Raw genomic sequence first — 485380 nt, 5'->3', positions numbered from 1 at the left:
AGTGAGAAGTCAGTGAGTCCCTTTGTATCTACGATACAGCCAATAAAAAGAGAGAAAGAATGTCATCTCTCAATCCCCACCCACGGCCCACCTCAGTCCTGTGACATTCCTTTCTCTTTCTCTCGCTGACATCGCTTCTCCCTCTTGCTCTCACTCTCATCCTTTCATTCTCCCTTTTCCTATCATTCTCTCTCACCCGCTCTCTCTCTCTCTCTCTCTCTCTCTCTCTCTCTCTCTCTCTCTCTCTCGGTCTGTAAGTTTCATTCACTTTCCATCTCTCTCCCTTCTCTCTCTACATCGCCCTCTCTTTATGTGCCAATGCGTCTATTGTATGTAAAGCCCTTGGACAACCAACCCTACACTAATACAACTTTCACCAAATCTTCATCCTAAAATTCCTTAAAAGTTACAGAACCCGGTACAGTCCCAACATGTCTCCGGTTGACAGGCCCCCTCAAGAGAAGCTGGATCAGTCAGAGTAGCTCCTTAGCTGTTTGCAGGGCTCAACTAACACCACAGCTCAGGAGAACCCTTCCCCTTCCAAAAGGGGTCTTCAGCTGGTTGTCAGTGCCTCTCAGACATGGTATGGGGGGGACAGGGCGTGTGCCAGCTGTGTCTCCCGGTGCTGGCCTCCAGCCACCTCACGCTCCAAGGCCTCAGACCTCCCCCTTCGGCTCCCCCCACAACAACACAAGCATTTTCACATCCAAATGACGCAAGCTCAGCAATGAGCTGGTCACCCGACTCCCAAAATTCACCAAGGTTTCCAGAGACACCTTTGTTAGCCTTGTTGCAGCTGGAAATTCAAAAGGAGCTTCACAAGCACATGCACACCCTGCACATAGCGGCCCATTTGAAAGTTCACGACCAAGTCAAAGAAAGATCCATAACAAATTCTAATTCAAACCTGGGTCTCAACTTTGTTGACATGTTTACTGTCTGTGCATTTCCATCCCATCAACGTCAACAATGCTTTGCCCCGTGACAAACAAAGCTTCCCTACCAAGTAAACATACAACAAAGCAGGCCTATACCTTACTTCATCAAACACTTTTGCAAACGTGCACGCAAGCACCTCGGCGTCTTATGGCGATGACTGCTCAAAAGGGAGACGGCGTGCTGAGTCGGAGGTCGGTGTTGGTATCGATCCAGGGCCTCTTCCATGAGTTCCTCTCATTCACGGATTTGTTAGCAACATCAGAGAGGGAGAAGAGGAAGGAGCGGAGTTATCGAGTCCTGGTATTCCCTCTGACACAGACAGAGCACTCCTGGCGAAGTGTGCTGGACACAGACTGAGACGGTCAATAAGAGTTAGAGATGACGGACGGCTGTGGAGGAGGAGGGGGAGGGAGGGAGGGATACTGTGTGCGATGAAAGAGCAGGAGGGGGAAAGCCAGGGCTGGAAGGAGAGACGCGGGGAAGAACAGTGGGATGTCACGGAAGGAGAGAAGACCTGTCAAGTCAAACTGAGTTCAGTTGGGGGCGGGGCGGGGAGGGAGCGTAGGGATCTGGCATCTTTGCAAAGTGGCACACCAGCTGAGATTCTCACTGAACACTCATCATGGTGTCTTGGATTCCTTTCAAAACCACAGAATAGAATCAATCCCATCCTCAGCCCTCTGCCCAGCCTGTGGCTCTGTTGGTGAGGTGATCGGGCAACCTGTGTCGTCTACAAGGCTTCTGGTAGCAGCTGTCCGTCATGGCCTGTTACCAAGGACACAGAAACTAGGCTAAACTACAAGAGATCAGATACACTACAGGAGATACCCTAAATATCAGAGATAATCTGCACACACACTGCCACCCGTATTAAATACGGTGAACACAAGCACACTGCCAAATGCTACAGTCGCACTCCATACAAACACTCCAAATACCCTTAACATGCTAAACCCTCGCAGCAACACACAACCACACACAGCCACACGCAACCACACGTACTGAATGTGCTTACTCCTACTCTGAAGATCCAGACTTACTAAAGAACCAGCACAAGAACCACCCTCATATCAGGGGAAATCTCCAATCCGCTTACTGAGATGACAATGTATTGTGTTTCTTTCTACTTAACATGACATGCCATTTGGACTGCAGTCAGCGGACAGCAGATGTCCGTCAGGCGTTGCGTAACAGCGAGCCTGGGCCCGCCGGCCCAGCAGTCAGGATCCACCCTCAGGCTGTGCCAGAGCGTCTAGAGAGCAGGGATCCATCCCTGTTACCTCTGTTGAGGTATTGATCATTGAACTGAACTGCAGTGCATTTCATTGCAATGACTTTGATTGTCAGATGAATCCCTCGAGTGGCTCAAGGCAGGACACTGCAGCCACAGATATTACTGTAAAGGGTTTCAAACACAGTGACGTTAGGACTCGGTTTCGTTCTTTACGGACCTATGGAGCTGTGACAGTAAAGGGGACACAATACAAACAAATACTGAGAACATGCTAAATGAGTTTGAACTACAGCATCCATTCATATGGTCTTGATGAGGTCATGGTCTTATTCCCTCTCAGTCAGGCCATGTTGACACAGATGACTGATTCTAGCCCTACACCATAAATGAGGTCAACGCCATGATAAGTATCTATGGGTTGGTGTGTGGGGGGGGGGGGTTACAAAATAAGGTCAAACCTATACCAGCTTTGTGTGTGCATGCACACGCGTCCCCAACATGATGCTTTACCACATGAATGCTCAATACGCCCCCTCCGTCCCCCCATCTGTCACCTCTCCTCTTTCTTCCTGCCTTTAGAACAACAAACAGGATAGAACGCTACATCTTGTTGATTGCGTCGTCTCCTTAGCAAACTGCTGACAGTGGCCGCCTGCATATCTCTACAACAAACTACTCAGAGATTAGGTTTGTTCAATATCTTACCAAGTCACTTCCCGGCAGCTTTTCAAATACCATTCAGCCACAGGTCTCTCTCTCTCTTTTTCTCTCTCTCTCCCTCTCCCTCATCCTCTCTCTCTCTCTATCTCTCTCTCTTTCTCTGTCTCTCTCTCTCTCTCTTCTCTGTCTGTCTCACTCTCTGTCTCACTCTCTGTCTCTCTCTCTGTCTCTCTCTCTGTCTCTCTGTCTCTCTCTCTCTGTCTCTCTCTGTCTCTCTCTCTCTCTGTCTCTCTCTCTCTCTGTCTGTCTCTGTCTCTCTCTCTGTCTCTCTCTCTGTCTCTCTCTGTCTTTTGTCTCTCACACAATTCACTGGCTACGATTGCAATGTCTGGCTAAGTTACACTGAGGTAAAAGGATTGTAGCTATGATATGCTCAGAGCCCACTTCCACTAAGCTGGATGGATAAGAATATGACAGCAGAGTTAAGAGAGCAGCTTCACAGTGACGCAAAGTTATGATGACTCAAAGACAGGCTCTCTCAATAATTCATAAGTGCATGTCAAAAAAGTGGCCGCTTCTCCAGCAAAACCTGCACTTTGTAGCAATCTCCCTCTCCCTCTCTCTTCCTGAAATTGTGTAGGTCCTAAATAAGTATCTGCCGACCACCTAATGCAAGTGTCAGAATAGTAAACTTCCTAAAGTACAGCAGTCTGCTTACAGAAGTGTGGAAATCCATGTCTATACAATGTGACATCACACGCCTGGGAGTTCAGAAATCCAGCTATCCTTTCAAATTATTAGGGAGGTAATATGTTGACACTGCAGTGGCCCAGATTCAGAGCCTCTAGGCGTGCACATACACACACACACACACATTCATACACTGACACACAGTTTGGCTAGTAAAGTGGAAAAGTCTCTGAAGCAGCAGTCGAGGCTCAAACTGTCATATCGCTGCTCTCCAGAGTTGGGGTTTCAAAGCATACACACTCACTACACACACACACAGAGAGAGCACAACACAACCTAACACACATACACACCACAGAGCAACCAGAGTAGGCTGATCAAAGCAGCAGGGAACATTTGTGAGGCCTCAGAGCACACCCCAACACACACCCCAACACACACCCCAACACACACTCACACACACCCCAACACACACACCACAACACACACACACACACTCACACACTCCCCAAACATATTCATACTGTCCAGATTCAATAGAGATGCAGTGTCACAACACAGCAGTGAGAAGCCTGCTTACAGGATGAGGTGAAGAGCTGTGATCTTCACCTTGATGATCACCTTCAGAAATCAAAAGGCAACCCATCTTGGAGACGCCATGGGAGGGGGAGGCATAACACTAATGTGCAAGTATCACCTCGCTTTTATGAGCACTGGAATCTCTGAGCTTTGAATAATTGAGCCAAATCAATTCCTAGTCATCCATGGTTTTCAGCATCCCACCCTACATCCACCCACACACCACCCCCTTCCCACCCTACCCTACCCCAACCTGCCTCCCACCCTACACCCACCCCCTTCCCACCCTACCCTACCCCCACCTGCCTCCCACCCTACACCCACCCCCTTCCCACCCTACCCTACCCCCACCCACACACCACCCCCCTCCCTCGCTGGAATCTACACATGCTACAAACGATGCAATGAATCAAAGTCGCATCACAGTGGTGTGACATCTGTGTTAGTGGCTTTCAAGGCAGTGTGGTCGTCACAGCATACAGATCAGACTCAGACTAATCACCAGTCTCCCAGTCCCATCCCACCAGCTCCCCAGCACTGCTCTTTAATGCCCAGCCCAGATGCAGTGGGAGATACAAAGAAGGTAAGGCTCCACAGACCAGTCAGGCTTCCCCTCACATGGCAGACACATTAGAAGACCAATTCCTTCTTTATTGCGGTCGAGAAACAAATGATCCGTCGTACACATTTTCTTTCCACTGCAGGTCTCATTAGTAAATAAAAAGGCCACAATGACAGAATCAGATTGCTTTTCCGACAAACTTACGGTTTATGTTCTTTATTACTTTTTTTCTGCAACAAATGTATCAGGTTTGAACCAATAACATTTTTCACAACTGACAAGACTGACATGCAATTTGGTTCAGGTCTGTATGAGATTGTCAGGACTCAAGGTTATCTTTTTTGTTCTACTGGTTGAAAATTATTTTGGGAAGGCTTTGGAGTTGCTTTGTATGTTTGCTGTAGACAAGCTGCGGCACGAAAGGAGAAGTAGATTAGGTCCAACCTCTGGTGTCTTTGGATGGGTGTCTGTAGTAGTCACACAACCACTAGCCCTGCCTCAAACACACACACACACTCGCAAGCTTTCTGGACGTAAATTAATTTTCCAATTTCACGCTGCTCCCCCTAATTATTCCTTTTCAAAACACCAAAGGCGGTCTTTGTAGAACATGAGAAGTAGAACCAGCAGTTGAAACGGAGAACATGGAGAACGTGGGGTTGTCTTCCAGCAGCACCCTGAGCCTCTTTGATCCAACAACACAGTCAGCACCACAACCACCTACAGACATGGCGACTGTAAAATCACACACATAACATTCCTAACAATACAGCTTTCCTTCCTACGTGCTCAATAATTTGTATTTTCTTAAGAAACATCATTCAGCACCCTGGGGTCTGTCTGTGTGTGTGTGTGTGTGTGGGGGGGGGGTGGATCTAATGCCACCGGCTGCCTGCTGGTGGGGCAGTCAGGCTCAGCCAGACCACCGTCAGGCTCAGCCAGAGCACAGTCAGGCTCAGCCAGAGCACAGTCAGGCTCAGCCAGAGCACCGTCAGGCTCAGCCAGAGCACCGTCAGGCTCAGCCAGAGCACAGTCAGGCTCAGCCAGAGCACCGTCAGGCTCAGCCAGAGCACCGTCAGGCTCAGCCAGAGCACCGTCAGGCTCAGCCAGAGCACAGTCAGGCTCAGCCAGAGCACAGGGGGATTCATGTTGAAGACGTGGCCATGGACTGACAGGAGATAAGCCACATACCAAAACTTTGGCCCTGCAATATTTAATCCAAATGTAATAAATTGATTACATTAAAAACAAAAAACAACTCAGCATCTATTCACTTCCCATTTTTGAATCTTATAAAAAAGGACATTCATAAGGCTTTGGATTGAGTTTTGCACAATTCATTTTGTGTTGTTCTTATTGTTGTTATTGTTATTGTTCTATGTTGGCTCTTTAGTGCTTTAGCATTCTGGCAAAGTGATTCATCACGTATGCACGGATTAAATGTAAATTGGCTTCTGCGAGCAACTTCATTTGTGAAAGACTGTGTTTGTATTTCCACCACACGCGAAACAAAGAAATCCATGTCACATGCAGTATTCAAACATTTTGACGGCAGGAACCATGACTCTACAGGAAGGAGAGTGTGTGCGAAAGAGATTATGAATGGAAGGGTTGATTGACAGATGGTGTTCTCTGTAGAAAAAAGGGGGGTGTTCAAATGTGAAATTTCCGAAAAAGAATTGGTGGGGGATTATGACCGTGATAAAAAGAGAGATGGGGTTGAAAAAGACAGAAAAACACAGCCCCTGTTCAACAAAAGACACATTACCACAGAGACGTGTGAACTGCAGGGGAGGAGCAAAGCCTGGACAGGGGGCCACACTGAGTTCCAGATGCATTTTGTGTGTGTGTGTGTGTGTGTGTGGAGAGAGAGACAGTGCTGCACCAGGGACAATGGAGATGGGGGGGTGGGCAGACGGCGCCTGCCTCTGAGCCCTCCAGCTAGACTCTCCTCTCCGATTTACTGCAGATGGAACTAGAGGGACAACAGGGCAGAGAGAAGGAATAAACAAGAGAGAGAGAGAGATATGAGAGAGAGAGAGAGAGAGAGAGAGAGAGAGAGAGAGAGAGAGAGAGAGAGAGAGAGAGAGAGAGAGAGAGAGAGAGAGAGAGAGAGAGAGAAAGCGAGAGAGGACCAAAGGTGAAGACAGGAAGTGAAGGACTGAACAGAAAGAAAGAAAAAGGGTGTGTTTATCTGTCTGCACAGCAGAGACAGCGAGGGAGAAGCAAAGAATTGAAGAGAGAGGGACAGAAGAGAGAGAATAAGAGAGAATGAGAGAGAGAAAAGTAGAGAGTAGATATGCTCAGAGTGCCGTGAAGGAACATCAAGGATAGGAATATCACATCCTCACCATCGCGCAGCAAACAAAAGTTGGTGCTGATAGAGACTAGACTGTGTACTGTTGTGCTGTGGGGTAACTGAAAGAAGGGCCTGTATGAACTTGAAATCCAAAGGAAACAATGCACACGACTCATGCAATCATTTATTTCAAAAACAGACTTGTTGTCAAGTCTAATAGTGTCCAGTCTACTAAACCTAGAAAAATTGCTGAACAAGTCCAACCCCATGAAGGAATGAACAAGGAATGACTCCTGAGAGCAGTAATCGAACCGCATGCTCCACCATTTAAATTGCTACAAATTAAATCCCTTCAAAAGTGTCTGCTTTTAAAGGGCAGCGTCTCCATCTCATTACCGTCAGAATGGCAGCCGGTGGAAAGCCACGGGCTGGTTCGTCACGCTGGATCTCAACACCCAGAGCCTGTGACTGGCCCCAGTCTGGAACGAAGGCAGCCCAGGTCAGACAGCAGTCTGTAGGGCTGCAGGCAGGTGATTCAAAGAAGCCAAATAAGTCAGGATCCCGAGGCTAGAGGTGATGGAAAAACTCTAAAAACACTGACGAAGCTCAAGGTTTTTCATAGGTGAGCCGTGACTGCTCTAGAAAAGGTTCCGATGAAGGAACGAAAATGAATCTTGACGCCTTGCAGACACCTCTGGTTGAAAGGCTTCCACCAGAGCAGCTGATCACAGCACTGATTCATCTGCGCTTCTTCTGAAGGACATCAAACTATGTCATGGTGATCAAAATGCTCTGCAGGACTTCCACTGTGAAGGGTCACAGCAATGACACCGTGGCTTCAGAGATATAGAGAGCTGTCAACCATCTGTTTCCATAACACAGGCTGATGGCCAACAAACTCTGGGGTTACGTGCTTCATCTACTACTGGAAGGACAAGACAGACTTTTGAGGCTTGGGTTGCAAAGTCACTTAGACTGCTCTCCCCTGGCGGTCTCCCTCATAAAATATCCCAAGGAGTTTTCTTTTTAACGACGAATGGGATTTGACACAGTCCTAAAGTGAGATTATTCTGGACTCTGAAGGGTAAAAAGTAAAGGCTCAGTAGTCACTCGAGCCAAGGGCATAGAGTTGCAGAGGTTCAAAGTGGGCACTTGGAGAGGACAAGGTGATCCACTTTAAAGAAGATACCAAACGAAAAACCAACCAAAAATGAAACAGGCTTCCACTCTGCAATCAACGCTGTCAGTTAATGAACGTAGAAAGGTTGGCTGCTTGTCAACAAAGCCACCAACATCCAAGAGAGAGGCAGAGAACAAGAAGACTGCATTAACATTCTATCTTGTCAAAATCAATAACGCCTGCGATAAAAAGAGGAGAGATATCTTTATACCGAGAGAGGATCATTACATATTCTTAATGAAAAATCGGAGTTATAGACACCCTGAAACAGAGTTATAAACGCCCTACATCTCCGCTGTCCCTAGACACCGTACACTGGACATTTTCTTAGATTAGGTCTATTTTCCGGAATGGACCTGTGTTTTTAATGTTTTTGTTAGTCTCCATCCACCTAATTTCTCCCTAACCCAAACCCTTTCTAATTAGGCCAATAGGGGCTTTATCACAGGTAATTGCACCCTTAATTACTTAAGTTTCCATCAGAGAAGCGCTTTCATTTTGCAAGAGGGGTGCTTGCTTTCTGTGCCCAAAAGACTTCCAAGGACCGATTCATCAACTGAACGCCCCAAAACAAATAAAAAGTGCCTCAGCAGTAAGCAGTGAAATGCAATAAGCAGCTAATTACAATAAAATATTAAAGTTTAGTTCATTTGACGGTCTGCGCCTGGCCTGAAAACTAGACTTCTTGATATTATTCTAATGCAAATAATTTGATTGATGATGTCATTCTTTTGTATTGCATAATGCAAAGCATTAAACAGTGTTGTTGGGTTTGCTAACCAGTGTCCATAGAGACCTAGGCCCTGACTGGTGGGACGTGTCGTCTTTGACTGCTTGACACACACATGAGAGTGCTGAACAGTGGAGTCCAATGCCGCCATTCTCCCAGACTAAAGTGGTTGCTGTCAGGCCGTACTCCCAAACGTGGCGATACTGTCACGAGATCATCGCTAGGAATCCGAAGGTCACTTCAACTGGGCTCTTCAAAAAGCTGAGCAATCCAAAATACAACCAACTGAAATCACTGGGCCGAGCAGAACTAAAGAAAGTGATTTACTTGGAGCACAAAGGTCTTTGAAAACTAGGCACTAGGCAGGCATCAATTAAAAGTAGATCTGGGTGATAAGATGATCTTGATAAGACATCCTCAGAGTTACTGAATTTTGCATAAAAAATATGGTCAAGTCATTACATGGTAAACTCAAGCCTGCTATATTTGACATTACAGCAATGTAACTAATTAAGTAGGCCTATCTCACACAATACAGTTTGCCCAACCTTATTTAAAACAAATGTCTGATACAATGTCCAAAAGAATGGACTCTTGTATTATGTGAAGGTATAGTATTCGATGTGCGGTGTAAGAGAGCTGAAATTGATATGTTGGATTCACACATCAATGCTATTGATTCCTCCAAACAGATACAAGAGTTTGTTCAGAGTTTTCAAGTAAGCTCATTGCCCCCTTCAAGACCTTGAGAGCATTGAAATGTTTAGAGTTGGAATGAAAGACTGAGCTCTTCTTCTCTAGTGGTGCATAACTCTACTAGTATAGAGATACTATGGCTACCCTGAGACTGTCCGGCAGCAGACGTGCCCTGCAGGCATGGCCTTGTCTCCCAGGATACACTTTGTTATGGTGAAAGTCCACAGGCTGGTGCTCTATGGAACCAAGCAACAAATCTAACTCTGTCTAAACACAATAAAAAACAGGAGCAATTTTTATGTTCTGACACTACTTTCAATCAAAGTATTGCGCTGCACTTACTGTCATACTGTCTGTGACATAACAACACAACATACAAAACAGTCCCTATTAACCCTATAATGTGTTGATTGGGACCGTAGGGAAAATATTTATTAATTAGCCTATACATTTTAAATAAATTGCTCACCAGTTTGTGCAATGCATTTGCCTATAAGATAGGTGGTACAATTTCCCATTCATATAGGAATAAACAGTACGCCTGTGTGTTCTATTCAAATTAAGTAAATGTAAAAATTCACTTTCATGCTCCCTCAGAGAAACATTCAAAAATCTATTGAGAAAAACACAACCATAGGTTACATGTGTTCAACACTCACAGCGAGTGTCCTGTCCGCATGCCTCCACGCCAATCAAAAGTTCACGTTCTAAATGCGGCCACTTTCTGACCCCCAGAGCCCATGGTAGATTCCACACACGGCTCCGGTTACCGGGGACATAATGTGGTAAACTACACACTGAGTCATAACTCTAGCTGCACACCTCACAAGACCGTTTCGCAGAGAAAAGCCAAGAAGAAATGCTAACACGCAGCTTCAGCCACAGAGCATAAAGAGATAGGCTACCGACTGACGAACACAACAGTCGATAGTCTAAATTTATGGTCGATCTGACCTCGATATTAAACATGATTGATCAACTGTGTATGTTACCAATAGCCTAATAGAACGATCATGTAGCCTACTGTTTTGTTTTTGTGTGTTTACAGCCTACTCTCATGTTTGATAAAAGAACGGAAAGCATGATTAGTCTATTTAAGATTATTAACCAGGCTTATATTACAAACAGGTCGCCCCAAAACTAATTCAGACTGTTCACCCAACATAATGCAAAATCAAGCGGTTTTCAAAAGTGTTGCTGAGCACCGACAATACCAACTAAAGTGTGTAGCAGGCTAATAATACCGGTGCTTCTTTTGCAATCTGCAATCCACTCATAGCGTAGCCTAGCTGTAGTGAAGTTGATATTTAAAACATAACCTAATAAACTACTTCATAAATAACAACAGTTCACTGCCAAGGCCAACAGAAACGATAAACCAAATGTCCATGTTTGTACGACTCAGAGGGCAGAACTCAATCTAAGGAGCACTAGCTCTACCCGAAAAGCCAACTAAAGGCGTCTATAGCCTACCTGAACCTAACCATCAAACAAGCAAGTTACCTTATTAAAAATTCAAAATGATTCCGCTAGGAAAAGATAAGTAGTCTTCCCAGGAATGTTATAGGATGGAATTTTAAAATTAACCGCTGATATTTAGGCCTAATGCATGAGCACATGTTTGTAATTTGACAAAACATAACCCAGACAAAGAATTAGCGGGCATCGTTATCCGGGATGTGGGAGCGGAAAGCGCACCGACAATAGAAGGTGGTCCAGATGAGAGGATGCTGATTTGAGATTCATAAAATAGTGGCAAATTAAACTGGAACCCCGATGTATTTGGAGACAATGTTGAACGTGTATTCAGGACCACAGTTGAATTTGTTTTTTTTCACCGATATTCGCTATAATAAAGGTGACAAGGCAGTCCGAGCTAAGGACTATGCTAAGCTAGCTCTAGCCATCGGAGGCTCGCGAAAGCAAGGCTGTCAGAGTATTCTTCAGCACCGTTTGTTGGATGGTACCCGGCGGCTTTGAAAACAGATAGCTTGCTTCACGAAAAATACTCCGGTTATGGCAGTTTCGACGTAACTAAATAAGTAAACGTGTAGTAACACAGGTCACCTTCGTAACAGACTGGTTTTACATCTGACAACAAACTCAAATATCAGGAAAACTGCTCAAATTTGAATGTGAATGCTCATTCATTGCCAGACCCAGCCAGAAGCCGTGAGACAGCAAGACAACCCGGGTGTTTGAAGCTGGCTTTCGTACCTACCTTATTAAAATGACAGTTCTTTCACTCCAATAAAATACGTTTAATGTAGACTGTGGTTAATGGTGTATTCCCAAACAGATAGCCTTCTCAATATCTTCCCTTGGAACGCCTAAATCCGTGCGCTTTCCTTTCGGTCAGTGCTGAATCTGAAACACTACACGCGCGGCTGTCGGTATCTAGGAAATACTTCTCCTCTACGCCGCTCCCTGCCAAATAATGACCCCTCCCACCACACGGGCTGAAGCCACAGAGAAGACAGGTGCCGATTGTGCGCAGCTCGGTGGAAGAGGGTGTGCCTTGCCAAATAGTGAGGTAGGCTACATTGAAAGGGCCGTCAAATCAGGGGACTCGCTCTGATCCCCGCATGCGTAGTGATTCATTCGAGAAAGCATCCTTCTAGTGAGCCACATTGACGGAGGATTTGTAATGCGCATCTTTGCCAATTGGAACTCAGACATTCGTGCAGTGGGACAATTGGATGATACTCCTCTGCTCCCCAAAATATATAACAATTGGACATCTGTGCTGTTACATGATGCCAACGGGACATATATGGGAGTAAATAGTCAAACTCAAAAGCAATGATTCCTGTAAATAAAAAGTCATCTTTAATAAACAACTCCCAAACAGTATTATTCGTCTGCACCCGAGTTAGAAATTCACGGTTCAAGGCTCCTAGACATGTCAAAGATGTGCAGTGTCAAGTATTTCTTCTTTTCTGCAACCAAGCAAGATCTGCAACCTCAATCTGGAAGTCACCCTTAGCAACAAAAAAATGTCAATTTGTGATCTGTCCCACCACTAACAGAGCCCCTGGCCCCTGTGTAGGCCTCTCCACAGCCAGGCATAGCATGTCAATCAAATACAAAATGAATCGTCTTGGCTGTCTATATTTACCCATTAATGCATGGTTCGGGAAATGTAAAGTGTAATCATACAGTGTGAGTGACCTTTCAATCATTCTATTTCTGTGATAATGTTCCGTAGCTTCATGACCACACAGACCCAACAAGAGTGCTGCTGCCGTGTTTTGCTGCCATTTCGAATTGAAAGAACAGGGTCTTTGCCATCCTAATTTAGGATTCCTATCTTGGAAAATTCCTAAATTAGGATGCTTCTGTAACAACTAAATTCATATTCTATCCTAAGATAACATCTTATTTTTTTCCTAAAGGCAGTTAAGAAACATGTGTCTATAATACCAAAAATCCTAAATAACATCCAAAACTGAGATAAAATAGGATTTAACCCTTTACTGCCTAAGCCAACATTCCAAACATTCCATAAGCTGTTGAAATATGATATTTATATTAATATTCATATTTTATGAATTTTCATATTAAATCATACACCTTAACTGTTTATACCATCTTGAAGAGGAGAACTAGGGGATTTTTATCATGTCAATAAATATATGATCACTTGAGGCAAATCATATTTTATCAAAGTGGTTTCAGGCAGCCATTCTTTACAAAAACTTCTTCATCCACCATACCTCATCAGACAACTGCATTTTTCACCGATTTAATTACAAGATGGAGAAATACTTTGAGTAGGTGGAATATCCACAAGTCTGTAGGCAATGTAGAACAGAAGACAGATTAGAAATATCATATTTTGATTAAAAGTTATGACCATTCTAGTGACTAGTGGAGACATAGGGGAAACCGGAATTATCCTGTCCCAAAAGTAGCTAGCTCTATGGCTGGATACTCCTCTCGATAACTAAAAAACGTTCGAGTTTCTTCCACAATCGACCGAATTGGCCAAACAAGGCATGTACATTTAGCTTACAGTATACATAATCTACCTAGTTAATGTTGTTTTTCAAAGTTTTTTAGAAATCTGCTCAAATCGAAGCTAAACAGTGCTACTACCGTCATTGCTGCCTGTCACAAACGGCCAAGCCGGACACGTCATTCTTTCCTGAAAACACTCGCTTCACTCCCACAAACAAATTCTTCGTAAGTAAAAAGTTTAGACTTTTAATTGACAATATTGACAACACATATTAAGGAACTTGTCTTTACTCATAATATCGTCTCCGATTTCAATTCGAAGCTGTAAATCTAACACTGTAGGCAATCTCCCATGGTCTCCGCTCTGGCTCCGCCTCGGAAAACAATGGCTGCCGTTGCAGACGATAGATTTATTTCCCCCTCCCACTAACCCCTTAACCAATAATATGTACTTTGAGCTGAAGTTGTCATGAGTATCTGGCAGTTTTCAGAAATAAAATCGGTGATTGGACAGTGACGCTATTAAGGCGGGAACCATGGGCATTTTAATGCCCATATTTGAATGGTCCGGCAGGAAAGGGTTTTCTGTAGGAAGTTTCTGTAATGAGGCCCCTGGCTTTCGGCATCTTTTTTTAACTACCTGAACATCCTGTGATGTTATGGTGCATCATATATGTATCATGTATCATTTTCATAATATGGTGATATGACAATGTTACTCACTGTACAAGCTCAGTACCAACTAGTTAGTATTATATTTTGAGACAGCTGTTACCAGATGTGCCTCTACATTCGGAGAGACACATTAACTCTGCCTATTTGATTAATACCCATGGAGATGCCACATAAAGGCCACATCTATAACTCAATCAAATGACTGAGCCTATATGCTGTATCTGCCATGTATGCTTTGGATTTGTACGAATTGAAATGATGGGCGTGACTGTAGAGCTACCTTCTCTGAAGTGACAAGAGCACATTATGCTTTCGCTGGCCCATTATTGTCTTTCACATAAAGATCTTTATTGCCTGTGCCAATATGAATATACTTTCCGTCATGCGCACAATCAGCATCCCTTTCCCTTCTCCATAGTGTATGGAATCCAACCAAGCTAATTTTGTTGCCATATCACCCTAATGTGTGTGTGTTGTGTGTGAGTGTCTGTGTGAGGGTGTGTAAGTTGCCTGTCAGATAATGAAACCAAGGGACAGTATCTCAGGATCTCCTGATTTTCCTACTCTCTCCTGTTCTGCTGATTCTGCTTATTCCGCGTCTCCCAGGGTGAGATGGCAGTTAGCATAATGAGACATCAGGATGTCTGATGTGACATTCTCAAATATTCATACATTTCATGCAGAAGGAAGGACGGAAGTGGGAATGATCAGGCACCCATGAGGGTCCGCCCTCCCACTACTGTGGCCTGGTGGAGAGAGAGGGCGGGGGGGGGGGGGGGGGGGGGGAGTGGAGGAGGGTGGTTGGTTGGTAGCTGACTGGTCATTTGTCAGAAGGCTCTTTCTCTTACTTTCTGCCAGCCCATTAAGCATGTGAAGAAAATGCCATTACGTTAATGCATGTCATACTGCAGACTGACAGAGCAATGAGTTGGAGTGAATAAAAAAAACTAAATCCAATGACGTTGGTCAGTATCGTTTTTTGAGCTGCATTCGCAGTATCAGGAACACTTTTTTGGTCCTTACTATTCGTTATAACCAATGCCCATTCTTTTAACATACTGTTCTTTCTCAACAGGATTTGGAAGGCTTTGTGTTTTAAAATACCCTACTACAACACAAATGTATTGTTTGAGTCTGTGTGGTCATTGTAAGTCTTTTATTAAACCACGTTCGCCCATCAACATTGGTAGAAACCTACCTTCTGATGACCTTCTGGTCATCCCAGGGTCCAAAGACAATGCAAAAGTGGTCACCAGAAGTAGAAAAAAAAAGCACTATATTTCTTCCCTCCATCATCCCTCCCCCTCCTTACTTCCCTGGAGACAAAGGACAAAAAGAAAAATGGGAAACAGAACAGCAGTCCATTGTCTTTCCCAGCTAAAACGGGTTCCTCGGAGCATGGCAGTGGCCTGGCACAAGCTGCGGATTGCAAGGTGGACATTTCTCATTTGTCAGTTAGACTCTGTGGCTTTGTGGGATTACCGAGCTCCCACAGTGGGCACTCCCACAGCCACCCAGGCCTCCTCTCAGCCCATCACCATCTGCTGATCTGGCCAGCTTCATCTGGAGCAAAGCTGCCACTGGGAATAGAGCTATCTCTGTCTGCGTACAGCACAGGGACGCAACCATATTTCCACCCGCATTGCCTTTAGATGGATTGACTAGCCGGGTACACTGAAAACTGAAGTAGTGAGGGGTTTTACATGGTGCTACTGAAGGAAATAGAGTGAGTTGTTAAATGCAACTTTCAGAAGCTCAATGGGTGAAGTGGGAAGTGTGACACAGTCCCCTTCCATCCAAAATACTTTTTAATTGGTGATAAAAGAAAGAATAACCATTGTAACTGTGCAATTAGTAATTTCAGCACCCCACTTGTTCCCTCTTGGGTGATAACTTATAGTGTATGTGTTTTAACAAGGACTGTGTACAGGCTGGGTGACCATAAAACTTCCATCTGTTTGGGACACATGTTCAGAGCCCACCCCAGTGTCCAGCTGGAGCCTTACTCTCACACACAATGCTCTCACACACACACAAATATACACACACCCAAAACAGTACACAATGACATCACTGGAGGCAAACCAGGCAGGTCCACCCTCAAATGTCCCTTTGGACACTATTCTGCCACACTTCCACTGTAAAGAGGTCACCGATTCACCTCATACCATTTTATAAGGAGAATGAAAGAGTCATTATTAGTAGGATTAGTAGGATTTATCTCTGGAACTCCACCCTGAAGCTCCTTTCCCCATTACCAACTGATCATTGGTTATGTTCCTCAGTCTGTCACAGTCTCAGGCAGAGATGGTCATTGGTTTAGGCAACATTGGCTGCCGCCTAGGGCGCCATGAAGAGGGGGGCACCATGAAGAGGGGGGCACCATGAGGAGGGGGGCACCATTAAGAGGGGGGCACCATGAAGAGGGGGACACCATGAGGAGGGGGGCACCATGAAGAGGGGGGCACCATGAAGAGGGGGGCACCATGAGGAGGGGGGCACCATGAGGAGGGGGGCACCATGAGGAGGGGGGCACCATGAAGAGGGGGTCACCACCTTTCCAAGTCTTAAATGCACATGGAACCGAACACAAATGAACCCCCTCTTGTAATGTACCACTGTCGTTGCTCTAGAAGCTTGCCATACCAAATCTGCTAGTACCGGCGCTGTTCTCGGGATCATTGCCTGTTAACCAAGATGACATGGTTTCCTACATTGCACACCACAGATGAACATCTAGTCAGATCTACATTGAGGAGGGTGACTGGACAATCTCACCCAGAGGGCAATTCTGCTACGAAAACATTTGTTTCTGCACATTTATGCTATGAGCATAAAACTGAGTCTTCTGGCAGTGGTGGATGTCCATCTGGGATAGAAGCTAAGACTTGGGGAACATTTTAGTTCCTCTAATTCAGCTCTCTCTCTCTTTTTACCACTCTCCCTTTGCACTCTTTATCTCGTCTCTCTGGTCTTTGTCCATCTCTCTCTCTCTCTCTCTCTCTCTCTCTCTCTCTCTCTCTCTCTCTCTCTCTCTCTCTCTCTCTCTCTCTCTCTCTCTCTCCTCTCTCTCTCTCTCTCTCTCTCTCTCTCTCTCTCTCTCTCTCTCTCTCTCTCTCTCTCTCTCTGTCTCTCTAAGATAACATTTCAAATATCAACATCAGTGTCCATTTTCAACGTATTTAAAGCAAGCAATGTAACAGGCCTATATGATGTGTAGTGTGTTCACCAATCACTAGCAATTGTCCTGGTCTCAAACTGCCACAAGCATAACCATCCTCTGCCTGCATGGTAGCAAATTCCTAATGACAGTTGGAGGCCAAGGATTGGATTAGTAGTCCCAGACAACTATGGAAGCGACTTTAAGTTTAATCACTGGAATTGCTGAGATTAATCAAACAATTAGTCCGGGGGCAAAACAGATAGAGGACCTCTACTTAAACTAAGGGGTTGAAAAACTACCAAGCACTTTCCTAAATAAATGAAGCCACATTACCTGAGGAAAAGTGTGGTGAGTATTATGCATTGCTGTCTTCATGAAAACACTACAAGAGCACAAATTCAGATATCAAAGCAAAACTCAGAGAGTCCAATTAGTCACAGTCTTACAGGTCTCAGGCAAAATAGATAGGAGCATTTTTTTCTGTATTCAATACATGCCTGATCCCAAATCCATGCAATTAACCTTTGGTGACATTAGCTATCGCTCTGTTAGCAACAGAGTGAGCTCACCACAGGAAAAGATTTAGCTGCTCTGGAGCTAGACAGAATTCTTTCTCATTTTGAACTGTATCCATTCTGACAAAATTAGTTTTATTTGGCATGAACCTTCAATGTGTCCTTCTATAAATCAATATTTCGTATAGGCTTATTGAATTGCTGATGTGTGCATAAGAGAACTTTGGCAAGTACTTGTGAAGTTCTTCCGAGTTGCAACCAAGTTAAGGTCAGGGTTCACAGTTTTGGACATGGGATGGTGTTTGAAACTCCAAATTAGCTCTAGCTCCAACCCTAATCAAGTCCTAGTCTGAAACCTCAAGGCCAACAAACAGAAAAACCAACACAATCCTGTGGTAGAGGAAACACTCAACACCATCAGAGGACGTTCTGTACTGCAGAGCCATCCCACTATATGTATGTGGAACAGGTTTGATGAAATGCATGCCACTGTACACAAATGAAAACCCGGTGTTCATATCGTAAATTAACCGACACAAGTTCATACTAAGGCACGGAACAGGAAATTAATAACGTATTCTCACTTACCCCTGCTGATCAGGAAGTAGGAAGTCTGTTATCATACAGGTTTATCGCTCTTTCCCCTGCCAAGATTGTCTTCTCCTGTCATGCATTGAGGCAGTAATCTCAGTGGTTATCTTGTCACATCCTTCATTTCTTCTCTCTATTGTACACAACAGTAATCCGTCTCCACTGACCCCCACCCTGCCACATCCCGTCCCTCCACCCCTCCTCTCTCACCTCTTTGTCCCATCATCTGCTTCCACGCTCTGAGGTTTAATTGTAAAAAAAAACGTTTCACACTCTGGAGTCTGCCCATTGAAGTATAATCAGACAGTACATGAAGAAGTCGTCAGATCAGCGTTTGGATTGAGATCTGGATTTATGATTGGATGATAGCAGCTAGGGCACTACCTGGTAGGTTAGAATGAGGGTTCCACAGCATGCCAAGTGATCGTGTGAGGAAAAGTGCCTCTATTTTGAAAGCCATTTCTTTCACCTGGTTGTATGAGAGTGGTGGAGTGTTTTTACATGCAATGTTGTTCAGGTAGTCGGTGGAGGTTGTTCTTTTATACACACTCACACATTCATGCACGCACAGATACACTCTGACAGTACAAGAGATGCATATAACACACTCTAGAATTCTACTCGGGGGGGCTTCAGAACAGTAAAGTACCCAGAACCATGAATTTAAAGATCATTCATGATTTAATACATGAGGAAAAATTAATCATTTAGACCAGCATCCAGCAGGAAATATGGCTGGGAAGATTCGGCTATCTTTTACCCTTGGAGAGTATATATATATATATATATGTGTGTGTGTGTGTGTGCATATGCATTCGTGTCTATACGATCATTTTTTCCATTTAATCTTTGAACTACAAAATCCAGCACAGACTACAGGAGTCGTGCACCACCCCAACACCCCCTTAGACACTGCAACTGCACTGATGCTCAAAATTAAGTAGCCAAGGCAAATGGACTCTGTAATAATATGTCCCAACTGATAAGGATGACAAAGCCAGCCCTCCCAAGCTTTTGTCCCCTGCTCTGGAAAATGCACGGTGCCTATTTCGTGGATGCATTGTGCATTGTGTTACCGCTGTCTAGAGGTTCTGGATTATTTACGTCGGCATTTCCTGCCTCCAGCGGAGGGGTTTTGTTTGATTCACAGGTTGTGTGTGGGGTAGATAGCGGACTGTCTCTGAGTCTCTCTGGGGGAGCACAATGGGAAGCTATGAAAGAGTTGAACAGAGGCATCCATCTGGCTGCCTGGCTGCTTGTCTGTCTGTCTGTCAGTTTGTCGACTTGTCTGGTTGTCCATCTGTCCTTCACCATAACGGAACAGTGATGCACGCCAACACATCCAGTCACTGGTTTTACATAGACACATTCCACCACTTCTTAGAAGGTGTGTCATCTTTAGCAAAGTGATGGCTGGGTCTGAACGTGAGGAAGCCTCAAGAGGTGCTCTCAGGCCCTAAGCACGGCACAGAGCCTCCTCCATCTGCTGCAGCCACACCTCAGAGTCACTGTGAGAGAGAACACCGTGTCACAGAGGAAGGAGGAGTTCTTTCTAACCAGAACCTCCTGGGTGCTGATGTCAGCAGAGTGAAGTTGCGCAGGCGTGGAATAAAAAGTGTCAATTTGACTGTGAACTGAAATCAAAGTGTACCGCAACCGAGTAGGAAACACATCACTTGAACTTTCTCACAAAGAAAGTGAAAGTGATGAAAGGGCATGTATGACAGTGTCTACGAAATGCCAAACATTCGTTTTTCATCCCTGCAGTTTGTTTGGAAATCCGTGGTGTGTCCCTGGTCAACATCGTATCCCCACAGTGCCTGTGTGCCAGTGGTTGTAACTCACGTCCACAGAGCCTCTGTGCTGTAATTCAGGCCTGCTGGAGTGGATTCACTGTCTGCTGTGGCGTCTCATGTTTGTCCCAGACAAACACACACACACACACAATGGGTCAAAGGTCATCAGAGGCTTTAGATGAGAGAGCATCTATCACCTTCAAGTTATCCCCGCCTCATTTTTATTTCTCCTGAGATGACAGACCGACGCACACACACTCAAGCCTTTTTCATGCATGAATGATTGATGGTTCAGCACATGGGTCTGCCACTTGGATTATATGCATAAGGAGGAGATGGGGAAACGTGCTCTAGTAACTGGCAGCCATGCTCCAAAATCACTGACACAGTGTGCCATCAGCAGAGACAGACTACAGCCTCAACACAATAGTCCTTGTAGTAATCTTTTCTAGATTGCATTTGTGGGGTGTTTATGTGTGTGTGTATGTGTGTTTGTTTGTGTGTGTGTGTCTCTGTGTGTGCACCAAAGTAGATAGTTAATAGGAAAAAAAGTGAAGGAGAGAGAGCGTGAGAGAGACAAACACGAGGAGTTTCATTGATCTGTCAGGAACGACAGAACACAGTAGGATGGAGAGAACAAATGAGAGGAAGAAAAAAGAGTGACAGACAGAAGAGGCAAGCATCATCAATTATTAATTGTCCTCTGGGACACTCTCATTTCAAGAAGGGAGTTTAAGAGCAACTATAAACTCAAAACATTGATGTACTCACAGTAACCCACGCAAAAGGAAGTTTTCTACAGTGAGAAAGAAAAATCACCCAAACTTGCCCTGTCTTCAACTTAATTCAGTTGCTAGAGGCTACAGGAACCAGCATTGCAGTAACAAGGTCACATGGCATTATAGAACCTAGGCTGATCAATCACATGGGGCTCATTGGCCAAATAGCTGCTATGCACTTAAAGAATAACATTGTTTCAACAGAAAAAAAAAAAACTTTAAAAAAATCATTTCACACATCAAAGCCCAGAAAACAAACAACATTGTTATGGACAATTACCTGCTGTACGCTTTAACAGATAAGCTTCAAGCCAACAGCCGGTCTCTAGTCATATCTGAAATAGTTTTACTATCATGCAAACTAAAAGTTTTCTAAAGTTTCAAGTTTGGCAAACTATAATATTTGACAACCTTTTGTGAACAGCGTGACAAATTTACGACACTGCCAACCAAAAAAGCTGGAACCAAGGCTACTGTGGAACAGGAACTGCTTGTTTTTACTGTGGTAATTAAAGCTAGTATCTAAATGCATCTCGACAACCAATACAACACAAACAAACCCTTGACTGCACAGACATACACAACCACACACACATAGTCTTACAGACACACAAAAGCACATCCCGAAGAACTGCACTGCATTGTATTATTCAGAATGCAAAACATTACACAGGCAGCAACTTGTGCCGTATGTGGGTGGGGACTGTGTATTCTCTGTATGCTCACAGAGACTGTATAGAACGTTTTCTTTTCCACTCCCTATGGCCTAGTAAACATACTGTACACAGGATTCACTTCACCTGTCCACACTGTGTAGCAAAGAAGCCCCCTGAGAGACAAACTCATCTATTTCAAAGTGCTAGGCTCATAATTGTAACACAGATGGCATCAGATTAGGGGTCCTCTTGGGTTTTCATGACTCAGGTTGGCTGGGAAGTTGTTTTGTTCGCTCGCCATTTCTGGTTTTCCGTAAAGGGACCGGGAATGGAGGGAAGACAGGAGAAAAGACAAGGAACGTAATAAATAAAAGAAAGTTTCAGAGAGAATTCAGGTGGATGGAATAAAGAATCCCATACAAACCGAAACAGTCATTGACATGAATCTTTAAGGAAATACAAGTCCCTTAAGATGCACACACAGCTCTTGGGGCTGTTATGAGTGTCTCAGTAAAATGGAACGGAGCCATGAAATAAATGTCAACACCCAAAACCCATATATAATGCAATAAAATATCCAAGTTGGAATAAACTGCTTGTTTATATTCTGAGGATGGGGATGTTCCTAGGCGTGGTAAAATCCATCCATATATAAAGGGTTTTATTGCTATAATAGGCATTTATTGACCAAAGTAAGAAGCCTTCTAATCACAAACAGTAATGTCTGATCACAGCTGGAACTCATCCATTACCACAACGAGATGAAACAAAGAACAATGGAGTCATTCCAAGAAGATAGGTGTGCCAGAGCAAAAATAATGGTGAAAAGGAATCTCAGTGTTATTTTCGGAGTGAGGGTAGAGAAAAGGACGCAGGTTCACTTTCTGGTACATGAAGGTAATAATGTGTGCAGCCATGTGTGGAGGAATTATTTGATCCAATGGGTGATGAATGGACTCCCTGTTGTGATTGGGATTGGGCTGCATGTGTACTCTCTTAGGCTCTCCACAGGAGCCCCTTTACCCTGCCCCCCCCCCCACACACACACACACATACACACACACACACACAAGCATCCATCCCACTCTCCTATATATACTTCCAGAAAATACAGGTCCCCTGAGTTTGGGCAGCACATGGGCATTACAAATTCACAGCTCCTCTCAGAGCTCTAATTTGAATAAAAAGTGAAGTGAACTTTATTCGTCCACATAGGACAAATGGTTTTGAAACAGTAAAACAATACAAACATCGAAACAAGAAGTGCCGGAGGTTAAATTAATGTTGAAAGCTTGGGAGGACGGCTGGGATCATGTTCCCTCTGTGTTTAGATGGATTAAAGGTCAGACAAGCCTGTTTGGTGGATAATAATGTCCCAGTCTGCCTAAATGAATAGATCAAATTAACTGGGGGTTTGGGGCGAATCGCACCAATGAACCATAACTATTCTTACACACTGTATACATGTCCTGTATAGCCTACTGGCTTACATGTTTCCTTTCACTAATATAGTTTCAGACTTTTATAGCGCACCAGTGTTAATATGACATATCAATAAGAAGACTTATCCCACAATTGCCTATAGTATCTCAACCAGACTTAATGTCTCTCCCACTCCCAATTTCCTCAGCTCTTGAATTTTCTTCGGGATTAATAAAGTAAATTCAATTGAACTCATCATCAATATAACTGTATCTGAGCATCTCCTCTGAAGGCCTGGATACACAGAGGACAGAGAAGGAAGCCTCACAGCCCTGACATGTCTCCTCTGCCTGCAGAGGACGACAAGTGACTCACTTCCATGGGACGTTGATCCATTTACCTCTCAGTAAGCGCCTGGCATCCCTAAACCTCCATTTTTTAACCGGAGCAACAAGGGCCCTGGAGGAGACAGCCACCCTCAATTGATGACACCCCTTCCCTCTTCATCCATCAGCGCGGGGGCGTCCATCTAAAGTACTTCAACAATATGGTGAGGAAATGGGTTAGCAATTCCCCTTGATTCATCGATGGCGCTTAGCTCGCTAAGTAAATTCCCGATGCAGCACCGAAAATATGTACTAGGTGGGGATATTTTCTTAGGCCACACAACTTCAAATGCTCTTTCTACGGTGTTTAAGAAAGTTAGGGTTAAGGTTAGAATTAGTGTTAGGGTTAGAATTCCATCAAGGGTCAAGGTTAGCATTTGGGTTTAGGGATAGTACAATTAGGGATTGAATTTGGGAGTGAATTGTCGGTCCTCACTAGGATAGTAAAACAACCCTGTATGTTGTGTGTGTGTGTGTGTGTGGAGGGGGGGGGGGGGGGGGGGCATGTGTTTTTTTTTTCATTTTGTGTGTCTTCAGTGCCTTAGTCAGGGGTGTTGAAATAATGAAAACAGCTTGAAACATTTCTACATGGCGATGAGCACATAGAAGGTGCGACTTGTCATCCCATTGCATACAGCATCAAGGTTCCTCACAAATCATGTCCAAACAAATCATCGGAAAAACCAGCTTCCCTTATACCCTTGGTGTTATTGCCTTGTTGCTGCAAGGTCAGCCATTTTATGTTTGCGCAGAACTTGTTTTAGTTCAAAGTTGTAGCTGTCTGTTCCATCCAGGCCTGGGTCTAATAAAACATGGGCAACAAAGGCCGAGCCAGCTGACAGCCATCTTACATCAGAGCCCACCCAGCCTTGAGCCTCGTATTCCAGTTTTATAGGAGTCACTGTCCCTGTACCTAACATGGACATGGTCCCAACGCCTCCTGTGAGTCCTTTCATAAATAAATGTGGGAAGAGGGAGGAATATAAAGGTTCTCTGACTGAATCGCGTGGCCTCCCTATTGTATACATACTGAGGCCTGGAACCATTTTAAAAGCCACACAGATTTCTCTCCCACTTCCCTGGCGAAGGAACACTGCTGTGCTATTATCATACAACAACCAGTCTACTGTATATAAAACCAATTACAAGGGACATGCTGATGGTTAAATGCAATTCCTTTCTGCAGTGACAGAGAAAATTAAGGAGAAGTAAAGTTTCGAAAAAAAACTCCTTGAATCTCTCATCCTTGACCTTTGTGTGGAAGAGAATAATAAATTATGAATTGTGTTTCTTCACCATCAAGTGGGCACGGACCAGTGTAAAGTTTTGATTTATCTCGACTTTATCAATATAAATGAGAGGTGGAAGAAGATATTACTCATGGAGGCTAATTCTTATGAGAAGGACTTTCTTCTTGGGACAAATCAACCTGGCACACACACACACCGGGCCAACACACGCACACACACACACAAAAGACAATAAATACGCACACAAACAAATGAGGATTTATCCTACGCTTGGTGGAATGGAATGCCTATACTGTACATCACTGCCTTAGAGTGACAGAGAGAGGGATATTGTGGGTTCTGAAACGCTGTTGGGTTCAAAACTTTGTCATCAATACATTTCAAGATGAATGGACTTCCCTGTGCACAGCTTGTAGAGCAGACTTTACTTTTAAAAAGCTGGTGGTTGGAAGAAGGCCTTCGCTAACACCTCCCCCCCCCCCCTCTATAAACCCAGAGATCTTGAACGTTGTGTGTAAAACCAGGGAACTCCTCTTTGGTCTAATGGGAAATCCAACAGTCATGGATTCAAGTCCCTCTGAGTGAGTTTAGGGGTATGAGTGTAACCATGTTGAATTGGTTAAACTTACATTACTGCTCAATATAAACGCCACTCACACGTGCCATCAAAAAGCTAGCTTTTGGGTGGCGTGACTGGTTAAAGTGGTGTTTATAGCAGGTGGTCATCGGGTCAGAGGACCCGAGTTTGCACCGTAGTATGGGCAGATCAAAGGGAAGCCTCCTGACCAGGGACACAATGACACCTGTTACACCAACACACACACGCCTTTACTCTCTTGTGAGCGAGCCTAAATATTCATGACTCACCTTGGACCAATGTTGTTGTTTTTTCACAAAAGTATGTAACACAACTCCAATTGTCCTTAATGAAGCCTAATGTCCATATTAGGATGACAGCCAGGTCTAGGGCTTTGTCTCTGCAGGCATCCCACATTGCAGGCTTCACACTGTGAATATGATAGACACTGTTGTGGCTGACTGCCTTGACATTGGAAGTGGCCAGCTGCAGGTTAGTATCATTAGGGGCCCGGTGGGGCAAAGCATGGTCCACACAGCTCTATCATTCTCCGAGGAGATGGAGAGAAAAACTGCCAGAGCTCACTCAATTACTGAACAAATCAGTGGGTGGAAACGACCTGTCTGACCCTGTCTGATCGCGTGCACAAGCACACACACACCACCACACATACAAAAATGGCAAACTCACAACCTCATCACTCATTGATATGATGTAGAGATACTGCACATCCATATTCATGGTTCTAGCTCAAATCAATGAAGCAGCAAGCTGCTGTCATTTTGATCCATTTCCATCCATCTCTCTTTCTCTTAATCCCACTCCATCTCTCCCTCCATCCTTCTCCCTAGCTCCTTCTCTCCTCTTCTGTCCTTCTACCTTTCTCTCCCCCCCTCTCTCTCTTGCTCTATCCCTATCTCTCCCTCTCTTCCCCTGTCACCCCCCTCTCCCTCTCCCTTCCGTTACCTCTCTCTCTCTCCCTTCCTTTCTCTCTCACCCCATATTCCCTAAAATCTCCCCACCTCTCCTCCATCTCTTAATTTCCTATGTTGTAGTCTGTTTTAGGTTAGTTCAGATCCATCCCCAACCTCTGGCTACTGCTGTGTCTGCTGGTGTAAGCAACTTTCTCACATCATAATCCTGAGGGGAAATGACGGGACTCTGAATGGAATATTAATCTCAAAATGACTCAAAGGATTTTCGCCTTAACTGTAAATAAAGTGTACTGTACATACCACCACAATAATTAAATTCCCCACACACGACCATGTTGTCTTTTTGGCTTTGTTTTTTCAGTCGTTTTTAGCCCTGCAGCTCTGGCTGCATGCTGACAACAAAAGGGATTTTGTGACACAATACATGTGTAATTACAGAAGGACATAGAAAACACATTCAAAAACTGCACAGATACATTACTGACTGCCACCCAGCTACTCTTCTGAAGGATTTAACATGTGGTCAACAACCTCTCATCACTAAAGGCCACTCTCTATTGTGCCTCACTCAACACCTGTTGTGATACAAATTAATACAGCTGCCTTTTGGAAAGAAGGGACTGAGCAGAGAGAAACTCATTTTCAGTCTGGAAATGAGTCAGGCTCGAAATAACGTGACTTCCTTCCTTCCTACTGCTTTGATTTCCCCACAGAACTACAGCCTATACAGCAACAACTTAGATAAGTGTCATTATAAAATGTGTAAGGCAACAGCACCTCTGTCTGTGCATACTCTCAAACCAGACATTCAGGCTTAGCAAGTATTTTCTAGGAATACATGTTTGATAACTTTACCCTATGTTTCCAGGAAATCAACAAACCAAAACTAATTCCTCAAACTAATCTCCCTCGTAACCATCTAGAAAACGCATCATTGCAGTAATTCTGGTTGAGTTGTCATGGTGACGCCACATCGTAAAAAGGCATAGGAGACATGCTCTCTTTAGTTCAAGTAGCTGTAGTCTAATGACTTTGAGATAAGGTCACTGTGGAAACCGTCTGGACGGTTGAAGTGCCTTTCTATCCGCAGAATTTGGGGTCTCTAAGCAGCTGACCTTACTCGTGTACATACGCCTAGCCTACATAAATTATGGCAAAATCTCATCTCTGAAAAAGGCAGAAAGCTGCCCTCTCCTGGTTCTGGGACGCAAATGCACTGTTAGCAGCTACGTGCATTCGTATGTTATATTTTGGAAACGTTTGGAACAATAAACAAGCCCTACCCAATTTAAGGGGTGTGTATGCATTTCACTGGAAAAAAATGTTTCATTCAAATCTGAATAACATCGAGGATTCACATCCAATTAACTGTAGAGAGCTGGCATACAATTTACAAATTATTCATGACATAGCACCACCTGCTGGTATAAATTAGATATAACCATTGTGGCAGATCGACGCCAGCAGATGGCGGTAAAGGTGCTGTTGTGAGTTGAGCGGCTGATGAGCAGACCGTGTTTAGTGTTTACGGTTCAAATGTATGTGCCCTCTTGTGCATGTGTGTACAACACCAATGCAGAGTTTAATGTCTATACATCTGTCACACATCCTGCACAGGACATTATTGGACCTAAAAAGCTTGTCCATACACTGTTTCTTCATCAGTCTCACAAGGTCATAAAGAAACTGATAAAAGACAGTTCAATTGGTACATTCCCAGTAATGAGGATGAATGTGGTTAAGATATCGGTTGTAATCAGATGATGATGATAGGTGTCTTATTGATTTGAAATAGCCTGTGTGGCCTCTGGTCAAATAGGCATGTGTTAGTAGGAGTGTGTGTCTGTGTGTTTGTGTGTGTGTGTGTGTGTGTGTCTGTTTGTGTGTGTTTGTGTGTGTGTGTGTGTGTCTGTGGGTATCTTTACCTTTTTCTCAGCACTATGTAGTCTTGGTGACCAGACCAAACAGTACAGAAGGATTCTTTACTTGGGAGATTCTGCATTTCTGAAGTGGACCTTCAAGGTGTTTCGTGATGGGGGAGAAAGCAGGGTTTACTCCCAAGCATACAAACTGTTATTAGGTCAAACAAATTTGGGGATTTTTTACTACTCTTCAAGAACGATGGAACTTGGAAGGGAAAGGACGTTTTCCTCTTACAGAACTATATGAACCTTATCTTTTGTTCGATTGCCCCTCTGCTGCAATCTGCATGTGTGTTTTAGCACAGTCAGTTGAAGCTTAGGTCAACACAGCACAGCCCCAAAGACAAAGAGGAAGAGACCAAAAATAACCTATGCAACCAGGTTATTTCACAATTGTTAATCCTGGAATTATAGGTGGACAGGACATCTCCACAAAGGATATCTACAGAAATCAATAGGCAAATGTATTGGACAGACATCTTGTGAAATTTGATTGGGAAATTTTGAGCCTCTGTCCAGCGCCCTCTGACTTGTCCCTTGCCCTTTTTTGACCCCATGCATTTCACTGGGGTGTCTGGCGTGCCACCCCTGGCATTGGGCTGGGGGTGGAGTCTAGGGACATACCTGTGTCTGTTTGTCTGTCTGGTCAGCCTGTTGGCTGTGCTAATCTGGTTTCTCCTACGAGAGGTACGATGCTCCATAACCAGACTCTGAGCCCGGCTCAAAAAGGTCTTGTAAATACTTCTAAATATTTGACATAGTTCACACCATAGAACCAAAGGAAAAGTTGTGCACTCAACAAGTGAATCAATTTATAATATAGTGGCATGATGTTTGTAAGGGGTCATGTTAACGGTTTAGCAAAGAAATTCAATGTATTGATGTGATTTGGCTTGAGTTCAATGTAATATCTTAATATGTTGTTATGAAAGTTTTCCTGTAACCATATACATACGTTGCAATTAATGTTACAATTTGTAGTTTTAAAAGCTCAAATACAGTATCCTTTCCAATTCGGGTTGAGCCTGTGACCTAAAAACACTATTTCCCAGACTGCTAGGTTGCTGTGCTGTGAGCGAGGTGGTTAGTCATCTGGGTGTGGCCCGTTTAGACAGTACGGCTGGAGTTAAATTTTCCAAGAATTACAACTCCATCTAAACTCAATAGGATACTCTGCACCGGAGCTGTCCCTCTCTCTTCATAGATTGTTCAGTGCTGTAACAGTGTCGTCAGTACCTCCGGTAAGTGTCGATCTCACTTAGACAAAGATTAACGGTACATCTATGTTTAATAAAGTCCTATTTTGTCTTCGAGTGTTTGCGTGTTACCTGGCTGCGCAAATGTTAATAACGCCATACACTTAGTTGTAGGCTACACGCAAATTGTAGGCTATCTTTGTGATGAGAAACCTAGCTCCTTTAATCTTGGATAAATTGAATATCTAATGCTCGATCATAATGTGAATGTATTTCCTACACAGACTTACTTATCTCTCTCCGGTCTGGAATCAAACTGAAGTCTACTTTCAACATGGTAAGCTATCAAACACTTTTTAACGTGAAGTTTCATAAGCTGTTGTTATAGTACAAGTTGAAGAAAATTATAAAAAAAATAATTATTTATGAAATTGCTTTCCATTTCATTTGCGCCTGTGTAACTCAATCCATGGTAACGCCCTCACTTCTCCATTAAATAATAATGTGTATTATCTGTGAGTAAAAGGCCGTAAGGAAAACATGGATCATTGATTAGGCATACTTTAGTTAGACAGAAAGTAATAGCCTACTTTTCCTTCCTGATACAAACATGTATCTCTATACGGCGTTGGCTACTAGATCAGTCCCTTTCATTTGACGTGACCGTAAACGTTATGTTAACTCAGGAAAAGGACTTTGCTCCTTTAACGGGCAGTTCATCTCGTTTTGTGCGCGTGGGCAAAACTGAGGGGCTGCATTTGGGGAAGCTCAGTGTATGACTCATAATCGTTGGTTTTTCTCCACACCGGCTGGGTCCTCCACCCTGCCTCTTTATTCTTTCTCACTCTCTCTAGTTGTCTATCTTTCTCAAACTTATCACAGGGATCACATATTTTTCCTTCTGCTTAATAAAAAATGTAAACTCTCTCTTTACCTTCTCACTCACTCACACCAACACAACCACATGCAAATACACAGACTGGGAGGAGCCACCAGTAAACAGGTTGGATGTGTCTCATGTTTACGTAAAGGCATAACGCTATCCTTCTCCTGGCAACCAGACCTGTCTCCTTCCTCAGAGACAGAGATACCAAAAGAGGAAGTTGAAGTTCACTTAAGGTTTGAATTTCAAGGCATCTGTTGAAAGTAAACTGTTTAATCTGCCATATAAACTACATGAGAATGAGCAAACTCTCTGGAACAGTTTAAGCAGAGTAGAGCTCTGTTCATCCTGCTCAGTTCAAGCTAACTTACTGAGGGATGAACCAATCCGAGCTGCCATGAGCTCATCCTCTAGTCTGGGGTGAACCTGGGCTGGAAAGACTGTCTCCATAGCAATGACAGACCATAAATGTGGGAGGGGTGTGGCTAGGCTTGTACTCCAGATTATTTCAATCCAGTGGGGACAGAGCCGTCAGATAGGGTGAGTGTGGTGGTACCTCATTCTCTTCTGAACCTTTCTAATGTTTCCTATTCATACTTTCTGAAAATAATTTTCTTTGGTCTTTTTTCAACACTTTCTCTTACAATGGCCCCCTCTCATTTCATCACATGTGCTCCCTGCCTCCCCCTCGTCTGCATCAGCACTGTTTAGACTTGCCTTTCTGGACACAAACAGAAAAAGAGAGGGGCTGGAATGTGAAATATTTTACTTACAACTGTACTGGCTCAACTAAGGTGGTGAGTGTAATGTTGTAGTCAGGACAGAGAGTGACGTTTTGGTGAATAGGGTTGAGCTTTGTTCCAGGTGGATAAGGTAGTGTACTCTATACTTCTGTTATTGAATTTGTCTCAATGGCATCTTGATTAGATCTCAGCTAGCTCGTGGTGCTGAGTCCTGTGTGTGTGTGTGTGCATCTGTGGGTGTGTTTCTGTATCTCTGTGTGAGAGGGAGATTTTCGGGAGAGAGTTTGATTTGGTATGACGTTTCTGACAATGACAGACAGAATCCTGCTTGTTATAGCAGCTTAGTGTGGGGATTCCAGAAGACGGAATTGGAATTCTGTTGGGCTCAGTCAGCTCGGTATCAAAGCATTCCTATGGTTTTCCACTTAAAACAATGTTTCCTACATGTCATAAAGACCACCACCAAATACGCCAGCTATTCTGACACGTCATTTTCCAACCATAATTAAGAAGCTTATTGCACGGTAGCAGTATTATGAGGCTGTATTGTAGTTCAAATACTTAGTACTTATAAATATAGTTGCCTCATCCTACCATCTCCAGCAGAATGACTGGATAAAGAGCGTGGGGGTGAGTGTGTGTGCCTGCTTGTGTGTGTTCAATTGTTGAGTTTAGTGAGCTGAGTGGTGCAATGGATGCCTATTTGGTGTTGCTGAAGAATATGGCTCTATGGAACAGACACACCCACACCCATGGTAACCACCACACTCTTTAGTGATTTACATTTTTCCAGCCACTTTAGAACAGGGAGAGATGATGTCCTTTTACGTAGCTTAGAAACTGTTTCTAAAGCTGCATTACACATCTTTCTATGTATTGTGAGCATTATGTACAGTTTGTCCAACAACTTTATCTAAAATCTGGCATTGTTTTTATCACCCTGCTGCTTCCCTGATTAGGACTATAAAACATTTTATCACACCAATAAAGACAGCTAAAGCTTGTCTGGCTTTTCTTATCTGGCTGAAATAACCATGATATTACTTTTATCTATATTGGTGTATGTTGCCACTGGAAACAGCAGAGATGGAGATAACAGGATTAAACTGCTTTACCTATCATCCACCTCTGTTGTGCTGCTCTGATAGGCCAGCAAAGGAACTGTGAAATCCAGCGGCAACTTCAACGCCAACGCAGATGCTGAGGTTCTGTACAAGGCCATGAAAGGGATTGGTAAGTGTGTGTGTGTTGATTATGTGTTTTTGAGTGTGTGAGTGTGACTACAATTTGATTGGATGTTGTAAAGGATGTGTTTGAGTGTTAATCGATACACAGTGTTTCCCTGTGGATATTGTAAAGGAGCCTGTGAGTGAGGCTTTCATTAAGGAGTCTGTCTTTCACCTCACCGGAGTCACATACTGTATGTTCTAGAACATGCAGAGTACTAACACAGAGACTGTTACTATGGTTGCCATTGCCTGGGGGTGGAAGAGGTAACCTGAGTTGTTGCTGTAGGAACGGACGAGGACGCGATCCTGCAGTTGGTGGTGTCCCGTAGCAACAGCCAGAGGCAGCAGATCAAAGCTTCCTACAAGACCCTCCACGGCAAGGTGAGGGCGCAACATAACCACGCCGCAACCCGACCACGAGGCAACCTTAAGACGACCCTGCACACCAGAGCCCCAATGCAACCACACCTTTTGGACAAAAGTCTATCAACCTGCACATCCGCACAAACCTTAACACAACACCATAAGTAGAAACAAAGTCTTAGCACCCCTTTTTATACATCAACCCAACCAACATGTATCCCTCTTTCTTTCTGTCTCTGTCTCTGTCTCTCATTCTCTCTCTCCCTCCCCTCTCCCCTCTCCAGGACCTGATCAGTGATCTCAAAGGGGAACTGGGGGGAAAGTTTGAGACTCTCATTGTTGCTCTCATGACCGCACCCCTCGCCTACGATGTCAAGTCTCTACACGATGCCATCAAGGTACATGGTTGACTGGATCAATAAGATATGGACAGACAGACAGGCAGAAACAGACAGACATCCAGGTGGGACCTTTAACCTCTGCCCTCTGCCCTCCAGGGGGCTGGGACAGATGAGACAGTGCTGGTGGAGATTCTGGCCTCCAGAACTTGCCAGCAGGTTAAGGAAATTACTGCTGCCTATAAACAAGGTAATCCCACACGTCACATGTAATTCCTGTACAGGATCATGGCATGCAGAGAATGAGAATGTGTGTTTGTTTCAGAGTATGACCATGACCTGGAGAAGGACATAGCAGGAGATACCTCGGGTCACTTCCAAAGGCTGCTGGTCATTCTGCTCCAGGTATGGTTGACCTCTCCTCTCCTCCTCTTTCCCCTCCTCCTCTTTCCTCCCTTCTCCCCTTCCCTCCCACCCTCTTCCCATCCCCTCTCCTCTAGTCTAACAACGTATTTTCTTCACAGGCCAGCAGGCAACAGGGAGTACAGCAGGGGACTGTGGAGGCTGATGCTCAAGTAAGTGTGGATGTAAATAGTAGGTGTCTGAGACATGGGTCAGACTCCAGACTGCACTGCTGTCTCTATGGCCTCATTGAGCAATGTTTTGCCAACAAATGTGTGACCATCACATGTAAGAGATCAAATTCCTCTTTCACTTGGAATGTGTGTGAAAGAGAGATGGGAATTAAGGAGGAATAGAAATTCCTACAAGTGAGTCGAGACCTGTGGTGTGGTGATTATGTTATTGCAGTTGAACATTTTCAGCTTAGTCAAAGGAATATTTGTATCTGCAGTCACTTGTCCTTATTGCCTGTAAGATGATGCTGTGTGTGTGGGGGTTAAGGCCCTGTTCCAGGCTGGGGAGAAGAAATTTGGCACCGATGAGCAGGAATTTGTCACCATCCTGGGAAACAGGAGTGCAGAGCACCTGAGGAAAGGTGTGTGTGTGTGTGTGTGTGTGTGTGTGCGCGTGTGTGATAATGAAGGTGAGTCAAATATTGAAGGTGTGTCTGTGTTGCAGTGTTTGATGCCTATATGAAGCTGTCAGGGTATCAGATTGAGGAGAGCATCAAAAGAGAAACTTCTGGAAACCTGGAGAACCTGTTGCTGGCCGTGGGTAAGACACACAAACTCCCTCACACACAGTGCCGGTCCGTGCTATAGGTGACATAGGATGCTATTTCCCAAGTGATGCAATTTCCCAAGTGCATCCAACTAAATTAACCCTCCCGCTGTCCTTGAGTTTCAAACACACGACCAGCAGAGGGCGCCAACCACGGCACGTCACATGTCCGTGTTGTGCTTGGTGCCCCGGGGGGTTGGTAAACCTTGCCTAGGGCACCAAATGTGCTAGGACAACTCACACACGCACTATATCTCATTCTAAAGTGGTACCACTAATTCTCTCTCCTCACATCATCTTTGTCCATCTCTGACCTGTAGTGAAGTGTGCTAGGAGTGTGCCTGCCTACTTTGCTGAGACTCTCTACAACTCCTTAAAGGTAAGCAGATCAATCGATAGCATCACTAAATGATGGTAAGTAGGTATGTTAGCGATTGAAAATCTGACAATACCTAATGTGTTGTCATATGTGATGTCATATGTGTTGTGTTATGAAACGCACACGGTATGTGTGTGTGTGTGTGTCCCAGGGGGCAGGAACTGAAGACCAGACCCTGATCAGGGTGATGGTGTCTCGTAGTGAGGTGGACATGATGGACATCAGAGCAGAGTACAGGAAGATGTTTGCCTGCTCTCTTCACTCCATGATCAAGGTACACACTTGCACACACCAGAACACAGTCTCACAAATCTGCTCTCTCTCACACACACACACACACACACACACACCTACACACTGTGCCATGTGAATGCACACACAGAGACTCACACTGTGTGGCTGTGTGTGTTACAGGGTGACACCTCTGGTGACTATCGCAAGACCCTGCTCCTGCTCTGTGGCGGGGACGATGCATAACCATGTAGATGAACCTAACCATCTGGAGGGTCCTCAAAACGCTTCTGCTCTGAGTAGCCCCACTGGCTGTCAAACACCTGTCATCCAATAGAGAAGCCACAACAAAGCTTTGTGATTGGCTGTGAATGGGCCGATGTCCTACCACATCTTTAGCCCAAAATAATTTTTTATCCAACTCCAAGGTAGCTAATCCAGTTAGTAATGACTCTTACATTAAGCTTTTAACCCACTAATATGCTCAACATGATTAACATGAAGTTGGTGCCCTCAGGCATTATGTATTCTTAGCTTAGTGTTTTGTACTGTTTCTAAGGTCCACATCAAAGAACATTCCATAGTAAAAAAAAAAAAAATGTTGCAATCAACATGGTGTCTATAAAGTCAAATGTATTAATTTCTGTGTCTTCAACTCCACAACTGAACTGCTATCTCACACACCTATTTCTCGTTTTACTCAGTCACTTTCCACAGATTTAATAGAACCTCTACGATGTGTTTTAACAAACTTTTATGCGAATCACCATATGGAGAGAGAGATCTGTGGAAGAGCACTAGAAAAGACAATGAAGTTCAGATTTAGAGTTAATGTGAGAATGTGCATTGACACATTCTGTCCTTTAGGGGAAGCTAAAACACTATGAATGGGACAAGGGGAGGCTAACTCTGATTAGAAACACTCACTAAATTAGCTTTTAAAATCACCAGATAAATTGCATGGCATGCTCTTCATTACTATAATAGACATACTATATATATCTATATATACATATATTGTGTCTGCCCATAAGTGCATCAATGATGTTTGCCATAATGAAAGGTTTGTGGTTTGCAGTAGCAGTACAAAAATGTGTCTGGGAATAGAGAGACAGCATTCAAATATAGAAAAGCAGAAACACTATTCAGCTTTGAACTGGAGTGTGTGTGTGAGTGTGTTCGTGGCGACATGTTTCAGCAGGAACTACAGTGTCATAGACCAACGGGGTGTTCTTTGGGTGAGGGAGTATTACTGGCTGACACATTATTCTTTAGTGCCCACGCCTCAAACACACATACACACACCTGTGCCAATAGTGTCAAGAAAGATTGTGTCCTAGCCCATGATACGAATCTTTCCATACTGCTTTGGGTAAACACCATAGACTGTAAGGTAAACACCCATCATGTGGTCTAGTTTGTGAGTACCCAGATACAGTAGTTCTCAAACTTCAGATCTCACATGCAATGTTAAGCCTTTGATTGTTGGGATCCTTCATAAGATCTCGAAGTGAAAGCTGCATATAAGATATAGATATTAGTATTTACTAATAGTGTAGTATAGCCAGTTTATACCCAGTTTTTATCCTGAAGTATAATGGACACCACACTAGCTTCACTCCTAGACTAAGAGACAAAAACAAAAACATTTTTTATTAAACTGCGTGTCAGTGGAGATTATCCAGTTAGAGGGATTCTTCGTAACACAAGACTGTACATCTATATCCAGAAATGTGTGTCTGATATAAGTTCATAACTCTTCATAACTAACTAAGAAGTGAATGAATTACAGTGAATGGTTAATTATTCATGAAGTATTTAAATAATGGTTACCGTAGATTTTAGATAATGTAGGTTCCTTATGGTTCCATGCTAACGTGCTTTTCCTGTGTGTGTGTGTGTGTGTGTGTGTGTTCAGTCACCTCAGTTCCTGGTACTCTAAACTGTGTCCCTAACTGTCATTTGGAATTGTTGTTGCAGAGGCCATTGCCCTTGATTGTTGCCGCGATTGTTACAGCCAGCCAATAACTGTGGGCAACCATCAGGGCATGGGGTCAGGCCACATCGAGCCACGGGAAGAACAATACCTCTAACTCCTCCTACTGCTCTTTGTGAGTGAGTGAGTGTGTGTACGAGAGAGGCAATAGGTCATCTTTGTAGGTCACACTTTACACTTCAGTAAGGATGAGGTCACTGAATTTTGTTTTGAAGTTTTCTTTCCCTCTACTCCTAACTCCCTAGCCCCACTCTACCAGCCTTGACCTTCCATGGGCTTGTCTTTCACTTAAGGTTATATTTTATAGTGTTGTAAGTTTAATTGTAAATTGACATTTTTACCCATTAATCTACACTCAATTACTCATAATGACAAAGTGAAAAATTTGCTGTCTTTTACTGTCAGAAGATAGGCCAAGGAAGACAATCAAATGGAAAAGATTTGACCTATAGGATTTATTAGAAAGTGATAGCATGAGTGAGACCCATGACTCTCAGATGGCAATTATATACATTAGCTGGACAGTACAGACATAGTAACCACTAAAACATGCCCTTAAACAGTACACATTACACAAATGATGCACAGGGGAAACGGTACACAGGTGATGCGGTCATCACTAAGTTTGGAGACTAATATCTACTTCCTTGCTCTCCAGAGGTTACACAAAGTGCATTCCTAGATCTATACGGCCTTCTAGGGGCACATGAGGCGACCTCTTCCTCACTGAGACACAAGCTAGTGTATACAGAAAATCTGCATATCAACAACCTATAAACCTATAACAAGCTATAAAACAGTCAATCCACAGCTAGGGTGAGCACAGAGTCAAGAGACTCTGAGGATGGTGACTGCAGCCTGCTCTACTTCACTAAAACTTGGGTAATGCCTATACTGTCATAATAAACAGGAGGTTCAGCTTGTCTGGCCAGACTAATCTGTTGCAAGGTCCGATTTAAGGGGTATGAGTATACTCCAAACCAATTTCCCCAAAGGGACAAATAAAGTATGTCGGTCTGTCATAGCCCAATGAGCTAACAGACAGGACACCTGGCCTGCCCAACATTGGTTTACATTTCAAGAAGTAGACAAAGAAACCATCTCTAACATGCAAATGTGGCACGTCAAACTTTCACAAATACGCATTCATTTATCCTTGCACATTCTTTCTTTCTCTCATTCTCTCATTCACTGATTCATTGCTATTCTCACTGTGTTTTCCTTTCTCTGTCTCTAAACACGCATGCAGGAACAAACATGGAACATTTGATATCGATGGCTCTGCCGTTCATCACATCGTGTTTGTACTTGTCGTGAAGAAGACATGAGGCCTCAAAAGGCGCTCGGAGAAGTGTGCAGTCTGATCACATAATGGTGTTGTGTGTATAGGTGTTTTGTTAAGAGGATCTGGACATTATCTCTCTCTGTGAAAGAACATGAACAGACTTGCAGCTCCCTACAAATCTGATCCTACAAAGAGAGAGAACGGAAGAAGACAAAAACAAGTGAAGGAAAGAGGGCTTGGGGGAGTTCATATCCAGATGGGACAGGTGGTAAGCTGGCGGCTGTCGGAAAAAACTAGAAAGATGGAATTCCATAGGACTGTCATGGGAATGCCCCTTGGCCCTCTCCAGAGGGAAACACTGCGGGATTCTGGGCTTTGACAAATTTTAGTGAAACCATGCACCATGTGTGCAAGTCCGAGAACTTCCTGCTGCATATTGTCTGGACACAGGCTGTAGCTGGTCCTAGAACCAATGTTGTTGACATGGGAATTTAACAGATGTCCTACATTAGATTGAGATACAAATCTGCTGATCAATCAACGTTTTTCAACAATAGTTCCCTCACAGTGCTGCCCTAACCCTAACCAGTAACCAAACCCTTACCATGACCTCTAAATATAGTTAATCCTTAAAAGAGCAATCAGGCAAGTTATGATGATATATATTTTCCTCCAGTCACAACCTCCCACGGTAATATTATTTTTCTTGTGCATATGTAGCTCTGTTGATTTGGATCTACTACATGAGTGTGTATGTCAAACTGATACTGCTCATACCTGGCACTGCTTATTAGCACACTCAAAAGCCAACCACCTGATAATGATATGGAATCAGTGAAATATAGCTGCTTAAACACACACACACACGTAAACTGTATCTGCTAAACTTAAATTTGTATTAACTATATATGATCATATATAAATCCCAACCACAGTTTTACAGGGTTTGTGTGTTTGTGGCTTAACATTAGCCTCCTCTCCAGAAGAGAGTCATTTGTATAAACTACAAGCTCCTGCTGCAGAGGACCCTAGATGGCACGCTCATACATACACACACTCACTCTCACACACACACTTCCACGTCTTTGGAAGAGGGGGCAGAGAGGAAGATAATGGAATGTGGCAGGACTTGTTTAACTACAGAGAAAGAGAGAGGGAGAACAAGAAACTAGGAGACAGAGAGAAGAAAAAGGTCAAAAGCAAGTGCTCAGAAAAAAAGTTTAGGAATTAAGAGTAGTTTCCCTCTGTGAAGCGATTGTCCTTCTGTCATTCTACTCTGCAAAGAAGAAACTGTTCCCATAAGACACTTTTCAAAGATCACACACACAGTGCATTTGCTTTGAGTGTTCAAGGTCGACAGACAGAATAAGGGGCGTGACTGAATGGAACAGGCCCAGGGAGAGCACTAAGGGCAGAGGTCACATGTCCATCTCTCACCTGTGACCTTTCCCTTGAACAACATCCTTTCTGTCTGATGAAGTGCTGACAACTTAATGTCAGTTTTCAAAGAGTGAAATTCATACAGGAAGGAAACTAAAGTGTATGTGTGAGTTTTTACAAACACAGACAACCAGACACACTGACTATGGTATTCCTGCCCTATATATTCAAACAGAAGCCACAACCTTATACAGCTCTTATATAACTCTTAACAGCTCTCCTGTGTGTATTTGTGGATCTTTGTGGATCCATGTGTGAGTACCTCTTTGTGTGAGTGTGTGTGTGTGTGTTCACAACACAGCTGGTTGCCGTCTCTGTGAAAGTAATTAGAGAGTGTAGGAGGAAACAGGAGATGTACCCTTATATACTCTTACATCTGGTCGCTAACCTACACAGCGTTTCTACGTACACGTGTGTGCATCTGTGTGTGTCTAGGTGGGAGAGTGTGTTATATTTACAGCTACAAGATCTTCTCACCTGATTATACCTTGACTAACCAGCAAACATAATACTCTCTCCAACACTTACACACACACACACACACTTATCTGTAAACCAATCCCATGTGACGCACCCTTTCCCAAAAGCATGTCATCTTAACAACTGCTTGACTGGAAGAGACAAAAGGAGAGGGGAGTGAGGATAAGACTCTTGTTGCTCTCCTTAGAGGCCTCCACTGAGTGTGTGTGTGTGTGTGTGTGTGTGTGTGTGTGTGTGTGTGTGTGTGTGTGTGTGTGTGTGTGTGTGTGTGTGTGTGTGTGTGTGTGTGTGTGTGTGGGTGGGATACTCTTTAGGAAGTCTGTCACAACTTGTTTGATCTTTCATACTAATGCGGGCCATTATGGTCGGCTATATCCAAATCAAACACAGACACACACTCACACATACACAAATAACCACAGTCACACAAACACACTTTAACACACATACAAATATAAACACACGCTCTCTCACAGACACACATACACATTTTGTCGACTTTACCAGAACATGTTTCTACCTCATTTTTAAGCGCACGGGTATAGGAATTCCCGGTACCCAGCTTAAACGGGCGACTGCCTCGCGTGCCAAAACACAGAAACACACTCTGTATCAAAATAAACTCCTCAAAAAAAATGCCCTTAAATAATACCAATTGGTATTGTATTTAAAAAATAGTTGGAAAGCCTAATTAGTCACCTTTACAACGAGGTACAACTTGTAAGGATCGTGCATTCGTGGAATGAGCAACACAGCTAACCGTGTGGGTAATGGCCCAAAATATTTGACCAAATCCCCTGCAATATTCTTCTGTTCGTATTCACTCTCGGTTTGAGTTGTTTGGTGGATTGGATAATTGCACTCTCCCACAGTAATAAGGAAAAAACAACACATATTGACCATGTTTACACTTTATTCATTTTACACTGTCAGGGAACTCAGTAGCGTGGAAGATCCATACGCAGCCACAACACCTCCCCCTCATGCTGGTCACCGGCCTGATCACACACTGCTGTGGGATGGCATCCCATTCCTCAACCAGGATTTGTCGCAAGTCAGCCAACATGTTTGCATTGGTCACTCTGGCACGTACAGCAAGCCCAAGCTGTTCCCACTTGAATCTCAAAACGAGAGTGAATACCAACAGAAGAATATCGTTTACACAGCTCAAAATCCTTTGCGTACATGTACATGTAGGCCTACATGTAGTTGCATGTACATGTCAGGCTAACAAAGAAACAACTTGAATAAATAGAAAACATTTATTTTCGAAAAATAAATACAGTATATGTGTATTTGCAGAAACAATATGATTTGAGAATAGTTGTTGATCTTGATATAGTAGCCAACAGTGAAATTCTTATTACATTGATTTACTGGTTATTATAGTTATGCCTTCTCAAGTGTTCTTGGGGCTACATAAACAGCGAGAGCAACCCAAAAACTTAACCAGGATACTAATTCCCCACAAGTCAATGAAACTGTCAATCAATCTCGGAATTACTTTAGTCTGGTCCCCAGGCACGCATTTAACAGTCTCCACTTTGCAACATTGAGAAAAAGAAAGTGCACAAGCTCGCCCATGAGTTACTGCAATATTCCTCCGCGAGCTTCTGCTGGTCCACGCGCTCCGTACATGAGCTACCTTTGCTGTGCCTCGCCGGTGGCGCAGTGGTTGTGGTAGCCATGGCGTTGGTACGGGGAGTCTTCTGGGGGTTTACTGAGTCGCTGGGCTGGCCAGCTTCGGAATGAAACGAGCCGATGTCCAGTTTGAAGTGCGCATCCGGAGTAGCGCGCTTGCACATGCCTGCTTTAACCAGCGCACGTTCATCCTTGCAAAGCTTTTTCTGCAATTTTTTTAGCGCGCGAGCAACCTGCTTCCAGTAGCCCGCTGGATTGGTACCGAATCCTGGACAGGTAGTGGGTTTTGCGTTGTAGTCGCATCTTAATTCAGTGACTCCTCCGGTAACCTGCGCTTCGGGATTCTTGCAAGTAACAGCTAACGTAACTGTTTCCTTGCCACGCACTGCCCATGTACACTGCAGCTTATCCTTAGTGGAAAACTTTCCTTTCGGCGCGGCCCTCTCCGTCCTGCTTGGCGTAGCGCTTGGAGATTGCTCTGATTTACCGCTGCCTCCTTTGCCTTTGCGCCCCTTTCCATCCCCTTTGCCAATGGACACTAAGACCTCTTGAGCGAGGCAAGCTACGAACAACCAGAGCGCGAGGGTCCTCAAGAACAACATGTTGTACTTAAGGAAATTAAGTGACCTATGAAGAGATAAATATAATTTTAAAAGTTGTGCATGTCATGTGCTTGAGTGGCTTCTCCCACAATGCGTGGATTTTGTTCCATCTAGCACTATCAAACACAAATTATATTGAACATTAATGTTCTAGAAAGGAAACGTTTGACAAAAATATATACTCTGCATCCATCTGGCACATTTAGGATGCTTTACTTACCGACAATAACAGGGTTTCCACGTGCGTAAAGTCCGGTGTTGCTCTTGTAGACATCTGTGTAGGACGCATCTAGTATTTATAGATCCTGCAACACGCCCATCTTTCCCGCTCTAAACACACGCTCACACACACGCTCCTAGTGCGCGTGTCACTGGGGACGTAACAGCGCGCGAGAATCAAAGTTTGATTTTCTTTGCTGGTAGTTCAAAGCCTGACATGACACGTCCAGTCTCCCTACAAAGAGCGTCACACACGCCTACACACACACGCCTCAAGTGCAGTAGTGCTTGGTTTTAATGGCGTGGATTTAGGAGTTGAAAATTACACTAGTTTAAAGCCAATGGAGTTAAACATTCAAAAAAAGCTGCCTACTACCTTGACCCTATTCTGACCTAAAGGGAGTGTGTGTGGGGGGATAGTCTTTTATCCCCTCTACTCTGAAATATATCCCTCTTTGTTTTTTTCTCTCTCATCCCAGTTTTTGTCTTTATTCACAAATCTCGGATCCCCATGGCAACTTGAGGAATGCAGCCGTTTATGGGTGGAGGTGTGGCGTATGAACCAAGCCACTGAGACGTGCGTGTGTGTGGGCTAGCGCGCAACGACGGTCCTTGAAGGCTGCGGGGTATAACTCATAATCACTCTGAGACCCGAGCCCATGTTCTCTAAAGCTGAGCGGTCGCATGTGTGCGGAAGTGCTTGAAGTTGACCGCAGAGAGAGAGAGAGAGAGAGAGAGAGAGAGAGAGAGAGAGAGAGAGAGAGAGAAAGAGAGAGAGAGAGAGAGAGAGAGAGAGAGAGAGATTTGGAATAAGATAAGAGGGTGAGAGTATCGAGAAAGATGTAGGGGAACGGGACAAATAAATGAATTCCTGCCAGCCTGATAGTACACTGTCAAACGTAATATGTTGCTTCTGAGAACTGAAAACCAGCTGCGTTCTTGGCAGTGCAGCGCATCCAAGTGGTGAACATTGGTAAGCAGAGCGAAATGTGCAACGTCATAAATCTGACAATCTGTTTCTCCTTCATAACACCAATTGGATTTGTATTGAATATAATTTTCTTTATACAATTCTAATGGCATGCTACATTGTAAGCTTTAAAAAAAAGTACTTACAGACTGCTTAACATCCGCCCAAAACAATAGGTGTGCAAGTTGTTATAAACTGTTCAGTCATTCTACACTGAGATGTAGCTAGGTTACAGTTTCGAGTCCTCTCTTATTGTATTAGTTTACGACCTCGCAGGTTCCAACATAAAATCAGTTAACGTAGCCTACATTTAAAAAACAAATCTCCACGCTATGTCTTCCGGCCATTTCAGATTTACACCTGTTCCAGGTGTTCCACCTGTCCAATAATCAGAAACCACTGTGTCATCAAACAAATAAGTACTTCATATGTAGGCTACTCCATTCTGCTATAAAATATTTACCTGTTTAGGCTACTATAATCTCAATTCTATTAGAATTTTATATTGTCTCCAAAAGCTCTGCCACAGTATATTATGATATCACTAATTAATTCAGTTGCACGACTCGAGTAGGCCTACTTAAATATTCAGCTCTTGCAACCTATCCTGGAGTCGGGATTTTAGAGCGCACACTACCAATCGTACCGTTGGAGCCTGCCTACAAACCTCTCTGTTTTCATATATATCAAATTTCCCATTTATTAGCACCGTTTTAGGGGTCGACACGCTCTGTGAGTTAGCTTTCACATGCTAATGGTAGTTTGAGCTACCCTATGCATAGATAAGTAATCTTACCGTGATATTTGAGAATAAGTGCGACTGTTATACCAAGAAAGCACTGTTATACGCAAAAAGGGGCTTATTTGATGAATAGCCTCAATGAAAATTGAACAGAGATGAGCGGGGGCGAAAGTAAAAAAGCGATTTTCTCAGAGCCCTGACAGTGACTACATTTGAATTCCAAGTTATGACAGCACCTTCGGCACGCTGACGGGGCAGAAAGTAATGTGCAACTTGTGTTCAAAATGAAATTATCGACATTTGTAAAAAATACCACCTGGTATTGATAGACCACATTTGTGAGTTATTGACCGAAGCAAAAATATATGTATGTATAAAACATTGTCTTTTAAAAGTTTTTCTGAAAAATTGTACTTTCGCCCCCGCTCTCCCCTACTCTACATGAGAAAAAATACACAATTCAAACAAGGCAGGACAAGTTGAGGACACAGGAGAAAAAGTCCCCATTCTAACTTTATTTTGTTTACATTCACGCTTCTGTATCTTAAACTTTATTGCTCACTTTTTTAGTTTATTCTCCATGTTTTCAGATGATGTGTGTTAGCGTTACATGACGTGGGAATATTACAGAATATACAAACAAAATCACAAGTCTCATATCTACTGTTATGTGTGTGTGTCTGTGTTTGTGTGTGTCACAGTATTTATTTAATGATTCATGTACAAAGAGATGTGATGAATGAGCAGAAACAAAGAGAAACAACAACACACTTAAACGTTGAACAGACGTTAGATTGTGATCTACTGCAGTTGGTTGTTTTGGGGTGTTTGAGGTGAGAAGGAGGGCTTGTGGACGCAGGACTGTTCTGCCCGGCCTTCCACACACCACCACCCCAGGCCCTCATGTTAGCTGGTGTTACTCTCTGTCGATGATGTTACGAACCCCGGCTGCATCAGAAAGAGAGAGTAGCCTCAGTACATTCAACTAGTAATAGGATCTCATATTTTTACTGGTGCTTTCAAGTAAACTTTATATTACAATCAAAATAAACAATACAGAAACAACATATTCATCAACAGCCTTTGTGATAGGAGCGAAGAGAAAGACAGATAAATAGAGCGTTAGAGAAAATTCTAAATCCAGTGTTGACACCCTCCCTGAACTCAACAGTAGAACTATCTGTAGTTGGCTGCACTGGTGAGGCTGTGAATGAATGCCTCGGTAAACTATCAGTGTTCCAAAACCTCATACCATGGGACTACTTCTAAATCTATCATTCAGATAGGTCGTTTACACTCTCGATAACACCACCACCATACAGATGTCTCAAACTTCAACCTGCAGAGCTCTGTGCCATTTACGACTCTCTTTCTCACACGAGCCGGTTTACCTTTTACAACCCAAATTCCATTCTGGTTCGCTTCCTTCATTCAATCCTCTGTTCTCTCCATATCTCTATCATTGTTTCCACCCCTGCTCTGCATCTTTCACCAAGTCTTTATGACATGATTCTCCCTCTCTCTGACACATACCAGTGTTCTGCCTACCTGTGTTCTACCTACCTGTGTTCTGCATGTGTTCTTGTGTTCCCTCAGTTCTGGAACCAGCTGATGAAGTAGGTGCAGATCCCTTTGAAGCTCTTCCAGCAGTACTCCTGTGCCAGACGGGATGCCTTGGCGTCGGGCTGCTCCGTGGGCTTGGTGGTGGTCTTCCCAGGCTTGACTGTGGGCTTCTTGACAGGGCCCTTGCCAGGCTTGGCAGGCTGGGGCTTGGCAGGCTGGGGCTTGGGCTGGGCTGGGGAGGCCTTGGTGGTGACAGGCTTGGACTGGGAGGTAATGGGTTTGCGCTCCACGACGGGTTTGGCAGGCTTAGGGGTGGTGGTTTTGGGCCAGGAGGCCAGGAAGGTCATGTGGGCTTCCTCAGGGTACTTCTTACACATCTGGGGGCGGAAGACTTTGGGTCCCTGGCACGCATGGTTCTGCTTGCGCATGTCCCACATCATCTGGGTGAAGTAGTGGCGAGGGCTGGTGTTGTAGGCGCGGCAGAGGTTAGGCTTGCCCTGGAAATCACAGTAGTAAGAACGCCCCTGGCTCTGGCCCTGGCTGGGACCCTTGCAGGACACTCTAAGGCGGGTGTAGTCCCCAGCGCCGGACACCACCATGGTGCAGGCATCCCTGGCTTTGGTGTTGAACCTGATGGGGTCGTCCCAGATGCTGCGCGGTTGCTGCTGCTGCGCCGGCGGCTTGTTGTCGTTGCCATTGTTGTTCTGTGCGTGCGACACACACACGCCGGCCGCTAGCACCAGCAGCAACACTCTCACCCCGGCTCTCATGACGACGGCGACCGTGGTAATGGTGGATAGCAGTGGTTTGAATGTATGTGTGAGTGTGTGTGCACTGAGGCTTGAGGTGTGCAAGAGTAGCCAGCGGCCACGTTTGGGTTTATAAAGGATCGGGCTACAAAGAAGGCATTCAGGTGGACTAGTAGGGGGGGATGCAGCCCAAAAACCCTACCCAAGCACGCACACACACACATACACACACGCACATACACTCACAACTCCATAAGTCACAGAAAACAAACATGCCCCACTCCCACCCCTTATTGCGCTGTGGCCAATCTGGATTTACAGTTTGAAGGGCCAATAGAAAGAGTGTGAGTCCTAGGTAAGGATGACGAATAGTGTGGAGGTGTGTGAAGAAAACGGCAGAGCACAGGAGTTAGTGGGGAGGAGGAACATGACCAGGGGAGGAGGTGAATGTGTGTGTGTGTGAGGGGGGGGGATATGGGGAGGGAGGAGGATGAAGGACTTTACACATATGAAGCCAAACACCCTGAAAAAAGCTTCTTGAGACATTATATAATCTCACATAAGAGGGTCTTTGACTATTGATGAGCAGCGAGGAGAAAGATGGACACAGAGAGAGTAGAGGCGAATTCACCCCAAAATCAACAAACAAATTACATTGGGACATACCTAAGCAATTAGGAGCCATAATCCTAATCACTTGGTCTGAACATTTGTTTTAGTATTTAGGACAAACAGAACTCTTAGTGGGCTGCTGAGTGAGGGCTTGGCCCTGGTCAACTAGGGATGAATGCAGTAACAGACCTCACCATTATAGCAGCTGGAAATATTCCATGCAGACTGGAATGGGGTGGAGCGGTGGAGGGGGGAGGGAGGAGAGGAAGGAAAGGGGGGAAGGAGGAAGCCATGTGCAGTACTTACATACATACAGACGCATGAAGGCTAGAGATAAACGTGCACATATGTATGGGCACAGAACACCCACCCCTCCCACCCCCATCTAACACACAAACATGCACACACACAACGCTTTTTGAGTCCTTAATCTAACTGAAGGAAAAAGAGGATCCTTTGGAGAGACACTGGAAAAGAAAAGTAAACAACGGAAGCAGGAAAGTTGTGTGTGTATGTGTGTTGATGTACTTGATCGAGTGCCTGTGATGAGCTTGGGAAAGGGATGCATGGATCATGGCCAGAGTGCCTGTGTGTGTGTGTGTGTGTTTGTGTATATGTGTGTCTAGGGGTTGTCTTCTGTACCAGATGTTCTCTTCTAATTCACTTAAAGTATTCCTCGTCTGATAGGATGCAGTTATATCACGCCACCTTGAGCCCCCCTAACTCCTCCCTCACTCCCCTCGCCCCCCGAAACAAACCCAAACACACTCTGTGTGTGTGTATGCATGCATGTGTGTGCATGTCACATGAGTGCTCTCTACAGTATCCTGTGTATTTTGGCAGTCAGTAGAGAGCTCTTGATACACAGACGCTATACAGATACAGATTATTCCCCCCACTCTTTTTTTTCTGTCCATCCTCTCCCTCCTTTTCCTCCTCTGCTGTTTATCATGGAGCGGTTGTCAACATTCTAAAGCTGTTCATGGTCCTTTTGGGCTCGTGTGGAATCCCTTTAACTGTTCACGCTGAAAGATAGAAAATGATTAAAGAAAGAAAGAATAACTAAAGATTGAGGAGACCCAGATTCACTGGACTGAAGTCTTTATTTCGCAGTTTTCACAGCTTGAACACCTCTCAACAATGGTGTGCTCAGACATAGCAGGAAGTGACATCACACAACCACTGTGACCCGGCAATCTAGTCACAAAACCCGGGACGCAGCTATGTAAGTCTGACTTCACAATCACCTAAGAGTCTGATAACATGGTCTTATGAAAAAAAAGAAGAAAAAAGTCTACAATAAGATACAGTATGAGTATGTCTGTTAGTTGTTACAAAGTGTGTGTGTGTGTGTTTAACAGTAATGGTAGCTTATAGCACTGTCCCTCCTGCAGTAACATGGAGCAGGACAACCTCAGTAGTTTACATAAGACACTGGAGCAAGTACAGCCTATTGATGATGAGACAACATGATCGATTATAAAGAGCTGTTTGTACCTTCTGATACTTCTCTGCTAACATTGGGTGGGGACAATCCTGCTTTAATTCTGTCAATTTAGGAAATCAGTTTCAATGAAATTTAATTGGAAAAAGTATCAAAACTGTCTTCTTATAATTAACTTATTACAAAATATTTTTTTATTTACTTGTGGAATTGAAATAGAGTCTCTGTTACAAGCTATCAGGTTACAGCTATGGAGCCTTTCAGAGCCAAAGCTTGCACCAAGTTTCCATAGTATCAAACATTCCCAGACATAATACATACAGGAGAGAGAGAGAAAAAAAAGTATCTACAAACATGGTTATAAAAGAAAAATGGACAAACAAAACATATAAAACTTTCAAATGTATTGAAAGCGTATAAAATGTACATTTGTCAGAGAGGTGAACTGCACATGAAGTTATAACAAACTTATATTCTAAAAAGTTATAATACATATCCATTTACTGTATAAATAACACTCATTCATCAGGAATACTGTCCAATGAAACAGAATGATCATCTCAATTTTTTTTAACTCTGATTGGTTACTAGAATGTGTGGTGGTGGTGGTGCAGGGATGGGGGTCATTTGGGTGATTCTAATTGGCTGATCACCAACACCCTTGTCTATTGGAGTGAAGGGTGGGGTCAGGACAGGAGCCCTCTCAGTACAATGATTCTTGCCTCCCTTTGGTGTGCCGCCCCTCCTCTTTCTGTGTCGCTTGTTGGGAAGGGAGTTCTGGTTCACCTGGAAAAGAGGAGAAACGTGTCACAGGATGTGGGTCGTGAGGGTGAGAGATTTACTTTCTGGGTCAGGTTGAACTTCACCTACCGTGAGGGCAAAGTCAGTTCCAGTTCTCTTGGCCGCTTTGGAGAGAAGAACAATGTCACAGTCATGATCTTTTTAATCATCAACACAATAATTGTCATCATCATAGTTTTGTATTTAGGATCAGGGATTAATTCAGCTGGTGATTTGGGAATGGTGGGATGAGATGGGAGTGGTGAGAGAGATGATGATGAATGAGAGAAAGGGAGAGGCTTACGGTGAGAATGAAAGGATACAAAGGTAAGAACCTCAAACAGTGTGACCTTAAGAGACCATGCATAATGGATTTTAGCAGCAGTTAAATCTTGTTAGTTTGTTTGACATGTATGTAGGTTCTTATTGGTTCATGTTTTGTGGATGTTTAGAATTTTATGGTTGATTTATGGTAGTTTTATGGTTGGCTGAGGGTAGTTTTGTAGTTGGTTGATGCTTGTATTGGGGTTAGTTGATGGTAGGTTTGTAGTTGGTTGATGGTAGTATTGTGGTTAGTTGATGGTAGTTTTGTAGTTGTTGATGGCAGTATTGGGGTTAGTTGATGGTAGTTTTCCAGTAGTTGATGGCGGTATTGGGGTTAGTTGATGGTAGTTTTGTAGTTGTTTGAAGATAGTTTTGGAGTTTTGTGGCTGTACCTCTCTGGTGGTGAGAGCCCTCCTCAGTGTCACCAGTCAGGATACTGTGGAGGGGCAGAGGCTCGGGGGAAACGAGTCAGGGTGTTGTAGGATGGGCAACTACCGCACACACACACACACCCTCACACACACATACACACAAACAGGGGCTTCTGATTATACCTCCAGTCTTTTTCTCTTGAACTCTTCTCATGCACCAATGACTACATCATGCCAAACGTCCTGTGTTTATCAACTCATAGTGACTGGTACAATAGTCACAGAGACACACATTTACACCTTCACTGCCCCTTCACCAGGCGCTAGCGTTCAGGAAGCCATGCAGTATTGAAAGATTTCTGGTGCATACCTGAACATGGCTGGGTTGCCATGGATACCAAATACCTGCTCTCCATGGTAACCTGTTATAACCATACTGCAACACAAAAAATGAAGGTGCACAGGAGGTCAAGTGGGAAAGACAGAAGGCGAGCTTTTCTTGGTGAACGACAAGAATGGAGAGATCCTCAGATGGATTCAGAAACCGACGTAACAGGACGATGAAGCGAGAGAAGAAGAAGAACGAGAACGCGCGAAAGCATGGACACAGCGATGGATTCCGGTGTGTGTGTTTGGGGCATGAAGGATGAAGAGCACGACATTTGGAGAGACCCACGGAAAATATCAAAAGGTGTGTTGCACCTGTGAGGGGTTTAGCAAGACGGAAAACAACTCCGAGACATGAAGGACTGAGGTGTCAAAGCGCGACAAGCCAGGGGTAAGAGGAACTGACAGAGGCACCAGAGGGAAGCAGGAGATGAAAGACAAGGACAGGAAGGAAGGTAGTGAGAACAAGAAAAAGATGAAAAAGATAGGGGAGGATAATAAAGGGAAGGAGAGAAAGATAAACAAAGAGAGTGAGGAAGAGAGTTAAGTGTTACTCTATAACTACAGCAGCAAAGGAAGGTAGATATTAACGTTTGTGCTTGTGTGTACTTACTCCTCAAAGACATCCTCTGTGTCCATCCTCCGGTAGTACTTGGCCAGTTTTACAGAAAGGATGGTGCTGGGGATGAGGAAGAAACAGCAGCATCCCAGCCCCAACCAGAACGTGTTCTGAAGCACACACACGCGCACACAAAACATTTTGTTCAACTGAACATCTGGGAGATAACAGCTAATAACAGGCTAGACTTTTTTTTAACACACACATGCACTGCAAGAAATACACGTGTATACACAGATAGACAGGCTCAAGTGCAGAACATTCTGTGCACATGCAAACCACACTGTACAGTACATTTAAAATCTATAGAGAAACCACAGTTTGAACATTGTTTACTACACACACACAAACACACACACACAAGCACACACTTTCTGACCCTCCAAGCCCCTGGGGGTCTAAGTGTGAACAGAGAGGAAGCTGTCTGGTATACACAGCCTGTCTGTAGGAGGTGTGCATGTGTGTGCATGTGTGTGTGTGTGTGTTTGTGTGTGTAGAAGTGTGTGTAGAAGTGTGTTTGGACATACTGCACATGTGACTGGCTCCAAAACTTCACTCTCCCAAATAGCTTCACACACACACACACACACACGCACACACATACACACACACACACACACACCACTTCCTCCATCCAAATACCCAGAGCTCCCTCTCAGAATCAAAAGAGCCATTTATGTCGAGTATAAATGCATTCACTCCAACCACAAATGAAAACACACACAGACACACACACACACAATCACTGTATCTTACCACTGAGTCCACTATGAAGCTGCAGGTCACTATCTCCATGGAGTCGATCAGGTTACTGATGGGTTTACATTGAGCCACTTCCCCCGTCAGCTATGAGAGAAAAACACGCACACGCACACACGTTTATGTAACATGATACAACTTGATGTGGGATGTTGGTCTATGTTCCGTACTCACAGAATGCTTCACCCAAGTGGTGTACTGTTTGAAGTAGCCCACCAAAGTCTGTATATAGGCGCCTGTTTCCTGTGGAGCAGAGGGGGGATGTATACTGTTACGTGTGTGTGAGGGGCTTGAAAAGCTGTGTTATTTTTGTGATAAGATCACATGTAAAGGCGTATATGGCATTTGGACAGGAGTTGTGAATGTGTGTGTTCTGCCAAACGCTTTACCTGCTTGACCACATGTGATGCATTCTGCGTTATGAGGTATTCGGCTGCGTCGATGGCACTCAGGACATTTGTGACTTTGGCCTGAGAGAGGGACATAGAGAGGGTAATCAGTGTTTGTGTGTGTGTGTATGTGTGTGTGGGGGGTGAGTGTGTGGGTGTTTTCTCACCGGTAGTTCACGAGCTGTTCTCTGCAGTAAGCGAATGCTTGAGCTGAGGCTACTCTGTAATTGAGAGAAAAGACACATGAATATAAACACACACACGTGAATACAAACACACGCACAGGCATACAGACTAGGGATGGGCATAATTAATCGACGATCGATTATCGATCATTAAGAATTTAGTCGATGACATTATTTGTTCATCGATAAAACTAATGCGTGTTCTGTTGCGTAGTGTGAGTCTTGAAAGAATGCAATGGATTTCGCTATGTGGTAGCAAGTAAACATTTTACCAAAATGCCACATATGCCTACTCAGTTACCGGCGAGTTTCCATGTATTTCAAAAGTAAACATGAAGAGTTCACGGCGAAGTGTAGCGTGAGACCATATTGACTAAAAAATTACTTTGTTCACTGCCAACACTGCAAAGCTGAGTATAAATACAACTCCTCCACGATTCAAATGATGTACCACTTGAAGAACGTACATCCGACCCTGGTCAGTGGCGGTGCATCCTGCTCTCGGTGCTAGCACGGAGGAGCTGCGATGCACAACGAGCAGAGAAAATTACCCAACGGATCTGCAAGTCCATCGAGATGGATATGCTACCCTTAAGTATTGTTGAGGGCAAAGGTTTTTATGAAGCTTTGTTAATTAGCCGGGAAAAAAACGAGGGTCAATTGTGTTTGAGCACAGGCTTCTAGCTGTCTCTAGGAGTTACAGAAATAGTTGTTTTTCTTGTAATAGCCACAGATCTCAATGCGGAAACACGCTGTTTTTTTCTATTTTCACTGCATTTTAATATAGCCTATAAATAGTGAATTTAAATATAAAAATGTTAATGATTAATCGAAAATCGATCGTTAATTCTCCCGACGATCGATTAAGACAATTTAGTCGAATGCCCATCCCTAATACAGACACAGACACATACTGTAAATGAGCACTCTTATGCAATTTCACCTCACGAATCACAACACTTCACGATTCACGACAGGGGTTCTAAACGGAAACATGGCTGGTCACGGGCTTACCCGAGCTCTCACAAATTTCTTAGCCATCGTTATAGGAGAGAGAACAAGGGAGAGAACAAGGTGAGAGAACTGAAAACAGAGGACTGTGCTGAGTTGATTCCTCTCCTGACCCAGGAGGAGACAGGGGACAGAGGTGTATGTGTGAAAGCGTGAACCTTTGTGTGTTTTGTGTATGCAATGCATGCATGCATGTTAGAACACCTGTCCATGTGTGTGTATTCATTTACTTGTGGGGTTTTTGTACATGTACATTGGGCATATTAGTATACCTGTGTGCATGTGTCTGTGTTTTTGTAATTACCACTGCTTGCTCCATTGGGACCACCTGTTCTTTGTGAATCTGTCTGATATTGCTGGCATGGCCCTTCAGTGCGTTCTCCAGAGCTCCTCGTGGCTACACATACCAGATACATATACATACAGACAGAGGAACAGAGATTGATAGAATGGGGGGAGAGAAAGAAATAGATACAGAGAGTGATAGAAAGAAAGGGAGAGAGAAAGAGAAAGATGCATAGTTAACAGTTTTATACAAAAGTGCTTCATGCAGGCCTGTACGGTGTAGCTGGTCTCCATTGTACTGATGTGGCCAAGATCCAGGCTCTGAACCTAACCATTCATTGCTGTGCTCAGATCTTACACTTCACCACACCCAGACTGCATGATGCCCCCCCCCCCCCCCAACAAACACACACACACTCATTACATGTTCTATGTGAACCCTAAATCCGACCACAGTCTTTAAATGGTCCACAGTCATCCCACCAACACATGTCCCATGTGTGTGCATGTGTGTGTTTGTTTGTGTGCGTGTGTGTGTGATGTACATGAATGTGTGTGTGTTCATGGTGAATGGGTGGCTTGTTTAAACCTCCGAGGCCCAATGGCTGACCACGAAAAGGAAAAGAACTTTCTGGAGGGAGACTGTCTGAATTTGTATTTTTACTCTGCAGACACACGCACACACTCTTTTTTCTTAAAGCTCACATGCATCTTACAATATGGGAGTGTTTGACTCTTATCTGACAGAATAGAATTGGGTTGGACTCATCTGACTGTGTGATTAGGGGAATCGACTGGGATTTGTTAACTTGAACGGGATTCACCAGTTGGTCAGCCTGAGCCTCAAGCTCGTTGCAGAAGGACAAGAGATCCACCAGAGTCACGCCCTTGTTCACCTGGAAAACATCATCACATAGGTGAACAATATACAAACTCTCTCTCTTTCTCTCTCTTTCTCTCTCACTCTCTCTCTGTCTCTCTCTCACTCTCTCTCTCTCTGTCTCTCTCTCTCTTCTCTCTCTCTCTCTCTCTCTGACAGGTTACCTCAGCCAGGTAGGCTGCAAAGTTGATCTCTCCCACTCCAGTGTTGGCAAAGTTGATGAGGTTGTCTCTTCCCTCCGGGTCCAGCAGCTGAATATTCTGCAGGTCTATCTTCACACCCTCAAACACTTTGCTCAGGTCTTTATTGTACTGCAAAACACACATCGGTCACACGTCAGACAACAATTGAAGGAGTACATGGTAAGACAAGTACAGTGAAAACACACACAAGCACACACACAGTAATACTGACCACAGTCCTGTTTAGGAAGCTGTTGATGTTGAACATGGTTTCCAGCTGCAGAGCATGATACAGACCATTGTTTTTCACACACTCCCTAGGAGAGAGGACACACACACATGAACACCTTCCAGTGTGTGTGTGTGTGTGCGTGTGTGTGTGTCTGTGTGTGTGTGTGTGGGGGGGGGGGGGTCATGTCTTACCGGTACATGCTTCCTACAGTGAGGTCGATGTTGGGATTCTGGAATAGCATTCCAGGGAGGAAGTTCTTCTTTGTTGGGTGAACCATGTAAGGAGTGTCTAGGATCTACACACACATATATCGTATTATTTGGTACATGTACATACTTACACAGTACAGACATACATACACACACGACCACACACACACTAACTGTCAGCTGACACACCCCTCCCGTGAGCACCAGCATACAAGTGTGCAATGTTGTTGTAAAAGATTATCCTCATCAGTCGAGACCCAGTTCCAAGACAAACAGACAGTGAGTGAGAGGGTGGGCGGGGAGAGAGAAAAAGTGAGAGAGAAGAAATGAAAAAGAGAGAGAAAGAGAGAGTGAGGAAGAGAGAGAGAGACAGTGAGAGAAGAAGAGAGAGAGGGAGGGAGCCTGGGGCAGAGAAAGAGGATGGATGAGTTTGAGAGGCTCGAGAGACCGAAACAGGAAGCAAGGGATGAGATGGAGGGGGAGATGAGTATCACCTTAAACAGTTGCTTGTTAGCCAGAGGCTCGCACAACAACTTCTCCACGTTTCCCCCGACCAGGAAACCAGCACCTACAACCCCCATCAGCATCCAGGCAAAGATGAAGGTGAACCCTACCCCTCTGAAAGAGAGCGAGAGAGACAGGAGATGAGAAAGAGAGAGAAAAAAAGAGAGAGACAGAGAGAAAGTAGGAGATACAACACGTTGAACCGAACAGAGGTCTTTCGGCCATTCTGGATGATTCTTGTCTCTCGGTTTGTTCCCTGCCTGCCTGCCTCTAGTTTCTGCCCCTGTTGCTGTTACTCACGCCATGAGCAGGTTGCCCCCGGTGTTGGAGAGGCAGCCACGGGTGGTGGGCGTGGCCTGTCTGTCGTAGCCACAGGTGCCACACAGCAGACCCAGGAAGTTGAAAGCCAGGATCAGTACCACTGTACACAGAACAGTCACGCAGCCTATCCACCTGTGACAAGCACACACAATTATTGGATGTGCACACACTATAATGGAGTGCTGTCATACAGTCTATACAGCAACACATGCACACACACGCACCTGTAGAAATCTAGCTGGTCGATCTGGGGGTAATAGGACTCGATGTTCTTTTGGCCCTGACCCAGGAAGATGGTGAAGTTAGCCAGAGATGGCTCCACTGGGAACATCTTGGAAAAGCCAATAATCTCTCCTCCAATCTTATCCAGCATTCCCTTTACTCCTACACAAGCACGCACACACAGAAAGAAATGTGCTTATCTTTGTCGAGCATCTGGCCATTTTAGCTAACATCTTTGTACACACGGATTAACTTTTGGGATTTGGGGTGACTACGGCAAGAGAACAGGGACACACTTTGCCCCAGCACTTACGAGGCAATGCTGTGTTATCCACAAGCACGATGCAGATGGAGAGAGGAAAAGAAAGAGAAAAAGAGTGAAGGATGATAGAAATGTGGCTTACCTGACCTGAATAGTCTTTCAAAGGTATTTGAAATAAATACAATTTGATCAAACTAGGTCTGTTGCACAGACACGCCAAGCGGAGTTGAACACACACACCTGCCACCACGTCCTTGGTTTGCTCTTTCACCAGTCTGGGAGTGTCATTGAAGGATGAGTAGCCCTGTGGACAAAAGAAAGACAGAAATATAACCTTGCAGACCAGCGTGCAGTGTTAGTGTGGAGGTCTGGGTGGACAGGACCAGTATACAGACCCTCTGGACGATGTTGCTGAGGTCTGTCTTCAGTAAGGTATCCAGACTGTCCAGCTGATTGCCCACATCAGCAAGCTGTAAGAAAGAGGTGGGAGGAGCACCTTAGCATGGGCTAGGATGAGTGGAAGGGCTGGGTGAATCTTTTCTGCAGGGGCTCAACTTGCATCTTGATGCCACGTGTATATGTGTGTGTGTGTGTGTGTGTGTGAAATGCATACGTGTTTGTTTGTTCGTCTATGCACAGACTGTCACCCCTGCCCCCTGGTGCCCTACCCCGGTGAAGTCGGCGTTGACCCCCAGCTGTGTGAGTGTAGAGCGGATGGTGTTGCAGGTGTGAGACACGGCTCCGTTGGTGCAGGCGGGGTCCGACAGGGTGTTGGACAGGGAGGAGCGCTCCCCGGCCAGGCTGGCCTGCAGGCGGGCGGTCCCCTCATGGAGCACCTCCAGAGAGGAGCTGACCGTCTCTAGGCCTTCCTTGGTCTCCCGCATGGCTGGAGGGCAGGGGGAGGGGGGGTTGGGGGGGGGGGGGGGTTGGGGGGGGGGGGAGAATACGTTAGGACCTGTTGCCATCTTAACATACACACACGTGTTCACACATTTGCCCAGCAGAAAGAATTTTTTGATGACACTGGGCTCCATGGATGACCCTACCGGCTATGAACATCCACAACCATAACTGGGGCACAGCACTGACTCAGGATCAGTCTAACCAGAAACAAGGATGGTATGGGTTCACAGTGACACTGAGACACAGGGACACTGGGACACAGGGACACAACACCGATTCAGGGTCAGTTCCTGTTACCTTTGATCGCACTCTCCACTTTCACTTTAAGAAGAGAAATAATTAGGGGAGGAAATAAGTTAATATGTAAGAAAAATAGAGAGTCAATAAGGCCTTGAGCAATGAGCGATGTGTGTGAGTTCCTGCGTCTGTGTGGTGTGACAAGGTGTGTGTTACCTCCAGCCATGCGGAGGGCGGTATCCAGAGATGGCACCACCTCTTTCTCCAGCTGTGATTGGATCCTCCCTCCCAGCAACGGCCCAATGTCTGTCAGCACAGGGACACAGCCATTACCACAACAACACCTCTGCCTGCCAATCCGCACAATCGTTACCATAACAACAACTCTACCTGCCAGCCCACTCAGCCGTGACCATGACAACACCTCTACCTGACAGTCTATATGGGGGGCACAACTGCTAGGTCTATGCTCTGTGCTAGGTGTGTCTGTCAGTAAACAGAAAGAAATTCTGACGGTCTGGGAAAACACTTTTTTTACTTTTCAGTTGTACTAAGCATATGTTTGTTGATGTTTCCAAATGTAACAATGTTGTGTTTTCAGCACAGTAAAGAGAAAGTGAGGTTAGAGGTCTGAGACTCACTATCCATGTCTGAAAGGACTTTGTTCTTGGCGGTAGAATACTGGGCTGTCAAGTAGTCAATTTGCTGTAAGACAAAACAAAGACACATTAGAAAACACAACTGTCACTGTGTGTGTGTGTGTGTGTGTGTTTACTCACTGCAGGAGTGTTGTTGGCAAAGGTCTTCAGGTCTCTCATGTTGGTGTTGATAAGACGTCTGGTACTCTTGATCTGGGAGCTGATGTTGTGATTTGCAGCGTACGCAAACAGAACTCCCACCCTGCAACACATGTAAACACACACACACACACATACAGGTGTTAATAAACACATGGACCAATTTAAGCAAAATAAGACGCTGATGGGATAGAAGCAGTAGGACATTTTGGCCAGGAGAGGGTGCTATGCAACCACTGCCTGCTTAACATGCCTGCCAGCCTCGACAAAGATGTTAATCCTGTTACTCTGACAACCTTCCGCTTCTCTCTTTTTCACTCTCTCTCTCTCTCTTTCAGTGAGGAGTGAGATGGCATCAAACAGCCACCCATTCAGACAGAGAGAAAGCTGTGTCACTGCCCAGCAGTATCAATGACACCTAACTGCCCTGCGCTGTTCAGACTTTGTGTGTCTGTCCTGTGTTCCTTTATTATACTGTTCACAGTGGATACATTTACCTACAAGGGTACCATGGACAGTCAATGTGTCATAACAGGGAATTGTAGTTATCTCAACTGAATAAGCAGATGATAGCAGTTAATAGAAGAACTGCCCGGTTCTGAAATATTTGTGTTATTATTAGTGAGTGAACATCTTGAAGTAATCCATGTCAATATTGGAAAAAAAGAGAACAGTTATGATGATAATTATGATGATGATAGTTTTGGTTATGATAATGAGGAGAGAGATGAGGAGGAGGTACTTACGTGATGAAGATGGAAGTGGCGATGAGCGCAGTGGTGTAGAACCCTCGCTGGCAGTCGATGTTTTTCCTCTGGCGTTGGTGCATCTCGCCGCCGCAGTTCTCACAGCAGCGACACACACAGAAGCACATCCCCACGATGGGCATCAGCAGCACGAACACACACCCCACGCACACACACACGATGAAGCCCGTCTCATAGTAGATGGCCTGGAGGAGGAGAGGATGGGGTGGAGGAGGAGCAGGAGGAAGACGAGGTGGAGGAGAAGGGTGTGGAAGTGTACGAGGAGGAGAACGAGCAGGAGGAAGAGAAGAAAAAGGAGGTGGGGGAGTGGGATGAGGAAGAGAAGAAGGAGGCTTCAGTCATTTGTTTCCTTTTTTGTCCATTCATGTGTCCATTATTCAGCTCAACCATCAACCACAGCCTCATCCATCCCTCATCAATCCATCCTGGGATTTTCTCTGTGAGGTGTGTAAGAGTGTGAAAATGCAACCCATACCTGGAGTAACATGACCACGTTGTCTGGCTGCACAACAGAGCAAAGAGAGAGTAAGAATGAGAGAGACAAACAGAGTAAGGTTTGTGGTTCCAGTTTAGACATTAAGGGAAGTGAATGAGTAGCAAAACAGACATTGACCAACCTTCCTCCACTCCTCTATTTTGATGCCTCCCATGTTCTGCTGAATGATTCTAACGATCAAATCTGAGATAGACAGATACACAGAAAAAGTTAGTTATGATATAAATCGTTATCATAGCAATATTTCATCTAAGTACTGGTTGCAGTAAGTTCTGCTGCAAATGAAACTGACTAGCATCACCAAAGTAGTCTGAAAAGGTAAGAATACGAACAGTCACGCAGGTACTGTAGGAACAGATATTATAGGAGAACCTAGACTGGCTATCTTTTAGTTCAAAGCCATTCCATCTATATGTAGTGAGTATTTGGCATGAAAATGATATTGCTGGTATTTCAATCCAACAATCTGTATTTTTTGGCTGTCTGCTATGAACTCATGGCAATATCACTTCTATTTGTGGAAAGAACCAAACAACACATTTTGGATCCAGGTGCACGTGTGTGTGTGCACACTGTATATGTGTTTGAAGGACGTGTGTGTGTGTGAGTGTGTGTGTGTGTGTGTGTGTGCGTGCGTGTGAGTTCATTAGTTGTTTATATGGGTCAGCAGACCCTGTAATAAGCCTACATGTTCAGTAATAACTTCCTTCAGACTATGAGTCACATGTTACTCAGCATGTAAACACTAATGACCTAACACACAGACACACACACACACATATTGTACCCATCAGACACAGTTGTCCCAGCTGTCTAAATGTAGGCCTACCTCATCAACACACACACACACAAATCCTATACTACTCCTCCTTTTAGTAGCTGGTCTGTTGACATTGAGGAAGGATGTGTTCATGTTCATGACCCACAACATGGTAAATCCCATAGGTCTTTGAATGTCATTTACTGCTTGTTTAGAAGTCGGTCTTTTGGGGTTTGGTTGTTTGTGTGCACGTGTGCGTGACTGCAGCAGACGCAGACCCACATATTTCCCCCTCGTAATCTCACACATCCTGGATCTGGACACAGATTCACCGAATGAGACAAGCAGATGGACAACAGTTTAGTCTGGACTGTTGCAGATACACACACTTGCTGTCTTGTACACACACACACACACACACACACATCAACACAAACCATTGACAGTCACAAGTGTTTTCCCTAAACATCCACATGGCTCTTGTCACCTTCCATGACTTCCACACACACAGACACAAGCACACACATTCAGCACAAGTGGTAGGAGGACAGTTAAGGCGTGTAGAGGTAAGGAGGTCAAATGTAACGTGAGATTAAGACAGGCCAAACAGCTGCACACAGGCTCTAATTTGGACACAAGTCAAGCATTTACGTAAATCAAAAATCATGCATTACAGACTAGCTTCACAATAAGGACTGATTTGCACAATCATTGCAATGTGTTTTCTGGAGTATTAGGCTACTGTTTTTCAGCATATTTGCCACCTGCAGTTTCTTAGCCACTTGCCCTTGCATTCAATTCCCTGGGAAGCTTAGCTTAGCCTAGCTTAGTTTGGATCAGAGACCCAACAGCTAGCTAGCTAAGTGAAAGGAAGCAAGGGGGTAACCCCTGAGAAGTACAATTGGACAGATGGGATGGCTGGAGAAAGCCCCCCAGACCTGGGATGCTGTACCACAAACCTTATAGACAACTGTTATGATTTCGGGTTGTGACATAAGAAACATGGTAAACTCCTAGTTCTTATACTTAGTTCTTACTTAACGTGTACTTGTTAAGCCTATTTATATAAACCCAGAATAGTTTCTCAATGGTTTCTGGTCCTACAGTGTACATGTGACAAGCCACAACTATTTATAACCTTCAGTTAGAATAAAGTATTTCCAAATATACCATTTGGTCCTAACTACACTTACTGCCTGTCACGCCCACGTAAACACTCATGTCTATACTTAGTACTGTAGGAGAGCTACTGTATGTAAACTTCTGCAAGCTAGGCTACTGCTTGGTTTACTGTTGGCAAGGGACATGTCGTGTAGTGATGTGTAAGTCCGTTCAACCTTCTTACTGGGTAAATATAACCCAATCCTCTTCTCCACACTGTTCATTAGGATTATGAAGAGGTTGGGTTAAGACCGTACATAACCTCACAGGCATTCATTTTCATGCCACACACGCACAAGGATGCACACATAAATGCACATAAGCACACAAACATATATTACCCTTTGAAACACAAAAACACATTCACATAATATCATCATGATACAGCCAGGTGTATAACTAAATATTACAAAACTACACAGCTACGACACATCAGATTGGTACTTTGTGATCCTTTTAGTTACCAAGACAAAAAAAAAACTATACTATTAAAAATGACTATATTTGAACTCCAAGGCCCTAAATCGGATAGGCACACATCACCAGCCAACTTTCTTGGGTGCTTTTATAAGCCTGTAATCAGAGGCTTACCTGGTCACTGTAAACATGTTGATTTATCCAGCATCAACTTACATGGATGAGTCAGGGATTACAAATATGAACCAACACCTTCAACCCTGAAGCGACAAATAACCTGTTTTTTCTTTTATATGCTTACATAAAAATCCTCTGATCATGAGAGATTCAATCACTAAATACAAATGTTTTATTTTTAGGTTTTAGTTATCATAATATGCTGCATAAATATGATGTGTTTTGGGGCTCTGTATTCTGTCTAAAGCCACCACCTAACTGATAAACACCTGATTGCGAGGCTGTCACCATAATTAACACAACCAACAAACACCGAAGCTATGACCCAGTTTCAGTGTGTGTCCTTGTGAATCTGTGTGTAGACCAGTGTGTGTGTGTGTGTGTGTGTATGTGTGTGTGACAATGCCATCTGTAGCGAATGCTAGCATAGCTTTAGCATCAGCCCTCCTATCGCTAATCCTCTAATCTCTACTCAGTGCCTCAGGAGGATAAGATTCAAACTGCGGGCACAGACAGAGGAGACAGAGTCAGAGCTACGTTACTGTAAACTACATGCCAACCACCAGGCAACTTCAGCACAGTGACAAGACCCATCACCCAGCAACATTAGAGGGAAGTAATACATAGATTAAGATTGTGCTGTGGTGGACAGGTGTGAGTCAGATTGAGATATCTCGGTGAGATGCTACGCTCATTCCATCACCCTGAAACAGGAGAGAAAGGGGGAAGGGATCAGGAGGAGAAAGGGGGAGGAATTAGAGAGGGAGAGAGAGAGAGAGAGAGAGAGAGAGAGAGAGAGAGAGAGAGAGAGAGAGAGAGAGACAGAGACAGAGAGAAAGAGAGAGAGAGAGAGAGAGAGAGAGAGAGAGAGAGAGAGAGAGAGAGAGAGAGAGTGAGAGAGAGAGAGAGAGAGAGAGAGAGAGAGAGAGAGAGAGAGAGAGAGAGAGAGAGAGAGAGAGAGAGAGAGAGAGGAGGAACATGAGACAGGCAGAGAAGTATATCCCTTTTTCCCTAGACACTTGATAGGACCAGGATAGCTGTAGCACAGTGTTAATTGACTGGGGGTTCCGGACCCCCTTTATGAATGCCATCCAATCACTGTTGCCGGTCCAACCTTAATGTTTGGTCGTGTTTATAACAGTCCTGCGACTCCCACAGATATCGGATTGATTTCATTTTACTGTCATAGCTTTAGATGTGTTGGCTGCTATCAGGATGTGGAAGTTTATTTCATCAAATATGAAAATAATTGCTTCTCAACAACATTACCTACTCTGCTTTTAAGATGTGTTCTTGTGTGTATACTTTTCTTTTAACGTAAACCTTTGCCTTGAGTGAGATAGGGTGGGGTGTGATATCTGTTGGCAATGTGTCTTCCCATCAAGCCAATCAGCCTGCCACCTGCCCTTCCCTAACCTCATTTAGCCAATCAGGTGTCTTGGCACTTCCCAGTTCCTGGAAGAGGAATGTACTAAAAACCAATGAGATGTTGTTGATGATTTAGTTATTAAGTTAGGTTTTTATAATTTTGATAAGTTTAACACAAACATACTAATTATATATTTTTATCAAAACAAAAAATACTTGTATTCTTGTAAGCAAAACAGTCTCAGGTCAAAGCCTATTTGAAATATGAAAATCTACCAAACCTTGCCCTTTGACCTTTGCACCTGGGACCTGCTACCCAGAATCCTCACTAAGCAAAATCATCCTTCTCATATTAGTAATTATAGTCAAGTTCAGAGCCACTGCATCGGAGCCTGAAAGAGTGAGTGTTGTCCATCCTGGTACTTCCCTGAGTTAGGGCGTGCTGGTATCATCAACACTCACAGGTGGGCTATACCTTTTGGGAGGGTGTGTCATGCTGGAAAGTCCCTCAACCTACTAACGACATATGGTCTTGCGGATTAAGGTATTAGCTTCTGAGGCAGGTGACTGAGAAAGCCTGCCCTAATAGCTGCTCTGCTAATTGATTACCTAGCCTATGGCCCTAACTCATGGGCATAAAATGGCACAGACTTAAAACCTTCAATCCAATTGATGTTGAAATCATCCTCCAACGTGACCATTCCTAAGAAAACAGCACAATGTATGTGATGTAACTGTCTCTCTTCAATTAATGTTACCTATGTAATGGACCGTGTAGCACAACAGAGTTTCAAAGTCATCGTATATATGGTATTTATCAAAGGTGGGATTTGGCACATGGATCTAGTCGTATCAACTCATCCTCCCTGCCTCTCTTGCACATTGACAAACACCACGCGCGTGCGGTGTTGGCCTGTAGATGGAAGTCACAAGGCCCCAAATCTCATAAAGATGGTTAAGGAAGTCCGTTCAAATAGAATACAGGCAATACTTTACACTACCAACTACAGCTGCAATGTAGTAACGCCACCAGATTTAGTCTGGTAAACTAACATAGGGCCTATTCCGTGGCTCCCAGGAATCTTACTGTGTTACCGGGACAAGTGTATCTTGCCTGGAGCTACTAATGTTGGGTATGTCCTGAAAACAAACCAATTTAAATAAAAAAAACAGCTTCGAACACTTAGTCAACAAAGCAGGTAGGCTACAACAGCTCACCTTTGGGAAAGGGGTTTGGTTGGACCACGTAGAGGAACGCGTGTACCATGTGGAACAGAATTCCAATGGTACCGGGCTCATAATAAGCGTGTGTTTCATACACGGCTGACGGCACGAAACCAAAGTCTAGGGCCTGCACAGGTGGCGGGGACCGCTGTCTTGAGGAGTCCGCTTGGCTAAGGGAAGAATCATCCTCAGGTGAATCCCGCTGTGGCTGACTGCTCGATGATCCCCAGCATAGTATCAATACGAGTCCGGCTGTCCACCGCATGACTCGAAACTGTCCCGTTTAAAAAATAACAAAAAAGTTCAATAAATAACTGTTTAAAATAGGAAATGTAAGAACGCTGGGGAGCAATGCTGGATGAAGCGGGAAGAACACCTGTCTCCTTCAACGGCTTATCTGTCTCCTCCGTAGCGTAACCGACGTGAAGTCCCCGAAACAAAATAAGCTGGGTAAAGAAATCTCCAATTATCCAGAAATCCTCTGTCAACTCCTATTTAATCTAGAAGAAGTCATGGTACACATCTCCGCAAGATTCACTATCCGAAACCAACAAATGTGATACTATGCGGTGTCCTCCGTTACTCTCGTGCGCGTCCCGAACTCTCTTTTAGCGCGAGCATTCGGCGATTCACGTGCATGGTGCGAGGTACGCGCTCACATTCAGAGCTTCTACTGTATGTGTTCATCGCTGTGAGAGGCGTCTCAGCGCCACTTGTTCCATCCTTGGATAAGACACAGATGTGATGCTTCATTTGGCTCCCCTAAGTTACCAGTTGGCAACGTTTGCTATTTGCAGATATGTGTGAGAGAGAGAAATAAACTACAAGGAAAGAGGGAAAGAGATAGATAGATATAAGAGCGTCTGCTAAATGACTAAATGTAATATAGGCTATAGACTATCTAACTCTCTTTTGATGTCCACACACATTTCATAATTATGGCTCTATCTGTACACTACCACAATGGAATTGGAATGGGACAATCCAGATGCAATTGAATTGCAGACTGACATTCATTTTAAGTCAAGAGGTTTGAACAATAAATATAATATGACACGTTTAGAAATTGCAACCATTTTTATACTCAGTATCTTCATTTCAGGGACTCAAATGTACACTAATTTTGTAAGCTCTCTCTTGGAAGTCGCTTTGGATAAAAGCGTCTGCTAAATGAATAAATGTAAATGTAATTGGATTAATTAACATAATCAAGAATACAATTTGTATTTTTATACTTTGTCGAGAATCCTTTGCTGGCAATGAGTTTGGATCCCAGATACATCACCAAATGCAGGGTTTGCTTTGTGATGCTTTGCCAATCAACTTGGCTGAATTTGACTGAATCTGAACAGACAGTATGTCCTGATACATTACAAAGTACTTTGTTTGCTTTTGCCCTGTCACATCATCAACAAACACTAGTGACCCAGTGCCATTGGTCATGCCTGCCCATCAGATTCCCTCCATCGGGTTATGCCTCAGATCATGATTGATCATGATTGAGTAACTGTCCAATTACTTTCAGTCGCTTGGAAAAAAGGGGGCTACATAGGAGCTGTAATCCCTAAACCCTTACAGTGGTAAAATCTAAGACCTGAGACTGCACTCTAAGACCAATATTCACTGTAACTTGAATGAATTTTGATAAACAGCTATAACACCAAAATGTCCAAATATACAGTATGAGTACCTAACTATAAATATTCACCAATCACCGCACTTAATAACCTTATAAGCGTTACTTAATCATCACACTGTTCATCTAAAAGCCTCCTGGAATATTTGAGAACAGGGCCCATAATACCACTCATTGTGTTATGCTTCTGTGTGTGTTGACAGACACTGTGTGTGTGTGTGTGCGTTGACAGGCACTGTGTGTGTGTGTTGACACTTTGTGTGTGTGTGTTGACAGACACTCCCAATGGCTGTTGAGAATGAAGAGAACAGAGCACTACAGTGTAAACTCAGAATAGAATAGTCTTCTATGTGTTTGTGTGTGAGACAGGCTGTGTGTGTGTGTTTGTATGTGACTTGTACAAAAGACTGCAGTTAGAAAAACAAAATAGTTTTTATTGTCCTCCTCGTTCCTCTCATAAGACTTGATTCTTACAAAGACACAGATGCATGGTTAGACATGAGAAACAGTCTAGGCTGAGATTACAACTAATCTGATCCTGTATCTGCTGAACACAGGGGGATGAGGCTAGAAGAAGTCCATCCATTTACAGAAAAACTGACACACCTCTCATACACATGCCTCCCTTATACACAAAACACAGACATACCAACAACATACACATCTACACACACACACATACCAACACAAAATGCGTGCCGGTAATAATGTCCAAAATATCGACCAAATGTTCTGTTATAAGCGTGCACATAATCATTTGTAGGACTGCTGAAAAGATGGCCATGTTCAGAATGATGTAACAAAGATGTCATACACCCTTATGCTGGGACGATGTGAAGGAATATTCACACTCCAGTGAGAAACATACTCCCTGCAGCAACTTCCTGGTTCTGAGTGTGTGTAGTGAAGTGAACAAGTACATACTACAGACCACAGAGTAGCAGGACCACAAGCTAGCTGATATTTATATGGTGTGATGCCTCTGACATGCACTTAGTTATTGAGTTTTAAATCAATCCAAGCACTGATGATACACTAAGATTCAAAGTCGATATCAACATGTGGTTATATTGTATGCTTGTGCACAGGTATTGGCATCATGAATGTGTGTATGTGTGTGTGAGTGTGCTGGCATCAGGGTTGTTTGTGTGTGTGTGTGTATGTGTGCGCCTTGTTGTCGTACACTAAACGAAGGGGGTGGGGAATGATCTGCAGTGATAAGGAGCTTATGTGAAAACATAATTTCTGGATGAAATGTCCAGCGTATCTACCTCACAGGCTGTCAATTTCTAAATTGTAACTAGTGTTTTCTTACAAACTGGTCAGTAGCTCCTATTATAAGTAACACTTAATAGCATCTTTTCCAGTAACAAATGTGCCCATTTCACAGCTTTGTACATTAACAGTTCCTGGGGCCGGATTCACATAACAATTGAATGTGTTCTTTTCAAATTATTTCTTAACCTAAGAACTGAGGAGAAAGTCCATTATCGTTTATCTTTAGTGGAAGTGTGTGAATGAGTTTGGACTGGGGTTTCTAATGATATATATAGATATATATATGCCTGGGTGTACGTGTGCCTTTGTGATTGAACTAATATTGACGTGTCATAGTATACAAGTATTGGGATTCCTATTTAAAAACATTTAAAATCTCAGATTGTGTCCAGCTTTTAAAAGCCATACAAATTGAGAAAACGTCAGTCTTTGAGGGGAACTTATCAAAGGATGGAAAGTCCTCAGGGCCAAGGACAAGGTGGAGTCGTGCTTCTGAACGCTTCCACAGGCCAGCTGGGACGTTTCGGCGACGTTATGGCGAGCACGTTCAGGACACGAGATATCAGCCAGTCACGTTCAAGACACTTGAAGAAAGTTAACTTCACACAACTTGATGTGTGTGAGTGTGTGTTTGTTTCCACAATCAACTGGAAGTTTATTTTGTAGGTCTGCGGCGGTGTTAAACTGAAAACCGCCGTTCACCCAAGATTGGTGAGGGTTGCCAAGGACACATGGGATCACCTTCTCTCATTGGCTCCCAGGTCTGGAGGACCAGGTCAGTGGGTCTGAGGTGGATCCCCATATAGGCTGGTATACCCCCGTGGGTATGAAGTCATAAATAAATATAAATAAATACTCAGGGTTTCACCATGAGAGTCTGAGCATGCTCCATGACCTCAAACTGACCCTTGCCCTTTCCAGCCCCATGGTACGGCTGCAGCATCAGTCGATGCGGTTGCCACAGATAGTGAAGCGGTCAATCTCCAGCAGGTCTTTTTTGGGGGTGCGGTGCTTTAGCCCCTCCCCTTCAATTCCAGACGCTGCCACCAGGACCTTTTCATCATCTTCATCATCGGGTGTGGTCAGGAAGGTGTCTGATTCACTGGTGGGTAGTGTAGGGGCGGGATTCTCTGGCAGATGGGCGGGCTGAGAGATGATTGACGGCGAAGACACACCTCCTTTTTCTGCTCCAGGCTCACCTGGGGGGACGGTTAGCGACTGTTACCACGAATTTAATGCAGCGTAGCAACAGTTTTGTAATGACCACTTGAGGCTAATACGACAGATGCTATCAAGTCAATGGATTTCACAAAACTATAAGCAGCAAGTCGTTGACAATGTGGACAGTTTTCATTGAGATAACTGGGTGAGTGTGACAAAAGAAGAGATGCAGAGCAGGAGGGAGGGAGGGAGGGAATGAGGTAGTTAATAAAAGGCAGGGAAGAGCATAAAGGAGGCGTATACCTGGACTTGTTTGTGGGAGGGGTTGGGGGTCAGGGGGAAGAGGGGGGCAAGGGGAGGGGGAGGCAGATACTAGCAGGTCCATGGGGGTTACAGGGAGGGGTAGAACAGTGCCCCCCGAACCCAAAGGAGGCAAGGTAGCAGAGGCAGAAGCAGCTTGAGGGAGGAGGCAGAGGTGGAGAGAAAAATCAAAAATTCTACTAATAATAAGAAAGAAGGTGAAGCTACAGGTATAGGAAAAGATGAATGAGGGCTATCAGGAAAATGGACACAAATTGTAAGCATGTCTGTGTGTATATTCCACAGTGCCGGATCAGTGTGTGTTACCTTGCGGTGGGGTGGTGTGTGTGTGTTTGGGACGGTGTGCTCGGGAGGAGACGCGGCTGGAGGAGGCGGAGGGCGGGGTCTGGAAGAGCTTCTCCTCCATGTTGGCCTGTTTGACAAACGTGCAGGACGTCCCCAGCAACACGATGCTGTTCAACACCTTCAGGGTAATCATCCTACACACATACAGTGCACACACGTTAGCATATTGTCACCAAGCCCCAAACAGAACACTTCCATTGCAAACTTTTAGAAGACTCATCGTCAAACTCTTAGGGTTAGGGCAAAGGCAGACAAAAGTCTGATAAGCTTGAGTACAATTGTTCTTTTCCTCCCTCACACACACACACACACACACGCACGTACCCCAGATAGAAGAGTAGCACACACATCAGGGACAGTGAGCCCTGGATCTTCACAGAACTGGTCACCACTCGGATCAACTGACAAAAGACAAAACAACCTTACCATTTAATACATAAAGGTAAACATAGTCATCATTCCAGAGGTGTAGTATTCTTAGGGTTCCTCAGGTCGATTTCCTCAGTAATATGCAGGTAGCTTATAGCCATTCAAGAGATGAGGAAGTAATGGCCAACAGCCACTTAGATAAGCGAGGTACTGACCAATAGGGCGAGAGGCAGGGGGATGAAACCCATTCTTCGGGACACAGTGTCACTGTAGTCCGTGTATGCCTGTAGGCAGAACACAAGAGCTGTGAAGAGGTCTGTCCTTAATCCACAGATCAGTTGACAATAATTAAAGATAATGATTACTTTTTTACTTTTATACTGTTGGGAATGCTCTGAATATAAACAATGTTCTATGATCTAATGATCTATACCCTGCTATATTAAGCTCATGAGCACATAACCCTTCTTTGTGTCCAGGAGAGAAATATGCCTATCTATTCATTATGTTTCTTGTATCATTGATAAACTGTCATTATGCAGCTTTTTATGTATTATTTATGTTTTCTATGTATTCTTTGTCCAGTCTTTTGAGATACCAACTTGAGTGTATCAGACACCTGCACCTTACATATGTAATAAATACATTGATTTTGTCTTGAACTTGTCTATTCTCTACATATACATACATACTTTCACAGAAAATTGGGTATTAATAAATACGTCTTTAATTGAGACAGAAGGTATGCATTCATGTGTGTGTGTGCAGCTTTGTGTGTGTGGTGTGTGCAGCTTTGTGTGTTTGTGTCTCACATTTTTCTGTCGGCTGCTGACGAGGTCAAAGGCAAGGCTAGCTCGATATTCCCCGTACACCTGGGTGACACAGAACAGACATGAAGCAGCCATAACGCCCTTTTGTGTAGTTGACCGAATATTTGAGTCAACTACACTTGTGCTTCAAAGGCCTAACCAACCCTCTGTATTGTCTTCTGCAACGTACAGATTTCTTAAAGCCAAACTTTCCCATTTCCTACGAAATCGAAATATCTTTCATCCCATTATTGGGTAGATTTGTGGCTTACAGCTGAAAGCATCTTTGCACGCTCAAGGAAGGTTGATTTTGGTGTTCAACAGAGTAAGGGTTAATGGGTCAAGGTTAAGCGTACAGCCAACATAAGAATCACAAAGAGTGCGATTCCCCAAATTCGACCACTACATTCTGTATGGGAGTCAGTCAACGGTAAATAATTCCCTTCTGGGTATGAGTGGAAGAGGAGAGCAGGAAGAGAGGGATTATATAAATTGACAGACGAGGTGGAAAGTCGAATCTAGTTTGTGGGAGAGTGCTTGTGGGATTGAGTTTGACACACCTGGGTTAAAGGGTTAATCTCTTCCTGTGGGGACTGGGAGGGGGGGTCTAGCGTTCTGTAACCATAGTTACCCCCCTGAAGGAGATCAGGGAAGGAGTGGGATAAAGGGGGACAAAGAGGTGATGAGGTAACTGGACAGAAGGCAAGAAGAGGGACAAGAAGAGAGGAGGGAGAGGAGGAGGGTCTGAAGACCTCACTGTGTCATCAGTGTCATTGACACCAACTTTAACTTTTCTTATGCTTGCTTTCTCAGGCTACGTTCAACAATAGCTTGAAGAATGTAGGTCTGAAAGAGCATACTTGTCTTTCCATTGTGGATTTTTCAATGATCAGCACCAGTGGCTGCCGTACTAACAAACCAGAAGTAGACAGGTAACACATGGAGGTCAGGACGATGGCTTACTGTCGTGAAATGAAGGCAAGCCATTCAAGTGTCCCCCCCAGAGAGAGGCAGTATTGTGGAAGTTTATTATGGCAGTATTATTCTCAGTGACAAGAATGAAAGGGTTCCCCCCAGTAGTGTTAAAGGGGTCAACCTCCCAGTGCGCGCACACAGGCGCATAAGCATGCGCATGCACGCACACACGCACATACGTAGTGCCTCTCAGTCATAACGAAGGGCATTGTGGTCTGTACATAATCAGCCTACACTAACTGTCATTTTAAATCACTGTACTTGCATAAAGTATGAATTAGCCTTCGCCCACACACACAAACTTACATCGGCGGTGATGTCATTGAACTTGGTGATGAACGCATGCTTGACGACGTCCACGGCGACCTCGGAGGCAATCACCATGAGGACATCAGGGAACAACACCCACAGGTGGTCTGGGATCACACACAAGGAACACATCAGCACCATTACTCACTGTGACTTGTAATACCCTCTTCGGAAAGACACAATCATAATTATCATTGATTGACGGATGGATGTAGGGAATAGTATGCTTACAGAAATATTCACAAGTTCTTACCTGGGTTCCAAGAAAATTGTTCCATGTTCCGTAGACAGACAATCAGTAGGAGTATGTAGTTGGTAAATCTCTCTTTAATATCTACACGCACACACACACACAATTAGTGGTACAGAATATGTTGTATTAACAGGAAATAAAGTGAAGCAGTGGAACTGTTCAGGTTTTGCTCCTTACCACTGTTGGACATCTGGAACAGGTTGTTCTTCTCAAACTTTTTAAAAACACTTCCTTTGATCTCCACAAACTGCAGACACACACACAGCATCAGTCACCAGACAACTTTGCGTGTTTGTGTGAAAATATAGTGCTCTGTGTACCTTTCTTGACGTGTGTGTTTAAACATGGGCATACTTACATTGTTGGACATCATGATGGTGAGCAGGGACTTGTTGTGTGAGTTGAAGGCCACGTTGAGAGTGGTGGCCTGAACCATGATGAGGATGGCATGAAGGACTGAGACACGCTGAGGAAAACTCTGAAGAGTATATTACACACACAAACACACGCACACACACACTCCTCGAAAACCCATAGAGACACACACACGCTGTCCTCAGACGCACTCTCGCACCTCCGTTTGTCCACTCTCACACGTGTTCCAGGTGAGGATACAGACGTAGAGCACGGCCATGAGGAAGTGAGGGATGACTCCGATGTGAGCTCGCTTCCTCTCCTTGGGCTCGGTGGCCGTCCAGTAGAGAGCGTCCAGGATGTCCTGGCCAAACGAGGAGAACAGGCGGTCTGCTACCTAGGAGAGGGAGGGAGTCAGTGTGTGCGTGCGCAAGCGGTAGTATGTTTGTGTGTGTCTGTGTTGTATGTGCGTGTCAAACCTCCAGCATGTTGTAGATGATGTAGAGCTTGATGACAGACTGTCCCCTGATCAGGTGGTACATCATGGAGTAGTCCACGTAGCTCATCATGGAGTAGCACAGCACCATGATGAAGCCCTTCAGCACATCACACACCTGGGCCGGCTGCAGCAGGCGCGACCCGCTGCACACACACCATCCAGAAATACACAAGAGAGAGTGATAGGTTAAATGCAGTAAATAATATTGTCATGTACCTGTGCTATGGCTGGTCCTCCATCCTTCAGTGAAATTGTACCCCAGACAGACAGTGCCATGCTGCCCTCTGCAGGCAGACGGCGGTATGTCAGTCTGGCTGCAACTTTGTTTGTTTGATCTTGTATTTTGTGCAAGTGTGTACTCATGCATGAATAAGTGTGAGTGTGCATTTGTGCATGCGTCCATGTGTGTGTTACCCCAGGCCGCAGCAGGGCAGTGTGAGTAGTCTCAGCAGGGCCAGCAGCACCCTGAGGGGCAGGAGGGTGAACACATAGAGGAAGGCATCCAGGCACAGGAAGAAGCCAAAGATCATCAGCTACACAGGCAGAGAGACAATGTCAATTAATTCAGAAGTATTACTGTATTTGTTTACCTGCATCACCCTCGTTCACCCAGAATCACCTTTTGGAATGTGTGTGAGTGAGTGTGTGAGTGTGTGAGTGAGAGAGTGAGAGTGAGAGAGTGAGAGAGTGAGTGTGAGAGAGAGAGAGAGAGAGCGAGAGAGAGAGAGAGAGAGAGAGAGAGAGAGAGAGAGAGAGAGAGTGTTCGTAAGTTCACCTTCTCCAGCTCTTTGGGGATGCGGAGGCAAGTGTAGACCCTTTCTCTGCGCTCTGTGTATTTAGCCTCATTGTGTTCCAGGAAGTAACCTCGTGTCAGCTCGGCACTGATAAACCTGACCAGGGACAGGTCTGTAAAGAGATTGAGGAACGAGAAACGAAGAAAGGGAGGTGGAGAGAGAATAGAGTTGTTACTACTGACTGATAAGTGACAGACCAAGCTCTGACTAAGGTTAGACTGTGATTAAACTCAAGGGGTTACTCTTGTAGTCAGGGTGCTAAAGTTAGAGCTAAAAACTATTTTTTGTCTCTTAAAGTAGCTCAAAACGTCCTACACAAGTTATAACAATATTTCCTCATCTTGGCCTTTGACCCTATCCTTTCCCTTTTTTAGTAAGAGAGCAATATGAAAATGTGACCTCAGTCAGGCTGGACAAATATTAGCTGGACTACACTGCTGGGCTGTTGGCTTAACTCAATCACCTGACTGTCCTTAAAGAACCTAGCTATCGCGTGTGCCCGCACACAAACATTTAACCAGGGCAAGTATCCAATGCCATCTGTGCTAGATTCAATTCAAGTTTACGACAGTCTACTCTACACAACTAGCAAAGTTATAAATGCATACATATCTTAAGAACAATAAGTGCTTTCTTATGGTCCGTGCATAGCAAGATGCCATGCCTGATAGTGCTTTACTCAACCAGGAAACGGGATCCTTACAAGACAGGTGCCGAGCTCAGACGACTATACATTAGATGAAGTAACAAGATAGCTAACAACGTTAGCAGTTTTGCTAGCTAAATCCAGCATCGTCTCGTGAACTAGCTACATACTTCTGAGCTAGCTACTTAGCTAGCCCCATTTTGACGAACGTTAGCTAGCTATGAGCAGACGTTACAGTAACACATAAGAGTAAACAGATAGCACATGCGACTACTGGGATGCCATTGCATGGATTGTTGAGAGAGCGCAGCTGACATCTCAGGTGTGGAAAGCATAACAAATGTGTGCCACACTGACAGCTAGCTGGCTGGATTTCACACTGCTGATCGGTATCCACTCACCGGACAGGTTGCGTTTCTTGCCCTTTCTGCTACCATTTTTGTCAAAGAACCCCAATGTCTCCGTCACTTCAGAACTCTCCCTCTTCTTCTCGCTCTTAGCTGCACGTTTTTCCCTTTCCTTGTCCTCCTTCTCTTTTTCCTTTTCCTCTCCAAGTCCCGATGCAACCGAGTCCGCCATCTTCACCCAAACTCAACTGTGGTGTTGACAGCGCGTCACGTTAACGTCAGGCATAGTAGTCTTACGTTGTAGTTCCATGGGGTCTCCACAGAGCGGCGTCAGTGTCTTAATTTTCAGGCCTAATACGTGTTAATTCTACTGTAAACCAGTTTTGCCTGGCCCTTCTTGTAACAATCTGATTAGCCTATGGCTCTGGACCAGAGTTTGGCCTCTGGTCTTGCCTTTGCTATGGATCCCACCTAAGTTCCTGTAAAGATGGAACGGATCCCACAAACAATATCTCACCACTGACTGTAAACGGTTTGGACTGCTTGATTGCTGGATGGTGGACCACATGAGCTTTTTTAAAGTTACATTTTCCATTTTCAAACCCCAGTAAAAATCATGTTGACGTTTAATGTTTTGCCTTGCAAATGCCTTTGTATTTCATGTCTTTGTTAACCTGACCTTTCCTGAGGTCACGCCTCACATCAATGCTGACCTTCTTTGCCAACCAACAGCGTGACATTTACGACTAAATTGTTTTTCTAAAGGACAATTTAGGCTACAATACATTACGCTCATTGATTAGAAAAAGAGACGGTCAGAGGATTGAGGAGGACAGGGGGATTGGCTGAGGACCGAAGCGCGCGGGCTGGGCAGGGATTGTGTTTCTCTTGGTAAGAGATCTCTCTGACCGCCATATATTCGGTTTCTGTTCCTGTTACCACACTGCCGCAGCTCGGCAAGCAGCTGTTTTTTGTTTATCCTTTATTGTAAAAACTCCAGTCGTATGGGTCTAACAGGTATTACGCCGTGGGGATAGGGTGAATGTGTGCAGGCAGCCTACACGATTGTAAGGAGCGCCATTCTCTCATACATAAACACACCCTGGTGTCGGGGTCGTGTTATAGGGGCAAGATGGGCTCGTGGGCCAACTGGCTGTAAAATGCCTGCGCTGTGGAAGCGGATTACGTTTTCGGTAGCCTCAGTGCTCTGCATCGCTTCCGTTACTTTGCTGGTGGTAGCGCTCGCATCGGAACGGTGGGTTACCGGACGGATTTTGTGTAAGACTGGCGTAGACCTTGTAAATGCATCTAATCCTGAGCTTACGCAGTTCACCGGAGACATCTATTACGGGCTCTTCCAGGGCGGGAAGACCTATAGGTGTGGCCTCGGGAGTCGTCGTTCCAAAATTTACAGTAAGTGTAGGCCTATGGCCCTATGGGCATTTGTGTGTGTGTGTGTGTGTATGTATGTGCATGCGTTACATCCGTCAGATGACGATAACCAGATCATATGATTGTATTGAGGTCAATACATCAACAGACGTCAGAGAGTTCAACCTGTATTAATATAAATCTGTTTTATCTTACAGTTTTCCCTAACTTGGTGCGGACTTTAAACGGTGGTCTTCATGTGATGGTGATTTTGTTTTTGCTGGTTGCTGTTGGTTTCGCCCTGGTCAGTCTGTCCTTCTGCATTTACAACGCCCGGAAGGTTCCTTACCAGAGCATCAAAGGGCCCCGGGGCCTCTACCTCTGGAACTGCATTTCTGGTATGATTCACACCCAAGCACAAGTGTAAACACATGCAGAAACACTTGCAGAAACTAAGCTTTCCACCCTCTCCACCCCGCATCATGTACCTCACTCCCCACTCTCTCCTCCTGCTTCCTTTCTCTGCCCCCCTCTCCCTTTACTCTCCTCCTCTCTCTCTTTCTCTCTCTTTTTGACTATCCCACCACACACACTTTCCTCCCCCTCTACCTCCCTTCCTCCTCCAGCCTTGTTTGCAGCATTAGCCGTGCTGTGCTTCCTGGCCTCCATGAGGTGCTACAGTCTGACAGATCGTGTGGCCAACTACAAGGAATCTCTCTTCACCTTCGCTGTCCTAGACGAGGGCCTGGATTGGTCCTTCTGGCTGGGCGTTGGAAGCATCGGCACGCACGCTGCCATCTGTGGTGTGGTTGCCATGAGCAAGATCAAGCTGCCCAAACGACAGAACAAGAAACCAGAGGAGCCCACCATCACTGCCCTCGACCTCCTCTACTGACTATTTCCTGTCAGGGATTCAAACAGACACACACACTTAAGCATGTACAGTACAGGGCTCACACAGGAATGCTGTTATTATAGCATTGTTGTGTCCTTACGTTCCAGGAATTGATTAACTGGTCTGATTAACTGTGGGACTGATTTGAGTAGCATGGTGTCTTCCGGACTTGATACAGTGGACCATATTTGTTGAAATGACTCAGACTGAACGGGAGATCTCATCCTGAAATAGCCCATTTGCATCCCAACTGCAGTACATTTCACACACGACATCTACCTGCAGAATTTCAGTATACATTATTTTTCCAATTTTAATACAAAAGCATGTTTCTGACAAACTCAACTGAAGAACTGTGTCATTGTCGTCGGCAGATGGCGACAGACTGAAATTGTAATGTCGTCGACTGCCACTGACGTGTAGCATGCGACAATTCGAGGGCAACCTTCCACACATGTAATTTACGTTAAAACATCCCAGAAGACAGTTCATCATCAAATAAAAATGCTTTCGTTAAGAAGAGGGGTTTTGTTGGCGGTTCAGAGGCAGCATTGCCGGTATTTCTCTGGGTCACAAAACAACTGGAATGCCAGAAAAGTAAGTTTCAAAATGCTTTCAGCTAGGTGGATACGTAGGCTACGGGCTAGCTAAGGTTGACTGACTTAATGGTTGCCTTCTTTCAAAGGCCAGCAAAGGTTTGTGTCGCGATGTCTGTGTGTGAGAGAAAGTAGAGATTCCGTTGTAAATGCAAATATTTCTGTTCATTACTGACAGTGAAAGACAAGTGAAGTGACACAAATCCGCTGTCCTCAAACAAGTTCATCCTAACCCGTGCTATATGTTTTCCTTGATAGGGTTTGGTATTGGGCGTGTATAATGAAGGAAAAGAGGGTAGCACCTTCCAGCTGACAGAGGCAACTGCAGCCTTTGACCGTGCCCTGTCTGGCAAACTCACCGAGCTGCTGAAAATGTGAGCCACTAACATACCTATGTTTGGATACACATCCTAAAACTACATAAATATTCCATATACATGTATCCCCATTGTTTGGTTGACGTAAGCTGTTTTCATGTATCTATGCAGATCTGGCCCACCACTAACAAAGGGAAAAAACAGGATATTCTATGGTGTCCATGAGGTAACCATGAGATAAGACAGATATCCAGATCCGACAGCCAGCAAATGTATTGCTGTGTTATTTATTGTGTGGCTGTGTGCGACCACTGCAGGATTTCCCATGTGTAGCGGTGGTGGGTTTGGGTAAGAACAACGAAGGTGTGTGCGGAACGGAATACTGGGACACATGCAAAGAGAACATCAGAGCTGCAGTGTCAGGTGAGACACACCTTCTCATGCTTCACTGGTCTACAGCTGACACAGCCATGTTTCTGTGTGTGTACACATACATATTTTGGTGGGCATGGGTATATTTTGGAAATGTTTTCATAGGTGTGTGTCCACATGAATTGCTTTTGGTTTATTTGATTGATGTGGGTGATGGCAGCGGGTTGCAGGCTGCTCCAGGACCATGAGGTGAGCCATGTGGAGGTGGATGGGTGTGGTGATGCCCAGTCGGCTGCAGAGGGTGCTGTGCTTGGACTGTTCCAGTATGATGACCTCAAGACCAAGAAGAAACCTAGAGTCACCACGCAACCACACAGGAGGTAGACACGCTCAGTAAACCATCAGAGCTGAGTTTGGTTGACACGCAGTCTGACACACACATATATATTGATGCATGCACATGTTTAGCTCAATGGCATTTAGACAATTACACTGTCACACACTTGCACACTAACATGTGTGTTCCTCCCAGTGCAGACGTGGCAGGGTGGGAGAAGGGAATCCTATATGGTGAAGGCCAGAATCTGGCCCGTCTACTCATGGAGGCTCCAGCTAATTACATCACCCCTACCGTGTTCGCAGAAACCATCGAGCAGAAACTGTCACCCTACGCTGACAGAGTCACTGTCCACAAGAGGTAGGACTGTGTGTGAATGTATACTAAATGAACACCACCTTTTTTAGCTACTGTAATTAAAGGATTTGTTGTCATTTAGCAAAGCTTTGTAGGTGAAATATTTGTGTGTGTATACTGCATTGACACAGACTTTTCAGCTACTTTAACAAATTGCATATTTTTTCTGTGTGTGTATGTGTTCAGGCCTCAGGGCTGGATAGAAGAGCAGAACATGGGGGCATTCCTGAGTGTGTCCAAAGGCTCGGAGGAGCCCCCTGTCTTCTTGGAGCTGCACTATAACGGCTGCCCTGACCACACACACACCCCACTGCTGCTGGTTGGCAAGGGGATCACATTCGACAGGTAAACAAGCACACTTCCATTGCAGCGTAGACACTTACCTCATCAAGGATATGGCCATGGATGTCCTTCTCTCCCTGTTACGGACTCTCCCCCTCTCTCTTTCTGCCTTTCGTCCTTTCTCTCTTGCCAATTGTCTTTTATCTACACCCCCACCCCTCTTTCTTTCTGTTTATCTCCATAGTGGTGGTATTTCTCTCAAGCCCTCTTCTGGTATGGATGCCATGAGAGCCGATATGGGAGGTGCTGCTACTGTGTGTGCGTCCATCGTCACAGCAGCGGCTCTCAAGCTGCCCATCAACATCATTGGTGAGGCTGCTTGCTGATGAACTGGGTGGTCGTTACAGATGGAATGTGTTGTTTTGGATTTCTGTTACTCACAAGAGTGTGTGCGTAGTAAACGTCAATAACATCACACACCAAACTTTCGTCTTCTGCCTTCACTCTTTCCCCTCTATTCTCTTTTGTCTTTCACTCTGGTGTGCCTCCCTCTTCTTTCTTTTCCTCCTCTATGCCTTCCTCCCTTCGCCCCTCTCTCTCTTCATTAGGCCTGGCCCCTCTTTGTGAGAACATGCCCAGTGGGAAGGCCAACAAGCCAGGTGATGTGGTCAGGGCCAAGAATGGAAAGACAATTCAAGTGGACAACACCGATGCTGAGGGCAGATTGATTCTGGCTGACGCACTCTGTTACGCTCACAGCTTCAACCCACGGGCAATCGTCAACGCTGCCACACTAACTGGTAGGCTTGCATAGGCTGATGATGCTAAGTTCATAAGTGTATTTATAAAGGTTTGATGATGTTAAGCTAATTGACATAAAAGGTTAAAAGCTGATCTAATAGACATGTTTGTAAAATCAAACAATACTGAGCTATACATTTGTTTCTCTTCCTCTGTCAGGGGCAATGGATGTTGCTTTGGGTTCAGCAGCAACAGGGGTGTTTACAAACTCCGATTGGCTCTGGAATGAACTCCACAAGGTACACACACACACACATTTAAGGGCTGACATCTGACGCTAATCTCAGTCAATGTTGAGTAACAAGCCCACTCTGTTGATGTGTGTGGTGATGTCTGTTTCCAGGCCAGTGTGATGACAGGAGACAGAGTATGGAGGATGCCCCTGTTCCAACACTACACCCGACAGGTGACTGACAGCCAGCTGGCTGACCTCAACAACGTTGGGAAGTACAGTCGGTAAGCTCATGGCAGCTCATGTTTGTAGAACTCCAAGTGTTTGTTAAGTGCCTATGTGTGAGTATTGGTTGAACCTTTGTCATGTGTGTGTGTGTGTCTAGGTCTGGTGGAGCCTGCACAGCGGCTGCGTTTCTGAGAGAATTTGTGACGTCGCCTCATTGGGCGCATCTGGACATTGCTGGGGTGATGAGCAATAAGGACGAGGTTCCCTACCTGAGGAAAGGAATGTCAGGACGGCCCACTCGGACATTGGTGGAATTTGCTGCCAGGCTGGCTAACCAATCATGACACACACATTGAGAGAGGTGCATGTAAACAATGATTCAAAGCATAAGTAGCTCTCAAATATTTTGAGATTTGTGTTAACTGTAGAGAAGAACACTTTGTATTGTATATTTGATTAAAATACAACTGAGTCGATCTGTGCAGGCCCTTTATCACAACTTTTTCAACATTACAGAAAATGTGTTTGAGCAGAACACTGTTCCAAACACCTGAGCAAAGCTGGTTGTACAATACTTTTTGTTTAAATTGAACTGTACCATGTTACATTAAACGTGGTGTAGTTTCACTTGAATTGTATGTTAATACATTTAATTATATCACAATTTTTGTTTGGATATAAACTAATGAATGTGCATAGTGTGTTTTCTGTGAACTATCATCATCCACTGCGCATGCGTGTTCTGTATAAAGTAAATTCAAAGATGGCTTCTTCCATGGGTGGAATGTTTCCCGGCCAACAACCGACTGGTCCTCACCCAGTCGGAGGTACTGGGGGGCCGGGACAACCGGGTTTACTGTCCGGTCCACCAGGAGGACGACTTCAGGGAAATAACACTTTGGTGGATGATTTAGAGGCATCTTTCGAGGTACAGTAACCTAAATCAAGGGGGTGGATGCTAGTGTTAGCAAGGCTAACAACTACTACGGTACTGTAGTCGCGAACATCAACACATTAGCTTAGCAACTAGATTAGGCTAGTTGCTGTAGCTCGTTTGTTGCTCTCTTGCTATGTAATTCTAGCGAAGTTGATCCCGGCTACAGTAGGTCGCTTATCACAAGATGAACAAATGAGATGTAGCTGATATAGGTTAGCTAGCAGGAGCTACTCTAATAGCATTAATGCAGTGTTCAATGTGCCGTTGTTATCGTGTTTGGAAATATGCTGTAATAATTTCATCCTCAATCACACTTGTATAAGTAGATACAGTATGGAAAGGTATACAGCTCAGTTCTAATGCATTTGACAGATGTCACAGGTTGCCCATTTTTGCCCTTATACAATGTTTGTAAAAAGGAATTTACAAATACTATTTTATTTGCAGGCTTGCTTTGCTTCCCTCGTCAGTCAAGACTACGTTAACGGGACCGACCAGGAGGAGATAAGAACGGGTAAGTTCACAGCACTTGGCTTTGAGCCGCGGAGGCTTTATGTCACCTACGGTAATGCAAGTGTGATGTTTCCATAGGGGTTGACCAATGTATCCAGAAGTTTCTGGACGTTGCCAGGCAGACAGAATGTTTCTTCCTTCAGAAAAGACTACAGTTGTCTGTCCAGAGGCCTGAACAGGTTGTCAAAGAGGTAAACCAAGGATGCTGTCTAACAATATATTTACAGCATCATACTCTTTAATACTTTACACTTTGCTGTACTACTACAGTGTCTTAAAACAAGACTATCTTTCTCTTCCTCTCCCCCAATAGGATGTATCTGAGTTGCGGAACGAGCTGCAGAGGAAGGAGCTGTTGGTTCAGAAACACCTATCCAAGCTGCACCACTGGCAGCAGGTGCTGGAGGATGTGAGCGTTCAGCACCGCAAACCCACCGACTTGCCTCCCCCAGGCCCACTAGCCTTTCTGGAGCAGGCCTCTGCCAGCCTCCCTCCAGCTCCCATGAAGCCCAACTAACACACACACACATTCATCTGGACAGCGTGGACACCATCAGCTTGAACCTTCTCCACAGTAGTGAAACTCAGGATCTTAAGTTCAGATCTGAACACAGTGCAAATTTACTCAATAGTTAATATTATTATGTACATTCTTAACTGTTTCCCTTTGAGTTGTGTATATATTTCCAGTGGGATAATTATAGGCCTACATTTCTTTTTGTACTGAGAATAAATGATGTGCCATTTGTATATTGTGTCTTTGTTTTGTGTCAGGCTACGACAAGTAACATAGCAATACTTTCTCAAAGAAATACAATCTTCCCAACATTCCTTGTTAATATAGATGCTAGTACTGTATTGCTTGATATTGCAGCATTTATTTTAATTGAATTACTTTATAATTGTATTCAATTAATTAAATCAACAGTAGGGAAAACAACTGTATTTGAGTTATTACAGTTGTTGAAATGCACAATGGGATGAAAACCGGCTGATCGTCGTGTCGATTCCAATGCTGCAGCAGTCTTCCACAGCTAGAGGGAGACAGTGCCTTTCTTGCCAAGGCCCTTGGTTGATTTGAGAAATGTCTTTGCCGACATATCCTTGTTTGTGCATTTTAATCAGCGACAGGAAAAATAACAGGTAACCCCTTTAAAGCCACCGTCCTTTTTCACACCTGGGATCAGAGTAGCTTGTTAGCGGTGACTCTGTGGTTTGCCTGCTTCAACCGACGTGAAAACACAACCAGCGGAATTGTAACGTAACGTGTGTTGGTGTGTCACCGCAGCGAATCTAGCCGTATGAGACACCGCTCTGAAGACGGCTGTTGTGCGTGTGCGCTGCATTGCCTTAAAAAATCGTTGTCGGGATTTGTTCGTGTAATCAAGAAATCCGCTTTGATATGGAATGGTGTACACCACTGGCCCCAGTTTTCAGTCACTGAAAAGCCACGACAACATGGACATTCATCCGCTGTAAGTTTGTGTGAATGTGTTGGGCAGGTCAGTAACAGCAGCTGACAATAACATTGTGAATGATGATGCCGCATTGATAGAGCGCCGGGGATGCCAATAACAAACCCACTTCCTGTTCAGCGTGTTTTGTCAAAGGAATATCCCTTCTTTGTTATGTTACACAAGTAACATCGGGGGTGTTTGAGGGTTACATTTACAGTAGGCTACGTGAGAAATGTTAGGGAAGTTATGTTGTGACATCTCGTGCATGGGTGCCGGGGCGTCTTCACGCGTGTGTGTGTGTAATGGTGTGAAATATTCATAGGGTATGGTGCTGTTGTGCTCTTATTAATATTCTTATAATTTAGAGGACTGAGTAATAAACTCTTCAGAACGATTGGCCCAGCTATAAAAGACAACGTATGTGTGTGTGTGTCTTAGATGTACCAAGCTGTGCACACACACAGTCCTGGATGGTAAAGAGGATGGGGGAGAGAAGCAGGGATCAGTCACTCTCAACCCTCGGCACATGAAGAAGGCCTTTAGGGTTATGAACGAGCTACGCAGGTAACACACACACACACACACTTGTGACACATTCAACTCCCATCAGTCAAGTTATATCCCTGCTTTAATAAACACACTGAAGGGCACAATGCTAAGCATCTCAATCATTTAGATAAAGGGTTCCAACTGTGTCTGAACAACTCCTTGTTTTTCTTACATTATGTTTTCATGTGTAACACAATCCAAGGTTACCTGTTTAGATCATGAGTAGGACCAGCATAGGATGATTTAGGTTTATTAGTTTAATAAACTCAATGTATCTTTTGCTCTCACCTCATTTCTTTATACAACTCAACCTTCTATCTATTCCTCCCTTTCTCTCTCTTTTAGTCAGAGCCTTCTGTGTGACGTGACCATAGTAGCTGAGGACGTGGAGCTTGCTGCTCACAGAGTGGTGTTGGCTGCTGGAAGCCCCTACTTCCATGCCATGTTCACAGGTGTGGGTGTGTTTCTCAGCAATCAATGACATAAGCACATTATATCCTGTATTATACACGTTTATGCCAATCAAAGTGTGTGTGTGTGTGTTGCATGTGGCTTGTGTGCTTGTGTAGGCGAGATGGCAGAAAGCAGGGCTAAGCGTGTGCGTATAAAAGAGGTGGATGGTTGGACTCTTGGACTGCTGGTAGACTACATTTACACAGCCGAGATACAAGTCACAGAAGACAATGTACAGGTAAACATAGACAGCACACAGGCAGACAAAGTAAACAGAGTTTACTCATTGCCCACGTCTACTCACCACCTGTGTTAATGTATGGATAGATTGGATCTAACTATATGTGTGCATATGTCAATTTTAACAATCATATTGTACTTAAGCTCGCAGCAAACAAGGTTTGTTTGTGAGTACAGATTGTACTACATTATATACCTACGGCTTGTTGAGACAGAAACAAACATGGAGCATCAGTAATGAAATAAACAAATGCATAAAGTATTTATACTATCTACATACATATAACGATGAACACGCACACATATGTACATACACCCTGGCTGCTTCTAACGTACATATCCAAACATGTGATATCTACACCGTCCTGTTGTTGCGTTCTCAGGCACTGCTGCCGGCGGCAGGTCTGCTCCAGCTGACGGAGGTCAGGAGGGCGTGCTGTGAGTTCCTCAGCTCCCAGCTCCACCCGTCCAACTGCCTGGGCATCAGGGCCTTTGCAGATCTGCACGCCTGCTGCCAGCTGCTCACCCAGGCCAACACTTATGCAGGTCGGTGTGTGTGTGTCTTTACTGAACTAGAAAACATATAGAGGTCAGAGAGTGTTTGCGTGGGTGTGTGGGAGCTGGGGGGGGTTCTGTTCTAAACTGGAAACTCACTCTGGTCAGAGGGCGTGTGTGTGTACAAAGTGTAGACGGTGTTACAAGTAACGTATGAACAATTTCGGAGAAACCTTTGATTTCCCTCATTTCTGCTTCAAAGCATCTAATGTGTGTGTGTGTGGGGGGGGGGGTTGTTCTGTTCTAAATAGCAAACATATCTTGGTCAGAGGGAATGTGTAGGTGTGTGTGTCTGAGCTTTGTGTATGTCAGAGCTCTCTGTGTATGTGTGTGGGAATTTGTCCAGGTCAGAAGGCGTGTGTGTGTCGTTTAATTGGTGTTTTTGTTGGTGTCCACAGTAATCCTCCCCAGAAGCTCAACATCTGTCTGTCTGTTGTCTGTCCACAGAGCAACATTTTGCTGATGTGGTCGGGAGCGAGGAGTTCCTAAACCTGGGCATGGAGCAGGTTTCCAGCGTCATTGCTAGTGACAAACTCACCATCCCCTCAGAGGAGAAGGTATATATGTACATACACAAATAGGGTTGCAATCAAGTTGATTATAATCAGAGACACGTAAAAAGACACTTTATTTTGTGTGTGTGAGCGTAGGTGTTTGAGGCGGTCATAGCCTGGGTAAACCATGATAAAGATGTTCGTCAGGAGCACCTGGCCCACCTCATGGAACACGTTCGTCTCCCCCTACTCTCCAGGGAATACCTGGTGCAGGTGTGTGTGTGTGCCAACATATCCACTTCAGAGGCAACCGGCTAACCCTCATCAGCAATTAAAATGTCAAAGTTCTAATCCTTTAGCTGTTGACAGTGTTTCCTGATCCAGCCGCACATGCATCTGTGATTGGTGGTTGCAGCGCGTGGAGGAGGAGGCTCTTGTGAAGAACAGCAGTGCTTGTAAAGACTTCCTGATCGAGGCCATGAAGTACCACCTGCTCCCGGCCGACCAGCGGGCCCTGATGAAGACTGCCCGCACACGCATGAGGACACCTGCCTGCTGCCCCAAGGTAATGCCCTCACTGCTTCGGCATCTGCTAAGGCAGGGGTGGCCAACCCTGGTCCTCGAGGGGCGCTGTCCTGCATGTTTTAGATGTTTCTCTGCTCCAGCACACCTGATTCAAATGAATGGAGGACAGCGCCCCTCGAGGACCAGGGTTGGCCACCCCTGTGCTAAGGGTTGTGCTGTGGTTATATTGGGATTATGGTTAAACTGTGTGTGTTTCAGTTGTGTTTGTGTTGTGTTTGTGTTGTCTTATGGTTGTGTTGTAGGTGATGGTGGTGGTGGGGGGCCAGGCTCCCAAGGCCATCCGGAGCGTGGAGTGTTTTGACTTTAAGGAGCAGCGATGGTTCCAGTTAGCAGAGCTCCCCTCAAGGAGGTGCAGAGCAGGTAAGCTGTGTGTGTGTGCGTGTGTGTGCTTGCGTGTCTGTCTCTCCGAGCATGTAGGTGCATATCTTTCTAACTTGCCTCTCCGTTTGCAGGAGTGGTTTCTGTGGCCGGGTGTGTGTACGCGGTAGGCGGTTTTAACGGCTCGCTGCGCGTGCGGACAGTGGACTGCTATGACCCGCTAACGGAGCGCTGGACATGTGTCAGCAGCATGCAGGACAGACGGTCAACATTAGGAGCCGCTGTGCTCAATGGACTACTTTATGCAGTGGGGGGTTTCGACGGCAGCACAGGTACACGTGTGTGTTTGTTTAAGTTATAATGATAGTGACGATGCCTCTGGTGATTAGGATCATAAAATCCTGCTTTGTGCATTCATGGATTTGTGTGTGTGTGTGTGTGTCTACACAGGTCTGTCCACTGTGGAAACGTATAATGCTAAGACCAACGAGTGGTTCCATGTGTTACCCATGAACACCAGGCGCAGCAGTGTGGGGGTGGGTGTGGTCAACGGTGAGTCTGGCTAACACCTATGTGTGTTTGTGTGTGTACACGCAAATGTGTTCATTTGGAACATATGACAATAGAATGTGCTCCTTTAGCAGACACCTTTATCCAAAGCGACATACAAAGGGGAATTCAAAACTCAACCTTACCTGCTCTACCACTGAGCTATACCCTAACCTGCTCTACCACTGAGCTATACCCTAACCTGCTCTACCACTGAGCTATACTCTAACCTGACTACCACTGAGCTATACTCTAACCTGCTCTACCACTGAGCTATACCCTAACCTGCTCTACCACTGAGCTATACCCTAACCTGCTCTACCACTGAGCTATACCCTTTCCTGTGATGCGTACTCAGTTGGATGTGTTGGTGTGTGTTCCAGGCATCTTGTATGCAGTGGGAGGGTATGACGGTGCCACCAGACAGTGTCTGAGTACAGTAGAGGCCTACAACCCTAACAGCAACACCTGGAGCTACACCTCTGAGATGGGCACGAGACGCAGCGGAGCAGGTGTGTGTGTCTGAGACGAACAAGGTGCATTCAGATTCCAACACCTGTTGTGTTTAGCTTAGTTAGGGGGTGTTTGTTTTCATTTGTGTCCTATAAAACTGTGTGTGACAGGTGTTGGAGTGCTGAAGGGGCTCCTCTATGCAGCTGGAGGTCATGACGGCCCGTTGGTCAGGAAGAGCTGCGAGGTGTATGACCCCACTTCCAAAAGCTGGAGACAGGTGGCAGACATGAACATGTGTCGACGCAACGCAGGTACACACGCACACAAGGTCGTGCTCGTGCGCGCGCACACACCCAAGGTCGTGCTCCTCATAAATGTATGTTGTGTGTGTGTGTTCCAGGTGTGTGTGCAGTTAACGACTTGCTGTATGTGGTTGGAGGTGACGATGGCAGCTGTAACCTGGCCTCAGTTGAGTTCTACAACCCCAGCTCTGACAAGTGGACACTACTGCCTTCCTGTATGAGTACGGGGCGTAGCTACGCAGGTACACACTTACACACACACACACAAGGAGAGAAGTTGGGGTGAAGGGTTTTAATACACAGATTGTTCTATGGTGTTGCCATCTAGTGGACTGTCAGTTCTTACTAATTACATTGTTACTAGAAACAGCCCATGTCTACTTTAACCAAAATCTCCCAAAGCAATATGGATTACATTAATAACTACTTTTCCTAGGTCTGAAACTCTGTATTATCCGCATTATAAAAACCTGATTTGTGTGTGTTTGTTGACTGCTCCACAGGAGTGACGGTAATTGACAAGCCTTTATGACTGATCTGAGATCTGCAACTGCTGTTTGAAGAGAGCGCGTCTCTCTGCAGAAACCTAACCTAGGTCTGTCTGCACATCCACCTGAAGTTGCCTCCATAGGCACCAAGGATGTGGAGGAGGATGATGAAGATGACTGCACTTAAAGAACGAAAGCGCTTTGGAACGGCCGAGTCAGACCGCGGTTGTGTTTTTTTGACGTTTGGAAGCAGTATTCCAGTTTTGCTGGACGGAGGAGCTTCAGTTGCCTCCAAAGCCATTGCGACATCGCCGAGAAGTTACTCAACGCCACTCAAGAAGTGACATTGTCTTAATGTTGCTGCAATGATTTGATGGGAGACTATTGATCTTGTTCTTTTTAGAAGGACAGTTGATCATTTGCGCAGATTCTCTGCCACGTTCATTTCCATCCTCGCTATGGTGCGTGGAGGTGTGTGTGTGCACGTGCCTGTGTAATTGTGTGTTTGCGTGCATACATGTCTACGTTTGAGCCCATGAGTCTGTGGTGACAACTTGTCTCACTCAGACCGACCTGACCTCGAACAGTGCTTAAAAAATGGCTGACCTAAAACGGTCTCAAATGATACCCTATTCTCCAGTTAGATGCTTATTGTTTACCATAGATTTGCTGTGTAAGGCTATCCCTAAGTAGCTACCAATCGGAAGTAGTGCACTTCATTGGTGAATAGGGTGCCATTTTGAAGCTAACACATTTTATAACGACTGTAACGGAATTGATTGTAGAAATTGTACATTTCAGGGAAGGAATGTGGAAGATAAACTTGACTGTTTTGAAAAAAAAGGAAGAAAATAAGTGATTTTAGGGGAAAGGTGCCTAGTGTCATGGTGCCAAAAGACAAGAAGGGAATGGGATTGGTGGATGTTTTTAACCCGTTGTGATGAGACTGTTGCTGAAACTGTCTGGTAGCACATACCAAGGCTGAACTTCTGCATGGTCCTAACCTCCAACTTCTAACCTGACTCCTAACCACACTACATCTGTGTAGGGGTCCTGTTAACTACTACTGCACCCTGACCTGATATGAATGTTTCCCCCTCCCTCTCTCTCTCTGTGTCGTTCTCTCTGTCTTTCTCTCTCTATTTATGTCCATTTATTTTCAACACTATCCCTTTTTCTGTCTTTCTATCAATCTATCTTTGCTATCTTTCAGGAGTGACCAAACCTCTCTTTGTTCTATCAAATGTATTTTTCTCTTCTTTTAAATCCTATGCTTTTTCTTTCTGCCTGACCCTTTTTTAAGTATTGCTAGTAGTACTGATGCCTCCGTCTCCAGTCCGTGTATCAAGGAATGTTGTGTAATGATCTTTGAAATTGTTTCATTACTTATTTTGTATTCTCATTAATAAATATGCTTCTTGTATTTATATCTAACATTAAATGAATGTGGATATATATTCGTTATTTGGCTCTGCTTCTACTTTTTATTGCAGATGGACAGCGTGACGTGACAAAAAAGAGAAAAGAATACTAAACGTACATTTGCAGTGCACCTATGATGTAATTACTTGACTGTTTCTATAGAGTGAAGTGAAAGAATGAATAGTTATGATGGACACACCTCAGTGACTCAAAGTTCAGCTGTACATGTTCCGTACCATCTCCTCTCCATAACTCTACATTGCGCTCGGAGGTTATGAAAGCAACAATGCTTTTCTGATTGGACGTTGCTCAAGCAACTCTGCGTCTCACTATCATCACTCCATACAGTCGACCAATCAGCGCGCTCGTTGTGCTATCCAACGTCAGTCTCCTTTCTCAACGGCCAATCATGTTTCTGGATATTACTGTAGTTCACTCGCTTGGCTTCCTCTTGCTCAGGTAAACGGGATAATTCATCTAAGGTGAGATATTTCCGCACAGTACTAACACAAGTTGCAGAGTTTTAAGCTTTAATTATTGTGCATGTTGATTTAAAGACTTTAGAGTATGGGCAGATGGTGGAATGTGTGGTTTATGTAAGGTATGTGCGTCAGAATCTCCAGTGGGAAAGAACACGATGTTCACTGCATGATATGTTTATACTTGAGCCTGATGTGTAGTGATATTTAAAAAAAAAATTGTCTGGAATGCACTTTGTTCCAAATCAGAGTTTGAAATCAAGAATCATACATTTTAAATAACGGGTTGGAACTTACGACGTGTTTTATTTTCGTCTAATTGTGGCGGCTTTCTCCTTTGTATAAAAGAGATGTACATCCGTTAAGCTTTACTCAATAAATATAAAATGTAATTATTTGGGGGGGTAATTAGATAATTTTAGTAGCCTATCCCAAAATAGAGTTATTGAATACACATTCTATTTGTTTGTGTTATATCCTTCTGTTTCACACAAAGCAAGATAGGCTCTTTCCTTCTCTGTAGGAGGACAGGGAGGAGGTGGGCATGTTTATGTATTAGTCCTGATTTCCATTCTCTTCCTGCTCCCTTTGGTCCCATCCTCTTCTCAGCCCCAGGCCTAGTACTCCCTGCAGCGTTCCTCATCATGGAGGTGAATGCCACAGCTGACATTTTGGGCTCTGCCTACCTCGCGGTGGAGTTTGTGGATGCAGCATTACCAGACAACCCTCTACAGCCCTCTTTCAAGTATGCCTGGACCTACATGATGGACAACTACACTAAGTTCCAGATTGCCACCTGGGGGTCGCTCATTGTCCACGAGTTCATCTACTTCTTTTTCTGCCTGCCTGGTTTCCTGTTCCAGTTCATGCCCTTCATGCAGAAGTATAAGATCCAACAGGTTTGTGGCTGTGGGTGACTTGAATAGGAATTAGAGCTGTTTTAGTTACAGGTTGTTGAAGTGTTTAACAATATGTTTCTCTCTGTTTCTGTGAGTGCAGGATAAACCCGAGACCTGGGAAAAGCAGTGGAAGTGTTTTAAGATGTTGCTGTTTAACCACTTTTGTATCCAGCTGCCCATGATCTGTGGAACGTATCATTTCACTGAATACTTTGGCATCCCCTATGACTGGGACTCCATGCCACGCTGGTCAGTGGAACAGTCCGACACACACACACTTTTTTTCACACACATTTGCAAAAATGATCAATGCTTTGACAATATTCTGCTGCAGACAACTTTTTATATGTCTCTCAACACACACACACACTTCATCCTTATCCTGTACTCATATACTCTCCTATGTGTGTGTGTGTGTGTCCAGGTCTTACATGGTGGCTCAGTGTTTTGGTTGTGCAGTGGTTGAGGACACTTGGCATTACTTCCTCCACCGCCTCCTCCACCACCGTCGGATCTACAAATACATCCACAAGGTCCACCACGAGTTCACGGTGAGCAACACACTCATGCGCACACACACACATACTTGCCCGCACGCTCTCCCTGACATATACACACACTTTCCTCCCTCACACACACACTCACCAGATCTATAAATGCATTCACAAGGTCCACCCCAAGTTTATGTGAGTAACACAAGCACACAAACTTATATGGGCACAGACAGGCACACACTCTCTCTCTTTCTCTCTTTCTCTTTCTCTAGCACACACACACCTCAAAGTACATGACTAACAGATCCCCCCCCCCCCCCCCCCCCACCAGGCTCCGTTTGGCATGCAGGCAGAGTACGCCCATCCTCTGGAGACTGTCATTCTGGGCTCAGGCTTCTTCATCGGCATCATGATCTTCTGTAACCACGTGCTCCTGCTATGGGCCTGGGTTGCATTCCGTCTTCTGGAAACCATCGACGTACACAGGTGCACACACATACATACGCGTGCACACACGCAGAGTAGTATAGCCGAGGAACAATATGTACCCATGAGGTTTTGTGACACTGCCATGAGTGATAGGCTTTATGCACTATGTTGACCACTAGATGGCGACATATCCACACAAATAGCTTCTGCACGTTAAACAGTAGGGCAAAGGAACATTTACATTGACATTGTATTTATTTAGCAGATGATTTTGATCCTAAGCAACATACAAATACTGCAGATAAAAGGGCATCGTTTTGGTGAAGTTTCGGTGGTCAGAGTCAAAGCACTTTACGTGATCACAATGAGAAAAAACACTCAACTTAGCTACCAGGTACACTGCAATGATAAGGTCTCAACTACAGAGCAACAATTGCATCTTAAGTAGACAGGATATGAAATGCAAATGCTGTATACATGTCAACTACATTAAGGCCTACTTGTAAATATTTGTACTTATGTTTGTAGTTTATAAAATAATCATGGATTTTCTTCTCTCTCTCTCCCCTCGTTATGTAGCGGCTATGACATCCCTCTGAACCCCCTCCACCTCATTCCATTTTACGCTGGCACTCGTTTCCATGACTTCCACCACATGAACTTTGTGGGGAACTACGCTTCCACCTTCACCTGGTGGGACAAGCTGCTCAGTACTGACAGCCAGTACAACAAACACCTGCAAAAACACGAGGGCAAGAAGATGCAGTGAGACACACCTACTGTACCTGCATACACATATACAGACATACCTACCTACTGTACCTACCTACATACACACATACACACCTACCTACTGTACATACATACAGACACACACACCTACCTACTGTACATACACACACACACACACACACCTACCTACTGTATGTACATACAGACTACACACGTGGGAGACAAACAAACATACAGTGTCTATAGTAGGTGCTGCTGTTTTTCAGGTTCTTCTCTGAATCAGTCTCAGTGCTTCTGAAGAACAAAGATTATCCTTGAATCACAGGCACATGCACACACACACACACTTTTACACAGCAAACACAAACTGAGCAGTGGATTGTATTACCAGTGGGGGTCAGGGTCAAAGAGGAAGTGTCTCTGAACTGACCTGTGTGCCTTTCCTGAAGAGAAAAGTATATTTTGGGGGGTTCCTGTAGCTGAATAAATGAGAACGGTAACATTGTTGCTGTTTGGTTCTTCTTGAAACTATTTGATTTAACAGTTACTTCTAATGAAATACATCTATGTTACCTCTAAGAAACTTCCTCTCTAAGAGATGTTTGATTATAGCACTTTATAGCCCCCTACATGGTTTCATTTGGATTTGTATGTTGTACGTTAATACCTTATTATGTTAGAACTGGTGGTTTTGGAGACCATGTTCTATATGTTCCCTGATACATGAATCTTTGGTACAAGCAAAATAAATTGAAAACATAGTGTATGATGACAACTATTTTCTAAACAATCTTGTTGTTAGTCTAATATTCATTATTCTGGCTAGGTTTTCCTTATATGAAAGTGTGTCATACAATCTTGTGTTCATTTTTTAGGATCTTTTAAAATCTTTTTCATGACCCCTCCACAAATATGATCTTGAAATAAAAATTCAATTAATGTTGCATTTCTTTTCTATTTAAGGTGAGTTACTTTCATCATACATTTACGCAAGTAATAGAGTAAAATGTATTTCTAAGGTCTTTCAGCGGGAATAATATTATTTCCGACCTGCTATGGTGTCTCCAGCTATGATGTACTTTATCCAGTTACTGTTGTTCTCGATATTCAATCCGGTAAATTCAATTCGGTATACAGAAAATGCCCAGTTCAGGCTGCAGAAGTGAGACGTCCTTTGTTAGTTGAAAAATAAGGGGAAAAACAATGACACTTCTGAATTACCGATGACAGGAAAGGGTAGATTCAGGTGTGCAACACTGGTGACGAAAATATATTACAAAACATACATTTTCAAGACACACACCCATATTAAATATCTTTCATTTGATCTACATTAGAAAACAGCTGAGATGTTTAGAACAGTACTAGACAATAGTAGTACTAGACATAGTCATGGATGAATGTCCTTAAATGTTGTGACTGGTAACACTTCTGCTTTTCTCCTATGTACCTTGGCCACGCCTCTCATGTCTGCCTTCCGCAGTCAGCGCGTCATTGCAATTTAGCGCGACGCGCACCACAGAGGAGAGAGCTCAGGTGGCGTACTGTACAGCAGTACATCCCGGAGCAAGATAGTATTTATAGTCCAGAGCGAGGCAAGGGTGCAGAGATAAGGCTTGACACCAAGTCGCAGGATAGAGACGGACAGAGAGAGGAGAAATAGCATACCAAAATGAAACCAGTCAATACACTAGTTTTATTCGGGACTCTGGTTGCCTTGGCAGCAGTTAACGGAGCCGATGATGGAGATATCTCGTTCGAGTATCATCGTTATGAGGAGCTACGGAAGGCTTTGGTGTCGGTGTGGCTGCAGTGTCCGTCCATCACGCGCATCTACACCATCGGGGAGAGCTTCGAGGGCCGCGAACTGCTCGTTTTGGAGATGTCAGACAACCCTGGAACGCACGAGCCTGGTCAGTTGCGTCCCCCATTCCTCCTCCCCTCTCCAATTATCACAAAATAGCCCTTCACAGTCAATAACACACGCATCACGCTCAATTGCGCTAGCTGAATCACTCTGTGATCTAGCTGTATTTGATAGCTCGCAGACGGTTACGCATTTAACACACAGAAACATTAATAATACTTAAGTAATAATCGTTTTCCGAGAAATACGTGTATTTATGCCTTTCATAGTCCGGTGTGAAAAAGGCGCAGGCAGGTGTGTCATGTAGCCTAGTGCGTAAAAGGGCCGCATTGGATGCACAGTGTATCCTATCATCGATTTAAGGGTGTAGATTGTTAGAACAACCAGGCGACGCCGCCATTTTGCTGGATGAAAAGAATCTCAGTAAGCTTTAACTGAATCGTGATGCTGAGAACGGTGTTGACACGGCAAATGGAACCTGCCACAGGACACACCGTGAAATAGATCATGGAGAAGTGATTTGGCAACTAACAAAAACAAACAAAGACATATGAAAAACAAAAAGGTTTCAATGGCAAACTCATTTGTTAATATCATTTGAAAGGAGTGGCTCATTTGACCTGTAGACTAAATCATTTGAACAGAAAGTGATCTAAATGCTATTGTACAGTGTAGCCTTACTGTACAGGCCTATCACTTAACCTGCATGAACATCAGTGGGCCAGAGATGTATCAATGTTGGGCGTACCCTGCCCTGATTGACACATTTAGGCCAAGAGGGTGCTTGTGATGAGTAAAAGTATACTTCTGTCTGTGGTTGTAATGCAGGCTTATAGCCAACTGTAACCATAGACTATGTATGGGTTAGGTGTGACAAAGGCACAGAGCACAGTCAGTCTCAGGTACCAAATCTGGTTGTCCCATATGACTTCAACAGCCCACTGCAGCTCTATGGCTTCAGTAACCTAACTCTCTAAGGTGACTTGCTGACGTGAGTACCTCTACTGTATAATATATACTATATAAAACTTGTAGTACGTTCTCGTTTGGATGGAGAATATGACAGCTGGTTGTGTGTGTGTGTGTGTGTTCTCTTACACTAAGCCTTATAAATCCCAATTTCCTGGTCTTGTTATTAAGTAAATATACATATGCGTTTGTGTCCAACAACCATTAAGAGAAGGAAATAACTATCCCTGTATATGTGTGTGTGTGTGTGTGTGTGTGTGTGAAGACAGTGTGTTTACATCAGATGACAATGTGCACTTAACAGGCCAGTAATATCAGAGCTTGGTAGAGCTGCAGGCAGTAGTATCAAAGCTGGGTAGAGCTGCAGTCAGTAATATCAGAGCTGGGTAGAGCTGCAGTCAGTAGTATCAGAGCTGGGTAGAGCTGCAGTCAGTAATATCACAGCTGGGCAGAGCTGCAGTCAGTAATATCACAGCTGGGTAGAGCTGCAGTCAATAATATCACAGCTGGGTAGAGCTGCAGCCAGTAATATCAGAACTGGGTAGAGCTGCAGTCAGTAGTATCAGAGCTGGGTAGAGCTGCAGTCAGTAGTATCAGAGCTGGGTAGAGCTGCAACCAAAGTGAGTCATGGTAGCAGCAGGGAGCTTCTGATCACAACCAGATGAGTTTCCACAGCCTGGCCCCTGCCTGGTCTCCAGGGGTAACATACCGCCCATCAACCCCCCTCAGCCCCTCTCCTCCCACCTCCGTCACACACATAGAGGGAGAGAACAAGGTAGAACCTTTAGGTTTCAGACAGAACCATTAATTGGAACCATTGGAAGGTTCTGTATTGAACCCTACAAGTGTATTTTCCAACCTGGCCTGAAAGGTATTCTATTGGTAGGCTGTATGTCCTGCTTCCTCTATGGTCATCCAAAAGGTTTTGTATGTGGATTACCCTTTGTTCATATCCTATGTCCAGGCTACAGCCTGCTACGTGAATCAATCACATCCAAGGTGTCAGAAGTTTAAGGTGAGGCCGAAATAGCGGTTGCCGTGACAACAGATCGGCTTAGCGGGCGGTGAGCCTCCCGGCAGTGTGCGGTTGACCGGTTGGGACTGCGATCACCGGCGTCCTCTGAGCTTGTGCATCTGTCGGCTAACCGACCATCTGTCGCACACTACCCGGCTAGCACGGGGTGTGTAAACACACTGATGAACTCCCCTGACTCAGTATAGACATGCTGGCACTGACTTTGTTAGGACTGATCGAAAAGGTCTTTGTGATTGATTTCCAGGTCTGATATTCCTCTAGGTGGTGTTGACACTAAGTAGTGTGCTGGTTTCTGTAGGTGGAGTTGACACTAAGTAGTGTGCTGGTTTTTGTACGACAGAACATTCTGGGTTTATAAAGACTTACAGTAGTAAAAGAGTGGGAGTTTCCATTGAATTTTGATGATGTTTTTTACATTTACCATCTCAGTTTATGTTAATCAGGTGCTATGATACATAAATGACCTACTACTATGGAAACCCTGTTGTTTATGTATGTGTGTGTGTGATCTAGCAGTAGATTATTTAATCAGACTGGATAGGAAGCTTCTAATCCTGCTTTTAGTACACATACATACGCCAACGCACTCATCCACATACACACACACACATCCAAATATGCACAGCAGTCTCTACATGTACAATACACGCAATGATCATGAAAGAGGGTTACAAATACTGTTGGTTCATATTCATACATGCTGAAGATGTAGGAAATCCAATGACAGAGCCGGAGAGAGGAGGCGAGGGGAGAGAAAACAAAGAAGGGGAAAGTGTTTCATGATGTGTTGTTCCACTGTAGCTGTGAGCTGTTCTCCAGAGGAGGAGGGAGGAAGAACATCTTATTGGTTACAAGATACAAGATCTCATACAGTATATACACAGACACAGAGAGAGAAAGAGAGAGTGGAATAGAGAGAGGAGGGGGGATTCGATAAGGAGACAGAGAAAGGGAGAATTGTAGGGTAAAAAAGTACAAAGAAAGAGAAAAAGAAGAGAGATTAAAGGAGTATAGGAACAGAAGAATGGAGAGAAAAGGAGATGGGGAGAGAAGGGGATAGATGAGTGAGATAGATGAACAGAGACAGTGAGACACTGGAAGAGAAAGATGGAGAGAGAGAATCTCTAAGGTACCAGCCAGAGGTAATCTATTATACATCAGAGGAAAGCCAAGTCTTTCCTTCCTCCCTTTCCCCTCCTCCTCTACGCTCATCTTTCTCTCCTTTCCTCCATATGCAAATATATTGATTTTCTCCATCACTGTCTCTCCTTTCAATTTTTTCTCTATCTTCACTCTATCTCTTTCTCCTCTATCTTCACTCTATCTCTTTCTCCTCTATCTTCTCTCTTGCTCTTTTTCTCTCCTCTTTATTTGTCCTCAATATTTTCAGTTGGGACTTGTAAGATGTAAAATCACTGAGATTTTTATGCAGACTATTAATTCAGGCAACACAGTCGAAACTAAATCTGAATTGAAACGTTCCACCACTGCTACTTGTTTATCCCTGCCTGCAATGTTCTTGTTGTTCCAACAAAAACATTGCTGACTTGTTGTTCCTTGTTGGGAGGGTTTAGAATGGTTTAGTTGCAGTTCTCTGGACGTATGTGAAGCCCTCTGTGACATTGCTTGTGATGAGGGCTATGCAAATACATTTGATTTGATCACAAGAGAGCTTAGAGGGCATTGTCTCTGTACTTATTCTGATAAATGGCTGGTTAAGGAGGCCATTTTGGATTCTGAGGCCGTGGCTGTTCCAATTAGAGTCTCTTGTGAGATAATTTGTGTGGATGTGACTGTGTTCTCCTTAGGCAGGTGATTAGGTCAGACGGTGATAATGGTGTCTAAGCTGCCTCAGAGCAAACAGTCGGTTTGTTTTTGAGTCACTATAATGACGCACTACCTGTACATTTGTGTGTGTGTCATCTGTCACCGTATCCATGACACAATGGAGACCACTAATGTGCTAGTGACATTTTGCATGGCGCTCCACTGATGTTGCCACGGCAGCGTTCACGTCAGAGGCTATATTAATATACCCCATGTCCGAGGGCGCTCCCAGGCGATCTGGGCTCAAAATGGTCTGAACTGCTCTGTGGCCTTGCATAAACAGATTAATACAAACATGGATTATGCTTCTCTTGTCATTCGTTGTGTGTGTGTGTGTGTGTGTGTGTGTGTGTGTGTCTGTCTGTGTGTGTGTATGTGAATCACAGTTTTAAACTTTTTTTTTTTTAATTGAGTTTTAAGAAGAAACACATGCATGTATCCCATTATTCCCCCTACACACACACACACACACGCACACACGCACACACGCACACACAATTAGTCAGTTAAACATTTTGTGAAGAGAATAGGATACCTTGACATTGAACATCTGCAGAAGAGTTTATGCAATAACTAATACACTGTAACATCAAAGTGTGTGTGTGTGTGTGTGGCTGACAGCTCTATCAGGTTTGTGAGGCATGCAGTCTGTTTCCCTGTTAAAACCATTCAAGGAGATTTAATTGTATATAGTCTTGAAGTTGTTAGCAGCAGCAAAGAGAGAGGAACCAGACTCTAGCATTTAAAAATAACCTGCTTTCCAGATGTGTGTGTGTGTGTGTGTGTGCATGCATGTGTCCCAAACATGAAAGCTTGCTGTGGTCTTTTCAAAGATAGATCAAATGGTTTCAGAGATTTACATAAACATGCGATCCCGCTCCCACACACAAAGACGATTAGCGGTGAATGTGTTCGATATTAAAATATTCGTTTGTGAGAGAGAGGGAACAGGCAGCTGAATGGTCTAACTTTCTGGCGGTGTGTGTGTGTTTTCTAGAAAAAGAATAAGAGAGTGAAGAATAGGCTAATTAGTATATGAAACAGATGGGACGTGGAGAGAGAGAGCAGGATAATTAACAATACTTCAGAAGCTCTAAAACTTTTACATTTATTACACCATGTAATGGTGTTCTAGTCTGCAAAATATGAGTGTCTACCCACACTTAATACCCTTTCTATGTTCTATTTTGTAAGATATCTGTAGCCTATAGCCTGCTCTTATACACCCTTGAATTGTGTATAATTTTGTGTCAGTTTTTGTTCTGTCCGTGTGTGTGATAGTGAAGGTAGTGCCAGTGATTTTTAACACCTTTCTCTCCGCCTAACCTTTTCATTTTGCACGTGTGGTGGATGTGCTGTGCGTGTGTGCGGTTGTTCCTTTCCTTAGTAATCTCCATAGAAAATCACAGCTCTTCATCACAGGAGGAAAGGAGAAAGGAAAGGAGAGCAGCTCTCACCAGTAATTGTGGCCTGAGATAGTTGCTAAGGTCGGGCTTCTCTCAGCTTCAGGAAGCAGCTCATGAATGAAAGCTGAGTGGTGATTGTGTGCATGTCTATGGCTATGTAAGATATTTAGAGAAACCTGGGAAAAAGATATTGGGAGAGAAAAGAAGCAGGCTGTTGAGTGGGCTTCAGTTTACTCAGGCGCCTTTGGCTCAGGTTGAACTGAATGACCTATGTGGAAAAACAATTTACACATAAAAAAATGACTTTGTAATAGGTTAAATAGGTTTATTTCTTATGGAGTAAGTGTGTCTCTGTTACGCCCCAACCCTAGTGGCCCTATGGGGCGAACAAACATTCCCCCACTGACCCAAAACAACTACTTGAAACACCTTTAAAAGTACCAAATCCATGGGATTTATTAATACAAGATAATTTAACAAACTTAACGGTACAACAAACTCCCAGGCTAAGAGGCAGCAAGACCACAGCAGTCCCCAAGCTAGAAGACTCTCTCTGGCATCAGGAAACTGAAGTGTTTATCTACTGCTTGATCACATGGCCAGTTACATCTCATCTGGCAATCATGGGGGACACAACCTGGGCGGAGCTACAGAAAAGGGACGGGAAATGACAAACAAAACACAACACATGTGGCCGTAACACCCCCACCCTTAAAACAATGAATAAACAGTGAGTCACATATGATTATACAAACAAGTTCACTGTGACTGTACCAGTAATGTAACTGAAGTGGAATAATATCACACTGTTGTAATTATGAAGATGATGAATGAGTATGGATTATATGATGAAGAATGCCTTTTAATCACTTTTATACCTTTATACTTTATACCTTTATATGTTATACATTATACCTTAATATGTTACACTATTGAAAAAGCCTGATGCAAAGATGTTGACTGTTTTTCCCCTAAAATGTAGAAGGAAAATTAAGCCCAAAGTGATCATCTGGATGATTGTGGATGGGTGTGAGATAAATCTATGTGAGTAAATTCCTATCATTAGAAAACTACCAAACCCAGCAGTAATGAGGCCGGAGCCCAGTGTGACTGGCCATCAAGGTCAGAGTACGTCTACAAAAAATAGATGAATTCTCTATGCACCTGCAATCTGAATCTCTCAGAGAGAGAGACCAATAAGATGTAAAATGAATTGTGACAAAACAAATATTGTACCAATAGTAAACTTACAGAACTGATAAGGTTTTGATATAAAAGAGAGTGTTCGGAGAGGATTTCTTCAGTCTGGTTCTGCAGGAATCACCCTGCTTTCTTGGATTCTAATAAAACACTTTGCATCAAACTCTGTTGAAGTTCCTGTGCTGTTGTCAAACTTAAGAACATTAGTACGTTGAATTTAACTTAATCAGTACTCTGAAATATATTTATATCTATCCCTGTCATTCTCTCTCTTTTCTCAAAACAAAGAAAACACATTAGTATACAGCGTGTCATGCCTAACATGTGTTTGTGTGTGTGGTGTGTGTCTCTCTCCCCAGGTGAGCCTGAGTTCAAGTACATTGGTAACATGCACGGCAATGAGGCCGTAGGCCGGGAGTTGATTGTGTACCTGGCAGAGTACCTGTGCAACCAGTACCAGCTGGGCAATGACACCATCATCGATCTTGTCCACAACACGCGCATTCACCTGATGCCCTCCATGAACCCTGACGGCTTTGAGAAGGCCGCCTCGCAGGTACACCCACATGCTACAGTACACTATACTACACCACACAAACATACAGTACATACGCACACAAGTACACGTGTGCATATACAGACACGTCCACTACAGCACACACACGCTCACTAATATATTAAAGCACAAACACATGCTGCTTAGGAAATGTTATGCAAACAACATGTCTGGGGTGTATTTTTAGGGTTGCAGACAACAGCTTATACTGTAGACGTCCTCTTAGCCCTGACCTAGTAGCCCATGGATCTCTTTCCTTCTAGTTCTCTTTCTCTCTCATCTCTGTCATTTTTTACTCTCTCTCTCCTTTATTCTCAGCTTTTCTCTCTCTTTCTTGCATCGCAGTTTGCATTTCAACATGCAAATTAGTACAAACAATGATTGTGTTCAGTGAACAGCTGCCTTCACCTCTTTCCTCTCCTCCTCCGCTGCCGTGCAGCCGGGCGAGCTAAAGGACTGGTTCATGGGCCGCAGCAACGCCCAAGGGGTGGACCTGAACCGCAACTTCCCTGACCTCGACCGCATCATCTACATCAACGAGAAGGAGGGCGGAGCCAACAACCACCTGCTGCAGAACATGAAGAAGGCCGTGGACGAGAACGCCAAGGTGACGAGCAGCCTTGGTGCTCAGCAGGCTCACACACTCACCTGCACACGTGCAATCAGAAGCTGTGCATGGGCAGCGGTGGGCCTGTGTTAACCTGTGTGCATGTCCGCCCACTCTCTCAGCTGGCTCCAGAAACCAAAGCAGTGATCCACTGGATCATGGACATCCCCTTCGTCCTGTCTGCCAACCTGCACGGAGGAGACGTGGTGGCCAACTACCCCTACGACGAAACCCGCACCGGTACACACACACTCAAACACGCGCGCCCTCCTAGGTCCTATACCTGCGCATGCCCACACAGGCACTTACAGGTCGTATCCACACGCATACACCCATTCCCAGGTCCTATACACACACACACTGACACACACACTCACTGCAGTCACAGACACACTCACTGACTTCCCCTCTCTCTCCCTCCCTGCATCCCCCTTTCTCTTCCTCCTTCAGGCTCCACCCACGAGTACAGCGCCAGTCCTGACGACGTGACGTTCAAGTCCCTGGCGCGGGCCTACTCCATGTTCAACCCCGTCATGTCGGACCCCCAGAGAGCGCCCTGCCGCAAGAATGACGACGACTCCAGCTTCACCGAGGGCATCACCAACGGAGGGGCCTGGTACAGCGTGCCTGGGGGTTAGTCACACACATGCACACACATACACAGGCTGGATAACAGATCTGTTTTGTGATTTGGTCTAGTCGTGATGCAGTAACACCACTTGCATACTGTACACATACATGCATAAACACCCCCACACACACACACACACACACACACACACAATGGTGGTGATTAAATGTTTTTCTGTCATAAATAGGCATGCAGGATTTCAACTACCTGAGCAGTAACTGTTTTGAGATCACTCTGGAGCTGAGCTGTGACAAGTTCCCAGCTGAGGACACGCTGAAAACCTACTGGGAGCAGAACCGCAACTCCCTGGTGAACTACATAGAGCAGGTACACAATACGTTCTTCATCACATGTTAGTGTAATTCTAACTAGAAATGTTTAGATAACCAAAGTTATCAGCCAATGAATAACAAAATAAGGCTGACAGTTCAGTAAGAAAGTGTGTCTGTGTGTGTGTGTTTTTAGGTCCACCGTGGTGTAAAGGGCTTTGTGCGTGACCTTCAGGGAAACCCCATTTCCAACGCCTCCATCTCTGTGGAGGGCATCGACCATGACATCACCACAGGTACACATCCACCTTATCAACTTTATTCCAACCTTCACAAAGACAATACTACACATCAGTCACAATTACCTCACATACCAAAAAGGTAGCCAATGCTACCATCTCGTGGACAATTTGTGTATTACAACAGTCCTCTAAGGCTGTCCGAGTTGTCACAGTATGCGGTATTTCTATGAGGCTTGTTAAATCGGGGCTTGCTGAATCATGGCTTAGCATTAAGGTAAATTTGAGGTGGTAACTGAGCCATGAATTCACACAAGTATTTCATAAATGTACATATTTGTATGCAATTTTAAGTGCTCTGGTGCTTATTTTGTCAGTATCTGTCAGTATGTAGGCCTGTAGCTATGTGTGTTGAACTAAGCTGGAGAGTGTTCTGGCTAAAACCAGGCTGAAGAGAGTTGTTCTTAGTGATGTAATAATGTTGATGCAATTTCCATGTGCAACATAAGTCTTAAAACTTTTTCATCAATCTTGTATATTGTTGACTTTTGTAGCCAAAGACGGTGATTACTGGCGTCTGTTGGCACCTGGAAACTACAAGATATCAGCCTCGGCTCCAGGTTATCTCACCATCATCAAGAAGGTGGCTGTTGCTTTCAGCCCAGCAGTCAGGGTAAGCATCCCACAATAGCATAAATCCCCTACCGCCTACAGTAGGCCTACATAGCAATCAGGATGAATACTGTATGGGAACTAAACATTAGCATTACATTAAGATCACTCACTTTTCCTTTCTTTGTCCCTCTATCTGACCCTCTAAATGTTCTTAATCTGTCTTTTTTTCCTCCTCGTCCATCCATCCATTCCTCCATCAGGTGGATTTCGAGCTGGAGTCCCTTGTGGAGAGGAAGGAGGAGGAGAAAGAGGAGCTGATGGATTGGTGGAAGATGATGTCAGAGACACTGAACTTCTAACTGTTCTTATTGGTTGATACGAACGTCCATTTATCGGTGTAATATATTCTGCATTCTGTGTGTCTGCCTACCCACTGTAAAAAAAATAATGTCTTTATTTGTTTTCTGCTTTGTTTTTAATCCTTATTTAATGGGTTTTAATTGTTGTTATTGTTATGGGTTTACCCTGTACTGTCTTTTGGTTGACCTGAACACACAAACACCCACACGTGCACACCAACACATGCACACACATGCACAAAACAGAATCTCCTGGCAGTCTGCACATGGTGGCGACAGCAAAATCGTTATTAGTCTATTCTTGTGATATTGTGTTCTTTATCGTACATGTGATCAGTCCATGGCATCCATCTATATAGCCAATGAGTGATTGAATATTTCAGTATGTAAATTATGTGATGACATATCACATTAAGCCGTTAGTGCACTGCACACACATATTTATAGAGTATGGTTTTCTTACTAAGGTCTACACAGGGATCTGACACCCAATGTTAAGTAATGAAAGCATTCACTACAGCAAAGCTTGTAACATGTATGTTATAGATGTTAAGAGTTATGTTGGATTTATGTTTTTTTGAAACTGAATGCAAAACAAACTTGATTTTAGCACAGGAAGAATGGTTAGATAATATATACTGTATTTAGGAATTAGGCATTGAAGGAGATAGCAGTTTTTGTAACACATAAAGACCAATACAAGGATGTATATCTACTCATGTGTCTCTTCCCCCAAATCTTCTGTTGAGCTCAAAAGCTTCCTTCTATCCGAGAGGAATCTTAACACTCTTTCATTTGTAGACCCATCTGGATTAGCATAGACTAGATATGCTCTCCTTAAGTCTTGTATCAGTAAGACTTGCATTCAGAGCGTTAGCACAGTTTAAAGCCATCTCACTGCTTTGATCACCTCTGATATTAATGCAATGTCTGCCATGCCAAGAAGACTAGGTGGCGTAGTTTAACATGCGGTTGCAAACTACACACCGACCAGATAAATAGGACTCTACATCAGAGAGTTAAGGTGCCCATGGAGACGTAGCTATGGCAACGGTAGTTTGGGTGGTTACAGAGCCTGCTGTCTAAACATGGAAGATGATGAATGTAAAAATGACCCGTGAAAATGATAACTGTAAAAAAAAAAGTATAACCTTCAATAAAAAAAAACTTTATGTTGTCCAGCACTGTGGTCTTTATTATTGATGCAGATCAGTGTTTACTGAACCAATACTGGAATATCATAAAAAAGAAATATGATTCTAATGATGATAATAAAACCATAGGGAAAATTATAAACTATTAGCTAGCTCTACATGAGGATTTACCGGATGAGAAGTTTTGTGTTTTGTGTAGTTTGTCTATATGGCCAAATGAGGGCGACACATGACCACATAGTGAATGAATGGTCTCGCTCGCACTACCCCTTCTGATGACAGGTCTTTTACCGCGGGAACTTTGTCTTGTTTTCGCGTCCTTTGCTTATATAAGACTTAAATAACAGTCGAAAATATATTAGCCAGTTAAAGTGTTACACCTAACGAGTTGGAAATGGTAAGTGATGGTTGTACCGCCTTGGCTTTATTGTTAGCTAGCTAGGTAAGCTAATTAGTTTAAGTTTGCTAGTCTAGCTGTTTTTAGTTTTAGTTCCAAATAGTCTACAGGGAGTAGGCTAGTGGTTAGCTTGTTAGCTCTAGCAACAATATCCAGTTTGTCAGCGAGGGTTAGTTAGCTAATAGTTTATTCCCAGTATAACACGGGGAGCTATACACACACACACACACACACACACACACACACACACACACACACACACACACTGATCATGTGCCGACACTTTATATTTGTGTGTAGTGGATTTAAAATTATTTCACTTTTTGTCAGTCAAAAAAAAAAGGTTTGAGTTTGGAGGAGAAGAGGACACGAATGATGGAGATTTTCTTCGAAACGGTGAGTTTGAATCTCTAAAATCCTTTTCGTTAAGACATGTTTAACGTTACTTTAGGTCCAGTAATATAGATCAAAGCAGAGATATGGTGTGTTTGTGTAAGATTTGAATCTGCAAGTGAAAACCAGGGGTGGGTTCCTTCAGTAGAAATCTGTGACAGATGTCAGGGTATGCTATGACACCTGAGAGCCAAAGAAAACATCACGTGACACACACCCACCCTCCCACTCACACATACCCTCTTCCATTGTGCCCCTGCATTATATTATCCACATCCCCCTCCCTCATCCATCGTAGATATTGCACTCTTCTTATATCGTATTTTATGTTATATAATAAAGCCATGAGGCTTACTGAATTATCATCTACGTGACATGTAAGATGCTTCCATCTTATTTATGTTTTCTAAGTCCCAATTTTATGTATCTGTGTGCTTTTTGATCTGAGTAATACTAAAGGTAGCCTTTTCACAGCTTTTACAAGTAGGCTACATGTCTCAAACAGAACATACTTTGCAGACATTCCTACATGTTTACTTCAAATTAATAACACAACAGAATAGATGGATTGGCAGGTAAATGTGCTCCTGTACTGCACTATACTGTACTGGTGGTTCACTAATGTCACCTTTTTAATGGATTTATAATTTTTTACTCAATCCTTATTTCATGTAAAAGATACAAACTTGTTAGACATCCTTTGAACAGTGTACTCTGTTGCACTGTGCACAGTTGAATGTTGGCTTGTTAGTAGAATAGTTGATTAGATTGTTTTCAGTCTATTCCCCAGTCTAGTCCACTGTGTGTCCTAGGTACGTTTGTACACTGCAAATTATGTGAAATGACAACTACAGCAAACTGGAACTATGCAGAACAGGCTTTCTACTTCACAAGTTGTGTTGCAGAGGCAGTTTAATAGTTTTCTCTCATCCCTTGCCCCCCCCCCCCTCTACACTCCCCTGACAGAAAGACGTGTTTCAGCTGAAAGACATCGAGAAAATCGCCCCCAAGACAAAAGGAATAAGTGAGTAGTGATTCATTGAGACAAACCAGATGTGAGGGAATTGTTTTACGAGTGAAACCTGCAGAAAAATACATTTATGTTCCTCAGTCAGATGTTAACACTTGATTTCGGAGAGCCTCGGTTCTCCTCAGAAACGCCAAATGTGTCCGGTTGCTGTAGTGTACACATTCTTTGAACGCCTTTAGAATAGTCTTTTTAATGACCAACATTCGACCTGATTCCATTCAGGTGGTGTCGTCCCTCAGTCCTGTGGATGTGTTCTCTTCTTCCTGTCTGTGGTCTGCGGACACGTCAAGTCACACGGCGTTGTCTTTCCCGTTGACGTGACGCCGGCTAAAAGGCCGCATGGCCCGGCTTGTGTGTGCTCTCAAGGGTGACATCTCATCGTTAAAGGGGTTAGGTCTCTCAGGGCACTCCTTCAACTAAGATGCCATTCCCCTGAATGCACAATGAACCCTTACATGATGTGTGAGAAGGAGGGGGGGGGGGTGCATGTAGGGTCCTGTGCACAGAACCAGACCGCCGTTCTGTTGGGACGCCCCCAAAAGGGACCTCTTTTTACAGCGGGCCCAACATTAATTTGGTGGAAACTGGATCTGGCTGCCCAGGGCACCAATTGGAAGCACATGTTGGGAGACCCCCACTGCCCCACCCCCAGTCTGTAGTCAGGGTAGGGAGACGTGGGTGAGGAGGAGGAGACAGAGACATGGAGAATGAGAATCATGAGTGTTATCCCACTATTTGCTTCAGTTGTGTTCTCTCTGTTGTTCTGCAGGGTGTGTGTGTGTGTGTGTGTGTGTGTGCGCGTGCGCGCACGTGTCTTCCCCCAACATCCCAGAGCAGACCCAAACAACAACAGAACAGCACCATTGGTTTCTCCAGTCCAGGGACTGGGTTTGCATGAGGGAGTATCATATTACTCTGTCCCAGCTAGCTTTAGACACAGGACACCTCACTTACAGCATCCCTCTGGAGGGACATCAGCTCTGAAGACCGTTCTCACACACACACACACACACACACTATAGAGACCCTTTGGAGAAAGCAGACTCTATCACTGTTTTGCCTTACATCACTCTCACATGTGTAAAAGGATAATGGCTACTTTCCCAGAGACCACATCTGGATCATTTACTAGCTGTTCTCCTGCATTGTGTGTGTGTGTGCGCACGTGCGCGCAGTACCTAAATGTACTTACTAACCCCAGGAAGCAAGGATGCAGTAAGTTAAAATGCTTCCAACCTCCTCCCCCCTCTCTCTCTCCCACTCATTGTTTCTCACTCTTCCTCTCTCTCCCCCACCCTCTCTCCAGCCCCCATGTCAGTGAAGGATGTGCTGCAGAGCCTGGTGGATGACAACATGGTTGACAGTGAGAGGGTAGGAACTTCCAACTACTACTGGGCGTTTCCCAGTAAGGCACTGAACACACGCAAGCGCCGCCTGGACGAGCTGGACAAACAGGTGACACACCCACACCCATACACACACACACACTACCAGTAGCTGTGGCCAGCCCTTAAATGGATATTAATATGATCATTGGTATGAGATTCATAGCTGTCAGCTCTGTTCTGTCAGCAGTCAACCAAATTGCAGAGGTGTGAGTGAGTGAGTGAGAGGGAGCTGGCTTAGAATAGACGTGGAACTGAGAAGGAAACATGCGTTTTTGCAGGGCCAGTGATGCATATCCTCTTCCTGATGACTCACCATCATGTATATCCCACTAGTTTACTGTAAGGCCCACATTGTACTACAGTTCCACAACAGTACTCTCATATTGACTGTCTCTGATAAGGATATAGGTATGTGAGTTCCTCATGCCGTGTACTACAGGCTTGTTATGACGCCTTCTCCAAGACTGTCCTTGCGCAACATGAACATGAGCCCCGCACCAAACTCGAGTGTTGCGTCAAACTATTATTGTTTTGGGGTAATGAGTCATTTTGAGAAGCCTGGAGCCAGCGAAAAATGTGAGAGCCTGGAACCTCCTCATGAAGACAGACGCAAGCTGCAACCTGCTGCAGACAAAAACAAATCTGCTGTTTCTGGTTTGGTTTTTGGTTGGTCGGCGTAGCCCGTGTAGCTTGTTCAACAGGTACCACAGGTGCCACATCCTGTTGGCCCGCCCCGATGATCTGGCTCTGCCGGCACACGGCGGCTCGTAGTGGGCGCCGACCACGATTGATGTTGTTCGGAACGGTTGCCGACCCTCTCGTTAGCTCCTCTCCCACGGTGACCCACTTTCTGCCGGTACTGGCAGCGGACTGGGGGCGTTGAAGACACCGTTTCTGGTCGGCGAATGTTCCGTCATCGATGGGCAGGGGGGTGAAAGAAGGCCTGGTTGCTATTGGTGACGGTCTGATGCTGGTTCCATGCAGTCAGGTGCACGCACTCACACAGAGGAGGGAGATGGGATGTCTCTGTCATCAGGGTCCTGCTGAGGCGGCCTGTAATAACAAACCCTAGAAGAGGAAACTGCTTGGGAGACAATTACCCACCTGCCTTCATTCTGTCATGTTTTGGTCTGGGCTGCCACTGTGGAAACACAGAATAACAATAACGGGTGATGGATCCTCATGAATACAGTACCATATATGACTCAAATAGTTTTCCGGATTTACTGACCAATGTTTTACTGACGAATGGAAATTCAAAGTAGATTGACCCCTGCGGCCGGAACAGAAACACTATATGTGCCTTAGTTGGCTGTGGAAGTGATGTCATCAGAATGAGCCCAGAGGATGACTGAGCGACCAAGAAGGAACATGTGCCTCTTTCTGTTTGATTTTTATGGGTGGTCGATTTCTTTTGTAGAGGGTGGGGGGCTGAAAGCAAAAGGACTACTTATCAAATCCACACATTTTGTCTTTTCATTCTTCTGTTTCATTTTTACTGTAGCATTCTGAGGCCAAGACACGCAGAGAGACTCTCCAGCAAGCTGGGGAGAAAGCCAAAATAGGACGACAGGAGACAGTAGGTGCCTCTGCACGCATGCACTCACCCCCACGCACGCACTCAGGACAAGTACTCCTGATCCTACTCCACCTTGGCTCTGACGCTGAATCTGCCCCTAAGTCTGATGCATTCTGCTGTGTGTGTGTGTGTGTGCGCGTGTGTGCAGGAGGAGCGGGCTGCTCTGCTGAAGCAGCTGCAGGAGTTGAGGCAGGAGCACGCCCAGCTGAAGGCTGAACTGGACAAGTACCGAGAGTGTGACCCGGAAGTGATCGAGGAGCTGAGTGCGTACACACACACACACAGACACACACATACCGAACACACACATCCACAATGTTAAGATGAACCTTTCAGGCATGCAAACTCTTCCCCTTTAGGTGAGACTCAACTTTTTGAAAACAAAATGGGTCACCTTTGTGATTTGTGCAGATCCGATGAGAAAATATTTGGGGAGGGGAGGGGGGGTCGTGGCCATGGCCAACACAGCATTTTACCTGTGCTTCGCAATTTTAAAACTGGCTCTGGAACCAATTACTCCTAATGCCTAAACCTCACAGCCAATCAGGGGCAGAGTGGGGAGAGGTTTTCTACATTGATCTAGCCTCTTAATTTTGCTCTCAAAGTGCACTAGATTGATGTGTTGCCCCGGGCCCCCCCTTGAGGGTCGGGGGTTTGCCGTATCCTTCTCACCTTTTTTACCCCTGACCTGTTTGCATGCCTGACCTTTTAGAAACCCTTTTTTCCCCCCCTTCCCTTCCCCCACTTGAACCCTTCTCTCTGGACTCCTACTTAGAAGCCATTTTCCATGCTGTGGCTGCTGGTCATCCTGGGAGCTCAACTGCCTTATTTGAAAGCTGGCATGAGGGAATGAGTCCATCTCTGTCTGTTTATTTGTGGCTGGTTGGCTAGCTGCAGCTTCCACCATGTTTGATGCACAACACAGCTTGTCTGAACCTGCTCAAGTAACCAGGCAACGCCTATCCTATCTCAGCTTATCTCAGAGACAGATACACTAGCTCAAACATGCATATTCTATATAGAAACACAGCAATGTACAATCGCACACACATGCGAGTACACACACACATAGGCCCACCTTTAATTAGTGTTTGCCAGCCATATAACTGCTGTGCTGGGTTCATGTTTTAGAGTTGGACTAGGATAGTGCTCATCTAACGGTAGTGTTGGTCTCCTCTGAGGTGTCATAAGATCACAGGCTGCTTCCTTCCTCAGAGTTGCTTTAGAACAGCGTGTTTCTGGAGCTCAACTCCACAGATCGACGCCCAGACAAGGACATCAACACATTTACAGGAGTTCTAAAGGATTCAGGGCAAGCTAGTTTGATCTTAAACCCATGTTGAGAAACCAAAATCACAACGCAGGTCTGATTTTGCGTTTCACTGGCACAGTCTTGGTCACATGGTACTGTAAATGTCACCCTATGTTTGGCTGGTCCAGGACCAGTCCCTCCTACCTCTAAAGATTGGGGTCAGATTCTGTAGCAGCTCAATCTGATCCCAGAGCGGCCATCCTCCTCTGATTTTCCCATAGATGTGGAGTGACTCTGATGTCAGCAGCAGTTGCTGCGCCTGCCAGGCCCTTGTTCAGCCTGGCCGCCGCTCCTATGCCTCTCTGCCAAGTGTGAACGATGCCTGCCTACGCCTCTCTCTCTCTCCCCTCCCTCTCTCTTTCTGTCCCTATTTCTCTCCCTCTCTCTCTCTGTCACTCTCTTTCTCCCCCCCTCTCTTTCTATCCCGCTCTCCCCCCCTCTCTCTCCCCCTCCTCTCTTTGTTTCATTATCGAGCTCCCTTCTCTTGGTCTGGTCTCCGCCACACGTGTGCGCTGGGCACTGTGTTGGTGTGAGAGCACATTGACCTGCCGTCTCCCGGAGCCTGTTCCATCCAGAGAGCGCCTGTAATGGCTGGGCCACACCGAGTTACGCTCCACTTTGTAATTTAATTGGTGTGTGGGTGGGGGGGTGGGGGGGGGGGGGGGGGTGGTGGCAGCTGATGAATAGGCTTGGCAGAGCAGCGTTGAAGCCTGTTGTAAGCAGTGAGTCCTTCCAGACACATTCCCCCGCATACACGACAACAGATCGCAGTGTACACAGTGGAGTGAAGCCTGGATTGCTAGCATCGGAGACATGCTGTGTCCTACCAACATGGCTGTTCTCTTCTTTATCTTGCAGAGAAGTCCAACGTCACTGCGAAGGAGGCCGTCTCCAGGTGGACAGGTGAGTCAAATCAATGCACGTTGACTGACAGGCGCGCACACACCTCACGCACTACTGATGTTGCATAACCTGTCTGCTGGACTGTATTTTGACATAGGTTAGGATGAGTCAACTTTACAGAGGTTAAAGGAAACATGCGCATGCACGCACACTAACATACCAAAATGTCCCCCCCCCCCCCCCTCCAAAGCTTAACATAGAAACCTCCAACCAAACCCACCAGTCAAATCCTACCACAAGCCCTTTGCCTTTTAAACATGCCTTAGTTACGAGCATACGATACCCAGGCTACTCTCCATGTGCCAAATGACCCCTGGGGTAACCCTGGTGATGGCTGACCTTTGGGTGATTGCAGAGGGCGGGGGTTAAAGTGATATTTAGAGGAAGAGCAGGTTCAGAGTTTACACACACATTAACGTCACTATCATGTTTCAGTTTATAACTCACTCTAATCTAGGACCTCTTTAACACTGGTTGAGCAGACACACACACACTTTCCCTGTTACTCTCAAGTGGTCACAGGCTTACAGTCTCTTTTCCATGCCTGGACACACACACCGACACACACTTTTTTCTATCTCTCAGTCACATGCACACCTCTCTCTCCACGCTGTTGCATGCACACCTCTCTCTCCACCCCTTGTGCCGACATGTGGTGTCGTACCAGTGTTGTTAGGTGTGTTTGTTAGTATTGTTCTGGGTAACGTCACCCACATTTGCAATCACACTGCTTGTCTGCTGGTCTCACTGCTTTCTCTGCTCTCTATCTCCCTTCACCCTCAGGGGACAGAGCTTAAGAAAACCTCTTGAGCAATACCCTTGTCTTCTGTTTTGGCATGTCATAGATGGAAGTGACTTTTCTGTATAGGTAACTGTGTAGTTAAAGTGTCACAGTTGTGGTAATTACTGTTAATTTCTCCTCAGATAATGTATTTGCCATCAAGTCCTGGGCCAAGAGAAAGTTTAGTTTTGATGACAGCCGAATCGACAAAGCCTTCGGGATTCCTGAGGACTTTGACTACATGGACTAACAACTACCATCTCTTTATCTGTGTATGGTTCAATCCCCAATGCACACCATTAACTCTTAAAGCATTGTTCTAGTTTGAACAGTTGTGTCATCCACTCAAGCTGTAATGAAAAGTTTATGATTTTCAGCCAATCAGCGGCCAGGCCCTTCGTCTGGCAAGGTTTTACTTTCTGTGTGTAGTGCTTGGCTTGGGAGTCATTTGGAGCTAGGCTCTCACAGGTGTAAATGCTGCTGGTGTGACACTGGAGAAGGCGCTGTGCTAACCTCTGACCCCAGCGGGGGGCTCTTTGAAAGGAGTGCATGGACTGCCTGACTTTTGGGACACCTGTTTATGTGAAAACCGAGAGGCCAGAGTTGTTGACGGAAACAAGCTATGGTGTGTGTGTGTCTTAGTGTGTGTGCGTGTGTATGTGTGAAAGCCAGGGTGCCCACACACAAACACCCATACACACAAGTAAGCAAACAAACACACGCAGACACACACAAACACCCACATTCACACTTATTGGCACACTCAAGCACACAAGATGCTTATTCACGTTCTCTCATTGGAACACATGACACACTCAACATTTGTAAAGGGCACATCAAACAGCAGTGCAATTTCCAATTTTAGAACAATAACTTCAATATGAATTAATTAATTGATCTACTTAAGCTTATCCATATGCTAATGACAATACTAATTATTATATTTTGCCTATTCCTTTGTACCTACAGCCAGAGAAAAGGCTCTAGGGCAGGTTACGTCTCTCTGTAGCACCTGGGCCGGCCAGCCTTGTTTGATGTATGAATCCGTATACGACCTCCGAAGCAACAAGAGGTACTCTGGGATTGATAATGAAGGAGAGAGGCAAACATGGGCCTGGCGTTATAGTGGGGCATTTTTTGAAAAATCTATAGGGAAGAATATTGATATATTTACACTTTTATTGAGTATTTGAGTTGGTAAATAGTTCTTGTTAATGTCGCTTGACGATCGTTTCAATAAAGTTCTGTTGTTTCTTTTTGTATCTTTTTTGAGTTATTAATCTGTTGAGGTGTTGCCTTGTATTGTAGTTTATATACAAACAATCAACAAACATGCCCATGCTCACCGTGAGCACATCATCTTTCACCGTCAGCCTGCACCAGAATACTTCTTACAAAGGGGGAAGCGGCTCCTTGCCTTACTGACAATTCCTGCAGAAACTGAAACATACCGGGGGTTATTACTGGGCAGTCTTCCACCAATATATTTTTTTGTGTTGTTCTGGTGTATTGTATATTAATTGGTCAAATATGTATCTGTTTGTCAGATACAGGCAGTGGAATCTAAAACGTTTCTCTGTTGCTGTAACAGCCTAGTCGAAGGAGTGACAGGAAAGTTGCCCATCATGTCCCCAAGCCATCTCACGCTCCTCTACTTCAAATACTTGTCGGTCACCAATAGTCTCGAGTTTCAATGGCAGGTATGGACACAGGTCACTGGACATTAAGTTCTTAATTTTGCTCAGAGATGGTGGCCTACATGTCTGGGTTCATCCTGAATGTCTATTGATGGCTACATGTGTATCCATGTCTTATTTCTACTTTTGGAATAACATATATAGCACAAAACCACTCTACATTGATGAAACAATGAAAGAGATTATACAATATTTCATTATTATAATACTATTAAACAGAGATTTTAAAAGGGCTGTTATTACACAGCTCATTCTCTGTTTTGACCACCTAAGTTGAGCATTCCACATAAATGTGTCAACTGCATAACTGTGGCAGTGACAAAACGAACACAAAACACTGCACAAAATATATGATGTAAAGTCAAGCAAGGTAAACATTCGCAGTGGTTTGAGACACGCCCACACCTAGGTATGCGGGTGTCGTTCATGCGTTAACCTGCTTTTTTAGAACAGACTACTACTCGTTCGTCTTTGATAGGTGATCTGTGCCAACTCCCAAGCCCTCTAACTCAGCAATTTAGTTACACGCCCATGAAAAAGTTGGAAGTTGAGTGTGAATGAGTCATGGTTTGCTGCAAAACCATGATAAATGGTATGGTTCTGTATGATAATTTATCACAGAAAATTAAATATCGCACAATATTGTTATTAGGGTTTGCGGTTTACATTTTTGAACTAGCCAGGTGCCCTGTGATGAGTTAAAGCCTGCTGCTGTGGTAGGCCTAATTACTATTATTTTGTTGGTGTCACACTGTGATTCTCTGTACCGTGGCACATATCCGACTGAAACGGATTTAAATATTTCTTAAATGTAATTTTGTTTATCACAATTTACTGTCCCTACCCTTCCTGTGGGCCTAGCACAAGGCCCACAGAATGCAGGATACGTTAATGTAATTTATTAGCAGCAAATGTATGCAGTACTTGGATAGGGAAACATATAACCACATGGGTTGAATTGTTTTCTGCAAAGGTTTTGTCACGTTCATGTCATTCATGTTCTAAGTCAAAGCTTGTAAATACTCGTGCAGGAAGGCCAATGCAACGTCTTGGCTATAGTCGGCGCATACTCCTTTGACACAGCGAGAAAGAGGGCAAGGAACGGGGAGGGAGATAGAGGTAGGGTTTTCTTCTTTAGAAGAGACAGAGAAAGCTAAGCGTAGCGAACACAAGCCAGGCAGGCTGCTTTAACAGAGCAGCATGGCGGGGCTACGGGATATCCAGCAAGGCAGCCAATGTCACAGGAAAACGTGGATTAATATACTATTCGGAATTCTACAGCTACTTCTGCCCTGCGTTCAGCACGGAGGGGCTCAGCTACAAGGTCTGGAAACGTGCATTTTCTTCAGTTATTGAAACCGTGGCGAAAATGTCGACTGGAACTACCAGTGCTGCTACCGCAAGTTGACAGGGAAGACAAGTCTGTGCTAATACAGCATTGCTACTGTATTGTGCCACCAGTGAATTATGGACAAACATGACTTGTACATGAATGCCTGAGATTATTGTAATTGAAGTAGGCTTGTGCATGTATGCAAGTCTAGTTATGATACAAATACTTTTTTAATCGCCCTTCTACAACGAGCATTTTTTCCTACAGTGGAGTTTCCTGTTCATAAGCAAGCCATATTTCGGAAGTGTCGCGTTACAAAGAGAACTTCGTTTTAATATACGCACACAGTTATGTTCATTTTTAAAATTGGAAATGCATACAAATATTAAATTACGCAATTTGGCTACCCTCGTTAATGTTTAGGCGACTTCTGCGTACATGTGTTTAGCTTGGAAAGCTAACCCGAGCTACAAGTTAGACACATACACCCATTTGTCTACCTTTCCATAAGTTTACGTTTTTACGGGTTGATAAACGCTCTTGTTTATGTTATACGTGGTTTGTAAAACAGATTACTATAATTGTTTTCATCAATAGACAGTGTCTTGTTTTCAGTGTGATTTCAGTGTGTTGACAGAGAGTGAAGGTGATCTATTTGACAGTGTACTCTGCTGTTTCTCCACCTCTCTTCTAGCACTGAGTCAAATGTCCTCCAACGTGGTCGAGGTCTGGCAAGCAGAAGAGACTGATCCATTAGTCCCAGTTCAGGTAAATACAATTAAAAAAACTCAATCGTTTCGGGACGCCTTTTAAACGTTCGTTCTGTTACCAATGACTCACCCATCCTGACTATACGTGCCAGATCGCCCCATTGTTTACGATTTTGGCTCCAGTTTTACACTTGCCGTGGAACCTGTAGACCCGACGGTGACACTCACCATTGATCCCCATACATATTCTACCTGTACAATTTTATCTGTATAATTCAGATTATTGGTTGCATCTTTTGTTGCTCTTAACGTGAATTGATGGCCCGTGCAAGGAGAACCCAGAGCGAGGCGGGAAGAAGCTGCCAGGGCTGAGCCACCTGCTATATACAATGCCATGTGGCCCGTTGTTCCATGCTCTGAGTCTGTACATAATGTCCATTTACGAGATAAGGGTGGTTATAGGCAGTCACTGCACAATTGGAGGGCTGTTAGAGATATAATGCGAAATATAAATCATGCTAGGAAAATGCAAATGTCACAAAACCTTTTGCATTAATTATGACTTGTTCCTAATCTCTCATACCCTGATGGTTTGCTATCATTCCTAGATTCTCCCAATTTCAAGCCATGCATTGTCAGAACTGCGGAGTGCTTTGCATTTATAGGAGCCTGCACTGTACATTGCAGCAATGTTTGAGGAGTTATGTAACCTGGAGAACACACACATGCACACTCAAAAGCAGGAGCACAGTAGTTCAATGTTTTTCCTCATCTTATCAGTGAAGTCAGCTGCTGACTCATAGACCCCATTAATAGAAGTGATCAGATGGCACAAACTGGACACTGCTGTTATATTAAGTGCCACTTTCCATCCTTTTGAAACTAAATGAAAACAATCAATCTTGAGGACATTTACATTTAGTCATTTATCCAGAGCGATTTACAGTAAGTACAGGGACATCCCCCCCGAGGCAAGTAGGGTGAAGTGCCTTGCCCTAGGACACATAGTCATTTGCCACGGCCGGGAATCGATCTGGAAACCTTCAGATTACTAGTCCGATTCCATAACCGCTTTGCCATCTGACTCCTGTAAATGTTAAATTAAGGCATATTTGTGTATTGTGTCGATGTGGGTAAAACTAGTCATCTAATAGTAATATGTTAAATTTACCTCCACCCTGCATGTGTCCCACCTTGCCTGTCCACAGACAAACTTTGGGGAGGTTGGCAATGGAGGGTGTGTCAGGTTCAGATAGGACTGACTCACAGGGAGGCCTTCTCGATTGGATCAGGGCTGCAGTGTGCGCATATGTGTGTGTGGTTTATATAATCCTCCAGCACTGATATTGATGTTAGAGTATTGGGTGGAGAATGTACTCAGCATAAAGATATGCATCCTTTTTTACCACTAGTATGGATGTCACACCTATACTGAAATGTAAAACTGGTTCATCAAGATGTCATAGATCACTATGTTGATATTTCAAATCCAGAAGTTTTCTGTGGGGAAACACTTAATAGCATTCTCCATCCAGATGTAAAGAGGAAAAAAAAGCAAATGTACTATACCAAGCAGATTGCCAATGTTGACATGGCCATGTAGTTTCATGAAGCCATGCCATAGCCAGAACGTTGAGAGAAAAGGCTGCAAGGTAGCTCTGGTTTAAGCTCTGCTCATTGCTAGCTGCCACTAGCAGGTGTACAGTTCTTGCAACAGACTGCAGAAGTGTCACAGCAAACTGCAGAATGTATCCGTACTGTCTCATGACAGACAGCAGCCACACAACTGTTCTCGAGGTGATATGTTATTTTGTGTTGCACTGCACTATTTCATATTATAGTTGAGCTGTTGTTGCACTGTGTTGTTGTTGCACAGTGCTTAGTAATATATATATATATATATATATATATATACTCCAACCACCGGAACAATGCATTTCTGATCTGTGATATTCTTGGACAAGAGTGTCTTCTAAATGAATAAAATGTTTTAGAATATCCCACCCCTAATACTGTACTCTACTGCTGCTTGTGATGGTTATGTCTGTTTATAGGCACACACCTTTTCCAAGACTATGTTCAATTTAGGATATTAGTATTATTCCCCTGTTATCATGCAACACTAAGACAATAGACACACGGAAACAAAGAAACAAGCTACTTTAAGTTACATTTATTTAAGCTGCTTGACATGCTAAACCCTAAACTGCTGAACACCCTTAATGAATCACTATTAAATGCTAAAGTGGGCCAAATGATCATTAGAAAAACGTGACCATAGAATTCTGAAATACAAAGGATGACCGTTGTGTTGTTGCTCACATATTGATGTTTATTTGTTAAACAAAATGGCTTTTGTGTGTGAAGACATCTACAGTAGATCGCATCAAGTTGTTTTATGAAGATTTAAACGGCTCATTTGTTTATCTTCACAGCTGGTAGAAGAGCGACGAACAGACAGTCTTCCGTTGGAAGAAAGGTAAGACATCACACCTGGTCTCTTGAGAAGAGCGGAGCGAGAGAAAAGCCTATTTTCTTTTTCACACGTGCATACCTGCCCTTGTGACTGTCAAGTGAGAGAAAGCACAACAGGGGGATTCATTTTCCTTTGTGATCAGAAAGCAGTTTTTTCGCCGGCCATGCTCATGTGGAAAGACCAGTTGACAGACAGACAAGAAGAGAGTGCAAGGCTAGAGTGTGGCTGGGTAGGTGAGCTGAGCTGTGAACATTCTGTGAAGGTTGGTGACTGGGAGGTTGTGTTTCATATGACAAAAGAGTGGAAGACAGGAGAAGGTGCAGATGTATATAGTGGAAGAAAACGTCTGATTACACACTTTGAAGATTGTGTCAACTCGTCACAAAGGCTGAAGGATGGACATAAGGGTCCTGAATGTCATATACACGACATGGTATGAATGCATGTTCAGCTGTTGGGAGTGATAAAGCTCAGTGAATCTAGGTCCAGAGAGGAACTTTGTTCTCCATATGTCGGTTGTTTATGTTGGTGTAAGTGTGTGGGGGTGTGTATGAGAAGAGGAGAGAGGGGGGAAAAAGTGAGAGTGAGAGAGAGGCACGGTACTACATTCCAGACTAATTTTAGAACTCCTTGAAAGAAAATGGAGGGGAGGTCTATGGTGTCTGGCTTGTTTCAGTCTACTAAACTGTATGCTCTTCCAAACACATATCGGAAAAGTATGGTGAATTTCCACACAAACAGTAAGTAAGTTACAGTACAGAAACTTGATTTCCAGAACTCAAGGGGAATGTGTTGATAGTGGCTCTGGCGGCAGTGTAGATGAATTGCCGTGGCATCCACAGGACCAGACAGTGAGAAATGAACGAGTAAAAGTCCCTATGAAGTTCCTCGTTTTTAGTTTGTCTTGCATCTTCCTAATAGATACAGCCAGTAATTCATCATTGTCTCACTTTACTCAAACTACTTGTGGATTATTTGAATTATTCTTGGCCAGAGAAGGCCTGTTTTCATAACAATAAGTGTTAAAGATTTTACAATGAGCCCCCTGCCCCGCCCCCCCTCCCATCTACGTGCTATCTGGATCCTCAGGGGCTGCCAGCTTATGACCGACTTCTGTGGCTGTTTAGTGTCAGCTTCCTTTAAAAGCCTTCATACTGTCACAAGCACACACATTTTCAGAGCCCCAGCCCACTGTGTATTCAACCTGTCACTAAAGTGCAGTGATGTCTCCACCGGCACTCTTTCTAAGCCCTAAAATGGTTGAACTTGTCTGGAGGGGGAGGGTAAAGGCCTGTATCAAGTTAACATCTTACCCACCATTGTCTTTTCTTCCAACCCCAAAAATGTAACCGCAAAACATTTTTTTTCTGTTCTGTTTTTGTCGTTCTGTACAGAACGTCTTCTTAAATGTTGTCATTTCACAACAAGACTTGTGGGTGGTTAAGAGTTACTAGACACACAGACAAACAGTCATTGTATAATTGGTCATATCAGTGAGTCAATGTATAATTTGAGGCCTACATTTAGCCAAAATGGCAACCTCAATTTTTACACTAAACTACTACGTAAGGAGTGCAACACTCCTTAATGCTAGTACAAAAGTATATATTTGACTTAATATGCTGTGTTTTGCTAGTGTCCAGTTAGCTCATCAGTAAGTCTTATGAGTTAACTGGATGCTAGCATGTTCCTTATTGACTTAGCTCTCGTGCCTGGGTTATCAGCCTCTTGGCTGGGTTGCCATCGGTCTCCTCCCGCCTGCAGACAACAGTGGCCTGGAGATAGGAAGCAGGCCAATGACCTCCTATCCATCCCCCCTTTCTCTATTTGTCCTCCTCCAATTTTTCCTCTTTTCTTCATTCACTCTGTAGTAGTGACAGAACACTTAGCAAACCTACCTGTTAGTCCACTGCCCACACACACACACCACACACACTCAATGAATCATCAACAGACCAAGATGCCATATCGCCGGTGGTCTTCAGTCATGCAATGTGTGTCACATGGAATGGTGTTTATGCTGTGCACTGATATGTTCTTATCAGTTAAACAGTATCATGCTCAAGTAAGGGATATGTATGGATGAGAACATGTTAAATAATGCAGGTATCTTTAGATGAGGACTCATAACATGAGAGGGACCATGCCTTCCTGCATAGCACACAAAGCACACATGATGAGGAGCAACTAAGTAGGTGGAGGTGGAGTGTGTGTGTGTGTGTTTTGTCTTGCTCTGCGTGTTTCTTTGCAGGCATGCATGTGAGGTGGGGGTGGGGGGAGAGGACACTGAAAGGAAAAGCGTTTTGGTAGATGGGGGCTGCTTCTTTGTCTGTCATGCGCCCACACACAAATACACATGTGCATATACACACACACACACGCACACAATGAGGAAGGTGAGACTGAGTATAACGGCACACTTTGAATGTGTTACACCATTCCGTCTCTCCCTAGCAGAAATGCATACAAGCATCTTACAGCTTCTACAGTAGAGCAGGTAGTCACAAGCCAGTTGAAGAGAGCTACACATCTTGCCTCGGGTTGCCGACCTCACAATAGGGTGAATGAATGATTCAGTAAGCGACTGTTATTTAATAATTCACCTGTTGCATGTCGCTATTGCACCCAGCCCTATATTTGACACTACTGACCAGGCCGCCATGGATAGGCATAGCTCAGTGGTAGTATTTGACCAAGAGGTTGAAGGTTCCCATCCCCTGTAGTAAGTTGCGTTGGAAGTGTCTGCTAAATGAAAATGTTATTCATTTGTGTTTGAGAGCAGAGTAGCGCTGAAAACTGTAGAGAGCAGTTGACCTTCTCTCAGTTTCCTCTGCTCTTTGGGAGCATGTTTATCTAGGGAAATGATACGAATGAGGTCATCGCTGATGTGTTGTCTGAGTTAAGTTTAAGAGCAAAACGTTCAGCTGAAGCTGTATTTGGACGCCATGGTCGTCGGTCAGGGGCCTGGGGATCTGTGCTTGTTGCGTGGCTCGCCCCCCCCCCCCCCCCCCGAGGAGCGGCCTGTTTCTTCAGGGGCTGTCACTCTTTGTTGAACAGAAATACTCAGCTTGTGGTAAAGGCTCAACCACTCCTTCTGCAAACAAATATAAGAGCAGCTGACATGAGGTGTGTGCGAGATACGAAGGGCGTTTGTAGCAGAGTTTGTAGCATTACCAAAACAAGCATCCTTTTTTTTTTCCTGCCTCTTTTTCAAGTTGTGTTGTGTTTACTGTAGAAGTTCTCTTTTTTTTCTCCAAAGTTCATGAGAAAAGGGGGGAGGTTGAGGGGGATGGTTAGGGGGAGGTTTAGCCAGTGGGTCACTGGAGGAAAACCAGTCCCCTGTTGGCCACACTAACAATGGTGAGTTTGATCCAGCCAGACTCCTTTTCAGAATCAAATCATATCAGCTGTCAGCCAGCGTCCCAGTCAGGCGTCTACACACAGATGGCTTTGTCACGGCAGTTTTCTCTGACCGAGGGAGAGAACCTCATTGACCTTTGAACCAAACGCGCGCACACACACACACTTCTTGTCCACTTAAGTGAGCAGGGAAGGGCTTGTTATTATCTGACGAGGTATGAATAACTAGCGGTTCTATTGACAGAGAAAAGGATAGGGAGAGAATGAGAAATCAACTGTATTGCATAATAGAGAAAGAGAAATCAACTATTACATAATAGAGAGAACACATTTTCTCTCAGGCAGCTAGGGTCAATGGCTACTGTTTGGTGCACTGGCTTTAGCCATGGGTCATTTGGCCGTCCAGTGTGGGCAATCGCAGTCAATTCCTGCTTTTGATTCTGGCAAGCAGTGCTTCTGAAACGGTTGATGGATGTTTAGAATTAGTGTCAGCTACATGACTTGAAGTCAGTGGAGGGCATTGATGATATTGTGTGTGAAAATGTGGCTCTTTCTCAACACTGCATGTGTATGAAGGATTTGGGCAGGTGGAAACCTTTATCTCTCTCTGTCTCTCCCCCCCCCCCCCCCTTCTCACCCCTGTTATAAAACCAGGAGAGCTATGTTTGGCTGAATAAGGTTGTGTGTAGGAGTTGTAGGACTAGCGCATCTGAGGGAGGAGTCCAGAAGCACCCGTTAAGGCGTTCTCATTCACAGTATTCTGGCTCCCATTTTCATCCTTTCTTTTCATCCTTTTACTCCTTTCCCCTCTTCTTCCTCATCACCCACTTCTTCAATCTGTATTGCTTGGCTCCTCCTCGGTGGGGACGTCTTCTGCTTCATTGTTGCTTTCATCCATCTTTTTGCTGCCATTGCTCCATCACTCTCTCTTCCTCTTCTCTCCTCCATTCTCTCCCCAGGTCTCTCTTTCTCCCCTCGCCATTAATCAGTGATGAGCAATGTCCTACTGCAAAGCTGACAGATGAGTGGTGGGGGAGTGCACATTTTCACACCTCCTGCTGGTTCTACGCCCACTCGCTGACTCCCTCCCTCCCTCCCTCTCTCCCAACCTCTCCCTGTAGCTGTCGTCAAGCTTCCCTTATTACTCATTTCACTGCATGCAGACTAGATGTTTACTTGGATCTGCAGGGCAGAGTAGCAGCGCTCGAATAGAGGTAATGAGAATTGGGAGAGTGCAACTTGTACATTCAGGTACAAGCCCAGATGTTATTTTAGTGTTATTGTTGGTATGAAGAAATGGTCAAACCCTTTCTGATTCCGTTTGATTTACTCCCCCTTCCTATTATAGCTAGTATCCTTCCTCCATGTGTCGTTGGCCTTGACCTTTAGGCCTATGTTGTGGTGATGTAATATGAATATGATGATGTTAGCACAATTGCGGATGAGATGTGAACAATACTGGTTTCCTGATTGTAATGAGCTCGTCCTCACCTTGTATTCCCCAGACACTCATCTTCATCTTGAGCCCCCAAAAAACTTTTGTCTCACCGCCACACACTCAACAGGGGAAACCAGGGGCAAGCTAATAACTAGTGCTCAGGCTGCATCTTTTTAAGACTATAATCTGCAGTTTCCACTTTAGCTTTGCCTCACCGCAGATTAATTAAAACGCTCTCCTCTTTCCCTTGTTTTCTTTTTGTCTTTTTTTTTCTCCTGAACTCGCTTGGCTAATTAGCCAGCGCACTCCGTTTGAGTCAGTCGGTCTTCCCCTTAAGAGGCAGGTCAATGTAGCACAGAACAGAAGAGACACCTTATCACTGGACACTCTCCAGGGAGCTGTCAACATCTCCCAGCCTCACTCTCAAACTTGGAGGCTGAGCTGTGAGGTTATGGAGAACAAATCGGTTTTCCTATGGCTACAATATTCTTTCCATTTTGTAGACACTGTAAGGGATTGAAAAGTTGAATGCGTAATAAATTGCGTACTTGGGTATTTCATTGGGCGCAGGCCTGAAGTAATTTATGACACCATCCACAGAGCAGTGCCTTAATGTCTCAACAGAAGTTGACACCCTCCTGTTATCCATGACAAGGCTGCTGGTTCCTCTCACTTCCATAATCCAGCCTTGCTACACACCTGCTACACTAGCAGAGAACATTCTGTAACATAGTTAGCTGGGTGTTATACGTTGGAAAGACGTTAGATTTAAACCATATACTGACCGAAGCCCTCCCCCCCCCCCCCCCCCCCTCCCCTCAGTTAAAGGGACTTCTAGCCTACTTCCTGTACAACTCAAAACAGGAAGTCAAATATTTGTAGGGCATCTCTCTCACTTTCTTTCTCTCTCTTCTGAATGTTAGTTGTCCTGTCATGCCTACTTCCTGTTTTCAGTTTCCTTATCATGTATACTTCCTGTTTTACATTTTTTTTATTTCATACATTTCTTTGTATATAATTTGTATTCTTATACGCCGGCTCAGCTATTTCCCTACAGAGGCATGTGGGCTCTCCAGTACAAGACATGTTTTACAGTTCCCAAACTACACACTAGAATTTGGTGATATTACAAGCATGAGACAATTACGTTTTTCTTGCTCACTGTGCGATTTACGGAGCTGTATCTCCTTCCTAGATAGGAACGGGGTTAGAGACGCGATGCTTTTGTGTCCCACTGATTTGCGTGCTACCGTGGAAGCGGTTTATCCAATTGTACAACTTTCCCTTTACAGTTAAGAACAGCCTACATCTCATTCGCTCCTAATAGCCCCCCTTTCCCACATTTGCCCAGTGTTGTGGCCAGAGCATGAACTCTCCATGCCATCCACTCCCCCCCCCCTACCCTTATGTCGTCTTTTTTTACCCCCACCACCACACATTGCTGGCGGCCTTGAGCCCCGCTAGCTCGCCTGGCGACGCAGATACTAGAATGCTATAAGTGGAGGTGGCAGTTTGCTGGCAGTTAAAATGCGTGTGGGGACACACACAGTCTACTCATAACCACTCCACCACCATAAATTGCTTGGATGCATAGACTGAGGACCACCTCTCTGTGACAGTGAGACTCTGGGGTCTTGGAGATGAAGACGTCTTTGACGGAATGAATGACAATGAAGAGCACATGAGGTAGAAAGGGAAGGAGCAGTGTTCCATATCTACTGTGAGGTCCCCCTCAGGGAAACACCCAGTACCTGCACAGTCATCACAGAGGCCTGTGGGCTCATCAAGAGACGGCACGTTTTGTCCTGTTCTCGGCAGCAAATCTCAGCCTCTTGTCTCTCTCTCTCTTTTTTTTTTCTCTGTCCTCCCACTTTCTGCCTTCTTCCGTTCAGTCTCCATTATTCTATTTATACTTTTTACTCCTTTATTCTACTCTACTCTTCACCACTTACTGGGTGTTTGAGTAGTGTAGAGATGACCTGCTGAAATCCTGGACAAGGCAACCACAGTTGGCACTGACTTTAACAGTGAGAACCCGCTCCCAACCCCCCTTTGCAATCCAGCAGTTGGTTTATCCCAGTGTGGAAACACTGCTTCTCCCACTAAATGAGTTAGTGGGATTAACTCATTTTCCCCCATGGGAAGAAGGTGTGTTGAGGACTCCCACAGGGGACATGTCCTTACAGGACCTTACAGGAATGTCATGTCACTGATTTGACAAATTAATGTGGAGGTCCTGTTTGCTACGTACCCAGCCTAAAAAATCCAGCTGTGTCAGCCTTCCCATCTGTCAACAGAAGCAGATCCTATTTTTACACACACAGACACACACGCACACACACAAAAACACACACACACACATTGCAGCTGGTGCCTCCCTGCAGCGAGGTCCTCCTTTGCAGGAATCATTAGACCAGGATGTCACACACACTGCCACCATGACCGACACGTTGCTGCAGCAGGGAGCCGTCAGTGACCTCATACCAGTTATCGTGTGTGTGAGAGAGAAATTGAGAAAGCCCTGGAATGGAACAGTTTCTCTTTGACTCTAACCTCAAATACATGCTTCCTCCCACGAAGGCTTTTTGAAACGGTCTAGACCTTCTTTTAAAGTATGTCAGCACTCACAGATCAGCCCCACGTTTGTGTTTCAAATACCTCAAACACCAAAAGGTGGTCTCTCAGTTGCCTCTTTCTTATGCAAGGGGTGTAAGTTGGAGCAATGTCTTGGTGTTGAAGCAATAATAGTGCATGCGTTGGCCTCATTACAGCAAAGTGAGACAAACATGGTTCTGCAACATTCATGGTTTTGCTGTCCGAGACAAACCACAGCGACTTTTGAAAAGCTGTCAGGTCCATGCTCCAGTCCCACCACTTCCGGTTGTTACAGTGTGGCTTGTAATTGGAGGGGGTTGTCTCTTACTCACAGTGCAGTGAAATCTGCAAACTAAGCAGCAAATGTTATGCCAGTAGACAGACATTTGGGGCTAGTCTTGAAATGACCTTTACGTGAGTCAGTGTTCCCTAAAGTATTGTGCTTAGTTTTGTCTGTGACACCTGTTTCAGTTTTCAGACTACCGGTCCCCCACAAGATGTCTAGATCCTGAGAGATCTCTGGAGATCCAGATGCCAGATTTCCTAGATCCCTCAATATAGGTTTTGAAAGCGCCAGATGCTTATTCCGCCCTCTGTTCTGAAATTGAACGCACCTCAGAGAGCTTTCAGAGGTCTCCCGTGTCTCACGACGTGGCACGGCTCTGTTTTAATTCCACTTGGGGTCCCTCAGAGAACAGTGTGAAATTGAACAAGGGGCTTTCATTTAATCTCCTTAATTCATCATCCCTGACACCCACCCTCCATCATACCCGTCTGCTGTTGCTGTTTCACCCTCCCTGTATCGAGCGAGACGTGTTCTGGCCTCCCCCTGACTCCAGTGGTGTTGTTAAGCAGGATAGTCAGCATTTTGAGGAGCCGCCAGAGGTATTAGTGGTTCCGGTTTGGCGGCTTGTGTCGTGTGGTTGAACTTGTCCCTGCTGAGCATGCTAATTATGCTAAATCCGTGTTTGTCTTCTCACCTCGCTCTCTTGTAATTTGGTATTCAAATTCCCTTTTGAAGTTCTTTAAGTGATCAAATGCTGAATGTTCCCCCCCCCCCCCCTCTCTTTATCCAGCTCTTCTTCATATGCCCGGGAGAATGGAAGGTCACTGCGCTTCCAGCCCCCAGCTCTGGAGTTTGGGATGCAGTAAGTACTCCTGTCTCACTTCCTGGTTACTCACCATTGGTCTAAACAACACCTTACCCACCCTCACATAGACAAGGTCATTATCTCTCTTGAGACAATCACTAGAATCACTGTCTACCAGGCCCTATCCAAGTTGCACCAGTGGTAGCTGCATGATTAAACAACACAACAGTTTACAGAGTGATGTGACAAAAAGACAGAGAAAGAGAGTGTCTGGAAGAGACGTACAATACATTCAGTGTGAGATCCACAATCTTTGCTCAACCCCAAGTCTGGTTCCTGTCAGCCAAGGGAAACATCCCGGTACAAAGTGAATCGTCCTCCGAACACGACAACAGCTGCAAGTGGAGGGTAGGAACGCTCTTCATCTTAGGAACCACTCTTAGAAAGATGCAGACCAAATATGGATGCCAGCTCTCTTTCCCATCAGCGAGGGCCTTTGGGGGGAGGGGCTGCCCTCAGCCCAAAGGTTAACAACTCTTCTGTTTAGCCTCCCAGATCCCCAAACTACCAGAATAGCAGGCGCTTTGTTGTGCTTGGAAGGCCTCCGCAGAGCAGCTATTTGAAGCAAAAGCATACAAGTAGTTCATGTTTGTATGACATCTTTGTTGACTCCTGCTCAGTCTTTTTTGCTCTTTTTGTCTGCTGTGTTTTTATATATTTTTTCTGTCCTTTTGTTTTTGTGCAGATCGGCTGAAGATTCATTTTTCATCGCTTGTTTAAATGATCTTATTTACCTACGTAGGGAGATTTATTTAATTATGGGGTTTTGTTTTGGAAGTACTTTCTTGTTGTTCTGATTAGGAATGCACACCCCTCTTATCCAGGCAGCAAGAAATTAGTCACTCAAGCATGAACTCCTATACCGCACTGCTTATCACCAAATACAGCGTCCCCCACCCTAATGTAGCTAGCAACAGTGCTTGCCTATAAGAGACTACCAAAGCACCACAGCTCCCACCGGCTAACAGTGCTGTGGAAAGCTAGCCAGTGTCTAGTGGCCTTGTCCGGGGTGTTGTTACGCAACGTTAGCTGTCCCTGGTATCACTGGTGTGCAGGGCAGAAGCAGGCATGCACAAACAGACTCCTATTGACTCTGACTGTTTAATGACATCAGTGCTGTCCTGCAGGGCTACAGTCCACGTGCCTCTCTCAGGACCCAGGGTTGTCTGTGTCCCTCCTCCTCTCCCTCCCTCCTCCTCCCCGCTCCCAGCTGACGGTCAAAACACACACCCCCCCTGTACCATGTCCTGCCCAGCAACATGGGAATGGATCAGACAGCAGGCAGATAAGAGTGGGAAAATAAACTTCTTGGTGCTGAAATCCCAACATCATATTAGGAGCAGAACTGCTAAACTGCACCAGGGAGTCATGGGGAGACTGGTCTGCCCATGCCTGTAGTCACATTGGCTGTAACCTTATAGTTCCAGTGTTTATGGTTCTTAAGCTATGGACGCATTGCCTAACACAGTTGTAAGGTTTACAGTTCGCAGCTTACATATTTTATGGTCATGACAGGAAAAAGTTTGATCTGACACTTTTTTAGTTTTTATTGCTATGATAGTTTTTTTTTTTAATGGTTACAATATCACTAAGGTTCTTCAGGCTGGAATTTGGGCGGGACTACCAATGCCTGCAATAATTCAACCTATTTTTTCAATTTTATTTTCTTTCTATAATTGTTTTTCTGTGAATTCTCTCACGGGGAGTGACATTTATGTCCCCAGGGGACATTCAACTTTGATCTTAAACGTTTTCAGTGTTCCAAACGGCTGAGAGTATGAAAGCATGAGGTGGGAGGGATAGGCATACCACTAAAGGTCACCATGGCTGTTGCAGGGCTCTCTCTCCCTGTGTTCCTCTAACGGCCAGGACAGTAGCCTGTCTGCTGCTCTCTGAAGGCCATGGGACTGCCCAACAACAACTAGGATTGTTGCCATGTCCAAACATGGTACCGTTTGTGATTGAGAGTTCTAGAACATCTCAAACTAAATGCTTGTTCTTTCTCTTTTAGTTGGCTGTAGGAGTTAGATCTTTGCATACACATGGAGACTGTTGTTTTGTGTGTGTAAAATAATCAAAACATTCCAACCAATACATTAAACCCATACAAGTCCAAAGTCCGTTCCAAAACTAATGAATCACAATACAGCTCAGTTTTGTTAGTGAGAAAATGAAGTTTCAAAATGACTGTGCTGTTTATGAACTTGAAGATTTGAACTACACTGGGTGAAGATCGTTTGGTGCTAATGTGTACTGTGTGTGTCCTTTTTGTAGACCACTGGGGTTGCCAAGAGCAGAAACCATATACATACACAACCCCAGTCAGGAACTTCCAGTCACACTGCTGGCAATGTTTACATCCAGCAGACATTTTCACATGCCTTCCTTCCACAGAAGGGTAAGTGTGTGTCGTGCGTGTGTGTTCTTGGCCTCTCTCTAACTCAATTACTCCCTCCCTCCCTCTTGCTTGGTCACAACCTTGTTTTACCAACCTCTCTCAATAATTTGTGCTTTCTCCCCCCCCACCCATCCACCCATACCTCCCTCCCTGCCCCCTCCTTCTATTTGGCCCTTGGGTGACCAGTATGTGTATTTAAACTTTAAACCTCCATTAGAACTCACTTATTTATATCCCAGCCTCATAGGGCAACCAGTAGTAACAATACATAGTCTTCATCTGTGAATGTCCTCTTTAACACGTGGTATAACTGCTAACTGAACTTAAGACATACATGTTTAACAACAGCCTCAAAACAAGTCATTTCCCTCACCTCCGGTAAGACTTGTCTGATTGGTGTAAACAGGGGGTGTAACCTTTGACCCCCTCCGTGTCATCCCTCAGGTGATTCCGCCCCGAGGGAAGGCCTTCTTTAAACTGGTCTTCCTCCCCACCGAGGAGGGCAGCGTAGAAAACTCTTTATTTATAAACACGTCGGCCCATGGCGTGCTGTCATACCAGGTCAGTCACATATCTTCCAGACCCAAAGGAGAAGCCTTTCGGTGTTTCAAAAAACAGATTTGTTGTTCCTCTTGGTGCCAGGAGAACATATTAACTCTTGTGAGATGTGTGGCTAATATACACCAATAACCATTAAACAGTAATATCAGTCCAGCTCTGCTATTCTTTGTTCTGTTTCTTATGACCACATGTGTTGACTAAGAATGACCCTTCGACTCATGACCTCAATATTTTGTCACAAGTAACGTACACTACTTAAATCGGGATATGGGAGTGTACCAAGTTCTGTTGTGTGTTTAGACTGTTAGTCCTGAAACATGATGGGTGTAGAATATGGTGTGACATATTTCAAATCAGTCTTGTCATACATCTTACACTGTACAGTACGCTGCCAAATGCTGAGTGCCTTATCCCCTTCTCTGTAGATGTTTGGTGTGGGCGTCCAACAGGCCGCTCTAAGGTCTGTCCAGAAGGACAGCTTGCTAATATTCCCTCACATCCAGAGCATTAAGCTGACCCAAACTCAGGTGTGTCTTTCTCTATTGTCTTGCATCTGTCTCGCTCTTTCCCTTCCCCCCCCCCCCTTAATCTATCTCTCACTCTCTCCATTTCTCTCTCTTTTCATTGTCTCACTATGTCTCTCACTCCCTCTCTCTGCACGGTGTGTACAGTAGACCCTGCAGTGTAGCAGTTGATATGTGACACCCAGCAGCTGAGCTTGCACTACTGAGCTTGTCCTGAAACGGAGCTGACGCGACCCCCTCACAGACACTTGTTGTCTTCCAATAACACACAGCTCACTTTTCAATTCCGTACACGTTCATGCATGCACTCATAAACCCCTCTAGGGATGTGCAAGAACACCAGCACTCGCGTTGGCAAACATGCATGTCAGGTCCTTCTCAGAGCAAGAGCTCGCCTCCACAACAGGAAGTGAGGTGGCTGTTACAAAATGTCATCTTGTGCTGTGAGCCGTGACTTGTAAGTGCTCTGCGTTTCCCAGAATGCAGCTCTGTTCCCCTCTGAAGTGGTTTACAGTAGTTAAAGCGGGACCCACTTAGCAACATTTTCCACTCAACTAGCTATGTGGCTCCTAATCCACACTGCTCCCAAATAAATTCAGGGCTATGAAGAACTGTGTGTCCCTGCTGGGGAAACCCTCTGATAGAAGGTTCCAGGTATAACCTTTTTCGTGCCAAGTCAGTTACAACAAACATTTGGGGTTGTAACTAAAAAGGAACTTCTAAGAACTAACTGCCTCATATCTTTAATATCCAAGTAACGTTGGGGCTTGGCTCTGCAAAGCTGTGGCTCTGCAGGGTTTTCATGTTTTCTAGTTCAAGATCGAAATGAACACCTGCAGCCTCTGCTGCCCATCCTCAGTGGAAGTGTTGGCCATTGTTTCCTATTGAGAGGGGTATTTATAGAAGTGGGCTCGCTGTTACTAGATGAGTGGGAGCATGCTGCATGCACGAACAATGTTTCTGGTATTAGCTTTTGTAATGCGGCCCTTTGAGCTGTTCAGCGCATAAACAGGTTTAATTACAGGCCAAGCCTTAGCAGTGAGATTCTAATTTATTAGGTTCTCTCTTTCACTCTCTCTTTCACACACTCACTTTCCCTCTTTTTCTCACAGGTGAGGTCACCGTTATTTAATGGCACACACAATGTTGAGCTTAACACTTTTGATATGAAATAACACACAAGCACAAATCCAATGCTGTATAAACACTGCCACCTGAGCCAAGCTTAGAGGCAGAGGGCAACACTTTCTTTGACGTGACTTTCAGGTCAACGATTTATAACTGACAATAGACAGTTGAAACTAGTATGACATTTTTGCCATTTCGGCATCATTGACCATGTTTTCATTCGGTAGTGTATTTAGTTTTTAGTTGTCCTAGCTGTTAAAGGCATTCAAAAGCAATGCATCTGCTTATTGTTTTGTTGTTGTGCTGTACAGGAAGACACATCCAACATCACCATACTGGGTCTAATGTTGGAATGCAGGTTGCCCACGAGTTGGTTCAGCCAACCTCAGGTAACTTAACACTCCCACCTCAGTTATAATTACTGCAACACAGCTAATGCACACTGCAATGGATGACCTTTATTCATACCTATTTCAGACAAACTTGTTGTAGGGCTATTTTGTGTGTGTGTGGTTCCAGGGCTAAACATGCAACTTATTTGTTAGCACACAAGGGGGGCAAGGAAACAATGGTAAAGAAACCGCTGATCAGGATCTGGCCCACAACACACAGTAGGCCCATTAGATGCACTAGCAAATGAGAGTGGTGTAGTGAAGCAATGTGCCACCTGTGATATATTGAATCCAGTCGGTTTCCTGCTCAGAGCCCTGAGGAGAGTGACAGAGGTAAAGACCTCTCACTGGCTCTTTAATTGCTTTCTCACAAGATTCCTTGAATGTGTGCGAGCTCCCAGGAACCAGGAATCAGACTGATGCAACTCTCACCAACATCATCTTTTCCGCTTAGCCTTGGGTTTTACAGATTCAGAGAAAATAAGGAATAGCTTGTGTTAGAAGCTGGTCTAGAATTAGCTCCCTTCCAACCAAGTTCTGGAGACCTGTTCAATAATCCACCCTAGGTGGATCCACCTCAGTTGATATTACGCTCAAACCAAAGTGCTGGGCAGAGCTCCACAGAGCAGAGAGGACGAGGTCAGTAGTCTAGGGGATGTGGTGGGGTTAGCATTGTTATTGTAGGCGTGGGGCCCAGTGGCTTCTGGCCAGGGCAAGGGGCCCCAGCCAGCCACTCAGACAAGTCCGATCTCCACCCTGGCTTCCCAGTCAGCAACTAAGACAGGACTGGCTTTGCACCACTCTGATACAGATCTATCAGTATGAAGACTGTTAGTCACAGACTGGGTTAGGAACTGAGATGACAGGAAAGGAGGAGACCAACGGGGGAAAGTAGCTACCTCTCTGTATTTCCCTGTATATTTACATACACAGTGTTGTAGGGAAACAAAGCACCTCCACCACTCCCCCCTTCATTCTCTGTTTCTCCCCTCTCCTTCAAGCTACATCCCTCCCTCCTGTCCTCACACTCCCTGCCTCTCTCCCTCCCTCTCCCTCCTGCCTGCCTGCCTCCCTCCTCTCCCTCATTTTCTCTCTCTCTCTCTCTCTCTCTCTCTCTCTTTCTTCCACCCCCCTCCATGTCTCTGGTGGTGTGTGACCGTGGCTGCTTCCTATTTGCGTCCCTCAGGGATCGTGCCTGCGGGACGAGGAGGGCCTCAGTCTCCACATCAGCCTGGCCGAGAGCTCCCAGCGGCCCGCAGACATGGACAAGCTCAAGCCTTACGTCATTGAGCACATCCTGGTGGCGCTGGCAGCACCTGCCGCTGCGGGCCAGGCCATAGAAGGGGCCATCCTAGGTAAGGGTTGCAGAATGTGTGTGGGTGTGTTAGAGAAGAACCTGGAGATGTGGGTTTGCATTAGATGTGTGTTTGTGAGTGCTTACTCTAGGGTGACATGGCAGTCAGTATACTCTCCTGCCAACCGTTCTCAGCTTGACTCTCAACTACTGTTTCCTCTTTGTCTGAGGGCAATATCACCATATCAAATGTTCTTATCTTCACTTGTCTGCCTTCTTTTGGCTCTGGAACAGGAAATTGTAGTAGGACTATAAGCCACTATGGGCCATGTCTATATCAGATTGTCCTTCCTTAATTGTAATAGTTAGCCATGAAAGGAAAGGGAAAGGCCTCAAGTTGACTCAGGACCAGTTTATAGGATCTGTATGATCCCACAGCTTCAAAACCAACATTACTGTACGACCTCCCTCTCTTGGAGGCCAGACTGCTGCGTTGATCTCTATCTGATCTCTATCTCAGCAGTTATAGCCCGAACAATGTTTACGTTCAAGGACAGAGAGAGGAGACGTCTGGTGTAGTGAGGTTAGTGTTGGTCCCTGGACCCCAGTTGTCCCTGCATCTCTGCACGTCCTCATGGGGCTGGGAGTGTGTCCATGCTGGTTTCATAGCAGGGTGAAGGCCCCTCGCCATTCAGGATCTTTACTTGTTGTTGAAACGTGTTTTGTCCATGGAAGACGAAGAAACCTTTGAAAAAAACATTAGTCCATTTGGCAGCTCATTGATTCACCTCATTGTCCTTTACAAATAGAATGTTGCAATTTATTGAAGGTTTATGATGAAATAACCTGTAATCACTACAGGAAAACAGGTTTGAACTGGCTAGATGTACAGTGTTGATCCTTCAGCCATAACTGGCATCCGCAGTGCAGCACATAATCAATGAGGAGAGGAAGGAGGAGAAATGAGCAGGCGCTTCATCCAGAAGTGCCCCAGGCTCCCTTGCAGAGCAACAGGGAGGTTGAAAGGAAAGCAGTGAGCCAAGTAACCAGCCCCTCTGTGGTGTCAACTCAGCACTTTCCTCCACTGAGCTGCTGCAGTGGAGCTGTGGGCCAGTCCAGTGTTAGGAGACCACATACTCTTAATTACAATCCAGTTTTGCTGCTTTGCAGATGCAAGGTCGCTCATTTGCCAGTGAGTGAGCAGCAACAGTCCCTCTGTGTTCAGTGTTGCCTTAGGGAAGTTGCTGGTCTTGGGGCTATAAGCAGAAACATGCATGTTTTTTTTTGTTTGTTTTTTTTCAACAGGGGAGCCCAAAGTAGCAGTTTATATATTAAATTCAGGAGTGAAAAAGCTGTATGTAAAAGTAAGTTTTGGCAACAACATCAAATAATGTATACACATATTTCCTTTGACAATACAATTAGGATATAGAAACAGTTGTAAAATGGGGTGTGTCTTTCCTCAGGACATGCAGCTCTTATCAAAAGTAGATGCCACTCTGGATTTCAGCCAGGTGGTGCTCCAAGAAGAGACCAGGAACCTGACCCAGGTCGCCACGCTGGCTTGCAGAGGTCAGTCCCAGCCCCGCCCAGACATCTGTCACCATGGTGACTTCGATATACACTGCAACCACCACCACCATCGCTAACAACCATTTAGAAAGGAACAGTTTGACTTCCTGTTTCTGAAGCAGGTTTCAAAAAAAGCACACTGCGTTCTCTTCGGTCAGTGCATCCTAAGCTTGGCAGGAGGCCTTCTGATTAGTGTACATTCCAGTTTTGCAGCTCTGCTGTAGGCTGCAGATTTGGTGCAGGGGAGCGAAAAGCAGAAGTGGCAGAGAAGCACCATGCTGAACACAATTTCCCCATGTTGACCCCAGGCTGTTGTAACTGTGTGTCCAGGGTCGCTACCTGGCCAGGGGGGAAGGTGCTCCAGTCATGTCCAGGTCCACCTCCAGGCCCAGGAAAACCTCACGTTCAGCATCTTCCCTGGACTCCACATCTCACACAGGTAAGGCCTGGTATAGACCTGCAAAGCTGCTCATTTGCATCTTTTCTGTGAAAAGAGGAAATAATACAGGGGTTACACCTAAGCTTTGGAAAGAACACAAGCAAGTAGAAGTAAAGGCATGAGACCTTGTGGCGTTGACACTGCACAATGAGCACAGCGGTATATGTTAGGAATGAAAGAGCCAGTATACATCAGAACTCCTGTTCCTGTTTGTGTAGAAGTCCGTGGGTGGAGCTGTCCAGTGTGCTGCAGGTGAGACAGAGGTGGGCAGGGCTAGTGGACGTGTGGCTCATCAACCCCCTCAACCTCCCCCTCACCATCACCCACGCCAGCCTCCCCCAGGACACACAAGGAGTGCTCAAGGTACCAAAACCTGAAGCATCCCAAGTTTTGCACTTTGAACTCTACAAAAGTAGCTTTTTATATAGTTTATGTATCTAGTGGAGTAGACGTGCACTTTGCGTGTTACAGTACCTGACAGTAGCAGAGTTCATAATATCATGTCCTGTGTTGCTGACTGGCGCCCCCTGTCTGCCAGATGGTGAACTTCAGTGGTCCGGTGCCAGTCCCCCGGGGTGACTGCAGGTCGGTCCTGACCCTCCAGCTCCTCAGTAGGAGCCTGCCCCTCAACATGCTCTTCAGCCTCAGCCTCACCACCACCCTGGGCCTCACCCTGCAGTTGCCCCTCCACCTCCACTCCAGTCTGGACAAGGTAAGGGAAGGTCACAACCCTATACATGGGTACTAGCTATCTCCACCCCTGTTCGCGAGAGAGCAACCTTTCCTGTAGGTTTACTCTCCCAACACCAGTCCAGCACTCACGATTCTAACATTAAGCTGGTTGATACGACCCGATCAAAAACCTACAGGGACGGTAGCTCTTTAGGGACAGGATCGAAGAGCTGGTAACATGAGGTAGAGTCCCTGCATGCTCCTCTACCTATCTGTCTGTTGTATTTCCTTTTATCCCAAGAGGGTATTATGATGAGCAAAATGGAAGACACTAAACTATAATAAAAACTATAAAAAGAAACAGCAAATGTAGATATGTTTTAGTCTTTACTTAATTTAAAAACAGGCTATAGACTCTGTTGGTATACTTATATATTCATCTTTCAGCATGTTTTTATGGAATTCAACTGTCCAGCTGTCTGAGTGTTTTTCCCTTTGTCCAGCAGGGGGAGGCAGTGTTTGCTGCAGAAGGGGAGTGTGGACGACTCTGTCCACTCAGGCTGTCAGCAGCAGGTGAGACACAGTCTCTATCCATCTGAACAGGTATTATACCTGTGTGCTCAGACACAGCTGTACACAGGTATAAAACCCAGTAGGATTGATTACAGGTGCCCCAGCTGGGATATGTATATCAGATCTGTGTGTGTGCCAGTGTATGACCCACCCCTTACTAAACTGCTGTGTGTGTGTGTGTGTGGTCCAGGCCAGGCCCAGTGGCAGCTCTCTCTGGTCCCAGACTCCCTGTCCTTCTCCTGGGCTGTGGACAGCCAGCTCGCTGCTGAGCTCTCCTCTCAGTGGCATAGTCGCAAAGACCAGTTGCCCTGCAGGTGAGACACGCATGCCCCTTGGGTTCCTGTAGATCTGAATAGCTAGGTTCAAATGAATGTGTATACTGACTGGAGGTGTGTCATCTCTGCAGGTGGCCCCGACTCCCAGGGGAGCCCCCCTCTCCTCTAGAGTTTGGTCCAACTCCAGTCAATGAGAGTAAGGTAAGGAACAGAATGGCAGAAGGATGGAAGCCTGTGCTTCTTCAGTCCAGCTCTTAAGTACTGTTTGATGACCACTCAGGACTCTTCATGACCGTTTAGGAATGTTTATGGCAGATCAGGACCAATCTCTGTCTTCCCTCTCAGGTGAAGAAGCTCACTCTGAAGAACCCCACCCCTTCTGTGGTTTCCATGGAGATCTGCAGCCTCTCTCTGTACCCTGCCCCTTTGGAGGCCCTGGACCTCCTCACCAAATGGTACAGACTCTAAATCAATACACCCCCTCCCTTCCACACACTTGATCTATACCTACAGTAGGTATCTGTACTGTGGATGCGTTATGTGTGAAAGCAAGTCACCTACAAGGCTTTATCAGTTAACTTCAATGTTCTAGTCATTGTTATTGGTTGAGCCATCTCTGATTAATACTAGAATTGCTGGTATTCCATAACTACTGGAAGTGTCATTGTGACTGCTATATTTCAAACTCTATAATCTCCCAGTCTCATGAAAAATACCAAATTAAAAGATTTCATTTAGTTCATTCAGCATGTTTGATTCTATTCAACTATTGTACTGATTAGCCAATTAAATCTAATAATTGGTATTTGTTAGCAAATTTGCAATATCATTCATGACTGCAAGTCTGTGACACAGACATTGATAGTTGCTAAGCAACCTTCAACTGCGGGGAAGATGTACAATAGAAATACCATGCGGTCAATATGACCGTCTATGGCCAAAATATTTCAGTGACAATATTATTTTTCACATTATCATACTGCCTTTTGTGTAATTTGTATAAAAGAAAATGAAAATACTGCAGGATTGTATTTGTTTATTCAACAAAGGTATTGCACATACAAGTTTCAAAATGGTCAAAATGTTCTCTGATGTTTGCCAGGTTCAATATAAGCCCACTGTCTGTCAACATCAGCACCACTGAGTTCACCCTGCTTGCTTCACATCCTAAGGTGAGGACACAATGCACACTGGGAAATGAAGCATTGTTGGTACACAATGGGATATTGCTTTGTAGTCTCTGTTATTTCGTAACACAACCACAGTTCTTGCCTATAACCTATAAATATTTCTGAAAAAAACAAGTATCCAACCTTTCCTGTTTAAAATAAGTTTTGAAAAGACACCATTGAATGTAAAGCATGTGTGTTCCTCTGACAGGCGGGTGAGGGTGCGGGGGGCGTGAGGGGAGAGGGGGGCCTCCGGCTGCTTCTGCAGCCCTGGGAGACCAGAGAGGTGGGGGTGGTCTTCACCCCCTCAGAGCACAAACCCACCACCACCATCCTGCTCATCAGGTACACACACACACACAGCTTTTCTAATGTGTATTTATCGTTTCTTCTGGTGCCTGGTTAGATAATGGCAGGATCCTGATCAGATAAGGGAGGGATCGTACAGCAGTTAGATAATACTGTATCGTTTTGTAAGCTGACTTCTTTAAGATATGTACCATATGACCTTATCACAGTACCATGGCTTCTTCCCATCATGCACCAGAATACCCAGTGAAACCTATAGTTTTAGGGGCAGACAGTAGGAGATATCTCAACCAATATTAACATATAGGGTGATAAAAAAAATAAAAAGCATTCTCCCCACAAATGTTCAAACCTATGACCTTGTCCGGTGAACCCATAGTGTACGGACAGCTTGGTTGATTGTGCATGTGTCTCTCAGGAACAACCTGACGGTGTTTGACATGGTGACGGTGCGGGGCCATGGGGCCAAGGAGCTGCTGAGGGTGGGGGGCAAGCTGCCAGGGCCTGGGGCCTCGCTGCGCTTCAACGTGCCCCAGTCCACTCTCATGGACTGCCGCAATGGTGAGACAGTGCTACTCTGCTGTTCAGCCTGGGAGAACACAGACATGACTGAAATAAGTGGATTTTCGATTTGACCTACATTATGCTTCTATTCACTACTCATGTAACAAACGACTTAATGCTTTTGGTGTCACCCCATGTTTGGGGGAGCTCTGTAGGAAGCGCTGCATGTCTGGAAGTAGTGTGGGCAAGCCATGTGCTTTCCTTTATAGGAAACAAAAGGAAGAGATTATCACACACAAACTAACAGGAAAAGTGCCATAACTAACTGAATATCGGTGGGTTTAAAAGGGGAAATAAAATGCGCCTGAAAGAAATTGTATATAGGATGTAAACAACAGCAAGGAACCAGACTTATATAATCACCACCAAACAATTAATTAACAATATGATTTATTTGGCACTACTGATGGTAGCCACTCAAAGTGAGCAGGATAATCGGCGATTGGGGCCAGCTGGTGATCTATTGCTGAAGAAGTGAGCGAGGAAGGATGGAGAACTGTACACCAACCCTCTTCCTCCTCCTGTCAGGGCTGCGCACCACCAAGCCTCCGTTCTCCATCCAGAAGAGCTTCAAGGTGGAGAACGCTGGAGAGCTGCCGCTGAGTGTCGTGTCCATGAGCATCAACGGATACAAGTGCCAGGGCTTCGGCTTCGAGGTGCTGCAGTGCCGGCCTTTCATCCTGGATCACAACACGACCTCGGAGATCACCATCGCGTACGTGGAGCATCCTGTGCTTTGACAGTCATTTGACTAGATTCATGGGTATCACCATGACCATATCATATTGTTACCTTTACTCTGACCTCCGTGTTGATCTTGCTTCAACTCCATGTCCTCCTCCTCTTCTCTCATTCCCTGTTTTCCCTCTCCCCTCTCCTCATTCCCTTGCTCCCCTCAGCTTCACCCCAGACTTCACCTCGTCCTGGGTCATCCGGGACCTGACCCTGTCGACGTTGCGTGGCTCCTCCTTCCCCTTCACCCTCAACGTGACGCTGCCCCACCACATGCTGCCCCTGTGTGCCCAGGTGGTGCCCGGCCCCAGCTGGGAGGACACCTTCTGGGTGGCCACGCTCAGCTTCACCTGGTACGCCAACAGCCAACACCCTGCATTATTGTACATACCCCCACAGCTGGCTTCAAGACTTCTACAGCCACAACAAAGCTCTTTAGCCAGGAGCCACTTCTGGTCGAACACAGAATCATTGATTCAGACGTGTACTAGAGCTACTAAGGGCAATGTGAAGGGGGTGAAAAGATGACTAGGTTGCTCGATACGGAGGCTTTGCGATGTTACATATCTGCATGGTGCCGGTCTTGAATAACCCCCCCTCCTCGTCCTCCTCTCCTCGTCCCAGTTTCTCCCTGGTGGGTGTGTGTCTGATGGCCTTCCACCAGGCCCAGTACATCCTCAGTGAGTTCTCCAACCCCGGCCCGCGCAGCAACCACAACGCGGTGCTGGCCAGAGATGTTGTTCCCGTCAACAACATCACGCCCAACGGAGTCAAGTAGGCAAAAACAGACCTTTTTTTGGATTGGGTATTTTGTAGCATGGATTCATTTTGCTTGCTTAGAGTGTAATTGGTTGTTTTTTGTTGTTGATCCTGTGCAGTAAAATGAAGGGCAGCTGCAAGACGTACGTAGACACATGCCACACCTCTGACAAGGGCAAGGGGCGTGGCTCGCCGGCGGTGGCCAACGGCTCCGCCCCTCGAGCCCAGACCTCCACCAAGAAGACCTCCCCCAGCACCTCCTCCGCCTCCTCCCAGCCCCAGAAGAAACACAAGGTCTCTGTCTACTACAGCAAGTACAAGTCCTCCTCCTCCCTCACCACGGCGACTGTTGCCACAGTGACCGCAGAGGAAGAGCCCGAGGATCTGGCCCCCGGTGATGACACCCCTGACCCGGTCGTGTGCATACACAATAACAACAACGAGCCCATGTTTACAAGTCAGGTGGATAAAATGATAGCAGCAGTAGAAACGACAGCGACGACAACACTGCACTTTAAGGAAGCCCCACAGATCGCCAGGGAAGACAAGGGGCCGGTTGCTGTTATGTTTCCCATGGAAACACCTGCCGGTTTCCCTGACAACATCCTGGTAGGCCCGGGCCCCAGACCAGGCCTGTTGGTGTGTAGGCCTCCAGAGAAAGGATGCCCACACTACTCTGAGAAGAGAGACACAGAGAAAAGGGACAGTTTTGAGCTGGAGGTGAGAAACCTGAAATCATGTGTTCCTTGCCTTCATTACAAAGGGTGCCTGTTTGTATGTGATGAGGGTACATAGAATAGTAGACCAGGAAGTTGTCGTAATTGGCTGCCACCAGCATGGCACCATCTTATACCCATGTGTGCTGAGGACCACTTTGTGCATCTCTATCTTCAGCCCAGAGAAGAGGAGAACGCCCAGAAGAAGAAGCCAGAGAAGGCAGAGAGCGGGGCCCCGGCTGGGACGAGCAAGGGGAAGAAGATACGCAGGAGGACTGCAGAAGGGGCTTCTGGGTAGGTGGCCGTCGTCAGTCAACATCTACATTATGTTAAATGCGTTAGCCCCCTAACCATAACCCTCAGAACATTTACAAATACAATAATTCTATCTTATTGTGAGACATGGTCAAAATATATCAATAAAAGCTCTTCGATACCTCCAGATGAAAAGTAATGTTGGTAGATTTTGAATCGTTTTTAAAGGCATTTCTGAACCCTCCCCCCCCCCTGGTCACGACAGAGTGCCTGAACACAGCGTGGTCATGATGGGACAAGAGAGGGACAAGGACCCAGTGTGGAGAACAGGGGAACGGAACGTCAACGGAAGCCACGCCAGAAACCGCTGCTCCGGTGGGAAACCAGACGTAGCGAAGCCTGGGCCCAATCAGGAGAACCCTGTCAAGCAGAGTGGTGGGTTTATCTTTAGGGACTCTTTAATGAATGAATTGGACTTATTCAAAGGGTAAGATCTAGATCCCTGTGATCTGTCACTCTCATTCCTTCACACAGTCCCTGTATTGCAGTGCCTGTTGGGAACAGTGGCGTTTATATTTGTTGCAAACTGCTCATCCAGACAACACACATGACACTGCACGTCCTTGGGGACCTGAGCATACACCTGACGATTCTCGAGAAAATACAGAGACGCACACACACACAGATTCCTGCCTTTACAGTTACATTTCCTGGAATATTCTTTAACACTTGTAGTTAGTATTAGTAACCACAAGGTGGTACCAAGCTTAGACAAGACATGGTATTTGTTTGTGTCATGTGAAACTTAACCCAAGCATACAGAATAACCCACAATCCAGCCGCTGTGTGGACCTCATGACCGCTGCTCTCCCTCCAGGTGTGTGTCATGTGAGGCCCAGACGGAAGTGTGGGGAGCGGCGAGGGGCCGGGGTGTGTGAGTCGGGCTCGGACTCGGGCAGCTCGTCGGGGAGCGTGAGGGCCAGCAGGGGGAGCTGGGGGAGCTGGAGCAGCGCTAGCAGCATCGAGGGAGACAAGGACGGACGCACACACAACTGTACTAGCTCAGCCAGGAAGAGTAGGTTCACACACACACACACACGCACACACAACTGTACTACCTCAGCCGGGAAGAGTAGGTTCACACACACTGCACTACATAACCCTTTGAAAGTAAAAATGCAGCACACACTACATTATCCCCTGACGTGTTACTCCATCAGCGGCTGATGTGACTGGATGATCAGAATCACGGCAGGATGTTGAACCATGTCTGTGTACGCACACACGACTACTACCTCAGCCAGGAATAGTAGCTTCACACACACATGCATGATGTTAAACTTTGTCTGTGTCTACAGAGGACTCCATGCCATATAACGTGTACCCTGCAGAGCGAGACTGCTACCAGACCATGAGCTCTGCCTACAAGACCCAGAGGTACCCCACACACATGCAGAGTGGACACTACATAAAAACATATTTAAATGATATTAAATATATTTTATTTCTGTGTGAATATCAGTGTTGATTATACATGCACAATATTGAGAGCTGTTCCAATTTAAAATAAGCTTAAAATGAAGTCAATAAAAATGATATATATGTATGAATAAAAACTGATCCTCTTGCTGCATGTGTGTTTGTGTCCTACAGCATGAATGGCCTGTACCGTAAAGAGCCGTGCCAAAGTCCAGAACTCTCTGTGCCCAACTTTGCCCCCAGCTTTGCCGCCGTGGCAGCAGGAATGGAGAGGAACATGGGTAATGGAGTCCACTAGCTAGGGGGAGGGGAACATGGATAACTGATTCTTGGATTTGAGAGGCTAACCCTAGCACATAATAAACAGCAAAGTAAACAGTGACATATGTCATAGTGTATCAAACATAATCGCTGTATAATGCCAGTTCTGGTGACTGAAGCGCACTCTGTTTCTCTCTCTGTGAGACCTGACCTGTCAGTATGTTCCAGAAGAGACCTGGTCGGCTCCCTCGGTCCCCCTCACCAACGAGTTCAGGTACAATGCCACTGAAGCTGTGACCTACGCACCTCAGCCCCAAGCCCCTGCACCTGCACCTTACCACGGGTATGTTCTTCATCATCAGACCTTTACACCCATCTAGTAAGGCTTTGGAGTTCGGCGTTTTGTGAATTAATTCAAAGACAATGGAGTGGAACTAATATTGCAGTTACACAAGTAATTGCGGCAATGCATGGAATTTGCTAATATGGTTTTTCAATTTTTTTGACAGCTTTCCTTGGAACAGCATTAACAGCCAATGCAAGAGTTCCTATGTGTCCAGTGACCAGGGAACCTACATGCCGGGGGGTGGGTATCTTGATCTCTTAACTATCTAGAAAATATACCAGCATTTAAACAATGTATTAAAGATAAAACTGTGATCATTTGAATGTTCTTTTTTAATTTATATTATTTAAAACCTTTTTATGTTTTTAAAAGTGAGTGGAAAAGAGGCATATTCTAATTCTAAATTCATTTAATCCTTCCTACAGGCAATGCCAATTTCCAGAACAGTTTCTCATGCCAGGAGTCCCAGAGTGCTGCCTATAGCCCCCAGGCCAGCTGGAGTGAAGACTGTGCCCAGGAGGTGCCTTCATCCTGGGATACAGCTGGCTGTGTGGGCAGGAAGGTGAGACTCCTGGAACTCTCCTTCAAAATGTCTGACTGGTTGTCATTATGTAGTATAGTTTTAAGATGCATTTTAAGAAAAATCGCACAATGTAGTTCTACTTTACTGTGTTTTTAGTATTTACTTTATATTTCTTTGTGCAAAGCTTCAAGCATCGTCGTCAGGACCTCACATGTCGTTTTGTTTTCTCCCAGACATACTTTCCTGGCACCAGAAGTCTGTCTCCTATGTCCAGCCTGTTTGGGTCCATCTGGACCCCGCAGAGTGAGCCTTACCAGAACCACTTCCAGCCTGACCGCTCAGCCCCCATGTCCCCTGTCACTCCCCCTCACGCCCCCTTCAGCCGGGAGCCTGGGGGCTCCTGTCGGACCAAGCAGTACTTCAACCCCTTTGGGCCACACATGAACCTGGACATTTGGAACTCCTCGTCCAACCGCAGCTCCAACTCTCAGCTCTCCAATGACTCGGGCTACTGTGGTGACATTTAGAGAAAGACAGTGATGGCGAAAATAAACAATGCTATGTAAAAGAATGGAAACAAAACGAATGTGTTTTTATCAATAATGGGGAAAATGTGAATATTCCTTTTCCTTTTTGTTCCTTTTTTTCCAAATGTTAAATGTTGTGAAAGGTTAAGCTTTTGTTGTATATTTTTCTAGATTTTGCAGTTTCAATCATAGAAAATTAAAAAAAAAAATGTTTTGTACTTGAACGGGTTTCAGTTGCCTTTGTTCGTAATGTAGTTTCTTTACTTCTCGCCAGCTGAATCCACGCTGCACGATCAAACATTTACATCTTTGGATGAGTGGAATATTTACCCCATTTTATAATGCGTAGTGTCATAAGGGCAATCATGTAGTGGATACGATTGCAGGATCCCTCTGTGGCTCAGTGGGTAAGCATGTGTACCATCAAGTCTACTGCTAAATACAGTACCCCTTGTTCAAATCTCGCTCAAACCAATTAATAATTAATTTAACTAATATCAGTTAAGTAATATAGATGTTATTTCCAAATATATAAAAGGGAACCACAACAACCTGGGTTTAAACCCAGCATGGAGCATAGTGCCAAACACATCCGTGGGCCCAGATCCCTGTAACCACAGCACACTCCCCGACTGTCAAGATCTCCTCTCCCAACTGTCTTTCCAGGTATCCAACTGTCCCCCCAGGAAAGGCTCAACCAAGAGTCTATAAAGAAAAGTTCCTTTTATCAGTTTTATTTCGGAGCAAAAATGTATTCTTTTCCTGTCACACTTCAATGAACTGTCCAATACAGCATGTCAAACACAATCCACAACTCAATAAACTGAGGGAAACAACCACACAACAACTTGTCTTTTTTTGTTCTTTCGTTTTTTGTGATTTTTTTTTCTTTATTAAGGAAATGTATAGGCTAATTACTACGGAATACAAATAACATTAATAGCAAATCACATCACCTACAAAAAAGATTTGTTATTAATATTAAATGTTATAGTACATCTCATTGAAGTATTTTATATTTTTTATTATTTTTTTAAAATACCGACTCGTTTTCGGACCCCCCCCCCATTACAGTACAACTGCACATTTTAGAGTGGCCTTTTATTGTGGCCAGCCTAAGGCACACCTGTGCAATAATCATGCTGTCTAATCAGCATCTTGATATGCCACAACTGTGAGGTGGATGGATTTTGTCGGCAAAGGAGATGTGCTCACTAACAAAGATTTAGACAGATTTGTGAACAATATTTGAGAGAAATAGGCCTTTAGTGTAGTCTGGCTGCCAGCCCAACTTCTCCCCGCCCACCAAAAAATTTGGTCGGGAAGTTGTGACTAGAATTATGAGTATGACAACGTCAGGCTACCTTTAGTGTAGGCTACATAGAAAACGTCTTAGATATTTGAGTTCAGCTCATGAAAAATGGGGGCAAAAACAAGTGTTGCGTTTTTAATTGTGTACGTATTCGAAAGGCAGACTAACATAACTACACGTTTAATATCATTAGAAAACAACTTGCCCATTTCCTCTCTGATGGTTGCACAGGCCTGTTATGTTGAACATAACCATGCCTTGCTACGACCAAAACACCACGCACATATCTGACTTACTTGACTTTAACTGTTTGTTACCTACAACGTCCAAGATAACGAAATGGAAAGAAATATGTCAGTAAGCCACGACATGGACTTCAGGAACACCGACATTTATTTCTGCGTGACACAATCTTTCTTCTGAGGCTGAGGGTAGACTTCGGCAGATTGCGACCAATGATGCATTATCGCCACCTAGTGTTCGGCGGCCTAAGTGTTTCATAACCTCAAAAATACATATCGCTAATTTCAATATCCCTTCTTACTGTCATGCTTCCCTTCTCTCACCGTCCAATAAAAAGGCAAATATCATGAAAACACATTTTAAGTGTGCGAGACATATGAGCCAGATCAAACATATCCAAGCATTTGTATGCTGCTTGGCTATGACCCTGTTGTTTTTACCTCTTTTGGACGTAAATTCGAAACCTGGTTGTATCTGCACCTACAACTTCCTACTGGGACAATAGAGCAATGAAGCTTCCACATTATCCACAGGGGGTTGCTGATATGCCCAACAAAAACAGCCATTCACTCAGCACTGCCAGAATACACTATTGTTCTCTTGATGTTTCATAATATGATGATACATTTAAATATTTACTTTCATTTTAAAGGCATTGTTCACTTGCCATCAGGAATGATCTGGTTGAATTAAGTAATTGGTAAACTAAGACATTTTGCAGTACTGTGGTGTGTGTTGAAATGTATAGACCACTAGAGGGATAAACAATAGACATAAGACTGACTGTTAAGATTTTTCTTTATATCAGTGTTCCTTAAATGAATATTTCCTTTAATAATTAATCTATTACAGGTTTGTGGTACAACTTAAAATATATGCCTGCCTGTATGTAAATACCAGCTTTGATTGGACACTATTGAATGACAATCATTTCAAATCTGTAACAGTTTCCATCTTTTCGTTACCAAATGTCTTCTACTATTGCTGAAAACTATGTACACGAATAACATGTAAATCTGATATTTACACAGTAATACTTCAGGAAATATTTTACAGGACACACACACAGAACTGCATTTTTTAACAGAACTCATTAACAAACTCTACTACAAAATCCTGATGTTGTTAGTTATGGTCTAAAAACTGAAACAGGACACAGAAACCATGACAAACTGATCTAGAAAAATATTTCATTTATCATTGTTATAGTATATCGTATAAAAGGATATAGTGCAGGATTGAGGCTCAAGTACCAAAATATGCCACTGATGAGAAGGCTACAAAGCAAGATAGCATGTTTACAAAACAACTGGTCAAATGTGCTTGAACGTCTCACTACAAAGACAAGGCTACTTTTTTTTGTATCAGCCAGAGAATATAGCCTGCTATCTCTCATTTTGCTTGAGATAGATAAGTAAGAAAAACAAACACATTGTATATCATAACATTGTCTCACTATCACATTAACGTATAGCTAAAGTACAATACACCACGTGCAGACTAATTTCACACATCCTCTCAATGATATGCACTGAATAATTCCATCTTTTTTATCGCAAATTAAATTAGAATGTGTCTTACTGTATATTTAAATATTATTGTAGTTGTAAATAATGGCATATGCTTCAGTTTGATATCAGTTTACTAATTACATACTCTTCCAGGTGTTTGGCATGTACTCTCTGCATGTTTTTTTGTGTTGGCGTGACCAAATTCAAAATTGAAGCACATGAACTACTGAAAGGTGTAGGCATGCCGTGACCGCAGTACAAACACTTGATGAGATCATGTGTTGTAGGTGGATACACCTGCAGCATGTTATGGTCACACTGAAGTTGGCCAAGAGGATCAAACCGGAGCAGGATGTCTGCCTAATCTTGACCTTGATCTCGTCATGCCCATTCAGCACTGCAGCTTGCGGATGCTGCGGGAAATCCTCTTGAACTCCCGTTGACCGCGCTGCCAACGCTTGAGGGATGTGATGACCAGGTGTCCGTCCATCTTCTGGCCCATGACCAGGTAGGCTGCGTTGATGTCGTTCATTTCATCGCATACACACTGCAGGCCGTCCTTCAGCCACAGCACTGTCTTCCTCAGGTCACGTTCCGTCACGCCGTTCAGCTTGTAGATGGTCTTACTCTTGGTTTCTGGGACAATTTTGGTATCTCCGTTCATGTAAGAGATCTCCTTGACTTTGATCTTGAGCGCTAGGTGGGAAGAAGAAGGAACAGGGTGGAAATCAAGGTTAAATTGATGTTTTAAATGGCATTTTGTGTATTAAACCAAGCAAAGCAAGAATATCTGATTAATATACCTGATTAGGACTTACCAAAGTCGTTCTTGCAGAGATTGTCAACAATTTCATTATCGTTTTCCTCTTTTTCTTTGCAGGCATCACAAACCTTGGGCACTACAAGAGGAATGTGAGTAGATTTAAACTAGTTTTCCAGTTTAGGCATTTTTATTATTGCAGAGGCATGCAAGTTCTTACAGGTCTGTATTCATAACAGCCCCCATGAAAATCCATTATAAAAAAAATATTAATTTTGAGAATCTATTCTTCATGTGATTTACTATAGTAATAACAGCTATCTTGGTTTTATATACCTATCCTGTGCCTATATCCTGCCAAATTCATTGCCTCACACATTCCAGTTGGGGATGATCTCAGGGCTAAGCAGTAGAAATGGAACACTCCTGCTGTTTACACATCCCTCTATTAAGGAAACAACCGCGGTAAGCAGGGATGCTGCAGGCTTCAGGTGATTCATATCATAATGTTGTCAGAAACCAACTAACGCTTCGGATAACCAAACAGCGCCAGCTAGTCTGCATGTGTACAGTATTTAGGAAATTATTATGAAGGAATAGACTTATTTAATAGTTGCTAAGTAATTAGTTAAATTAGAAGGAAATGTGTATAGGTAATATGCGCATGAGTAAACCCATAATTTCTTGAGCCGAATAATAATTTAACAAAACAAAAAATCACATAATGAGTTTTCCAACGTGACACTGACTTAAAAATACGATATCAACGTATTTTTTACGTGTTCATAATGACTTATGAAAATAGAACTGGAAACCTGACGTAACCATTTACCTTCTTTGGTGACTGGAACGAAGTTATCGATGCCCGCGGGAGGTATGCACAGGTCATTATCGAGTGGAAAGCGTTCGCAATCCAGCATATCTGGCCAGGGAAAGCCAAAGGCGGACATTACCGGTGCGCACCCCTGTTTTACGCTTTCGCACAGCGATCTGCATGGCTGGATGGGCTCGTCTAAGTCGTCAAGACAGACTGGAGCAAACAGAGAGCAAAGGAACTTCCTTGTATCGGGGTGACACTGCTTCTGGACCAGTGGGATCCAAGACGAAGCTTGCTGCAGAACCTCGTTCATGGTCTCGTGTCCAAGTAGGTTTGGGAGGCGCATTTCAGTGTATTCTATATCGTTGCACAAAAAGAGATTTGCCGGTATCGGTTTGCAATGATTCTTTTTGTAGAACAACTCGGGTTGACCGAAATTGTACAATCCGTGGATGGCTTCCATGCACGGTGGCAATGTCATCACCAATACCATTGGTAAAATGAACCGCTTCATTTTCGTTGATATGTTACTTGGTAAGATAATCTAAACTTTCATCCGCGTAGTTTTCAGCATCAGTTCAAGCTGAGAGCCACTGACAGTCTTGGGCTTCAATTGGAAAATGAGGCTTTCTTGTAGACTTGATTGGGAGGGGCCAGTGCGTAAAGAGCTCTCATCCATTGGCCCCCTCTGCTTGGTTTTACTCCGTCGGGTATAGAGTTGTATTGGTGGGCCCTGGCAGTCAGTCTTGGTCAAATAAACCAAAACGAGATTTCATAACCCTTTTCAATTGCAGTTATTTTGTCCGGGAAACTGCCATGTCCATCTTTATACATAGGCTATTATATATGGGCTAGTTGACCAGTTCTGTCATTTTGGGGTCTAAAATAATACAATTACTTGTATTACAAGTAATTACAATTACAATTACAAAAATACAATACTGTTGTGACTCCAGTCCCCCCCAAAACTGCAATGCATCCACTAATTTGTGCATTCTCCTTTGGAGACGTCAACCTGAAATGTGAAGCCCTTTTTTCCCCAGATTTTTCAACTCATTCATGCCTTAATTTATCATCATTACCTTTGCTCAGGCCACATGGTCTAATAATGTGCTTGTGTGAGAACCAGAACTCAGCGCACTACACCGGTGCGGGAAACAGAATCTCCCCCTCCACAACAACTCTGGCTCCCATCCCCTCTCAACACCCTCCAGGCCAGGGTCTGGTCTGCAGACGGCAGAATGTTTGTTCTCAGACCTGACACTGACCTATTTTCTCCTCAAACAAAGGGAGAAAACTGATTTTTTTTCTTTTCCTTAAAAACCTAAAACACACCATGTTCATGCTAGCAGGATTCTGTGTTTGACAAGTTGCATTTTGTTAATGTTCTTATTTATTATTTTTTCTTACAAATTCACAGGAATCTTAACTGTGTGGCTTCCAAGACAAACAAGTCAAAAGGTAATAATCTGACACTGTGTGGAAAAGTCTATGAAAAAAGTTTCTCACTAAAACTGTCATCTGGGGCAGAAGCGCAGTATGTTACTTCTTGTGGTCTTGCCATCTCAGCCTCATCTCTCAAGACCCCCTTCCAAGTTCACTTGGCAGTTGCTTCAGTTGTTTAAGAAGTTGATATAAGCGAATGGCAAAAAAGGGAGGAAAGTGTAATTCAATTGAGAACGCTTGAGTACTTTATTGCGTTTGAATTAAACCTGTCATTAAAGTTTATGGCTTTAAGTGTGCCACATTTCATCAGGGAGGAATAAAGAGGACATGTTGGAATAAGGCCCAACAGTTAGAATTTTTTTTCTTTCCACAGTAAAACAAGACAGAACGTATATAAACGACAAGGATTGCTTGGCATGAATAAACAACATTTCAATCCAAATTAATAGCTGAACGTTTTTCCTGCACCCTTAAATTAGGTGTTTTATTGTTTTGCTACTGATGATAAAATACTTCTCTGTTTCTCTTGGCATGTGCTATCCTAGATTTTGGACAGAGAAGACATTCCTCCAGCTGAGTCACATGTCTCATAGCTCTTAATTACAGGCTTCTGAAATTGATTTAAGGCATGTATGAATTTTTTTGAACAGTCACAGCTTTTAAGATTAAATGATTACAAAATACCTTTTCCACTCCATTCTCTCTCTACAAAAAACGTAAAATCTTAATTCTTTTTTCAATCATGTCTGCATACTTTTTGTCCGAGCGGGGTTAGAGGGTTAACCTGGGTGTCCTGGAAGACAAGCGTCATTGTGAAACAGCTGACAGGCGGACTGTAAGTTTGACATCTTCTACTACTAACATTTGTACCACTGCCAGTAGAGTTAGTCAGGTGTGTATGTCCTTGAGAGTCATTTACAAATACCAACACTATATTTACTTAGGAAAAATGTTCCCTCTTAACACCGCAGGATCAACATCTTGGCTATGGGGACCATAGAGGACCACTGAGTTGAGTGGAACATTGTACTTCCCCTGCTCCTGGATGTCATCAAGGTTTGCCTGCTTTTATAGGTCAGGTCTATCCCCTTTCACCCCATCCCCCACCCCTCCCTGCTCCATCCAACTCCCACTGGGGTGTGTTAATTCCACTTAGGCTTCTGTAGAGACACCCATATAAGCACCAAAGGTCCTTCATAACCTACTACTGGGCTCCTATGTGCTTAGCGTGGATGCTCTAGTTACTGTAGACATCTGTTATCCTACCAGGGGTGTGACGGTTCAAATGAAAACCAAACTTCAAGCTACAATACAGGCCAGATCAACAGGAAAGACAGTACTATTGTTAGCCTTATGGGAATTATAAGGCTGATTGAGACTTACAGGGGAAAATTGTATATTTATATTATATTATATTGTAAGCAGTGAAGAGTCAAAGACAATGCATTATGCTTCCTTTATAGTAGGAAACAAAGAAAGATGAGCGGGACTAGACGTGTTTTGGATCCAATCCACCCTCAGTAGTATGGAGGTTTTGAAACAGCACTGTAAAGGAATTTTCTGAAAGTGGGATCCTCGCACCTCTAGTCAAAGTGTCATAGACATTGAAACCTTCTACAAAAACCACATAAATATTTCTGTAAAAGCCAAAGGTGTCATCAACCTTTGCAGTGTACAACCAGGATGTGGATCTAACTGACCATCATAGCGTCACAAAAAGCGACACAGATTGAGTCTGTGCTTCTCTCCAAAAGACAACATAACAGTAAAACAGGGAGGTATAAAAATAGCACAGACCATATGCAAGTTTGGGGTTTCTGTAGTAAATGGTGAAGGTTAGGGGTTGGGGGAGAGGTAATCTGACCCTATATCAGTGCTCAGGGGGAGGCTTTGACCCAGCAGGTTCTCATTTCGACTGTGTGTGAAAATGAGACGCAGCTTGTTGGATCAACTGGTCCCTCTATACCCCCGTAACCCTTCTTTCCTTTCTTATTCTCCCCCTCCCTCCCCCCCGCCCCCCCCCCCCCCCCCCCCCCTCCCATTTTCCATTTTTTATGGCGAATCGCAAGCCGGACCACTGTCACAAGCAATTAGTGAGTGCATGTTTCCTTGGGTCCAGGAGAAACCCAAACCCCACTGGAAGCCTTTGAGGAATCAATTCATCCCGCTTCAATAAAGCTGCCTCTCTGTGTGAAGGGGGTTTGGACCATCAGGATTGCTCTAATGTAAAACAAGAGTCGACTTTCATGTTTTCACATCAAAGTGCTACTCAATCGAAAATACCCCCCCTCCATACTTACATTCAGAAAGGTCCGGGAACAGGACAGTTGGTCATATTTACTGTAATTTGGTCATCCGCGACATAATGTTGTTGACAGTACTGTCTTTGAGTCAATAGAACAATGGTCTGATAAGTTAGAATTTCAACAGATTTTCCATCAACATATCTAAATTGAGCACTTTATCAACACTGTAATGAGAACGATGTTCAATCAAAGACAACAACTGCAAATCTGTAACTGATTTACAGAATCCGGTCATTAGGCTCTTTACTGTTGTTCAGTGAGATCAACAAAGCTGCACTATTTTAACTACTCATCCATACTCACCATGTTGGGCCCCCTGGACCCCCAACAGTGAATCAACGTATGGTTCTGAACACGTCCTGAAGTGCACATGGACTCTTACTAATGAGCTTGTTAGCCTCAATCACTACTCATACTTTGACATTTGGGAAGGAATTCATCCCATCTAAAATGAATTAATCTAATAAGTGTTGAAGAGAGTCATATAGATTATGCTTGCTCAGTGTAGTTTATGAAATGTTCCTATTCTGGGAGTCTAATTGCCTCAGTATGGGGGTTTGGGCCAGCTGTCTAACACACTGTGCTCTCAGGCTAGGGGGATAACCATCCACACACTACTGCCGTGGGGAGCCCATCCCTCAAGTTTCACATTCAGTTATGTATATCTTTATGTACAATGTATATTCTTTTTATACTATTCAGTATAAAGAAAGTGAGTTTATAAATATATTGAAAGGTAGATGGGTTTGACTTGGTTTGGGACAAGGTAAACTCATCTAAACTTTGTCCACAACTATTGAAGTAAAGTAAAGGTGAGACCGATCACTTTAAACTATATCAAGAAAACCTAATGTATTTGGAAGTTTGGAGGTGTTTGGAGATAAACGTTTGTGGGGGAATAAGTACCTAGTCAGGTTTGTTTGGCTGTCTGGATGGAAGGTTTTGATGAAAATTGGCATAACAGATCTGTTGATAAATTAAACAAACACATTTTGTGGCTTTGAAATTCAAACCACATGACTTTCGATGAATGAGCCTACGATCATGTGATGATTACATTTCTGGCAACGACGTTGGTGTGCTATAAAGGAAGGGGCAAATATTTATATATACACAACACAACAGCTTGCAGTTTACCATTCCCAATGAGCGACACTCCAACATAAAGAAAGAATTGGGCCTAGCAGGGTAACACCGTCAGGATGTCCGCTGACCAACGACAAGCGGATGCTTCCGAACAGCCCTGCACTTTGACCTTTGCCTGACACCAGAGCTGGAAGACTCACACTGTGATGGGGTCTTGGGGCTTTTTACAAGCCAGACCAAAGCCCGAGCAGCCCGCTGTTACCGTAGTGTCTCTGAGTGACCCAGACCTGATCTGCACCCCACACTGAGAGAGGGCACCCACTATCGCCCCTCCGCCTTTCCTCAAGGGCCAAGAAACATTCCAAGCCACCAACTGGATCCTTGTGGAAAGAGACAGAGAGACTCACTCTAAAGCACGTCTTTTTCAAAAGGAGTTGGAACAACACACAAGAAAAGTTTCACAAACAAAACAAGATTGAATGTCTGTTGATTGTGCATTACAGTCAACGTAAAATGTTCATGTTGTTTTCAATAGTTCAATTAACCGGGCTTTTCAGGAAAGTTTACATTCCCGGAAGTACATAAAAAAAAGATAAACATTTGACACTAAGACCTTTTATGCTCATGAAGACCCTTGATGTTTTATTTGCATGGTAACATAAAAGTCCTCAAAAACGCTTACCAAAATAGAAGAGATACAAGACAAGTGTGGTTAAGTCTTTGTGACAAGAACAAATTACTGTTCTGGCACAAGTCATGGACCATTTCACTTTTGATAAGTTGTGTTGTGAAATACAATCTCGCAAACCCTCAATGTTGGAATTTGTGTGGAAGGGAGGAGGGGAAAACAACCCTCTCAGTTGTAGCTATGGTGACTGTGGGCTTGCTAGATGACCCAGGGTGACCCTAGGAATGCCAGACGCAGGCTCCTGTGTAAATAAAGCTTTGACATCTGACTCTGTGAGTGGTGGTCACAACGACAAGGACGGAATTTGTTACAGAAATCAGCAGAAAACCAACTGTGTCTCTCGAGCAGAAACAGACGGGAAACAGACGACTGCACTGTTGAAAAGTCTACACAGAACAGGCTGTCGTGTCAGCCTTAGCAACTTCCACACAATCCCAACCACAGGACCTGTTTCTCAGGTTGACATGATTATCCAACAATTATCCAACTGTCATTCTTCAAACTATCCAATCATCATTGCTACCCCCCACGCTCCGGAATGTTTAAGTCTAATTATTTTGACAATGCTTAACGAATCATTGCTCAACCACTTGAAATGAATTGTGTACTGTGTCAAAAACCAATGGGGTACTCCCCCTGACAAGTTGGACCACGAGGCAGTTTTACATGGTTGAGGGTCAACCACAGACAAGTATTACATAAATCATGCGGATTTACATTTCTGAATCTGTGTTAAGGTTTCCATGAGATCATAGTGTAAGTATTAGTCAACATAACAACTGTCTGCCAGATGCCGAGGCAATTTACAAGACTTAGTATTTACTCTTAAGATTATTTCTCAGATGGACTGTTAATGGGAATAAACTATAGCGGTAAGCACATATGAAGTAATAGTTTTGAGCAAGAAAATATGTTGTTCAACTTAAAAATTAGGTGATATTATTATATTGTTCTATAGTAGTGTAACTTTGTAACCCAATCCAAAAATCCAATGGCTGATAGTCCTACTATTGAATGCCACCATCAATGGATTTTAATCCTCCCTAAAAAGGCAGACATTGAAAGAAAAAAAAAGAAAAAGAAAAAAAACTCTCAGAGTGGGTGCTTGTGGTCAACCACACACACAAATTCCCCTTTCTCAGTAACTGGAACGTAGACATTGTCAGAACACCCGCCCCCCGAGAATGTTCACTCTTTTAAAGTGCGTTTGCCAAGGAGTCAGGCTAATTAGCATAGCGTACAGTAGCGTATCCTTATCTCTGTAGTTTGTGCCAGGAGGGCGTGTGGGGTGGAGTGTGCTTGGCTAATGGCGCAGAGGTGGATGGAACAAGCCCAAGGCGCTGCACATTATACCTGCAGAGTCCTGCTGAGAAGCAGCGGAAAAGACCCAACATTAGTCTCCACTCAGAAGGGAGACACATCCCTGCGCACGCACTTAAACATTTTCTCAAATGACGTTCCCCCGCAAACGCCAAAGGCCAAACCTCAACCAGCCAGACGACCTCCTTCTATGCCCCCCCCCCCCCTTGTTTAACATTCCGGCCTAATTGTTAAACATATGTGGGGCTCAATCCATGTTTATCTAAATGGCAGTTTTACATATATCTTGGATACTGTACAACTCTGGATTATTAATAGTAGTGTTTCAAACCAAACTAAATATAAATTACAAAAAGATACGAAAAGTATCAAAGTTAATTTGAAGCCTCTGTCCCAAAAGGTTCTAAGGTGAGACAAACATTGTGTAATCCATACATACTTTAGCCTTTCCCACACAGCTACACAAACAGAGGCCTCACACAGAGGATATACCACTTTTGCATTAGTAAATCACCCTGGCAGTGTACAAGCACTGCCTGTAGATACTCTGAAACAGAGCGATGGATACAATTAGCTGCACATGGAGCTTTGCTCTGCATGGAGCCACTCTCCCTGCGTGGGAAGCCCCAACACTCACTACTCCGCTCTGTCTCTCCCCACAAACCACATCTGGCTCTCCAGCCCCTAATTGCTCGATACCTCTCTCTCCCTCTCCCTCTCTCTCTTCCTCCCTCTCTCTCTCTCCCTCTCCCTCTCTCTCCCTCTCTCTCTCTCTCTCTCTCTCCCTCTCTCTCCCTCTCTCTCCTAGTACAGTCAAGAACTGCCATGGCCTCCGAGTCTCGTTAGCAAGGAAAATTTCATTGGTCAGCTGTTCTGAACTCGCCTGGGTTTGTTCCACCACTGGCGTGTAGGTCGCTACGGTGGTTGGTTTAACTGGAATTGGCATTGGATAGGGCAAGGTTTTTTCTCCGACATAAAGGAAATTTGAGAAGATGTAAGACAAAAGGAGGGTCTGAGGAGCATCTTTCACAACAGCTTAGAAAATATCCCCAGCCACTGGGGTGAAGAGGACGTGTAACTGAAGTTCCTGTATTCTGGGGTAGGCATTTCTAAGATGTTCTATTTCTTTGCAAAATACAGAACACACAGGGCACCAATGCTACATTAGCATTACATTCCTCCAATTAACAGTAGACATACTGAGAGGTTCTCAGAATAAACATACTCAAAGTAGACAAGTGTAGATAGCTACATCAACACTGCAGATTGATAGATTGATAATTCAACTGTGTACTTTTAGATATTTGGCATGTTCATTGCTACGGGGCAGGAAGAGTGGGTCAGAAAAAACTTGGCCGAAATGTGTTTAATCTCCCTCAACATCAATATGTACTCAACAACATTTATGGATGTGCATTCTGTATGTGTGTGCATGTGTATGTGTGTGTGTGTGTTTGTCTGTGTGCATGTGGGGGTGGTAGAGTGGGTGGCTGGGGGGTGGGGTCACTGTGAAACAGGACGCCATTTGGCGTAGAGATCAAGGTATAAATCTCCCCGTCTGGGCCAACCTTGGCATTCTGATCCCAGGCATCCCAGCGAGACCCTTCCATCAAGGGACAAGGCCACTAGAGGACACCCAGGAGAGAACACCTGCCCTGGGGATTTCACTCGCTCCCCTCCTCCTGCCCTCCTTTGTTCACTCCCTCACTCTACTCACGAGCCCCTCGGAAGTGCAGGGCTCCATTGCAGAGGTCAGAGGTCAAGACAGGGTGACAGACAACTCTACACGTTCATAGACACGTCATTAAACCTGTGGTCACACTGTGATCTGTGGTTGGTTTTTCAAGCGTCGTGTTACAAGCAGGTCTGAAGGCAGGGTGCACTGAGTTTAGCACACATGCAAAGTAAACTCCACACATGCAAAGTAAACTCCACACATGCAAAGTAAACTCCACACATGCAAAGTAAACTCCACACATGCGATAAACTCAAATCAGTGGGTCTACTATTGATTGGTCAACTCCTGTTTTGAAATCCTTAATAGTCAACTTCAAAGATTCAGAATGCTACTGTTTCATCAAAAAGTAGGAACTATCTAGAAACCAAGATACATCATTGATACAGAAAAGTATAGTGCCATTTCCCTGACCTTATTCTGAAAAACAGTACCCTCCATTTGTTGCTTCATCTGTGTTATACAACACCCAAGAACAATATCAGTTGGGTGATTGGAACCAAATGTGAAGCTTCAGGCTCCCTCATCCATCAACCCCATTTGACAAACACACACACATACACACACATACACACGCTGTATTGGTTGAAGGTCTCTGAGATGGACCATGCGTGTGATTGAGGGTCCTGACACAGCATGTCTGGCTCTTGTCAAAGGCCTTTTGACTAATGTGACAGCCATCATGATGACACATGGCTAGTTACCTTTAAACACAGGTCAGTGCCCATTCAGAAGGTCTGTCATAGCAAAACCGGATCAAGCAGAAATGGCTTGGTCTTAAGGCTTAAGATAAACTAAATTTTGCCTAATATTACTATCACAGAACGGTTTAGTCAACCAGCAATATCCGACGGTTTGCATTTTCTATTAAAAAAAGCCATAACTTTCCATCAAAACTATTGAAATCAGATAGCCTGTGAACTTTGGTGCTCCTACAGGCTGTTCACGGTCCATGCAAACCTGCTCCATGTCTGCGTTCATTTTCCACAGATGAGGGCACAGCCTGCCACAGTCTCCTGGCAGACGTCTCTGCACACACTTGTCAAACATCTGAGAAGAGCACAGAGAAGCTCCCACATGGTTCTGATCAAGGACAGGAGGTGAGCTGCGGTCTAAGAGGAAACCTCACTGTGTCTCCTTGTGTCCTCCTCTATGTCATTCAAGCTTAGAGAGAATATGATCATGACATCAACATTGACCCCATGAGGACAAGAACGTGCTTGTCTATCTGCTTTGAGATCCTTATAAAATCCCAAAATGCTTTTCAAAGATTTATAGCACCATGTGATTAAATGCTCAGTAATGGGAGGCGATCAGGGAATCAGAGATGCAAAGCACTTCTATGAAGCTGTGCGCAGAAAATACAATATAATATATCATTCAGTGATACAATTAGCATGGACTGTTTACTAATTATCAAAAGTATTAAAGGCTACATCTACTACTGCAGCTGGATGTCGACCCTGATGTGTTTGGTTAGCAATAGAAAAAAAAGAAGGATAAGAGACAAAGGACAGAGAAGTGAAAACCCTTGGAATGCTTCCAGATTGCCAATGAAGTGTAAAGCATTCTCCAAATATCAGCATATAAAGTATATATATATATACCTCAATAAGGGCAAAAGGGCTTAGACTAACTTAAAGAATTCATGAATATAAACTCTTAGCCCATATGCTGAGTGTCTGGACTTAAACGGCTTAGTGGTGATTTATGAAGGAGCAGACATCATTTCTTTTCCTCACTACAGTGGTGCTGAAAGACAGTAAACAGATTACAGGGTCGGCTGTAAATCCGAACTCCCTCATTTATCTGTTTCTAATGTGTTTGACTGTTTTACTTGAAATACAACACAGATGTGTATATGCTTTGCGTCCATTATAAGTTTGGTTGCATTTATTCTGAAACAATCTTTTTTTCTCTTTTTTTTGTAGGGAAACATATTTTCGATGCGTGTACAGTAAATGGTTGTGCTGGTTTAAAACATGTATTCATATATCTTTAGATGCAAGGCAGCCATTGGTTAAATTATTTCCAGACACAAAAGAAAAAGTATATTTTCAATGCATTGTTGTACTGTGACTTCATGATGAGCAAGTAAAACAACTAAAATGATCAACATGAAGGCTGTCGTCCTGTTCAAAAACCTTTTCTCTTAGCCCGTTTGAAAACAAAGACGATGTTAAGAGCCTTCAGTGCAACTGTGTTTATTTGAAAATCGGCAGGGATGTTTTGAGTTCGGCAGTATTTATATTCAGTATTGTGACACAAGACATTTCGCCAAGTTCTCCACTGATCTCCACAAGAGATCTGGCAAGCCGCAAAAATGCCCACAAAATAAACAGAACCAGACGGCACTGAAGACGACTCAAACTAATGTTTTGATGATTTTCACAACACAATGACGGTGGAAACTGTAATGAATATCATATACTACAAGGCAACACAACACTGTATTGCATACCACTGGATAATCATTTTCTTGTTTGCATTTACATAAAGGTCTGGGTGCAAGCCCAGGGTCCTCATTCTTAAATGACAAGAAACCATAACAAACCCTGGTTCAGTTTTATACAATTACATATAATCTAATTTAACATCATCCCAATGTTAAAAACTGGCAGTCTGACAATGTGTGTTTGTATTTTGGGAGACATGCAAGGCAAAGGATATTTTAAACTGCAAAGTTTTTTGCATTTCTTTTTCAAAAAACAACCCGAGAAGGTACAGTATGCTGTTCTTTTGTGTCTCCTATGCTACATCTGTCTGCAGTTATCGTTTCAGTTGAACAATGACAAATTACTCACACACTACAGCTGTTATGTCCAAAAATAGAATAAAGGGTCTTTAAGGTGAGGGCAATCAACTGTTAAAGACATAAAGATGCATGATCGAAAGGAGAAAAATACAGTATACTTAGGTACTAATCTCCAAAGTACTGTTAGAACTTCACACATGATCCTTGATTATCTGCTGTACTTCATGCACTGTCTCTTTGGTGAAAAGCATCAGCTAAACTAATACATGTAAATGTAATACAGCCCTTCTTGTCAAATATGATGCACCAGTTGCTGTTTTATAGTAATAAGATGCAGCATAGCATAACATATTTCAACACTGGTTTCAAAAAAGTTCCAGTACCAAAATGATTATGAAAGACTTTTCACCTTGACTGTCCACCCGTTCACCTCCCATCTCCATTGGTTGGCCAAGTAAACACAATTGAAGCCTTTACAGCATATGACTCAGCTGCTGAACCATGAGACATTACAGAGTAGTGACAGAGAGAGCAAGACCACAACCCAGGATTTGTTTGAGAGCCAATGCATATTTCAATATATAGCGTTAGGGGACAGTCTAACATCGAAGCGAGGTTGGAGTACACAGCTGTCTTGAATTTCCCACAATGCTTCCCGTTCCAAGAGCACATCAGACCTGCATAACCATGAGCGTTGAGTCTGACGCAAGGCATTTGTTTTACAATGTTCCTAACAAAAGGCACATTTGGAGGGAGGCTCATAAATCATTTTCCCTTTCTCTAAGATCCTCCAAGAAGAACGTGGATTCAAGACAGCTAATATGTATTTCTGCTGATATGTATATGCCTGGCTGCTCGGTTATGGCCTGGACAGAGAAAGCCAAATCACAGTATACCTTACTGCCGATGGAATTATCCAAAGGCATTATCCAGTTCATCCTCTTGATACCTCTTGTAAATTGTTATCCATAATATTGCTACATTAACAGCTCTATCAGGTGAAAGTCAATGCAGCCTAAACAACATCTTAGAATGACAAGGGGTCCCCAGGCCTTCTCACAAGTCTCTGTCCCAAACACTGTCTGTTGACTGACGGACGGATAAACTGACACAGCGATGGTGGATCTCGCACACAGAGGCACCTCTGATTTCAACCTTTGGGTCCCCTGACTGTTGAGTTATGTGCAGAGACTCGCAGCTGCTTGTTTGAGCAGAATCGCATGACACGGGAGATCCCGAGGCCAAGGACCCGCTGAAATCACAAACACGGAGCGACCCAGTCCAAACCCACCCGGCAGGCTCCCACTGACCTAGAACTGAGTCAATAAATAACGCACCTATCAGTGCCCTAAAATGCAGAACACACCAAACCAAGCATGGCTTGCTAAGGACTGTTTATTAGCTTAATGAATCTATCTGATAAGGACTCAGACCTCTCCGGGCTTAGGTTCCTAAAGATATCGGGGGGTTTCTTCGAAGCGGAGCCATGTCAAATCGGCTGTGATTCTTTATTGGTTTTGGATCTACCAGGATCCTGTGTTCAGATCAGTCATAAGACACTAAAAGGAATGGGTGGATGGCCGAGCGGTATGAGAGACGTGGCTGAAGGTTGACTAGACATGCTGGACTTGGAGGTCTGGCTTTGTTACTTTTCTAATGGTCCTTTACTGGTGGTTTTGGAGGCCCCACGCGGCCTACGCTATTATAGAGAATGTTCCAATTGAAAGTTGAAAATGAGCACATGTTAAAAAGGTTAATTTGATAGGAACAGTTTGAGACATGGCACCATGCCATGTCTCATAAAAGTTGATCAACTTTCAACATTAACACCCCATTCATATTGAAGGTATTTGAACACCACAGCAAAGCCAAATGTGTGGGTAATGAGTCAGTCTGTCATGTATTGCCAGAAAAAAAGACATACAATACCAACCACTGGGGCAAAAAAAAAAAAGATTTACAGTCACTGATGGGATTCACACCGTACAGAGAATACAAGACGAGTCTGTGAAGACCTTCATTCTTTCAGAACATGACGCATCATCGCCTCACAACTGTGAGGAAACAGACCATTAATAGGAGAGATCTCAAGGCATGCGGTGTGAAACTCAAGTAGAGTGTTCAGTCCTCCAAGCTCACTTGGACACTGTTCATCCTGCCTTGGTCTGAAGCTTACAGGAAAGACAGAGGCCAGCTCTTTGTGTCTTCCCTCTGACACTTACCTCACAGAGGTGAGGTTCAACATCTTAAGACCACCAAAACAATACAAGGATGGTGTTAGGTACCAGATTAGGTGTCAGACATTGTCCATCAACCTAAAGCTACAATAATGGTGACAGCATATAGGACAGCTTAACCAGCGTCGCAACCTTCTGCCCTTTACGCCATTGTTCTGTTAGCCAGGGGATGGTGGTTATAATCCTCCATTTGAAACGTAAAGTCTGGATCATATTAGGAACTGATGAAAACCATTGTTTAACGTCAGGCTTTCTCTCCAAAGCTGGGTCAAGGAAACACTCAGGGTGGCCATATGGAAAATGGGTTTGGGATAGAAGAATGCTAGATGGAACCAAAGTTACTCCTTCTATCAGGATCCCAACACAGTTCTTTTCTTTTAAGAGCAGGACTTCCAGTTTCTTACCAGCCATGATCCTCCATGGGAAGAACAACAATAAAGGCTTATGGAGTGGTTCTACATATGGTACCAATATGGTTCAGAAAAGTGGTGATTTACAACATTTTCCTTCTTTAAATGTAAATTTTCCTTCTCACAGGAACCGTCTGTTGTAACTTTGTTAGTAGGAAAAACAAAGTCCAATATCTGTTGTGATTTGTTAGTGATTTATTTAGCACATAAAAAGGAATAAGTACCAAAGAACACAGATACCGTATATTTAGTCACAAATACATGCTCAGAACGGTTTTAAAACTCAGAAGAAAAAATAGTCCCGTTTTCAATTACATATTGACATAATTCAGTTTTCATTCATGATTTTTTTTGTGTTAACTACAAACCATATTTACATAATTTCAAAAAAACATAAATTTCTTTGAAATCGTACATCCTGTACAATAAAGTGTTGTTTCCAAAAATATCTTTCTGTAGTCCATAACCAGAGCACATTCACGTACCCTTTACTCAAAAACTTTTGCTGTGGCAGCTGACAATCACTTTTCAAATGGGTCTTGTTATAGGGGTATGTGCTTGTGGTTCACTCATGTATAGTACTCTGGGTTTTTGCCCATTTCAAAGTTATAATGGACTGCGAAAGCGATGTGTTTCATTTTGGGAGCATACAATCCTGTTTATCTGAAATCTCTGCTGTAGTTCAGAGTTATGCAATAGTAGAGTTCAGGCTTTTCCAAATATTAGTTTTATTACAAAATGTGATTTATGAAATGTGCCATAATCTAATCTTTTACATAAAGGCTGTTGTGTATGCCACATTTATTTCCAATATTCTGCAGTTCACACATATGACCCTACATTATGTAATTTCATTACCAGAAGATAAAATACCTGCCATGACACTGGAGATATTTCTCAACAGTTCCCATGGACTGGAACAAATATGTTACACAAATAAAATTAGCTGTTGAATGCATGTTTTGTGTGCATGGCAGGTAATAGCTCCTTCCCCTTTTACAAACAAACACAGTTTACACTTGAATTTCAGCTTCCAGGAGGCTGGCAGTGAGGGAGTCCAGTCTGATGCTGCCCAGCCCCGTCTCTGAGACCACCGGGGAGGCGTTCGGGGTCCTGAGGGTGAGCAGCGACAGGGAAGGGGAAAAACTAGGCGTCATCACTGATGGAGTGAGCCCTGTGTTCCTGGCCAGGGGGGAGTAGGCATATTTAGGGTACGAGGGTCTCCTGGTGAGCGTGTGGGCACGTGACATCGGCTGTGGCATCCTGGGGGGCACCGCCCGGATGCCAGACTGGGCCACTCCTGTGAGGAGAGGTGGGGGGTGCATGAAGCTGGGGACCTCGGCTGCCAGGCCTTCGTGGCCTCCCTGGAGCTCCTCATCGGGCAGGAGGCTAATGTCAGTGAAGACTGAGGCCATTGTCTCGTAGCTCGGTTCCCAGTCCAAGAGGTAGTCCCAGCCGTAGCTGCCTCTGAGCTGCTCCTCCGGACACAGCAGGGAGGTCATGGAACTGTCCACCGGTACTTGGCCCTTTGAGAGCTGCACATAGCCTCTTGTCCTCATGCCCTCCTCAATGTCCTTCACCCTGAGCACTCTGGGGAGCATGCCCTCGCCCCCGCCCTCTTCTCTGAAAGTGTGGAGGCTTTCTGAGCTCGCCGTGCCCATGGTAATGCTGCCGGGCATTGTGCCTTGTACCAAAACCGAAGGGCCCACATCTATGGAGTGGCAGGACAGCTGGTCAGAGTCTCTGGGCACAGCTGGGTCAGGGACCATAAGCGTGGTCTCGCTCCGGACAGAGTCTGCCCGTTTATGGCACAGATAGTTGTTGATCATCTTGATCTCTTGGTCCTCGGCAGTCTCACCTTCGGCAGAACCCCTACCACTCGAATTGGACTTCCTGTACAAGTTGGGCACCTCCCTCTTCGCTCGCATGTTCATTGGTCTGAGTTCGTGCAGACCAATGACGTTGTGAGGCTGGCGCCCCGACCTGCCAAATGTTCCGCTGCCGTTGTTCAGATTGGCTGCGATTGCCGCTGCTTTTTTGATGGCGGCATCTTTGGTCTTGTATCTGAGTACAAGGGCCACAAAGCTGATGAGGATGAGGAGGAACATGGCCAGGGACACCGTCAGACTGATGGTCTGGATATCTAGTGGCACTCCCGTTTGAGCCTCAGCTGAGCTGGAGATGTTGATGGACACCAGAGAGGTGGTGGACCTGGAGTCCAGTCTGGGGCTGCTTGCAGATACCAGCACCTCCACCAAGTCTTCTCCGGCCAGACTGCCTCTCCTGCGATAGACGGGCCCGGACGTGAAAATGGCGCCAGTTGTTTTGTTGATCGCAAAAAATGGCGAGGGGTCAATCAGGGAGTACTCCACCAGCCCGTCCAGCCCTCCGTCATGGTCCATGGCCATCACGTAGCCGACCGTCTGCCCTGGTTTGGTGTTCCCCGGGAGGACAAAGCGGTAATGCCTCTGGGTGAAGACAGGGCTAAACTCGTCCATTCCCTTTACAGCCACCTGCACTCGGACCGTGGCCACCTTGTCGCCCTTATCCCTGGCCTCAACCACAAAGCAGTACTCACTCTCACGCTCGTAGTCGAAAGTCTGTCTGGTGTGGATGTCGCCAGTGAGCATGTCGATGGCGAACGCCTCCTTCCTGTCCGGGCTGCCGCTGCCGTAGTCCATGAAGCAGGACGAGAGGATGGAGTACGTGATCATGCCGTAGAGCCCTGCGTCGTTGTCCATCGCACGGACGGAGCAAACTGGGGTGAAAGCTGGCAGGTTCTCCAGCACCGAGCAGTTGACCATGGGGAACATAAAGTAAGGAGAGTTGTCGTTTTCGTCCAGAACCGTGACAAAGACCACTGTGAAGGCAACTTTGCGTTTACCGGAATGGCCACCGTCTGAAGCCTGGACAGCCAGGGTGTATTTGGAGTCTTCTTCGTAGTCAAGGGGCTGACTGACCTCAAGGACACCGGTGTGAGGGTTGAGTCTGAGGTGACCTTTACTGTTCCCTGAGATGATATCATAACGAACCACCCCATTGGTTCCTTGGTCAGCGTCATGGGCGGCCACCTGAACCAATCGTGTCCCCGAAGGGCTGCTCTCACTCACCTGGGCGTGGTAATCCGCATGTACAAACACGGGAGCGTTATCGTTGACGTCCGTCACGTTCACGGTGACCAGGACGGAGCTGTTCAGCGGTGGTGTGCCGTGGTCAGACACGCAAACGGTCACTGCATAGCTGTCTTTGGTCTCGTGGTCCAGCGGTTCACAAAGAACCAACCTCCCAATGGTCCGTTGCTGATTCTCCATCTGGACGGCACTGACTTCCATACAAAACCTCCTCTCATCATTACCGCCTGTAATGACATATTCCAGGTGGGTATTCTCGGGGGCCAGGTCTGCATCCTCTGCTGAGAGGGTCAGCAGTGTGGTGCCCACAGGGCTGTCCTCGGGGACAAATGTCGAGTAGGCGTCCTGTGTGAAGAGTGGGGCGTGGTCGTTGGTGTCCAGGACCTGGATGTCCATGGAGATGACGGTGGAACGAACGGGGTCTCCTCCGTCACTTGCCTCAATCAGGAGCTGGATCGTGTCGCCGTTGGTGACATATTTCATTGGTTTGTTAGTGAACACCGACCCTGAAGGAGAGATATGTTTAGAGTTAGCATAGGGTGTGAAATAAAATATTCTTCAATGTGTTTATTGATCATTCAAAATGCATATCTACACTACACTACTGTGACTTTTTTTACTGGCTATTGACCACAATACAAAGTCCTAACTATTACTTGAATATGCTTGATTATCTACACAAACTATTAAACTTGTTACCTCTGTCTCATTAAATTGCTCAAGAGCGCCTCTTCCTGATCCACTGCTGTCCCAGCTACAAAAATAATCATCTGACTGTCGATAACCCACTCTTCACCTCTCCTACAGTTAGGACAGACACACTTTCAGCGGAATACCCCTTTAAAGAAGAATCTCCAAGAAGATGGTGACCTCGAGACCTGGAAACAGTGTTCTCAGTTGTAGGATTCTTCAATTCCTGATGGGTTTGAGTATGAGGCCTTGTATGGTTATATGAGTGTTCTCCACTGACTGCAACTTTATTGGCATGTTGTTCGAGATTCTTTTGAAAATGTTTATTACAAAAATATGTTTGCTTATGATACAACTATGAACCAGAACAAATATATATTTCACTTGTCTTGAGTAATGCTTTATAATGACTCCAAGTTATTTGCAAGCGAATGTGGGGTCTTTGGTTTTACCAGTTTCTGGTTATAGATCCATGTGCACTGGGGATAGGAGGCACAGACGTAAGCTCCAATATCACATGTCTGGTTTCAGTTGAGATTAAGACGCTGCCGCTCATTCAAATCTTGAAACAAACCCAAATTTCACTTCCCATTTGTTACCCTCACCACAAAACATGGCAAACACATTTCTCACATATTAAGCTCTGGCCCACGAACAAGACGCTGCAAATCATTTCTGAGTGAGAAAAAAACAGAACGGAGGGGGCTTTCCCAAAAGCATTGGTTTGGGCCTCAACTGTAGTCTGGTTTTATTATTAATCTTCACTTCATCATCATGCAGAGCGAGGACGTAAATCTGCTCTTCAAAGAGTAGACAAGAGAGAGAGAGGTGGCTCCTTAGAAGACCTCTCTATCTATGATCTCTCATCATCCAACTGTCCCACTCCATCTTACCCTCTCTCTCACCCCTACCCTCACCCTTCCACACCTCACACATCCAAGCCTGTAAAAAGATAAACGATGGAGAGACAGAGAGCTACTGGCAGAGAGAGAGAGAGAGGATCCTGGATCACCCCACTGGGCCTTGCAGAGCACAGTACACTCTCTGTTGGCACAAGGGCCCAGCTCTTGGCCCAAACTGTAAAATAAGTTTAGCCACGCCAGAGAAATTGATTTTAAATGGGGGAATATAAAAAATGAATATGAAAATCAGACTGCCAGACAGTCTTAAGAACTCTGAACCCTGGAAAGTATGCAGAGATAACTCTGTCAATGCTACATTTTCACAAACTGGTCCATGTTAATTAAGTGGATCCCATTTCATAGCACTGCTAGGGAGTTACGGCTGTTATACTTGTTGTAGCTATACACATTTGGACTTGGCCTTGAATGTTATATGTGATAGGTTATTGCCTCTAAGTGAGCCTGTGCTGCTTCACACTTCAGGACAAGACCTTTAAGCAAACACATTTGTAAAAAAAAAAGTATTGATTTCTGTCTTGAGACGGACAAGAGAACTGAACTTTTGAAAATGCATTTCTGTTTGTGAAAACTTTGTGACCAATCAGAATTGTGATGAATCTACATTTCATAATGCTGTCCGTAACTCCTCAATGTGTCTAACCGTTGTCTGCGTGGATGTAGAATCCCTGTAGAGGAGATGACAGGAGCCTGTAGGTGACCTTGCCATTGAGCCCAGAGTCTCTGTCTGTGGCTGATACAGTCAGCACCAACGTTCTGGCAGAGGCCAGTTCAGGCAACTCCACCTGCAGGAGCAGACAGAAATATCATAACATTGTTAATAAATACTACTACTTTTAATGCAAAGCAACATCTTCAGAGAGACAAAGAATATATTGATATCATTCATATGATTGATAACATTGACGTTAATCTTACCTGGTAGGAATCCTGAGAGAAGATGGGAGCATTGTCATTGACATCCAGCACTTGAACTTTGACCTCTCCTGTGGTCTGGTGGAGGGAGTCCGACGCCCAGACCCTCAGTGTGTGCTCCGTCTGGTCCTCATGGTCCAGGGAGCGGGTCAGGGTCACGACCCCCGTGTAGCGGTCGATGGCGAAGCTGCCGTTGGTGGTGGAGTTGTCCGAGAAGCTGTAGGTGACGATGGAGTTGAGGTCTACATCATTGGCGCTCACCTGCATCACCATGTACCCAACCGGAAGATCTGAGGACAAGAACAACAAAAGTAAGAAGATCAAGATTGAAAGATTAAACATTGTGTAAATGGATAACGATGAAAAGTTCAACAGTACAACGGTATTTAGGAATGATTTACTGGACCTGATGCTAGTTTCCTACAGGATCATAATGACTCTTATTGAGAGACTTGCTGCTCTTGTTGGTTAGCTGTAATGGATTTAAATTCTTGTTCTTGCTGTGAAACATTTAACTGTTGATTACTTTTCTACAGGTACACTCCTGCACTTTTTGAGGTTCATGTTGTTTAATTGTAACTTGTTTAACTATATGCTCTTATGGTTCTTCCCTTTGGCACTTATTTGCCAAATACAATTTTTTTTACAAATTTACACAATGTATGCTTCATGTTTTGGCTGCCAGCAATGTTTGGGGCTCGTTGTGAAGATCAGTGACATAAGCACTTTTGTAAAGCTCTCTCTTCTCGCTTTGGATAAAAGCGTCTGCTAAATGAATAAATGTAAATGTCAACAGATGGTAAAAAATATATATTTAAAATTAGTACAAAGAACAAAAGGGCATGCTGTCAACATACAGTCATCCTTAAACATTGTACCACAGATGAGAGCAGCTGGTGAGGGAGATTAACCAGAAGATTCCCAAATAGACTCCTTATTATTATTATCTGTGACAAAACATAAGTCGGGCAACCGCTCAACTACAAACATGCAGGGCCTGGAGGAAAAGGTCTTACTCTCAGCCATGACCACAGGCTGCATGGGGGGGATGGCGGGACTGTTGTCGTTGACGTCCACCACCTGTACCCTCACAATGCTGGTGCCCGTGAGCGCAGGGCTCCCCCTGTCTGAGGCCTGCAGCACCAGCCTGGAACAAGATGGAGGAAGAACACGACAACATGGTCCTCAACATGGAACTCAGAACAACATGACCTGGTACTCATTAGAACATGACAACAAGTAACTCATACATGCCACATACCACAACAACCACATGTAAACTGGACAGGACCAGTTTAAATACGTTGTTCTTAAGACTGTATGTTAAGTGTTCCTACTTGTAGGACGATGTGATCTCACGGTCCAACACAGTATGGGTGGCGAGGATGCCGCGCACAGAGTCAATGATGAAGGCGTCGTTGTGGTTCCCAGACAGGATGGAGTATTCCACCTGGCTGTTTGTACTGCTGTCAGCGTCAGATGCCAACACCTGGAGGGGGGAAGTGATTAGAAAGACCTTAGTGCCAGTGTGACAGTCATGTCACATACTAATAGCTCTGCTGGCCCCAGGCTGCCATGTTATTGAAGAGAACTCTCGCTGTCTCAGAGTGTAAAATGACAACAGGCATCAAAGCGAGTACAACTACTTGTCATCCGTTGCCTAGCCGGTCGCCCCGACAGCGAGTGACCTCTGACCTGCATGATGTAGGTGTTGTGGACCTGTCCCTCCCAGACGGCCGTTCGGTAGTAGCTCTGCTCAAACGCCGGGGCGTTGTCGTTGGTGTCCTGCAGGTTGACCGTGACTCTGCAGTGGGCCGTCCTCAGGCCGCTGTCCCCCAGCACCACCAGCTCTGCTCGCCGGCTCTCCTCATAGTCCAGGATCTGCTGACTCACCGATATGTCACCTGGTAGGGAGGCAGACGAGAAGCTTGATTCTTTTTTTTGTGTTGCTGTTGTCAGCCGTGGTTCCTTCAAACTGTTCCACCACCAATCTCATGCTATTATTTAAGGACACTGACTGTTTGTGTAAAATAAACGTTTAAAACTACAAATTGGAACAATCACTGGACTGTAATGTTGGACCAGCTGTGCCCACATCTCAGCATCACAGCAGTCAGGCTCTCTTGAAAGCCGTCTGGAGCTGGCCTCTGTAAACACTGTTTACCTTGGACCGTGTATCGCATGATGCCAGGCATCATCATGATACGACAATTGCTGACTGCTATATTTGGTGTGGAATATTGTCCAATTATAAAAAGGGTAGAGAAGTGGAAAAGATGAGTACCCGGGAGTAGAGAGCGAGGAAGAAAAGGAGAGAGACCAGAAAGATTTTGTGCAGGCCAAAGGGATTATGGAAGACTAGTCACCCTAATTGGAAATGAAGGAACAAAATACATTTTTGAAACAGGATCTAAGGGGTTGAAAAGCTAGGGGTTTCAGTCTGGATAGATGGATGGATGGATGAAGGGACCTTCTAGGCTCTGTGTGTTCCTGGCATGAACAATTCTTTACGGACAAGTAAGAAATACTTTTTGGAGTTCCTGCAAGCAATTAAGAAAAGAATGTTGGCTGATGGCAATGAGCACTGGAGTTTAGCTTGGAAAGCAGATAGACAGATATGTTGTCCAAGATGAGAGAGAAATAGAGACATTTTGTTGAATCTGGCTTCTGTCCACAATGTTTTTACCGGTGTGTCTGTTGATGACAAATGCTCCGTTTCTGTTGCCGCTGAAAATGCTGTATTCAACCCTTGAGCCCTCGTTGGTCTGGTCAAGAGCTTCCACCTTGACAACCCACGTGCCTAGAGACAAAGACAGGAATATGGAAAGAAGACATTTAGATGATTGGTTAAATGGAGCAGGTCAAATACTGAGCAGATGATTCTGATTGCGTGCAGGTGGAATGAGGATGGATGGGGCACTTTATACCAATTTGGCTGTTTTCCACAACGGTTGCCTGGTAGTCTTTCTGTGTGAACTGCAGTCCCTCCTCCTCTCCTTTCAGGTGGATGAGGACCAGGCAGGTGGAGGTCAGCGCTACTTGTCCCTGGTCTTCCGCCAAAACCTGCAGCTTCGCCCCGGAGAAGCCCGCTCCGAGGGCCGTCTTCAACCAGATCTTCCCCGACGTCACGCCCACGTCAAAGACGTCAGAGTCCCCCACGAGGCTGAACCGCACCGTTCCGTTCTCGCCCCGGTCGGCGTCCGTGGCGGTCACTGTGGCAACCGTGCGGTTGGCCGCCGCCGCCGCGCCGACCCAATCGTTGACGGGGTTACGGCCGCAGACGGGCGCGTTGTCGTTCGTGTCCTCCACCAGGACGGTCACCGAGGTGGCCGCACTCCGCGGGCCCCTGGCGCAGCCGTCCGTGGCCACAGCCCTGAGAGTGTACTGGCCCCGGCTCTCCCGGTCCAGGGGCCTGGTGGTCCTGATCGCCCCCGTGGAGGCGTCCACAGAGAACACCCCCAGGGAGTCCTCCGCCAGGGAGTAGCTCACCTCACCATTGGGCCCTTCGTCAGGGTCCAGGGCGCTAAGCTGGAGGACCTCCGTCCCTGCCGGCAGCCCCTCGCTGACAGAGGCGCGGTAGCTCTTGCGGCCGAATGCGGGGCTGTGGTCGTTCTCGTCCAGGAGGAGGAGGTGGAGCTGGGTGGAGGCGCTGAGGGGGGAGGACCCGGAGTCATGGGCCATGAGCGTGAGGGTGTAGTTCACCCGCTCCTCCCGGTCCAGGACTCTAGTGGTGCTCACAGCTCCTGTGGTGGAGTGGATGCTGAAGCAGCCGTCATAGTCCTCACCTGAAGAGAGCACATGGAGAACTAGGAACACACAGAATCTCCAACTAACAAAATATAGGCTATTTACTTGATTCATCTTACATCCATATTCACATCTTCAAGTAAAATAACTCACACACAAACAAAAGCATATATAACTAAATACAGACATATATAATAATAATAATACTCTTTTCCAGTCCAGTTGGAACAACCCTCCTCACCTAGTATAGAGTAGCGTATGCTTCCGTTGTCTCCCTGGTCGGGGTCGTAAGCCTGGGCGGTGTGAATGACCCCTGGGGGGAGGTTCTCAGGCAGGCTGATCTGGAAGGAGGACAGCATGAACTCTGGAGGATTGTCGTTGTCGTCCTGCACCGAGCACATGACCACTGCCACACTGGAGAGGGGCTGAAGGGCGCTGTCCCGAGCCCGGACTGGAGCAGGGCGGAGAAAACAACATTGGCTTGGCTCAAATATCCACAAGTTAAGTTTCCCAATCTATCTCCATGATAAGCTGCATTTTAGCTCAAGACGTGGTTCAGTAACTGAACGGGCTCGATATAGGGATCTGTAGTTAACTAATCAGCACTAGCATTCAAATGCTTTGCGACAGCTTTGAATACTTATGTTCTTATTACTGTCATTAAATGGAGAACAGAGCATGGGCTTGTTCACTCAACATGTTCACCAACATTTAATCTTCACTGATATGAAAACGATTTTGCAGTTCTTTTTCCATATTTATCTGAGCTGGAAAATTGGCCAGACTTATTTCCTATTGGTATTTTGCAATCATCACTGCGTGATTCTGGCATCCCTTCAAAAATATCTCAGCTTTCCTGCAATTATATTTTCTTATTACATTTAATTGTTCATCATATTCCTGACTGTACAAATATCAGCATGGCCACATCTGTAAGCAGTTTATCACTAAATATTACTGCATATTTTGGATGTAATTGTATTCGAATGTGGGAGACATGAAAAGACCGACTCTTGAGAAAAATTAAGCGGCACCGTCAATGGAACCTGCGTCTAGCTCCAGCGCTTAAAAGGTCTGGACTTTCCTTAACATAAATCAATCTGTGGAATAAGGTTGTATTCATACCGAGAGTAGAGCCTTGAGTTCTTTATTCATCTGGCTGTGAAGCACATAGAGAGAGAGAGGGTGGGAGAGAGAGAGAGAGAGGGTGGGAGAGACTAGAGAGACAGAAAGAGAGAGAGAGCGAGGGAGCAATAGCTGAAAATGTTCCAAATGTTTTATGAAGCCCTATGATGGAAACAGATGTGAGTGGCCGACCACTGACCTAAACGAGAGTCCGGACCAACAGGACTCTTGATCCAAGTTACGCTCGGTGGGCTTTTAAACAGGGCTTCAAGTCCACAGGCAAGCCAGTATGACCTGAGCCCGTTCCACACAGCTTAGACTATCACTGTACCAGCAGTGTTACAGAGAGCTACTTAGCTGCTCCATCTGTCTCCATGAAACAAACAGTGACCAGTCTCATCACCTGGTTATGAGAACACACACTCATGTTGAACAATGTTTAGGTCACGTTTGGTGGGCCTACGTAACTAATTTGCTTCATGATAATTAACTTTTAATTATCCGGAAAACTTTTTTAACTGTAAAAAAAACTAGTTTAGTACACGACGTATGTTGTTGGTTGAAGACACATTGTTTGCGTCTGTGTGTTGCTGTGCTACCCCACAGGGTGAAGTTTGAGTTGTAGCAACGTGGTTTTTTTTCGGCACGCTAACCTCTCAGGGTGAAGTGCTGCTGTTGCTCCCTGTCCAGGGGGGTGGTTGTGCTGATGAGGCCAGTGTGGGGGTTGATGGTGAAGAGCTCGTACCCCGGGCCGGGCAGCAGGCTGTACCACACCACAGCGTTTTCCTCTGGAGTGGAGAACACAGTCAGAAGTCAGGAGAAGCAGCAAGGAAGCTTCTTTTATTCAACAGTTTATTTAGTTTATCTGTTATCTTTCTAGATAGAGCAGAATCATGTTTTACAGGTACTGTGAAGACTTGAGGTAGTATTGTGCCTGCATGGATTTACAGACAAACCTGGTCTAGACTCACCCATGGGTGAACTCTTCCAAGTCTTTCTTCCAAAAATTACCGACATTAAGGTTCCCTATTTACTAGGATTCTAGTAGTACAGGGTAAGGCTTTGACAGCATCCCAGAAACAATCGCATAGCCCCAGAGAGAAACAAAAAGAGTCATACGACTGTTTCTGCAGAGCTTGGCACCATCCTCGCATCTCATCGTCTCTCAGGGCCTTGAGAGTACGAAGTACTTGTAATAAATAGGACATTGTTCAATAAACGGCAGGCATGCCCATAAAAATGATCCATTTCATATTAACAAACCCCAGAGGAGTCTGCGGACCCCTTGAGCTCACTGCCACACCGCTCCCCCCCCCCCCAAAGAAACACTCATGCTTTCCATCAAAACCAATCAACTCCTTTCCACCCCCCACCCCCCGGTTTTAAACTGTGCAATATGACTGATGATAACCCAGGACATTCCACTTCGCTCCGGTTTTTCATCGTCCGTTTCGGCGGCGCGTTCATAAAAATTCCGTCTCAGTTTAGCACCTCATTAGGTCGGACCGTGGTTACGACCCCGTCTAGAGACGTGCCGCCTTATCTGATACTTAGATTGGAAACAGCGCTAAGAAATAAATCATTCCCAGATTACCAGTTGTCGCTCTTTCGAAAATGACAAGGGGTGGTGGGGTTGGCTGACCTTTACTGGAGTCTGGCTGTTCTGTGATCCAAGGCCAGAGTATCAACCAGCCCCCAGTACCCCTCCTAGATCCACTCTCTGACCTCCTACCCACCCATGAATGCTCAGCTCATCCAAAGCCTAAATTCAGAGGGCCTGCCTCAAGGCCCCTACCCTCTCAACACAAGGCGGTTAGGCATGTGTGTGTGTGTGTGTGTGTGCACGATCACGGGGGTGACGAAGCACAGTGTGTTCACAGACAGACACGCAGACTGATGTGTCCTATGTCCTTGACCTAGTCAAAACAACCCCCCTCCTTCCCCCCCCAAAACTCTGACAGGGGGTCAAGTGGCGGAGCGAAAAACGTCAAGCACCAGCCACTGAATGTCCCTGCACGTGGTTTACATCACGGCACACTTGCACCGGAAAATCCATCTCCACGGTAACTGTCAGGAGTGCAAGCAAACAATATGTGGACGAGCCATGTTGGGCCTGCGTGATGTCATAGTCCAGGGATCCATAGGAGAGACCAGCAGTACTGAGGACACAGGGACCATGTTGAGAGAGGATGGTGTCATGGAAAGATGGATTTCCAACACCAACAATTGCCACATCCAAATATCCCCTTATATTAGCCTAATAAACTGTAATGTGTATGAGTGTGTGTATGTGAGAGTGTGAGTGAGTGTGAGAGACAGAGAGCAACACACCTTTCGCTCAAGTGATTTTCACTCGTAAGGGAAACCGGATACCAAGATCAACACAATGACCATCTTCAGTGAGTGTCAGTCAAGCGGGATGAGGGGGCTAATGATAATCAAATAACACAACGGCCCGTGGGAGGGACGCCCTGGGAACGCCACAAGTTCCGGACGAGCCGATTGGAGGAGACAGATGAAAACACGGGTTCTATTAGCACAGATGGTACGGATTATGGGGAACATGTCGGAGGAGCGGACCTTCTAGAACGCTCCTGCAGGAGACAAGAGTTTGCTGTTATTGGACAGTTCTTAGCTCCCCCCTAAGAATGTTAAACTCCACAGACACCCAGAGCCCCCCCCTCCCCCGCCTCTAACATACACCTCCTCGTTCACTACCTCCAGGTGCCAGTGGCATTATAATATAGTAGAACTAAATTCAAACTGTCAATATTTGGACGAGAAACCAGCTTTCGGGGGGCCTCCCAGCACGAGATGTGTTAAAATAAACAGACTTGGACGTGTGGATTTGCGAATGTTATTAAAGGTAGGGCGGAATGTAATTGGGTGGGATGTATGGTTGAACTAGCGTATGGAAAAGAAAACAAACACTACAAGCTGGATCAGGAAAGGTCGGCGCAGGCTTTAAATCAGTCCACTAATGGAGGGGGACAAAAGGAAGGATTGACCTTTGACCCATCTGGCCATTGAAGATACACTGACATAGACCCACAGGGTGGGGGCCACCGAGAGATGTCAGTTCCAGTAACGGGTGATTGACAGGAGCGAACAGTGCAAACCCTTCTCTGAGAAATGATTTCTGAGAAAGGGACAGGGAGTGCAGCTTTTCAGATCAATTCAAACCAGCTCAGCATTCTCACAGTCAAATTAACTTGCCTCAGATGAAGGGTTTACAATAGGGACGACTAAAGTCAATCCTTGACTTCTGATTGCTGACTACCTAGAGAGTTCATTCCAATGACTACCTGAGTCAAATGGTTGAGAAAGTACAGAACACATGTCAGCACTGCCATCTAGCGACTATTATCAACAACTGCAGCAAATTATAAAACGGTTCAAATGTTGCATGTATCTCGCAATACAAGGGCTTGACATTGTAATCCATTGACACATGGGGATAATATACCTGAATCCATATCGACGGCTGAGACTCTGACCACCGGTTCCCCGGGATGTCTGTTCTCAGCCACTGTGGCACTGTAGACGTCCTGTTGGAAGAGGGGGGCCTGGTCGTTCACATCCCCCACCTCCACAGTCAGCGTCTGGGCTGAGGACAACGGAGGAAGACCATGGTCCTGTGCCTGGATGGTCAGGCTGTGGGAGATGTGTGACTCGTAGTCCAGAGGAGAGGCCAGGTACAGCAGTCCTGGAGAAGAGGGGGGAGTAGAGAGACAAGCAAGCTTGAGGGGACAGTTGGAACTTCCTCTAGCTAAAGGAGATATCTTACATCAATCAGTCCACAGTCACTCTGTCCATTTCACATATTTTTTCATTAATATCAACATTCAGAAATGATATGATTCATAATCATCTTTTTCAACCCGCCTACCTGTTCTTTCCTCTAAGGTAAAGAGGCCATCCTTGTTCCCAGCCACTACAGAGTAGGTGACCAGGCCACTGTTTCCCAGGTCCCCATCCACAGCCCGAACGTGATGCACCAGACTCCCCACCTGGGCGTCCTCCATCACCCGAGCCGTCTCAGAGGACACGAACGCCGGGCTCTCGTCGTTGACGTCCAGCAGGAACACCTGGGCCGTCACGGTGGTCCATTTACGGTCGACCGCTTTCTCAGCTTGGTCTGTGGCGGTGACCGTGAACGCGAAACTCTGGATGCTCTCGCGGTCCAAGGGGCCAGCCGTGGTCAGGGTACCGGTCAGAGGTTGGATTTGAAACGGAAGTGGTGTGGAGGACCCTGAACCCAGCTTGGGGTCAAGGTTCAGCGAGTAGCGGATGACACTGTTGGGTAGGCTCCCGTCACCGTCCTTGGCGTTGAACGTGAACACGGGTGTCCCGACCGGAGTGTCCTCCCTCACACCGAACGTGATCACGTCGTCTTGGAACCAGGGCGTGTGGTCGTTGACGTCTTCCACAGTCATGCTGACGACCGCTGAGACGTTCACGCCCGAGGCCAGCCTCGTGTCTTCGGCCCGCACGACCAGGAAGTACCCCACCGCGGCCTCGTAGTCGAGAGGCTGGTGAACATACAGGTCACCGGAAGAACTGTCAATGCCAAAGTGGAGGCTGCCATCACCCTCGGAGATGGAGTAGTGCATCCTCCCATTGGCTGGGAGCTGGACAGAGCCAATCACAGAGCCAGGCTTGGTGTCCTCTCTCACAGAGAAGTGTCTAACACCCTGAAGGCCAGCACCATCGGACTGTCTTTCTGCAGCATTAACCTGTATGTTTTAAAAAAACGTTTTATCAACGTCTCCTCCATTCATAATTCAGCATATTTCTAATAATTAATTAAAGTAATTAATAACAATGGATTAACAGGACAGAGCAGCTAGAGGTTATCACTTCCTGTTACTTTGAGGTGAATCAATTCCTGTTACCAGGGGAGGAGGGAATCAATTCTTGTTACCTGGAGGTGAATGACTGCCCTCTCCTCCAGAGGGGTGTGGCCACCGTCGTGGGCGACCACAGTGAAGGTGTAGTGCGTCTGACTGTTCTGGGAAAACCGCCAGGTGGTTCTGATGTCTCCGCTCCCACTGTCAATCTCAAAGTGTCCCAGATCGTCCTCTACAAAAGAGAAGAACAACACACAAACATGTTTACAGTGTGGCCACTCAAAGAAACCCCTCCCTCCGCCAGACACACACTCCTCACACATGTGGCTCTCCTTGCACCAGAGGGATCTAGTCCTGCATATGAACCCACCTGTGAGCAGAGAGAAGTGCACTGTCCCATTCTCTCCTGCATCCAGGTCTTTGGCAAACATGGAGGTGACCAAGGTACCAGCAGGTTGGCCGGCCCACACCTACAGAGACAGTCACAGACGTGGGACTATGAGTGTGTATGACTTGTAGTAATGATATCAATCTGAGGTGAGTATGTGTATATGGAGAGCTATATGTACATGTAACATGAGAACAAACACTAGTATACACAGACGAGAATAAAGGAGGGAATGTTCCAGAACCTGTATATCAAACTTCCTTTAGAGATGGAATGAATCAGTGCACTAGTGGGAAAAGACCTCTTCTGTAAGGAATAAAGTGAACAGGTGCATGAAGGCATGTAAGAACCTGGACGTTAAGCTCCTTGCCGGCAGGCATGTGGGTGAACTGCGGAGGGTTGTCATTGACGTCCGTGACCAGGATGTGCACAGTGGCGGTGGCGTTAAGTCGAGGGTGACCCTGATCCGTCACCATCACCTTCAGAGCATGCTGACTCTGCTGCTCACGGTCCAGAGACACCCAGTTTATGATTTCACCTGTGGGCGTGTGTGCGGCAGAAAGACAGAAACAGCCAAAGAAAGTGGCAGAGAGAGAAACAGACACACAACCATTAATGGAAGATAAGATTAAAAAAAATAAGTTGAACGCCCCATGGAGTGTTCCAATGCTCACACAATTTCACAATAAAAGCTGTGGAAAATCATCTGTCATCTTCCCTGACCTGTCTTGGCATTGATGCGGAAGTGTTTCCCGTCGGACAGCAGGATGTAGGACAGCTGGCCGTTCTTCCTGGAGTCCTTATCCACCGCGTTGACCGTCCCTACCAGACCCTGAGGAGAGGGACCCTCTGGGACGGAGAAAAAGTAGGCCTCATCGCTGAATACCGGGGCGTTGTCATTCTCATCCAGCACTAGCACAATGACCGTGGCTGTGGCTGTGCTGTTAGCCAACGTAGCCTCACTAGCACGGTTAGCTTCCTTAGCGGTGGCTAGCACTCTGAATCTAAACATGGGCTCCGTCTCGTAGTCCAGGCTTTGGGAGAGGTACAGCCAACCGCTGTCAGGGTGTACGCGGAAAGGAGGAGGGGGGAATCCCGCCTCTGGTTCCAGGAAGTAGGAAAGCACATGGTTGGCGGCATGCATGCTCCTCCCGCTCCTGTGGGCCCTCACCTGGATGACCCTGGCGTCTTTGTGGGTACCCTCTCCGATCTCCACCTGGTAGACCAACGTCTCGAACGTCACCGTGTCTTCTGTGGCGCTGCGGTCGATGTTGACCACAAGAGTCAAGGTTGAGGTGAGCGATGGCACTCCCCCGTCTTTAGCCAGGATCTCAAATGTGTAAGTGGGCTGCATCTCCCGGGACAAGCTCCGGTTTAGAGACACCGTCCCCAGGTCGGCGTCGACAACGAACGCTCCGGTCCTGCTGGCGCCATCTGGTGGAATGCTGTAGCGCACCCTCCCGTTGGTGCCGCTGTCCAGGTCGTGGGCGTGAGCTATGAACAACACCGTGCCGGGCAGTGTGTTTTGCGAAACGGCAACTGCGTCGGCCGCCTTGGGGAAGACGGGGGCGTTGTCGTTGACGTCGGCCACTGTGACGTTGACTTGGGCGCTGCTGTACACGGGGGAGTTCCCAGAGTGGGTCTGGAGCACCAGCAGGGCGTAGGGTTGGGACTCGTGGTCCAGGGCCTGACTGGTGCTGATCAGGCCAGACTGGGGGTCCACCCAGAACAGGCCCTGGGGGTCCCCCGATGAGATCCGGTAGGACAGGGACTCCACAGAGTCTAGGTGGGATGAGATAGAGTGATATTTACAGATGCAAGTGATTCAGTCCCGTAATAAAAACGGTCATAGCTCAGTCTTGTTTATAATGTGCAATTGTCCAAAAACTGTCTACTAAGTTTTAAACAGAGGATAAAAAACAAGAAAATTGTACAAAGGCAATACAAACACAAACGCACACATACACACAATTTAAGTAATTACAGCAGAGGGATACCTCCCCTAATCCCTGACTTGTAGTGTGATACGCTTTAGCTGTAACTACACACTAACACTTCATCAAGCAAGGAGCAGTGGGGGGACCAGGGGCTTAACAGGGCTTGGACCTCTTACTGAGGGGACATTGTTGATGTTTCACGGTTTAAAACAGAAGGGGTTAATCTGTTAATTGACAAGGTAACCTTAACTGACTGTCTAGTGCTGTGGAAAGGCTTAGCCATAGCAGGGGCGATACTGGGAGCAAGTGACATTCCGCCAAGTGGCCTCTGACGGTATAATCTGGAGAACACCCAAGGGAATATCCAGGAGATCTGAGTTGATGGGAATTCCTACAGGGAAGCCTGGATGTTTTGCTTGTGCCTGTTTTGAGTCCTGCGCTGTATGTGAAATTCCTTGAAGCTTGTAATACTCTAATAGCATTGGCCTCAAACAAAACACCTGCCTGCCAATACTAATGGCCTAAAACCTTATTGGCAGGTTTTTGTATAGCTGGAGTCTTTACAACATGTCCACTAATAGAAGTTAAAGCCGTTGGAAAGAATACGTCAAAAGAACACACGATGTAGTAAGTGCTTATCACATGCAGTAACCGTCAAAGAAAAGCTCACATTGACGGATGGTTAAAATGGTAAAAGTTATGATTCTTCTAATCATTACTTCACCTATTAATTTGTTTGATCTGGTGTTGACTCGTGTTTGAGAGGACAAATAAGCTATGAGCTTCCACCTCAGACCCAACAAGCCTGGTCACTTGTGTGCTATAGGAGACCAATCCCCCTGATCCCACCTTCTGGAGTACTTACAGTGTACCGTGCCTATCTACATGACTCCAACTTCAGCACTATGCCTGGCTTCCTGCGTGCCCTGCCCTCACATAACGGCGCTAAGCCTGACCAGGATGTGGGCTAATACTAAGAGAGCTGACCTCCTGTCACTTCATCACAAGATGACAACAGACAAGCTGTGTGCCAGGACCGGCTTGAGTGATTCAGCACACCTCAGCGACAGAACTAAAGCAATTAGATACGGTTAGGTAGACCACCCTCTGTGCTCAGTATACCACAGGTAGATGGTGACTCAGCCCATTTCAAACACTGTTTTAGATCCGGTAAGCACACTTGAGTTACCATGTACTGTACTGGGTTGAATGTGTGTGGTGTCAAACGCTCTCCAGCCTCCTGCAATAAGCTGTTATTCCTTTGCAAGTGCGTACTATATCTCAGGTTCAAACCCCGCTCAGCCCAAAGAAGTAAGAGTTCCATCCTGCAACGCTTCGCAGTGTATTGTGGGTTTGAGTCCCGAACCATCTGCAGATTGTATGCACTGTTTGTAACTGGCATCTAAACGAATACATGCGAACCAGGTGAACTGTCTACTAGACTCACTGGCAGGGTTAAAGGCCTCAACGGTGCCCACTGCGGTGCCAGGAGGGGCATCCTCGGGGATGGTGAAGGCGTAGCGTGACCTCTGGAACACAGCGGGAGCCTGGGCACTGCTCAGGATGTTCACAGTGACCTCTGCGGGCCGCACAGCAGACAGGCCTTCGCCGTCGTGGGCAGTCACAACCATCTTCACAGTGGCGGTGCCCAGGTGGGTTAGGGTGGAAGTTAGGTATACCACGCCTGGAAAGAAAAACAAAACTGTCTTGAATAAATCATAATGTATTACTATACCCCACTTGTCTTAAGTTAATTTAGGTTGTAGATGAGAAAATAAGATAGGGTGTATGTGCAGCTAGTTGGTGCGTTGTGTTCACTCCCGGTGTGTCTGTCAGAACACAACTCTTCAAACGACTTTCCTTTTTCTTGATTTATTGCTTGCGGAATTTCTTACATGACAGTGAAATGAGAGTGGTGTTTCGTGATGAACGCACTCTTTGGCTTCTAAACAAAATTATAGATAACGAGTGTAAGAAATAAACCCAACCGTCATTCTCTATGTTTCTAACTGATTCTTAACTAATCCATTCACTAAGACGGTTTCTTATTGGCTAATACCCGCCAGCCTTTCTTACATAGGTCTTGTCTTAGGTTAGTATAGGTCTTGTCTTAGGTTAGTATAGGTTTTTTCTTAGGTTGATATAGGTCAATAAGGTTAGTATAGGTCAATATGTGTATTAAAGGTGTAGTATATTGTATACTTTTTGTATATTAGGATGTTTATTATTATTATTTATTCTATTTTATTTTAGCTTATCATAGGTGTAATCTATGTTCTTAGTACTTATATGTTATGTTATACTAGGTTGCTAGCGTTGTCTTGTCTCAAGAATTTCAGTGCACAGTCTGACTTTGTGTTGTTCTGTGCACCTGACAATAAAAAACTTGAAACTTGAATGATTTTGTGTTTCTTTTAGGTCGCGTGTTTTTCGTCGTGTACTTTGTACCATTTAAAAGGCCTATGCTAGCAACTTTCTTCCCTTTTACATTCTAGCATATCTGAGGGTGTGCAATAAGGTGACGGCGGTGTGTGCAGAGACAAAGAAAAGACAGATGGCTGTGAGATTGCTAACCCACTACAGTTTGCTACCTGAATTCACCCTCACAATCCCTCTGATTCCGCAAGACATTGTTCTGAAAGCTTTGAATTAAAAGCAGGGGAAGTCCAGATGGCCAATCAATAACAATGCTAGAACTTAGCTAAGCATGTGCTTGTAGTTGGCTAAAATGGTGAGTAAAAAAAGAAATACCAAAAGTATTTTTTTTACATCATAACGGGTGTGAATTCAGCAAAATGCAAACTTATTTGACAAAGTATTTACAATATACAGCCTATAAAACTTTGCTCTACTAAAACCAATGTTGACTCATACTTGACGATGCCATTTGAAATGGTACAACCTGTGTGATGTGTACCTTTCCTCTATAACTGGCCACCACAGTGATGGCGTTCATGCCTCTGTGTGGAACATGCAGTATAAACACAGCACACTACTAGGGGCATTGTGTCTCAAGCTTTCAATGGGGATTTAAATGTAGGTTTCTTAATCTGCCAGCCCCCTGCCGTGATGTGACAATAACAATCATGTCCGCCACAAAGGGCTTTCGCAGAGTAAGCTCTTGTTTGTCATTCAGCCGGTGTCCTCCACTGAGTGACTAGTTGGCCTGTAACTGAGACGAGTGGGCGACTGACTGCACGTGACAGCGTTTAAACGGCACAGAAAAAAAACTGTGAAAGGGAAAGAAGTGGTGCAGCTTAAATGACGTTACATTGACATTAAATACAAATGAAAAGATGAATATGAAACGGAAATCCTGCTTCCTAAGAACAAAACCACATGTGTGCTTGCTTATAAGGGTCTAGGCTGTCTGTACAACTCACTTAGGCCCTCTCCAACACTAAGTGGCTTGGAAGTGTGTGAAGGTGCTCAGAGGGGATTTGTTAAGTACTAGATGCAATACACCACTCCATAAAACTTGCTTCCCCCAATTAAGGATTACAGAATTAATACAAACAGCGGTACATTCATGATTTCTTCTATCTACGTATATCTTTACACAGTCTATAATCCACCTATTCTCCATTAAACAGCTCTTGGTCAGCCTCGTGCATTTGTTAAAGAGACTTTGGATGCACCAAACACATCCTAAGAATGTGTGGAGTGCTAGGGTATGTCCAGCCAGACAGCCTACCCGATGTTTGCTCCACAGAGAACATTGAAGACAAGTCTCCGGGCAGCAGCTCATAGGAGACGCGGCCAAACGCCCCCAGGTCTCTGTCCGAGGCGATGACGTTGAGGATTTCTGTGCCGGGCTGGGCGTGGCTGCTGATGCTGGTGGTGTAGCGGTCAGGGTTGAACACAGGCCGGTTGTCGTTCAGGTCCTCCACCTCGATGTGGACGTAGGTTTGAGCACTCAGGCCTCCCTGTGGGACGCAGAGATGTAGCTTGTTGATGTTTATTCACTTATTTATATGTTGTTGGTTACGAGTTCTGGAAAATATTTAACCTCTCACGGTCGTGATTCAACACTTAACTTTTGTCATGGCTGTAATTTAGCATATTTAACTTACGTAGCGACCTGCATGCTTCAACTCACACATTTTTACCTCGTACATATGGACCTGCAATTGGACCTGCAAACTTCTGGATACATACAGTATTCCAAATGTAAATAGAGCATATTATACATTAGTCTGTATCTCGGTTAAGACAGTGGCTGTCACCTGATCCTCAGCCTTCACCAAGATGTCATGTGCAGCCGGGCCCGCGTCTCTGTCCATGTCCTGGGAGACACACAGCTCTCCCATCTCAGGGTGGATGCTGAAAAGAGGGTGTTTGTCCTCCTTCTCAAAACCATCAGACACAGAGTAGCGCACAGTCCCAAAATCACGACCGTCCGCATCCGTGGCAACGACCTGAAGGCAGAGGAGGGACACGGTCATCTGTGACCTTTCTACTACAACATATTTCGATGACAGACACACAAACACCAGTGCTCTGTGGCCTTTATAATATGTTTGCATGTCTAAACCTTTATTTGGCTCTCTATTCAGTTCATGCCTCCCTGAACTATTTAGCAATAGGTGGAAGCCATGCTACCATGGCACGGTGCGAGGCATGGCTGACAGTGACAGACGGGAGGGCGGTCGTGTTCCTGGGGAGCTCAGAAACACTGACCCAGGATCAGAAGACGGTGGCCTGAGACAGAGCAGATCCCTGATTGCAAACACAGTGTCCATGACCCATGACCAGATCGACAGCAAGATCGACCCAGATGTTGGTTTCCTACACCTGTCTGGCTTACAAGAGCCAAGAATGTTCTTCAGTCGGGCTGTTTACTTTAATCTGTGTTGCCACAGAAAGCGTTTTTAATACGCTTTGAACCTGTTGGGAGACACAGCTAAGTATCTTAGTCAAAGGATGTAGGCACCTTTTCAAGACAAATCGCCTCTGGTTTAAAGCTCTAAAGTCAGCCAGAGTAGACCCGAGCCAAGTCCTATCCTGTTCAAATTGAGGCAGATTCAACAACAATGCCTTGCTTTGGTTAGTGGCTGTGTGATTGTTTGTTTGACTTGGCTGTCAACGTTTTTTATCCAAGTGTCCTAATGTGGTAGATATGCACTAGTAGAAATCTCCACTTCTTAGACACTGATTTCTGTTTGAGTTGGCAGATATCTGAGCGTTAGTTTGTTAATGATACACTCATGTTTATGGTAGGGGAACTTTGTGCGCCCTAACCTTCCAAGCCAACATCTTACCAATTGAGAAAGTACAGTGATCTCTGGAAGTGAAAGCATCAACTCATCTCTGCTGCCCATCAACACAATTCCACAGAAGCACAATCAAACTATACACACACACACACACACTTCATAGGGGCTGATACAATGCGGATACAGATTATCCCGCAACATTTAACAGAGCATATGCATTTGTTAAGGAAGTAATTAAGAATATGAATATGGATGAAAAGTGATTAATTTACAGTATTAAGAATGATGGTGGGTCTAGTAAGCTTAGACGCTAAAATTAGCCACACTAGGCTACTCTTCAGTGCCAAAGCAGCATGCAGGAAGGACATGGACCAAAGCATTACTAAGAGGGTAAACTTGTAATACACACATCCAAATGTGTATCAATCAGTATACACTACTGCACCTATTAATTTAGGTACAAGAGACTTGGTGTTTTGTAAGGTCAGTTTGCGTTATAGCCTTGCCTTTCAAAAACCTTTCACATTTCAGAGGAACTAATGGAACGGAGCCAAGCAGCATTAGGTATCTAAAGACCGCCTTTGAACTGGGCAGACTGGATTACGATGACAGTTTATAACTGTTAGTTTATAACTGTTAGTTTACTCGCAAACTTGCAAGATTGCAGGTGTGTCACGGAATGATTGCAGGTGTGTCACGGAATGCCTACGATATGGATCCATGACCTCATCGGCAGCATTTGAGGGCGGCCTCGCCTTCCTGTCATAAAATTGATACCGCATTGGTAACTTTATGGTTTCCCAACACGGTGAGGTTTTAGATGCAGGTGTCAAGGTCTGACTAGTTTTCATCTCAAGCGCCAAGTAGCCAACCGTCATAATCTTATAACAAGATCTATCCAGCAATAGGTAACCTGCAAACCCCAAGAGTGACATGATTATTTATAAACCCAGAGTTGTGAGCTTGAAATGTGTAAGGATTTTCTAGTGGCATCTCAACCCCTCCCCAATTAGTTTGATGCCCAGCTTTTCACATAGTGGCATTGTAAACCATTTATTGTGCCCACAATCAGTTTCACATAATTGGCTTGAGCTCTGTGCCAATCAAGACAGCACTAATGAGGGATGGTTCAATTTGGAAATTGTACTATTGGAGATCAGAACAGATGAAGCCAGTTGGGAGCAGATGAAGGCAGTACTATTCAGACCCTGTAGTTATCACATCACTCTGGGCTACAACTTCTAAAACACTGATCTAAATATGTACTTTTTAAGTTGGTCCCAAGAGGGCAAACTTTGGTAACAACGAGCCTCAAGTTATGTTGCTACAAATGTATTTTTAGTTTAGTTTAAACTACATTGTTCCATAGTGGGTCAACAGACCATGAATTGGTGATTAAGGCTTCTTTGTAGTGGTTTATAATGGCAGCCTGACAGTGTCAGGCTAGGAGGTTGGTACCAGGCGTCAGATCTGTCATATCACAGAAACCCAGCGCTGGGCCAGAGTGGGTCAGTTCGCTGGGAGCAGCCAGGGCCTCTCAGGGCAACACTGGGGCTTTGTGAGCACAGAGAAAGCAGGCTACTGTCCCCCAGTGTGTGTGTGTGTGTGTATGGGTGCGTGTGTGTCTGTAGTAGGGAGGTACTTCCTTGTTATCATTGTCATGTGGTACTTTGTTTTTTGGCAGTAAATCTTCCAAGATAATTTCAACTCAGATAGATCCCTTCCTTGGGAGTTACTTTGCTTTGGTCACAATATCTATCTTAGTCACAATAACCTGCAGATTGCAGTATATTGAATTGTTTAAATGACAATAAAAGCAATAACAGACAACTAAACTAACTCAACATACCTGTAAGAAGCAGCTCCCAATCTCTGTGTGTTCTGGGATGGACACGTTGTACAGCTGCTGTTGAAACACAGGCTCATTGTCGTTGACGTCGTCAACTACCACGGTTACTGTTGCCGTAGAGGACAAGGGGGGCTCCCCTCCATCGACCGCCACCACCAAAAACCGCACTTCCGCCTCTCGTTCCCGGTCCAACCACGTCGCCGTGGTGACCAGGCCGGAAGTGGGGTCAATGCTGACCAGGTGGTCCTGGCTTGACTTGAGGATGGAATATCGAATGGCAGAGTTAACCCCATGGTCGCCATCTCTGGCCTGTACCTGGACCAAGGAACTTCCTGGAGGAACGTCCTCGGCTACGCTCACAGCGTAGACGCTCTTGTCAAAAGCCGGGCGGCAGTCATTGGCATCTGTCACCTTTAGCGTGAAGGTCACCTCACTCCTCAGGGGCGGGGCTCCGTAATCGAAGGCAACAACCTTCAGCTCGTACAGGTCCTCGTTCTCCCGGTCCAGCTCGCCGTCCACACACAGGGCGTACAGGAAATCGTCTGTCTGCTTCAGCGTGAATTTCCCATCACCCCCTTCGAGGGTGACCCTGACCCTCTCAATTTCCCCCAGGTCAGGGTCAGTGACGGATATCCGGGCGACATACTCCCCGATGCCTGCCCACTCCGACACCTCGGGGTCACCGCTCTCACTGAGAAACAGGATGTTGATGGTTGGGCTGTTGTCGTTGACGTCCAGCACCTTCACGCCCACAAAGGTGCTGCTGTACTCTGGCTGGGCGCCGTTATCCCTGGCTCTGACGATCAACTCGTAAAAGGCTTGGGCCTCGAAATCTAAAGGTTTGTTGACGTGGATCACACCGGTGGTTTCATTGATGACAAAAACCTTGTTTGGGTCACTTTGACGCCGGTTTATCTCGTATGTGACAAGGCCGTTGACCCCGAGGTCGAGATCTGTTGCTAAAAGCTGACACACAGGTGACATCACCGGAGCGTCTTCGTACACTGAGGCTTGGTATTCGGTTTGGTTAAACATAGGTGGGTTGTCATTTTCATCCAAAACATGAATATGAACCTGAAGTTTCCCAGTTTTAGGAGGGATCCCTCCATCAAATGCCTCAACAGTCAGCGAGTACGAATCTCTTGTCTCCCTGTCTAATTTATCCAAAAGGATGAGATCCAGGTTTAGAACATTCTCTCCTCCATGGCGATATTCCACCTTGAATAAATCTCCAACTTCACTTTCAGTTATGTGGTATCCCTGTGTTCCAAAATCTCCCTCATCCCTATCTTGTGCCCCCTCAAGTTCAAAACGGGTTCCGGGAGGACATAATTCTGACACATTCAACTCAACCTTTTCAGTTGAGAAAACGGGGAAATTGTCATTCACATCATGAACCATTATTTTCACTTTTACCATCTCACCTGAGAGCGTGGCAGCCACAAATTCGTACTTGTCTCTACTCTCCCTGTCCAACACTGTGGCTGTAGAAATGATTCCGGAGTCTACATCTATTTCTAAATCTTTAAAAACATAGGAATCTCTGCTTTCAGAAATGAAAAATCCACTACTCGGCGTTGCTAAGCCTTCACTTATATCCCCGACAATAGTTCTTGCAGGTAGTCCTTCTTCAATTGAGAGACTAAGGTTATACACCTGGGCAAGTGACTGTGTCCACAGGATAGAGAGGGACAGCAGTTGTAGAAGTGAAGTCGCCACATTCTGTCGACTTTTTCTTCGTTTGTACATTTTAAAGCTTAAATTTAAAAAGTCACATATTTTCGTGTGACGCTTCGCTCTCATTCAGCCTCGGACAGCATGGCTGGCTACTCAAGGCTCTGACGCCAGGTACCAGAAAGCCAACGAACTGTTCATTTTTTTGCGCGGGGCTAATAGCACACAGAAACAAACGCATATTCATTCAAAATAGTTCCGGAAAACAAAGTTTACGTTATTAAACATACCATTTCTTCCTTTTTTAAGATCCGGAGACTGTCTTCGACCACTGAGCTGCGCGTAAGGCGCTGAATGACGCATCCACATCAATGCGCCACGAGCTCAATCAACTTACTTGCTGAGAGCACGCAAGCACACTCGTGCTAGAGTCCGCGGCCTTGGCTGCCATATAATTCACTGGGCTACTTGGAAGAATTCAAATTACAATAAATATTATTCACATTTCTCAGCAGCAGCAACGCTACACTATTCAACCAGATGTAATCTATAATTATTTTCTTAAATCAATTTTCCAGTTAAAGGCTAGTTTTTAAAACCCCCTTTCAGTCAATATGATGGGAGGGAACACAATACATGCAAATAGTGATTTGCTATCCATCATATGCACTCATATATATATTCTGTCTATATTGGACTTCCTTCAACAATAGAGTCTGGCTGTAAATTCTGTTTAATAGCCAACGCTATTATAGACGTCATGCAGTTATGTCTCTCTCTGCTGACGAAATGTGAAATTGCACGTTTAACACCTTTGGCTCCTCCAAGTTGATGTACTCCTTTATTGTGCATGTCATAATCACTACTGAATTGAATGAAAAAGGAAAATGGATATACCAAACATGTACATTTGAAAATGGTACTGGATTGGAGGCACAGAAAACTGGTTGGACTAACATCACACTCAAATATGAAAAAAAGAAATTATTACATGACACAGAAGATGACATTTTTGACAATGAATACCACTCATTCTTGTCTATTATTTTAGACTAGATGTAGTTGTAATTACAGCTGACATGGCAGACAAATCTGATACTGACAAAAAATAAGAAATACATTTGAAAAATCACTGAAAAAAACATTAGAATCTTTTCCTCTTGAGGATCTCTGGTTTCCAGTTGACAGGGTGGCTTTCCTCCGTCTAAAGAGAAACAGAAACAACTTTGTTTAAACAATAAACTAAATAAACAAGTAGTGTCAGCAAAAAAACTAAACATTCTACCACTTAGTTACATACTGAACATAAACAATTACCTACAGTAATACATATAGCCTTCACTGCACAATAACTGTGAATAACATTCCCGTTTATCTCAAAGCAGTGGAAATCAATCAGCCCTTACCGCTGTGTCGTCCTCCCTGTACACTTTAATAGTCTTGTCGGCCTCTGCGGTGATCAGCCTGCTCTCTGAGTGGTCGAACATGCAGGCGAAGATCCCTGATTCGCTGTCCAGTGAGCCGGGCTGGACGGCGGCGTGGATGCGCTGGAAGTTGTACCCCGTCCTCCAGTCCCACATGTGGATGGTGCCGTTGTCGGCTGAGAGAGACGGGTACAGACGTGGTCATGTTAATGAGCCCCCTCAAGTTTATCAGCATGGCAGGCCCCAATGTCTGCTACTTTATTAGTTGCCATTCAAAGATCGTTGTTGTTTTTATCTGCAGCAGTGGTGTTAAGTGCACGTGTAAAACCACTGATGTAGTTGTCACATTGACTCCAGTAGGTTTTTTCCATGAGCAGCACTAGTAGAGAAGTTCAACAAAAGGCATTCACACACACATCACATCACATACCTCCAGACACCAGGACTCCATCAGAGTTGACAGCCAGGGTGTTAACAATTGCACTGTGCCCAGAGAGGTTCTGGATGAAGTTGCCTTCGGGGAACTTCCACTGCTTGATGTTGTCAGCAGAGCCAGATGCAAAGGTATACCTAATGAAAACAGTTAGGACATGAGTTAGTGGGTGTTATCATACAAGCTGTACATTACATTACACCTCCTTGCTGTACATTAATGTCAGGATTACGGCCAGAATGCAAAACAATAGAATAATCGTCAAACAATAGAATCAGAGACCATTCACAGGGTTTCCCAAAGCACTTTTCAGTTAAGGCGGCTGCTTAAGCAACGCACGCCTACTTCTTGTTTTTAAATAGCGATATCTGCCGTGTTACTCTTTTTTTTCTCTCTTCCAGTCTGCTTTCTCTGCAGACCGCATTAGAAAATAGCACAAACTAGTCCCGTCCCCCGTCCCCCCCCCCCCCCCCCCCCCCCCGGTCTGACAGCAAACCCCAACAATAACTAACACAATTTCTGCGGGAAACCCTGATTCATATCATAAATAACTTAGAAGATGTCTTCCAGGTCAAATAAAGATAATCAGAGACAGTTCTGGTGCTCATCATCTTCATGGGTCTGGACTTACTGTCGGGGGTGTAACACTACTGCCCTGACGGACTTCTTGTGATTCGTCAAGGTGGCTCTGGTCTTCCCGGCGATCAGATCCCAGAGCCTGATGGTGGAGTCATGGCTTCCTGTAGACCCAGGCAAAGAGAGAGAGAGAGAGTCAATATCTGGGAGGAAAAAAGGCAGAAACTCGACCAAAAACTTTGGCCTTCTGTTACTGAACTTCAAAGCAAAAACCAAAGCTATGGCACTCACACCAGGAAATGACCCATAGATGAGTGTTTTAAGAAGCTGAGACTGGAATGAGAGTTCACCTGTGATGATCTGAGGCTCGGCTGCCTGGCATTTCACTGTGGCCACAGTGTTGGTGTGTCCAGACAGGGTGTGGACGTTGGCCTTGGTTCTAATGTCCCACACCTAGTAGACAAAACTAAACTCTTAACTCCCAAAGTACATTATCCATGCAAGCATTTCTATAGGAAGAATAAACACAACATTTTGGAGCCATGTGATTAGTGAGTTAGCATATATATTACATAATTTGTCATTAATTGTTATACGATGTTAATGATTAAACAACAGTTAGTTCCGATCAAGTAATTTGATTGGACAAGAGGCATTATATGAGTGCTCATATTTGGCAATAACAGCACTGGAACTTTGAACAACACGCTTATCACTTCACTTGCATCAACAACCGCTATCTATTTATATAAATTAGCTAGCACTATCCATTTTGTACAGGAAAACGTTGTGTTAACTGGCAACAGCTCCGCTGAGTTGTGAAACTATTTTGTATTGGCGGAACCTAAGGATTAAATTATCATAATCTGTTGCTGTTTTGTAAATTGATAAATGGTGCTTGCAGAAGTGTTAAAAAGAAAAATCGCACGAGGGGGAGTACGGTATTGTTGAATATAGATAATAATAGATAAGAATGCTGATATTTAGCAATAGGGTACTCCCTCTCGTGTGATTCATTCCATAATTGTTTGATGTTCATATCAAATCTTCAATGCATTATTTTATTCTATGCACTGAGGAACGTACCCTAGCGGTGGCATCTCGACTGCACGTCACCAGGACGTCGATGGTGGGGTGGAGGTCCAGGCCGTACACGGCACTGAGGTGGCCGTGGTAGTGCCTGATGACCTAGAACACCCACAGAACAGACAGCAGCCGTTAAGTCAACTCAACAAAAAAATCAAGTACACACAGACCCCAACGTTCCCTGTCAACAACAAATTACCTCAAAACACACAGACACTACTATTGGCACATGGTGGAATGCCCCTAGTTTTCATCAGCCAGTTAAAGTGAATAATCCCGAAGGACATACCTTGTTGTACTCCAGATCCCAGCACTTGACCTGCTTGTCTTCCCCACAGGAGAACAGGTAGGGGCTGCGGGTGCTGACGGCCACGCCCCTCACCGTGCTGATGTGGCCCGTCAGGGAGAGCTTCAGCTTGCCGCTGGCCAGGTCCCAGATCTGAGGACACACAAGGGAGAAAGGAGCTGGAGTTTGGGGGGTTGCCAAGTTCAACTGCATGTCCTACAGTATCTTAAAGGGGCAATTGACTGCGAAACCGATTTTACCTTGTCATTGTTGAAAAACGACAGTTCGGAGGGTAAACTGAACATACCGTGAATATCAAAGTCCATTGACACCTTTTTCCTATTCAAATCTCAAAAAGAAAAAATTTGGCTGTAAAACGCTAGCTTTTCAACAAAGCCACCGGTCCTACGTAGGACCGGTGATCGCCCTCTTATTGGCTCTGGTCTGTATCTTTGTCACGCCCCAGAATTTACATTCAGACCAGCCCGAGGTAGCGTCTATCTCCGATACTAGTTTAGCTGCGCGCTGCTCTGTGTAGGCTACTTATAAGGAATTACAAAGAAGAACGTTTTGAATTATAACAAGGATATTGAAAATGGACCACGGTCGTAAATGCTGTGTTCCAGGCTGTACAGGGAAGGCTAACACTCACAGTCTTCCCAAGGAGCCAAACATTCAAGAGACATCAGTGTTTCCCACAGATTAGAAAGCTATATGTGGCGGGGGGGGGGGGGGGGGGGGGGGGGGGGGGGGGTGTTGTTTCATGTCAGACCGGGGGGGGGGTCGAAATAATTCACAAAATCAATCAACAACAACAAACAAATAATTTCTGCATATGCAGGTAGCGACGCTGCATACAGGGTGCTAAATAACTATTTAACTGGTCGGCTCCATGACGCCGGGTAAGTAGCTAGCTCTTGAAACTTCTCACCAAAACAACGAAGGGGAACCTTCGATTAAGACATGTCCGTCGGTACCTAGCGAAAAGTAGCCTCAACTTTCCTAGACCTTTAGCTACGGCACTAATGCTGAAGGCTCGCTGATGTAGCTGTCGGTCTCACTAGAACGGCGTATGCATCGTTGCTAACGTGTGCTGACGTAGTGACTGTGTGTGTATGTGAGAAAGACGCGTGCGTGAAAGAGACGGAGGGAGAGCAGGGAAAGGAAATGCAGCTGAACGAATACGCTGCGTGTTTTTACCTAAATAGCGATAAAAAAAAATGTTTACGAAACGCAATGTGTGGCGGCCGGTGTTGATTCTGTGGCGCACCGCCACAAATTAGTCTATGTGTGGGAAACACTGGACATGGCTGCTGTTGTCTATGAGAAGATCCCCGCGAAGTTCGACACTCAATCATTCATTTGCTCTGAACATTTCACCCAAGACAGTTTTGACAACCTTGGACAATTTCAAGCAGGATATGCTAGGAAGCTGAACCTGGAAAGAGGTGCTGTTCCAACCGTATGCTCATTGCAACCGCAAGCTCTAAGGACAGTATGATGTTGTGCTAACAGTTATTAGCAATGCTAACGTTTCCTGTATATAGCATACCAGGTAGAATGCTAAATACGTTTCTACACACATCAAATGACTCTAGCTAGACTAGCTGTAGTCGGCATTAGAAGGGAAGCTTCCGAAAAATAGCCAGAAAACGAACTGCAGTCTGGCTTATTGCTAACGCCTGTCTAGATAATCTATTTGAAAGAACTGGAGAAAGGCAGGTTCTAGATACAGGATACGTTAGCATTGCTAGTAACTGTTACTAGTAACACCTAGACTGAAGGCATGTAAACAAGTTTAGCTTGCTAGTTAACGCAAGAGCATAGGTAGAATGTGTGATCATTTAGCCTAGTTTATTGGCAATGGGGCTAACGTTGATTCATGTTCCTGACTGTGTTTCATTCAAATAAATAACCTGTGTAATGAAAATCTACAATTCACGATGCATGTTTGTCCAGATCTTTGTCATGTTATTTTACAGCAAGATATCTAGAGCTAGCCTAGCTAGCTAACTGAAGCCGAGTAGAATCACGATATGGTTTGGTTGCTAAGCTGTAGCCTAACGTTCTACCCACCTAAGTCAATCCAGTTTGCTTCAACAACAGAAGTGGAAACAAGTAATAGTCAATCTGTTGAAAACAGTGTTGTGTAGACACAATAGATTTATTTGCGCGTTTTTATTTCAAGTCTCCAACTTCAGTGTTTCAGCGAGTGCTGCTGTTGGCCGTGTTGCGTTTTTGCTCCCAGCTTCACTCGTTGATAACAAACCAATCAGCGCGCAGCTGATCTAAATATTAATGAGCATACCATAAAAGGAGAAAAGCTATTGTTTTTTCCCGGGAACATTTCAGAGGATCTGTCAGAGGGCATAGAACAGCACCCGGGCCATTTTCAACCCAACCAATGTTACATACCCTATTCGGAGACCTTAAGGAACAGTGTGAAATACCCAAAAAACCCAGTCAATTGCCCCTTTAACAAGTATTTGTTGACTCCTAGGGAACACGACATGCTGTGCGTCCTCACCTTGATTGTTCTGTCAGCAGACCCGGTGACAAACCACTGATTCCCAGGCTCCACAGCAATAGACCTCACCCAGCCAAGATGGCCACTGATGACCTGTCACAGAACAGCAGAGGCCAATGAATACCAACGTCAAGAGTACAATACTGAACCCATGAATGTAGTGTGGCTATCACGTATAGATAAACACTGTTCCAGTGTAGCGGCGTGAGAGAGAGTCCTGTAGAATGTTAGATGTTCCAAGGCGAGGTACGAACCCGGAACAGTTTCCATGGAGGATGCCACTGGGGTTTGGGCATGGTGGGTGCTTTCCTCGCTGCCAGCGCAGAGTTCTTGGTGCCACCTCCTTCCATAAGTGACTACAGAGGGGGAACAGCATTTGAAATACGTACAGAAATTGCCACGTCGACAGTTGGAACGTGAAATATGATATTGAATCAATGTAGAAAAATCTAAAGGTCCACATGATGGGTCAAAGTCTGTTGTATATAAAGAGTAGAAAAATGACCATTGCGTGTGAGTGAGGAGGCATGGATCTCTCCGCTCCCCCTGCATGCCTGTTAATGTCCCCGACGCCGGCTGCAGTGCGACTGGCGTCCTGCCTTCAAGACATCACAGCATGACAACGTTAGATGTTGACAGACGAAAGCAGTGAACGCTCATATGTACCACTCTTTGTACAGTAAATGATTTGCTGCTAAAACCTCCTCTTTATAGACCTTGTTGATCCATCTATCCATCTATCCTACCTGGCTTGAGATCCTGGTAGAGTCAGAGCCAGGGCATGAACTCCTCCCTCACTTGGAAGCCTGTGCAGCTGGGTGTCTGCAGTCAATGCCACCCCTGAGGACATTGCGCCAAACCATCATTTAAAGAGGAAGTCAGAACTATTTTACACTCAGTTAATGGTGTTGATGGTCTAGGACAGGAAGTCTTACCAGGTCCAGATGGGTATGCGTGAGTTCCAGTGACCAAGTACTCTGGATCATCTCCTTGAAAAGCAAAAGTGTGAAGAGGTTTAATTCAAGCTTACAGTAGTTATCCATGAACTTCAAGTGAGCAGGCTGGAACCTCACAAATGGACAGATAGGCCTGGAGACACATTCAAGGTATGTAACAATAAGCAACTGTCCTCTTGGTATTTCATGATGATGATCTCACCTGACTGACTGTAGTTCTGGATGCTGAGCATGTCTGAGCCCAAGACTCTGTCCTTCCCTTCTTTTAGGACAGGCATGTGTAACACAGCACCATAGTCTGCCCTCAGCTTGGCAGCCATCTTCACCTTGTGGCTATGGATAAATTACCCCCAAAAATCATGTGATGTGAGAAGCTATTCACAACTAATATATGCTACAAGAAAGCACGGTAGAAGCACTTCTTTACCTTTGCTCATCCAAGGCGACTGGTTTGGCATGGTCAGCCACAAACATGTCATGACTTCTCTTGAGGGACCTGAAGACCAGGGTGTGGACAGAGTGCTTCTGCACATCCTAAGGAAAAAACACGGACACCTTCGTTAAAAGTATTTTTAAGGACATGTACAGTACACAGGACAGGAGCATAGCTTGTAGAGCGCGCAATGATGGGCGAGGTAGAAAGTGTAGTATCTGGTCTACACAATTGCTAATACACTACCAAAAACTAACTTTTGAATTTATAGTTAATACTAACTTAAGATTGGATATGCGCTGGACGGGCTAGCGAGTATCTGGAATACAATGCCATGGTCTACGTTGTGATCGTGTAATGCTAACGCATTAGCTTTGTGCGGCTCAGGCACCACATTAACGAACTATCGATTTAACAAAATAACATACCTCCGTCATCTTTATGCCAAATTATCCAACTGCAATATTCGGCTAATTCTGAGGATTAAAATAAAGAATTCAACGATATAAACTGTGCTTCAAAACTAAGCACAAGTTCTTGCGGCGCGAGGGCTGACTGTACCGGATGTAAACAGAATTCTAGTTGACTATCCTTTCCGGGTTAGTGAATCAGCCTTGAGACGAAGAGGAAAAACGCCATCTACAGGCCAAAGTTGGCTAAAATCCATAGATGGCATTTGAAATAATCATGGTACAGCATTACACATAATTCTTTCTTTAAGTTATAAAATATGTCTGCTAAATGAATACAGTAAATTATTTATTCTTTGTTCTACTTAATTGTATAGTATTGCATTCACTGGATACAAATAAAGTCTTGTGATAAAACTCCAACCAGCTCAGAAGGAAAACAGTCCAAAGTGTCTATTTGGATGTCAGTATTTCTTGTTCTGTGTGACACTATGGTGTTTGTCGAGCAAAGTTCATTGATAAAGTTGATATTTTTTCTGTATGATGCAATCAAACAATCATTTCCATACTGCAATATTGTTCTGATGGTTCGAATTGACTGATTGAATCAGTTCAAGCATTACTTCCTTATGGTACTGTAATATTTTTTTTTTCAGATTACTCAACACATCAATGAATAACATGTACTCATATTTTGGTTGACCTCTGCCAAACAAGCGTCTATTGGGATATATTGACTTAAAAGAAGTCCAGTTTGGACACACATTTGATGTACTCGTTGTTCACAAATACACCCCCATACATGCACACACCCACAAAAAATCTCACCGTGTCTGTGCAGTCCTTTACGACATCCATAGTGTCTTCTGGACAAAATGTCTCATTTGTCATCAACTTCCATCTGTAAGATTAGTTCAGAGGGTCACAATTACAATATATGCCATTTTACTTTATGCAATGACATCCACAGACAAATTAATTTTAAGGGATTTTAAATCTGATATATTTACATTTGAAAGGCAAGCCTTTTCATTTCTTTGAAAGCCTGTCTGTGTGGGTGCAGACTGAGATTAATGACTCTGTTAGTTCATTCGTCATGCAAGGCAGATATGCCATTTATCTTTAAACTAAGGGAAGAAAATGTGATAGTCAATTAATAAAAGCATAGTGTACTATGTTTTGACTTTATTTTATTCATGAAAATGCTTTCCACTGTAGAGGATTGTATGCTTAAGTTCTGGTGCAGTGAATCTGACAAGTTATTAGAAATTAAAAGAATCAGTATACCCTTGTTTAATAGTTTATAGCTGTAGTATCACCACAAGTGAAAACAAAAATGCCAAAATCATCATACATTAAGAAAAGACAACATTTATTAAGTCAAAATCCAACCAAACTTAGTTCTAGAAGAACATGCAAATTCAGCATTCACAAGTTCTCAACAAGACACAAAGGACATGTATACCAAAGTTGGATTGTGTAATTGCAATGAGATGAAGATCAGGTCCAAGTAATTCACAAAAATATATTATAAGATAGGAGAAACATGAGTGTATTTAATGATTATATGAGTGTATGTAGGCCCAGCAACAGTGAGAGGCATGGCAGTCAAAAAACCTTTAATGTATTTCTAGATGTCTCCCAGTCCTCCAAACTGTTTGACCCCAGACTGTTGCCCTTCACCACCCACAATCCTGTTAATGGGGATGATCTTCATTGTGGTTTCCTTCATAGAGTACCAGCGAGAATGCCAAGTGGCCCATATGATTCCGTTGTCATAGCCAAACTCGCCAGCATCCTTCTCTGTGTACTTCCCACCTAGGGCAGGAGCAAAACAAGGTTGTCATATTATTAAATGGGTTGTGAGATTCCATAGTCCAATGCGTTTAAACCAAAACTACATGAATTTCACATGTGCACACACGTTTACATGTGATTAAAACACATACATGAATTTCAGATGTGCACATGTAAGTCCTTGTGTGGTTAAAACTAAATCACATTGTATTCCATATAAGGCTGTTGTCACCTGCCTGTAGCCTTCATTACTGACATCGAAACATCTTTGATAACAGACTATTGAAGATGAAGTATGGATGATTACACACTGGAGCCATGTGGGTAGAGTACGTACCCGTGTAGTATTTGCCATTGAGGTGGCCGGCGTGGCACCGGTTCATCCACCACCCAGACCCGTCCTGGAGGGCACAGTTGCCCTGGAACTTGTCGTTGTCCTTTTCGGCCGTACTGAACTGCATGCCATTGTGCGAAGTGTAGAACTTGTCGCTGGGGTCATCGCCAAAGTCAAAACCGTCAAATGCATCGCCAGCATCACCTCCGTGGTAGTAGGCATAGGTAAGGCGGTACATGTCAACCTCTGGCCCAACTTTGAACATAGCATAGTCGGCATACCTGAGGCAAAGATGAAGACAATGAAATTAAAGAATGGACACTGAAACTTACTTTAAAGTAACTGGAGGTTGGAAGGTAGCTTTTTATCCATGTAAAAACAAAAGAAAATATATCACAGATATTCATGGTACATGAATACAATAAATACAAATTCCCATGATACACTGGTGTACAGATACTGTGATAGCAGTAAATACTTTTTGTTCCCCTCCCAGTCAACAAGCTCTATCCGAAGCACATAGGGGATGGAGGACTGGGTGGAGAGTAGATGGATCTTCTCATTGCCCAGCCAGAACTCGGTTGTGTCATCAGGGGAGAGGTAGCCAAAGCCCTCCTTGTACTGTATCCAATCCTTGCTGAAGTCCACACTTCCATCACGTCTCTATAGACAAAGAGAGGGTGAACATATGGGTTACGCTGTTACGCTTTTGTTCTTCAACCAATACATGTTGGTGGAGATGTCACCTACCCTCTGCAGGACAGTGAAGCCCCGTCCAAAAGTGTCAATCTCACAGTAGACCACGAAACTCTCTGTGGCCTTCACTGGCTTCACATAGTACAGCCCACTAGCAGTGGCTCCTTTGTTGGCAATATCCTGACAATCTGGAGTCAAATAGACAATGTGAGTTGTGAGATGACTGATGAATAGTTCAGATTAAGATAGTTTAGATTTCAGACTCCAACCACTGTATGTTGTTACTTTAAATGGACCCTTCTGCCATTTTTGAGCGAATCCTCTGGCAAATGGCGTGCCATGCACAAAGAGTGCATTCTACTCATTTAACAAGGAGCAAATTATTTTGTCCCCAAATAAATCAAACATTTCGATTGGTTCTCGAAACATTTATTTAAATCAGATGAGGGGAACTCTAAGAGAGCTCTTGCAAAATGGAAGTGACCTGTAGGTTGTTGCTGCTTTTACCTTTGCCAGTAGTAGGCTTTATCTCAACAGTGTCCTTGCATGGCTCTTTGCATTTCTGTTCCAGTTGGACGGACAGCTGTTTGAGATCCAACATTGCCCTCTTGTTGGAATCTAATGCAGATAGAAGTTCACTAAAAAAAGATGTAATAGATTTCATTATGCTAGGTATCACTTTATTTGTTTGAGAGGAGGATGGGTACAGCTCTGTGATAGACCATTTGATCAAGAGGTCTCAAATCCCCTCCTGTACATTACTTTGGATAAAAGCGTCTGCTAAGTGAATATATTTCTTACATTGAATTTAATATTGTGGGAGCAGTACTTTTTAAAATCTAAATTCTGTACAAATGCACTTTTTTGTGGTTCATGTTGTTTTAATTTGTAACTTGTATAACTGCATGCTCTTATGGGTCTTCCCTTTTGGCACTTGTTTAGTTTTTCACAATGTATGCTTCATGTTTTGGCTGCTTGCAATGTTTGGGACTACCTCGTTGTTATGATCAGTGACCTATGCTCTTTTGTAAAGCACTCTCTTGGAAGTCGCTTTGGATAAAAGCGTCTGCTAAATGCATAAATGTAAATGTAAATTATGTACCAGTATAGCCTGTGCAGCCATACTACTGTTCTCTAAAGGCCTTTGAATGCATTCAGATACTTGAAATATACATAAGGGATGAATACTGATGAGGCTTACTTGATTTGCTCTTCTTGTGTTATGATGCTCTTCTCAAAACGCAGGACATCATCCAGCATGCTTGATGACTTCTTAAAGTACTGATCTAAAATGCCAAAGTGAAAATCTATGGTTTCCGCCCATCTGCACACACACACACACATACACACTCAAACACACCCCACCTTAGAAGGAAAGCTTGAATTTAAGTCAAGTACAATTAGTCTCAGTTACAAAAGTGATTTTCAGCTATGTAAATGACTATTCCACATTTCTCTCAATTTCCACTATCCCAGCACAGTCATGCAACCCTATGAAATTATACATTTCAGTTACCAGGCTGGGAGCTCTTCTGGGCTGACGTGACCGAGTCCTTCATGTAGATCACCGTTTCCTCGGCTCCTTTTGTCTGATTGGTTATGTCAGCCAGCATCCTATCCATGTCGTCCAGGTCCCGGTCCATCTCTGGCTTGTACTTGTGAAGGTAGTCGGCTACCCCACATGTGGTGGGGCAATACGTGCCCTATGAGGAACAGACGAGACGCGGTCTAAGGCCATGGGACCCACCTACATGTCTGTGTTCTGCCAGCTCATGGGGATACATTTCTGCACTCCTGATCATGTGGTGTTTTGACATGTCGGGAGCTGTCAAACTGTTTGATAGTTGGACAGTTGTTAGTATTTTGACAGTTAGTGTGGATATATTCCTGCATTCAAAGCACGTCATGTGCCGTTGGTCAAAAGGCATAAGGGATGAGAGTGCATTGTACACTACATGTACGAGCATAGTGTCACTCTGGAGCAGCTTCTCAACACCAAGTGGAGAAAAACATATGGGGAAAAGCCAATTAACATTTGAACATATCTATTTCATTCAAGAAGTCTTGCACAAGAAATTGGCACACAAGGTGTGTGAACATACTTACAAATTGGTCGCTCTGCGTGCATGACTGGGGACAAGCCTGATTGGGAATCCCATCTCCTCTCATTTGCTACAGGAAAAAAACAAAAAACAGAACAGAACATCATTTTAGACTCCCACTGCTGACCACCCGCAAGTGCCCCCCAGACAAAAAACCCTCACACATTTAACTTACAGCAGAGGAGAAGGAAAATAGCATTAAAATTCCCACTGTTGTTGACAGAAGTGATGGAGCCATTTGTCTTTGGCCACCGTTAGTGGTGTTGACCTGTTGCAGAATGAACGGATCTCCGGACCCTCCGCTACTTTTATCCGATCAAGGTCCTTAGTCCTGCTGATAAAGAGTCCTTGTGTACACATCTCTACTCATCCCACTCATAACCTCCCCCGCAAAATGTTTAGGACAACGTTATGACTCATCTGTCCACTATTCAATTTTTTGGGGATAGGAATCAATAAAGACATTAGAAATAACAAATGTCACCCAATCAGCAAGTCACCTGCTGGTCTTGATGTTTCATGACACTACAAGTAAGTCTGAAAAACATTGGTAAGCATATCTGTTTACAATGTATTCCATACAACTGATGACAAACTTCCACATCAATATATGACCAAGCCACAGTTGTTTCAATCGTAGTTATTTGCAGGGTGTGCGATATAACATTCTTATTTGTATTGATCATGTTTCCTTTTGTTGAAAGGACTGTGCATTATTAATTATGGGTACTCAAAGCATAAACAGGCCTTAAGTAATGTTGAAAGATTCTGTGGTAATATACTGATAAGGTATTCTTAAAGGTATCACTGAACACTGTGAACAATCATTCTGCTTGAAAAGTCCTAGTTTATAATGCTTAGTCACTGAAAATACTCTTCCTATTTAACTTGAGTCATGGGTTCAACAGTAAATGGCTGTGCCACAGCCTCTCTCTTGAGCTAATCATTACCATCAACATAACATCTCTATTTCAAACACGGACAGACGTTTTATCAGTCTGTCAACAACATCAGAACATGAATCAGAAAAGTAAACAGTTCCCAATCTAACTTACAACTTCAGGCTACGTGATTGATTTCCTCTGAATTCCTTATGTCTGGCATCATTTTGATCTTTGATACCATTAAGGGTTCTACCTAATTCTCATCTTAATATTAATAATGCAACAATGTGTATGTTAGAGGAAATGTTACATTTGTGGTTCCTTTCTTTTCTTTTCAGTCAAATGATTTTATAGGTCTTATTGAATCCTTAAAAGGCTAACACTAAGAAATGCCATGATTGCACTTAGAAACCACTAGTGGGCGTTGAGCTTTCACTGCTTGCATGATACTGAACTACAAGCTGCCAAGCAAGGCGGATTAAGATCACAAACTAAACCTTGACCCCCCTTTTTAAATAATTAAAATCCGCATCACTAATCTTTCTTCTTCTCATCTCTGAAGTGGTTGGCGAGTGAGTTTGTGTTTCTCCAGCTCTGCTAAACTTAAACCACAGAGATCAATGAGGAAGGTGGAGTGGATGGACACTGTGTTAGCCATGGAGTGTTTGATCTAGATACATCAATGCTGATTTGGCAACAGCAAGTCATCCCTAAAGGCTTTAGGTCATGGTGCTTTTGATTGACAGGTTCCACATTCTCCATGACAGAAGGAATGGTCCTTTCATCCAGCAACAGCATGACAATTTGTTTGTGATGCATCGAGACACATATTAATAGTGAATGTCAACAAATAGTGAATGTCAATAAAATCAATGAAGTGATTTGATCTGAACTAAGTTATTATATGCAACTGCCCTAAAGGACCACTTATTATTGTTTCAGTAAAAATGTGTACATTTGTTTGTTTCCCTTTGCCTAGGGGTTGAACACGTTTCTGTCTCCTGCTCTGAGAATAAACAAAGCAGCTTTTTTAACAGGCTTAAGCGTTTCTCCTTCATCCTTGAATAACTCTCTCACAGGAAATTAACATTGTGAAGAGAAATGGAGAGAGAAAACTCTTAGCACGGAACTAAGAGGAGAAAAGCGACATTTCTATTATCAATGGAACCCTCAAACAGTGCTTGCGTATGTGGCACAGTTGTCCCCTTGTGGAGACAATGCACTGTGTCCTGAGTACTTTTTCTGACGTCAAAGTGTGGAAGAAAATGTTGGCGCGGTATGCAGTAGCGTACTGCCACGTCTTTAAACCCAGACAAAAGAACAATAAATAAAATATATACATACACTAGTAAGAAATCTTATAATGGATCCTTTGGTAAAAGGCTTAACCTGTCTTTGAGAAATCCAGACATGTATCTATCAAGAATTGTAATCCCTAGCCTACATAATGTTTTTCAGCATAAACTTCTTCAATCTAATTGGCTGTGGAATGTATTTGCAGCTAAGTTCTAGGATAGAAACAGATGGCCATTTGCATCTGGCAGTTAGACAGTGAACATTGTCATGGATTATGTCCTCAAGCTTTGGGGGACACCAGTTTATTTAAGTTCACTTGGAAAAAAACAACTGTTTGTGTTAATGAACCAACAACCCGCATTGTAGGAATCTGAGGTCCAAGAAATACACGTCTTCAGACTGTAATCTGTATTGTTGTTTTGTCTTGAGCGCTTTACCAGTAGCCTATCTGCATAACTCTTCTGGGTCTAGCTATGTGTGACACAAAGGGCAAGATGACATTGAACACTTGGCACCATGACTTGGTGTGACATGCAGAGACACTTGGTGTGACATGCAGAGACATATTAGAGTTATACTGATACCTCAAATACATTGTTGTAAATATACAATGCACGTGCACCGTAATGAGAGGCTTGCCGTATTCAGGTTACAAGTTCAAAGTCTCCAAAACCTTGTATCAGCCTGTACCTAAGCCGTACCTAAGATTTATTTCCAAGGGTTAAGAAATCACAAAGACTGAATTGACGTCTGTACCATTCAGTGCACTTAATTGCTTTGTGTGTAATGTAATGTGCTTGCATCTATGCCAGCAACTGTGCCGCCCACCAAGGGGGGCTGTGCCCCCCCCTCCCTCCCCCCCCCCCCCCCCCCCCCCCCCCCCCCCGCCGAGTCACATCTGGAATATTACAATAATTTTCTCAAAATGTTAATAACTGTACTGATATTAGTCTATGCACATCATAATTTAGCAACATTCATTGTAAAATAAGAAACCAAAGTAAAACAGCATATGATTTCTTAACTCCCAGACTGAGATGGGGTTTTCAACTAGCCTATACTACAAAAGCATAATACAATTATTGAATATTCAGTTTTGGCTGTGAATTCTGGTGTGCCACCCTAAGATTTCTAGTTCAAAACATCCATTAAAAGGTCAGTGCAGCGTTCTTTGCTTCAGGGATAGAGGCTTCAGCCCTCTTGGTCAGACCTGGGAGATGACTCTGCCTTCAAAGGAACATATAGTTGTTTGCATTTTTCAGGACACGTGGAAATCCCAGAAGGTTGTGGCATTACATTCAGATTTCTGTCTTTCAACCCCTTCAAACTATGTTGGAAGGACATACCCCACCAACATCCCTCGCCGACTGCCTTTGGCTCTCCACACCAAAACAAACGGATGAGGTAGACTCGGTAGCATACGAGGTGGAACCTCCTGTGGGCACCTGGGTGATAAATCTCACTTGGCTACCTTTCTCTGACCTAGTTTTATTATGGGAGAGAAGTAGGCGCAGGACAGATATAAGGCCAGGCTGACCTCAGACTGAACTGCAGGGTCTGTGAACCAAACAGCGCTGAACTTTGGCTGAACTGCCCTACATCTCCTTCTTCTCCTCCTCTTCTTCCTTGAGACACACACCAGATGGAAAACACTTCCCTTCCCTCCTGTCTCTATGAAGTGCTGTGAGGCCACTCGCTGGCTAACCAATCGTACGCTGGTGTGCTCTGTGTTGGGAAATCACTGTTTCAAACCCCAAGGTTTTTAAGAAAGATATTGTAAATACTACATGAAAAAAATGGCATGTAATCAAACAGGGGCCTTTCTATGTCCATTACTGTACACTGGCAATCCGAATCATGAGAGAAGACCTTGAATAACTAAATAACTAAATAAGGTTCTTTTAATTTTCACACATTCAGGGGTATTGAGTATTCTTGTCAATACCCACCGCCTCTAACAGTAAGCTTTTTGACATTTACAGTGTTTTTACAGCAAAAACAAGGTCAGGTGGAAAAAGGATTAAAGCAATGTTCATAAAATCAAGCACTATTAAAACAAGATGCTATGATAGCATACAACTTGTAGGTGCCAAATTAAGCCCACTCAGCAGTAAACATGAAGTGCATACAACAACAAGAGGACGTGGACATAAAGCACAGACAGTAAAGACGAAAACATAACGGAGATACTGTTAAATAGACTGGGGATTCAGATGCCAATGCGGCGAACAAACCTGCCAAGCCACAATGTGCAATGAACCATTTGACGTTTAGCCATGGAGGACACCTAGTGGTAAGAAAACCTTTTTAGCGATGGTTAAACCATTGGCTTTCACCTGGCATACGAGTTTCTTAGTCATTAACTCCAGGGGTCAAGAAAGAAGCTGGCTAAGAATTCTATTGGTGGCAATGGTGGAATTTAAGTTTAGAGTCCCCTTGTTAAAATATCCTCTGGTGGCCACAATGGGTCCATTTGACCATGGAATGAATCTGGCAGGAAGGAGGTCAAAGGTTTGTTTTAATGCCGCTGAGAGTTCAACTGATGGTCGAAGACTGTAAGCCTGTTCAGCTGAAGGTGGTATGACCAACATTATTGCTGTCAAACACAGACTTACTGTTGTTTTTGCATACAAGTAATACGAACGACAATGGCAAAATGGCTGCCCACATGTACTCTTAACACCATATTATGTTAACATTTCAACGTCTTTTTCCACGTCAATAACCAGTTGGTGTCAGCTCCTGACCTGCATTGGATGTGACTAAAGAATGACCTCTCTTCTCCCATGTAATTAGCATCTTACAAATTCCAAGATGGTCAGTGACCATCATATCCCCAACCATGTGTTTTGGTTACCAACGGGGGTTAGAAGTTCACGAGCAGGCCTGGAATTCAATTGGCCTCTTTCTTTGTATACTTTAGGTTCAATCAAGTAAATAATGTGGTCTTTGTTAAAACTGCAGGCCGGCTTGAGCCACTGCCAAACACTATTGAAACTCTGTAGCTGTTGATATCAAAGTCCTTGTGATTTTTTACATGGCACACCTGCTTTGACAACAATGACAGTTCATTAAGACACCATCTGTTTCTGGTTTCATCTCTCCTTCCATCACCTCTTCTGAAACTAGAGAGTTTTTGCACTTCATGTGCAAATTGCTGTTAAATCGTGTGTCTTTTATGTAGGTTGATTTCATGGACTAAGGTGGTCCCTGGGCACTAAATGTTCAAAGGCTTAAATTCAAGGTGTCACAAAAGGAGTTTTTTGATGTAAAAATATGAACGTAAAATTGAAGCCTACGGGATTACAAGGTAATCTGCTCTGTGGAATGCTACTTCTCATCCTATGCCTGTCTAGAGCACAGGGTAATTTGGCTAACACTCTCTTCATACCCTCCATAAAGGTCCCAGATTGGAGACAGAACAGACTGACCACTGTGGGTCCACACACAAGGGCAAATTGTCCACAATGTCTCTAAGAGTCAATGAGCTTATTCCACCTACTAAGACTCTTACATTTCACAAACCAGACCTAACATGTTTTTCTGCTCATTAATATATCCAGGTCAAGGACTAAACATTTAAACATTAATATTTGTTAACCCACTGGTAGTATCTAAGTTCATAATAGGAAATACCCTTAATTGAAGTTTATACAGTACATAATAACAGGTATTGTTTGGACTATTACTGGAATTTTGTTCAGTTCCATGCAGTTCTGTAGAAAACAATAACACGTGCAGATACTATGTAAACTAAATTCCCTAGACAGTTTATCATGGATAAAGAAAACAGCCATGAGCACGTGCAAAATAAATACTATGGGAATAACAGTGGTGGCCAATCGTCTATCCAGGATTAACCTAACATCACTGCTCCCTCCTTTGGTGTACTTGAGGATATAAATCCCAAGACGCCTCTACCCTCCCACAATACTTTATTTTAAAAGTTCACGATGCTTCACTCGCTAACGTTCCTGGTGGAGAAGCTATCCCTTTTCTCACACTTTAAACTTGTTGAATTTTGGTCGTCAGGCAGGCAGCAGAGGGAACGCACAGAGCGCGAAACGCACGGTCGGGTACCGACTCTAAGAAGAGGAGACCTCTTAGAAGTTCCGCGAACGTTGTTTACCCACTTCGGAATCTATCTTGGCGACAACAAAGTTGCCCATCTGATTCCTGACATAATGCCCGTGCTAACTAAAGATGACGCTTTAATAAAAACAACTATCACAAACAAGAGACTGATCCTTGGTTGCATTTACAAAAGCGCCACGGTGCGCATGGACACCTTTGAGGACTTTGTGTACGGCTCAAAAATCAGGGTTAACCATACGGATAAATCGAGAAAGGTACAACCGTTTCCAAATGAAGGTGTTGCTAAAAGGGCTGAAGAACTCATTGGGTCGATTCCTTACAGTTTGCTATGGAATAATTGTGAACATTTTGTTACGTACTGCAGATACGGCACAGCAACAAGTCAGCAAACAGAGATGGTAGCTATACTTTCAAGAAACATTTACACTTCTGGAATTGCTTCATTCTGAACATTTTATTTAACTTGAATGATCTGTTACTGATTTTCCTTTAGATTGGCATATACATTCATAACCATTATTAGGGCGTAATCCACACCGGGAAATGTACGTGATTTCAAAGATTAAAACATAGGTCTTCGTTTGCATACTCTTTAGTCAATTTCCATGATGATAATGCAAATCTTAGGAATGTTTTGACTTGAATCAAATGGTAACTTTTGGAAATTGCGATTGATATGACGACGCAGTAACCAATAGCCTATGCTTTTAAAATATTTGCCACAGTAAGCCTACTGAATGCATGAAACTCATGCGATGTACTTCCTTTGTAGTTCTGCAAGTGTCTGAAATCAATCATCAGAGACCAGAGAAGTATAAATCTTACAGTCCTCCTGGGAATGATTTCCATCGTCTGCTTCGGCCTGGCGCCCTCGACTGCTTTACCCACAATTCTTATTTCATTCATCCTGTGGATGGCTGGCTGAAGAGCGGAGGACTCCAAACTCAATGGACAATTAATGCCACTATGACATGACGCTTTGTCATGGGTAAACCTTGGAATCCCTTACAACACCTAACTCCTTTCCCCCAAATGCTTTTATAGATGACGGCTGAAACAGAAATCAACCTTTATTTTCTTTCATATTTACTCGAGAGAAAAAATGTTATATATAATAAAAGTTTGTTGTTAAAACCAGGTTGAATACTTATGCACAGCTAAACACATAAATCCTGATCTTGGTCTGGTAATCTTTTTCAAAAGAGCTTTTACAAAGGCTCTGAGGCTAACGTAATTGGCCGTGTTCATGTATCACTGAGTATTTCAAGAAACCAAAATATGAATATTCATGAATGATTGTCCCCTTGACAGGAATTTATTTTATAAACACTAAATTAAGGAATTGGTTCAGGCAGACATTTTTTTTATTTTTGTTACTCTTAAAGTTTGAAAGATAATGTCAATGTTGATGTAGGCCCAATGAGCTACTGGGATTATTATAACTCCTTTATGCACATGATACATACTGTAAGATTTTTTTATTGTAAATAAATTGTATTTTTATATTGGGCTACTTTCTGTGTATTCACTATAACAGCCTGTCAATTATGAAAATTCTATGATACAGTGCAATGTGTAGGCTATAGAGCAAATACTATTTTCTTTACATGAAAATGCATTGAAAATAACTGAAATGTAAATAAAAATGATTATGAAATGAATCTTTGTTGCAATTCATTCGTCCCCTACTACAAAGATGATTTGGCCACCTAGGGTTTAAATATCTCATAGATCCACATTTGGAACCACATAAATCTTAACAATAAGAAGTGTCAGTACTGTTTCACATCGCAGTCATGATCACATAGGCCTTTGTTGTCTCCCTTTCACAATAATATATTAAGGGGTCAGGTCAACATAATTAAACCATTTAGACTTTATACCTACAAATCTGAAACCTTCTAAACTAGGGTTTTGTTTCATAAGAATTACACAAGATTTATTATGCAAGATTTCCAAACAAATTATTTAAATAGAACACTAATTAAATGGCCAATTGCATCTAGGTTGAGAAATTGAGTCCTCCAAGCAAACATGTGCAATTGAATAAGCACCTTTATTTGCGAGAAAATCTCATGGAAACAATTGACTAATCTCTAATCCTAGCATACAAGCTCCTCCCAAAACTCGGCCAAATAAAAACACAGGAGAAGGCCTAACATTCCTTGTATTTGCCATCATGTTCCCTCTTCAACTCCTCAACCTTTTCTTCACGGCTTCCACACTGGAGGACAAGAACCTTCAGAGCCCAGACCCAAGCCTTTACAAGCGTGGGGATCTGCTGGAGGTCCCGAGGACCATGTTCACTCACTTCGGTATCTACCTGGGCGACGGCCGTGTTGCCCACCTCATCCCAGACATCCTACCTCTGATCACCAAGAACAAAGGTGCCATCAGCACCATGGTGTCCAACACCCGTTTGATACTGGGGTCCATCGCCAAGGTGGCGAGTGTCCGAGTGGACTCCCTGACCGACTTCGCCTACGGCTCGGAGATCCTAGTCAACCACACGGACAAGCTATGCAGCCAGCCTCCCTTGGACGGGGACGAGATTGGCAGGAGGGCGGAGAAGATGATGGGCTCAGTCACCTACAGTCTGCTGTGGTACAACTGTGAACACTACGTCATGTACTGTCGCTATGGGATGGCCATCAGCTACCAGACCTACCAGGTAGGCAGCAGAGGGACACAGTAACTCATTGTGTCAGGGATCAATAATGGCTTTCTATTGTATTCCAGACAGCATACAATACCTTCTATTTCTGTCAGGTTGTATTTTCTATGACAGATGTACTCTATGTTAGTGACTTGAAGTGAACAGCCCTGGTCATTTTTAGTCTTCTACTGTTCCCTCCATTCTATTTTATTGTATTTAACTGATGTCCAAATTAAGGATAGCTCCATTTTTGATAGCGTTGAGTAATTGGGAGTGGACTAAAGCGCCTAGTTGTAGAAGCTTTTTAAGGTCTCCAAATGCATAGGTACAGTATGTAGCAAAGGGATGAGTAAAGTAACATGATGGGAATTGTTCTTAAACGTTTTGAAAGTGGCAAATCTTTCTAATACTGTGAAGGATTGTGTGGGAAAATTCTCTGCTTGTGTGACAAGCAAAATAAGCTAATCTGAAAGTAAATTCCAAGGAATGCAGTTGATGCAACCTTCTTTCAGAAGCCGATTGCATGTCGATTTGACCGTATTTAAAGTGCTGTTTCATGCTGACATTGATTTATTATTTTCGGTGCAATAGTGTTGTTTGTTTTAAACAATAGTTTTGTTTGACTAATAACATACAAAATTTAAATTACATATCTTTTTAGTGAATAACATATATATATATATATATATTTAAAACGTTTTTAGAATACTGAAAAGTAATGTAATCATGCATCTCAATTGTCATATTACATGACCATTAGCAGTAAATAACCTTAACCTCCAGGCCTCACAGCCAAAGTAAGACAACCATGCATGGCACTGAGGAAAAGACAGTTTGTAGTGTACTATAATGCATACAAAGTTACAAACTAAGTTGAACTCACAAAGCCTACAGCAATGGTGAGCAGCACCATCTAGTGTTATTTAGCACCTACAAGTAAGTAGACATAAGCAACTGTCTCAAAGCTGCAGGATTTGATTACATAGTTAAAATAAAACAGTATAAATATGATATTAATCATCACCGATCTTTAGATTAGATTAGAACTAATCTAGAGATTAGATCAATTATCCAACTCGGTTAACAAAGTCATAATTTTGTCTCTTGCAGTTCTGTACGGCAACCAGGAAAATCTTCTGCAGCAAGATGAACGCCTACCTGACGGCCCTCTGTAGTATGGCCACACTGTTCTACCTGGGCTGCCTCACGCCACTCACCACTCTGCCCACCCTCGTGCTCCCTTTCACCATCTGGATGGCATCTTAAAAGGACTGCAAACACATGGCTGACGTCAAAAGACTTTAAAATAGAATGGCAGAATGTTTTCCAAGAGTGGAAACGAAGCCCGATGGGAAAGGTCAGATTGAAACTGGCCGTGGACAATAACAAATTGGTGTTGAATGCATTAACTACACTTTGTTTTCATTATTATTAAGTTACAGTGGAAGTGAAGAGTTGATCTTTTAGTTCCATAGGCTTGGGTGCATCATTTTAATAGCAGAACATTCACTGTGGTCCTGGTAATGACACAAAGCCAAGCCATGTTTTTTCTTATGTGGAAAACTGTATAAATGACTGTAAAAAAGAAGAAACTGATCATGTTTAAAGTTGGCTTGGACAACGTGCAATACATTTTTGTATTCTCTGTAACATGGCGTGAAATACCTCATGGCTGTGAAATACCTCACGCATGTTAAAAGGCATACCAGGGATTTTATATATAATATCAAATCTGTTTAATTTCTGCCCATTGGGCTCCAGTAGACTGTAAATCAACAGAAACTGCCACTAACAGACAAAATAATTTTGCCAGTAGGCAATGTCAGTTTGTTTGTTCCTGCAGATAATTTAGATGCAACGGACCAATAGCTCTCAGAGCAGGGATGGAAAGAAGGGGAGGATATAAATAATTGCAAATCGTCATTGTGATCCTAATACTTTGGTAATTGACCGTACACTTGACTTCGACCCTATATGGCTTAGTGGATAGAAGGAAAATAATGATTTCAGTGGGGACACGTAAATTATACAATTTTCTAGATGATTGAACATGCGATTAAAGTATGTGAAGAATCTGTTGAGACAAATGTAAAAAATTTACAACACGTGGTTGCAGGCATTTATATCCCACTGCTAGAGACAATTTATGTGCAGCAGAGCCTGGCTTAGTGCATTGAGGACAACATTCAGAAGACATTATCTTCTAAGGAAGATTTTCATTAGAACCTGAAACACAGTTCATGAAAATGAAATTTAATAATTCACTGACCAAAAAGTGCACTGTACTTGTGAGTCTAGGTCAGGCTCAAAATACAGCAGAACCATATTACTTTTACCCAAGCGATAATGACAGAAAAGTGCAGGTGGTTGCATGTGAGTGCAGTGGGCACCTTGCAATCTTCTCATTATAGCAGTCTGTGTGACATAAATGCAGTTCAAAATTCTGTCCATGTCTAATGGACCCAGGTCTTCCTTCCATTCTCTCCACTTTCCCTCGATCTCAATCTACTTTTCTCTACAGCCCCCGACCCTCCATCCTATCCATCTCCCCCTCTCCTTCTCTTCCCTTCGACCCTCTCATCTCTCCGATCTCTTCTCTCTCACCCTCCCTCCATATTGAAGAACAGGCTAATGAGGCTACATGGACTATAAAGTAGATGACTACAGGAGGAATAATCAACCCTCCTGCCCTTGCAGGGTATTAACAGGACACACCACAAAATGATTCCAGCAAGGGGAGATGAACAGATAACAGTCATAACAGTATATGGAATGGTGCCCAACAGTCAATAACCTTGCCTATACAATCTGTATCCAATGTCTAATTAGTTTGTACTCAATTATAGCTACTATTTTAGAACTCCTAAATGTATTTGTATGTAAGAAAATTAGATATTAGAAAGCTGACCAGCTTTGATCAGACTAAACATCTCCCTACCAATTCTGAGCTTCACAACTGATTGAATAGGCCTGACTTTTACAACTACAAGTATGTAGTGGAATAATTTTGTGACAACCATTGCCGTGGACGTGATTGTAGTCCTTGCACTCCATTCTGGGAAAGACCACTACATGTCAGGTCGTCCTTCCTTGCTCTATAAAAAAAACTGCCAGATTCCTGCCCTGTTCTGACCCTGGAAGGAGGCAGCCTGGCAGAGAGTAACTATAATACATGATCGTTACCTAGAAGTCACGTTGTGGCAATCATCCAGACCAAAGAGAGCAGTATTGATTTTGTAGTAGAGGCAGTTCATGTCTATGATTCACTGTATCCATTAAGAAAGGAAGGCACGGGGGTAACAGTCCTCCTGCTGAGTTTGAGGATACATCACTGGCTTTGCAGGGGGCACTTCTATCTTGCAATGCGGATGCGTCATTCAATTCATTGCAGTCATTATAGGTAGGATTGGAGCCTGCTTAACTGCATTGGCAAATCTGAGGCTTTGTCATTTCAGTCTGAAGGTAGCACTTGGAAGGATCCAAGATGTTTAAACTTTTACAGGGAATAGACCAATGGCGAGGGACTCACAATTAGTTTGATTTAGGCCACTTCTTCTAAGGACCTTCTGTCTGCACACCATCTGTTACTGTTGTCCAGGCTGTTTGATAACACATGCTACACAATGCATGGTTCTGAAAGGTTCTAAAAGATGCGTTCTCTGTGGTGAAGACTACATATTTGCCAGGACAGGACCTATCTGCCATCTTTATCAGAAATATGTTCACCTATTACAAAGCAAAAATGTGTTTTATGTACCTACAAAAACTGTATTGCCTCTGTTTGCTCAAATCCTAAATGTTTTGTGTTATGAAATGTAACCCTCAAGCCATAGCCCCTTGTACAGTAACGTAGATTCATGCACCAAACTCTGCAGATACACCAAATTCTTCTCATTGGGGTGGTATAATACATATTTATGGAAGAAACCTAGCGGAAATTTTGAAATCCCCTGGCTGCCTATTAGTCTGATTGAACAACTACATGTTTCCCCTCACATGAGAGGACACGAGGCAGGCCAAAAGAAATTAAACAAAAGTGAAAAACGGGAGGCCTCTCGGGTGCCAATGTGCCCACATCGTTCTTGCTGCCTGGGTAATTTAAAATGGACACAGTGCAGCTACAAGCAGCCTTGGCTATATTAAAAGCGTCAAGTAAATTTTGTGCGCCGGCATTGGCAGTAATTGTGATGGATATTGTGGTGGAGATACGGTTGACCACACAGCACAAATCATTAGTGCTCGGCATGAGAAAGTGTGTGTGTGGTAATGTTAGGCTAAACTAATTACACGTGCGCCGGCAACACGGTGTAAGGCGCTAGCCATGCTACTTCTTAATCATGTTACAAATACAAATATACCTTAGTTATTTGCAGATGATTAAGGTTGTGTTGATTCAATTAAAGGTTATACGGAAAATGGAAATTGGAGGCAAGTGTGGCTTGAGAAGATCTGACCTTTTACCTGATCTCCACAAACAGTGTGAAAAAATGTTATAAAGCGTCTGTCACACATGTCGGCAGTACAGTCTTATCTTTTATGTCGTAGAAATGCAGTGGCTGCGAACACATGTATTCTACATGGCAGAAACCGGTTCTCCATACAAAATTATGGACACATACTGCATGTTTTAGGTCCAAGTAAATGACCGTGGATCTTTGTATGCCTCACCGTTTACACCAAAACCACAGGAATCTATTTTAACTTCCAGAAAAAAACATATCCAGGCCAGAAATAAGCCTAAAGTATGTCTCAATTACCAGACCAGAAATGAAAAAGGACAATACTCCATTTGAACCAAGAGTGACAATACACTTTTCTATTCAGACAGCCCACCTGAATGAGCTTGGTGTATAATTGACAGGTATCTCAATAAGGGTAGACACAGAGAGGCCTAATTGTAAAACCCAGGTTACATTTGGGTCTTTGTGTCATATAATGAACCCTTCCTGACACTAAAGCTCTGTGTTGTTGGGAACATAGTTAACTAGGGTACTTAGGAATGCTAAATCTACTGCTGGTGGGTAGTACAAAGACAGATGAGAAGTGAGCTATAAAAAATCCATTGTGGGTATTTAGGCATGCATCAGCCATTTCAGCCATAGATGGAACTTAATTACCGTCTAGATGGAAGAGAGAGATCAATAACAAATTACTCTTCTGTGGCCACCGCTCACTCCGAAAGGCCAAGGGATGGACATGGTAGAGTATTGTGCTGATATTGGTAGGGCTTTCCTTTTTGTGTGTACATGCTTTATCAGTGCAATATTCCTTTGAGACCTGCCCCACAAGAAAAATACTATTTAGACTCAAGGAAAAAATTGTTTCTCAGAGTTGCTGTGGGTAGAAAGAAATGCCAACCCACTAGAAATGAAGGGCTCTGTATTAGTAAGATCAGAGCATGGTCATAAATGGTTGCTTTGCACTCCTTAAGGATATCTTTTGTGTTTGACAGACTACCAGTGCCACTTGGGTAAATCAATCATTTTAAGTTCTTGGGATATACTCCAAAAAGTTAATTATTAAATGTATATAAAACATTAAAATTAATGTTTTGAACTGAAACATTGCTATTTGATGTTTTGACAAATGCTGTCATCCTCAATGCTACATCATATCTAGTAACATGCAAGTATGGGTAATTCAATTCAATGGTTAGAAAACATGCTGAAAAATTAAGCCAGAGCAGTGAGCCTTATCAGTAATCTATGGGGAGCTTTAAAATCACATTTATATGACGCTATCCAGACCAATGTGGCTTGTTTGTCTAAGGGGTCCACAAAATTATCTTTACCGGACTGAAACCGATGGGGATTTCTCTGATCTAAAATGAGAAACGGGAGCTCCTTATTCTGGTGATGACATTCTCCTTATATACAGGTCAACTGGTCCCTAGACTTGCTGAAGTTGTATGCAGGGGTGAGACCTGCCTGAGCCTTAAGGACTAATGCATGTTATAATTGCCTTGGGGACCCCTCAAGCTTTCAACAAAACCAGGAAAGCTCCAAAGAAGCCTGTGAGCGCTGTGCTTCCCGGTTGGTGCCATTATATAACCATCTGCCTGTTTGCAAGGAGGGCATATTGGCATTAAGTCAAGAATGGAGGCTGCTGGACAGTAACTTAATTTGGAGGATCACGTGTGGCCCTGGATGGTAATGGTGGCAACGGAATTAGCCAAACAATTATCACCAGATAAAACCTGATATGAATCAAAGGATCCCCATTGTTAGATAAACAAACTGGCATTGTCTTCCTAATTATTGCATTTCCTGAAGCTGAGAAGAACTAACAGACCCCTCGGCCCCAAACACAAACACAAACACCTGCCTCATCTGACCATTTTCCCCATTGACAGCAATTAATCACGTGCCCCAGTATAAAAGCTGTGCCCCAGTAAAAATGTTAACAATTTACTTTATAAGTCAGTGCATTCATTTAGATGACTTGTGTCCCTGAACTGTTGTATAGTGGGTTAAGCAAGGGGAGTTTATATAGCCTATAGTGCATTGTGCGCAGCAAGCTTGACAGAAAAAAGGAATCTGAATAGGGGCCTGTACCCCAGTAGAGATTTATGTCTAGCAACGCCTCTGTCTGTAGTAAAAAAACATTGAAATAAAATAACATTAGGTGAAAATAGTATTTCACTATTTCACAGTGAAATAGTATTAGCAACGTTTATCACCATAATTTCCATTACAAAAGGAAAAAAAACTCATTTGCACCAGGTAGCTCACCTATAGGCTCCTTAGGCCATACTGGGGGTTTGTGTCAGCCACAGAGCCCGTGTTTTCAGACGTCTTTTTGTCAATGTTGAAAAAGGATAAAACAATATTTATCACGAGGCATAGAATTTCTCCCCAGAGGCAAGGGTTATTTTCGTCAAGAAAGGACGCCCCCTCTCTGTCATTCAACACGTTCTCCCTCGCTCAGGCTCTCCATCATCTGCTCAGACCAGAGCAGAGCGCATCTACTCAGACGCCGTGCGCCCTCATTGCGCGCGTACTTCATCGGAGAAAAAGCATGGCCTTTTGTCAAAATAACTATTCTCTTGCCGGTTATACAAATCAGTTATTTGTCGGGGTTCATATATACGCAGATCTTTGAAACGAATACTGTCCGATGTAATAAGAAATTGGCGCGAAATTATTAACAATGAGTGGTACTTTATAACTACAACTAAACTTGCACATATGGCTGCTTGTTTTACAGTTGACGTAATTGGAAGCAACGGAACTTATTGCTCACGGAAAAGGAGGATGAGTCTAAACAATTACTAATTTTGTGAACCAAGGTGAGTGGATTTTGATACAGGTTTCAGTTTGCTACTGATTGGTTTTGTGTTTGAGTTGAAACATAATGGGCTACAGCCTACTTGAATACTAGTAACTATTAAAACAAAACACAAATAATGCTCGATTGATTGATTGTGCCAAATTCGATGATACAAACAGACAAAGCGCCGAGCTAATTAAGACATCTCAAAAGCCATATAGCCTTGCCTTTTTGTATGGCCGCAGTGCAGTAATTTTGTCAGTATAATTACTATGGGAGAAACAAAAACGTGACCTTTCAAACAAGCCAGATTTTTTCTTTGACAACGTCATTATTGGCTTTAGTTGTTCCCTAAATCCAACAGCCTAACAAAACGCAATGCCACTCCCTAAGTACACTTCACGATAAGCCAGGAACAAGAAGTTATTAATACCTAGGAATGAGCTCTACCACGCAGATCATTTGTGCATTCATTTCTACTTTGAAATTAAAGGAATCTTTAACTGTTTAGGCACCTTAATTGACACTAGGATATATTGAGGGTCAGCAAACCCCTGCATCAGTGTTGGCCATTTCCACTGATTGATAGTGTCTGACAAAGAAGGTCGCTAGATGATGCTGAATTCGGTGTGCAATAAAAAATCACAGCAAGGCGGATAGGCCTTCACCTGCCAATAGTATTCAGTGCCTTGGGTGAAGAGCAGTGGCGTAACTATAGGGAGTGCAAGGAGTGCAGCTGCACTAGGGCCCGTGGCGAAAGGGGGCCCGTCCTCGATCTCACCGTAAAAGTGAGACAACCTGACGGGCCCCTTAAGGCAATCTGACCTGGCCCCTTTCACCGCTGTAATACCGCCAATTGAAGATCACATATGATCTAGTCTTAACAATTCGCAAACATTTCTCAATTATGGTGTCAGTTATTCAGAATTATGAGCTATCACCTGCCCAATAAACATTTTAAAAACAGTCAGTGTTAACAACAGCAAATAATTAATTTTTCCTCATTTGCCTTTTGCTGAATAAAACAAATGTCGTTTTTATTAAGTAATATTGCCCTCGAAAAATAGCAAGGATGTCTGGGTAATATTGTTGTCAAAGATTCCCGCCCACCCACACAGGATTGTTCCCATCCAGTTGTTGGAATACCACAGACAGTTGTTGTTGGGATACTACAGTTGTGTTGCATTAGCGTTTTGAAGCGAATTAGGCTACCCCATGCCATGCCCTTTAACATAAAAGTGGCTCCAGAAAGCGGCAGGAACGAAAAGAGCAAGATGTAAGGATGGCAAAGCTGTCAAAACTATCCTCATTTGGATTGTGGCAAAGCGTGTTGAAGAGGACGCTACGTCTGACCCCCAGCCCGGCAACAGCAATGAGTGTGAAACTCAGCCACCAGGGTAGGCTAATAATTACATAACGTTTACTGTCTGGTATATGCAGTTGACATGGCTATTAAAAGTCATAAAAATGCATATATAGGCCTAGGCTACCAGGCAGCGGCCAGGTTAGATATAGTAAACTGTGCAGGATGTAGTCGGAAAATAGCTAAAGCTAGATAGACTAAATGTAAACTAGCATATCTAACGAACATAAAATTAAATATTCACCATCGAAGTGACTGTTTTTTTTTACTAGTACCCAGATAGCACACATGACAGATCGAAACGTCATTCATAACGTCGGATAAGCCTCGGTAAATGATCAGATTTTCTTCTCATCTCTGTGCTCTATTTCAAACGTCGCAGATACGTCGGCTCATGACTGACTGTTCCATTATGCTCATTCCGTGTTGTAGCAAGCATAATCTAGAGCCAAAGACTCGCGAGTCAGAGCCGTTCACTTTTAAAAAACCATAATCTATCTTCACATAGAAGGAGCAGTCGTTACCCTTAATTGTACATCATGAGTAGCCTAAATTTCCTTGCGCATCGCTAAACTGAAAACTCAATAATTTCGCCTGACGATAGGTCGGTAAGGGGCCCGTTGGTGAGATCTGCACTCGGGCCCGCCAAGTCCTTGTTACGCCGCTGGTGAAGAGAATGACTTATTGACTACTTTTTTACAGTGTGCTACTAAAGAATGATATGTCAGGATTTTACCCTTGGCTTGGTAGCTTAATATTTCCACCTAGATGGAGGGTATACCATGTCATCCCTAAATAGCAGACTTCAGCACTATATGGTTCAATGTAGTCATTTGACTTGAAAGAAGGCCCTTTATAAAAATATATAATTAATGGTGGGCCGTTATCGGCGTTAACCCAAGACTCTTATCGGGCGATAAAAAAAATATCGCCGTTAATCTATTCTCAAAGTTGGGTTGGGAGCTGGGTCTATACTACGCAAGCTATGATGACTTTCACCTTGATATTTTAGCGCGGATGTATACCTAGCCGAATTGCACTGTAGGGGGCGAGAACGAGTCTTTGAACCTGTGTGTATGCCTTGTGTATGAAATTATCACATCAAACGTGACGTGCTAACATGGATGCACCTATGAAGCCGCCTGGTTTGCTTCAGGGAAAATGTATTTTTAAGAAGCTTTCCAATGGAAACCTCGACAAGACTAGGGTTGTTTGCACCTTGTGCTATGCGGAATTATTTTACTGTAGGAGTTCTTCCAGTCTCAAATACCACCCAAACGCAAAGCATCCCTTAGCTAATGCGGAAGATGCCGGGCCAAGCACTGATGTAGCGTAGGCAAACTATGATGTTTGAGTGCAACCGAGGCAAGCCCGTCAGCACAGCTCTATCAGCCAAGCTAACTAATCTAATAAACTGTTAATAAACACAAGTACATCTTATTGAACATAATTTATTTTAATCACCAATTATCATAGTAGAACATCTTTCTCAAGCAGTTTGTGATGCATTTTGGAAACAGGAGATGAGCCCCTGGTCTAATGCGCCACCTGGCTTGAGAAACCCGTTCTCCAAGACTTACTTTTAGTCATTATTTGGGTAGCACACATATTCGGAATGCCTTCGGCGGAATTCAAATGAGCCAAGATTAACGCCAATATTACAGTGAGATTAATCTAGATAAAAAAAAAAAATCTATGCCCACCACTAATTATAATCCATCCTTTATTTTGCAGAATTTGTGAGCCCCAAAGGGGAATGATGGATATTGTAAATCAAGTAAACATGACCCTGATGGAGGATTCTGGACTCAAAGAATCCACCAACTGCTCCAACTGCTACTCTTTCAATGAAAAGAACTTTCTGGAATTTGAGGACAGTACGAAGATAGTTGGAGTTCAGGTGATACTCATCCTCGCTTACAGCACCATTATACTTTTTGGAGTCATCGGAAATTCCCTGGTTATCTTTGTAGTGTACAAGTTCAAAACTCTTCGTACCGTGACCAACTTTTTCATTGTAAATTTAGCCGTGGCTGACCTGCTTGTGAACACGCTATGTCTGCCGTTTACTCTGATCTACACCCTTCTGGGGGAATGGAAGTTTGGCCAGGTACTGTGCTTCATGGTGCCCTACTCCCAGGGCCTAGCTGTGCATGTCTCCACCATCACCCTGAACATCATTGCCCTGGACCGCCATCGCAGTATCGTCTACCATCTGGAGACCAAGATGTCCAAAGACATGTGCGCCTTGGTCATCGCCATCACTTGGGCCACCAGTGCCCTCCTGGCAAGCCCTCTGGCAATATTCCGCGAGTACGAGACCTTTGCTCTCTCGCCCGAGCTGTCCATCCATGTGTGCACTGAGGCGTGGCCACAGAGCGGCATGGATGGGACCATCTACAGCATCTCCATGCTTCTAGTGCAGTACGGCCTGCCTCTGGCCATCAACTCCTTTGCTTACATCCGCATCTGGAATAAGCTCAAGAACCATGTGAGCCCCGGCGCCCGAAACGACCGCCACCGACGGAAGAGGAAGACCACCAAGATGCTGGTGATGGTAGTGGTGGTATTTGCCGTCAGCTGGTTGCCGTTCCACGCTTTCCAACTGGCCATCGACATAGACAACAGTGTCCTTGACATGAAGGACTTTAAAGTGCTCTTCACAGTCTTCCACATCATGGCCATGTGCTCCACCTTTGTCAACCCCATCCTCTACGGGTGGATGAACAACAACTACAGGGCAGCCTTCTTATCTGTATGTAAGTGTGGCCAGGCCGTCAATTCGGGCTCTCAGAGCTCCATGAAAAGGAAGACCCAACGGGAAAGAGACTCGGACTTCAGAGCCACTGATGTTTGAGTTTATGATATGTGATATCTGGTGAAAAAAACGATTGTGAATCGTTCATGGCAAGCACATACATTCAGTTCATTTGTTGATTGTACAAAAAAATTATGTGAAATGTCTTATAACTATTAAGGTGCAAACCACTGTGAGAGAAGTTATTTTTCAAGATGTTAGTGTTTATCACAGTCATGCTACTGCTGCCAGCCATTTGGTAATTGTATTGTCATTGATGTTTAGATGATGTTTCAACTGCTACTTCTCAACTGGGAATAACTGGAACAAAATGCAAATATGTAGGCCTAAATTCTGATGAATTGACAGTAAATGTTATATTGTCTTTTTAATGTTACATCTGTAAATTATGAGATCTTTAATGATCTACTAAAGCAGCTCCCAGGATTGTTTTTTTCAGAATGGGTGCGGGGGCCTAAACCTTGACAGCAGTGATTAATCAAGCCCTAGTTGTAATCAAAACATTATTTACTTAGACAGGTTGTCAACAAATTAAAGGTCAAACCAGTAAGTAAAAAACATGGCAAAAAGTTCATACAAACATAACAAAAGACTTAAGTTGACAGCAAAGACATTTCCCAAGTACACATTACATCCATGTATGGCATTTATTAGAGATACTGACCTGAGCTCCAGAACAAGGCTTTCCACTCGTTTCTGGAGAATCCCAATCCTAATTGTTACTAACCTTATTTATCGTATCAAACATCTAATTAATAAGATGAAGTATTCTTGATTAAGTGAAATTGATTGGTTAAAAAATAAAACGACAGTACAGTAGCTATCCAAGAACAAAACTTGTCAGTCCTGCTTTAGACAGTCTATAGCTTTTTTAAAGGTCTATGTTTACCACCTATACCATTCCGGACCCCCTCCCTCACTTGCCCTAGGTGGCGGCTAATAGACCAATTAACGCTATACGTTCTCAGAATGAGTCTGGCAGAGCTAAATCATTTAAAGAGACTGTCCTTTCCTGTTGTTGTTAGGTTTATTGCCATTGCTGTGGATTTGGGAGTTGCGGTGCGACAAGAGGGGTTGGTTCAATGCGTCTGTTTTTAGTAACCCATTCATGGAACATTCAGCACGTACGCCAGTAATTGTTCATCGCTCTGTCGAAGGTTTATTGACAAGTGGCTGCGGTGACACACACCTGTGTTGTCTGGGCTAAACCATGTCTTTGAAAGATATGGAAAATGGTTTATAACAAGTGCCACCACCTTAATCCAGAAGAGCTAGCTCACAAACTAGTGACTTGATTAATAGGTGACGTTCCACTAGTTCACTGCATGCATTAATCCATCATATCAGGTAAAGTGAGGATGAATGGTTGCAGGCATTAGTATCAACAGCGACAGTTGAAAAATAGAACTGATCATTCCGCATGCTACCACAGTACTGTACGAAATGAATAGCCAGCAATTAATTAAGAAGAGGGCTTTGAGAGGCAACAAAGAAAACCGGTCTTGTCTGTTCCTCGGCTGAAGGTATCAGGTACTAAAAAGGCTGAAGTTGCCCTTATTCTTGATAAATGACCTTCCAGTATGACTGCTATTGGCCATCTCTGATATTGCTGCACTGACATATATATTTTGAGGCTTAAAGCCTGAGGAACGTGCACTACTCATCCATCAACATGATCAAATTAACAGGGGTATTCAGAAATAACTTTACAACCATCTGGGCACTGTGAACATAATGGGATTATTACTAATTGTATGCCATTTGGGAACCTGCCAGAGATCAAGACTCACACCTTACTAACTGGTTGTGTGCCATAGATGACACATGCAGTAAAGGCACTATTACATTCATATTTGAATTTCAGAATAAATATAATGTATTGCGAAAAAACTATAGTAAATCCTTGTTTTGATGTATACTACATCACAGCCTGTTGGATTAAACTGAATGAAGAAGACTACAATCGTCCCCGTGTGAAGGTGATTTGAGAACAATGCTACAGCTCCCCCTACTGTTGTGAAGTGGTCTAACAAGATACAAAAGGAGAATGGGTTGGGATAGTCCAGGGAAATTTGATACCATTGTGTTTTGTCTTGGTGTACCAATACTTTGGTTTTTAACTGTAGTAACCACTTGATCTCATTAGTTATGTCTTATGGTATTCACTCATGGAATTTGTACCATTTAAAGTTGTATGCGTTTCATAATTATCTGATTACATACCACTATGAGACTATGGCCTATTCTAACAATAAATTCAGCACACCAACACATATCCACAAAAGACATATAATTAAATGATTCAAACATAAACCACTGGTTAGGCTATGTTAGCCTGAGAGGCTTGGCAATGTACAAATCTCTAAGTTTCATCCCCTTCTGTACTTCAGAGTGTTGTACCACAGTTGTGGTAGTTCCATGTATGGAGAAGGATCAGATGTGAACATCCTGTCTGAGACTCAGCTCTACCTCATTCATTATGATGGATGGTGTTTTTGTACCTCTGCGCTCCCCTCTGTTCATCCTCCTCCAAGCGCTTCCTTATCTGGTCAATAGTCTCCCTGCCTAGACAGTTGCAGAGGACAATGTAACACTGTCAATCAAGTAAGTTTGCTGGTGATGTAAGTCATGTGAACATAATGTAATCTATAATAGCATGAACTTTACATAGTAGGCTTTCAACTGTATTGGTTAACATGTTTTCACCATACCAATACTGCTGTCCAGCATTTCTCTGGTGGTAGGGCTACTCTGCAGAGGTAGCTTTGGACTCTCATGTCTGGGTTCATCATCACTGGTCCAATCTGCCATCTTGTGGGATCCAGCCAGGATCCTGGGGGATGCAGGGCTTCTCTCCCTCAGCTGGACAGAGACATTGCCACTGAGCTCTATGTACTCTTGGTGCAGCTTGCGCACCTCCCCCTGCAGAAGATCCCTCTCCATCTGCACCGTATGGAGGCAGTTCTCCAGAAGACCCTGTTCTTCTGTCAACCTCCTCGTGCTGCTCTCCATCTCTTTCATGTACTTTGTGTTGGCCTCCAGCTTCACTCTGAGGGTCCTGTTTTCCTCTTTTAGCTGAGCCACGGGGCTATGGGACTCTCGTTCTTTCCCCACACTGTCAAGAATGAATGCGGATTGGTGTTTTCCAGCAGGAGGGCTCCTGGCAGTGCCCTCTATAGTGCTCCTTTCAGCCTCTAGTCTGTGGATCTCAGCCTTGCTGAACTCCAGCTCGTCTTTGAGACAGCAAACCAATCCGGACAGGGATGCCACCTTTTCCTCCAAATGACCCTTCTCATGGCTAAGGTGGGCACAACGCTCATTGGCCATCTCTAGCTGGACACTTACCATGCCTTCACTTCCCTCTTTGGGCTCCAGAGACAGACTGGGATCCTTGGGTCTGACCCCTGCCTGCACAGTGTTCAGGGTGTCCTTCAACCAGTGGTTTTCTTTAGCAAGACTCTTCCTCTGTTTATTCAGGATTTTGTTAAGGGTTTTAAAGTCCTCATACTTTTGAAGAAGCTTTTTGAGCTCATCGGCACACGCTGTGGAATAGTCCTCTGTCTTTTTCAGCTTCTTCTCCAAGTCCTGTTTTTCTTTAGCCAAGACGAGGTGCCTCTCCTCATGGGACTCCCTCTCCCCCTTCCATGTGTCTGTCTCACTATGCTTAGACAGTTTATCTTGCTTCATGCCATCTTGGTGGGTTGTGTCCAAGTTGAAACTCACTTTGAGTTTGGAGGTGGGACTGTTATCCAAATCATTTGACTTGTCAGTGCTTCTTGGGTTTACGGCATAGGGTGTGTGGTTGGACGAAGAGCTCATGCGTTCGGACTTACATACAATGATCTTTCTGTTAAGACTCAGGTTTTCTTCCTCCAGTGAAACAAGTGCATTTTTCAATCTGGCAACAGTCTGCTCAAGGTCAACTATATTTTCTGACTTGCAGTCTAACCTTACAGCTCGGTCCCCTGAGCCACTGCTTCGTGGAGTGTCAAGGTTACACAGCAGAGGTACATTTTCAGAGGAAGATCTCTGTGTTTTTTCTTCATAGGCAACTACTCCCATTCTGACATGATCAACGTGGTTTGAGTTTTCTGCCAAGATCCCAGGTTTGCTGCTGGGACTGCTAAAGACCAGGCCTGTTTTCTCCATATCATGTGACTGGATATTCTGTTGAGTACATTGAAACAGTGAGTAGGCCTACATAAAGTCACTATAAAGTCATTGTCAAATATATCGTCAGTTACTATGGAAATACGTATTATATAAATACTTTTATATAATATTGACTTTAGTTTAATTAGTTTCGACCAATCATTAGTTTAGTCTTAACTAATGATTGGTCTAAACTTTAGAACAATCATTATCAAACGATACAGTACAGTACAACAACAGGCTAGTAGGCTATGATTTGCTAAACTGGTAGCCTACATTATATCTCTATGGGAGAGCGGACAATCACGGTCACTGTACATGATAAATTGTTCCAAACATGAACAAATGCCGAGAAATGTATTTTTCTTTAACGCTGGGCTAACGCTAACAATACGCAAAGCTCAAGTGCACAGCGTAGTGTGATGCCGACTTGAGGCTAACTAGAGGCTAGCTAGAAAGTAGTTAGGCCTACCTTGAGACTTACAGCAAATTACTGTAAAAACTACCCTAACCCTTTAAAGAAATCTTATACATTGCACTTTAGCACTGAATGTTTTTAGGGATACAAAGCGACGTTTTAGGCTATTTTACCGCTAGTTTACCCCCTATATTTTGTCCACGAATCGACGTGATGTTTACTCTCTCGCCGTTGCCATGGAAATTCTCAAATTCCATAAATGTTTGTGCAAGTCTGTGGCTGAAAAACTGGGCAAGTTTCTTGCGTTGGTCTCCTTGCCCTTGGGTCCACCTCCTACACTCACCTTAAATGATGCGGAGGTGAGAAACTCAATTGGGTTTTGAGAAATGTAGGTAAGCTACCAAAGCCACTTAGATCTAAAGTCTGTACAATAAAACATGCATGCATTTAACCCAAGATTTAATTATATGCATATTAATTAAATTATTATGTAATATATATTTGTTGTTGTTGTTGTTGTTCCATTACATGTACTTGATCTGGATTGGCTGGTTGACATCAAAATGTCTGCCTTCTCTAGAGGCTAATTGCCTGCTAATTGCCAATCATCAGAACATGTGTGGTCAAAGGTTATTTAATTATTGTACATCACCACCTAGTGTCACAATAATAGAATGCAGCCAGCAGTTTTTCTGTCAGCTTTTAATTAGACATTGATATTTTGATGTCTGGAAGGGGTTTTGTTCTTATGTAACTAAAATGTATCTCACAACCATAAGTCTACCATTAAGTTAAAGAGTATTGTCCACAGGAAGGTGCTTATACTAACCCAGTCTTCCAAATATAACTTGCCCTTTCTTTACCCTACTATTTTTAAGTATGCAGAGCCATATAAGTGGTATTTTAAATAATGTCTACCCCATTTGCCCCACAAAGAACATACCATAGAGGGGCACCCCTTGCTGTTTGGCACCAATGTCACATGCAAGGTGAGATGTGCGTTGAACCACAGACGTCTTGCACTAGGAACCTAATCCTTTACCACTGGACAACTAGGGGCCTGTCCTTTGAAATTTGGGACGTTCATTGTACTCAACCCCCAATTCCCCCACTCCTTCACCCCCATCTACACTCCATCATCCCTTGCCCCTCCAAACTCAGGGATGATGGTCTGATAAAAAAGACAAGATAACTACACTAATCTAATAAATTATTACATCTGTGGTTACCACAGTATGGGCCAACACCCTTTTATTTAAAGGAAGAGAGCAGAGACAAGTGTATTTCAAGTGCACTTCAAGATTATGTGAAAAACACAGCATTCAAATGATAACAAAATGCAAGTACAAGTAAAAACAGGTTTTCCCTGGCATCCTAGTTAGACAGAGGGAGGGTATGCAGACACAGGTAGGGTGTTGGTGTGAGTCAAAGAGAGAGAGTGGGAGGGTGCGTGTGTGTGAGGGCACTGCAGGTGTGAGAGTACAGGATGTTGAGGTTCTATGCCGAAGGGTAAGTGGTGATGAGGTCGTGACCCTCCGGGGGTCTCGTACGAGCTCGGGCATGGGTCTCACAGTAAAGCTCCCCCTCCACGAAGAAGTAGCCCTTCTGTTTAAGGTTGGCGTCACAGTCAGTGCACACAAAGCAGCCGGGGTGGCGGTATTTGTCCCTGGCCTTCACTACTGTCCCCCTGTGGACCAGTAAGAGATAGAGCAGAGAACATAGCAGAGCATGAGCATGGCAGGCAGATTTCCTGAGTTGGGTTGCCGGACTACAGCACAAATACAAGCAATTAGTCAGGATGTCAGTTCAAATAAGAATTGAGATGGATGACAGATATTTTCCAGATACTATACCTGAAAACATATCTGTCAGTATGTGATGATAAGGGAGAAAGGATAAATGTAAGAAGCAACCTATGAATTTAATAAATCACTTGATTTATAAATGGTACGATAAGAAGATGTTTGATTTGATTACAAATTACACGATGCATTTGAGTAAGTATTGTATGTTATTATGATTCATACAAGTTATTTTCCATGATTTCCCCAGGGCTAAATGAGGTTGTACTAACACAATGCCGTTCCCACACTTGTCACAGAGAGGCAGCTTCTGAAGGTTGCCAATGGGTGGAGCTGGCTTAGTCGTGGGAGCTCTGACTGTCCTTGTCACAATGGGGCGAGTTCCTGCCAACACATAAGAAAAATGCTCAATTAAGTTCTCAGACATTACAGCTGTACAAATAAAAGGTCTAAACTCAATTAGTGCCTTTCCCAAAAAAGGCTGTCATCTATCAGAACTGTGCGTGTTGTGACTGTAATTGCTAGAAATGGTTGGTGGGCTGGACAGCATAAAATTATATCGAAAAATGATCTGAATGACACTTATTAAAAGGGGGAAAAGTATAACTTTCCATCACTGTCGACAAAGTCCTGCAGGGCTTTGAAGGAGCCTGATTGTCGAGGTTCTTGGGGTTCCTCCTGGTCCTTCTGCAGCATGCGGTACACATCAGACTCCTCGATGGAGGTCAAGGTCCTGCTGCTACAGGGAGAACACATCTCCAGGTCAGTAAGGCTGGTCATATAGTCACACGCAACCACACATCCTCAGGTGAGTAGTCATACAGAGCTGGTCATGAAGTCACACACACACACCATGAAGTCACACACACACACAAACACACACACACACACACAGAGGTAAACAGACAAACACTCACACACACATACACAATGTTAACTCACTTCGACAGCTGTGACTGCCGAAAATCCCTGTCTGTCTACAGCAGCAATGTTCACAACAATTTCCCCTCATATCTAATTTATCATGTTGAGCCCTAAGGTACCAAAGACCACCCAGTTCACCTCCCAAACCCAGGAGAGACTGGCTTAACATTGTACTGAGAAATGATGCATGCCAGACGGGATGCTCTTGACCACCATGCCCTGGGGCTTGTGGTAATAGTGGGCCCCATCAGATCAGAGCAGCCAGCCTGAGATGACACTGACACAACACCGGAGCAGACATCCATAAAAGGAAATCCAGGGAGGACAGGGGGAGAAAATAGAGAGAATGGACAGATGAGGAAAGAGAGAAGATCAGAAGACAGTGCTGGTTCTTGTGTATACCTTGTGTATATGTATGCAGGGTTATTTGTAAATTAAATGCAGAAACTGTATGTGTCTGACATATTTCCTCTGGGACAATCACATTTATGATATCTTAACTACCAGGCAAGTAATTCTGTTTTTAAAGATTGCTTACAGACAGAGACTACACAGTAATGTGCGATCATTAAACACTCTCAAAGCGTTATTAGAAACTTCTGCAAGATTTTTGCTGAAACTTGTTCAGCTGGATAACATTGACGTAAAGCACAAACTTGTACCAGTAGGATGACATATTTCAGAGATGAATGAACTTTCAGAAGCAGGTCCGACTGAACCTCATGGGAAATATCATTCCTGCAGGCTGGGGTGATACACAACCCCATGTATCTGGTAGTCTAATGAGATCCACTTGATTTACTGGGAAAAGTCCTCCTATAAATATGACCGGTGGATGTGTAAGTGACTGTGTGACTATATGTGAGTATGCGTATCTGTTTGTGTGTGTGTAATAACACAAAAAAAATGTCACTGACCCCTCAGGTTTGTCGAGGACAAGACCCTTCATCTGTCCCTGCATCGCATCTTGGATGTTGCCTGAGGAGTACAGTCCTATGGGCGTGTTGTAGGCTGTACTGACCACCTGACGTTTGTCGTCGATGTTTGCTGCCGCCACGAAAGGCTGAGCCTTGCGGTTGTGGCCAGTACCGATGGGTTTGAACTCCTGCATGGTAGGAGAAGGTAAGGAAGAAAGATGATTGGTAAGTAAATTGTACTATGGTTGGTCGTTTTAGGTTCTTTGTGATTACCATGACCATTTAGACTGGTGGGTTCTTAGATAACTCGGGTCCACTCAGTCACTCTCTCAATCTTAACACACACACACCTGTTGCTCTGCTTCCAGATTGACTTTGAAAGGGTTCACTTTGCCATCTTCTGCGACTTGAGGTGACCATAGTCTGATTTCTGGCCTGGGAACAGACAAGCAGAGAGATCACAGGGAAGCGGTCAGTTTTCACACAACCGCAAGTGGATTCATGATAACCCCTACAGATTATTTTTACGTGACAACTGGGCCGCTGAGCTGGGGCTGGTTGTAATTCAACATCCTACACCAGCTCTCAAGGACACTATGATTGTGTGTGTGTTTCTGGATATATGTTGTACTGGTATGCACCAGGGTAAAAAAATATGTGTGCGTGTGTGTATTAGATCCTTCTCTTCAGATGATTTCAGCAGGGTATGAATCAAAGTTAAGGAATGTAAGAGCTCATTGTAAATCTATTCTGGAAGATTTTCCAGTAGATTAACTGTACCTGGAAACCAATTCTGTACATGTGATGCAGTGAATCATACATTCACAGATAAGGAAGTCACACTAATAATACTTTCGCCACCTAGGGGTCACTGTGCAAAGTGCACATCTGAGTGTATGGTAGATGACAGACAGATATGATCAAAAGTGAATGTATGTACATCATGTCCGCCTGCACAGAATGGCACAGTAAACACAAGAGCATTCATACACGTAAATGTCTGTCCCCTGTGTGTGTGTGTGTGTGTGTGTATGTCTCAGACTTGTGTCCTGTGTGCCCAGACGCTGTGAGATACCACTGCTGACCTCTCCACGCTGAGGTTGAGCTGGTAAGTAGCCTCCTTGATTTTGTTCTGGGCATCACAGTGCAGCATGTCCACAGCCGCCTCCCCCTCAATGGCCAGGATCAGGTCTCCCGGACACAGATTGGCCATGGACGCCTTGCCGCCCGGAGTAATCTGAGGGAGCGTGGGAGAGAGAGTGAGGGAGTTAGATGGGATAGAGTGGAGGGGATGGAGAAAGATTGAAGCGAGGTAGGAGAAGGGGAAAAATAAGGTTAGATGGGGACAGAGAGAAAGAGACAAGCGAGAGATACAGTGTGAAGGCTGAGAGAGGAGAGAGGAACCAGAGAAAGAACTGAGAAAGAGAGAAGCGAGAGAGAGGAAGACCAGGTGTCTAATGCAGCAAATAACCTATTAATAGTTCTAACAGAGCTGTATTTGTCACAGTTACACAAACAGCTGAGGACAGCCTTCTGACTAAAATACATAGGCATGTTGTCTCTCTTTCCCTCTGCATCCATCCTCCTTCTCATTCTCTGGTTCTTCCTACCATCTCTGTGGCTTTTCTTTTGTTTTGGCATCCAGGCAACATCTTGTTAATAGAGGTCTATTTAAGGGCATAACTTAAATTGTATATAGTACAACTCATATCTTCAACGGTAAATGTCAATCAATGCAGAACAGAAAACCTGTAAATACATGACAAGAATGTAAAAAAAAATATTGTAGATCGTCCAGTGCCTGAAAGGTTTGTCCAGGACGAAGGCGCAGAAGCATTCTCTGTGAGTGTGAGTGTGTCTGACTCCATTGCCTTCCCTGGTATGCCTGCATGTAAACTGTTTCTCTTACTTTGTCCAGGCTGGATAAACAAAGATCACTTCCCACCGAAGGATACTTTCCAGACAGAATGGGGATGGTGGAAACTGGATACTGGGCAAGGAACAATTGCGTGATAAGTGTGTTGTCCTGATAAACTTCTGTGCGGAATACAGTAAATGATAAATACATCCAAAATACATCAACAATGTATTCACATTATTATTATCACATTGTCAGATAACCTACATTGTGTTGTTCAGGGAAGCCCTGTTCTTAAAGAGCTACTTTCTCGTAGGTGTTCACTCCAACCCCAGTTGTAACTGAACCAGCTTATTGTTGCAGATTCTTGCTCACCAGATCAGAAGTATACAGTCAGCCCTTCTTGACACCATCCAGGTTGCTTCCCAACCACACTAAATGACTTTCAAAAGGAAATAATAGTGGGAAACCACCTCCACTTTGGATTCTCTTGCTTTCTTATCTCACCAACCTTCAAAGAACCAAAGAATCTCCCTCACCTTTCCTGGTGTGCCTTTAAAAACGAACAAAAAAACAAAAAACAAACAAACGGAGCTATAAGACTCTCTCCATGAAGACACCCTGCTCACAAAAAGATAATGAAGAAAATGTAGAATATATTTTTCCCATATATATTTGTGTGTACTATGTCATACTGATAACTGATTTGAGTTACTACCCATTCCTGGAAGATAAGAAAGTCACTTCTGGTATCTACATGAAATCAACTATATAGAACAATAATATTAACATCTTGTGAACCAACATAGAACTCCAGCTCACACGTAAGTATGAATGGAAGGGGGAAAGATGATATGACCTCACTTTCCCCTTGACCAATCACTTTCTGACCTCAGACACAGGACACTCCTTGTGCTCTGAACTCAAAAACCTGTCTTTGAGTCCAACTATGCTGAGATGAGGGTGCTGAAAGGCTAGTCAGAATGTGCATCCTGAGGATCTAACCTGGTCTGCAATTGGAACTTGGTTTCAATTTCATTTTATTTTATCAAGAGGGACAGTGTACATTAATGAACATTAACATGTAAATGCACCCTTTTATAGCCAAAAGGCTAGTTTCCGTTGGCAGTCCCCCTGCCAAAGTGAAAAAGGCTATACAACCAAAAAAAACCGCATCATGTTAAAATAAAACAAACATAAAATCCCAATACACAAACCCCACTTGGTCCTTAACCATGGGTAGAAAGCAAAGAACAATGGGTACAAACAAGTGATAAATATAATTCTATTGCAAAAAAAATTCTTAAAAAAAATTATTTAAAACAATTCTTAAAAATAATAATAAAAAAAATCTACTGCTTACCCACTAATGAGCTAATGAGTTAAGGTCTGTTTGCAAAAGTAACATACATTGGACCAATTAATACTGCTACAAATTGTAAGTAGTATTAGGCCTGTTCTTCTACTTGTTCAAACGTAACAATAGCCTGATACTCTTATCTTCCTGTATCACTGGCGTGAGCTAGGTTTATAATTTTTAATTTGTAAAAAAAATTATAATTGACTGCACAAAATCAGATTATTTTGTATTTCAATCTTCAAGACTCAAAACTTAGACTCCTCCTTCATTAATTAAGACCAGCCTATTTTATTATTTTCACTGAAACCAAACCATCTCATTCTCCCATATCACAGTCATAATCTGCCTTTTGTACATTTCATCAAATTATCTGCATTATTAATGATCACATTCATAGTAATTGCCACACTACACTACAGTACATTATCAATCTGCTACTAATAGTAATAAGGTGGGTTAGTCAGTTTAGGGTGGGAGTGTGAATCTGCTGACAGTAGCTTCACTGGGAAGAGGGTAATACTGCCTTGCTGGATTGTGATAGCAGTACGTAACAGCAGAGTTGAACTTTAAGAGAGACTGAGGCTGACACAGGGGACATTACATTGAGGTTTGGGTTAGGTCATCTGATTATAAATAACACAGCAGAGAGGGATAAAGAACGCTGGTGGGATGAATCAGATCATAAATGGAGGTTGTGATTTACATGTACAGGCATGGATTCCTTCTGTGACTGCATTTAGGCCCTGGCCTAGAAAACCTGGTGATCACTTACGGAGCAAACTTGTCTGATTGTCATCACAGAGATCCTTTCCAGTTTCATATACAGTACAAGGCAACAAATAAGTAAGTAGTCATTAACAGGTCCACACTGTCCTCCCTTCCCATGTCCAGCCCTCCTCCCCCTTCCATCTCTCCCTCTCATCTCTCTGTCTCATCCTGCCCTCAGTGCTCAGTGAAGTGCACAGTGTCTGCCAACACAACAGGTGTGAGGTGGTCCCACAAGGCCTGTGTTTCACACAGCCAGCCACTAACGCCTCCAGCCTCAAATCCTGCTGTCAGACCCCCAATATAGACACACACACACGTACACCAATCAGGGATTCCTGTAACTCCATATATCTGGTGGGAAGTGGACACACACAGCTAAATGTGAACAGAAATGCCCAAATGAAGGTAATAATCAAACACACACACAAACACACAGAGACACACGCACTGCTAAACAATGACTACTATAAACTATACACACTCGTCAGCTCTATATCCTTCTTTATCAGTGTGTGCCAATTTCTATTTCTGTATGAGGGACCAACTGATTATTAGGTGTTTGTCCTCTGTGATACAATTCAATGTTCAAACCCTTTCCCAGTAGCCTCTGTTGATCCAGCTGCTTGGGATTCTCTGTGTGTGTGCGTGTGTGTCGCTGTGCATGATGCAAACTGCTATTTCTAACCAAGTTGTGGACATTTGCTGAAACACAGGTGTCAGGGCTGAGGTATGCTAGCAAGCAAACATGAACGATCTGCTGGGGATAAGAGACTCAGCGGGCCAGACCCAGGATCTAAACCCAGACCCAGGATCCAAAACCCAGACCCAGGATCTAAACCCAGACCCAGGATCTAAACCCAGACCCAGGATCCAAAACCCAGACCCAGGATCCAAAACCCAGACCCAGGATCTAAACCCAGACCCAGGATCCAAAACCCAGACCCAGGATCCAAAACCCAGACCCAGGATCTAAACCCAGACCAAGGATCTAAACCCAGACCAAGGATCTGAACCCAGACCAAGGACCTTCAACTCAGAACAAGGATTTTAAACCCACAGCCAGGACCCTAAACAGACATACAGGTCTTAAACCTAAACTTGACATAGCATCAAGATGGTGACAGCTGTGCCTTGCTGTTTCTCATTCCGGATCAGACAGTCAACTGAGGCTAACATGGAAGTGAGCCAAGCATGGAGGACTGGAAGGAGAGAGGGAGGAAAACAGAGAAACAGATACAGACAGAGACAGAGAGTGAGGAAGAAAACTAGATGGAAGAAAGATAGACAGGTTGAAAAAGTGAGATGGAGAGAGAGATAAAGATAGGGGCGGTGAGAGCTAAGAGAAAGAAGTTGACCATGGACATTTATTTAAATGTAGTAAACTGCACAATTAAAAAAGCTCCACACAATCACACACAATCTAACTCACCCTGGATACGGTCAGGGGCTGGTTGAAGTCCTTGCCTCCCGTCAGTCGGAACCCCCAGGGGGCTGGCCCTTCCAGTACTACATTGAGTGGCATGTCTCTCTCCTCTGCTTCCTCCTGTGTGTGTGTGTGTGGTGTGTGTGTGTGTTTGATCAACACGGGGTCCACAGCAACGAACAAGGGGGCAGGACAGCCATGCACCCTTTTAACCAGCAAAGGGGGAGATGGGGGGAAGGGGAGGAGAGAGTCCGCCCCCACAGTGAGGTAATTGGGCAGATTCAAGGGGCCAGTGCACTTTCTCTCTTTCTCATTCTCTCTCTTAAACTTGCTGCAACTCACTGTTTCTTTCCACCTCCCTCGATGAAACTGTGACATCTCTCTTACTCCAACTTGTGAGCAGTGATCTGCAGTAGCTCTGTCCTATTCTGGTCCTGTCTCTCTTCCTAAATACCTCCTCTGGGATCTCCACAAGTAATGTGGAGGGAGGCCAGACTCCCAGAGAGTTCATCCCACGCGTCTCTTCTCATCCCCGGGCAGCTGCGAGTTGAGGGTGGCCTCCTCTGGTAGTGGACCGGTCTTGTTGCTCCTGTCCTTATTTGGTCTGGAGGAGCAGCTTGGTGCTGAGGCCCTGGAGGTCCCCCAGGCACATTCCACCCCCTATTGATCTGGCCCGGGCCCAGGGCTCAGCGCTAGGCTCTTCCTCTCTCTCCCTATTCCTCTATCGCTCTCCCTGTGTTTCTATATCTCTTTCTTTTACTCGCTCTCTCTCTTTCCTCATTACCTCTCCCTCTCTTCCCCAGTCTCTTACTACCTCAGTCTCTCTCCCCTCATTTGGTTTTCAGTCTCATTGCCTTTTCCCCCTGAACTCCTTTCCGTCTTCCTTCTTGTTCCTTCGTTCCTTTGGTGTTGGTGTGAACTGGACCTGAACTTGTCACATTTTGTTGGGGTATTGGATCTTTCACAGTCTTTCTCTGTGTATCACAGAAATAATCTAACAAACATGAGGTGTTTTTCTTCCCTGACACCTCTTTCGCTCCCCCCCCATCCCCCCCAATGTTCATTCCAAACAGGAAAATTGACTTTCTGTCTGCATCGCTCACTGGCCTAACTGGGACAAACAAATTCCTGTATTATCAAAATATCAATATGTAAACACACAATGAGCAAGACCTTTATCTTAATTTCGAAAGCTTTCTTTTTTCTTTTGCAGGACCTCTCCATATAATCTGTGCCAACTCAAATACAGGGATAACGATTTTAGTACAAATTCCCATAATTGAACTGTGTAAGTTATGTGTTTTTCCCATGTGTGTCAGTCTTCTGGAATGACAGAGCTCACCACTTTCAGAAACACGTGTGTTAGCAGAGCTTATAGTTTGTTTATATGGTTGCCATGGCGGCAGGTTATGAACAAGGCAACTCATACACTAACTGGTAAGCAAAGGATGGAGTCACTTTCTAACACACACACACACACAAACCCTTTGACAACAAACAAACCTAACACCCCCCTGAAAGAATTTGACTCTAAATACTTATTAGTTCACAGACTATGCCATGTTGGATATACATTGTTTTACCTTGGGTATACATTGTTTAATTACATAATATCAGATCAGCAGAATGTGTATGTGGTTAAACCTGGGGTAAATTATTGACCCACTTCTGTTAAACCTGGTGAAGCATAACTGTCCTCGTTTATGAATGCAAGAGGAGTGAAAAACATTTGATCAGGCAGATTTTATTAGGAATACAGTTCCATAAACCCCACCCAAAACAAAAGTGAATAGAGAAAGATTGTAGAAAGACCCTTGTGTACCAGCACCAGTGTGTTAAGTCCACTTGAGCTTGAGACACAGACACACTGAGTGTGGGAGCTATTTCTATAGTCAATACAAACACTATGAAGAGCCTAATTCTCCTCAGGAGTATACAGTTCTGGAAAAAAGGTTGAGAAGGACAATTTACAGTGAGGAACAGAAGGGTAAAATTTGCAGTGGCCTCTTAAATTTCACCCTTATGTTCCTCCCTCAAGATGGTCCTTCTCAACTTTTGAAAAAATAAAGAAAAAGGTGCAGTGGTCTCTTATTCTTTTCTTCTAGAGCTGTAGTCTAACATTGTCACTCCACACCTCCAATGTGGTAGCAAAGACTGACTATAAACAGTTTGTTAAAATGGTACAATTCATTTTTCCTAACACCTTGTCGGTAAGTTTTCCAAACACTTCTAACTGTCCCCTGAAAAAACATTTCCTAATAACAATAACTATATTCATGACAGTTTGCATAATTGCATTTTGTTGTTTTTACTGTGTCAGCTGTGTTGAGGGGATGTTTAACGATGATATGGTGTATGAGTGAGATGAAAAGCCGGCAGTTACCAAACCTTCTCCTGGACAGTTCATGAGAGAGCAGACTCAACACTCAAACAGCCCAGTCTCATGATAATGGTGTTGATGAGTACGATGTACAGTACAGAATTAAGACAAGAGTGTGAGAACTGGGTGGTTGATTGACCTCTCTCTTTCCATAAAAAGGTTTGATCACAGCTGGTGAAGAACGAGGTAGGAAAAAACTGAGAAACTGTAGAAAGAAAGGCAACCCAAACAGATGGTGGGTGAGAAATAAAGAAGACTTTATAAAGTAGTGAACGTCTGCCATTTTACAGCTCTCATACAAAAGGCATACAAAAACACTGTTACACACAGCGTGTTTTCAAATCCAGGGACAGTGGTGGATAGAATGAGTGGTGGAGAAAAAAAAAAACGAAACTGAGACAAAAAGAAAAAAAAGACATATTAAGGTGCTTTAACGATTGTTCTGCTGTCAGGGTCCATCCTATGTGAATGCATACTCATTTAAACGCAAAAAAGGCCAAAGAAAGTCATAAATCATATACGCTGAACACGAAAAAGCCAAGTTGACAATATGCCTATTACTACAATACATTATTATACTGTCATTCTATCATTCATTCAGGCAGGCAAAAGGGCACTGTCACAATCTAGTGAAAAAATCTGTCAGTGTAGCTGTCATATTCAAATAAATGCTATTAATTTATCCCAAATCATTCTTAAATTAATACAGAAACCATGACATTTGGACACAGGCAACTAAATGAATGTTCATTAGCTACAGTAACCTCATGTCATGTGTAATATTCAACAACAAACCTCTCAAATAAAACCTCACAGGAATACATTAATACAATTTCCCAAAGGAAAGGGTCTATTTTTGCTGTTGGTTGCAAAGTACACTTCACCTTAGGGCACTTCGACAAGAATATAATACACTGAGTACGCAGAGATAGTGTGTATACCTTGCATTACTCTGTGGCTGCTGGACACTTCAAAAAGATGTCTAAAACTATACTTAATACATTTCCTCCCATCATAAATATATTTTACATATAAAACTGGGCAACCATTTTGCATACGTTGTTCCAACATTATCAAACCCCCCCCAAAATCAACAATAACCAAGTCTGCAGTGGTGGTCTGCTCAGAAAATGCTTGTGGGAAAAATGCTCAAACACAGATAATTACTAAGTGTATCAACTCCAGGTTAAAAACTATTTGAACACTGCTCCGCCTAATATTTCAAATGCAGTTGCTCACACAGAGCAACACAATTAGCCTTCCACTAAACATGTTAGAAAGAATACAACAAGATATTATCTACACGCTCAACTACAAACATCCCTCGAACAATTTCCTTATGAATTGACCATGATATCTATATCCATCCCCATGAGTCTTCTTTCTTAGGGAATGGCTGCAAGTTTGTGACGGTGGTGTGAATATCTCTCTTCTCTTACTCACTATCCAAGGTGATTCTCACACATGTAGGGAGATTTTTGATCGTGTTGTCTCGCTAGCTTCCTTATCTAAATCCACCTACTGTAACAGTGTCAGATAAACTAAAATAAGGACAATGACCTGTTGTACAGACACTTTGTCCAATACTTCCCTATTCAAGAGTAAATACACTTTTTAGAAATATTTGTGTGACGTGTAGGACTATGATACTGGCAAGATGGCATCACGGCAGCCTTTGAGTGTCATCTTCACCCTCCAGTGCAGAACAGAACTTACAGTGACAGTCAGAACAAACGTATAGTTATTGCCTGTGAGGGGAAACCATACAATCCCTTTTCAATCAATGAATTGATGAAGAGGATGTAACAACTTAGAAGGATAGACCCTTTCTTCATGATTGCTTCATAAGTACACTGTCCAATTGTTTTGCAGACACTGCTCGGCCATCTTCATTTTACACCCCCCCATAAATCCTAAAGTTAAAGGTCACTGGTTGGAATACAAAAGCTGCAGTGATAAAAATAAGTAACTGCATGATGAATACATTTACGTCCTGTAAAGATGGCTAGTTAGAGCTCAGAATCCTTCCATGTGAAACCAGCAGGCTGTATGTGTGTGTGTGTGTGTGTATGTGTGTGTGTGGGAGGGGTGGGGGGGCGGGGGTGGGGCGTTGTTTGTCCCTACTACAGTAATATCTGACAGATTTATGTGGGTCTCGTGGAGGGCAGGGGTAAAAACCTCTTCATTATAGCTGCTTCACATAATTTCCTGGGAAGGTGCCAAACAGCTTGCTCCATCGAGAAGTCCCTTGTTCCAGAGAAAGAGAAGGAAGCAGAGGGGTTGGGAGGAAAAGAGATGGAGGGAATGAGAAAGATAATATGTAATTGTCATTGAAACAACAAATAGAAATACCAGTCACAATCTTGTATGAAATTGCATGTCAGTTCATGTAAAGATATACAAATGTTATAGCCGATTAGCCTAGTTATAAATCCAACTTATTACTGTCATACAATGTGGACTAGGCCATGAAGCCTGGTGTACACATACTTTGAAATGAATGCAAACTGCAAAATGGCTGACAAGCCCCATCAGTCACATAGCTACCACATTAACCGGTTAAGTTAAGGTTTCGCCAGCTGTTACCAGTGTCTATTATCACCATTCCAGCAGCTACGTAACCATCCCGCCAGCTAACCCGGGATATTAAGATACATCCAACTATTTGGCAACAATTCACAAACGCAGAAAGAAAATATCCTGAAGAAGCTGGAAGGAATAACAAGGAACTGGAGGTCAAAGTTAATGCTTTATGAGTGCAATCAGCCTTTAGCTGATGATGGAGCAGCCTGTGCAGCCAGATTAAGTGGACATTTCCAAGTTTGAGGGAGGAGGGAGTTATTTTAGGACATTGGTGAACAACAGAACTAGAAGCTTCAGCTCTACCTAGTGGTAGAGGTGTCTGAGTACTGGTGTTGGTGTTTTCAGAGACAATTTCAGCATTTAATATCAAATACATACAGTAGGGTCCAAAAGTCTGAGACTGGGAGTATTATATTCGAAATAAATGTGCAATGGAGGTATGTAGACGAGTAGCCTCAGACTTTTGGACCCGATATAGCGTTCAAATATATGTGTCATTAGTCATCTTTAAAATAAGGAGTTCCCATGACTGGATAGGTGATAACAGCAGTTGCTTTGAAGAACGGACCAAGCGAGTGACGATCAATCTATTTTTACTCTGAGCAAAGAGAGGGGAGGGGACGAGACACTCCTCTTACCAACAAACCAGCCGTCGTCACACTTCTCCATCACGTCGACCACGTCTCCTTCTCTCAGCTCCAGCTCGTCCTCGTTGCGGGGCGTGTAGTTGTACAGGGCCTGGAACCTGCCAAGACACCACCGTTAAGGAAGTTGAGATGATGTTACTGTGAGGTAAAAACACTGTTCTTTGGCTCTAACCACGGGTTCATTTCCGATCCTTGATTATCTGCTGCATAACATGCACTGATTGCATGTCGCTTTGCATGAAAGTGTCTAAAAGGAGCATGGCTCACTAAGCTAGGTTTTATGAATGAGCATGTCATTGTATTGAAGACAAGGATGACGATGAGGTGTGTTGACGAGGTGCTTGTTACTTACGGGTCTCCTCCACTGTGATAGGCATCCTGCACAAAACGCTGAGAGAGAAAGAAGGAGAGAGAGAAAGGGAGAGATAGAGAGAGAGAGAGAGGGACAGATGGAGAGAGAGAGAGAGAGAGAGAGGGAGAGAGGGAGAGAGGGAGAGAGGGAGAGAGTACATAAAAGTTCAGTACATGAATGTGTGAAACATTGACTTGGGGGCATAATTCATCAAAAACGATGGGGTTGTTAGGGAAAAATCCAGAAATGTATCTATTATTTATTCATCCTCTCTCGTTTGGTTTCATGACAGCAACCTTTACCAAGAAGACAGGCCCACAAACAACACACAAGAAAGGCATAGGCAATCAATCAGTAAACGAAAGACCAAACCCATTCCTTAGCAAAAAGGCATCCCCAATTAGGAGGACAAAAAACATCATAAGAAAGTTAACCAATGATCAGTCAACAACTCATGCAGTACACACACCAGCATAACCAAATTGGGAGGGATGTATTAGAATACTCAATACCCATGGGCTCTGTGTTACACATCCTTCACTGCTGCTAGTGTCAAACAAAATGGGGTAAGAAAGCCACACCCCCCTACCCTTCGACCTCTAACAGGTGACAAACAGGACCTCCTGGTTGTGACGGGGCTACGGGGGGGCTTACCCTCAACCACAAGGTCGTGCTTAAAAGCCGGCTGAAAGAAGCACAATCCTTAGTCAGCCATCTTACCTTGGAGAACCTTAAAGAACCTTGGAGAATCGTAGAGGACATAAAAAACCTTAGAGGACAGACACAAAGGTCCATGCAGCCAGTCTATCCAAGCATAAAGAGAAACATACCCACACACAGTCTTGCCTTTGGTTCTAGATGCTACGTTAGACACACGAGTACGATTCTGACAACAGCCAACTAATTAGCTTATAATATGTCACAGCATGACAGTTATTGTTTCTGATGACACAGAATCCCATTCATGCCTAAAATGCTTGCATAAGCACCTTCCAACAGTCAAGGGACAAAACATGACACACTATGGAGTGGATTTACTGCAGGGTTAAAATCACTCTGTCAATCCTCATCATCCTCATCTTCACTCTCAATACGACTACACTCCATTTACCTTGATCTTTGGAGACCTAGGCTCTGGAAGGGGTACAGGGGGAGTGGGGGAGGAGGCCGGGAGAAGGGGAGAGGTAGGTGGAAAAGAGGAGAGAGGAGGAGAGGAAAGAGGGGGTGGAAGAGTCTCTTGTGTGGCAGGGGAGGAAAGATGAGGGGAGGATGGCGGAGGGGCTGATACTAGGGGAGGAAAGGTAGGGAGGGGTGAGGAGGTGGAGGAAGGAGGAGAGGAAGGGTGAGAGGTGGGGAGGGGTGAGGAGGCGAGAGGAGGAGGAGCTGAGGGAAAGGTGGGGAGGGGTGAGGAGGAGAGAGGAGATGAGTGAGAGAATGGAAGGGGTGAGGAGGGGGGAGGAAGAGAGGATGGATGAGAGGTGGGAAGGGGGGAAGAGGAGGGGAGATGAGGAAAGTGCGGGTGAGAGGTAGGGAGGGGGGAAGAAGAGGGGGGAGGAGGAGAGGGCCGGTGAGAGGTGGGGAGGCGGGAAGAGGAGGGGGGAGGAGAGGATGAGTGAGAGGTGGGGAGGGGTGAGGAGGAGAGAGGAAGAGGAGATGAGTGAGAGAATGGAAGGGGTAAGGAAGGGGGAGGAGAAGAGGATGGGTGAGAGGTGGGAAGGGGGGAAGAAGAGGGGGGAGGAGGAGAGTGCGGGTGAGAGGTGGGGAGAGGGGAAGAGGAGGGGGGAGGAGGAGGAGAGGATGGGTGAGAGGTGGGGAGGGGGGAAGAGGACGGGGGAGGAGGAGAGGGCAGGTGAGAGGTGGGGAGAGGTGAGTAAGGGGGAGGAGAGGGGATGTGTAGTGTCTCAAACATCTGTGATGAGCCCAAGGTACTGGAGGAGGAGGGAGGAGGTGAGACAGGAGGAGAGGTAAGGGGTGGGGGTGAGACAGGTGAGGTTGATGGGGGGAAAGTGAGGGGGATGAGCTGTGTTGGGGTGCAAGTAGTGCCATGACACTGGGAATTGGAACGAGCAGCAACCTGGAAATAAACATGGTGAATTATGTCAGCCTTGATGACCATCAGAACGTACCAAACTGGCATGACAGTAGCTCAAACATCAAGTCAATACGTTGGTATAAACAAAACACAAAAGTTAGGTGAGTTGAGATACATTCAATTATTTGGAGCAAAGTCCTCTTTGACACAATGATGTGCCAATGTAAACCCTGAATAATCCAATGGAAAGACAGTGTGCCCACACACTGGGTTAGAGAGGGGTCTATATTGAGGCTATTATATTTGCACAGACACAATGTCACACCACACACTCTACCTCTGAGAGCCCTTCACTATGGTCTGACGTTACAACACCAATTTCTGCAGCCATCTGTTTGTTTTCTCCTTCCTCCATCCTTCCTTTCTCTTCGTTGGCATCCTCCTCTTCCTCAATAAACAGCTCAGAAAATCCCACCGCTTTCACTGTCTGTAGCCTATAGGATTCTGTCTGTTCCCTACTCAGCGTTTTTGATTGGGTGTCCCACAACAGGGGCTCCATCGTCAGCGGTCTATGAAACTCCGCCTCCAACATAACGTTGCTTTGTGATTCATCAGCCAGTGTGATTGGAGAATGAATCTCTGCCTCTAATTGGACGTGGCTCTGTGATTCATTGCTTAACATGGTGGGGATAGGTTTCTCTTGAGGCAATTGAATAACTCCCCCATATTCGTTACTTAATGGGCTGTCCAGGATCATGGACAAGAGCTGGTCATAAGGATCCACTACTTGCTGTTTATGAGATGGGGGTTGTTTTTTAATCTCTACTGGCTGTGTAATGGACCTGTACCATTCAGGGACTTCTGTAGGGGAGGCCACTGGCTCAGGCTCTGTGCAGAAAAAACCCCCTCCATCTGTCACGTAGAATGGTTGAGTCTGCTCATCGTTCCCTAGTCCCATACCACTTTCATAACTGAGGTAACTGCCAGGCATAGGAGAAACCACTGAATAAGGTGGGTCAGGGGGCGGGGGCGGGGAGAAAGAGAGGCCTGTGGGGCAGGGGTTCAAATCAAACATTCCCTGTTTAATGACAGGGGTCCAGTTTCGAGACTGGGTACGCAGTGGAGGGGTGAGGCCTCTTTTGGGTGGGGCGGGTGGGGTCACTCTGGACTCCCGGGTGTCCAGATAAGGGAGGTAGCTGGCAGGGAAGGGGGGAGGGGTGGGGGGGATGGGGGTACTTGTGAGGGAGGGCTGGGTGGAGAGGGAAGATGGGACCATGGTGAGGGAGAGCCACTCGCTGGTGACAGCCTGCAGGGAGAGACCCCTCGGGGGGAGAGGGGGAGAAGAGCAGAGGGAGGATTGGGTCTGGATGTGGTCGTGGTGGTGGATAGGAGGGGGTGGAGGAGTGCTGTGGAAGGGCTCCAGAAACAGAGAGAGAGAAAGAGAAAAAGTGAAAGACAAGAGGGGAGAGGGGGGGGGGAAAGACAAGTCTTACACACCTGGAGAGAAGAGTGGTGAGAGGTGAAATCAAGCACTACACATCCTTTACCTTATGACTAGCATTCTGGGAGAACATTGCAAGCTTACACTCCTCACTCCTAGGAGTTTGACCCCTGAACAGTCAGTCCAATGTGGTAAAACCAAACCCATAAATTATCCCCCCTACTAAAATACCAACACCCCTTACAGAGTTTCAACCTTTCAAAAGCAATTAACGCTCAGCTTGTGCCTCCTGTCAGGTCAATTCCACCACAGCATCTAATCTGCAGTGCCTGTTTAGACCCCTGCACCAGCACACACCCTCAGGCCGTGTGTCTCAGACAGCAGGCTGCTGTCCACCAGGGCGACAGAATGCCATCACTGTCCACTCCCTCCACTAGGTCTGTAATCAGTGTAGATCAGCACCAGCTTCTTGTTTTCAGCCTTGTGTGTTCTTGTCAATCACACACAGCATGAGCGCAGGTGTCTGGGTATCAGGTTAGATCCAGACACTATTTATTAGCCTAGCTATGCTGAGCTAATCTCCATTTGGACCGCGGACACCGTCTCTCTGTAAACCGCTCTACCCAGATGGCTTTGCAAATGGAAATTGGAGGCTTTAAAAGTGGTAAGATAAGCTGAGGAAGTTGATATTCATGACGCTGGGGACTCATATTAGTTTCAGGAAACCTAGAAGTGACAAAGTACGAGACGAGCAGAAATGGCACCCGCCACATATAACAACAGAGCAGAAGGACCTAGAAACACTGAAAAGCATAGCCAACGAGGCTTGCCAGAAAAAAAGACAAAAAAAAACTGATTTCCAGTTATGTCTTATCAGAAAAGGTATTGTTAGAAAAACACTGGTAGAATTCCAGTAAAACTTCCATAGATATAGAGATATGTTGTCTGTGCAAGAGAACCTTTTTTGCTGCCCTGCCCCTACCTTGGTGGGTGTGGAGCCCTGTGTTCTGTTGCCTGGGGAACTGTGGGTGGAGCTCTTGGCAGGGGAGCGTTTGAGGATGTCTACATAGGAGACTGGGAAGATGCCTTGCTTGTTAGTGTCTGGGATCTTCCCCTCGTACCAGTTCTGGTCCACCTGCCTCAGCAGAATCACCTTCTCACCCTGGGGAGGAGACACACATACATTACATGTGTGTCAACACTCAACATACATAATGGCCAAAAGTACACTCACACACACACACTCACGCACACACACTCACACACACACACACACGCACACACACACACACACAACTCTAGCTGACTCGACTTCACACACACACGCACACACCCACACTTCTTTCCTGTTTACCTTTCGGAGAGACAGCTCCACATTAGTGTCAGCGTTGAAGTTGTAGCGTGCCACCGCCTCTCCTATCTCTCTGACGTGTGCTGGAGGAGGAGGCCTGACCGGCTGCTGCTTCTCTGTGGACGGCATCTTCTGGAAGGGTGTGTGTGTGTGTGTGTGTGTGTGTGTGAGAGAGAGAGTGTGAGAGTAAGAGAGAGAGAGAGATCAAGAGATCATCCTCAAGATAAATTGTAGGTCCAATTACTCGAGGACAAACAGGGAGCCCTTCCCACACGCGGGTGTCACCCACCTCGACGTAGGAGATGGGGAATATCCCCACTCGTCCGCGATGCTCTCCCTCGTACCAGTTACTGTCGATCTGACGGATGATTTTCACCGCATCGCCCTTCTTAAAGTTCAGCTCCCTAAAACATGTGACAGTGTGTGTGTGTTTGCAAAGGTTTGAGTAAAAACGTTGTCAAAGTCTCCAAAGACCTAATAAGGTTGGGTTTCATTCAGTAAAATAACAAAAAAGTTACATTCTTATTTGATACCATAACACTGTCCAATGCAATACTTCTGATAATTGTAGACCATGCGTTAACTTTCATTAAAATTGAGCATCAAGCCATCCAGATGTTAGCAATTGAGATTAAATGTAAGAATACAAATTCATGACTATGGTAAACTTTTTCCAAAACAGAAAAAAAGCATGTGTTGTATGCCCAGTCTGTTTGAAGCAGCTGCCATGACAGGCATGCCTCCATCATACAGGGAGAGCTTATGAAGTGAGACAGACAGTTCTGAAGATGGGATGAATCCTTCATGCATTCACACACACAGGGATGTTTCATATAGCTGTTAGTGTTACTCACTTAGCTGTTTGGGCCTTAAAATCATAAATGGCTCTGGCCGGCTGCTTCTGATGGAGGAGAGACAAGAGAATGAGTTGTGTCATCTGCTTATGGGAGACCTATTGGAGATGAATGAGAAAGAAACAAAAAGAGGGGGAGGGAGGCGGCATGCGTCATCAGAAAGCGAGCGGTCCAAATACACGGCCTAGGACATCAGGGTTAGGAAGTGGAGGACAGACACACTGAACAGTCACGAGCCTTGAGTTTCATTGTGAGTTTTTCAGGACTTCATTTCAGTATGAACAGGAAGTGAGTGTGTCCATAAGTAGTGTACCTCTCTGTCAGGAGTGGATCTTCTGTTCTGAGGGGTGTGGCCACCCCCATCCATGGTTGAGTACCCCCTGGAGGCATCCTGGTCTGTGATTGGGTCAGACAAAGGGGTAAGAAGTCACCAGAGGGCTACTACGGCGATGGCACATTCATGTACAGTAATATGCCAGCAGGCGATGATGTCATTCAAGGAATAAACAAAGTAAATGAGAGACAGGCAGGATGTGACGAAACAAAATCATTCAGGAAATGATGTCATTCAGGAAATGAAGAACTGGAAGGAGATGGCAAAAAAGAATGTTATAAGGACTGTATTTCTTTTTTTCTGGGATTTCATTTTTGACATGCATGCATTTGGAAATACAGAAACCAGGCACATAATGAGAACAAGGTCACATAAACAGAGTCCAAATAGTATGAAGGATATACAGGGAAAATACAAGGAAAAACAAGGATACAAAACAAGGAAAACATTGGGGATGAAAACGGAGTAAACTGAGAACTAAGTAAAGTCGCAAAATTTGGAACATAAATTAAAAAAGAATGTAAATAAATATTTGACCAAAATGGAACCAAGCTGTTTTCACAATTCGCCTCCGTAAAAGGAAAAAGAGAGTTTCATGCAGTTGCTGGGTAGAGTTGTTTGGTTCTATAAACAGGAGTCACAGCACAGTTCACAAGTGCACACTGATGGATCAATGAGGACGGGGGGAGGTGGTACTGGAGAGGCCAGGGATGCAGTGGAGGGTTGTAGCTGGTGGGGGTGTGTGTGTGTGTTCCACCTGCGTAGCAGTGAGCATGCCCATTGCCCTGCTCTTCAGCATTGTCATTGTTATTGGAGGCGTCGGCATGGCAGTCGTAACAGGCACTGAGCGGGGACTGCAGCCTCGGCGTGGAGGCGTCGGCTTTATAGGAGCCATAGCCCCCAGTGGGGCTTCCGTCCTGGTAGGACGACATGGAGGAGGGCCCCCCCTGCCGGCTCCTCCCCCGCAGCGAGGAGCTTCTCTCCGGCACGTCCGGCAGCAGCTCGGCCAGGAGCCTTCGCAGGATGCTGTCGTCCGCTAGCCTGGTGCTGCCGTGGCCCCTCTCCCTCTGGATGTGCTCGTAGATGTCCCTCAGGGCAGCGTCCAGTGCTTCGTAGATGGCCTCTTTGGTCTTGGGCCGGCCGCCCCCGCGGCCCCCAGTGCCGCTCCGCCCGGAGGTGGGGGGGGAGCCTTTTTTCCTGCGGAAAGGCACAGGGCTGACCAGGAAGGCCAGTTTGGACATGCTCTGCTGGCCCTGGGCCCCCGAGCTCTGCGGGTGCCGGTGGGGGCCGCTGCTGCCACTCCCCCCTCCTGCGCCGCCACGGCCAGGCTGAGGGGGTCTGGCCCGTTCCTGGCGAGCGCGCTCCCTCTCGTGGCGCAGCATGGTGGTGAAGCGGGTGTAAGACGCCGGGCAGCGGCCCTTACAGGAGCTGATGAGATGCCGGTGCTGGTAGCCCTGGGTCTGGCCCAGGCTGGGGCTGGGGTGGTGGTGGTGGCTAGGGTGGGGGTGTCGGAGGTGGTGGTGGTGGAGCGTGGACGAGCCATACAGGCTCTCGGAGGAGGTGAGGGAGCAATGGTCGAAGTCGCTCTCGCTGCAAAAGGACGAGCCCTCCACTTGGATGAAGTCGCTGAGTTCGGAGGCCGCCGCGTCCTGCTCGCTGTCCGAGTACTCGGGGTGGTTGTTGCCGCGGGGGCCGGAGGACGGGAGGGCGTGGCGGAGGTGTGGGGTGGGGAAGCCTCGTCCGGGGTGCGGCTCGGAACGCTGCTGGCCTTCCGGCGGGCTCCGTGCTCGCTGGTGGCGGGGCCGGTCCGCGGCGTGTGGGTGGGGGGCACCGTTGTTGTTGTCCTCCTCCAGGAGAGACTCGATGGAGAAGCGGCGTTTGGGGCACCCAGGCGTGCCCACCCCGCTGCTGCTGGCCCGGGACGAGGAGCCGCCCGGCGTGGTGGCGCCCGAGGGCGCCTCGCTGTCGCCCAGGTTGGGCATGGATTTGGACTTTTGGATGAGGGTCTCGTACTCGGAGATGCGGGTGGGCACCACGTCGCGCGGCACTTCCACGCCCCAGGACGGCGTCCAGGGCGAGAAGCGGTGGCGGTGGAGGTGCGGCTGGCGCTCCAGGTCCAGGATGCGGGCGCGGACCGAGCGGATGACCTCCGAGGGGATCAGCTGGGCGCGGTCGATGTGATGCATCTTGCGGTACAGCTGGAGGAAGCCCGGGGCGTCGTGCGCCCGCCGGCGATGAGGGCGGGGCAAAGAGGAGGCGGAGCCCGTTTGCCCGGACGCTGGGTCTCCGTCGCACACCAGCGACCCGGCGCTCTCGGAGCGGAGGGCACTGTGTCCGTCGGCGCCCGCCGGCCCGTCGTTGAGCAGGTCGTCGCAGCTGCGAGACTTCATCTTTCCTGGCGTGGCGGGCGGCTCCTCCACGCTGCTCCACGTGTCGGGGTCTTGGTGCTGTGTCTGCCAGCCAATCTTAAAGCAGGCGGCGTGCTTGAAGGAGGGGTCGCCCCCTGTGAGGGCGTGGCCTCGGTCGGAGTGCACGGGGGACGGAGAGGGGCGCAGGTACGGCCCTGGGGAGCTCAGACTGGGGGAGAACGTGTCACATGCATCCCCACCTTTGCAATGGACGTCCAAAAGAAGAGCAGCGTGGTGAGAGAAAGAGAGAGAGAGAGAGGGAGAAAGAGATATTAACCCAGTACAGGAAAGAATGAGAGGGCCGTGAAGGAGACACAGGCCGGGATCGAGAAGCTTACCATCCCAGAAAGACTTTTAAAAGACAAGGGTAAGACAATAAAATAGACAAGAGATATGCATTTTAAAATCTTAACGCCCTTCAGGCAGCTGCCAACTGCAGATAAACTTGGAGCAGATGATGAGAAAGCACCTCTGACTGTCTTTCATAAACATAACAAACAACAACACATGCACACACAGTAACAGGGCTTCTTACATAACAGTTAGTTAGAACAATCCTATTAGCTCTATTGACTTGGCTCCTTCCCACTGTCAACAAACGCCTAGGGGAGTGGACCCACCGCTCCTTGACCTGGAAGAGATTCTCAGCATAGCGTGAGAGGCTAGCTGTATCATTGTGTTTGTGAATGGGACCGCTGCTGGGCAAAACCTCTGTCAGTGTGCAGTATGTGTGCGCGTGAGCGTTTATTTGTATTTTTCAGAAAAAAAGAACCAAAAGGATGAATATTTGTGTGTGGGATGTCAAGAGTGAGTAAGAGTGTGTAAACAGGACAATTCTGTCTTTCTCTCAGATAGACCGGGGGAGGAAAAGCAGAATCTGTGGGTCTTTTGTGTGTTTGTGTGGGTATGTAAAAATAGGTGCATTGTATCCATGTGTGCGTGCGTCCGTGTGTTTGTGTACCTTTGGCTTTTGAGGGGGAGGAGGGGGAGGAGCGGATGACAGGTTTTCTCAGGGTGCTGCTGGCTCTGTAGGGGTCCAGGGGTTTCAGGGAGGCCGGACCCTGGCTCTGGTCCACCCCTGGCGGGGCGTTGGGCTGGCTCACTGATGGCTCCGACTTCCTCCTCTTCCTGTAGTCGCTGGCAGCGCTGGAGCACACAGCGGCAAGTCATGTGACTAAGTCATTTCCCTATGAATGAATAAAGTACCTATACAAAGTATGTATGTTTCTACAGTATGTATCTATCCCAAAGGTTCAAATACATTTATTGTATTCACGTTCATAAGATGTCAGTTAATAAGAATGAACTTGGCCCGTGAGCATTTAAACCTACAGTGATAACAACAACGAACCAAAAGCAGAGAAAAGCTGTCAAATGTAATCGACCGATTAATTAGGCATTAGTCATTTGCCATGAGTATGTCTTATTCATGACATCAGTGTCATCAATTCACTAGAATCACTATGGGGGAAGGTCTTTGTGATGCAAATAATGTCCTATACTTGCCACACTTACTACATGAAAACAAATACACACAATGTCACCTCCAGGAATGACATTGATTATTCAGAACATCCTACAGCTTGCTTTTCCATTCACTTAGAGCTGATGGGATGGAGGGATTGAGCAAGCATGGCATGGAGAACGAGAGGGAGGTGTGGAGGAGGGGAGAGAGAAAAGAGGTGAAAGAATCAATTTGATAATTTATGCGGGGAGGATGGTTATAGGAAGGGGGGGGGGGCTAACACTGGTAACCAGGAGCACACACAGAGGAACACACACACACACAAACACACACACACTCATGGGATGAAGGGAGATTGTGATTGCCATTGAACCACAGGCCTACAATAGGGGGCTTAGAGAACAGGAGGGGACAGAGAGATGACTGAGAGATGGAGGGAGAGAGAGAGAAAGAAAGAAAGGGCAAGAGAGACAGAATGAGGGTTAGGCAGGGGATCTGAAGGCAGGGCTTACCTGGCTGGCCTGTCGGGGGCCCTGTCGGCCGGGGCAATGTGCAGGGAGGTCTGAAAGAGGGCAGAGAAGAAAAAAGAAGAAGAGGAGGATGAGAGAGCGCCGTCGTTTGAACAAAGACCGGAGGAGGCACAGCAACGCTGCACAAAGCCCAGCTACAGAGCCGCCGCGCAACACTCTAAACCTTCCCCCAGCTCCCGTTGAGACTGAGGCGGGTTCCACATGGCTCGTCCGGCCCTGGGAGGAGAAAGGCGGAGGGGGTTGTGTGGGGTAGCGGTGGGCACTATGGCGATGAACTCTGACCTCTGATCTGTAAGAGGCTCCACAGGAGAGGAGAAGGACAAAAGTGGAGGACTGAGGAGAGGAGAGGGGAGCGCTTTTCAGGAGCAGATAATCCTCTGGAAAAACCTGGTGTGGACTCCACGGAACAGATCCCAGTGTGTAACAAATTGAGACAAGTCCATATGTGTGGTTACAGACCAGGGCTTAACCTCTTTAGGCTTTCACTGATTACTCCTCTCTTCTCTCCTCCTCCTTTCTGGCCGTTGGTGGGGGAGGTTCAAGGGGATGTACCTAGGATGTCATCCTCCTATGGGTGTACTTAGTTAGGGGAGGAGAGAAGAGGCAATAATCTCAGACGATTGAGGTTCAACCCTGCTGTAGCTGTACTGATGCTATGAGCTACACTATTATGTTTGTTTTAAGTGTCCTAACCTGATATAAGGGACTGGTAGTGACCTTCCCCAGTTATATTCCGGAGGATGATCTGTGGTTTTGGTTTTTTGATGAAACAGTAGTGAAACTGGAATCATGATATCAACACAATATGTGTCCAATAAAATACGGACTATAAATGAACTGTGAAAGGAATGGCCTACGTATCTGAGACAAACCCAACATACAGTATCACACAAAGCAGTCTTATTCCACAAAATCTTCACATTGCAAACATAACTGACAAATGGAAAATTGAGTTGAAAATGTATAAAATAGAAAAATATGGGGTTGAAATGAAATAAGAAGTCTTATGAAAATGACCTGAACAACACCTGCCAGAATGTTCAGCATGACACAGTTTATCTAAACTGGGCATTCAGGAAACACAATCTCACGAATAGTACTAGCAAACTGAGATTAGTTAATCATTTCCTATCATAGTCTAGGCTAAACAATACTAGCTCAATACTGACAAATGTGTGTTTACCTCAGTGAATCGGCGAGCTGAGCTGTCTGGATTATAATCCAGTCTTTTTTTAGGAGGCTTCAGCCCCAAGCAGCAGCAGTGAGCAGCAAGAGGAGGAGGAGGAGGAGGAGAGGAGGAGGAGGAGAGGAGGAGGGTGAAGATGTGGTGGAGGAGAGGCGGTAGTGTTGACGTCATGGGGAGCAGTATAAACAAACATTTGGAGAGAATGACATCAGTTAGAAAAACAGAGGAACTGGAAATGGACGAGATTCAGAAACACACACACACACTCGATCACACACAATGTATATCGTTTTTTGTACAGCTATATTCGTTTTCCGTTAAATGTATTATTGCTAACTATTTAACTAAAATCTACGTACACACGGCAACACACACACAGGCACACGCACGGTGACTAACACACATACACACACACATGCAGATTGTGAAGGCAAGCAAGCCAGAGACTAAACACTACAGTGGTGCATGTGAGTGTCTGTGGAAGACTGGAGGTTTTAGTTGATTGTGTACTGCAGTGCATTAATGCCATTTTAGTTGTGCTTCAATGTCATTGGAATGTTTTCTGATAACATCAGCTAACATCCATTCTGCGCTAAAACAACCTTTTCAGTCTTGCTGTGTGTGTTTGAAATTGTGAAGGCAAATACCAAACACCTGAGGACTTATTCGGTGGGGTGTAACATAGAGAACATTACAAATAGAAATGCAACCTCTAGATTAGACAAGACTCTTTACGCTGTCCCACAGAGTTCAATGTCAGTCGAAATCCCATTTCTATCTGAATGTTTGGAATAAGACTTTTTTAAAACCTTATTTGCACAGACATGGAAGCAGACCAGCTCTGGGGTTAAACACTGACCTCTGATCAGCATCCTCCTCCACCTCTCACACCTAGCATCATCCCAATTGGGCCCATTCGCTGATCAGAAATCAGAGCAACTTTCCCAAGCCCCACGGAAACAAAATTGCTACCTCTGTCCAGCAGAGGGTGACAGTATTTCAGGATTCTCTACCCAACAAGACAACTGGTCAACCCGGAAGTGAGAAAGGCAGACGAACAGGCAGACTAGCAGAACAGAAACCACACCGCTACCACAGAGGGAAAAGGGCCAGTAGGACTGTGCAGAGGGGTCACATGGTCCAGACACACAAGTTGAAGATGGTCATCTCATCTGTCTGTGAGCCATCGGCCAGATTTGACCACAATGTAAGGATTGATCAGGGTGTCCTACACAGCCCTACTGGTACCTTTTCTACAGCAGGCCACAATAACACACTGCAAAAGAATCGGCCTTGCCAAACAGGAAGAGCATGACCCTCCATGCCAGGAAGGTGATGGTCAGGGAGAATATTCATGTTGAGGAATGCTTTTTAAATGCTTGCATTTTAATGCTTTTTTTTGGTTAGTGTTTAATGTCTGTGTGTTCACCTCTAGCAACGCCCCCGCTAGCCGCTAACAGCCAGAAGCTAACGTGAGACCACACCACCTGGCATTGAGGAGACACCACACAACCAGTTGTGGAGGAACCTGACCATGACAGACATCAAGGCCACAGCCCCCCACCAAGGCATGCCCCCCACAAGCAGCTAGGGCCCCCCCCAGACAGCACGGTGGGTAGGGGTGGAGGAGACGCGTGTGTGCCCTAGCCAGGGTGGTGCTGGTGGGAGGGGGGACGGAGCGGGGGGAAGGGAGGGTGCATTGTCTGAGCCCCCACTTACCGGACGACCAAACTCCAGCTCAGAAAAGAACTTATACCAAGGCTCGTTTTCTAGATCTATATCATCTGGGTTTAACACATATATCTGGAGGAGGAGAGGGAGAGAGAAGAGGAGAGACATGAAAGAGGGAGGGAGAAAGAGAGATGAGGAGAGGAGAGAGGGAAGAAATAAAGCACAGAGAGGAGAAAGAGAGAGCGAAGAGAGAGAGAGAGATAGAGAGAGAGAGGTTAGGCTAAGGGGCAGTAGCAGGGTTGCAGTGGTCCACAAAAAAACTTTTAAACAAATCTAGTGTATCAATGATTTGGACTAACAATGATTTTGTCTTTGTTTGTGACATTAAATATCTAAAGATAAATGTAAAAAAAAACACTGATGTTGGAAGTAAACTTAGAAAGAGCACTGAGGCCTCTCAAATTAGTACATCTGTAGTTACATATTGTGTCCAGAGGGGGGCATACTATACACTCATACTGCATCATTTTAACTTCAAAATATTCTGCATGCTGGTTTAGAACCCAGGAGAGTAAACTGATGTGAACCCAGTGAAGACAACTCTCACCATCATTCCCTCCTTTACTATCAGTAGATCGAGCTCTAGAACATCCCACTACACACACCTAAAGCTGGTTTGTCCACTCAAGTCTTTTGGGAACTGGGCAGTGATTCATGGCAATGCCTGACCATAAAGGTACACTTCCCATCCTCATCCCTATTGGGAAATGTAGTTTTAAAATCAGCCGGCATCCTGTGGCGTTCCTCGCTGGCATTGTGCATCTGACTTGCAAAGCAGCCACATTAGCTTCAGGAGGGGTGAGTCATATTCTCAGTGGACGACAGCTCAACACAACTGGAGGAGCTAGCGGGTATCAATACTGCTTTTCATCACATACACACACACACACACACACACACACACATACACACTTGCATGCACCACACAAACACACACACACACACACACACACTTACACACACAGTAGGACTCATATCTCATCCTTAAACAGCCGTGGTAGACTGGGAGCACTAGAGGGACAGGGTCAGTCTGAAGAGAATAACTAAGAAAGAATGACGGCATCAAGAAGAAAAGGAGAGCGAGACATCCTGCATCCTGTACACTATAATAACATGCGTCATGGGTCTAAGGCTGTCAAGCCAGAGAGAGAGCAAGAGAGACAGATAGATGTAGAAAAAGATATATAGCGGTATTGAGGCCGAGAGAGAGAGAGAAAGAGGGAGTGAACTAGCCATGAAGGACAGATTTCTAGAGGAAGACAGGTGTTTAGGGATGAAGTAGCTTGTCTCCCATCTGCCCAAGAAGGTTAGACTGCAGGCTGGCTTCATTAGTATTGCCCAGGCCTGACTCCATTTAGCTGGACCTGAGATGGATCACTGCATTACAGGATCCCACCCATGAGTATCACACTTCCTACACCCCGTGGTTAACCTCACTCCCTTCCTCCCCTTCTCTCTCACTCCTCTTTCACTGCTCTCTCCCTGTTCTTTATCTGCAGTATCTCTCTCTCTGTCTCTTATCCTTCCTTCCTTCCTTTGTCCCTTCGTCCCTCCATCCATCCTCCAGATGGTTCTTCATCTCGGTCCAGTGGCAGGAGAACCATAAATGAACTAACTGTTGTAGAACAGATTGTGAGAACTAAAAGAGCTGCATTTTGTACTGTACATAGAATGAGCATGCTCATTAAGCTGCCGGAACTGCCTGTAGACAGCTAACAAATGGGAATGGATGAACAGATACATACACAAAACTGCTAGTCTAACGTCAGGATTTTCGTCAAATTCAATTTTATACAGAACTGCTTTCACTTAATCTGCCATTACAACTGTCTGTTAGACTTAATAACAACAAATTACAGTAGCTCTCTAAAAATACTCAAGGATTGCTTCAAGGATTCATCAATACCCCCCCCCCACCACCACCAGAGTGATATGAATAAAGTGCAGTTATATAATTGCTTTCTCATTCAACCTTACAGTGCCAAAAATAACTGGCAACTGAAGCAGACGGAAGATAGAAGGGTTCAGTTGAGGCCTTCAGACACTGACCTAAGGCCCGTCCTTAACCTCCCCTCAGACAGACTGATCTTAGAAAAGTACTAAAGATTGACTTCCACCTGCTGGGAGCACCAGAAACAGGCTGGTAGCCAAGGTGATTATGGGTAATGGCGTTTTTTAATGGCTCGGACGTGAAAGTGGGATTGAAAGTGTGACAGCGAGGAGGGGGTGTGGGTGGGGTCGTTCCTCTCCTCAGGGAAACTCACCGGCCTCTCTTGCTCCAGGATGGAGGACTTCCCCGGCTCATACTCGAAGATGCTCTTGGGCTCGGCTCGGTACTTCCTGGTGTCCACTTTCCTGTCGGGAGGACCCCACTGGTTCCTGGGAAGGAGAGGAGGGCGGAGCTTAAGTGTGTGTTTGTGTGTCTGTCTCTGTGAGTGGGGAAGGCAGGTTCACACACATATACCAGGGTTATGTCCAGTTCTGAGGGCTTTCCTGTGGAAGGTAACTCAATCGTCAGTGTGGTTGTGACTGGAATGATGATGCTGTACTTGGATAATCCAGTCCAGAGACACACACACTCTCATGGACAGCCAGACACAGATACACACCGAATCTCCACCTCCCACTGCCCAGATTCCATTCAATAAATGTTATATTCTATTTTTGGGGAGAGAAAGACGTTTCTCTGCTCAGTAAGACGAAAGGAGAGGTCTTTTTTTCGAGAAGGGGACTGGGCTGGTCTTACGTGTCGGGCGACTCGCGTTCCCGGTCGCTGTCTCGGGTCCTCAGCTGCAGGAGGGAGGGCATGGGCGGGGGCGGCGGGGGCACGGGGGAGGGCGACGGCTCCCGGTGAGACCCCAGGGGCCCCCCGTTGTCTGAGGGGCTCTTGGCTAGGGGCCGGTACGTGTGGGTCCTGGGGGGAGGGTGGGCCATGGTGGGGTCTCTGGGCACGCCATAGGAGTCTAAGAGACGGAGGGAGGGGAGGAGGCGCAAAAAGGGAAGAAGAGAGAGAGAGATTCAATGCGAGATAGAGAGAGAAAGAGAAACCATTTGAAAAGGCGGCAAGTGAACCCGAGGGGAACACTGCTGCAGGAGCACCAGGCTCACCATTGTTTATGACGGCATACGCGGCGTTGTACGTGTCTGCATAGTCATCATCTGTAGAAACAAAGATGAAGGTTGAGTAGGCAGCACACGTACACACACACACACACACACACACACACACACACACACTGCTGAGAGCTGCCCTTTCTCAGCCTCTCCTTTGAGTTGATGTCGTCTAGCGCAGCAGAAATATTGTGCCCGTCTCAGGGAAACTTTCAGACAGCAGCAGGTCACTTCTCTGACAACTAAGGGGGCTTGTCGATATTTATGGAGTATGCCAACCTATACAAATTAAAAGAGCATGTGTGTGTGTGTGTGTGTGTGAGAGAGAGAGACAGAGAGAGAGGGGGATGTATTTGTGCATGGATATGTTCTTGTGTCTGTGTGAGTCAGAGAGAGAGCAAGGTTGTCTATGCATTTCTACGCGCGTGTGTGTGTGTGTGGGCAGTGGAGTTCAAACAAGCCTTATATTGACTATGTGATTTAGAGAAGACCACACTGAGGGCGTAGGGCTCCTGGCCCATCCGTGTGTCCATTAGAGCTTTCTCCCACTCCTTCTGCTCTCCTTCTCTCCTCGCTCCTCTCCCTATCTCCTCTCCCACTCCTTCTGCTCTCCCTCTCTCCTGTCTCCTCTCTCCTTTCCTTCTCTCCTCTCCCTCTCTCCTGTCTCTTCTCCCTCTCTCCTCGCTCCTCTCTCCTCTCCCTCTCTCCTGTCTCCTCTCTTCTTTCCCTCTCTCCTCTCCCTCTCTCCTGTCTCTTCTCCCTCTCTCCTCGCTCCTCTCTCCTCTCCCTCTCTCCTGTCTCCTCTCTTCTTTCCCTCTCTCCTCTCCCTCTCTCCTGTCTCCTCTCTCCTCTCCCTCTCTCCTCTCCCTCTCTCCTGTCTCCTTTCCCTCTCTCCCTCTCTCCTTTCCCTCTTTCCTCTCCCTCTCTCCTTTCCCTCTCTCCTCTCCCTCTCTCCTCTCCACTGTTCCTCTTCCACTCTCCTGTTCCTTTCTCCCTCTCCCTCACTCTCCTCTCTCCTGTTGCTCTTTCCCTCTCTCCCTTTCTCACTCTCTATCACTCAGCACAGAAAGGCAAGTTAATGAGTTCTGGCTCTGTGGACTTACTGTTCGGATTTAACGAGGACTGGCACAAATACAGTTACACCCCTATACACACACACACACACACACACACGATGCATGACCAGACTCATAGAATAGGACTAACAGACGTAAAGACCCAGATGATGGGACGTGTCTCCAGTCCCCCAGCCTCACCTGCTTTGTGCACCATGTGGATCTGCTTGAACATGGTCTTGTACCAGTCCTTTGGCCTATCCACAGTCTGTAGGAAGAGATCAACCCCAATTATTAGACACACAAACTAAACACGTCAAATCATTAATAGTCTCCCATCTCTCATCCTACTGAGGATGTGAGGGTGTGAGGGGCTGAGGACCTGCAGTCTGGGACTCCCAGACAACCAGACAACCAGAGAGGGCTTCATCTGCAGCTCTCCAGGTACAACACTGTCAGCAGTGACTACACTCTGAACCCAGAGGATTAAGAGTCTGTGTTTGTGTGTGTGTGCGTCAGCCGAGTGTGTGTGTGTGTGTGTGTATGTGTGACTAGGCACAACTCAGACGGCGCTGCTTAGACCCCATAAGGGCCAATCACTCGGTAAAAAGCCATGGTTACCAACCAGAGGACCCTGAAAAATGTTCTCAGTGTGTCCACAACACTGAGCATCTGTTTCTTTCTCTGCTCCTTTCCCCTTTCACTCTCTTTCTTTCCCCCCTCTCTTGACCACCCTCCTGCTATATCTCTTTCTCTCTCACAACTTCCCTCCCTATCTCTCACTCCCTTCCCCCTCTCTCTCTACATACATCCATCCCTCCCTCCCTCCCTCCCTGTTTTAAAGACTTTTCCCTCTTTTCTCTGGCTCAGCCTGTATCCCTGCTCTTCACAGCCTCACTACAAGCCAAAGACAAGAGAGTGAAGGGCCCTTCAGGATGAGACACACTCAGACTACTGCAGCTGTGGGTACTACAATACATACAATCAAACACACAGCACATCTGAGGCAAAGTGCTGAGGGCACACACTTCCAACCCAACACATTTACGTAACAAGTGTACTGTAGCCAGATGCCACTGAGGGTAACACACTAACACTCTAGGATGGAAAAAGAGTTGCTGAGAGCCAACCAGTACATAGAGGACTTTGACTAGGACCCTAATCACAACAAGCACACAAGGAAAGGAGCAAGAGATGGAGACAGAGGAAGAAAAAAGACGCTTTGAATTCAGGGTCTAAAGCTGCTGACAGCTCAAAAGCATTCCTCGCTCTCTGGTCCGCTCACATATCAGAGGACAGTGGCGAGACTGGGCCCGGCCACAAAGGCCCTCAGCATTCCACCCCCCTGCTCCCCCCCAGCCCCGGGCAGCACAACAACAACAGAGATACCTGGAGCATGAGTCAGCTGAACACAATGGCCAGCACGGCCAGGAAATGACATGAAGACTGGGCCAACGTGTGTGTTTGCGTCGGTGTGCAACTGTGTGAGTCTGCGTATGTGTGTGCGTGCTTTCCTCACCGTGCGGATGGCGATGGGGATGCCAGTCTCGTCCACGGGGCCGATGCCCTCATAGTGCGGAGCCTTGATGACCGACACCCTCTTCTCCTCCTCGGTGAAACGGGCGATGGGCAGCGTGCTGCTCACACTGCTGTGGCCTGACACCAGCGACTCCCTCATCACTGACACACTGCCCTCTTTAGGAGTGGGTGTGTGTGTGTGGGTGTCATGGGGAAGAAGGGGAAATGGGAAATAACTTGAAAATACAAACTTACACACACTTTGGTCTCAACTAGCTGTCTCGACCACTGTTTCTCTCTCAGACAGACATACACTCACGCTCGCACAGAGAAAAATGCTTATCCCCTTCTATGAATGACAGCGTAAGCCAAGTGCAACCCTAAGCACTGCTGTCTACTCGACCACCGCTCATGTGACATGATGTTCCACCCTGCATCTGGCTACCTCCATCTCTTTAACTAGACAGGTGCATTAAAGCCCCATTATGTATTGGGGGAAGAGAAAGCATACGCTGGATCAATAAAAGAAGAAATTGAATACGGCCGGGGTAAATCATTTTACTGGCCAGCTGGCTGGCGGGCTGAGAGAATTCATCAATTCTGAACATGAATGAATAAGCAGAAATGAGGGATCGGCTGTGAGGGTGAGAGAGATTTACACATGTTCTTTAGATGTTAAGTGCTTTGAGCACTTGGTAAAATGGGTGGAGGAAATGTAGCCCATTAACGCGTGACATGCCAGGGCGTTTTTTGGCCCCAGGGGACATAACTCCTGAAACAACGCTGGGCAGCATTTTGTGATCTGGGATGTCCAACTACTTCATCACTGAGCACACCGTCTAAGGATTTTCCATTGTAATGTAATCATCTCAGCCCGTGTTGTGGGTGTATGTGTGTTGTTTGTGTGTGTCAGGTACTGTATATTTGTGTGTGTGTTGCTCTCACCTGAGCTCTGGTGGATGTGCACCCCAGGGCTGAGGGAGGTAGGGGGAGGGGGGTAACCCGGGGGGGAGAGAGGTCTCTGCGGGGGGGCGGAGCTTCCATTCATGGCTGCTTGACCCTAAAAGAGGCGGGGCGACACGGAGACGATCAGAGTTTGCCTCTATGGTGAGGGTATCAGACCCAACAATGAGGCATTCCTTGAGTGAGTGTTAACCAATGACTGCTTGCTGCCTTTTGTAAAGGTTACAAAAGTTCACGAAACAAAAACATCAGGTGGTCACAAGAAGCAGGTGCAATGTGGGCTGAAATGGTTCTAGAATCTCCTAAGAGAAGTGCCATGTCATGATTTGTCGAGTCATGCTGTTTCAGAGGAAACAGTGAGACTGCAAAATGAGCCAGTTAGTGAGGGAGAGACACATATCGGTGAGTCACATACAAACACAGACAGAAGGTTAACACAGGAAGTCAACAAACAAGACTGTATTTTTCACAAACGTCATTATTAATTAAGTGTCATGTTAGGTGACTATAGTTCCACATACTTACAAAGCGTTACTCTTAAAAATGTGCTTAAAACAATGGATTTCCCCCAAAATTAGAAACAGACCATTTAGTATCATTCATTAAGCAAATAGCAAAAAGTGTCGAATGTTGAAACATCATCAAGAGGTTAATGACAGTTGAATACATACACTAATATATAAGGTATATATATTTATATGAAAGAATCAACAAATCAATTACAATTAAAAACACATTTCAACAGGAAAGGTTGATCCAGTGATTAGCTTTCCCATTAGAGAACACAGAAGACAGACATGAAACAGGAGAAGGAGCAGTACACACAGGGGCACCACATCTGGTCAAAGTAAAGCAGCATTTAGTTGGAAGCCACGCTCAAGCATGAGAACACATGTTGGTGTGTTTGGGTGTGTGTGTGTGTGTGAGTCTCAATCCTCCGAGTCTGCTTCGAGGGATGGGGGGGGGGGGAGCGTGAAGGTGTGTATGTTAGTGCCGTGTGCGGGGCAGAGTGGCGAGGAGTGGATAGTTACGTTAGTCACTGCGGCGGATGTTAGAGCATCATCTGTGCCAGCGGTGGAGGCGTGGCTGAGGGTGGGCGAGGGCGTGGGCGAGGCGCCGGGGGAGTCCAGGCCACAGATCTGCAGCTCCTCCAGGAGGCCCGCCGTGGACGACGAGTAGTGGCTAAGCGCCGACACCGTCACCGGCGAGGCCGAGGGCGATGGCAGCCCGCTAACCGCGCCGCCTGCGTTCATCCCCGCCCCCCCACGGCCCGTGCCCGTGCCGGTGGCAATGCCACGCTCCGACGGGGCGTAGGGGGTAGGCGACAGGGCCTTGGGCATCAGGCCGGCCAGGTAGTCTAGGGAGTCGTAGCTGTGGCGGTGGTAGGGGGAGCGGCGGGAGGCGGGGTCAGGGGAGGGAGGGCTCTGCCGTGGGGAGGATGGGGGAGGAAGGGGTGATGGAGGGAAGAGATGGAGGGAAGGAGCGGAGAGTTGGAGGAAAAGGGGGGAGAGATGGAGGAAAGGAGGAGAGAGATGGAGGGAAGGGGGAGAGAGATGGAGGGAAGGAGGAGAGAGGTGGAGGGAAGGAGGAGAGAGATGGAGGGAAGGAGGAGAGAGATGGAGGGAAGGAGGAGAGAGATGGAGGGAAGGAGGAGAGAGATGGAGGGAAGGAGGAGAGAGATGGAGGGAAGGAGGAGAGAGGTGGAGGGAAGGAGGAGAGAGATGGAGGGAAGGAGGAGAGTGGTGGAGGGAAGGAGGAGAGATAGAGGGAAGGTGGAGAAAGATGAAGGGAAGGAGTGTGGAGATTCAGGGAAGGGGAGGGGATGGAGGAAAGGAGGGGAGAGATGGAGAGGTTTTTAGAGTGGAGCCCCTCTAAAAGCCAGCTAGCTCTCCACAAAGGAAGTGAGGACAGGACAGGAAGTGACTCAAGTCACGCCGTGAACATTGGTTTACTTTCCACTGTGGAGGTAAGGTGTCTTGTTAGTGAACCAGTGAAACAGATGTGTGTCTTACACAGTGCGGAGAAAGCTGTGAAAATAGGTATTTGACATTACGTTTTACAAACTCACAAACACACACAGGTCATAGTAACTGTTAGTCTGTTGATTGGTGGTGCCTTGTAAACAACAGTGCTGTTGGAGAAAAAAAGGTTATCTGTCAAGGCTAATTAAAAGTTATGTACCAACACATCTGCTGGGGCCGGTCTTGGTGGGACTGGAGGAGGAGTCTTCACCACCTTGATGTCACCTACGGCTTGACCTGGAGCTGAGATTAGGGCTGGGGCAGAGGCTGGGGCCAGGGTAAAGGCCAGAGCTGGGGCAGAGGCTAGGGTGGGGGCTGGGGCAGAGACTTGGGCTGGAGTTGGGGTTGGTGCCTCAGGTGTCAGGGCAGGAGGTTTGGGATCAGGAGACTGGGGGCTCATCTGGATGGAGACAGAGGCAGTGTGACCCTGGACCTGGGGGCCTTTTGACTCCTTACGGGGGGGAGGGGTTGGGGGGGGAGGGGAGGCCGGTCCTTGGGCCTTGGGCTGGGGGTGGAGGTGGTCGGGGGGGTTGGGGATGGTAACTGGGGTCAGCTTGAGGGAGGACACCTTCCGTCCAGCCTGGGTGGAGGAAGCGTGAGTGGAGGTGGCGTTGACTCGACATTCACCGATGTCGTTGGTGAGGGAGGGCAGGTTAAGAGGAGGGCTCTGTGGGTGAGGATTGGACGGGGGGATGGAGGAGGAGGAGGTGGTGGTGGTGGTGCTCTTGGAGTAGGAGAAACAGGAAGAGCTGTTAATGGCATAGGATTCCTTCAGGATGGCCTGCTCCTTGTGGGCTGAGGCCAAGGACCCAGAGTCTGTCCCAAACACCTCGGCCAGAGAGGAGAGAGAACTGTAGGAGGGGGGGCAGAGACCGGCAAGGGGGAACTGGTAGCTGTCTCTCCTGGGGGGTGGGAGAGGAACCTGATTGACAGCAGGGACACCCAATGAGAGTGAAAATAACAACAATAAAAGATATGTTACCTGGGAGAAAAATCATATTGGTCATTGTGGTACAAATCAACTTACAACGCATGTGAAGAATCAGGTTTTCCAGGGATATGGGACAAGAAACAATACATTTAGATCAGTTACAAAACGTGGGGCAACCAAAGTGCCAAACTGACATGGAAGAGGTGGCATGGAATCAAACTGAGGACTGTTTTAGAAGACTGAGAAGATCTGATGTACATGACTTGCTTCACTGTTCTGCACACAGATACATACACACAGGCCTCTGGGGAGGGAAACATTAAGATGGGATCGGACATATCCAGAGTCATGGACAGAGTTGTGACAGGAACTGGATGTATACATACACTGGTCCTTAGATCCGACTGGTCCTGTGTCAGTGTGTGTTCAGTACAGGGTGTGTGCATGCGTGTGTGTGCGTGCGTGCACATATGTGCATCAGTAGAGTATGTGTACACAATATGAGCATGTTCTTGGATGTGTAAGCATTTCTGTTTGTGTGTGTGTGTGTGTCCACATATGTGTGTCAGTAGAGTGTGTGTGTATAGTATGAGGGTGTGCTTGCATGTGTTTTGTGTAAGCATATGTGTGTGTGTGTGTGTGGGGGGGGGGGGGGTCCAGGGTGTGTACCTGTGAGGGGGACTTCTTGTCCTGCAGGTTGGGCCTGACGCTGCGAAAGCCCTTGGCAGCCAGAGAGGAGCTGCTGGCGTCTCCGTTCCTCAGGCCATCAGTGACGCTCCGTGACCTCCAGGCATCTGCACGCACACACACACACACACACACGCACACACATACACACACAAACAAACAGTCAATGTCCCATGTCCTACATTCAACACCTCGCTTTTGAAAGACTATAACAATGTAAACAGTGCAACTTAGTTACCTGAATCAGACGAGTGAGACTCACTGCCTGGGGAGGAAAAAGAACAAACGTGTATCAACACACAGCACCGGACATGAAAGACTTCCCCATGGGCCACTGCAGTAACTTTCACTGAAGTGAACAGGAAGCAAGGAAGAAACAGCTGAACAAGGGTTCTGAAGAAAAGTCAAAGTGAGCACTGAAGTACAGTAGGAGAGGAACATGAGGGACACATTTCAAAATCAACACGGGTAACATGGAAGGGCAGAAGGGAGGGATGTGAGGAAGGAGACAGCCTTGAGGGTGATTCGGTGGGGCAGATTTCTCTCATCATCTGAGAACGCAGTCAGCTCAGCAGAGGAGTATGAAGAGTGGTGGCTGGTCATTTTAACAGCTCTTTGAGGGTATTAAACATCCCACACACCACTTTGGTAGCCAAACTATAGATTAAATCCTGCATTGAGTACCAGATTACAGATGCTTACTTTCCGTCCGTGTGGAGGGGAATGTGTGTTTGTAGGAATACAATACACGACTGACCGTCTGGCATTCGCGGAACGTCCTCTGCATCTGAGCTTCAGCCACTAGGGAACCTGACCACTACTACATCCAGAGAAGCTTGAAGACAGACACAAGGCCCCAGGTGAATCCTGTACCCTAGTTCAGTAGCCAATTGTAACAAGTACAGGTACATTGGAATTCTTTGGTCCAGCTCCTCTTGACAATCCCCTAGTGGCCTAATCTAAACAGTGTCATAAATAGTGTCAATCCTAATTTATTTGAGCTAGTATACTTATCAACAATATCAGAAATACATAGAACAAGGTAAGATTCATAAGGATTTGAATATGAAGGCCGGAACTACATTACCAGATACACACACACAGACACATACACACTCCCCTATTTCTGTAGTAACACTGTACACTCCCCTTTTAGTAACACTGTCACTCAACCAGGAGATTAGAGTCAAATAGCATAGGGATTAAGTACCAATTATCAGAGCTGAGAGGGACTAGAAGAATTAAAGGCACCAAATGGGAAAATGCGAAGGAGAGAAAATGACATGAGAGATTATAGTTTAGAGGGACATTTGAATAGGTTTGCGTTTTGCAAATCAAAAGTTAAAGTGAGGCTGTATAGACACAACCGGTCAGTTTTCCAACATGGCTCCCCTCACCTACTCATAACTGTAGGTCAAATTTGCTAAAGTCTATTTCCGAGCACCACAGCTTTGACATCCGGTTTCCAACTAAGAGAGGGAGCGATGACCACGCAGACAAAATTATAAAGCAGCCAGAGTCCCCGTCCTGAAAAAGAACTCTCTTCAAGTCTCACTGAACAGAGAAACTCAGGTCTTTCTCTTCCCAAAACGGACATAAATATTTGAAATGAGATCTGGGGTATGGTGGTGGCGAAGATGGAGTGTGAGAGAGTGAGTGAGTGGGCGTGTGCGAGAGAGGCTGAGTGTGCGTCCGCCAGCCGGAACTGCGTTGAAAATGTGATGAGCCTGAACCAGTGTTTTTATATCCCTGACAAGGCCTGATTGCTTCCTGCTGGTCTCCTGGGGAATTCTGGATGTTCTGAAAATGCTCGGCACTGACAGACGACAGCGTTCTTAATGGATGCTGCAGACCTCTGTGAGAAGGCCTCCATATACATTTGGATATCGTCTTTTGACTCATGTATCCATGAGGCCTGGGGCTCAAAGCTGTGGCTAAAAGCCACAGGGGGTGAGGTTGATTACTTTGAAGACAGGGGGGATTCAAACTTTCAAAATAACTGGGTGGGATTTAACCCACCACTAAGCAACCACCCTGGGTTCATAAAGCAAACAGTAGGCCGCTCATCCAATTCCCACACAAACAAACAATACGGACTTGAAGAATGAGTGTGTGTATGTATGTAGAAATGTGCAGAAACCAACAAGTGAGCCCCCATTGCCTCCGTTTCATATCACAACAGCACCATCTGAAAATGCAGCCTGCTTTCACAGCAATGGGTATACATTCCCCTCTGTTGGACCAATCAGGTCTCAACTGCCACAAACCATCTAGCATCCAGCTTCCCAGGATGACAGGGGGAAAAAAAGCAAGTGAAAGCAGTCCTCTGAGAAGGGTGAGGAGAGGGAGGAAACAGAGGGAGAGACTGCATGGGAGAGGTCTTGAGGGATGACGAACGAGGACCGTCAGAGGAAAAGAGTCAGACGGGAAGTGAAGGATGTCAGGGAAAGGGAAGTCAAAAAGAAAACAGAAACATTTACACAATAAGAAACACTGATGTCTGGAAACAGAACAACATCTCATGGTCCAAGAATCTTTCCAAAAGAGACCATTTAATCTCAGTAAGACAAAACATGCATTTCATAATCTAGATCATGGGCATTTTCCATATTTTATGTGGAAGCCAAACTCAACTGTACTCGGTTTAAACTTACCTCTGTCCTTGAACCTTTCAACATACAATGCTGTACTGTCCACAAAGAGTTTCTAGTGTGGGTCTGCGTGCATGTTACACAATCAGGTGGGAGTCTTTGTCCACACAAGCAAGCATGGGTTGGTTATACTGTATGTTAAAGCTGTGTGTGTGTGTGTGTGTGTGTGTGTGTGTGTGTGTGTGTGTGTGTGTAAATGTGTTAGTACCTGTGGCCAGATTCGGTGAGCTCTGTACCCTCTTCATGGGTGAGAGGGTGAGTGACAAGGCAGCGCGAGCACACCCTCCGCTATCTGGGAAGCATAGCCAGGCAGCAAAAGCAGCAGTGGGAGCAGTGCACACACACACACACACACACAGCAAAGAGGGGGCAAAGCACATGCATTACAATGGTTTCCTTCTCGCAGGCTAAGCATTGGGGAGGGGGGGGGGGGTTGACAGCTCGTATCAAGCAGGACTTAGATATCACTTTGTAGTATACTACTGTGTTAATACTCACTGTACAAACAGTGTAGAATTACTGATACATTGGAAAGTTCATGCCAGGTTTACTGGCTCATTACACACGACTACACAATAATTGTGTAAGAATAATGTGATACACATACAGAGTCCAGATATGTAATTCGTTGCTCTGAGCTTGAATGCGTCATGTGTCCACCATTTTGTCTTTACTGTTTAACTTTATACAGCTCAGTGCTGACAAAGCAGAAACAGCAGCCACAACACATGAAAGGCACCTTTCCTATTACAGCTTCCTGTGAATGTCTAGTTTGGTAAACAGGCTTTTGGGAAACACAAGGTGGTTCCAGGAAATCCAGTTTGATAAGAGCCGTCGACGGAGGCAGGACTGCGGCCATGCTGGCTCGCTCATCCTCAGGGTAATGAGACGCTGGCATGGGGCTCTCCTGAGCGGAGCTAACTCGCTCAGCATGTAGGGCATTGCTGAGTAGAGCAGTTGGGATGAGGTGGTGTTGCATCTCGGTACAAGACGTCAGACCTCATGTCTCAAAATTCTACCTGATAATTACTGTTGACTTAAGCTGTTCGACTGTGATTTGTTGTTTTTGTTTTTTCTTTTGTCACTGGCTCCTCCATGTGTAGTACTGATGGTGATCTTCTGTGCTTTACCATAAATACAACCTCAGTTTATGGATCATCAATAAATAATTCAGCAATCATTTCTGAACCTTCTCAAAGCACTTAAAAGACCGTGGACCTTGCACTCCTCTAAACATTAAATGTTAAACAACCGCTACAGAAGATTAGTATTGGAATAAATCGTAACCACCACTGGCAGCTATGACTGAGTGTGAAGGAGGGTGATGAAGACTGAATGAGTCATTGGCGCTACAACGCTGAAATATTCACTACAGTTCAGGATGTGTGCCAAGTCTTACAACATATAGAAGCTATGGAGACTTCATTCATAAGCGAGAGTGTAATAAACAGTATACAGTAGTTTAATATGGAAGAAGTTCATCTGTGATGTCGGGAACAGTGTGTGAATTGAGCCACATGCGAACATGGTTATTCTACTTTTCTTGAATTGTTGGTCAACTGAACTAACAAAGCTGTAATAAAAATATATTTACGGTGTATGGTTAAATCAAATTTATAAAACTGATGTAAAGTTTGCAGTATACTGTAGTTGCAGCAAGCATGACAACATCATAGCCATGTAGAATGAAATACAAAATAATAAAACAAATAAACGATTATCATAGACCGGATCTGGATCTGCTGTAAGTGCCATGCCATTAGGCTACAATTCCACACATGCATGGCACATTCGTCTCCATACCTGTATTCATGTTGAAGGGCACTCCTTGCAGTTCGACCGTAGTTGGATACACTTTCCTGTAAGATATAATCAAGAAATAAATATTATACTAGTGCACAGTGCCCGGGATGCAATCGGTGATTAAGATATCGGTGAGACATACACACACAGAGATTCCTGTAATTATAGATGGACAGTGCCCGTGACGTCACATACTGTACAAACTAAGATTTGCGCCACGTCTAAAAGGCTATAAATCTCTGTTGACAGAACTGTGTCTAGCCTCGCACTACTGAAATCAATTCCATTGAATACTATATGACCATTAAATGATAGGCTGGTGGTGTGCTTACTTCCATTAACTGTACTCAGCATATGTTGAATAATAGAGAAAGAGAGAGAGAGAGACAGAACGCATGTGATAGATGAAGGGAATAAATTGGCTCCTGAGATACCCCTGTGCTTATCCATCTGGCCCTGTTGTGTTGCAGAGGGGATGACGGATATAGCCGATATCGACGCTGGAAATGTTAAAGGCATTGCATCTCTCTCTCGCGTTTGTGTGTGTGTATACTGTGAGAATGGTGATGTGTGCACGTCTTTGGGTACCGTCCGTGCGTGAGATTAAGGATTGTGTGTGTGTGAGAGAGAGAGAGAGAGAGAGAGAGAGAGAGAGAGAGAGAGAGAGAAAGAAAGAGAGAGATAGAGAGAGAGAGAGAGAGAGAGAGAGAGAGAGAGAGAGAGAGAGAGAGAGAGAGCAAGAAAGAGAGAATAGCGATTGTGTGTGTGCAGGGTTTTTCCTGGCTCAAAATGATGCTTTGGTGCGTATAACGTAACGATAGTCTAGCGGGATGGTGGGATGACTGAATTGCAGCAATAAATGAACGGACAATTATTTTTCTTTATCCCGGAAGGCTTAGGTGAGGTGAGAAAAAAGCCTTAGGCGGGCCGCACAAACCTTTTCAATGCAGGAAAAACTCTGGTGTTTGTGTGTATGCGTGCAAAAGAGTGTGCGTGTCATAATCAGACTTGACGGCGTGCATGACAGATGCTGTAGGCGACAGCTCGCAAAGACTGCAGAGGGGGATCATGTGAGTCTGGTATGCTGAAAACTGTGAGACACACACCCACACAGACAACCTGCTGTGAGGTGTATGTGACATGTCTACCTCACATGTTAATGTGGCTAGTGCCTGTAGAACTGTGTGACACTTTGATGACTTAGACAAGTTAGATGACTGGCAGACATGTAATTAGACATGGTAAGAGTAGTCAGGGCAACCATACGCTTGATGTCTTCAAGTATTTCCATGTGTTAAGTCTTTTAACATCTCTTCCAAGCACATGCCTCCAGTTTTCAGGCCTTAAGAGTAAAGTAAGTGATGCTTCTGTCATACCCAGTCTGAGTTGACTGTAAGGTTAGTCATGACTGAAAATGACGGGGGGAAAAACCCCACAAACATTTCACACAGCTGTTTACAGTGAACTGTCTGGGGACACAAACAAACACAAAGTGATAAAAAAAACAACAAAGAGTAAGTGTAGGATTTGTTTACAAATCTGCCAGACGTGTGCAGCGACACTGCTCTCTCTGTGGCCCACTCAGCAGAGGGCACAGGAATGGCACATGGCGTCGCCACCACAACACCACAGACTGTTTACTTCCAGAGAAACAGAAGCCTTTCCAGAGCTAAATTACAGAGAAACACTGGTGATGGAGGATGTGAATATACGTACATGTCCATCAACTAGTCAAACTTATAACCATGTCGCTAAAACCCCGTACAGCTTGTTGTACTTTGAGTTGAAAATGTTTCCTTTCATTGCTATTTGCTAAGTGTTTCATCCAATGTTATGTCTAGTCGAGTGGTCTGTAAAGAAAGGTCTATCTGAAGTGTGTACATTTACAGCACTCACTGCAGGATCTGACAGAATGGACATTGGTCAGACTTGTGTTTGGTATGTGTGACATGCTGTCGACATGTTGTTCTTTTCCGTAGTCAACAGCTGATGAGCTTAATGCATGCTCCCTTCCTAACACCTGATGATTGCTCATATCAATTACACAGGCTTGTTAGGTGAACACAAGCCCTTTTTTAAGTCAAATTGCCTTGGGAAAGTGGATATGAGTGGTAGTTGAGATGAGATGTATGACACGATATGAAAGTGTAGTTAACCATGTTGACAGTTTTACAACTTAGCCTCTGATGGTAGGACCCAGTAGGAGGCTAGTAGGGATTTATATGCTGTCAGTACTGATTATCCTTATGGTCATCCCACAAATCTAGCCCTGGACAAATGCCTTTGAGTCTGTGGTAGGATACTGAACATGTAAAGAGTTATCAGGATGAGGCCTCTAAGTGCATACCCTTCACATACCCACACATCTTTAGAGCCACAATGCATTGTCTTTGTGTTTCTCACAGTACAGTACTTTGCTGGCAGTGTGTGTGTGTGTGTGTGTGTGTATGTGTTTGTGTGTGTTCCAGGGCAAAGGCAAACACCACTTTGCATTCCCCCTCTCAAAAACTAGGAGAGGTCTAAAAATACAGCAGGTGAAAATGGACCGGGGCATTGCAGAACTTCCCACAACAGGAAGTTGTTGCCACAGCCGACTCCCTGTTTGCTTGACTGTCTGGTAAGTGTTGCATTGTGGGTTGTGGCAGGAGCCAGCTGGAGGGAATGTGCTGCATCCAATCCTTCCTCTTCTCCTCATACCCTTTCGTTCTGTACAGTTCAACCACTTAAAAACTGGACTGATGTGGGTAAAAGTTGATTGTCATTAAGCATTTTTAAGTCAGTGGAAATGAGGGTGAGGAAAGGACATAAACAATGGGGTTCGATCACCTACAGTGACGTAAAAGTAACCAAGCCACTTCTGGGAGGGAAGGAAGTCATGCTAGCCCAGAGAGACCTCAGAAAGCTAACTTCTCATAAATCTCCCTAAGAGAGCAGAGGGGGAGAGAGAAAAAGAGAGAGACAGAGAGAGAGTATGAGAGAGAGAGAGAAACACACACACACATACACACCTCTCAGCTGTGCCTACTGGACCCACACTCCACTTGGGTAAATCACGGGTCCGGTGTCTAAGCCTGTCGCCGTCCAAACGAGTGCTGGATTATGAACCCGATCATGTTTCAGGGGGCCAGACCAGCGGCGACACAGCAGCTGTGGGGTAACGCTATGGCGGGAGACTGGAACCAATCTTGTCCCTTCTGTACGCTGTCTGTAACCAACCTTGACCCTTCTCATACTTGTCTGAAGTGAAAGTATTGAACTGTCAAAACCTGCTAGCAATCTTTCAGCTAAACTCTCTTCACAAACCCTAGACTGAAACACACATTCGGAAATATAATAGGACACACAGTAGAGGACGCACTAACATACTAGGAAACACACTGTCAGCGCAACCAAGCTCAGAGATGACACCAAACATCAAACCTGCAGTGTACAACACCAGGCATTGGTCAAGGTAAAGTACAAACCGAGTGGGCCAGGGATAATGGCCCCACTGCTCTCATGCCTATAAACCCAGTCCCGGGTCTCGTTTCAGACGGTTGGAGATCCCGTGTGACAGGGGCCCTAAATCTAGCATGGCGGCTGGCGTAGCAGTGATTTATAAAGGCGAGTGCGCTGCAATGTTTGTGAGGCATTAGCTGCCAGCACCTGATGAATCCCTGGACAAGCCCTCGCCACCGATCAACAGAATAATCACTTATGGAACAGGGTGGGGAAGGATGAAAGGAACAAGAGGAGGGAGAAAGGAAGGGGAGGGGGAGATTGGGAGACTACAAATATCAACTGATTCAAAGAGAGTGAATGGCGATGCTGGTATGGGGGATTTGGTGAGACCTTCCTGTCAGAGAGCACAAAATGTTTAACAATGACTTTAGGAACCGAGCAAAGACTTTGACTGAAGAGGGCATTCCTCCTTGAGGCGACGCACTGGAATCTAAGTGTCCGAGGCTGTTTGATATGTAAAGCACACACAGACATAACAGGGGCACAAACAATACAGAAGCAGACAACTGAAACTATTAGTGGAGCACTGGATTCAACATAGATGACTCTGATGGGTAGTCCTTCTTCCAACAAGCAAAGAAAACCATGACTTCAACCAGACACACACACACACACACAAAGGTGTGGCACGATGAGAAGCAGTATAGGATGTCGTAGCAGGGCCATAGCTGGAGTGTCTGGCATAGTGCAGTGTGCGGACGAGGGGTCTATGTGGGGTCGTAAACGTGAAGTTGCGTGTCAAGGGACGTGATCTTGACACCGTTAAAGGCATTACTGAGAGATAAACAAACATCCCAATGAAACTCAATAAGAACCATAAAACCTTTTTTTTTTATGGTGCCGAGTCTAGAATGCAACTTCTGGTCTGTTTGATTAGTTTCTATTGGTCCGTATATTGTGCTGTTTAGTAAAGCCCAACAGTTTTTTTACCCAGATATACCCTTTTTTCTATATGCCGAATACAGATCTGCCAGCACTGTACAGACATAAGCAAAATGGTGGGATTTCTTGCTTTGCCAAGCAGGTCGGCAGCTATGCCAATAAACCTTATGTGTGTACATTCTCTCAGATGTCCATAGAACAGAACAAGGTGCAGGTTTAAATATGATTGGGATTCTGCCTAATTGGTGAGCAGAAAGCAGCAAACAGTCAGATGATATGTGGACAAGCCATGCGTATGCTGTGAGGTAACAGGACAAATATGTCTGCAAGATGATGCAAGGCGGTGATCTTATTGGATGAGTCGGGGTGTAGGGTAGCCAGTCCATCATTGCAGATTGACACTGTCCTTTAGCTGTATCTCAGTATAAACTGAGTTTTTCATTTATTAAAGTCAGCTTAGCAAGACATTAATCACATGAATTGGTTCCTGGAACACGGCTAATGATCCTGTCAATCCTCTAGTTAACAGTTTAACATAACGGTTTAAAATATGGCATTTACAGTGCACACATGAATCAGAATGTAATGTGATTTTTTATGAAGCATGTATGAAATGTGACTTTTACTGTACATCCCTCAAACAAAATAGCCATCTGCCTTATCAGCCTTTATCAAGTCAAATGGATGATAAACTTGCCAGAATGTTTTTCTAGGTCTAGTATTCGACATCCAGTTCTGTTCCCCTTAAAGTCAGACAGAAAGTGCCGCAGGCCCCAAGTTCACATAAATAACCCTTGTTTTTATGACCTCTTTTCAGGGGTGAGTTCATGGGCTTGCGAAATAAATCATATTTCTCTGACACTTGTGGTGTCACGCTAGATTTTTTTGAACCACAGAGAGTCTAACAGATATAAAAACCAAGAATATTTGAGCTAATGCAGAATCCCTGTATGAGTGAATTATTCATGGTTTCAAACTCGATAAATATAGGCTAACTTTACATTGTATTCTCTCTGCTACAATCTTCTCTGCTTTGCATTTTCTAGAATTTCCCCTGAGAGTCAAAACAAACAGATAAAACACAATGTAGGATTACAGTGGTTTATCTTCCGATTGTAATTTAGCAGCTGGTCTAGGCCTTTGGTTCCTTGTGTGTGTAATTACTTAAAATAGTATGCAGTGGGCATCCAGACACTCAGCTTGTTGGTATCAACGTCCAAGCCACAGCTAGCCACTAAGTCCAACCTCCTGAGACTCATTAGCCCAGTCCATTGAATGACCAACAGGGACTTACTATCTCGTAGATTGAACCACTTGAAACAGGAAGTGGGTGTTAATGCACTTAACTGATTAGATAATACCTGTAGTGGTAAATGCTTCTTTCCCACAGCTCCCCACTTGATCATCCTCATCTATGCACATTGATGGACTGCATTTCTATAGAACTTTTCTACCTTAGTGGCACTCAAGGAGCTTAAAATGTTTTGCCTCTCATTCACCCATTCATATTCACACTCATACACCGACGGCGGCGGAGCTGCCATGGAAGGCGCTGGCCTGCACATCTGGAGCAACTTGGGGTTCAGAGTCTTGCTAAAGGACACTTCGGCACATGGCCTGGAGGAGTCGGGGATCGCCAACCTTACGATTAACAGACAACCCTCTCTCTGCCCCCTGAGCCACACTGATAACCAGGAAGGGACATTCTTCCAAATACGTCCCTTTGTATTTTTGCTCTCTCTCCCCCATGACTTGGCATCTTTATCAAACTGTGGGAGCCGCCAGCGAAAATAATGATGACCTCAACAACATAAAAACACTAGTGGCAACCAATGTAATTAGGAAAGATAGGGGGTAGAATCACAGACAGTTTAGATGGGTTAGGAGATTGGGGGTAGAATCACAGACAGTTTAGATGGGTTAGGACATTGGGGGTGGAATCACAGACAGTTTAGATGGGTTTCTCAAAATATTGCAATCAGTGTCAGCATGCACTTTTAGGCGAACATGTAACATAATGTGGAAAAATAGCGTGGAGACGTGCCAGTTGTCAGGTCTAATGTGAAGTAGCAGCTATGTGGGGTATAACAGACCTCGCTGTCGGCTGAGATACAAAAATGTAATATTATGCCGAAATTATGCGAAAATTACAGCAAGCCATGGACTGCTAGCTCTGCTCTCAGACAGTAACTGCAGTGTAAGTCTATTGAGAACAGTCTAACGTGTCAAAGAGAATAGATTTCCAAGAAAAGAAGAAAACCCACTGTTGGGTGAGAGATCGACATGTTGAACTACTTCCAGAATCCAGTTACAACGTTGATACAAAGCAGATGCTTTAGACATTGCAGTTCTACTCCAACTAGAGGGCATTGGTTGTCTGCTCTTTGATTATAGGTGGTTGCTCTAAATCAGTGGGAAACCATGATGCACCAACACACAGCTTACCTACAGAAGCTGTCAAGCTGATAACTGCAGTCCAGCTTCCATATCAGAACAAAAGATCTAAGGCCTGGTATGAGTGTTACTGCCAACGACTTGGTCATACTGCCATGGTGAATGACTAGTTCCTAATGGTGGTTTCTGTGCTCTCAAAACACAGATAAGACACACACATCAATGTGGCGTGTGTCTGTTCCAGGTCAGTAATTGTTCAAGGATGATTGCTGTGTGTGTGTTCACACAGACAGCAGCACATCAAAGATAAGCTGACTATGTTTGCCCCCGTCAGCATGATGACCCAAGAGAACAGTCACACACACACACACACAGACACAGACACAGACACAGACACACACACACACACACACACAGCATGTCAGCACATCTTTAGAGAAGTTATTTAAAGAATCATCCTAAATCCTCCCAATGGCCCTTTTTACTGTAATATAGGCTTCAATATTAATGCTGAGGCTGAAAGAAAATCAACACGAAAACCATCGAAGTGCTCTGTAAAAAATAGTTTTTGGCTCTGGCGTTACAGTAATGGAGGTAGACGAAGACCAATATTCTGAGGTGAATAGGTAATGACTTTACTTTGAACTAAAGGTAACTGAGCCCTGAAGAAAAACAAAAATAACGTAGTGTGGAGGACATTTTTGTCAAAAGTTGAGAACCTCTGACCCAAGTCTCAGTAGTAGTCTGAGAAAATAACTGAATGTCTCTCCAAGTCCAAAGTAAATTGCTGTGGAGACATAGCCAGCCCGTGTACTGATGGACAGTGCGACCCCTCCAAAAAAGGCAGAATCTGCGGTCTGCTCCCTTCCTCAATTACTGAACTTGGGCCAAGTTATTTTAGTTGTGCATTTTTGTGGGAAAGAATTGGTGGCACAAGAAGAGAGAGGAATGGAACTTAAAATACAAATTTTAGGAGGTTAAACCGTGATTGGTATTTGGCTATTGTGCCTCTGTGGGTAGAGTCCATTTTATGGTCTTTAACTGAGGGCTCCAGAAACATTCCTTCCAGTCTGTTCTGTCAGCTCGGAGCATTGCCTTTCAGCTTCCGAAAATAATAAACAAAATGCTAAATATTAAAGCCTTGAGCTATGTAGAACAACAAACAGGAAATGCAGTTGACTATATTCTGAATAATCCTAGATTATAACAGTTTAGCTTTTGGCTGATCCTCCCACTGTGGTCCACATGTCCATAGACCAACATCATCTACAAATATTAACAGGAAGCATGTAAAAGTCCTACAATCATTAAGGTACAGTAAAATGTATCCGAAACCATAGTCTGCAAGCCAATCTGGATACCTGAAGACTGATAGCTTAACACCAAATATTTGTTTTTTGTCTAGGTCCCTATTCTTCTTGGTCTAGAACCACACCCTACTTAGAATTCTAGGACCCACTCCCTGGCATTATAAATGGTCCCACCACCACCATCATCATCATCATCATCATCTCTCTATGCCAGTCAGTCCAACAACACCCCACTGTTATTTTGCAATCTGTTTGTTCAACCCCCACACTCATTAGGCGACCCCCCTCTGGTGAGATGAAAGGAGATGAGGTCCCCACAGTGACCTCCTCATGCCTGCTCGGTGCCCATACTGGGCACAACAGAGGCCAATGTGTCCGGCAGATTGCGTCACGATGCTGCCCACTAACGAGCGTAGCCGCTGGGCTGAGAGTGCTAATGCAATTACGCAATGCTGGGGCCCGGTTGTTTGTTGGAGTTGTCGGGGAGGAAAGGAATGGGATGTGACATGGTGCGGCGTGGGTGGGGGTTCCTCCCCAGCCAACTGAACTGAGGAGGAATAGATTTGAGGGAAGAGAGGAAATCTACTGACAGAGTGGGAATGTAGGCATAAGAGAGAGAAGCGGGACGTTGGCAGGGAAAAGAAGGAGAGAACTAATATGAAGAATGGAGACGTGATGACGGAGGGGGAGACACAGGGATATCAAGCAGAAACAGACTTTGCTTCACCGTTTCACAAGACGACAACCAGACAGACTGACGCAGAGAACAATGGGGATAGCTATCAAAAGGTGATTAGAGCAGGCATAACCAAGATTAAGCATGAGCGTGGTTGATCCGGCGCTGCTGTTAGCATTTGGCGTTGTGTAAGCAGCATGGGGTCCTCTGGGGACGAGGCATTCGCATCAAACAATACCTCAAGAGCTGCAGAGGCCTCCAGTTCCCTACGACTGGAGCCCACGCAATTAGAGCTCAGCGATAATGGCCGGTAATTACAGCATGTAGACGCTGTGACCATGGAAGTTCTATCTAAAACCAGAGACCAGAGTACCAGAGTCAGACAACTGGCTTGGAAACTCTCGTTATGTCACTTCAGAATTGATCATCTCCCTCCCAGAAATGCAGTTCTGCACTGCGGTGGCATTGAGCGGTAATGGAAAATGATTTGTCTTTGGCTAAGTGCAATGACTCAGTCGCGTGGGTATAAAGTAAACCCAGGTTTGACACGATTGATCTGCCACAGTTGGCCTGAAAGTTTTTGCACCATGTTTCATCTAACCGAGTGTCTGGAAACAATCTAACTGGCCATCTGCCTCAGGACATGGCCATGTCTATATACCTGTCTACAGGTGCCCCTGTTAACTCTGCAGAGAGCCTGGGCCCGCTGGCTGCCAGCACCCAGAGTATGTCTGTCTGTGTTTGTGTTTTGCTCTGGCAAGGAAGCCTTGTCAACGGCAGTATGTCACAGTCAGCAGATATGTACATTGTATTGAACAGGCTGTCTCCAAGTCATTTCGCTAGTGGCATCAGCTGAACACAACACATGACCTCCCCAATACAGCATATAGAAGCAGTCCATGTGACAGAATAAGAAATGCCCTCCAATATGAGAACTGAATAATGAGTCACACCGACTGACTGCGGTTTTCAAGTGTTGACAAACCCTTTCAAACCGAAGCTTTGATTCTCCAGCTCCCTTTTGGAGAGTGACATCACATAAGTCTCCTCATGAAGAAAACATAAGAGGGGACGGACTGACTTAATGGGAGTCTTTCTTCTTGAAAGAACATTACATTTACATTACATTTAGCCGACGCTCTTATCCAGAGCGACTTACAGTAAGTACAGGGACATTCCCCCCGAGGCAAGTAGGGTGAAGTGCCTTTCCCAAGGACACAACATCATTTGGCTCTCAGCCATCTGACTTCCTACAACAACATGTCTGCCAGGGCCACAATGGTCAATGAATCACTGCTTTGAATGTGCTTCAATGCTGAGCATCCGCATTTACTGTACTTCTACAGGGCTCTCAGTATGGTACAGGGTGCAGGGTGCAGAACCAAGGACACCGAGAACACCTCTGAGGCACTGAGATATTCATTTTGATAATGAGGGAATAGATATAGATATATATATATATAGAATGGATTAAACCTTGGGAGGTCTGGGCTTCAGCTATTCTGTGAGGCTGACCCTCCCTCCTGAAACAGAGAAGAGAGGATCAAAGAACACGCGTATCTGTGCTCCCCGAATGTCTTCTTTCCTAAATCTAACCCGATGCCAATGTAAAAGACCTGCCATTTTCTATTCCGAAGTATTCCGCAATGCTAATAGAAGACGTTGTGGGGGAGGTAAACGAGGAGGAGAAGAAGACGGTGAGCGTCTCTCTTTGTTAATTGGGTGTTTAGCCTTGGAGAGAGGCCTGCCTGAGATGCATCAAAAAGCCCTGAGGGAACAGCAAGTCCTTGAACAGCAGGACTCTGAGCCTCATTATTGGAGCTCTGATGCTACCACTAGCACAGCTATAACTGCATGTGGGTTTGAAGGGTTTCAATATGCAGTAACGTGGCGAAGGAGGTGAGAGACAGCTTCCACCGTGTGATGCACCCCAGCTTGAAGATGAACTCCAAGGCTAAAGTTAACACTAACGCCAACGCCACTGAGTCCTGAAGGTGAAAAATGCTATACACAGGATGAAATGTCGCAGGACACTGAAGTGCTAAGGGCATAGCCCTTTTAACTGCAGCTGCAGTTAAGTCAGCTGCTTTCCTTGTGAAGGACAATCCAGGTGAGTGGCTAAACAATACTTGCCCTCAATGAATTAATTTGATATCAATAACCACCAGACTGATGTAACATTACTGAAAAAATATTAAGAATTCATCTGCATGTAATTGAGGTACTACAGATTCAAAGTCATTGCAAAGGCATCTTATATTCATCACCAACAATAACAACTTCTGCCATAAAAAATTACAAAATACAGTAGTATAGGCAGGTTTCCAAATGCCACCATCAAAACATTAAAATGTGTGACGCCCCTTAAATTTGTCACTAGACTCCGCTATCAGCCAAGACTAAGATTACATCCCCAAACATAGCCTGGATTCCCCAGGTGCCTGTGTTAACTGCATGGAGCCAGATGATAAGAGGGGCTCTATTAGCGAGGGCACTATATTTACTGCTCCTAGACAAGACCTTTCCCCTCTTAGGGCGGCTGGAACAGAAAGAGAACTCAACCAAAGGAATCTTTATGGGTATCTTTTAGTGCTAACCCCAAGAATTAACATGCGTCCGGCCCTAAAATGAGGGTTTGGCACTCTGCCAACTGAAAATTCTGACGGTGGTGGTTAAGGTTTTGCCAGGCTATGGTGGGATCATGGTTGATGTTAGCTTACATGTACCTTTATCACAGTTCTTGCTTAGATTTAGAGAAAGAAGAAGAAAACTGACCTTCCGGTAGTTTCTAAAACAATAAAATGGTGGTCAACAGTGCAAGTTACGTTTGCAGGTCAGAGGAAGCATGGGATGGCTCAGGGAAGTTACGACCCCTTTATTCTGACTACATGGGAAGTCAACACAGGATTGAAGAAGGAAGAATGCAGATGCCAAGCACTCGTCACAACCATCTGGATTCGGAAGGACTTTTTGTTTTTGTACCAGCTTCAGTTTCACCAGAATATTCTGTTCCAGACTAGTCAGGACACCCCTCCCAGTGATTTTGGCTCCTATTACAGACAATTACTTCTATTTTCATCACAGCCATTAAAAAACAAAACAGCTGAAGTTTGAAGAGATTGGTCTGTGACAGAAGACTTTGAGTGCATTGCACTCAAAGTCAACAATGGATTGTGCTCTAACTTGTAAGATTCTATTCTCAGAGTACTGAAAATGTGTGTGTGTGTGCATGTGTGTGTGTAGGGCTGTAAGAGAGAGAGGAATGTGTCTATGTGTGTACTGTACCTGAGCATGAGGGAGTACAAATGTGTCTGAGAGAGAGAGAGAAAAGGCAGGTGTGATAGTGTATGTGCGGCACATAATGTGCCGAGTTTCACATTCTCACACGGCACTGTAACTCAAGAGCCTAGTTTTCCCTCACACCCTGCAAAGCCCGCTTTTGAATCTCTTTGTCCTTGTGTTCATCAGGGAATTTCAAACAAATGACCACAAACATGATGGAATGAGGAACAAGAAGGGGACAAAAACAAACAAGGGTAGCAAAAAAAAGGGATTTCACCTTTCAAACTTCAGTTTATCAAATGATAGCCCTGGAAACATTTCTATTTATCAGAATCAGCCCACATAGCTCTCAAGCTAAACAACCATTTCCACCGAAACTGATCGATCAATGAGGACACTGTGTGATAAAAAAAAACATCACCGGACACGATTGTCACCCTCTAGGACAGAGAAAAAAATGAAAACGTCCCAGTTTCCCCCTGCAAGGGAAGCCAACAAAGCGCCACTGTGTGCGTGAGGTCGGGGGGAATGATGATGGCCAAACGAGCCGGGACTGGGGACCGGAGGAGGGGTTTGGGGGAGGGGGGACTGGGAAAGACCCCATGCCGTGTACCCAGGGGGTCAAGGTGACATTCCACGACACCTCCGAGACCGGCCTAATGGAGTGACATTTTTGTGCCTGTTGTTGCGAATGAAAAAAGAAAACGAGACGGGGAAAGAAAGAATGGAATGAGAGGAGGAAGTAGAAAGACGTGTGGAGAAAAGAAATTGGTAATGTTTTTCTGAGGCACTCAAGGAGAGTAAATGAACTGGACTGGACCGGATGGAATGAAAGAACAGAGTAGGGGGAATGTTGGGGGTCTCCGGTTGGTTTTGGTTCTTTTGCAATAAGCTCACCCAAGGAAGTCCTGTCTGGGCTCAAGTTAACATATCATGTGCAATGTTTTCTCTCTTTCTCTGACTTTCTCCTCTGGGAGATGTTAGATAGGTTTGTGATACGACACTGGGTTCCACAGCAGTGCAGTGAGGCAGAAAACACTGTGCACTCTGACAGGACTGCAGCAGCAACAAGCCTCACAGACATATCAACCTGAAACTGCAAAAGGATTTTAAGAATTCATTTGGGGTTTTATATTGGTTGTCATTTTGACACAAAGCATGAGCCAATAATTTGTTTGTCTTGTGTTGTTGTGCAATAATTGTTGTACTTTTGTGTGTGCTTTTCCATCTCTTTTGTCATATAATGCATATAATGATAAAATACAAAATGATTACTAAATAACTCATGGACTTATATCCACCTAAGAATAACCACATTTGTCAACATCATGTTTCAATGATCAGTACAAGTGCAAGTGATTAAACAGTCATATTTAGTCAGTAATGAAAGTGTAAGTGATGACAATTCCAGGTACGAACCTGACATTACATCAGCAGGTGGGCACAGCCCAGAGTAGAATAAAAGCATCCACATCTTACCGTCATAAACTCTAAAGACAGGAGCCGGGTCAGGTAGAGATGGGCATCGGTGAGCTAAATGTCCAAAGACCCTCTTTCTTTCTTATTGACACTCTTTTCTTGGTTCACTGTTCCAGAGACCTCTCCAGTCTTCCTCAGGCTTCAGCTCCAGATCCTAGTCCCTTCTGTTCCTGGGAAGCACAGTGAGAGAGAGAGAGTTAGAGAAAGAGAGTTAGAGAGAGAGAGAGAGAGACAGAGAGAGAGAGAGAGAGAGAGAGAGAGAGAGAGAGAGAGAGAGAGAGAGAGAGAGAGAGAGAGAGAGAGAGGGAGTGTGTCCCCTGTTTGGGTGAAGCAGTGATCAGATAGGGTTATTTTCAGACACAGACGTGCTCGACTATGGGACTGGAAAGTTACCCCCCCAGTCTAGGGTGGCAGGAGAGAGAGGGAGGTATACACACACACACACATACACACTCACTCTTACTGGACGCACACACACAAACGCACAAATCTCTCCATCCCTGGCATGAGCTATGCCAGCAGGACCAGGTCAGTGGCAGGCGGGCATGCCTCTGGCCCGATAAGCAGCACGCTAAAAAGAAATGATGGATTGGGCGGGGCACGGAGAGACAGGAGGCGAGGTGCTTGGGAGTTAACACACACACATCACTCCTCTCGAATCTTCATGTCACACACACTGGTGATGAAATAGCATTTTTCATGCCATTCAGGAACACAGAGGGGAGCAGGTTAAAATTTAGTTTTTCCAGACTGCAATGAGCCTGAGTCACACCCCGGCTTGTCCTTTAGGTGACATACGCTTTCCCTTTCTGCTGATGACAGTTTGAAAATCTTTTAGAAAAGCCTGACCTGGCTTACTAAGAAACACACACACACACTCTCTTTCCATCCCACTTGGTCACGTCTAACAGCAACCACATACAGATATATTAAGTGTTCCCTCACCCGTGTCATTAATTATCTTACTGCAATGCAGTGTCCAGGGTAATCCATATGGGAATGTATATATGGGGGAATGTGCTCTCTCTCTCTCTCTCTCTCTCTCTCTCTCTCTCTCTCTCTCTCTCTCTCTCTCTCTCTCTTCACAAACACTCACACACACACACGGGAGGTCCACCAAAATCCCCTCTAAAGCCTGACCCCCCTCTAACACCCAACCTATTCCCAGAACGGTGATGTAACCACTGCCATTCTGCACCTTTCATTTCCAGTTTGGCCACCCATAGTCATCCAGCTACTGTAAAACAGGCTATCTGCACCCTCCCTGCACAAGTAGATGCAACCGGTGGCCCTCAATGACACAGGACCGGCTCATCAGTCAAGATATAGGGTTAGCTACTCTCACTCCCCAATACACTCATAAATTCTCTTTAATGAACTCCTCAATGGATAACTTTATTAAAGTTGCTTGCGGTCACTGATGAGGCACTACACTGTCCTGATGAATTATTCACTCATCTTGAAGCAAAGACTCTGTAAGGGCCGCCTCCCAATCCAGTGCAGTGCAATCTGTCCTGTGACCTTCAACAGCTTGCTGTAAGAGGTTTTCACTGTGGTCGTCCCAATATGCTAAATAGCCTCTTGCGGCTTCCTCTTCCCCTGTGTTCAACAACTGACTGAAAAACTAGAAAGGTTTTCCTTGAGGATAGGGTTTGGCCAATTCCTGATATGCAATCTAAAAGTCCTTGTATAGGATAAAGAGGAAAATAAAATCCAAAATAGGTGTTCAGTTTCACAAGAGAGAAACACTACCTTTTCTTCTGGATCTGGTCAAATCCTACAACAGCCCACAAAGCTCTGCTTCTCCTCACTTAAGTCTGTTGTTTGTGGAAAGGCACGATGATGTACTGCAGACTGCATATGACTCACAAATGCACTGACTCACTAAAGAGAAAGGGCTCATATGAATCTCTATCTGTTGCACTCAGAACATAATAGGTCAACCAACTGTGTTGTTCCTTCAGCCTTGACTGTCCATGCTGAGACTCGAGAAGCTCAAGCTCGTGTCTTCGAAAGAACCATCTCAGAAAAGGACGGTTCAGCCTCCGGTAACTTAGCTGCTAACTACAGGAACAAAAGATACGTAAGGTCCTGATCCAGCAGCAGGTAGGTGCTAGATCTCAAGCTAACAATGCTAGTACCAGGTATATTTCGCTCATTCAGCTAGCCAGCAGCGGCAGCAGCACCAGAAGCAGCAGCCGATGGCAGAAGCTCGTAAACCAGGATGAGCTCAGCTGTTCTGCTCCTGGATCAACACCGTCTGAGGTGCACGGGCACCGGGCCAGTGAGGAGGCAAACATCCCGGATAAAAAGGCACAGACGGCTCCCATGGAGACTGGTGCCCTGGGCGACATCATGGCACCCCTCCAGGCCCTGCCCCCTCAACTCAGGACTAAGCCAGCATAGAGCTCCAGACCTTGAGGTGCCCTGCGACCACACTAATTGGCCGTTGGGTGGCCTACAAAACACCGCCCAGTCACGAGTCGGGGATCAGCAAGGTATGGTGACAAGCTGAGAATTGACAGGTGTTAATGATGTAACCTTGAGAGGGGTGTGGGGAGGGCAAGAGGAGACAAACCTCAGGCCACAAACAGACAAGTTAATAATCAAGGCCCAGTAAAAAGGTAATAGGCAAGAATATGATTCAGTTCTGGTTTAACAAAGACCTAACATTATTATTGAATAAACTCTTTTCGTTTCTGATATTCAAAACACTGTGTTTTGTAAGTATCCTACATACTGTTGACATGAGTTTCACATTCTTGCTAATTGGCTAGGCTTATCTCAGCAACTTTCAGTTCACTTGTCTAATGGTGGGAAAACATCTATTAACTGAATATGGAAAACCAAATGTTCAGGAGTACCAGAGTTGACTATTTTTATTATCACTGGCAGACGCACACACACACACACACACACTATTTTTACTATCACTGGCACACACACACACTGACCTATGAGCCACTCAGTACTGGACAGGCTGCGTCAACACCCTATTCATTATCAACTCCACTGTGTTCTGACCAGTTCAAATGGTAAGTAAGCAACGCGATGGAAAAAAACGGAGAGCTGCATTAACACAAACGACAGCAGGTTGTACCAGGACATTTCTTAACTACAGTAGGGAAGCAGTAGCCAGTATGCAAAACATACATGCTCATAAATCAGAGGTGGCGTGATCATGGAACGTCCAGATTACCACTCACGTATACAGTAGCATAAAGTAAACAATGTGGAGAGCTGGCCACACAGCTCCAGTATTATTTTGGGGTTGTATGATATATGCCACAGCCTCAGCTATGAATAGTAGGAGGCAGTGAGGATCAACCTATATAAAGACAGCTACCTGTTTGTTTAGAAGACTTACTCTGTTCATGTAGCAATAGATCTGATCTGTCATGTGACTGACTACTCAAATCAAGTTGACAAAGAGCCCCCTCTAACTTTTCAGCAGTATATTTCATATGGATGTGTCAATAAAAACGTAACTATTTTATTCCGATTTTTGATTAAATTCTGATTCTCACACAAATGTATCCGGAGGAATCCCCCCTCTGACACGTAACGTGTCACCTTGCTAAGATTGCCAATCAGGCTCACACGCCTGACTCAAACGCAACTCTGCCCGGTAACAGGATCCAAATGTTGGCTGTGGCGCCCCAGCGTTGTGGTTTAGACAGTGTCAGACGGGGGATTTGCACATCCTTGGATGGTGTAGGGTTTAGGGACAAGGGGGCTTTCTTTAGCTCTACACCTCTTTCATCTAACGCTTAGACAGAGGAAAGGCAGGGTGTGCGTGTGTAGCATTGCAGCTGGCTGGGGTCTCATGCTTGGAGGAGGGGGGGTGTTTGTGTGACTTTGAAGGCATAACATCAGGCATCTGTATGACTTTGTCTCTAAATGTTTGACTATACATCCAAGGTTCCCCCGAATTAGGAATCTACACTCTGTACCTGTATGCCTCGCTACAGGATGTGACATCACAACTAAATCCTGCTTTTATGTTCCTTCCTCTGTCACAGTTGACCCCTCACCCCTCTCATCTGTGTATTGCCGCGGTGACGGCACACGGCTAGTGAAAGGACGTGGATCGTCATGAAAGCCTTCCTGGTTGATAATCCCTGTCGACTCAGTTTCACAGTCACCAGGGCCCTGTAAAGGTCAACCAGCTGCATGCCACTCACAGGGGCACAGCCTTGTATATTTTCAGAGAGTGTGAATTTTGACCCCTATGAATCACTGCCACTGGCACACATTTACCTACTGTTACCTTGCTCGCGGCCAATAGGACATGATTCTTTTTTGACTTAATTGATTCTTTCGGACATACTTAGTTGATATTGCATACAATGTTGGAAAATACTTTCAACAATATCTTGGATGACTGATATAGAATATTTTTCTACGAGGAATAATCGTTTTAACTTCATTAATAATGCAATGCAATTCCCCTAGAAATACATCTGATATACTGTACACTGCAGGCTGTTAATATCTCCAACAAAGCTTGTAGCCTGCTCTACAGCAGTGAACTCAACAAAGCCTAGAGCATTGGAAGAGGACTCGACTCAGCAATAGTTGCTTCTAGATACAGTGCAACCAACGGTGCAACCAACTACAGCTCTCTTTTTTTCTTTTTTTTGTTTGCTTGCCTGGTGTTTTTACAGAAGAACAAAAGTTCTGTAGCAATAAGAGAGGGACTATTTTAGCTCTATTGTATTTCCACTTTGCCACAAGGCTAGGTTCCGGCTACATCCGCTCTCTCTGTCTCACTGTGGGAGTAGCATTTCATTTACCCAAAGGCCAAAGTTCAGCTGTGCCTGTTTTGTGAATTAGTTCAGTTTGATGCTTCCAGTATTCACAGTTCACAGCCGCACAGACTCACTGCTCTTTCGCTTCCTGTTTTCCAAGTATAATAACTGCTTTTTATTTTCCTCTGTTAACCTGCAAGTCACCAAAATGTATCAGAAAGATAGCGGAGATGCAACTCATACAGCGACGTCAAATCTCTCTATTCTTGTGCAACTGGCTAATCCCTATATAGTGTAGCTAATCAGAATCGGGGTCATGGGCCATCTTTGAGCAGATTACTCTAGCCAAAGTCCCCCATCTATGGCGTGCCAACTCCAACTTATAGGCCTCTCCATTACCTTTCTATTATCCCAGCACTGAAAGACTACGCAGGACAAAAAGAAAACACAAACGCAAGGAAATAATATTGGACAGGTCTTCTAGGAATGAGGCATGGGAATGAGAAAGTCAGTGAGGTTCTGTAGGTAGTCAGTGAAAAGGGCTCTTTTATGAAGACAGGCACCAATAAGCAAGGCAACTCTTTTCAGACCACTTAAGCCAAGATCAGCTCTGCCCTTTAAACAGGCGGGAGAAAGAGAGCAAAAGAAAGAGCGAGAGAGCGAGAGAGCGAGATGATAAAGAAAGACAGGAGGGCAGGCAGAGGGAAAGATTAGAGTAGAGAGAGAGGTAGATAACAGGGGGAACAAAGAATAGCAAGTGCATGAAAAAATAGAAGGCTATGAAAGTAAGCCAGACAAGTAGAGAATGAAACAGTGAAAGAGAGAAAGTGGGAGAAAGAGAGAGAGGGACAAACAGAGAGTAACCCCTGTTACACTCTGTACTTTCGAGAGAAACTGTATCGCATTCTCCAATTCCCTGATGGCACGATGGTCTGCCTCAATCCTGCACTACCCCCTCCCTCTCTCCCTACTCTGTAACAGGCAGGTAGCAGGTGCAACCAAATAGTTGTGGAGACTTTCCTGATATCCATCAATCACATCAAAATGTGACATTTGTCTCTTGTGATGAATGTTTTTAGACTGTTTGGGTGGGTCTTTGCATAGAATTACAGTGACGCCAACAGTTCATTACCCCCACCAGGTTGACGAAGGCTTCTCTGAGACACATACATACACATACACAAATCAAATCCAAATTTATTTTTATTTATTTACTCTTGAATCATGATCGTAAAACATCGAGAAGCAGCTGCTTATTCGATCTAAGAGATCTCTGGGGGTTACAAATTACTAAAGGTTCAGAGATATTTCAGAAGCAAGACTGTTTAAGGTTTTAAAAACAATCGACAACACCTCATAAAAGCATGAACCACTTTCTCCAAAATCATTAAATGATAAGACAGATTTAAGTCTGGCAATCTTTTCCAAGTTAAAGAAGCTGTTCTTAACCTCAATATTGATCTGCTTATCAAATGTTAACTCAGATTTGAATTTAAATACAGTACTGACAAACAAAAAGTCCTAAAACACACAAAAGTAGGTACGGACACAAACATACAGGTGTGGCTGGGAGGCTCCACTCAGGCTCCACAGTATGAGGTTCACAGGACGGATAGCATTACCTCAGTATCCATTTCAGACGGAAGCCCTCCCCTCTCTTTCAGAAGGCTATTCACTAGACACGCAGGAAGTTAGCATCAACGCTGCTGGCCCTTTCACTTTCCCTTATTACATCACCTCTTTATGACAGGTGCGATCCTCACCAAGTGAACAGGAAGACCTTTCCTGTTGTGTTCCCTGTCAGATCTAGGATGTAGCCTAGCCTATGGGCACTGAGAGGGAAGAGAAGTGGTAGTGGCGTGTCTCACCCTCAATTTAATTTGTAATGCATGGAATAGGGATGTGGCATAGTATGTCAATGTCTTTGAAATTAAATTCATAGAACAGCAGTTATACACTACTATGTTTTAAACAGCTTTTAAAGAGGTTTATGTCTGATAAACTAGGGCATGAACATGGATCCATATTCCTAACATGACCGTTTTGCATGAAAGCTTGAGGGCTCAACAACTCAGCTGAAAGAATGGAGGAAACGTCATTGCTGCAACAATTAGCTGGTGTAATCTGCTTAATGTGCACTAAGCCTCAATGCCTTTATAGCACATGGTGTAATGATACAAACCGAATCTGCTAAAGCCTGGCGGTGAAGTGTGCATTTAGAGTCCCAACAAAAAGCGACCTCAAGCTTCATTTACACCTCTCTGATCTGACGGTATGACAGGCTATACCTCCCGTATAGGTAAAATACTAGCAGCCTAATTTTATGATGGTTTAATGAGGCTGTACCATTACCAAACATTTGTAACCGGCTTACCCTCTGTAATACAAAACATGCAAGCACGACAATCCGTTATTGTATTGAACAGGGCCACTTTTCTCTCCGTCGCCCCTGGACTCTCTAATGACCTCCTAATGAAGGCCTTGTTAATTGTTATGTTAATCAACTTGGCCAAATCTTGATGCAAGGGGTGACGTGCGTTAACAGTGTCCTTTAATAGCGGAATGTTGTTCCGGAGGTCAAACAAGATTGGGTTACAGTATTTTTTCTTATTCATTGCCATGGACACACAACTCAAAATGTCATCAAAGAGATGAGCCTATGCTATCCCACTGATGTAAACTGTTACGCAAATTGAAAATGAAAAAATTGTAATAAGCCCTTAAATTAACACTGGAAAAACAGCCAAATACCATACATGTGTGTATCTCGTTGTTGCCCATATTGTCACTGCGATGTGTAGCGTGCATTTAAACAGTGTTGTTTTCGTTGTCGTATGCAAGCAATCGGGCATTCTTAACGCGCTTATTCCTCATTCTCGGTCATACAATGTTGGCGACTCTATCCTATAGCCGGCTGTAAATGGCCTCTGCTTCAAATGTAAGATCCAGGCTCATCAACTATTCTCCTACTACGGATCGAACCAATTGCTTACCTCAAAGATAACATCGGGTCAGAAAAAATACTGCAACGCTGTACAATCCCGTCCAGATAAAGACTGCTGTAGGCTGCTTTCCGAATTAAAGTCCGTTCACATCTGAGACTGGAAACAGACAGCTTATACCAAGCCTTTAACCGACGGAATTTCCGAATGAAATCGCACACCTGCTTCTCTAAACCCTCTCTGCTCTCTCTCTCCGGAGCTGTCCACTAAGCAAACGCGCATGGACGTTGCAAGTCAGTGCACTGGCAGCAAAGGCAACACCCTCTCTTTCACATGTCAATTGCGCGGTGCTCGGGAACTATTGATAGATTTTCTGTAAAACTGTCCCTTCACTCTTGACAAAACGCCGTCCCTCGACATTTCTTAATAGCAGAGAAAGAGGGGTGACACTGCAATCTCACATTTTCAGCATGCTGGGCGCACTACGCGCACAGAGGTCACGAGCTTGCCATCTCTCCGACATCCCTTGAACACTTGCTTCATCAGATGTCATCCAGTGGCTTCAGCTTGCCTCGTTGTTTCACAGCAAAAGGATGGCTTACTACGAGGATAATGCGGCGCATCTACCTCCATGTGCAAGATGGCCTCCAGTCGCACTCGCTGCCGCGAGCCGCTCATTGGGTCTCGTGTAGTCATGGCAACGACCGCGGTTCAATTTGTGCTCTTGGAGGATAGAGAAGAATGTACTGGTCGCCACTAATAGGGCAAATGTCATTTTGTATCCATACAGCCGACTAGTCTGTTTCAGCCTAGTTTGCAAGCACTGGCCCATATTAAAAATCAGTATGATATAGCTCACGTTTCTATAAAATATGATTCATTTATTGCAGCGACCCTTGTAATTGACATAATGTGTATTGTTGCAATGCATGAGACATCTGGTAATAAAATGCTGTATAACGGAACTCACAGACAAACACTATGCAAACCTCTTCAATTATTCAGAAATTCAGAAGTGGTCTTAGTCATAGGTTGTCCCCCATATATGTCCCTATATGGACCAGTGCCAACATAGGCAACAAACTCTCATGATCTGTTGTGTGGAGCCAGACTTGTATGGCACGTGCTGCATTCACACTTGCAGCCTGATGATCTCTATCTCAACCTCACTCATATTTCAAGCAAGTTCCCAGTCCGGCACTTTGATATGCAACGCAATCCTTTGGAGACAGCTGCATGTGAAGTAGGCCTTTATTACGTTGCTCAGGAATCACACATATTAAAATACTATGAACACTGATTCACAAAGACCTTGAGTCTATCCCTCTATACTTTATCCTGCCTTCCCAGGTCTACTCATCCTGAAAAGACAGCTTTTATTGAACTTGAACTCAACAGATAAGGACTCCCTTCCCCTCTATACTTCAGGTGCCAGCCTGCACTGGATTTTTGTTTATCAGTTGTATAGCAAGCACAGGTGCTTCGCTACCTCACCACTCAAATTGTTGTAAAACAGTTGTTTTATTGGATACCAAAGAAATACCTGACCAGATAATATACTAGTCATAACATGGGGAATATTCACAGCCGACACAGAAATCAATGGGCCAAAACGGAGCAGGAAGGACACAGAAGAGGAGGCACCCTATCCCTCATGAATACTTAAAATGTTTTTCCACAGAAGACTGTTATTAACAGTCTAGTGAACATTTCAGTGGATAGGAAAATCCAGTAGATGGCCAGTAGCAAGTAACAACATTACAGCAAAAGAAAAATATGAGCTCTCTTGACATAAATACAGTCCTCATGACCTTGTTTTCATTTAGGGAGCTAGATTCTCACTTTCTGTAGTGGGCGAAAGATGTTGTGAATGGAGGGGGGGTGAGCTATTGTCACACCAGCATAGACTGTCATGTTTTTATCCTCTAATAGTACTGAGGGAAAGATCATCTGATCCCAGACCTAGGGGCCAAGTGGTTTGAAGTGTCTCTCATGTCTCATGACTCTCTCTCTCTCTCTCTCTCTCTCTCTCTCTCTCTCTCTCTCTCTCTCTCTCTCTCTCTCTCTCTCTCTCTCTCTCTCTCTCTCTCTCTCTCTCTCTCTCTCACACACACACACAGACACACACACACACACACACAACCCTTCCTCTTCAGCCTACATCAAAGATAGACCAAATATAACCTGGCTTTGATAGCTGACCTTTGAAAGGTGGCAGCAACGTCTGCCGGTGAGTGTGTGTAGGGGGTTATCCGCAAGTATTGTGATGGTCTCTAATTTAGCCTTCCTTATCTTTTCAGTCGTCTCAGGCAGAGCAGCCCCTTGCTGTGTCGGCTGGTGAGGGGGGCTGGGGGTTGGGTGTCTGGTATGCTAAATTCCACCTGAGGCATAGACACAGGCACAGATACATTTAGGACCAGCAGGCAGGACAGTAGATGTAAGGTTTTTGGAAATAAAAGCCTGCTCATTTGCTAGGACCATGCAAGGGAACTTGCAGGGAAGCCTACTAGTTTGCTAAGAACATTTATGTTTGTATGTTACCTTACTGTGTGTTGTCTCATGCACGTCTCATGAGAGTCAAAATACAAAACGTAGGTGCTAATTTTCAGAAACACCCAGGGCCATGTTCCAAGACTTTTCAATGTGTCCTTCACCTATACCTTCTGTTAGGGACTGGATCACCTGGCATTTACTGTTGGTGATATAGACAGCTTTGGTCTTGCTTCAATGCTTGTCCCAAACCATTTAATGGCTATTGATGATGATGATGATGATCAACACTCGGTGTGATATCATCATGGATGCAGTTTTGCACACCCCCTCTCCTCCCCTAACATCACCCTATTTTGACTCCTCCAATCAAGTCTTCATAATTATCTCATGTCTAAGAGTCTAAAAATACAGACACACCTTGTCTGAGGCAGTTCTCGACAAACACCACAGTAGGGAAGAGAAAGTTCTGACGCATAGCTCACTGGTGAAAGAATAACCTTCTTATCTTAGCTTCAGGCCTCACTTGGTCCCTACTGTTAGCTCCTAGAAAGTTTCACATTCCGTATTGTCATGTGGTGCCTTTATCACTCGCTACAGTAGCCTGGCTAACGTTAATGCTGAGTCGTACAGTTGAAGGGGTATGGTCGTTGGCATCTGGAGAGTTACAACAGCAGAGACATTGTTGGGGTATGACAGTGTGCCACTTACACTAGCATCCTGCTGAACCTGCTCTGATGTTGGAGGGGAAAACATGTTGAGTGCCCAACCAGAAATGCAATATATTCAGGCAGTTAAATTTAGAAGCTATCCTATAAAGCTAAACTTCATATTCTTTGATTTCAGCTTCTTTTCATGAAAAGATAATAAGAGGCAGAAACATGACATGGCCCTTTCTAAGAGACACTGCACTCATACACCTTGATAAAGTCATCAACATTTTAGATTTTTAAAATACCAATCTTATTTTCCTGACATGCCCTGACCTCTCTCTACAGCTCCCCTTTCTGCCTCATCCCTCCGTAACACATGCCACATGGAAACCCATCATTCTAAAGTGCTATTGGCTGCTGCCAACATGGGTATTCAACCAGGCATTGATCTCCAGCATGCTCCTGATGGAGTGTGTGTGTGCAAGTGTGTTTGTGTCTGTGCGTTTTTGATTGGGTGCACAAGGTCCACCCCCACTGAAACTTTGCCCAGCCCTGTTCAAATTCAGCCAATCCCAAGGCTGTGCCCCCTCTCAGGTCACCTGCTCTGCCAATACATTACTTTATGCAACGGGCAGCTCCACAGGAAGGTCCCAATCGTATACATAGCTCTTCATTTAATCCAAGACCAGCTGGCATATTCCTCCGATTCAGGCTGAATCAGAAAAACAGCGATGAGAGAGAGAGTGAGAGAGAGACAGAGAGATAGAGAGAGAGAGAAATAAAAAGGATGTAGGAATATTGAGAAAGTTGTCAAAAAAAGGGGTGGTCACGCCCTCAACAACTACAACCACAAGACCACATTCTGTCACATCGGAGCTAGGTTATTTCCTCCCAGTGACTTCATCCCACTCCAGAGTGTGATGAGGTCGGTCTGAGTGGGTCCCAGTTCCCAGAACAGATCAGTCGTACTGAAAGATGTGCTGAGGCTGCTGTCTTCACACAGCAGGTACGCTTCCCTCGCAGCCACAGTTCACGCTTAGCATGCAAAATGTGCCGCTTAGTTACACACAAATGCTATGCAAATGTGCACGATAATAAGAAGTTCATCTGACCCCCCATCCACACACAGATACAGACACACACACAGACAAACACACAGACACATTGTCACAGTCTAAACATAGCAGATCTTTTCCTGGTCATACATAGATAGGATCATGACACAAATATCTTCCCAGACGCATTATTATCTGTGGACTTTTACACACACACATGCATGCATCATCTCAAAAAGACAGTGCCCCTCCCAAATCACCAACTGACAGCAAAGGTTGTATGGTTGTCAGTTTTTCTATTTCTATCCTCTCTTTCTGTCCCTCTCTTTGTCTGATATATTTCCTGGTCTCCGATCTCTATGCCATGTTGAACTGTCTCTCCCTGTCTTTTCCATTCCCTCTCCCTCTCTCTGAGTGACAGAAGGATGGTTGACTTGGCACATGTGGAGTAGTCCTGCCAGCAACCCGTCATTCTCCTGCTCAGATCAACTCAAAAAAGAAAGACATCACTTTTGTAGTCTGTGGGCGCATTTAGCAAAGCAAATGGTTAGTTTCAACAAGAGCATCACATTCCATACAAACCTATTGATTTGGTTTCCTCCCCAAAAATGACGGTAGTTACAGTAATAAAGAGCCACCAGTTTTTTCACTCCCTGTCTCCAATACCATATCACACTTGTCCTGAAAAGTCATGACCCCTCCCAACCCAAACCTCTCAGTGTTTCCTTATGAGGCAAGGTGGTACTGCTTCCAAAATAGTACGTAACACCACTAGAAGTTTCTCATGTGTCGTCTGTCTCCGGCTTGAGTCAGCCAGTCGCCTCTGCCTACATGTTTGATTCTACCCATCTCTACCCATCTCTACACCCCCCTCTCCCCCCACACCTTGTTCCCTTGATAGAGCAGCTCTCTGGGAGACGTCCAGCTTGATGGAAGGGATTGGCTGCTGGCAGATATGATTGGGCATCGCTCAGAACTGATGTTACATCTCAAATGCAAATTGGTTTCTTCGCTATGAGTGCAAAGAGTTGCCTAGAGCAGAGAAGCAGAAGGACATTTCATGATCAAGTTAACACTGAAATCAACCTTTGTTAAGTTGAATTGAGTTCTGTTGAGAATGGCTCCCTCTATTGTTTGGGCAAGAAAGTTCACAAGACTTGACTGCTTGTGGTCTCTGTTACACACAGAACAAACCGTCCCCATTACACAAACACAAACTGACGACTGTAACATTGTATACAACATTACAAAACAGCCTCAGATAACCTGGATCATCAAATGTCAGCCTTCTAGACACTGGCCATTCATTTGATACTACACTCTTGGCAGAGCAACCATCTCAACGCCAGCTTGCCCTTTCTCCACAATCCTAATTAGCTGTTGTTTAGCTGAAGGTATTATATGTAGTCAAAATCTGCTTTAGCGTTCTGCATGATTTAACGGTTCAGCAATAAATCCCTTTCATAGATTTCCAGCTTTTTCTCGGGCATGTAATTAAGTAATGGGTCAATTAATCCTGCCTAACCAGAGCAGCTGGAGGGAGAAGGACTCTATTCAGAGAGCGCTAGTTTAAGGAGAACAAACAGGCCTGCCTCAAACAATAGTTCTGGTACCTGTGTGTGTGTGTTTGTGTGTGTGTATGCTCTTTGTAATGTGAAAAGAGGATAACATGACCCAGCCCTGCAGCTCCGAATGATACTAAACTGGTTCACAATTTGATTAAACACCCACTATTTAAAGTTTGACGCCTTTCTGAATCTGTCTGTTTTTCTCTCATTTTCATCCCTGCTCTGTGTACAATCTTCTGTGTTAAGTGTATTTCCTATAGAGACAACTTTTTTAAGAACAGTGTTTTGGAGTTTGTGACAAAACAGTAACATACTATCTGTTTTCTTTAGGGAGAGAGGCTGAAAATTCCTGCGTTAGCTTTTTTCCCTTCTATGGTAGCAAGACTTAGCAGCTTCAGAAGAGATCTAAATCTGAAGATCAATTTGACCACATGACCTTGGAAACGATCCATGACAGAACCAAAAAGGGATGGACTCACTGAAGCAATGAAAAAAGGAGGAAAATGTTATGAATGATGGATTTCCTCACAGAAACAGCTTTTGCATTCCACATGGAATCAACCGGAATCTCTCAAGAGCGGAGGCGATTTGGCAGTTCTGTAAATTCCATGTCCTTGCTAAAAGACTGAACACCGCACAGAGGGCAACAACAGTGACCCCCTCAATAGCAGTGATTTAAATCTCTCAACAACAAACTTATTTTTGAGCTCAGTTCTTTGAAGACAACTATACAATAAACCAACAAGCACTTGGTTGGTTCAATCACATGTTCTGGGTGAGTTGGAACTAAAGAATGAAAAGTCAAGCTCTCCGGAATGAAAACTGAGCACCGCATAGTAGCATTCATAAAAGCCAACTCTCCTAATCTGACAAAGTGATAAAAGGAAATTCGTTATTCCCTCTTTAATGTCTCTGAGAGGATAGATAAAGTACTGGGGTTGGCAGAAATGTGGTAAGTCTATTCACTGGACAGACACCTACAACATCTGTCAAATTCTGACTAGTCGGCAGAAGCCAGAGAAGATCATTAAAAAGTTGGCATAGGTGTGTCAGGTAAGAATACAATACTGCAAAGGTGTTAATTGCGGATTTGGAATAGAACCGGGTATATTTCCTGACGATGAGTTTAACCAAAAACTCTTTGCCTGTTTCCATTAACCAAATCTCAGCCACACACAAACATTCTACAGTTATTATTTTGGTTTCCTTTTCGATGTATTTGAATGAAAACAAGTTCACTAAAGTAAACAAAACCTTTTTTGTTCGCATTCCAAAAGTCCAGACAGTAAACATGTTTCTTTCAATCACAATTCTTACATAGCATCACAGGAAATAGATGTGAGACCGACCAGTCACACACTTGCAAGCCCTGTTGAGTGCCCTTGCCACTGACGTTTCTATGGCGACGAGCCCTGAGAGGAAATAGCACGTAACGTCATACAGTAATGACCGCAACCTTCAACACTGACCATGTCATTTCACATTTTCTTAACTTTGTACAAACAATGGTGATGTTTTCTTGTTTCCTGTGAAGCTTCAACCCTCTCAGGCTGCAAAGGCTCAGGTCACCTGACATGTGCAATCAGCTGATTCTGGTTCTGATTCTGGTCATTCCACCCGGCCACGGTGACACATGGGAGCTGTCTCCCACAAGCATCAGCAAAGGTCAGACTGCAAGTTCAATCTCTACTAATTGCATGTGTGTGTGTGATATAGGTATCATATTTGAGGTATACATTTTGTGTGAGAATAGTGTGCAAGAGAGTGTGTGTATGTGTGTGTGCATGACATACACACGGTCTGCATCTCACCTGTATTCCTTTTCCATTCATATATATATATGCATGTACATATGCAGAGTCAGAGGAATCCTGTCATCTTTGCCACAACACCACCTGAACCTGTCTTTCTGTGTGTACACTTCCTCTCCTCAGCAGGCAGAGATATGCAGCACAGGTGAATTTACAACATACCATCTGTAGTGCCCACCCCAGCAAAACAAAAAAATCCGCTGGGGCTGGGTTAGATTCCCCAGTCCATTGCACCGCAGTTTGCAGAGCAGAGAGTGTACTACAACTCGGCTGTTTCCAGGGCAGTATTGATGTACAGTTTCCCCCCTGAGGGGCTTCGAGGTTCTAGCAGGCCTGAGTCAGCGCCCCACCATGAGAAACACACACCACATCAGCCCATTGTTCAGAGAAACGACCGGCCGCAGAGTCTATCAGGATAGCTCACAGGCTACAGCTGACTAGCAGAATCTTCTGGTTAACAGCTAACGATCAGAAGAAGGTTACAGCGATAAGATGTGACGCTTTAAGTTTTATTCAGGATAAGTTTGGGATGGAACAACTCACAGTGTGTTTGACTGTTTGTCTCACTGCTCCTCTACAATGGCCTGAGTGTTCTAGAACAGAATATGTGATGTACAGTTGTTCCATTGGTGGACTCAACTGATTGCTGAGTAGTCTGACCTCCAAACATCATTTGTCAGCACATGAAGGTAGATCTGCTGCAGTATGCCTTTTTCTGTACAACAGAGAGAGAAAGAGAGTGTGTGTAAAGAGAGTAAATACTGTAAAAATGTCCTACCTTTTCAGTGTATGTATGCTCTGAACCGCCATGTAATCTCTTGCCAGTCCACTCTCTCTCACTCTGACACACATGAGCGTGTGTCCACATACCCTTATACACCTTTCTTATTTCACCCCGGTATCATTTTCTTCTCCCATAATTTCCTTTTCCCTTCCTCATCCTCCTCCTCCGCCCCCCTCTTTTCCCAAGGATATAAAATCTCTTTCTCTGCATCTCATCTGTGATCTTACCTGTGCACTCTCTCCCACTCTGTTCTGTCCTTCCTCCGTCCCTCCTCTCCATATCCCTGAGGTGGCTGATGCCAGCATAGCTGATGGAGGCTATAATTGTATAATCTGTTCTACCCAATAGGACTCCATGTTGCAACTGTCGCTTCAACTAGCGTGTTTAAGGAAGTGATTAGAAGCCATGTCTTGGTTATCTCTGACACCTACACAGAGATAAGACTGTGACAGTCCTCTTAATTAGACTTCCTATATTTAGCCCTGTTGACAGAGTGTGTTGACTACCACTCTATTTTAATCCAGTTTGTAGTAGATTCCATAAAGAAAATCTTTATAATCCTTAAATATAATAATAACAATAAACTATACAAACATAATGATGTTGAGAACTGACCCAGTAAACTGCCGCCTGCACTTGGTCATTGGCATAACAATGATGAATTGTGAAGAAATCAATAGACAATCAGTCACGCACAATCTAATAAACATGGTACAATGTTTTACAGTCAATTCATATAGATTATGCAGCAAACTGATACATCAGACACATACATACATGTCATAAACATACTCTTGTTTACTTAATGGGTAAAGTGGCAATAAATAGATCAAGAGCGGTAAAAAAAAGATAATTCACCACGAGAAGAGAAAAGACAAGACGCAAAAAAGACAATCGGAGAGGGAGACTCACCTTCCGTTGCTGTTATTCCTGTGTATCAGAGAGGTCAGTAGCAACTGGATGAGTAAAGATTTGTCCAAGCTGGTGAGATGTAGAACATGACACACACGCAAACACACACACACACACACACACACACACACACACACACACACACACACACACACACACACATGGATGAAGCCACCGCCCCCTTAAGTCATTCCTTCTGCATGAGTGCCCTTAATCACACACACTAGATACTCACACAGAATCCTCTGACAAGTGATGCTGTGTCAGTCAGTCATTCTTCTGGGGGTACTTGTTTCCCACAATACCTCGTTCCTTTTCTTCATTGCCAAGTAGTTTGTCCCTGGATCTGATGTGTATCGGACTCCTGTCCTTCCTCTCCTCTTCTCTCTGGGGTGTCTGTCCACAAAAGCTTTTAATTGTTTTCACTGAGCTGGCACTGAAAACCCTGTCTTCCTCTTCTGTGCTCTCTCTTTTTCCTCTCTTCCTGATGTTACTTCCAAATTCATACCACAAATCAGCGGGTTTTCATTTGTCCTCGCTTTCCAACTTAGATGCTCACATCCAGCCTTTCAAAGCAGCTGACCTGAATAGAACTCTCCCAACACTTTGCCCCATGTAGCAGGGTTTCCAGGACCTACCCTTGCTAAATACAGAACCAAAGCGGGACAGGCCTCAGTCACAAGTCCTACTACCTCCTGTCATAGCTCTGGGATGGGGGATAGGCTTCAAGACGCTAGCTCACGCTCTGCTGGCACTGACCAATCACTATCTGCACACAAGCTCGTAAGCTGCTGCGGCTTAGTACTTAGATAAACCAATCCGGTGCCCCCACTGGACCTACCAGGAAGGTTGGCCTTATTAATCTGTCAAATGAGAGTGGGAGAGAAGGATGCATGGAGGGGAGGTTATGAGTGAGTAAAGAGTGGCTGAATTAAGTACAGTAATCCTTCTTGTTGTGGGCTACAGTATGCCGTCAGTGTCTACAGTGTGCTTACAGTAAAAGGTACTTCTTACATGACATTGCATTTCAATTATTTTATGTCATGATGTTATAGCAAGGCTTTGATCCTTAGCGTGATAAACATCATTATGAATGAATCATTGCATTTAGTAGTGTGCATGTCACTGCACAGTATTTAAAACAACCTGGATAGCACTCAAACCAAACAATAATCCTGCACCTGCATTATCCAACATGGATGATTATGCCTTTGATTTTCAGTTACAGATACCACAGGACTGACAGTAATTCAAATTTAAGACTCAAAATTGCCTGCTGCTAAAAAATACTAAATAAAGTCAAATGATGTGTTTTGGAAATCTTAGAACAAACGGCTACAATGCCTACTCAGTGCATTACTATTAAGTAATGTATTTCTCAATGGAACAACATGTGATAGCAAATCAAAAGGTTGCATGTTCAAATTTTGTCTGAACAGACATTCAACAGGACACAAGTGAACCTAATAACCACAGAACACAGGGACACACTAGGGCAGGCAGACAGGGACACGGGCACAGTTGTAGGTATGACAGCTGCAGACTGGGTCTTGGCCGGTGTTTTCCCCTTGACCAAGATATAATCTATTGTTTACTAATCCTCTCACAAAATATTTTTTTGGTGAAACCTACGTGTGAAAGGGGATGTGAGAATCTAAAGGGAGAACAGTCCTTTTTGTCCATTGACAGTCGGGACCCACCACTTAACAGAAATTAGACTGAAAATCTGGCACTCAGCAGTTCCTGTTCCTGTCTACTGTTTATGAAGGGTTTAGCCAATATGATGCCAGTGGAGAAAACATGCATCTTATTTTGACTCAAACATAATAACATGAATCCAATGTATTATTTTACATGAAAATGTTTTGCGTGCAAAGTATTGCAGAAAAAAGTTTGTATAGTGCATTGTATTGCACACTTCTTGTACGCAGCAAGCTTGGAAGAAGAAAAAAAGTGATGAGTAGCTCTAGTGAGCGGCCTGTGCCCCAGTAGAGCTTTATGTCTAGCAACGCCCCTGTGCCACACCCCATATGCAGCTTGTGCTATTTTTTGTTGTTGTCGCCCCTGCCCCTCAGATTGCTTGAGTCCGCCACTGGTTTGTAACATAGGGCGGCGTCATTTATTTCTAATGACTCAATTCTAATCGAATATTGCCATCTTCTGGACAAAATAGGTATTTCGATATTGGCTAGTTGTGTTTATTTTGCAGACGTTTTTATCCGACATATATCGGCTGCAGGGTATTTGAACCTGCGAGAAAAAGTGTCGTCTTAATGAGTAGCCTACCTATATTTTTTTGTGATTTTCCGTCAAATGCTCAACCACTGCTATAGCCTACATTCAATCCAGACAACTAACTATTGGCCTACTCAATGACATAAATAGATGCATGCTAGTGCGCAGATAGCCTAACAGACAATAGGCCTGACGTATGGCGTGACATTATGTGTTTTTCTGTAGAAAAAGCTATTACGAAACCTTGCTTGAGGCCTAATAGCCTACATGTTTTGACTTCTCTCAATGTTAAGTTATACAGACGGGTGCACAAGTCCTGATATTTGCTTCCTGTGTCACAACCACACCCCCTCTTGTGTTATCATGCTTAAGTGTGGCCTGGCGTGTCTACAGCAGCTACGTGGCCAAAGACGGGAACCACCTTTTCCCTGTGGCAGTTTCGTTTTCACAGAAAAGGTGGCACTGATACAGAGGCATTGCGTAGCTCGCGACATTGACGAGATAGTCTTAAACTAACAGACCATATCCACGCTAAGGCTTTCCTTAATACAGAAAGTGCCTCTAGAGAAGAGACAGATCTGTCTCTGTCCATACATTTACAGTAAGAGTGCTGGCAACACCTGCCGCTCTCCTTTTTGATCTATGAACGATCTTTAAAAATACGAACGCTAAAGTAACCTGATGGAACTTTGAACACAAGGTAGGGTACAGAAATGACCAAACAACTTGTCTGTTATTTGCACGTTGGCTCATTGCTTGCTTATTTTGTTTGTGGTTTTGAAAGTTTATTCTGCACATAATATGTTACATTACCCGAAGACAGGTAGTTGTTTAGCTGTGTATCTCATTGTTCTAATCCTTCTTCTTTTCCAGCTAAAGCTATGAACTCACAACATTCAATCATTACTCTTCTGGCCATGGGTTTTAGTTGTCTCACAATCAGCTCTGGTCTGGGCTTAGCTTCTCCGAAGAAGAACACCTGTCATGTTCGTCATGAAAAGGCTGACTGCAGCCGCCTTCTCCTCAATGAGATCCCATCAGACCTCCCTCGAAACATCACCAGCCTGGACATGTCCCACAACCGCATGGTGGGCCTGCCCGCTGCCTCTCTGGACCCATACCCAGGCCTTATTCATCTGGACGTGGGCTTTAACAGTCTCACCCGGTTGGAGGCCGGTGTCTGCCAGACTCTGAGCCATCTCCGGAGCTTGGACTTGCAGCACAACGAGGTTCATCTGCTCACAGAGAAGGATCTAAGTTGCTGCGCCAATCTTACGCAACTGAACTTGGCTTCGAACAGACTGAAGTTGCAGGGGGAGCCCTTTGCTGCTCTACAGGTAACAAGAATAGCAATGTGGTAAACAGTTGTTTTGATGTATGGATTTATGTATGATGAATGAATGACATGAATGAATATGTGCTGATTTAATACTCTAGCTGATTTGGTTGATTTATTAATAAAGATGTATTCATTTAGCATGCATTTTATCCAAAGCAATGTACAAATGGTGCAGTAAGTGCATCAAATAATAATATCTTGTATTTCTAGACATGTACAACATACTTGTAAAGGGATGATGAGGGGGCAAGTATACTTTGTATCTAAATGGTAGTATTATTTGTTGTGTTTAATGATATTTTTGTAAATATGTATGCTAGTATATTCACCTAATACCATTAAAACACTTTCTTACTCAATAGATATATATATATATATATATATATATACATTTTCTTCCCTATATTTTTTTATAGAGCCTGACTCAGCTTGATGTTTCCAAAAGCGGACTTGAGTCTGCCAAGTTAGGCTCCCAGCACCAACTTCCCAACTTAGTGTCTCTCATTCTTTCAAACAACAAGATATCCACACTAAAAAAGGATGACTTCTCCTTTCTCAGCTCCTCCTCGTACTTTAGAGTAATCGACCTGTCATTTCTGTCTCTTCTGAAAATGGTAAGTTGCACTCAAAAGGGAAATGAAATTATGACATGGTTCCTCATTTAAACTAGATATTAAGGTTTGCATTTCACCCTTTTCATCTTGCAATCATCTCCTCGTTGCAGATTGAGCCTGGTAGCTTAGCGCCCATAAAGACCATAGAAGAACTAATCATGGAGGGGAAACAGCTAAACCAGCAGCTCATATCCCAACTCTGCATGGAGCTGTCTGGGACTGCCATTCATAATCTGTCCCTTCAGAACACACAGGTCATACTAACAAACACAACCTTTAAGGCTTTGGAGAAGACCAACCTGACCGTTTTAGATCTGTCCAACAATAGCCTGACTACATTAGAAAATAGTCCCTTTCAGTGGCTGACTGAGCTGAAGACTCTGATTCTGCAACAGAACAACATAAAAACCCTTAACAAAGACACATTCCAAGGGCTGGGCAACCTTACACTGCTCAACCTGAGGAGGGGGCTAGTAAAGAACAAGCACACGTCCCACACCCCTGCAATCAAGGATTTCTCCTTCCAGCCACTCGGGGCGCTGGAGAGTTTGATCATGGAGAACACAGCATTTCAAGAGATCACAAAGAACACTTTTACAGGTCTGAACAATCTACGCAACCTGAACCTGGGATTTGCCAGCTGTGTGTCCCTTCATAACATCAACAACCTCACCCTGGTTTCGCTTATCAACTCCCCTGTCCAGACTCTTAATTTGACGGGAACAGCAATCAAGCACCTGGGCCCTGGGGCCTTTTCTAGCCTGAGAAACCTCACCAGCCTCCTGCTAGCCTTCAACTTCATCGCTCAAACTTTGAACGGGACAGAGTTTCAAGGACTGGACCAGTTGCAGGAGCTCAAACTCTTTAACAACCAGCAGAAGATCATACTAAGCCCCACATCCTTTACAGGTGTGCCCAGACTCAAGTCCCTGTTTTTGGGCAAGGCTTTAAGTGGTGCCCAGGATATGAATCCCTCTCCGTTCAAGCCACTGTCCAACCTCACCCTTCTGGACCTCAGCAACAACAACATTGCCAATATCAATGCAAGTCTCCTAAAGGGACTGGATAATCTAAAAGTCCTAAAGCTGCAGCACAACAATTTGGCCCGAGTATGGAAGGCTGCCAACCCAGGAGGGCCGGTTCTTTTTCTAGAGGGGCTAAGTAGCTTGACCGTCCTGGATATGGACATCACTGGACTGGACGAGATCCCTAGAGAGAGTCTTCGGGGCTTGGCTAACCTTCGTGAGCTCAGCCTCAGCGGTAATCTCCTGAACTACCTGAAGGAATCAGTCTTTGATGATCTGAGATCCCTACAGGTTTTGCGTCTCCAGAAGAACTTGATCACTTCTGTGCAGAAGGAAGTGTTCGGCAAGGCTTTTGCCAACCTCAGCCAATTGGTCATCGACAAGAACCCTTTTGACTGCACCTGCGAAAGCATTTTGTGGTTTGTGCACTGGCTAAACACAACCAACACCAGTGTGCTGGGCCGTGATGAGTATACATGTAACACGCCCTCAGCCTACTTCGACCGCTCGGTCATGAAGTTCGACCCGCAGTCCTGTAAAGACATGACCCCGTTCTATACCCTCTATGTACTAAGCAGCACCACTGTTCTAACTTTCATGGTCACCGCATTTTTGTTTCGGTTCCATGGATGGAGAATTCAGTTCTACTGGAATATTCTGGTCAACAGGACCTTAGGTTTAGGTGACACCAAACGTATTAAGGGGAGAAATTACGAATATGACGCCTATGTTGTTTATGCAGAAGCAGATGAGGAGTGGGTAACCGCAAGGCTGCTTCCTCTAGAAAAAGAGGAGTATAGGTTTTTCCTGGAAAACCGTGACTCTGTTCCTGGTAGTCCACGCCTACAGTCTATTGTGGATGATATGAAAAATTCCCAAAAAATTATATTTGTTGTCACTGAAAGTCTTTTCAGAGACCCACTGTGCAGACGGTGAGTTTGATAGATATTGGCTATTGATAAGGCCTACTGTATGTTTTGATCAAAAATTTTAATGTACATATTCAGTGCAATTTTATGATTTTGAGGTATAAGAACAGAAATAGCATGAACTGATTTCATTACCTTAAATTAATAGTTTTACAGCATGAATATCTTTTCCTCAAGCGTAATGTTTCAGATGTTATGTTTCGTAATGTTTCTCTCTCTTTCTCTCAGCTTCAAAGTCCACCATGCCCTTCACCAAGTCATTGAGGAAGGCAGGGACCGCCTGGTGCTCATCCTCCTCCAGGACGTGCAGGACTACAGGCTGTCCCAAGCACTGCTCCTTCGCAGGGGCATGCTGAGGCCACGCTGCATCCTCCACTGGCCCATAGAGAGGGAACAGATCCCCGCCTTTCACCAGAAGCTTCGCATAGCACTGGGGATTGTCAACAGAGGGCAGCAGTTTTAGTTGTGGCTGTGGGTTCGGTTGCTTGAGTAAGCTAAAGCTGCAAAGTGAATGGCTTTAGTCAACGGGTATTTGAGGAAAGAAGTGCCCATATGTAATTGTTTATTCTCTGTCTGGGATTACTGCGAAACATTTGAACTCTGTGTATAGTTAGAAATATATACTGCTGCATGTTTGGATGTTGTAGCTTTTAAACTATGGCTGGTAACTGTTCAACTACAATATCTAAACATAGACATTTTGGAATGGCTTGTCAACTGTAGGTACTCACTTGCTCAGCAGTATATATGGTTAACTTGACTTGGAAAAAAAAAAGAGAATTATTTTCTATAATTATCTATCAATACAATAGGCTTGATGACTAAATATTGCTACTAATGATTTCTTTAAATATTAAGGAGTGAGTCATGTCAATATTTGTCTTCTTTGTACTTGAATCTGTGAATTTGTGGACCAAAAAATACAAGAAAAGCCCAAGGCACTATCTTATCTTATTGTCAAGGCTAATAACAATGGTTTACCTTGAGCCAAAGGTTTAACATGACAACAAAGGGATGTATTTAGAGAGAGTGCCATGGGTTTTTTTTGTATTTTAGTCCACATGTATCCTTATTCAAAACACACATTAAACAAACTCATTTCGAGTCCAGGAAGCGATCCTAACCAAATAACGTGTGAATATTGCAGATTATTTAAAAATGAGTTGTTATAGTTGTGTGATTGCAACATCTAGTGGTTTTTCAAACCAACTGCAGCTATTGTTACGCTCAAGGAACCCAAGGTTTTGGTTAACTTTTGTCCAAAGTTTTTTCACTGGTTTCTATTTTAGCTTTAGTTTCTGAAGTTGTCATTCAAAAAGGGTGACATAACATTTTAGCTTTCAGAAAATACAGAGCATGTAAAATTACCTTTGCTCATATTTAGCATTGAGAAAAGTCTCACAAACCTCTCTGGATACTGCTTACAGGGCAATCGAAAGGTTTGTCAAGCTGGATAAAGAAGTGTGAGGAATGATTCAATTTGGCTCATTAAAAGATAAGGTTGCAAGGCCAGATGCTTGAAGGACTAGCAGATTAAGAAAGCAAACACAAAGAGATTGAATGATCCTCTGCCTTGTATTCCTCCTTAGAGATGTGTGTTGCATTTAAAAAATAATACAGTAAATGCTTGAACTTCTTTTACACACAAGCTCAACCAAGACCAAAACAATCAATACTTTACTGCCCAATTTACCAATGCTTTCACACTGTCAGCAAAACAGATAACATCATGTTCAAGACCTAAATTATTGGCTAAATCAAAGTGAACAGCTGTTTATAATGTGAATTGAAACACAAATATATCCCCTGTATTTTATTCCATTGCTACTGAGAAACAGCTGAAATTATGCAAATAATGTAAATCACAGTTGATACCCAACTAGGAAACACTCTGTGTTGAGGTTCTTTCAATTGGGACAGATGGCTGAGTGGTGAGGGAGTCGGGCTAGTATTCAAAAGGTTGCCGGATCGATTCCCCGCCAAGCCAAATGACTTTGTTTCCTTGGGCAAGGCACTTCATTCTACTTGCCTCGGGGGGAATATCCCTGTACTTACTGTAAGTCACTCTGGATAAGAGTGTCTGCTAAATGTAAATGTAAATTGCATGACCATATGGTATATACAGTAGAGAGGACCTCTTTGGGCTGATCTTGTGTGGAAAAAGAACAATACAGACCAACACGAAGAAAGTAGGAATACAGCATGCACAAGGGAGAGGGAGACAAGTACCAGGACAAGGGACAGGAGTTGGACAAGGACAAGGGAGAGGAAGACAAGGGAGAGGAAGACAAGTACCAGGACAAGGGAGAAGGAGAGGAAGACAAGTACCAGGACAAGAGAGAGGAGTGGGACATGGGAGAGGAGTTAGAATGTGTGGTGGCACTCAGAGAAGGGCCAGAGCTAGGGTATTACTGTAAATGGAAGCTATATTGCATATTTCTTGCAATAATGTCTTGTTGCAAATGAAGCCTTTAATGCAGCAATTATGTTTCTGTCTTTATTTTTTTCAATACAGTAACCGTACATTCTATAAAGCTACTCTGAGATGGGTCATTCATTTTTTGTTCTGAATTTATGCAGAAAAATGAACAAAATGCATGCATTTACAAAACCCCAAAAAACAAAAATGTAGAGAGGCTTCAAAGGAAACTGCATTGCAAACACAATCTATTATCCATATACTGTGAGACCTGACTCATACCTGCCTAAATGAATGCAGTTTCTGTAATTCCATCTGATGTCAGTATTTTTTATGACGTGCTCTGATTCACCAAATGTTCCTGTGAAAAGAGAATGTGTCTTAGTGTTTGGTAGACATGGTGTCATGGTTGGTGTTTTTTTGTGTTATGACAATTAGTGTTTGAGTTTAGTTTACAATGTGCGATTTTGAGCATGAAATTAACAGTTTTGCCAATTGTGTGTGGTAGGTGTGTTGGTGTGTTAAGAGTTTAGAAAACTTGTTTAAGGTATTGAAAAAACTGTCATAGCGATTGTAAAAAACTGTAAATCAAATGCCAGTGGTAAGTTGTGGGTTTGCATTCACATGTAGAAATGTATGATTTTTCCTTTGCACAAGACCTATGTTTTAGTTTGCCCTTACATTATAGGCTATGTAACATAACATAACAACAGCACATTTGGTTAAAGCTTTCTAATGCATTAATTTGTTATCACCAAATGTCCCTGATGACTTGTGGACTCTCCTTAGAAGGCTTTATTCTCTTATTTGTATTTGTAAATAAAGAACCGATGCAGCCTTTTCCAAACTAAAGACAAATAGCTTACCACCAGTAGGATAAATCTACAAACATTACTGTAATGTTGTTCTTCCATCTCTCATCAAATGACCTAGTAAGCCACAGGATTTACTTAAAAAGGACAAACAAGCTTGACATTGTATCAATTGTCAGCTTATACCTCATATTAATGTTAGGATAAAGGAAAAACCTACAGGGAGGTAGCTCTCCAGGAACAGGGGAAAGACTGGTTTACAGTATGTAAATCCTTAGCCTGGGAACCAGACCAATGCAAGTTCTGGCTTTGCAGAATTGGTCTGGTGGTGCAAGGCTTAACCCAAGTAACCTATGGTCTACATCTCTGCAGGTTGAGTGTGACAGCAAACAAATGTAGGCAAAAGTCCAAGGGTTAAATTCCATCTGAAAGGAAACAGACATTCAACTCTGCCAGAGACGGTTAGTGAGTTTGTCCTTACTATTGTGCTGCACACTAAGCAGGCATGTCGATTTTACACGGGACTTACACGCTGGGCCTTTTAACGGTTGGCGCCTTCGTCGCTATATTGACATACTACACTTACAAACTGCTTAGCAGCTACTTGTACAAATGGCATGAGATGAAGCCTATCCCGGAGATAGGGGGAGCATTACCCTTTGTAGGGAACGCACTGCAGTTTGAAGCCAACGCTGGAGGTGAGATGAGGAAAGGGAGATGGGAAAAACATGTTCATTACTGCTATGTATGGCCTAGGTTGCCTGAGGTTTGTTTGAAACAACAACAAATAATAATAGGAAAACACAAAACCCAAATATTTCCACAAAGTTTTGCTATGTACTTTGTTCTCTCTTTTCAGATATATTACGTCAGCTTGTCGACTGCACAATCCAGTTCAAGGACTCTCCACTGCTAAAAATCTGGATTGGACCAGTGCCATTCCTAATTTTGTTCCATGCTGAAAACATTGAGGTAAAAAACCCTGATTCCATTTCAGTCCTCTAACAATTAAAAATATGGTGGGAAATATTGATTTACAGCAGTTAAAACGATATAATGACATACTCTTGTAGTGCAAACTGTCAGAAAAAAGGAATACCTAACTAGTCCATGCTATTAAATAATGATAAAGATTGAAGTGTAATTTGTTCATACAATGACAATACAGTGTTCATGTTGCCAATTGTGTCTCTACCTCTACAATTTATGATGTGGAGATAATGTAAGTAGATTAATAGAACTGTGCTGTTTACAAGGGAAGGCTTTTGGCTTTTTCTAGACGCTGTTGAACAACCCAATTCACATGGATAAGGCCTACGCATACAAGTTCCTCCATCCATGGCTGGGAACTGGGCTTCTCACCAGGTATGAGCCCCATGAAGCCGTCTAGGACCTGCCTCCTCCACACTGAGAAAGGCTGACCTCACCCGAAAAATATTTTGAAGGCTGATTCTGTACTGAAAGGTCTTTTCTGACACAGCTCAATCCCATTGGGAACTGAGCTGTGTTATTGGCTTGGTCAATGTACCAAAGGTCATATGCAACCAAAAACACAAAAAGTATTTTTGTGACAAAGTAAATAGATTACCAACTAGACTGAGAACATGTGTGAGCGTGTCCTCCCCTCCACTCTTACACTGCTGTTTCTCCCTCGACCATCCCAGCACAGGGGACAAGTGGCGGCGGCGGCGCAAGATGCTGACCCCCACCTTCCACTTCTCCATTCTGACAGAGTTTCTGGAGGTGATGAACGAGCAGGCCGAGGTCCTGGTGGAAAAGCTGGAGAAGGAGGCAGGAAAAGGGCCCTTCAACTGCTTTAACCACGTCACTCTCTGTGCCCTTGATATTATATGTGGTAAGGGCCTGGTGTGTGTGTGTGTTGGTACAAACGTCATTGGAATTGGAATCTGATTTTACTAAATAGATTATTATGTATTGTCATTATTGTATGTCATTTGTCATCATTTGTTACCTTGTCTCTTTATTTATCAGAGACAGCCATGGGCAAGAAAATATATGCCCAGAGCAACTATGACTCGGAGTATGTCCGCTGCGTGTACAAGTGAGTCACTTGTTCAGACAACCCTCAGAGCTCTTCTAAAAGACAGACAGTCGCCGCTCTCAGTGTATTAATAATCTACTGGGTGAAATCAATATACTGTGTCAACTACGATTTGGGTAATAGGGCGCTATCTTTGTGTGTGTGTGTTAGACCTTGACCTTGACGAAGGTTATTCCTTCATCATGTGGTCCCATCTGTCACTCTTAGACAATTTTTTGGGAAAAACTACTCGCATTTACCATCATTCCTTTCTCATAAACTTATTACCCTAGGATGAGTGACATCATCACTCGGAGACAGAGGATGCCCTGGTACTGGCCAGACTTCATTTACAACTATTTTGGCGAGGGCCGGGAGCATGACAACACTCTCAAGGTCCTCCACTCCTTCACCTCCAATGTGAGTTTGGGGTCTTAAGAGTCCACAGGTCCTGTCACATTAGGATGTGATAGCTAAAAGAAATACCAGCCTGGTATACATTTACCAGACACTCTTATACAGAGCGACTTACAGTAAGTGCAGGGACATTCCCCAGAGGGAAGTAGGGTAAAGTGCCTTGCCCAAGGACACAATGTCATTTTTGCACGGCCGGGAATCGAACCAGCAATCTTCTGATTACTAGCCCATTCCCTAACCGCTCAGCCACCTGACTGCACTGATATACAGTGTTGCAGCATATGTAACACATTGTTTGTGTATCAAAGGAAGTACCAAATTAGCATACCGTCATGTCCATATTTCCTCTCTCTATCCTTTGATCCAGGTGATATCGGAGAGGGCAGAATACATCACCTATAATGAGTCAGACAGTGAATCAGACCAGGGCATGAGGAAGAGAAGAGCATTTCTTGACATGCTCCTGAAAACCACGGATGAGGATGGTAACAAGTTGACAAACCAAGACATCCAGGAGGAAGTGGACACCTTCATGTTTAGGGTCAGTGATAACCGCTATGACTCGTTCTATGCATGTACATCTAGCAATGAAAGTGTGAGAGATTTCTCCCTGAGAATGATGCGATATGGCCCTATCATCACACTGACTCTGATTCACATAGATGTTTATTGAGCAAGGACAATGCAGCATTGTAGCACTGGGTCATAATGCTGTGTGACTGCTTTAAATCATAGATTGGGTGATACATTTGAGTATTTTTGTCCCCCTACACCCTTCGCCAGGGCCACGACACTACAGCTGCCGCCGTGAACTGGGCCATTCATTTACTGGGCTCCCATCCCGAGGTTCAGAGAAAAGTTCAACAAGAGCTTAAGGAGGTTTTTGGTAACGACCCATCTCACACTTTTCCCTCCTCCCTATGCCAACCCACCACCACCCCGGCATTCCACAGTTCTCTTTTTCATGGCATCATTAATCTTCCCAATTTTAGGGCTTGCTGTCTCATTAGTGCTACCTCTTATTTATTTTCAAACAGGTAAGAGAAAGTTCAACCATAGCTGATAGGGGGTGTAAAATCTTGCAGCGGTGTAGCACATGCTGAGCTATGATCAGTGGGGTGTGGGCAGCAGAACCACAGTTTGTTGACTGGATCCTCATCCTAACATTGACAATCGACATACTGTTGATTGTTGTTTCTGTGTTTGTCCATACTCATGCCTCTGTTCTAAGGTGAGTCGGATCGGCCAATCAACACTGAAGATCTGAAGAAGCTCAGGTATCTGGAGTGTGTGGTCAAGGAGTCCCTGCGTTTGTTCCCCTCCGTGCCATTCTTTGCCCGTAGGATCTGTGAAGAGTGCCACATCAGTAGGTCACCTTTGTACAGGAGACAGCTGTTTTCATTTTCTTCAACATCATCCAAAGATTTCGGATGTTCATATACTATTTTGTTGGTTTGGTTTTAGTTTGGTCTCTCATTTATATATGTATACGCCTTGCAAAATCAAATCATGTATATCATTTGCATGTAGATGGTTTTAAGGTGCCCAAAGGTGCCAATGCCATCATCATACCCTATGCCCTCCACCGCGACGCACGCCACTTCCCAAATCCTGAAGAATTCCGTCCGGAGCGTTTCCTGCCTGAGAATTCTGTTGGGAGGCATCCATACGCATTCATTCCTTTTTCTGCTGGGCTCCGGAACTGTATTGGTAAGAACAGAAAATTGAAGTGAAGGTCACTGACAGAATTCAATCACAGGACCCTCCTAGGAACAGGCCATTTTGAAAATGGTTGTTTTGGGAAAAGGTTTTGATTGTCTGTCTGTGTTTTCTTGTCAGGTTTTGTGTGCTTTAAGACGTCTATTGATCTGTTTTGTGCTCTTTATGAAAGATACATGAGAGAGTGAGTGAGCAAGTCTTGAGTCTAGACTATCTCTCGACAAAAACTATAGGAAAATTGACTGATTGCACTTTTTCCTTATTCCATTGTACTTATATTTAATAAACGTTTTAAAGGCAGAACATTAAAAAAAATCTGCATTAAACTCAACAAGAAGTAGAAATACTAAAGCAGGTCTGACCAGTGGTTTGAGAGTTTAGCTTTTCCATAATCCAAACATATTAAATTACAGGTCAGCGCTTTGCTATGATGGAGGAGAAGGTTATCCTGGCATCCATCTTCCGTAACTTCAATGTTGATGCATGTCAGAAGCGTGAGGACCTCCGCCCACTAGGGGAGCTCATCCTCCGTCCAGAGAAAGGAATCTGGATCCAACTGCAGAGGAGGTCTCCTCGTCCAGACACGCAACGCTACTAGAGCCCTGTCCAGAACCACCGCTAACGGGGTCAAGCACTGGAATGTAGTATAACTGGGCAGTGTTTATTTTAGAGTAATTGAATACATACTGCTAGCTGTTTACGTAAGATCTCAGTTGAAAGATAATGCAATAACCATGTAACTGGTGGCCAGACCCATCTGCCAGAGCCAATAAAACATGAACTGGCAGATTTGTCTGGTTCCCAGGGAAACCTTACTTTTGTACTGTGCTTAAACTACATATAACCATTGACTTGATAAATTAGAATTCTTCCATCCAATTTACTTTTATTTTGTCACCAGTTTGTTTATTATGGGAACAGGAGTGTGCCGGAATGAGATAAGATGGGATGTATTGGGCAGGTGAAACAATACTGGAGATGCAATGTTGTGTGTGTGATTCATGGGAACCACGTAAGTGGGAACCACATAAGTGTGAAATTGTGGGAGTGTGGCTTGGTTGGACATGAATGAGTAGGCTACTGTACATACACATACAGTTCTTCAGATCTTTTGTTACTGGTCTTTCTTGCTTACATTGTCATTTTATTTCTTAATAAAAGCATAACATATACATGGTAATACGCATTTATTGTTTTTGTAAATAATTAAAAATTACCATAGCATTGTTTTATATGCCACTTAATTCATTCAAAACGTGGAAGTCACAAGCAGCAGTTTTAAAGGAATAGTAATCTCAATTTTACACCATATCAAAATAACTGTGAATAACTCAGCAAGAGGATTTATGTAGGTGCATGGAAGTATAAGGTTTGGTATCCATGGTCAACAACATGAAAGGTGATCAATGATAAATGGCAGGCTATAATCCTTATACAATTTGAATTATTGAACAAAGCTCTGATAATCAATTTAGTCTAATAATAAGTCTAATAATTTTTAGAAGGTTACTTGGTTCTAGATGAAGGAAGAGTTCATTTATCTTAATACTTCATTGGGCAACGGCTTTCCAGTAATTGATGATTGAAATGTGATGATATTGAATAGCATTTACAATATTCCTCCTATTCCCAGACCTTTGCTCCAGTTCTGACCCTAGACAGGGTTCTGAGACGGTTGATTGTCTAGGATTTTACCAATAACGTGAGCAGAAAACCCTAGAAGTCAGTTCTGATAAGGAAGCACCAGAAAGTACCTTCTTCTGCTGGCAGAAAACTCTCTTTTACTGCCTCCCATTTATAGCTGTTACACAAACATGTCATCACCACAGTGTTTCATCGCATGGAGGGCAAGCACTCCCTGGACACATTTAATTAAAACGCCTCCCAGACGGCCAGTCTTTGTTTTGGGAAAAGAAAAGAATCCCTTCTGATGTGGATGAGGCGTTAATTTATATGACTTTCATGTTTGGTGTTACTACTGACAAATTAGTCTCCTGGTGTGAAATGCTTGAAGACAGCGGACAGCAGCCGCTCTCCAAAGATAATAAATACAGAAATCAAACAACTGTGAAAAGGAGTTTATAATGCCAAGGATTTGGATTATAAATCTCCCTGTGCTCTGTGATGATATGAAATTAAATCACAATAACGGGCCTGGTGTAAAAAAACTAATAGTTTTTTGTCATTTAAATAAGTTGTAATATTACAAATAATTCTAATACTAATGATAAAAATACACACATATACATTATAAATGATAATTTGTATTTGATGGCGTACAAATGGTCTAACAGTATAGTGTAAAAATGTACTAGCTGCTTGCCACAGTGTGGCAGCAACGTTCCTAGTGTTTTGAATGTCATGGCCTCATCTGTGTGCGTGTGCGTGTGCGTATTTGTTTGCCTGTCAGAGGGTCTGTTTAGACGTGTACAAAACAAAGAGTGTGATGTGTGTGTGTGTGTGTGAGTGTATCTTTGTGTGTGTTTTCTCACAAACAGACGTGTACACAGAGTAGCTCATGGAAATGTATGGACGAGAGACAGATCTCAGGGACAATTTGTAAACAAATCAACAAGCTAAAACACAAACAACTAACCTGCCGTCTCTCATTACCACAGACCAGAGCTTAGCACTTTAATCATTAACATATATTTACAAGTCAGTAACTGACACCAACCAGCCTTTGAAAAATGAAATAAAATCTAATAATGACAGTCAGTTTCAGGTTAACTCATGACATACATACTACTAAAAACAAGCTATTGCTCTATTGGTAGTAGTTTTGAGCAGGTTCCTAATGTGAGATTATTGGAAGATGGCCACTGATAACAAAAAATGTCTCGACCTTGACACAGACCCCCAGACATTCACACTACTCAGACTGTCCAAGTAAAAGCACCACATATCAGATAAACCCATCTCTGTGACATATAGATCAATATGTTCACCTTGTCGTTGTGATAGTATTTGATCCTCATGTCACCGACGAGGGCACAAATCCCTCTCCCATTTAAAAAGATACGCAACAATCTAGATTGCCCTGAACAATGACCTTGGCTAAACAATTTCCCTATAAGATGCAGATCGATGACGCACTTCCACGGTAGAAAGCAAGATGGGTGAGTTATCATCTGGATGGTTTCAAGTAAAAAAAATAATGGATAAAAAAAACTGAAAATAAATCCATCTGCCTGTGCTTTGAGTCAATCCGTTCTAACCGCAGCTGCTGCGATCCACCGATGGGATTGTCAAGATGGACTGTTTAAACTCTTTGGCATGTGGAGGGTTTCAGACACAAAAGACCATAAAAACCTGGCGTACAGTATGGATTGATACGGTAGATTTCAGCTGTAGGCCTTTCCGACAGACGCTGTGGCATTTGTTCCTAAAGGTAGATAAATGCAGGGTGTATGTATCAGGTCTTCCACTGTGCCTCTGGCACAGTCAGGGGACGACTGCAATGGGATGTGACAGTATCCCTGGACCTGCCTCTGGCCCTGGCCCTGGCTCCCTCTGAGCCAGGGACATTGGTTGGATGGTTGGCCGGTCAGTCTTTGTGGCTTGTGGTCGCCACACACCCACTCACAATCGCTTTCTTTCAAACACACTTGAAGAGATCTGTACACACACAAACGAACATGCATCCACAGTATGCGCGCCCTGATGCTCAAGCAGATACACACACAAACAAACAAAAGCACCCACACAACGCAATTTGTTCTCTCTTTACTTCCTCCTTTCCATTACCTCTCTGTTCCCAAAGAATGACCTTGATAGGATCCACTTTGAACGGGGGTCAGTTTTGATCTGTCACCCACCTCCCTGAAGAATGGTTTGGTGCCAAAGACAAGGAGTAAAGGAGGGGGTGAGAAAGAGGGGTAAAGGAGTGGACGTTAAAATGGAAAATATGAAATAAAAAGGAATATGGGAAAGATATATATGGTATAAGTAGAGATAGCGAAATAAATAACACGTGTATAAAGCACACATGGGGGATGTACTTATTGAGAGACTGAGGAGCACAACCACTCACTTGAATCCATCACCCAGAGATTCCAGACGCCACCAAATATCACAAACCTGGAGAAAGTGCTCGTTAGGAATAACAATTACATTTGAAAAAGAAAAGAGGGTTCTTTTTCCTCCTTCCGTCCCCCGGTCCCCCTGTGCGGTCAGAAAAACCATATGGCTTCTGGTGAGCCCCCAACACGTTTTGGATGCAGGCTAGCAGAGAATGCACTTGTATGTGGCCCAAGGCTTCCCTGCCATGCGTACTAGAGCTTCTCCTTTGAAGTAGACCCAAACATAATCTCACAGCTAAATTGTCAGAGACTGTGAGCCGAGGGATCCATTTTTAGTAGTGCAGAACCAGCCCTCCCTACCAGCCCTGTCATTGGCTCTCATCCTCCGTCCATGCCGGCACCAACGCTCCAGGGAGCACCATTTGAAAATCAACCATGGTCCAGTCTTTTTACTCCCTCGTTTTCTAATGCAGTTTACTTTAGGGGGAGAGGGGGGGTTCTCAGAGAGTCCCTGGGGGCAGTTATAGGTCATGCATGATGATGATTTAACAGTAGGTTAGAGGAGGTGTGCGTGTGTGGGGGGGTGTGTGTGGGGGGTTTTACGTCATACGGTTTTGACCGTAATCCAGAGAGTTCATCTCTCAAGACACAACACAATAGAGCAGAACAAGCCTGCAAACTACTATACTGTGATACCTCTTACACAAACAACTAGGTAAATATGACATGAGGTTTGTTGGGCAGGTCATTACGCTCTCTCGAGTGAGGGAAAGTGAGAGAAAGAGAGTGAGTCTTTCACCTCAACCTCAAAGCCTGCATCTCATCAAAGGCTTTTGGGCCAGGCTCTCAGAAACTCCCCTAGGGCCAAATGGATAGAGAGAAAAAGAGAGAGAGAGACAGCTAGCCTCTCCGATCTCTTTATGTTTCCTCCTCCTTTTTTCTTGAACTCCGTTCCCCCAAACCCATCCCAAAAATAAACAGGATTTAAAAGAAAAGTTAGCAAAACTTGGACTTCAAAAGGCTTTTAGACTGATGAAGTCCAACCGGGTTTGATTTGATATTGATTGGCTGCTGAAATGCCAATAGAGTCCATTCATTTGGATGCCTCCTCCTACGGCTTCCAAAGTGAAGAGATCATTGAACCCATCCATATTCGACAATTGTGGGAGAACACACCTGTTGTTGTTGCTTCCATGTGATTGACCCTGGAAGCCTTGAGGGGATGACAAACATAGGGGCCTAAAGAAGCCTTTTGTGTGGCTTGTCTGTTGCTCGTAGCTGACTGCCGCCAAGCGACGGTGTTATTTAAAACGAACTTATTTAAAAGGGTATAGTCTTTTTCTTAACCCTTAGTTCCATGTTCAAGTCATTTTCTACAACTATTATACAACTTCTAAATACAAGTGCTGCTTGTATGGTAGTAAAATCAAATGTTCAAACAACGGCAGGCCTACAAGTCTTTTCCTTAGATATAACTGGAAGAAGAGTTCTAGAGGTCAAGAAGGAGATGACCAGGGCCCTGTCTGACCCAGAAAACCAAACCATCATAGTAAATGTACTTTGGCAGCCATGTTAGTTTGAAGATCAGTCAAGCATGATGGGAGACCAAATCCAACATGACTGCCTTGGACTGTAATAAGCAAAACATTATTTGTCATTTTGTGACCACACCCTCTCCCAAAATGCGATGGTCGGTGTTAACCCCCCCACACTGAATCACACATTCCTCATCATTGCCAAGGCCATTTTGAAATAATTCTAAACACCAATACAGCATATAAATTGGGGAGAAAGCTGCAGAAAAATGCATTAAGCAAATCGCACAGGTGGTGAGGTGACTAAACATTTACTGAGTCTGTAAGTCTGCCAATAAGAATAAGATGTCAGCTAAATGAATCCAATAAAAGAAAAGGTAGATTGGATTTTCCTCTCAGCCACTCTCTCACTATCTACCACAGTGACAGGGTGGCCTCATTGCCCACACTCACCTGGCTGGTGGTTGAAGGGCAAGGTATGTTCCGTCACAATCAAGTTGTCTGTTTACAGTGATTTGTCATTCGCTGTTTCCAAGCTTGGTCATTACTAGCTAACAGACTTCAGAATGATGCCCGCCAAGAGAAAGTGGTAGGTGCCTTCCTGCTATAAAAACAATCAAAACACATGGATTTTCTTTAAAAGCTTGACGACATCTAAAAGAGTGTGACAATACCAATGATCAATGGAAGGCAGAGTCAGTAGCTGAAAACTAAAACACCCTGGAGGTAAACCTTGACTTTAGATTACAACACTAATCATCTCTGCAAATGAAGCACATGAATGACCCGTGACCAGAGTCAAGGGTTTAATTAAACGCGCTCCCACCTGACCCAACCATTGGCTTTGAGACTATCTTATCCCCCAATGGGACACAAGGTCATAAGATACCACATTCCCACAGTGTGTAGATAGGCTTTGGGATGATGGAGGGGTCACATCGCTATAACAGCATGAGCTGTTCATTGCATGATCATCTCTGCTTGACAACGATAAACAATAACGGCTCTACTTACATTTAGTCAATTAGCAGACACTCTTATCCAGAGCGACTCACAGTAAGTACAGGGACATTCCCCCCAAGGCAAGTAGGGTGAAGTACCTTGCCCAAGGACACAACGTTATTATGCAAATCCAGGAATCGAACTGGCAACCTTATGATTTCTAGCCTGATTCCCTAACCACTCAGCCATCTGACTCCCCCCTGACTCCCCCTACTTGAGACACCAGCAAATCATATGGTTCACTGAGTGTTCCCAGAGGCCTGGGACAACGACAGTAACCAGTCCATGAAAGGTGCGACGAGTGGTTGGTGAGTCATTTTCACCAACTATTATGATTACACGTCATCAATTGATTTTTCCTTTGTTAGAATATTGTCCTGATGAAACGAGCTCATACACTTTGGTCACTGTGACACAGAGAGAGCGAAAAATATAAAGTATGCTGCTAAACATATAGACCAGTAGGACACCAAAGAGGGAAAAACATGCAATGATATGAAACAGCCCTAAAATGGGGAGGCCATCCAAGTCTTCACCCTCGGGACACTGAAACCATTTTCATGGAGTAATGCAACAGTAGCTTAACGCATGGGTGAGTGTGGAAATTGACAAATAAACAATAACACTTCTCTAATTTGCAGCATGACATTTGATACTGGTATTTCACTCAATTTGCTCACAGCAAGAAATGATTTAAGTCATTGTTGTTGCGACCCTGTATTGTCATGTAAATGTAGGTAAATCAATCATGCACAAGGTCTTTGGTTAAGTGAGAGATGGGTTTTAGGGGAGCTTACTTGTGATTTTACATGACATTAACATTTTAGTCATTTAGCAGACACTCTTATCCAGAGCGACTTACAGTCAGTGCAGGGACATTCCCCCGAGGAAAGTAAGGTGAAGTGCCTTGCCCAATGACTCAACGTTATATTGCACGGCTGGGAATCAAACCGGCAAACCTTCTAATAGCCTGATTCCCTAACCGCTCAGCCATCTGACCATTTTCAGGCATTTTCGGCGTGCTTGTGTGTTAGTCCAGTGCTAGGACTTCTTCTGCCAGTACAAGACCTGGTCAGTGACTGACCAACACCTACAACACAGTCCACAGATTCCACCCAGATTGCTCGAAGGTTAGAAGCCCTTTCTTTGTTCTCCCTCCCTCTCATTCACCTCTCTGCCTCCCATCCTCTCCTCTCCAGCTCTTCCTTACAATCTCTTCTTCCCGTCTTTCCCTCATCCTCTTTCTTTTCCACCTTCTTTCTTCCTCCGTCTCTCGACCTATCTCTGCAGCCACTTCCACCTACCTTCGTCCCTCGCTGCCTTTCTCTTTCCTCAGGGCCAGCATCACTGTGTGTAAGACTCTGGCAGGGAGCCATGCAGTGGGAAGACAGCTAAGACTGACATGTCTTTGACAGAGGATGCAAATGAAATGACCAGACAGCTGACACCTTGTGAACCTTGATTCTTGCATCCTCATACTGTGCAAGCTATCATTTGAGAAGTGTTTGGGTGTGTGTATGTGTGTGTGTGTGGGGGGGTGAGTGATGGGGAGATAAGTGTATGGAATGCAGGTGTTTGACAGAAGGATGGTAATGAAAGTATATATGAGAGTGTGTGGAAAGATATGACTTAATCTACTATACAAGTACGTATATGTATAAGGACTCTCAATTTAACCGTAGTTTATGAGACCTTAACAGTGATCTTGCAAATAAATGGCTGTATTGTAAAGTAAAGTAAAGTTTAGATGACAGGAAATGTGTTTTCTGGTAGATAAGGGCTATACGTAACAGTGCTTGAGTTTCCATGGTCACATATACTGCATGCATGTCTTGTTATAACTGCAGTGGAGACCTGGAGACCTTTTATTTTCTCCTACGACCTTGCAATTGGAATTGCAATAAAAAAATAAAAAATCTAACCATGTGTCCAACGATGGACTGACTCCACTGCATGGCAAACTCCTTCCAGTTCTCTACCAACACGTCCATGAGCTGAAGGTCATTACGTAACACAAAGCATCCTAGGCTACAATAGAGGAGTAGATACTGTACAGATTATTCTATGCAAACCATATTTCTCAACCAATAAGTGCATCTCAATGCCATCGGAAGATCTTTTTGACCTTTAATACAATTCATACAAAATGTAAAACAATTGATTGTATTTGTGGACGGGTGTGCTGTAAATTTGATCTATAGTACCATGGCAACCATCATGTTGATTTAAAAACAATGAAGGTCCATAATCCAGGCTATTAGAGAAGCACATACAAATGTTGTTTACCTGGTCTTTTGTCATTTGTATTTTAGTCACTCATTACCCAACTGGAACATCTTGATTATAGATCCCTTAAACATGATGAAGATCAATACAGCAAGCCTGGCAGAGAAGACTAGTGTTTTACCGTAACTGTTGTTGTATGAAGGTATGTGTGTGTGTGTGTGTGTGCCTGCGTGCGTTTGTGGTGTTCAAAGTGTATCACAAGCATGTGTCAAGTTAGCCAACGCTCATACACTCTGTTCACTCCCTCTTCCTCCTCACGGCAGACTATCCAGACAGAGCTTGTCAGCCTTCCCTAGGGCCTGTCACACAGACACACACACACACACACACACACACACACACACATACATACATACACACACACTGTACAAACACAGGGGTCTGGATTAAGGCAGCTCACTGTCTGGAGACTAGTACACACACACACACACACACAAACATCCACACATACACATATATAAATAGAAGTGAAGTAAGAAGCACAAACCTACAGAGCCCTCCAAAGGTCCCTCTGGCACTGATTAGGCATAATCCTCACATACATTCATACACAGCTACAGACACAGACGCACAAACACACACGCCGACAGATAAACACAGAGACATGCATAGAAATCCAAGGGCATCACACACAGTCCCTCCACCACACACACTGTGTGAGTGGCATCCTAAGCATGGAGAGGGAGCCTCAACACAGCAGTGGGACAAGAGAGATAAGAGTCCATGGTGTCATAGTGACTCTGTTTACTCTGAGTGAAGCAGGATCAAAGCTAGCCAGACCTCTTTAGCATGGCAAGGAGTAAGACTTGGACCTTGTGCATGTGTGTGGCATGTGTGTGGCAAAGGTGTGTGTCTCTACCGCTGCTCTCTAAACTGCCCACACAACTACACACTGAATCCCCTCCACGTAAATCTCATTAACTTCTGGCCTTTGGTAATACAAGCCCTTCTTTGTGTGTCTGCCAAGGCCACCCTGCTCCTGTCTAGGACACTCGACTCTCCCTCCCTGTTAGGAATTCCTTCCCTGTGCAGGCCAGAAGAGTTGTGTGAAGATCATAAACAGCATAAAATGTTTCACTGTGTGTGTGACAAAGTGAGAGAGAGTGTTTGTGAGACACTGGGGAGGTGAAAGCGTGTCTTCATACTTGTTGATGATCACATTAACAACGACAGACAAAGTTGACACTCAATCTGACGAGGCTGCCATTCATTTAATGTGACTTGTTAAAATGGCTCCCAGCGGGAGGGACAAAACCCCTCGCTCCTGTTCAGTCACTCTGAAACCTACTCCACAAAATGGTTATCATGATCACTGTTCACCAGAGGCATGTGTCAGCGCTTAGTACATTGTGGTCACTCTCCTCTCATTTTTTGTAAATTGTGGTTACCTCATACAAAGATGGATTGAACACTATGATTACACAGGTGTCCTGTAGGAGTGTGTGTATGCAGATGTGTGACAGTGTCTCTCAAGGAGTGTAAGCATGTGTGAGAGCCATCCAATTGCAATTGGGATTATTGCCAATTACCAGTAGTGGCACTTCTGAGCAGAAGTGAGAAGGGGCTGCAGGTGGGTTCCTCAGTGGAAGTACTTCTCTTTTACATCAGGGAGGATCATCAGGGATGCTAGTAGCACAGGGCACTAGAGGGGTGTGAGAGTGGGAGAGAAGACAGTGTACTATTTAAATGAGAAATGAGGAAAGGAATCAGCGTGCCAAAATTGCTATAAAAGATAACTTTGAAATATTTGTTTCCTGTGAGAGTGTAGACTGAGAATTATTATTAATAATAATAATGTTTTGCAGCTAAAGGTTGAAACAAATACCCAGTAGTTTTGTTGTCAAAAAACACACAAACATAAGATGACATACAATGAGAGAATGCATATTTACATCTCTACTGCACAAGCACAGCTATGGCTTGCTTCTCAAACAGCTTCTTCCAGAACCAAGACTAAACCCCTCTCATTTCTGTCTCTCGCTCCTTCCCTCCCAACAGTCTAATCCACCCATCTACCAACCTCCCAAACAGGCTGATATGGATGAAAACAGAACCTCAGGAAAGCCAAAGACCTGCTGGGGTTTATAAACATGCTCTCTGAGGGGGGATATCGTCCCTTATTTGTAGTAACGCTAGTGGAATACAACATTCCATATATATCTGTCAGGGTCCTGAAGCCAGATGGCACAGATGAATGCGCCAATGGATGCCATGTCAACTCTCCTACCTTCCACTACCAATTTGTTCCCCCAAAATGTCTGTGTAATTTACACTAATGTTTTGAAATATGTAAGTGGGTGACATGTTCACATGTTGTCCTGCAAATACACAGGAGAACACAGACCTGTACATCTTTGGACATGCCTTAGACATAAAACCAGAATGTCAACTAGGACCAAAAACACACAAACACACACACTGATCAAAATGGTTTGTTCCTGGCATTACAAAAGTGCATTCCTAGTCCAGTTGGCATTTAGAAGGTCGAAAAGGAATGAACAGATGCACACGCATGCACATGCACACACACGAATACACACACACACACACACACACACACACACACAAACAAATAACTCATACTCAAACATACTCAGTGACTGACTGTAATGTCAATGTCAATTAAAATGGAAAGGTCAATACTTTATATCTGTCCAGGTCCTGAAAGCCAAGATGACCTTGTGACAGTGTCTAATATATTGTGAGCCTTTACAGAGTTAGGTGTGGCCCAGATCCCTCCTCCTACCTCTTTCTCTCTGTGCTTATCCCCCACTCCCTCACCTTCTGTATTGACACCACTAAACCACCCATCTAAGCTGGCGCTGGGGACTTGGTCTCAGGACGTGGTCGATATTCCACGCTCATCAGAGGCCAATTCTGCGTGTTTACCTCCCTAGCTTGTCTTGACACACATAAGGTTTAGACAAGCAATGAAAAGAGCTTTGCCCCTCCACCCGACTGTTAGTATAGAGACATCTCATGAATCTACAAGCAACAAATGGGCCATGCGATATTCCAGATATCAGCCACCGCATGAACAAAATACATAGTTTTACAGACTGACAGCTAATAACACAAGCTAAGCTGTTTATTGTCATCTGTGTAACAGAGACAGGCCCCGTAAGGAGTTTCATCACACACACAAACTCAAGCCATACAAAGTTACAGTTATTATAATATTTCCAGGGATTTGTTACCCTTACCAGAGGGGGCTTGGAGAAAGCTGCAGCGTGGAAGGGACTCTTGCAATTCTCAGCTCTTTTTCTGGGAAGTAATCCCCCCATCGTCCCTAGATGACGTCCCCCGTCCCCCCGTCCCCCCTTACAACACCTGGTTTAGGGGTGAAGACAGTGTGGGGGGAAATGGTTCCCATGCTTATGCTTTTCATTTACTAATCCTGTTCAGGCAGGCTGGGATGATAAGAACGTCCACAGTGGATTTGTGGGATTTTTGGTCAACGTCAGTGAGTAAGTGCACAACAGAAAGAGATGTGTGTAAGTTGGCAATTTTAGTTAAAAAGAGCAGTGCCTGTTATATTTTTCAGATTGTTTGCTTGTTCTGACAGAATGTGCTTTGTTTTGTACATTTCCCTAGTTCTAAGTGGTGATGGATACAAGGCTAACCCATAGAAACTCAGGAAACCTATCCAGAGTCAGAGCCAGTTTGTGTCTTGTGAAATCCATTCTGTATGCAGTATCTTGTTTCTAAGTCTTGTTGCTGCGTTTTCAACACACACTACTGCAGTTGTGCATTTATATACATATTTATATATATATATATATTGTTTTCACACATACAAATATTCCTGCTATTGTAGTATAATATAATACAAAGTAAGAGTGGGGATGCAGGGGTAACAAATGAGACCAATCTGTTTGCTGACCAATACCATCACCTACTGGTTAGAAACTATCAGTTGATACTGGCGAGAACATTCAAGATAGCGGCAAAACCTTTGGATGAATGAACAGCTCACTGAAACAACGTCACAAGCGGCACTGCATGTCTTTGGGTCCCGAGCAAGACACTGGCTGACTTGTAACATACAGCGCTCGGTTCTTGAGATAACTGAGATACACACAGGCAGACACACACACACACACACACAAACACAAATATTCCTGGAATTATAGTTAGATGTCAATGTGCGTGTGTGATAGAGACAGAAAGAGAGAGCAAGTGAGTGTGTGCATGCATCTGTGTGTCGGTATACTAGCGCATCCTCTAATGTGAGTATGAGGGTGCCTGTGACATGGATTGCATTCTCTCAATCAAGGGATGAGCAGGTTGAGCCAGCGGTGGATTTATCTCATTTGGGCCTACTTGAATAAGGACTCTTTTGTCAATAAGGCTTTTCATTGTGTGCTTAAATGAATAAACAACATAATCTCTTCCTGGACACATCAAACATATAAGTGCTCTCTTTAGGAAACTACGACATTGTCTGAGTCCATGTGACGTCTTTTGTTGTTGATGAATTGAGTAATTTAGATTTTTTTTTCAGTCTAATGAGACAACAGCATATTTTTCTTATGTTTCGGAATTACATTTAAAATCCTCTTGAAATGGATTATCATTTCGGAATGTTTTGGTCTTTTGACTTTCAAACTAAAGGCTAGTGAAACTCTGGGGGTTGTGGCGAGAGTGTTCAGTGTCAGGGAAGGATGCATTCTTCTCCCCTGGGGTAAAGACACCAGGTAGGAGATAAGAGAAGATAGCCCAGATAAGAAGCTTCCAGCTGACGGCTATGATAAGAGAAGGCCAATGGTCAACTCAGGGAGAAGGAGGTAAATACCTACGGGGACAGGATTCTTTAGTCAGGGACACACACACACACACACACACACTTGAGGAATCCATTGTGCCGGGAGCCTGCAATGTCAAAGTCCATCTCTCTAAATCCAGAAGCGTTAGTTACAAGGTCACATCTCATGTGGATTCCATCTGAATATCCTCCCGATTCTGCTCCCCCACAGCCGAACGACTGAAATCTGGGAAAGAATAGTCCACACACCTGTCACACACTCACCTGACACACTCGCAGGTACACACGCCTGTCGACGAGAGGCCCCATCTCCTTCATCTGCGCTGATCTGAGACCCTGTGGTGCTGCGGTGGTGTGAATCTGTCTACTCCGTTCAAGGCTGAGCTTGGCAGATGCAGAATCCTCAAATGCATTCCTCTCCTAATGCATACAATGGGATCCTAAAGGCGTGTGGTGTGAAATGTGAACTCTGCCCGACTTCAGACCTCTTTTGATGTGTCCACGGATCATCACCACGAACTTGGGGCTGGAACAATCACAACTCCGAGAGTCAGATTAACCATGAGGTCATCAGGAGGAGACAGATGTACCAAAGGGAGGCAGAAGGAGTGGATGGATTACGCCTGAGTGTGTGTAAGAGTGAGGGAGAAAGCAGTGTGTTTGGGTGAAAGACATCGAATTTGGGGTGGGTGTAAATGAGTAAAGAGAGAAGGGTGTAATTGGGCGGATAATCTACAATGTGTGTGTGTTTTGCAATAGTGAGCGAGGCGAGGTGTGTGTTGGTGTGTCAAGGCCCAGCAATGATGGGTATACAGACAGCGCAGTAAACATTCACATTAGTCATACTGGAGCTCTACAGAACTGCCAAAGTGTTAGTTTATTCTGAGAGAAAGAGAGAGAGAGGGAGGGAGGGAGGGAGGGAGGGGGAAACAGGGAGCAAGTATAATAATGAGAGCGCGTGAGTGTCAGTGACAGAGCAAGACAGAGGAGAAAGATAGACAGAGATAGGGTTGGAAAAAGAGATGGAGAAAACACTGTAAATGACGAATGAAGAGAAAGAAGGAGAGGAAACAAAAAAAGGACAGAGTGAGGCAAGGCGAGGGAGCAAAATGCGGAGAGCGGAGACAAGCGTGACAGTGCAACTGCATCAGCGAGTCTACCTCTGAAAGCCTGAGAGCAAGACACGGGTATGACACTGTGAATATAGGGAAAAAAGGAAAATATAGAAAGAGGAAAAAAAAGCAGAGAGAAAGAGAGGGAGGGAGAAACAGAGAGAAAGAGACTTACAGCTGGTCTGTCAGAGGACAACCTTGGCCGCTCATCTGTGTAAGTCCCTGTCACCACAGGGAAGAGGGGCAGGTTGGGAGTCGGTGGCATGGGGTGGGCACTGCGGCCAAAAAGGGTTGAAATGGAGGCCAGGGCAAAGGTGGTGGGGGGGGGGGGGGGCACAGGTGGACAGTAAGGAGGGTGGAGGGGGGTGGGTCGCTAAACATTTTGAAGTTGGGGTGGGGTGCTAAGAGAACAGGGGACAGACTGGAATACTGGAGGACGATGGATAGACACAGGGTTTATCTCCTGTTGCATTGTGGGTAGCAGACAGTTGGGAAGGGTGGGACAGTACCAGGGGGCTGTGGGTATAAATAGTGATGTGTAAGAGGGGGAGCTATTGCTGGGGTTGGATGGGGGTGTTTGCGTTAAGTCACAACAGCGGGGCAGGCCCCTGACCTTCAGGAACAGAAAGAGGGTACATACAATGCTGTAAACTCCTTCCTGTCAATTATTTTACACAGGAATTTGAATTACCATATGTGGGATGTGTCAAGTTCAGTATTCTTCATGTCTTACATTACAGCAATCACTCCTGGTCCCTTGGCACTGTCAATCAAGCCTATGCCAAGCCTATGCCAAAGGCCTATGTGTGTGTGTGTGTGTGTGTGTGTGTGTGTGTGTGTGTGTTTGAGACATGAGTCTCACACACAGAAGAGCCTGAGCCTCCTAATGACTTGATTAATAATAAATAACAATCTTATTCTGAAATGGTCAAAAGTAATGAAATCTCTACCACTCTCTTTCTCTGTCTGACTGGGAGGCCTGATGCAATTTTCCATCACTCCCCCCTGTGGCATGGACACAATCTCCTTAGAACATTCAATATGGGACTGTGGTGGTTTTAACATGGTGAGGTGAGAAGAAAAGTTGTGAAATGGAAAAGGTATGGGAATGGAGGTATGTGTGAGTGTGTGTAGGTATGTGTGTATAAAAAGTGATGGATGACATCACAAATTACATCATATTTGGACAACTGGAATTCCACAGACTGTGTTAATGGCCCAGGGGATGAAATGATGACCTCATAGAGTGAGTTATGATAACCATACCCTTACAAATCCCAGCTAGTCCACTCCCACACTGTGCATGACTGTGGAACCACAGCCCAACTAATGCCCAAACATCTCCAAACCACATCCCAAATATGTGCAAACCATGTCAGAAACAAGGAGCAAGAGACCTGGGAAGCACAGTTCACTATCTTTACCAGAATTATTACGTCAGGGGGACAGTGTGTTAGCATGTTTTGCTAATAAACTCGTAAGCTAAGAGAAGTCAGGTAGAAGCTAGGGAGTCAGATGGCTGAGCGGTGAGGGAGTCGGGCTAGTAATCAGAAGGTTGCCGGATCGATTCCCCGTCGTGCCACATGATGTTGTGTCCTTGGGCAAGGCACTTCACCCTACTTGCCTCGGGGGGAATGTCCCTGTACTTAATGTAATTCGCTCTGGATAAGAGCGTCTGCTAAATGACTAAATGTAATGTAATGTAAGTCTATCACGAACCTGAGAGCAGGCAGATTGACAGTCATTGCTAACGCCTCAGACTCTGTCCCAGCCCTGTGTTTGGCCAGGGGGACACTAGTGAAGCATGGCACACACCAACATACAAATACCCTGGGCGTCTGGCCAACCATTCGTTTTTAGCTTTGTCAATAAACCCCCCTATTGCGAGCCCACAGCCATGACCCGACATCAGCCTCAGATCTCAGGCCAGCCTCCCTCACCCTAATTATTGGTACATTATCAGTTGTTTTCATTATCACTTGTTTTCATTATCAGTCAGGAGAATGAAATGCGACGGTGATCGCTAATTCAGCTGGAGCTTGGTCTGAACTTTACCTGACCCCCAGCCAAGCTGTCACTGTTACATATCCAGCCACACATTAATCACAAAGACGGCAGCTGTTGGAAACATATTAGAAAGAACAGCGTTAGGTGTAAAACCTGACACCGTGGTTAGGTAAGTAGATGGAGAAACTAGCAGGATGGGGATTACACGCATACTAATGCTGTTCTTGTCCACGTACAAAAAAAGATGCAATAAATTCTGTAATTACAGGGTTTCTCTAAAGTACAATGCACATGATTGTGGACTTGCCATAAATAATGAATCATTCAAATGACAACTGGTTATAATATGTCTGTCTGTGTAAAATCCATAATATGTTTGTCTTCATAAAATCCCATCAAGCCTTTGCAGCTGTATCCTACTGACATTGCTAACATAAGTTTAGATCTTGGATTTAACCCTTGTGCAGCCTTCGGGTCACATGACCCAAAGGTTCATAACGAACCATCATTGTGTTTACCCAATTTTACCCAATACAAAAACAAATAAAAATTATTTTCTTTTAACCTTCGCAATGTGGGGGATGTGAGACTTTTAAATCGGCCCAACGGTTAAAAGAAAATGCTTCACTTAGTTTTTGTATGCGGTAAAGTTGTCGCAATACGACGGTGGGTCACAATGACTGTTGGGTCAGAATGACCCGAAGATAAAACAAGGGTTAAACCCTGGGCTGTGGGATGTTTGTTTTTGAGAGTAAAACGAGCTGCCAGTAGAGCCACAGATTTTTCCAAAGACATTTCACCCAACATCTCTGTCAACCCCCCACCCACATTTCCTAGCTTGTATAGGTCAGAAAAATTAAGACGTCATCGCACATCTTGAGTTGGTTGAACGGGTTTGCTTGGAAACGAGAGATGCCTGCACCAGTGTAATAAGAATAGGCTTCATTGGCCAAAGTCAATTGTGTTTGATTTCAAATTTAAGATAATTAAACAGAGTAAAAGTGGAAGATTTTTTGAGAGAGATCTGCAGCGGATGGCATACTGCAAGACAACATCACTTACATCCAATAACCTCATACAAAGAGGAGGCAGGCTAACGTGACAGCTATCTGTGTTTATGCCTCTTATTTCTGTCTTAAATGATTTCTCCATCGCTGTCTTTCCCCTTCCCTCCTATGATCAATTCTGTAATGAACTCAGCAGGGGCTTGTTGTGAAGAAAACACAGGACTGCACACAGTCTCCCACTTATTCACATGCAGACACACACAAACATACAAACTACTCTTACCTACACACTGACAACATACTGTTCAACGTGGAGTTACAGGCATACTTCACCACTGAAGCCCGCAGTCAACCTCCTCTGGCTGCATTGCTTGAGGCAGGAAACTTGACCTCCCCTTAAAACACATGTTGACCTTTCAACCTAAATAAATAGATGAATGATGAATAAATAAATGATGACTGAAATTCTAAAATGTCGTTCGTCCTTGTGATACTTTCTATGGCAAGGTTTACAGCTGACTATTTGAGGGCATCTGGCTATGTTATGACAATTTCTTTTTGCTTCTTATAGATGTTAACCTAAGAGCATGGTCGCCCAATGACTGCTTGCTTATTATTTCAAGACAAGGGACTGAAGTTTAGTGAGGGGGTATGCGACAACACATTACATCACTCACTCAACAGCTCTGATTGCCCCTTCTGAGCTGGATTGAGTGAAACATTTAGTCAGACTGTCAATACTGTCAATACTTTACAAGAAGCACTTGTTTTTCAGGAAGTCTGAACAAGCGAGAAGAACATGACCACAGATGCTTTCCTTCTGGTGATTCCACATTCCATACTTACAACATGGAGCTAAAAGTTCCAGGTGATCAGTTAATGGAACAGATCCGTTGGAAATAAATTGGTCTCAGGTCTCTCCGACTTCTCACAGAAATAGAGTGTTTTACGCATGATAAAGTGCCTGGTGTACAGAAGAGAGACAAGGCTGACTTGCTTACAGTAAGATAACATGAGGATCATTGTGTCACAGAGTTGTTTTAGCTGGTATGTACAGAACATGTATAAGTGTTTGTGCATCAAGGTCAACTTCTTGTCCCTGGGAGCAATACTCAATAGTTTGTGTACCTCAAACTGGTTAGAAGTTAGCAACATTGTGATAAGATCAAACTTCCAGAGTTTATGCATGGTAAGAAGAGAAAATTGGTTTGGGACAAACCAATTTGGGACAAAAGCAAATATCCCATAGCATTGTTGATTTTTCATAACTGGCCCAAAGGTTGGAGGAAGTAATGTCCACACCACCTTACTGTAAATGCTCTTTGGCAGGAAGTAAAAATTGAAAAGGTTGTTTTCCTCGACCCGCTGTGGAGAACAGAGGAGACTTACTGTAAGACCACGATGATTACATCTGGGACATGGGCTTTGCTGCCCTGCTGGGAGGACAGATGTCCATATTAGAGGCGTAATCATTTCAGTTAACAAGGGAAGACAGACTTTGCTGCCTCCAGAAACTTTTTTCCAGTCACAGGAATTGTCCCCTTTTCAAAAGATAAAAGAAAGGCATCAACATTAGAATATAAAGTAAATATCATTTGATTTGGGTCCGGGCCCACCTGCGGGCCGAAAACGCTGCCCCCTCCTCCCTCAGTTACAGCGTACTAAATATTAACCAATATAGTTTTTTGACTGCTCCACATGTCCTACATCACTGGAAAGCTACGATTCTTGTGCTTGTACTTATGGAAACCATTTCAAGACCAAGTCACAACAGCAAGTAATACCAACGTCTTTGTCCACTCACAAATATGTAAACAAAGCAAAAGAAAACTATTCTACTCACCCTAAAAAGGCTCAGGTATGCATCATAGTCGTCAGTTCAGTTTTTACGTTTCAGCAATACTAATGGGGGATTTAGCTATAATATGTGACAGGAAGTGTGAAGTACCACCTTTCATTAAAGATAACAATTATGACAAATAATACCTTTTTATCCTAAGTATTTGACCTTGGTTACAAAGGGTCATTTTGGAGTCTCCAAAAGGCCCTTTTAGAAAACCTCTGGATGTATTCTTATGAAAGCATGTGTCAAATACTAATATATTGTGGTATTATGTTTGACTTTGGACTTGAATTAGGTAAGGCTTCGGGCTATGGTCCAATTCTGTCTTCCAGCTAATACCTACCACCTTTATGCCTCTTCAGGCCTCTGTTTTCAAAACAAAATGTAGGCGGACATAGAATCTTTTAATTTCCTTGTGTTCAAGCCTCTATTACTCAACACCAGTAAGACTTACAGGGGTCCTGACTAGGGGAAATAATTTCAGAATGTCAGCTTTGAAAAGAGACCATTCACATGCATGTACTCCAAATGGTTCAAGAACAGCTTTCAATTTACTTTAGGGATGCTGTTTAGGCGTTTTCAGGCAAATTTAACAGGATTTTTAAAAGGATAATTAGATACAGTATGTAAATCCCTCCCTGTGATTGTCTTTTTGAAGCTTTTCATGGGAGTATGAAAAATCTCTTGAAAACAGTTTGTGTCTTTTTACTGTAACATAAAAGCAATGGAATGCGCTCTGCAAGGTTGGCACACTACTGTTTCTTTAGTTCCAAAACATGTTTTAACCCAACCATCACATTTGGAGTGAACTAAGAAAGACATAAAAATGAACTGACATCCACCAGAATCTCTGTTACGTAAGTCCTTGCACTGCAAGAGTCTAGGCAGCACCCTCCATTTCATTGGTTTGTGAGATAAAAGCTTTTCAAAAACCACTATAGGGGGCACAGCAGGCCTGTCCAATGAGGTCTAGTTTGTACCTGATCCAGTTCAGACTCTGGCTCGACACACTGACACACCCACATACACAAACACACACACTCAGACACACACATACACAAACACGTATATACACATTCCATCTGAAGCCGTGCCATCCAGAGCCTTTCGACACGGCTGAGCGACTGACTGTGCCCAGAATCTGTGAAGACATTAGCCAGACCAGTTGGCTGAAAAAGAGTGCAACTATGTTTAATTATTTGCTTTTTACAGTTTTTCACAATTGTTACATAACACACGTTTCTCAAAACAATAACGTCTTTCTCAAAACTGCACACACAAAACTGAAAACCTCACACACAAAATGCCAAACCTGACACTCCCTTTGCAAGATGACTCTTTGCCATTAAAACTCTTCTGTTCACAAAATGGAATGTTTTCATTCGGTACACACAGCCGTATTTTCAAATGACACACACATACCATTCATTACAGTACACCCAACTAAGCATTTGCTGCACACAACCACAGCACACTGAAGTGCAAAATTGAAAACACAATTATAGACATGGAACACACCATATGAATGACAATGACTCTGGAGAATGAGCCATTTCTCCTTTTGTAAAATGTCTCTGTGTAGGCTTACTTTTTTCATTGTCAAACATAAAACAGCACACAAATATGCAGCAAAATAGTTTAATTTCGGTACACAGAGAGAACAGGCTGATGGTCTGGACGTTCCTGAATGTAGCATGGTCAGCCAGGATCCTAGTTTGTATTTGTCGGAGTGTGATAGCGTTGTTCTCACAAACCATATTTACAATTCAGTCTCCTGAAATGCAATATTACAGTACACAAGGCAAATAGATTTTGTACCTGTTCTCCATTCTGAAGGTTCTAATGATGGATGCAACTGTGAAGCGGCTGAGATTTAGTTGAAGCCTCTGGCAAGCCTCTCTCATGTTCAAACCATGGTTGAGCTCAAGGTCTACCACAGTGGCCCCAATCTCATTGTGAAAAACTGTAATTTGACATACAGTGTATTTATCCTTGATGGAAATTACAAGACATTTACAGACACATTCCTGAAAAAAAGGCTGAAATGCGACATACATCCAGGTGTTCCTCCTGGACAATTATTTGTGAACGCCTAGTTGGACATATGACCCTCCCTGAAACACAAATAGCTCTCATCCCTGCTTTATTACTTGAAAACCCAGGCTTTGAGGATTCAGAGGCATACGTATGCATACATCTTCTTATTTTGAAGATTCTATATCCTTTGAATCAAGAACCCCCGCTGTGATGGCATCCAGATTATTGATTATAGATCACAGAAATGCCGGTATGAAAAGGGAATATAATAAACAAATAGGTGAGCAGCTCAGCTACTGTACACTCAGAATCAACATCTTCTTATTTTTCAAGTGTCATTCAAGGATATTTAATCATTTACTGAAATGAGACGAGAGACAGAAACAGAAAGAGAAACAGAAATAAGGAGAGAAATGGAGACAGAAAAAGAGAAAGAGGTGGGAGTAAACATGTGCATCAAGGACAGAGGGGGTGAGTGGAGGACATAGTGTGAGAGCTGTAATGGTTTTGAGAGGTAATTTTCAGTCAGTCGAGGCAAATTCCTTGGACGGTTCAAAATGTGATCACACACCCACGCACGTGTACATTACAGTTTTTCTTGATTGGTTACACACATTTTCTGAAAGCATACCTCACACTCTCAGAACTCTACACACAAATCAAAAATCACACAGACAATGGGCAAAACCCCTCAATTCTCCTGCAAAATTTAACTTTAAACTCAAAACAATGTTATTTACGTAATCTCAAAATTGTATTTTGTTTTCAAATGACACACACAAACCATCATATGAATAGACATTTATAGGAATTATTTGAACACTGATGTGCTCAATGTAAAACACTATGATGAATGGAAAACACTTCTTCTTCATTCATCATAGTGATTTAGGCCTTTTTTTGTTCAGTGTTGGACTTACTCTACCACAGACAGTACATACATAAGTGTGATGTAAAATATTTTAGAATATTGTTTTTAGTATACTCAGAACACACAAATACACGGTAACAAATATATTTTATTTTTACCACAAAAACAATGTACAGTGTACATCCCAAACAACACAAACATACAGTGGTCTACATACAAAACAACAGAAGAATTTACTGTTTACTGTATACAGTTACATTACTGTATTACAGTAATATTTTTCTTTGTATTTGTAATGTTATGGCGTTATTTTCTAGGACCATGTTCATGATTTCAGTTTCCTGTTCAGAAGACAGAAGACGTTCCCGACCACCTTGTGTTGGTAATATTTCAGTTCTGCCAAACAAATAGTAAAATACTGTAAATACTGTGTAGGAATACAAAGTAGGAATACATTTCACAACCACCCAATACTTTATGTAATTTAACAATCCTACAGAACAGTCCACAGGCAATACTGTACTACTGTATTCATTGAGTACTGTATTGATATGCAGTAGGCCTACTGCCATTTTGTAGTGAGAGTCGATTTCTTACCTATTCTCATTTCGGAAAGTCCAGATGATGGATGCTACAGTGTACCTGCTCAAATTTGGCTGTACACTTTGCCCAGCCTCCCTCATTGTTAGACCATGGTTGACCACATGGTCAACCAAAGCGGATCGGATCTCACCAGAGATTACGGTCCTTGGCCTTCCTCATCCTCTTCCTTCCCGTCCTCCTCCTCTTACTCTCACTCCTTTGCCTCTACCTCTGTTTCCAATGTTGGCATCCATTGCTCAAAAACAGAAGAGGTCACCTGTTGCCATTTTATGCTAAAGCTCTGATTGCTAATTGTACACCTGTGTGACAGGTGTTTTCCCATGCGATGAGTCAGTGTGCATATTTGAATGGCAGTGTGTACCTTGTGAAATGGTGCCAAATGCACAGAATTGTGTGTAGTGTTTTGAAAAAAAGTATGTTTTAGAACTGCAATTTGAGTGTACAGCAGGAATTGTGCTTGTAGTTTAGCAGAATTGGTTCATGGGGTTGGTGCATGAGTTACATGTTGTGGTCATTGTGTCTCAAGTACCAGTATTTGTGCGTAAATTATTGAGAAAAACCGTAACATCAAGTAAGAGACATGCACACACACACAGTACCCTTACCATTCCATTGATTATTGATAGCTGAATGTAGCTTACATGCATCAAAGCTGGATGATCAAGGGCTGCGATAACCTCGCCGTCAGCATGCCCAGACACACATCCACATACACACACACACACACACAACTAATATTGACTTGCTTACATTAGGGCCTGCCACCGTGGCAGTTTGGCCCGTGCTTTTAAAGGCTTTTCATCTGTGTCCTCTGGCCCAAAGTCACATCTCTCTGCTGACTCACACATGACTTTGGCAGAGGGGAACACATCATTGCAGAAGCCAATGCAGTGTGAAAAGCAAGATGACGGGGGTTGTAAAAATGCCACTGACATACTGCATCCATTCCCCCTCGTGACGCTGTACAAATACCTTTGAGATCTGTGAGTAGCGAAGGAGTCAAGGTAAGTGAAATGGACTAGCGGAAGAAAATGAAACCGGGCCAGTTACACAAGTTTTACTGTTCCCGACTTTGCCCACTGGTTTCCTCTACATGGGTGGCCAGTTAGTTGCCTGAAGGACCCAGAGTGAGATATACAGACGGACTGCTACTTCATCACAAAGACAAATGGCCACAGTCACAAGTTTGTGTGTAATATGTAGTATGTATGTTTATGTGTGTGTTCTGTTTGTGTAAATAACAAACTCTCTATTAATGTACACAGTACAGTAATGTTGTGCTATTATTACAGTAATATGCACATAGCTGAGCTTCAGGGCAGGCAACCCTCCGAGATCTCAAATGTGTAACATACTTACAGTCATACCGTACCTGTTCCACTCAGACTCATGGCCGTCTAGGGAATTCAAAACATTCAAGCACAGTCACAATCTGATAGCACAGACAGGAAAGCTAGACTACCTTTGTGTTGGCTGATGTTTCTGTCTATTCAGGCAGAAGATTTCTGTGTTTGAATCGCATTAAAACGACTTCTCAGAAAGGATTAAATTAATAATTTCTTACTTTTATGTGAGTAGTTTAAGGACTTCAACAGTCCCGGGCAAGTTATGCTTTGACAAACACAAAGAAAGTCACTCATGAGAGAATGCTGATAGGAGGAAAGAGATGCAATGTGATGAGGATGGTGCCAGAATGAGAGAAGCGCGTGTTGTGATATGGGCCTCACTATCTCTTTTTCCAAACCCTCTCTGTCTTTCACTCTTTCTCGGTTTGGCCATTAGATTAATTTCTCAGAGACAGATGAAAGAGACTTGATACAGGGAGAGTGTCTGCCAGTGAAAAGAATGAACACATACACAGACATAGAGAAAGAGAGAGATAGAGAGAAAGAGTTTGCAAATGTGCAATGCCCAGAGATAAGGAAACAGACACAGTGTGAAATGGCCATCTAAGCTGAGAAGAATGAGAGTAAGAGTCAGAGTCAGAGGGAGGGAGAGGGAGAGTCAGAGGGAGGGAGAGAGAGAGAGAGAGAGAGAGAGAGAGAGAGAGAGAGAGACAGACAGACAGAGACAGAGATGCTATCCCTGGAGTGAAGGTGCAGGTCAGGACTGCTGTTTCTTCGGGAGCCTACGTGCGTTCCCACAGTCTGCCCCAGGCTGACACTATACCATCATTTCCCACTAATTAGCTAAATTGCCTGTCGGGACCTAAGTTAACCTATGCCAGCACCAGAGGATATATGGATGATTAATTCTTAACAGTTTAAATCCATCCAAAACACAGAGTCTGCAGATCCAAACCTTGAGGGCTACACAGAATGGCTAGTCTGTCCATCCCCCTACCATTTTAGAAGAGGGTTCATTGGTATCCCTCATGATCGGCCTGAGGTAAGACTTGACCTGACTCCTAGAGACTAGAATTTCATGATAAATGTATGTTAGTAGTCATTTTTTATTTTACCCATATGGCTTGGAAACAAAGGGATGATAGACTGAGAAGAGAGAGTGGGAGGTCCTAGGGGGTTGCCTACATGTGTCTAGACAATCAGACCATGGAGGCGGCGGTAATAATAGCTCACGGTCTCCCATTAACACACTCTCATCCTACCAATTTCTCCAAGCACAAAGTTTTGGGAAAGAAAATCTAGCCGAAAAACAGATCAAAGTCCGAGTCCTGCTCTCCAACAATCTACTCCAGGTTACAGCTACCTAGCAGTCAGAGAACATGGAGGGGATTTAGAGACTCCTTAGATTTAGAGACTCCTGTCCATGTCCATTACTTTCCCGCCTCCTGAGGTGATTAGACCTGGGAACTCAGGAGAGTGAGGGGTAAATGACAGATGATAGGTGTGTCCTGTCATGGCATGTGGGCTTGGCTTTTACCCAGACACAAGCCTGTAGGCTATTCACCATGTGTGTCACACAGTCAGAAGTATTTAAAAATGACGCACTTGCCAGATTGTAGACGGCAAGTGAAGAAGGTACTCTATTCTGTAATGTAGACAGTAAATGAAGATAAATAGAACTTGCATTGGACCATACATTGCACCCTTACTTGCTCTGTCCATTTCCAGTGTAAGCCTCATATATAAGATCCAAAACAACAAACACAACAAAAGGAACAACTATACTATAAGCTCCTAGAATCAATATTGATCTGGAGGCTTATTAATAATTATTTGATATTCCACTCGTGTTAGACAGCAGTGGGCTTGGCCTAGCTGCATCTTTCTTTTCTGCTGACACAGGTCCTCATTAAAAACCAGTGTATGATTAAAGTAACGGAGCTCCTCTCATCCTCCTCCTCCTCCTCCTGGCCCTCTGTCCTTCCCTCCACCTCTCTCCCCCCGTCAGCACTTCCCTATATGGTTTTTGTGAAACATCAAAGTGAGGACGATCTCCACAGCAGGAACGAAGAGTTTTCACCGCCAGTGTTTAATGGCTGCAGCAGAGATTAAAAGAAAAAGCATTAACAGTCCCTTTATCTCTCCAGTGAATGTGCCCTCTCCCCTGGCACACACACACACATTTCCCCCAATTCATTCAAGTTAACACACTCACCACAATTTACTTCTAATTTAAAAAGGGAGGTAAAGCCTTTGGTCTTGCCCAGCTTGGTATAATTGAGCTGTTTGTTTAGGAATTCAATACACATTGGAATGATGCGGTGAGTATGTCTTTGGCAGATATTATCAGCTACATTAAACACTGTTGGCAGTGGTGTTCATTCTGAAACCTGAAACAGTACATGAGGTCTTTTTAAATTCAAATGAGTATTTAAATACATTGTGGTTGTAATTAGTTAGTTAGTTTGGAGTTTAACTGGTGATGAAGGAATTCTATGACATCACAATGAGTGGGTTTACAGTATGGTTCCCTCTCTCCATTGAGTCAGATGAGCGGTTAGGGAATCGGGCTATTAATCAGAAGGTTGCCGGTTCGATTTCCAAATGACTTTGTGTCCTTGGGCAAGGAACTTCACCCTACTTGCCTCGAGAGGAATGTCCCTGTACTTACTGTGTGTCGAGCGTCTGCTAAATGTAAGTCAAATATCTCATTCTTAATTTCTAATTTGTTAATCAAAAAGGTTGTCAACTAACAAAAACACCTCCTATCCAGCCCCCAATGATAACAGGAGTCTCCACAGGAGACTTCAACAGAGGACAGGTTCAGGAGTCTCACACCTAAGACATGTGTTGGAACTGACTCTAGGCTTTGACCTCCAGTGAAGTGTGACCCCTATCAGTGGCCCCCTTCTGCCCAACTGCAGAATCACATTTCCCCCATGTCACTCTCCGGCCCAGAGCTCAGCTGACCCCTCGTCTAGTTGAGACATATGTGGGGCAGAAAAATAAAAAGCCAACACACAGGCCACTCTGTGTTTTATTGAAACTCTTCATGGTTCATTATTATTGGCTTGTAAACTCCACCCAGTCCCAACTCCAGCTTTTACACCCTCACAGTGATAGAGGCAGGGAAATATCCCTGACGCACTCCCCAGCCACCCAAACACACATACACTCACACATACTTTGAGATTTTACCTCCCTTACGGTGTCCTTGGGCAGCTAGGCTAACACCTTACAGCAGCCGGAGTGGAATGTATATTTCTCCCCCATCACCATGAGGACACATATAATGCCTCCTTACACTGGATTGCCCTTATTATATAGGACAATCAAGACAGCACAAGGACATTTTCTTTTCTGCAGATAGATGTTTTTTGATGCCAAATAGGTTTTAACCCTTGATCTGCTGGCAAGCTGCTCAAATTGTTGAAACACATCTCATTCCAATTGCCTTACCAACTGAAGTTCTACTCAAAAAAATAAAGGTGGGTCATTTTCCCAAGAATCTTAATTGGCTTTAGTTCCCTCCAAAAATACATACTTTATGCCCTTACTCCAACACTTCTACCACTTGGTTCAGACTTGATGCGAAAAGCACAGTAAAGGTTAGAGTACTGTAAATGATTTATTGGCTATTCTCTGTTGTTTTCACCCATCCAGAACATTCAAACAGTATGAGAGAAGAACAAGAGACGAGGAGAGGAACTGATGACAACTGAGATGCAACATGGCTCTTCATAAAGACCAGAATATAATATCTGATCCTCCTCACTGTTTGTTGTTCTTCAAAGACTGCAAAAAAAGCCCTGAGGCCATTTCTGGAAGTACGAGACACGGAGGGAGATATCCCAGGACAGCCAGAGGAGGCGCTCTCTTGCGGAACATTACGTAAAAGAAAATAATAATTAGTGAAAAATGCGGGACATGGATGGCAAAACAACGTTATTATCAAGGGGCGTGTCCCTTCCAAGTTCAAAGGAGATTGAGGTCTTGGCAGAAAGCTGAATGAGGTGTTCTTGGAAAAGGAACAATGAGAGAGTTGAGAAGACAGATGAAGGAATGTATTTATTTTTTCAAGACATACCCTGGGTTTTCATCAACTGAGCACGTATGAAAAGGTTAGAAAGATGAAGTTTGATGTGCAACGATGTACTGTATGACCCATGCTGTGCTTGGAATAAGCTCGAGTGACAGCATGAATTTGGCTCCCGGGTAATCATGCTCTTCTGACTGTGACCAGAGGGGAATATTTACATCATTAGCCCATGTTTGCTTTGGGACAGACCGAATCTCCTTCCTGCTTTTAGTCCTGTGTCTTTTCAGTTTCCTCAACTATATTTACCTTTCCATGTTATTGCTGCCTCTGCCTCTGCCTCTGAACATTGCGTTATATTCCAACTTCTCTTCTGTCACAATCTCTCTAATCACAAGCCCTACAACAGGAAGCACTTCCTTAACAGACCCAAGCAGGCTGTTGTGTTAAGACCTTACATAACTGCCAGTTATCCACCATGTTGTCATAGTGCCTAGACTAGACGCTCCAACCTCGTTCTGTTATCACATTGTGTTCCGCTGGATGGCTGTGGCAATTACTGTTGTCTGTGTCCTCTGGCCAATCCCTGACTGAATCCATCAACCCGGCAACGCTTAAGAGACAGTGACACGTCAATGTAAACGTCAAAAAGTGCCACAGGAAGACCTGGGGGGTCGTCACATGTCAAGGGCGACCGGTACACTTAGTGTTTGGAATACTAGTAATATAGTTCACTCTTCACACCTACCTTCACATTAGCCTTCAATTTAGCTCAATATATTGTTGGTCCATTTTCATAGTCTTTCTCATCTTGCTCTCCCTCTCTCCTTCTTTCTCTTCTGTATTTACTTGGACATCTGGCACCATGGGAAGCTCACAAAGAAAGCTGTTACTGTAAAAAGGACCATGGCATGAGAAGAAGGGAAAAGCAGAAGGTAGAGGGTAGAAAGGAGAAGGGGAAAGGTAGTGAGTACAGTAGGTCAAAGCTGGCTAGGAAGATAGACAGATGGAATGTCAGGTTCAGTGAGTGATCAAGTGTGAGTGTAAGCTCATCAGTGAGATGGAGAGCTACTACAGGATGCAAGAGTGAAGAGGTGAGAGCAGAGGAGAGACTGCAAAAGATGGAAACTGGGAACATGAAACTGAATGACTAAAAGGGGAAAGTGTGTGTGTGTGTGTGTGTGTGTGTGTGTGTGTGTGTGTGTGTGTGTGTGTGTGTGTGTGTGTGTGAGAAAGAGAGAGAGAAGTAGAGAGAGTAGCTGGAAGAGAGAGTAGCTGGAAGAACTTATCAAAAAGTTCAGAGGATAACAACTTTGCAGTGAAAGCAGACCATCCCCTTTACGACACAGACAAACATAACTCTATACACATAAAATCATGCCTATTGTACACAGATTACATAAAAATGTGATGCCAAAGCCAAAAAGCGGATGGATTAATTTTTGTCTTAAAGTGACCAGTGACCTGTAAGAAATTAATAGATTGGAAAGTACTTCCAGTTGCTGACACACGACACTGTTTCCCAGTTTATGAATAAACTTGGGTGGGATTTTAATACATTAGGGGGATGTCAAAGCAGCATAATCCTTTCAAAATCCCCTTAAATTCTCCTAGTCCACAATCTTTTTATTTTATAGCTGGCATTGTCAGGGAACGGATTTCTCAGAATTATCTGTGGAGCCACAGATTATTGTGTAAACAAAGTATGGCTACCACTTTTCCCCCGACATTAAATTATAGTTGGTAACAGTTACCACCTACACTATATCGAAATACAAAGTATCCACTTTATAAAGTTGTTCTGATAGCTAGCCAGCATTTCATCCATAAAGAGAACCCTGTGAAAAAAGTGAATTAAATGTTATGCCAGCGGTCTGCACTGCTCACCTGGCTATATCGGAGCTGCAAATGCGAAACGAAAATGTTCTTCCAAATGACAGTGAATAGGTGGACAGGACAGGTAGGACAGTTTTCTGCAGAGTTGAGAGCTGTCTCGAGTTATACAGAGTTAAATGCACCCTACCAGCCAAACAGAAACATTACCAGCAGCACCCGGATGCAAAGTAAGTGGTGTAATTTTTTCTCAAAATGATTTGACTCAAACTTGAGCAATTCCAGTAGAATACTTTTCAGTCCACACAAGTTGTCCCAACGTCAGTGAGAATATTATTGATATGCATGTCTCTTCCTCTGGTCTTGACACAATGGCCTTCTAGGTTCTAGGTTTGCAGGTCAAGGCTCTTTATAGCCAGATTGTAGGTTATTAGTAATAAATTGGCCTAAAGAAAGCCGGTTGATTATTTACCTTCTTCTCCAGAACTTTGTTCTGCCTCTTAGTTTTAATTCTGTGGTGAAAGTAACTTCACCATTGGAATGAATGGATCTTTGTAGCTCTGTATAAAAAAGGATTCATGTCCAGTCAATAATACTTTACATATGTTGATAGTATAAAATATTATATTATAAATAAACTGTGTCACTCACACAGCAACATGTCATTATGTGATTCTGGGAATTACGTTATTCTGGTGCTTCTTGATCTGACTGCTGGTTTTGACACAGTGAACCATGAAATCCTGATTTCTCGTTTGGAGTGATGGGTGGGCATCAAGGGCATTGCACTGAAAAGGTTTAGGTCCTATTTGGAATACGTATATACACATTTCCCCCGTTTCATCTTCACTCCATTGGCTCCCTATATATCAAAGGATCAATTTAAAGATTATTTTATTTGCTTTTAAAGGCCTAAATGGCCTTGCCCCCCTTTACATCTCTGAGCTGTTACATTCCTATAGACCCACCCGTTCTCTCAGGTCAGCCGATAAACTGCTCCTGAGTGTGCCTAAAACAAACCTCAAAGCTGAAAGGGGATCGTACTTTTGAGGTAGCAGCTCTTAAATTGTGGAATGATTTACCTCTACACATTAGACAGGCAGCTTCACTTAGAAGTCTCTTCTTATGTAATGTCTGGTCACATAGATGGTATTGGGTCTTTGTATGGTGTGTTATTGTTTTTGTATTTGTATTGTATGAGACTTGTTAGTTTTTGTATTTAGGGCTTTTATGTATTCATCTATTGTTCGACTGTACAGCACTTTGTGTTCACTTTGGATTTTAAAGTGCTCTATAAATAAATGTTGCTTGCTTTTGCTGTGTGTGCTTGCCTATTTTGGTGTAAGGCTAGTACAGCATACAATGACATGAATTCATTTCCATCAGACCATAATTCCCTTAATAATATTTTTCTATTTATTATACGACATATGGTTGCTATGATGACCTATGATGATCACCATGCACATCACACTCCAGAAGCATCTGGAACATGGAGTAAGGGGGACATCTGATATTGCTTGCGGGGATGATATCACATTTCAAACAATAATAGGCAAGGGTGTCATATCATTAGAGAAGAACACTTTGCATGACAATCAGCAAAACAAGAACTCCCATCACAGATTGAAGAATAGCAGGTATGAGCTGCCATATGTTAGTCCAGCGTCACTAGAGGGGGGAGACATGTCAGGCTGTCCCAGAGAGTAATGGGCCACTGCATTCATGTTCATCCTGAAATACTTTTTAAAAGGCTTGCTCGGTGCGCAGATGTGTATAACCTGGAGCTACTATATATGCCCCTATACTGTACACTGTGTCTCTCCCACCTATCCTCATACACTGTGTCTCTCCCATCCATCCCACCCCTTGAACCTGCTCCCGGTCAATTGTCATGCCAACGCACCTTAAACATGTGCAGGGTCTTCATATGATGTGACAAATTACCAAGGTTTATTTTTCCAGAAAATTGGAGACTTATATGTGCACACAAACACTTTTGGAACCTTTCACCCTACCATTACACCGACAGTGGTCCATACATACATTTTTAGATGTGACGGTTAAAATAGGGGGTGTTGGGTGGTCATGCCCCTGCACCACATTCCGTTCCCAGATAATGGTTCCAAGTCCATCTCCCTTACACAAACTACTTAGGAAAAACATTTCCATAGGAAAAAACATTTCCATAGGAAAAACATTTCCTATGTGGGTCTGAACATGTGTGACTGAGCCACTGTCGAGGTAATCACCCAAATAGTAATAAATGGGAGGTTGCTGGAGGTGATGGAATGTTATTTTACAGGTACTGGGATGAAACATTGCACAAGAACACAACTTCAAGGGAGTGAGATGGAAGAAGAAACAAGAATGTACACATTCCATTACACCAGTGTTCTGTTTCCAAATTGTTTTCGACTTTGCAGACTCGGATGTGGTGGTACATATTTCAGTACGTTTTCAAGCAGAGCAAAATCAAAGTGACTTTTTAAACCCAGCTACTCAAACAGGATCAAGATGAGTTCTAAAAGCTCCTCTTGCACAAGGGAACATTTAAGTAGTCGTCCTTCTTGATTCCTGTGTAAGAGGCCCACATCACACGGACAATGTGACTTGGGCCTCCTATTTAAAACCCTGGTCAACCGTTTCTATCCTCATTCCAGCGGAACTCTCAATTACTCTTTCTTTTTGTCCGCCTGAGCAACCTCCTGTCTGTTCTGTTCATTTTGGATCTTTCCGTTCCCCTATTCTCAACTTATTTTACAAAACACACACACATACTCCCTGAGCCACCACAAACCACACAAGGCTCTAAGGTTACGTCTACATGATTCCAGATACATTTTTATACTTGTGCTTTTTTTGTTTCATAACGCTCTCTGTCCACACTAGTGTTTTTCAAAAGTATCTCATCCACACTGAAACATCTGAAAATGCTTACTTCTCTGTACTGAGCTAATATGAAAATGGATCCCATCACTGTAATATATACTATATTGTGGTGTACATGTGTGTACTGTGTACTGAGCTGGGCTTTATCAAGTTATTTACTTGGGCCTCAAATGTCCTCCCATGTTCAAGTAATGTCCTAACCCTTCATCCCACTTGCATTTATTTATAAACAAGGACATGAGCATTGCGTGGCTGACTGACTATTGATCATTTGCCTGTTGGACATCAACATACAATGGATGGCCTCTCATCCATGGGAAGTGCATGGCAACATCCAATGACATTTACACAAAGACAAAAGAGAGAAACAGCTGCTGTTAAGCAAATGACAAAAAGGTTAAAGAACACGAAGCAGCCCACAGCCCACCAACATTATGGAAGCGTCAAGGGTAGAAACCTGACGCAGATGTCCAGGGGGGATAAAGGCTTTTTCCAGACATTTAAAGAAAATGTGCCAAGACTCCTTTTGCCCATTCATCTTTGCCAGGAGGCCTGCACCACAGGCCGCCCCAGCGTACCCACTGGGGAGGACACAAACCTGGGAAAATGGCTCCATTTCGTCACAGGTGCTGCCTTTGAAAGGCTCCCTGGTTGGACTATCCTCGGGGGTAAAGGGGTGAGAGCTGGAACTCCCTCCAGAGGCCTCCAGGAGAAGAGAATAATGAATCTGTCAACTGTAGAGGTGAGATGTTTAGTGCGTCGTGGCAAGAGTGTGGAATGCATTACATTTATATTTAGTCATTTAGCAAACACTCTTATCCAGAGCGACTCACAGTAAGTACAGGGACATTCCCCCCGAGGCAAGTAGGGTGTCCCAAGGACGCAACGTAATTTGGCACGGCAGGGAATCGATCCGGCAACCTTCTGATTACTAGCCCGACTCCCTCACCGCTCAGCCATCTGACTCAGAATAAAACACCAGACGCATACAAAATAGAAAATGTCTAATATTTCAGAAATTCTATGAAATATATGCCATATATATACGAGCATCTGTCCCTGACTCAAATTTGTTTTATGTCCACATGACAATATGTGCATAATGGATATAAGAGAGGGTACAATAAGAGGAGATACTGAATATTGTAAGAGTGAATGCGGAAAAGATAAGTGGAAACTAATTTGCATCTCAGAGTTGTGTCAATGAGAGGAAACATGGACATGTGGTCCCTAATCCTGCCATGCTGCCAGGATTCCATCATCATACACTTTTCCCCCTCTCGGCACATTGTCTCTTCTTCTTGTGATTTTGTATTTTGGGGCATAATGCTTGTGTGTGCGCATGTAAATATCCACAGTAAACAAGAAACCTTTTTTTTGGCCCTCCGTAGCACCAGGTGGTCTTGGCAAAAAGTGTGGATTTGACTCTCAATTGTGCCTCGATGAATAACACAATGACAAAATGACACAGAAAAGAGTGTCATTGAGAGATTGATGAAAATAAATGTAGTGCAGCAAGTTGTGTACTAGGTCAAAATTATACTGAATGTAGGTGCATAACAAAGGAAAACCACACTTACGATCAGAAAAGGTTGCTTTTCTTTGTGTGTGTGTGCGTGCATGCTTTTTGCATGTGGTTTCTGTGAAATGGCTGAAAAATATCCAGAAAAAAACATTTCATGGCAGCATGACTTATGAATTGGCCTTATTTATATTTTGTGGGTTTTACACTGTTAGTTGTATTTTCTGCATTATAAATGCTAGCAATACATTACAACGACATTATTCTGTACCAAAACTACATTTGATACAGTATGGCCTTTGGCATGGCAGAAATTTTAAATAAGTTACATTTTGAGGTCATCTCTGAAATGTATACAACATTTTCAGTTTTTAGCTAACCGTGGCCCTAAAAGTGTTTGTTGCAATATGCATTTCGATTAGTCTTGTCAATCTGGATATGATAGGTCATTAATGAAAATGGTACATGTGTGTAAGATGATATTGCTGCTGGGAGTGGGAGAAAATGCATCGACTAAGCAAAGTATGTGGATGTGTGCTTTTCAACTCACTCAGCAGATAGGGCTCAAGCTATATGTAAGCTTTTAGAGATGCCATCAGATGTAGAAATGGGCTGTGGGCATTTTCATTCTTCATAGATGAAAAAAAAGCTAACAAACAATGGCAATAGACAAGAAAGTTGTTCTGTGGTCGAACAAAGCTTTGAGTTTTCTTACATTGAGCGTGTGATGACAGAGACCCCTGTCACTTATGTCATTTAGGGGAAATAATTAAGATCAATGAAATGCAAGCCTGTTGGTGTGTAAGCGCCTTTAACATAATAAAAGGTATGTGTGTGGACATGCCAGCACAATGGGGGCCTATGCCTATTCTGATGTAATCCTTTTTAATGGGTAGATAGCCCTCCATTGGAAACTGGAATGGAGGGCAGTAATTGATACAAAGGTGATACTCCATTCCTGTGTCATACAGGTGACATGGGTGCACACGTACAAATCACTTTCTGCTAAGTGGGTGTGATTGTATTACGTCTTATTACACACTAAGTGGTTGGTGGGGCTCTTATAGGTGTGCTCGCATCTGTTGCAGTTGAGGCAGTTATAAAATACTATATCACCTCCAAACCTAATGTTTTAGCTAATATTAAACATCCAATTATTTTGAGAATTTCCATGTGTGTTCATAAATTTTACAACTGATATTTCTGTAAATTTTAAGTATGCCTACTTATTATTTATGTAAGTGGCATACATTATAAAGCATACCATTGTTGCTGCTCATTTACACTTCAATTTAAAAACTTGATTTTGCCTAGACTGTGCAACGGCACCTTTGTGAAAATATAAATAATACTTAATAAATATGAGAGAGAATATATTTTGCGCTTTGCCAAAAACTGGCACACCCAATTACGGACGCTACAAACCTTCTAAACAGCCCAATCCTACCAATATATTTTCTGTGACATGAAACAGTAAGACCTCTGTTTTTATTTGGTTTTATGCATTTGATTTCTTTTGTTGTCTTTGATTCATCCTACACCATTTCACCCAAGACAGCGTACTCCCACAAACTCAGTCCCAAGCAAAGACGTTCTCAACAAGACATATTTGCTATTTAATTTACCAGAACCCCTGACAGATTGGAGGAGGGTAAACATAAATAAAATCTACTTCACTCAAGGTGAGGTATTTGAGCCACTAGACAGGGAGAGTAAGAGGAAAAGCAATGTAAGTCAACAAGATCTCATTACGTAAATGCCGTTCCAGTAACAGTAACACACACACACTCCCACGCAATTAAACTAGCTGCATTATGTTTTAATTTGCTATTTGAAGTAACCCAGTCAACCAACATTTCCTCTTCTCTTCCATGTATTCCATCTCCCCACTGTTTCAAACAGTCAGATGAGCGCGAGAGAGAAAAATGGTGTGCAAAACACAATCTGTGGGTCACCATGAAAGGTCAAAACCCAGAGAGGAAGGAAGGGGGAGGGAGGGAGGGAGGGGGTGAGTGAGGTGTTAACGTTGGCATTTGGCCAATTGAAAAGAGAAAAAACGGCTATTGAACATAGTAGTAGGCACTTAGCGTAGACCCATTGCCGGCCTCCAGTGAAATGTTGCCACCACTGTTGTGTCAATGGGGGGCAGGGGGCGGGGGGGATTGGCTTTTGGTACTGACGGGCTCAGGGCAGTGCAGAGGTTAATATATGGGATAGAGAAATTGATGAGTAATGATTTGTAAGATTTGGAGGTGAACGGGATTTATTGGTAAATGGCCCAATAATGGGATTATGACCATCTCTACCCTCATCTCAAGGCTCCATTGACAAGGTAGCAAGTGAAATGGCCATGTTACAGCAGTCCAGATAAGTAGAAATCAAAGCCAATGTAACAATATAAATGAGCAGGTTACCTTGATCCCACAATTTCCAACTCAGTCCCATTGAGGAGAACAGAGGTTGCGGTGGGATATTCACAACCATCTCCTTTGTCTTGGAGATGTTGATCTGCAGGTCTGATCCTGACCCTCCCTGTCGCAGAGTCAACAGAGAACGTTAACAGAATGGCAAGTCTCTGAGTTGACAGTACTTTCTCTTGGGGAGTTTTATGGAACGGGTTTGTGACTTGAACTGCTAAATGGCAATCAAGTACAAAGAAGAAATTGACTCAGCTTTAAAACCGCAAAAGGACAACTACAAAACCAGGAAGTTGAGGCATTAGCCCTGTGCAGAATTTGACCTGACTGGAAACCTTAACCAGTGAGGACACATTGCTCATTGGAATGCATGAAAGGCAGTATCTCACAGAAACCGTGAACAGAAAACAAGATTGTCTCCAGTTGTCGCAAAAGCATAAACCTTAGACTAATCTTTGCACACTGCTTTTTAATTGCCTCGGCACAAGCAACTGGAGGAATGAATTGTCTGTTTGGGATATTCGTTTTGTTGATGGGATGAGCATATGAATAGTCATGATTGCTTGGTGAAGAGATATTCAGTTGGATAATTTAATGGTTCTGAACTTGTCACAGTGTTAATGTATTAATGACTGGTACAATGATTTACGAATATTGGGAAAAATAATTTCAGAAGAAAAACACAAATGTTGAGGGCTCACATAGCACGAAGAAACATACAAACATGATTTATTAAGCAAATTTGACATAGAGATAAATGAATGCACAGCGCATGGTCTGCGTGAATTGTTTACATGGGCATGAACTTGAAATATTAATCACAGGACGCAGCCTTACCTTCCAGGCATTGACGCATGCACGCACATGAAGAAAGACAGCTAGATAAATCACTCTTAGCATGACCGGTCAGTTCCACATGGCAGCTCCCACATTCAACACTGCACAACCTCATGCACTCTTGGTGCCTGGAGTGTGCGTCTGTTCTGTCTGTCTCTCTCCTTGCATGCACAAACACACACATTGACCAGAACATATGTGTGCACAAACACTCACACACTAAACAAGGGCACAGATGCCCTGGTAACTCTGATGTACTTTACACGAGGGCACTGAGCCAAACACAAGCAGTGCAAAATACCCCTGATGAAATCTTATCTAAAAGACTCAGCTGCTGCCCTGACACACCACACGTGAGGTGTGTTCTCGGGTGTGTGACGTGCACACTTGTTTATAATCTTTATAATCTGTGGTGAGTGTGTGCAATAGTGTGTGTATGTGGGGTGGGGGTTGGAGTGATGGTGGCGGGGTGTACATCCAGAGAGGAAAAAAAGAGATAGAGAACAATTTTCCCTCCTCAGTGTTTGCACCTGCATGTCAACCTCCCTCCTTTAATCTTTTAGAAGCATAAACATTAAAGGAGCATGGTACCAGTATACCAGCACCTCTCTGGACGATAAAACTTTCAAATACATAATAACTGCTTCAGTGGATGCTAGTTAAATGTTTAACTGTAAGGCCATGCAAAGTACTAATAAAAACACTATTCATATAATTCTAGGAAATTCTGTGAAAACATAACAGGTGTTTCACATTTAGTTTGAGGACCGTTGTGGCAGGGTAAGCAATGCTATGGTACTTTACGGTACTTTCAGGTAAACTACGTAATTGGCACTATTCAGTTGTAGCCAGTTTGAGTATTCATTCAAAATGAAAAGAAAAACAAATGTTCTCCAACTATCTAATAAGCCAGATACACAAAGCCCCTTAGCCCCCTCCCAACTTTTCACTCCCTACCCCCACCCCGCCAATGAAGCACATTACACTGCATTGTATTACGTTACGCAGATGAAATGTGAACATGAGTGCCATACGCCCACATATTTGATTAATTATTCAATTTGACAATTATGTGATGCTGCACTGTTAAATCATTATGGTACATTAGAATGCAAACTAAGACACTGCACTCCTCTCTCTTGGATTTAAGTGGAATTCAATGCTGCCCAACCAATTAACATGTATTATTTCTGCTCAACTGACACTGTCCCAGCATGCTCTTTGAGTGACACTGAGCACACATCGCCTCCCTTATCCTCCATCCACTCCACTTCTGGGCCATCGCCCACCCCCTTCACGCCAGCGAGCACGTTCTCAGGGGCATCTGTTTTGCCACAACATCCTCTTTCCATTAGCTCCGTGCGAGCATGGTGTGTAGGGCAAACCTGTACAGCTACCCAGCTCTTGACCAATCACTCCATATCATGTAGACACTGTCCTTCTGGGTCCTGAGGTGGTTTAAATTGTGTTTATTTTAGGTTTTTAAATATATATAGTAACAGTCAAAAGTTTGGACACATTTTCCCATTGTCATGAATGTAAGTATTTTATTCTTCATTCAGACAAAAAGTAGGCCAGCAAGTCTGATCACCAGATCTCATTTTAAAACCAAGGACCCACTTCCCACAGACCCATAAGCGTCCCAATTGTTTTCATGATTGGGATTATGGGATTGGGTTACTCACATTTACAAGCTTTTTTCACGTGACCCAGCTGCACACAGAGTACGCAAGCAGGGCTTGTGTACAAGACAGCCTGGTGAGGCAGACAGTACATGGCCCTATTTGACAGAATACGCCTACAAACCTTGGCCTATTGGGTTCTGCTTTGCCATCACACACGCGCACTCTCATCCAATTTGATTGGAGGAAAAGCTAGTATGTGGTTAAGGAATGCAGATACAGAAAAAAATGATGTTCATTGTTGGCCTGAAGCTCATGCCATGATCACGGGGCCGTGAGAAACCACTCAACTGTCCCTCTGGTGACTTCATATGCTAGACATCCCTGGACCGCCATGGTCACATTCATTTTGACCTAAAGAATATCTTGCATTATTCCCAGAAAGCCCCCCATGCACTACAGAGCATGGTGATTCTCAAAAAGAGAAATGGCACGTACACAGCCATGGATGTAGTTGCCTTCAGCAAATTGCATCCCATCGGCAGCACCCCCCAAATAACAATGCCAGTGACACTGGGTTGCTCTGTCAAAGCTATTGACTATCTGTTCAAAAAGTATTATGTAATGCAGATTTGGTCGATAATTCTGTGCATAGAGTGGATCTGACAGAGTGATACAGGCTAATTAAACCTAGGGGTGCACATCAGTGAGCTTGATGCAAAACAACAAGACACAATGCGCTTTTCTGTAACTTCTGAGGATGCTTTAATGTGTGTGTGTATGGAGGGCAGTGAGGGAAAAAATCAATTGTTGGTATTGCCTCAAAAAATAAGGAACTGCATAGAAACAACAATGCGAGTACTTACCAAAAGAGTGTCACAAATGAATAGCTTGCAAATAGTGGCAAATGATGCCAGCCATTGGCTTCCACCTGCTTATGATTAATTGAATAGCAACAGGAAACCTGAAAGTGTTGAAAGGTGCCCCACAGGTGTGTGTGTGTTCAATCTGTGAGGTAAAGCGAGCAGCAGGAGGGAGCTTGGAAAAGAAAGTGGTCCATCAAAGGCCCCAGCCAACATCAACACATCACCATGCAGATTATGGGCCTCATGTACGTACATGAGCAAACATAGCGTTATAAGCGCCATGGCCAACCCGCAGATTGCACACGCTGTGATACTTCAGTTTACGTCGTTTTTACGAAACATTTAGGTCATTGGGTAATAAGCGCCTTTCTCCGCCGACTATACCGTACATTGCGAGCATTTGAACGCGCAATTGAATGGGCCTCCTTCTTTCTTTCTATCATAGATCAGCCACCAAAGTCGAAACAGCGATGACTGTTTGAAATTATCCTGATGCCAATATTTGTAATGTAACGAGGCCGAAAATCCTTTGGCCTTTGTCTTCGTCTTGCTCGGGTTACGTCATTTCACCAGGAGGCATATGCACATCCTGGTTTACGCCTGCTTTCAAAAAGCGTAGAATTGTGCCACTTTCCCCTTGACCCTCCGTGAATGCATATGCATGACACAAAAAGCGCAATTTGCCATTTTCAGTTCCCACGACAAGCAGTCTGCGCTTTTCCCTGAGTGCGGCATGTTTGTACATACTTCACCATGCTTTTACGCGCAAATTGCAAAACAAATACTGAAGTGAACGCAAAAGCGTTAGTACATGAGGCCCTATGTGTTTCCAGGGTCCAAATCCAAATCTAAAACTGACCCAATTTGTTTTGAGGGAAAAGAAAGACACAGCAAAGGCATAGTAAGAGTAAACAAAAACCTCCCAATCCACTAGACCATGCTTGATTTAGAACGGGAACGCCCCTGCCTTCCGAAAGGCAGAAAGAAATTCATTAATGAACAAGAGATGGAGAAGAAAAAACCCCAGAGGAAATTGTTTTCACAGGGTAGACCTCTATTTTTAGAACACCTTCACAGATAGACGCAGAAGAGGGAGGCAGAAGCTGAATGAAATTGGGTGGGTGGGGGGGGGCTGTTGAGAAAGAGAGAGAGGGAAGAGAGATGGGGTCAGCAGGAAGGGTGGTTTAATGAATACATCTGGAGTTTTATTTTGAGCGCTCCTACATTCATACGTTCATGAATCAATGAATCGTGCTGCGTCTTGCCTCCAGCTAATCCCTACTCTGCTCGACTCCCCCGTAACAGCCACGCTGAATGTCTTGTCCCGATGAAACACAATTGATTTCGGCATGTGAGAACGCATGTGAGAGCTAGTGTGTGTGTTTTTGTGTGGGAAGTAAGAATGGCTGTGTGTGCGTCGTAGACAATGTACCGCACATTTTACTAAATGTGTGTGTGCACGTGCAATCTCCTGAGATGACTTGCCTCTGGGGGGGATCATGAAAGTATGAAGCAAAACGTGACTGAGAGTGCAGCCAGTGTACACGCTCATATTGAATGGATGAACAGGGAGGGGGGGGTGACGAGGGAGGCATTCAGGAGGACGCAGAGAAGCGAAAGAGAATGGGAGAGAGTGACGTAAGAAAGAAAAGGTGAGGAAGAAGGCAAGAGAAGACTTGTGACACACACAAGTACGCAGATGCCAGAGTGGAAGCTGCGGTGAAACATATGGCCATTAGCAAAACTCTTACCATGACATGAACCAACTGTGAGGAGTCAAGGACCTGAGCAGCAGTCACACACAGCGCTGACTGTTTCAAGTCTGCAGAAGGGCCAGAGTGGGGAGAACCACGAACACCTCATCCGTGAATGGTTTAACAGTTGTTTGATGGGTTGAAATTGTTTAAGATACTCATCTACACACACAGGATCCTAGAAACATACACAAACACCCACTGGTGGAATTTCGTAACGGACATGTCGGCCCAAACAGATTCACGTGCGTCCGAGTGCATGGACACAGGCGGACTCTATCGATTTAGCATCACCACAGTGTCACTGCATCTGTCCTTGTCACGGCCATCTGGGCTGGAAGAGACTAGCCTCCTTGATGTTAACACACCCCTTTTAAGACAACGGCCACACCCTCGCCCCAGGGAGTCATGGGGATCCCAAAACCTGTTCTTTTCTGTTATTTGGGTGAAGGAGCAGAGAGACGAGAGGGAGAACCGGGGAGTGCATGCCATGTGTATTCATGTGCGTACGATGGGATCTCTACGGTGGCCCATGGGTTAAACTTTTGTCTGCTTTGCTAATGTTGTTGTGTTGTGCACCCGTGGGCCACCATAGATCTCAGTTTCCTAGTTCACGGAGAAAAGCCAGACTGGAAGCAGCCCGTTGATGTGATGGTAACATGACATACCATGCTTAACCCTTGTGTTATTTTCGGGTCATTCTGACCCATCAGTCATTGTGACCCACCGTTGTATTGCGACAAATTTACCGCATACAAAAACAAAGTGAAGCATTTTCTTTTAACCATTGGGCTGTCTCAGACCCCCCCCACATTGCGAAGGTTAAAATAAATTATTTTTTATTTGTTTTGGTATTGGGTAAAATTGGGTAAACTCATCGATGGTTCGTTATGAACCTTTGGGTCATGTGACCCGAAGGCAGCACAAGGGCTAAGGAATGTTCCCACCATTATGTAAGTTACGTTGCATCATACTTGTGTAAGGAGCCATCTTTCAAATGTATCTTTTTAATTTGTGTTTTTGAGCCCCTCTAAATCGCCCGACATCCTCCTGGGAAATCCAGGATTACAGAGTCTGATTGAGGGCCCGTGGTCATTCATTTTCACAGCTGTATACTTATGGGCCATTTTATCATCCCTAAAGTGCTGTTGTGTCCCCTGCCTTTTCTGAAGGAGAAAGTAGGGGAGTGAGAGTGATAGAGGAAGAGAGGGAGAGGAAAAGCGGATGAAAAGAGATGGAGAGCGATGGAATGAGGGAAGAAAATTTTAATAAAAGCAAAAAGCTATGTTTAGCCTGTGTTCTGCTCCTCTCTCTCACCAACCGTCTCTGGAGGAGGGGATCCCTCTCTGAATTGCTCCTCCCAAGGTTTCTTCCATTTTTCTCCTGTTGGGAGTTTTTCTGGGAGTTTTTCCTTGTCTTCCTTGAGGGTTTCGGTTGGTTGACGGGCAGTTCTATGGGCGTATGTGAAGCCCTCTGTGACATGCTTGCGTGTAAAAAGGGCTATACAAATACATTTGATTTGATTTTGATTTGATTTGAGAAAGGTGAAAAATGGTGAATGGATTAAGAAAAAAAAGAAGGGAAACTGAAAAGGAGGACAAAGAAAGACATAGAGCGAGAACGACATTAACACTAAGAGATAGATATTCCACTCCAATAACTATAGAGCTATTTCATTAATGTGGAATTGAGGCCATTACAGTAGTAGAAACGGTTAACTGCTTGTGTATCCTCAAGCTAAAGAACTGTAAATAGCACACACGTTCAGAAGAATCACTGGCTGTATTGAGCCAGTGCTTGCCAAATAATTACGTATTCAACTAGGTTGACCCATCTCGACAAGTGTCCTTAATTCTCTTCCTTTAAACATGCATTGTGCTATTTTAGGCTTTATTAGTTGAAGAGTCCCATTTTTTTAATCTTTCCTGTAAACATTATTTGTATTAAATGATAGGAATACAATGATTTAAGTATTCTACAGTTTTCAAATCCTGCCATTCCTGTATTTATTAATTGCAGGGTAGAAGTAGACCATTTATTTTTTATATTTTAGAATGATACACATCTGTGCAGAAACAAAGCAATGATATGAGAGTGCCAGGCACTGTACATCTGACCACGTGCCCATCCTCACCCCCTGCTGCCATGCTGTGTGTTCAGAGGACGAACATCTAAATGGCTGAGTGCTTCCCTCTGTCCCTCCCTCCCTCTACCTCTCTCTACCCCTCTCCATCTTTCTCTCTTTCTCCCGGTCCGTCTCTCTCTCTCCCTTCCTCTCGCATCCCCGGAGACAGTTGGCCATGCGGGGTATGCAGAGGAAGAAGAGTGCGACCACGCAAGGCTATCTTTAGAAACCTGACGGACTTGCGTGCCTGTGTGTGTGTACACGTGCAACACATAACTAAAGTGCTACTGTATTTGAGACTCCCAAAGGTGTGCTGTCACACAAAGTGTGAAACCACATCTGAAATATGTTCTACCCTCCTGTTTGTGTGACAGTAGAGTAACACACAGACGTTCGAGCACGCATACACATCCCCCATCTGTAACTGGCCAGCACGTGTTTTTCCACCAAGCCAAACATTTGCAACAAAATGGATCACAATCTTGAGAGATAGAGAAAGAGAGAATGAAAATACAAAATGAAGAGACTTACGAGAGAGAGGGAGCAAGAGAGAACGCGCAGGAAAGAGACACAGCGGGTTAGGAGGGCAGGTTTTTTGAAATAACACTGGCTCACAATGCTGTCCGGTTCTATTACAGAAGCATGGAAATCAGTCGAGCCAAAGACTCCAGGGAAGCCATAGCACCGCAGCTCACTGCACGCAGCTCTGCCTCACCTCAAGATGCATGTGTGTGTGTGTCCTGTGTGTGTGTGTGTGTGTCGGAATTTGTCAACTGTATGAAGGCTCTTTTAAATTAACTTGACTTGTGTGCAAAGGTACGGTGCACGTCTGCATCAATTACTGGGTTGTTTTTTGGTGTCTATTGAATATTACAGGGCGACTTTTAAAAACAAACTTGAGTGCATGTATGTGTAAGATGAAAATACTTTTCATCACATGTGCAATAAAGTCTGTGTGTCTGTGATTCTTTGTGTGGGGAAGAAAAATGTATTTGTATAGCCCTTTTTACAAGCAATGTCACAGAGGGCTTCACATACGCCCATAGAACTGCCCCTCAACCAACCTAAACCCTCAAGGAAGACAATGAAAAACTCCCATAAAAACTCACTAGAGGAGAAAAAATTGAAGAAACCTTGGGAGGAGCTATTCAGTGAGGGTGGTTGTCCGTCAGGGAGACGATGTCCACTTGGTGACCAACCAATGCACACCCCGTTCAATGTGTTGTCAGGAGGTTGTTATCTCTTGCCTAATGGTAGCTTGTAAGGAATCTGTAGGAGACAGACAGAACACAAAGAGCAGGAAGAGAGAGTAGCATTTCAGGGACAGACCGTCCCTCATCCAGGGCAGAATGAGCCATGAAGTCCCTGGACGCCTTGCAAGAGTGTCTTTGACTTTGACAGTCTTTTTGCTGATAAACTTTGTGTGTCTGTATTTGTGTTAACTATATCAGCACCCCCACAGTAGGTCAGATGGTCTATCAGGTTTTAGGGTTGGGGACCCAGCACCAAAGAGAGTGTGTGAGAGAGATACAGAAGGGGGATAGTGACTACAGATCTAATCTAAAAAGGTATCCACTTTAAAATACCTCAATCTTTGTTGTAAACACACAACTGAAAAAAAACTACCAGTTGGCGAACACCTTCAAACGACAAATGGCAGGGCTGACAATGGGAGAGTGTGTGTGTGTGTGTGTGTGTGAAAGTTGTTCAATGTGTTATGGAAGCCAGTGGGGCCACAGATACTTTAGGTTTAGTTTTTAGGAATGTAGGAGGGAGTGGAAGGCTAATAATTAGTGAGTCAGATGGCTGAGCTGTTAGAGCCTGGCTCTGCCCTCCTACGTACTTCCGCTCAATTTTGATTTTACTTCTGTACTCCGTCTGGGAATGAGGTACGTAAGTCAGATGTCTCAGGTTAATTTTCTGCCTGTCCAATCAGCGAACAGAGGGAGTGGCCGAAAACGATGACGTTGATGTGGTACGCTAGTTTGTGTTGTAGTTCCGTAATGGCGGCAGAGAAAGATGCAAGCTAAGCCATTCGGTCCGTTGTGGCAACGCTGCAGAATATCCATAAGCTAAAGCCAGAGCAAGAACAAGTTTAGCTGAGTTTTGTTGGTGGCCATGATGTTGAGGACCTCCTCCCCACGGGGTTCGGGAAAAGTTAGATTTTCCAGCTACGGCAGCTTGCTCTGTTACAGTAGTGGTGAAGGAATTAGCTAAGGCGAACGCTGGCGATTGGTTATGGCAGATCAGAGTGGCTTGAGGCAGATCCAATAGTTTTAAACTTCAACAGAGTACCCGTCTACAAGGAAGTCAAGGCTTGTGAATGGAGCGAGCCCAGACTCTCTGTACAAATGAAATGTACGAGAGTCTGGTTAGGACCAGGATAGAACTGTTAGGGAATCGGGCCATTAATCAGAAGGTTGCCGGTTGATTCCCAGCCGTGCCAAATTCATTGTGTCCTTGGGCAAGTCACTTCACCCTACTTGCCTCGGAGGAATGTCCCTGTACTTACTGTAAGTTGCTCTGGATAACAGTGTCTGCTAAATTACTAAATGTAAAAATTCCTTTTTTTTACTCTGCAGGCTGGATTTTTGATAAGGGGGAAGGTCACAATAGTTCTCTCCCAGGGACAATACTGTGGCCCCCAGGTGTGGCCCCAACCCACCCCCTCACTATTCCCACCTCCATTGATTGACTAATGAGGTCTCTACCATTCTCTCTCTCTCTCTCTCTCTCTCTCTCTCTCTCTCTCTCTCTCTCTCTCTCTCTCTCTCTCTCTCTCTCACTCTCACTCTCACTCTCACTCTCACTCTCACTCAGACCCACACACACACACTTCCTCTGACTCCCAGGGCCATTTGTTATTTCTGTCCCTAGCCTCACCTAACCTCACTCAACCAACGAATTAGTTACAGAGAGATGAGTGAGCCGGTGGGAGACTGCAGGCAGCTCAGGTGTTGAATAATGCATGGTTGGCCAATCTTCTGCTTAAAAAGGCACAAGACACAATTGAAGTACAGAGACATACTATCAAACACATGCACACACACGTTCTCACGCGTACACACACACTGCGCCAACAAGGTCAGTAATTGCAGGTTGTGGTTTTTAACAAGAATACCGGTGTCAGGAGCACACGTGACTGACGTGGTGAAGAAAAATTAAATGAAAACCCAAACAGGCAAGGACACTGTCCCTTATGAGCAGTGACATCTGCCACAACACAGGAGACTGCAAAGAGGTGTAAGTCACATGATCAATACTACCTTTTGCTGTGTCGATTGGTAACTATTTCCCTCCAAGGATTTTGACAATAGCTACACCACCCCCCTCACAATCCCCCCTCCTCCCAACACCTGAATTCAAACATGTTTGACTGTAATTGATTTAGTTGTAGGAACCGGAAGCCTGTGGCAGTTTGGCAGTCTGCATTCGAGCGATAAAAGGGTTTGATCTTGCTGGTGTGTCAATGCCAACTTCTCTAAAGCTGGTTCCTTGTAGGAGTAAGGGTTCTCAGAACACCTTGGAGAGGTGATGCACCTCGATTGGGGCGCATTACCGTATTATTCGTAAATAAAGCCACGGCTTATACCCCGATTTTATAAGCAAAATAACAGTTTTTTACTGACACATTTACAAACACAAAGCTCCCATACTGGTGGGGTGCGGTTTATAGAAAAGTCAGCTTATATTCTGAAAAATACGGTTATGTCTGCCATCGGACTGTTGAACCTTATTGATGAAAATCCCCCAAACTGTGAACCTGTAGACTTTAATTTCGGCTCAGAATTAAATAACAGTATGGGTCTCATCGTCCCCCAAAACTGCATTGGTGCTGGAGAAAACACGCTGGAGATAAAAAAAGATACACAACTGTATCCTACACAGCAACAACTACCCCTCCGAGGCCAATTTAATAGTATTACGTAACAGAAATTGATTCAAAAAGTATCATGACTTTTGATGAACACACCAATTCTACAACCAAAGAGCATACATCTAACTGAAATAAAAAAAAACCTGGAGACAAAGGTATGACAAAATAGCGTTGGGAGAGAGAAATGCAGGAAGATGTGTGTGTGTGTGTGTGTGCATTTGGGTGTGCATATGTAAAGGATTCCAAACAAAAACCTTTATCTCCAAGTGAGAATAAGAAAGTCAACAAGCCCAGGCCAGTCCTCATTACCTCATCCTACCTGACCACCCGTGGTGATCCACTCATCTTCTTCGACCCCCCACCAGCGTGGGACACCCGCTGATGCTCCTACAGCTCTTCTTAGCTTACAGTCTTGCATTCTGGGTATGGCCAGTCATTTCAATGGGCACTCCTAGGGTCTTCAGGCTGACCTTTGGAGCGTGGCGTTTGAACACCTTGAAAGTTGTCCTTGTTTTAGATCAAACTAATCTCAGGATGATAGTATCTGGGTGAGTAAACAGAAAAATGCCTGACTAAATGTCTAAAGTTTTGGAACAGGAGATGGGAAAGATGTGGATTGGTGTCAGGAATGTGTATTTTTGTCACATGCTTCACAAATGTGTCACAACATTCATAAAAGCTACAATCTTGGCAGTAGTACCACCACCAAGCTGAGATAGAGCTAGCATGTGCACACATGGGGTGGCCTTTGGTAAAGACATCATTACTGTATGTCTGGCACCAAGCCTTTTGCTTCACACGGATTACACACCCCTGGCAAAATGTCTCACACAGAGTCCTAATCATCCAATCCATTTACCATTTAGCCTGTTCAATTATGGAGCATCACACACCCAACAAACTAATAGAAATGTCAATTGTTACAACTAATCTCTGAATCATTACAGATTGGGTCCCTTAGGATCATTGGTCTAGCAGCTAAGAAAAGTCGCAATGCTGCGACAGCCTAAAGGCCCCATACCGTGTCCACATTGCATTAGAGCATGTGTTGTTTTCCAATGGGACTTGGTGGATCACAACATTAAAAAGGTCAAGAAAGCCAATACTCCCACACTGAGGATGACTCAATAGCAACTTCAGGCCAGTTTCTCCTCCCTTCCTTCATCTCTATGGCGCCCCATTGATAAAATATTTCTAAACGCAAGAAAATCTCTGAGATCTTTCCATTATGAGAGGTGTGACTTGTCCTTATTACTCTTCCTTGCCCACAGTATTCCACAATCACATGCATTGTTAAACCATCTAGATGATGGGTCTGTGATAGTCCAGACAGGCCATTACTTACAGACGCTGATGTAAATGATGATTATGATGACAATGAGGTTAATGATATTATTACTTATCATCATGACAGAGGTTATAAAGATGCAGACTGGATCTGACTGGATTGTAAAGTAGTAGAATCCATTCAAAGTATTCTCGACTGGATTTTTTTTTTCTTACATTTACTAAATAGGGTTCGCAGTAAGGTCATATGAGTCCTTAAATTACATCTATGTAGACAACTTTCTGCATTGGTGTTGAGGACTTATATAACCGTTACTGATTCCAACCATTGTCAGAAGTCATATGATTGAAGTCAATTATAGCTCATGATTAAAGACTTCGGAATCATTAGGAAAGCGGGGAGACCTTTTGACACCCGTCGTATTGGCTCTTTAGTAGCCAAATCAGCTCCACTTACTCTGATACTTGAAGTACACATGCAACCAAAGAGTTGGTCCGAGCTATTTAATTTAATATCATGGTTTGTGAAGCCCTTCATTACCTTGCAGTCAACATCATTATAAACTTTACCAGGTGATGGCTGGTCAGCTGATCTGTCCGGCTAAAGGGTAGGGTAAATGGTTTAGAATCCATGAACTGTGAGAGGTGCAGAGTTTCATGTGTTGCTCAGTTAAAATATATGTTTCTGCTTTGACCTCTTGTACAGTATTTCTTTAAAAAGTGTATGTGGGAGGGCTCAACCACAGAGACTGTGAGTCTTCAATGACTTTGGAGACTACACTGTACGCAGGGCCGGCCCTAGGGTTTTGGGGGCCCAAACCAAAATAGTGTAAGGGGCCCTTTGATTGGCCAAATGTTTCTTTTTACAAGATTGGACAAATGTTTAGTTTGTTTATTGAGTTAGGCCGGCCCTGACTGTATGTGTGTGAGTCACTGTCAGGAATGCTACTAGAACTCTTCTTTGAATCTCAGCCTAGTTTGCACTCGCTGATAAGTGATTCAGCAATAATTTGTTAATAAATTAGGTGCACAAATAATTTATTTATATATGTAATGTATTTATTGATGGAACTCTCTAAATTCATGAGCTCATTTTAAATAAAATATTTGATGTCAGAAAGGACCCCCTGTGAACTGAAATATCTATTTCAAACTTAGTGTAAATATATTTTTCCACCTGCTGTATCTGTGAAACTATGAACGGAAGTCTCTGGACTCTTGGCTCGTAGCAGGCCTGTGGCTGAGTCTTCAGACTACTAAACGCACATGTGCTATTAAACGTGCCCCTCAATAATGAATGGCTTTCAGATGCAGTGGTATTTCTGAAAATGTGCCAAAGCTAAGGGGGATGGAGCTTGATGTGTCTAAAATATTTACGGAGAGATGCTAAGTTTACACGAGCTTCTTTCTAAAGATAGCATTGGCAAGGCAAATGTGGCATGTCACATAAAGGGTACAATAATCCAATTTTGGAACTCCCAGAGGCAAAGTTTTATTATGCAATCCTTGTGTATGATTGTCTTTCCTTTTTTTTGTAAAGAAAAGCGGTACAAATATCAAATGTTGTAGACTGGGGGTTCAAATCACTCTTCGGTGAGTATCCTAGCACTTAAGCTTTATTGGACAATACAAAGCCACAAGTATTTAAAAAGTAACGATCACTTGAAAGAGAAAGGAAGGGATAAGAGGAAATCAGAACAGTACCAATAATTGAAGTCAGTTCACACTGACCTCAATTGACTTTAATGTCTGAAACACATTGCATTTTGCACTGCATTCCACAATTGTATCTCCTGTGCCATTTGTATATTTTGTAATATTTGTATTTTTGTTGTTGTAAATCCCAGCAATTTACAGTGCCCTCCAAAAGTATTGGAACAGTGAGGCCAATTCCTTTATTTTTGCTGTAGACTGAAAACATTTGGGCTTGACATCAAACGATGAATGTGAAACCAGAGATCAACGTTTCAGCTTTTATTTCCAGGTATTTACATCAGGATCTGATGCACAAATTAGAAAATATCACCTTTTTGTTCGAACCCACCCATTTGTCACGTGAGCAAAAGTATTGGAACATATGACTGACAGGTGTGTTTTGTTGCCCAGGTGTGTCCTATTACATACATTATTCAATCAATAAATACCACTGAATGTCTACACTCAGGTTCAGATTGGGTAAGATAGGTTTTGTCTATGCAGACTGTATTCAGAGGTGAAAACAACATGAAAACCGGAGCGCTGTCTTTGGGTGAAAAACAAGCAATTGTGAGTCTTAGAGAAGATGGAAAATCAATCAGAGCCATTGCAGAAACATTGGCCATAGCCAGTACAACCATTTGGAATGTCCTGAAGAAGAAGAAAACTACTGGTGTACTAAGTAACAGACGTCGAACAGGTAGACCAAGGAAAACATCAGCAGTTGATGACAGAAACATTGTGAGAGCTGTAAAGAAAGACCCTAAAACAACTGTTAGTGAGATCAGCAACAACCTCCAGATGGCAGGAGTGAAGGTATCACTATCTACTGTTCGCAGAAGACTTCATGAACAAAAGTACAAGGGCTACACCAGAAGATGCAAACCACTCATTAGCAAGAAGAATAGGAAGGCCAGGCTGGAATTTGCCAAAAAGTACAGAGATGAACCTCAAAAATTCTGGGACAAAGTTTTATGGACTGATGAGACAAAGATTAACTTTTACCAAAGTGATGGAAAGGCTAAAGTTTGGAGAAAGAAAGGAACTGCTCATGATCCCAAACACACAAGCTCATCTGTGAAACACGGTGGAGGTAATGTCATGGCTTGGGCTTGCATGGCTTCTTCTAGGACGGGCTCATTAATCTTCATTGAGGATGTAACACATGATGGCAGCAGCAAAATGAACTCGGAAGTCTACAGAAACATTTTGTCTGCCAATTTAAGGAAAGATGCAACCAAACTGATTGGCAGAGCCTTCATCATGCAGCAAGATAACGACCCAAAACACACTGCCAAAACAACAAAGGAGTTCATCAGGGGGAGGAAATGGAAGGTATTAGACTGGCCAAGTCAATCTCCAGACTTAAACCCTATAGAGCATGCATTTTACCTGCTTAAGAGGAGACTGAAGGGAGGAACCCCACAAAACAAACAACAACTGAAAGAGGCTGCAGTGAAAGCCTGGGAAAGCATCAAAAAGGAAGAATGCAAAAGTTTGGTGACGTCAATGGGTCACAGACTTGCTGCAGTTATTGAAAGCAAAGGATTTGCAACTAAATATTAAGTCTTATTCACTTAAATATGTTTTAAGTATATCTGTTCCAATACTTTTGCTCACATGACAAATGGGTGGATTCAAACAAAATGTGATATTTTCTTAGTTGTGCATCAGATCCTGATGTAAATACCTCGAAATAAAAGCTGAAACGTTGATCTCTGGTCTCACGTTCATTATTTGATGTCAAGCCCAAATGTTTTTAGTCTACAGCAAAAATAAAGGAATTCGCCTCACTGTTCCAATACTTTTGGAGGGCACTGTATATCAGATTTTATTTTATAGTATATTTTAATTCTAAATCCATGTAATACTGCTAGTTTATGTACACTTAGTATAGTTAGACCTCATATTTAATTTTAAAGATCTCTATATGTTTAATGTATGCACCTTCTTGCCAAAGCAAATTCCTTGGCTTTGCAAACTTTCATGGCGATTAAAAACCATTCTGATTCTGATTCTCTTCTAATAAGCAACAAAGACTGTACTCCCGACTGTGCCAGGAATGATTGTCTGCCGACAGAAGAAGTGTTAAAGCAGAGCATGCCTCGTCTCTCCAGAGGTAGCCCACATCTCAAGACACAAACTGGCATGAAATCAACTGACATGGCATTACATTTACCTTAGCATGAAAACATACAGGCACACAAGACAAACAGGACAACCATCTGTCCTTGAAAGAGGGTATCAAGCTTGTTAAGTCAACAACTGTACCTAACCAAGTTTGTCCACTGCCTTTGTTGTACAAAGAAACGGTTACCTTCAAAATGTCAACCACACACCCCCAATGTGAGCTATCCACGGTGAACGAAATGTGTTTGCTCCCTTCTCTGTGGACAAACCTTACAAAATATCACAATGGAGGTTATTTGACAGACGCTGTGGCCACAAAAGGCACGAGAAATGTGTTTGAAAACTGTTGACTCGGGGATGCATCAGTGGACTGTACACGTGTCATAAAACAAACATGAACAGGGGATGGGACTCACGATGGTGACACAGTGGGTCACTCACTTCCTGGGTAAGGTGCCTCCGAGCATCAACGTAGCCCTTGATGCAAGTTGGTGAATCCGATTCTCACTGAAGCTTAATTTTTCAAAGGCGCAATGTATAAGTAGCTGAGTACTAACATCAGCGTTGGCATTTGCAGTTGATGCACGAGTGGTACAAGACATGTTTGCATACATGCAGATACACACCCATATTCACACACACCAGCTGCATAATAAAAATACAGAGATGTAAACAGAATCCCTCATCTTATCTTCAATGGGAATAGGGATTCAAGTTGGGATTTCAAAGTCGATCAAATGCAAAATCCAGAGGGAGAGAGCTTGTTTGGAGGTACGTCCTTAGTTAAACATGAATTGACTGATACTGTATATTTCAATACACAAGAGGACAGACAGACTTTCAGAAACTAAGAGAAAGAGGGATAAGAGAGACACACAAACAGAAAGAGAGAGAGAGAGAAGTAAGGCAAATAGAAAGCCAGAGATTATTTTCTCCAACATATTTCTCCATATCCTAGTGGAGCTGGACTGTCTGCATTCACTTCATTTTTTCTAGGCCAATTGACTTTCTCTCTTCCTTCTCTAAAGTCACTCCTTCTCCAAGTATGTGCATTCAGCCAATGCTTTGCAAAGTCTCTTTCATTTCCATGTTTCCACCCTCCCATCATCCACTCCCAACACACACACCCATTGTCTCCCTCTCAATGTTTTAACCTGCGATAACAAATTTTGCCTGTGCACTACTTAAACTTGTTTTGCTCAGTGACGTTATCGGAGGGAGCATGCGTCATCCCTAAAGAAAACCTGATGACGTTGCTTTCTACTCAGAGATGTAGAAAGAACATTAGTCTAACTCCCCAAAGTCATCAATATGCAGAGAGCTATTCCTCTGCAGCATCCTAATAGCCAAACAGCCAAGCAATGTCTATATGCATAGCATGATTCCAAAGGCATAGCACAAAAACAATTCAGGACTAATTTGTGTTTCATTATGTTTTGGCCTTGTCTTGAAAAGTACTCCTAATCTGCTAGAATAATCTGTGTAACCATAATCTATGACCACAGCAGGAATTATATTATAAACAGCGACATTGATACAATTTTGAGAGAAGATGTAGGATGTGAAACAGGCAAAAGGTGTCGAGTTGGACTTGCACTAAGACAATGGGCATGTGATTCAGATGTTCACTTTTGTTGCTGAACTTTACAGTTTCCTATTGATGTGCTGTTGGAGGTTTCAGAATCTCACACATGCAGCCTTTACGAGCTGTGTAACTCCCCCCCTCACTTAAACAGGAACAGGCTTTCTGAAAGTGAAAACAGGATCAAAATGCAAATGGCCGTAAACTCAAGATCAGACGGAGCAGTTTTACAGCTGTCTATTAGTATGCCATTTTGAAATGGCAAAACCGCCACGTCAGATGTAAGCGGCTGACATTTACAAGAAAGAAGCAATTATATCTGAGCTGAAAAGGGAAGAAGTTAAAAAACATAGCTCTCTGTCTCACCTGCAACAGCTCACGAGGACAAAAAGTTACTAAACGAAATTGTTTTTGTTTTAATTATTATTATTATTATATAAACGCACAAAAGCCAGAACATGGCAATGTATGTTTGTAGGCTTTCTAAATAGCTGAAGAAAAACATTTGATGAGTCATAATAGTGGCCATTTGTTTTTACACACGACAAATTCTTAAAAAATAATTGTACAAAGAGACCTGTGAACACAGGGTCTGGGTTTAGTAACTGTCAAACAATTCAAGGACGTGAGGTTGTGATGTGCAAGATTGGGATCATGTTGCGGTGGGGTCTGGAGAAGATCCTGTTGTCAGAACAGATTGGTCAAGGTGAATGCGTTTGCCCATGACCTGCGAGACCACTGGATATACGGGACACTGTATGTATCTATGTGCACTGCATATACATTTGTGCTTTCAAGTGTGTGTTTTTGGTTGTCTTTGCCAGCACACACACACCTACATAATCAAGCAACAAAATCAGGAGCTGAATTGAACAACACACCAATTTTGCGATTGGTTGTTATGGGGGATGGGGCCAGGGTGGGCCAAGCTTTTTGAAATGTATTGGTTGTTATCAGGATGTGAAGTTTATTTCTTCTCAACAACATTACCTACCCTGCTTTTAATATGAGGCTTGCTTTGGCTTAAATCCCACTTTGATCAAGGCAGTGGACAATAATGCCTGTTAAATGGTAGGAACTGTCATGTGATGAACAGCTTTTCAGTATGAAGGGCATATTGTAATGAATTGAGTAGTCATCCATGTCTGTCCTCAGAAATGGAAATGGTCAGACGCTCATCAATCTGTGTTTCAGAGAGAGAAGAGAGATTGAGAATGTGTACAATGTCACTAAGAGAAGCGATGAAATAGTCTGGACACGTGCTATCAAATCAAACAACCCCACCACTCCCACTCCTCCAGGCCTAGCCCCAGGGATGAGCCGGACTCATATATATCACATTTCCCTCTCTCTGTCACACACACTGACTCACACTGTCTCCCTCTGTCTCACATCAGTACAGGACTCAGAACATTTTAATGGGGTTCAACTACGGTCTGGACTCATGGATTATAGAGAAATTAAATAATGAAAGATCAAAATGCTCTGATGGCACTCACACAAAGCGATGACAGACACAGCTTCCGTTCCCCTGGCCTTCCACTCAAGGCAAAACACTTACAGTTACAGTACACATCATTATTTGTCAATTGACTTACATCCTGATGAATTTTATTCATTTACATTTTAAAATGTTACTTATCCCTGGGAGAAAATGGGTGTGTCGAGAAGGGAAGGAGGATATTGCATTCAGGTTTCAGGGGAGAATACAGAAATGACATAAAATTGCCTGATAAAAACACTGACCACTTTGAGAAACAGTGACAGGAAAAGAATGGATGAAAAAGGAGTTCTGCATGATCTGCATGAACAAGACAAAAAAGAAGAAATATCTCTACTCATTCTACAATACCCGTCTCTCCATCCCTATTCCCCCTCCCCCCCCATTGGCTGCCTAGTATTGTGCCTCTTTCAGCTTCCTTATGTTTCAAGACTTTGGATGTAATTTAGTAACTGTCTGCTTCGGTAGATATTTGAAGTACTTAAGAGCTTTGCAGGGTTTTAACGTTAAATGAAAATGACGACTCAGGAAAAGCAAGTTGTGAAGGGAGGGGATTTATTCTCCTGTGTTTGCTCACTGCACAGTCTTTGTCTACAAAAGGCAAGACCACTCACACACTCTCAAAACCCCCAATATGTCTGACTGACATTTTTTTCTTCATTGAACCCTTTTACAGATAGCAGTCTGTATTGTCCTGGATATTACCTAATGTGACATGAGGGGGCAGAGACATTGAACTCAGACAAGACAAGGACTCGCTGGTAAGGCAAGGACTCGCTGGTAAGACAAGGACTCGCTTGTAAGACAAAGACTCGCTGATAAGACAAGGACTCGCAGGTAAGACAAGGACTTGCAGGTAAGACAAGGACTCGCAGGTAACACAAGGACTCGCAGGTAAGACAAGGACTCGCAGGTAAGACAAGGACTCGCTGGTAAGACTTGCAGGTAAGACAAGGACTCGCAGGTAAGACAAGGACTCGCAGGTAAGACAAGGACTCGCAGGTAAGAGAAGGACTCGCTGGTAAGACAAGGACTCTCTGGTCTTGCCCTAACAGAAGCAGGTGGACGATGGAGTTTGAAACAAAGTGCTGATTCATGGTGGCTCTCTATTATTTTTGGTTTATACCAATGATGAAGATAATCAGTGCCAAACAACTGCCACGCCCATGTATGTACAGAATGTCTGGCAGCATTGGAACCACTTGAGGCTATCATGCTATTGTAATGCATTATCGAGGTGTTAGAACAGCACCAAAGATTTAAGCATTTATGAGGAAAAGGAAAATGTTCTCTGTCCTTCACAGCTTTAATGACAGCTAAGGCTGTTCATTTTGCTATTGGTCTTATGTGGATCTGAGTGATTTAGGGTAAAGCGTTGTGCTTGCCTGAATGTGTGCAGGTTTTTGTCAGTCTGATTTGCAGGAAGCCAGATGAATAGAGATGACGGGATTTGGAGCTCAGTTTGGGATAAGATTACTGGCCCATACTTTGCTGGAGGTCCACAGACCTACAAGGTTGTGAATATTGTTATACTTCCTCTTTCTCCCTTTTTCTTGCTTCCTTTTATCTTTAAATTTTTTCCCTCCCGGTCTCCATTCTTCCTCTTCTCTTTCCTTATTTCCTTCCTTCCATCCTTCCCTCCCTCTTCCCCCTCTTTTCTTTTTACTCTCTTTTTTTTCTCTCCTTTTCCCATGTCTTTGGGGACTTTGATGGTTGCCGTGGCAGCATGATGACTGACAGCCAGAGCTGAATTCCACGCGTTAATCTTGATGACATTGCCGCTCAACCGATTTCATTTTAAATCACATCACGTCAGACACATTGGGAGGTGAAAATCACCAGGGAGACATTTATCTCTGAATTTGGCATTACTTACTTTTTACTTGACAAATACCTTTTAAACGTCCATAATACCTATTTTAGAACCTTTGCAAGAAATATGCATCAATTTAACAAGCCTTACAACGTAAGAATCATCACTTGTTTTTTTAGGCTGAAATTCATTTTTTTGATGGAAGGGCTGTAATGTAGATTAATTCTTGAGCTGAGCCTGCATCAACAACAAGTTGATAAATTACATGAATCACAGTTATGTTTAGGGCAAGATGTAATCTCTAAATAGCACATATACTTGTTGTTGGACTACTGTTTTCTGCCTCAATCCAACCTGGGGGCAATGCAGAATGCACAGCGGCTTGAACTGTAAATGTCAGAGTCAGACCCTTTCTTCATCTGCGTGCTTGAGCCTCACCTATTAACTTTGGTTATCCGAATGTAGTTACAGAAGACTTTTGACTTCAAACACTGCATCACATGAACATATCCATGTCAAGATCAGTCAATTTAATGCATGTGATGGATCTAGACAGAACTGCAATAGTGTGGACTTGATAATCTGTGAGCCCTGACTTTATGGTTTTGGACTGAGACCATCATATTCCTTAAGGCAGGGCCTCTTGTCTCAGTGAGCTGTGACCAAGCCAGTGCGTGTGACTGGCATGTTTTTCAAGGGGGGGGGGGGGGGTCCCAGGCGGATTATGAGCACCTGCTTATTATCGCTTCCCTGGGCCTCTTCCCCGACCTCCCAAGAGCCAGTTTGATGTTGTTATGAGCAATAACGGAAGACTGAGACGGAATATCAATGACAGGTTTGGGACAAAGACCCTGAATGCGAGAGAATGAGCGATACAGACCAGTGTGTTTCATTTCATTACACCTAGGAATGAACAACATATTCGCTTTGGGTAAATACCACCCCCACATCGTTTCCTATCCTCTCATTTTATTCAGTTGGCCAACACATCCCAAATGAAAAATTAGCAAACAGGTTTTCTCAGAGTCTTGTCCCCTCACACACAAAGAATACAGGTAGCACAGCCTACAGAAAGCTTTTAATTATTTTACTAAATATAATCTAATCCTGACACTAAGTGTGTTGGTGATATTCAGACAGAAAAAAGGCTCACTGATACTCCTGGAAGCTTTGTCATCTTTGACATTTTCTATTTTCCACCTTGTTATCTGCAGCCTCACGTGCGAGCCAGAAACGGGCGAAGGAGGTTCTAAAAATAGCAATGGCACGCAGCCCCCGCATGGCCCAAAATAAGTGGGCACGTTTTTAATATCATAGTATTAATTATTCATGAGATTAAGGACTCCGGACTCCAGTTGTTTATCAAAAGAGCTGCGTTGTTCTAAAATCTATCCTCACTGAACTCTACACTGCTTGGAAAATTGCTGTTTTCCTTTCTTGACATGAAGAGCACAGTGAATATGGCATGAACTGATGAGAATGAGAATCTTAGTGGGAAGCCAATATTTCAGAAAGTCATGCTTTCAATGGTATTCATACATTCAAATCCCAAATGCAATCTTATTGTGCTCACCCCCAGCCTTTTTTTTACTCACTGTTCCCTGATGATGTTTGCATAAACTGATGTTGTAGCCAAGGAAACTTTGGAGTGAAGCTGGCTAATCTATTTGCACACTGCTTATACTGTAATGAGTTGATCAGAGGTCTGCTTGTTTTGCTAGCCCTGTCGATTAACACTTCCAATTAATCAATGTTAATTGCATCTGTGGCCTTCAGCATATGCTCCAAACGGTTTAGCATAGATTGCATCTCCCTACTAGTGTAAAATAGTTTAGCTCTCTAAGGAAGTTTCCGGCAAATGAAACTTCAGTCTTTGAGATTCAGTTTCTGGCCTTGAAGCACATTTCCCTTCTATAAATTCTGTTTATTGGTCAACACTCAGGTCATGCCAGTTTTGGCTAGATTAGAAAAAGAGCAGAAAAACTTTAGATCCAGGTTGAAGTTCCTTCTTGGGGGACTGATGTATAATCAGATAATACCACCAAAACCCTGGGGTGAGAGACAAATCTGACCATGAATGAGTGACTTGGCAACTTTCTTAGTTTCTGCCTTTTTCTTCACTGTTTAGACTTGGAGTAGAATACTACTGTCGCAGAAGGTTTCTTTTCAGTCAGCCTAATGCTATGGCACTGCTTAACAGATATCCTACATACATTATTCTTTCACCAGGATGTTCTACAACAAACCCGAAGGATACTTAGGACCCCCAGGCCAAGTCATTACGTGAAGTTGGCTCCTGAGGAGAAAGGAAGGTAAATCTGAGGCCTTCGAGGTTTCTCAAGGGCATCTTGTGAGGGTGGCATGCAACCTATAAGTTAAACTTTAGCAGTTGGATGCCTGTCTAAGGAAGCACTGTTGGAGTTTTAATCATGAATCCACACTGAATGTATTATCACTGAAAGTTTATAATCTAATTGAGGAGATCTCTCATCTTTTATTTTTTAAAACGTTACTGTAAAGCAGGTTGATAGAGCTTATCATGTTTTTCTGAAAAACCTCTTAGTCATAACTGGATGTTGTTGTTAAAGCTTTCCCAACAAGGCCCTTAGGTGAAACGAGTGATCTATGTATAGCTCGGCTCATCGTCTTTTGGCTCTGTGTTGGTGAACTTGTTGTGTGGGCTTCCCAGAACAAATTGCATGAGCATGAAAAATGTACAGCCTCAAAACCTTCTGGATCTATTCTGGGAGCAGAGGAAGCCACCTCGCCACAATTGGCATCAGGGCTGCAAGGGTAATCTAGGTTTCTAAAAACAGCTCTCACGTTTTTGTGCCGGAGATGGGCGGCTATGAAAGCACAGAGGTTCCTGCAAAGTCTGCCTCTCTGTGGACCAGGGCTTACTGTTTTTACAGCTGTCTCATCGAAGGACACTTCAAATTACAATCAATGCCCAGCGGCAGGTAGCGTTAGGGAAGCACCGAGTCATCTATAACACAGGAGACAGAGGCTGACTAACTCCTACAGGGGCATCACTTCTTCCTACTCCCAGGCTGTGGGAGTCCTTGTGTTTTAAAGAGACACATTGGGAGGAAAGGAGCGAGCAATGTAGTGAGACAGAGAACATTATGTATTAAACTGTTTGATATTAATGTTGGTTAAGAAAAAGCAGAGATGAGGAGAACTGAGTGTGACAAGTGTAACTAAATGTCATTCATGTTCAATGAGCACACAAGAGGTTATGTAAACTATTGAAAAAGCCTTGCTTTGTGCGTTTTAAAGGGGGTTTGACAATGATGCAAATCAGATATTCATATTATTAAAGCGAAAAACAAATTGGGCTTAGGGTTGTACATAATGCACAGTTTCAACAAATTCCCCAAATTTCATCACAATTAACAATATATTTAACCTATTTCATCTCCTTTGTCTAAATGGATGTTTAAAATCTATGTCCACTAGGAGACATGTCAGCGACAAAACATTTTTCCACCTGACTGGAAATACGTTGATAATTAATTAGGATTTGGTACAACAATAGACATGGCGACAGAGGAGGGGGTATTGCTTATGTATTCTATGTCTCAAGAAGACGACAGAAACAGGCAGTGGCGCCAACATCTTCTCAATTCATCACCATTGTCTACTACTACTTCTTTGCTATTTCCAGTTTCCAGCTTGCACAACCTCAGAGGGTTTTTGGTGTACTGCTCCACAAGTTCAGTTGGTATTGCATCTCGCACATGGATTTTAGGATGGGTTCATGTGTGCTGACATCACAGATGTCCTCATATCCAGCTGAGAATGTGCCCGTCAAGAAGCAACCCGACCAAGCGGCCCGTTAATAAGCTTTATTCTTAGTCACAGCCCCTGGTGCTCTTTCATTCACTCCCTCTTTCTGAGAGGAAGAGAAAGACACACAAGCCGTAGACATTCACATGTAATGTTTCTCTCTCTCTTTCTCACTAACATATGAATGCACACTCTTTAACCCCAGTCTGAAGTGCATATCCTCAGATACCCACTACATTCTCTCATGATGTAAATACAATGGATCTCTTGCCTGACTGCCCAAACATGAGCTCATGTGATTCCCCTTCACAGTCATCATGACTTAGCCAACAGAAATACCTTCACTCATGACAGGAACATTGGGAGAAACCATAGACATCCTAGAAATCAGTGATTTAGTGGCTACTTATCTCCCTTTACCATCCCTCTCCTCTTCCTCCTCCTCCAGAAAAACACTCAATCAGCAATCTTGACATACACATCATATGCCATGTTTACGCCCCCTCTTCTTCTTCATTTCCCTGTCTCTCCAGCACTTGTCTGTCTACATCCTAGCACTACATTCAAGTATTCCATTGCTGACATAGATGGGCAAAGAGCATCAGAGATAAGTCTTCCATTATGGGGTCACACGTTCTTCCCTTTATGAGGCCCTCCTCATTTCTGTGTGAGATTAGCTAGGAATAGTGTGAACACCTGTGCAAATACAGTAGGCAGCCTTTATAAAAGGAGCTTTACTGTGCAAAGATGCCAGAGTTTGCTCTAATCTAGGGATAAAAACTGCGCAACTGCGATGCCATGTTAGAATTGGAAAATACTGTACATATCCTTATCTTAGATGACAGCTCAGAGTCGGCGAGATCAAATCAAATGACTTCTGCTATCATGCTGTTTCCCTCTCACAATTACATCAAAAAGGCTCTGATACTCTGAATACACATTTGCAGGGGCACCAGTCTCTCACTCCACTAATTGTATGTTCTCTACCTGGTAGAGAGTAAATATAGGCTGGCCTGACAACGTGACAATTTGTCAATTCCATTCAGCATTCACAGTATGTAGTTTGTTATTCATGCCATGTGATGTATACTGTAAATATGTAATCCTTTTTGCAGTACATTTTTATATATTCTTTTACTAATCTTCCTCTAAAAAATGTTTTCTTTAAGGGATGGCCTAAGACCAACACTATCCAGAAGCCCGAGGCCTGCTTGAACTTTGGGTGAACAACTGTCAACAGTCAGTCCTAGAATGCTCACACACACCAATCACAGTGCCCACAGCACAACCCCATGCGTTCACAGCAGAGATGGCAGTTTTGTAAACCTTTAACATCAGCAGACATCTACAGGCCTTGGGCAGCCATTAAAGTGTGCAGGCTGAGGGGAGGGACTGTCAGTGGACCTGCTGTTGACAACCAGACAATAACAGGTCATGAACACTTGCAAGGAGCTGGTCTATGCAAAGGCCTACTAGAAAGGGAGGAGTGGATGGGTCCAAAATGGATGCAAAGTGATAGTTAGGTGGATAGATGGACACCGTGAGAGTGTGGTGACATTGAACATTTCTGTTGAATATCCTTGTTTATTCACATGTCCTTGCAGCAAATGCTAAAAGCCACCATATCTCAGTAAACAGAGTTTTGTGAAGGCAGAGGCTGTAGAACTCATATCACTACAAGAATGCATTAGGAAATTCCATTATCTTGGCATACAGTGATGATGTGATAACTAAACAATCTAGCATGCACTGAATTCCAGCATACCACTGGGTAGCCCTACTATGTGGACAGTGGGACTCCTTTTTGACTCCTGATGTCCTGCACATATCAAAACTGACAAAGGCGCAAGAACGCACACAAACATGCACACACCATATGACACATATACACAGTCACAAAACAATATACCAACAAACAACAAAGACGACATCCTCACTTCTCCATTTGATGCCTCAGGTAAGCAGTCTAAATGTACTGTCCAGACTCCTCACACACACACACACACACACACACCCTGACCTTCACACCATCCTGACTTATTCAGTGACGTGCTGTTAACATAGCAGTGTGTCAAAGAGAGACAGATGGAGTGAGGCAGGGGTATTTTTTAAACCAAGCAAAGGTATATTTTTTGTACAGTTGAGTTCAATAACACCCATATGGTCTACTCATTGCTCAGCAAAAAAAGATCTGACTGGGAACTTGTGGTGCCATTTCTTGGCACAGTTTCACTGATGCATCCCTGTGGTTTACAAAGACATGGGTAGAAGGAAATATGTTACGTAATACAGCTAGCTATGCAGTGACCAGTTAAGTGAGGACATCAAAAGCCTTTTTTCACTCTGGCAGGGGGACTGTCAATGGAAAATTTTATTTGGGCTATAATTGGGTGAATTTACATTTTAATGTTCATGAATGTTCACTGTCCCTTTTGATCGAATAAAGAAATTGAATTGAAAATTGAATTAAAAAAGCAACAATCTCACCACTAAAAAGTGTGTTGAGTTGAACTAATAATGTTCAAGCTTAACCTATCAGGGACAAACATTTGTCTAATGTAAAGACTTTATAAAAGCACAAAAAAGAAGTGGAAATATCAAAGATATTCACATTTCCAATTCCCACTTGAAACTGTGACTAAATATTGATTAAATTGGGAATGGAAAGGTCTTTCTTGTAAACTCTCTTCTACAATCGTTATACTTAACTTCGCTGAAGGGCAGAGGGAGACTTAAGTCATGTATGTGTTTACAAATTTTTCAGATATCCACTAGTTTCATTGGAGTCACTGTCAAAGCTGAGAGTGAAAGAGAGTGAATATGAAGGAGCCAGGTGGAGAGAAAGTGTGATGGAGAGGGGAACAAAAGGACAAGGTGCATTTTCTCCTTTCCAGTTTGATACATCTTATAGGCAGAGGTGGACACTGCATGTTTAATTTTTTACCTCCATTCATCCTTTGACCAATGGTCGTACAGACCTACTGGTGATAAGGTGACAATTCTTAATTTCTTTAATTCCACTCCTTTCACTATTATTGCCTCCCATCCTTCCTTCTTTCCCTCTAACTTTTTCACTTCAGAACTGTCAAAGTTGTAGGACTACCTTGTCAAGTGACAAAACAGTTTTGTGCTGTTTCTCAACTCCAGAAGGGCTGCTATATATATATATATGAGAAAACAAATTGAAATGTTCTGCATCCCAGTGAAAATAATACAATACTTGCCATGTCCAGTGGCTGGTACCTGTTTTGGTCATTTTGACCCTGCACCTGTACATCTTAAAATAGTCCCTCCAGCCAGTTCCAGAGAGATGAAAGTACAACATCTGTTTTAATTTGTGTGTGTGTGTGGCTAAAAATGTGTGTGGGCGCGAAAGCTGGTTAGTGCACTAAAGCTAGCTAGCTAGATACTTCCCTGTCGTTAGAATCGATTTATTTCACTTGACAAACCGAAACAGGACCAAAAATTGGGCACTTCTTCATTCAACCAGGAACCCCAGATAGTAAACCAATTTTACTCCACATTCACTCTCTCTCTCCACACTTCCTTGTTCTTTTTATGACCTAAGAATGACTTCTTAATTAGTGCAGTCATTAAATGTGAAAGCTCTCAAAGTCGTCTGTGGTGCAGCACATTAATTCCATATTCAGACACCATCATCTGCTGGTGCCCTGGATAGATTGGACAATCTGAATATGTCACTGTAATGAAAAACGCTAAGAATAAACCATCCGGTTCATTTTCTTGATGGAGCGCTTTATCCATCTCAAACCCCGTCAAGCAATCTTGGTTACTCCATCTCTTTGAAATGTGATATAGCAGAGAAAGTACAACATCTGTTTTAACACGTGTGTGTGTGTGTAGGCGCTGGTAAAGCAGAGGATTAGCATCAGCTTTTGTGTCAGCCAAGGTCCGACTTGAATCTGAATGCAAAAAGTTCATAAAACGTTTGAACATTGCACCCAGCCTCAAATATTGCTCAATAGATTGTGACTGGTTGTAGGATCATATCAACAAAGAACAAGAGTGAGTTGTGAGTAGGGAGATGCAGGGTACAGTACTGTATAGAGGTACAAGGAGGAGAGAGAGCCCCAAAATTGCAACAAGAGCAAAGCAGAGTAGTCATTTCTGATCAATTTTGAGCTACTACGATAGAACATGTTTTCGTTCATCAAAAGACAATTAGGGCTAAATATGACATTTGTTTTGAGTTAAAGAAAAAACACTTCTCCCTATACATTTTGAACAATTTGTTTTCTATTTTTTTTTTGTATTTTTTACTGACTGCTTGAGAGTATATCGTTTTGATTGAGCTTTGTTTATGATTTGAGAGCAGTGTTTGATTTTGAGCACGGATAATTCTGTTTTAAGGCAAAAGTTAGATTTTGAGCACAGGTAAAACTGTTTTGAGGCGAAAGTTTCATTTTGCAAGAGGTTTCAGAGGTTTTGTAAATAGTGCTTGAAGATGAGGTTTTGTGTTTACAGTTTTGAGAAAATTGGTTTCAAGAAATGTGTTTTAGCAATCGGGAAAAACTGTAAACTGTCTGTGGAAAAAATTGCCTATAGGCCTAAAACTGGTGTAGTAGACAGACAAATTACTCCAGGCGATATTAGCCGCCTTAGATGAGAGCTCCTGCTAACTACCTCAGTAATACTTATAATTATTTCTTATCTGTGGTGCAGTGAAGGGATGGGAAAATGTCTGATCCTAAGCTTGAAATGACTATTCAACCTGTCGGAGATATGAAAAATGATAGCGTTGACTCTTATTACATCATTTTTTATGTTTTAAATTCATGTCTTCTCTGCTCAAGGTGACAATGGATGCCAGATTAGGAATTGCTGATAATCTACACTGGTTCATTGTAAATGTGCATGTATTGCAACTAACCAGAAGAGAATAACAATACGGAGTTCAGATAGATTTCTGCTTGATGATCCATCAAGTACATGAATCACAATTGAAGGATTGGTAATTGCTCTGAACAAAAAAAATGATGGAACCCAGATGTTTTGTCTGGAAAATATGTGCAGTTACTTAAATGTCAATTTCCATTTTGAATGTCTGAAACTGAGATGAGGATTTGCAAAATCCTAAACGTTTTATTTTTATAGAATTACAATTCTGTACAAGAAATCTGAAGATCAAAATCTCCAAATCCAATATACTATGTGTAACACCAATCGACCTTTCTGCATGTTCAGTCCCTCTAAATATGGACTCAAGGTCATATGCCTTACAGCTGAAGGCTCATACATGACCAATGGTGGCTGACATTTTAAAAATTCCTGATGAAATGTGAACCGTTGATACAGATGAACAGCTTTCGAGTATTCACTGCAAGTCCCTTCCCTCCTTTCTGCTTTTAATTATTCTCTGTCATTGAGACATAAACGAAGAGAAGATATCTATGAATGAACATTTCCATATGAATGACCAACTATGTTTTGACAATCCCCCAACTGGGCCATCATTTTCCAAACCAGAAAAGAGAGATATATGGAGATATGAAAGGAAGGGAGGTTAATCCAGAGGGCTATAAGAATAAAAATAGTCCGAAGTTGCTCCCTAAAGGTTTCAAACTGAGAAAATGGGTACTAATAAGCATATTGATTTAGATCATCTGTGAAAAATTGCATTACTCAACAAAGGCCGACAAGCTGCCCAACAAAAATAGCATAGGCTGAAAATGCAAAGTAATAATCGATGTGGGAAAGAGACGGAAGCATTTATTTTTTTATCAAATCCCCTGGACCAAGTCAATCTTTTCAGGTCCCTGCATCCAGCATGCACATTTTGTCCTTGACTTCTATCATATTCAACTCATTTCAGCCTAATGCCGTATTTTCATGACTACGTTTTTTATAGTTTTTAGTTTGTAAACTGTGCAGAAAAAGTATGCAAAGTCACCACAACATCTGCCAAAACTGGAACAGGTGACTCAATGGTACTCATCACATCATACCTGGTTAGAGTGTAAGGAATGGCTTGAAGCAAATCAAGTAAATCAAATCTAAGGACTTTGTTCTAAAAAACGGTTGGAAGAACACACCATCCTTTAGATTTCCCTTGGGAGTGTAAGCCCCATCAACACCAGTCTAGACAACAACACAAATGATACGCAATTTGCTAAATGGTTCAGAGGAATCACCTTTATGAATACAAAGTATCTTAGAGTAACCAAGCCCCTGCCCCAAATCCACACACACTGGTGTGCAGCTTTACATTACCTATGTAGGATCTCGGTGAAAAAGTACTGCCTGATAAAACATGTATGGATCTGTCTGATTACTGTAAGTTACTGTAAAGTACAATTGTTTTCAGATACTGGACCAAAATATCAATGTCCTAACTCCCTCAGGTGTAGCACTGTCAGAATGTCATGCAGTATGTACAGTAAAATATGAATGGATGGAATAAACTAATACACACAAACACTAGGCCTACCATGTAGGCCGCAGTGTATCGCTTCAGAGGTACAAAGGAGAACATTATTTATTGCTATAAAATGGGTACTTAAGTGTCCTTGATTTAGCTCACGCACTGCAATGAAACCAATGGATCAGTCCATAAGGGCCAATAATGAGTCAAATTAAGCGTACCTCTGTTCTGATACTTGCATTGTCATTAATATCTGTAATTAACCCAAGTCTGATTTATGTGTTTACTTCCTTCACTATGCGTGACAATGAATTAAAAATACACATAGTAGCAATAGACATGCAAAGAAACATACACACAACATCATATGTGAAACATGAAATAGCTCTTAGATGTGGTAGGATTAAAATCCCTTGGTGATTCAGTAATAATAATAATAAATAATTTTGTTTCCCAGCGATGGAGTACCGACCCCACCTATCATGACACATTTATTATTATTTTAAAAAAGTTGCCCTATGGGATAAGGGTTAACAATCTGCAGAGAGGAAAAATAAGTCCAAAATGTTTTAAAGGATTAAGCCAAATGTAAAATGTTGTTCATGGCTTTATGCAGTGGTTCGCTCAAGAAATAAAACTACATATTCAAAACATGGTCTCTTTTTTTATGTCTTCTCCTCGGCAACATCATGATCTAGGTCGCAATTGAAATATTCATGAATATGCTAATATTTGTTTAGACAAGTGTCTTCTATGGAGTGGCAGAAGAGATGTGTCACTTTCTCCCTTAACCACCCATGAGACCATTGTGTTTTGATTCTGTACTTGTTTCTTATTGTAAAAGCCTTCCAGTTTAGTGAAGCCCATCTACACAAGTGTTCAGAGAGAGAGAGAGAGAGAGAGAGGCAGATATGACTTGACTGAATCTAGTCTACATTCTGACATACACACAGTTTACCTTTTTGTCATGATAAAAAATAAATCAGAATAGTTTTGGGCTACTATTACTCCGTACACATGAAGCTGTGTGCGTATGTGTGTGTGCTGGCAAAGTATCAGGAAGCAACAAAGTTGCAGACTACAGTTCACAATGAGTCTATTTTCCCAGCCTATCTGCGTGTCATAAGCGTATTAGTAATGTAAGTGGTATTAGCTGAGAATACATATGACAGGTGTGTGTGTCTCATATCTTGCATCCGTTGCTACCATCTCACGTTACAGGCACAGAATGTGAGGTAGCAAGTCATTGAATAGAATGGTCAGAAAGAGAGAGAAACTGCCAGTACCTTTAGCTCAGTAGTAGTTTTCCTGGGAAGACATATTGCTGTTAGTTTGATCAGCAGATTCAATCACTCACACTCACATGTGATTTACATACAGTGGTAGTATATTTCCTGTGTAAAGGGTATGGAGAGGCCAAGTTGGAACATGGTGGGCATAAAACCATACAGTATCTCCGTGATATACTGTATCTCTGGGGCACACTCCATATCACCTTGAAATTGCTTTCAGATCACCATACTGTCAAGCCGGCACATACAACAGTGTGAAATTCAATCTTGGTCTCTGATGGCCTATCAGAGACCAAGACTGGGACACTTGGAAAGGCTATAACTGCATACCAACACCTTGCACACTGTGTTGGACTCAATAGCGATCCATTCCAAAATCACGCAGGCCTAGAATGTTCTACTGTTCAGGAACTACTACCTCTATGCCAAAGATTTCCTCTTCATTCCCTTCTATGCAAATGACCCATCTGTGGTGAAACAAAGGACTATTGTCTGCAGGCATGCACTAATAGTTAGACGACACCCCGCTTGGTTGAGTTTGGCCTAATGCCCAAGCGGATGCTAATGTACTTGGTGCTTATAAAGCAGGGGATGCGATGAATGGCCGAAACACTGGCCCGCTGGGCCTGTTTACAAAAGCATGGAACAAAGCCTGTTTAAATGTCGTCTGTTCTGATATTGTGAATTGTTCTCTTCTGTTCACGGCAAGAGGAATATTTACCTGTGATGTCAAATATTTTCAAAGATATACAGTAAGCCAGGTCAGTTTGAAGTTAAAATAAAAAAATAGGGCTCATTAAAAGGGTTTGAACCCTTTTTTGATGCCGGCTCTCGACCTCAGGACTAATGGGATGTAATGAAGATGATAGTGTTTCAGTCGCATTCATTTTCCTCCTTGACCTACAGCACTTGAATATTGAGGTGAAGTCCACATTTCATTTCATTTTGTTTTCTTACTACTAAATTGACTAGTAATGGGATTCAGCCATGAATCACTCTGAATAGTCTGGTAACACACTATGTGTGTGTGTGGTTGTGTGTGTCCTTCAATGTTGAAAATCCTAGTATCAGGGTGGGAGTGATTCAAATCTCTGAGCTAAATCAGATTACTGTATCATTCTGTTAGAAGGCAGATATTTCCTTGTCTTCTATGCGTTTCCCTACTTTTTACTACTGCACAAATACAACACACAATCACACAAACAGACACACATCTCTCTTGGACAAAACGTTTTTTTTATATTGTGGTAATAGTCAGAAACCATTACGTAAGAAAAGGGAATGTGAAATGCTGTTAAGTCCAGCCCCTACCCTTGCTCTTTATCCATTGTGGCCTTTCATAAAGCCTTGGTCTGTCCTACTAACCCAGTTACTCTCCCTCATTAGGAAACATGCATAGATATACAAACCCTATTAACATGTTAGATTCAGGAAGATACAGTATTCCAGTAACATGGAAAATTCTAATGTTTTTTGTCTACTTTGGTCAGTATTCCAGTAACATTCAGTATTCCAGTAACATGGAAAATTCTAATGTTTTTTGTCTACTTTGGTCAGTTTTCACCTCTTTTTGAGCATGTGGTGATATTGTGAGGGTTAAGATGAAATCATGAAAAACCTGGGTAGATTTGTGGCACAGCTGTCACGGTTCATCTCTAAACCCTGGGATGAAAAATAACTTTGTAGGCAGACGGACAAGCCAGGCAAGGAGTATCAATGAGTGCTTCACATCGATACATCCCTGCCCCAAAACAGACTTACACAACTTACAGAATCGGCTTTAATACTAAATGTAAAGAATAGCGTACTACACATAGAAAGTGTTTATATAGTTAAATACACACACTACATAGGCATTTCATATGTGCTTTTGCACACATGTACATGTACTAATAAGATAATGTGAAGACATTTACGGACATGCTCGTTATTCTACCACCTGATGTGTATTCCACCTTAAATAGCAAGTCAACCACTGGAGGCCAGGTATTATACATTTCAAGATTAGGCTACTCATTATGGATGAAACTCGTTGAACTGAATAACTGAACTGCATCCACACAGAGTTTGTTTGTATTTGTTTTGCTGCACGATGAACAGAGTGCATGACAACACTACAACCCTCCAACATTAGATTTTATTTTGCATATGAACGATTCTTCTGATTCATCCATACAGTACAAGGAGCTCACAGGTAATTTGAAGAGGAGAAAGAGAGAGAAAAAGAGATCAAGAAAGAGAGAAGAGAGTAAAGATCGCATACTTACAGACATGATAATTGCACCAACTGACAGTAACAGTTTTGCAGAACAGCAGCAACCATATTGCTTGAACCCAAGGACAGCATCAATGTCACACAATCTCCCCAAAACGTTCTTAAATAGTTTATCCGTAAACTATTTTGGTTGGTGTATGTGACCATGCTCTGGGGAAGGTTGCTGGCTTTTTCACAATATATTTAGTTTTCACTTTGTTCACCACTTTGGATCCATCACTGTGGGTGAAACGCACCTGAAATATAGTTTGTATAGATATACTAACATATACTGTTTGTCATTAAAAATAAATACAATACATCTTACATAGATTCATTGATATCAACACTGTGAACATTGAAAACAAAGGGGGGGGGGGCATTGTTATGTTTTGGGGTACCAAAGAAACAAAACAGAATTGCGTAAAATACTAAGATATTTTCCCCTGCTTCGGTTTGATTGTATAGAGAATGATACAGCACAGTTTTCCCGCAGTTCAGAAACGTTGAAATTCTTTTTTGGTAGTTTGTTCTCTTTTCAAATACTTCCCTTCGTTCTGATATTTTTTACAACTATATATTTTTTCTTGTTTTTTTAGTTTTTCTCACATCATTCTGTCCCTGCACAGTCATTTTCGATGTAGAAACATCTAGGAATCCCCCATTCCTTTCACACAGACTCAACTTTGACCTGATTGTTGTTGGTCATGAGTGGCGAGGGCTTGCTTTTGAGCCTCTCTACGGCATCGTTAGAACTTTCTTGGAAGAAGATGCGTGCAGTGCACACTGACACCACGATGCGCTTGTACTCGCGCCTGAAGTTCTGGTTCAGCACCCCATACACAATGGCATTAAGGCAGCTGTTGAAGTATGCCATAAAGTAGCTGGCCACAAAAAGCCATTCAGGGATGATTGGCACCACCGCTTCAGGGTTAATGGCCACCGCCAGACCAATAAAGTTGAGTGGCGCCCAGCATACGGCAAACAGCACAAACACCACGAACATGGTGACAAAGTTCCTGACGTCGTGCGGCGTCAGCTTGGGCCGGTTGTCCGGCTTCACCCTCCGTCTCACCTGGATGACAAGGATCCAGATTCTCAGGTAGCAGTAGGAGACGATCATGATAGGCAGGATGAAGTGGAAGAAGACCACCGCGATGGTGTAGGCTGAGCTCGCCGACTGCTCAAAGGTGCAGGAGTAAATGCGCGGGTCATACTGGAGTGAGCCCACGAACAGGTTGGGCACAATGGCCACCACAGTCAGCACCCAGATGAGCAGAACGTAGCAGACAGAGTTCTTATCGCTGTACAGCTTGTCATACTTGAGACTGTGGCAGATATAACAGTAGCGGTTGATAGCAATCCCAGTGATGTTGAAGATGGAGCCGATGACGCTGATACCCATGATGAAACCGCTGATCTGGCAGGGGACATAGCCAAGGTTCCAGCCATTGTGGAAGATGGAGGTAAGTACCAGTGGGTACGGGTAGATGGCCACCACCAGGTCAGCAACCGCAAGGCTCACCACAAAGATGTTCCCTGTAGGTGGGGGGAGAAAGAGAGAGAATGGGAACAAGGAGGTTAGTGTTCAGGGATGTCTGATTTCAAAGTGTGCAGAAAATCCCAGAGTGGACTTTAGTAAAAGAACAGGAAGAGGAATAGAGAGCTATTCAAAAGCAACAACACATTATCGATAATAAAAACAATATAAGACCCAAACTAAATTATTAAAAACAGCATTGTGTCTGGTTACTTCCTGGTATTGATTCAATGAAGGTGTGTGGTGGTTTTAAAGATTTTTTTATTTACATGTATTTTTAAGAGCTCTCTAAACCTGATGTAAGGTTCTCTTCTAAAAGCATTTTCCACTCTAAGCCTCAAGGCTACTAGACTGAAAGAGAGAAAAAGGAATGATTCAGAGTTTGCAAGTGCCTGTTCAACTGTTGTTGACTGAGTGAATGACTCCCTACGCGGATAAAGAGAGAACAGCGAGAGAAAGAGTGCGAGCAAGCGTGTTTGTTTTCCCCTGATGAGAAGGCGTGCCAGGCCAGTACTCCCCCTTGTTGTCGTCTGAGAATAATGAGAGTCATAGAGAGTGACTGTCTAATGAATGCATAGTTCTAATTGGCACGCAGGCCAGGCACTGTGCATAGCGTGTGTGCGTGTGTGTGCCCAGTAAACATGATTATAACGCAGCAATCAATTCCACTGCAAAGGCTGATTTACTTTATGGCTGTTGGAGGAACACATTTTATTCATTGAGAGGTTATAGAAAATGACTGTAAACAAATTGTCAAAACTGTAACTCCTTTCGAGTTGTACGAATCATGTGACTGCATACTGAGAGGGCCAAACTTGGGCCTCTCGCACTCGGTAATTCACACACTTCAGTGAGTCTACAGCTGTTTAATTATCCAGGAACATTATCAGTATAATTTGTTTTGCTTTGAGCAAGTTCCTTTGAAGAATGAGTTTGTATTCGGGAGGGGGGAGAGAGGAAAGCATTGCATTATTCTCAGCCTTTAAAATGTTACACTTGTCATCCCCGTTTCACAGGAATGTCCAGTCTAAACGAAAGAACAATAGATCTGACAGGCTTATCTCAGGTAAAACGACAACGTCTTGTTTCTCTGACAAAGCGGTCTCCTGACAGAGACAAGCAGCTGTCATGTTAAATGCAAGTCAACTCCCTCGCATCGTTTCTACCCACGTCCTTCCAGCGATGCTTTGACGTTGTGGCATGCAGCACTGCTCCTCGGGTGAGGGCCTATCAGGATCAGCTCATTTCCCCGGCAACTAGGGCAATTTTGTCAGCGCCACCAGCAGCACAAAACATCAAAACCCAGGACTGCCCGGCGCCTTTAAAACAGTCTCTCTCTCTCTCTCCTCTCTCTCTACCTGCTGCTCGCATACCAGACATTCTCCCACTGCGGACGACCTTTAGGGTTATTAATTAAGCTCTTGTTCTTCTTAGATCTGTCATCCGGACACCCCCAACCACACACACACACACACACACACACACACTCTTCTTACTATGGGATTAGTTTCACCTGCCCTTGTTTCTAAATCCTGACAATACTTGGAGAAAGAAGCATTGGTTTGGGGGGAAGCTGGTCAGGTGGCTGAAGAGAAGAGAGCTGATGTTGAGAGTCAATGTATGGAGCCAGGAGGTCGGGGATCCTCTCCTCAGTCGAGTAGGGGGAGGGAAGTGCAGACTGCTCAGTCTATATCCCTCTAAATTGCTATGGCAACAGCATAGTACGTCTTGTTTACATTACTATGACTGAAAACTGTACTGAGCTTCAAACTTAACAACAAATATGAGAAAAAACATCACCCAGGGAAGGGGGCGGGCGGGGAGGTGGCAGTAGATTCCTCTCTCCTTCAGTTCTGTCACCGGTGCTAGGCTAGGTCTGTGGTTGACAGATCCAATGAAGGTTTCATTTGGCTTAGGGAGAGATACAGCCCCAGTATCGAGTCACTCTTCCCCTATGACATTCCACCTAATAATACCTCACATTTTCCACTAAAATCTGCTAGGATTTAGGTTCTTATCAAACCTTTCTGGGCACCTGTAGTGTTCCCTGAGGCATGCACAACACACACAAACAATTAGTTACCGATCTGGCTGCAAACAGCCTGTAACTAACACACATGTAGATACACAGCCCTTCCAAGCATCCTTAAATGTCATGCTTCATGCCATTGCTCATCTTGTCTGTTGCGTACTGTATGTATGCTACTTGAAGGTCAGTAAGTAAGCGCATGTCTGATCACGTCAGCTTCAAGTACCTGTATCTTCCCGCTACACTGAACTATTGAGGTACAATACTCCAGCACCCGGGGTCAAAGCCTGGTTGCCAAGGTCAATGTGCAGGAGTATAAGGAGAAAGGTTACCCCAGGCAAAATACTGTATGTGACCTTTTTATCACGATGTATGTTAATGTATGGGCAAGCACCTCGGGATTAGGAATACATTAATATGTCAAGATGTATGTCATTTTTTTTACAATTAGATGAATGATAATTAGACTGTAATTGCTTGCATATCTGGCACTCATAAATATACATTTCTCACTTATGGCTCCATCTTTCAGCACCTCTTGGCATAAATTAAAGACATCATCCCAATGCAATGTTAATGGAATGTTTTTGTCAGATTCAAGGCTGGAGTGTGTTGAAGGTGGAGGATTGGGTCACACACTGGTGTGTGTCACTGTTGGATAATCAGAAGGGCGGGTGGGCATTTAGCAATAGCTAGAGGAATTGAGCCAAAATATCCCTCCACTGTTGTCACTGCCGCGAAAAATCGGATTACCATGGCTCACTGTCTCCTCAGCAGCCCAGTGACAGCTTGTTGTAAACACACTGGTGTGCACAAACATGGGACATGGCAAGGAGCACCATTAGAAACAGAACACTGTAGTCCTGAACTTGGCCACAGCTACTGGAAATATGTATTGGCTTTCATGTGAGTGGGGGTGATAGAAAGAGACAACAGAACAGAGATTACGATTTCGTGGAAACAATGTACAATCAACTCTGTTGTCAAGACTGTATTTGCGGATATTGTGTTTATGAATGAGGCCAGTGACAGGCGAAGATGACAGATTCTTTTATCTTCAATCTCTTCCACCCCCTCACTCACGTCATATCAACTGCTGGGGTGTATATCAACCATATGCATTTACAGGAATATAAACATAATATATTCATAATATGAAAATACAGGATTTAACTTCCAACAATGGGCACTGTGCTGGAAGAGACAGCATTCCGAGCCAGATGGTGAGAGAATGAAGAATGAAACAGTGAATGAGCTGGGGAACTGGAATTGGTCTGGTTGAATTTTTTATGCTCAGCAAAGTAAGCAGGAAAGCAGGGATTGACAGCTTGACCCAGCTATTATTTCCCAGCATTAAGGACTCACGATTCCCACACAGCATGTGGCTGCACACATAGATGTACCGTACATGTATGACCCGCGGCGATTCATTTCACCCTAATCCATGACTCGGTTTCTCTGTCACACTATCACATCACTGGTGTTCAACTAATTAATTTCACTCGTTTCAGTAACAAAACGTTACTACAAAAACACAAACAAAACAAACATGCTTACGTTAACTAAATAGTAGGCAGGGAGTAGAGTACCGTTCACAAGAGCTGCCGTGAATCCACGGAGGTCTCCATGGTACACAGTCACTGTCCACAATTAATAGGTCACTGAGAAAGGAGAATGCAAGTAGAGTGGGGAAAGGCAACAGACACAGCTATACCAGAATAGATTCACACTGAGCAGAGGTATTTCAAGGTAGTTACACAGCAAAGAGTGCACTACAGCATCCATCTTGTAGCGTGACATGAAAATCAGTTTACTTTCTCTGAAAGAAAAAACGAAACGGGACAATATGCCTTGGAGGATGACCAGTCAGGTCAGGGTGTACTCTTTGTTTCCGTTCAAACAGAAGATAGCACTGGGTTTGTGGTTCTGATAGTACTTTAGGTGCTAATCGTCACAATCTACTTGCAAGGTCACTTAAAAATCACTGGAAGTTATTTTTATTGTTATGTCCATAGCAAACGTTCATCTAGGTCCCCATTTCCTCAAGAGGTATACTGTGGCATAACCAGGCCCTGCTGGCATCCCCAAAGAGTATACAGAACTCAACTGGGAGCTTTAACAAACCCGAAGCACCTCTATTTTCAAAAAAGAAATTACAGCAAAGTTTGCTAATGGTTCTTAACACAGCAGGGCCCTATGTAGCATCCTGAAGGCATCCTGCTAATGTTAGATTTAACCACACTGACAATGTTCAACCGGACACAACTTACCCCCCTCTTCATCATGCGCTCATTGTCAGTTTGGAAAACCACTTCCTTGGGGACCCCTCCTTCCTTCCCACCCCCTACACCAGAAACCTGCCCGGCCATGAGGCTCACGCACTGTGAACATTACCTGTCCGCCACGCTTACTGTCTCTCCCCAGGAAGCAGAGATGACAAAACACCACAGGTGGTGTCACACTCCTTGTCAGTGCGGGCCCTTGCAGCTGGTGGCGAGAGGCGAGCTGACAGGTCTCTGGATCCTCACCCTCCCTGGACAACTCGTCCGATGTCATTCTGTCACCACCAATCACACGTCCCTCATTTGTTAAGCCGATGGCGGTAGCAAAACAAAACAAAAAAAACTGTGGAATAGCAACAGTAGTCACCGTGTCCTAGGTTGTGGATTGTGTGCCTAGAAAATTTCTTCCACTACTTTAACCACGACCCTACCTTTAGAGTTCAACCTTTGGTAAAATGCACTTTAGATCGGGATGGCGGGGGCGGGGGAGTGTAGTCACCACATAAAGTTGACAAATAAGAGATGCGTTTTCTGACGTCAATGTTGACATCTCTAGTACAGTCACATATTTTGTGCATGACTTGGTTTTACAATCTTCTGTCACAGTGACGGGGGAGGAGGCAGGGCTACTGTACTTATTGCCCGCGAGGGGTTATGGGTTGGGTGAACCATGTGGGTCCCAGCTGTCATGGCCGCGGGCACCACTAAAGCCTACCTCAGCTGTTTCCTAGAGTTGCTCGGCTCGGCTGCCCACTACAGAGCGTAGGGAATATGGTAAACCTATGGACCCAGCCAAGCCACACTGATACACATCGCCAGCATGGAGTTGGTCCCCAATCTTCAATCCCAACATGGCAGCAAATGTTTAACTAGGGCATTTTACTCTAAAAACATTATATCACAACTCTTTCTCAAACACAACATAACTACTGCTTGTGTGCTGATGAATTTCACATTTCATTAGCACGGGATCATTAATAAGATCACAAGTTCAAAGCGATTATATTAGACCCCAACCCCAAGGGTCGTCTGCTCTAATGTGGGACAGAGCTCTGGGGAGGAGAATGGCAGGTGTGGTGCCTAACCTAATTTCATCATTATGGGATAGTTACACCATTTACATTCTACAGACAAGGAATTGCAGCTCCTTCTGCCTGAGATTGACCCAACATGACCTACAGTAATGGAATGGGGCCGGTGATGCCCCCTCTTCCAAGCTCCTCCCTCCCCCATCCTCCCGTCTCCCTTACCCCTCCCCTGCTCTTCCTCTCCCAAGTGTTTGTTGGACTCAGTTGGTCAAGTAAGTGTGCTTGGGCTCAATTCGTACAGTGAGGCTGAAGGGTGGACCCCGGCAGGGGTCTTATTGGGTTGACCCAGGAAGGGGAAGAGAGATTGAAGATGCAGCCGGGGCACTAAGCCACGCAGCACCATGAAGAGCCTTTCCCCTGCTGCACTCGCCTGCCTGACTGCTGCTGGACTTGGCTGGACCTGGGAGATGGAGACTAAAGAAGGCCTGACAACGTCAATGTCAACATTCTCCAATGACAGGGACCATTTTTATCGGAGACTTAAAGTAACTGATGTGTGCATCCAGTGAGAATTCACATAATTTTAGTCCTGTAAAGTGCTTGATAACATGGTCAATGACAGCTGACCATCTTAAGCGTGTTCAAAACAGATTCTGGTAGCGAGTAGTGTGGTTGTTTTGTGTTTAGTTACCAGGAAAGAAGAATTTTAGACCTGATGTGTTCTCAGGCTGGATTTGTGGGTCTTCATGATATCAAATCACAGCCACAAGACCAGGGGGAATAAACACAGTGAGATAGGACCCGATACCCAGGTCTGTTACACAAGCACACTGAGAACACTGCATTCAGTGTATGGACAGAGGAGCATTGTATCCTCACAAAGTCTTGACAGGTCACAAGGAGAGCTTGATTGGGAACGTCTGCAATTGAGGTGGGATGCGTGGCCAACCAAACCTTACTGGCTAACTCATCTCTTCCGTTACCTCATCAGGGCAGCACAGTCTAATCCCATTAGGCTTCTGACTATTGGCTCATTAGGAAATGTGAAAAAACTGAACTATTTAAGTGTTAATGAAACGGAAGCAGCAAGATTACCTTTGTTCTCTTTTTGTGACCCCATCCTTCAAAAAAAAAGAAATTACAGTGTGTGTGTGTATGTATGTGTGTGCATGTGTGTCTGTGTAAATGTGGGGGAGTGGGTTACCAAAAAAAGCTGATCATTTTAGCATTTTCTTAGAGTAGATGTTTTTTCTTAGTTTCTCCAAAAAAGGAATTGTTTCATAAAAAGCTCCTTGTGTTATTTTTTCAAATTTTACACAGTTATACTGGTGCCGTAAAAAAAATATTGGAGTGTTTGATAGGGAGTCCATTACAGCTTGGAGAGTTTGTTTTGGATAGGCTCCTAATATGACACTGTAAAAATACTCCAATACCTGAAAACTGATGGGTTCACACTTTGCAGCTTTTTAATCAGAGGGGAAATATAATATAATCTTTGCATCAGCAAAAGTCATTATTTTCACCCAACACTTCCACTGCCACAATAAATTACCTTATCTTACAGCATTATCAACTATTTTCCATACCTGAACCATAGCCAAATTATATAGACTCATAGACCATAGTATATCAATGTATATCTTGTATCAATGTCTTTAATTGTATTTTTCAAGTATTTTGAAGCACTGTTTGGCCTCTTCACTATGAGACCGACAGCAATTGCTTGGTATTATCGTACAGAAAAATATGCTTCCCTAAAAAGAGTTTAGTATCGGTTTGGCCTTTTGAATCTGATCTGGTTATCATGAGTTGTTATTCAGATGGCTCCTATCTTCATTAAGCTGTTGATCTGACCCTGTTGACTAACCCCATTTGAGCTCCTTAAAAATAATACACATGAAAATCTCATATTTTGAGTTTGTAAACATCCACTCACTTATGGCCGTTTAGTCTGTTCTACTAACTATAAAGTTAATGTTGTTTAATCCTGTCACATGAATGTGTGGGATAGCTAACAGCTTTGCATGGGTGTCAATGCTTAAACCAGAAGACCCAACAGTTTGCAATTTATGCAACAGCTCAACAGGAAAGTCGTGCCAATACCAACCTTATCTTTAATTTGGAGAATTCCATCACATATTCATTAATCTCTGTATTAAAACACCCAGTAGTATCGTCTATCCATCATTAAAATGAATCCCATTTTCCACAACAGTAACTAGATCCTCACTGCCTGCCTGCCTCCAGCCATCCGCTCAGACGCACTCTCTAATAACTTCCCTGACAGGCCAACGAGTCAGCACCAAAACACTCTAAATATGCCCCACACACACACACACACACACACACACAAGACTGAACAAATACAATTATACACACACATCCACACATGCAGACCTACACCGACAAACACACACACCAACACACACACACCTTCAAAGAAGACTGCCATATGGGTCAGTAACCTACAGTATGACAATGTCACCATGTTCTTGCTGCCGTGCTGTTCAGCCAGCTCCAGCATATGAATCCTCTCCCTGCATGTCCGGTGCATGTGCTGACATACCGAGGCAATGCAAGCTGGTGAAACACAGCCCCTGTACGGCTGCTTTTCAGCAGTTCTAAGAGGGCATGATGTTCACACTTCATATCCAGCTAGCCCACCCCACCCCAGCCCCCACCCGGTGCAAGCACAACCACAGATAACAATGATGCTGTTTCACAGACAGAGAGAATTGTGGGGAATGCGTTATCTTTACCCAGGGTTTGAATATCACAGCTAAGGTGCTATCCGCAGGTGGTGTTGTCAGAATGCCACTGAAAGAAAATGTTTTTAAATCAAGCAGTTTATTCCATGTTGTACCAAGTCGTGACAAGTGAAATGGTTCTTCTCTGTGTATTTGTGTGTCTGACTGAGTGAGATAATGGTCAAATTTGAATCGTTTAACTTGTTCTCCATTTTCTCTGTATTTCCCTATCCACCCAGTCAGTTTAGGGCAAGGTATGGCCTCAAACACACACTCCCTCTCTCTCACAGACACACACACACATTTGGATAGAGTGTACTATTTACTGTTACACTTGAGCATACACACACACTGTGTAATAATGGAAACATCTACAAATCAGTGCCAAGGCACACTTGTAACACACTCATGGAGGATTTTGAAAGTGGGAGAGAGGAGATCAGGAGTCAGAACATGGAGTTATCGGACAAATGATAAATCAGATTAACTATGAATTAGTCATGGTGACTGTGGACAGATCTCCCTGGGCTGAACAAAACACACCCAGCGCCACACACCCATTGAAATAGCATCTGGCCCTTAGGCCTTGACTTATACTTAAAGAGTTTAGCTCTCCGTAAAGTGTCTTTTCCTCATCCCATGGGTGCCATTTCTTCACCTATGCCCAGGACAGCCCTTATCTGAAACAGCTATGACTCTTTGCTCTCCAAGGGGGACACGCACGCACACACACACACACGACATGGACAGACAAGTGACAACCACATTGTGACTCAAGGAACTTATAGTGACTGAGTTACTTCATCAACAATGTCTGTCTCTAAAACTGTCTTTTAATCCTAAACCATAGGAAACAGGGAATCCTGCCTCTTATTTGCAAGTTTTTCCCAAAACTGTTAGGGTAGAGAAATTCACATAAAAGATAAGGCTGTTATTGAGCGCTGTTATTCTCCTGTTGAGCCATGTTGATGAAGTGAAAATTAGGATGTGTCATGAATGAGAATTAGCATTTTATCTCATCTCAAACTCAAACACAATTTATTTTTCACTTGGTTTTTCTTTCTCCTTCTCTATTCTCCTTCTCTATTCCCTCTGTTCTTTCCTCCATCTTTTCTCTGTCTCGGTCATAGAAGCGGAAAAGTGGGGCATTTCACGAGTTAACCACAGCGACGCTGTTCAGTCTGATCGTTTGATACAGAGCACCGCCACAGAGCTGCCCGCTCAAATTGGGAGCCCCGGCTTTTCCGACAGGTTATAATATCTGTGATCCGTGTCGGAGCAGCTGAGGTGAAGAATATCTGAAGAAACAACCTGCAGAAGGAGAGATATCGCACACACACACCCCACACTGTAAACACTGCTCAAAGGCTTGCATGTTGGGGTGTTATCACTCCCTTAACATACCACGTGCCGTGACGATAATGACCACACAAATATGTTTCTGTCAGCGTTCTGTCAACATGGCAGCCGTACATAATACTTCAGAATTTTCTGAGGGATTTGGGGCCACAGAAAGAAAAAGATCTACTTGTGGACTTTGGGTGGTTATGGGTCGCAAACATTATTATAATTGTTTTCTTTCTATCAAGCCTATTATTTCCTATAGTTTTTGGAAGGTGCCCAAATAGCTTTCTCTCTTGGATGGGGGTAGGATGTGGCTGCAGGCCAGACAGAGAATGTGGGTTGACTGGAGGTCTATGAAACTGGATTCATTTTGACATTAATCGCACAAAGCTTCTTTATGGCTCATTAGAGTTGCATACTGCGTGGCCTCAAAAGCTCACAGTGACCACTCCGACGGCTTTCAATGGGGGAGAAGTGCTGGCTGATGGATGCCAAAGCTCTGACTGTGGTTTGAACCAGAGTTAACATTTTTTATGATGCAAAAATACACGTGGTCCAAGTTGCCATTTACCAAATAATTGGCCATTTATTTATTTGGCAACTCTCATGTGTGTTTCCGTATGTGCTGCAATTGATCTATATCCGAAACACATACAGTACTGCCTCTGTAACCAGTCTGGGGGTTTCTCATCCTGTTTACCACTCAGATGAATCCTCCTAATGCAATGAAAGCATGAATTTATCCTTATCCATTCTGCTTATGAGAAAAAAATTAACAATACTGTCCTGTCATGAATGAATCTCCTGTGAGTGCATGGGAGTTCAGAACAACATCTATGACCTAATAATATGAATCCACATTACAGTGTCATTCACGTGTTTCGATAGGTTAGGTAATTACCAATTTCTAGTCTGTCAAGGTCCATGCAAGCCATCAATACAATCAATAAAGGGTATTATTTAACTAAATGCTGTATCTGGGTTGATTATTCTGGACAGGGAAAAAGTGATGTTTGAAGGACAGTATAGACCATCATCAGTTCTGTTAAAGGTGTCCAGGAAAAATCGTAGTTACATACATTGTTAAAGTGATTTATGTTTTTTGACAAATCACACCTCTCTCTAAAAACATACGTTGTTGTGTTTAATTCAACATGTTTCCAACCCAGCTAAGGCAGAAGACCAAAATAAATAAGAGGTGCCTTCAACATTAGTAATTCAGTTTTCCTTTTCTGATTTAATTTGGCAGGGATTCATTGTTTGAGTCGCTACACAAAGACAACACTCATGTCTCCTTCACCGCCACCTTTCTTTCCTTCTCCCCCCCCCTCCTTACCCCCTTCTCCAAACCCCCTACAAACAAGCACACACCCCTACTTGATACTTCAGAACTAGCACGTCTAGAAAGTCTATTTCATGATTAAAATGTTTTGTTTTACACAAATAAACAAGGGACAGCATTGATAGTGCTCTTGTCTGTGTATGAGAGGTTGGTTGAGATGGCAGAGATTTCACCAATTTGTGTGTTTAAGGGAGTCAGGTGACTGAGCGGTTAGGGAATCGGGCTAGTAATCAGAAGGTTGCGTGCCCAATGACGTGTCCTTGGGCAAGGCACTTCACCCTACTTGCCTCGGGGGGAATGTCTCTGTATTTACTGTAAATCGCTCTGGATAAGAGCGTCTACTAAATGTAAATCTGTGTAGGGGTTTACACACCAGCACAATGAATAACCTCATGGTTAGAGAGCTCACTGAAGCCCCACTTCAGCCAACACTTCAGCTATCACAATATCCCCTAGAGGTCGGTCCCACCTCAAATGACTCACCTCAATATCTGGGGGGTGGGGCGGCAGAATGAGAACCATTGTAGGGGAATCCCTCAATTTCCAGCTATACTGTTTCTCAAACTGTAATGCCTGAAATGCTAAATTCAGGTTTAGTTCTCGAGCTAGGCTAAGCTAACATTCCAACAGTGCACAGTGTGGTTCCACTGGGATGATCATTAGGTCTTGTTACCCATGTGTGTTATCACTGGCTCTAATCAGACAAAGAGGAGGTCTTTGTTGTATAACACTTAAAATGTTATAACATGTTTAGTAACGGACTTCAGAGGAATGTATGTGTGTGTTAGAGAGTGTGTATGAGTGTTCCGAAGAATGCCTTTTCGCCGTATGCTTGTGCCCTCACGTCTGTGCACACACACACACACACACAGACGGGAGGCAAGCAAAAAGAGCAGATGCTCGTTTCTGCTAAATTGAGCTCACCAGGCTATTCGTCATTAAAAGCAGCACTTTAAAGCACAAAAAAAATGAATAAAAATACAAGCAGAAGACACAATATGTCCACCATTTCCTCTCCCCTCGCCACCCACTCGGTTCATTATCTGACTGTGTTAGATGCAGTTGACGTGCTCTTGTGGTTTTTCACAGGACACTTGATGCAAAGCACTATTGGCAGAATTCCTCCGAAGGTATGTGGTCTGATGACATAATGTTCTTAGTGAGCGGGGGGAGAGGGCTTTGACTATAGTGATGCAAACAGACAGTGGGTGTCATGGAGTATGAAGTCCAGGAGGTCAAAAAAATTAAAATAAAAGTATAACAATCAAGATAGAGATGGAGGGAAGAGAGAGTAGAGGCTTTACATGGGGGGGGTGAAGGTAAGAGTGAATGAATTAGAAAATGACAACGAGGAGAGAGGAAGAGAAAGAGAAAGACAAAAAGAGAGAGAGACACAGACAGACAGAAAAAGAGAGACAAAGAGATAGCGAAAGATAGAAAGGTAGAGTTGGATCTTTCCTTATATCATGTCGAAAGCAAAGGAGGTGGAGAGACAGTCTTGGACCCACATGTTCCACAAAACTGCTGCCTACCGTGCTCTGCTTCGGCATATTTTTTAAGGTTGTATCATGGTCCTGTTTCTTTACATATTCAGTATTATGTACGCGAGTTCTCACACAAAAGTTGAAGCACAGGGAAAGTGAAAGTGGAACATTAAATGAGGCCTTGCAAGGTTAATCATATATTCTTATCTGGACTGTTTAAAGAAAGTTGAAGAAGCATGATGACACCCCGCCCAGCCCCAGTGGCCTTATGGGTAAAATAGAGTGTCAGGGCAGTTTTTCTGACAGACCCATTTCACAAAACTGCTTCCATTAAGGAACAACAGTGCCATATTAGGGTAGGTGGGTGTGAGGGACACCATGGGGAGTACAGATTTAATCTACTCCTGGGCTGTAAATGTAAGTTTGACCTCTATTGAACTCTCTCCAGGACCTGTCTGTTGCTAATATTCAACGTCTGCCTGTGTGTCAGTATTATGAATATAAATTAGTGTCATAAAGATTTGCAAGTGTAAAACTTGATGTAAGCATGTAATAAAGATTTGTTTCTTCTTTAAGGCGGTTTTCAAAACACAGAAAAGATTTCGCAAAGATTAGCATGTACAAAACCTGATTTTCAAAAGTGCAGAAACAAAATATATACATATGTTCCTTTCCATTTTGTGATCTCAAACTTTAAACACTCAAAAATTAGGGTCCACATTTCTTTAAATCAAGGCCATGCCCACAGTGTTCCAGTGTCCCCCGGTCCGACGGCGGCACCCCACCACCTTAACTAACACATTTTCTGCGGGAAACCCTGTCCGTGTTTTTGGAAATCGTATATTCAAAGATACAAATCTTTACACATACATCAAGGTTCACACCACTGCCAAATCTTTACGGACAGTTATTATTCACCTTCATACTGAATATTGTCAGTCTGTCTGTTTCTCTGACCGTTACGACTGAAGTTGTCTGTCTAGGTATACATATTGACAATCCTGTCACTCATTCCGCACAGCAGAACACAGAATCAAGGAAGACAAAGGTACCAAGAGAAATATCAATAACATCAGACATAACCTAGTCCACATAAACACACACCGAGACATACATAGTTCTGCTATCATCATGACAACAATAGCTAGTTCTAAAAACGTAATTCTTTGTGAGCTGTAGATAAAGAACAAGGACTATCTTGTTTACAGCCCAAGAAGACACAGATATGACTCCACAGGGCAGTGACGGCCACACGAGACAATACTCACATTAAAAAAAGAACTGAAGTACAGTAGTTACTGTCTTGATACTCCTAGAGGTACTAGTAAGCTGCAATCCGACAAGGCCAGTGAAGTTGCCGCCTGTCCTAAAGTGGAGAATGCATAACATGGTGTGCAGTGTCATGCGTCTTCCACTTTTCATGAGCCCTTTGTGACTGAAAAGGAAGTTGGATATATACATCCGGCCCATTTAGAGTGGGTAAAATTCAAGTACAGATGGTTATTTCTGACTTTTGCACGACTGGGTCAAACAATAACAGAAAAAACTGGTTTTGAACTGCAGCCTCTCTCTCACCATGGCAAAGGGTGACTGATTTAGTTCCATTTCAAATTCTATGACAAACCACAAGCCACGTTACAATATGGTTCTAGGCAACACACTGGTTTGTTTGTGCTCAAGGTTTGCTCTGTGGATAGAGTATACATGACCCGTAATAAACTTAACTTTTTGACAGTTCATAAGTGTTGAAGTGTGCTCAACTAGTAACAGTAAATCATGCCCTGGCAGGAGAGCGGTCTAAAGTTTGACTTAAAGAGACTAATATTCCCGGGGGAAAGTCGTAAAGTTCAGACATAACAAGCTTATTCGGTGTCACACTGGTGCTGGACACCTCGTGTGCGGCACACTCCTCACATTCAGACCCCTGCAGGCTCAGCTAATCACATTCTACCAGGAGAGGCAAAGACAGGTTCTTAGGCATGACAAAGACAGCCCCCCAAGGAGACAGCCAGGTTCCTATGAAGCAATGGGAAATGCACAACACTCCTCCTTGGACACACACCTTGTCTGGTTTCATGTCGCACAGACTTCCTGGGAAAGGGCTGTCTTGTAAGTGCTTTTTTATAAGTGCTTGGAAGGTATTGCAAAATAAGTGTTAAACATGATTCAAACATACTTTAAATTGGACTTTATAGATAAACTTTATAAAGTGTTCTGATACTAGTTTTGACAAAAATGTATAGTTGTTCATTGGGCCACCGTCAATCTAGCACAGGAAAACAGCCTCCCTATGGAGTGTAGTCTTAACTCACGCTCTGGGACAATTCCATGGCTACACATTTTAGTTCTGGCCCAGTATCAACACACAAGAGCTTGTTCCTTCGGCCAAGTAGCAGTTTTCCTCAGCTGTATAACAGCCCATGGCTGGATAGTGATCTAGAGTTCCTCTTTAGTCGGTGCAATAGACAAGCAAATGTTTCAAGACTCAGAGGAGTCGTAGCAATTAAATGGGGCCGTTTTTCTCTACCTTGCACAGATAAGTTGTCTGTTTACAAGTTCCATTAAAAGTATCCTTAACAAAGACAAGGAATAGGCCTTAGGAGTTTTTCTTCAAAACAGGATATGCACACATATGTCCTTTAAGATGTAATTAAATGCTGCAAAATACGTATTACGACCCAAAGCAATCACAACTGCTGCTGCATGTCATAGTGAATGTGTAGGGAATGCTACGCTGAGCAGAGACAACGCACAGCAGGCACATTGCCAAACATGTAAAACGAGGGCTGGGAACATAATAGAAGTACATTATGACTGTCTCGACAGAGAGCATCCAAAACACACAAATTCCCACGGCTGCCAGATGACATGACGCCCTGAGCCAAGACACTGGGCCGGAAAATACTGAAGTACAATATTGACTTGATATTGGACCTGTCAGCTGTACACACATACACTAGAATAGGTTAACTGTACAGTATACTGTAAACCATACCTTTACTCAAAACTATGACATCCAGCCAACACTCGTGATGGGTTTTCTCAGAACAAATAGGTTGTTATGGCATATGGCTAAAGTATGGTAGTTCAGAGACTTAAACAGAAAACTATGTGCACAATCCAAAACAGTCACTCATTACATACTATGAATGATTCAAGGTTAGAAGGGATATACAAAGCCAGCAATAGCAAATCAGACTGGAGTTTAACATTGTTTGCTAATTTGAAGCCCCATGAATCTGCATCTACAACAAAGTCCAAACAGGCAAACGCACAAACGCCCCCCCCCCCCTTTCCCCCCAAAACACACACACACCGCAAGCAGGGTCATTCAATGAGTTGGTAGAGAGTTAAACCAATTTAGCTGCCTGCCGGCCCACAACAGAGAAATGTTCTGCACCCAATCAGATGTAGGCAGCTCCAAATCCAAAATCTCCTCCAAATCCTTAGAGTGAACACAGTAGAACACTTGGGCATTGGGCACTATGCAGGTGTTTTACACATTGACAGTTCCACTCCAAATACCGCCAGTTATATAAAGTGAACTATCATGTTGCCACAGAGAGGCCAACAATTTACCAAAGCCTTTTTTTATTTGCATGAGCAGAAAAGAAAATTGTAAAGGCCGTCTGAAGTTGCAAGGGCAAACACCATCTTTGGTAATTAGGCTGGAAGATTGCCTGCACTCCCGATGGTCAAAAACCCAAAGAGAACATCATGGGTTGTTGATATTCATCTTCGCTTTGGTGAAACACTACCAGACACACACTGTTTTTCTGCTCACCAGCCAACAGTATGACAGTCTAGCCCACTCTGCCTAGGGCTGGTGCACTGTGAGTTCCTCATTCAACCCGGATATGGACTCTGAGAATCAGATTGAATATCTGTGTAGATGGTTAAAGGGAGATTATGGATCATGTTTTCCTACAAACATTTCCCCCTTAAACATCTGCCAGCTTAATAATTCCACACTCTAGAATATTAAAATATAGATAGTCAATGCTGTGACACATGGTAATTTTGTGAAGCATTTTGTTATCCGATCAAATATGCAGGTCAATTTCATTTGAGAGAGAAGAGCTTTAACATTAATATGCTTCATTTCCGAGAAAATCACCTACGATGATTGTGATGGATGAATGAGTCCACCTTCTCATGCTAGCATAGCTATTTCACAAAAACATAACACCGAAGCATCTAGAATGTAACTCAGAGACTTCCTACATTGAACTCAGGTTTGTGCTGGACTACAGAAACTGGGATGCTATTTATGTAACAGTTATCTGTATGAACTATTAAAAGACCTAAATCCAGGACGACCTATTGCGCAATTCTGTGTAGTGCTTTTTATCAGATGGAGGGATTATCTTGAAACAAGAGAGAGATAATGGCAACTCGGCAAGTCATATTGACAATCATATTTCCTCTATCAGGACAGGGGGTTTTATGTATGAATGTCCTGAAATATTTGTTTTATTGAAGCTAATAGTCTAATTACAGGTTGTGGCAATTGCAGTTGGTGTGTGTAATGTACCTGTGAAATAATAGTTATAATAGTAATAATAAAGTTCTGGTGAAAACACACATTCACATTGCAATGAATGAGAGCGTCAGTCTAAATCAAAGTGGGATTTGGAGATCTCCAACCATTTCATGTAAATGTAATGATTTAGTCGATTATTTACTTGCACGTTTAGTTTTAGAAAACCGAGTCGCTGCGTTGCGCACGTTCACTCAATTTGTTGGAAACATTTCAGTACAGTTTTGTAAAGAACACTCATACTCGGCTACTTGATTAATTTACTGAAAAAAAATATTTATCTACTAACTTATTGAGTATGAACACGTCATGTGTTATTCCAAGATCAAATGAGTAGCCTATTTTTGGACAGAAAGTGTCGAATTATTCCAACCGGTTATCCCAATTGGTTCTCACCTGAGAGGCACTGTAATTGAAAAGTGTAAAGCTTTCTCTTAACGTAGCCTACTAACAATTTGTGCATCGTGCACATTCAGAATGCACGGTGTCCATGAATTGCAACCATCAATACAATTTGGACGACATACATCTGCAATAATTAAACACGAGGCTATTACGGAATCAAATTGAGATCCACTCAAAGCCCAGAAATACTGATGCATTCAAATTGAATTGTTCTAGGGCAGACGCAGATTCGGCTATTGCTTAATTATTGTTGATAGTCACGAATCCATTTGATGTAGGCTTGTTGTTCAAAATATACCCACGAGCTTCATCCTAAACGCGCTTTTTTTGGTCAGTCTGCCGTTTGATATTTAAATCCTATCTCCCCAAAACAAACCAGTGCAAAATAAACGCCAGTAGCATATATCTTGCTACAGCCTATCCTCTGCTGCATGACTCACCTGCGTTTCTCAGCTTCTTGTTTCGATAAACGGAGAATATCACCAAAAGGTTTCCCAAAATATCAACCACGATAGTAAATATCAGGAAACACCCCAAAGTTGTAGTGACCCAAGGGGGGCGATTTAGGACGTGCTCATTGAGGTCTGAAGAACTGTTCAGATTAGACTCATTTATAACCATTGTATATTTTCATACAACTTTCTCAATTAGCAAAATAAACGTGCCGCACGTTCCATGTAGTCTACAATTTGGAGACAGACACGCCGTAATGTTTCCATGTGTGTTTCCTCCTCTCCATGTTGTTAACAGACTTCCAGGCTCCCACAAATAACTTTCCCTTTTTACTCTCCGTATGACTGATCGTATGTCAGTCCACACTTTTATGCCTGAGTGTTCCCCATCAAATTGCTGGTATGTGACATGCAGTGGTAAATTTAAACCTTTCTAACATATGATTACAGTGAAGAGTGCGCCGTTTAAGGCGAAATGCTGCCACTTAGTGGATAAAATGTTTTTCGAACGGGAAGGCGTTTTGCTCATATCTCTAAAATGAAGCGCTCATTCATTACTTTCAGAGACAGCGCCTTGTTTTATTCATTGTCTCATTCAGGATTATTTTGAAGAACTCACATAAATCATATTGTATTCACTCCTGCGCGAAGACGACACGTAGGAGACGTAGCCATCTATTGGCCAAATCTTTTGGTTAAAAATCCAGACCGTGATTGTGATTATGATGTTGGTAATATTAGCATGATTCTTTTTTTCATAATTGATACTATTAAGAAATTCAATGTATAGGCTATTTTCCCAAAAAATTCCTCTCTGCACCATATTACACCTGGCTTTCAAATCTCTGACCAGGTGTTTGTATGCTTGATATAATTGGGTTAAATTAAAGACAGTGAAATCTTAAGTAGTAAAAAGAACAAAAATTAAGATTAACAGTATTAACAGTAGGTGTCAGCTAAGGATTGTGGAACAATTTGCGTATATATCACTAGAACTAAACTAAACTAGAAATATTGAAATAGCTTGACTCACGCACAGGCACACAAACAAACAAGTGCCCACACAACAAAGCGACATGGTTTGTGACAGTTTCTGATAGAAACTACACAAATGCTCTATGTACATAATGGGGTGTAGATACATATTTAAGTGGAGCTTGTACTTGCGGGCCGTCTGTCTGGTGAAGACTAAGCTTTACAAAGTCTACAGAAGGATCCCTATGTCTGACGACCTTTCTCTCTCTCTCTCTCTCTCTCTCTCTCTCTCTCTCTCTCTCTCTCTCTCTCTCTCTCTCTCTCTCTCTGCTTAGTGAGCAGTGTGCGTGCGAACAGGAGCTTGCAAAAATGTGTGTATGCAAGTATATGTATAGGCCTATGTATGCAAGTGTGTGTGAATGCAAGTGCACTACTGTAAGACACATACATTGTGATCGCAGTTTTGTGTTCATTTTTACACACTTGCTAACACACCAGCTGTAGGACTGGCAGTGATACTGCGGAGAAAAAATACCCCATCATTTTAGTCTGGTGGGCCATTACGTAAAAGCTATGTGAAACTGTGTATGTTTAACAGAGATACAGACATACATTCATTACACTCGTGAAAAAAAGCCAGTCTCTGTTAGCAAGCTATGTATGTCAGGCTGCCAAAACATATCAACATAACCCTCTCATTAATGATTCAAAGCACAGAGAGCAAGCAGATTATGTAATACAATACTGACAAGAACTAAAAATGAGAAAGAAAGAAAAAAAGAGAGAGAGAATAGTTAGTTAAGAAAGAAACCTGGTGTGAAGGTTTTTGAGGATTGGTGCTTCACAATAGAACACTCTCATACACGTTCACACACACACACATCAATAAATCTCTCACAGCATCTCCCAAAGAAATCAGCTGTGCCATTCATCAATAATGAGTGAAAGAGAGAGAGAGAGACGGCGAGGGCCTTGTTGGTCTGGTGTCTTTTGCTGAATGGACCATATGTTTATACACTGGCCACAGAAAGGAGGAGAAGAGAAAAGTACAGCTGAAATGCTCTTCTACAAAAGGGTCTTGCTAACAATGTGTCTCTTACCTCTGTCCTACAGTTGTGGATGGCCGACACTGAGCTCATCAGATCAGCTGTCACACTGCTGCCTAGGGGAGGAGTGGACACAGCCAAAGAAAAGAACCGAGAGGAGGGGGATGCAGGAAATAGAAAGTGTGACAGAGTGGGAAAAAGAGAGAAGGGACTTCTTAGAACAGGGTGGATGAAAGAGTGAGAAAGGCACCAGGGAGTCATCTGAGTGGAGGGAAGAAGTAGAGAGGAAGTGAAGGAGAGAAGTAGGAGAGGGGAAAGAGAGATGCATCATCAGCGCTAAGTCAGATGGGTCCCAGAGGTTACTGGGAAGGACCTCTTTCTCTATTCATCTCCCTCTTTCTCTCTCTCTCTCTCTCTCTCTCTCTCTCTCTCTCTCTCTCTCTCTCTCTCTCTCTCTCTCTCTCTATTTCTCCCTCTTTTGTGTGTGTCTCCCCTCCCCCCTGTTGGTCTTCTTTACAGTGTGACAATATCCTTGGAGCAGCAGTGCTCATCTAACTGCTCTGTTTGCCCCCAATTCTGTATCTCATCTCTCTCATCTTTGCAGGGTGTTGTTTATAGAGGAGGGGGGGCAAGCCATGCTGGGTCGATACCATTGATTGGAGTTTGTGCTTGTGTGTGTGTTTGGATGAGCAGTCGATTTTATATTCTCTCACTCAGTCCTTAGTGGGCAGTTGACAGTACACAATCTACCTGTGGGTTAAAGTGGTCTGACAGACAGAACAGACAGCTGGAGAGGTTGTTGTTATGTCTGGGATTTTCAGGTCTCCTGTAGACATGCTTATTAGCACAGGTGCTGCACAATAGAGACAGAGCGAGAGAGAAAGAGACACAGAGAGAGAGACACAGAGAGAGAGAGAGACAGAGAGAGAGAGAGAGACAGAAGACAGAGAGTCAGAGAGACAGAGAGACAGAGAGTGTGGTGTGTGTGTTATCCAGGGTCTTGGTTACATAATACATAATTCCCCCGATTCAGAAAACTGCACGGCATCTCAACCAGTGAGTGTTCTGGCATGAGCATGCATGATTGCACACACACACACATGCGCACACACACATATTCTAGGATTATTACTGGGGAGGAACAGCCAGGCATGAACTCAATGAGCATGACAGATTACCCAAGAAGACACTGTGTTGAAATATGATTTTTAAAAGTTAAATGAAATGAGTGCAGTTAGGCTATGATGATGAGTTTTGGAATGGTTTTGTTGTCATGCTTGCCATGTGCTTTGCGTGATCTCTATTTTCTATCATTACATTTCAGCACAATGAAGTAGGTCTCACTCTTTGATTCAAACCTATTTAAAGCACAAATGTCAGATGAAGTCGACTTCTTGAAGTCGACCTTAAGCCTTGAGGATATACCCCCACCTACTGGTAATTGCACAGTATGACCCTCACATTCATTTAAGTCACCTTCAGTTTTCCAAAGCATGCAGTTTCACCCTCTCAATTTAAGTAGCCTAAATCTACATCCAACCATCATTCATTTTAAGGTGTAAGCTCATGAATATTTATGATAACTTATTTTAAGTGATTCCAACTGCAACTTTGTTTAATGAAAAATTCAAAAGGTTAATTGGATTTGTGGAGCATGAGATATGCAATTACCAAAAGGTTAAAGCTAACAGTCCCCTAAGCACTGATTTTAGGCCAGATATGTACTCATCCTCAGCATGGCTTCATGTCAGGCTGAGGAATATCATCTGATCCCAAGTCTGATACCACCTATAACAAAATGTTCATTTATAGGTTCATAGGTCAACAATTTATTTAACAAAAACATAGATCAAACCTGATAATTCAATACTCCTACAATTTGTGTTTTTACGAATACAAGTATAGATAGATATAGAATTACATAAATGAACATAGTCTTTAAGAGGTATCCATCAGAATCCAAAACTAGCCGGTCAAAAACAATTGCCAATATTTAATGTTCTTGACATCACAAGGAGAAATCCCCATATTTATTCTCTGAATTGATAAAACAGAAGAATTGAACCTGCAATGGAGTGAACACCTAGGAAATCTTTTTGAATGATCTGTCAGATATCATCTATGTCTCTCAAATATTTTATCTTGGTCAACAGACACGTTGTAACTATTTATTCAGTGGTCCTTAAATCGTTCTGGAGGGAGACACAGCCGAAATCAATGGGACCTGAGTTTAACAAAAGGTACTGCAAATATTGAATTCATTAATATATAGACTTACATGATTTAACAAAATATTTAAGTGAAATCCATAAAGTGTGCCCCAATAGCTGAGATAATGTTGTTGCTTTAAATCGAGTGAGTGCTAGTTTTGACAGTTTTTGTCTGTATCTTTCACTCTTTAGGTCTTTCCACCAATAGTCATCCATGAAGTTGCTAACCCACCTCTTTTTAAAAATTAAGTTTTAAGCATTTGTGCTTTAAATAAGTTCAAATTAAACATTAATTTAGGAGGATGACTACGGGTCATCCTGCTTGAACCAGAATCTTCTCCCAGCCTTGACAGATAAAAAGATGCCCAGACAGGATTGTGGTCAGGGTGAAAGTTCTGATCTGTTCTGACTGGATGAGCTTTATGATACTCAGCTCCCTCTTCTGAATGACAAATAAGATGGCTCATTTGACCCTCAGCAAACCTTTACCACTGACCCCAGTCTTGTAAGAGAGATTAAGCAGTTAAGAAGAACATAATAAGGTGACTTTGGCAGGGCTACATAATTTCCTGTAGCTTGCAGGCTACGAGTTGTGCTTATTGCAGGAGTTTCCGACACTGCTCGTCAAGGTCAATGGGTTTTCAAAGGCATCAGAACGAGAGCAAATGCAACCTGGTAAGGCACGAGATTTGCTCCATCAGCAATGGCTACGAGAGACTGACGTGGCGTTTGTCTGTTATGTGTTTTCTTGACCTCGGTAACTGCTGATCCTTTTCTTCTTAGAACCATAATTGTTTAGTGATAGGGAATTCCTTAGCATGTAGATCTACTGGTGCCACAAATGATTACATTTGTAATCATACCTTCTTCTGATCCAATTGATAGAGTTTCCTCTGAACACAATTTATTTTAAGGTACTTCGGCTTAAGACCATGTGTTCTCATTGTCATAATGGAAGTTTATGTGGAAATGTATTGAACACATGTTATGGTGTCCATCCACCTGCCACTGTACAAGGGCAGTTATAATAAAAAACAAAAATAATTTATTAAATATTTTTCTACATATGAATGCTACTAAAACATTAACAGCATCAGTGTATGTTTTTTTAGTCCTGTCATTTTGTAATGGAATTTTGATTAATTTAATTCTGCACCTCGACCAGACTTACTTTCAACCAGCATTGGTAAGCAACATTTTTAAAGACACTCGGAGACAGTATAATAGTAACATTTATATTTAAATAAAAAAAACTACAATGGAAGTATTTTTTTTAGGAATAATTTATTGCCAGTAGGAAAGCGTGAGCTAGTGGCAGTATTTCAATAAAAACCTTAACAAGACCATAGCACTGCTCACACACACACACCTGAAAAAGTCATGTGTCCATGGATAACTTTGCACTATAAATATATTGGGTCCCATTTTCGTGGTGGAAAAATAAAGAGGTTCCAAAGTCGCAATTTACAAACAAAACAAATAAAAATTAAGGAACAACACAATAATATGCAGTCGCTCATCAAAGACCCTTTTTGAAATGAGTAGGAGACGTTTCACTTAACAGATACATCATGTGTGTGGGAAAAGTACTCTTCTCCTCTTTTTGTTAATTAAACTTTTTTGTAGTGAATGATCATACAGTAAGGCTGATAAAGTCACACCATTTAACTTGTGTCTATTTTTTTGGGGAAAAGAAAGCATCAAATATCTACAAAACCTAGCAAACCTCCAAATCAAAACTGTACATTTAAATTTACATTGGAAATGAATGAGGATTGATATAAAAAAAATCAGTTTGCATGATTTTATCTATACAAATACAGATCTTGAAATATTTCTTCTTTTTTTTTCTCCGAAGATCATTATCATGTGTTTCTCTCTGTTATTCGAACATACATCTCAACATGGATCTGTAAGACATGTAATTTTTGTGCATGATGACAGTCACTTAAAGCAATGACACAGTCTACTCAAAATGTGGGGTTTCCAGTGCTGCGGGAGTTACACTGAGAACTGAGGACAAAGCCTTAGCCAAGCGGCCTTCACAGACAAAAACCAGCCCCAACACCCCCCTGTTGAGTGACAAAACAGATTTGTGTGTGTGGGATGTTTGTGTATGTATGTGTGTCAGTATATCTGTATTGTATGTCAGTAAGTGTTGATCATATGAACAGTGAATCATAAAGAAAGAGGCGTTTGGGGGGGTTTCAGGCACTTTTGTTTGGATCCAGTGTCAGACTTCAGTGTGCTGTTGGGAGTCCAGAGCAGGGATGGCCAGCCGCTCAAAGTGCCCCTCGTCGCCGCTTTCGTAATCGCTCATCATGGCCTCCGACTCCTCGCAGCACGCTGACATGTCCGAGCAGGAGGCCGTGGACGTGTACAGCGACAAGGACATGTTGTCCAAGGCTGGGGCCTCGTAGTCCCGTCCGTAGCCCATGGGGTAGCCCCCCCGGTAGCCCCCGGCGCCCATGGTGGAGGGCGGTGTGGCAGCGGTGCTGCTCGCGATGGTAGCGGTAGTGCTGGCTCCAGGCGCGTCGGCCGGCTGCCCGGGGTAGTGGTGCTGCGGCAGGTACTGGTTAAGGCTGTACAGCTTTGGTAGGGGCGGCCGCTTCCGCACGCCCCCGGGACTGGTAGGAGGCGGGGCCAGGGTGTCGTAGGGCTCGCCGTACTCAGGCAGAGGTGGGGGCAGATCCTCGTGGGCTGGGAAATCCTCTGGCGGGGGAGGAAAATCACTCTCAATGTCGTAGCCACCGGGATAGTAGTCGGTGTCGATGGCGCTGGGGTCGCTGTACAGGGGGGCCGGGGACTCCACAACCTCATACTGAGGAAACTCCTGGATTCCAGGAAGTTGAACACTTGGCATCCAATCAGACGTGTCCCAGTGATAGCCTATTAGAGAGCAGATTATTAGTAGGATTCTACCACAAAATCACTGTTGGGTGTGTGGGTTCCTGTTTATAAACAAGATTCACACAATTAAGAAGACTGGTGACAAACATTCACAAAACACTGTGTTAATGTTAAAAAACCACCATGCAACAGCAATGTAACACACCATTACAACATGAAGCATTCAAATCCACATTTACGGTCCAGAGCACTTCACAAAGGATTATAGCTAAATACACACAAGGATACACAACAAGGATACACACAAAACAGACAATAGGTAAATGCTGATTTAGATGTGGTCAACACGACACAAGCACTGCACTTGATCAGATGAGACAATAATGTATTTAAAAAAATAACATAAATGTAAATATATGATCTAGAAATCATTATTTCTAACATCTTTCAATGTTTATAGACTGGAGTGTCTAAAAGCACCTGGGTGATATTACTCAATATGTTAGGGTCGAGGTAACCAATGCAGAAGGACAAAGAGTTGAAGGGATTTGTGCTGTGACAAAATAAGTATTTTGTCTCATATCTCATTACCGACCATCTAAATAATTACCAAAGAAGTTTCTATCTTTAGGTTTCTTTTCTAGGTTGGCTTTGATTACATGATGATTTCAGTAAAACAACAAAGAAAAAACACTCTACTGTCACAGCACGAATGCCAAAATACTGTCATGCAAAGTGATTAATTTGACAAATCTTAGCAATATCCAAGCAGTAAACATGCACGTGTGGAAATAATGTGCAAAGCATCCTGGGAATGCCTTGCGAAACCTGCACAAGCAGCTGCACAGGCAGACTACACAGAGAGTTTACAGCACAGTCATACTACATAGATACAGTAGTTATGGGAGTGGGCTTCAGGCAAACAAAGATAGAAAAAATCACCTCTTGGATTCTTGAGCTCGTGAGCCAAAAATGACTCTTTTGACGAGGCAAGAAAGAGTGGAGAGAAAGACAACAAGTCAAGAATAAGGTCATAAACTGGGAGATAAAGTCACAGTAGGATCCATAACCATGATGGATAAATGTGACAGAGAAAACAGAGGAGTAAAACAACTTAGTGACCTGGGAGAAGGAGGCAGACTATGGCTGCAAGACAACAGACTGGCCGTTTCCTTACACAGCTGTGAACCAATGATGGGTGAGAGAAACCCACTGCAGACTCCCAAGGTGATTCTACCTTGGCAACTGTTTCATCTTTGAGATTTGTCATTCTCATGTTCTCAATTCTCACTGCTAATTCTACACATCTTTAATTTCAAGTCACCACTTGAACGTTCCAAACATTGTAGATGCTGGATAAGGAAATGGCCGTTCTGTGAAAGTTCCTATTCATCCCAACATACGAGGAAAACAGATTCCAAAAATACAAAAGGACTATGCTACTGGAGATGAGAACAGAAAACCCCACAGACAGATGACAGGCTGCACAGGTGGGTAGGGGAGGATGAAGTAAGAAAGGAATACCTTCTCCTCCCACCGAGTCAACAGCAGAGTTGACAAGGTGGATTACTGTCACTAGGGAGGCTTGTGAGAGGAAGGGGGGTAGGAGGTGAGAGAAGTCTGCCGTTAGTACAAACGTTTTGGTTGAAAATAGAGTGAATCACAATGAAAAAAAAAAAGTGAAAAAAAAAAATGATTGTACAATGTAGTGCGAGGAGTGAGATGTCAACTTTCCAACAATCCAGCTCTGGTTGATGATAGATAGACTTGATCTATTTCATACAGTATCTAGCGCTTTCCGGGTGCGGTGGAGGACGAGACGGGACACGCGTTCTAGGGCTGATGTTTAGGGGTGTTGGTACCGGAGGAGAGGATGTGTGAAGGAGGGGAGGCATCCTTGACTGGTCACAACATGGGTGGGACGAGACACCGTGGATGAAGGGTGGGTGGTGTCGGGTATTTTAGAGCAAGAGAACACACACCACCAACAGACTGAGATGCTAGGGGAAGGGGTGCCATTGACCATACGGAAGGAAGGATCAGTGTGAAATTCTCAAGGGATACAAAAACTAAATCCAGTTCCAAAATCGATAATTGTTTGTATTTTGTGTCCAGGACCAGCAACCTGGACACCTAACAACCGTTTCTTTCTGGAAAGGGTCAAGTACAGATGAAGGTGACATGATGGCACACACACTCCCCATACCCCGAGAGCTCTGAGGCCCCTGGAAACACACAGGGGTAGTCAATGGGAGATGAGGTGAGTCAGGATAAACCATCATATGTACTTTTATCTACCCTGGAGCAATGTCCCTTGTTGCCTTCTTCAAACATCCATCTGCGACTGGATTTGGTTCCAAAACAACAAGGACACACACCAAAGAAGAAACAGACAAAAAGGAAGAAAAAAAAGAAGAAATAGCATGCAGGTAAATAAATGAACAGAAGTCAAAAACAGAAACCCTACCGCAAGCTGACTTTGTGTCACAAATATACATTTGGTAAATAAAGAGTCTGCTCCTTGGAAGAGCTAAAACGGAGTCAAAAAATAAAATAAAAACTGGACTGGAAATGCTATAATCGTATGCCTTGAGAATCTCTGGAACCGTGGTTGATTGCTTCCTTCAGTAGCGGGGGATGTGATAGCAGGACTTACGGGATGGACCCCTAGTTAAAACCGTGTTCTGGTCCGGTGGACCGATTTGATCCATATGGGAGCTGAGGCCCCGCAGCAAAGAAGGGGAGAGAAAAGAATCACATGACTCAGAGCCCTCCACCCATCGGGCTGGTGGGATCCCAGAGTGCAGAGCAAGAGGAGTTAGCATGTAGACACGCCGGTCGCTAGCATTGAGAGAGGTGGGTGGCTAGAACTCGAGTATGAAACAGCATCTGTGCAAAATGTGTCACCTGTCAAAGTTTAGGATGAGGTCATGTTAAAGTAAACATAGTCTGAACTGGTTCATCTGGGAGAGATAGGTATCTTTTGGATGTGAGAATCAGAGATAAGCGGAAAAGCTGTGAAAAGTTGAAAAAGGTGCCGGTGTCGGAGTTGAAGAGACTTACCATTGTCGTCACAGGACTCTGACTGGAAGGAGCTGAGGGAGTGGACCTCAGACATGCTCTCTCTAGTGTTGTAGGGGTGGCAGGCACTGTCCTCCACCGGCTTCTTGGTGAGGCATGGGTCCAAGTCCACCACTTTAGCTGGCGGGGGAAGGCATTTTAACAGGAGGTGTCAAACGTAGATGTCAGATGTTCAATGAATCAGCAGCAAGAACATGACATGCACGGCTCCAGATTCAGATTTGGGACTCATGGCTCGGAGCTTACCGTCGTAGTCGTAGTCCCAGCTGGGCTTCTGGATGGAGTCGCTGTCCGAGACTGAGTTGGATGGCGGCGGAGGCGGGAGGTTGGGCGCCACGCTGCACACCGCCACCGTCTTCCGGTGTCCGTGCACAGAGTCCGGGTTGAATGTGCTGAATTCCGGGTGCTCCGGGATGGCCGAGCCCTCGAAGGAGTTGCGGTCCAGGTTGTTGCGGGAGTCGCTGGGGATGCTGGGAGTGTAGGAGATGGGCCTGACAGGGACCTGCGGCGGGACATCTGAGTAGATGTTTTTGCTCAGCTTGGCGTCAAAGTACGGCCTCTGCAGGAAGGAGTGCGGCCCAGACGAGCCTCTCAGGTGCTTGTCGTCGTCGTCGTTTTTGGACCTGCCACGTCGGCACGCCCGCTTGCGGACGAGAACGAAAACGAGGACCAGGAGGAAGATGCTGAACACGAAGACCACGATGCCTATGACCTCCTCCAGCCCGATGTTCCAGGAGGTGGAGACAAAGTCGTTGCGGACAGCCGAGAGCAGCTCGCACAGAGAGCCACTGAAGCCAGAGGAGCAGTTGCACCTGTAGGATCCGTAGGTGTTCTGGCACTGTCCTCCATTGGAGCAGGGGTTCTTCAGGCACTCGTCCACGTCACTGAGGCACCTGGAACACGGGGGGGGGGGGGGGCAGTCAGGGACAGAACTAAAGAATGAGGTGTGCTGTTCTGTGCTGTACAGAGGCTGAAATGCAGTCAGGGTTGAGGGACACTTCTAGGTTTTAGTTTTAAGTCTGTAGAAGTTTCTAGATCCTGCGTACCTGTCGCCCTGGAAGCTGGGCTCACACTCACAGACGGGGCCGTCCAGGCTGTCGATACACTTGCCGCTGTTCTTACAGGGGTTGTCTTTGCAGTATGGCCCCAGCTGGCACCTGTAGTACAGGAAAAACACTCATGCGTCACATTCCTCTTAATACTATGTCTGGTGAAAAATGACCTCTACACTGCCATAGATTGGGTCCATATTGAATTTGGAGTCACTGATGCGAATGTACAGATTTTTTGATGTATCTTCTTATTTTTTTATTCCACGGATCAAATAACAGAAGCCATTTCCAATCAGATCAGTGTGCTAGTTATCCACAGGTGGGCCAGACTGATCTCAATTTCAGATAGAGGTAATGGAGCAGTAAGAAGCATTATAGGCTATAAAGAAAATACATCTTTTATGTGTTTGAATGGGCCTGTAGACACGGGAGAGGAGATATGAACAGAGAAATGCCTCTACCAGCAATCTGCAGGACACAGACCCCCGGCCAGAGCTTTTAATAAGTTTGGAAAGTTTCATTCAAAACTGGTCGGTTTCTCCCAATTTGATAGTTTAGTTATGAAAATGTGCAGGTGACGCGCATATGTGTGTGTTGACAAGGAACAGAGTAGTTTAATGCTGTGTTTGTGTGAGGCGTGCGCGTATGTGTAAAGACAAACCGTTGGCCTGAGTACTGCCCTCTGCACTGGCAGTAGAAGTCATCGGAGCGTGGCACGCAGGTGCCCCCGTACAGGCATGGGTTGGAAGCGCAGGGACTGACGCCCACCTCGCAGTGCGTGCCCATGAACGAGACCGGGCACTTACAGAAGAAGCCTGCAGGGGGGAGGGAAAGGTGAGACTGTCGTATCTCATACTCAGAGCGGCTGGGGGTTGCCAGAAAGAGCAAGGGGGTTGGAGGGGGGACGACGACGACGACACACAAAGAGATCCTGGGGAAGGGGGAAGTGACAATACTAGCATACCTCCATTGGGCAGAGAGGAGCAGGAGCCACCGTTGGTGCAGGGGTTGCTGGAGCAACCGTCGGCAGGCATGAGGAGCGCGCAGCCGGGCGCCACCTCCACCACCTCCTCCAGCACGGCGTGAGCGCGCAGGGCCTTGGTGTTGAGCGGCAGCTCCTGCCCGTTGAGTACCATGCCCTCCATGCAGCCCCGGAGTCCGTTGGTGACGGGCAGACTGCGCCCGTGGCGCCCGGCGGCGGAGTGTTGCCGTACGTGCCCGCCGAAGTACAGGTTGTTGTCCAGGTTGAGGGTGCGCAGGGTACCGGGCGCCGTGCCCGAGGCGGCGTGCACGCGGTCCAGGACCAGCTTGGCGTAGTTGCCGTCCACCTCCAGGGAGACGGTGTGCCACTCGCCGTCGTTGACCTGGGTGCTGTGCACCGACACGATGCCCGGCCCACTGCCGCAATCAAACTTGTACTGCAGGCGGCCGTTCACGATCTGATGTGGGGGCGGGGGAAAGAATTGGCGAGAGTGGGTGGGAGATGGAAAGATGGGGGGAAGGGGGGGGGGGGGGGACAGGGAATAGAGAGAGATGTGAAGGGTTGAGAGAAAGGAGGAGGTTTAACGTGCTTTGTAAGCATTCTAGTGCTGGACGGCCACAACTGCTCACCCACTTCTGAAGCTATTCATTTGTAGTGGATGAGTTCAGTTCATCACTTCCAATGAGCCCTCGAAACAATTACAGCTGAACTAGAATTAACAACTGAGGCTTTATCATGTTCAGTTGCAAGTACAGTTGCGCTCAGTCCGTTGTTAAACAACTGGTAAAACATGTACAGGATATACTGCGATTGGAGGGTGCTGTGGTGTAATATGGTCCCACACCAGACCAGACAGGGAGGTAATGGAGACCCTGTTAAGCCTGCCAGGTCTTCCTGTTCAAAGTCTGCCACCCCGCTCTCCCACGCCACGAGCTCCCCTCAGAGAGGAATGTGTGAGAAAGCACTTTGTGCTTCCCTCCCAGAACAGAAATAGCCCCTGTATGTGTGTGAGTAAGACTGTGTGTGTGTGTATATGTATTTTCCTACAGCCCACTGATACATTCCCAAAGCCTCTTCGCATGAAAAAAACCCTCTTAAAATGGCCACCACAGATGTAAAGCAGACACACAGAGGAGGGTGGCTGGAGGGGGGGGGGGGCGGGGGCTGGGTATTCTTTGGTTATCAAGCAGATCACACATAGGATAAAACGGGCTCTGATAGGTGATAAAACACGAGCTGACAAGTCTGTGAGGAACATGGAGTGCTGGTGGAACACTAGCAGTTCTGTCACACAGCACTCTGTTCTGACGAGGCGTGCTCCTAGCACGATGTTGGTTTATAGAAAGTGCACACAAACGCACAGACACAAACACACACCTCCAGGATGCTGTAGTCGGTGCCCTTGGCGTACATGACAGTGGCGTGGTTGGAGAAAGTCCTGAGCCTCAGGGACAGCTTCATTTCCTCCTTGTTCTCGTTCTCCATCAGACGGTACCGGACATAGCCGCTGCCATTGAATGTCAGAGAGTGCCCGTCTGAGGGGGAGAAGAGGAGAGAAGAGGGGGAGAGGAGGAGAGAAGAGGGGGAGAGGAAGAGGGGGAGAGGAGGAGAGAAGAGGGGGAGAGGAGGAGGAGAGAAGAGGGGGAGAGGAGGAGAGAAGAGGGGGAGAGGAGGAGAGAAGAGGGGGAGAGGAAGAGGGGGAGAGGAGGAGAGAAGAGGGGGAGAGGAGGAGGAGAGAAGAGGGGGAGAGGAGGAGAGAAGAGGGGGAGAGGAGGAGATAAGAGGGGGAGAGGAGGAGGAGAGAAGAGGGGGAGAGGAAGAGGGGGAGAGGAGGAGGAGAGAAGAGGGGGAGAGGAGGAGGAGAGAAGAGGGGGAGAGGAGGAGGAGAGAAGAGGGGGAGAGGAGGAGGAGAGAAGAGGGGGAGAGGAGGAGGGAAGAGGGGGAGAGGAGGAGAGAAGAGGGGGAGAGGAAGAGGGGGAGAGGAAGAGGGAGAGAGGAGGAGAGAAGAGGGGGAGAGGAGGAGGGAGAAGTTTATAACGTATACCCATTCGCCATTAAAGGAGGGATGTGGATGAAAGGGAGGAAAACATAAAGGTGAGTGTGTGTGTGTTTGTGTATGAGTGAAGAGGAGGTCAGAGGTGTCTGGCAGACAGGGCGGGAGGCGAGCGTTCCTACCGGAGCACTTGCCCCTCTTGCCATCTGGGCACACGCAGCTATACTTGGCCTCCTTCTGGTCAGCTACACACTCCATGCCCTCTGGACAGGGGCTGGCCTCACATAGCTTGTTCAACAAGGGGCAGCTACCACCTGGAACACACACACAGGAGCACAGGGTCACGGGATGCACCTGCTCCATAACAGCATGGGTAGGTGGTGGTGTTGTGTGTGTGTGTATGGCAGGGAGGGGGTTGTCGAGGTGTTAACTATGGAGCGTTTGTGGACTTCAGGCTTTGTGCGTCTGTCTTTATGGGTCAGTAGCTGGCTCTGTGTCTGTGTGTGTGTCATCCCTTACCTTCACACTGGCAGGTGGCGGTGCGCAGGTGGCGGGGGGTGACGAAGCTGAGGCGAGCCGTGCTGTAGGTGGACATAGCCGTCTTGTCCAGCGTCACGGCCTCGTCGCAGTAGCGGAGCGGGCAGTCCAGCCCGGCGCACAGCTTCATGACCACGCGCAAGATGCGCACGCCCGTCATCTCCTCGATCACCGCCGCCGACGAGTTCAGCTTGCGGAACACAACCTTCGCAGGATAAAAGCACATCGATTTTTTAGGGGTTTTATACATAAAATATTCTATTCATGCAAAAATATGTGACATAACATGTCAATGTATAACTTGGGGTTACATATCATCTGTTTTGGATAAAAGTGTCTGCTCAATGATTTCTTATGAATTCACTGGCATGTATTTTCATGCTCCTAGATAGTGGTTGAGTTTCATGAGCGTGGGCTGTAGCCCCTTGTGCTTTGAGTGGTGACTTATTCATCAACACACACACACACACACACAGAGAGGTAGAGAGAGGCTGGGGCTGACCTCCTGGGGCTGGTAGGGGCTCCCGGACCTCTCTAGGGCCAGCAGCACGTCCAGGTCCCCAGAGGACTGCTCTGCAGGCTGGAGGCTGACCAGCTGGACCTCGCTCCTCCGCACCCCCGCGATGTTCCTCAGCGCGCGCTGGAAGTTCCGCCAGGAGTCCCCGATGAACTCCTCGGGCGCGATGGCGGCGAAGCGCACGCCGATGGAGTTGTCCAGCGCCTGGCTGGTCGCCTGCCGCACGTGCACGTTGACGTCGGCCGCCGTGGTGAAGCGGCCGTCCGTCACGGTCACGTTGAGCGGGTAGTGGCCCACGTCCAGCGGGCGCCGCGCGATCACCTTGCCGTCGGAGGCGGAGACGGAGAACAGGGCGCCGTCCGTGCCTGCTGCGGCGGCGGAGGAGGGGGCGAGGCTGTAGGTGAGCGTGTCGTAGACGTCCTGGTCGGTGGCGTGGATCTTCCCCAGGACGCCGCCGGGATACTCGTCGCCGGCCGTGGAGATGTAGATGTCGAGGGGCAGGATGGCCGGAGGGTAAACGCTTTCCTCGATGATGCGGACGCTGATGAAGGTGGTGGACAGAAGCTGGGGTTTACCACTGTCTGACACCTGGGGGAGGGAGGGAGGGAGAGAGGGAGGGGGAGAGAGGGAGGGAGAGGGAGGGTTGAGTCAACTAACAAGTTGCAAAAAGAAACGTCCTGTCTGTTTCCTACCACTGGAGGGCACACAAGCACTTCCATGCTCACCAGACCAGTCATAAAAAGACTTTCATTTTTTTTTCAACTACAGTTGAGTGCGAGCTAAAATTTAGTTAGATGCACATGGCTCAGACTAACACTGATATGAACCTATGCAGATTGATACAAATGGATGATCTCCATACAACTCAGTCTAAAGAAAAAAGAAAAAAAGAAAACGAGTGAATGTACATGTACATGTGCTACACTTGTAGCACTTTCAGTTTGTTTTCCCATTTCCTTCTTATCCTGTCTGCCCACTCTGTCTCTCTTTCTCTCACTCACTCGCTTACTCTCTCTCTTTCTCTCACTCACTCCCCTCTCTTTCTTTCACTCACTCGCTTACTCCCCTCTCTTTCTCTCTTCTTCCTTCTCTTTGCCGAGTGTACCAATCACATCCCCGCAGCGTGTTATCTGGCAGAACAAACGCCTCTCAGCTGGGAGAGGGCATCTCTGTGGCACGTTCTGCTCGCACTGCGTGTGAGAGGCCAGCCGCTTTATGAATATATTTCAACCTCACATCATAGCTGTGGCTTTCATACCCATTCTTAGATGACTTGTAGCCGCAAAAGGAGGATTTCTACTTCGGCAAAAGATGAAAGATGAGGGGAGAAAGAAAGGGTGTTATAGGAGGGAGTGCTTGTGAGGACATGGGGACGAGCTTGACAGCCAACTGGCCACAGAAAAGGCAAATACACGGGCAAAACGTATCGCCATGTACCACGTTGCCTAAGGCCTAAACAGAGGCCTTGTCCTGCACGTCCTCCCCTCTCTCTCTCCCCTGCACATCCCGTCTCTGTCCACTGTCACTATCACAAACTAGCCGCGGCTCGTCGAGCATGACATAAACAGTGCGTGGTCCTCTTCCTGTGCAGCAGCGCGGCTCACCTGGGCCTCCAGGATGTAGTGCTCCCTGGCCCTCCTGTTCATCTCCCCCACGGCCTGCAGCTCCCCCTGCTGGCTGAGGGCGAACGCCTCGCCCTCGTTGCCAGCCACCAGGGTGAAGGTGAACGGGGGCCCGTTGTGGGTGGCGTCGCGATCCGTCACAGTCAGCTGGAGGACGCTAGTCCCTGCAGGGCGGTTCTCCTGCGCGGGGAGAGACGAGGGTTGAATGTTGGACGTAGAGCTCAGCCTAGATAACAATGTTCATTCAACCAATCAATCAATAAAACCGAATATAGATTAAATTGAATATGTCAAATTGTATATTTGAGATATATATATATCTCAAATGTTTATATATTTATAGTAATGAAAGGATGGTTGTGCTTGCTGAGTGTTCGATGGAGGCGTGGTGAGTGTCTGTGCAGCAACGCATCAACGTAACACCCAGCTTAGCACCTAAACACTGGCCTAAACTGGGTGATATCTGGCATTCAAGAAAAACTGAGATGGATCGTTTCTATTTTGAGCCTCCTGTGATGCCTCCTCATTTTCTCTATGTGTGTGTTCTCTCAACTGAGACTGGGGTCCCTTATTTTGCGCTCTCGGCGAGATTACTTTTTCAGTTTCGCCCAACACAGAAAAGCCTTCAATGCGTCATCACTCAGTAGCCGTCCAGCCCTCCCCTCCCCTCCCCCGTTTCTCCGCCCCCTTCATCTCACACATCGGCCCCTCCCTGCCTGCCTCCTGCAGGTGCATCTTGTCTCTCCTCACTTCTCCTCCTCCGCTCATCCATCACTCCTATCATGCTTTCCTATCTATTCTTCTCCTCCCCATTCCCGCCTCGATCTTTTTCATTAGAATACTTCTTCTGCGTCCCTGCTGCATTTCAATCCACGCCTTCCCCTTATTTCCTACCCCCCCCTCACCTCTTCCTCGTCTTCTCCCGCTCTCGCCTTCTTTTACATTCAAAGAGCATTGTGTCTCTTTAATTCCCCCTCCCTCACTTCTCTTCTCCTTATGTGCAGACATCCCACTCCTCCCCTCCCCCCCCCCCCCCCACCCCCCTCTCTCTGTCTCTCTCTCTCTCTCCCACCTGGATGATGAGGCTGTAGTTGGCCTGGGAGAAGATGGGTGGGTTGTCGTTGACGTCCGACACATCAATGTTGACCGTAGCGCTGCTGGTCCGCGGAGGCGACCCGTTGTCGGCCGCCTGCACTGTGAGCGTGTAGCCTGACGTCTGAGGGAGAAGAAGGGCGGAAAAAGAGAGAACAGGAGAAAGAGAGACAGAAAAGATCATTAGTACTTCTCGGCCAGGTCTACTTATGCAAGAGATAAAACAGGGGAATTGACAGACGGATTTTCTCTAAGTCTGACTCCACTTTGATTGGAGTCTACAGAGAGCAATTAGGGACCACGTACGCACGCACGCAGACACACACACACGACCGCTACCATTGCTTTTATGTATGACCATGGATATCCACACAATTTCGAACCAAACATGGACTGCTAAAATAATCAGGACAATAACATATAATACTGCTCCGACCTTCTCTCTGTCCAGCTGGCGTGCCACCTTAACCTCTCCTCTCAGCGGGTCGATGGTGAAGGGAGTGCCCTGGTTGCCCTCCACTATGGTGTAGCGGACCTGGTTGAAGGAAGGGCCATCTGCATCCTCAGCTATGACCTGGGAACACACGCACAGGAGGGAGTCAGGAGCTGGGAGCCAAGGCCGAGGCAAAGGCATACAAGCGTGATCCACGCACTGAGACAAACGGGATGGGAGTAGAGGACACGGCCGTGCACATGCTTTGGCAGCAGCCCTGAAGAAAACAGGGGCAGGGAAGAATCCAAAGGGAGGATACTGACAGGCAGTGAATTTTTATCTCCACATGGACATTTTAATACCGAGGACGATTAGGCACGCGTTGTGTACTTGATAGATGGCCAGGTGGATGGAAAAGGGTGGCGAGGGGGAGGAGGAGGAAATGGAAGTCTGCACAGCGTAGAAGACGAGGAAAAGATAAGGCAAGATGAGAAAACGGAGGGATGCAGACGAAATGTGAATGTCATTGGAGAGAAAGATAAAGAGAACACAAGACGCAGAGGGATAGGCAGGGGGAGAGGCAGGGGGAGAGGCAGGGGGAGAGGCAGGGGACTGGAGACTAGCTGGTACTTCTCCAGCCAGGAACTTAATGAGTCACCTGTATTTAATTAAACACAGTGTGTGTGTGTGTGCTGGTGAATGCGTGTGATTGATGAATGGGTTGCTGCTACTCAGAGCATGAAGTGCTCAGGTCCTAATTTAGCTCCAGCAGCAGAGTGGTCTGACACAGGTGCTCACTCATGACGGACAGAGGAGAGAAGGTGAGGAGGAGAGGAGGAGGGGGGGGGGGGGAGAAGGTGAGGAGGAGGGGGGGGGGGGGAGAAGGTGAGGAGGAGGGGGGGCAGAGAAGGTGAGGAAGAGGGGGGGGGGGAGAGAAGGTGAGGAGGGGGGGGGGGAGTGAGGGGGGCAGCAGGTAGAAACAGCATAGTGAACGGTTGAACTAAACAAGTGTCTTAAGAGTACAGGCTTAAAGCAAGGGCGTTCAGTCAACACGGCTGGCCACCGTCGCTGTTGAAGGTCAAGGGGTCAGAGGTCAGAGTGGGCAGACTCACCGCAACCACCGTCTTGCCGGGCTCTGCGTCCTCGCTGACCACGGCGGCGTAGGTCCCCTGGCTGAAAGCGGGGCTGTTGTCGTTGACATCCGTCAGGTTGATGTTGACGGTGGCCATGTCGCTGAGAGGAGGCGTGCCTCCATCCTTGGCCTCCACCGTCAGGTAGTACTCATGGGACACCTCGTAGTCCAGAGGCTCGATGACAAACACGTCACCTGGGGTATGGGTGGGGTGGGAGTGGGGGGTGGAGGAGCAGGGAGGATGGGAGGAAAAGCAGGGAGGGATAAATAAACAAACCAGGTAAAATAATCTGCCTCAAGCATTTCCCTCGGGCTGTAAGCCTATCTGCAGACATCGAGTCTATGTTACTGTAAATCATTTACATTTACATTTAGTCATTTAGCAGACGCTCTAATCCAGAGTATTTACAGGGACAGGGTAAGTACAGGGACATTCCCCCTGAGGCAAGTAGGGTGAAGTGCCTTGCCCAAGGACACTACATAATTTGGCACGGCCAGGAATTGAACTGGTAACCTTCTGATTACTAGCCCGATTCCCTAATCACTCAGCCATCTGACTCCCTAAATCAATGGTATTAATCTGTAATCATGTCTAAAGCCAGTGTGCATCTCAGAACATACCCGTTTTGGGGTCCACGCTGAACATGCCGTGCTCGTTGCCGCTGACGATGGCGTAGCCGATCTCGCCATTGGCCTCGATGTCCCGGCTGGCCGCCAGAACCCGCAGCACCTGCGTCCCCACGGCGATGTCCTCCGCCACGGTGGCCACGTACTCGCGGCGCTCGAACACCGGCGGGTTGTCGTTGATGTCCAGCACGGACACGGTGACCTGGCTGAGCGAGGAGAGGCGCCGGGGCGAGCCCTGGTCGGTAGCACGGGCGCGCAGCTCGTACACCGCCTGCATCTCCCGGTCCAGCGGGCGCTCCAGGGTCACCACACCGCTGCGCTCGTCGATGGAGAAGTGGCCGGCGGCCGAGTCAGCCAACGAGTAGAGGATGTCGCTGTTCGTACCTGCGCACACACGGGGCCAAGGAACAGGCTGTGAGGAACGCGCGTGAATTCCCCCCCCACCCCCCCCCAAAACTATTCTTGCTTTGCGTCCTAAAAAATAAACGGTTCACCAGGCATAAATACTAGCCCTGTGAAGAAATGCAAATCAGCTGAGGACTACCAGTGATGGCATATGCAGAGAAAGCAAAGTTTGTTTTGACATTAGCTCCCTCTGCAGCAGCCGACGCTTACAACATGCACGCTCTCCTCATCACAACCATCAGTCATAGCTTCCCACCCACGCTGCCGTCCCAGAACAACGAGACAAAGACGGATGGTGATAATAATGCTAATGTGTCTGCGGCAGGTGGCCCCTGTTCTGAATACATCGTTTCACTGGCGTTTATCAGGTGAGCGTCCCCTCCCATCTCCCTGGATCTCATTATCTACCGAGGAGAGGAGAGTTGGGGATGAGGGATGGGGCCAGGGGGCGGGGGGCAGGACAGGAAAGATGGGGGAAAGAGAGACAGTGAGATGAAAAATAGGGAGGGATGGGGAGAGGAGGACAGAGATAGGGAGAGAAGAGTCAAAGAGAGACAGTGAGAGTAGAGGAGAGATGGAGAGAGTAGAGACAAGGAGAAAGAGAGAGAGGTGAAGAGGGGGAGAGATTGTAGAGGAGGAGAGAGGTGAGCTAGCCAGCGGGACTGAGGTCTACTTATTGCTCCTCCACAGCTCTCCGATCACACCCAAGTCCTCAGATGCAAATTGCTTCATGACCAAGAAAGTGAATCGCCCCAAACGTTTAGCAATATTCATTCCTCTCGCCAAACATTTATAATGTTCGACGACTCCAGACTCCTTATTGGCCACACACAAATGAGCAAAGGTAAAACCCCATGTTGCGCTGAGCTCTGACTGAGTTCAGTTACGCCACACAGCCACACTTGAGGTGGGCCTACGACCCAAAAAATCAGAACAGTGCTTAGCCTTGGGGCTACGGAGAGGCCGGGATAAATGGAAAGAACCAATTTGAAAGGAAAAAAGAAGGGTTAAGTCAGAGCAGCCAAAGAGATACTCAGACAGAAAGAACTCGATATACTGTCGAGAGTGAAATAAGCAAGGTCAGAAGAGGGGGGCACCATCGAGGAATGTGTGTGCGTCTCCATAACTAGTCTTTATCTCAGATCAAGGGCACCAGGCCGGTGTCTGTCTGAGAGTCCGCCTGCCGGCTTCTTCCCCGCGCGCCTGATGAATGCCGTGCTCGGAGCTACAGTGAAGCCAAAACTGAAGAGGGTAAGCATCAAGTGAAGCCTCTCTCAGGGAGGAGATGATAAGGCGGCTGCAGGGGACGGGCCGTGCCTGGAATGTGTGTGTGTGTGTTCGCAGGAGGGACTCGACACTGCAAGTACTGTGGCTCATCTCTTGATTCCAGTGTTCCGTGGGGATAAATATGTCGTATGAACGGAGTGTGTGTGTGTGTGCGTGTGTGTGAAATAGAGAGAGCGTAGGAGGACTATTCAGTTCTTCTTGGCTGACTAACATAATGAAAGAATACAAATGGACTGTGGCAAATCAGTGTGTGCACCTTCCAACCCCCACCCAAACAATCACATCCTCCCCTAATCAAATCTCTCACCCTTCTCCTTCACCCTGACACCAAATAATCATCGCCCCTGGCTAAGATAACAGGGTAACATCTCCCATCTCTCCATCTAATCCCCTTCGATGCTCAGAATGAAAGGTGAACTCCATGCTACTACTTCTCCTACTGGCATTATGCCTCTGTTCCAAATGGATCTTGCACCCCTTCCCCCCGCCAGACGCCCTCAAAGCCCTTGTCTGCTCTCCCAGTTACGGAGACGCAGTTTGAACCTCCTGTTCAGTCTGTTAGAATGTCAACTCCCCTTGAGAAGCGAATCACAGAGAGAAAGAAAGATAAACAATTTAAAAAGTCTGTCACCCGCTCTCTTGGTGCAAAGTGGAACAGGGATTTTTGCAGTACTGCAGGGCCTTGCTGCACAGTGCACAAAAGCTGTGCATCTGTATGCAACAAAGGAAATGAACGTCTTTACCAAGGCTCGGGTAGCAACTGGTGATCCCCTGAGATATTTTCTGTGGTGCAAGGTCAGAATTCTTTATGATATATATGTATATATATTATTTTACCTATGTCGATATCGGTTGCCAGAAGCCTCGCCACAAAGGTGCCGATCTCTGTGTTCTCGAAGACGGTGATGGCGTAGGGGTCGGAGGCAAACTGCGGGGCATTATCATTGACGTCCTCCACGGTGATGGTGACGTCGGCCTCGCAGTAACGGCCCCCGCCGTCCAGCGCACGCACCTTGAACCTGTGCTCCTCCTGCTCCTCGCGGTCCAGCGTGCGCAGGGTCTTCAGCTCGCCTGGAAACAGGAAGAGGGTGAGAAACACTGACAACACACACGCGGGTCCAAACACACACACAGACCCAACACACACGCAGACCAAACACACACGCAGACCAAACACACACACACATGCCGTCCAAACAAAAATGTAAGGGCACACAGGCACAAGCCCACAAGGGGTTCTTAAAAGCATGCCTCTGCATTACTCCAATTGACACGCTCTGGCGCTTGGTGCTGGCTTGCTTTTAAAAAGCTGCTGCTGTACCATTGACAGCCTGATGTAAGGAGTCCTCCCCTCAGCCCACCAAGCCTCTTCCCAAAGCACACCGCCAGTACAAAACAACATGGAGGACAGCCACCGAGCCCATCACAAAACCTTTACAAATGGAGATGCTAATTTACACATACACCTCAGCGTACAGGGTTCTAGTCTGCGTTACCCGCTCCAGTGCTTTGACAACCACGATTCCCTCACAGATCACTGGGTCTGATGTGTTTATATAGGTCTAGCCATGAGACACATTGCGTGTTTGTGTCTCTGTGTATGTGTGCACCCTGTGTGTATGCGTGAGTAAGGGAACGTGAGGGAAGAGACCTCGTGTGCTCTCGCTTGCCTCCTCTACTTCGCTGGGTAAAAACACTTCCAAGCTGCTAATGGATTTCAGAAAAAAGAAGGGGGGGACACGGCAGGAGAGGGAGGAGAGGAGGAGAGAGGAAGTGAGGGAGAGAGAAGGTGAATAATTGAAGGGAAGAAAGCCGAGGAGAGAACGAGGAAAGAGAAACGCCAGAAGAGAGAGAGGAGGCGGGGAGGAGACGGTGGAGAGGTTGGCAGCTGAATGCCCCTGCTCTGCGGCGCCCCAGGACACCAGGCCGCCCCAGCATTACCGCAGTCTCTCCGGGAAACTCCCAGCAGCCTCTTGGTGTTCCTCGCGCGCAACCATCCCTATATGAACCTTCCCGGAGAAGCGGCTCCAGAACATTAGCTTGCTAGCGATCCTCAGAGGAGGGCAGAGGACAGAAAGCTCAAGGGTCTCCATTGTCCTCTCTCCTTTGACTCCACTCCAGTATGAAAGCCATCAATGGCTTGTGTCAAATAAAGCGTTGCATGCTTTACTTTAACAAGTGTGTGTGTGTGGGGGGGGTGGTGACCGAAAGTTATCGGCCATCGCGTTGCTGGCAATTCTGTATAAGGGAGGTTGCTAAGTGGGTCTTACATTCTTGGGTTGTACAAACAGAGTGTTGTTCCTGCTGTTCTCTGTAGAGGAGGAGGAGAACGCCTTCAGGACTCCTTCAGAGGAGATAAGGGGAGACCAAGACGCCTGTCTCTACATTAGATGAAACTCCACTATCTCTCTCCCTCTCTCTTCAGGGACATTTGCCTTGAGGCAACTTAAACCACCAACGTTGCTTACAAAAACTTATTGTGCCACTTTCCTTCTGCTGAGGGACACACACAAAAAACACACAAACACGCTCCCTCCAAACGTGGGGGAAGGATTATAATTCAATCAGGAAGTGTGGAGGGTGCATGACCGCTGCCATGGTCAAGGGGGATTAGGAGTTTGTTTGTCATTTTTAGTTGGAGGCTGTGGTCGACAGTTTAAGCCTTAAACACACCAGCGTGACATGGGCATTTGTGATGGACCCATCCATCAAATCTTCAAATTACAGTATAAAGTCATCCTGCGTGTGTATGTGTGTGTGTCTGTATGTGTGTGTGTGTGTGTGTGTGTGCATCTGTGTGCATGTGTGCTTGCCCTGCTGGCCAGCCTGTCTGTATCCTCAAATTGCATTTCACACGGCCCACCCACGTACTCTTTTAACATGCTGAAAAAACTTGAATATGGCTTGAATACAAACTGGCGTGAATACACATGTTGCTAATCTGAAGAGGCACTGGAACAGGAGTGGGACATCACTTTTGTTAACCAGAGGCTTCAGATCAACTATGCAGGATCAATGCTGACAAACCAGAGCAACACGGCGCAGCCACATACTCAGACTCACAGCCTCTCTCTCTCTCTCTTGCTGTCGCACACACACGCACACAGAAAGATCCATGGAGTGCGGGCCACACACATGCACACACACACACCTGTATCGGGGTCGATGGTGAAGGGCTCCATGCCGGCCCCGTGGAGCTCGTAGGAGATCTGGGCGTTGGAGCGGATGTCTGCGTCTGTGGCTGAGACTTGCAGGATGAGCCTTCCACTGGGGGAGTCCTCCGGAACACTCTCGCTGTACAGGGACTGAGAGGGGGGGGAAGGGAGGAGAGATGGGAGGTTGAGAAGGAGCGTTTAAAGTAGTAGATTATTAGACAGTGATTAGTTTAAAAAATGGGACAACCGACATTGTATCCACTTAAACAACAATACTCAGCCATCGATATCCATTAGAATTAGATAAAAGAATGCCCTCTACACCAAATCACCTTCTATTTTCCTCAAATTAGTCTTTATTCAGTGATTGACATTTTTAACCCCCCCCCCCTCCACCTCTTTCCCTCCTTCACATCCTGTTCCCTCCGTTCTTTGGTTCTTAACATGCAGAGCAGGTACATCCCTTCCTAAAACAACAGCCCAACATGACACGTTTCAGTGGCTATGGCGACAGCGGCAGTGTTGCGTTACCTTCTCGCACACGGGGCTATTGTCGTTGGCATCCAGCACTTTGACCTCCACGGTGGCCTTGGCGGCAAAGATGCCATCAGTAGCAGTGATGTTTAGGAGGTAATTGTCACGCTCCTCGCGGTCCAATGGCTTTCTGACCAAGACCTTCCACTCGTTCTGGACATGCCTGATGGCAAATTGTCCCAGCGGGTCACCGCCTGTACACAGTCAAAAGGGAAGTTTTAGTGTATGTGATATGTCAAAACAATCACGTCTTTGAATCCAAGAAATAGAGGGAAAACAGATTTCTTCACTTGAAATTGAGAGCACTTCAGCTACAGAAAACAATGCTCAACCTCCCAGTCTCAGTTTAATCCTTAATACACCTTCCACAAAAGGAATTGTTTTTCATCTTTCTATTTCAAATGCTTATTTACCAGCCAAATATGCTTGGTACACAAGAAATCATAATAACAAGTGTATCTCAAGCGGCAGCAAACAACCGGTTGTTTGCATGGCATGCATTAGCTCCTCACAATATCTTGTTATAGATTTGATCTTGGCATCGTTATTCACACTTGCTAATTAACACAAGCAGATAAGCATCTCCTGTTCAAAGTGATACTGCAATAAATAAACATAAACTTTTTTTTGCATGACCTACATCTTTTCCATGGGTTTTGGCTGTGATTAGTCAATTACACAAACACTGTTCGACGAAGAGGGCATCTAATATTTCAGAGAGCAAAAATTATCCTCTTAAGTGTCTGCTCTTGCATTAGCAGTGCTCATTGAACCATTGCACAAAGGAGAAGAGGGAAAGGGTGGGTTCACATTAGCTTGGAGACTGGTAATTATCTTTCTCATGTTGAGTAATTATCCTTAACATTGGAAAGATAAACACTCACCTGTGATGAAGTAGGTGACTTGTTTGTTGATGTCCTCTGTGTCGGCGTCTGTGGTGCTCAAGATGGCTATGACGCCACTGGGAGGAGGGTCGTCCTCGCTGACCGTGCCCTTGTAGATCTCTGCCGTGAACCGTGGTGGGTTGTCATTCACGTCCGCCACCGTCACCTCCACAGTGGTCCCGGTCACCAGCTGTTCTTTGTCCCCACGGTCAGTGGCCAGGACTGCTACAGTACACTGGCTCCTCTTCTCACGGTCCAGCTCCTTCAATGTGGTCAACCATCCAGTTTCGCTGTTGATGGCGAACAGCTCCGGAATGTCCTCTGAGCTCTGTTTCGGGTTGAGGCTGTAGACCACCTGACCGTTAGTGCCGGAGTCCAGGTCCGTGGCTCTCACCTGGATCACCTGAGTGCCGCTCGGAAGGTTCTCCACCACCACGGCCTCGTACGGGTCTGACTCAAAGACAGGCTTGTTATCGTTGAGGTCTATCACCTGGATGTTGATGTCGGCTGTTGCCACTACCTCATAGTTTTCATACTTGCTCTGAGCCAGCAATGTTAGCTGGTACCATTTGATGGTCTCGTGGTCCAGATTTTTCTCCAACTTCAGGGTGCCTGTGTCATGATCCACAACAAAGACTTGGTCCTGGTTGCTTTCTGGGGTGTTGCCTTTCACCAGGCTGTAGACCACTGGCTGTTCGCTCACAGCCTGGATGACGTCAATCTCTGTGCCAATAGGAAGATCCTCTGCGATGGGAAACCGGTAGTGCGCTTCCACAAACTTAGGGACTGGGACCTCAGGGGCCAGGATCCTGATGTAAACCCGCACAACAGATTGTTTGGAGGGATTCCCAGCATCCTTTGCCCTGACGAAGAAGGCGTAGAGCTCGTTCTCCAGTCCGATGAGGCTTTCTTTGGTGACTATGACTCCACTGAGCGGGTGGATCTCAAAGTTCTCTTCAACGTTGTCGACCTCAGCCTCAATGGTGAAAGTGATGTCGGCGTTGCTCCCTTCGTCCATGTCCGACGCAGCAACTTTGAGCACCGCAGATCCTCTCTGCACGTCTGACGCTACGTTGGCTCTGTACTCGAGTGCTCTGAACTGAGGCGCGTTATCGTTGACGTCTGTCAAAATGACGTTGATGATGCAAAAGCCAACCTTACCACCTCCGTCCTTTGCCATGAGAGAGATGGGAATGACCTTCTCAATGGCATTTTCACGATCAAGGCTTTCCAGGGTAAAGATCTCTCCATTTTCATTGACAGAGAATTTGTCCTTGGCAAAGTCGTTGACAATGTGATAGGTCATCTGTCCGTACATGCCTGAGTCTTCATCTGTGGCTCTGGCTTCAGCAACCAAGGTGCCAACGGGGGAATTCTCCACAAGCTCCACCACATAGTCAAGCTGAGGGAATGTGGGCTCATGGAAGTTGGCCCCGATGACAGTCACTTTCACTAGAACGGAGCTCCTAAATACCCCATCGCACACGGACACATTGAGGTTGTACAGAGGCTCCATGTGGGGCCTTCGGTGGTTGGAGATGACAATGGCGCCTGTGTTTTTGTCTATGGCAAAGTTCTGATCCTCGTTACCGGACAGGATGGTGAACTCCAGTTTCCCTGTGTCTGAGCTATCAGCATCGGATGCCTGGACTAGGGTGACGAAGTGGCCCCTGGGTGCTAACTCGCTGACTGTCGCTTCGTAAACGTTCTCCGTGAACATTGGGGAATTGTCATTCAGGTCGGTGATATCTACAGTCACAGTGACGTCGCTGGAGAGGGCGGGAACTCCCCCGTCCACGGCTCGGACTGTAAGCTTGTGCTGTTGGATCTGGTCGTGGTCCAGCATTTGAGCTGTCCAGATGACTCCAGTGGCACGGTCAATGCTGAAATACTCAGAGCTCTTACCTTTTTCCTCAACCAACTGGTAAAAGAGAACTTTGTTGTTGCCTGTATCAGGATCTTGGGCCGAGACCTGTAAGAAGGATGTGCCAATAACCGAGGCTTCGGATATGTTGGCATAGTACAACTTTGATAGGAATATAGGTGGGTTATCGTTGATGTCTTCTAGAATTATATCTACAAACACCTCGGAATGAGCTCCAGTAAGGGAGTCAGTCGCTCTTACACTTAATTTATAGGCCGGGTGGGCCTCAAAGTCTAGAGGCTGGATCACGTGTATGACTCCTGTATTGAAATTGATGGAGAACTGACTGAATGGGTCTCCCTCAGAGATGGTGTAAACTATGCGCGGCCCTTCAGAGTCGTTGGCCTGAACGTGAACCACAGGAGTATGCAACGGGATGTTTTCTGGGATTTCAATGCTATAAAAAGGCTTTTCAAACACTGGCATGGCTTTGTTTACTACAGTAATAGAGACCAATACTTCCGCCGATAGAGCTGGTTCGCCACCATCTTTGGCTCCAACACTGACTATAAACTCTGTATTCAAGGACTCTTTCTCAAACTTCTTTTTCAGGGAGATCTCTCCAGAGGGGCTTATTTGGAAGTGCTCGTGATGTTCTTTTAGGTAGTAGAAAACTTCACTGTTGCGTCCGATGTCACTGTCCACAGCTGTGACCTGCCTGATAAGTTGACCCTCCTCTGCGTCAATCTGGACAAGAGCGTGGTAGGGCAGGTTCACAAATATGGGCTGGTTGTCATTCATGTCCTCCACAGTCATGGAAACTAGAACATGGGAGACCTCGGAAGATGTATCCTCCCTTGTGACCTCAACCACAATGTCAAACATGTCCTGAACCTCTCGGTCAAATGCTATTCCAGTGGTAGAAAGCACCCCAGAGGTGTGGCTTATTTGAAACCTCCGATCAGGGTTGAGAATAGTGTAAAAGAGAGGCTCGTTGACCTGGCTCCCCACGGCGGCAATGACAGCTAACGTTTTCTTTTCTGAGGAGTTTTCCTGAACGTAGGCCTTGTAGGACTCCCTGGTGAACTTCAGACTGCTCTGCTTGTTTTCCTTGACGTTTATCTTCACCGAAGCCATGCTGGTAAACCGGCCATCCGAAACCCTCACCCTCAATTCGTACCTGCTTCTCAGCTGGGTGACATTCTGGATGGAGATAACACCAGTGGTTGGATCCATTTTGAATTTATCGCCAATGTTGCCCTCAGAGATGGAAAAGAAAAGTTTGGAGTTTGGTCCAGAGTCTGAGTCTGTAGCGTTAACCGTAATAATTTGTACGCCTTTGTATGTTGGTAATACGACCGTTGTCTCGTAAAGCTCCTGGCTGAACTGTGGCGAGCAGTCATTGACATCAATGACCTCAATGGTCACATTGGCAGCTGATTCTGAAAACAAGCGAGGTATGCCCAAGTCGTGGACCTGAACTGTGAATTGGAAAACACTTCTTTGCTCATAATCCAGGACTGTGGTGGTCCTGATAGCTCCAGTGCTGGAGTCAATGGCAAAGTAATTATGGGCGAAAGGCTCCACAATCTGGTAGACCAGCATGGCGTTGCGGTCACGGTCGGCATCGGAGGCGCGAATGACCAGTGGAGTGTTCTGTCTGGTCAAGACTACACTGTTGATAGGAGCAAACTCACTGACCATTCCAGTAAAATCAGGTTGGAGGAAGATAGGGGCATTGTCATTCTCATCCTTCAGGTGGATCATCAGGGTGGTGTTGCTAGCCAGGCCAGCCATGTTGGTTCCCTGGATGGTGAGCCTGTACTCTGGGGTGGTCTCATAGTCCAAAGCCCTCTGGGTCACCACCACTCCAGAATAGGGGTTGATGTCGAAGGCATTGTTGACGTTCCCGCCTTTGATCTGGTAGAAGACAGACGATTGGCTGGTGGCTGTAACCAGGCTCACAAAGCTTCCTGGAAGAGCCAATTCGCTGACTTCTGCAGATAAATCTTTTTCGGTGAACCTGGGGGTGGCGTTGTCGGACACGGTGACCATGATGTGGACTGTAGTTGTGGCAGACAATGGGGGAGTTCCTTTATCAGTGGCCTTGACAGACAGTTCAAACTGGTTCTTCTGGCTTCGATCTAGCTCCTTCGCCACGGTAACAGTCCCAAGCACCGGATCAATGGTGAATGAGTTTGCAACATTTCCTGTTCCAAAAAAAGGAGGGGGGGTGATATATTACAAGAGTTGCTATGGCATGGATTTCCGATCTGATCTAAAGTACTTTACCGATTTAACTTTGAGTATAATTATCGATTCTCTTGATGAGAGACTACCAAATTGAAATCTTGAGGACAATTATAACATTGTGCAAATGAAATAATGTCATAGAAATAGTTCAGGCTGATAAATGTCCTCATCTATTTTTCCCTTCAGTGCGGGTGCCACTAAGCAACCGATGAACATTACCGCTCTGTATTCTGAGCCTGCCAGCCCTGACGTTCAACATGACTCACTCTCTCAGGCAAGTTACATTTCAATTAGCTTGTGTCATCTCAAATATCTCAAAAATGCACATCCTGAAACAAAGGGCCCTACTAAGAACGACATGTCCCTCCCTCCAATCACACAGGATATTTGCTGAGAAAACAATTGTGGGAAATTCATAGGGGGCATAAGCTCTACTCCCACGAACGTTAAAGATTCTCTGACAAAGTCTTCTATCCTCCAACTGTTGTTGAAGCATGCCATTCATGACCAGGACCTGGTGGGCTGGGGATCTCTGAATGACTAGCATACATGTTTCCACTGGTCACTAACTAGGGCTATCATCATGCATGTTTATTTACTGAGGCTATGCTAGTACAGCGATGCCGGGGAAGTTATGGCTAACATGCCAAGAATGACCTGCTTAGGTTTAACGGGGGTTGCTACCTGACTCGATGCTGTAGATAATCTCTGCATTCTGGCCTTTGTCTTTGTCCAGAGCGGTGACCTGGAGCACCACGGACCCCAAGGCAGCGGACTCGTAGACGCGACCAGTGTATGGCGAGCCCACAAACCAGGGAGCGTTGTCATTAGTGTCCTCAACGTTGACCATGACACGCACAAGGTTCCTCTTGACAGGAATGTCCTGGTCCCGGACCTAGCAGGAGAGAGAGGAGAAGGAGAGAGGAGAGGGAGAGAGGAGAGGAGGAGAGAGAAGTAGAAAGGAACAAACACAGGGAGAAAATTAGAAAGACAATAAAACTAGATATGAGTTATGACAGAATTAAATAGATCATTTTCTTTTTCCAGCAGTAATGCAATTAAATGGAAAAATTCTCAGTCTAATTAAAAAACAACAGCATTGACATATTGATCTGTCTGTCATTAGTTTATGCAAATCAGAAGATCACACAACCCCCTTATGCATACCGATAGATGTAATGCACCCATGAGAAACAAAGTCATAAATAATCTACAAACACAAACTTGACCAAATCTATTTCAATAATCAGCTGCACAGCGGCTATCAAAAGCTTGTAGAGCGTAGCCCAGTTTTAGCACACCAGAGTAACAGAACAGTTACCATGACGGTGAGGATGTGCCGGCGCATGGTCTCGTGGTCCAGCCTCTCGGCCGTGTAGAGCACGCCCGTGCCCGGGTCCAGACGGAACTTCTTCAGGCTGAATGGGTCGGTGCTGCTCAGGAGGGTAAAGGTCAGCTTGTTCTTCTCGTCCTCGTCGGTGGCACCGATCCGCAGGACCTCGGTGTCTGGAGGCGTGTCCTCGGGCACGCTCACCTCGTACCTGGGCTGGGAAAACTGGGGCCTGTGGTTGTTGGTGTCGATGACCCGGATCAACACCTAGACGCAGGGGATGGATGGAGAAGGGGTATGGTTGATGTGAAGTCCTTCATAACACAAGAGGTTTCATTTGTATTTGTCCCCTCCCCTGGTTTCCATTTATTCCCTTGAAGTCACATCTAACCTCCACTTCACCTTGCCTCCTCTTATCTATTCGCTTATTCTCATCCTTCATGCCGCCCTTTCTTCTCCCTCGCTCCCTCCCTCCATCCCTCGTTCCCTCGCTCCCTGTCTTCAACACCTTCTATCTCTTACCGGTAATGAGGGGTGTTGTGTAGATGGGCAACACGATCAATGCATTTAATGATCTAAGCAATATTTTAACCGCACGGTCACTTGCAACCACTGAGAGGAAAAAGCAGAGATCGATATTGGCCAGCCTCTAATGCATCCAGATGAATGGGGAGCTGTGTGACAGAGTGTGGCACAGAGCATGTGATGAAGACACAGGTGGTCTCACAGACTGAAATCAGCTGGAGAGCGTGTCAGACGCAGCGTTCACAGTCACTCAACACAGCATCCAGTCGTTTACAGGCAATATTTAGCACAGTCAGGTAGCATGTGTCTGACACAGATTTGTCAGTGTGATTTTGACACTAATTGAGGGAATAAACTGAGGTTTATTAATTGAAAATGAGCTGATTCTTTCAGGCATACATAATAACGACAATAACTCTAATCACTGGCATGTACGAACGTACACTATCGCACACCCCAGAGAACACGCTGCTCCATTAAAACGCGATGCCACTGTGGTGCTGTGATAGCAAACGCATCTCACTCGCTCCTGTAAACTGGGTGGGGGGAGAAAAAAAGTACAATTCCAGCAAGGCCGTGCTTTATCAACACAGGCCACCCGTCTACTGGACTTCCGACGAGGGGATTACAGAGGGGCTGATGGAATGCCAGCCTCCTGTCCCAGACCAGCAGGGAAGCCGCCGCCAAAGCCAAACATGGGGAACAAAGAGGCTCAAACCCAGATTAGACACCTGCATACCAGACACTAGGGGGCAGCGTCCCACATGGGAATACACAAGCACAGCCAAGCTCTGGGAACGGTGGCTGGAAACGGGCAATTCTCCTCAGCCACTCCTTGCCAAAAGTTGAAAATGACTGTTGGGGTGTTACTGACGGGTGCCTGAGCTTTGCCAGTGTAGCTCAAGAGACAATTATAGAATAATCTGACAGGGGTGATAACGTTCACAATCTGTCGAGTGCTGTGATGCTGGCAGTGTTGGCTGGGCTCGCAGATGCTATCAACCGGTGGGACTTGGGGCTATACGCTAGCCTCCACCGTAAGAGCTCAAGCTGGCAAGCTTTCGCTGCACGCTGCCAATGTGAGATATGTCAGTATACCGGCATCCTGAACGTTATCTGCCGTTAAGAAACTATTCAAGCAGTGTTGATCTGTTTTCAGGGGGAACTAAATATAAGAGGTCTCACGACCTACAGAGCCTGAAACTCTGGTGCGAGTTTGCTGGTGACCTGGATGGCAGTGTGATGCTTTTAGAAACAGACCAGAAAACCCTTAAGAGGTGTGAAGAACTGGGTCTCTGCTCTGTGTGTTGTGCGTGTGTGTGTTGTGCGTGTGTGTGTTGCGCGTGTGTGGCAGTGGGAAGTGGGTAGGGGCCCCTGAGCGCCCCCCCCCCAGTCTATCTTTCTCCAAGCATCTCGTTTCATGTCATGCCAGACGTCACACTGCCTAGGGTCCCGGGGGTCTGGCAATCCACTTTCCACGCATGTACACATGCACACACTTGGCCCATACACACACACAGCCCTCCCCCCTCAGAGTGGAGCTCTCGCACAATGCGTCTCAATCTGGCTGGCTACAGATAGAGGTCTTGTGAAGGGAGGACCATTCGTGAGGCACCAGGGACTGATAATGCTGTCAAGAGAAATACATAGGGTGGGGACACCGTGTCTACAGCCATCCTCCAGTCCTGTATGAATCTACATGAAACAGGGAAGATTTGATTGACATGTCATTTCTTTCCCCTTCAAATCCCTATTTTGAAAAATGAGGTTCAACAGCTCTTAAAAGGGGATTTACCCCCTGAAGAAATCTGCATGATACAGTCTGACTGCGGTTAAAGAGACGAAGACCGCAAGTCTTTGTAGATCACTCCCGTGGGAGCACCGCAGAGGAACAATCTGTGACAGATGGAGAGATTGAGGAGCAAGAGCGCTAGGAGGGTGAGAAAAAAAAGAGAATGAGGAAGAGCAAAAGACAAAGAGAGCAGGAAGAGAGGGCCCTGACACAGAGGCAGAGAAGAAGAAAGAGGTTGGCGATCAGAGCCAAGAAAGAAAGAAAGAAAAGGTGCTTAAGAGTGGATAAGAGACAACTGGAGATGATACTGAAAGGAAGATACAAGGAGAACTGTAGTGAGGGATCAAAAAATAGAAAAGAGACTGGGGGGGGGGGAGAGCAAGAAAGAGAAAGGGATATTTATGAAGAGAGAGACTGAGAGGTGGAGCGAGATAAAAGAGAAAAGAAAGAGAGCTGGAACAGATTGTGCACAGAACAGCTTGTGGTTCTCCTGCAGGGCAGGATGGCATGGGGCTGGTAGAAGAGAGATGAGAGAGAGGGAAAGAGTGAGCAGGGGAGAAAGAGTGTGAGAGAAAGTGAGAGGAGGGGAGAGGAGAGAGAGAGAAAGAGAGAGAGAGAGCAGATCCTGTCTGTGAGGTGTTAAAATGCTGTGCCCTTCTCTCCAGAATCAGACGATTTCTCAGAGATAAGCAGACAGAAGCCGACATGGAGCCACAACAACCTGGTGTCAGACAGGGAGACAGAGGAAGACATACTGTAGAAGCACACACAGCTCTGGCCTGGACCGTGTTCAGGCATTTCTCACCAGCTCCAAAGGGCTGTTCCAAGACCAGTGAGCAGGACTCTGGGGACCGAGGGGTATGATGGGGTTCCCAGGTCTGTGTTCTCAAACCTGCCAAACAGCCACTAGTGTAGCCCCCCCCCCCCCACACACACACACACTCATGCATAAAAAACACTTCAAGCACAGTCATACATGCACACGCACGACACACTCAAAGAAAGTACTGCCTTACAGAGAAATACAAGACTACATCAAATGAACAGAAGGAGAGCTACTGTCACCACCCTTCGTCACTTCCAGGACGGGGGCAGCCAGAGCGTTAGCCCACTCGCCACTGCCATGTGCAGGAAAGAAAATGCCACCCCCTCCTGCCAAGTGGCAGGTTTTGGGCCCAGGCAGGGGGTTGGCACCAGGCGCACAGAGCATGTTCCCAAAATAGGATTAAAACGGCCCGCGACCAACAGAGGTCCAGTGTTCTTGTTTACGCTTTCTTCTACCCAACAGAATAATCATAATCCTCACAAGCTACGCCAGGAAATGTGGCGCTTTTTAAATAATGGAGAGAAGGGAAGAGAGAGACAGAGAGACGGGGCAGGAGAGTAGAAAGTGAGAAGAAAATAAAGGGAGCGAGGGAGAAGTTCAGAGAGAGAGAAAACATGGAAAAAAACTAAACAAATGCATTCCTGAGAGAGAAAGAAAACAGGAGAAAATAGGACAGGCCGTCTGGCATCAGAGCCACATGACTTTGATTTGGAAGATAAGGAAAACGTTGTGCTCATTCACGAGGTGCGTGTTTGTGTGTGTCTGTCTGCAGATCTAATAGCAGCTACGGCGGTAAACAGCACAGCATTGCAACAATCCAAACAAAGTACAAACCAATTCCGTTGCTCATCTTTAATCTGTTCAAGGGATTGTAATCATCTTGTTTTGTTGGTCAGAGCAGACAAGCTCTTGTTTTAGGGTTTTCCTCAGTACTATAGGTACTATATAAGTAAGAGACAAAAGGAATGTAGAAATCAAATCACACTGACCAGATTATGTTATAATGACTAATACAAATTCTAGTCATACATTTTGTATTTTTGTACAAATATGTAACTACATAGTTCACATCAAATTGGTCATTTAGGCAAAACAGTGTATTGAAGCACACTTCTACAGGGATGTCAAGTTTCCTTAACGTAGTATAACAATTTACAAACACTAGTACAGTGGGTCTTTTCCACCTAGGCTGGGTCTGCCACGTTAGTGCTGTAAGGACCAGTTGGCGACGGGCACAAACTGCCTGGTCGATACTAATATGAGCACGGGGTTGAGAAGCCCTGGCAGAGAGAACTACATGTAGCATTCTGTTGACAGGAACAAATAAGCAAGTGTTCCTTCTGCCCAGATGCCATCACTTTGGACAGGACAAAGAGTTTTGTAAAAACATTGAACCGTTTTGAATTTAGGTTGGAGTGTCAGTTAGTGAGTCAATTTTTTTGTTGTACCTGTACTTCTTCTAAATACCAATTTAACTTGAAACGTAATGGTCTAATGTTTGTATTGAATGCCTCTATGTGGTGTAGAAGGTGGATGGAAGCAGATGAGCCTTTGTCTCAGGGCGGGCAGACAGCATGGTGATGTGGAGGTGTTACAACACCCTGACGCCCCTTGTGTTTCTCAAACGTAAATGGGTGCGGCAAACACAAACGTGCATGTGCACCCCTGCATACGTGTTAAGACACGCCGACACACACACACAGCCCAAAACGTGCTGGAGCACAATAGACATGTTTATTCCCAGTGTGTGTGTTTTCTGGCCTGTGAGTGATTCATGGTGATGGCTGAAAGGCCTCCGCAAAACAGTCACGATAACGAGAGCCAGAAGGGGAGTGGAGTGGTAGGGTGCCTTTGAACCCCCGACAGTACAGAGGCTAATTGTGTTATGTCATTTTCTTTTATGAAGAGCGACCCCCTCTCCACTCCCCAACCCCCGCTTCTGGTCAAAACACACAGAAGAAGAGAAATAATTTGGAGATAACCGACGATGAGTTTACTTAGTTCTTTGAACTTGACTGGCTTGGACTTGAAACGCTGCCGCGTGCAGCGTGAGTGAAAAGGCTGCCTGTCTTGCTGACAAGGTGTCTGGAATACTGCGATGTGTGACAAGGAGGAGAAGACGTGAGACTGAGAGATGCTTTCCTGACAATAGGTGATCTTTAAACGCTTCTGACGGTGTTGCGCCCCACTAAGGATGCCAACATTCCGTCAACAGTTTTTCTTTTTTTTTGGGGGGGGGGGGGGGGGGGGGGGGGGCTAAAAACCGTTTCGGCGGCAACGGTGCTCAAATCGAGGCTCTGTGGAGGACTGCAACCAGAGGATCAAAGGCCTCATTCACAGACAGTGACAACAATACAGACTTTCTCTTTTTCACTTTCTGGCTGAAGAGCCCTGTGAGAAGGCTACAAAACCTTTTCAGTGAGTGCAGATCATACGATACGAAATGTGTCTATTGAAGTGAACACCTAAAGGGCTAAAGTGTGCACAAAAGTTTGAGATCTCGCCGTGACGAGCCTGACAATGACTCGTGATATTGCTGGTAAACTACATCACAGATACACCAAACAAATGCATGACTCGCCAAACAAAAACTACAGGCAAATGCTCAAGTGTATGCACACGTGCAAGCTTGCCATGTGCTTTACATTACTTGAGTTTAGACTCCCCGTGTGACCTTGACAAAGTGATAGTCCGTCAAAGTAGCTGTAACAAAGTGCAGTGAGACTTGCATATTCATTCACCATCTACATTCAGAAGAGTTTTGTACGCCGCTGTGTCTCTGGGGGGGGGGATCGAAGGGAGAAAGAGAGCGAGAGACAAAGAGAAAAATGAAGGGAGAGAGGAGGACGGGAGAGAGAATAGGAAATGGAGGAGGGGTAGAGACGGGGGAAGGAATGCACACTTTACAAAAGAGGTCTGGCTAGACAACGCCATTCTCTCCATTCCTGTCCTGCTCCAGCAATGAGACAATGGAAGATTCCTGGAGCTCGCTGCCAAAGGTGGATGGAGGGATAGGAGGAGGGAGAGATGAAAGAAACAGGAGGTGGGGGAGAGATGGAATGTCTGCAAATCAGCACATGTTATGACGAGAGCGACCCAGTTGGAGAAGAATCTGGCGACGGCTTTCGACCCGACACATAAGTCTAATCAAAACAGAATCTCCCAGCTGGTCAGGAGAGGTACAGTACCCTACCTCTCTCTATCAATCTCTCTGTCCAGTTCACCCCAGCCAAAGTGACAAATAATTTTTGTGGCAGAAACGTAGTTTAAATTCAAAACACAAAAAGCATCAGAATCTTACTGACAGGCAACATGAAGGACCCGTCTCATTAAAATTTGCTTTCACCTTTAACTTGGTTGACGGCTGACATGGACATTTTATCAGAAAACAAAGTTATCTCATTAAGTGAGAGAGGCATCGCAAGCACGCAAATGGAAATCTTTATCATGTAAACAGACCCTACTCATTTCTTCCCTTGTACAACACTTCCTGTCAATCACAGAAGTCAACCCGGCCATGACATGTCATAGCGGACAATGGTTTTTCCACCTATCTATTTCCACTCCTCCATCCTTCCCTCCCTCCCTCCCTCTAACTGCGTGAAAAATAACCCATACCCCCCCCCCCACACACACACACACACACACACACACAAACACACCATAACGTTTCATTAGCGGTTCAATTACCTGGGTGCTGACTGAGCGCGTTCCGTCTGTGGCCTCCACCGTCAGGTTGTAATTGGATTTCTGCTCTGCGTCCAGGGGCCTGGCCACGATCAGCGTTCCGCTGGCCTTGCCCACGTCAAACCTACTGTCATAGTTGCCACCTGTGGAAAAGAGGGAGGGAGGAGAGGAGGTAGAGTCCGGGTGTGTTCACGCACAATGAATGAAGAGAGACAGGAAATTAGTAGCACATCACCACCTGGTTAAGTAGTGCAGCTGGTGGACTAAGCTAACAGAGGATATGAGGCTGGGAGAGATCCGTGTGATTGTCCAAGTCTACGCTGTACAACAGCCTGTATGTAGCGCATGAGCCCTTTGCACTGGATGCAAACACACCTCACAATACGGCTTGACTTTGTCAAGGGCATGCACTGGAACATATTTGGGCCATGGTGTTTTACAAACCAGCAGACGGAGACACTTTACCGTCCATCGTGGGCAGAGAGTTTTTCAAATAAGGGCAGGGGGGAAAAAACCTCCTAGTCCTGTTACTGCTGGCTTATTGCTCATTTGAAGTCATCTCACACTGTCACAACAACCACAATGTCAGTCACATTCTATCACAACAACCACAATGTCAGTCACATTCTATCACAACAACCACAATGTCAGTCACATTCAATCACAACAACCACAATGTCAGTCACATTCTATCACAACAACCACAATGTCAGTCACATTCAATCACAACAACTACAATGTCAGTCACATTCTATCACAACAACCACAATGTCAGTCACATTCAATCACAACAACCACAATGTCAGTCACATTCAGTCACAACAACTACAATGTCAGTCACATTCAGTCACAACAACCACAATGCACAGACAACACAGACGTCACAGACACATATTCCAGCCAGCCCAACAGCTACCTTCTGCTGTACAGTTGTGGTCACAGGACATCTGGAGAATGTAAAACATCTCAGTTGCCTCTATGTCGCCTTGCAAAAAGAAGGAATCGACCCAGAGACAAAAAAGAACATTCCAGAAAGAAGAAGCAGGAGAAAAGGACAAAAAGGAAGAGAAGAGTTGTCAGTCAGAAGTTGGTTAAAAGGAGGAAAGGATGGGGGGGGAGATGGGGGGAAGGAAGAGATAGAGTTTACAGGAAATAGCTCATATATTGAAAGATGCTGTGGCATTTCATGCAGATAGAGATTAAGAGATTAAGCACAGTTGAGATTAGGAGAATGATTCCAGTTCCATACATACTCAATGGTGTTGCTTAGCAATTAAAGCTAATACCTGCAAGGTATTTACTCCCTTAAATAATCATTCAAGATCATGCACATACACACACACACAAAAAACACACACCACTCGCACACTTGTTAGTGAGCTAGAGTGCATTTCTTTGGCACGCACACACACGGAAATGAATTAATGCACAGACGTTGCCATACCTGTGATTTCAAACCAGACAGGCGTCTGGTCCGAGGTTTCCGTGGTGATGACCCCCACCATATGGGCCACAGGGTCACTCTCCATGACAGAGAAGGAGAAGGGGGGCTCCTCGAAGGCCAAGGGGGGTGCATCAGATGGAACATCAGGCTTTGGGATCCATTCAATGTGCAGGCGACAAGTGGACGACTTTTGGGGGCGGCCGTTGTCAACCGCTTTGATCTGGGGGGGGTATTTATATATATATATACATATATTAGTGTGAGAGATAGAGACCCTGTGAGAAAGGAGGGGTTATTTTTTTATATAGGGAGAGAGAGAGAGAGAGAGAGAGAGAGAGAGAGAGAGAGAGAGAGAGAGAGAGAGAGAGAGAGAGAGAGAGAGAGAGAGAGAGAGAGCGAGAGCGGAAAGACACCGTGAGACCGAGATCAACGACCGGTCAGCCGGTCATCTGTGGGGGAACAATAACAGTGGAGCACCTGTTGCCCGTGCATCCTCCAATGAACAGGTGCTGGGTAAGAAAGCCAAGGGTGGTCTGCAGGAGCTAATTCTATCACCAGACACTTTGGAGCATCCCATAATTCACCACAGCTCTTTCCAAATGTGTGCCAAAATAACCTTTTTATCTAGTCTGTTCTCTATCGATAGCTATGTACGGGCCTGTCTCCCCATTTTCAGGGGTAAGTCTTTAAAAGGTAATAAAAGCCTTTTTTCCTGATCTGAAAGGAATTGCATTTTTCTTCCAGGAATGCAAGCATACAGTTATGGGAGAGTAGCAACAGTCTGTAATAGACACTCACCGTGAGGATGTCATACTCCCCGGCCGAGGAGAACTTCTTGGACGATACCAGGCCCGTCTTGGGCTCAATGAAGAACTTTCCGTGTTCGTCGCCCTCCTCAATGCTGTAGGAAATCTCGGCATTGGCTCCCTCGTCGCGGTCCGAGGCGATGACCCGGTACAGGGGGTCTCTTTTCAGGGCCCTCTCCTTCTCCGTCTTCTCTCGCTCCGGAAGCCTGATCTTGTAGGTCTTCTCCAGGAACAGAGGGCGGTTGTCATTCTCGTCCAGCACCTTGACGATGACGCGGACCGTGGTGGATCTGGCCGGCACGCCATGGTCTGTGACGGTGATCTGGGAGAGACAGAGTGGAATGTCAAAACGCATCTCTCTGCGTATCGATGGGTGTAGGTAAGGAGGATTGGTGGTGGGAAAGCCAAGAGACTAGGAGGGAGAGAAAATATTGTGCTTGGCATTCCACTCGATGATAAACCATACAGATGGACGGAGAGAAGGGAGGGAAATAGGATGGCATCGGTGTTCGCGTGAATCACTGTGAATCTCCTTCTGTGACTCCTTCTGAAACCATGTCAGACTCCCTGTTGTTGCTGCTGAGCTGTTGCATTAACGGAACCCTGGATGCCGCGCTGCGTGCTCAGTTCACACGGGCCTTCTCTACTGTCACATTGAAGTGACGGAACAGTCGGTGAAGAGATTGTGCAACAAACGTGCCGCAAAAACACCATCACTTAAGGCGTACAAACTACATTTCCGGAACTCGTAATGACTGACTGTTATGACATGTTCATTAAATCGTTGGATCTTTCTTCTGACTTCTCTCCTCCCTTTATTTTTCTCTGATTATAACTGGCTAGTGTTTCTCGAAGCGTCATTTGACAGAAAAAAATTGAAGTCTATTCCCTTTGAGATTAGCTGTCAAATAATCGTTTCTAACACATGTGGGGCTTCCGGGAACAAATATAAGGAATGCTGCAAACAGGCTGTCACACACTCCTAGCTGATCAAAGTTGAATTGTTCTCTCTTTCTTGTCATGGGGAATAGAATCAGTATGCAAAGCGAATCATTGTTTAGTTTTGTTTTTTTTGACAAATCGAGACAGTTCAGAGACCATGCTTCTTTGGTTCCGTCCCCGAAAGGCTCATGCTTGTCACATGACCAGTCTCTTGGGGTAAATGATGGTCTTTTGGTATCAGAATAACATCTGCACATTACAATAAAATACTTAGAGTTTATTTATACAGCATTTCCCGACCAGACGCAGCCACATGACACAGCATGATGTGATAGGTCCTCTGTTGTTTAACTTATGAAGAGTCCCACAAGGGAGATTTCCAGTCCACCATTTAGTCTGTGAGCAAGAGCGTTATGCCTCACAACCTGGCTTGCTAGATTTCACTGGCCAACGCCACTTTCAGCACTTCATTAGTACGAGGTTTGCATTAGCCGTCTACTGTGTGGAATCTATAAAATGCACAGTTACAGGGGCTTGATGCCAAACCAAGAGCTATAAGCTGACCTAAACAAACACACCATTTCATTCCTCCATCTAGTCCAAGCAGAAGTAGCTGTTGTGGTTGGTATCTCATGGGCCTTTTAGAAATGTGTGATGAGCGGGAGAGAGCGGACAAATAAAAGACTGGAACAAACGTTAGTGAAGTCATTTAAAAACATCTGCTCAGCGCTTTAGTTAAAACACTCTGGGAGACCTGGGCCAGTCACACGCCATTTGGTGCTATAGCTGCCAATTACTGTCATAATGTGTTTGTGTTTTTCCAGGCCTGGGCATGGCTGCCCGTGCTAGTGGCCCTAACAAAATTAATTAAATGGAAAGACAAGGGCCCATCCAGTTCTTCGAACCCCTGCTCCTCTCCTGGGAGCGATGTGTTGGTTCTATTCCTGTTCTTGGTAATCGACATTTTCATCATGGCCAGATGAGTTCATTTGGCTTTGACTGTGGTAATGTCGCCCCTGCTATTCTTTACTGCAAGTGAAGCGGAAGGGAGAATACCCTGAACAAGCAACCTGCAATGAACTTAAATTGCACTGTAATAATAGTGTACCGAGAAATAAAATGAGAACACTGACAATAAATGCAAAACAAAACTTCAACTAACTCTGGAGTTTTGCTGTGTGTCTGTGTGCGGTCTGACTGAGCAAGTTTTCTACCCCTCCTTTTTATATCTTTACTGGCTGACCAAGTGAAAAGTCTGGAGAGATAGAATGAGAAGACATGTTTACTTATTTTCTCACCCATACTGAGAACCATGTGTTTCTTTCTAGGTCTCGGGCTGGTCAACATGTCCTGACATGTTGCCCTCTCTGCTGTTCACTCTAGCCCCTCGCCCCCTCTCTAACCCCAACGCCCCACCCACACTCTACTCCTCCTCCTCCCACACTCAGACCACCAACTGGGGCCGGATGTTTGCTGAGCTTGCCTGAAAATCCTGTCACCTCCCGACGTCACTTCTTGGCCCACGTGCATTCACCAAAAACCAACGACCAACTCCGCACCCCACTGTAAAAGTTTCAAAGCACCCCCTCTCTCTACACTTGCCATCTGGAGCAAACAAGGCTGTAGAACTCCTGCCTTAATAGCTCCACATGTTTATACATACACACACCCCTGCGACAGGGGGCTCTATCCCTGGGGGTTAATGAAGCCAGCTGGCGTAAAGGTGTAGTGGGTATAGTGTGTGTGTGTCTCTGTGTATAGGGGGAGCGTAGGTCTAGGAGTGGTATTTGAGGGTCTCTACCCCCTCCCTCTATCCCCCCTCTCTTTCTACTGCCCTCTCTCTCTCTCTCTCTCTCTCTCTCTCTCTCTCTCTCTCTATTTACCTTCTTCTCTCCCTCCCCCCCTCTCTCTCTACTGCCCTCCCTCCCTCTCTCTGCCTTTTTCTCTCCCTGCCCCCCTCTCCCTGCCCCCCTCTCCCTGCCCCCCCTCTCTCTCTACTGCCCTCTCTCCCTCTACCTTCTTCTCTCCCTCCCTTCCAGGAAGAGCTGGCTCCATAAAGAGCTTCCTGCTGGATCGCGACCAAACAGTGACCAGCGCCGCAAGAGAAACTTCTGAAGTTGCCATGGCTGCAGGGCTCCCGCAGGGCGAGCTGCTCTGTTCTCACTTACCCACATTCTAGGTATTTAGGTCAAAAGTTACTTGCCTCAAATTACTTTTTTCCCTCCCCCTCCCCTCCCCCTTCCAGCCCCTCCCCACACTCAGATGTTTGACGGAAGGAGCCAGTGATCCTGGGCTTCAATCGAGCTGCTCACAATGGCAGGGTGCACGTGTGGCAGTTGGAACGGGGATTCTCGTTTATAATATATTTGTTTTGCAAAGTAAAAACTGAAAATGTTTTGGGGAGAGAGGGAGTCCAGCGTGATTAAACACTACAGTTAATGAGAGGCACTTGGTGAAAAGAATAGAAGTGTATGAGTGTTCTAATGCATTTTAATTTGTCCAAACATGAAAGCTTGCCACAGTGCTCTGAGCCAAGTGTTTAATGGTGCTATTAAAAGTCTGTCCGAGGACATTTCATCAACAGGACAAATGAATACTATTTCAAAAACAGATAACTGGTTTGTGCCGTGAAAAGACTAGTCTGGGTTTGTGCTGACAAAATCACATACTTAAAGATATGCGAGTGTTTATGGTAGTCCCTGCCCAACAGTCATAACAACCCAGGTGTGTGCATGTCTGTGTGTGTGTGCAAACACACGTGAACCTCTGCCTTGGGGATCCTCTCTCTCTCCCCAAACCCTGATCTTGATGTGAGACACTTCTCCAAATGAAAGGCCCATTGTGATCAAATGCTATTTCATGGGAGGCGGACACATCATGATCCATCCCGGAGGTGTGGAGGGAGAGAGAGAGAGGGAGGGAGGAGGTGAGGACTGGGATGGAAGTGGCCATGCTTAAATGTGTCCCAAATGCCTCACTCTAGGAGCAGAGTGCCCTCGCCGCCCTCCTCCCATGTGTACTATCATTTACTCAGAGTTCCAGAATGCAATTAGAGCAACGCACTGTACAAATTGAGTATGAAAACACAGGAGTGGAGCTGGCACCGGCTACATCGGTATTAATCATTGCCCGCTGAAACTCGGATGCCGCAACCCATAACGATAATTAAAAGGCACAGCAATCGGCTCCACTTCAATGCCTGGCACACAATTAAAAGTGCTAGATCGACATTTGCTTTGGAGAGACACAGAGGCAGAAAGACAGAGAGAAAGACAGAGGGAGGGAGAGAGCATATAAGAGAACAAGAAAAAGAGAGAACAAGAGAGAAAAAGAGGGAGGGAGGGATCAATTAAAATCCACAAGTTTAAACATTGGCCCTTCCGTCGACAGTCGCTTCCTGTCTCGGCTTGTTCGATCCCCGAGACGGAACACTGGGGAAGAACAAAGGAGTAGTCACCCGGATTCTCCCTCCTCCCCTTCGCCCTATCCCCGGAAATCTGAACCAAGCGGAATGATTCCAAAATCCCTTCCCCATGTGCAGAATGCGCTGTATCTCCAAGCCATGGCTTGTTTGGGTTGGCACCGCCTGTAGCCGTGCCAAAGTGCTGGTGGGATAAAAAAACCTAGGTGGGAACGTCAAGGTTTAAAGTTGTGTCTCTCCCGTTCTGTTTTCACCCACGGCTAGTACTTTTCTGACGCAGGAGCGGACGGTTTGACCTTGAGGGTCTCGTTGTCGACACGTTGCTAATGCCTGTTAAAACAGACAGCGAAGCAACACACTCGTCCGTGTCGCTAAGGACGTCTGCTGTTTGTCTTTCCGTCTCACTTTTATTTTGGTTTAGCGGGTCAAAACCAGACAAAACAGTGCTCACCTCAAGAATGTGCTCATCCTGTTGCTCCCTGTCGAGTTTTCTAGAAGTAGTTGTCACCAGACCTGTGGGACAAAGACAGAATTGTATTAGTGCTGTTGTCAGACGATTTATATCCTTTATAAAAAATATTGGATATCTTTGGTCCAGGCTACATCAATCTAGGAAGGAAAGCGCTAAGATGAGGACAAACTTCATTACAGGCACATGATGTCAATCTTCAGCAGTCTGAAGATACTCAACAAAACCCCAATTTGTCTCTCAACCTGGAACAACCGTGTCACATTCCTGATTACCACTGTTTGAGGGCCACAGTTGAGTTTTTGTTATGTAATTCGAACCCCTGTGAGCAGTTCTTCCTCTAAATCACCTGTGAGTCTAGACAGGAAAAAAGGGTGACCTCGTCGAAAGTTGACCCACCCTCCTCTCAACCCAGTGGCCAGACAGCCCACGGTCTCAGACCCCTGTCTGTTACATGTTAAATATCACGGGGGGCCGCTAAGAACCCGCTTTCTCTGCTGCGCTGCTCAGGCCGCAAGCTGAACAAACACATGGACCAATCAGACGCAGGCTCCAGCATCAGGAGCTCCGCCCACACAACCGTTACTTAGAGAGGGAGGATTGAGAACGAGGGACGAGGGGGATTTCAATCCGGATCCCGTCGTTTGTTCAAAGGATCTTCGGTGCCTAGAGAGGCTCTCACTGGTAGTCATGCTTTCTTTACACAGGGAAGGAGATCCCTGAGCGACACAAGCGCTGAGCTGCAGGCTTTAGGACTGAAATCAAAATACCTCAGGGGCCGGACATCACCAGATTCTAATCAGGATTTATTTTTCGGACTCAAATTTGACTCTAAGAAAGGGGTTTGGAGGAGAGATGGAAAATAGGGAAGAGAGGAAATGGCTCTGGGCATTACGACCAGTCTCTCCACTCTAAATAAGAACCGTTGCCTTCCCACCCCAAGACGTAATTGCAACTTTGCAGAGACTGAGTGCAGAGCAGACGTGCCAACTCCGACCGCACCAGAGACGCCTGGCAACCGCACCGTGCCTGATTAGCATAAAAACAAGGATTTCCGAAACCCAAGCCCATCAATGGCACATGTGCTCGGCACCAGAATAGCAAGCCACAACTTACAATTCTCTAAATAGCCATTCCCCTACACAGCAAATGTGTATCTATCTCTCCCTCTGTCTCCCTGCTGCTATCTCTCTACTGGAGGCTTCCTACCACCTAGACTGCAAGCTATAAAGTACAATGTCATCTATTATTTAACTCTAAAGGTGTCGGGATTATCTTGCGTACCAGGCAGTGTAGGAGGTTGGCATTTGGCAGTTGTACTGCTCAGGACCCAAGGTCGTGCAGTGTCAAGTGCGCAGTTAGTCAGATGAGCGGTCTGCGCCGAATAAATAGGCGTTCACCATCATGTTCGCTACACTAAGCGATGGCGCTATAGGATCTTGCGACAAATAAATATAAACGTGTTCATCGCCACGTTGATCTGCACTAAGCCATGGCGCCATGGATCTTGAGATTTAAATATAAACACGCCAACTAGCACTGCACTAGAGTTTGCCTCAAACGGGCACTGCAATAGAAGAAAGAAGGTACCATGTTTGCAGTGAGCTAGCAGCACCCCAGACAGACAAAGACAGTTCTTCCCATGAGTGCTGACTCTGTTTTGGCGATTAAAACACAGAATAAAGCTAATTAAAGCAAGATGGGCAGGAAATTGTGTGTATTTAGAGAATGAAAGGACAGCTTTCTGATTGTAATAAAGCACTGCGCTTTAGGGATGTACTGTTCTGTATTGTGATCCAGATTAGCTGGGTCTACTGATATGGCTTTTTAAGAAGGTCACGCTGAACATATCCTTTCTAGTGAGTAAGACATCTCTGTAGTTGTGCCTACAACCAGTCGATTTGCCAAGGCATCACAAAGAGCTAAAATTGTGTTACCTACGTCTCCCAATGATAGGAAGGAGTGTAGACACACACACACATACACACCACACGTTCCTTGTCAAGCTGCCAAGTGCATCTGTCTGAAAATGTATGCGTTTAGTCATCTCAACAGCTTTAAATGGGATGAATCCTACGAAGCTCCATCCAGCCAGGAGCTAAAAATGAAACCTCTGAGAGGCTGGTCTTCACTGATTTACAATGAGCCTGCTGGATGGGCTTACCTATCTCCAAGGGAGGGGTCCTTTGATGTAGGGTTATATGTGTCACTGTCTATGAAGGGCTCTGAGCATACCGTGCTATCAGTAGTTGAGCCAAAGTATAGGCAGGCAGTCCATGGTGTAAATCTGAAGCAAACCTACAGCTAGTAGGCAGTCCAGCTTCTTTGAATAAGGGTACCTTAAAAATATGAACAAAAAGAAAGCCAGGCAGATGTTGATTGAGCAAGCTGAGCACACCAGAAAAAAGTCATCTGAAATTTTAGCCAACAGTCGAGCTCTCTAACTAACAAACACACGCCCACAAGTACACACACACACAAAGACACACAAAACTAGGCGTGGGCTGAGCCAGGGCTTCTGTAATTACAACTGTGATGTTTTGAGAGAGCGAAGAAAAAACAACGGTGGTGGAGAAGGCAGCGGTGGTGCTCTGCAACATGGCCTTCAGCTGCATCCGCTGATCCAAAATGGACGCTTTGGGGTGGGGGCACGTAGACCGAGGGCATTGTTGGACTGCCTCAAACCCAGGCATTAGTGCTGTGATTAACACTCTTGCTGGGTGACACACATATTTAGACGCAGCCTGCAGACCAGCAGGAATGCGTGGCTGTCTGCAGCAGGCTGATTCGCGTTCGCCGCAACTCCCAAAAAGCCTTGAGATGTTTACCGCAATTGTTGACAAACAGACTAATCGAATGAGCCCAGAGTTTTCATTATTGAATGCGGGACGGGGTAAAGTCAGATTAGCTTTTTGTTCGTTTCTTCCCTTGACTGAGGAGAGGAGCAGAAAAGGATATGACCGCCAACGGCAGTACAAGTCTTTCAGGGTTCATACACTTGGTTAAGAATGTAGAAACTGATCCCAGCACGTCTCTAGGAAGACTGAGCCTCAGAGAACAACAACATGGCAATTGGAAACGCAGTGTTCGTTTCCTCCGCTAACCAGTCGCTGTTTATTCTCACACTAACAAACACTCTCATTATTACTACTTGTACGCCGCACTGCTGATGGGTCCAAATGTGTATGAAGGTCTGAGCTTGGATAGGTAAACATTTGGAGTCGGACGTTGTTTCTTCCCTCTTTGAAAGGAGGAACAGCCTCAGAGCTGCTGACAGAGGACCATTGATGGGCCTCAACAGATGTAGCATTTAGAGAAGCCGGGAATGCAACACTTCACAGACCAATCAAAAGGTCTGTCTTTCAGAAGAAGCCTCTTCACACACAGTCTTGCTCACACACATGAACACACGACAGCTTGCAATACACACTCAAAACAGAAGACGCTGCTTAAAAAAGACAGATGCGATCACACGTACGCACAGAGAGAAGACTTAAGTAGATTCAGACAATATCCCTCTCTGCCGATCCCTTAACTACTAAAATGGGCTCTTTGTCAAAATGGCTGGCATTTAGCATGGGGGGCATTGCTTTCCACTTCAAAACTTAAATGCCCTGACGCTTCCTCCCATACACACCACCCACACAACCACTTCCAAGGGGCAGTGTGTCTGAGCGTGTGTTTCTACACGTGTGCGTGTGTATGCGTGTGCGTGTAGGCTTTGTTTGAGTCTGTGTGTATATACTGTATATGTGTGTGTGTGTGCCTGTGTGTGTGTATCAGTGTGCAAGAGGGGGTCGGGTACTTTGGGAGAACAGCCCTTCCTCATTAGCTCCCCACCAGGCTGGTAAAAGAGCTCAACTAATGGATATTCATATGAGGAAGTGATAATAAACAAGACGACAAAAAAGCAGGCCCCTGATGAGATCCCAGATGTCCATCTCACCACATCAAGATGGATACGTGTCTGGGAAATTAAGCCGTTTCCTCTAAGTTGATATACAGTTGTGGAATCTCAGGAATTCCCGGCAGGATGTGCGAGAGAAGCTGGAAAAACTGGAAGGAAGGAGCAGCAAAATAAACATAAATATCAATAAGACAGAGTCATCTCGCTCAGATTTATTAGGTCAATGTATCCGGGGATCGCATACCTAGATACCATCCCCAAGAGTTTCTATCCATGGATGACTGCTTCTCACAGCTCATTTGACGTTGGGGTCCTGGTGTTTGGTGGTGCCTGTGCGGATGCCTGTTTAAAGTGTGTGATTGATGTAAGGCTAGCAGCAAAGTGACGGATAATTGGAGTCTGTGGAGCTGTTTAGAACAGCTGTGGCTTCATCCCGGCTACTCTATCCCTTCCAAACACTGCAGAGATATCTCTGCTAGGCCCTCCAGAGGAATGGAAGGAAGGAGGGATGGAGGGAGGGCAGCGATAATGAACGAGACAGATGAAAGGAAGAATATAGTCCAAGTCTCAAGCAAGTGGAATGACAGAGGGGGGGTAAAGAGAGAGAGATAAAAGACACAGACTGATCTGATGGAGATGAAAATGATGAATGATAAAAAAAATGCATAATGATAGACGGAGAGAGAGATGAGACCGAAAGGGAGGAGGGGATGAAGAGAGAGAAAGAGACCGACCGATTGTATTGGAGACGGAGAGAAACCCTAACCCGCCTGGGGGATTAAGTCTTTTAAAACACAGGCTGGGCCTACTGTATATACTGATGTGTATGTTGTCAGTGTTCTGTCATGCATGCAGGACAGTCTGGAGTGATGAGAACACTGAGTTCACCCGGATCTGGTGGCGTCAGAGGACACGTAGCTTTAGCCCATTGTGCTAAGACATCACTAGTCAAAACGCACCTTTTTAGATCTGATTTTAATGTGTAATTAATGCTGTGATTTTATATGATGTACTTGTTTTATGTTTATTTTAACCATGTACAGTGACTTTGAGTGCTTTGAAAAGCGCTATATTAATAAAATGTATTATTATTATTAAGACATGCTGCTTTAGAGCAATGCTGGTCCTTGTAAGGTTAAGCAGGCTGGAAATGGAGGTTTGGGGATGCAGGGGGGCTCCGGTCTTGGTTAATGAACCTCGAAGTCTCGTAAAGCTTAGCTCTTCTTGGAAGAGAAAATAATCCACAAAAGTACAAAGAGGTAAAAAAAATAAAAATACCTCTCTTAATAACCTTTTGTGTCTCGTGCCAATTGCCCCCCCACCCTGAAATCACAGGAAATGGCAGGAAGTTGTTGGGAGGTAGTATCCATTTCCTATCTGGCTTCCCTTGCTATCGGCCACAGCCTTTGAAAAGCGTGGCCGACATTGTTGTGTGTGACCACCCCCCCCTCTCCAACCCCCGAACAGAGCAGGCGTTGTTGAAAACCGATACGAGTACGGCTAGAGTGCAGCTCCGGACCCCGATGGCTATGAACCTTTTTCCTTTTCTTTTCTTTTCTTCTCTCCCTGTCTCCCTAACTCCTCTCTTTCCCTTCTCTTCTTCCTTAAGTCTTTTTATCCGGCCCGGGGGATTAGAAATGCATATAAAACCTGTCAGAGATAGCCCAGCCTGCCAAAGTATTATCCAAGATATTCCTTTTCAATTGACTTTCAAAGTCTAGTGCCACCTCAGTAAGATGTGTAGGAGAAATGGTGTGTGTGTGGTGGTGGTGGGTGTTGGGGGGGGGGGGGGGGGTAAAGGGATGCTGTACCCTGAAAGAGGCAAACAGAATCACTGTGGATGGTCTTTTTTCTTATTTAAATCTAGCTCCTGGATGGAAGGCAGGCCCCACAGAAGGGTAGAACAAACAATGACTAAAGGTTGTACACAGCAATGACCCATACTGGAAGTGGCCTTGTCTAACACAACTGTACTGAAACCAAACAACCTTGGAAGATAGACGCAGCAGTCCCATAGAAGTGTCATGAGATGATGGCCGTCTGAACAAGTGTTTTATTACGTTCTGACTAAACACCTGTTTGAGACGTTTCTCCAGGTAGAAAGCACTATCACTTAACTTGGAAACAATCCAAAACGCTGTTTCCATTTAGAATGTCATCCAGATCAGATATTATGACGTTGTGATGCGCTGAACTTTGACTGACGCTTAAAATTGAGTGACATAACCAGTGGGTTATTAATTAATTTGCTTAATTATGGACTTATCAAAGCTAGATCCACCCAAGTGGCCTTAGCTCTAGATTTAACCGCCCTTTATGTGTGTGTGTGTGTGTGTGTGTGTATACGTTTTGACATATTCTAAGCGGGCGTCACGCCTGTTTGCACAACCCCCCCACCCTGACTTTACGGGCCTCTACCAGACCAGTCAAAGTCCAGCCAGTCACAGTTGGCAAGCTACATTTTGAAAAAGACAAAAAAGAAAAAGCCCCAGCAACTGATTCAGTAAATGACTGCTGTCCTCTCCCGCCTGGCCGGCAGATTACACTCCAAAGCTGTTAGGTGGTTTGGACGGGAGGACTGTGGGATCTTGTTCCGCGTAGGCCGGCTAACGCTACTCCCACACACGCTGGCTGGGACAGAAACATGCTGGGGAGCTATCTGCCCACGGACACGCAGGGAGGGAGGGAGAAGTGGGAGGTGGAGGAAGTAGGGGAGGAAGGAGTGTGAACCACTAGTTTTCTGTTGAATTGTAAACCCTCCTTGATTACAGTGTGGGTGTGTGTGTGTGTGTGTGTGTGTGTGTGTGTGTGTGTGTGTTTGTGTGTGTGTGTGTGTGTGAGTGGGTGGGATCCCACAGGCTCAGGTAGGGCTGTTGCTGACGTGGACAGAGCTGAACGACACGCGCTGCCGAGTCGAGCTCATAAAGGAAACTTCATTTTCCCCACGATCCATATGGCCCAGATCTTCAGGGTCTAAAAGAACCTCAGCGACCTCTCTGTCTTACCCCTCATTCTTGTCTTTTAAACAGCTCTTTGGAGCTGTTATAGGTCAGTGTGAACGGGATTGCCATGGTGCCCGTTATAGAGCGGAGAGCTGGCCTTGCACATTAATGACACACCAGACAGGATGGAGCACCAAACAGCAGGTCTTGTTTACTCTGCAGAAAAAGAGGGAGCCTTTTATCTGGAGGTTTTAAAGGGACCAATGTGGTGATCTGACGCCCAGGGAGAAAGCCGGCACACACTGCCACCGAGAAGCCTCCCTCTGTAAAACCTGAGTTAGTCAGGCGTGTGGACGAGGAAAACAGGCAGTTGGTGTGCAAGCTAGCCAGTTAGCTAGACATGTTCCTGCATTAGGCAGGAAAGCCTAAAGTAATATAGCCTAATCTAGCTGGCTAACCAAGTCGGGCACAACACATGTGCCTGCAACATTCGCCAAATCCCGCACACATAAAAAAAGTCCTCAACTTTTCCCCCTCCACAGCACCCTGCATAGCTTTGTAGATATGCCAGGAGAGGCCTTGCTCCCGTTGCTGTTCTTGAGCATGTAATTACAGAGACTTGCGTGTTGTATATTTAAACATTTTCAAAAACCTGTAATATAAGGGGAGAATGTCATATTGAGTTGATAATGTGGAAGGATATCAAGCCTATTTGCGGCCACCCTAATGGCTGAGACAGGGAAAATAAAAGATAATGGGCATTTTCCCTAGAGAACGTTTCACATTGCTAGTTTCTGCAAAACCAGCGTAGACTCAACATTCAACAATCTCTATGTGTCATTTTTTATCTCTCTCCCCCTTCATCTCCCATCCTCAACCTCTCCACACGCACTGTAGGGTCTCCCTCCATCTTGGTCTCCAATCCCCCATACCTCCCCTCTTATCTCTCCCTGCCTCACGTTCTCTGTGAAAGTGACATAAACACATTGAAGCAGTGATTTAGTAGGGTTCTCTTTCGACAAAACACTCTTTGTTGAACCTGGCGCGGGAGGCTCTGGTGTTGGGCTGATAAAAGTTTTAACAGGCTTTGATATGCATGAGCGGGTCTCATCCTCTCTTTCAACTGTCCTTCGTGTAACCCTTCCCGATTCAGAGCGCTCCTCCAACGCTTCGAAAGGGGACCTAAGGAGCTGATGCAAACACGGTCAAGTCTTTAAAGACTTCCGGGCCTAAAATGCACACATGTGGTCAAACACACACACTCGGACAAACACACACCCCCTACACACAAACACACAAGCTTTATAAATAAGTGCAGACTAATCAGGAAATTTGATTTTTCGCTTTTAAAATGCAGGTTTACGAGCAGTTCGTCCAAAGGGCGAGTACAAATCCTGTACTAAGTAGGTTGTTTCTTAACGTCCAGAAACATCCAGTGTCTAAAACCAAAAGTTGTTATTCTCCACTACAAAAAGACAGAGAGAAACAGTGAGATAGAAAGAGAAAGACCAGAGAGAAGGAAACAGTGACACAGGGAGAGACACAGAGAGAGAGAAAAAGAAACTCTGAGACAGAGAAAGTGAGATAGAGAAATAGTGAGAGAGAGAGAGAGAGAGAGAGAGAGAGAGAGAGAGAGAGAGAGAGAGAGAGAGAGAGAGAGAGAGAGCATTGGAGGCACTCTCTTTCTTCTCCCTCAAGTTTCTGCTCACAGCCTCATGTAGTAGATATTACTGAGGTCCGGCAGACACACGTATGTCTCTGGTGCAGACATCCTTAAAATAGACACCCATCCATTTTCTCAGGCTCAGGGTCTCCGAACCAAAGCAACATGATTTCCATCTCAGAGGTTAAATGAAAACCAATGGAGGTCAGCGCAGATCGATCTCAGGGTCTCGTATTGATCCCTTTATTGATCAGAAGGCTCCAATGCAGCTCTTAAAGCAACGGTGGATAATAGAATTTCATCCGGTCCAATTAAAACGTCCGGTGAAGTGACACCTCATCGGTATTGGCTCAAGATCCTGGGGGAGATGATGGGGAAAATGGAAAGCTGGGGTGTGAGGATGAAAGCCCCATCTTGAAGCAGTGGTTGGTGGATCTGGACTTGGATTCTGAGCCTCAAGTGAGACTGGTCTCTGGATTTGAAACCTAAAGGGAGACTGGTCTCTGGTTTTGAAACCTAAAGGGAGACTGGTCTCTGGTTTTGAAACCTAAAGGGAGACTGGTCTCTAGTTCTGAATCCTAAAGGGAGACTGGTCTATGGTTTTGAAACCTAAAGGGAGACTGGTCTCTGGTTTTGAAACCTAAAGGGAGACTTTTCTCTAGTTTTGAAACCAAAGGGAGACTGGTTTCTGGTTTTGAAACCGAAAGTAAGACTGGTCTCTGCGCTGCCAGAGATCTGGCCAGCCTGCATATAATCTGACTCACTGCTCTACTCTTCAATGTTCAATGTTCCATTACTGAGAAAACACAATTCCTTAATACAGCCTCACTGTCTGGAGCAGCAGATTTATTTTGTACTTTATCTCATCACACACAAATGTCCACAAAATCCCCACGTTTATCGAGCCGATCTTGCATTACCCACAAACCAGTAAGGGACTAAATGTAGAACTTTTTTTTTCTTTCCATCTATCTTTCTTTAGGTCATTCCTTCTCTCCTTCCCTCTGTCCTTGGAGAGTGGCCAGGATTAGGCCCAGGCGTTTTCAGAGGGGCCATGCTACATGACGAACCCTTATTTGGTCAGAAAATTCACATTGGCCACTGCTAACAAAAATAACCCAGGGTTTGTTGATGAACCTTACTCGGAATAGAGGACCACACAAGTCAACGAAGGAAAGCCGTTTTTCCCTTTCCCTCAGCTGAAATGGCAGTTTAGTTTTGAGCAGCCGGAAGGGACACCTAGGAACACCGAGGTAGGATCAATTTGATTGGTAAATAGCCTTTAGTGAAAGACAAACAAGATTGTGCAACACCAATTTGTGACGGCTCATTTGTACCCTGTTGACGGAACGCTTCCCTGATTAATCCTTCAAAACGATTCGACATGGAAGTCAAAATGATCTTTTAGTTTCTGATTGGCTTGAATGGATTGGATTGACAATTGCATGCACGAGGCAGCAAAGCACAAAACAAGAAACCATATCCCTAGATTAAACAAAACAACACATTTCCCTTTTAAAAGACACCATTCACTAGCCTGAAACAAGGACCATGCAGGCAAGAATCCCAGACAGAAAACCTACTACTCAACAAAGCTTTCACTTTGCACCTATACCTACCGTTTTCACTAGAGTTCAAAGTAAAACAGTGTTCCTACTGGCTTTAAGGGGCCTTTGGGGGGTATGCTTTAAAATATTCAGCATTAGTCCATTTCCAGAGCAAAATATGTGGACATACATATTGGAGTAGAGAGCTCTGAAAACCCTGTAGACCTCAGTGCACTCACATGTCTACATCGAAGCTAGTCTTTACAAGTAAGCACCACAGAAAGGTTTCAGAAACCTCTCGAAGAACATGCTGCTCTTCAATTTTCAGTCTCTATTAGTAACAGCCCTTCTCAGTCTCAAGAGGTGAACACAGCATCTATTCTGTGTGTGCATGTGAGGTGGTCTATTCTATAGGAAACATGAAATGGTGTTCCATACAATGCACCTCTGTATGGCAGACTCTTAGGACAGGTTACATATTAAGGAAGGTTGTGTACAGGTGGAGCTGTTTTACACAGCAGTATTCCAGTGTTTGTGCTACATGTACGGCACACTGTACTGGTGAATTAACCTGGGTGACAAAGGCCTAAGACCAGATACATGGAAAATAGGGGTGCTGGGGGTGCTGCTTCAGTATTGACTAAGAATATCAATACATATATGTGTTGTAAATTACACTTCACTCGTCGGGCTCGAGTTGGATAGCCACCCTCCATGCCAATGATCTTCAGCAACCCCAACTCAAAATGTCCAGCAATCCTGCCGAAGACATCAACATTATGACCTTGACCGACCTACCATTCTCGCCTGCCCTTCTATGAACAAGGCGTGCCGAGCACCGCCATAAAACATCTCTGATGTTAATGCAGGCCTGTTTGAAACCAAATCAATACCCGCCTCAGGGGATGACTAACGCAGAGCAGCCATTTCAACGTCGGGTGTTTCCCCTGAGCCGGCGGCCATCTTACCTGTCTTGGGATTGATGGCGAAGAAGCCCTGAGGGTTGCCGCTGGTGATCTTGTAGGAGAGCTTGTCGCTGGCCTTGGCGTCCGGATCCACCGCCTCGATCTGGATGATGGACACGTCCTTGAGGGAGTTCTCCATCACGGCTGGGTAGTAGACGGGCTCCGAGGTCTGCGGGGCGTTGTCGTTGACATCCTGCACCTCCACGTACACCTCCACAAAAGCCCACAGGGGCACCACGCCGCCGTCCGTAGCGTACACCGTCAGCCAGTAGTGGGACGTTGTCTCGTGGTCCAGGAGCTCTTTGGTACGTATGACTCCTGAGAGATTTGAAAACAACGGGGGGGGGGGGGGGGGGGGGAGGATTAGTGCATGTCCTTTTCTCTACCCAAACAACAGTTAGCACATGTACTCAATTTTTATACTTGAGAAAATCCCCTGATTGAAGGAGTATAAGAAAACTCCAGGGGTTTGTATCAAGTCTGTCTACGGTAGACCAATTGTAGCTGTGGTCAAATTGGTCTATTTTTGAAATAAGAGAGATGGCTCTTCTAATCAGGTTTCAGGGTGAGAGGGGGGTGGGCAAGGAAAGGAGGGAAAGAGACAACCATGTGCAGGATGGGTATGCACATCGCTTCAGCACTCTGTTTACAGCCTCTAGCCGGCCCGGGCTGTTTTCCTTTTGTATTGCTGGCCCAATGCCATGTAGGGTGCTATAGCCTTCAGCTGAGCAAACACAGCAGCAAACTGAGACATGTGATGAGGACTCAACATCTGACAACAATGCTCCAATGACTGAGCGGATATGGAGTCCTGGAACTCATATCATCTGATAAGAGGTCAGAATGACCTGTTGGGTAGACCAATATAAATGAGCTCATTGCTCAGCACACCTATCCCAGTGATACAGGGCGTGGGCCGTTTCTCCTGAAAAGAAAAGCAGTAACCGCACACCTCTGAACAAGGTTCATATTTGCCCCGGATAAGGAGTAGGTCTACGACATCATAAAAACCTGTGTGCCAATCGAGAAAAAAGGCTGGCCAACTCCTTCCTGAAAGCATGCTGCACCGTGACCGTGTATTTCTATGACCTCTCAAAAACCTTTTTGTTCGCTCACTGTAACTTGATTATGGCAGGTCTGTACCTGAGCCCTTGCGCCTTAAGGGGGAGAGAGATTCAAAGAAAAAGAAGCAAAAAAGCTGTCACTAATATCTCACTTTTTAGGGTGATAGGGGGTCTTTTTCTTGGAGTTCCTGTATCTTATTTCTGACATGCTTTTTGGTTTCCTTACTCATCATTACTGCTATCTGGAGTCAGCTTGAGGCTTTCATCAGGGGAGCCACAGTGGGGGGTGGGGTGGGGGTAACGTTCCATTACTACAGGCAGCTGTACCAGGGTATGGTACAGGCTGGCCCATACTTAATGGAATATGGTTGCATTTGTATATATGGTGCTTAGTACCAGGCTATACGGAAACCTTACAAAAATGTCATAACAATGTCAATGTGGGTATTCAAATATTTTTCCCCAAAATTGTTCTGTTGCAAAGTGTAGACAACTAATATTTACGAGTTTGCTTCTTTGGAGTTTTGCAAAAGACAAATCTACTGCTTGCTGTGAAAAAGTTGTGATAGCTACTGGGAGGAACATTTGAGTGCGGAATTGCAAATGTCAAGCGTAAATAAAAAATCCAAGTGCTAATCTCATTGCTAGCATCATGCAAGGGAGTACCATGAAAGTAACATAGGAGGAGTAAGGTAGAATGAGACAAAGACAGAGAGAACGACACAGAGAGACAGAGAGAGACAGACAGAGAGAGGGAGAGTTACAGGGAGGGGGAGGGAAAGAGAAGGAGTTTGGATAAGATAGAGGGAGTAGGAGAGTGTGTGAGAGAAATCTGGGAGGGAGGCCAGAAATATAGAGAGAAGTCGAACTATAGCATTTGAGTGTGTGCGTGTGTGTACGTGCACTCGCCCGTGTAAGAGAGTGTGTAAGGGTCAGATTGTGTGCTAATAAGACAAGCAGTGAGCGGGAGACAGAGAGCTAGAGAGAGACAGAGGGGAGGGTACAAGACTTCTCCAATGCTTCTGACAAGTCAATGGCCATGCTTGAGCGCTCATCTCCTTGACTGGGAGACACTGGTAAAGCAGAACAATTCCACTCTCTCACACATCAAGCTTTTAAAGATCCTGCTGCCTTCTCTTAAGACATGGGCATGGAGAAGATAGATGACTGTATTTCTGTTCAGGCCTGGGCTGTACTCTGGCAGCGGTCCTGACTAATAACATAAAAGATCTTGACCCAACACCCACAAAACCCTGCCCTAAGCAAACTGTGCTGGTTGATGCCTGGGTGCAGCCAGGAAAAGGGAGTCCTGCTTTTTTATCTTTTTATTGTTTGATTAAGTTAGGACGGAGTTCAACTGGAAGTAAACCGTTTGAATCAAATTCAACTTCTTCTCACCAACTTCAATCTAGCCTCACTTAAACAGGTTTACATTCAAATGAACACAAGCGCCAGCTTGAAGTTTCAAAACATACTAAATTATTTTCACATTAACAATAAGAAAAACTGAATTGTCAGGACACGGGATCATTACTCATCAAGTACACAGGAGATGAATCAGATGCACACACCACACCTGTTCCATGCAGCTAGGCCATTCAATGAGAAAAAAGCAAAACCTGCCCTCAGGACAATAAAAAAGACGACTAGGCAACAAACCATGCCAGGTTCACGCCTTCTTTTTCTTTTCTTTTTCTCCTTCCATTTTCCTTTCATGCCTTGCGGCTATATCTTCTACCTCTAACAGTACCACCTCCATTTAGCAGAGCAGCTAACAGCCCAGGGAATGAACTCTACAACTGACATACTACGTAGGCGTGTAAATGGTGTTCACATCCACTCCAAACTATCTCAGAAAAAAGAACTTTGGTGACATTTACTCAATAGCTAGTTACAGTGGAGCGGTCTAGGGACTTCACGGTGTGAAACTCACCCTTCAAGACTGTTTGTTTTGACAAAATGGTGAAAAAACATAGTTACCACTTCCAGACCAGCATCAAAATGAAAATGTCTGTGTGGCACTGGAATTGGCTGTTGGGTGGATTGTAATAAGCCTGTTGCTTCAACCTGCCACACAACATGCAACCACAAAGGTGGTGCAAATGTAACATGTGTTGATACATTTAACCTCAAGAGAATGTATGAAATTGACTGGGGGTAATATTACAAATACAAATTCTCCTTTGATTAATTTATAAATTGATCGCACACTGTGTGGACATCAAATGCTGGCAGTTGAAACAAATTATTGAGCCAAAAACATTATTGGCTGTCAAAATTTGGATAAGAACTCCTAAAATCCTGTTTATCCCCTGCTCTAATTTCCGTGTGGTGGTCCTACTTCAAAACCTCTTCAAGTGAAAATGTGTCACTGGAAAACCGACCACAGTTAGCTGTACAGTGCAAAGTTCACTTAGCCTACTGGGCCTGGTCAAAGTCTTGCCCCTGATCCCGTCCACTCAAAGGCAAGGCATCTCTGCAGATGACCTTCTGCAGAAAACGTGCTGGTATTAATATATACTAAAGTCCCAAAAATGTGTGTCTTTTAAGTGCAAAGAGATCAGTTTTTTTGCTTTGAACTACCTGCGCTGATGCCTCTTTCCCCCAGCCCACATTCCTCAGCCTTCTTAGGCCTCCTGCTCACATGCTTACATAAACTCTCTCAGCGCTTTCCCTCCCCCTTCCTCCATCTCTCTTTCCATAGCACTGAGGAATGCTTCAAATTCCTCCGTCATACAGAATCCCAGCGTATTAGAAAAAGGCCTGAGCTAAGCTCCCTGTGCTCCAGCCACTTTAAATCGTATCGCTCCTCAGAGTTCCCAGTCTTATCAAAGCTGAGGCCTAGGTTGGCATTTCCAAAAATGTTGGCCTCCGACTATAATGCCTAAGACCTTAAAAAAATGTTGAGGTCTGAGAGCATGGCTGAGGTCAGGATGAAAAAAACCTGACCTCTTTGGGGACTCAGCTTGGCTGAAAGCCTATCTAAAGTTGATTATTTTTATTAACATGAAATGACGGGTGAATAATTTTAGACACATGAAGATGGGCTACAGATGGGCAGATAGGCTAGACTTTGAATCGCCACATGACGCTAGGACCTCAGCAAAGCTATTCAAGTATTGAGGTAATCCAAGCCTACTTTAGACTATAGAGTGGCCTGTGATCAGAGGGGTTATCACTACATTAGTGGAGGTCAGTTGCACTGTGAGTTAACAGTCTCTCACACAAAAGCCACGTTTCGCTGTCTTATCTCTTCCTCGTATCAAGAGCCAGTAATTATGACCTAGCAGGCCCACCAAGTGAGTCCAATAGCCATTTCCGCTTCATGCATCATTGTGCATTCTGTATACAATCACCACAGGCAGAAAAAAGTGCTATCAACAGCTGGCTTGGAGGAAAATGGTACTTTAGACAAACTGACTCATTTTGCCAGCTTAACAATGTGGAGCACAGTGCCTCACTCTACATATCAACCTAATCTTATCGTCTCAAAGAGGGCTAAAACACGCAAACAACTGCCATTTACTAAAACAGCATTATCAAATCAGCAGACATTAACATTTTAAAGAGGCATGAATATTCCAACCCGTCTTTTTATGTGTGGTGGGCTTATAAAGAAAAATACATAGGCCTCACATTTTGAATATCTACTCTAGCCGAAGGAAAAACAAAAGAATGGCTGTTTTTATCATAAGCTAGAGACTGGGGGGCAGTGAAGAGATTTAAAGACAGAAAAAAGTGTTCAATGAACGAAAGGGAGTGATGCAATTAGAACATGCCTGGTGGGGGGTTTTTGGCGGGGGGGATTGAACAGAATTTAGCCCATTAATTCCAGTTGGAGGAAGCTATTGGGATGTGCCAGGACAGGTTCCATTGTCACTGTGAGCAGTGTTATTTCAAAGGCCTGTGAGCATGGCCAGACAGTGCGGCTGCCTGGTTTAATATCCCGGTATTATTTAAGACCGGTTACCTCCTGGCCCTCCTGAGCTATTGACTCTCTTCTGATAATAACCGTGGAGACGCACGGTTCATCTTTCCAGTTTCATGAAGCCCACCCCACCCCTTCTACCAACCAAACTGTATTCACATTATCACAGAGCAGACAATGAAAGGATTCTGTGGAAAAGCTTTTCTTGGGGTGGGGGATGGCTTTGCTCTTGTGCTTCCAAGTTTGAGTCTGCCTGCCTGCCACAGTGACATTTAAAAAGGTTGTATGGTTACTTTCTCTCTGTCCTGTTGTTCATTGTCTTCAATATAACAGGCAATTTTTCTGGAGATCAAAAAGGTGGCAGGGTAGTGTACGAAAGAAGGGCCAAAGGTAGGAAAGCATTAAGGGAATTCAAATTTTCAAGCAGTTGCCTAGACTGAACCCGAAGGCTCAATACAGGGAAATGATTCCCTTTTCAATCGCAACTTGTATCACATTACATACTGTAGGCCAGGCCCCAGTCCTTTCTTCATTGGTATAGCACAGGGCTTATGCTGTCATTCTGGTGACGCTTGAACAATTCTGATACTCCACGAGTGGAACAAGGTTTAAACTGTGCTTTAGCACTGACAGCTTATCAGGAGCACATAGAGGAGCACGATGCAAACAGAGCATCCATCTTCATCTACCTCTGTTTGATTTTTTTTAAGTGTCCGTCCATTCAACATGTGAAACCTCAAGACTCGTTATGCCAAGTACCATCTCACCGTGACGTTTAGTCAGCTACGCTTTAAAAACCAATGCATCAAAACTTAAGCTTCAGAATAAACACCCCAAAGCCTCAGAATAAACAGCCCTGTTGTGTGCTCTCTCCCATTACAACTGGACAACGTTGAGAACAACCTTTTGTCAGGTGCAGGGTAGCACACAAACTGAGATTGTTTGAAAGTGATGGGGGTGAGAGTGGCTCTAATTAGGGATGGGCGCTATGGCTTGAAATGTATATCATGGTATCATTTGAAGCACAGACGGTAACGGGATATATTTATTTGTTCTTCTTACTTCTAGTCCATTTGTTTCAACAGATTGTAATCCGCACTGAGGATCCAGAAGACAGCTTGCGATGTTTGCGTAGATTGCGGAAGATTGCTTGCGATGTTTGCGTAACTGAGTGCAATATTCGCCTAAAACATCTGTACGGTAATTTTATGCTGTGCCTGGAGTGAATGGGGCTGTGACAAATCTTATTTTTGGAAGGCTCTACCGCGGTTAGCACAGTGAAATCCAATGTCAAAATATATATCGTGGGCCAAATGAATACCGGTATATTTCTATACCGTCCAACCCTAGCTCTAATAAACACAGGAAAAACTTTGACAGTCAAAAGTTCACAGTTCTGTCAGTCACTCTGTTATAGAAATTATCCTGGAGTCACTCACATAATAGGATCCCATTCTGTCTTTCATAATCAAATGACAAAGTTCTATGTCTAGTTCAGCCAGAAGTGCTTGAAGCTTCAAAATCTCTGTGCATTCTTCAGTTTGTGTAAAGAGGGTTAATCCACAATAGTTTACACAGGAAGGAGACAAAGTGTAAACCGACCGTCATTAGCCACAGCCAACATTAGCATGACAACAGTTAACACGCAATCAAGCGGGCCATCTGCACTAGGCACCTTTACAGTTTTTTTTTTGACTTAATGGGCTGAGAGAGCAACAAACCTTTAACTAGGGGAACGTGTGCTATTCATTAAGTGCCCTAAAATCCACTTTTGCTGCTGCACATTCTTCGTAACATCCCCCCAGCAACGGCGCTGGAGCAGCAAGTATCGGGAGTCATGTGCCTCTTTGGAGTGTGCTAAAACAGTCACACTTCTGCCAAGTGCTTCTGCATATCCAATACAAAAAAGTGAGGGCACGGGTGCTCTGGTTCAATCAATCTCCCATGAGGCCTTGCTAAAGACATAGTCGTCACCTCCCACCCCCCTCCTCTTTCTCCCTGGTAACTGGAGGCGGCCATACATGAAAAGGCAAACCACTCAGAGAATACCTTTCTTATCTGGCATCTTTGAGGGGTTAGTCTACCTTGCTCTCGACAGGAAGGGCAAAGGGGGGACACTTGAAGGAATGGAGAGGGCAGGGGCAATGTGCATTTTGAAGAGGGTGGAAAGCACATGCGTTCACAGAACTAGGCCTATGTCATTACATCTCAAACCAAATCATCTGCCTCCACAAAGGCCTCTTTCACTGTGCCCCCTACTAACAAGCTGAAGCAAAAGGGCAATGCATACATTATCCAATGAGCAAAGGTCAATGCATATATTATCTAATGACCATCTGGTTGGAAGAAGTTGTTCTATTGGGACTATGTCTGAAAATATCCTATATGCGAGCAACACTGATAAACACCCCTCTGCTACTACATGATTCATGATCCAACATGATCCTTTTTTTTCTTATCCCTGTGGTTCTGTTTTTGAACCTTATTGAACTAAATTGCTTTACAACATCTTGGCTGTTCTCATCACAAAGTGGGCTAAGAAGCTTGAAGCCTGATCTGAAAGGTGGAAAAAAGATACTGAGGAACGTGTTTCTAGTTGTAATTAAACAGTCTTTGCATCATGGATGGCAAACAAGATAGGCTAGTCCCCAACAGGCCGATTCAAGCTTACTGTATAAAAGACAGTGTTTCCCACACATAGACTAATTTGTGGCGGTGCGCCACAGAATCAACACCGGCCGCCACACATTGCGTTTCGTGAAACATTTTTTTATCGCTATTTAGGTTAAAACACGCAGCGTATTCGTTCAGCTGCATTTCCTTTCCCCTGCCCTCCCTCCGTCTCTCTGTCACTCATGCGTCTTTCTCACATATGCACAGTCACAACGTCAGCACACGTTAGCAACAATGCATACATTCGCCGTTCTAGTAAGACTGAAAGCTATATCAGCGAGCTTTCAGCATTAGTGCCGTAGCTAAAAGTCGAGGAAAGTTGAGGCTACTTTTCGCTAGGTACCTTACTCGAAGGTTCCCCTTCGTTCTTTTGGTGAGAAGTCTCAGGAGCTAGCTACTTACCCGGCGTCCTGGAGCCAACCAGTTAAATAGTTGTTTAGCACTAGCGTGGCTACATGCATAATGCAGAAATTATATATTAACTGTTGTTAATTTTGTGAAGGTGTGAATCATCTAGGATTAATATTTAATGTAACAAATTATTAACAAATTAACTGTGTAACGAATTATTAACAAAGGAATTATTACGACTCCCCCCCCCCCCCCCCCCCGGCCTGACGACCCCCACCCCCCTCCCCGCCACAACTAGATTTCTAATCTGTGGGAAACACTGAAAGATACAACTCCCTGACTAGAAAGTAAATGATATAATTATGTATTGCAAGCAAGGGCATTATCCATTTTAAATTAGACAATGTTTTTGCATATCAGTGTGAATATCACTGTGTACTGGCATTGCATTTTCATCCTATATCTTTAGTCATTTATTGGAAAACATTTCCCTAATGTGCTTCAACTTTCCACAAATCTTCATTCCCCATTAATAAACATATAATTGCCCATCGGCTTCTTACGGGATTGACAACTCATCACCTTGTGCAAACAGAAACATCTTCCCCACTGATGGTCCTCAGTAGCCTATATATAACCTGCTGAATTGGTCTTCTCCTTTTACACCATAGCCTCAAGGCCCTAGTTGTTTGTTCCCCAACTGCTTGACGTTTATAAATGAAATGATCTACATTCCAGGCCTGGCTTTGGATACATCATTCAGGTTAGTGACATACCTTAAAGCCCCAAAGTGTGTCAGGACTCCATGAACTCATTTACCCCAAGAGCAGTGTCTTGGCGTACAAAGTGGACAAAATTAACCTGGTACGCACACTAAATCTCACCAGGGCACCACAGAACCCACTGCTTCAAATGTGTTTGTGAAATGTGCCAACGTTTATGAAAGTAGCACAGGGACCAGGGCAGACAGTTTACAACCCCATACCAACAAACAGGAGAAGTTTAAAGAAACATGATTCTAATCTTAGAGGTACCAATTTTGAATTTGGTCTCATCTCATGAGATGTTTTCTGGTAAAAAATAACTCATAGCTTTCTTGAAGCTGAGGTTTCATTGGTGAACTTACCCCCTCAATTTAATGAACCTAAACATATATTGAGAGTTTAAGAAATACCTTACAGGAAAACTGGGAAGGCAGAAATATATGTTTGTTTTAAATAAGAGGTGAAGGAGTCAGACAGGCACCTAAGTCCTTTTAATTTACACATTCCTCACTGCCGCCTCTCCTAATCCCAACTTCAAGTTTACAAAAATAGTGAATAAATAAAGCATGCACATGGCATACAAGAGTCTAAACACATTCAAGCAAACCAGTCACAGATGTCTGTAGGCTTGCCTAATTCACTCCTTTGGAAGAAAAAAACAAGAAAATGAACTATTTTCCAGTCAGTGTGTGGTTTCTAGCACATCCCCCTTTAGTTTACCTACTTTTCATTTGTTTTCTGATTTGACCCCTTCTGGTGCTTTTTAGTTCAGATTTACCACCTGCAGGCGGACCACTAGAACACCTCTCTGGGGTTGCGGGATGGGCCCCAACGTTTTACAGTGATTTCTTTAAGCACCATTGTTTTCAAACCACATACCTTCACCCCACCCCCCACCCCTACTAACCCCCCCACCACTCCATCAAAAAATGTATTCCCAGGAGGGCCTTCATTGCCTGGGGGATATTTGGTTTGCTACCAGCTCTGCCTGTGATCCTGAACAATGGAGTTCAGTGCAGAACAATACTATAATTGCCACTCCTGATAAATCACTTAGAGAACCATGGAGATGGATGTTTGGAGAGGAAGAACAGGTCAGACTTCCCAATGACCTGCATCCTACACATTCAGGAAATAATTTCAAACAAGACTGGTGGTTGTTTACCTCTACATCAGGGGCCTCAAAAAACGACACTTTAAAAATACAACAAAATAAATGTGTCTGGCAAAATATAAATGCACCCAGGAAACCTCTTCCCATTTCAATCCTATCAAATACACAGATGTCCCACCCTCCTCCAACAGTTAGGCTACTGTCAAGTTTGGCAACACGTCATCACATCAGTTACACTGTAGGCGAGCTACTGAGGTTGCTACTGTACTGAGCTGAAGCAAGAAGGGATATTAGCAGTTTAACTTATCATTTTGCCAGATTTATGATGAATAAAGCAAGGCCCAAGAAAAAAATTCAAACCTACTTGAAGAATGTGACAGCAAGTTCTTTTCACAAATGTGAAGGACAAGTGTGTGCTAAGGTACCAGCAATTCAGTTGGTAAAAAAGGCAACATTGAGAGCCACTTCACTGAAGTCCATTGCATCTTTGCACAGGTGAATGAGCTAAACAAAAACACTAAAAAGACAAAACAATTCTAAAAAGTTTACTAAATGTTCACAGATGGCTGGATGGTGAAGGAAGCAACGCCTGCTATGGCTGAAACATTATTCAGGGTCCATAGATGAATTTGATTTGAATTGATTGTAAGAAATTCTGACTTATTATGTGAGCTTGAAATGTGATACATATGTATACAAAAAGTTGATCTCTTCAATTTAAAAAAGGTTGGAGACTGCTGCTCTACATGAATGACTTGTCATATTTCAAATGCTGCCCAGGCCCTCCGATATCCACTCTGAACCAAAGATACCCCAGCATAGGAATTCAACACATCTGAATGAGGCTCTTATTCAGTTTTAAGATGCAAATGTCAGCTACCTTAAGATGTAACAAAGTTTGAGCAAAAGGTTCGACAAACGTAAAGGGGCCAAGCAAAAATATAAACTCAGTCAGAGTTGTTATTATTTGAATCCCACGCAACTTACTACCACGCTACTAACATTGTCCCTGATATCTGTAAACAAAAGACATTGTATTGCATAGAACCAAGTCTCCAACAACTACCCCAGAGGGAACAATCAGAGTAAGACTGGACAAGAACAATGGAAGACAGATGGTCCTTGAGACTAAATTCTTCATGGCAGCTCATCCCGTCATGCTAAATTTACCAGCAAAGAAAGTGTGATTTCCCTACTGGTTCATGGAAGACACTGATAATTTACTCCTCTTGATAGCATAGCATCCACCTGAATCTAAATTAACATTCAACAAGGGATTTTAATTTCTGTCAGTTACTTTACATAAGAACATTGCATACTATACTAGACTATAAATGAAAATGTATAGGCCTATGCCAAAACGCAGATGTTTTAAAGCATCACTTTTCACTGCCCAATTCGGATATTAAATATGAACAACACCAAGCATAAACATAAATTATATGGGAAAATCTCAAGCCACCCAGAATATAGTTCCTATATTAACAAGTAAGGGCAGTGAGCGAGGGCCTGATACACACAAAAAGAAATGACCGTTAGCCGTTTGTGGGAAAAAATAAATAAATTCCAGACGTCTTATTTTAAGCTTTTGGCACAGGTGCTCAATGGTTCTGAACAGCTGAGAAAAGTATTAATACATTCACAGCAAGACCACAGCATGGCTAGAAAGTGCATTTTGTCACATATAAGAATAAGATGTTTTGCGCACAGGCATGAGGAGATTTTCTAGATAACAGTTAAATGTGTTGGCTAACTAAAATATTGGATTAAAGAACAACCTATGCATGAGATCATATCGCTATATTGAACCAAACAATAATTACACAGTGCTCATATCGGTTGCAGAGGGGGTGAAATCACTCAGCAATCCTTTTAATTCCACAGCAACTAGTTTGGAATGTCTACTGCAAGTCTAAAAGACAGCTGCTCCATCTGTTCCTGCCATCACTTCTCCACTCATGGAAAAAAAATTAAAAGAATCAGGAAGCTCCCTAAATTCTCCAGGAAGCAACATCTACATTCCGTACTTGTCTCACACACTAATATTTTAGGGTGACAAAAAAGAAGGGCATTGAGGAGCGATCCCCCCCATTCTAATTTGCTAGTCATTTCAAATGCATGCATGTCCATTTGGTGTCTTGAATAATTAATGACAAACAAAATGGCCTTTCATAAAGCAGATATATGATAATGAAACGGAGAAATGGGGAAGACACTCACCAGTCTCTTCATCAATGGTGAATATCCCAAGACCAGATCCATCCCTTATGGAGTAGCGGAGCTCTCCATCTCTGCCTTTGTCTTCATCTTGAGCAGTTACTTTCATCACAGAGGTCCCGATAACAGCATCCTCTTTTATAAATCCCTTATCCACAAACGAGGGGAACCATGGCCTGTAAAGATTCTCGTTTACATCCACCACGTCCACCTCAATGAAACAGCTGGATGACAAGGACATGGGCTTCCCTTTGTCTTTAGCCTTTGCCGTGAGATTGTACACCTGTCTTTTTTCATAATCCAGATTCTGCACGATACGTACTGCTCCGCTAATTTTGTCCACCTCAAAGTTCCCACCTCCGTTGTCAGTTAGGCTGTACCGAACCTGACTGGATGGTCCGACATCAGGGTCATGAGCTTCCAGCCACATAATCACAGTGCCAATAGGGAGATCCTCTCTCACTTTAACTCTGTAATTTGGAGGGACAAATTTAGGAGGATTATCATTAACGTCTTCCAGAATGACCTTTAGCAACACTGTGGACACTAGCTGAGGTTCACTGACAGCTTGATCACGTGCCGCAATCTTCAGAACATAAACCGGATGTACCTCGCGATCCAAAGGTCTTTTAACCGTTACAACTCCGGTCTTCTCGTCAATGGCAAACTGGTCAGTGTCTGCCAAAATGGAATATCTTACCATGCCGTTATCTCCCTGGTCTTTGTCAGTGGAATCCACCTGGATGATTTCCGTCCCCACAGATGTAGTTTCGCTAATTTCCACCGAATACATGTCTTGCAAAAACTGAGGACTGTTGTCATTAGCATCCAAGATCTTAACGTCCAAAAGGCGTGATGAGGATTTCTGAGGTATACCGAGATCATAGACTGTGATGTTTAATGTGTAGTGGTCGGTTGTCTCCCTGTCGAGAGTAGAGTGAACCAGTAGCCAGCCATTTTCCATATCTATTATGAACCGGCTCTCCACGTCTCCCCCTGAAATGACATACACCAGTTTCCCATTGAACCCGCTATCTATGTCAGAGGCACTTAAATGGACAATCCTGGCCCCGACCGGAAGGTCTTCTTTAACCTCAATGACACTGGGAAAAGACTCAGCAAACAGAGGGGAATAGCGATTAATTGAATGAATATCCATGAAGTTATCATCAGGTTCCGGTTGGTTGTGGACTTTGTTTCCTTGGAGCAGCTTTTCTGCCAGCATGGTAGCAACACCTGTGTCCACACATTTCAGTTGGACAGGTTTGCGAGCTGTAATAACAGTTATGTTCATGAACATTGGTTGAGTCTCATTTTCCCCGTCGCTGGCAGTGATGTGTAAGCTATGAAAAGATACTTTAGCAGCCTCCCCCTCACTAAGCGTCTTTTTCAGAGAAAGCACACCTGAGTTTGGGTTTAATTCAAAAAGATCAAGGTTGTTTCCAGATTTTATATTGTACCGTACCAGTTGTAATTCATCAGCATCAATGGCAGACACCGTGGTTATCTGCTCTCCAACGCCATGGTCTCTGGGCACAGTCACTTCACAGTCTATATTCTCAAAGAGGGGGTTATTGTCATTCAGGTTATTTAACATGATGGTAACTGGTGCCTCAACCTCTCTGCGAAAAGGGGAGCCCCAGTCAGAGGCTCTGACTTTGAGATGATAAATTCTTGGCATCAGTTCATAATCCAGAACCTTTGAGGTGCTGATAACACCAGAAAAGTAGTCGATGACGAATGGCTGCGGACTGACGTTGGCGATGCTGTAGGTCACGTACCCATTCTCCCCGCTGTCTAGATCTGTGGCCTTAACCGCCAACACACTAGTCCCAACGGGTACATTCTCATCAACGCTGGCCTTGTAGGATGTCTGCTGGAACTCAGGGGCGTTGTTATTGACATCAATCACATCAATGATGACTTTGGTCGCTGCCCTCTTGTCGCTGGTGATAACTTCTAGTTCATATCTAGATACATGATCAGCATAGACCGGTCCAGTTGTAGTTATTAGACCAGTGTCTGAATTAATAGCAAAGCGATTCTTCTCAGACTTTTGTTTGAAAGCATACTTCAAATTAGGATATTTTGGCAAGGCTGTTATCATTACAACAGGTGTATGTAATGGGGCAAATTCACTGAGATTGACCCTGTAAACTGCCTGATCGAACTTCGGTGGCCCCACTTTAAATTGTGGGGACGTGACGTGAATGACTTTAGCCGAGGAGAACTGCGGAGGGCTTCCTTTGTCCTTGGCCTGCAGAGTGAGGTTGTATCCGAATGGCTGGCTGTCCCAGTCTACATCCTTGACCGCTTTGATTTTGTACTCCTTGCTCCCAGGACTGGTTCTCATAGCCTTGAACTGCTGGAGGGGGTCCCCTGCCACCACACTCAATGACGCAATCTCCCCGTTTGGTCCCTGGTCGTTATCCTCAACTGTCACGATGGCATAGGAGGGGTCCGGATCAGCATCAGATGGGGCCAAGGTAACCGCAGTGATAACAGGTGCATGCTCATTGGCCTGCTCTACCCTGACAGTCAGCTTAGCCATGCTACTGAAGCCACTGCTCCCGTACAGTTTCATGCCTCGGTCCACAGCAAGGATCTCTAGTTCATACAGCTTAGTCTCGGAGTAGTCCAGCTTGCCGGTCAATGTCACCACACCACTTGTAGGGTGGACGGCAAACATGTCTGTCCCCTCCCTGAAGCTATAGTAGTACTCTCCATTCGTCCCAATGTCCGCGTCCGTTGCCGTGACTTTGGCCACGCTGGTCCGTATGGCGGTGTTCTCAGGCAGAGAGATGCTGTAAGAAGTGGGGGAGAACAGAGGCCTCAAGTCATTGGTGTCGAGTACCTGGACCTTGACCCTGGTGCGTGCCTCCAAGTTGGTACCCCTCTCCACAGCTTTGACAGTGAGCATATAGTGGTCTTTAACCTCCCGGTTCAAAATGGCTGTGCTGCCTCCTTTGGTCCTTATGCGCAGGAAACTGAAATCTCCCAGCAAGTAGTCCTCTGCTTTGAATAGATTCTCGTTGTCCCCTGCCATTATCTTGTACCGTATCTCCCAGGTTGGGTCTGTCATGTAGATGCCCATCTTAGCATGGCTCTCCAAGAAGGTCTTAGCAGCAGAGTTCTCAAATATTGTGGCATTGTAAACGGAGTGGGTGAACTGCATAGGTGGGGCCCCCTCCTGCCTTTGGTTGTCAGTGCTGCCACAGCATAGGAGCTGCAGGAGCAGCACGAGCAGTGAAGTCAAGTGTTTCCACATTTTGTACCGTGTTCTTCACCGAACCGCCTAGAAAATAAACAGCAGACAAAGGAGAGATCATTAAGATTGTTGTGTATTGACATTTTTGAGTGACGTATGTTGTTGGTATGGACAGCAAAAACAGATCGACAGACTACAATGATTTTTGATTTTACTGACAATATTGTAACAAATAGGTTACAAATGTTTTAATGTGTAACATTACATGGCAAGCAGAAAACAGGATGGTGATTTGGAGGGTGGATTTCAGTTTTAACTTGATCAAATGTATCTATGAAATGCTTTGATCCACATAAAATTAGGATATGCAAATATCTTAAGAATATGTCATGTCAGAAATGTGAAAGAACTCCGGTGTCAGATTCCATTGAGGCATTATACTTATTTCCAAATCATGCCCATAGCAAATAAACACTAGACAGTTGTTTAGGTTTCAAATTGGGTTCTCCAGTAGTGAAAGCCCTGAAGACTGTTAAAACATATGAGCCACAATCTACCAACATATATCACTCTCAATCTAGAATAGGCTACATTAGAAACAGTAATAAATAAATAAATACATCTAAAAAAGACTAAGAGAATAAGGAATAATTGTATTGGGCCTTACTTGAAAGTCTGCTAAATGGATTAATGGCCCTATGATAAACTGCGCAATTATAGGTTAAAGCAAGTTAGTCATAACGACAGTTTACATGATAAATTACTAGCTAAAAGTCACAATGGGAGTCTGCATGCACAACCTGCACGAATTTAGGTATAGAAGTCTTGTTTTTGCATGGTAGCCTACATAAATATTTGACACAATAACAAGCGTTATTTTTCATTTCGACAAATATGTTTTGTGATTATTTGTTGGTTTTGTTAAAAGTTTGTTTTTACAATGAAAGGACACAATTGAGAAGTTGGCTGTTTCATGCAAATCTGTGCTCAGACTATTTACTTTTAACATCCCTTCCCCCAACTAAACCCATTCTTATTCATTTCACGTAGAAACGGCAGCCGTGCGCGAGCCAGATGCAGGCTCTACGGATTGTTAAAAACGTTGAACACTAACAATGCCCCAACTGCAACGGCAAAAAACGCGTTAAACTAATCATGCCGTATAAAAACAGTTGAAACCACTACCTGAACATCATACGCAACTATTTGTATACTTTACAAATCGTTTCATAACAACTTTAACAGTTTCAAGAAGAAACATGAGAAGGACTCCGATTTCTCACAACCGAGTAACTTACAATAGTCAGTCCGCTATACTTGAACTTTTCACACGTTTCATAAGGCAAAAGACAATTCGTTGAAGGCAGCAAACCCACACGAACGCAAACAAAACGTTACATACCTATTCCTTCATTAATGTCGTTGATTTGGAGGTTTTTCATGTAGTTTAAATGATCCAAATGTCTGCATGGTACCTAATACGTGGACTCCTACCCGCGACTATCCACCTTACGCTCTCCCTTGTCTTGATCCCTCTCGCTCTCTCTCTCTCTCTTCCACTCTGAGTTGGATGGTATCTCTCCGCGTTGCGCACGCCCGGATCTACTTACTGGTGGCATGAGCATAAAAGAACCCTTCCTCTCCTGCTTCTCTCAACCGAATAACGGAACATTGATGTCCCATACACGCGTTTGCCTATTTTCTAAATGTTTAAAATGAACTTAGTTGAAAACAGGTTTATTAATGATACATAAGCAAAAACACTATTCACTGCATTTATTAATTTAGAATAATTTAGAATTTTGCATTTTGGTTGAGATGAAACATTAGTGGACTACTTGTGTTTCATGAATGAGAAACTGTGTATAAATCAAATGCAACAGTCGGGATGTTTGACTCAAACGATGTAACCTAGGCTGGTATGTTTCGGAGTTTCAAGTCAGGATATGGCTCAAATGCGATTGATGGCGCTCTCCCACTACTATTACCTTGAATGGTCTTTCAGAGGCGCTGTGCTCTATAAAAATGCTTCACATTAGGATAAACAACAACTTCGGTGTGTGTGTGTGTGTGTGTGTGTGTGTGTGTGTGTGTGTGTGTGTGTGTGTGTGTGTGTGTGTGTGTGTGTGTGTGTGTGTGTGTGAGAGTGAGCGTGTAAGTCAATGTGTGCGTGTGTGTTCGAAATAGAGGTGCGCGGGCATGTGTTTTGTTAAATTCTATCTCTCCATCCACACATTAGTCGCAAAACGAAAGTGGATGATTTTGATAATGTTACCCGGCAAAGTAGTTTAAGGAGTAGGCTAGGAATGATGACGATGATGATGATGATGAGCAGGATGATAACAGCCCAAAGGCAATAATACAACACAGTTTCTGGTCTCTCATTTCACGGTCTTTGCAATTTGCTTAGCGTACTTACCAGACTTGCTGGATAAACGTCTCTGCCTCAAAGTTCGATCAGATAAATCCCAACGAATTTTGGCAAACCGTGCACGCGATCATATCGCCGAATGGAAAAGTCACTCTTCTTGGAAAACTAATCCACGAACAACAGTTCCACATAATTTACAGTTCCAACCCGTCTGAAATCCTTAAAAGCCATATTTTACACACCAGCCTTGTATGGCACATTGAAATCGTATTGCCCGCCTGTGTGCGCCCGCCACACCGGTTCAAGAGCAGTAGAGCAAGACAGCCGTGCTGTTTCTAACGGGATGCCGCTGGTTTAGGGGGCAGTGCGTCACGAATCTCAAAGTCGGTGGCAGTTTCCATATTCCCATGCAAAGCCCTAAGAAATAACACTGGAAACGTGTCTGACCTGTTTTAATGACCTAAGGAAACATACCTAAATTAAAGTCCATACCATGCCTGTTCATATACATTCCCCCAAAACGACTGGGATCTGTTTCTTGTTAATATAGGCTGTCCAATTTCAAAGCTAAATTAGGCTATCGTAACTTTATCGAGATAATGCCACCCCATTGGTATCAATAAATGTTTAAACAGTCCAATGTATTGCAAACCAAATATACTGAAGTTCTTCAGTATACTGGCATAAAAATAAAAAAGTTTACTTTTACTTCCTCACCAAGTGGTCAGCTGATGCTTTGCTGTGTGCTGGTAGTCAACTAATCCACATGCTAGTGCTCAGAATAGCATGATCCAGACCAGCCATCCGGTTTGTGAATCCCTGCCTAATGTCCATTCACCACTGGCTCATTAAAGTCACGTTTGCCCAAAGGCTACATAAATGAGAGGCATGGTGCATGTGCATATGTGTTCATGTGTTTGACCATGTGTGTGAGTTTGTGTGTGTGTGTCTGATTTTGCTGCTCCTCTGTGTACTGGTGTTTTTGGATGGTCCTCTGCATGAGTGCGCACACATGTAACCTGTATATAGTGTGTGCGTATATGCATGGTGTGTGTATGTGTGTGTGTATATGCATGGCGTGTGTATGTTTGTGTGTATATGCATGGTGTGTGTATGTGTGTGTATTTTCCTTCTCATGTTTTTTGTGAGCCCAACCACGACAACACATTTTTCCCACACAAGCCTCCTCTCTGATCTACCCATAAAAGGTTTAATAGGATTCAGGTCAGGTGATCCCCATGCTTCAGACATTCCATTGTCGGGTGTGGGAGCCAGTAGGGAGGGGTGTTCTGCCCCAACGCTTTACTGAGAAACCCCCATAGGCTGATACTATCCCTTAACTGCAAATTTGGGATTAGCTTCCATTCTTACCTTTAAGCGTGAAGGTGTGTGATGTTAGATCTGACCTGAAGTCAGGTACTGAGGACAGCATGGTCACCTTTGCTTTGTCAAGACCTAGTTTGGAGAAGGAAGATGGACAAGCAGGACATTAGCCCCAAGCCATACGTGGTTCAGCAACTTCTTTTAGTTTGTCAATATGAGTGGCTCCAACAGTCTAGAGATTCACCCGATTACAATAATGCTAATTAGAATTTTGTATTCAGGCTGTATTTGGCCCTTTGTATGTCGTATGCCCTCACCCTTACCCCCAGAAATAAAATCAGATCAGCTGTTCGCTCAGACAATCAAAAGATTTTGCTTTTTGGCTTCATGCGTTGCGAAAGCATCTAGTCATTGTTATTACCAAATTGCTTTGTGTTCCATCTGTCTGTTCACTCTGTTCAAGTTAAGAGACTGAGTCACAATGTGATCACATGCTGGCTAGTACACGGACGGGATTTCTATTAGTTATCTTTTCAAATGAGGGCAACCAATTCCTCAATAGCTGGTGCAGTGGTAGTCAGTTAGACACTGCAGGATTATGGAGCTGGGACTGGAGAGCTGTGGTTAGGGTGCTCCCACTTCACTGTGACTAATGTGTTTACTCCCAGGCCCCCCTCCAGCCTGCAACGTGATAGGGATCATAACAAGATACAGTAGATGATCACTGCCTGCAGGTCTGGAATTCCCTGTGATTGCTCTCTCCCACCAACACAATTGGAATGGAATCCGAAGCCCAAGGCTCCACGCTATAGTGAAACAGAGAAGGGGATAGTTGAAACTATTAGATAATATTCACTAAAACATTTAACACATTGTACCCAATTGTCCAGATGATCCATGGCCCTAATGGCAATTTGGTTTGTTGAAACCTCACCCCCTGCCAAATGATGTACTCGTAACCCTTGTTATAACTGTTTGTCGTAGTTCAGGTAATAGTGCAGGGGTTTAAGGCTAATAACAAAAACCATAATCCTCGCGGCAGGAAATATTGCCGCTGTGTCTTGAATATAAATTCTTACCCTCCCCAGGAGATTATCCTAACAAATCTTCATGGTTTGGTCTCCTCTTGTAATTACCTTAGAAAAAATGAGAGTATAGAAAAACGCCGCATCAATATTGAAAACAAACCGCCGGGAGGAATGAGACTTCCATACATTATTCATTTTCTCCTTTTTCCTGAATCACACAATGTCCACTGGGGTGTTTGATCTCTACATGCCAATGTAAACATGTTTCAGTGTCAGTTGACAGGGTGTAAGGTAATGCACTTCTTCCAAACACAAATTGGTCTATCTTTAGTATTTGCTCTTCCCTCCCAGCACAATCAATCTCATAACCTTTGCATCCACATATTTGACTTCGAAACAGAATCTCAAAGCTTGCATTTCAAAGCATTTTGCAATTATTTTGCTGAGGGAAGGATACCTCCCAGGTGAATGACAATGGTACAATCCACTGATCAGAGTTATTAGTATTATAAACGGAGGAGGACTCAGCCAGAGAGAAAGATAGACAGCCACAGAGACAAAGAAATAAAGAGAGAAGGTCAACAGTGGCCAGCGCTCAAAAAAGAAAACTGAGAGGGAGAGGTCGGCAGAGGTGAGTTCTCAGAAAAGGAAGGAAAGTTTGCTTTGTGAGGAGGAAAAATAATCATAAAGGCCAAGAGACTGACAGAGAGAGATAAAGAAAGAAAGAAAGAGAGAAATAGAGAGAGAAATAGAGAGAAATAGAGAGAGAAATAGAGAGAGAAATAGAGAGAGAAATAGAGAGCGATAAACATACAGAGAAAAAGACAAGAATAAGCCATTTCAATTATAAACACAAAAACAAAGAGCAAAGACAGACAGACGGGCTGTGAAAGGTCAGGGAGATGCAGTAATGGAGGGTCAATGGAATTCAGTGTGCATGTTTCAATGAAAAATCTTGGGAAAGTTAAAAAATACAACTCATCATTTCACTGAAAACACAAGGTGATTGAGGTTGAGGAGATTCCTAAGGCTGTAAGATCATGTGATCTCACCTCCCTCTTTCTGATTGGTTTCTGCAGAGACATACAGGATAGGCTACATAGGAACCTATGCCCCCTCAGATCTGAGAAACACTGTCAGACACACCAGGGAATTAGCATTAAGGATTAGGTTAAAAATATTCTCAACGTCTCCTTCATCATTCTCAAAGACACTCTCTGAAGATAAATGCAATATCCTACTTTCAACCTATGGTACAGTATACAATAATATTGGCCATATACTGTAGTGTGTGGTTCCGTTCCCTCTCACACTCCTAATCCCATTGAAACTGTGTTGGGATTATGTCGAAAATGAGCATTCCGGACGTGGATTTGCATGTTTGGATTAGCAAATCCAGTGTAATGGAGGCTTGTGTTGGTTTACAAGCCCTCATCCTCCCGTTGTCTGTGTCAGGCTCACATTAAAACGATTTACAGCTCCCCATGATTGAAACAAACCCACGTTTCTTGTCTTGGACTCTGGGAACCCAGATAAATTCTCTCACACTCTGAGAGAATAGACTGCACTTTG

General features: G+C 44.5%; 27 protein-coding genes and 3 long non-coding RNA genes across 39 annotated transcripts; 16 read left to right on the top strand and 14 right to left on the bottom strand.

The window, feature by feature from the left end:
- The first annotated feature begins 29278 nt into the window (after positions 1-29278).
- Positions 29279-35347, top strand: anxa5b (annexin A5b). The gene is made up of 13 exons (XM_047045376.1): positions 29279-29437; positions 29677-29729; positions 32167-32251; positions 32534-32628; positions 32895-33008; positions 33108-33198; positions 33274-33353; positions 33473-33523; positions 33852-33945; positions 34029-34124; positions 34451-34509; positions 34661-34783; positions 34924-35347. The coding sequence occupies exons 2-13, from the start codon at positions 29727-29729 to the stop codon at positions 34984-34986; spliced, it is 954 nt and encodes a 317-aa protein (XP_046901332.1). The 5' UTR covers positions 29279-29437; positions 29677-29726; the 3' UTR covers positions 34987-35347.
- Positions 35348-41189: 5842 nt separating this feature from the next.
- LOC124484209 (fibroblast growth factor-binding protein 1-like) lies at positions 41190-42512 on the bottom strand. The gene is made up of 2 exons (XM_047045034.1): positions 42405-42512; positions 41190-42209 (listed from the first exon to the last, which is right to left on the bottom strand). The coding sequence occupies exon 2, from the start codon at positions 42182-42184 to the stop codon at positions 41471-41473; it is 714 nt and encodes a 237-aa protein (XP_046900990.1). The 5' UTR covers positions 42185-42209; positions 42405-42512; the 3' UTR covers positions 41190-41470.
- A 2073-nt stretch (positions 42513-44585) lies between these two features.
- Positions 44586-46527, bottom strand: LOC124484251 (fibroblast growth factor-binding protein 2-like). The gene is made up of 2 exons (XM_047045099.1): positions 45679-46527; positions 44586-45063 (listed from the first exon to the last, which is right to left on the bottom strand). The coding sequence occupies exon 1, from the start codon at positions 46446-46448 to the stop codon at positions 45708-45710; it is 741 nt and encodes a 246-aa protein (XP_046901055.1). The 5' UTR covers positions 46449-46527; the 3' UTR covers positions 44586-45063; positions 45679-45707.
- Positions 46528-48117: 1590 nt separating this feature from the next.
- Positions 48118-65261, bottom strand: prom1b (prominin 1 b). Its single transcript, XM_047045882.1, has 29 exons — positions 64707-65261; positions 59727-59788; positions 59585-59611; positions 59089-59294; positions 58325-58445; positions 58187-58250; positions 57762-57851; positions 57074-57291; positions 56801-56875; positions 56646-56709; positions 56457-56465; positions 56146-56305; positions 55901-56053; positions 55591-55714; positions 55079-55182; positions 54888-54972; positions 54638-54784; positions 54418-54489; positions 53613-53705; positions 53312-53329; positions 52280-52333; positions 52113-52193; positions 51898-51966; positions 51721-51810; positions 50959-51074; positions 50329-50394; positions 49980-50078; positions 49354-49388; positions 48118-49269 (listed from the first exon to the last, which is right to left on the bottom strand). The coding sequence occupies exons 1-27, from the start codon at positions 64975-64977 to the stop codon at positions 50009-50011; spliced, it is 2709 nt and encodes a 902-aa protein (XP_046901838.1). The 5' UTR covers positions 64978-65261; the 3' UTR covers positions 48118-49269; positions 49354-49388; positions 49980-50008.
- A 1500-nt stretch (positions 65262-66761) lies between these two features.
- Positions 66762-75056, bottom strand: tapt1b (transmembrane anterior posterior transformation 1b). Its single transcript, XM_047045732.1, has 14 exons — positions 74863-75056; positions 73797-73927; positions 73436-73554; positions 73002-73164; positions 72784-72919; positions 72527-72624; positions 72346-72415; positions 72169-72249; positions 71913-72022; positions 70635-70694; positions 70038-70106; positions 69778-69854; positions 69415-69587; positions 66762-68825 (listed from the first exon to the last, which is right to left on the bottom strand). Exons 1-14 carry the CDS (start codon positions 75038-75040, stop codon positions 68569-68571), a joined length of 1722 nt encoding a protein of 573 aa, XP_046901688.1. The 5' UTR covers positions 75041-75056; the 3' UTR covers positions 66762-68568.
- A 637-nt stretch (positions 75057-75693) lies between these two features.
- clrn2 (clarin 2) lies at positions 75694-77381 on the top strand. Its single transcript, XM_047045795.1, has 3 exons — positions 75694-76221; positions 76398-76577; positions 76806-77381. Exons 1-3 carry the CDS (start codon positions 75969-75971, stop codon positions 77072-77074), a joined length of 702 nt encoding a protein of 233 aa, XP_046901751.1. The 5' UTR covers positions 75694-75968; the 3' UTR covers positions 77075-77381.
- Positions 77382-77459: 78 nt separating this feature from the next.
- Positions 77460-82736, top strand: lap3 (leucine aminopeptidase 3). The gene is made up of 15 exons (XM_047045793.1): positions 77460-77671; positions 77929-78044; positions 78159-78213; positions 78305-78410; positions 78580-78739; positions 78892-79056; positions 79240-79398; positions 79580-79704; positions 79944-80135; positions 80296-80375; positions 80480-80592; positions 80694-81464; positions 81921-81987; positions 82065-82177; positions 82300-82736. The coding sequence occupies exons 1-12, from the start codon at positions 77579-77581 to the stop codon at positions 80878-80880; spliced, it is 1551 nt and encodes a 516-aa protein (XP_046901749.1). The 5' UTR covers positions 77460-77578; the 3' UTR covers positions 80881-81464; positions 81921-81987; positions 82065-82177; positions 82300-82736.
- Positions 81300-82736, top strand: med28 (mediator complex subunit 28). The gene is made up of 4 exons (XM_047045796.1): positions 81300-81464; positions 81921-81987; positions 82065-82177; positions 82300-82736. Exons 1-4 carry the CDS (start codon positions 81300-81302, stop codon positions 82501-82503), a joined length of 549 nt encoding a protein of 182 aa, XP_046901752.1. The 3' UTR covers positions 82504-82736.
- A 295-nt stretch (positions 82737-83031) lies between these two features.
- klhl2 (kelch-like family member 2) lies at positions 83032-89893 on the top strand. Of its 2 annotated transcripts, none has more exons than XM_047044900.1 (15): positions 83032-83461; positions 83882-84007; positions 84338-84444; positions 84562-84683; positions 85069-85231; positions 85688-85797; positions 85891-86007; positions 86150-86299; positions 86562-86679; positions 86772-86969; positions 87088-87189; positions 87570-87698; positions 87810-87950; positions 88040-88183; positions 88445-89893. In XM_047044900.1, the coding sequence occupies exons 1-15, from the start codon at positions 83394-83396 to the stop codon at positions 88471-88473; spliced, it is 1824 nt and encodes a 607-aa protein (XP_046900856.1). In that variant the 5' UTR covers positions 83032-83393; the 3' UTR covers positions 88474-89893. The 2 variants fall into 2 exon arrangements, with proteins under 2 accessions (XP_046900856.1, XP_046900857.1); XM_047044901.1 differs by lacking the exon at positions 83032-83461 and adding an exon at positions 83624-83766.
- Positions 89894-90231: 338 nt separating this feature from the next.
- msmo1 (methylsterol monooxygenase 1) lies at positions 90232-93391 on the top strand. Of its 2 annotated transcripts, none has more exons than XM_047045883.1 (6): positions 90232-90333; positions 90940-91229; positions 91330-91478; positions 91654-91780; positions 92055-92209; positions 92732-93391. In XM_047045883.1, the coding sequence occupies exons 2-6, from the start codon at positions 90975-90977 to the stop codon at positions 92919-92921; spliced, it is 876 nt and encodes a 291-aa protein (XP_046901839.1). In that variant the 5' UTR covers positions 90232-90333; positions 90940-90974; the 3' UTR covers positions 92922-93391. The 2 variants fall into 2 exon arrangements, with proteins under 2 accessions (XP_046901839.1, XP_046901840.1); XM_047045884.1 differs by lacking the exon at positions 90232-90333 and adding an exon at positions 90378-90452.
- A 1002-nt stretch (positions 93392-94393) lies between these two features.
- Positions 94394-105642, top strand: cpe (carboxypeptidase E). Its single transcript, XM_047045667.1, has 9 exons — positions 94394-94797; positions 101549-101745; positions 102185-102352; positions 102475-102592; positions 102803-102985; positions 103171-103310; positions 103449-103548; positions 104046-104164; positions 104367-105642. The coding sequence occupies exons 1-9, from the start codon at positions 94557-94559 to the stop codon at positions 104463-104465; spliced, it is 1365 nt and encodes a 454-aa protein (XP_046901623.1). The 5' UTR covers positions 94394-94556; the 3' UTR covers positions 104466-105642.
- A 249-nt stretch (positions 105643-105891) lies between these two features.
- On the top strand, positions 105892-114666 carry mnd1 (meiotic nuclear divisions 1 homolog (S. cerevisiae)). 3 transcript variants are annotated; one of them, XR_006958001.1, is made up of 9 exons: positions 105892-106016; positions 106347-106412; positions 107376-107433; positions 108746-108894; positions 110332-110406; positions 110555-110669; positions 112577-112621; positions 113546-114027; positions 114372-114666. XR_006958001.1 is itself a non-coding variant. In XM_047045820.1 (8 exons), the coding sequence occupies exons 1-8, from the start codon at positions 106014-106016 to the stop codon at positions 113650-113652; spliced, it is 618 nt and encodes a 205-aa protein (XP_046901776.1). In that variant the 5' UTR covers positions 105892-106013; the 3' UTR covers positions 113653-114666. The 3 variants fall into 3 exon arrangements, 2 of the variants coding, with proteins under 2 accessions (XP_046901776.1, XP_046901777.1); XM_047045820.1 differs by having other exon boundaries at positions 113546-114666; XM_047045821.1 differs by lacking the exons at positions 113546-114027; positions 114372-114666 and having other exon boundaries at positions 110332-110410.
- Positions 114667-116188: 1522 nt separating this feature from the next.
- On the top strand, positions 116189-145854 carry tmem131l (transmembrane 131 like). 3 transcript variants are annotated; one of them, XM_047044406.1, is made up of 34 exons: positions 116189-116423; positions 117127-117200; positions 119578-119621; positions 128088-128159; positions 130437-130560; positions 131005-131121; positions 131547-131648; positions 133085-133162; positions 134352-134520; positions 135765-135823; positions 135926-136031; positions 136362-136470; positions 136689-136833; positions 137009-137182; positions 137646-137715; positions 137906-138029; positions 138122-138191; positions 138336-138445; positions 139093-139162; positions 139371-139504; positions 139887-140029; positions 140561-140747; positions 140932-141117; positions 141389-141538; positions 141643-142243; positions 142418-142533; positions 142760-142929; positions 143372-143569; positions 143853-143931; positions 144148-144254; positions 144463-144577; positions 144744-144820; positions 145006-145142; positions 145337-145854. In XM_047044406.1, exons 1-34 carry the CDS (start codon positions 116300-116302, stop codon positions 145628-145630), a joined length of 4635 nt encoding a protein of 1544 aa, XP_046900362.1. In that variant the 5' UTR covers positions 116189-116299; the 3' UTR covers positions 145631-145854. The 3 variants fall into 3 exon arrangements, with proteins under 3 accessions (XP_046900362.1, XP_046900361.1, XP_046900363.1); XM_047044405.1 differs by having other exon boundaries at positions 144439-144577; XM_047044407.1 differs by lacking the exon at positions 133085-133162 and having other exon boundaries at positions 144439-144577.
- Positions 145855-147965: 2111 nt separating this feature from the next.
- On the bottom strand, positions 147966-150964 carry sfrp2 (secreted frizzled-related protein 2). Its single transcript, XM_047044408.1, has 3 exons — positions 150289-150964; positions 149515-149595; positions 147966-149392 (listed from the first exon to the last, which is right to left on the bottom strand). The coding sequence occupies exons 1-3, from the start codon at positions 150785-150787 to the stop codon at positions 149088-149090; spliced, it is 885 nt and encodes a 294-aa protein (XP_046900364.1). The 5' UTR covers positions 150788-150964; the 3' UTR covers positions 147966-149087.
- A 7072-nt stretch (positions 150965-158036) lies between these two features.
- Positions 158037-160879, top strand: LOC124484649. Its single transcript, XR_006957992.1, has 4 exons — positions 158037-158218; positions 158707-158870; positions 159845-159954; positions 160786-160879. It is a non-coding gene; the product is annotated as an uncharacterized LOC124484649 (long non-coding RNA).
- A 3589-nt stretch (positions 160880-164468) lies between these two features.
- dchs2 (dachsous cadherin-related 2) lies at positions 164469-190773 on the bottom strand. Its single transcript, XM_047045954.1, has 20 exons — positions 189025-190773; positions 186186-186377; positions 185654-185885; positions 183407-183643; positions 180746-181804; positions 180373-180560; positions 180005-180104; positions 179709-179866; positions 178674-179520; positions 178251-178490; positions 175438-175572; positions 173901-174110; positions 172840-173697; positions 172599-172712; positions 171608-171816; positions 171250-171401; positions 170929-171059; positions 169916-170202; positions 169641-169782; positions 164469-167893 (listed from the first exon to the last, which is right to left on the bottom strand). The coding sequence occupies exons 1-20, from the start codon at positions 190771-190773 to the stop codon at positions 165270-165272; spliced, it is 9864 nt and encodes a 3287-aa protein (XP_046901910.1). The 3' UTR covers positions 164469-165269.
- Positions 190774-191520: 747 nt separating this feature from the next.
- Positions 191521-198994, bottom strand: plrg1 (pleiotropic regulator 1). Its single transcript, XM_047045030.1, has 15 exons — positions 198848-198994; positions 198414-198520; positions 198189-198319; positions 197966-198019; positions 197777-197870; positions 197536-197629; positions 197285-197386; positions 197031-197123; positions 194507-194656; positions 194218-194319; positions 193482-193584; positions 193187-193295; positions 192553-192692; positions 192105-192298; positions 191521-191902 (listed from the first exon to the last, which is right to left on the bottom strand). Exons 1-15 carry the CDS (start codon positions 198854-198856, stop codon positions 191843-191845), a joined length of 1542 nt encoding a protein of 513 aa, XP_046900986.1. The 5' UTR covers positions 198857-198994; the 3' UTR covers positions 191521-191842.
- Positions 198995-200182: 1188 nt separating this feature from the next.
- Positions 200183-204067, bottom strand: fgg (fibrinogen gamma chain). Its single transcript, XM_047045192.1, has 9 exons — positions 203934-204067; positions 203763-203828; positions 203173-203359; positions 202858-202942; positions 202164-202294; positions 201711-201844; positions 201439-201623; positions 200964-201241; positions 200183-200647 (listed from the first exon to the last, which is right to left on the bottom strand). Exons 1-9 carry the CDS (start codon positions 203994-203996, stop codon positions 200460-200462), a joined length of 1317 nt encoding a protein of 438 aa, XP_046901148.1. The 5' UTR covers positions 203997-204067; the 3' UTR covers positions 200183-200459.
- A 5824-nt stretch (positions 204068-209891) lies between these two features.
- lrata (lecithin retinol acyltransferase a) lies at positions 209892-211606 on the top strand. Its single transcript, XM_047045607.1, has 2 exons — positions 209892-210431; positions 210806-211606. Exons 1-2 carry the CDS (start codon positions 209892-209894, stop codon positions 210956-210958), a joined length of 693 nt encoding a protein of 230 aa, XP_046901563.1. The 3' UTR covers positions 210959-211606.
- A 554-nt stretch (positions 211607-212160) lies between these two features.
- On the top strand, positions 212161-214218 carry LOC124484650 (lecithin retinol acyltransferase-like). Its single transcript, XM_047045655.1, has 2 exons — positions 212161-212704; positions 213800-214218. Exons 1-2 carry the CDS (start codon positions 212213-212215, stop codon positions 213953-213955), a joined length of 648 nt encoding a protein of 215 aa, XP_046901611.1. The 5' UTR covers positions 212161-212212; the 3' UTR covers positions 213956-214218.
- A 5421-nt stretch (positions 214219-219639) lies between these two features.
- On the top strand, positions 219640-225969 carry npy2r (neuropeptide Y receptor Y2). The gene is made up of 2 exons (XM_047045387.1): positions 219640-219977; positions 223056-225969. Exon 2 carries the CDS (start codon positions 223078-223080, stop codon positions 224176-224178), a length of 1101 nt encoding a protein of 366 aa, XP_046901343.1. The 5' UTR covers positions 219640-219977; positions 223056-223077; the 3' UTR covers positions 224179-225969.
- A 640-nt stretch (positions 225970-226609) lies between these two features.
- Positions 226610-228288, bottom strand: si:dkey-256e7.8. The gene is made up of 2 exons (XM_047045286.1): positions 226851-228288; positions 226610-226704 (listed from the first exon to the last, which is right to left on the bottom strand). The coding sequence occupies exons 1-2, from the start codon at positions 228286-228288 to the stop codon at positions 226610-226612; spliced, it is 1533 nt and encodes a 510-aa protein (XP_046901242.1).
- Positions 228289-229915: 1627 nt separating this feature from the next.
- Positions 229916-238286, bottom strand: pdlim3b (PDZ and LIM domain 3b). Its single transcript, XM_047044812.1, has 7 exons — positions 237768-238286; positions 233438-233589; positions 232703-232787; positions 232353-232540; positions 231123-231250; positions 230784-230895; positions 229916-230396 (listed from the first exon to the last, which is right to left on the bottom strand). The coding sequence occupies exons 1-7, from the start codon at positions 238137-238139 to the stop codon at positions 230207-230209; spliced, it is 1227 nt and encodes a 408-aa protein (XP_046900768.1). The 5' UTR covers positions 238140-238286; the 3' UTR covers positions 229916-230206.
- On the top strand, positions 236476-237751 carry LOC124484097. Its single transcript, XR_006957941.1, has 2 exons — positions 236476-236743; positions 237052-237751. It is a non-coding gene; the product is annotated as an uncharacterized LOC124484097 (long non-coding RNA).
- Positions 238287-239855: 1569 nt separating the features above from the next.
- On the bottom strand, positions 239856-293614 carry sorbs2a (sorbin and SH3 domain containing 2a). The gene is made up of 28 exons (XM_047045285.1): positions 293064-293614; positions 285320-285489; positions 271796-271851; positions 270201-270284; positions 267580-267606; positions 267324-267448; positions 265884-266645; positions 264734-265126; positions 263685-263799; positions 262741-262916; positions 261423-261489; positions 260164-260214; positions 259802-260018; positions 259320-259434; positions 257044-257127; positions 255322-255378; positions 254121-254170; positions 253105-253289; positions 250341-252343; positions 250284-250287; positions 249715-249797; positions 249402-249499; positions 248837-248951; positions 248551-248679; positions 248179-248358; positions 243724-243761; positions 243363-243469; positions 239856-242388 (listed from the first exon to the last, which is right to left on the bottom strand). Exons 3-28 carry the CDS (start codon positions 271803-271805, stop codon positions 242327-242329), a joined length of 5337 nt encoding a protein of 1778 aa, XP_046901241.1. The 5' UTR covers positions 271806-271851; positions 285320-285489; positions 293064-293614; the 3' UTR covers positions 239856-242326.
- A 7467-nt stretch (positions 293615-301081) lies between these two features.
- Positions 301082-303428, bottom strand: LOC124484096. The gene is made up of 3 exons (XR_006957940.1): positions 302521-303428; positions 302286-302354; positions 301082-301304 (listed from the first exon to the last, which is right to left on the bottom strand). It is a non-coding gene; the product is annotated as an uncharacterized LOC124484096 (long non-coding RNA).
- A 1495-nt stretch (positions 303429-304923) lies between these two features.
- On the top strand, positions 304924-310102 carry tlr3 (toll-like receptor 3). Its single transcript, XM_047045460.1, has 5 exons — positions 304924-305220; positions 305394-305857; positions 306276-306473; positions 306584-308430; positions 308656-310102. Exons 2-5 carry the CDS (start codon positions 305402-305404, stop codon positions 308888-308890), a joined length of 2736 nt encoding a protein of 911 aa, XP_046901416.1. The 5' UTR covers positions 304924-305220; positions 305394-305401; the 3' UTR covers positions 308891-310102.
- A 2023-nt stretch (positions 310103-312125) lies between these two features.
- LOC124484827 (cytochrome P450 4V2) lies at positions 312126-316710 on the top strand. The gene is made up of 11 exons (XM_047045941.1): positions 312126-312356; positions 312518-312630; positions 312938-313023; positions 313323-313513; positions 313651-313720; positions 313993-314119; positions 314484-314657; positions 314900-315002; positions 315348-315482; positions 315647-315826; positions 316249-316710. Exons 1-11 carry the CDS (start codon positions 312164-312166, stop codon positions 316431-316433), a joined length of 1557 nt encoding a protein of 518 aa, XP_046901897.1. The 5' UTR covers positions 312126-312163; the 3' UTR covers positions 316434-316710.
- Positions 316711-387643: 70933 nt separating this feature from the next.
- Positions 387644-407354, bottom strand: mtnr1aa (melatonin receptor 1A a). 2 transcript variants are annotated; one of them, XM_047045823.1, is made up of 3 exons: positions 407205-407354; positions 406959-407110; positions 387644-389316 (listed from the first exon to the last, which is right to left on the bottom strand). In XM_047045823.1, exons 1-3 carry the CDS (start codon positions 407255-407257, stop codon positions 388448-388450), a joined length of 1074 nt encoding a protein of 357 aa, XP_046901779.1. In that variant the 5' UTR covers positions 407258-407354; the 3' UTR covers positions 387644-388447. The 2 variants fall into 2 exon arrangements, with proteins under 2 accessions (XP_046901779.1, XP_046901778.1); XM_047045822.1 differs by having other exon boundaries at positions 406959-407354.
- A 4861-nt stretch (positions 407355-412215) lies between these two features.
- On the bottom strand, positions 412216-480631 carry fat1a (FAT atypical cadherin 1a). Of its 3 annotated transcripts, XM_047045698.1 has the most exons (30): positions 480489-480631; positions 475882-479173; positions 463771-464085; positions 452726-452787; positions 447904-448233; positions 447106-447325; positions 445665-445804; positions 438823-439098; positions 438186-438396; positions 433385-437458; positions 432498-432694; positions 431963-432116; positions 429649-429882; positions 427114-427503; positions 426473-426687; positions 425364-425501; positions 424908-425051; positions 423818-424015; positions 422199-422801; positions 421679-421901; positions 421342-421473; positions 420544-420701; positions 419149-419623; positions 418846-418999; positions 418179-418289; positions 417379-418025; positions 417115-417252; positions 415576-415635; positions 414994-415029; positions 412216-414090 (listed from the first exon to the last, which is right to left on the bottom strand). In XM_047045698.1, exons 2-30 carry the CDS (start codon positions 479144-479146, stop codon positions 413435-413437), a joined length of 13956 nt encoding a protein of 4651 aa, XP_046901654.1. In that variant the 5' UTR covers positions 479147-479173; positions 480489-480631; the 3' UTR covers positions 412216-413434. The 3 variants fall into 3 exon arrangements, with proteins under 3 accessions (XP_046901654.1, XP_046901652.1, XP_046901653.1); XM_047045696.1 differs by lacking the exon at positions 415576-415635 and having other exon boundaries at positions 412217-414090; XM_047045697.1 differs by lacking the exons at positions 414994-415029; positions 415576-415635 and having other exon boundaries at positions 412217-414090.
- Positions 480632-485380: the final 4749 nt, after the last annotated feature.

This window comes from Hypomesus transpacificus, chromosome 22 (assembly GCF_021917145.1).
Source record: "Hypomesus transpacificus isolate Combined female chromosome 22, fHypTra1, whole genome shotgun sequence".
NCBI classification, from domain to species: domain Eukaryota; kingdom Metazoa; phylum Chordata; class Actinopteri; order Osmeriformes; family Osmeridae; genus Hypomesus; species Hypomesus transpacificus.
Note: the sequence above shows the minus strand (reverse complement) of the source record. Positions and strands in the feature narration are given on the sequence as shown.

Excerpts from the sequence above, each read along its gene's own strand:
- lrata (XM_047045607.1), top strand. The coding sequence starts at position 209,892 with ATGCTTCACTCGCTAACGTTCCTGGTGGAGAAGCTATCCCTTTTCTCA. Across the intron at positions 210,432-210,805 it reads CAAGTCAGCAAACAGAGATG|TTCTGCAAGTGTCTGAAATC; the intron begins GTAGCTATACTT and ends CTTCCTTTGTAG.
- tmem131l (XM_047044405.1), top strand. The coding sequence starts at position 116,300 with ATGGCGGGGCTACGGGATATCCAGCAAGGCAGCCAATGTCACAGGAAA. Across the intron at positions 142,244-142,417 it reads GGGACAGTTTTGAGCTGGAG|CCCAGAGAAGAGGAGAACGC; the intron begins GTGAGAAACCTG and ends CTCTATCTTCAG. Across the intron at positions 143,570-143,852 it reads TACTAGCTCAGCCAGGAAGA|AGGACTCCATGCCATATAAC; the intron begins GTAGGTTCACAC and ends CTGTGTCTACAG.
- mtnr1aa (XM_047045823.1), bottom strand. The coding sequence starts at position 407,257 with ATGGAGAGGAGGAAACACACATGGAAACATTACGGCGTGTCTGTCTCC. Across the intron at positions 407,111-407,204 it reads GGCGTGTCTGTCTCCAAATT|TTCTTCAGACCTCAATGAGC; the intron begins GTAGACTACATG and ends TAATCTGAACAG. Across the intron at positions 389,317-406,958 it reads CAAGAAGCTGAGAAACGCAG|GGAACATCTTTGTGGTGAGC; the intron begins GTGAGTCATGCA and ends CCCCACCTACAG.
- cpe (XM_047045667.1), top strand. The coding sequence starts at position 94,557 with ATGAAACCAGTCAATACACTAGTTTTATTCGGGACTCTGGTTGCCTTG. Across the intron at positions 102,593-102,802 it reads CTACGACGAAACCCGCACCG|GCTCCACCCACGAGTACAGC; the intron begins GTACACACACAC and ends TTCCTCCTTCAG. Across the intron at positions 103,549-104,045 it reads CGACCATGACATCACCACAG|CCAAAGACGGTGATTACTGG; the intron begins GTACACATCCAC and ends TGACTTTTGTAG.
- tlr3 (XM_047045460.1), top strand. The coding sequence starts at position 305,402 with ATGAACTCACAACATTCAATCATTACTCTTCTGGCCATGGGTTTTAGT. Across the intron at positions 305,858-306,275 it reads AGCCCTTTGCTGCTCTACAG|AGCCTGACTCAGCTTGATGT; the intron begins GTAACAAGAATA and ends ATTTTTTTATAG. Across the intron at positions 308,431-308,655 it reads AGAGACCCACTGTGCAGACG|CTTCAAAGTCCACCATGCCC; the intron begins GTGAGTTTGATA and ends TCTTTCTCTCAG.
- LOC124484650 (XM_047045655.1), top strand. The coding sequence starts at position 212,213 with ATGTTCCCTCTTCAACTCCTCAACCTTTTCTTCACGGCTTCCACACTG. Across the intron at positions 212,705-213,799 it reads TCAGCTACCAGACCTACCAG|TTCTGTACGGCAACCAGGAA; the intron begins GTAGGCAGCAGA and ends TGTCTCTTGCAG.
- pdlim3b (XM_047044812.1), bottom strand. The coding sequence starts at position 238,139 with ATGTCACAGTTTCATCGAGGGAGGTGGAAAGAAACAGTGAGTTGCAGC. Across the intron at positions 232,541-232,702 it reads ATCTGGAAGCAGAGCAACAG|GAGTTCAAACCCATCGGTAC; the intron begins GTGTGTGTGTGT and ends CCTACCATGCAG. Across the intron at positions 230,397-230,783 it reads AAGTGTGGGAACGGCATTGT|GGGGACAGTAGTGAAGGCCA; the intron begins GTTAGTACAACC and ends ACTGGTCCACAG.
- msmo1 (XM_047045883.1), top strand. The coding sequence starts at position 90,975 with ATGGAGGTGAATGCCACAGCTGACATTTTGGGCTCTGCCTACCTCGCG. Across the intron at positions 91,781-92,054 it reads AGGTCCACCACGAGTTCACG|GCTCCGTTTGGCATGCAGGC; the intron begins GTGAGCAACACA and ends CCCCCCCACCAG. Across the intron at positions 92,210-92,731 it reads GAAACCATCGACGTACACAG|CGGCTATGACATCCCTCTGA; the intron begins GTGCACACACAT and ends CTCGTTATGTAG.
- clrn2 (XM_047045795.1), top strand. The coding sequence starts at position 75,969 with ATGCCTGCGCTGTGGAAGCGGATTACGTTTTCGGTAGCCTCAGTGCTC. Across the intron at positions 76,222-76,397 it reads TCGTCGTTCCAAAATTTACA|TTTTCCCTAACTTGGTGCGG; the intron begins GTAAGTGTAGGC and ends TTTATCTTACAG. Across the intron at positions 76,578-76,805 it reads CCTCTGGAACTGCATTTCTG|CCTTGTTTGCAGCATTAGCC; the intron begins GTATGATTCACA and ends TTCCTCCTCCAG.
- prom1b (XM_047045882.1), bottom strand. The coding sequence starts at position 64,977 with ATGCGGTGGACAGCCGGACTCGTATTGATACTATGCTGGGGATCATCG. Across the intron at positions 59,612-59,726 it reads AAATAGAGGAGTGGAGGAAG|CCAGACAACGTGGTCATGTT; the intron begins GTTGGTCAATGT and ends TCTGTTGTGCAG. Across the intron at positions 53,706-54,417 it reads AGGCTCAGGCTGACCAACTG|CCACGAGGAGCTCTGGAGAA; the intron begins GTGAATCCCGTT and ends TGGTATGTGTAG.
- lap3 (XM_047045793.1), top strand. The coding sequence starts at position 77,579 with ATGCTTTCGTTAAGAAGAGGGGTTTTGTTGGCGGTTCAGAGGCAGCAT. Across the intron at positions 78,045-78,158 it reads CTCACCGAGCTGCTGAAAAT|ATCTGGCCCACCACTAACAA; the intron begins GTGAGCCACTAA and ends GTATCTATGCAG. Across the intron at positions 78,411-78,579 it reads CATCAGAGCTGCAGTGTCAG|CGGGTTGCAGGCTGCTCCAG; the intron begins GTGAGACACACC and ends GGGTGATGGCAG.
- fat1a (XM_047045698.1), bottom strand. The coding sequence starts at position 479,146 with ATGTGGAAACACTTGACTTCACTGCTCGTGCTGCTCCTGCAGCTCCTA. Across the intron at positions 445,805-447,105 it reads TGTCTGGTTTGAAATCACAG|GTGGCAACTATGACAGTAGG; the intron begins GTATGGCAACGT and ends TCTTTTCCACAG. Across the intron at positions 432,695-433,384 it reads AGTCACCTACTTCATCACAG|GCGGTGACCCGCTGGGACAA; the intron begins GTGAGTGTTTAT and ends GACTGTGTACAG.
- LOC124484827 (XM_047045941.1), top strand. The coding sequence starts at position 312,164 with ATGTCGATTTTACACGGGACTTACACGCTGGGCCTTTTAACGGTTGGC. Across the intron at positions 314,658-314,899 it reads TGGACACCTTCATGTTTAGG|GGCCACGACACTACAGCTGC; the intron begins GTCAGTGATAAC and ends ACCCTTCGCCAG. Across the intron at positions 315,003-315,347 it reads AGAGCTTAAGGAGGTTTTTG|GTGAGTCGGATCGGCCAATC; the intron begins GTAACGACCCAT and ends CTCTGTTCTAAG.
- tapt1b (XM_047045732.1), bottom strand. The coding sequence starts at position 75,040 with ATGGCGGACTCGGTTGCATCGGGACTTGGAGAGGAAAAGGAAAAAGAG. Across the intron at positions 73,555-73,796 it reads TCCCCAAAGAGCTGGAGAAG|CTGATGATCTTTGGCTTCTT; the intron begins GTGAACTTACGA and ends CTGCCTGTGTAG. Across the intron at positions 72,023-72,168 it reads ACAATTTTCTTGGAACCCAG|ACCACCTGTGGGTGTTGTTC; the intron begins GTAAGAACTTGT and ends GTGTGATCCCAG.
- mnd1 (XM_047045820.1), top strand. Across the intron at positions 106,413-107,375 it reads TGGAGATTTTCTTCGAAACG|AAAGACGTGTTTCAGCTGAA; the intron begins GTGAGTTTGAAT and ends CTCCCCTGACAG. Across the intron at positions 112,622-113,545 it reads GGCCGTCTCCAGGTGGACAG|ATAATGTATTTGCCATCAAG; the intron begins GTGAGTCAAATC and ends ATTTCTCCTCAG.
- med28 (XM_047045796.1), top strand. The coding sequence starts at position 81,300 with ATGGCTTCTTCCATGGGTGGAATGTTTCCCGGCCAACAACCGACTGGT. Across the intron at positions 81,988-82,064 it reads CCAGGAGGAGATAAGAACGG|GGGTTGACCAATGTATCCAG; the intron begins GTAAGTTCACAG and ends ATGTTTCCATAG. Across the intron at positions 82,178-82,299 it reads CTGAACAGGTTGTCAAAGAG|GATGTATCTGAGTTGCGGAA; the intron begins GTAAACCAAGGA and ends CTCCCCCAATAG.
- npy2r (XM_047045387.1), top strand. The coding sequence starts at position 223,078 with ATGATGGATATTGTAAATCAAGTAAACATGACCCTGATGGAGGATTCT.
- sfrp2 (XM_047044408.1), bottom strand. The coding sequence starts at position 150,787 with ATGAAGCGGTTCATTTTACCAATGGTATTGGTGATGACATTGCCACCG. Across the intron at positions 149,596-150,288 it reads CGTTCCAGTCACCAAAGAAG|TGCCCAAGGTTTGTGATGCC; the intron begins GTAAATGGTTAC and ends TTCCTCTTGTAG. Across the intron at positions 149,393-149,514 it reads TCTCTGCAAGAACGACTTTG|CGCTCAAGATCAAAGTCAAG; the intron begins GTAAGTCCTAAT and ends CTTCCCACCTAG.
- si:dkey-256e7.8 (XM_047045286.1), bottom strand. The coding sequence starts at position 228,288 with ATGGAGAAAACAGGCCTGGTCTTTAGCAGTCCCAGCAGCAAACCTGGG. Across the intron at positions 226,705-226,850 it reads AATGCTGGACAGCAGTATTG|GCAGGGAGACTATTGACCAG; the intron begins GTATGGTGAAAA and ends GCAACTGTCTAG.
- anxa5b (XM_047045376.1), top strand. Across the intron at positions 32,252-32,533 it reads CAAGGCCATGAAAGGGATTG|GAACGGACGAGGACGCGATC; the intron begins GTAAGTGTGTGT and ends TTGTTGCTGTAG. Across the intron at positions 34,125-34,450 it reads GAACCTGTTGCTGGCCGTGG|TGAAGTGTGCTAGGAGTGTG; the intron begins GTAAGACACACA and ends TCTGACCTGTAG.
- sorbs2a (XM_047045285.1), bottom strand. Across the intron at positions 263,800-264,733 it reads CATCCGCCGCAGTGACTAAC|GGTCAAGCAGCCATGAATGG; the intron begins GTAACTATCCAC and ends CGCCTCTTTTAG. Across the intron at positions 257,128-259,319 it reads TCCTGGAGCAAGAGAGGCCG|ATATATGTGTTAAACCCAGA; the intron begins GTGAGTTTCCCT and ends CTCCTCCTCCAG.
- klhl2 (XM_047044900.1), top strand. The coding sequence starts at position 83,394 with ATGGTGTACACCACTGGCCCCAGTTTTCAGTCACTGAAAAGCCACGAC. Across the intron at positions 84,684-85,068 it reads TCACAGAAGACAATGTACAG|GCACTGCTGCCGGCGGCAGG; the intron begins GTAAACATAGAC and ends TTGCGTTCTCAG. Across the intron at positions 87,190-87,569 it reads GGGGGTGGGTGTGGTCAACG|GCATCTTGTATGCAGTGGGA; the intron begins GTGAGTCTGGCT and ends TGTGTGTTCCAG.
- plrg1 (XM_047045030.1), bottom strand. Across the intron at positions 194,657-197,030 it reads CTGCTGACAGAACAATCAAG|ATCTGGGACCTGGCCAGCGG; the intron begins GTGAGGACGCAC and ends GTGTGTCCTCAG. Across the intron at positions 193,296-193,481 it reads CGAGCCTCAGATCATCACAG|GAAGCCATGACTCCACCATC; the intron begins GTGAACTCTCAT and ends CTGGGTCTACAG.
- dchs2 (XM_047045954.1), bottom strand. The coding sequence starts at position 190,773 with ATGTACAAACGAAGAAAAAGTCGACAGAATGTGGCGACTTCACTTCTA. Across the intron at positions 173,698-173,900 it reads CATACGCTACTCTATACTAG|GTGAGGACTATGACGGCTGC; the intron begins GTGAGGAGGGTT and ends TGCTCTCTTCAG. Across the intron at positions 171,402-171,607 it reads ACAACACCTACATCATGCAG|GTGTTGGCATCTGACGCTGA; the intron begins GTCAGAGGTCAC and ends TCCCCCCTCCAG.
- LOC124484209 (XM_047045034.1), bottom strand. The coding sequence starts at position 42,184 with ATGTTGTTCTTGAGGACCCTCGCGCTCTGGTTGTTCGTAGCTTGCCTC.
- LOC124484251 (XM_047045099.1), bottom strand. The coding sequence starts at position 46,448 with ATGAGAGCCGGGGTGAGAGTGTTGCTGCTGGTGCTAGCGGCCGGCGTG.
- fgg (XM_047045192.1), bottom strand. The coding sequence starts at position 203,996 with ATGGCTCCATCACTTCTGTCAACAACAGTGGGAATTTTAATGCTATTT. Across the intron at positions 201,845-202,163 it reads AAAGCCTACTACTGGCAAAG|ATTGTCAGGATATTGCCAAC; the intron begins GTAAAAGCAGCA and ends ATTTGACTCCAG. Across the intron at positions 201,242-201,438 it reads GACTGGGAGGGGAACAAAAA|GTATGCCGACTATGCTATGT; the intron begins GTATTTACTGCT and ends TCTTTGCCTCAG.